Genomic DNA, 576,716 nt, shown 5'->3' with positions numbered 1-576,716 from the left:
TGCCTCCTTGTCCTCCCCTGGGAATTGGGGGCAATCAGAGCCGCATGCTTCCGATGGTGATTGAGATTCGGCGAGTTAGAAGCAGTCGCTGCACGTGGTGAGCGTGTGGTCATCCCCGTTATCACCACCTGTGCCTCTGTGCCTCTGTGGCACTGGCGGCTGGCCTTTGCCCGGGCTGCCTGTATCTCCCAACCTCAATGTACAGAATGCGGAGCAACCCCTAAGCATTTGTTCGGGATTGCTGAGAACAGCACGCACTTCCAGGAAATGCCAGCAGGTGGCGGTCGAGAGCAACGTGCAGCCTGCAGGCATGGCACAGGATCGCCGACTCCTCTGTGGTCTGATTTCCACAGCTTTTCATCGCACCCTTTTCTGCAGAGGGGAAACTGAGGCCCGGGAGGGTTGAGCGGCCTGCAGCCGCGTTAAGGTAGCATCCAGGAGGCCTGACTTCCAGGCTGGCCTGCCTCCAGCCCACTGTGTAGGTAACTGGAAGGACCCCAGGAGGAAACTAAATTTATTTCAATAGAGATGCAATTCTTTTCCCTTCAGGAGGGAGAGAAGAAAAGGCAGGTGAACCTCACAGTGCTAACGCTAGTCAAGATTTAGTCATTTTACATGATCTTGGGCAACGACACGAAATGAGACGAAGAGAAAAAAGAGCACAGGGGGTGCTTAAAATGTAAGGGAGAGCCAAGCGGGCATGGCTGGCCCTGACTAGCACGTGTGCGCATCTTTCTGATCGCGGGAACCATCACCGTTATCAGCTCCCTTTTTCTTCACCCAGTGGCTGTCAAAGATAGGTTTCTAGGAGCTGCTTAATGCCCTGGACTTGCCTTCCCTTGCAGCAGTAATGATGGTGATTACATAAAAATAGCTTTTCTGATATCTTAAAATCACCGCATTCGCAGCAAGCCCAGGGAGCGATAGGGAACCAAGAGCCAGCCTGAGAAACTGACAAGCACAGAAAGGGGCCGCTGGCCCTGGGGTGACCCCGAAGGTTTGCCTGTCTTCAGTTGGGGGATCCCAGCAGGGAGGGGGCCTGCCAGGCTGGGCAGGAGGACTCGGACTGACCCCTGGAGGCCAGCTGGCGAGGACATCTCGTCACCATGGGGGCTGCCCTTGAGCACACAGAATCACTTTTCCTCTCCTACTGTTTTCCTGTAATGGGGGGTGTTCTGGTTTAAACCTAAATTGTATCGTGTGGGGGTGATGGGGAAGATGGGTTGGGAAAAGCTTAAACATACAGTGGGTTCTGATTATATTTCTAGAGGGATTCGAAATGCCCCCGTACCCAACCACAGCCTCTCTAAAGGGCCCATGGTCCCCCAGTTCAAAACCTTTTTCACCTGGTAACTTTCACAGTGTGTCTGTGGTCTCGTTGGGAATGGGCTTAGCACAGGGGCGTATAGCCATGAGTATTTGTTGATTGATTGACATCACTTAACATTTAGCAGATTCCTAGGAGCTGAGTTGTCTGGGGTCTTCCTTCTCCTGCCACCAGGTGGCGCTCCCTCCTCAGCCTTTGCCCCTAATGGTGTGTGGGAGGGGGAGGGGGAGGGAGACTCTCCTGGAGGATTTGGTTCTCTCTCATCTGGGAACGAAGGGTGGACGCCAGTCGGTCCACTGGTTTTTCATTTCCCCGGGCGCCTGACTTCCTGAGCACCGCGGGGTGACGGGGCTGCACCGGGGCGGCAGGGTTCTCTACTCATCTCTGTGCACAACACCTGGCACGTTACAGAAGGAGGAACTCTGTCTCCCGCTGAGGCTGGTGGCGGGGAGATTAGTGCCGGCTTCTCCCTGGGTAGCCCGGCCACACACCTGCCCCTCCCTGGAGAGCGTTAGGGCTGGAGCGGCTGCTGTCCTGGGAACGTCAGGGTTGCGAGGACGCTGTAAGAGGCCACACGGCCTAGCGTGCAGCAGGGAAGGTGCTTTAGACCAGGGACCGGACACCACCTGGTCTAGTTCAGTGTCAGGCAAGTCATCTCCATCCTGCTGTGCCCACGTGTGTGCGACAGGGCTGGCGTGTGGGAGTGAGGGCGCCCTGGGTCCATCCCTTCAGCCCCGCCCGAGAGTGCCTGCCGCTGAGCTGGCTTCCCTCGCGGTGGGTCGCAGCGCTGCAGCGGGCTACTCAGAGGCCCTGCCTCCTGAAGTGGAAGCGGCAGTACCTGCGCAGGGAGCGGTGCTGAGCTGTCAGCTCCTCTTCCGTGGCCCAGGTCACTGCTGGGTTTGCAGGGATCAAGGGGACACACGGGCAGCTGGCACAGGAGGGGCCAGCAGAAAGCCTCAAGCCAAGGCAGTGTCTGGGGGCCAGTGAGGGCTCTGGACATCTGTGGGCAGGAGCCCTGGGTAGGAGGGGAGCCCAGGATAAGCCTGTTGGCAGCCCTCCCCCAGGCCCGACCAGAGAGAGAACAAGCTGACAGCGAGCAGCAGGACCGGGACAGAGGCCTCAAGTAGCCCTAGAGCTGTGCTCGTCGCACCTCCCTCCTCCTGCCAGGCAGGCTCCTCCGAGGGCCTGGTGCTGGCGTGAGCAGCCTGAGAGCCCTGCAGGGCGGGCCCTTCCTCGGAAGGCTGACCCATGGGAGAGGGAATGGTAGCTACACCCCCTGGATGGTGCACACAGCCTGACGGGCCGCACAGAGGCTGACCACGGCCAAGACCCTCCTGGGGACGGCTGCTTTTCCCCGGGAGCTGCCGGGGTCCAGCCCCAGCAGGTCCAGGGGTCCCCAAAGGCGTAGACGGAGTCGGCGAGGAAGGAATGACACGGAGACAGGGTTCAGTTGATCAGCAGCCTAGCCAGGATCTCTAGCCCGGATCTCCAGAGAGGTTCTGCTTCGGATCTCCAGCGAGGTTCTGTAGCCATGTTCCCTCGCTAGGTTCTCCAGCCAGGTTCTGTCCAGGCTCTCCAGTCAGGTTCAGTGTCCAGGTTCCAGTCAGGTTCTCCTGCCAATCTCTGTAGTCAGGTTCAGTCCAGGATCCCTTGCCATGTTCTCCCGCTAGGCTCTGTCTCTAGGCTCCGAGGCCAGTCCCTCTCCAGGATCCTCCGGCATGCTCTCGCCAGCGAAGTTCTTCTGTCTCTAGGCTCCGTGTAGGTTCTGTCTTCTTGATTCTGTTCTAAGTTCTGAGAGTTTCTGTCTTGTTACAACTGTATTTATACCAGTTGATTCAATCCTATCAATCTCTATTACAAAGGTTAGGGCGTTTCTTATCTCCATTCCAGGGAGAAAAGATTATGTAGTTTAAGCATGATTGTTCGTAGTTAAAGGGATTAATTACCCGCCTGGCACTTAGTTGAGGGGTTTTATTCCCTCCCTAACTTCAGGGGAAATCCCTACCTGGGGATTCAACCTTTCTCGGAGAGGTGACTTTGGTTAAAACACAGCGCCAAGAAGGTGAGCAAACATATTAAGAACCATATGCCATATATGCCAGGTCCCTTGAAACAGCAAGGATGGACCGGCTCCCGACAGGGAGTGAGGAAGGGCTGGCTGGTCCTTACACAGGCAGCGTGGCTGCAGCTCCTGCCAGGAAAGTTGGGCTCCAACCAGCAGGAGGTTCCCCTGGAGCAGAGGCCCTAGGAACAGGGGGCGAAGGGGCAGAATCCTGAGGGGTTTGCCCGCAACCCCCACCCAGCCCGCTGGCCTCTGAGCCACCCAGCCCGCTGGCCTATGGCCGTCTCCCGCGTGCCAGGCTGTCCGCAGTGGAGAGGGACATGGTGGAGGTGCATGTGACATGTGCCTGACCTCCAGGCGCTGCCTGCTGGCATCTGGAGAGGGCACAAGACTTTGCAAGTGGAGTAAACAGGACTAACACCCCCCAGTCCCATGGTCCAGGGGGGAAGGATCAGTTCTCATCACAAGTCTTCATTAGCTGCTGCTTTTTGCAAGACTGCAGCGAGGGCTGGGGTTGAGATGCGTTCATTGTTTTGCCCGTAGGTAGTGAGAGGAAATGCCATTGGAAAGCAGGCGAGCATGCAGTCTGCTTGCTTCCCCTGGCCCGCCGCGTGCCCGCAGGTCCAGGGCGCTGGGGCCTCCCCTCCCTGTTTGCATCCCCGGGTCCTCCCTTTCTGCTCCTGAAGACTCCCTCTGAAAGGGCAGAGGACACTGAGTGAGAACGTGTAAGGCCCGCCCAGCCGAGCCCCTGCTGGTCACAGAACTACCCCCACCGGTGCCCTGCGGCTCGCTCCTCGGCCACGGGTTTTCCCTTCTGTGCGGATAGCGAGTCCCACAGGAGACTTGGGGGAGAGGTGGCCCTCTGCGGGCGCCCACGCGCTGCGGACAGCAGGGGAAGGACCGGAGCCCCAACTTGGTGAGCCTCCCCCTTCTGGTTCCCAGCCCTCGGCCGGACTCGCCTCGCTTTGCTGGGCTCTCTGCCTGTCTCTTTCCTCTGCACTGGACGCCCTGTGTCTCTGTGTCCTTTATTTCTAGCAAGGCTGAGGACTGGGGCTACTTGAATGAAGACGGAGAACTCGGCTTGGCCTACCAAGGCCTAAAGCAAGTCGCCAGGTGGAATCCATGCCTTTCTCCTGTGTCTGCTCGTCTGTCCTGCCTGCTGTGTCTGCGCTTGTGTGCCAGCTGGACTGGGTGCAGGGGGCGGGGCCCGGTTCACGGGGCGGGAGCGGCCCCTGTCCAGGCTGTCCAGGCTGCCTGGATGAGGTGGGGAAGCTGCCTGTTAGCACCTGATGGCTCAAACCCCCTCTCCCCCCCCCCCCCCGCTCCCCCGCGCCCCCCCCCCCCCAACACACGGCTCTGTGTCTGAAGGAGCAGCCTGGGGAACGTCACAGGCACACGGCTACCTTTAGAGCAGTGGTTCTCAACCTTCTGGCCCTTTAAATACAGTTCCTCATGTTGTGACCCAACCATAACATTATTTTCGTTGCTACTTCATAACTGTCATGTTGCCAAGGTGATGAGTCATCATGTAAATATCTGATATGCAGGATGGTCTTAGGCGACCCTGTGAAAGGGTCATTCGACCGCCAAAGGGGTCGCAACCCACAGGTTGAGAACCGCTGCTTTAGAACAAGGCAGAGAAGGGAATTTAATTCGTGGCACAGGACCTGACCGCAGGACTGGCTGCGAGCACCGGCCGGACGGAATGTGCTGTTGGCTGTGCTCCGGGCACAGGGCTCCCGGGAGCCTGCGTCCCTCCCACACGCCTGCTGGCCGCTGTGCCCGTGACTGCCCGGAGCTGGCAACAGCTGGCAAGCCCTGGGCCACGCATGCTGCATGTGTCACGTCTGACCCTCACCGCACGTGTGTGGGGTGAGGACACCGAAGCGTGCAGTGTTTAGGGAGCTTGCAGCTTAAGCAGAAGGCCCAGAATTTGACCCTCATTTCACTTGATCCCGAAGTCTGAATCCATAACCACGGCCTGCAGCGTGGTGAGCAGGTTCGCGAGGGGGTCAGACGTGGACGGTGACAGCACGAGGGCCACGTCACACGCTTGCTGCCAGCACGCGGCTCGTGGGGCCCAGGCAGAGCTCTGCACCGGAGTCTCACAGGTGGGCGAGGCCTGCAGGCTCCTTCCGCAGAGGAAGCGGAGGCTCCGTGCGGTGGGCGCTCAGAACGGGAGCCGGGAGCCGGGCGCATGCACCTTCCTCAGAGGTCTGCCTGGAGGACACGGTGGAGGCCCCATTACAGCCGGGGTGGGAACGCCGGCCCGCGGGCCATATAAGGCCCATGAAATCATTTGGCCACGGCAGTAGGGGTGAGGTAATTCAAGGTTTGCCCAGATGTGGCAGGCTGCTTTTTAAGCTGATAATTCTGTATGCCCGCGAATGATGCTATAAATACCCAAATGGCCCTGGGCGGACAGAGGGCCAGGAGGAACCCCCTGGTTTCACATGGAGGCCCCCCCCCAATAAAACAAACCTCTTGATGGGTCAGGGATCTGACCATTATAATAATAGAAACAGCTAATACAGGGGTGGGCAAACCAGGGTTACAGTGTTTGTATAGAAAGTAATACAGTAATTAATGAATAATAGTAGAGAATAAACTCTGCACTTACGACGTGCCTGCCATGCGCAGGACACTCGCCCTGTGTCACCCCACGACTTGTGATGACCCAGCGAAGCCGGCTCTATTCTACCGCGAGGAAGTGGAGCCAGAGGCTGCCTTGCTCACAGGTGGTGGGTCACGTCTGAACCCAGAGTCAGGAGACACACTCTCCCAAGAGCCAGCGACCTGGGCGCTCTTCTCCCGAAAAGAGAGGCTGGTGTTGCTCTCAGGCAGGCGTGGGGAGCCTTTCCCTGCCCTGGGCCAGCTGTGCCCGGCTCTGGACACAGTCTTTATCTGCATCCCAGGAAGACGGGGTGAGCCTTCCATGGGGGGATCATGGCAGGAAGCTTTCACCCAGAGCCTCCTACCTCCCTTCACGTAGCGTTGACGGGGCCAGGAAGCGTGTGCAGGCGGTCAGTCCACGCACAGGGCACCGTCGCCGTGTTGGTGTTTAACTCCCTGCGTGGGGGCTGCTTGGGGACCTTCACTAAGCGCTTCCTCGGTTGCGATGGAAGAAGGTGCCCTCCCACCTTTGCCCCTGGCCCTGGGCCTTTTGGACTCAGACACACACCTCCCCCAGGTCACCTGCAAAGGCTCTGTTCCTGTTTGACTTGGGGGGTGTTTATGAGCGGCTGGAGGTAAAGTGGGCGAAGCAGTGGTGAAGATAAAAGGGAAAGGGGCTAAGGATCTGCCTTCCTGCAGCCAGCAGGGAATCTGCTATAGGGAGAAAGTGCAAATGGTTCGTTCACTCTGCCAGAGTCGTCTTAGGGAGAGTCTCGTGAGCTTTGGGGCAAATGTGGGTGCTTTTGTTTGGAAGATGCTGTACAGAATGCGTTTCTGCTGGTGACATTTTGACGTGGAGACAATCTCTCATCCCCAAGCCAACCAGACTGTGCTCAAGTGACGAACAAGGGCATGGGCTGCGTGGCTCAGCTGGTTGAGCATCCATCATCCTGTGCACCGAAGGGTTGTGGGTTCGAGTCCTCCAAGAGGAAGGGCTGGCCTGCTGGCCCCGTGAGCTGCACAGACCTTCCCCTGAGCGTCCGCCCGCTGGGCTCGTGCACTTGCTGCTGGTGCTTGGCTGCTCCCCTTGCATGTCCGCCCGGGGCCCTCACTCGGGGGCACTGACCCAGCCCCACGTCACCTCGCCCCTCTCCCGGGTGCAGGTTGCTGGAGGCCCAGCTGCAGGCCCAGAGCCGTGCCCATGAGGAGGAGGTGGAGTGCCTCAAGGCCCAGGTGGAGGCCCTGAAGGAGGAGATGGACAGGCAGCAGCAGACCTTCTCCCAGACGCTGCTGCTGTCCCCGGAGGCCCAGGTGGAATTTGGCGTCCAGCAGGAGATGTCCCGGCTGACCAACGAGAACCTGGTGAGTAGCCGTGCCCAGCAGATCCCAGCTCTGGGCGGTCATGTTCTAGGACAGTGGTCGGCAAACTGCGGCTCAGCAAACCGCGGCTCGCAAGCCACATGCGGCTCTTTGGCCCCTTGAGTGTGGCTCTTCCACAAAATACCGACTTCGGCGCATGGGCCACGAAGTTTCAATCGCACTGTACGTGCGCGCCTGCACATGGTATTTTGTGGAAGAGCCACACTCAAGGGGCCAAAGAGCCGCATGTGGCTTGTGAGCTGCGGTTTGCCGACCACGGTTCTAGGAGACGGTGGGATCAGGGATGGCCTTCAGCTAAACGGACACGGTGCATGTCCTTGGCCCAGTAGCAGGAACAGAGGATCTAGAAGCCTCCAGCCAGCAAGGGTTGTGGGGATATCTCGGTCATTACTACCGTGTCACCAACCGCCCAAAGCGTGGCAGTTAGGGCAGCACGTGTGTTGCGGTCAGGAATTCTGGCTGGGCGCAGTGGCATGGTTTGTCTCGGCTGCCCTGGCGGTGGCTGGGCTGGAGGACCTGAGACAGCCCATCCTGGGCCTGGGTGTGGTGCCGGCTGCTCCCCTCCATGGGGTCTCTCACTCCACTCTCTCTCACTTCTGGTCTGCCCTGGGCTGCTTTGCGTGGCAGCTGACTTCCAGGAGGATGAACACAGCAGCAGGGGGCCTCTTAGGACCCAGTCCCCGAGATGCCCCCCGTCCCCCGTCGCTTCTGCCACTTTCACTGATCAAAATAAGCTATGCCGGATAGGGGGGGGGGGTGAGTATGTGTGTGTGTGGGTATGGGTGTGTGTGTGTGAGAGTGAGTGTATGTATGGGGGCGAGTGTGAGTATATGTGTATGGGGGGTATGGGTGTGTAAGTATATGGGGGTGTGGGTGTGGGTATAGGGTGGGGGAGTATGGGGGTATGGGTGTGTGAGTATATGGGGTGTGGGTATGGGGGTATGGGGGAATATGGGGGTGTGGGGGTGAGTGTGGTGGGGGAGTGTGAGTATATGTGTATGGGTGTGTGAGTATATATGTGTGTGAGTATGTGGGGGGGGCAGACCCCTCTTGCTAGCAGAAGTCATGGGAGGAACTGCTGGTGGCCCTTCTTGCTGACAGCCACCAAAGGAGCCTGGCAGCTGCCAGAGAAAGGAAAGGCAGTCTGTCCTCAGAGAGCTTGCAGATTACTCGGGGAAATAAGACACATAGAAAAAGAAGGGAGAGATCATGTTTCTGAAAACATGATTCTACACGGGATCATTAACAGAAAAAGACCAACCAGTAGAGGAGGCTGGAGCTGAGGCAGGAGGCACGGAGGGGTGTCAGCCATGTAGCTGGTGGAGAAGAGGAGGGAGGCTGTGGACACAGGCTGGGCAGGCGCGAGGGGTGGGGAGGGGAGGGGTGGCACAGGAAGGCCAGCAGCCTGTGGGGCAGCAGCAGGAAGTGCCCAAACCGGCCCTGCAGGCTCACCTCCAGCAGAGCTGCCGGTCGGCCCATGCCCTTTCCCCTGTACAGCCAGGTGGCCCATGGTGGGTGGCCAGTGGCCAGGTCACTGAGTCCCAGGGGTGCAGTGGGCCCTGGACCACAGGTCCCTGAATAGGATCATAGACAAATGAACTGCCTCCCCCCCCCCCCCGTTTGTCTCCCTCTCCCATCTGCGTGTCACTACCTGCCTCGCACAGGTGTGTACAGAGGTAGCTGTATGGGAAGGAATATATGCACTAGGTTGTCGGACTGGCTTCTCCAGGTGGAGGAGGCAGTGTGGGCAGTGCCTTGGCCGGCCCATCCCTGGCGCCATACGGACAAGTGGTGTGGACGCCTGTGCTCCGTGGAGGAACCGTGCTGCTCAGGAGGCAGCACTAGGGGCCCCTCTAGGCCCCGCCCTGGGCCCTGGGGCCGAAGCAGGAGGAGCCTGAGAGGCCGCGCCCTTAAGCCGAGCACCGAGCTCCAGGGCAGGGTTCCCGGCTGAGCAAACATAGTGTTTCCCTGGTGCCAGCGACGCGCAGTGGAGGGCGCGGCTGTGCCTGGGACCACACCCGGGTCCTGCGGAGCCACCGCAGGGCCACACTGACAGGCCTCGGGAGGGAGGAGGGTGTCTCTTCTGGTGGCAACTGGCAAAGCTGAGAGGGGTCCAGGCGTGCTCACGGTTCCAGGATGCCGGTGGCTCACACTCTTCCCTAAGCCTCATCCTGGCCCCGAGGACTGTGGGCCTCAGTCGCTCCCCAAGTTTACCACCCACTGGGCCAGCACTTGTTCCCTTCCATTTGCCCCAAATGTGCTGTGGACAAGCTTTTTAAGGTTTTTTATGAAGATAAATAGTTGACGTCCTCGAGGTCTGTGGCTCGCCAGGCCGCGCACTGCGGTGGAGCATCGGCCTCAGAAACATGCCACCAGCTGTGTCTGGGGCTCCGGGGGGCATGTTTGCTTCGGTCTCCCATGCACTCCTGGGCACAGAGGCGTGGTGGTGATGGGGCTCCCTGCCTCCCCGGCCAGAGGACTTCGCCCCGTGCAATAGGGGTGACGCTAATGCTGCTCCCTGCCCCAGTGGGCTGCCGCTGCCAGGGCCATGGCTGCTAGGGACTGGCAGCCACAGGGGGCAGGGGCCGGGGTCCCGTTCACTCTGGGCCCCAGGTAATTCACCAGCCTGGTGGCTCTTCCAGCTGAGTGCCTCCCCCACCGTCACACTGTCCACCCTTCCCAGGGTGCTGCCCGCACAGCTGGGGACCCCCAGGCTGAGTATCTCTGGGGGGTTGGCACGGCAACCGGAGACGCTGGGCCTAGGTAACCAGGGGGTTCAGCAGGGCACCAGGCAGCCAGAGCTGAAGCAGGAGTTGGTCCATCTGGATTGTGAGAATGAACTCTGACCTCCCTCCCGCTTCCTGGGTCCAGACCAGGGGGAAGTGAGCCTGGAGGGCGGGCCTCCTGACCAGGCACAGAGCCCCGTCCCGTCCCGGGCGGCTCCTCACTCACACTGCCCTCTGTTCTCCCTCTGCACCTTCTGCTTTAGGACCTGAAAGAACTGGTAGAAAAGCTGGAAAAGAATGAGAAGAAACTCAAGAAACAACTGAAGATTCACATGAAGAGAGTCCAGGACCTAGAAGGTAGGTGCATGTGAGTGTGGGTTTTGTGGGGCACAGATGTGCTCGCACGCCCCTCCCCTGCCGCTCCGTCCACATCACCTGCTCCTGGTGCCTGTGCGGGCCCAGCCACGGAACCGCATCGTTCAGACCCGCGAGCTGCGCCTGACCCCGCCCACCAGAATCTGGGCTAAGGACACGGACACGGCAGGTGTTCGGCGCTTACTCTGAGCTCCGAGGGCTGGAGCGCGGGACGGACAGACAGTGGCCTGTGGCCCTGCCCTCCACGGGCTTGAAGCTGGAGGCACGACCTGGTGTGGAAGGAGCCACATAATGCAAAGTCCCCACCCAGGGCCTCGCGCCTGCCGTGCTAGTCAGCAAGGAGAGGGCAGGTCTGACCCAGCTGCTGCCCACAGAGGTCACGCAGGTTTCAGTTGCTCTTTTAGAAGCATCCAGAACGTTCTCTTCCTCTGACTCTCTACTGCAACTCTAACGGTATCGCTCCCCAACCGCTTGGCACATGCCACCTCGCGTGGAACCCTCCTGATCACCTCAGCACCTGGATGCTCCCCTCCTTCCATCCTCATCAGGAGCTGCCTCCCAGGGCGGGCTGAGCCCTCACTGTCCCGCCCCGTGGGCCTAGGGGCACAGCTCCCGTCACAGGTGTTCAGTCACCCGCTCTGCCCGCCTGCTGCCCCCGGCGAGGCTCTAAGAGGGCAGGGCTGTCTGTCCTGCTCAGCCTCCGGCCAGCTCCCTCCATTTCTGCCCCCTCCCCCCTCTCCGTCTGTGGGTTCCTGCTTCCTACTCCTTGAGCTTTCATTCTCTGGGTCACTCGGGTGGCGGTGGCAGCTGCTGCTTTCTGATAAGTAATGTGCTCCTCTCTGTCGCCGCTCCATCTTGAACCCGGGACTCCTCGGGTGCCCTGTCCACCCTCCTGACCCCCGTGACCAGCTGTCTCCTCCCACTCAGCTGCCCAGACGCTAGCCCAGAATGGGAAGAGGCACCAGGAGCTGAGCAGGCAGGTCGCTGTCCAGCGGAAGGAGAAGGACTTCCAGGGCATGCTGGAGTACCACCGGGAGGACGAGGCCCTCCTCATCCGGAACCTGGTGACAGGTGGGGACCCGTGGCACCCACCATCCTCTCCCGTCACCCTCCACCTCCTCAGCCCCCGTCCTCCAATCCCCTGCACAACCCCTGCCCCCTCTCTGCTCCCCCTCGCATCCCTGGCCTCCAGCTGCTGCGTGGCTGGGGAGTTCCTGGGGGGTGCGGCTGTGGCTTGTGTGGGGGCTGCCCTCTGGGGGCTGGGGCTAAGATGCCCTGGGCCTGGTCTGTCAACTGTATGGTTCCCTCTCCTCTCATCATGTTCCCCATCTAACTGGCACCCAGCCCAGTGCAGCAGCCGCCTGCAGAGCCAGAGGGAGCATCTTATAGAGAGGAAGGGAGAGGGATAGAGAGTTAGGAACATCAATGAGCGAGAAACATCCATCAGCTGCCTCCTGCACACTCCCCACTGGGGATGTGCCCACAGCCAAGGTACATGCCCTTGACCGGAATCGAACCTGGGACCCTTCAGTCCGCAGGCTGACGCTCTATCCACTGAGCCAAACCGGTTAGGGCCAGAGGGAGCATCTTAGAGGAGAGAGTCCCGGATGAGAAAAGGAGGACGCTGGTGGGCTGGTCCTCTGGGCCCTGAGCCATCAGCTCCATTCTCTGTGGGGCCTCGGTTCTCCCACCTGTAAAATGGGGATGAGGATACTGCCCCCCCACCCCAGCTCGTGAAATATAGCACAGGTGACCGTGCGATGTTAGCGCACAGCCCCTCTGTAATGAGAGTTATCTGAAGAGGTAGCTTTGGAGGGGGCATTTGAAGCCCAAATAAGAGGTAAGCGTTGTTTTAGAGAAATTTTAATTTATCAAGGTCCACTGTGCCCAGGGCTACAGGAGGAAGGGAGCGTGACTTCGGCTCTTTGCCTTGGTCGTAGCAGAGTATTTTGCTCTTTCCATAAAGGATACATTCCCCCCCTGTTGTCCAACAACTCAGTGTGACGTCAGTTCATCTCAAACTTCCTTAAACAGGCTGCATGTTGTTCCAATGCTGCTAAGAATGAACCTTTGATCTCTAGTGACTGAAACTCAAAGGTCACAGCCTGCGAGTAACAGATCCTCACCATCATGGAGACGGTCGCTGCTCAGGTGGCCAAGGCCAGGTCCCCGCCCGCTGAGCTGCCTGAGCGCCGCCCGTCGCCTCCCCCCCACAGATCCCCATGCAGGCGAATGCCACACCATTCCGACCGCCCCTCAGGCCCGGCCTGGGCTGGTTGCCGTGGAGGACCGAGAGGCGGGAGCGACCATGGCCCTGCTCCCGAGATACTCGTGTTCTGCGGGAGACCCAGCGAGCTCTGGGAAACGGGCTGACCTCACCCGCTCTCAGGCAGAGCTCGCCGGACAGGACAGGCGGTGCCATCTCCGCACGCGGCAGGCTCGACGCGAGAAGTTGTGGGTCAGAAGTGTGGGCTTTAAAATACATTCTTCTCAATGAATGTCACTGGCCTTATCATTAAAGCCAGGCCAAGCCCCTGCCATCTCTTGAGCCTGTAACTGCCCAAATGTACCCAGAGCATTAGGCCTATGTTAGCACTGTTTTCTTTTTTTTTATTGTTATTGTTGAAAGTATTACATACGTCCTCTTTCTCCCCCCCATTGACCTCTTCTAGCCCTCCCGCCCCATAGAGTTAGCATTCAGCCCGAAGGGTGGGATGTACTGAGGGGACAGGAGCCCAGGTTCCAGCTGGAGATGCTGGCAGCACATCCCAGCCCGCCCAGGATCTCCCTGGCAGAAGACTTGAGGGTGTTGCCCCTTCCTCCCCATGGCCTACCTGCAGGTGGAGGGGAGGGGCCTCCCTCAGTGTCATTCCAAGCCTGGAGGTACCTGGGGGGGCCCGGGCTGGGCGGAGATCGGGGTGGAAGTAATGAGAGTGGAGGGGGAGGACCACCGTGAGCACAGCTGGGTCTGATACCCAGGCCCCGTTCTCCTGCATCTTTCCTCTGCGCTGGCGCCCATGACAGCAGTGCTGTGGGACCCTCCCCAGCAGGGGAGCCGCTCCAGTCTCTGCTGTCCTCTGCCCTCGGGCCCCTTGGCGAGGACCACGGCCACTGTGTGTGAATCCGGGCGGGAGCCGCTGCTGGCTCTTTTCCTCCTGTGTTGTGAGGACAAGGCATGGAGCCCGTTCAAATGTTATAGACCGAGTGATTAGCACTGTGTGTGTTTGGGTTTTTGTTTTGTTTTTTTAATCCTTACCTGAGAAGTGAGGATATTTTTTCCATTGATTTTCAGAGAGAGGGGAAGGGTCGGGGGAAGGGAGGAGAGAGGGAGAGAGAGAGGAGAAATATTGACTGGTTGCCCTGACCGACCGGGGATCAAACCTGCAACCCGGGTTCGTGCCCTTGACCGGAATCAAACCCATGACCCTTCGGTGCACAGGCCGATGCTCTTACTGCTGAGCCATGCTGGCCAGGGCTGCGAGGGGTTTTAACTAGCTCCCGGAACTGCTGGTGGTCAGGGTGAGGGAAGTCTGGGGCCCTGGGTGCAGCTTCTCCCTGCTCCTCCAGCCCCGTGCGCGGTCCTTCTCAGGTGAGCTGCAGGCAGACATGATTCTCACTCCCCAGGCATCGCTGTAAGTCTAACCCTCGTGTCTGTTGCTCAGAGCTGAAGCCCCAGGCACTGGCGGGCACAGTGCCCTGTCTTCCCGCCTACATCCTCTACATGTGCATCAGGCACGCGGATTACGTCAACGACGACCTCAAGGTGCACTCCCTGCTGACCTCCACCATCAACGGCATTAAGAAAGTCCTCAAGGTACGTGTCCCACACCAGGGGGCGCTGGCGGTGGACTCACACTTCTCCCCGTCTGGGTGCTGCAGCAGGGAGTCCTCCAGGCTCCACTCTGCCGGTAAATGACATGAGGGCGGCAGCAGCTCACGCGTGTCACTGGGGGACCTGGCGGTTCCCAGAGAAGGATGCTCAGGTCGGAGACGGCAGGAGCCCAGGAAGCCGGTGCAGCCCCAGGGGCTCTAAGGAACCCCAGGGCCCAGAGCGTTAGAAGACGTCATCCTCAGCCGCGTGGCTGCCCCGCCCTGAAGTGACGTTCAGGGGACCAACCTGAACACAGACCCTCTCTCTCCCTGACGTTCCCAAGGGGCTGGTGCCCGCTTCCCAGGGGGCGGCACAGGGAGGTGAGGCCTGGCCCCACGGGGGGCCAGCAGGTGGGAGGGGAGGTGCTTTACACCTCCCAGCTGGTCCAGGCCCAGGCGCTGCCCCAAGAGCCCGTCTTCTCCAGTTCTCACCCGAGCTGCCACTTCAGGATGCAAGCCATCCTCGCAGCACCGCGCCCAGACCCATCCTGCCACCCGCTGGGCTGGGCTGCCCCGTTGCCTCCAGAGCGTGCCATAGCCGCCTTCCCTCCCAGCTTCATGCCAGCTTCGTATCAGTAGCTGCACCCCCGCCTCTGCCATGGGTTTCGAAGGCACTTTCATCCACTCCCGGCTCTGAACATATGCAGGCGACTCCCAGATGGTGTCTCCTGCCTTGACCTCTTGTATGAGGGCCTGGGCCAGTCTAGGTGAGTCCAGGACTGACCTCAGAGGTCACTTCCTAACCCCAGGCTCCTTAGCATGCCCAGCCTGCTGTCACCTTCTGCTCAGCCTCCTGTTCTACTGTCTCACAGGCACCCCTGTCTCCTGCTGAATAGCCAGTGCTCCCTGGCAGAGGCGATGCGGGGACTCATTAATTTTAGTGCAGAAACTGCACCACAGCGGCTGCTTGGTAGCCATTTTCCAGAGAGTTCCACGGGGGCCATGCGGCCTCTGGATGAATGGGATCCCAGAATATTTAGTTCACGGCTGCTCCCGCCTCTCTCGCGTTGGGTCACTGAGAGTCAGACCTGCCAGGACCCCCCGCCCAGGGCCCCTGGGTCCAGCTCGTCGGTGTCACTTGGCTTTGTTTGTTCAGCTGGGAAAGCAGCCTGCCCGGTGTGTGCGCCACTGGTCAGGGGACCAGGAAGAGGGTCTGTGTGCCATGCCCAGAGGTGGGTCTGGCCTCTGTGACCGGCAAGTGCCCGCCGGTCATCAGGCTGCGGGGAGCCTGCGGGTAAGAGTGGGAACCGTGAGACCGGATGGGAACCTGACTCCTGAGGAGGGACGGCTTTTCCTTTCCTCAGAAGCACAGCGACGACTTTGAGATGACATCGTTCTGGCTGTCCAACACCTGCCGCCTGCTTCACTGTTTGAAGCAGTACAGCGGGGACGAGGTGAGTGCCGCCTGACAAGCCCCCGCGTCTACCTTGAAGCTCCTCAGGTGCCCCAAACCCTCCAGCAGTTTCCTCAGGCCGGCCCCAACATGGAGCACCTCGGACCCGGGCAGCCTGCTCTGTCCCCCATGCTTCTTCCTAAGGAGGGGGTGAGGTGTGGGGAGCACCTCGATCTGGGCAGCCTGCTCTGTCCCCGTGCCTCTCCCTAAGGAGGGGGTGAGGTGTGGGGAGTGCCCTCTGAGACCAGGCCCTGGGCAGCCTTCCTCTCCCTGGAGCTAGAAGCAGGAATGAGGCAGGCCCCCTGATCCGAGGGCCCCCGAGGGTTCCCCTCCCTGGATGACGTAAGCAGCATTAGGAAATGAGTTTGCATAACCCACCCCCGTCTGGGAGCACCTGGGACTCTCCAGGGACACCTGGAGACTGAATTTCCTAAGAGCCCTGCCTGGCAGTGCCTGCTGGGAGAAAGCCCAGTCGTCCGGTGCGTCAGACTGTCTGCTATGCCAGCTGACAGTGTGTCCACGTTCAAGTGCACACAGAGAACCACAGGAAAGAGGTACAACACAGCCAGTCCATTTGCACAGGCTGACCTTGAGGCCCAGCTTCGGCTTCTAGCCACATGCGTTTCCTTGGCCTGCGGCCATCTGACCTCACTGTGTCATGCTCTGCTCGGGCCCAGCCCTATCTGACCGAGTCCACCCTTCCCAGCTCTGGTGCCCCGTGCACTGCACTCAGCCCGGGGCGGTAACGCACTGCACGTCTTCACTCCAGTCTCACCTGTGAGAACCCAGCTTGTGCCAGACACTGCCCCCTCCCCACGGGCCCCCTCGCCTTTCCTGTCCCCCTTCCTTCACGTCTCAGCCTCCACCCTTCCCAAGGGCAAGATGTGTGTCACTCAGCATAGCACAATGTTCAGAGCTCCCCTCTAGTCCATCGTCTGTGCCAGGACAGGGTTGACTGACGCATTCTTCCGCCTGGGATAACAGACTATATTCTGTCCCTGTCCCCCTCTGTCATGTGACATGGCAGGGACTCACAGCACATCAGGTAAACAGAGAGCGAACAGGACTCCTGCCAAGCCGGGCAGACCCCAGCCCCTCAATAAAGCCAACCCCCCCCCCCCCCCGCAGGGCTTCATGACGCAGAACACCGCCAAGCAGAACGAGCACTGTCTTAAGAACTTCGACCTCACGGAGTACCGCCAGGTGCTGAGCGACCTTTCCATCCAGATCTACCAGCAGCTCATTAAAATCGCCGAGGGCGTGCTGCAGCCCATGATCGGTAAGCTGGCAGCCGCTCTCCCGGCCTCACCACGGGTCTGAGGGGAGGGGGAGGTGTGGGGAGCCCTGCCGACCCTTAGGGAACTGGGTCTACTGGGCACAGCCCCCAGAAACCAGGACCGCCCAGTGAGGGCAGCTGCGAGGAGTGTGCTGAGTGCTCGAGCGGAGCTACGACATTTCCAACGCCTTCCCATCGGAGTCCATAGTGCCGGGGTGGAGAATACACATCGCTTCCCCTTATCTCTTCTGTAGCACATGCTGTTATTCTTCCCCAAACAGACTAACTTCCATAGGTCATGAATATAAGTGCAAAAGGCACAAATACATATGCCGTAAAGATATAGAATCCTCTTGCCCATAGAGATGCTTCCTGTATGGGAAAAGGAAAGCATTAACTGTGTTCGTGTGAAGGCAAGCAGTGGTGAGCGCTCATGCAGCAGCTGCGACTGAACACCCACTCTGTCCAGGGCAGTGCACCTGGGCATTTAACATGACACCCGAATTAAAAACAAAAAACAAAAGGCAGTTCTTCTTTAAGGTAAAAGAATGACCCTCGCTGTCCCATACGGCTGGGGTGGAAATGGTCCCCAGGACCTACATGTCATGCTTTCCCCAGGTTCTTACAACATAAGTAGGTCCGAGGAGAATTCCAAGTAGGACAGAGTCCATGCCGTCCAGAAGTAAATCCCTGGATAAGGTCACTCTGAATTCGCCCTCCTGTCTGAAATCTGCCCGTGAGGCACAGTGTGTTCTCACCGGACACCGGGAGAACGGGAATACCTCATGACTCAGGGTAACGTGACGGCCAGCAGCACCAGTTCTGGAGTCGGGCAGGCCTGGCTTCAACCCCTGGCCCTGCCACTTCCTAGCAGTGTGGCCTCCGTACACTTCGGTTTCCTCAGCAAATAGGTTGCTGGGAGATGAAGAGAAATCCTGAGCCTCAAGTACCCGGCTCGCAGTCGAGTGCTGCGCAGTAGACGGGACCCTACGGTTTGCGTGTCAGTGGCTCAGGTGGAGGAGCTGTTTGACCACCGGCAGGATCCCTGGGTCCAGGGCCAGGACGACACCCCTGTTGCTTACTTCTCAAACCTGGGACCCTTCACACAGAACCCAGTGCAGAAACAGAAGCGAGTTGGTACATGCCCATCCCCTCTGTCCCATCCCCAATGGTCAACAGCTCCCTTATTCCAGAGAGACCGACGCCTTAGAAATGTCTGTGCTGATGCTGTGAGTTGTGGGCAGTGGCCACTGTACCCTCTGGCTGGTACCACTGCCACGGCCCCGGGTGCTAGAGGGCTGAATGGCCAGGACGCCAGATCTTGGGGGGCCTCGGGGGGCGTGCCGGCCTCTGTCATGCGCTCTCCTTGCAGTTTCGGCCATGTTGGAGAACGAGAGCATCCAGGGCCTGTCCGGGGTGAAGCCCACGGGCTACCGGAAGCGCTCGTCCAGCATGGCGGACGGGGACCACGCCTACTGCCTGGAAGCCGTCACCCGCCAGATGAGCGCCTTCCACACGGTCATGTGCGACCAGGGCCTGGACCCCGAGATCATCCTGCAGGTGTTCAAGCAGCTCTTCTACATGATCACGGCCGTGACGCTCAACAACCTGCTCCTGCGGAAGGACGTGTGCTCCTGGAGCACGGGCATGCAGCTCAGGTGGGAGCCGGCCCCAGTTCAGAGCCCAGACTCCTCTCTGCAAGTGACACCCACGTCCACCGGGCAGTCCTGTCCCAGTCAGCATGCACCTCACACCCCTCGCCTCTCATGTGCTGGTGAAATTCATCAAACACTGAGATGGTGACTTGGTAAACAAATTGGTTCAAAGCTTAAAGACATTGACATACTCTCATTGAAAGACTAAAGACAGTGTGGGCAGGTCCGAGAGAAAAATCAATGCGGCAAGTGCCAGGAAGGTTCACACAGAAGTGTAAGCACAGCATGGTCCAAAAGTAGGTCTACAGTGGTTCGTGTGGAAAATACAATAACTAGTAAATAATAAAACAAGAATAAACTCTGTGTTTCAGGTACTCACAACTGTAAACCTCCTTTTGCTCCACCCTGTGTGTTTGTTAATATTAAATACTAAAGGCCCTGTGCATGAAATTCATACACTGGGGGAGAAGGTGTCCCTCAGCCCGGCCTGTGTCCTCTTGCAGTCCAGGACCCCAATTGGGCCTAAGCCGGCAGGCGGACATCCCTCTCACAGTCCTGGACTCCTCGCTCCTTACCACCCGCCTGCTTGCTGCTCTTTGGTGCTGCCGCAGAGGCGGGAGAGGCTCCTGCCACTGCCGCTGCGCTCGCCAGCTGTCAGCCCGGCTTCTGGCTGAGCAGCGCTCCCCCTGTGGGAGCGCACTGACCACCAGGGGGCAGCTCCTGCATTGAGTGTCTGCCACCTGGTGGTCAGTGCCCATCATAGCGACCGGTTGTTCTGGTCGTTCCGCCATAATGGTCGCTTAGGCTTTTAGTATATAGATTAGTTGTTTTAATTCAGTATATTTAATGCCTCTTTTCCCCATTAACTTATACAGCCCCTCTAGGTACTTCATGTTTTGTTTTAGGCACCTATCCATTCAACACCGTTAGAGTGCCAGGCGCTTTTCACGCTTTGGCCCATGTGGGACAATTCAAGTGAGGAGACCGATAACCGCAGTGGGTCGTGCGGAGGCTGCAGAGTACACACTGCAGGTGTGCTCACCCTGAATGAGGAGGGCCGCTTAGCTCACCGCACCCACTTTTCCCTCCAAGGTACAACATAAGTCAGCTGGAGGAGTGGCTCCGAGGGAGAAACCTTCACCAGAGCGGAGCCGTTCAAACCATGGAACCCCTGATCCAAGCAGCCCAGCTCTTGCAGTTAAAGAAGAAAACGCCTGAGGACGCTGAGGCCATCTGCTCCCTGAGCACCTCCCTCAGCACCCAGCAGGTAGGGCCACTGCTCCCCCCCACCCCCCCGCCCCTGCACACCCGTCAGCCAGCCACTCAGAGCCTGCCCAGCTGCGTGCCAAGTCTGTTCTTGCCAGTGGGTGGCTGTTTTTCAGGGTTGCACTTCCAGCCTTTCTATCCCCTAATGATACCGTCCCTCGGGGAGCCAAAGAGTACTTTGGTCTGTGAAACGAGATGTCACTTCTTCCCACTGACTGTCTGCTTCCTCTTGTACACTTAGATGAGGTAATAATTGCACAAACATTAACCTGAAGTACAAACTTTTTAAAAACACTCACACTGAAGTCTGGGATGTTTCTCACCTAGAAATTTAATTTTTTTTTTAAATTGGCAGCATCAGGCATTTGGCATTAAATAAATTGTTTTCTTACAAAGTATAATCTCATTATGCTCATGCTTTCATTTAGAATCCATTTACATGTTTTAAATAAAATCATTAAGAACCCAGAGGCATTTAAGTGTTCCTTTCTTCCCCGCCCCCCCAAAAAAAATTGTATTTATGCTAGGACAGGGTTGCAGAGCTATTACTAGTGTATGAAAAGATAAGTCCTGTCCACACACAGGGGGACCCCGCCCTTCCTCAAAATGAGATCAAGAAAATGGGACTTTCTGAATTAAATCATGTACCTTCTCCCTGCTCAGCACCTAAAGAACAGCAAAATCCAAACTAAGTAAATAATTTCCTTACCTCTTCCATGAACTACTAAAAGATGAAATAGCAAGCTCTTCAGAAAACTGCTTCCCTTCTATAAATGCACTGAAATTTTTCAAACTTTTTTCCTCCCTTTTAAATAAAGTTTATTTCCAGAATGCAACTGCCATTGATTGGCATTGGGACATGCTACTTCCACCAACTAATAGGCAGCCAAAGGTTATCCTCCATTCAAATAAGAAAAAAATCTGTTCCTTTATAAGTGATTTGGGGGGTGGGGAGGAGGGAGGGGTGGCTAAACAAGACCTTTGTTTCCTAAGGTAAGATCCCCAGTACTCTTTTGAAGAAACCCTTAAATTATGAGTAGATAAGAGGCTGAGGATTTCAGGTTTCCGAAAATCCTCATGTTAGAAGCCATAGAGCAGAGGGGAGGGGCTGGAGGAGATAGGAATGTGGTGAGAAGGCTCAGACCTACCAGGCAAGGCTCGGAACTCCTTTACTAACGGGGACTCCGGCCGCGCTCTGTTGTGGGCCTGTCTACAGAGGACTGGACTCGTTCGTGCCATGTCACGGTCCTTAACATTCAAGTTTCCTTATGTTCACTTAGCTCTCCGCTAACCTTTTTGTATTCCAACAGATTGTCAAAATTCTAAACCTTTATACTCCCTTGAATGAATTTGAAGAACGAGTAACAGTGGGCTTCATACGCACGATCCAGGTGAGTTTTTAAATAATCAGTTTTATAAACTCTTAGTCTGAAACTAATAAAGGAAATTGAAAGTTTAGATTTTTAACCTTCCCTTTATTAATAAAATACTGGTTACATGATATGATAAAAGGCCTTACGTTCTTTAGGTAAATATAAACATGAACCACATCACTCATGAATAACTTCTTATATACACAGAAGACTGAACTTTTATAATCTCTGCCGCTCAGATTTTAGACACAGTCTAAGCATTCTTTCATTCGCCAACAGCATGTTTGCGAACTATAGTGCCAAATGACATTAACAAAGTAGGCAGAAGGCTATCAACCTATTCACGAATGGAACTAGAAATGATCTTTTAAGAGAACAATTTGAGCTCTTAAGTCTTTCCTGTAAGACTTATAATATTTGCCCTTAGGAATATGCTCGAAAGAAAACACCAGGGAAATGGTTATTTAATCGGCCTTTAAATGATGGGATTTCTCACGTAAAGACGAGCTTCCTAAAGCGGAGCCCTGGGTGATTCTGGCTGAGCGCCTGACCTGTGGTGTGACTGTAGCTGATAGCATCCGAACGATGACTCATATCAAGATTACACAGTGAACACTTCTCCGCTGTCTGTGGGAAACACCCTTCAGCCAGTGAATTCATGGCAACACGAAACAAGGATAAAGAGAAATGGGGAAAGTGGTCAGGGCAGGGACAGGGAAGACGGATGAATGACTTTTAGCATGGTGTCTGAGTGGAGGATAGAGGCTGAAGGTCAAGGGAAGGACGCCAAGTCAGATCAAAGGTTGTTCTCTTATGTGCAGTGGGGAAAAGGCAGTGGGTTAGTAAAGATCCGGGCACAGAGAGAAGCGGGCAGAGACTCGCCAACGTGGCCATCCCAGCAGGCAGGGGCACTGATGGTGAGTCCCGTTATTAGGACAAATGTGCAGGTCACCGCTGAAAGGGGAGGAGGAGTTGGATGACAGAGAAGAAGCCACTGAAATATCTGACCCGCTACTGATTTTTACACTTTACACAAACCAAAGTGCAAGGTTAGAAAGTCTTCATTGTTTTGAAAGGAACTGCTTATAAACTTACAAGGGCCCTGTTTACAAGAACAGAATTCAGACCAAAGGTGAAAGATCATGTGCCAAGTCAGACTTCGGGTTTGAATGAAGGACGGAGGAGAAAGGTAACTGGAGGTTGGTCGGATATTCTCTGAAGATATATGCACTCAGATTGCGAGTCTTCCTCAGCAGTCAAGTTCAGTATTTGGCAATTCTATCAGAAACAAATTCTGTGCCCTGACCAGGTGGCTCGGTCGGTTTGAGCATTGTCCTATCCACCAAAAGGTTGCAGGTTCAATCCCCAGTCAGGGTGCGTACTGGAGGCAACTGATGTCTGTCTGTCTGTCTGTCTGTCTGTCTGTCTCTCTCTCTCTCTCTCTCTCTCTCTCTCTCTCTCTCATCAATAAAAACATATCCGCTGGTGAGGATTTAAAAATGTGTTTGTTTTTCCAGCTATAGTTTTATGTTTTATTGCTTCGTAGACAGTACTCAGAGGAAATGGTGGACTAATCCACGCTATCCTATGTTTGTGCATACCTTAGGTAGGATAAACACAAGTTGTCATTAAAGCAAACCATTTGCTAGGGCAGTATGGGTAGACTATGTAAACCTTTGAAAATGTTAATTTGAGGGGCTTGTTAAACTCATAAAGGATTCACAAAAGGGTTCCTGTGAAATGAGTACAGGTACTTTGTGAATTTTAAATAATTAAATGTATACACACCTTTTGCTGCTGAGTTGTAATAACTTACATACGTTAACTTTGTCCCATTTTTATACTGTCCTCTAACACCTTCACAATTTCTTCAAGCCCTTTCATAGCAGAGCCTACTGATACATGTGACTGAAGGGGGGAAATATTTGTAGGTGTCGTAAGTATTTTACATGGTCTTGTCCTTTCCCTCAGGCACAACTACAAGATCGGAATGACCCTCAGCAACTGCTGTTGGACTACAAGCACATGTTTCCCGTTTTGTTCCCCTTTAATCCGTCTGCTCTGACTATGGACTCCATCCACATCCCAGCGTGTCTCAATCTTGAGTTCCTCACTGAAGTCTGAACAACGCGCATTGCCAGCCTGGCTGGATTGGCAGCGAGAGCAAGAAGACATATACAGTCAAGTGGCTTTAAGGGTCTGTTCAGGCTTTAAAAGTGGATCAAATCAGACATGGAGAGGATGTGCCGAGTGCTGAACCATAAGAAGGAGAACACAGCTGTCATTATTTTTTGTACCTACTGCTCAGAATAAAAACACTTGAAGTATGGGAGATTTTTTGAAGTACGATTTCAGAATAAACAAGTTCATGTTAGCATTTATACCACCAAGCAAAGCAGTCCCCGTGGCCATAAAAAAGGTGCCAAGCTACAAAATGGAAACTGCCTTCTTTTGATCTCTGCATATAACTGGAGAATGTCCAAAATAAAATATTAAAACTACGTGAGTCACATAAATTGCCTTCAGAGGCGCTTGACACTGTCATATAGCGTGACGTCTCCCCAGGGTGACGAGCTATAGGTGTGGATCAGCCTGTGGGGAAATGTTTTGAGAACAGGAATACAGGCCTGGGCCTTCTGAGAAGTTTCCCAAAGATATTTTTTAATGCCTGGTGATGCAGAGACAATGGTGTAGCTGACCTCTAGACCAGACATTTTGAGTATTGGTTTCTGAAGCAAAATTAGATGAGGCAGTTCCTCATGTGCTCAACTGCTTTTGTGCAGTCCTGAGTCTATTGGAATTATGCTAAAAAGGCTGCTGTCCCAAACTAAGGATGTGAGCAAGGAGGAAAGACGTTCCCAATGCTAGTCCATGTACTTACTGAGTCAACAAAAACCTATATAAGCGAAAAGTTAGAAAAGAGTAGCAACTCTTTTATTTACAGATTAAGAACCAAACAAGTCAATGTGAAAGCCTTTAATCCCTTTCTGCCACGAAACCTCCAATGAGAACATCACAGAACACACTGGTGATTCCAGATAACCCAAATAATACAGGAAAGCAAACCATCTCGAGGATCAAGTTGTTTGAAAAACCTTTGTAAAAATCAGTTCAAGAATTAAGTTATACAAAAGATCTTGGGGGTATTTTTTTTTTGTAAGTATTCTTTTAAAAGAGAGAATAACTTAAGCCAACTTTCTCTTTTCGTGTTATTTTCAAATTTGCCACATAAAAATCATAAATATCTCTGCTCTGAAATAAAGATTAAAAGAGTATTTGATGATATTACAACAGATTTTATATGTTTGCTGCTTTCACAAATTTGTCGTCATCTCTTCAAAATCAGGCATTCAGTTAGAAAACCCTACATATATTCTTCACACCCGTGTTTTTACTATTTGTTCCATACTTCTGGTAGAGAACAGTATGCTGTTTTCATGATAAGAACAGATGTTGTTTACAAATCATAGAGCCTCCATGTTGAGTCAAGATAAGATTTCTCCATGAAATACACATAGAACACCCTGCCACACACCCACCGTTAATGCAGCCACTCATCTTAAAAGGCTCTTGGAAACACAACACACACCAAGCCCTAACCAATCAATCTGTATACTGTGCTCTTACAGCTCAACCTCCTTGGTCATTCTCCCTGCCCACTGGGCAGAACAAGGCATAGCACCTGGGCAAAGACTGCTGACCACCATGCCCAAATCTGTCACTGACCTTACCCCCTCTACTGCCACATTCAACATCCTGGCTGCTCTTGGGTGTCTACTGGTACGCAGAGCTGAGCCTCTTTCCCCATCCAGTGACATCATCTGACATCCATGACACACACCCTTTGACACACACACACACACACACACTGTGTTTGGAAGGCCAGTCTAAAACCAATTGGGTCCATGGCTCCCTTTTTTAAAATATGTTTATTAAGTATTAGAGGCCTGGTGCACAAAATTTGTGCACTGGAGGGGGGGTCCCTCAGCCTGGCCTGCGCCCTCTCGCAGTCCAGGAGCCCTCGGGGGATGTCCACCTGATGGTTTAGGCTCGCTCCCAGCAGTCGGACATCCTTAGCGCTGCCGCAGAGGTGGGAGAGGCTCCCGCCACCGCCGCTGCACTCGCCAGCCATGAGTCCAGCTCAGGGCTTCTGGCTGAGTGGCGCTCCCTCTGTGGGAGCACACTGACCACCAGGGGGCAGCTCCTCATTGAGCATCTGTCCCCTGATGGTTAGTGCACATCATAGCGACCAGTCGTTCTGCCATTCTGTCAATTTGCATATTAGCCTTTTATTATATAGGATAATTTACTTTTTACTGCAATGTGTTTAAAACTGAGTCTCTCATATAAGGACTGTCCTTACTCTTCAAGATAACCAAAAATGCCTTGTCAGAGAGTCAAGGAGTTTGAAAGCAGTGATTCCATAAATGCAATGGCTTACTGTCCTTACATTATGACTTACACCCTCATTCTCTCCATCTCTTTGGGTCACTACCTCTCTGCTGTCACTGGTTAATCACCAGGTGCCAACAACTCACTAAATGAAAGCTTGGCAATTAGAATAAATGGAAAACGTATGAACAGTCCTCTACTCAGCCTAAGAAATGGCAGATTTAGTTCTCTTCTTCCAAAACATAAAGGTGTTTCACTGGAACTAAATTTATATATACTTAAAAACAAATAGCCTTTTATAGACCACTAACAATAAAACAATATAGTAGTTGGTTACTTACTGTTTAGATCTGCCCTATTTAACTTAACACTTAGAGACTGGAATAAGCATCTTTAGAGAAACTGTAATCTTTTGTTAGCATTTATATTTTTTTGCATTTTTTAAAGTCAGTTCAACTCAAACTTTTTCCAACTTCATGAAATCAGTATTTTTAATTTAAATAACTTAATTCAACATAAAGGTTTGAACTCTGTCCTAGATATCTGTCTTTACTTTTTAATATTTATAATTTATTTGACATTTTCTCACTATGTGCCTTTAGCAGTTACTAAGATAACTGACTTATCACTTAGTTCTCTGAAGTAAGTGTTGCTGTGGGAAGAACTTTAATGCCTGGCATAACATCATGGTGAAGTTTTGTCTTTTAAAACATTAGAAGCATTTTAAAGATTACTTAAGAATCAAGTATCTATAGATTAAACAAGTTGTGCTTTAAGTATTATATGGGACCTACCCGGTTACCTATAGTAATGTGTGTTATGTACGTACTAAAGGCCCGATGCACGAAATTTGTGCAAGGGGCTCGGCCCTCGCAGCCCCAGCTTCATCTGGAAGGTCATCGGGAATGGTCATTCTGCTGTTCAGCTGTCTGGTCTAATTAGCATATTACGCTTTCATTATTATAGGTTAACTAGAGGCCCGATGCACGAAGATTCGTGCAAGAATGGGCCTTCCTTCCCCTGGCTGCCGGCACCGCCTCCACTCTGGCCCCAGAGCCACCTTTCCGCCTTCTCACGCTGCCCAGAGGCCTGGAGCAGCTGGGGCTGTGTGGAATGCCTGCGTCCCACCCCACGCCTGACCACTCAGTGCCTGTGTATGCAAATTAACCCGCCATCTTTGTTGGGTTAATTTGCATACTCCTGATTGGCTGGTGGGCGTCACAAAGGTACAATCAATTTGCATCTTTCTCTTTTATTGGTGTAGATACTTGTTGCTGAAGCTGGCAAGCATATTACTGACATGCATTCTCCCTGCCCATCATATCTGCAGTTCCACATATGGTACCTGGCAAGCAGACTAGACCCAAAGGGAAAGACTTTTTTTCTCTTTTCATGGAGCATGTCAATAGGAGTTTCTTCTCTTGATTTTTCCTATACTAAATTTTAAGGCTTTTGTAAAAAAAAAAAAAAAAAAGAAAGAAAAAGAAAAAAAAGTGACAAAACTAGGAACTTGGAAAATTTAGAAGAATAACACTGCTACCATCAATTCATCAAATATTTACTTAGAACATTAAATAATGTGTTAAGATTATAGTAACAAATAAATTAGAATCCATTTCTTTGGCATACAGTAAATTTAATCGTTTTCATACGGTTGACCTAATTCTAAGGCAGCAAGGTTATCCTAAATTGAACCCTTGTATAATGCCTGTATGACTAAACAGATATTAAAGTGTGACAGCATGGGGCAGGACCCTGTAGTTTTTCCTCATAGAGTATTTCTCTGCGGTCTGTTTCTCAAATTAATTTGCTGCATGAGCCAAATATCTACAATTCACTTTTTATAGACATTGGTGCCATAATTAGAAAACTAGGGGGTAATCAGAAAAATAGTGGTTTATGCCAATGATAATAAAACACAAGACATTTTTTCTCATTATAAAGGTCACTAGATACTAAAGACAGTTTTTCCTAAAAAAAAAAATCTAATTCAGATAAAAGGGTCAATCAGAAATGAATTTAAGCTACTTTCTAAGGTGACACATATCAGAATAATCCAGATTTGTATATAATACTTTGCCACCAACTGATGTTTAGATGAAGGATTGCCTCTCTGAGAGGGTGCATATATTCAGGAGTGAATCTGACATTGTAGAAGAAACACTAATAAAAATATTTTTTCATTTTGAACAAATCTGTAAACTATACCTTTGTTTATAGAAAAAATGCTTGTACTAGTCACTGTAATATTCAACTATGAATAAAAATTTGTGGAAATAAATACTTTTGAATAAAGTGCTGTGATAGATCTAAATGCAATTTAAAATTCTGTAGCTACATATTGGCTGAAAAGATTATTTTTTAATGCTTTCTTGAGGAATATCATTCTGGGGTCTATATTCAAACATGCATCATGATTGTTTAAACTAGAGGTTAGCAAACTACAGCCTGCAAAAGTTGGAGTGGGGGACACATTCCCCATAAAATAACAAGATTTATTGAGAAATTACTTTAAAGCTAAAGAATTCAAACAAGGCAGTTTGGGTGTAGGAACAGACTCAGTCATATGTGTAACTTTGCTCCTGGTCAGGATGGCATTAAAAAAAATCAGTGGGAAAATATTTACAAGATCTGTATGAAAGAGTTTATAAAATACTAGAGGCTCAGTGCACGAAATTCATGCACGGGTAGGGTCCCTAGGCCTGGCCGGTGATCAGGGCTGATCGGGGGCCTTCCAGCTGCTGGCGGGGCCTTCATTCCGCACCGCCCCTGATGGTCAGCGCATGTCATAGCGAGCGATCGAACTCCAGTCTCCCTGTTGAACCCCCAAGGGGACACTGCATATTAGCCTTTTGTATCTATAGATACATGAAAAATAAGAGGATGAAATCTTGCCATTTGTAACCACATGGATGGCCCTAAAGGGCATTGTGCTGAGTGAGATAAGTCAAACAGAGAAAGACAAATATCATATGATTTCACTTATATGTGGAATCCAAACAAAATAAACAAACAAGCAGACCTAAACACTCACAGATACAGAGAACATGCTGACGGTTGCCGAAAGGAAGAGGAGTTGGGAGGATGGGTTAAGAAGGTGAAGAGACTAAGAAGTACCAAATTGCTAGTTACAGAACAGCCACGGGAGATCAAGTTCATCATAGGGAATTATCAGTACAGTCAATAATAACTATGTATGGTGTCAGATGGGTACTAGATCTATTGGGGTGATCACTTGGTAAGTTATATAAATGTCTAGTCACTGGGTTGTATATCTGAGACTAATATAATAGTGTATGTCTGCTGAAATTGAAAAATAAAATTAAAAAAAAAAAAGACCTCAGCAGGAAAACTATGTCTGCAGCTATGGCAGGGGCATACACCTCAATTCTGACCAATGAAACAGAAGGGATAGAGCCACACGTGAGGAAGTTCAAGATGGTAGCAGCATAGAAGGACCCTGAACTCGCCCCCTGACGAGCACACAAAAATACACAACTATATACATACAGCATTTCCTCCTGAGACAACCAAAGGCTCATTGAACAGTTTCTGCACAACAAGCAAAGTGAATGGAAAAGGCCAGGAAATCATGAGAGCTCTCCGAACTCTGTGGGGATGGAGGATGGAGCTACTGGTAAACACTAATGTTTACCGCTGGACAGGATGGGTGTGGCTCTATTCCTGGGCTCTGGCCTACCTGCAAGATCGCAGCAGCGCTTTCCCAGCCAAACTGCCTGGAGCCCACGTTGGCCGGGAGCCCAAAGGGAGCAAGCAGAGCCAACAGGATGTCACAACACACAACTGGCCACTCTGGCCTGGCACAGCGAGTGCCCGCCTGGCTCAAACAGCCCTGCCAAGACCACCTGGTACCCAGTTTACACAGAGGTCACTTCTACACACCCCATGTTTACAAGACTGTGAGAGAGAGCTGTTTTGTCTAATTCATGTAAACAAATGTGGAAAGTCAAACAAAACGAAAGACAGAAGAATATCTCTCAGATGAAGAAACAAAACAAAAAACAAAATCCCCAGAAACTAAAGCCAGTGAAACCGAGAGAATTTGTCAGATAAAGAGTTCAAAAAAATGGTCATAAGGATGCCCACCAACCTTGAGAGTAGAATCAAGTAATTCAGGGAGAACTTCAGCAAAATGAGAACTTTAGGAATGAAAACACTGACATAGGGTAAAAGCATTGGTCCTGGAGTCAGAACTCCAAGACACTACCATTTATCAGAGGTTAATATACACCCTTGGATAAATCCTTCTACTTTCTGAGAGTAACTTTCCTTGCCTCTATTTTGGTGCTAGTATCTTCAGTTCTAGTACTAAGTTATAATAAAAGTTAGTTGGGGGTTTCTAGCTAGTTTAATGTTATACTTAGCCACAAAGTTTTAGAATGTTTCATGTCCCGGGGGCTCACAATGGTAATCTTTTTTTACAACAAATTTGTTCCCAGAAGGCTTCTGACCTAAGGAGTTCAGGAAAAAACTAAAGTGGTGCTTTAGACAGTAAAAATGACCCATCTGAAAATACTTGCATGAAATAATTTAGAAGTATACCGTGAACATTTAAAAGTACATCCTTCATGAAACTTACTTCAAATTAATGAGTTCTTATTAAAGATATTTTTTTAGTAACTTCTGTAAAAATTCAAGACTTACCCATTTCATAACTGGAGCCCAGAAAAAAACTTATCCTGAGATCTGAAAAAAAAAAAACAATTAGGAATAAAGCAACTATTTTATACGTCTTTTAACAGCCATCGCCACTTTTCAAAAACCTAGATTTATCAATCTAGTATTCCAATCATTTTTACTGTGCATACTGTATTTAACATTTAGAAAGTCACCACAGTGGCAGCCTTTCATATAAGCTGTTTTGATTTCCTGGTCAATTATTTGTATTCTTGTTACCTGTTAAAAATTAGCTAAAGTACAATGGAGATGGTTTCCATTCCCAGTGCTTTGCCTTGAACATGAAACTTAATGGAAGTTCACTCACGGATAAGTTGTTTTTATGGATCACAAAAATCACATCTCAAATGGCATCATTATCCAAGCATTTTACTTCTCTTCATCTACTTCTAATGACCATTTCTCAATAGCACCAGCAGGTAAAGACCCATTTATCCTTTTTTCCCCCCTAGTAGGTGAGCGTTCACTGTCGTCCATAATAAGAAATATTTCTGTTACACATGTATAAATGACATTTAAAAGATAAAATTGACTTAACCCTATTATTTAGAAACAAAAGAAAGATAGTGAGGTTGAAACTAAACCACCATACATTGACAAGCATAGAAAGTTATCCTTAGCCAGATATCTTTCCAAATACTTTATTGTTTCCTCCTTTCCTGTTTTCTGTAACATCTAGCTAATGATGCTTGTCTTTCTACCCTACTCCTATATCCCACATCCTGTAAGCCCTGGACACAACATGAGCCTTGGGCTTCTGAGAATTGAGGGCTCAAAATTCTAATTCAGCAATTTTCTAGTTTTGAATCTTTAGAAGTTCTTTGGTTTCTCTGAGACTAAGCTTCCTGACTTATAAAATGAGAAAGGAAAAACCCCTATCTCATGGGGCTGCAGAATGCCCCTCAATGCACATTTCTCTGATGTGGAAGAAGCGTATGTTATTCTATTTTATAGAGTAATAATTATACCACCTGGGTATGCAAATTTTACACAGTGTATGTAAGCGCCTGGTTCAATTGCTGGGCACACAGTGTCCAAAAATGGCAGCTTTCATTTTTATTATTATTCCCTGTTCATCTTCCAGGAGATGCAGGTTAAAAAAAAAAAAAAAAAGCCCACCATCAAGTATGCGGTAAGCTTTGATCAACTCAAAGTCCAAATTCCATGGACTATATACACTTATGAAAAAGGAGCATGCATATTTGTTAAAGTGTGTACCGAGTCGACTGCCAAAGTTCAGGGTTCACTCAAACCAACGGGAAGGAAAAAGGAGTAGAGCAGAGGGTCAGATTATAGTGGACGATGAGAAAAAGGGAGGCGGTTTCTGGATGGTTGACGTGCCCGAGTTATATTTGCTAGCCCAGAGTGGTTTGGGTTATAAGAGTGCGAAACTCATTCAATTTAAGATTTGTACACTTGATTGCATGAGAATCTTGCCTTAAGAAGAAGTGTAAATAAGTATTGACCTCTAATAGTGCGGTGAAGTGTACTAAGTTCTGCATTAAAGAAAACGATGGAAGGATGTGATACAGCAAATATGGTAAAATGTTACCAACTGCAGACTATAGAATAGATGGTGGATCTTCTTTATGTTCAAAAGTTTTTACAATTTTTAAAAAAATGCAATCAGAAAACAACGTGAGAGGGCCACCAAGACGTTTTAAACAAAGCGGGGGGGGGGGGGGGCACGCCCTCCCGCATTACAGAAAACCTCAAGGCCTCGCACCACCCTCGCAAGCCTCGCAGCCAAGCCCAGAGCCGCCCGGCTCGCCTCCCGCCCGAAGCTGCGGGTCTACCGCCTCCCCGCCCCGCCGCCGCCTGCTCGCCCGGCCTCAGTCCGAGCACTCGCCATCAGCGCCTCCAGGACTCAGATTGCGCAGTGTCCCCTCATCACCGACCAGGGCTAACAGTGACGGCGGAGGGGCCTCCCCACGCCTCCCGCACCTCCAGCCTGACCCCCTGCCCCGCTCCGCCCCCGCCCCGGGCCCCGGCCCCACTTCGCCGGACCCTTTATAATCCTCTTAGGCTCCGGGCAGGCGCCGCCGCCAGCCGTGGGGCCCAATCATATAAGGAAAATACTGCAGGCTCAACCGGGGCTGCATTGGGGACCCGGGGACACCCTGCCCTACGACCCTCGCTGCAGCGCCCCCACACCAACCCCCCGTCCCCACTCTGCGACCCGACCCAGCCACCGCCGCCCCCCTAGCTGCCTCGGCCTCAGCCCCAGCTCTACGCCAAAGCCCGCCCCCGGAGCCACTCAGCCAATCCCCGTGCCGTCCTCCAAGCCCCGCCCACACAACGTCCGGTCCCGCCCACCTGGACTCCGCCTCCCGCAAACCCACGCAATGCGTCGGGGCAAGTCCAACCCGAGGTTGAGGGGGGCGGGGGGCACGTACAGAGGCCGGGGTAGGACGGATAGGGTAGTCAAGTCATTCTCTTGATTTGGAAACAGGTACAGTCTTTAACCCCTAGAGTGCCAGGGAGCGCGATCGCGCTCCTCCTGCAGTGTCACTATTAGAGGCTAGCACAGTGAGGCCTTGACTTACGAGTTTAATTTGTTCCGTGACGGAGCTCGTAACTCAAATTACTCGTATGTCAAATCTTAAAGTGAACGAGTGAGACACGTGATGCTGGGCTGATGTTGTGGCGTTCACTGTGACGTTCGCTGTGCCAGCTAGCGGCGGGGGTATCTGAAGCTGGCTCATAACTCGAATTTTAGCTCGCAACTCAAAGCAAAAAGTCCGCGGAGAGACAGCTAGTATCTTGAAAAACTCGTTAGTTGGGACACTCGTAGGTCAAGGCCCCACTCTTTAGTGACAGATGGCACCTAAGTGCAGAAAACAAATGTAGTAAAGGTTTCCTTAAGTTTTTGAATATGTAACTTCATTTACTTGCGATTCATAATTTTTTCCCTAAACTGTTGTAAAATCAGCAAAAACGCCTTGGCAATTTTAGCATAGTTCCTAGGATATTGGTTGGCACTCAAGTGGTTAAAGACAATGCTTTGAAGCAAAAAAACAACAAAAAAAACCAAAAAAAACACAAAACTTGCAAGGCCCGCCTCCCCAGGGTGATTGGTCCCTCCAGGGATGGCGCCCCAACCGCAGCGTCAGCAGGAGGGGGAGCTGAGCTCCGCGGGCGGGCGGCGCGGGTCCGGAAGTAGGTGAAAGGGCGCGGGCGGGGCCTCGCGGGCACCGCCCCCACCCTTAAGGTCTGGGTGCTGGCGACCCCTTTGCATCGCCGAGGAGAACCCCGCGCCGCCTGCCCCTGCCGTCGCCATGGCCCTTCTCCGAGGTGAGCCGCGCCCCCTCTCCTCGCCCGCTGGCGGGCTTGCCCTCCCCAGGCCCGGTTTCGCGTCCGGTCCGGCGGGGAGTCGGGGTCCTGGGTTTACAGCTTAGTCTCCACACCAATAAAGGGGACTGAAAAACCAGCAGCGTCCACCCCAGAGGCTGGTCTGGGTTAAGGAGGAAGCACTTGTAAGCCTGGGGCGACTGGGACTTGCGTGCAATTTGCGTTTGAGAGTGGAGACCACGGTTCGCTGGCCTCTGACCTTGGAGGCCATGCTCCTCCTTCGTGCAGTAGTGACCCACCTAGTTCAAGTTCAGCTGTTGGAAAGGAGCTGCGCCGTGCACCCGAGGCACCCCGGGACCCCGAGCCACCCCGGGACCCCTGCCCTCGAGGCACCCAGGGACGCCGTGCACCCGAGGCACCCTGGGACGCAGAGGCGCAGCTCGGATGAGCCAGGCTGCCTTGGATCGGATGGGGGGTGGGGCGGGCAGGGCCTGCGGGGAGTTCTCCCAGAGTCGCCAGGGAATTTCTGCTGAGTGCCCTGCTCCCCCAAAGTGCTTGCTGGCGTTCTATGGGAAGACCTGTCTTACTCCCTTCCCCTTGAGTGTCTCGGAGAAAGTGCAGTCCTTAAAGACATACATTCCAGGGTTATCAACTTAAAAAAAAGAAAAAAGATGATGTCAGTTCCCTTTCCTAACAAATGCTCAGTCAATGGAATTTTAGTTTTGAGGATGTGGAAGTTTAGCCTTATTGTACGAATGGAACATTCGGGTAGAACACTTCATGTCAAGGCCCTCAGGAGAACGCTTGGCAGGATCCGAGAACCCACGTTTCTTGGCTGTGAAGCCTGGAGCTGTGGGGTTTTATTCTGAATTTAGTGGAGGCAATAGAAAACCTTTCAAGTAGGGGAATGACAGGACCCGATTTCCACTCTGCCCAGATTTTGTCAGGGCCATAAAACTGTCTCTGTAGCAACCGGAAGAATTTAAGAACATTTCAGAATCTATTGGAGCGCTGGCCGGTGTCGCTTGGTGGTTAGAGAGTCGGTCTGAGCACCGAAGGGTCGCGGGTTCAATTCCTGGTCTAGGGCACGTACTTGGGCACTGCCAGGGGCAGGTGCGGGCTGCTCGACCTGTCTCTTAAATGGAAGTTCCTCTCTCCTCCCTCCTTTCTAGTCTCTAAAAAATGAGAAAAATATCCTCAGGTGAGGATTAACAGAACTACAACAATAATACAAGAATCTTAGCCAGCGGTCCAGGCTACAACAAATGATGGTTTGGACCCGAGCTGGAGGGCAGAGGGGTTGGGGGAAGAGAGGGAGGGATGACTTGAGATAGACCTGGAGATGGATTTGATAGAACTTGGTGATAGATGGCCGGTCGGTGAGAAGGACATGTCCACAGTGGCTTTAGGTTTCTGGTTTGAAGTCTTACAGAGTGAGGGAAGCTGGAGGATCGATTTGGAAGAGAAAGCTTGCCGCTCAAGTGGCGGTGTCGGGTAGGCAGTTGGATAAGGGGATTGAGAGCTCAGAAGGGCTGAAAGGGCATGTGAACAGTTCAAGTGAAAAATGAGTATTCCAAGGCAAAACGTAGTGTTATCCCTATTTCCGACAATTGGGTTTAACTTGCCAGTGCTATTTCCAGTTCTGAATTTACTGCATTTAATTAATAAAACAGCAAGTGTTTGTTTTTTTCCTGGACAAGGTGCTCAAAAAACCCAATTCATTTAAAAGCTGCCTGGTAATGAGCATCATTTCAAAAAGAAAATCTTTTTATGATTTGTATTTAACATTGTATATGTGGTTTCTTACCCTTTCTGTATAATACAGACCCCTCTGATAATTTGATGAAAACTATGAACCCAATAAGGGAAAAGAATGCCATCAACACCCGTATTAAGGAAGTATAAAATGGATTAAGTTTGTGATACAGAGTACTACGGTATTAGAGCTAGTGATCATAGTTTTACAAACCATTTCCCTGTTTTACAGATGAAGACATTGATTCCAGAAAGGTAAAATAGCTTGTCTGTAATGACACAGAAAATTAGTGGCTATGACTACAACCCAGGCCCTAAGCCTCATATACCAATTGTTATTGGCTAGTTAGAACCCATTAGAGGTGTGCACTTCTCAGTGGCATGCCGGGTGCTTGGAGGACTAGTGGATTAGAGAGAACATGTGACTGGTTATTGTAGGGAAAAGGACACATTTGAATGTGAGCTTGATAGACGTTGTTAAAGATGATCAGCAATTTATCAGATTTCTGTCAATCAGAATCCATCCCCCAGTTTTTTACTAACACCCATCCCAGTGTTTGGTGTGAGTGCTCTTCCTGCTCAGTAGCTTTGGGTTGTTTGTATAGCAAGGCAATCAGGCTGCCAAATTACTTTAATCCTAAAACTGAAAGGGATACAGTAAGTAGCAGTTTTTCTTCATGTGTCTTAGTTGCTGTCTGCACTTGCTTAATGACAAGTTAGTGTTAATCTAATAATGTGATAAAAAAATTTTTTTTAAAAAGCAGGCAGAATTCCTGTTTCTCTTGTGTGTGTGTTTTTTTCTCTCCAGTCGCTGCACTTTAGATTAATGTCTTTTCGCTGTCTTTCAGTTTTTGGAAATATTAAGCTTCTGAATTTTCAGGGCCTTTAAAAATAAAAAGGATTGTAGTTTGGTGGTAAAGATTGTTACATTTTATACCTTTTAACAGATACATAACATTGGCATCAGCTCAAATAATTATTGACATGGTGTCCAGTTTATGAAATTGTAAGAAAAAAATCCTTTAAATTGTCTAGTCTTTATACCTACACATCCCAGATTATTTAAAAAATATATTTAATACCATCTTCCCATTCAAAACAATTGTATTTTAGTGTTAGCCGTACTCAAGACAACCTTTGCGGTCTGGAAGCGCAGGTAAACAGAAGTGGTGTCATTAAAGGGAAAGTTCTTGCTTTTGTTTTTATTTTCCACATACACTCTTTGGTTAGTGTCTCATATTTCACCATTAGTAGTACTTCCCCAGACAAAAATGCCCTCTCAGGTATGAAGTACAGGGAGAAACTCATGCAAGGAAGCTTCTGGAGAAACATGGAATTAGCCTTCATTATTTCTGATAAATCAATGGTCCTATACCTCCCTCATCCAAGTATCTCCTATTATTAACATCTAGCATTCGTTTTGGGAAAACTTCCCAAGGCCAAGAGACCTCAGAAAGAGGCTGACAATTCCAAAATTACATCGAGTTTAAGATAACTTACCGACAAGCCACGCCTTAGTAGTGAAATGGCAGATCTTTACACCCAGGAGAGGAAAGGGGCTTGTTATATATAGCCGAGTGGCATGAGCTGACAGGCGGCTGGAAGCCAAAGCCAGGAGCTAACACAAGTGGTTTGTGAACAAACACAGGAGATTTCTAGTGAAAGCTCTGGGCTAACACAGGTGGCTCATTGCCATGTGGCGTGGGCTTAGTAAGAGCTGTCTTCTCCAAAGCAATAAACAACTCAATGGGCCCACTTCCTCTGCAAGAATGTATCCTTCAGGTGATATGGGTCTGCCTCAGTCACTTGAAGAACCAGAATCATTCTCCTAACGATTAGTGTGGCACATTTGTTACAATTGATGAGCAAATACTGATACTATTATTAACTGAAGTCCACAGTTTACACTGAGGTTCACTTTTTGTGTTATGCAGTTCTTGGGTTTTGACAAATGTATATAATGGCATGTATCTACCATTACAGTATCATAAAGAGTAGTTTTGCCCAGCCGGTGTGGTTAAGCATCGACTTATGAACCAGGAGGTCACGGCTCAATCCCAGTCAGGGCACATGCCCAGTTGCGGGCTTGATCCCCAGTGTGGGTGAGCAGGAGGCAGCTGATCAATTATTCTCTCTCATCATTGATGTTTCTATCTCCCTCTCCCTCTCCCTTCCTCTCTGAAATCAATAAAAATATATTTAAAAAATAAGTAAATAAAGAGTAGTTTCACTTGTGCTCCACCTATTCATCCCTCCTTCCCCCTCCTACCCTCTGGTAACCACTAAACTTTTTACTGTCTCCACAACACACCAAACTAATATTTGTGGCCTTTTATAAATACCTGAATATTATATTTGTAGAGAATGGATCTCTTCTAAATTATAGTTACATATTGTTTACAGTCTTTTAGACTGTAAATTTCTCAACTGGAATGAAAGGAGAAGCTGAGGTATTTTTTTGTTTCAGGGCAGGTTTAGTTTGTTCCATGGAAAGAGATCACTAGCATAAAACAGGGGGACTATACTTAGATCCCAATAGTAGTACAGTGTCTGAATGGTCTCAAGTATAGGCCAATATCTAGACACAAATCCATCATTAAAAGTTCCATGGTTTCTTTTCTTTTATCCTCACCTAAGGACATGTTTTTATTGATTTTTTTAGAGAGGAAAGGAGAGAAAGAGAAACATCCGTGTGAGAGAAAAACATCAGTTGGTTGCCTCCTGTACTCACCCCAGCCAGGGATCGAACCTGAAACCTCGGTATGTGCCCTGACTGGGAATCAAACCCACAGCTTTTTGGTGCATAGAAGGACGCTCCAACCATATGAGCCACCCGGCCAGGGCAGTCCCATGGTCTCTTGACAAGATGTGGAAAGGAGTGCTCAGATAGTTTGGGGGAAGACTTAGTATATGCAAAGGTTTTCAGTTATCTAATTGAAAATTTACTTTACAATACTGTTTCGCAGTGAGATTATTTAAAGCATGCTAAAGGACGCTGACTCATCTATGATTGCTTACAAACCTCTCCTGTTGCAATAGGTGTGTTCATCGTGGCTGCTAAGCGCACGCCCTTCGGGGCTTACGGAGGCCTTCTGAAAGACTTCACAGCTACCGACCTGACTGAATTTGCTGCCAGGGCCGCCTTGGCTGCCGGCAAAGTGCCACCTGAGACTATTGACAGTGTTATTGTGGGCAATGTCATGCAGGTTAGTCGGCCAGAGGATGGTATTCATTCCTGTTGCTTCATCAGTTTCTAAAAATAATTCCTTGAACATGTCATAATGGCGGATCAGTCCATAGTTGAAGGTATTTACAATTTGAGTAATTCTCTGACTCCAGAAGCAACGACATGCATAACTCAAATGAGCATATATTCTGGAAACTACTATATATACCTAATTTGGGATACATTTCAGTGCTTCTTGGTTTGGGTTTGTTTGTTTGTTTTTCCAGTTGTATTGAGATATACTTGACTTATAACACCGTATTAGTGTTAGGTGTAGAACAAAATGTTTTAATTTATTGCTTCTAAATATATTAATTTCCTTGACTTATTTGAAGTTAATGGGTTTTCTCTCTTACGCACTTAAGGAGGATAGCAAACCCAAGCAAAAAAGGTAAAAAAAAAACAAGTAGGACAGCCCTAGCCCATGTGGCTTAGTTGGTTAGAGCATCATCCCATGCACCAAAGGGTTGTGGGTTCAATTCCTGGTCAGGGCACATACCCAGGTTGCGGGTTTGATCCCCAGTCGGGGCGCATATGGGAGGCAACGGATCATTGTTTCTCTCTCACATCAATGTTTCTCTCTCCCTCCTTTGCCCTTCCTCTCTCTCTAAAATCAATAAAATTATCCACAAGTAAGGATTAAAAAATAAATAAAAATAGGACAGTGAGTACCACAAAGCCTTTTTACCTGGATGGGCCAATTCTTTTTTTTTTTTTTTTAATCCTCACTCCAGATATTTTTCCATTGATTTTTAGAGAGAGGGAAAGACAGAGAGAAACATCAATGTGAGAGAGAGACACATTGATTGGTTGCCTCCTGCACAAGCCCTGACTAGGGCTTGGGTCGGGGAGGGAGCTTGCAACCAAGGTACGTGCCCTTGACCAGAATTGAACCAGAACCCTTCAGTCCACAGGCTGACGCTCTATCCACTAAGCCAAACCAACTAGGGCTGGATGGGCCAATTCTTCACATTTTATCAATTTTGCTTTAGCTTTCTCCACCATAACTGCTGTTGTTACTATTGTGTGTTTTTAAAGTTACTTCTTTTCCTTCTTGCTCAAAGTGTGATCCTTGGACCAGCACATTGCGTCACTAGGGAAATGTTTAGAAATGCAGAATTCTGTGCAGTCCTAGACCTATTGGCTGAGAACCTACATTTTAACAAAATGCCCCGTATGCATTTTTAAGTTTGGGAAGCACCTCTTACTCTCCTAACCAGTTGTTCATCTCTCCCCTCCCTACGTCAGCAGGTCTCAGCCTCATTATCACTAATAAACAAAACAAACTATCAAACAAAATAGAAACAGACTCATCGATACAGAGAACAGACAGCTGTTAGAGGGGAGAAGGTAGAGGGAGCTGGGTGAAAAAGGTGAAGGTGTTAAGTAAAAACCTCATAGACAACAGTATGTTGATTAACAGAGGGAAAGGGGGCGTGGGAGGAGGTAAGGGAGGGTAGAAATGTGAAAGAGACATGACTTGGGATGGTGAACACAATACAAATACAGATGATATACCGTAGAATTGTACACCTGAACTCTATATTATTTTGTTAACTAATGTTACCCCAGTGAATTCAATAAGAATAAAAAAGTACAGTGATCTCATGTTATTCCCAGGGTATACATTCCAAAACCCTCAGTGGACACCTGAAACCACAGATAGTACCAAACCCTATATACATACACTATGTCTTTTTCTTGTACGTGCATACCTATGATAAAGTTTAGCTTATAAATTAGGCAGTTTCATGCATAGATTTGTTCTTACTGTAGGTCTTAGCAACTTCAGGATACCGTTTTTTTCTTTCCTCAGTAAGTCGAAACCTTTCACTTTTTTACTTAAAGGAAGCACTTTATGGCTTCTCTTTGCATACCTGAATTGCCAGCATCACTACTCTTGTGCTTTGTTTTTATTTAAGTCATAAACACGTGTATTATATGAAATATGCTATAACTACATGCATTGTGTCCTACCTTAGAGCCATGTAGTTTATAATTTTTGATAGGTTGCCAACATCTCCATATACTTCGTCCTTGATTCCTAGATTTATAGAGGAAGTGCGTTTTCTTCTCCCTGTGTTCCAGAGTTCTTCGGACGCTGCATACTTGGCAAGGCATGTTGGTTTGCGGGTGGGGGTCCCAATAGAGACCCCAGCTCTCACTCTGAACAGGCTCTGTGGCTCTGGTTTCCAGTCCGTTGTGAGTGGATGTCAGGTATGGCCAATATTATATTTCATTCTCTGAAATATGTTAAAAGTTATTAGAGAAAATGCCCCATTTAATATAACACCGTATAACACTGTAGGTTTTTATAACTAGAGGCCTGGTGCACAAATTCATGCACAGGTGGGGTCCAGCTGACCCGCCCCGATTGGGGCCGATTGGGCCCAGCCACCCAGGGGGAGGGGCCGTAGGCAGTTGGCCGGCCAATGCCACCCCCTGGTCGAACTCCTGGTGGAGGGGACAATTTGCACATTAGCCTTTTATTATATAGGATGTTTATTAACACATTTCATACCGCTCAGGAGTTTTCTCGTGTTTCGCGCGCCATCTGTTAAGGACCTCTCACGAGTGTTCTCGTTTTTCACGCCCATGGAGAAAGGAGCGAATCTAGATACTTATGTAAATGTTGTTTGGTCCCTCTTCATAGAGGAAAATGTTTTACGCAGTACCATACGTTAAAAAAGTACTAGGAACTTTAATTGTTTAATTGTTTTTGTAAATAAAAATGTTATAATTATTGAAAAACAACACCTAAAGTGCATGATGATGATTTAAATAATGTGCAGTTTGCCCAAAAATGTGCGGACCCTGGCGTATGTCTTAGAGATTTCTATGCGGTACGCAGTGTGTTAAGAGAGGTCAGTATAAGGGATGATTGGGCAAATAGATTTGTTCCTTTGAGCACAGGGAAAAGGCATACAATAAAATCCAATTTTATTTGTCTTCATTTTATTACAAAATAAAATTAGAAACACGATTTTGTCATGAACAATTTTCTATAACAGCATATCTTAGTGGTCCTGATTTTCCCAGCAATCATTTCAAACGGCGGGTTCTTGGAGGCTGGTGATCTGCTTCTTTCCTGAGAAATGCAAATAGTGGGAAGAGCTGAAAGAAGGAAATGGGTCCTTTTTATGAGTCTCCTAGGTTAACTTGGTTCTTGTAAATCTGTGTTCTCCTTCAGATTTGTCCATAATAAATAGGATGAATCTTGCTTTTGTTCTTCATTATCTGCTGGTAATCTGTACGTTTAAACTAGACAATATCTCTGTACATTTAAACCAGACAGAACTCAAGATTTGTATTGAGTTAAGAATTACCATTCCTCACCAAAAAGTAGGTAGGATTTGTTACTTGTGCACAAATGATTGAAGACTATAGTTCTCCCCTTCCCACCCATGTACTTTGGGAATGGATACTTTAGCATTTGCTTTAAAATTACTTTGAAAGTATTTCCTTTTGAAACACTGTAGGCTATGATAGTTACTTATTAGACTTAATATTAGTTTACTGCTTAACACGTACTTTTTAATATGCACTTCTGTCATAATAAAAGGGTTTTGTGGCTGTTTGTGTGTTTTTAAATAGGAAATTGGTGTTAAAGCTGCTGAAGTTGTCTTGTGCGGAGGAACCGAAAGCATGAGCCAGGCTCCCTACTGTGCCAGAAACATACGTTTTGGAACCAAGTTGGGAGCAGATCTCAAGGTTAAAATTAAAAATTATTTCTCAAACTATTATGCTAATTATTTAATAACACCATTTGGTGAGAGAGAAAACTGATTTTGAAGCCAATTTTATTAATAGGGGATTGGCAAGATATAAATTATATGAATTTCATAAAGTATTTCAAAACTCTATTTTGGTTGTTAGTTTTGACTCTTTTTAAAAAATATTTTTTGCCCTAACCGGTAAGGCTCAGCGGATAGAGCATTGGCCTGCAGACTGAAGGATCCCAGGTTTGATTCTGGTCAAGGGCATGTATCTTGGTTGCAGGCACATTCCCAGTAGGGGGTGTGCAGGAGGCAGCTGATCGATGTTTCTCACTCATCGATGTTTCTAACTCTCTGTCCCTCTCCCTTCCTCTCTGTAAAAAAAAAATCAATAAAATATATTTAAAAATACAGTGGGGCCTTGACTTACGAGTGTCCCGACTAATGAGTTTTTTTGAGATACAAGCCGTCTCACGGCCAATTTTTTGCTTTGAGTTGCAAGTTCAAAAAAATTCGGGTTACGAGCCATCTTCAGATACCCCACCGCTAGTTGGCGCAGCAAACGTCACAGTGATTTGACATACAAGTAATTTGAGTTATGAGCTCCGTCAGGGAATGAATTAAACTCATAAGTCAAGCCCCACTGTACATATATATTTTTTTTCTCTTGATTTCAGAGCAGAAGGGAGAGGGAGAGAGAGATAGAAACATCAGTGATGAGAGAGAATTATTGACTGGCTGCCTCCTGCACACTCCACACTGGGGTTTGAGCCTGAAACCGGGCATACGCCCTGTCAGGGAATCGAATCGTGACCTCCTGGTTCACAGGTCGACACTCAACCACAGAGCCACACCGGCTGGGCTAGTTTGAACATTTTAATCCACATAAAATTAGATTCTATCTTAGCATACCTCTGGTAGGGGAATGAACACTTGGGGGAAATGGAAGAAGGAAGGAAGCAGATCAAAAAGATAGGCAAAGGTTGAATTAATGTCTGCTGAATCATTAGTAAACCAAGTAATTAAATCTACCATGATTTATGGGACTTTTCTTTCTGGAGCAATCTCCGTTGAATAGATTTCTTCTTCATCACAGAAAACATTCTCTTTGAATAGAGTATATACAACATGAGAATGATAGCACTGATAAAGAATGATGGGTAGTATGCTGTCCTTCCCATATGAAAGGGCTAATGACATTTTACATTTTTAGCATTTTTTCAGTTATAGTGATTGATTTACACTGTTCATTAATCTCTCACCTAGCCTTTTTGAAAGTTGAAAGGAATAAGACTTAGAAAAGATGAGATAGTTTTAGACACCAAACGTATTTGAGAAAACCTTTGGAAAGATAGATCAGAGCATGGGCAGTGTGGCTCAGTGGTTCAGAGTCGACCTATGAACCAGGAGGTCACGGTTTGATTCCTGGTCAGAACACATGCCCAGGTTGTGGGCTCGATCCCCAGTAGGGGGCGTGCATAAGGACTCAGTGTTAGGTTTCCTACGGGATGCAACCTTGAGAGGTTTTGATTGTGGAGTAACTTCCTGTGTGCTCACCCCGCACATGTAGCATTGCTGGCTCTCTTCAGAGCCCCACGTTTAGAGAGAGAGGAGAATGTGTCATTTTATTATGTCATTGAATGTTTTTTTAAAATGTCTCAGAATCGAATACGAATAATTTAGTAACAGTAATGCTATCAGAAAATCTAATTTCACTTTTAGTTTTTGGAACTCTTAATTGCTTAAATTTAAAGAAATGATAGCATATTACTTTGAAAGACATGCTTTAACAAATCACTTTATTGTTAATGTGTTTTAATAGCTGGAAGATACTTTGTGGGCAGGATTAACCGATCAGCATGTCAAACTGCCCATGGGAATCACTGCAGAGAATCTTGCTGCACAAAATAAAATAAGCAGAGAAGACTGTGACAAATACGCCCTGCAGTCCCAGCAGAGGTGGAAAGCCGGTCAGTGAAACAGGACATTATAACTATTCATAGAAAGAAAACTATGGGGGGGGGTGGGGGGAGGCTCGGGGGGGTGGATGAAAAGGGAGTCAAAAAGTACAAACTTTCAGTTATAAAATACATAAGTTCTGGGTATGTAATGTACTGCATGGTGACTGTAGTTAATAATACTGTGTTGCATATTTGATAGTTGTTAAGAGAGATCTTAAAAGTTCTTATCACAAGAAAAAAATTTGTAACTTCCTCCTGGTGACAGATGTTAACTAGACTTATGGTGACGATCACTTTGCTGTATATACAAATACCGAGTTATTATGTTGTATACCTGAAACTAGTATAATGTTATTTGTCAGTTACACCTCAATTTTTTAAAACTAGGAAGGATTTTCATCGTTTCAGATAATGTTCATATAATAATATTAGTTTAAAATTATATCTTTTGAAAGTTACTTTTTTTTTATCATTCCTTTGTTTTCAGATGATTTAGATACTCGATTAATGATTGTAAAACTAACTGGAAACGTCTCTTTGGAAATACATTCATACTACTAAAAAAGTGGTACTGTTAATTGGCCCTACCCAGACTGGTACCTTTGCCAGTAGAACACTCTGAGAGCTATGATACACTATTAGAGATGATGGCTCACTGGGGCTAGGACAGAGAGGATGTCCTCCTCCATAAGTCATGTTGTATTCACACGGAGGGGATGATGTGTTTGGAAAAGACCCACTGGGTATCCTTTTATGCTAATTGAGAATCATCGCACCTGCCTGGGAGACTTAGAACGAGTCCGAGGCCCTGGCTCTGGTGCCCCAGGTAACACCGCTCACTGCTCTTCCACCAGTTCAAACAGCGACCGGCAGTTCTTTTCTCAGTGTGGGGAGTGGAAGAAATCTACTAGTCTTCTGAGAAAGATTTTTAAAATTAAACTCCTATAAGCAAATGGAAACTCTTCTTTAGGGCACTAAATATTTACTTGGAGCAGGAAGGATAAAGTCCATCTCGGCATTTCAGAGGGGTACGTGGAGTGGGGAGGCCCGCCCGGTCATCCTGAGTCTCGTAGTTACACATTTAAAATGGAAGGCTGTTGGTCTAGAGGTCAGGAGTTATTAGTTCTGTTTCTAGTTTTGCCACATACATCCTATCCGACCTCAGTCAAGTCATTTATTCACTGAGCATGTGTAAAATAGAGACAAATATGTATCTCTAATAATAGCGAGAAAAAATCTTTGCTTTCCCTGTTTCCCTAATAGAGCTGTTATGAAAACCAACTAAGGGAAACGCTTAGCCTGCTTTAAAGTGTTATCAGAAGTGAGGTGGTGTTCCTGCCGTATCCCATTTTGGAGGCTTTGATTGCTATAGTCCACTCTAGTCAGCGGAGGCCGTAAACTGTTTTACTTAGAACTAACTGCTCAGTAATCACTCTTAGAACTTCTTCAGGTTGCTTGTCATTAAAGTTCAGGCATAGATTACTCGTGACATAGGCAACTTGGTAACTTTCTTTCTCGTTTTTGCGTAGAACACTTGACATGAAATCTGTCCTTGAAAACTTTTAAGTGTCTATTACATTATTGTGCAACTTGGTAACCCTTTAGTTACTTCTTACCTCACCCAGAGAAGATTTTTAAAGGGCATTCAATCCATGTGGTGTCATTACACGTGTAGCTAACAAATACTGCTAAGATTTAGCAGCACCTTGTACAGAAAAAAACTGTAATAAAAAAGAAAATTATAATTTTAAAAGGTGCAGAATGCATCTGCATAGAAACATGATCGGATATTAAATCCTCCAATAGGCAAGTAAATTATCCTATATAATAAAGAGCTAATATGCAAATGGTCATCACGCCCTCGACCCCCCGGCACCGGGGGACCTGAGGCTGCACCCCCCGCCCTGCGGGGCTTGACGGGGGTGGGGTCGGCCGGGTCTGGGTCTCATATAAGTAATAAAGGCTCATATGAAAGTAGACCAGAAATTAAATTGAAGGATATGTTTGACTTAGTTTCTTTTCTTTCCCCCCATTCTTATATTCCTTCAACTATTTCAGCTAATGATGCTGGCTACTTTAACAGTGAGATGGTGCCAATTGAGGTGAAGACAAGGAAAGGAAAACAGACCATGCAGGTCGATGAGCATGCCCGGCCCCAAACAACCCTGGAACAGTTAAACAAACTCCCGCCCGTGTTCAAGAAGGAAGGAACCGTTACTGCAGGGAACGCGTCGGTAGGTAGCTTCACAGATATTCTTGAATTCTTCTCAATTTTTGATGCAAAATAATCATGCCGTATCTTTCAGATACTTTTCATGCTAGTCTTTAGTTATGTAGCTTAAAGTAATCAAGCTCATATTCTATTAATTTGGGTTTTTGTAGTTCAAAATATTTTCGGTAGGTGCCCTTATATTTCCATTTCATAGTCTTTTCAAAACATTAGAAGGGAATCTACCTGGTTTATTATTTTAGTTTTCATAATTTTTTCTTTCTCATATATACAATTCATCAGATTTCTCCTTATAGCTACCTGCATCTGGCTATAGGCTTTTCCATTTGTATTCTGTGCCTAAAACAATCTCTTTAATCCACCACTAGTACAAATTATGGCACTGCTTCCTATGCAATGCCATAATCCCAATAGTACTGCTTCACTTTGATTAACTGGATTCTGTACCCTCTAGGTAATCTTCTGTTTTTGTTTCCAAGGGGGTATCTGACGGTGCTGGAGTTGTTGTCATAGCTAGTGAGGATGCTGTTAAAAAACATAACTTCACGCCGCTGGCACGAGTTGTGGGCTACTTTGCGTCTGGCTGTGACCCCTCTATCATGGGTATCGGTAAGTTGGTAGTTATGTACCCTGGTTCTGCTCCATTTCTGGAGCCAAGTCTTCTTTGTCATTCTCATTCCAGAAACAGTAGCCAAATCAAGGTCAGTTGTGGGGAAAGAGATTGATAATCAGTCTTCTAAACAACCAGTCTTTATGAAAAACTGTGTTAGTCTCAGTCGGAAAACCAAGGCCATGTCAACTCCTTGTGGGCAGTAATCATGTCTTCTTGTCCACTTGAATTATTTAAAATTAACAGACAGAAAATAGCAGAGAAGGATTACAAAGTACTGACAGGATTTTTTAAAAGTGAGATGGGGGCCGTCCTGGGGCAATGAGAGAAGGCTGGGAGCCGATGAACACCCTGTCAGGTGTGTTGCGTGTGGCCGTTAATGTCCGTGCGAGTGAGAAAACCGTGTGTTGTCTCAGGAAGTCAGAGTAATACTCACCTGTCTCCGCTGAGGCGCACTAGGAAGATGAAGACTTATAAACAGTGTATCTCAATTGGCAGAGCTCTGGCAGGAGGAGATTTATAACTCCCTGCAAGCAGGTATGGTCTTAGCTGAAAAAATATCAACGCGAAATAGAACAAAAGGCTTTTTGCAAAATGCACTCCTAGGAATCGCAGATGATGATGAATTTTATTTTTTATTTATTTTATGAAATAATTTTTTTTTTTTTAAGAAAGGCAGACTGCCGCCCTGGCCGGTTGTTCTTGGTGGTTAGCTCTTCGGCCCTTGCATGGAAGGGTTGTGGATCAATCCCCGATCAAGGGCATGTACATGGGTTGCAGGTTGGATCCCTAGCCCTCCACATGCAGGAGATCACCAGTTGATGTGCCTCCCTCACATCGCTGTTTCTCTCTCTCCTTCCCTCCCTCCTTTCTTCCACTCGCTCTAAAAAGCAATGGAAAAAATATCCTCAGGTGAGGATTAACCAGAAAAGAGAAAGAAAGGCAGATTGCCACACGCAGCGCCTCCTTTGGATGTGTCTGGTCTGGGAAATGGACCTGGAGAGCTGGTTTGGAGGTTCTGGCTGGGGAGCACAGCTAGCGTCTACCCTGGACTATCCTCTATCAGGGAAGGTCGTCCTCCTCGGCCAAGGGCACAGCCTCGGGAGGGACGCACATGGAGCAGTGAGGGAGGAAGGGGACCCCGCCTAGCCAGCCAGTTCAACCTGGCCATCAGCGGGGTGACAGATGTTGCAGCCAGGTCGCCCTCACATCTGTTGCTGAACTTTAATAGTTCCTGTCATTGTTCTCTGAGGAAATGGAGCCAATTAGGTACCTCACAAAAATAAAATTGGTGCCCAAATGTTCTGATCTATTCCATCTATACCCTCATGCCCCAAGGAGAAGCCTGCCCTGGGGTTTAGATTCAGATTCTTGATAGGCCCAAAGACTTTTTTCATGAACTTAGGCCATTTTTAATAAATGGGTTTCTGAAGTAGGTCCCCAGATAGAAGGGATGCCTTGCTGCTGAGCTGCCTTCTCAAAGATCCTTCAGTGTGTCAGCCTCCAGCTCCTACTCAGACAACACCCTTATGCTGATTTGGGACTAGGTTAGTACGCACCACATTTGCTGCCGTGTCCTGCACGGAATTTCTGAGAAAATTCACTGTGTTGCAAATTATGTCACCAAAAACTGCAGACTATGTAAACATCTGTTAAAAAGTCAACCTTTTTCTTCTATAGCCTTAAAGTGTATTAACTTTCATCTACCTGCTATCAGCAAGACATACCTTTGTCATAGAGATGAAAGGTAGCTTGAAAAATTAAATATCTGTATATCATTATGGCATTTATCACTTCAGCATCTAGAGCAGTGGTTCCCAACAGCAAATGATCATCAACATTCGCCCATTGCACCTAGATGGTTTTGATGATCAATCAGATTTACCCCATAAGGGTAAGTAGTTATTTTTTAGTTCTTTTCCAGTTTAGCCTCATTTAATAGGTTCTGATGCATTAACATAATGAGTAAGCAAAGAAAATGTCGTTGGCCTTCCTTCTATTCCAGGGCCTGGGCATTTCCCTCTTAGTACAAGGACTGCATTGTGGAAGGAATATTCTTTTCCCTCCGGGCTTGCCCAAAGCTGTACATGCCAGCTGTCCCACAGTGTCAGATGTCCCCAGACAGTCCATCTCTCAGTGGCAGTATAGAATCACACAGCTACCCACGTGAACAACACTGGGTTAATAAGCAGGGGAGAATAGATCATCGAGTATCTGGTGGGGATAGATTCGTCAGTCTAATGTCTAAGAATAATTGTTCCTCGTTATGCAATTATTCAACACATAGCCATCCTTTACCCTGCAGAGTGGCTGCAGACCCACACAGAAGGGGAAAGCCACTGTGTGAATGTACCACAGCTTTTCATCCACTCTTCCACTGCTTCCAGATCTTTTGTTTTGTTAATCCTCACCTGAGGATATTTTTTCCATTGCTTTTCAGAGAGAATGGAAGGGAGGAAGAGAGAGAGAGAAATATTGATGTGAGAGAGACACATAGGCTAGTTGCCGCCCTCATGCACCTAGACCAAGGGCAAACCAGCAACCCAGGTACATGCTCTTGACCGGGAATTGAACCCTTGACCCTTTGGTGCACAGGCTGAAGCTCTAACCACTGAGCAATGCTGGCCAGGGCTGCTTCCAGATCTTGGCTATTGTAAATAGCACTGCAATGAATACAGGTCTCACTTTTTGTTTCTTTATTGTTACATCATTTAATAATGTGCTTTCAAGGTAGCAAGATTTGTGGCTACTACCAGCTGTCACATTATTTACCTGTTTAGTAAAGATGGAAAAATTTGATGCATGAATAAATATAAGATGAAATGGATTTTTGTGCTAATATAGGTCCTGTCTCTGCTATCACCGGGGCACTGAAGAGAGCGGGGCTGAGTCTTAAGGACATGGATATGGTAGAGGTAAGTACTCTACTGTTTTCAACATGACTAACCCAACTTCCAGAGCATAAATGGCTTCAGTTTGGTATTTTATAGCTCTTTCTGTTTTAGTACTGTTAGCCTTTCCAAATGATGCACATCTAAATAAGTGTTGCTTTCATTACATGGCTTATGTTGGTACTCTTCCTTATCTGATTAAAATGTTTCATTTATATTTGGATAATTAAAACAGCCTGATTTTTCCTACTAACGTATAAATTCCTGGAAAAATATTAGGACCTTATGACTTCATTACATTTTAGACTGTTATGTGCTTGCTGAATCGAAGTGATTTTTATGTAAAGAGGGGGAGAAATAAGTGACTTTAACCCCATTTTATGGATTAAAGTGAAAAATACAAATAAAGAATTGACCTAAAAGTAAAACAATATCTGGTGTCAAATCTACAAGTTTCTTGTCCTCCCCACAAGTTAAGACATCCTCCCCTCCCCACAATGTATCTTGGCTTTTAGTTGTGGCTTGCTTTGGGATGTACCTATCACATTTTTTTAAAAAACTTTAAAAATTCTGTAAACTTAAATTTATTGATTTTTTACAATATTAGTTTAGAACAAAGGCACCTGAAGTATTTAGCACAATTAAAAGAAGAAAATACTTAAAGATGGATTATGTACATTCTACATTTGGGGAATATTTGAAAATTTTAAATAAGTATGTCTCTCTGCTTGACGTTGGTAAATAATTAATAGAACAAAGAAAATCTCTACTTAAATTGGTAGCAAATGGGCCTTTTCCCTCTGTGTGATTTCCTCTGTGGTAATCTCTCACCCAAAAGGCAATAATCAACAGTTCAGAGACTCCAGGGGGCTGCTTAATTACCATATTTGTATCAGCAAATAGGTACCACTAAATTTCTGACTTTAGATTTCATACCTAAAACTCTATTGAAATATATCAGCTCTGCAAAGCTATTCATTATCATTTATCTATATATCTATATACCTATATATCTATATCTGTATCTATATCATCCTATCTAATAATAGAGAAACATGGTAATTAACCGTAACTTCGCTACAGTTCTCATTGGCTAATCAGCGAGATATGCAAATTAACTGCCAGCCAAGATGGCAGCTGGCAGCCAGGCAGCTGAAGCGAACAGGAGGCTTGCTTGCTCCATTGATGGAGGAAGCAAAGGTTCCCCGCCTGCCGCTGCCGGCCTCTGAGCCGCACTCTAAGAAACAATGTTGCAATTATAGAAGCTAAACAAACCCCAGAAACCTGCTTTCAGCCAGCCGGGCCTCAGAGCTGGAGCTGCAACAGTGTTTCAATTATAGAAGCCAAACAAACCCAGATACCTGCTTTCAGCAGCCGAGGTCTCAGAGCTGGAGCCGAGCCTCAGAGCTAAAGCTGGCTCTCAGTTCCAGTGATAGCCATAGAAGGTAAATAAATCCCAGAATTAAAAAAAATAATTAAAAGGGGGGGAGGTTGGGAGCTTCAGTCACCCACCAGCCTGAAAACGGCCCTCAGCCCCTCACCCAGACTGGGCAAGCACCCCAGTGGGGACCCCCAACCTGAAGGGGGTGTGACCAGCTGCAAACAGCCATCATCCCCTCATCCAGGCTGGCCAGGCACCCAAGCGGGACCCCCACCCTGATCCAGGACACCCTTCAAGGCAAACCAGCTGGCCCCCACCCGTGCACCAGGCCTCTATCCTATATAGTAAAAGGGTAATATGCAAACTGACCCTAACAGCAGAAAGAATGGGAATGACTGGTCACTATGACACACACTGACCACCAGGGGCCAGACGCTCAATGCAGGAGCTGCCCTCTGGTGGTCAGGGTGCTCTCACATGGGAGGAGCTCTGCTCAGCCACAAGCCAGGCTGATGGCTGCCAGTACAGCAGTGGTGGTGGGAGCCTCTCCTGCCTCAGCAGCACTAAGGATGTCCGACTGCAGTTTAGGCCTGCTCCCCGCTGGCAAGTGGACATCCCCCGAGGGCTGCTGGGCTGCCAGAGGGATGTCTGATTGCCATCTGAGGCCCAATCCCCCGGGGAGCAGGCCTAAGCTAGCAGGTGGTCATCCCCTGAGGGGTCCCAGACTGCGAGAGGGCACAGGCTGGGCTGAGGGACCCTTCCCCCCCCCCCCCGAGTGCACAAATTTTTGTGCACCGGGCCTCTAGTCTATATATAAAAGCCTAAGTGACCTTTATGACTGATCAACCAAACGACTGGTTGACTAGTCGCTATGACATACACACTGACTACCAGGGGGCAGACGCTCAATGCAGGAGCTGCCCCCTGGTGGTCAGTGTGCTCCCATAGCCAACCTCCCACGCTGGCCAAACTCCCAGCCCCTGATTGACCTGATCAGGACTAGGTGAGACAGGCCCCGATCGGCCCGATCACCTGCCAGGCCGAGGGACCCTACCCGTGCATAAATTTGTGCACTGGGCCTCTAGTAGATGTATAAGTACTCAAGGACATAGCTCTTAACACCCTGCTATGATTGTCTTTGTAACATTTGATGATTATGTGGTGGTTTTTTCTTAGGTTCAAAAGCCTAGTTTCACAACATATTCTAGGACTCTTAGTACCTCCTTGAGCAGGACTGCATAAAATGGAAAAGGAATGTTGAAGCTAAGGACAAAAGAGCACCATCTTGAGAGAGAATAAAATATAGTAGGAAAGAACACAAGATTCAATTTTGATCCCAACTCTAGACACATTACCTTGCTTTCTTTTTCTTTATTGATTAAGGTATTGCATATGTGCTCTTATCCCCCCTTTGCCCCCCCCCGACCCCCGCTCATGCCCTCACCCCCCTGGTGTCTGTGTCCATTGGTTATGCTTATATGCATGCATACAAGTCCTTCGGTAGATCTCTCCCCCTTACCCCCACACATTACCTTTCTTAAAATCACTTTTCTTATCTGTAAAATTCCCTAGCTAAGATCATATGAAAACATAGTGCTTAAAAACTTGAAGTAAGGTCATTCTCATAGCCAGCCTCATAAAGTGTGATGCAATATGATACTTTTCCATTCTACCACATTTTGACATAGTAACCATTCCTCTTATGTATCTGGCTCTGAAGGTTTATTCTTAATTATCTATCAGTCTCTTCTTGGAAGTATGGGTAATAATACTAGGGAGTAATAATAATAATAATGGCAAGCATTTTTTAGTACATGCCCTGTGTTAGGTAATACACTAGACACTTACTACCTATGATTTAACTTAACCTTGACAATAACCTTAGGATGATACTGCGGTCACATGTTACTACTGAGGAAATGTGAGTGTCAAGAGAGTTCAAAGAACATGCATACAGCCAAGATTTAAACCATCTGTCTAGCTCCAGAACCTATGGGCTCTGCAGTATCCCACTGCCTCTGGTTTCACTTATAATACCACTGAGGACTTCCTTTTTCTAAGGGATGCATTTGACTGAAAGTACCATTTTCAAACCTGATATTTTTACAAAGAACAACTAAAAATAAATTAAAACAACCTTGCAAGGTAATTTAAATAAAAAAACCCCACAACAACAGGCAAAATTACCTATCAAGAATACTAAACAATTCTCAGTTAAAAAGCAGTTTGTGGCATAGCTGGTTTTGCTCAATGGATAGAGCATTGGCCTGCGGGCTGCAGGGTCCTGGGTTCGATTCTCAAGGGCACATATCTCAGCTGCAGGCTCGATCTCCAGCCCTGGTTGGGGCCCGTGCGGGAGGCAACCAATCAAGGTCTCTCTCTCACATTGATGTTTCTGTCTCTCCCCTTCTCTTCCATTGTTTTGAAGGTGAATGAAGCGTTTGCTGCCCAGTACTTGGCTGTTGAGAGGAATTTAGGTCTTGACCCAAGTAAAACCAATATAAATGGAGGAGCCATTGCCTTGGGCCACCCATTGGGAGCGTCTGGATCAAGAATTACCGCACACCTGGTTCACGAATTAAGGTACTCGCTAGAAATCGTTGCGTTTCAGATTTGCCTCTTTTGTAGACATGCATGGATTTAGGTTTCTCCAGGACACCCCATTTTCATTCTTCCTCAGATCCCCCTTGCACTGCTTCTCAACAAGTTCCGTGGGGCCCCTTCTCAGCCGACCTTAGAGATGAGTCCATTAACTTGTTAGCGGCTCTGCTCTTGGCACTGTGAGGGGTACTCAGGCCTCCAACCGCAGCTCCTTGTTTCCAGGAGTAGTTCTGGCCAGCCCTGCATGCAGATCTTAGCAGGTGAAGGCGACAGGTGGACCATCGGTGCTTCCCACACTGTATTGGCCTCCAGTCGCCTCCGCCTGGCCTTCCTAGATCTTGTCCATGCCAAACCTATTGAGCCCGGGTGCCAGCAGCAGGTCAGGACAGTATGCTGCCGCATAATTGGTCAGACCAGCCTGCGCACCTTTCTTTGGGAGCTCGTGAGCATAAGCTGCCCAGGCTGTCATCTCTCCTATGCAGACATACGCAATCTGACAAAGGATACCTCTGTTGGCTACACGAAATCTCATCCTGTTTTGGGTGTATTGTACTTATTTTTGTCCTGGATCACCAGCGTTTCCAGGCGTAGTAATCAGTTTTACCCTCTCAGACTTCTCAGTGTCACTTGGAATCTCTAGAAGTAGGCCTTATTCTGGGCAATTTTAACAAACCCCATCTGTGGATGAGAGACCCGCATCCCCAGCTTGCCACCCCTACTTAAAAAAAAAACAACATTCAGTTTTCCTAATTCTTTCTCCTGTTGTGACTATAAACTAATATTGAGGAATGAGGAAAACACTGAGACAATGATCTGAATGCGAATGAATAATACATATGTGGTTATCGGTAATGCTATTTAATTATCTAACTAACTTCTTTAATTCTTTATTTGAGTAGATTTCAGCCATTGCTTTCTTCCGTAGGCGCCGAGGCGGGAAATACGGCGTTGGGTCGGCTTGCATTGGAGGCGGCCAGGGCATCGCAGTCATCATTGAGAGCATGGCCTGAGAGCACGGCGTCCGCCATGGCCCACTCTGACTTCCTTGGCCAGGCCCAGTGACCCGGTGACCATGGGAGCAGCTGCAGAACTGGCCACGCCCCCCACTGAAAGTGATGGAGTTTCACGAAGGGATGGTGAGGAGAGATGCGTTTCCCATGATTAGAGCCCGTGCCAGAATAAGTTCTCTCAGGTTTACACCAATATGATGTATTATGAACTCAAATCCGGCTATACAAGGCCCTCAGAGCAGTTGTATCCTTGCCAAATAATCACCATTTATGCCTTAGATAATGTGATCTCAAGGAAATTGAATAAATATTGCCTACACTCGGCTAATTCTTTCCTGTCATTTTTTATATTTTTAAAAATGTTAATTGTGGTAAAATACATGTAACAAAGTTTACCATCTTCACCATTTTTAGTGTACAGTCAGTGGCATTAGGTGCACTCACATGGTTGTGCAACCATCATCACCCAGCTCCAGAACTTTTTTCATCTTGTAATAGAAACTATGTGGCTATTAAACAATAACTCCCTGCCCTGGCTGACATGGCTCAGTGGTTAGAGCGTCGGCCTGGGTACCAGAGGGTCATGGGTTCGATTCTCGGTCAAGAACACATACCTGAGTTGCAGGTTCGATTCCCAGTCCCAGTTCGGGGTGCATGTGGAAGGCATCCAGTGGATGTGTCTCTCTCACATCGATGATTCTCTCCTTTCTCTCTCCCCCTTACCTTGTCCATTCTACTCTCTATAGAAATCAATGGGAAAAATAGGCTCAGGTGAGGATTAACAAAACAAGAAAAAAAGCCCGACCAGAGGTCATGGTTGGATTCCCAGTCATGGTCAGGGCACATGCCAGGTTGGGGCTCAATCCCCAGTAGAGGGCGTGCAGGAGGCAGCCAATCAATGATTATATTATCTCTCAACATTGATGTTTCTATCTCTCCCTCTCCCTTCCTCTCTGAAATCAATAAAAATATACATTTTTATAAAACAACTCCCCATTCCTCCCTCCCTACAGCCCCTGGCACCCATCAATCTACTTCTCTCAAGGAATTTGACTATTCTAGATATCTCCTATAAGTGGAGTCACATAGTATTTGTCTTCTTGTGACTGGCTTATTTCATTTAGCATAATGTCCTCAAGGTTCACTCATGTTGTAGCATGTATCAGAATTTCCTTTTTTTAAGGCCAAATAATATTCCATTACATGTATATTCCACATTTTGTTTATTCCTCATCTATGAACATTTAGGTTGCTGCCACTTCTTAGCTACTATAAATAATGCGCTGCAAACCTGGGTGTTCAAATACCTGTCCATGGCCTTGCTTTCAGTTCTTTTGGGAATATATCCAGAAGTGGAATGGCTGGATAATATGGTAATTCTATTTTTAATATTTCTAGGAATGGACATAATGTTTTCCATAGCAGCTGTACCATGTTACACTCTTATCAACACTGCACAAGGGTTTCAATTTTTCCACATCCTCGCCAATACTCGCTATTTTCTGCTTGTTTTTTTTTTTTAATATTTCTTTTATTGATTTTTACAGAGAGGAAGGGAGAGGGATAGAGAGTTAGAAACATCGATGAGAGGGAAACACCGATCAGCTGCCTCCTGCACACCTTCTACTGGGGATTGAGCCAGCAACCAAGGCACATGCCCTTGACCGGAATCGAACCTGGGACCCTTCAGTCCGCAGGCCGATGCTCTATCCACTGAGCCAAACCGGTTAGGGCTGCTTGTTTTTATAATAACCATCTTAATGGGTGTGAGGTGATATCTCATTGCAGTTTTGAGTTGCATTTCCCTAATTAGTGACTTGAGCATCTTTTTCTCTGCTTATTGGACACTCGTGTATCTTTTTTGGAGAAATATCTATTTTAAGTCCTTTTCCTGTTGTTTTTTTTAACTAGAGTTGTTTATTTTTTCGTTGTTGAGTTGTCTTGTATTATTTTTGTAAATATTTTGAAAACAGGTTTAATTTGTGTGTTGAGTGATATTCATAATCCATCCTGAGATAAATGTCCAAGGAGCAAAATTACTGAATTTAGTCTTGATATTAATAAATGATACCATATTAGATTCTTTTCTTGAATAAAGATGGTGCTGATTATGTATTTTAAGTCTTCAAATACATTTGAATGGAAACAACTTCCTTAAGGAAGATTTATGTTCATTTTAAGGACCATATTTTTTAGTGGAAAGTATGGGACCGAGAAGAGGCTAACAGTCAAGTCTCAGAAGAAGGCAGGCGACACCCCTTCTCTCCCCCCACCAGCACTTCCAGCCGTCAGAAAGGAATGTTGTCCTCCGTGTCTGTTAGTGGCCAGCTCGGGCGAAACGAGACAGTAGGAAGTAGCTATTGTAAATCACTGAGCTTATGCTCAAGTTTAGAGAAGCCGAATTGAATGCCACTGGGGCCCCCCACTGAGAAGAGTTTCGTGGTTTATCTGAATTACCCCCGTTCTCATTCCTTTTCCGCACACACCCTTAACCCAGTGGTTCTCAACAGGGGGCAGTTTTATCCCCAGGGGACACTTGGCAATATTGGGAGGCGTGTTTGGTTGTCATGACGAGGGAGGGGGTGCTCCTGGCATCTGGTAGGCAGAGGCCAAGGATGCATCTAACATCCTACCTGCAGAGGACAGCCCTACAACAGCCATCTGGCCCGACATGTCAGGAGGGCTGCTGTTGAAAAATACTGCCTTCACCCTAAATCCACATCCCTCCTCAGGTCACCGCCCCATTCTGTTTGTTTACATACCCACGTAGGTATATGAATACATACACACACATACATTTTTTTAGAGAGAGAGAAACATTCACTTGTTCCATTTATTTATACATCATCTACTGGCTTCCAGTTTGGATCCTGTCCTCCAGTGACTATATCATCACTACGTCCTGCATCTTTTTTTTTTTTTAATCATTCAATCATGTCTTAATTCTCAGAAACTTGAATACCCAATTGGTCAAGGGCCTCTCAGTGCCATGACCAAAACACCAGTGACGTCATCGTCCTGTATCAGGTGCCTGCTCCCTTGGCCACAGCAGCGAACAGCTGCAAGGAGCTGCTCCGAGGGAGACTCCTGGCACAGCCCTTGGCAGAGGTTTATTGCTTTCCCCAACAAGGTCATGTGGCTTTATTTGATGAGTTCTATTTTATTTTCTATGTAGTTATTTCTAATGGAGAGCTTCTGGATATTATGCATCTAGCCAGCTTGCTGAACCTTTTTATTAGCTCTAATCATGTAAACAATATCTCATTTATCTTTATTATCTTAAAGAAAAATCAAATGACAGTAAGAATCTATAATAATAAAAGCATAATATGCTAATTAGACCAGACATCCTTCCAGAAGACCTTCCGGACGAAGCCAGGGCTGCAAGGGAAGCCCGGGTCCCAGGTGCCAGAGGGAAGCCGGTGCCGGCAGCCAGGGGAAGGAAGGCCTACTCTTGCATGAATTTCATGCATCGGGCCTCTAGTAATCTACTAGTATAAAACCGAGTTCATCTGTATTCCCCTTTTGCAGAGTGGTCCAATTATTTTATATGTTTTCTCACTTTACATAATAAGTTCCATCTTTTCCACCTTCATGGGGGGAAAAAGTTTGTAAATTCCTAACGAAATCAAATGGCTTAAGATGTAGGATGAGAGCATACATGTGTGAAGGTACCCTAAAGGAATGCCTTTGTGCCCTAACCGGTTTGGCTCAGTGGATGGAGCATCAGCCTGTGGACTGCAGGGTCCCAGGTTCGGATCCCAGGTTCCATTCTGGTCAAGGGCATATACCTTGCTTGCGGGCTGGATCCCCAGTAGGTAGCGTGCAGGAGGCAGCTGATCAATGTTTCTAAATATCTCCCTTCCTCTTTGTAAAAATCAATAAAATATATATATATTTTTTTAAAAAGGAATGCCTTTGTACATGAGTAATCATTGAAATAGTAAATTATAACTGTCCTTTCCTTTCCTCTCCATCTCATTTTTTATTTTTAAAGTGAATCCTGGGTTTTCATAGGTTGGGTTGACTTGCGTCGGAGTCCACCTGCTGGAGCAGTGAGCCCAGGGACACTTCCCCCCTAGGTGGCACCACAGGCCTGTGCGCCTGGGCCCTTGCTCAGCAGCGCCTCCAGGAAGCTTCTCTAGCAAAGTTGGCTGAACTCTCTGTCTTTCTCTCTTCCCAGGAGCCGAGAAGGGGAGCGGGAGCCCACCGTGGGGGTGCCCTGGCAGCAGGGAAGGGAGCATCTGTTCCGCCCACTTGCCCCCTCCACCCCCCACCCGATCCCTCCGGCCAGGAAGCTGCCCTCTTCCTCCTCAGTGGAAACAGCAGAGGCAAAGCCCCAGAGCTGAGGCGTCTAGGGCAGTGGTCGGCAAACTGCGGCTCGCGAGCCACGTGCGGCTCTTTGGCCCCCTGAGTGTGGCTCTTCCACAAAATACCGACTTCTGTGCATGGGCCACGAAGTTTCAATCGCACTGTACGTGCGCGCCCGCACGTGGTATTTTGTGGAAGAGCCACACTCAAGGGGCCAAAGAGCCGCACGTGGCTCGCGAGCCGCAGTTTGCCGACCACTGGTCTAGGGGCACGGCCTCCGGCTGTGGGGACAGGCCCTGTGGAGGCGCTGAGCCCGCGCCGCGGGCACGGGGAGTGGCTGGGGGCGGTCAGGAGCAGCAGAGATGATGGGACCACATTGTGGTGGTCCCCACGCCTCACCGTCCTGGACACTGGGAGCCCGAGGGCCCCTCTTCTTCACTCTGGACCTTGTATTTGCGTGTCCCCAGTTGCCCGCACCTTTCACCTGCTGACAGAGCGAGGGCCACAGCAGCTGCTCGTATCCTCCCCCCTCGCTGTTCAAGGACATCTGCTGACAGCCGGTATCCAGTGAGGTTCAGTGTGGGAGCCACTAGGACGCACAGATGGAGCACAGACACGCGGGGAGTTCCGTGTCCTGTGCCCCAGCCTCACTTCCCCGGGAAGGAACCCTGCTGTGGACATACCCTCATCCCCCCGGCCCCCAACCCCCACCCCGCCAGTGCCTCTGGTATGAGCCTCAGTAAAGAAACAGGCTGACGGAATGAGCCTCAGATAACTGATGAACTAGGGTGGCCCTTTCTACAAAGCATCAGAAAGCAAGAAAAGAAGTGCTGACCATGTAATGGCTCGAGTGTCTGAATCTGATTGACACTGAGAAGCCCCTCGGGCCTCCCAGGGCTCTCAGTGCCCTGATGACCAGTAGGGGCAGCTGTGCAGGCGGGAGGCAGAGAGGGTAGTTTCTTCCTGGAGAGATGCCTGTGTTCCATCGTCCTGGGGGGTGAGGGGAGGATGCAGGGCTGTGGGGAGTGCGCATGTGTAACCTCAAACCACAGGCACACCTCCCAGGACTTCTGAAAGGGGCCCTGTGCTTCCCAGCCAGGAGCCGGCCTGCAGGTCCTGGAGGGATCATGTGAGAAAGGCCTGAACGGATTGCATGCAAGACGGTGGTGAGTCTTAGGCTGTCTGGTCAGGACTCCAGGAGTCGGAGAAAAGAGAGTCAGGTCCAGCTGAGAAGGGAGGAAGGGTTTGGTTGTGTGTGTGTGTGTGTGTGTGTGTGTGTTCGCTTTATTTTGCTTGTGAAGCAATGTGCATAGGGAAAGTGGGCTCTGAGACGGACCCGAGGTTGGTGGTGCTGATGCCATGGTGATAGACTGTCTCCTGCTCGGGAAGCTGTGCCCAGTGCTGCAGCTGCAGGCTTCTCACCCACACCCACCCCAGCGGGGCGAGGCCTGCCTTCCCCTCTGCCCCTGGGCAGCTTGGGCTGGTGCCCCCAGGCAGCCCCATCACAGAGGGTGTGGGCAGTGCAGGTCTCAGCAGCCACCCCCTCCCAGCTCCGGCCCAGCGGAAACACCCATGACTTGACCACCTGCCCTAGGAAGACCCTGGGAAGAGGCGGAACACTCCCAGACCCACAGGCCCGGGATGGAAGGCCCAGGCCTGCCGGGCCCCTGGCCCCCAGGAGCCAGCTCCATGCTCAGGCCTGGGCTCCGTCTCCAACCCTGGATCCGACCGTCCCTGTCCTGAGCCTCTGTCAGGCCTCATTCCCCACAGACTTAGAGAGCTGCTTCCAGTAACTGTAAAGGCAGGGAGAAGGATCATTATGAGCAACATTCCTATGAGTTTAGTTCATTCTAAAGGAAGATAACACTGCACTCAGATGCACAGGCTGTGCCTGGCCGGAGGAGCAGGGAGACCACCTTGGCGTGAAATCCCATCATTTGAAGCCTGGAAGCCTGACCCCCATCTCACCCCAAGAGCCTAGACCCAGAGGGGAAATGGTCTGCCCAAGATCGCGGCTCCCAGAAGGCTCCCAGAAAGCTGAGAGAGAAAGCGGCCCGCCAGGCCAGCGGGTGGCACGGCTCCCCAGCCAGCGTGGAATGAATGCCATTACCCCAGGCGGCGGGGTTTCATCTTGTACGATTGTTGTTTGGTAAATTCTCAACGCTCATCCCTGGCCTCCCAGGATGCCTTGTACAGCTGAGCGGAATCCAGTGAAATATAGCTCCAGCGGTTCCTGAAAGGCATCTACAGAGGCCTCACTCCTAAAGCTTCCCCAGACTCCCCCCAAACGCTCCGATCTCGGGCACCCGTTCCCCAGAACACCACCCCCAGACTTCCGGCATTAAGAACTTCAACAAGGGCCCTGGCCGGGTAGTTTAGTTGGTCAGAGCGTTGTTCCGACACAACAAGGTTCTGGGTTCAATCCCCAGTCAGGGCGCATACAAGAATCAACCAATAAATTCATAAATAAATGGAAGAACAAACCGGTGTTTCCCTCTCTCTCTAAAATCAATCAATAAAAAATGGGGGCGGGGGGGGGAGAGAACTTCAGCAAAGTCTCCTTCCACAGGAACCTGATCCTGCCCTTCCCAGAAGAGTCACCCTCGTTTCCATTAAGCCTAAGAAACCCTAAGCACCTGTGGGTGGGTTTCTCTCTGTGGTCGTTAACTGGGGGGGGGGGGGGGGGCATGTCACTTTCTGAGCCCCTGGAGTCCTGAGCAGCTGTGCTAAGAGCCACTCAGCAGCAGCTCCACGGGGACCTGCGGGGGGGGGGGGGCAGACAGAAGGGTGTTTGCGGTATCACAAGGCCATCCCCTTGGGGCTTGGGGCGTTAGGGAGGACGTGGGCCAGGGCAAGGGAAGGAAACGCTGGGCCTTAGGCTTCCTTGTTGGAGGTGGGGGATGAAGAGAGAGGGGGGGGGGAGGAAGGGGCCGAACAGGGCAGGGAGTCAGAAAGGGAAGGAGGGGCCGAGGGGCTGGGTGGGGTGGGCAGCCAGGGCCTCCAGGGCCAAAGAGCCTCCCGCGCCGGCCTCTCCGCCTGCCTGGCTGCTGCGCCAGGACTTGCATTTCACTCCCCTTCCCTGTCCCCTGCCCCTCTCCCAGGGGCAGCCCCTTCTCACCCCACCCTCAGTCCCCACCTGGCCCCCAGTGCTCCACTGTCTGGGTGCTTCTGCCAGCAAAGACCCAGTCAAACTGGGAGCTAACCAGGTGAGCCTCCCTCAGGGCCTAACGGCTCCGGGAACCTTAGCAATGGTCTGAACGGCTGCCTCAGTTTACCCCTGAGGGGCTCCCAACTTTGATCCTTTGGGTCAAGTTTTCACCCTCAAAATAATGGTCCAGCTGGACCCGGAATGCTGGCCTCCTAGCCCCTCCCTGGCCGAGGGGTGCACCGGTTCCCCGCCGGGCCTATGCCACTCGGCTCCGTCCTCGGGCCTCCACCCACGCTGCCTCGTGTGTGCCACCTGTCAGCATGCGTCCACCCTGGGTGCTGGGTCCCGGCCCCAGCGCTGTAGCGATAATGGGCTGCCCTGCCACTCTGCCCAGCTACGGATTTGCTCACCGAGGACCTGGGAAGGCTAACCAGTGGCCTCAAGCCAAAGATCCTTTCTAACAGCCGGGTTCTGGGCGCTCGGGTGAAAATGGTTCCGTCAGCAGAGCCTTCGGGCCTCTTCAGACCCTCCTGCCTGGGCTCAGGGCTACCAGATGCCACGGAGGAGCCCCTCTCCCTTTCCTGGCATGGCCACTCGCAACAAGATAGTGAGGGACCCCGCGGCATGAGCGCGTGCATGCGCACATCTGTGCACGTGCATGCATGTGTGTGTGTGTGCGTGTGCGTGTGTGTAGGGAGCCCATCTGGCGGGGATAAGATCTCTGCCAGCCCGTTCGGCGGAGGCTGCCCCCCCCCCCCCCCCCGGGACCATGAAGCCTGTGAGAAGCTCTTTCAGTGACAAAGCACTTTCTTAGCCAGCGACACAGGGGACCAGAAGCAGACCCCCTGAGGCCCCGAGAGGAGGCAGCTGGAGCAGGCCACGTCATGCCACACCACGCCACGCCACACCACATCACGCCACGTCACGCCCTGATTTCTGAAGTGGCGTGCCCGCCCCCTCCGCTGCCCCAAACCAGCTGACTCCAGAATCCCAGGGAGGCACCTGAGGAGGAAGCAGCTTTAAAGGTGAGAGCGAAAGAAAAGAAAGACTTGCCTAAAACAATAGCTGGCATTTCCTGAGCCAGCTCTGGCAGACTTTCCGAGCTCCCGCCGTGTGGGGCAGGTCCTATTACTCTGTGTGTGCTTTTTGAGGGGGTGTGGGGGGGCGCGGAGGGCAGGTACTGTTATGATCATCCGGCCTGGTTAGGTAAGAGCTCATTGGTGGTGGAGGCAGGATTTGAACGCGCAACCAGACTGGCCACCAAGCTACCATTATCACCAGATATTGCACCCAGACGGTAAGCTCCCCTCACCCTTCAGCCCCTGCCTTTGTCCCAGACAGCCTGTCTTCTGTTGTACCCCAAGCCCTCCAGCCCCAGGAGCCTCCCAGCCCCAGCCCCACACAGGTGATGTGACGGTCAGATTGTAAACTCCTGACAGCTGGGGGCCACCACGTGCTCATTGAGACCTGAAAGTCTGGCTTTCCCAGCTGAGCCAACCCCACAGAAACTGGGCTGTTGTTAAATCCTTACACACAGGAGGCCCACTCTGCCTCACCCCTGCAGCAGCTCGGGGGCTGACACAGGGCTGGGGTCTCCTGGCAACTACGTGTGAGGAATACCAAGTTCAAGTTATAGGTTTCTTAACTGTGGGGTTTCTCAGAGTCTTTAACAGTCGAAATGCTCACTGGTCATCTCTAAGGGGAGAAGCTTCCCGAAGGGATGTGACCAGTGGTCCGATGGCAGGCCTTGCCAGCCCTGGTCAAAGGGCTTCGGGCTCCCAGCTAAGCTAGGGCGTGCCCCGGCCTTGCACAATGCTGGCCACAGTAAACAGTCTGGGGTAGCAGGGGTGACGGGATGACCGCGACGGTGACGAGCATGTCTGTTTAGCAAATGTTTTTCTCTCGTCTTAGTTACATGGTTTGCTGGGAGGTGGCAGGGTTTGGCAGGCGTGATTCAACTTACCAGGGCAGCACTTTTCAATAATTGTGCAAACACAACTTTGTGCTCAGGGCACTTTCCCACGCATGCTCTCACCTGATCTTCAGAGCAACCCTATGAGTTAAGTGGGCAGGGCAGTACGATGATGCCACCTCTCAACGGTCGCTTTACCTCTGCAAGCCTCAGTTGCATCATCTGTAAAGTGGGAGAATACCTACTCCTGCAGACGTGCTTTGAGGACTGAATGAGATAAAATGAGGAAGGAAGGCATAGGTAACCAAATCTAAATTGAAATTATCTCTATTTTACAGATGCTAAAACTGAGGCTTGAGTTCAAGTGCCCACAGGTTGCTAAGTGGGCCACTGAACCAAACATATTTTGTGACTGGATGTATCTACCCACAAAAATGTTCATTTGCCCATCAACACTCTTTTGATCAAAATGTCTGAGGCAGTGGCTACAGGTAGACAAGCCTGATATTGGGATGAAAATACCAGATTTCTCTCTTCTTCTAAGATAATTAATGAAGAGGAAGTGGATCGAGTCTACCAATAGATAAGCCACTAATTTTCTAAGTATCAGAAAGCTAGAGCTCTGGCTGGTTTGGCTCAGTGGGTAGAGTGGACTGAAGGGTCCCAAGTTCGATTCCAGTCATGGGCACATGCCTGGGCTGTTGGCTCGATCCCCTGTGAAGTGCACAGGAGGCAGCCAGTCAATGATTCTCTCTCGTCATTGATGTTTCTAGCTCTCTCTCCCTCTCCCTTCCTCTCTGAAATCAATTTATATATATAAAGGAAGCTAGAGAAAACCTTCATGGGCCTTTGCCAATTTAGTGAGCTTGGTTATCCACCACATACCCACGATCTGCAAGCCTTCTCTGCCCATACACCTTCTGACCGATACTCTCAGGAAAGGGTCAGGAATGCAGATGAAATACTAATAATATATAGGCATGTGCTTGGGGGAAATGTGTACTTTCACAGAAATGAAAGAATTAATTTAAAAAGTTATCTTTTGATAGAAATCAGGCCAGCGATGTCAGGGGGAAATTGACTAGAAAAGAACACGAGGGAACCTTTTGGAGTGAACGGAAGTGTTCCACATTTGGTGAATGGGGTGGAGGTTATTACAACAGGCATACACAATTGTCGAAACTCATCAAGCTGTACTCTTAAAGTCTGCGTGTGTTATTATATGTAATTATCTATATATATAAAAGCCTAATATGCAGTGTCCCCTTGGGAGTTCAACCGCTCACTATGATGTGTGCTGACCACAAGGGGCGGCGTGGAATGAAGGGTCCCTTCAGGCTCTGATCAGCCCTGATCACCAGCCAGGCCTAGGGACCCTACCCATTCAAGAATTTCGTGCACTGAGCCTCTAGTACCTCAATAAAAAAGAGTATTGGAAAAAGGATATGTTTTACAATAGCAACAAAAAATATAAAGAAAGAATGAATCTAACTAAAACTCTGTGATACTTTAATGGAGAAAAGTATGAAACAATATTAAGAGAGGTAGAAGACCTTAAATAGAGATATGTCAAGCTCATGGGTAGGATGATCCAATATTATAAAGTTGTCAATTTTGCCTAAATTAATTTATGAATTTATTATAATGCTAATCAAAATCCTGACCTGAGACGCCATTGTTAAATGTAGACGTACAGTTGCCCTGGCCAGTGTGGCTCAGTGGTAGAGTGTTGGCCTGTGCACCCAGGGATCACAGGTTTGGTGACCTGTCAAGGGCATGTACCTGGGTTGCAGGTGTGTTCCCAGCCCCAGTGTGGGGGAGGCAACCAATCGATGTGTCTGTCACATTGAGGTTTCTCTTTCTCTCCCCACCGCCGCCACCCCCGCTTTCAACTCGCTCTAAAAATCAACGGAAAAAATATCCTTGGATTAACACATTTTTTAAAAATTTATATGTAAAGCAAATTTATATGTAAGTCAAGACAATTTTGAAGAACAAGAAGACAAGCAAGACTTGCACTGTTTATCTCAAGAATTACTTAAAAGCTATGGTGACTGGGACAGTGTGGCACCGACTCAGTGCCAGTCATTAGGAAAGAGACAGCCCAGCAACCCTAGGGACGCCTGACATGGGACAGAGTGGCAAGCAGATCAGCAGGGAGGGGGCGGTGCTAGCCAAGTCATCTGTCCTTATGGGGGGAATGACGTTGCCACCTCACGCCACTCACAAAAACCAGTCCCAGGTGGACCGGAGACCTAAATGTCAAACAGTATCTTGCTGACCTTGCAGGAGAAAGGGCTTCCCCGGATAAATAACAAGGGCAGGACCTTCCCGGGCACAAGGACTGACTGCCCAGGGACTGTGGAGGAATTACAGTTTCTTGGACTAAGAGGCGTGGGGTCCCCTGTGGCTGAGCTGTCCATGTTGTTCTCGGGCCTGGTGGGGAGCCTGTCTCTGGGTTTGAAGTGACTCTGTTTCTCCCTGAGCACCCAAGTCCGCTGCACGGTCCCCGAGCAGGCCAGCGCTTCAGACCACGCCAGCACCGGTTCTTCTCAGGCAGCCGATGCCGGGAAACAGTCCGAGGCAGAACTCCGATGTCAGCAAAGTCAGCTTTGGAGTCGTTACCTCCTCGCCCTGTATTTTTTTAAAAAATTATGAATTTAGCTTTTATTCAAAATTAAATAAGCTAAAGCAAGCTTTTCAGAAACTTGTACAAATTACTTACATAAAATGAAGTTACCAGGGACCGTCCTAAGTTTGCAACAAATAATGACAGAAGTCGCTAGGGCAGCATGAGGATAAACCGTGTCACAGCACGGCGATCGATCTCCTTGTGGTACGAGTAAGGCATAACTAACACTTGCACCGAGACCAGATTTAAAAATAAAGCACGTTGTAAAAGCTTAGTTCTACGTTAAGCTTCTTCTCTTCCCTCAGGTCCTTAGTGGGTTTATACTCCGTAATTTTTGAAAAACAAACACATCATGTCAAACTATAAATTACACAGATGGGCAGTTAATGTGGAAAACCCCTAAAATGTACAAACCAACTGGTTCTGAATTGAGTTCTCCAGTTGCCTTCATGTGCAATTACATGTAAACTGTACCTTCACAGTTTCATGTTTTGTGACTAGGTGCCCAGCACCACGTCAGGTTGACCATCGCGGCCTGAAAACTGGCTCTGGGTTCCGCGCCCGGCGCCTGTCGGCCACCGGGAGGCACGCATTTTCATAAATAAGAAAGTATCACAGTCAAGGTCAAGCTGCTCCGCAAGAGCAGGAGCTCCCTCCGTGTTTCTGGCTCCCGAGGGCCAGTTGTTCAGACACCAGGCATCCGATGCGGCACCCACGCTGTGGCGACTGCCCTCCCCAGCTCCCCCAGGCCCTTTGTCGGACCCTGGGCGGGCCACCTAACCTCTCCCTGTCCCCAGCTCTGTCTGTGTGTGGCACAGAGCTACCAGCGGATCACGTGCCAGTGGGCGGAGAAGCATCCTCCAGGGTCTGAAGCCCTCGTTAGCCGTGGGAAAGCACGACCAGGAACCACAGCCGGCACTTGAGAAGGTAGCTTTTGAAGAACACGCTGGGCGTCTGCTGTTGGCAGGATGAATCCTTGGGGGCAGAGTGAACGGGAGGCTCCGCACAGGCCCCTTGGAATCACCCCAGCGGACCCGCCCATCCACAGGGTGGTCAGGCTCAGCGTGGCCCTCACTGGTGGGCCGGGCACAGCAGATAATGCCAGCGTCTTCCTTATCAGCCGAGGCAAATCCTGTCACTTCCCTGTTCTCCTCACGGTCACTTGCTGTTTAATGTGAGTTGCTTTCTCTCACTCACATGCAGGTGCCTGCATTTGTCACTCAGAGGTGGTTGTTTATGGTGTAATCAAATGGTGAGACTTCACACTTTTCATTTTTGTCTTACTTGTATGTTCATATGTGTGTCTTTTTGTAAAAGGACTTCCCTTCCCTGAGATTATCAATATATTTTATATTTTCCTCTAATGTATTTCTAGCCCTCTAAGATGATGTCAGTCTTCATCCATGTCCCACTTGTTTTTGTGGCTGCTATGAGGTAGGGTTACAAGTTTTTTTTCCATAATGAATAACTAACGGGCTATCTCAATACCAAATCAGATTTCCTGACATAATAACTTGAAATGAGGATTTTAATCAAATATTACATTCCCATATGTACACAACTTTGTTTCTGGACTTTCTATTCTGTTCCATTGAGGCAACTGTCTATTCCTGTACCAATAAAATTATTTGTTTGTTATATATTTTAAGGTCTTTGTAGCTCACTGTTCTTTCTTTAAATTGACTTGGCTATGACTATGTAATTATTTTTTCACAAAACTTAGGATTAACTTATCAGGATATTAAATTTTAAAACAAGTATCCCAGAATTTACTAACCCAATTGTGTGTTTTCCCCTAAATAAAAGTTGAAACACTTATTTTTCTTCAGATTTCAGAAACTTTTATCAAATATTCTTTTTTCAAGACTATATATAAGTTCAATAAGAATCTATTCTCCTTGTAAGAGGATACAAGTCCTTAGCTTGGCTTCTTGGCCTACAGAGACTTTTAAAGGTCTAGTCGGAAATTCCTTATTACCAGGCAATGTTAAAGAACTAAGGTTGATCTTATAGAACCAATAAAGCCCCTTGGATATTACCAAAACTTTGTTGTAATGTCATATCTGAGATTATGCATAGAATCACTATTCTTGCTACAATTGTGTAATCAAGCAAAACAGAGGAAAAAGCTAGACTTATTTTACAGATTAGCCTCACTGTAGTTATCTTGGATAGAAATGGAATGACTATAAGAAATTACGTTTCAATAGGAAACTATGGTGTTCCCAGGATCAGATTCTAGTCCTGTTCACTGTCGCTGAGTGTTTGTCATCTGCTGACAAACTTGAGAGAAACCACCACAGTCAATCATGTGGGAAGAATCCTCATGCCTGTTGTTGTATGGGCCACTCGGGAGCGTTCCCCAGAGTACCCGACGGCATCATCAAAGATGGCCAAACTGCAAACCAGGACAAGCCATCAGACTGAAACGGCCATCCTCATTCCACCCCTTCAACACGCTTCTAACGCAAACCTACACACTTTCTCAACTGGCTGCCCTCCAAACTCAGAAACTGTGTTTATAATTTGCTCCAGCTATGGGCCTTTGTTTTTCTTTTGTTTCCATGGAAACACCCCTTATTCAATTGCCTGGTTGTTCACACCACACAGAGTCCTATTTTAGGTGGGAGCTCACCTGCAACGCCACCTCCTGAGATAAAACATCCTCATGTTCATCCTGCCTAAGTAACCATGAGCGTCTGGCTTGCTGTGACATCATGCTGTGCCTGTGTAAATAACTCACAAAAATTAAAAACCAATTAATTACACATCACCCAAAGAAAAGTACGCTGACTCAGAAAAGTAACGTCTGAATCTGATTATAACTCATTTGATTTATTTTTAGATGATTAAATCTCGGTTCCTGGGAATCTGTGCTCTGGGGAGTTTTTTAAACCTTGGCCATTAATCTCATCACAGTAACCATGCTCATGCATCGCATTCTCTCAAGGGTTTCAAACGCCTTTCCGCAGATACTCACACATCAAATAATATCCATCAGGATTAGACGACTTGAGGAACTCAATGATCTGACCTCCCACGTCCACGATGGCAAGGTCCTGTTGTTAACAGCGACTCACGACCGTCTGTTCTGACAACTCAACTAACAGAAACAGAGGCTGTGTGATTCTGTGGTCAGACTACACGGAGACCGGTAACCGAGAGCATACACTCAGCTGATGGAGAGAAGGACCAAAAGGGGAGACTCATTAAAATAAAACAGAAAATGGAGACCAGACTTGAAAATTCCCTGGGCAGACAAAACCACTGAAGGCATGTAAGTGAAACTTAATTTAGCTTATTTTGCGAAATTTAACTTGGGCCACTTCTTGTAAATGCCTAATAATTATAAAAGAAATTTAAGTCACCTTCCCCAAAATAGTATGAGAGAACCACTTTTAACCAATCTCCTGCCATCTGGAAGCTCTACCAGTATTAGAATAACCAACCATGGTGAAGGTTAAGCAACTTCCTCACTTTCACTTTATTGGTCGTCCTATGATGTTATGACCCTGACTTCCAAATACTGTTTATTGACTTGGTGGGTTTAATTGAGCTATTTCTGGATCTTTGACATGTGTAAATCCCAGTCATCTCCTTATTTGGACATCCCCACTCAGACCCTCCAATCGGTACCTCTGTCCCTAACCCCTCTCCAATCCTCATTTCACAATGGCCCTGCAGACTGCTTCACCTGCATGCTCTGTAAGCCCTTCAAATTCAAAATACCCCGAACAGCAACTGGACAGTCATTAGGAAAAATGTAACATTAGATCCATCCCTCAAACTATACAGCAGAATAAATTCCAAATGGATGAAAGATCTGTATTTAAAGAGTAAAGGCATGTAAGTATTCAAATAAAGACTAAATCTGCAAGATTGAAAATACATACCATTTAATAGGAAAAAATCTATAACAGTAAACCTTCAGGCACATTCTGGTGAAACTATTAAACTTAGAAATATATATATATATGTATATATTTCACTTTCAGGACAAAAAAAAATTCACTTACAAGGAGGAAAATAAAGCAGGCTTTAGATCTCTTTCCAGCAGCAATCTGTACGGTGCCAGGATGAAGGAGAAATGTCTATAAGGAAAAGAGCATATGATCCAAGCGGATCCCCAGCCAAGTTGGACCTTACATATAAAGGCAAGAGCTCAGATTTTCAGACATGAAAGGACTCAAGAAAATGCAGCATCTACGAGCCCTTTTGAAAAATCTGCTTGGTGGTGAAATCTTGCTCACTAACGGATGAACCAAAATGAAGGGCCTTATTCCGAAGCCATAGAAATGGCCTGGCGGGGGGAACAAAGTCCACTTGGAGAGAGGAATGTTCTGAAACATCCTGGAGACTATGGCTGCAGAAGGCAAACGAAAACTCTAACAAAGGTAAATAAGACAAGCATCAAGTCTGGGAAGAGGAGAGGACAGAATGGAGGATGTATCTAAGTGTTAATCCCATATCTTTCCTAATAAGTAATCAATCAATTCTGTTTATTTAGAAACACACGTTTTTAAAAAACCCACAATGATTCCACTTTTTAAATTTCCTTAAATTTATTGGCATCTTGTAGGAACATATTCCCCTTTCAGGGAAGAAATAATTACCTGAAGTAGTTTGATCTAAGCATTTATTTCTGTTAAATTCACTTGAGATTAAATGCAGTATTTATTTTTAAAAACATATCACATATAAAGTGGAACCTTGATTCTCAAACAATTCATTCCAGAAGGCTGTTCGAGATCGATTTGTTCAAAAACTGAATCATTTTTTTCATTAGAAATAATGTAAATTGAATTAATCTGTTCCAGACCCCCAAATGATTCCATTTTAACCTTTTTCAATCACCTCTGATCGTTGTTTCATGAACACTTTCACATCCTTAGCAACATCAGCACTCTTGATGGCCTTATTATGTTTCAACGTTGTGCTAATCATCGATTTTGCCATGCCATACTCAGTAGCCAGATGAGACACACCTCTATCATACTTTGCAATTATCTCTTTCTTAGGCTCTATCGTTGTTCTCACAACTGTTCTTTTCACTTTGCTGCTATCATGAGGCTTCTTAAGACCCATGGTGACTTATTGTACATATTTAATAGTAATAAACAACAACAGAAACAAAAAAAGCCACAAAAATATTCACAGCACAATTTCCTAAGATGTTAACAACTCGAGGTTTAGCGGTAAACTGACTCCTACCATACAAACAGTAGTTGTCACCTGAGAGACGCATGACTAAAAGGGTTGTTGGGTCAAGAGAACTGAAGTTTTATGCAACAACCCAAACATTTTTCTGTGAACAACATGGTCGAGAACCGAATTGTTCAAGATGGGAGACATTTGAGAACCAACTTTCTTGAACATCTCCCATCTTTTAAAAGCCAGGGTTTTAGGTGGCACTCCCAAATCTGTGTCAAGGCCACAGAAGGGGGTGCACACCCCAGTAACCAGAGTCCCCATCCACCAGTTTCACCACCAGCTGCCTGGGCCCATCCCTGTGGGGGTTCCAGCCCCTGAGCAGAAGAAAGGGCTGTAGAACATCAGTTATCACTCTCTTGAGAAAACCCAAGACTCACATTTTTTTCATTTTTTTAAATCTTCTCCTCATAGTGAATATTGGGCTCAGGGAGAATAGAACCTAAACCTGATCTTCTAAAGTAACTTCTCATTTTTGTTCTTCAGAAAAATTTCCATCCGGAGTGTTTACATGAGCCCAACTGTTTCCAAGAAAACAGGATGAAAAGCTGGAGAAAGTCTCCCCACCCACAACAAACCTCCTTTCAGTCTGGATCCCCAGCTGTTCAGGGTGGCTGGCTGGGGCGCGCCATCTGGTAGAGGGCTTGCTGCGGTTTGGCTGAGTTGCATATAAGAAACATTCATTCTAAAAAGAAAAATGTTTCACAATGTAAGGGAGTAGGAGGGAGGTATGAATAAATGCAAGAAAGATTAAAATATATATTAGCCCTAGCTGGCTTGGCTCAGTGGATAGAGCGTCAGCCTGCAGACTGAAGGGTCCCAGGTTCGATTGCGGCCAAAGGCACATGCCTGGGTTGTGGGCTCGATCCTTAGTAGGGGGTGTGCAGGAGGCAGCCAATCAATGATTCTCTATCATCATTTATGTTTCTATCTCTCGATCCTTCTCCCTTCCTCTCTGACATCAATAAAGAAATATATTTAAAATATATATATATATATATTGAAAATCCACATAAATGATGATTTTTGATCTTCATAGGGCAACCTAGCCCAGGAAGCTTCTAGTTTCTAAGGTGGTTGTTCTTCAGTATTAAAATGAATGACTTCTTTTCTCCTCTCAATGGGTCAAAATTTCCTTTACATTTTCCTTTAAGTGGCCTAACTAACTCCCCTCTGCTCCTTTCCCAACGTGGCTGTGCCCAGAGAAGCCAGTTCAGCCAGGCAGGGAAGGGGAGAGGAGAACTGAAGACAGGCTGGTCTCTCCAACTTGATAAGTGAAAACAAGATCCAGAAAGAACTACCATGACCATCTTCCTAAACCTTCTCTCGGTTCTTACATTGTGCAGGATAACTATACACTGTATGCATCTGATAGTATGCAGTTTATAGTTTGAGATCCCTTGGGAATATATGTTGAATATTAGAGGCCCGATGCACGAAATTCGTGCAAGAATAGGCCTTTCTTTCTTACCCCAGCTGCCAGCACCGGCTTCCCTCTGGCACCCAAGACCCAGGCTTCCCTTGCAGCCCTGATTTTGTCAGGAAGGTCATCTGGAAGGATGTCTAATCTAATTAGCATATTACGCTTTTATTATTATAGATGTCTCAATGTGAAGAAATAAAGATCTGCAAACGGTGTCACTGAACACAGGCAACATATAAATCATTGGCTCCCTGCCCTAGCCGGTTTGGCTCAGTGGATAGAGCATCCGCCTTCAAATTGAAGGGTCTCAGGTTTGATTCAGGTCAAAGGCACATGCCTGGGTTGCAGGATTGATCCCTAGCAGGGAGTGAATAGGAGGCAGCCGATCAACGATTCTCTCTCATCATTGATGTTTCTCTCTCTCTCTCTCCCCAATTTATAGCCAGTCGCTCAGAAACTCAGGGAGAAACCTGGACTTGTGCCTGGCCTCTGAAGTATGGTGGGTGGGTGCCTTGTAGAAATGAGCCCTTAATCTGTGGGATCTGATGCTATCTCCAGGTAGACAGTGTCAGAATCAGGTTACATTGTAAGACACCCAGCTGGTGTCAGAGAATTGCTTGTTTGGTGTGGAGCAAAAGACAAAAATTATAAATAGCTCTCTTTTTATTAAAAAAAAAAAGTTTGGGATACCACTGGGATAAAGGGCCCAACAAAGTCTGATTTGCTCCTCTCGCCCATCTATTCTTCTGGAAATTTCATAAGAAGACATATATTTTGAATGTCAACTGAAGACAAGGAAGGATGATACCAGGAAACTAGCTTCTCCACTCTGAAGGGCACAATAGTCTCTAAGAACAGTGTCTGTAGCCCCCAAGGAGGACAACCAACTTCTCTCCAAGTAGGTGGAACATGGATGGAATGAACTCTCCGCATGAAGCCATCTGGTATTTCTAAAGACTCAGGGACCAATAGAGGTGATGGAACTCATGCCAGAACAGCATGTGTTTGGAGCTATTTCATGTAAGCGGACATCTTTACTGAATATTGTGTCCTAGAAGAAAAGCAGGTGTGCCACATGGGAGAGCCTTAACCCCATTAGCCCCAGACCCCATATACCGGAACTCCTAACCAGTTGGAGCCTTGTCCTGGGAGCTGGCACTTTCCCAGGTGTGTCCATTTTCTAATGCTATGTAACAATGACCACAAACTTATATTATACTAGAGGCCCGGTGCAGGAATTCGTGCACGAGTGGAGTCCCTCGGCCTGGCCAGTGATTGAGGCCTATCGGGGGGCCGGCCAGCTGTGGGGAGGGAACCTGGGAGGTTGGCTGGCCAGACAGGGGAATGGGACGTGGGAGGTTGGCTGTGGGAGTGCACTGACCACCAGGATATCACTCCTGCATTGAGTGTCTATCCCCTGGTGGTCAGTGTGCATCACAGCAATTGGTTGACTGGTCATTCCGGTCATTCAGTTGTAATGGTTGCTTAGGCTTTTATATAGAGAGATTCAGCTGCAAAAAGCAAAAAACTCAGCTATCGGCCACCTTGTAAAAAAAATTTTATTGATTGATTTGAGAGAGTGAGAGAGAGAAAAAAGTCAATTTGTTGTCCCACTTATTTATGCACTCATTGGTTGATTCTTGTATGTGCCCTGACGGGGGATCGAATCTACAACCTTGGCATATCACAACGACGCTCTAACCAACTGAGCTACCCAATCAGGGTGCTTTTGTTTGTTTGTTTGTTTTTTGCTTTTTAAGATAAGAAACTCAGAGAGAGGTGGTTGTGGCCTTGGATTAGTCATACCACAGAATACATTACTGCAATTTTCTTGGTCTTCCTTCACAACCACATGATGGCTGCCGCAGTTCCAGCCAGCACATTCGTATTTACAGCAGATAGGAAGGGGAAATCGCCGGGTGGCCCTCTGTTCGCTAATTATAAAGGCATACACTTTCTCAGAGCCCCCCAACTTCTACCTTCTTAGGCTTCTGTTAACATCTCATGGGTTAGAACAGGGTCCTGTGCTCACCCCGGCCTGCAAGAAAGACTGCAGAAGGGAATGTTGAACAATTCTAGTGTTGACAGTGAAGAATGGCAAGGTAGGAGGGGGCTGGAAAACGTTTGGGGGTATCCGGTTAACACTGTCTGCCCCTTGTAGCCTTAAAGAAATGTGCCTAACGTTTTCACTTGGACTTCTAACATCTAACCACAGAAACACACCTTCAAAAATACTGCTGTAGCCAAAACGTCCTCGGGTAACAGAACCCTGAGGTTCTCATTTTTGGCATAGACTTCTGACACTACAGTCTTGTGGCGAGCCGGCACGGCCATGGAATATTCAGCCCCACATTGGGCACCTTATGTGCCGCGCCAGCTCAGCCAGGTTCGGTGAGCCTGAGAGGGGGCGGTGAAGGATTGAGAAAAGACAGACATGAGAAGAAAGCTGGGTCTGGGTGGGATGCTGTCCTCTCTGATGGAGAGCTAGCAACAGCGCCAGGGACTACAAGCTGTGTCTTTATTTTATAGCCAGATTCCACGAGGCAAAGTAAGGGCGTGGTCAAGATGTTTACAACATTCTTGTGGGTTTCGATCCTACTCAATTACATGCACCTGAACCTTATCAAGCCCACATCACTCAGCCACATGGGACCACGTGTTCGGACCATAGGTTCAAGCTTACAACCATAACCTTTGGCTATAATTGTGCTGGGAGGGCTCTGCCCTCCAAGCTGGGATTTGCACGTGGCAATGAGAGGACTGTGCCCTCTCATTAGTCCAAGGCTTGAACCTGTCCAAACACTGTGGCCGCTCTCCACACAGTCTTCTCTGGTTCTCCCCATTTTTTGAGAATGGCTTCTGGTCTCAACCGTGGGGTGAAGAGCAGGCTTCCTTCCTGGATGCTGAAATGCATCGTGCATCAGCTGCCCATTACCAGGCAGTCACCTCCCTTTCTACTAGCTCTTCAACAGGGACAGGTGAAATTAGGAGACCCCTCCTAAGAAGCATCGCCTCTACCCTCTTTACTTTGAAACACAATGATCCCCAAACCATACAAGCCCAGCATCTCTTCCTCTTATGCCACAGCCAAGAGCAATACCCTGTTGCTAGGAATGACACAAAGCTACTGAGCAGGAAACTGGCCCCAAGTCCAACTGGCCAGTTTCTAATAATAACCTTTTTTCGGACTCCTCCTTTCCTTCACTTCCATTTCCCAATTTCTCTCACTTCTTCCAACCCAAAATAGGTGTCAAGAAATATCACCAACCCCTTTCCTGGTTTTAGAGCTCCAATGAGACCAACTTCCCTTTACCCTCTCCAGCTGTGGCCCCTCGTTTTGGTTGGCAACTGCACCAATTTCTGTGAAGTGCACTTTGCATGTTCGCAATGTCTGCTGCCCTGCAGGCATCGTCAGTGTGGTGAGGCAATGTGGCCTTGTAGAAAGAGAACTGAGGGGTGTCCAGCTCTGCCCTAGCCAGCATGGGGCCCGGGAAGGTCTGTACAAAGTTCTTTTGCATGAAGATGGCGGCTGGAGGAGGGGAGCGCCTGGTCCTCCACCTATGCAGACTCCAACGGGAATCGCCGGAGTAAAAGCATTTCAAGCGGGAGCAGATGGCTCCTGGGGAAAGGTGTCACTGTGAGAAAGTTCAGTGCTCTTAGAATCAACAACCTTTCAAGCCTGAACACAGGCACCCACTGTACTCGCATTTCAGATGAGAAAGGCAAGGCTTCTTCTAAAGCCCATAGTTAGACTGACGGGAACCAGTGCTGTTTTTGTCATCACCCGTCCCCATCCATGGGAAGGGTTCATTCATTCCTGCATCTACTCACTCACTGACATATTCCACATACATTTCTTGAATGCCTGCTACAGAGTGGGTACTGTGCCCGGCCTCGAGGACAGAAAGATGAAATGACACAGATCCTGTTGCAGGGAGCTTACAATCCAGAGGGAAGACACCCTGCCACCCAATAACAACACAATCTAATGACCACCTGGGGCAGCAGGCGGTTTCAGCAGTTAAGCAGGTGTTGTCCAACTGGGCTAGGTCCTTCCAGAAGGGCCTTGACAACATCTCCAGGCACAGATGATATCGCTCTAAATAGAATCCTCAGTGGGCAACAGAGCTGGCTGCCATTGGCTGGCAACCCTCAATGGTGACAGAGAAGAGGACAGTTCTGTCCGGCTGCACTTCCCTGGCCTTGGCCCTACAGAGCCTCCTGTTTTCTCAGTTTTACACTTCCCAGCCTTTAGGTCTCACCTCCCCCTCTCCTCCCTCTACAGAGTGTGTAGAAAGAATTGTGGGGGCAGAAAAGGATACATAGGTGTCCCAGGAAGGGGTGGGAGGGTTCTAGGTGGGGTGTAAAGGACGAGAAGTCACCATGTGGGTGAACAAGGAGGACGCATTCCTGGAAGAGGGAGACATAGAGGTAGGAGGGTCGGTGTGAACAAAAAGTAGTTCAACCAAGGTCAAGATAGCTCAACCGGGTCTTATAAAGGATCTAGTAGAGTCTACCCATATTTGGTCCTACCTGTTTTCGGAGACCTCCCAAAATAAATGCAATGCTTTCCTGTTTTCCATATATGAATTCTCAAGCATATGGACATAAATAGCAAAGCCCCCAAAATATACATTTAAAAATATTCTTCTCTTTTTCAACCTGACCTCAGTGTGGCCCATACGGCCAAAATGGCCTTTCGCTCAGCCCCCTTGAAACTTGATCCAAACTTCCCTACAGAAGGCATCAAGCATTGGGAAGAACTAGTCTATGGGGGAGGGTGCTGACACCCACAATCACTTAAAGCCAGGCCAGCGAAGGTTGGGGGATTGTCAACCAAGAGGATCTTTCCTCCAACCTCGCTCTCATTGTAGCTTTCGAATCCTGTTCTAGTGTCATCTGGTCGTGGGAGTTCCCCTCACCGCCCACACTGAATGTCTTCTTCCCAGATATTGTTTCCAGGCCTTGTGTGGACTTGCATAAGTGTGCGTATCCCTGTGTGTTGTGGCTTATTTAATTTAACAAGTTCTGAGTCTATAAATTCCTTGAAAGCAGAACTGTGTCCTAATAAACTTTGTTTCTCTCCCAAAACATAACATAAGGCCTGGAAGACAGTAGAAGTCCAGTAAATGTTTGTCAAACTAAGCTGGACGTTGAGAGCATCACAGGAAGGCACTGGCAGGAAGTGCGTCAGCATGGGCATGATGACCCAAACGCCGACAGCCAAAGAATGATGGTAGAAAGCGGGAGGGAGATGGCTGAGTTGGCACCCCAGCCTTTGCTGCAAATGATAGGAAATCTGACTCAAATTTATGTACAAAAGAATCTGGGTCTTTCATGACTGAAAAGCCCACCCCATAGAACTTCAGGTGAGGCTTGATCCAGGAGCTCAAACATTATTGCTAGTATTCAACCTCCATCTCCTGGCTTGGTTTGCTGGCCTGTCTTCACGCTCAGTCTCTATGTGAGCCAAGCGATCCCTGGCAGGTCCAGGCCCACCCACTCCAAGTTCATGTTTGGTTAGAAGGAACACATGCCTCTCTCCCGACGATTCCAGCAAACGTGGTATTGATTATCACCAGCTCTGCTGACACAGCTCTCACCCTGAACCCGTCACTGTGGCTGCAGAAATAAGATGTTCTGATTTTATCTGTAAGAAAGATAATGCTGGTACTGTTCTCATGGCAAATCACGCGAATAGCTCTCTGGTACAAATTGGCCCTGTGCACGCTTAAATAGGCCTTGTGGTTGAGAAGGAATGGATTAGGCCCCCCAGCTCTGCCGGTAATTCATATGTAAACTAGGCAAGTCACTTCACACAGCTTCACAGACTTCCATTTCCTTCCCTGTAAGCTGAAGCTGCACTGGACCTCCATGGGCCCGTCCAGCTCCAATGCTCACTCTTCAGTGATCTCTTTTGAATAAATTACTGGTCAAGTTCCAACTTTATGGCGACAGCACCCTGGAGATCTGCCTGCCCTGGTTTCTATCCCAGCCACAGCCCTGGTAGACCCTGGAGCCATGCCCACCTCCAGGTGCGTGGGGCTGCCCACAGGTGCCGTTACAAACCTGAAGCATCAGGGTTGGGGCTCGGGCTCTGGTGTCCCGGAGCTGCCAGTCCCAAAGGCCCTGCGCACTGGGAGCAGAGTTCAGTGGAGACCTTCCAGACTAAGGCGGTTTGCTGATAGTTGTACAAACCCCTAAGCTGAGCCACTGAGAAAGTATCTGAGGTTTTCTGACTTGGGAGCAGGCAGAGTGAGTGTGGTGCGTCTGAGGATGTCGAGGTGGATCCAGGAAGAGACAGTACCATGGGAGGCAGTAACTCATGACCACTGTTGTTGGGTGGCTGCTGAGTGAGAGGGGAAGGCCATCCCAGGGACAGCAGCACAGCCACCACCTAGAGGGGAATAGGGCAGAGGACTCGGGGGGTTGAGGCAACATCATACATACCCAGGTAACATCACTTAGCAGCAAGGTAGGGGGTCACGGGGTCAGACAGCTCCAAAAGGCAGCAGCAATGTGGGGTCTTTCACAGCCACAGGGTCTGTCTCAGCGACGGTTAGCAAATGTTGGCTGCGGTTTCATGGGGCTTGCACAGTAGGTAGGCTCTACACAGCCACAGATATTTACGTGGCTTATATTTAAAGCCATTGGATGTGTAACCATTTGAGTTTGGCACTGGCAGGCTTTGGGCTAACAGACCTGGCCTGCTGTGAGTAAATATAAATCATGGGAACTTATAGGCCAATACCGTAGGGCAGTGGTTCTCAACCTTCCTAACGCCGCGACCCTTTAATACAGTTCCTCATGTTGTGGTGACCCCCAACCATAAAATTATTTTCGTTGCTACTTCATAACTGTAATTTTGCTACTGTTATGATTTTGTAATGTAAAAATTTGATATGCTATATGTGTTTTCTGATGGTCGCGACCCACAGGTTGAGAACCGCTGCACTAAGGCCATATTTGGATTATTTACAGAACAGTGAAAACATTTCCGGGACAAGGTTTACCAGCTGGCCAGGCCAGGTGTAAAAGTCCCACTGGGTGGTGTTGGAATTACCCCCAAAAAAACTCAGCGAGTGAGAAAGTTCTCATTGTCAATTTCTTTCAAGGAATTAAGTCAATAATAATCCTTTCGATATGAGTGGAACTTTATCCATTTTAAAGCCCTTTCATATTTGATTCTTACAACATCCTTGGAAAGAACCAGAATAGGAATGCTCCCCTCTACCACCACCTCCCCACCCCCAACAGCTAACAGGTGAGGACATGGGCTCAGACAGATGTGCGGACAGAGGACAGTAACAGCCAGGACTGAGGTCAGGTCTCCTGAGCTCGGCTAGGGAGAGCAGTTAAAGGTCAAGGTCATTGAGGCTGAAAGAGGGAAACTCAAGACTCTGTTCTTTCCTGCCTGGGGCTCCCGCCTTGCACAGGCTGACAACGATTCTCTCGGGACTGAACATTTCGATCTTTTTTTTTTTTTTTATGGAATGGGGTAGAGGTTGCAGAGGGAGTAGCATTGCTGTCTTTGTTTCATCTCACCGCATTTCTCAGCTGAACAGGATCTTAGGAGTCAGTCAGGCATTTCACACACCAAAGAACTCACAGAACTCACGGCCAAGAAGAGACAGTGCCCTGCCCAAGGCTGCACAGCTCAGCCCCGCCCCCCCGCCCCCACCACCACCACTGCCTTTCCCTCAAGGGCCACACTCCAGCCTTTAGCCTTAGGGGGCACCAGCGAGCCTCACCTTTCCCAGAATTTAATGCTGAGAACAAAGCTTCAAGGAGGATATTACCCACCAGAAGCCCATTGGCATTAAGAGGCCAGTCCTTCCTCCTTTTCAAGACATTGTTCTCTCACCTCTCAGCATCCCCTCCATCCTGGCCCACAGAACTCAGAACACAGTGCCCTCGGGGCCTACGCAGGGCCTGACGCCCCTGCCCCAGGAAATGGAAAAGGTGCGTCTGTGGTAACCAGAGGGAGGTGGCCAGCAGAGACGGAGGAGAGAAGAATTGGCTCAGAGCTGGCCCCGAAGGTGTGAGCCTGTGGCTGGCCCCTTTCTAGACAGCTGCCCTGGGAGAGCCAGCAGATCCCACCTCCTAGCATTTCAGACACTGAGGCCACAAGGGTTGACGCTACGGTTTTCACACAACCCCGCCCTTGTTAAACTGCTTTGGGACCCTCCTGCCAAGCCCGTGTCTTAAGATCCAAACCAGGAATGAGCTGCTACTATGGAAAGTGAGATGTTTACTGCAGGATTAAGAAGCCATCACACAGTTTCAATCACATCAGGACTGACATCCCGGGATTGACTCGTGAGCTCATGTAAACCAGGTGCGGGCTCGTGGCCAGTTCTTTAAGGGGCAGACGCTCACGCGCAGATTTTGTTGGCTTTCCTCCCCCTGTCTCTCATTTCCCTGACCTCTTCCAAACTCTGCAGACAGTTTCGGGAAGCCATGCACGCTGCCAGGGGCGGAGGAGACGTGAGGCCACGTGTTAGCAATGTGCTCCAGCATCTCCGAGCCAAGGGAGTGCTGGCCGCCCGGCCTGCTCCCCTGCAATAGGAGGAAGACCAGTTTTCCTCAGCATCAGGCGATCCTCCCAGCCAATGCCAGGCCGAGGCCGAGGCCGACCCCAGTGAGTCAGCCGCAGTGTGTGGTTTCTCAAGCAGATGTTCCCAGTCCACACGAGAGGCTGGCAGAGTATCACTATCTGGTCTAACGTTCCTCCTTTTGTTAAAATTCCGAATATCAGGGAGTGGGGGCTGGGACTGACGGGAGCATGGGTGTCCGGCCCAGCCCCCTCTCCCTGGCAGCCCCAGCGCTCGCTGGCCCTCCAGGGGTGGCAGGGGCCACAAGTGCTTCCCAGGGACCAGTCTGGGGGCTCCTCCCTCCTCTTCTGCCTGCTTCTCCACCCAGGACATTGATTTTCCTAGAATTCATTTCGTACAGCGCATGAGGCCGGGGTGGAGAGTTGGGAAATAACTCCAGGCCCCGGGAGGCCTGCTGGGGGCACCACTGACAGGACCCAGGATGTGAACGAAGCCTCAAACTTCCAGCCCCCCGGACGGAGGCTGAGCAGTAGAGGTGGGTGAGGCAGGAAGCAGAAGGAGCCCTCTTTCCTCCAAGATACACTTCCAAAATTATTAAAGTTTCACATATTTAAGAAAGAGAATTAAAAAATAAAAATTTTAAAGAGAGAGTAGTATCGTGAATATTTCCACATACCTACCACGCAGCTTTGATAATGACCCACCGTGAGCCTTTCTGAAGTTGGGGTACACTTAGAGTCAGTGGGTATGCTCAGTGTGTGTTTCTTTCCCTCACCAAACCAGCGAGGGGGCAGTGGGTCAGGGACAAACAGGATGACGTGAACGAACAAGGAGGAAATCAGCCAGGAAACAGCCTCGTCCTTGAGCAAAGGTTCCTACGCTTTTAATCACCCCAGATCCCTTGTGCTGTTTTCTCCTCATTAGCCTGGGGTTTTGGTAGAAGCGTTTATCTACCAAATTCCACTCATTCTTAATGTTCCTCAATTTTTTAAATAAGTAAAAACAAATAGCAATTGTACCCCAATGTTCATAGCAGCATTTTTCGCGCAACAGTCAACAGGCGGAAGCAACCTAAATACTGACGGACGAGTGGACGCAGTAAATGTGGCGCCGCCACGCGATGGGAGGTGACCCCGCCGTGAAGAGGGGGGGAATTCTGACACATGCTGCAACACGGGTGAACTGAGCCCGACACAAAAGGACAATGCGGAACGATTCTGCCTGTGTGAGGTTCCTACACATTAAGTTCACAGGGACAGCAGGAGAGGTGGAGATTGCCGGGGGCTCAGGGTAGGGGAGGATGGGGAGTTACTGGGAACTGTTTCTGTTTGGGATCATGAAAAAGCTCTGGAAATGGATACGGGTGATGATTGTACAACATTGTGAATGTACTTAATGCTCCAGGATTGCACACTTAATAATAGTTAAAATGGTACATTTTGTTATGCATATGTTACCATAATAACTTTTTAAAGGTAAAAATTATTAAGGATTTGAAGACGGTGACAGCAGAATATTAAACCAAGCATGGGCCTCTCTGTGCATGGGGTTGGAGGCCTGGGCGCCGGCCTGATGGCCAGCACCAGAGAGGAGGCTGGCCAGGACGGGTGGGCAGCCCCAGAGCCCAAGTCCCTTCACCCAGACACTTGCCGGGGCAGGAAGACCTGCTGGGGCTTCCTGACTCGGGTTCTTGGCCTGGTTCCATTTCCTGCTCTAGGGCTTGATGTCCTCCAACAAAAGTAACCCCTTGCACCTGTCTTACCTGCTGCTCTGCTAACTCGAGAATCAAATGAGGATCAGGTGATACAAAAAGGAGCCATTCGGATGAACGTGAGCAGGCAGGGGGGTGGGGGTGGGGCAGTCCCTGTGGGCCCTGCCCTTGACAGTGTGACAACTACTCTGGCCTGAGTGTGAAGCTGGGTGAATCAGAGGCGGAAATACTGATAAGGCACAATGATCCACGGGCCAAAGGATCAAGGGCCCAACCAACGCCTCACTGCTGGGAAGGATCCAGAATTTCTCTCATGCAAATTACCATGTGAACATAAGAGTCTCAGCTTCCGGGCCTGTTCCCCACCCTATTTATACAGGGTGGAGCAAAGAGTGGTTTTGTAGTTGTGAGCACATAGAGTTTATTCCTACATTATTGTTTATTGATCCTTGTATTATTTCCCATACAGTCAACGTAAACAGAGTTGTAGGCACTGTCGGCTCTCACAGTTCCGCCCAACCTGCTCTTCTACCTGCAGGCCTTGAGGTGCCTGGTGTGGCCACAAGGCAGGGCAGACTTACCTGCGTTCCCTCTCAGCAACGGCTGAGAAAGGTTAGAGTCACATTCGTGGCTCCCAGGTTTGCAGGGATTGAGACATCTTGGCTTTTATTTCTTTCCTCTTTTATTTTGTAGACTTCCTTTGAAACCATCAGGAAAAACAAAAAAAAAAGATATAGATAAAAACAAAAACAAAAATTAAGGTCAAGAGCAAATCAAGAGTAGCTCCTGCCTTGAATAACTAAAGGCAGAAATACATAATTCCGAACAGAACACAGCTGTGTGAATCAAAGAAAATGACTGATGGGAGTTATTCCAGGCAAACCACTTTCACCCAGTCACGTGGTCTTGGCGCCCTAGTGTCTCCCTGTGTCAAACAAGGAAATATTTACCGGTATTGTGGAGACCAAGTGAAATTTGCTTTAGGAAGTCCCCAAACCCCATACAGACGAAACTCACAAGACCATCCTGTTGGGCACAGGGTGCTCTCCAATTAGTGCTCATTCCACCCCCCAGAACTGAGGCCAGTGGATGGTTGTATGCAGTGACTTAGGAGTGTAAGGGTTTGCGGCGCAGGAAACAAAATCAGAGAGTTAAAGAGCCAGGCAACTCGAAGGTGGTACTTTAATCTGCACTCCCAGGCGAGCTACGTGGGCCCCAAAGAGCGGGGCCAGGAAGTCGTGCCCAGGGAGAGGGAGTAGAGGCATTTTTTTTAATACAGCTGTTCAGTGGGGGGGGGGGGGGGGGGGGCATGAGCTGTGGGAGTTCCCGCTGCAGGCAGGCCCGGCAGGGGTTCCAGGAAGGAGTCTCTGTCGCCATCTGTCTGGCACGCTGACCTGTTAGGAATTCCAGGGAGGGTCCAGAATCTGCGCCACCATCTGCCTTGTGCATGCATGGCCTCCTGGGCTCCCCTCCAACCCAACAAGGAGTTTCTTGTGCATTCTTCCAGGGATTCTTTTTGAGATTATAATCAAATATAATGTAAACTCTCATTCCCCTCCACTTCATGCGAACAAAAGGTAGCGTATTGTCCGCTGGCACATCTGCACCCCGCTCTTTCCGCTGAATCCTATGTCCTGGAGGACTTGCCTCACCAGTTCCCAGGGGGCTTCCTGATTCTTTCAGTCGATCAGCAGAGTGTCTGCTTACACAACTGTACTGAGTTTTGTTGCAGAAACATTTACTTTATTGTCCGTGATGGGCATTTTGGTTGTGGCCAGTTCCGCCAACCTCAATCCACATCCAAGGGTGGCGAGTAGCATTTGAAGCGGTGTTGTCAGCACTCTTCATTCCGGAGGTGGGAAAAGCAAGATGCAAATAATCTTTGGCAATCTAAACGGTTTCATAATGACCATATGAGATGTTAGAAATACTTTTTAAAAAATATATATATTTTATTGATTTTTTACAGAGAGGATGGGAGAGGGATAGAGAGTTAGAAACATCGATGAGAGAGAAACAGCGACCAGCCGCCTCCTGCACACCTCCTACTGGGGATGTGCCCGCAACCAAGGTACATGCCCTTGACCGGAATCGAACCTGGGACCTTTCAGTCCGCAGGCCGACGCTCTATCCACTGAGCTAAACCGGTCAGGGCAGAAATACTTTCTATTTTTTATTGGGGAAATGGATGTGTTCAATGTGCTTAACTAGAAGGATTTTACAGAACCCACCTCCTCTGCAAGAGCAGGCCTGACCCCTCTGCATTACAGCCTCAGTCCTGAGCCCACTGGTCCCGGGTTCCCCCCCTTCATGGAGGGCTCTGCCGCCTGACTCACCGCACATTGGCTGATCCTACCATGAGCGTATTATTTCACTCACCTCTTAGTGAGCCTCTCATGTAAGGTGTTAGATACATGCCTGTGCGTGGGGACATCCTGGCTTTACAAGAGCAAGTCACATGATTACTTATATGCAGGCTTGCTCTTAGCAGAATTCAGTCCAAGACCTGCGTTTGTTGTAACATGCCACCGTTAACGTAAAAAAACAACACTGAAACCTGTAAAGAATTTTTGTGAGTTTACTTGAGCCAAACTGTCGACATATGCCAGGAAACAGAACCTCAACGAATTGAGATAATGCTCCGGAGATTGGCGGGTTACACCTGCATTTATACATTGCAATCAAAGGAAAGGGACTTGGGTGGGTTACATGAAATCCATTGGTGATAGACTAGAGAGGCGGGAGAAAGCAAAGCAAGGAAACCCCTGAGATTGGATAAAAAGTAAAATGATGGACACATACTTAGGTGGGTGCCTGAACAATTAACATGATAATGAAGGAATCTGTGGTATCTGTCCTGGCGCCCAGCACATTAGGTTGTGCCCCAAGGGGCCCAGAAAAAGGGAAGTTACAAGTTACCTAGACATTTCAAAGGGTATGTTATTACAGATGCAAAAAGACAGATAGGCTCAGTTAAGGTAAAGGTTGACCATGTCAGTGAAGATACTGGCCTAGGATGTAACTACCCACCATAACTGCTTTTAGTTAAAGTTTAATTTCAGACCATCCTTTGTGGTTATTTTAGGTCTCTGAGTTTGCAAGACTGCTATGCAGGCCTTTCCTGAGTTTGTCAGGTTTGCATGTGGCCCCTTTCATCCACACATGATCCTACCATGAGCATATTATTTCACTCACCTCTTAGTGAGCATCTCAAATAAGGTGTTAGATACATGCCTGCACGTGGGGACATCCTGGCTTCATAAGAGCAAGTCACGCAGTTACTTATATGCAGGCTTGCTCTTAGCAGAATTCAGTCCAAGACCTGCGTTTGTTGTAACATGCCACCATGGGAGAAATTGGGGGAAAGGAACAAATGGCCTCTACCTCCTGTCCCTGGAGGTGACTGGGAACCCTGACACGTGCTGGAAGAACAGCCAGCGTAGCTTAGGGTATTCCCAACAGTCACGGAGTCACATCTTGTCCTAAAGTCAGAGTGAAAGTAGAAAATTAAATAAAAGCTACCTTTGAAAATCCCCAGCTTTCCAAAACTTATACCCCATATGGTTTTGTGTATATAGCCCTTTGTGAGTTCCTGTAATTGTTAGTCAAGGCCTCTCTAGAACCCTTAATTTATTCTTCCATTTCTTCTGCAAGGACCTTAGCACAACCATCACTTGCCCCTCTGGCCCCTTGCAGATGAGCTAAACTTCCTTTCTCGGCCGCTGGTCAGGAACCATAGCAGGACCCACACGCTGACTCCCCAGCACTTTTCCAGGCTTCACTGCCTCCATTGCTCTACCACCAAGATACAAGGGAGTGATGCCTGGAGGTTAGGTTTGAAGTCCCATAAGTTAAGTTTACTTAGAAACAACTTCTGTGCCAAGGTAGATAGCGAAATCCTGGATGAAGGCAGCTAAATGAGACATTCACAGCTAGGCATGGGCAGAGAAAGCCAATACGTTTGTGTGGGGGTTTTTATTTTGTTGTTTTTTTTAAAGAATAGTTTTGCACCCTAGCTGGTTTGGCTCAGTGGATAGAGAGTCAGCCTGTGGACCGAAGGGTCCTGGGTTTGATTCTGGTCAAAGGCACGTACCTTGGTTGCAGGCTCCTTCCAGTCAGGGCCCTGGTCAGGGTGCATGCAGGAGGCAACCAATTGATGTGTTTCTCTCACATCAATGTTTTTCTCTGTCTTTCACTCTCTCTTCCACTCTCTCTAAAAACAAATGGAAAAATAGGCTTGGGTGAGAAGAAGAATAATAATAAAAAGAACAGCTCTGCTAGAAGTAAAAATTTAAAGCAATGCAAGTAGGGGACAGTTCTCATGAAACTCCGTTCTTTAATAGTCTAAAGATGCTAAAATGATTGATGATGACTGTAGAGTTCCAAAATATCACTGCTATGGCACAATGTTAAAGGAGGAGAAACCCCACAACGGGCCCACAATATTTTACGTTCACTCTGACTTTACCAGGAGAGAATACACCCAAATAGCTGTGTGTTTCAATAGTGGGATTGTGAGTGAGCAATTCCCCCCCCGCCCCAGCTTTTCTCTGTTCTCCAACCTTCTGTCATATGGTTACATTGTTTTGGTAAAATTTTTAAATGATAAATATAGGAAATATATACAAAGAAGTTAGACAAATGATTTGAAGAATAACAGTGGCTAAATCCCAAACTACTTGAAGCTACCACTGGATTTTGGTCAAAGTTTTTCCTGGATCTCTCATCCAAATGCAGAGAGAGGAAGTGAATGAGAGAGAGAAATTTAGTCCTTTAAACTCAAGCAAATTCATTAGAAGACAACTAAACAAGGCCGAAGGCTATTGCATCTCAGTATTTAAAGGCACAGTAACTGTGCCCTAACCGGTTTGGCTCAGTGGATAGAGCGTCGGCCTGCGGACTGAAGGGTCCCAGGTTCGATTCCGGTCAAGGGCATGTACCTTCGTTGCAGGCACATCCCCCTCATCGATGTTTCTAACTATCCCTCTCCCTTCCTCTCTGTAAAAAATCAATAAAATATATTTAAAAAAAATAATAAATAAATAAAATAAAATACTCCTTCCTTTAAAAAAAAATAATAAATAAATAAAGGCACAGTACTGGGGAGATATGGGGGCAGGCACCCAGCAGGCATTCCAAATGGCTGTTCCTCCCACCCCCACCCCTATAACCTGAACAGAGAAGGGGTATGCACTTCAGCTACTGTCAGCCCCCTGGCCATCCCCGGCCCATCTCTGGCCCTGGCACCAGGGGGTGCATGTTTTCCCAGAGTCAGGGAACCCCCAGGAAGGGCAAAGACTGGCCCTGGCCCAGAGGAGGTTGGTCGGGACAGTGCCTAGAATTTTAGGCCTGTGGCTTTTCTCAGTGTAAAAGCCAGTTTCCCACTCTGGCTACGGAAAGCAAGCAAGCTGAGAGCAGCATTCTCATCGGGACCAGGCCAGGAATGCCATGGGCCTCATCTGTGGTGTTGCCAGTGGCTTTTTTCCAGGCCCCTGTGCTCAAAAGAAACCAAGATTAAAAATGGTGGCACCTGGTCCAGCCTGGATCTTGCCTAATCAGAAACCACAGTCGGAGGAGAAAACATGTCACAGGTTCCTGAAGGTCTGTCATGTGCCAGGCACTTTGCAAGATCCTAAGCTAACGGGAGAGAGAAAGTGTCTACACTGACCCCCACCTGGATGCACTCAGTGCCTCAGGTGCTGAGCGAGCCCAGAGGGGAAGTTGCCACCTGCCTAGGGCAGCCCAGAAAGGCTTCACAAAGGAGATGATGCCTGACCTGGTCTTTGTTTGTTTGTTCATTTGTCAATCCTCACCTGGGGATATTTTTTTTCCTCCATTGATTTTTAGAGACAGTGGAAGGGAGGAGGAGAGACAGAGAGAGAGAAACACGGATGTGAGAGAGACACATTGATTGGATGCCTCCCCTACGAGCCCCAAATGGGGCAGGGGATTGAGCCTGCAACTGAGGTACATGCCCTTGACCGGAATCGAACCTGGGACCTTTCAGTCTGCAGGCGGACGCTCTACCCACTGAGCCAAACCGGTTAGGGCATGACCTGGTCTTGAGGAGATTTCCCAGGTAGAAGAGATGACGGTCCCCACAGAAGGAACTGTGGGCAAAGGCCCTCAAAGGCGGGCTTTCCCAGCTTCCTTACTGGAATGACAACTGTATCTAGATTTTGAGGAAGCCGCTCTCTGCGGTCACTTCCTCAACTGGAAACCTCCCAGTACAGAGACATGCTCTTTCTGGGAAATGATAGGGGACTGATTTTATTTTTACACCAATAAACGCTGCACTGCCCTAACAGGCTGAATAAGGCTTGAAGACAGACAGGAAAGGGTGCAGGTGAGAGAGAGCCAGCTGGACATTTGAGCAAAACGTGTAAGAATCTGTTATACAAGAGCGAGTCGTGTTGCTGAAATGGCTTGAGTTTTCTCTCTCAGAGGCAGCAAATCTCAGCCCAGGAGCTGTGATGCTGACTTTGGATTTGGCTCCGTTCTACATATAGCTCTTCCCTGGACCAGGGGCCTACTTACCTGGGCTGATTGGAGATGGGGATGGGTGGGCAGGAGAAAACACCGCTGAGCTCACTCTGCAAATCGGGAGCTCAATGAAGTAAAGTCTGCCAGACCGCCTTCCCCTTTTCATTAATCAACAGCTCTTAGGGGCATTTCCAGAAACTTCCCCAGAGGTCAAGCAACCCTGAAGCCAGACAGGAAACAAGCAGGTGCAAACTGCCTTTCGCTAGGGCAGGGGCTGCCTTCCAGCCATGACCAGCCCTAGCGAGGGGTCATTTTCCAACCCCTCTAGAAGCAAAGTAGCTGTGACTTATTCAGGGCCTCTGTCCCTTCCCTATCTAGTATGCTAATTGATATACTTTCCCTTCTCTCTCATTTCTCCTCTACCTTCGCAAGTCCCTGTTCCCCACACCTCCTACTGGGCCACCGCAACAGGAAAGCTGTGCAGCCTCACAGTGGCTCCACGGGCCACAGATACCTCAGAAATGAATGAGGCAGTGTTGACTGTGCCACCACCCAGAGCCAGTCCACGCGGTGAAAGGTAAAAAGGCGAACATCGTGTTTGTTGAAAATTGGAAACATTTAAAGAGATAAGACACACATAGGAGGTTTTCTAGGTATTCCTTTATGTTTTTACTTTTTTATTGCTGAAATATTTTAAATATTGTTACTTTAAAAATTCTCAGATCCACATGAAATGATGCTCACCATCACTGATCATTAAAAAAATACAAGTCAAAACCATGCTGAGACACCACATCACACCCATGAGGATGGCTCCTATAAAAAACAAACAAACAAACAAACAGAAAATAGTATGTGTCGGTGAGGAAGTAGAGAAGTTGGGATCCTTGTGCACTGCTGTAGGAATGTAAAATGCTACAGCCACCTGTTTGCAGCCGTGGGAAATAGTATGGCGGGCCTCAAAAGCTAAACATGGATTACCACAGGATCCGGCAACTTCACGTCTGGGGAATTGAAAGAAAGGTTTTGGAGAGATATTTGGACACCCATGTTCATAGCAGCATTATTCTCAATAGCCAAAAGGTGGAAACAACTCAAATGCCCACGGATGGATGAATGGTAAGAAAATTGTAGTATATCCATACGATGGAATATTCTTCCATCTTAAAAGGGAGTGAAATTCTGACACATGCTACACCATGGATGGACCTTGAAGACACTACGCTGAGTGAAATAAGCCAGAGACACCCTCATCCGCAGGCAACCACTGGCCTGCTTTTTATCAGCACAGATTAGTTTGCATTTTCTAGAGTTTCATATAAGTGGAATTTTATGGGTTATACCTTTTTTGGTCTGGCTTTTTTTTTTTTCCCGTGATACAACCCAGTTTAATGTTTATAGATATAAAATGAGGCCTCTAACAGTAAGAAAGAGATGGCAACCACAAGACAACTTTTTGTTTAATGAACAGAAGACGGTGCATCCCTTTGTGTCCTTCCTCCGCCTCTGTCTCTCTGCCCATCGCCCCACAGCCTCTCGCCAGACCTGTTTAGGGGGTGATGGGAAGAGGAGACAGAAGGAGGAGAGAGTGAAGGCCCAGAATGGAGGGCAAGGCTCTGTGTAGGAACAGGGAATGGATGGATGGGGTGGAAAGGAAGGTGGGGGTGTAGGACAGTCAGGGGCTCTGAGAACCTCATAGAAAATTAGAATCTGGGATGGCATTGCTGGGGGGGAGGAGAAAGACAATGACACTGCCCCAGCCTTTTAAAATATAAGGGCAAAAAGACACCAAAAACAAACCAAAGGGGCATAGCACCTCCACCCGCCCCCCACGACCCCCATCTGGCCCCTTGATACTGAACCACCAGCTGCCCCCCAAAGCCTGCACCCAAGAAACAAGGGAGATTGAAGAATTGCTATAACATGGATGAAATCCGAAGACAGTCTGTTACATGAAATAAGCCAGTTACAAATACTGTATGATTCTACCAATATGAGGTACTTAGTCAAAATCACAGACAGAAAGTGGAATGGTGGTTCCGGGGTGCGGGGAGGGGAGATTGGGGCCTTGTTGTTTACTAGGAATAGGGTTTCAGATTGACAAGAGGAAAGGAGTTATGGGGATGGGCGGTAGTGACGGCTGCACAACAATGTAACTGCCTTTAATACCCCTGTACTGTACACTTAAAAATGGTTCAGGGTATAATTTTATGTTACCTGTATTTTACCATAATTTTTTAAAAGGCAATACACACACATTAAAACAAGCAAAAGAAGTCTGCTCAACATCTAACAACAACGATTCAGCAGTGAAACAAAACAGTATCAACCCATACAGGCAACAGAGAGGAGCTCTAGGCCGATGAGCCGCACCTACAAGGATGAAAAGACTAAGGGGCAGCAGACAGCAGCCTGACGCCTTCCCCAGTTCTCTGACCCGACCTGGGCCCACAGAGCCTGGAGAACTGGAACATTGCAAAGACGCGATAGTGCAAAAACTAGAGGGGGGCGGGGGAGGCAGAAAGAGTGCCATGCTCTTTTACGAGCGGGTATTTCTCAGCTCTTTTCAGAAGACATCCCTAATGGACACTGAATGGTAAATCCTTTAGCATGGCACCTGCCAACCATTAATACACCTCCAAGTGCAGGGAATTCTAGCGAGAACACAGGTACCTTTCAGGCCTGGGCAGGTGAGATGTCCGATCGGGTCTCCAGGGCTCAGCTCCAGAAGCCCATGCTGTTTCTTTGTTATGGGGCGGGGCCACAACATTAGTAACCAAGAAACAGAATTCCCGGAGGATGAGGCCCAGAAATCAGCATTTTAAAAAGATTCCCAGGTGATTCTAATGTGCAGCCAAGGTTGAGACCATCTAGGGCCATAGTTGGCAAACTGTGGCTTGCAACCCACATGTGGCTCTTTGGCCCCTTGAGTGTGGCTCTTCCTAAGCCTTAGGAGTACCCTAATTAAGCTAATAACACTGTACCTACCTATATAGTTTAAGTTTAAAAAATTTGGCTTGCTAAAGAAATTTCAATCATTGCACTGTTGCTATTTGGCTCTGTTGACTAATGAATTTGCTGACCACTGATCTAGACGAGTGTCAACTGGGCTGACTGGGCACGTCAAGTCTCTGCCATGTATCTGTTCCATGCCAGTAGGCTACCTCAGGAATGTCCTCATGGAGATGATAGAACCACAAGAAAGAGCAAGGCCTCTTGAGGTGTAGCCTTAGAAGCACCATACTTGCACTTCTGCTTCATTCTATTACCCAAAGCCAGGCACATGGTCAAGTCCAGAGACGGAGGCAGAGGACACTTCAGAGTTAAATGCCCAAGGGGGTGGGTGCAGAGAGGGTAAAAGATCATTCAACCCATCAGCAAGACCTATCAATTCTGCCTTAGAAATACTTTCCACACCTGTCCAATACTCCTTCTATCTTATTGCTCCCACCACTTCAGTTCACCATGCTCTCTCTTACCTCCCACCTGACTGCTCTGTCCAAATCTTCCTTGTCCACTCCTTCTCAGACCATTCTTTAAGACCGAGGCTGACAGGAGATGCCTTTTAGTCCACAAGGAGTTATCCTGTTATTCTTTCAGAGTCTGAGAAGGCTTGTCAGGAGCTAGGCACACATCACCTTATTCCCTGTCTCTTCTCCCCAGTTTTCTCTCAGTGATCAACAAGAGGCAAATGAGAGTGGTTTCACCTCAACAAGTGGTATGAGGTGAATCTACCAGGAAAAGAAGGTGATTGAAACCCTTTGCTTTAGGCCCTAAAAAAAAAGAGAGGAGAAGAGTGCAGATTGGTTTGACTTAGTGGATAGAGCATCGGCCTGGGGATTCAAGGACCTGAGGTTCGAATGCAGCCAAGGACGAGAGAGAGAGAGGAGAGAGGAGAGAGAGAGAGGAGAGAGAGAGAGAGGAGAGAGGAGAGAGAGAGAGGAGAGAGGAGAGAGAGAGAGGAGAGAGGAGAGAGAGAAAGGAGAGAGGAGAGAGAAGTGCCGCCAGGGAGGAGGGAGGAAAGGAGGCGCGGCTTTTTTTACTTTAGCATCGTTATTTTGAGATTCACTCATCTCATTGCACATCACAATAGTTTGTCCATTCCTCTTTGTTGTTTAGTATTCCATGGCACAAATACATACGCTGTTTATCCATTCACCTGCCGGTGGACACTGAGGTGGCTTCCAGTTTGGGCTACTACCAAGAAGGCTGCGATACACACTTGTGTACAGGTTTTCGTGTGGACCGTTTGCGTTTCCCTTGGGTAACATACCTAGGGGTAGAAGGGCTTTGAATCAGAGCCTAAAGAAATTCTGCAGTTCTCCTTAGACTGGGAAGTGAGTGTGAGGAACAGAGACCCAGTTTCCACTTCAAGCACAGCAGCAGCTCCAAGGGTATCCTCACATACTGGGCTTCTTCTGCCAGCTTTTCCTTGAAGAAAGGTTTCTATAGCCGGGGGGGGGGGGGCGATTTTTGAAAATCCAACTCTCCTTCCAACCCCCCCGCCCCATCCTTTTATGGATAAAAAGATCTGAGTTTGCAAGGTTGGTGGACTAGATGCTAAGTCTCTTGCCTCTCCTAGGCCTGGAATTCTGAGGCCAGTGACCATGGCTTCTTCTAATTCATGACTTTCACACACACTCCACCCCCCAACCCCGGGGAGTTCTGAAGCTGCTGATAGTAACAGGTTGGCAGCAGATAAAATCATGTCCCAAATTCGTAGCATTTCCTTTAGAAGCCAGACACAGCAGACAACTTAGGTCAAGGGGTCAAGAGGACATTGCTAAGGGGGCTTTCCACAGCTGCAAATCCAGAGACTTATGTTTAGTGGCTCTCCGGTGAGTCTGACCCGACGATGCCCGTGGCCTTCACCTCCAGGAAGGGGAGGGGAGAGGCTCACCACTCCTGCAAGGACCAGGAGAGGCCTTTCCAGGCCACCCCGGCCTGCAGACTCATAGGCACAAAGTGCTGAGGAGGCGAGCTGAGCTAGCGCATCTCGGTTCGCCCGGCTGTTGGAGATGAGTTGAGCAGGTCCTGGCCTCCTCTGGTTCCTGCTCTCAAAGCATTTGCAGATGAGCGGGGAGGAGGAGGCTGGATCACGTGGACCCTCGCAGGTTCAGACTTGATCTCGCGAGAAATGAGAGACCACAGAAGGGTTTCCCCGGGAAAGGCCTGATCACCTTTCAACACTGTTGAGCACACCTGGGAGTTAGGAACTGTGATAGTCCGGCTCTCCAGGAGCTGCCTCTGATGAAACAAGACCAAACAAGGGTAACAGAGGTTTATAAACAATTTGATGTGAGACCCAGGAGGCATCATGAGCCATTCCAATCGCAAGATCCAGAGAAGGCTTCCTGGAGGAGTGGCAGGTAAGCTGGGCCTTGGAAGGTGTGGTGGTTTGCACGAGCAGAGGGGAGGAAGGAAGGCTGGAGGCCTGGGGGGGAAAGGCCGGCCGTTATTAATATCAGCGCGGCCACATAATGCGTCTCCCACTTGCTCAGCTGTTACACGTGTGCTTAACACATTGGGTACCGCATAGAAATCTCTAAGACATACGCCAGGGACCGCACATTTTTGGGCAAACTGCACGTTATTTAAATCATCATCATGCACTTTAGGTGTTGTTTTTCAATAATTATAACATTTTTATTTACAAAAACAATTAAACAATTAAAGTTCCTAGTACTTTTTTAACGTATGGTACTGCGTAAAACATTTTCCTCTATGAAGAGGGACCAAACAAAATTTACATAAGTATCTAGATTCGCTCCTTTCTCCATGGGCGTGAAAAACAAGAACACTCGTGAGCGGTCCTTAACAGATGGCGCGCGAAACACGAGAAAACTCCTGAGCGGTACGAAAGGTATTAAAACATAGCTTGTTTCTAATTGAAACACGCGCCTACGATGGGAAGCAGGGCACTGTGCTAACTTAGGTATTATGTCTTAGGGGAAACAAAAGGTATGTTAATCTTTTATTCATCTTCAAACTTACAAATTGTGCAACCTTGTACAGCTCTTCCTCAGACCAACGAGAAAGCCCCAGTGGTTAAAATTTAATGTATGAAAATCTTTTCCTGGCACCCTGCTTGATGACAGAGAATTAAAATCAGTGACAACATTGCCCCTGAATGCAACTTTTCGTTTCCTTCCACTGGGTGGGTCAGAACTTATGTGAGAGCTCGCTCTCACCCTTTCAAAACTTCCCTCTTCCCTGTCTCTCCCCGCATCTCCCTCTCCTTCTGGTGTTTGCGCAACCATTTGAGTGTTTCTAATCACTTTCACTTCTGCTGGGGAAATTACAACACACTTACAAGGTAAAGGAAAGGAGAAACTTAGGTTGTCGGATACCAAGTCATGGACTTTGGAGGGTCAGTATCTTTCCAGCCCAGCAGGACCATAAAATGCTCCTGTGTCTGAGAGGCACCAGGGTGTGAGTGGGGAAGGAAGAAAAGGAGTTAGAAGAACAGGTGAGGAAAGAGAAAGCAGTGAAGATAGAAGACATGGGCTAGGGCCGTGGTCGGCAAACCGCGGCTCGCGAGCCATATGCGGCTCTTTGGCCCCTTGAGTGTGGCTCTTCCACAAAATACCGACTCTTCAACAAAATACCGACTTCTGCACATGGGCCACGAAGTTTCAATCGCACTGTACATGCACGCCCGCATGTAGTCTTTTGTGGAAGAGCCACACTCAAGGAGTAAAAGAGCCGCATGTGGCTCACAAGCCGAGGTTTGCCGACCACGGGCTAGGGTGACTATTCATGCAGTCATCTACTCTACAGATCCTTGTTGAGCATCTGAGCTGAACCAGGACACTCGTCAAAGTGAGGAGAGTCAGGCCTCCTCGAGAAATAGTTACACCCAAGAGGAAGAATCTGCTGATCTGAATTTTTCTCCTTCTGTGAAATTCTCTGATTCATGCTCAAACCAAAGGACACATCAGCGATAGCTACTTGCCCACTAAGTATTGTACAGTTGGGCTTCTGGGGAAAGGAACCTGTGTCACATTTCAGAACCTGTGTCGCTTTTCTGGTCTCCCAGAGCGTTAGCCGGAAAAGGGCCAGCTTCCGTGATGACTGCCGCAGAAGCAGTGCATTCATGTCTCGCAGAGACTAACTTTCTGTAAATGTCTGTCATCCTTGCCTGTTGTCCTACACCAGTGATGGCGAGCCTATGACATGCGTGTCAGAGGTGACACGTGAACTTATTTTTTTGGTTGATTTTTCTTTGTTAAATTGCATTTAAATATATAAAATAAATATCAAAAATATAAGTCTTTGTTTTACTATGGTTGCAAATATCAAAAAATTTCTATATGTGACACGGCACCAGAGTTAAGTTAGGGTTTTTCAAAATGCTGACACGCCGAGCTCAAAAGGTCCTATACAAACAGTTGCGGTTCAATTCCCCGTCAGGGCACAGACCTAAGTTGCGCGTTTGATCCCCAGTCAGGGCACAACGGATCAGGAGGCAACCGATCGATGGCTCTCTCTCTCTCTCTTTTTTTAAGGGATCGATGGTTTAATCATGGTTCACATGATCAAGAAGAGAACAGAGAGGTGGTAAGTAGATGCAAACGCCAAGTCAGTCACTTAGCGCGTTATTGATTGCACTCAGGGTGGGATTTGTCCCAGAAACGTCTGTGATGCCCTCAGGAGAGAAAGAAGCAGCAGGGCTGCTTTGCAGGGCAGCCTCGGGGCTCCCCCAGGGGTGCGGGCCCCTGGAGCAGGTTGGATGGCCTTCTGTCCGGCTTTGGGGTGGGGTGGGGGGGTTCTGGGTGCTTAGTGCGTGTGCCAGTGGCTTGGGCTCAGCATGCGTCTCTCCATCCCCTCTGGGGCTGGCACCTCCTGGCTGTGGTCTGTCGCCTGAGCCTCCCTTGAGGTGACTGTGGGTCCTGGAGGCGCAGGTCTGGGCTGTGTTCTGGATTCTCTCAGCTCGGGGAACCTCCCTGTCCCAGGGGCAAGGAGGTCTGCAGCTCTGCTCTGGCAACCAGAGGTGGGGCGGGGGGGGGGGGGGGCGGGGGGGGGGGCTCAGCTCAGGGAAGTTGTCCATGGCCCAGGCCCAGGCCCTGGGGCAGGGTGGGGTCCTGGCACACACACCACATCCAGGACGGGTCTTCCAAGATGGATGGATGGGCCTCCATCGCTTCAGCCTCCTGAGCGGGTGGAGAGGCAGAGTGGGTCCAGAAGAGGCGAATGAGTCAATGTTTCTCTTTTATATCGATGTTTTTCTCTCTCTCTTCCTCCCTTCCTCTCTCTAAAAATCAATAAAAATAAAAAGGTTACGTATATATATATATATATATGTAAAGGTTATATATATACTAGGGGCCCAGTGCACGAAATTCGTGCACTGGGAGTGTGTGTGTGGGGGGGGAGTGTCCCTCAGCCCAGCCTGCCCCCTCTCACATACTGGGAGCCCTCAGGCGTTGACCCCCATCACCCTCCAATCGCAGGATCGGCCCCTTGCCCAGGCCTGACGCCTCTGACAGAGGCGTCAAGCCTGGGCAGGAGACCCTCATTTCCCCCCATCACTGGTTCTGTCCCCAGCCCAGGCCTGATGCCTCGGCCAGAGGCGCAGACCCCCATCACCCTCCGATCACCTGATCGGCCCCTTGCCCAGGCCTGACGCCTCCGCCAAAGGTGTCAGGCTTGGACAGGGGACTCCCATCTCCCCCCGATCACTGGCTCTGGCCCCCGCCCAGGCCTGAGGCCTCTGGCCCAGGAATCATGCCTGGGCAGGGGACCCCCATCTCCCTCTGATCACTTGCTCCACCCCCCACCCAAGCCTGACGCCTCTGACCCAGGCTTCAGGCCTGGGCGAGGGGACCATCATATCCCCCCAATCCCCGGCTCCGCCCCCGACCCAGGCCTGATGCCTCGGCCAGAGGAGTTGACCCTCATCACCCTCCGATCACCAATCACCGGATCGGCCCCTTGACCAGGCCTGAGGCCTCCAGCAGAGGTGTCAGGCCCGGGCAGGGGACCCCCAGTTCCCCGCGGTTGCAGGCTCCGCCCCTGCCCAGGCCTAACGCCTCTGGCCTAGGCATCCGGCCCGGGCAGAGGGGACCCACAGCTGCAGCGGCCCCACGATCGTGGGCTTTGCTTTAGGCCCAGGCAAGGGACCCCTAGCTCCTGGGACTGCCAGCTTCGACTGTGCCCAGCTCCCATCGCTGGCTCCACCCCTACTTCCTGCTATCACTGGCCAGGGCGGCAAAGGCGCCTGATTCTCCGATCATGGCTGGGGGGCAGGGCAAAGGCGGCCCCAGGGCCGCCTTTGCCCTGCCCCCCAGCTCTTAGCTCCCCCCTGGGTTTCTGATCACTGTCAGTGGCAGGGGGCTTCTTCCTGCTTTCCCTTTCGCCTCTCTGCATTGTACCTACATATGCAAATTAACCACCATCTTGTTGGCAGTTAACTGCCAATCTTAGTTGGCAGTTAATTTGCATATAGCCCTGATTAGCCAATGAAAAGGGTATTGTCGTACGCCAATTACCATTTTTCTGTTTTATTAGATAGGATATATCTTGGAAATTAAATTGTTAGTTTATACGTAGCAAAATATCAAGAAAAATTCAATCAACTGAAAATTGTTAGATCCAAGGGAGAAAGAAGATCTTGGCCATTCTTGAGTCACAGGCGATCCCCAAGCTTTATTTTAGGCCTCATCTTGGTCTGAATTTCCTACCCCTCTCTCCCCTCTCTCCCCTCTCTCCCCTCTCTCCCCTCTCTCCCCTCTCTCCCTTCCCTGCTCTTCTTCCTCCCCTCTCTCCTCCCCCACGATCAAGCTCTGGTCCAGAAGGGAGCTGACAAACTCACTAACTTGGGAATGTATGTGACTCACATCTGGGATCGCTGCCTTAAACTTCAAAGGGAGTCGGGAACCACATTTCTCAGTGAACAAGTTCAGAGCATCTTGAGCCAGACAGGAGATCCGTGGTGGGGGTATGTTTTCCCCTGAAATCACTCCCACCCACCCACAGTCTTCTCTGTGGTCACAGCCTCCCACCAGGAATGCCCCTGCCTGTCCTGAGACGCAGCTGCTCTGTGTCCTGCCCTGGAGACTCGCAGGCCCTGGTCAGTGCCCAGGAATCCAGACTCCAATGGGACAGTCCTCTTCCACGTTGGTAAGTTTTCAGGAATGACAACAAACTTTTGACTTTTGGCTCTTGGTGGGAGCCAGCGGGTCTCGTCTCTGCCCACAGCGGTTATCTCGGGGTAGGCAGAGCAGCGAAAGGAACAGAGGACAGAAAGCTGACACTGATCTTCTCCAAGCATCTCTCCATCAGTCCCTCACTTGGGCCTCCCAAGAGCCGTACGATAAGTATCCTAAGCCCCAGTGTTCAGGGAAGAACACTGCGGCCAGAGAGGTCACGTGGCTGGCCTTGGCCGACACGGCTCAGCTGTTGCGGACTCTGGCAGGCATCCTGGGTCAGCCTCAGACGATCTGCCCCAGAGCCTGCCTGCTCTGTGGGACGACTGCACGCCAGAGAGGCACATGCAACTGGGAAATGTCAAGCAGGTCACCAGCCCCCAAACTGGCCCAGCTGGGTCATGGAGGTTGCCCCAGCTCAGACGTGGACAGTTGACAAGACCAATCCAGGCACAGGCCAGCACATGGCACGGTCTTGTGTGTGATTTTGAATCTCGAGTGCTTATTGTTCTTGGGCTCCTCAGAGATCAACACTGTCAGTCACCTGAGGTCTGAGGAGGACTCCAGGGCAGCTCAGCGAGAGGCTGACCTGGTAGTGTATGCCCAGGCTGGCTCTTCTCTCTCCTCCCTTCCAAAGGGTCTTGACGAGCGTGTTTTCACCAAGTCACAGTTTAAGCAAACAAGAAGGGATGTAGAGACGGCGGAACCCAGTCTAGGGGAACTACAGGGGCCTTGACCTTGGGAAGATCTGCCTCGAAACCACCAGTGAGGCCTGGGAAAGTCCTTCCTCTCCCTGGGTTTCAGTCTCCCCGGCAATGAAATAATAAAGCTGCAGTTGACAACCCCTGAATTTCCCTCTGGCCCCTTACCTTCTGATAAGCTGGTGACCTATAACCCAGCACCCTGGTACATGCCCAACAAAGGAACACACCCTGGAGCCCGCAAAGAGAAACCATGAGTTCACCCACTGACTTGCTGTCACCTTAGGCATGTCCCTCCCCTCTGGTAATGTCACCCTCTGACTTGAATACAAATGCCATTGTAGGGAAAACCACCCAACACACCCTCTGGGACTCCCTAAGAGTTCTGAGAAGCGGGACAAAATAGGCCTTTTCCAAACTAAACGAATTACAGAGTTGAGGAAATTCTTGAGTGCATTTCCCTTGAAGAAAGCCTCAGAGAGTTAACACATCTCTGCAGATCTGCAGGTCAGTCAGCTGTGTTCAGTGCTGCAAAGAACATCCCAGAACTAGAAGACATGCCTCCATTCTATTAGTGGCTCCTGCTTGATGAGAGAGAGAAATGACTTCCATCTGCCCTCCAGTGAGACTTATTAATAAATTTACAGTGGCCATAGCTGTTGAGAACAGTAAGAGGATTGGCACTCAGGATAACTGGGCCTGCCATGCAGCTAAGGGGTGACCCAGCACCTGGGCTAGTGCCTGACTCAGAGTGGGCCCTCAGCGACTTCTGGGGGGTGAATGAATGAATGAATGAATAAGACATTTAAGAAATATGATTTTAATTTAACAAATTGTAATGCAAACTTTCCTAAAGTGTAGTGATACTTCTCTGCAGATAGGGTTTTAATGAAAAGATACAGGATCTGCTTCAGGAAACGCAGTACCTGTTTGCTCTATGATCTTATCAAAGTGCATGACTTTCTCTGCAAAACAGTGATATGACAGTGTGTACCTTACAGCGGGGGGTGGGGGGGGGGGGGGACTATGATGAGAAGGATGTATGCAGAAGCTCTTTGCAAACTGTAAAGTGCCACACACAGAAAACCACCTTTTCCTGATAATACATGACCACTGTTGCAAGTATCCGCCATCACAGTGACCTTTAGTTACAGCCGCCGGTGCACATGTGGACACTGTCCCGTATAGCAGGAACATCCTGACCCCAAACCCACTTACTCTACAGCGATTCTGGGGCTCAGTGGGTTGGGGCACAACCCAAAGGTCATCTCTGTAAACCACCCTGGGTAAGTCTGATGTTTCGCAGAGGCTACAGCTATGCATCAAACCTATCTCTCCTCTTCCCCAAGTGAGGTGCAGTGTGGAGAGCGGCTGCAGTGTTTGGACTAGCCTCAGACTAATGAGAGGGCACAGTCCTCTCATGGCCACATGCAAGTCCCAGCTTGGAGGGCAGAGCCCTCCCAGCACAATTACAGCCAACAGCTATAGTTGTGAGCTTGAACCTATGGTCCGAACACGTGGCCCCACGTGCCTGAGTGATGTGGGCTTGATAGAGTTCAGGTGCATGTAGTTGAGTAGATTAGAACAGTGTAAACATCTTGACCACGCCCTTACTTTACCTCGTGGAATCTGGCTATAAATAAAGACTTGGCTTGCGGGCGCCGTTGCTGTCTCTCCATCAGAGAAGCAGCGTCCCGCCGAGACCCAGCTTTCATTCTCTTGTCTGTCTTTGCTCAATCCTTCACCGCTCAGATTCACCCTTGGCCGTGCTGGCACGGCACAGGGCAGCATGGGCAACGCTTCATCCCCCTTCCCTTCAGATCAGTAGACATGTGACATTTTCTGTCTCGTTATCACCAAGTACTATCTCACTTCACCTTAGCGCTGTTTACTGCTTGCCGCCTGAGCACTGGCCTCCTGCTGCTCCTGCTGACGACCACAGCTATGTCATCCTCCGTGGCCCACTTCTGCCTGCCCCCCCCCCCCTTCTTCTCTGAGTCCCTGGGCCTCTCCTCACTCCATGGCTGTGTAAGCAAAGATGGGCTGTTGGTAGATCTGGCCAACCTCTCCCCATGCCTTTCTGCTTCTGTCTGCTGAGCAGCCCATCTCAGCCTGGGCCAGTCTGGCTCAATGGCACCCCCTTCCAGTACCCAGGGATTGATTTATTTTATGGACTGAATGTTTGTGTGTCTCCCCCAACCCTGCCAAATTCATATGTTGAAATCCTAACACCCAATGAGATGGTGTTATGAGGTGTTCAGGCTGTGAGAGTGGAGCCCTCATGAATGGGATGAGTGCCCTTAAAAGGGGCCCCAGAGGGCTTTCTCAACCCTTCTACCACGTGAGGCCATAGCAAGAAGTCAGCCATCCGCCACCCAGAAATGAGTTCTCACCAGAACTCAACCATGCTGGCACCCTGATCTCAAACTTCCTGCCTCCAAAACCCTGAGCAATAAATGTCTACAATTTATGAGCCACCTAGTCCATGGTATTCTGTAATAGCAGCCCTAACTGACTGACACTATCTGGTTGCTTGGTTTTTTTCTGGACAGTTTTGACACAAACAGTATATGTGAATGAAAACCCAAGAGATGCAGAGAAAAGAGCTGATTGACAGCCGTAGGGGTTCATCTCGGGAGACTTCATGGGGAAGGGAGACTCAGAATGGGTTTCCACAGACCGTGCTTGCATGGTTGCCCTCACAGATGGGGGCCCCACTTCCTCTAGGAAAGAAAAGCAAAAGGAGTCGTAGCTCATGTTGCCAACTCTTCACTAACTCATAATAAAACACCTTTACTGACCCAAACGTCCGTTTCTTTCAAAACTGAGCTACCTCTTCCCAGGTTTTGCCAGAGACACAAATAGCCTAAAGGAGTCCACTAGGGCTGCCATTCAAAGCACCCAGACTGGTGCTTACACAACAGAAATCTATTGTCTCCTGGTTCTGGAGGCTACACGCTGGATCAGGCGTGGGCAGAGTTGTTCCGTGAGGGCTGAGGAGGATCCACTCCCTGCCTCTGCCCTAGCTTTTGGGGGGTCGCTGGCCAGCTCTGGCTTTCCCGGGCTTGCAGGTCTCTGACTTCATCTTCACATGGCATTCTCCCCATGTGTGCGCTGTGCCCAAACTTCCCTTTTCTGTAAGGACACCAATCATATTGCATTAGGGACCCACGCTATGCCAGCATGACCTCACTTTAACTGATTATATTTATAATAATCTTATTCCCAAAGAAGGCCACATTTTGAGGTACTGGAGGTTAGGACTTCAGCATATGAATTTGGCAGAACACAATTCACCCGGCATCGCTATGTAACTGACCTGGTCCTCCTCATGAACATACCGTATATTTGCTGCATAGTGTGTGTGGTGTGGAGAGAGCAGGAGGTTACTACCTATGTAACCCAGTCCAATGAAATGACTTAAACAGGCTCTCCAGAAAACGTGTGTCTCTCTGGGACAAAGCAAGTGACCACGACTTCCTCCAGGGCACACGGGGAGCCGGGAGCTGCACTTGGGCATCCACCCCCGGAGCTCGCTCTCTCTCTCTCTCTGACCAGGTCATAACACCCAACAGAGGGAAAGGCGTTTAGGTCTTTGATGCAGACTTTGAAGGCAAGTTGTTAGAGGTGGTGGTGGGAGAATGTGTTTTCTCGTGCGTAAGGCTGAGCTTTCAAAAAGAGGTTCTTGGTGGATCTTGGTTGGTTTTGTGTGGGATGGAATGGATGACACATGTGGCCATGTCCTTCCTTCTGGTAAAAAAAAAAAAAGTCTTTGTCCTGGAGCCGGTCTTCCTCTCCCTGGGTGCACGCTTCGCGGAGACTCCTGAAGGCTCCGTTTGCCAAGCGTGGCGTTGGTGCTTTGGAGGCCACTCCAGGCCAGCGTCAGTGTCACCCTCCTCTCCACCGAGACCTTTGCTCTCTGAAGTCCTGCCTTACCTGACATGTGGCCCAGGATGTCAGGGTCCCTTGCGTGGGACAGGTACTCCCTCACCCCTACAGTGTCACCATGCTGCTGTGGAGGGAGGGGCAGGTATCCTGCTGCGAGCCTGAAATCCACGTGCGGACCCCGTTCTACCCTTGAGGTAGCAATCCTCGAACCATGTTTATTACAGACTGGATAAATACTCCGTCTCACGTATATGTAGCTTCTTGCTGGTCTGCATTTGCAAACCATATTTACCCAAACCTTAGCTCTATGGTAAATGTCGTCTCTCTTAAGAAACTTTTTTTTTTACCACTTTATTGAGATAATATTCACACACCATCAAAGCCATCCATTTAGAGTATACAATTTAGTGGTTTTTAGTATGTTCATAAAGTAGTACAAAGCCTTCGGTTTCTTGTCTATCTTACGAACATTTTTATTTTGAAATTGCATCAGACTTACACAAGAGTCGCCAAGCTAGTACAGAGAGTTCCTGCACATTCCTTGCCCCGTTCCAGTTTTCCCTACTGTTATCATCTTCCACTGATACATTTGTCAAAACTAAGACACCAACTTTGGTGTATTACCGTGACTCCAGATTTCTTTGGAATCCACCACTTTTTCCATTAAAATTTCTGTTTTCTGTGTCCCAAGATGCAACGCAGGACTTCACATTGCATTTAGCCATCCTGTCCCATTAGTCTCCTCTGGGCTGTGACCATGTCTTCAGGTTTTCTTGTTTTTCACGACCTTGACACTTTTGAGGAGCGCTGGCCATGTATTTTGTAGGAATGTTGCTCCGTTTGGGATTGTCTGGTGTTTTTTCATGATTAGGCTGGGGTTACGCATTTTGAAAAGAAAACCACAGAAGAGACGTACCCTTCTAGCTGGTATGATAGGGCATTTTATGTGTCTACTTGCCAGGGCTAAGAGATGCCCAAATAGATGGTAAGACATTATTTCTGGGTGTGTTTGTAAAGGTGTTTCTAGAAGAGATTAGCATTTGAAACAGTGGACTCGGTAAAGCAGATGGCCCTTACTAATGTGGGCGGGCATCATCCAATCCAGTGAGACCCAAATAGAGCAAAAAGGGAGGAAGGGTGAATTTGCTTTTTGCTTGAGCTGGGACAGCTACCTTCTCCGGCTCCTGGTTCTAGAGCAGTGGTTCTCAACCTTCCTAATGCCGCGACCCTTTAATACAGTTCCTCATGTTGTGGTGACCCCCAACCATAAAATTATTTTCGTTGCTACTTCATAACTGTAATTTTGCTACTATTATGAATCGTCATGGAAATATCTGATATGCAGGATGTATTTTCATTGTTCGCGACCCACTGTTTGGTGTGTTTGGTGGAGAGGTTGGTGGGGTTGTTCCTCTCATTGCTTGGCGAACTTCAGACTGAAGGACCTAACTCGAAGCTGAGCCTCTGTATTCACTGAAATGACCATTTGCTGAACCTGTGAGCTTGCTGCTATTCTCCCAGCTACATGACTGGCTCTTAAAGCGAACGGATGTTCATGGCCAGTGTGTCTCACCTGCAGCTTTCACCCTCATTATCTAGGACCCTGCCCACCATAGAACTGCCTGCCTGGCTCCTCGGGCTCTCAGGCGACACTGGGGGGTCATTTCGAGCTCGGTTTCAGGGGTGATAAGGTCATGAGAACCTCCTGAGGAGTCCATAGGATGTTGCCATCTATTGACAATGTTTCCATCCTGGCCCTGAGAGTATAATTATTAAGAATGTTCCCCTATGTCTGCCCCAAAGAAGGGCTCCTTTTCCCAGGCTTGGGAGCTGGGCAGTGGGCAGTCCTAGTGCCAGGGTTTTTCTATTCATGGGTTCATAACACTGACCACATTGTTCACAGTTGGGCCAGACATAAGCATAAAATTATTGTACAATGGTTGCCAAGAGTTGCAATGGCAGAGAAAATCTGTTCCAAATACCTTGATGCCAAGTGGCCAAGTTACCTCACTGGCACTATACCTTTCAAGTTCTGGAAATAGATGGAAACTTTATGGGCAACTTACTGAGCAAATTCAGGTTTCTTTCAGCATCCTGCGGCAAAAGGGAAGAACACAAACTTGGACGTGCAAGAGGCAGGACGCCCAAATCTGGCCCAGGAGATGTGCTCCTACCTTCCTCCCAGTGAAGGTCTACACATCAGGTCCCCTGAACGTCCATCAGAGACCAATAGAGTCCTTCCACGGACCAGTACTCTCAGCCTTGCATCTTGAAGTTTGTGATCATTAATTTATGTGCCTACCTGGGCTGGGCCCCAATGCTCAGATCGTTGGTCCAGCATTATTCTAGATAGTTCTGTGAAGGTGTTCTTAATTAGTTTAACATTTAATTGGCAAACTATAAGTAAAGTAGGTTACCTTCCATAATGTGGGCGGGCCTCACTCAATCAGTTGAAGGCCCTAATAGAACAAGGTCTGACCTTCCCCAAGCAAGAGAAAATTCTGCCAGAAGACCGCCTTTGGACTTGGACTGCAACTCTTCCCTGGATCTATAGTTTGCTGACCTGCTCTGCAGATTTTGAAACCAAACAGCCTCCACAATTACATGAGCTAATTCCTCAAAAATAAATCTCTCTCTCAATATATAGGTGGATGAGTGAATAGGTGGATGGATGGATGGATGGATAGATAGATAGACAGACAGAGGTAGAGCTATAAAACATCCCACTGGTCCTATTTCTCTGGAGAACCCTGGCTAATTCACAGTCAGCTCCTGCTTTCATGGAGGGCTGCCAGAGTTTTGTGGTGGTGGTTTTCCTAAAATGTCAACTAAGTTCCTAAGCCCCCAAGCCTCTGATTTATCAGTTTCATTCAATAGCACTGCTCTCGTCCCATACAAGTCTTACCCACCCCAAATCCTATATAGCATCCCATATACGTTTTTGGCTTGTCTTCAGGCCTCTGCTGGCTACATAAAGTCAGATCGCCTTCATTCTTAGATCTCAGATCAAGTCTAGGCTAGTTGTGGACGAGACAAGAAGGGACACATATTCTACAAAGCTCCTCTTAGATCATCAAGCTCTTGGATTCCCAGACGATCTAGTTCCCATTTCACGCAAGGAGTTAGATGCTATCATACTGACTCAAGATTAGGAGGATAAGGCTGGTTCATTCAAGTCTATGGTGTTAATCTCTGGAGCAACATAAGCATGAGAACATGAACTTCGGTTTCTAGTCATAGGCATCAAATTATGCCACCCAGCTTCTCTAAGTCTGATTTCAGAATGCATTCATCGTATTATCACATTCTCTCCCAGTTACCCAGTTTCTTTGCCTCTAACACGGGCACAATCACATTAGCTCTGTCTGCTCAGTACAGTCTCAATGCTAGTCTCCAGCCCCCTGGGAATAATAATAATTCACTTTTAGTGGGCACTGACTACATGGCAGACACCATGCTAAAAACTCTGCATGCATCACCTCGTTTAGTTCTCACAAGATGACTAGTCCCATAAGTCACTCACTTCTCGAACTTCTGGCTTGGCCCTGGGGATTTCCTGGGACATGGAACTTGATTGGGCGGTGCCATAGGAAGGAGGGAGCAGAACTTGGGTCCCGTAGCTGAACAAGGAAGCCCAAAGTATTGACTAATGAAGTCCATCAGTGGAGGACATCATGGCCCACGGTCCCACAGCTCAGAATCATCCAGGAGGCACAAGAGAAGGCAGCAAGTAAGGCAGGCGGCAGGTTAGATAGTCAGGGAGAACCCTTGGCAAAACTTGGAGGCTCAATTCAAGTGCCTTCCCCACCCTCATGACTGCACCATTTCCCCTGCTGGTACTCCTCCATCCTCCCAGGCTCCCAGCCCTCATTCTTTCTGCATCCTCCATGTTCAAACCAGCTTTCAGGAGACTCTTCTCAATGAACTTAACATGTTCCTATATTTTAAAACTAGAGGCCCGATGCATGAAATTCATACAAGGGTAGGCCTTCACAGCCCCAACTGCCTCGAGGCCCCACGGCCCTGCCCACCACCCACTGGTCACTCCGAAAGGCCATTCTGCCATCTGGTCTAATTAGCATATTAGCTCTTTATTATATAGGATAAAATGTATTCAGCATAAGTTAGCCTACTCTTGATGAGTCAAGACCATTCTATTGAACATACGTTCTCGCCCTAGCCCATGACGCAGGCCTGCCCTCAGGGTTGATGACATGAATGGAGGGTGCTCTATCTCTATGCTAATTGGCCCAACCAACTCTGCTTTTTTGGTCATTAGGCCTGTTTTTCTAGACCTGCTGTCACTGCCCCACTGTTGGGCCGTCCACCATCTCTTCTCCTTACCATGCATCCTGCCTACTCAGCACTCACCCACCGCCTGGTTTGCTGCAGGCTGGAGAGCCTGGTACCTAACTTCCAGAACCATGGAGGCAGGTCCTGAGGGAGGCCAGGCTGGGGTGAGGGGGCTTCCCTGTGACAAGCACCCCACAGCTCCCTTCCTTCTCCTGTGTAAGGTGCTATTCAGGTATCACATGAATCCACAAGATTAGAAGAAGAGCCGGAGTCCAGAATCCCGTGGGCATTTGACAAGTGTTGGTTGAGGATGGTGATGAGACTGAAACTCTAAGTGGCCTGTCTGGCTCTTCAAATTATAAAGAATGTGGTGCATTGAAAAATCTAGGTGTTGCCGAAACCGGTTTGGCTCAGTAGATAGAGCGTCGGCCTGCGGACTTAAAGGTCCCAGATTCGATTCCAGTCAAGGGCATGTACCTGGGTTGCGGGCACATCCCCAGTAGGAGATGTGCAGGAGGCAGCTGATCGATGTTTCTCTCTCATTGATGTTTCTCTCTCATTGATGTTTCTAGCTCTCTATCTCTCTCCCTTCCTCTCTGTAAAAAATCAATAAAATATATTTTTTAAAAAAATTTAAAAAAAGAAAAAAGAAAAAGCTAGGTGCAAGTCAAATCCTTTTGCATGTTCACTTAGGAAATTTGCCTTTAAAAACCTTTTAGTGCCTCCTCTCTCCTGAGTAAAGTGAATAATCACCTCTTTATTCGTCCATTTTGCAAATCCAGATTGCCCCATGCCCACGTGACCCAAGTGCACCACAGAGAGAAAAGTTGGATTGTTGGGGCAAAAGGGGGTGCAGTGAGTCTCGGTACCAGCTGACCTGGACCGATGCTCAAGCTAGTTTTCCAGGCCGTCCACGTCTGCTTGTCTTCAGTTTTGATGCCTCACAAATCATAGGCTTAGACTCGAGAGGGATCAGTCTTTCTAATCTGTCCCTTCATAGGCTTGGCTGTGGGAGGTACTTCCCATCCATGCTCTCATTCTGGGAGCAGGGAGTGGAACACCCCAACAACGTGCTTTTGAATTTCCAGTGCCTCAGAGGGCCCCCTGCCCCAGCTGATAGAGTATTTGAATATTACTCTTCTCATCCAGCTCCTATTCTTTTATTGAAACTGTGACATGGTCAGAAGATTTCTGAGTGCCCTGGCCTCCTCTCCACTCCGGATCCAGCCTAAATGAAGGTTCAGAGTGGACTTGGCAGGGGAAGAGATTTCCTAGCAAGAGCCCATCTTGATGGGAGGCTCTGAGTATTCGGTCTGGCCTCGTGGCAGGAAGAGATCCTGAGCCCTGCTGCCCCCACAGAACATGATATGTTCGTCCCCCACGCCAGCCGCAGCATAAATAGCAGCTCCTCAGCAGAGTGACTTGGGCAAGAATTGGACAAAAATGGGAACACTAGCGAGGAAAAGGCATGAGCAGAGCCAGCATAGGAAGGAGGCTCCCCAGAAAAAGGGGTTCTATGGGTCCCATCCTGTCCCTTGCCTCCCCAACCACACTCTTCCTCCCTCCCTCCCACCCACTACCACTTGCACCAGCTCAGAGGACGCACAGGGAGAGAGGGCAAAGAGCAGCTGGCTATGTGGAGAGTGTATTCCGACCTCCCAAGAAAAGAGGAAAAGCTCCCGAAACCACTAACATGGGAGAGGAGGGAGAGGCTTTGTGAGGGGGAGGGGAGCTGGAGAGAGAAGGGTTATCAGAAAGACTAGGAGAGAAAGGCCAGGGAACGCCCCAGGTGACTGGAGGAACTCGGTGCTCATCTGAAACTCACCTTCCTCCCAGAGCAAAGACTAGCTTTATGTTAGAGCCAGAAAGGGCTCAGGGCCAGCGGTTTTGACTTCTTTTGGGTGACACACGGCCTTGAGACACTGGTAAAGGCTGGAGACCTCTCCTAAGACATGCACATGAGCTTCTTCATGTGTACGTGTCACACACACACACACACACACACACACACACAATTTCAGGATGCTCATAGGCCTCTCAAAACTCATCTTTGGCCCCCCAAAATCTACAGATCTCTAGCCTAAGAACCCTGCTTCTAGTCCAGTGTCCTCAACTGAGGGCAATTTCGCCCCTGCTTCTAGTGGGTAGAGGCCAGGGGTGTTGCCAAACCTCCTGTAATGTACAGGACTACCACCCATGACAAAGTGTTATCTGGCCCAAATTTTCAACAGTGTCAACAGTGAGAACCCCGCGGGACTAGAAGTGCAACACATTATCTATCACGAAAAAGTGAAAGAATTTGCCTAAGATCACACACGCTATTAGCAAGGCCAGGGCTGCTAACGCCGGATAACAATGATAGCCCAGTTATTGTGTATGTGAGTGTGTGTGTGTTGTGTTTTGTTTTTTAAATATATTTTTATTGATTTCAGAGAGCAAGGGAAAGGGAGAGAGAGACAGAAACATCAATGACAACAGAGAATCATTGATCAGTTGCCTCCTACACACCCCACACTGGGGATCCAGTCCAAAAGCCTGGCATGTGTCCTGACTGGGAATCGAACAGTGACCTCCTGGTTCATAGGTCTACGGATAGCTCAGGACTTTACATGAATGAATTCACTTACTTCTCACAACTATCCTCTGAGATGGGTGTAGTAATACCCATTTCACAGATAAGGGAGTTGAGGCAAAGGGAGGCTAAGAGTCCCACCCAGGGTCACTTGCCTGGTAAGTGGTGAAGCTGAGGCACGAACCCAGGTGTTCCAAATAAATTATGCAGAGAGTCTGAGGAAGCTGGACCTTAACTCCCAAACCTCAAGTGTGAGCTACACAACGTGATTTTCTTCCAACGAGTATACCATGGAAAATGGAAAGCACCCAGGAACTTTGCAATGGCGAGACCTACAAACCCACCTCAGCCAGTGACTAAGATCAACATGAACCGAGCTAAATCATATTCATTGCACCCTTGATAACATGTGTTGAAGGATTTTTAAAGAGGTGAGATTTTATTCTCTCAACAGATATTTAGCGTGTGTCGCCTATGCACTGATTTGAAAAATATTGAGCACCTTCTGTGCACCAGGCACTGGTCTAACTGCTGGGGATTCGTTCTGCTGGAGAGAGACAGACAATAAACAAAGAAATATGCAACATTTCAGGTATGATAAGCTCTATATAGAAAAGCAAACAGGATAAGAATGTCAGGAGAGGAGGGGGCGTATTTTATGAGGGATGGTCGTAAGGAAACATAAAGGCTAGCTCTGCAGTGACTGAAGAAAGAGCACCCCGTCAGAGAGACTGGTGTGGTGAGCCCTCCCAGACAGCGCCCAGTGATGCCTGCCTCCTGGATTTGCACTCCTGTGCAGCTCGAGGGACCAACTGAATACATCGGAAGTGACGGTGTGTAGGTCTGAGGCCACGCCATGGAAGGCATCGCAGCTTCCGCCTTGCTCTCTTGACTCTTTCACTGTAAGGGAATCCAACCCTCATGTGCCTAAGACGTTCCACTGCAAACCCAAGGAGCGGTCCATGCAGCAAGGAACTGAGGCCTCCTGCCACCGAACCCCCAGCCACATGAGCGAGTCCCCTTGGGAGAAGCCTCAGATGACTCAGCCCCGCCAACATCTGACAGTAACGCGATGAAGTGCCATGAGCCAAGCTGCTCCTGGTTCCCCATCCCACAGAAACCATAGAGATAAGAGATGATCATGATTTAACTTTAAGCCACCAGGTTTTCATGCGATCTGTTACGCAGCCTTAGATGACTGAAATCACCAGCAAGCACAGAGACCCCAGGAGTAATGTCATCAGTGGACACACCAGGAGAACGCCATCTGAATGTGAAGGCAGAGATCAGGGTGATGTGACTACAAGCCAAAAAGCACCATTGATTGCCAACCAATCACCATAAACTGGAAGGCAGGCATGGAACAGATTCAACCGCACAGCCCTCAGGAGGGACCATCCGAGCAGACGGTTTGATTTCTGTCCTTTGTAGCATGACAGTAAGATTGGACACTTTAGCCCAGGCCGGGTGGCTCGGCTGGTTCGAGCGTTGTCCCGTACACCAAAAAGGTTTTGGGTTTGATCCCTGGGAGGTGTATGTACAGAAGGCAACCAATCAATGTTTCTCTTTCACATCGATGTTTCTCTCTCCAAAATCAATTTTAAAAAAATCCTCACGTGAAGATTTTTTTTAAAAAATATATTTTATTGATTTTTTACAGAGAGGAAGGGAGAGAGATAGAGAGTTAGAAACATTGACCAGCAACCTCCTGCACACCCCCTACTGGGGATGTGCCCGCAACCAAGGTACATGCCCTTGACCGGAATCGAACCTGGGACCCCTCAGTCCGCAGGCCGACGCTCTATCCACTGAGCCAAACCGGTTAGGGCCTCACGTGAAGATTTAAAAATAATAAGAAAATTGGACACTTTTTAGGCAACTGTAATTTTCTCAAGTGTTATCAAATCTTGATGACATCTTCCCTGAGACAAGAATCTCTGTACCAGACTCTGCTGAAAAGCAAATGTGCGTGGACTCGGGGAACAATAAAGAAAAGCTTCGAGCAGGTTAGAAAACACAACCTGGGAAGCAGGGGTCGAGGTTCAGGAGATGGAACTCTGGCACCGTTCAGAACCACTCCCGGGCTCCGGGGTCTGAGCTCCCGCACTGGGAAACCCAGCTGAAACCAGCGTGGCTCCAGGCAGGGATCAGGCTGCAGTCGGCAGCCCCGCGCCTGTGGTCCCTGCCACGAACACTGTTGTCGGCACCTTTGAGGAGCCACAGCTGCCCCCCGGCCTTCTGGGAACAGAAAGGTCCACTGCAGGGCACAGGAGAGGCCCAGCCTACCGGTCAGCGGGAGGCCGAGGTCACGGGGGTCTCTCTGCCCTCTCCTCCATCCCCCAAAGAGAGAAACGCCGTGAATAGAAGCCTCTCTTTCTCTCTTGTGAACATCTACTTTATTCAAGCCCAACTCAGAACGAAGTCTAGCGGTGGTCTCTCTCATCCTGCAGGCAAGACGCTTAAAACCGGCCTAAGCGATACTAACAGGAGCCTGTGGGGATTCCCAGAAGCTCCGGGCCCGGAAGGCAGCCCCCCGTTCTTCCTCTGGGCTGAGGGACATTTCAGACAGTGTTCCTATTTTATCTAGCTGTTCTTCCAATAAGACGGGCCTCTGCCTTGAACTTAGGCGGTGGGTGGAGATTAGTGGAGTCAGGGTCAGGACAGCACGGACTGAAAGGGAATGAATGTGGAGGAGCAAGGCCAGGTGACGGTAGGGAGCAGCCAGGGCCCCGCGGAGGGTCCTGGTTTGCTCGAGTGACATCATGGCGAACTGCAGAGGGTTCTGAGCAGAGGAACATGGTCTCACTCGGATCGCACAGGATCCCTCTGGGACGGCACTGGGAATAGACAGCGGCAGGGCCGCGGTGGGCGAAGGGAGAACCCTTCAGAGGCAACCAAAGGGTGTCGTCTCTGCTCCTGACTGACTGGCTCTCCGTCAGAGCTTCCCACAACCCCTCCTTGGGTTCATGAATTTGCTAGAGCAGCTCACAGAACTCGGGAGACCCATTTCCTCCCTAGGTTGCCAGTTTGTGACAAAGGCTATTCAAGGAGACCAGTCAGCATCCAGGTGAACAGATGCCAGGAGTGGGATCTCAAACAAAAGCGCTGCTATCCTCCAGGGGTTTGGGCCTGTGACGAAGGCATGTGGGAGCGTTCTGGTCACCCTTGTGTACCTCCTTTTGGGGTCTTTATGAAGGCTTCAGTACATAGACATGACTGGTTAGATTATTGGCCAACCCTCTAGTCATAGTTGGTTCCCCTGGCAACCAGACACCTCACTCTCACCCCCCAACCCTCACCCCCACATTCCCACATCCATCTCACCCCCCATTCCCACCCTCCCACAGCCAGCCCTTCCCATCCTTAGGGGACTTCCAAAGGCCTCCTCATCAGCAGGAATCCAGTTGTGGTAGAAAGGGGCTGGTTATGAATGACAAGACACCCACTTACCTTTATGGCTCTAAAGTGATTTCACCGAATGAGGACAAGAGACAAACTACAAGGACAAAATATGCTCCCGCTGCTCTTATCGCTCAGGAAATTCCAGGGGTTTCGGGAGCTGTAAGCCAGGAACCTTGGACAAAGTCAAAATGTACATTTACTCTCAGTCACAACATCACACCCTCCTGCTATAAAAACACCTAGAAATGCGAGATGGAAGATCACGAATATCCTTTCAAATACATTAACTGAGATTTTACTGAAGGAAGTTCCCGCAGCCAAAAAGGAAAAGAAGGAAACTGAAACCTAGGAAGGAAGCAGGAGCTGACGCTGTGGCTACTGGGGCGGAGTTGGGGGCGGAGGGGAGGGCCGCCGATCTTGACGCCCAGAGAGCTTCAGGTCTGATGGCCACCGGTAGGGACAGGCGCTGGGTCCGAGGAAGGCACTGGAACTGTACCTCCCTTCTAAGGCTTATGCCCTCCTTTAAAGAGTGGTGGGGTGGGGGAGGGTGACACCCTGCTCACTTGCACGTGCTGTAAAAAACATTTACACACTTAGAGATGGTATTGGGGGGACAACATAACAATGAGGGGTGCCTTCAAGGGTCTGAAAAAAGATTACTCTGACATGTCAAAGGTATGTTATCTTAGATGCAAAAAAATAAATAGGCTCACTGAAGGTAAACACTGACCTTCGTCAAGGAAGCTATGAGCTTAGAATGTGGCTACCCGCGTGACTCGCTTTTAGTTGGGAATTTTTATGTTCAGACTATCCTATGTGACCACTTTCGCTCTCTGGGTTTGCAAGGCCCACCAGGCAGGCCTCCCCTGAGCTTGTCAGGCGTGTCGGTCTGTGGCCCCCTTTTTTCATCCACAGAAAGATGAGCTAAAATAACAAGTGGAAATGTAAGAGCCACACCATTCCTGATATATTAAAAATTATCAACTGCAAAGTACAGAATAGGGTCCCTTGGCTTAAAGTAATGCAGATGAAAAAAACTCAGGAAGGAGTGGAGAGGTGTGGCAGGCAGGGAGATGGAGGTGCCACTTGACAGCTACGTTTTTCTTAATCGAGGTATAATTCACATAGCACAAAATTCGTCCTTTTGAAGTATACAATTCCAAGATTCTTAATATATTCACAGGGTTGGACAGCCATCGCCTCCCTCTCGTTCCAGAACATTTTCGTTGGCCCAGAAAGAAACCTTGTATTCATTGGCGCCACTCCCCATGCCCTCCTCCCCCAGCCCCTGCAACCACTGGTCTGCTTTCTGTCTCTATGAATTGGCCTGTTCTGAACATTACGGCTAAATGGAATCACACAACATGCGGCCCGTTGTGCCTGGCTTCTTACACTTAGCATGATGTTTCCGAAGTTCGTCCGTGCTGTAGCAGGCAGCAGTGCTTCATTCCTTTTCTCAGTGGCTGAATAGCATCCTATTTTTGTCTATTTCACATTTTGTAAATGTATCCACTGATCAGCTGATGAGCATTTGGTTTGTTGCCACTTTTTGGCTATTTAGGCAGAATGCTGCTATGAACATGCATGCACAAGTTTTTGTGTGGAAATAGTTCTCCTGTTCACTGGGTTGTCTTTTCACTGTCTTTATAGTATCTTTTGAAGCACAAAAGTATTTAATTTTAACAATGTCCAAAATATCTATCTTTTCTTTTGTCACTTGTGTGTTGGGTGTCCTATCGAGGAAATCATTGCCTACTCCAGATTCCTGGAGTCTGGATCCTTAGGGGTTTATGCACCCAGATTGTGAGTTCCTAGGGGACACTGTCTGCCTAGACTGTTTTCTGCGTGCCTGCAATAAATGCCTGCTGAAGGCTGTTTAAGAACTGTGAGCAGCAGACAACAGGTACATGGAAAATGCTCAGTGTCACTGATCATCAGGGAAACGCAAACTGAAGCCACAGTGAGATACTACCTCACATCTGTTACAATGGCTATTATCAAAAAGACAAGCGATAACAAGGATATGGAGAAAAGGGAACACTAGGGTACTGTGGCTGGGAATGTAAATTGGTGCAGCTACTACTGGAAACAAATTTTTAAAATTTAAAAATAGAACTACCATATGATGTAGTAATTCTACTTCTGGGTATTTATCCAGAGAAAATGAAAACACTAACTTGAAAAGATATAGAAACTCCATGTTCATTGCAGCATGATTTACAATAGCCAAGATATGGAAATAACTTGGGCCCTCAAAGATGAAAGGATAAATATATATATATTAGAGGCCCAGTGCATGAATTCGTGCATGGGTGGGGTCCGGCCTGCCTGCCCCATTGGGGTTAATCAGGCCAGGCCGGCCAGAGGGAGGGACTGTGGACAGTTGGTGGGCCGGCCCCACCCCCGATTGGGGTGGGAGGGGCGGGGGACCAGCTGGGGGAGGGACTGCAGGCAGTTGGCCAGCCAGCCCAGTCCCCTGGTCGAACTCCTGGTCGAACTCCCAATAGAGGGGATAATTTGCATATTAGCCTTTTATTATATAGGATATTTATATATGTATTTATATATTGCATTATATATATATGTGTGTGTGTATATGTGTGTGTGTGTATGTATATATATATATATATATATATATATATATATATAATGCAATATTACTCAGCAATAAAAATATTTAAATCTTGCCATTTGGAAAGTGAAATAAGTCAGACAGAGAAAGACAAATACCATATAATCTCATTTGTATGTAGAATCTAAGAAAAAAAGAAAACACACCAAGCTCATAGATATAGAGAACAGATTGGTGGTTGCCAGAGGCAGGAGTGTGGAAGCAAAATGGGTGAAGGGAGGCAAAAGGTATAAATGAAATAAGTCATGGGTATAAAATCTACCACGTGATGGCTCTAGTTAACAACAGCATATTTGGAAGTTGATAAGAGAATTCATTTTAAAAGTTCTCATCACAAGGCAAAAAAATTCTGTAACAATGTGTGGTGACAGATGTTAACTAGACTTATTGTGGTAATGATTTTACTATATATATCAAATTATTATGTCATAAATCTGAAACTAATATGTATATCAATTATGCCTCAATTTAAAAAAAGAAGAACAGTGGAGCTTATCAGGGACTAGAGAATGTCAAAGCTGGAAGTGGATGTAGAAGTCACCTAGTCCAGCTATGTCACATTTTACATAAAAAAGTGAGCCCTGGTGAGAGAAAAAGGCAACATCGGCACCAGTTCCGGATCATGAGTTAATGGATCCTTGACTCATGATCTGTTCAATGCAAGAACATCCACACCTTGAGGCATGTCCACAATGAGCAGGGCCTGCTCCGGGCCTTTGGAGAGCACAGGATGTACCTCTTGCCCATTTGCAATCCAGGGCACATGGCCCCTCGGCACAGCCTGTCTCACTGATGAACTGTACCTTGGGGGGAAGGATACCAAAAGAGCACATGGCTCCCTGGAGAGCCAGTCTCCCCAGGCTCCATTCAACACACCACTTGCTAGACCCTATTGCAGTGGTTCTCAACCTTGGCTGCACATTAGAATCACCTGGGAATCTTTTTTAAATCCTGATTTCTGGGCCCCATCCTCCGGAAATTCTGTTTCTTTGTTATGGGGTGGGGCCACAACATTAGAAACAAAGAAACAGAATTTCCAGAGGATGAGGCCCAGAAATCAGGATTTTAAAAAAATTACCAGGTGATTCTAATGTGCAGCCAAGGTTGAGAACCACTGCCCTATTGCCATGTCCTCATTCTGAAGTTGATCTTTAATCAAAGTCAGGACACTGGTTTCCACTTTGAAACTCTGACACGTGGCATGCAAGGCTTTAAGTATCTATACCGCAAATCACGGGTTCTCCTTCGGGGCCAGTTTTGTCCCCCAGGTGACCTTTGGTAATGTCTGGAGACATCTGTAGTCATCGCGACTCAGGAGGTGGGATGCTGTTCAATAGACAGCCCACACAGCAGAGAACGATTCAACCCATCATGTCAATAGTGTTGAGGCCCTCGATTCTGCAGTGTGCCGGGGAAGTGAGGGGGTGAGGGAGAGAGGGGGCGTTATTCCAAATTAATCCAAAAAGAAGATAAATCCAGATAGAGAGAAACCAAGATGGTGGCATAGGTAAACACCAGAGATTGCTGCCTCGCACAACCGCTTCAAAAATACAACTAAAAGACGGAACAGACATCATCCAGAACCACAGAAAGACTGGCTGAGGGGAAATTCTACAACTAGAAGGAAAGAGAAAAGCACACTGAGACTCAGAGGAGGTGCGGTGCGGAAGTAAAATACAAAGGTGTGGAGGTGCATGTGGAGAGGGCTGGCAGCTGAGGACACGGTTGTCTTTTTCAATTGGGAGGGAGTCTCAAGCTTTTGACTGCTCTGAACTCAAGTTCCAGATGTGTCTCTGGGGACCCAGACTCATACGGGAGAAACGGGACTGTCTGGCATCAGTGGGAACTTGATGGCAGCTTTCTCTCAGAGGTGCTCGCAGCAATTGCTGGGACACTGAGAATCGGGGCATCTGAGGGCAGGACTGAGAGCAGCCATAACTGCTCGCTCCTCCCATTGATCCCCTGGGACCCCGCCCTGCCCAAGCCGTGCATGGAGGCTTTTGCATATGAAAGGCCGGGCCCTTTGCAATCTGAAAATTACTTAACAAACTGCAACTGGCCTAAGGCCCCAGGGCAACTTGCATTGCTTCACAGCTGGCTTCTGCTGGGTAGCCTCAGGCAGAGGCTAGATTAGCACCTCCTTAGAGATCCAGGAGCCAGTGTGCCCGGTGGTCAGAGTGGGACCATCCAGATTGTAGCTCCTCAGATCCATAAAGGACATACTCAGGGGGCAGACTCAGTGAGCACCAAAGCCCCACTGAAGCAAGTCTTGTCCCGGAGGGGTGTCTCTAGCACAGAAGTTCTCCCACTGCAGAAACAGCTGATTCTCACAGCCAATTGGCCTGGAGGTCAATCCCTCCCAGTGTTACCTACAACAATCAAGACTTAACTACAACAAGACTGTGCACAAAGCCCACAAGGGGGTGCACCAAGAGTGTCTACCTCAGGTAATTGGGGAGGCTGAGCCACTGGGCCCTATAGGACACTTAGCACAGAAAGCCACTCTATCGACACAGGGAAGCATAAAAAATGTGGAGACAAAGAAACAGGACACAAATGACAGAAATGGAGGAAAGCAAACTACTGGATATAGAGTTCAAAACCACACTTTTAAGGTTTTTCAAGAATTTTCTAGAAACCGCCGATAAACTTAACGAGACCCTCAAGAAATCTAGTGAGACCCTCAAGGTTGTGATAAAGGAACAACTAGAAATTAAGCATACACTGACTGAAATAAAGAATATTATATAGACTCACAACAGCAGACTAGAGGATCGCAAGAATCAAATCAAAGATTTCAAATATGAAGAAGCAAAAAACACCCAACCGGAAAAACAAAAATAAAAAAGAATCCAAAAATACAAAGATAGTGTAAGGAGCCTCTGGGACAGCTTCAAGCGTACCAACATCAGAATTATAGGGGTGCCAGAAGAAGAGAAAGAGCAAGATACTGAAAGCCTATTAGAATAAATCATGACAGAAAACTTCCCCTACCTGATGAAAGAAATAGACTTACAAGTCCAGGAAGCGAAGAGAACCCCAAATAAGAGGAATCCAAAGAGGACCACACCAAGACACATCATCATTAAAATGCCAAGAGCAAAAGACAAAGAGAGAATCTTAAAAGCAGCAAGAGAAAGAAACTCAGTTACCTACAAGGGAGTACCCGTTCGACTGTCAGCTGATTTCTCAACAGAAACTTTGCAGGCCAGAGGTAGTGGCAAGAAATATTCAAAGTGATGAATACCAAGAACCTACAACCAAGATTACTTTATCCAGCAAAGCTATCATTCAGAATTGAAGGCCAGATAAAGAGCTTCACAGATAAGGAAAAGCTAAAGGGGTTCATCACCACTAAACCAGGATTATATGAAATGCTGAAAGGTATCCTTTAAGAAGAGGAAGAAGAAGAAAAAGGTAAAGATACAAATTATGAACAACAAATACACATCTATCAACAAGTGAATCTAAAAATTAAGTGAATAAATAATCTGATGAACAGAATAAACTGGTGATTATAATAAAATCAGGGGCATAGAAAGGGAGGGGACTGACTATTCTTGTGGGGGAGAGGGGTGTGGGGGATGCGGGAAGAGACTGGACAAAAATCGTGCACCTATGAATGAGGACAGTGGGGGGGGGGGTGAGGGCGAAGAGTGGGAGGGGAACCGGGTGGAGGGGAGCTATGGGGGGGAAAAAGAGGAACTGTAATAATCTGAACAATAAAGATTTAATTTTAAAAAAAAAGAAGATGATAAATCCAAACTCCTGCCTTGGGTCCAGGCCAGGGGGACAATGAGAAGCCCCAGTTTTCATCTGCTTGAGTGTCTGTGTAAAGGGGGAATTATTTCTATTCCTAACAAGCCCTATGTAACTGACTCTTTGCCTGCCATTCTTGGGGAGGCCTGTCAGCCCAGAGCAGGCACATTCCTCGGGAAGGAAGGGAGCCTTGGCTGCATTCTTCCCAACCCCACCTGGGCTAAAATGAATGCCTGTCTGTGCACCTGGGCTCCCAGTGAGACCACACACCGTGGGCTTCCTCTCCCCCCCCCCGCCCCCCACTTCTTTAATGCAGTTCTCCCCAGGGACAAAGGTGCCATCTCTCAGACTCCATGGAGCCTGGCCCAGCATCTGTGCTTTAGCCCCATCAGTGGAGGAGTGGCCCAATGTAGTAACGGTGTTGGTGAAAATCTCCTACAGAAAACACACCCTTCTTACATCTTCTTTCTAGCCAACACCTCACACCCTTGGTTTCTGACCTTATTCCCTGATTTTGCCCTACTTCCTTAAGCTGGGAGAGATGCTAAGATCTCAGAGAGGCGTCACATGGTGGGGCGGGGGGGGGGGGGCGGGGAGGGAGGAAGAAGTTTGCTACAGACTTAATTTTTCAGGCAAGTCGATAGCAAGGAAAATAATTACCAAACTTATATATTAGGAGCATATTGTACATTAGAGTCAACTATATTCTTTATCTCATATGAGTAAAGGTTTTATACTTTTTATAGGTGTTAGTTCCTGTCAATATGAGCAAAACATTTCTATTTCCATAGGTGCGTTTAATTTTGACGTCATTTGTAATTCAGGGCAGAAGCCCAGATCAGATATGAGGTCTCACTGGATGATTATGCTTCACACTAGAATCTTCAAGGCAAATGACTCTCCCTTGCTAAAGCTCTTGCTCTGGGACTTTTTGGAAAATGAATCCACTCAGCAGACATTGGTGGAGCTCAGGCGAGGTGGAGGCCGGAGTGACAAGGCATGGGTGCTGCTCCACAGACTCGCAGGGTGACAGGCCTGGAGAAACAGTGGCTTCATGAACTGGGACTCCGGCTCAGCTCTCCCTATCAGCCTGCCTCGTTAGGACAGGATTCTGTGCATGGTGCGCTCACCTGATTTTGCCCTGTCTGGGCACCAAAATCTGGCCTGTAATGTTTGGATCTGTGTTCCAACCAATAGCAATACTAACCGCTACTGTGCTAGTCTCTAAAGCAGGGGTCCTCAAACTTTTTAAACAGGGGGCCAGTTCACTGTCCCTCAGACCGTTGGAGGGCCGGACTATAGTTTAAAAAAAAAAAACTATGAACAAATTCCTATGCACACTGCACATAGCTTATTTTGAAGTAAAAAAACAAATGTTTTCAGCGGGCCGCATGTGGCCTGCAGGCCGTAGTTTGAGGAACCCTGCTAAAGGGAATTTCAACTCAGGTTAATTGAGAATGATCTGACCCAAGCTCCCTGATGAGAAGTAGGCATCGTGAATGATAAAGGTTATGAAGAGGGTTCTTTTCTCCCCACGAAGAAACTGGTGAGAACCCCCTTCCAGTCTGGACACGCCTTTGTGTGTCCATGTCACTTTGTCCAACATGGATGAATCTGGACCACTGGGTCTTGGCCTATGGCACCAGATGGGCTCTCTCCTCTCGTGTGTCCCCGTCCAGTGAGTGCCACCCTCACTGGGACACCCAAGTAGGAGTCAGTTATTTTCCACTCTCTCAGCCCACCCACCCTCCATGTCAGTAAGTTCTATCTCCTTAATGAAATCTCAGGTCTCCTCCACCCCACCCCTCCATCCCCTCGTTTAGGCCCCACTCATCTCTTGGCTGGAAAACTGTAAGCCAAGGACTGCAAGCTCACTGGACTCTGTCACCAAACGCCACCCCACCCAGCATTGCATCAGCCAGGCTCCACTCTGCAGACAGAATGATCTTCAAATGCACAAGACCGATGATGTCACTCTTCTACTCCAGATTCCAATGACCTCTCATTTTCTTAGGAAAACTGTACTTCATCCTCTGGCATAAAGGGTCTCTGCTGTTTTGACATCTGCTTCCTTTCAGGCCTCATCAAGGGCACTCCCCTCTCTGACCTTCAGGCCTAGTCACTTCTTTTCCTTGAACAACCCAAGCTCTCTTGCCTCCAGCCCTTTGCATAGGTGGCTCCCTTGCTTAAGATAACTTTCTCCATCTCATTGCTTGACTGTCATCTTACTGCTGAGGACTCTGAGTAGATGGCCCTTCATCCAAAGAGCCTTCCACATCCCCTTATTGGTCCCACACTGCTGTGCACTGCCATCATCTATAATAATAAAAGGATAATATGCTAATTAGACAAGACATCTTCTGGACGTCCTTCCTGATGAAGCCAGGGCCAGAGGGAAGCCAGCCTGGGTCCCACGTGCCTGCGGGCAGCCTGAGGGAAGCCAGCCTGGTCCTGGGTGCCGGAGGGAAGCAGTGCCAGCAGCCGGGGGAAGGAAGGCCTACTCTTGCATGAGTTTTCATGCATCGGGCCTCTAGTGTCTCATATAACTCAGGGTAGCTTTGCATCTCAGTGTCTCTGGGCCAGCACACTAGGAAGAGGGGCCACAGAATCCCCCTCCTGGAACCAATGTTCCTTTGTAATCTCCTCCTCTTGAGTATGGGCTAGACCTAGTGACTCACTTCTAATGACTAGAATGCAGCAGAAGGGAGGGAGAACCAATTCCATAATTAGGTTACAAAGACTGTGCCTTTCATCCTGCTAGCACCTCTCAATTGCCAGCATGCTCTCCCTTGCCTGTTTGCTTGCTCTGATGAAGCCAGGAAAGGCCAATGTGACAAGGAACTGAAGGTGGCATCCAACCACCAGACAGCCTCAGTGGAACAACAGTGAAAGTGAGCTCGCAAGCAGATCCTTACCAGTTGAGTCTTGAGATTACTGCAGGCCAGGATGTGAGAGACCCGGAGCCAGAGGACCCAGTTGAGCCATGCCTAGTTCCTGACCTAAGGAAACTACATGTTTTTTTAAGCCACTAAGTTTTGAGGTCATTTATCATGCAGCAATGGGTCACAAATACACCCCACCACTATGCTGTAAGTTGCATGAGTTCAAAAGTTACATCCCCAGAACTAGAGCATATTGGTTGAATCAATGTATAAATGAATATTTTAAGAGACTGGAAATAATTCAAATTTCTACTGTCAGTTAAACTAGTTAAAGTAATTAAACATATGCAGCTGTAATAAGAATGAGAAAGCATGCTATGCATGAAAATGAAAAGATCTCCAGAATGTATCATTAAATGCAAACCAGTAGATCACGTGCTACCTTTTGTTTAAGACAGGGTGTAATATGGTTTTATAGTCATACTAGAGGCCCAGCACATGAAATCACATGCGGTAGCCCGCCGCTGCTTGCTGCTCCGCCCACCTGCCGCCCACCTTGCTGCAATCAGAGCCTGTGGGCTGCAGGGGAGGGACCGAGAGGTGCTCAATGCACCTCATAGTGACCAGTCATTTGGTTGTCCTGGTCGTCATGGACACTGGCTTATTATATATATAGATATATTGTATTTGATTAAAGGATAGACAAGAAACTAATAAAAACTGGTCACCTGTAGGGGATAAGAGGAAATAGAGAGGTAGGAAAAAGTCAGTATTGTTTTGATTTTTTAAATATGTTCTTATTGATTTTAGAGAGAGTGGAGGAAGAGGGAGAGAGAGATAGAAGCATTGATGAGAGAGAAACAATGATTGGCTACCTCTTGCATGCCCCCCACTGCAGATCAAGCCCACAACCCAGGCATGTGCCTTGACCAGGAATCGAACCAGTGAACACTTGGTTTATAGGTCAACACTCAACCATTGAGCCACATCGGCTGGGCTTGTTTTGATTTTTGAATCAAAAGTATTAAACAAAATAATTATTTTTTCTGTCTTATTGGTCTGTGTTTTTTTATTAATACACTTTATTTTAGAGTAGTTTTGGGTGTAAAAATAATTTTTAAAGGATGTGATCAACAATATCAGATGTTACAAAGAGTGAAAATAAGGATTGAGCTTAGCCAGTTTGGCTCAGTGGATGGAGCATTTCTGTGTAGAAATGTGGCTGGGAAAGGGAAACAGACTGTCTTATAGAAATAACAAAAGAGGAGGCTAGCCTAGAATGGTTTTATTTTATTTTTATTTTATTTTATTGAACCAGCAGACATGAGGATTTTTATTTATTGAGGGCTTACCTAATTTGGTAGGTAGCATAATAGCTCTCCAAAGATGTCCATACCCTACTCCCCTGAACCTGTTAGGAACATGTTCTTTTATGTGGCCAAGGGCCTTTGCAGATGTGAGTAAGGTTATAGACCTTGGGATGGGGAGCTTGCCCTGGGTCATCCAGGCGGCCCAGTGTAACCACGAGGATGCTTTAAAGTGGAAGAGGGACGCAGGAGAGTCCGAGTCAAAGAACCTGAAAGATGGAAGTGTGAGAACTCAGCCCAAGTTGCTGGATGCAGGAAGGGGCCATGAGTCAAGGAAAGTGGGCACCTCAAGAAGCAGGGCTCCTTGCAGGGGAACCCAGCCTGGCTTATCCGTAGACCTGGACTTGGGTATCGGGAAGGTGCCCTCTTACTGCCACATTCTATGAGCTTCATGCCTCAGCCCCCGTTCCCAACATATTCAGTGACATCTGTCCTCTCCCCATGACCCCAGGGGATCCCACAGAGGGCCCTCCCAGAGGCCTCCAAACATGCACACTCCTGCATTCTCTCCTCTAATCAAAAAAATTCAATGCACATTTCTGTGCTCCATCTCATGACAACCAGCTCTCCCCTCACTTCAAACAGCAGCGGCGGATGTAGATGGCTATCGGGTCACCTGCCACGTGTCCAGGTTACCTGCGGACCATTGTGAACTCAAGCAATGAGGGAGTAGAGGCTGGGCCTTCCTCCGTGGGTATGTCAGTGCAGCCAGACCCCAGATACGAATTAAACCACCAGGTCAAACTGCCCTCTTTTCTTACCTCCTCTTCCCCCCTCTGCACTCCATGTTCCCATTCAAAGAGATCCCAGACCTTTGGGCCTCACCAGCTTCTCTTTGGCCCTGGAGACTGAGGTTGAGCTGGCTGCAGGCGGAGCCCAGGCACACAAGGCCTCCTGAGCAGAGAACAGGAAGCAAGCTGTCTGCCTTCAAGGGACCCAAGCACAACACTCCAGGAGGGGGTCCGGGGACAAAGCCTGGAGGGGCCCTCAGAGACATTTCTGGATCCCAGCTCACTCCCTTCGGCCGGCTCAGTCCTGTCAGCTCTCCCTCAAGCCCACGGTTGGCTGTGTGCCCCTCTTTCTTAGCTTCCAGTATCCACAGCTTCCAGTTTGGGTGTCTCCCCCAAAGACGGCTGCTCCCTCTGAGACAGACAGGCTGGCAGCATAGAAAGGGGCCCCGGAACACTGAGCACTTCCCTCTGCACCGCTGGGCTGGACTGAGAGCTGTGGGAGTTGAACTTTGGGGAGAAACCCGCACCCACAGCTGGGGCACCTCCTTTCCACCAGGTGCTTGTGACCCTGAAAAAGAGGGGGAAAAGAGCTCTGTGACCCAGGTGGGGCTGTGAAGGTAGAACATTCTTTTAAGTTCTGAATAAAAGTTGAAGGACAAAAAACCAGCCACGTGAGATCATTTCTGCAGCGATGACCAAGACCCAGGGAGCCAGTCCAGTGAATGCTGAACATGTGCCTGAATTCCTCAGCGCCCTGCCCTTGACCCAGGGGGCCAAGCAGCTGCACAAGCTCCTTCGGGCGTGGGGGAAGGGAGGCGGAGAGCCCAGCACCAGCCCTGTCCCCTGCCCCAGGTCCCCGCGACCTTCCCAAGTTCTGCTGACTCCGGTTGGATCTTCCTGGAGGTCTCCCTTTAATGTGGCCCCTGGCCAGCAGGCGCGGACACACAAGCATAAGCACAAGCACAAGCAGATCTGTCTCCAGGATCTTTCCAGAAAGGTTCCAACACCATCACCTCCCCGTCCTCTCTCCTGCGGCCTTCCCGTCCCAGCTTCAGCCCTGCCCTAAAACGACAAGCACAACCACAGGCAGCCCAGCCCCTGTGTTGGCACAGGGAGGAACCAGAGGGACAACAGAGGCAGAGCGTGTGCCCGGCCCCACAGCTCCCCCATGACCTGAGCAGGAGTGCCGCGCATGCAATACCACAGGAGAACATGTCAAAACATGACACGGCCCAGCACCTTTGCAAAGGATTAGAGCCTGCAGCCCATCGGGACAGACCCCCCGGCTGGACGCACCAGCCAAGCCTTCCGAGCTTGAGTTCTGTCCAACACCACGGAGACCAGATTTGAGTCTTCCCTGAGCAGACAGGCCAGCTCAGTCGTACAGCAACAGTTAATTCCGTTTATTTTGCAAGACGAGTGAGGCTAACTTGACCTGCATCACTTCTTGCTCATGCCTCTGAAAATCATAAGCAAAACGTCCATGTCCCCCAGCATTGTTATGAGGGGACCACTAGCCAATTCCCTTCCGCTGAAGAACATTCTAATATTGCAACCAATCACTGTGAAGAGTAAACCACCGCCGCTGCCACGCTGCACGAGCTGCTTTGTAACAAGACGCCTCTAAGCCTCAGTGGCTCGTGTTTTGGTGTGAGTGCTCCCAGGTCGCACACTGTTCTTTTGGTGTGTGTGTGTGTGTGTGTGTGTGTGTGTGTGTGTGTGTGTGTGAAGTTACTACTTCAGTGATTCCCTGGCTTTTCTGTTCTCTCTCTGAACTTGACAGCCTGTGGGTCTGTGGAACCAGCTCTGTGCTCTCAGCCCTGAGGCTCCATAGCTTCATATCCACCCGGGGAACAGGAAGGCGGAGAAAGCCTAGGACCTGAGCGTGCCTTGCGGTCTTGATCCCTTGTCTGAACCTCATTTTCTGTATCTGCAAAACGAAGCTAATAAAAGCCCACAGGAGGACGGTATTAAAAAGAGAGAAATGCCGAAACCGGTTTGGCTCAGTGGATAGAGCATCGGCTTGCGGACTGAAAGGTCCCAGGTTCGATTCCGGTCAAGGGCATGTACCTGGGTTGCGGGCACATCCCCAGTAGGAGATGTGCAGGAGGCAGCTGATGGATGTTTCTCTCTCATCGATGTTTCTAACTCTCTATCTCTCTCCCTTCCTCTCTGTAAAAAATCAATAAAAAATATTTTAAAAAATAAAAAATAAATAAAAAGAGAGAATTTAAAAAGTGCCTCTGGTCTCCGTTATAATGATGGTAATAATTATCCAGTTTCTTGGTGAATCAACACAAATGTATCGATCACCTACTGTAAGCCAAGGACATTCTACACATAGCCTCATGCTATCTTCACAACAACCCTAAGAAGAGGTAATAGGCTCGTTTTATGGACACGCAGACAGAGCTGGGCCACGAGGCTAATCATTTTCTCAAAGTTACATTAATTCTCGCTGACAAGTCAACCCCTAGAGGCCCTGAGCCTTGGTTGCCATGTCTTGAATTGAAAATAAATACGAATAAGGCTTTTGCGAGGATAACGAGAAAGAATGCCCACAAAGGACAACGCCAGCCATTGCTTACGCGGGCTCTGCTGCTGCGGCCAGGCTCTGTCTGAGCAGGGGGGCCAATGGCTGAGCTCTCACAAGCAAGGAGGCAGGCAATCAGGACTCAGAGCTGGGTGCTCTGGGGACACAGAAGAGACAGGCCGAACGCAGCTGGGATCACACATAAGCGGCTTCCAGGAGCAGTGTGGACTGGGGGGGGGGGGGGGGGCCTCAGAGCAGAGGAGCACCACACTCAGGGTTGGAGCAGGTGAAGGGAGAGAGACCGGGAGAGTGGACACCAGAAATCGCACAGAGACCGTGCCCAGCCTCTCCCTGTCTCCCGCGCTGGCCTCCTGCCCAGGTACCCTTTCCAGTTCACCACAGAGGGAAAGCACTTGACCTTCCTCTGGTGATGGGAGGAGGGCCCCACGGGACAGAGCACACAGCCCCTATTTATTTACTCAAGCGTGTCCTGTGCTTTGGTTACCTAACCAGAGCCTGGACTAGGCAAGCCTGCTTTTACCTCCATCACCTTCTTCCTCTAAGCTCCAGCCCCAGGCCCCTGGGTGATCTGGAACCTTCCGCGGTGTTGTCTCGGCCCCCTCCATCATGGTAGCTGTTAGCCACTGACCATCGGACATGAGGCTGGTCTGAATTGAGGTGTGCTCTAAGTATAAATGAACTTCATGCTGGATCCCAAAGGCTCAGTGTGAAAATCAATGGAAAGTCGAAGTACAGCATAGGGAATACAGTCAATAATATTGTGTTCGCTATATACAGGAGGATCGCTTTGTAAATTATATGAATGTCTAACCCAGGGGCCCTCAAACTTTTTAAACAGGGGGCCAGTTCACTGTCCCTCAGACCGTTGGAGGGCCAGACTATAGTTTAAAAAAAAACTATGAACAAATTCCTATACACACTGCACATATCTTATTTTGAAGTAAAAAAACAAAATGGGAACAAATACAATATTTGTATTTGCATGTGGCCCGCGGGCCGTAGTTTGAGGACCCCTGGTCTAACCACTGTGCTGTAGACCTGAAACTAATATAAGATAATATTGAGTGTTAACTGTAATTTACAAATAAAAAGAGGGGGGAAAGAAAAGAAATATAAAATATCCCAGAAATAATTTTATATTGATTATATGCTAAAATTGGGTTAATTTAAATATGTTATTAAAATTAATGTCATCTGCGATGGCCGGTGATCTCAGTGGTTAGAGCATTGGCCTGCACACCAATGGGTCAAGGGTTTGATTTCCAGTCAAGGGCATGTACCTGGGTTGCAGGGTCGATCCCAAGGCCTGGTTGAGGCATGTGTGGGAGGCAACCACTGTTGCCTCTCATTCTCTCCCTGTCTCTCTCTTTTTCTCTCTCCCCCCACCCGCCCTCCCTTCCACTCCCTCTAAAAATCAATGGAAAACATATACTCAGGTGAGGATTAACCAAAAAGAAAAGAAGTGAGCAGAGACTAAAAAAAAATTTATGTCTTGCTGGGGTCCAACCCCAGCAGGTCCAGGGGTCCCCAAAGGTGTGGACGGAGTCGGCAAAGAAGGAATGACACAGAGGCAGCGTTCAGTTGATCAGCATGATTGGGTTCTCTTGCCTGATTCTATTGCCAGGTTCTGTAGGTTCTCCAGCCAGGTTCTGTAGCCAGGTTCTGTCACCAGGTTCTAGTCAAGTTCTCTTGCCAATTTCTATAGTCAGGTTCAGTCCAGGATCTTTTGCCATGTTCTCTCACTAGGTTCTGTCTCTAGGTTCTGAGGCCAGTTTCTGTCCAGGATCTTTTGCCATGTTCTGTCTCTAGGTTCTTCTCTAGGTTCTGTGTCTAGGTTCTGTGCCTCTTGGTTCTGTCTTCTAAGTTCTGTCTCTTGCTGTCTTGTTACATCTGTATTTATACCAGTTGATTCAATCCTATCAATCTCTATTACAAAGGTTAGGGCGTTTCTTATCTCCATTCCAGGGAGTAAAGATTATGTAGCTTAAGCATGATTGTTCGTAGTTAAAGTGATTAATTACCTGCCTGGCACTTAGTTGAGGGGTTTTATTCCCTCCCTAACTTCAGGGGAAAATCCCTACCTGGGGAAACAACCTTTCTCAGAGAGGAGACCTTGGTTAAAACACATAGTGCCAAGAAGGTAAGCAAACATTTTAAGAACAGTATGCCATATATGCCAGGTCCTTTGAAACCGCAAGGATGGACCGGCTCCCGGCAATGTCGCCTGTTTCTGTGTGCTTTTCTAACAAGGCCACGAGAAAACCTAAAATTACATGTGTGGCTTCGTTATGTTTCTAGTGCTGCCCTAGAGACCTTCTTTGCTGTCCGGACTTACTTGAAACACAGAACAGTTTCCCATTTCCCAGGAGCCCCGATGACACGCGTCGTGGGAAGGGGAGGGCATGCCCTACGTTGCCCCCGGCATTTCATGTTTTCCTTGTATTTCTCATCACGCGTAATAGCCGTTATTTCCTTCCTCTCCCCCAATGTTTAGCTGAGAAAACATAGAGCAAGTGTTCCTCATGTCTGTTCCATTCCTAAGCCTGTCATTTTCCCAATGCATAATGTTGTCAAAGTTCATGGTTGATAATAGCCTGTAAGAGACCCCCTCGGATAATAATAATCCTTCCATGCATATAAAGAGTCTCATATCATTTATATCATCCCATCGGCTCCACGAGGAAACCTTATGGCCTTCAATATAAAATAGTTTGATGTTTAAATTTTGTTTATACGTGGTGGCAAATTAAAAGGTGGAAAGGAATATAGAGAAGTCAGCTGCCTCCCTCCCTGCCTCCTCCAGCCCCACCTCCTCCCGCCCTGCCAGCATGCTCTGCGTGGTCTCCACATGGTATGCACAGATACAGTCAGACATGTGAATATAGAACCATTTTCTAAAAACTCAAACAGTAGCACAATCCACATGTCACCGTTTGTACTTAGCACCCTATCTTAGAGACACTTCCATACCAGTAATAAAGGCCTGCCTTTAACTGATATGTCCTATTTAAATGAAAAGAATTTGATAAATGACAGAATATATTCTAATCAGGAAACGAAGGAATCAGTGACAGAACGAGGCTGGGACCACGGCCACCTGACCCCCAGCCGGAGCCTGCTTCCTCTTCTTGACCCTCCCAGTGTCCCCGTCTATGAAATAGTAGCAATAATTCCTGGCCCATCTCCTTGAGGCTGACACAGAAACCGAACCAGCTAATGAAACCTGGAAAGCACAATTCAAACAAACACCATTACTGTTGTTGTAACTTTTTTTTACCTGAGTCACGCCTTGTAGAATTTTGAGCAACATGGGGAGGGCAGATGTATTTAGGCAGGACGTTTCCTCCCCTCAAGTCACACACAAGGGCACATACCTGGTAGTACTGGCCCTCAGCCAGCACTGCTCTCGCCCGGGTGCAGTCCTGGGCTGCCTCTCAAAGGATGGAATGTTCTGAAGGGCTCAGGTGTGACTGCCCAGCCCTTCCTCAGGGGAATAGGCGGGGAGTAGGTAGCCACAGGTGGTGGCCACAGGTCCTGGCCCCCAAGGACAGGCCTCCCCAGGAAGGAGACTTCACACGCGCGGCCGAGACATAAACACAGACAGGGCTAGGCCCTGGAACTCGGGAGCAGGGCGAGTGGAAAGCTGCGCTCAGCCAGCGGTGGTTGGTTGTCTATGTAGGGGCGGCCACTGCTGACAGTGCCCAGGCCCAGGCCGAGCTCAGGGAGCTGACTGCCCCCACAGCCACAGCTCCAGCCGGACGCAGGGCGCCATGTCAGTGATGGGAACCACAGCAACATTAGGCTGGCCAAGCGGTCCGGCTTGTGCTGTCCATGTGAGCAACCAGCTGGTGGGAGCGCTGCCTCGGTTCACATGATGGTCATGCCCACAGGCTTGTTGTCTGGGATTTGCTTCTTCTTGTCACCACCTGGGTCTCCCTTGCTTCAAGGTCTTACGGGGGGGGGGGGGGGGGAAGAAATGGGGAAAATAAATCTCCAGGGAAGAAAAAGCAAACCCAGGCTTACCCAAGCGAAATGCAGGCCACTGGCTGGGACATACCCCACACATCTTCCCAGTGTCTCCAAGACGGCGCCATGGCCCCCAGATATGCAGGGAAGGTATGCGTAAACTGTGTGAGCAAGAAAAATGAGCTTCCTCGGAAGCTTCTAGAACCCGTCAGAAGGGCCCACAAAACACAGAGCCTCCAGAAAGTGGGCCTTTCTTTACCTTGGCTCCCCAACTTAGCAAAGATTCACCTTGCCTCGCCCAGAGCTGTGGACGGCGAGTCCGCCCATCCTGTGTACAGGGTGTGAGGAGAGCTAGAAGGCTCCTCCATCATCTAATGGGGCCTCTCGGCAGCTTGCGGGTGTCTGAGCAGTTGCCCTCGCTCTCAGCTGACCATGCACTCGGTCAGCCAGCCAGCACAGGGCATGGTTTCTATAGAGCCCCCTTCTCCATGGTTTTGCTTTCTGAGATTTCGGTTACCCTCAGTCAACCGAAAAAATTAAATGGAAAACTCCAGAGATAAACAATTTGTAAGTTTCAACTTGCACACCATTCCGAGTAGCTGTAATGAAATCTCACACATTCCCCCAGTCCTGCCTGGGACATGAACCATTCCTTTGTTCAGTGTCTCCATGATATAGACGTGCCCTCTCTACCCCCACCCCCATTAGTCACTCAGTTGCCACCTCAGTTACGAGATCAACTGTCGCAGAATCTCAGTGCATGAGTTCAAGTAACCCTTATTTTACTTAAAATGACCCCAAAGCCATTCACAGAACTTTCATTATAGCATCCTATATAATAAAAGCCTAATATGCTAAGTGTCCAGTCATCCAGTCGGCCATTCAACCAATCAAAGCATAATATGCTAATGATATGCTAAGGCTGCTCAACCACTCACTATGACGTGCACTGACCACCAGGGGGCAGACACTCTGACCGGTAGGTCAGCTTGCTGCTGGGGTCTGGCCAATCGGGACTGAGCGAGATGGGCCAGACACACCCTGGAGCCCTCCTGCTGTCCCTCACCAGCACTGATCGTGCACTGGTGGGGTCCCTCAGCCTGGCCTGTGCCCTCTCGCAATCTGGGCTAAGCCCCCGCCTCCTCTCCCCCGAGTGCACGAATTTCGTGTACTGGGCCTCTAGTATTATTATAATTGTTCTGTTCTATTATTCTTGTTGAATAGAACTCTTATGTGCTTATTTATAAGTTAAACTTTATGGTAAGTATGCATGTATGGGGGAAAAACATAGTGTATATAGGATTCAATACTATTTGCAGTTTCAGGTACCCACTGGGGGTCTTAAACATATCCCCCATGGATAAGGGGGGACTACTCTATTGCACAAAGCAATCTGATACCCCATCAAAAGAAATATGTTGAAAAAATGGTGGTTTGGTCATTTCAAGAAATAGTATTTAGCCATTTAAAAATGCATTATATTTATGCCAGTTAACTTAGCAGTTAACTTGAAGGAATTTTCATACTAGATTATTAAGATGCAGAAACGTATATGTAGAATGGTCCTATTTTAAAAAAGACACATGAGTTTGTATGCTTGCATGCGCATAAAGGAAGTTGTGGAAGAATAGACACTAACCTGTGAACATCGATTATCCGAGTTGGGATGGGTCAGAGATGAGGAAAGTCGAGGTGAGTTAGAAGAAAGAGAGACAGAGACAGAGAGACTCAGAGACAGAGTGAGACAGAAAGGGAGGGAAGGAGGGAGGGAAGGAACTCGCTTTTAAGGTCTCTCGTCCCCATTATCACAACACATCGGTCACTGAACACCTTCAGGCAAGTGTTCTGGGCCGTGTGCTGTGATGTGAAGAGAAGTGAAATGCAGGGGCCGGGCCTTCTGGGAGCTTCCAAATCAGTTAGAGAGAGAGCACGTGTACAGGGAAGCACACACTCAAGGCAGGCTGCCCAGTTAACGATATAGATCGTCAATGTGTGTTTATTCATTCAACTAAATCTCAGTGAGCTGCTTCTTCAGGCCACGCTAAGCACTCGGGAGGGAGAGGACAGTACAGGTGCCATCCCTGAACAATGCCGAGAGGTCCCTTCCGCTGAGGAGGGTCTGCAGAACTGGCCTAGATGGGCTGGGAGAATCTGATGGGGGTATAAGGAGGAAGCGGGTGTGCCACACCTGCAGTACAACTGACATCTGTGGGCATCCCAGGGGAGTTGGGTCGGTCTGAGAAGATCTGAGCAAGAGCAAAGGAGCAGATGAGGCTGGAAGGACATGTGGAAGCGGGTGACACAGTGTCCTGGATGGCACCCCGAGACCTTTGGGCTTCAGGCTGTGGGAACCTGGAGCTACTGAGGCTTTCTTCTGTGTGGCAGGCCCTAAGTATGCCCCGCAGAAGCTCCAGCCACCCCCAAAGCGAGTGGCGAATGGCGCTGGGTGGGGAATGTGGCCCAGCAAAAATAACTGATAACCCACTCAAAATGCACTCCGTGAGTTCCACCAGTGTGACCACCCACGTCCCTGTAGGATACACCGTTCAGTGCCTCAGGCAGGTGGGTGTGCGTGTGTGTGAGTGCAGGCATACATGTGCCGCTCCTGGCACAGCGTGTCAGGTAACCCACACCTACCGTCCCAGCCCAACAAGCAGCCAAAGGATTTCGACAGGCTTTGCCTTTGAGGCTGCCAACAAGCAGATCTCCTTGTGGGAAGGCCACTGTCCCCATGAACCCTGATGTCATGAACACGTCGTCCCATATGCCGCTCCCTCACCTCATCGTTCTGAACAGCTGAAATCAAACCCCAAAGCAGCCTAGACTTTACGCTGTGCGGCTCAGTTTTCACCAACACCCAGGTACCCAGGAAACGTGAGTTGAGTGAATGGCAAAGGGGTCACAAAGGGCCCAACTCAAAGAGGTTCGTAGTACTTGACCAGGAGGCGCTTGTCCATCCCCTTCCCTCGGGTGGGAATGGCGGTGGAGGCGGTGGGATTGATGGGGAAGGAGGGAAGTTGTGGATTTGCTACAGCAGAATCTGGATGTTAGTACCAGGCATTAATAGTTCCTACGGCAGCCCAGGGGAGGTCACAGACTGAGAAGTAACTACCCCGAGGAGAGAGGCGCACCGAAGAGCCTTCTCTCAACGGAATACCTGGAATGAGTCAATCCACCGCTTTTATAGAATCCACCTGCCAGATCCTCACGGTAACCCAGATTCTTGCCTCGTCCTATGGGCCGCGTTGCACATGACTGCCCCTCTCTTATTTCAGTTTGGCTCTTTAATATGTCTGCTCCCCGTTGACTGCCAATGCCTTACGACTTTCTTCCAGCCCCCGTTAAGCAAAACATAGGATCGCCACCTTCCAGACCCAACACTTCCTCTGCACTCCAGGACCCTCCCCCAGAGTGGAAAAAGTCACAAGAGTTTGGGGGATTTTCCCCACAAGCAAGCAGGCGTCCAGATATGGAGACATAGGACCATATTTGGGGTGAGGTTTCTGGGCTCTGGGATAAACACACAGGCTAGACTGAAGCCCTGCCAGGGTGCCGGGCACTTCGAGTCTTTGAATGCAGATTTCCCCTGTGCCAGCCTGGCCTCTTCTGCAGGGCTGGTGGCCCCCTGCGAGGAGCAATGAACTTTAAATTGGTAATAAAGCCCTGTACCAAATTGCACTTTGACCTTGCTCAGAATTCCCCCCATGTGGAATTGGCCCATGTTCCCTGGCCGCCCCCGCCCCCCCCCCCCTTTCTGCCCAATTGTTCCCCTGAGTAGCTGCCTGCTCTCCAAGGCGGTTGGGCAGGCTGTTGCCGGCTGCTGCCTCCCTGGCTGCCTTCCACCTGGCTAGCTCGGAAAGCCTTGGAAATCAAACAGCTTCGCCCTGCCAGCCTTTCTGGCTACCTCTGAGCCCAGAGCAAGACAAGAGCGATCTGGCTGAGGCCTCCAGCCTGGCCGGGCCTGCTTGCAGGGCATGGGAAGAGGTGAGTGCAGCCCCGCCAGCCACTCTTTCTCCATCTCTGTTACCAGAGCGATTCCCCGACGGCGCTTGGAATGGCCAGTGTGGGCATATGCTGGCGACATCCACGGAATCAGCATAGACCCAACATTTATTTTCTCCGATTCCCTCCACTGCCCTGGAACGCCCTCTGCTTGCTGCGAAATACTGAGTTTTTGCTCATGTCTTCTGCCTGGAAGGTCTTCCATTCTCGTCTGCATGTCTAAGTTCTGCCCTTCCTGCCAGGGCCTGGGAGGCCACCCCTTGCCGTCCGGCACCCACCACGCTTCTTCTCTGCATTCGTCTTCAGCGTGCGGCCCGTCATCAGGAAGGGAGCAGAGTTTGCCAATTCGGTTCCTTTATTGCCCGTGCCTTTCCCAGAGAAAAGAGCAGGGCTGAGGGAGAGAGAGAGAGAGAGAGAGAGAGGTTGCTGAGGACTGGCACGTGCTGACACACCTCTAGGCCAGCGGTTCTCAACCTGTGGGTCGCGACCCCTTTGGGGGTTGAATGACCCTTTCACAGGGGTCGCCTAGGACCATCAGAAAACACATATATAATTACATATTGTTTTTGTGATTCATCACTATGCTTTAATTATGTTCAATTTGTAACAATGAAATTGGGGGTCACCACAACATGAGGAACTGTATTAAAGGGTCGCGGCATTAGGAAGGTTGAGAACCACTGCTCTAGGCTAACTCGGCCCCTTCCTTTAAAGGGGAATTGTGGGCAGATCATTGTATGGGCACCTACTGACATCAAAACTGTTAGTCCACAGGGCAGGTCCAGGTCAGAGAAAGCCCCACCACTGGGGTATACTTCCTCCTTCTGATGCCCCAGGTCCCCCAGGACTGTGGGAGGAAGGATAGCCAATAAAGGAACAAAGTCCAAATGTCCTGTAGAACTCCCACAAGGTCAGGGGTAGGGGAGTGTGTGTGTGTGTGTGTGTGTGTGTGTGTGTGTGTGTGTGTGTTCAACAAGCTCCCCTGGGATTCTAATGTCACATTCCCTTTCCCTGAGTTTGGAGTTGCTGGATTCCAGGGTGGTTCCATGCAAATTGGTGATGCTCTTGTTTAAGAGCACACTTCCTAGGCCAGGGCAGGATATGGCGAGCCAGCCCTGCTCCCAGAGGGACCTATACCCTGAGCATCTTGCTGGCTCACTCGGCCACAGCAGGTGATCACCTTAGATTGGTTGCCTTCCATTATTCCATAGGACCTCTTTTCCAGCACTTTGTTGTTTATTTTCATAAAATCAACTGTTGCAAATATTTGATGATGAAAATTTGAATGCTGTTTGCCTTCTTGTTTAACAAGTTTGCCAACCAAGCTCTCCTGCCCGAGATAATGTGAAAACCCATCACCCAGTAGCTCATTGAAGACAAGTCCAGGGTGATGAAGCCATTACTTAATTTTCCTTCGAGCTTCTGTTTGCCTGAACTATTCTATCTTCCACTGAAAAGTGATTTGGAAAAGCAGGCTTAGGCCTGATTTTTTGGGCAAAGGGCAGGATGGCTGAGACAGTGCCTTTGTTTCTTTTCTTCTTCTTCTTTTTTTTTTTTTTTTATTGATTTCAGAGAGGAAGGAAGAGGGAGAGGAGGATAGAAACATCAATGATGAGAGAGAGTCATTGATAGGCTGCCTCCTGCATGCCCCCCACTGGGGATCAAGCCCACAACCCAGGCATGTGCCCTTGACCAGAATCGAACCCAGGACCCTTCAGTCCGCAGGCTGATGCTCTATCCACTGAGCCAAACCAGGCAGGGCTGCCTTTGTTTCTTTTAGTTTTACTTTGTTCTACCTAAGATAAGTCCAAGGTCACAGAAAAAAGAGCCCTGCTTCCATGTGGCTTTGTGCTGAGCTTTTGCAAATTTACGAATGACATTGCACTTACTCAGGAGCTACCCTGGGTCTGAGTCACACACAGTGCGGCTTTAAGGAGGAGAAAAAAATCATTCCGGAAATAAATGAGTTACTACTCATTTTGCTAGAAGCGTTCACTCTCACACAACCTGGCCTGGTAGCTGATGGACATGGTGGAAAAGGTTGTGAAATCCAGGAACATGGAAACAAAGGCTAAGCCCCCCCCCCCCCACTCCCCAAGGTGGGAAGTTGGATAGGACACTTTACGCTGCATCCCAAAAGAGCTATATTCAAATGGGAACAGAACAAGAGAAATATCTGCCCCCACAGAACAAGGAAGATTGCTTGTCTCAACCTTGGCACTGAGTCAGAGGAAAATCATGTCCCATGAGAAAGAGTAGGGAAGGAGGAGGGAGGGAGGGAGGAACGGGAAAACGAACATCCACCCAGCATCCTTTATACAACATCCCTTTTATAATAGGCAGTCACATCCTATCATCTTGTTTAATCCCACAGATTATCCCCTTTTTAATGGAAGAGGAAATGAAGACACAGGGGCTGAGCTTTGTGGTGTGAAATTACAGATCCTGTGGTCACGGCCTTTGTCTAAGATGCGTTGCTCACTCAGATCCTGACTGCTGTGGTCAGGCACGGCCCAGGAAGAGATCTTCCACCCCATCCAGCTCCTGCCTCTCTCTATGTCTCTCTACCTCCTCTTTCTCTCTCTCTCTCCTTTCAAAACCTACTATCCCAGGGTGGTGGGAGACAATGTGAGCTCAAGGGAAATTTTCATGTTCTCGCCGGTCATTCCACGCTTTGACTTGCAACGTCAGGTTTCTGACTTGGGGACAGAGTTTCTAAACATGCTATTGGCTGAAGCATGGGGGAGGGAGAGGGAGAGGGAGGGAGAGCCAGCCCTCTGTGCTCACCTGGGCGTCTAGCCACAGCTGAGTGGAGCTCAGCAAAGCGGTCTAGGCTGGAATCCGAGATAGGTGGTAGTTTTATGTTATGGACCTGGATGAAATGGCTGCAGGTGAGAGAGAAAAAACTAGAAGAGAAAGAGAGAGAGAGAGAGAGAGAGAGAGAGAGAGAGAGAGAGAGAGAGAGAGAGAGAGAAAGTTTTGCTCAGGACACAGAACAGACACTCGTAAGAGGAGGAGGAGGAGAGGTTGGAAACAAGAAAACTTTTTCCAGGAACATGTGTGATGTCAGAGAATTTAAGAGAAGTGTCGGGGGTTTTTGCCAGTAAGAAAAGGTCCAGTCAGGAGAATGGCTTCTGCCTCGGGTGTACATTGGCTCCACAAACGGGCGTTTGGGTCCAGCTGTGGATGGACAAGCGGGCAGTGAGCCCGGCATGAAGAAGGTGGAGGGAGAGGCGGAGAGTCCAGCATCACCTGGGAACTTGTTAGAGATGCACAGCCTCAGGCTGCACATCAGACGTACCTAAACCCTGGAGTGGGGCCCAGTGGCCTGTCCTAACAAGCACCCGGCGTGCACGCTGGACTCAAGAATGGCGGTCCTATGCCCAGCAAGGCTCTCCCCCATCCCACCCCCAAATGCTTCCTCAGCAAGGACGGGCAGCAACAGGGGAGCTGAGGGCTAACTCCTAGAAGGGCCTGTGGCCTCAGGGGGTCACTGATGGTGGGGGAAAGCTCTGGAGAAGGAGAAGTTGGAGTGGGGTGGTGGGTGCTCCTGAGGAAGAACATGGCTCAGACATGGGCTGGGGCCACAGTCGTGGGTGGAGAGGGGGGTACATCTGTGACAGGAGTGGACTCCTGTCCTCTCGGTGCTCATTCTACAGCACAGGGCACCTGCTTCCCAGGCCCCCACCTTCACCCATTTACACTAAGGTGTTAGGCACCTAACGGGTTACCTCTCCCAGGGCCCTTTGCATTAAAAGGTGGCTTCCAGGAGAAAGCACTATTTGGAAAGTGGGACTGTAAGCTTTGGGGTTCCTGGGTAGGAAGCTGCCTGGTCTTCAAGGCGCACTTCCCCAGCGACAGCCTGCGGGGCACCTGCAATCAGCTGGGCCTCCAACTTCCAGGTGAAGGCTGGCAGGGCCCCTCCGGTGTGGGCCTGGCGCAGGCGCCGAGGAATTCCCCATCTGCTCCTCTGTCTCCTGGCATCTCCCACAGCCCGTCTCTGTGGGAGAGAGGCAGCAATTAGCATAACTGGAACAGATCCTCTTTGTCTGCTTTCCAGACTGTGGGCTTCGGCCTCCCCAGAGACATGCTAATTATGGGGAGGGGACCCGGGTGCCTTTTGGCAGCGAGCCTGGCTCAGATGTGGCCGCTGCAGGAAAGGAAACTGGTGGAGGTGAGGCCAGGGCCAGGCTTGTGCGTGGAGTTACCCCTTCCTCGCCCGGGAAACCTGCTGCCCCGGCCCGCCAGCTCTCTCTACAGCTTCCTCCTCCAACCTGGTGGTCAGGAAGACACACTCGCTCTTGGCATGAGTATCTTCCATCGCCTCACCAGGGACTGGACTTCCTCCCCATCTGGACCGCAGCTCCTTCACAGGGACCCTTGTTTTATACTTAATTAATTAATCAATCATCAATCAAGGTTTATTAAAGAGACTTTGCCAACCACTGTGTAAAGACCAATAGGCTCCATCTGGAACAAGGCAAGTGCAGCCTGGTTGGGGGTACAGGGCATACAGCCAGATGGACAGTTAGCTACCAGTAGTGAACAGAGGGATGTGTCGGATGCTCTGGGAAGACTGAGGAGGGCGTACCAAAACTTGCCTGGGGAGGAGGGGGGGAAGGCTTCCTGGCGGAGGCGACAGCTGAACATCCTACATTAGGGATGAGTAGGGGCTTATCGCGTAGATGTGACAGACAGAGGGGAAGCATGCGCAAAGTCACCCAGCGGGAAAGAGCGTGGGGCTTCCTGTGACAAGGAGAAAATTCCGAGGCCATCTAAGTTAAATTGCATCAGTGGAGAGAGAGAGACAGCTGATAGTCTGTTCATGGCTGTGGGCCAACTGTCGGTTGGAAGTCGGATTAATTTCAGGTGGCTGTTTCCTGATTGCCCTCGCCAGGCACCACGGAACTGCAGCAGCCCTCGCTTTCCGGACTGCTGCCACCTCCACTCCGCAGGGACCTCCTTTGTGCGGACTCTGGGCCTATCCCAGGGCCCGCCCCGCTTCACTTTCTCCCACCGCTTTGCCCACCGCTAATGTGAATTCTTTCCATCTGTTTACATCTTTCTTCCCCTGCCCCCATTTTTATACGTGATGATAAAAATGCTTGCAGACGCCAAGAGGAGGGCCCTGTTGTCATTCCCCCCGGCCAAGCTGCTGGCGGTTAGGCTCCAGGCCCCAAGACCGGTCTTTTTTTTTTTTTTTGTCTGCTTTTTGTCTTGTCTTTTTTTGCTAGCATTGGCCTACTAAACCCTTTATTGTAAAAAGACGTTCAGCTGCGGAAGTTAAACATTTCTACTTAACACCTGGGACCACGGGTAGCTGCGGCAGCTGAACTGTGTGCCACCTGTGAGAGGGGCAGAGGACAAAAGGGAGAGGTAGGTGGTTGAGTGCTCTAAGGTTTTCTCTTTCAAGCTGAAGAGTTGGGAGGTTGGCCTGAGGTCACTGGGCAACCAGTGAGGGATTTCAGCGAGAGGGTGATGTGGTCAGAGTTGCATTTCAGAAGAAGAGGGCGCAGCGTGGAGGATGGGCTGAGGGCTGAGTGAAAGGGGGAGGCCAGGAAGGAACCAGAACTGCTGAGAAATGAGGTGGAGGCCGGGGGTGAGAGAGAAAGGAGGTGGTGAGGGAGAGAGGCATCTGGGTGCACAGCCCAGGGCCTGGGGTAGGAGCCTGGGTACATGGTGGGGCCATGGGAACCGAGAGAGGGGCGACAAGGAGGGCAACAGTCTGAGAGTTCTGTTCTGGACATAGGACGTTTGAGGTCCTTCTGTAGTGGAATGTGTTCCCAGACCACCTCCACCCGCCACCCACAGAGCCCAGGCATCCAAGGCAGCCTGTTCACTGTCTGGTGCTGATGGGGCAGTTGAGAGTGTGTTCATGACTTGGTCAGAGCTTGCTCTGGGAGGGGGTTCTGACATCTTGAAATAGAAAAGCCCCTTTCTGATGTGCTGCTGCCAAGTGGGCTTGAGAGGATGAAGAAATTACAGCATCTCCAGACCCTGTTGTTGTTGTTAAATATATTTTTATTCATTTCAGAGAGGAAGGGAGCAGGAGAGAGATAGAAACATCAATGATGAGAGAGAATCATTGATTGGCTGCCTCCTGCATAACCCCTTGGCTCCTGCAGCCCAAATAGATCAAGACGAGTATTGCTGGGAGAGTCCTAGAAGAGTGACAGGTGATGGGTTGCTACACTGGCCCAGGGCTACAGAGCCACACCTGCATCGTGTGGCTCCGCATTTTTTGCTGGTAGCCTGAGAGCAGCACTTTATCAGCCTGGGCTGGAGGCCAGTCCCATCTGAGATAAACAGCAGCTATTGCATGGGCCGCATCAGAGCGTGCCAGGATCACTATCTGGCCTGGAAGGCAGTTGCCCGGAGATGCCAACCCTGTCATCCTACAATATCTCCTCTGATTTGGATTAGTCCACCCGAAGATGATGTCCCCTTGTATTTAAAAAAAAAAAAAAAAAAAGATAAAATAGAAACCATCAGAAGCAGCCCCTTCCCTTCCTACTCACTGAACCGTCCTATATTTGTTTGTATCCTTTGCTCCTTCTCTGTGTCACAGTGGAAGTTGTCCCTCATCTCCTCGTGTCCAACTGACTCCCAACACTCTGTTTCTCCCAGGACCCTCTGGGCCTGTCTTACTGAGTAGAGCTGGAGTGTCCAGGCCTCCCCCACCTCACCTCAGTCCTCCTGTTTCTATAGCTACTCCTCTCCTCAGAGAGGGTCCCCTCCCATCAGGAGAGGTGGTTCTGCTGGTAGAACACCTCTAAGCCATCCTTCACTGATGTGCGTAATTCTGATATCCAACCGAAAGCTAGTTGGGCAAGTTTGGAAATTTTGGTGACTGCCAATTTCACACTTACCTGAGCACCAGAAGGATTATTTCTTCATTGCCTATTTTCTCATGAGAACGCCTTGAAATGAGTGTCCCTTCAATGAAAGCACATGACCCCCACCTCATACCAGAAGAACATCCAGATTTATGTAGAGGACAAACTCACTACAGGAGTCTTCTGAAAGGTCATTTCTTTTAGTGCTTTTAAGGGAAAGAACAAACACGGGCTTAAGTGTCTGCAGACCCAAGTTTAAGTCCAAGTTCACCCACTTACTGAGGGGCCACTGACCTCTTGGCACTTGCATTTTCTCCTCGGCATTTGCCCACAACAATACTTACTGCATAGCTGGTTGAAATGGTCAAATGAAGGAACATGGTGAAAGGTCTTTATACTACAGTTAATTTGTTAGTCATTAATAAATAATTAAATTTTTAAAAATATGTCTGCTGTATGAGGAAAACTGGCTTTCATGAGCTAGCCCAAGGTTAAAGGCCCTAGTCTAACTTTTTGATGTGGGGTGATTCTATGAGGCACATGCTATTGAGACAGAGTAGGACAAGGTTTATGCCAAGGTGGAGAACGAAATGTTGGCTAACGTCCTGTCTGTTCTGACTACTCTGGGTTTCAATCACATCAATAGGAGAAGAAAAATATGTTTTCGTATCACAATGTTTAATTTTATAGTAGTTTTTGGTACTACTCCCTTCTACTTCCCATCTCATACTCCCACCCCCATGGAATGGGAGTCTTCTCCACCTTCCATTGGTGCTCCCCTGGGCACTTCCAGCTCTGGGATCCCCTGTTCCTAGTGGGTGAGGCTCTGTTCAGTTTCACTTGGCCTGTACAGAGAGTCTCCCTCTTCCCCTCTGTCTCCCACTGTGACACCCATGGCCTTGCCACGCTGATGAGGCAGAAAGAAGCCAGCCAGGTGCTTTCTCCTCCTTCCATGGTCAGGGTGATTTCAAACAGTATGGTGATGGTGTGATGGTGCCATGTGAAAGGGAAAGCACCTCCGTTATTGCCTCACAGAGTCGGGGTGGGTTCAAAGGGCGTCTGTGTGAACGGGAAAGCACCTGGGAGCAAAGCCATAAACAACAGTCAGAGTAGAGCAGGCCAGTGGTAACTGGCTTCCTACTTTCTCCACATCTCATCCAGGAGCCTCAGGGCTGACCTAGGGGTCTCTATCTACACTCTTTAAGTCCTGGGAATTGCAAGTTGACTGGGAGATAGTCACCTGTCTTCAGCTGGAATCCCTGGGGAACAGACTCTGCCCGAGATGGAGAGTTGTGTGCAGGACTTTGACTAGGGAGCAATGTCTGGACCATTACTCCTGGGGAGTGAAGGCAGAAGGTCTGGGTAGGGTAAGAGTTGAGCTATGATGCAACAAGGACTTCTGCTGATCCCACCATCTACTATAGCCCTTCAGAGTTGTCCTGAAGACAAGGAGGTAGGGCCTGGATGTGTACTACCCTGAGGGCGGGGCTCTGACCTTGAACCCCTTGGTTGGCTGAAAACAATTCCTGGAAAGAGGTTCAGATGAGAGCCCTCAACTGCCAACATGCAGCTGGGGAATGAGGGTCTGTGCTGAGGGAGGCATTTGGGTGGCCCTCCACATGCCCACTGCACATCTATCTAAAGTGGTATCTTGGCATTTTTGAGTGTTCAAATTTTACATTTTAAAAATGTCATAAATAAGTAATTGTGTATTTTCTTAAACTTGTTCTATCCAAAAATATTTTTTCATGTATTCAGAGACAGTAAGCCATATAGCTCCCTGAAGAAATCATTTTGTCAGTAGAAAGTCAAACAGTAAATTAACAAATTTGGTGTAAAAAGAATTCAAATTAAGAATTGATGAAGAAACATTGAAAAACTCAACATGAAGATATCAATTCTCCTCAAACAGATCAATAAATTCAATGCAATGCCTACAAAAATCTCAGCAGACTTTCTGTAGAAATTGAGAAGCTGATTCTAAAATTCATCTGAAAATGCAAATGACCTAGAATAGCTAAAACAACTGTAGAAAAAAAATTACGGTTGAAAAACTATCGGTGCCCAGTGTCAAAACTTATAAAGCAGCAGTAATCAACAGACTGTGGTATTGACATCAAAATAGACAAATAGATCAGTAAAACAGAGTCTAGAAATAAAGCCACATATAGATGTAGGAAACTCAAAGTGCCTGGATAGACAGATGGTGTATCCATACAGTGAAAACTACTCGGCAATAGAAAGGAGTGAACTACTAGTACATGCAAAAACATGGATCCATTTCAAAATAATTATACTGTGGAAAAGGTGGGGGGGAAAAGAGGACATACCATACATATATTTTTCCTACAATCCTAGGAAACTCCAGCTCATCTATAGCATCAGAGAGCATGTCGGTATTGCCTGAAGAGAGGGCAGCAGGTAGGACCACACAGGGGCACGAGGAAACTTCCAGAGGTGAGTAATATGTTCACTATCTTGACCGTGGTGATGATTTCACAGTTTCATGATGAATTCACACATCAAAACATAAAACTGTATGATTTGCATCTGTGTGTATTGTGTCCATTAAACCACAATAAAACTGTTTGATGAAGAAGAGGGGGAGAAAGAGGAAAAGGAGAAGGGGAAGGAGAAGGAGGAAAGGGAGGGGCTGGAAGAAAGAGAAGAGGAAGAACTAATAAAGAAGCCTTGCCCTAACCGGTTTGGCTCAGTGGATAGAGCGTTGGCCTGCGGACTGAAGGGCCCCAGGTTCGATTCCGGTTAAGGGCACGTACATTGGTTTTGGGCACACCCCCTAGATTGATGTTTCTCTCTCATCGATGTTTCTAACTCTCTATCTCTCTCCCTTCCTCTCTGTAAAAAATCAATAAAATATTTTTTAAAAAAAAGAAGCCTTGAAGGAGGGAGAGACATCTGCGGTGTGGTCACCAGGGAAATGAACTGCGGGGGTGAAGCCACACTTCTGAAACTCTCATACTTCTGAGATTCTCAGCCTGTACAGGGAGGTTGGGTTAGCCTAGAGTCTAGACAGAAAGAAGAAAGTAGGACTGGTCTCTCGGACAGGAAGGGAGAATGAGGTGTTGGGGTGGTGAGAGAATGCTCTGCCTCCCAATAGTTGAGGTGTTGGCTTCACAACAACCCCCTGAAGTTGTCTTGGGATAATGACCAGGGCAGAAGCCAAGATTTCTTTCATTCTAAAGTGTACTCTTAGCTTCTCCACGCCAGTGAGATAATCCCGGCCTCTGTTTCTGGCCTCAACACTTTCAAAGCTCGTATGTGGCCTCTGATCATGACCACTCACTTCCTGTGAAAGAATAAAAGAGGTAGAGCGTGGCTTCCTTTCGCTGAGATGATAGCTCTGGTCCAGATAACTCTGCTCCTTGCGGCCCCAGCTGACATCTACACTTGGGTCCTTCCTTGCTTGGACCTGTCCCAGCTTCCAGACATTTCCAGCAGCCCTTTTGCACCACAACACATACATGCACTGGTATGATATAAAGTCAAGGTTAAGCGGTATTGCTAACTACAGATGTTTAGGACAAAACATGACCTAACCCTGGTTTATATTTGTTTTACTCTTATTTCTTTTATTTACTTATTAATCTTTTTTTAATTAAATCTTTATTGTTCAGATTATAACATTTGTTCCTCTTTTTTCCCCCCATAACTCCCCTCCTCCCAGTTCCCTACCCACCCTCCGCCCTCACTCCCCACCCACTGTCCTCATCCATAGGTGCACGATTTTTGTCCAGTCTCTTCCCGAATCTCCCACACCCCTTTCCCCCCGAAGAATAGTCAGTCCATTCCCTTTCTATGTCCCTGATTCTATTATGATCACCAGATTATTTATTCACTTGATTCTTAGATTCACTTGTTGATAGATGCATGTTTGTTGTTCATAATTTGTATCTTTACCTTTTTCTTCTTCTTCCTCTTCTTAAAGGATACCTTTCAGCATTTCATATAATACTGGTTTAGTGGTGATGAACCCCTTTAGCTTTTCCTTATCTGTGAAGCTCTTTATCTGACCTTCAGTTCTGAATGATAGCTTTGCTGGATAAAGTAATCTTGGCTGTAGGTTCTTGGTATTCATCACTTTGAATATTTCTTGCCAATTCCCTTCTGGCCTGCAAAGTTTCTGTTGAGAAATCAGCTGACAGTCGTATGGGTATTCCCTTGTAGGTAACTGACTGTCTTTCTCTTGCTGCTTTTAAGATTCTCTCTTTGTCTTTTGCTCTTGGCATTTTAATTATGATGTGTCTTGGTGTGGTCCTCTTTAGATTCCTTTTGTTTGGGGTTCTCTGCGCTTCTTGGACCTGTAAGTCTATTTCTTTGACCAGGTGGGGGAAGTTTTCTATCATTATTTCTTCAAATAGGTTTTCAATATCTTGCTCTCTCTCATCTTCTGGCACCCCTATAATTCTGATGTTGGTATGCTTGAAGCTGTCCCAGAGGCTCCTTACACTATCTTCATATTTTCGGATTCTTTTTTCATTTTGCTTTTCTGGTTGGGTGTTTTTTGCTTCTTTGCATTTCAAATCTTTGCCTTGATTCTTGCGCTCCTCTGGTCTGCTGTTGGGAGTCTGTATAGTATTCGTTATTTCAGTCCATGTATGCTTAATTTCTAGTTGGTTCTTTATCATAACATCGAGGGTCTCATTAGATTTCTTGAGGATCTCACTACATTTATCGGCGGCTTCTAGACAGTTCTTAAGAGACCTTAAAAGTGTGGTTCTGAACTCAAAATCCTCCATTGACAGTTTTGTCCTGTTTCTTTGTCTCCGCATTTTTTATGCTTTCTTGGTGCACCCCCTAGTGGTCTTTGTGCGCAGTCTTGTTGTAGTTAAGCCTTGATTGTTGTCAGCAATACCGGGGGTGATTTGACCTCCAGGCTAACTGGCTATGAGAGTCCGTATTAATCTTTTTTTTTTTTTGAGAGAGAGACTATCCCCAATTTGTAGATAAACCCAGTTATAAAAGGCAGCCTAGTTCCCTCTTGGTTTAATGGAACAGAACTTCAATACCAGCTTAGAGTTAAAAATGATAGAAAGATCAACTTCTATCTGGTCTAAGCCCCTATAACAGAGGTGGGCAAACTTTTTGACTCAAGGGCCACAATGGGTTCTTAAACTGGACCGGAGGGCCGGAACAAAAGCATGGATGGAGTGTTTGTGTGAACTAATATAAATTCAAAGTAAACATCATTACATAAAAGGGTACGGTCCTTTTTTTTTTTTTTAGTTTTATTCATTTCAAACGGGCCGGATCCGGCCCGCGGGCTGTAGTTTGCCCACGGCTGCCCTATAATCTAGGTCCCATGCAATCAAACCTATATCCTCACTAATGTTCCCCAATGTCCATCTTCTTCCTAACATCCACCTTCAGGCAATTCTACTAAATTTAATAATTTAGTAATAATTTAATAATTTCTATTAAATTATTATTCCAAATATATTTTCTCCTTGTTCTTGGTGAAAGGAGTTGTTGTCCACTTCCTACCAATAATTAGTACAAATGGAGGCTATATCTTATATTAAAGTAACTTTTTGTCAAACCCTAGGCTTAAGCATCCATAGGTCTCTCGACTTTTAAGAACTGAGTTGCCACACCACTAAGAATTTTGTAGATTTTTATTAGTCTTGAAATTGGTTAATCTGAATGTAAAAACTAACCATATATTTGTTTTTATACATTACATACACTTGAAAAATAAATAATGTTCTGCATAGCATTTAAAAAAGCAGCAGCATATACAAATAAGTCTTCAAGCAAAATGTATAAATATAGGACCCACCGAGGATTCGATTCTTAAGGTTCCACACTAAAGACAGGTCAGAGGTAGCCAGGAGGCACAGTCAGTAACACAAGCTCCACTTTGGCTGGAAAGCAATGACAGAAACAACAGAAGAGGCACACAGTTGGATGGAGACACCTTGACTTAAGACTTGACTAAGTATGTCTTTGAAGTTTGACATTGAACAAAGATACAACTTTGGCACAAGACAGGTTAAAACAGGGTCCTTTAAAAACCTCAGTACAAAAAAATCACTCTTTCCTCCCCCACCTGGTATCATATCTCCTTCCAAATAAATCTCATCCATAAAAAGCCCCACCCCTTAGCACAGTTGTTTTCGTGGTTACAGGTTAATAAAAGGGCTTGGGTTTTATGAATGGCTCTGAGAAATATTGCTTGTTTGTCACATCTGGGGCAGATTGGAGAGAAATGGCTATAAACGTCTTAATGAAGTTGCAGAGATCAACATACCATGGACTTTGCCTCTTAGAAATCTGGGTCCTTACCTGGCCCCTGTCACCAACATGGTATATAATTCTAGACACGTGGCTGAACCTCAGAGCCTCATTTTATACAGAGTTCATAATGGCTTCCCTGTTCACCTCCTGTTGTTAATCTCTAATTAGGTGACCCACATGAAAATCTTTTGGAAAGTAAAAATGGGTTCCTTGGATATCATGTATATTAATTCAAATAAAGAATTAGAGGCTTTTCCAAGAAGTTCAACAGAAAAGGGGCTGGTATTAGAGCAAGGTATTTCTAAGGAAGAAAAACAGCATGTGAAATCTTAGCACCAGCTGTTTGACAGGCGATGGTTCTGGATAAACAGATATGTATAACATATGTAATGCCTTCTACCTTCCTCAACAAAAGAGATTTTGCTCCAAAGCAATCATATCTGGTAGTTGGCCACTATTCCGATCCCCAGCACATATGACGCCCTGCTTGCTACTCTGCTGGTGATCAAACATATCACTTTTAGGGGGAATGCACATGCTAACTAAGAAGAAATAGGTAGAAACTACTGAAAACCCCAGGGTCCCCATTCTTCCATCCTCCCCAATGCCCCTTGTGCCTTCATCATATGTATAATCGTGGACCATTTAAACTTTAAGGGAGTCTACAAATCCCAATCCCATGAAGGTTAAGTGCTTAATAAACATTTATCCAATAAAAAAAATGAGCAATAAAAAAATAAGAAAGCCAATAATGTGTGCTTTAGAGAGTGAGTTAAGGAACAGGACAGAATGTCAAAGAAGTAACCGACATTGATCGATGCAGCTCGTTGAACCCCAACATCGAGGGCCTCAGCATCACCCCAGATCGACCGTCTCTGGGTGAACAAGGACACAGGTCTGCCGTCCTGACAGGTCAGCTCCCAGCGGGAAGGCCTGTCACTACGACACAAGTCGGGCCCCACCCTGCCAGCCTTCCACATAGGCCCCCTCCAGAGCCAGTGGTCCTCGCCAGGCAAAGCCCAGGCCCACCCAGTCACTTCGCAGCCAGCCCGGTGTGCACGAGAGGCCCAGGCATTTGGCTGTTTGCACACAGGTCTGGCCTTGGAGCTATTCTAGGGCAGCAGCAGGAAGAGCAGTGCACTTTCCCCTCTGGCGAGAAGTCCCAGTTGTCATGGGAGGCAAGGTCCTGGGCCAAGCAGGCTCTTCCCTGTGCTCCAGCGTCAAGGCCAAGAGCGGTCCTTCCATCAGGTGGGTCCTCAGCAGTAACTTTCCTCCTTGTGCTTGGTAGGCGGGGCGGGGGGGCCTTGCTGGCACCCTCAGGGAAGCTCCACAGTTTGCCTGAAAGGAAGCAGGTGCGAGTGTGAGCCTAGACTGAGTCGTTAAATTAGATGGGCAGTTTCAGAATCCCACAGTCCTGTGACCACTGAGCTGTGGTCACACTGACGCTCCGTAACAGGAGACAGAGCAGCTGGCCTGCAGCCCGGCCCTCAGGATGGCAGACAGTTCATCACAGGGGACCCGGCGCGGGTGCAGCAGCTTGACCATTGACAGCCAGATCAAAGTGAGGTGGTTTATCTGAGCAAGAAAAGGCCTTGGCTTGAGTAAACCAATCTGCCTCAATCCTTGCTCCACTGTCGCCAGCTGGGGGACCTGGAAAGAGTTTACCCTGAACTCCCGGAGCCTCGGTTCCCCACTGAGCATAGGGTTAACAACACCAACGTCCTGGGGTTGATGCTAAAAATTAATGAAGGCACTGAATGCAAGGTGGGCACATGTATGTGCTCAGCCTATGGCAGTAAAACTATTATCTAGGACAGTGATGGCGAACCTATGACACGCGTGTCAGAGGTGACATGCGAACTCATTTTTTTGGTTGATTTTTCTTTTTTAAATGGCATTTAAATATATAAAATAAATATCAAAAATATAAATCTACCCTAACTGGTTTGGCTCAGCGGATAGAGCATCGGCCTGCAGACTGAAGGGTCCCAGGTTCAATTCCGGTCAAGGGCATGTACGTTGGTTGCAGGCACATCCCCAGTGGGAGATGTGCAGGAGGCAGCTGAGTCGATGTTTCTAACTCTCTATCCCTCTCCCCTCCTCTCTGTAAAAAATCAATAAAATATATTTATATATATAAATCTTTGTTTTACTATGGTTGCAAAGATCAAAAAATTTCTATATGTGACATGGTACCAGAATTAAGTTAGGGTTTTTCAAAATGCTGACACGCTGAGCTCAAAAGGTTCGCCATCACTGCGCTAGGACCTTGGTTGGGGCAAGAGGTAGAGGTTGGTGGTAGGGCCGGTCTCCCTTTTCTTCAGCAAGCGTTTAGACTCAGAGGACATGTGACAAATTCCCCTTTTGGATGAGCCCACCGCCTCACACCTTGAGATATCAGCTTTCTTCAGTTCTGAAATAAAGGGACTCCAGCACAGGGCAATGGGACACTGATGCAAGGCGACCCCTTTGTCTGATTCAGCGACACAGACGAGCACTCCTGCTTCCCAAAAGGGGGAGAATTGCCTACTAATATCCACTCACACCAACCTGGGTCCCCAACAACCTAAAAGGGAACTATACTGTGTGGTTCTCCTTTACTTCTTCCCCAGCTCCACACTCCAACCTGGTGCCCAGTCCCATGTCCACGCGTGCTGGGCGAGCAGTCAGCATGTGCTGCGTGAACATAGGAGAAAGTCCCGGTTACCTGGTTCCACTTCTTATTCTTCCGCTGTCCAGACACTTGTGGAACCAGAGCTCTTGGCCAGGGGATATGCTGGTGTTCTCAGGGTCTTCTGCACAAAAAGCATATCTAGGAGGAAAAAGAAACCACCGAGGTCACCAACACTCTACAGGGGAAGGCACGTGGCTGTGCATTAGCCAGATGGTGCTTTCTGGATCCAAGGTGGACGGAGCGAAGAGGAAAGAGAAGTCTTCCTCATGCTGCACCTTGACTCAAGGGCCTTCGGAACACCCTACCGCGACTACAGGCAGACCAGACCGGGTCTCGCTCTGAGGTGCCTCATGATTCTGCTCATGTAGCCTTTAGCCACACCTCTTCCACATTCTTCTCTCGTCTGTTCCAAAGACTGCTGCCTCTCGGAAGCCTCCCTGACTGCCTGAGACCTTGCTCTCTCAGTTTAATAGGAAAGCATGTCTCTCAATTTAATAGGAAAGCAATTTAACAGGAAATGCTGCTTTTGTTATTGTCGTTACTTCTTATGGCCTGGTGTCAATAACGAATGTTCCCTCTTATTTAACACATGATGCACTGCCTTGAATGGCATGTGGATTCCTATATCTATGGTGGACTGTAATCTCCTTGAATAAAGGAATGCGAGGTGCCTCCGGTACAGACCTTTTAAATACCCACCAAGGAGCATGGCTGGGCTCAGCTGTGAGTTAAAACAAAGATTCGGGAAGTGGACAGCAGGATCACAGGTAGAATCCGGGGTCGAATAACCATTTCAATTATAACTGACAGCCAAATCACGTGGCCCACCCCCACCCCCACCTCAGAAGCATATGATTAGCCTGACCCCATGACCAACAGATGGGAGGGACACGTGACCCTGATGCTCACCTGCAGGACAAAAGCCATAATCAGAACAGCTTTAAGAACCTTTACCAGGAAGCCCCTACAGCACATGAACCTATCAGAAGGTGACTCGCCTTATCACAAACAGAAAAAAATTAAAACAAGAGTAGGGGACCAATTCATACCCAACAGGGTAGCAAGAATGTCCCACCCAATACAGGTGAGGAGGAGGGGAAAGGAGAGCTCTTATTCTGTGGCTAAGATTGAAAATTGGTCCAACCACTTGGGACGGGAAATTAATAACATCTAGTCGAGTGAAGAAGACATGCACTATAACTTCGAAATTCCACTTTTTAGTATTCATACCCCAAAGAAGCCCTCACACATGTGCACCTCCGCTCCTCTCACGGCCAGCCTGTGCCAGCGGCGATGAGTGCACACAGGGCATCTGAAGACTGTGATGGAGCAAATGCCAAATGAGGTACAAAGGGGGCAGAGGCTGTTTCCAACCATCGTAAGGCTGACCATGACCTCCTAGAGGCCTGCCGAAGGATTTGATCAAGGTTGCCCCCAACACTCTCTTGACAAAGGTCCGGACTTCCCTGGCTTCTACTTAGAAAGAAGCTGCTCAGAGTGCCAAGGCTCAGAGGTGAAGGCAGTGACAGATAAAGGTCTGGATTTTCCATGCTAGTCTTGGGGTTACCAGGCGCTGGTAACTGGAAGCTGCCAGCAGGCGTAGCATACAGGGTTCTCTTCTACTTGACGCCAGGACCCTGCCCCATGTCCTTGACTCACAGCCTCGGAAGGAGAGGTCTGATGCTCTGAAAATAGGATGCTCGGGAAACCGGGTCCCACCAGAGACCTCATCCTGGGGGCTTCCTGAACTGGGTACTCTGGTTTGTTCCATGCAAGCAAAGACTTGTCGTTGCATGGACCTCAGAGCACACAGTTAGCAAGCAGCACTCCTGAAAAGCCCTGTCCGGGGGCAGCCCTGCTTCCTCTGGGCCAACACAGGGCTTGGCAAATAGAACGAGGGCTGGATTGCAGCCCCCACTTGCGCACCCCCTCAGCCAAGGGCCTGTGATCAGGGCCCAAACGTCGACAGATGTCTTGATCTGGACTTCGCTTTCCCTTGCAAAGGTGTTTGAGGTTTTGCCCCCGTGTTCCGGATATGAAAGGACTGAAGGTGCTTGCTTAGCAAAGGAAAGGACACGGCCCAGGCACACGCCTTGTGCTCACCACTGACATGGGGCCAAAAAGGGTCATGAGGCACTTACTTGCGCTGGGTTTCCCCAGACTTGACCCGGATGCGCCTGATAGTCACTTCCTGCTCAGGCTTCCGGGACTGAGACAGGTATCTGCGAAACTCGGTCCACAGGCTGTACCAGGACTGAGGTGCCCGTTTCCAGGTGAGTCTGATCTTCAAGAGGTCTCCCAAGTCCTCCTCTGTGTACACCAGGAAGGTGTTGGTGGCATTCAGCCCGATCCGCTCCACTCTGCAAGGGGCGAGAGAAGCGGGTCTCACTCCCCAGCCACTTGGAAAACTGCCACACCCGTGGGGTGATGCCCTGGCAGCACCTGCCCCCACGGACAGGAGAGAAACAAGGAGAGGGCTCTCCCCCAGGTCCTCCACCCGCACTGGCATCACCAAGGTGGAAGCCCACTGTCTCCACGCTGACAGAAAGATAATGTTGCCTACTGCACCCCAGACTTTTATCAAAAATTCCTGAGTACCTACCTCCCTATTGATACTACTTCCTGGGGGCACAGGTCCAAGAAAGAACAGAAATGAGAAAGCAGAGAGGAGTCACATCCCCTCTCAACAGTATCCTCTTCCTCTCTGCCCACAGGCATCTGTCTCCTGGGAAACTCCTAGCCCCCTCCAGCCCATTAGACATTTGGGGAACCTGCCTCACCCCATTTGTGGGTGTGACTGTTTGCATACAAACCTGGTCTCCCAACTAGACCCTGAGCCCTGATAGCCACTACTTTGATGACGCCTTGTATGTAAGGAGTGCTCAACAAATATATCCAGATTGCTATGTGCCCCTCCCACAGATAATTAGAAATGGTCCAAATTTCCTAATGTCAGGCGTTGTCTGAAATGAAACAGCACTTTCTGTCCAGCTGATCCAGCAGCTTCTCACGCTGCTGATGTATCCTGGGAGCTTCCCTCCCAGAAACGTTGTGTGTCAAGGGCCTGGTGGGGGAGAGCAGACGGAGAGACAGAGGACTGCAGAGGCCGCTGGAATCACCCAGCCCTCAGACCACACCCCTCTGCGCGGTTCACACACTCCCGCGCTCTCTCATTCTCATACCAACCTGTCCTCACCCCAGCGGAGGGAACTTGGGACTTACACTTCCAAAGGCAGCATCTGCGAGTCTGCACTGGTGCCATAAAGGGTGACATAAAAGATGGGCTCGATTTCTGTCGTGTTCTTGTAGCTGAAGAAATGGATCTTCATCTGGTAATGATAAACTGCAGAGACAGCAGAACAAAGACAGTGTGGGCCTTGATTGTCATCCCAGGGCAACCTGTCCCAAACTGAGTCATCTGTCACTGGGTTTTTAGGGACTGTCATCCTTTGGGTCCAGCCCAGCCTCCAGCTTCTCTCTGGTCTCATTCTGTCCAGTGGCGTAAGAGGGATAGAAGAAGGAGCTCTAAACTGGGGGTGCAGGAGACCTTTGGGGATTCTGGCCCAGCTGCTTTCCTATTGCATAGCCTTGAATTAAGGACCAAGGCTCTTTGAGCCTCAATTTCCTCATATGTAAGTAACGCCCACGATTCCCACAAAAGTTTATGGTTTTATAACATGTTATAAAATGGCAAGATATCCTTTTGATCCCTATTGGTCCTACCTCAGATTTCTTGTGATAATCAAATATGAGCAGCTTTGAAAAGTTAAATGCAGGAGAGATTTAAGATATTAACACCCTGATCATGGAGTGATGATTCACATCACAAAAGGAGTGCCCACCATTGGTTTTTAGATTAGCTTTCCTACGGCAAGCACAACGCAATCCGATTTGCAATGGTTTGCTCTAACTGTGCCGGCCACGCCTCCCCGGCAGGGATGTGACCTGTTTCACCAGGTGTTTAGAAGGAGGGGGACAGGCCTCAGGGCGCGGCGGGGACAGGTTACCTCGGAAAGGCATGCCCGCCCGGGTTTTTAGGTACATCTTGCTGTTCCTCTTGTGCCTCGTTCTCTTGGCGTTGTAGCCAATGCTATTACAACGGTTCTTCCGGCAGCTGAGACAGATCCCCTTTTTGAAGCGGCGCGAGTCCGTGCACTGGAACGCAAAGCTCGCCTTGTCCTCGTTCATCAGGGAGTCAACAAAGAGGAATATGGCCCGCTGGTGCTCACATTTCACGCCCTCTGCGATCGCTGTTGGGGAGGGAGAGTCAGAGAGCATGCATGATTGATAAGCCGCTTCTCAGTGATCTGCCCGCTCAGTCAGTAAGTACTGTGCAAAATTGGTACTCAGTAAGTACTGTGCAAAATTGGTACTCAGTAAGTCCTGTGCAAAATCTTCAACAAACATGTATTCCTATTGTTATAAAAAGAAATTAATCAATAATAACTGGACCTTCTCAAAGCTTGAGAAGGCAGAACACAGGCCACGGGAGGCCGCTCACAGGCTTGTAGGATGAGGAGTGGCAGACAGTTGGAGGGCCGTTGTGGGGGGAAGTGGGAATAATGAAATAAATGTGGTTGGGATCTCTAGCAGTGGTGGCTGATATAGGAGAGGGTGAGGTAACTGAGTCAAACTTCCCCATGAAGCAGAAAATAAGGAACTCACTTCCATATGCAATTGACCCCAAGACATCGTTGAGTCCACAACCCGGCTGGAAGTCACCCCCGTTGGGGTAGATGTCGATGTGGCCCACGGGCATCTGAATCCCGATGCTCAAGCCGAAGGAACGCGTGTAGGTGTGGAGGACATCCACAAAGTCTGCGTCGTCAGGGGACAGCCTGCTGTGGATGTCCACCCCTTCGAACATGGGCCCGGCAGGATCCAGACCTACAGCAGAAGGGGGAGCCGAGACGGACTGTGTCAGATGCGCCCAGTCGAGCCCGAGGATGCAGAATGAAACTGTCCTCAGAGCCCAGCCAACCTGCCTGCAGCCCAGGAACTTGGCTTTCTTCTGCCCCCTTCGCCTGCCCTGACACCTCGGCTGACTCCGTAGACTGCCCACAAGCTTCATCCTGGCACATACCAGGGCTGTCAGAAGTGGGGCAGTTCTAGAAAGAACTCGGGCTGGCTGAAACTAAGCCGTTCATCCCATTTATCCTGCCACTGAGAGCCGCAGAGGAGCAGGCTTTTCACAAAATAACTGAGCTACCTCCATTTCTGGAGGGAAGACTCAGTCTCCCCAAACTGAGCTATTTATATTTCGACTTAATTGGTCCTCTTCCTTTAGTGATGACCCAGGCCCAGGGGTGGAATAGCGAGGGTGAGTGGGGACACCAGATACACTGAGAACCTATACCCCACGCCTCCAGAACCCTTCTGCTTGGCAGCTGCTCAGAGAAAACACCCTGCAAACGTTCTGGATTGGACAGGCAAGCAGCACGGGGAGAGCGCTGGCTCTCGCATTTGAAGATCACAGATATCGCTGGGGAGCTCGTTACAAATTCAGAGTCCACTCTGCAGCTACAACACACTCTGGGCAGGCAGACCAGCCACTGGTTACTGTGTGTGTGTGGGGGGGGGGGCTGGGGGAGAGGGCAGGGAAGGGAACTGGGCAGGCGTGGCAACCATACGAGAGACTTTCACCATCTTTTAATGTTGGAACCCACCGGAATGCAAAACCATTCAAAAAAGGAATTTGCAAACTATAAAATGCAGGTTCCTAACCCCCGTAGAGATTCTAATTAGTAGATCTGGTGCGGGGCCCAAATATATATATTTATTCTCCAGGTGATCCTAAAAGTAGCTAGTCTGTGGGCCAGGTTCTGAAAAATTTCGCCACGCTTCAGTACCATCTATGAAATGGAACCTGAATGTCTTAATTTATACAGTTCGTGTGAGATAATATAAGATTAAGTGCTTGTCAGTGTAAATACTAGCTACTATTATGAAACCCAAGTAATTATGGGTGCCAAATTCATCCCAACCCAGAAGGCTCTTCAGACACAGAGAGAAAAAGGGAAGAAAAGAGTATTTACAGTCGAGGAAGGGGGTCTGTTTAGTCTAGAACAGTGGTTCTCAACTGGGAGGGATTTTGCTTGTAAGGGGACATCTGGCAATGTCTGGAGACATTTTGGGTTGTCAAAATTGGGGGAGGGGGAGAGAAGCTACTAAGCATCTAGTGGTTAGAGGCCAGGGCAGCTGATAAATATCCAATAATGCTCAGGGCAGCTCCACAACAAAGCATTTGAATGGAGCGGAGGTTAAGAAACCCTGATTGAGAAACAAGGCAGGGAGGAGACATGACCAAAAACAGTCATAAAAAGGAAGTGATGCTACCTACTGTCAAGAACTGTTCCAGCCCTGGCCGGTTTGGCTCAGTGGATAGAGCATCAGCCTGCGGACCGAAGGGTCCTGGGTTTGATTCCGGTCAAGGGCACGTACTGCTCCCCAGCCTGGGCCCTGATCAGGAGGCAACCCATCGATGTGTTTCTCTCACATCAATATTTCTCTCTGTCTTTCCCTCTCTCTTCCACGCTCTCTAAAAACCAATGGGAAAATATCCTCAGGTGAGGATTTAAAAAAGACCTGTGTTCCCTAGGCCCCAGTGCCACCGAACCAGGAGCACATTGTGGGCTTGAGAGAGGAGCTTTAGGAGAAGCAAAAGGCAAAGCTATTGTCCAGAGTGGACAGTAAACCTGTGGAACTCATTACTCGTGAGAACGGGTGGAGGTGGAGACTAAAGAGTTTCCAGAGGTTTAGAGAAACACACGAAAGGCAGAGGCAGCTTGGGGAGGCCAGGCTACTCGTGGGCTCACCCCAGCCCAGGACCCAAAAGAAAGATGGCACAAAAGCAGCGTCCTCCCAAAACAGCCCACGATGCCTTGTTTTAGAGGCTGCAAGAACCACAGTTCTGACACTAACAGCCTCTCCCCTGCCTGCTGCCATGTCTCCTGGAGGGAAGAAAGAAAAGGAAAAAAGGAACATTCTGCTTTGCCACCAATACAAGAGAGGGGCTCTTTGCTTGGTGTGAACAAAAGTCTCCACCAGACGGTCAGTGCCATGGGAACCGAGCTGCGCGGGAGGAATGCAGGCGGCTGAGGGCTTCTCGACAGGCCTGCTGGCGGCCAGGCGGGGCCTTCCCTACCCAGACTGCCCGGCCTGACACGGGGCCAGGGCTCACACTCTGGGGAAAGTTGCACAGTTTACTTTTTAAACTCGGAATGGGACGGAGAACTTATCCCCTCCGTAAAGAGAGAGCAGATGGAGAACCACCCCTCCTTCCACTCAGCCTGACTCCTCCGAAAGTGCTCTGTCCACACACACTCACGGGCATGCACACACTCATGGGCGTGTAAGATATCGGACCCATTGTTTAAGCACCGAGCCATCGTTTCCCTATCTGCAAAATGCAGCCAAAAGGACCCCCTTGGCCTGGTGCTATGTGACTTACGTATGGCACAAAGCACCTGCCACACAGTAGGTGCTTGACATTAGGTAGCATCTAGCCCAGAGCCTACAGAGTGGTCACTTAATTCATATTTCTTGAATGAATGAATGAATGAATGAATCTATTTGCTTATTTATGTATAACTAAGTAGACAAGTGTTCAATTAGAAATATATGATCTATTATATCACAGAATTCCCTCGGACGCCTAATGCACAGCTCTCTGATCCAAGCAAGACTGGGAGTCCCTTCTCCCCCTGCAGGCCCAGGCCTCTGCACTGCAGCAGCAGCAGCCTCAGGATCCCACTCCGCTACAGTCTCTGGTCCTCTCACCCATCGGGGCCACCTGCTTCCCAGGCCCATGAGAAAGAAGTCTGAGGGGAGAGGAGAATGCACAGCCTCCCCCATCAGGCATGCACCACAGCGCATGTCAGGTCAGCCAAATACCCTCCAAGGGGCTGCTTGGCAACTGGACCGAGGCCACTCCTTCCTGTTGTGCTCACCCAAGGCCCCCGTTCCACAGAGAAAGGCCGGGGAGAAGGGGCTGAGCTCAGGACATGCGGCCCCCGTGCCCCAGGCCGACAGCGCAGAGGACTGATTAGCATTCTGCCCGAAGCCCACATCTCAGCAGCTGCCACCCAGACAGGGGAAAAACCGGAACGCTCCTCACAGCCCCTCTCCTTTCGGATTTAGAAATCAGGAAAGGGAGGCTCTGCAGGTCGTCCTTGTTGCTAAGGACTCTCGGGTGGGGGCCTGGTGTGTGCCGGCCGCCACCAGAACAGCTGGCCCTGCTCTGGACATCACACGTTGCACGGAGACGGAAAGGAGGTGCTCAGGCGATAGGACCCAGCCGGGCTCAGGGTCAAACAGCTTTGCACTCAGTGGTTAATGAGCAGTCATGTGTGGCCACACAATCACTGCCCACCTAGAGGGCTCAGGCCCCGTGGCCATGGCAATAAAAAGTAAAGTTCTCAAAGTATGCTGAACCAGATCATTGGATCTAAAGGAGTGTGAGTGTGTGTGTGCATGTGCACGCATGCCAGGACATTCGACTTAAGCCCAGACAATGATATAAAGAGGTCCACTAAAACCTCACAAATACGTGTGTTTTTTTAAATCTACCCCAGCAGCTTATTGCTGAAACCTGAAACTCTACCTTTACTAAATCTTTCTTTAGCTAAGAACACCCTTCCACTTCAGTCCTGTTTCAAAATGAAATTGATCCACTCTTTCCTTCTATGGTAGGGGTGGGGGGAAAGCTGGAAGTGAAGACAAATGAGAGAATGTTGGAAGGAGGTTGAAAGTTCAGGGCAACAAATCTGCCATTCATTTTAGCCTAGAGCAAGCCCCGTGTCTGTATTGGAGGGGCCCCAACATGGTAAAGAGACTCTTTCCCACTTTTCAGAGTCATTAGAGGATTTAACCCAAAGGCCCACATCAAAATCTCACTAAAACGGAACGCTCAATTTTCTATTGACAACCTGGGTGCCAATATCAGCAAGGTGTCTTTAAAGACAAAGTTTTAATCATCCGTTCTAAACAGGCCACTATCACTAATAAATATGCCAGCCAAAAACGCTGGCAAGAGGCTGTTGGTAGATGAACTAGAAATTGGAGGCAGAATCCAAACTAGAATCCAGCCCTCACTCTTTCCCTGGAGGTCCTAGAGTACCACAGGCAGGGGTGGCAGTGAGCCCCAGAAGCTTGGAGGCCAGGGCTCCACCCCACTTCTGCCCTTTAGTTATCAGCTGTTTGCCCCTGGGTTTGTCCTCACCTGTTGAGTCAGACCAGTGGTTTTCAAACTGGGGCTTTGGGACCCGGTGATGCCTCCGGGGGAGGGGAAGGCCCAAACAGCAAGACTAACACTACCCACCACACACCCAGCCTCAGCTAGAACATCCCTTCTGTGTTTCCTATGTTGGGGTGCTGTACAAGTCCAATTGGAAGAAAAATGGGTTCCATGACTCATTAGAACGTTTGAAAAGCTCTAGGGTCGATGTTCTCCGGGTTTCTTCCGAAGCTAACCTCTACGGCTCACGCGTGCTGCCTCAGTGAGGGGCACTCTGGTTCAGAGAGGCCAGCTTGTCAGAGGAGCCGCAGGAGCTGGAGACCAGCTGTTTGTGGAGGAGGCAGCGCTTACCCGTGATCCTGCCCACCGTGCCTGTCACGAAGTTGCCAGCGTACCCAGCCACATGAGCTCCGAGGCTGTAGCCGATCAAATGAACATTCCCAAGAGAAAAGCCGTCCTTCTCCTGCAGGAAGGCACAAGAGGGTGTGAGTGGAGAGTGGAGTCCTGAGCCCACAGAGTCACCAACATTTCAACGGTTCCATCGTGACAAGGAGGAGACCTGGGAGTCGGGACCGAGACTTCCAGGGGCTGGCTTGGCTGACAGTGCAACACAGCTGGAACCCAGCCAGGCTAGAGGCCAAAAGGACTTAGAGACGCTTTAAATGCCAAGCGCTGAGGGCAGGTCGTGACTAGAACCTGTATACCTGACCTTTCCCCTACATGTTTTCCATTCTTTCTGGCAGCATCTAAGGGAGGAGGGTGGCTGTGTGGAGGTCAAAGCCACCAGACTCCCTGGAGACTAAGTGTCAGCCACCACCCACAGCTGCATCCTCCTTGCCCACCCTGTTCGGCCCCAGGAACCGAGTCCTCACCACAAGCCCACCTGAGACACCAGAGTTGGGACATGGTGCCCTGACCGGGCACTCGCTGGTGGGGGAAGAGGAGATGGGGATTTGACCCCAAAGCTCAGGAACCAAGCTCGACAAAACAACCCAGGCAGAAGACGGAGGGACTGTTCGGGAACCCAGAATTTTAAGACCTTTGGATCTGTGTTCCACACTTAAAATTTTCAGCAAGGCAGTAGTTGGAAGCAACGCCCTCCCCACCTCAGGACAGGCGCCTTCAGAGGCAAGAGCAGACATCAGTAGATTTGTAAGATTACCAGCCAGTCCTGCCTCCTGGCCGTTCCCAGCCAACCTGAGGGCATCCATTTCTGAGATCAGAAAGTAATGGCCCATAAGGCAAACTTTTGCCCAGCAGATATAAAATAACATGGAAAATCAGAGATATATCAATAACTAGAGGCCCAATGCACAAAATTTGTGCATTGGTAAGGTCCCTAGGCCTGGCTGGCGATCAGGGCTGATCTGTGGGGCAACCGGTGGGGTGATTGGGGGGCCCCCACTGGCACCCGCCTTGGCTGGCCTGGGGCCTGTGAGCTGGGGGCACCTCCTGCATTGAGCATCTGCCCCCTGGTGGTCAGTGCACATCATAGCAAATAGTTGTTCCGCTGTTCGGTCAATTTGCATATTAGGCTTTTATTATATAGGATTAAAAGGCTGTCGAAAAGTCCCAGCTTTCAAATATTTCAAGCCATACATAATTCAATAACAATGTCAATCCCAAAGATTTTGATCAGACATCTAAAATTCACTGTAACACTGTCTAACCTGTATTTCTTAAGAGAGTTCAAGATGCTGCTCAGGAAAGATGACCCCCTCCCATCCCCAGTTACCTGAAGCCAGTCGAGCATCCTTGCGATGCTGTGTCCCACCGTCTTCGTGTTATTGACCGCATCTATGTAAAGCTGGTGAGCCAGGGGGAGCCAGTCAACCACCACGACATTGGCTCCTCTCTCTCTCGTCCGCAGGGCTGACACGAGTTTGTACAGCCATTCCCCAAGTATGCCAGTCATCTGCGGAGAAAACAGGAAACTTCTCAAATCTCCTCTGGGTCTCAGAAATCCTAATGAACCTAGAATTCAGTTCCACTATCCTCTCCCTAGCTGGTTCCAGAACCTTCTCATGGACTGCTCAGGGCCCAAGCATTTGCACATGAGCAGAGCACACCACCGGCAGGATTTCTCCCTGAGTGTTTGTCTTCATTGCTCTTTACATTCCCAGTTTCTCCCATCAAAACTTTCATAGTGTTCTGCCCCACTGTCCTACAAGGCCACAGTGAGATATGCATTGGTGGCAATACAGGCCTGAAGTTGGTCTAAGTTCCTATCACAGTCGGGCAGGTGGCCTGCTCCATCATTCAAAGGCTGCTTGGATGGGTTGCCTTGGAGAATTAGCTTCTCTCTTGAAGATACAGAGAGATGGTGTCTCCCCGGCAAACTCAGAATGAACAAATGACCCTGTCCTGCAATCCATCCTTCTTGACCCCAGAGAAGGAAAGAGCTCTCCCAGGAATCCCAAATTAGAACTCAGAGCACATTTTCCCACAGAAACAAAGTGTAAATGGTGACAAGGTCCAGTTGTAAACCTATCCGCAAGCACATTATGAGATAAAAAGATTTTCTGTGCCTGGCCTGGGAACCCAAACGCCATTGACAATCTTGCTTCTATGGGAAACCGCTATTCCAAGTTTCAAACAGATCACAAAAGAACTTTCTGGAATGCAACCCATTTGTAAGTTGCAGGCAGTTTGTATTTACACTTTGACAGGGGGCCTTAAAGAGATTCAAATGCATGATTCTAATCGTGGGCTCTGGGATGAAGACAGATGGACAGGCCTTGAAACAGCTCTTCAATCACATTAGGTAGGCAGGCACCTACTCCCGCCCCCCCACTGCCCCCCAGGCCTGTGATAGACCTAAAGACCCAAAAGCAGGTAATGGATATGAATGTCTCATCATTAAGAAGAGGAATGTTGCCCTGGCTGGTTTTGCTCAGTGGATAGAGTGTCGGCCTGTGGACTGAAAGGTCCCAGGTTTGGTTCTGCAAGGGCACATGCACAGGTTGCGGGCTCCATCCCCAATAGGGAGCTTGCAGAAGGCAGCCAATCAATGATTCTCTCTTATCATTGATGTTTCTGTCTCTGTCTCCCTCTCCTTTTCTCTCTGAAATCAATAAAAATATATATATATATTTTTTTTTTTAAAAAGGCCCTAGCCAGCTTGGCTCAGTGGATAGAGCGTCAGCCTGGGGACTGAAGGGTCCCAGGTTCGATCTCGGCCAAGGGCACATGCCTGGGTTGCAGGCTCGATCCCCAGTAAGGGGTGTGCAGGAGGCAGCCGATCAATGATTCTCTCTCATCATTGATGTTTCTATCTCTCTCTCCTCCCTTCCTCTCTGAAATCAATAAAGAAATATATTTTAAAAAAAGAAGAAGAAGAAGAATTAGAGGACTGCCCCTCCCAAGTAGCCCAGGCAGAAACCTGCTCACTTAATAATGCCATTTTCCTGCAGACTGTCATTCTCTGAATGAATAAATCCCTCGGTGGCCAAAAGCTTCTGAAGCTGAGTGTTAAACCCTTTTTTGTTGAAGTTTGTCATGGACCTTTCCATGTGAATTGCTCAGCTAGGGCACATTGAGAGCCCCAATGCCTTTAAAGAGCCATCTCTATGCAAACAGGAGGGCACCATGCCAATGGCAGCCAGCAAACCGGGCCAGCTGGCTCCTCATGGCCTCTCTGAGCCAGACAGGTTGCTTCAGCTCAGCTCAGTTCTTAGGGAGGGGTGGCCCCCGTGAGGCAGCGGTTGACCAATGTAATTAAGCGTAATTAGAGGGACCCCGAGGAGCCGGTGGGGCTGGGCGGCTGCCCTCAGGAGAGCCACTTTCTGAAAGCCGCTGTGTGCCAGCACTAAACACCACCCTGCTGGAGTCCAGATGCCCCCTCAGCGAAGTGCCCATTACATTCTTCACAGCTGTCTGAAATACAAGCAGCCCACAAGAAAAGACGGGGGGAGAGAGTGGAATCTGGAAGCACCAGTATTCTTTTTAATTGACCAAAACAAAAGAAACCAAACCCGGTGTCAAGCTGCAGCGCTCCCTCCCCGGGACTCACCGCCCATCCGTGAATGATGAAGAAGGTTTTGGCTGTCATGTTGAAGCCACAGTCTTCCAGGGGCTGGTTGTGGCCGAGGGGGAGGTAGCATCCGTCATGCTCTGCGTCCTCGGAGGTGCGGAGGTTAAACCTCACGGAGGGTCTGGCAGGAATCTGCACATCCTTGGGCTCGTGGAGCTCATCTGGGGAGAAAGAACAGAGCCGGGTGCATCAAGGGGGCTTGAGTCATGACAGATCCGGGGTGCAGCTCTAGTACAACCTGGGGTCAATTATGTAATCCCTCCTGGTCTAAGTTTTTACCTCTGCTCAGTGTTTCCTCCTCACCTCCCAGAAAAAGTTGCCAAGATATTATAAAAGGGACATCTCGTCTATATTTCAGAGCACTTACTTAGTCACTGGTATTAATTACTGTGACTGAAATAAACAGGTCTCTCTTGCTTGTCTTCCTCCTTCCCTATCAAATGAGTTCTCCTTCCTTCCCCCAAGGAACTGCTTTTAGATTATGGGTCCTCAATTCTTTTGCTGAAGTGCTTGGGACCAGTGGAGTTGCAGAATTCAGACATGTTCAGATTTTAGAAAGGCATTATGGTGCATACACCATGTCTTATATAACACCTCCCGCAGGGTCTGGGGCATTCTCCATTCATCAAGCACACTAACATTTCTGCAGGGAAATGGCGTGACTACTCATACTTGAGGACCAAAAAAAAAAAAAAAAAAAATTACGAAATAGCCTCTGGTCAGTTCAGCTCAGTGTTGCTGCCAAGTGAGTTCAAGTCAGGTAAGGCCAGGTCTTGCAGCCAAACAAGTTACCAAACTTTCTAGTTGTGGGAGCTTTTGGAGTTTGAAATTGGAGGTAAGAAGCTGTCGACCTGTTATGCAATGGGCTTCTCCTAGTGTTCCCAACTCGATTCTAGCACTTCCTCCAAAAACCTCATGCATCCTCGATGCCCTTTGCCGAGCCAGGATGTGCCAGGCATGCTTTTAGTTTGTTAAAGAAATGGTGAGAAACTCCTACGAGCAGAAAAACCACTCTATCCACTTCCCCTGCTCACACACACTGCCATGAAGGAGATGACCCTGCGCCCAGAACACAGCTGATGTCACCGATGGCCCTGATGGCCTTTACACACTGGGTGCTGTCGTCACCACACTGTTTCAGCCATCCAGGAAATCTTCCCTTGAGATCGGGCTAAGAAATTAGAAAATCAAGCTCTCTTGTCACTCAGAAATCAGGGGGAAAGATACCAAAGGACCATCCCAGGAGCCTCGTTTATCCCAGAGTCAGGAAGCAAATGGACAGAAGGACCAGAATCGGGGAGAGGGGGTGGTGAATGGGGTGGGGCGGGGTAGGGGGCGGAGAACGCAACAGATGTAAAAAAGGACAGGGTTCCAGAAAATGCAACTCAATATACATGAGCAGAGCTTTGTAATTAATGAACAAAGCCCCAGCCGGCAGAAATCTGAGCCATGGACATAACTAGTTTGACACCTCCTCAATTTCCACCCAGATAACCACTCACACAAAGACCAGATGGGGAATTCTAGGAGAAAGGGTAAAGGGGTCTGCTGGCTTCCTGGAAGAGGTTGGTGAATAAACCCGCATAGCTCGCCTCTGCAGCTGCTTCTCTGCCCCCAGACTTCTCGAGCTTTCGCCTGGGTCATGTCAACCTCTGGGACTTCATGGTTGCTCTTCACCCACATGTCCTCATGGCTCATTCTCTCACCTCCTTCCGTTCCTTGCGCTCAACTCTCAAAGAGGGAAGCCTGACCACAGGTTAAAACGGCACCACCTTCTCCCACCAGCACTCCGTACCTTCCATAACACTGAGCACCGTTTGTATATTTTAACACATTGGGGACGGATCACGAGAATTTGCCAGCTTTGCTTAGTTCCACTTCGTATTACACAGTGTTTTACAAAGCATCACACTAAAAAGATATTAGCTTGTAAGAACATGTAATAAATAACTTCAAAATGCAACGGGTATTTAATTTTAAAGCGTGCCTTTATCATTCATGTAAAACATTTTTTCTTTGTACTCGTTCAATAGAAACTTACCTGGCCACTGGGCAAAGCCAGCAATAAAACTACTGATCCTGCAATGTGTTAATTAGATTCCTGGCTGTCTTCTCACCACCGAAACGTAAGCCCCACGAGGGCGGGGTTTTCCCTGCTCCTAGAAGAATGCCTGGCACTAAGCAGACATGTACTAACTACTTTTTTCTGGGTGAATGAAATGGCCCAAAATGCTCAGAATCGCAGAACGCGGAAGTTGGAAGGAATATTAACATTCCACAGGAGGGGAGCTAGGTCACACTCTTACTTAGCACTAGAGTTGGGGACATGTTAAGGAAAGCAAGGCTTCCCCAAACATTCATTCATTCATATTTACCCTCCCACCAGTACATAAGCTGACATGGACCAACGTCGTTTGACCAACCTCGGCAAATAGTAGAGGAAATAACGGGGTGCAGTTTAGGGGTTCCCCTGGCACTCCCGCTGGGTGACCCTCCCCTCATTCCTTCTGCCAGTGGGAGAGGCTGCCAGGCAGAACTCAGAAGGAAGAAAAGCTGGCGGCTAGGAGGAGAATGAGAGGGGGTTGGAAGGAGGGTTGGGAGGAGGAAGCTGGCAATCTAGGGGAAGAAGTCACTCACCAAATGCTCCAGCCGCCTCACCTTCAAACACCTACAGGGTTGGATTAAAAGGAGGGGCGCCAGGTGAGGGAGCACCTTCTAACCCTCTTGGCTAGCAAACCTCCAGGTTCAAAGATGAGAACAAGGTTGAAGAGCTGCTGGCAGCCAGTTGGGCTGACTGGACAGCACCCATCCATCGAATGGAAGGGGCGGGGCTAGAGCCAGAGGACAAGGGCACCCGCCAGCCTACAGCCTTTCGGAGGTCCCGCTGGCGATGCCCGGGTCAGAAGCGCCAGGAAACAGGTGAACGGCAAGGCTAAGTAGGAGGAGCAAAGGGATCGCGCGGCATAAAAGGGCTCCCCAGGACCGGGAGGGATGGAAGGAGCGTGTGCAGGACAGAGGGGCCCGGCCCGGAAAAGAAGCTGGAGGTCATCAAAAATCAGAGCACGTTACCTTGCGGCGGCCCCTCTGGACCAAGGGGCGCGGGGCCTCCCGCGGCAAAGCAACAACAGGCGTTCCAGAGGCAGAGCAGAAGGACGGGGCTCCTCATCCTTTCCCGCCACACACCCCTCCGCGAAGCAGGACTTTAACAGGACAAAACCAACAAAACAACAAAAAAACACCTCTTTGCGGTTTCCAGCAGCCCGAGCCTGCAAGGCCCTTAGCGGGCACCTTCCCTCCAGCAGCGAGTGGTGTGGCCTTAGACAGCTGGAGGTGGCGAGGGTGGAAAGTGGAAACTTGGCTGAACTGAGCGGCGGGGCGTGGGAGGGAGTGTGAAGGGGCTTAAACCAGGACGGGACTTGCCCTCATCCGCGCCTCCCGCCGGGGAAGTCCGGGCTCGCCACTGTCACCCAGCGAACTCCGGGCGAGGTAGGTTTTTAAAAAGTATGGGAGTCATCTGACCCATCGCCAGATGGTGATTTGCATAATTTATTCCCGTCTTAGGACTCTGATTGGTCACACCTTCTCAGACGCCGGAACAGAGACTCCCAAAGTTTGAATGAAAGAGCCACACACTCACCACGTGGACGCTCCCACCCGCAGCCTGGCGTTCTCCCTCACCTGCCGCCTCCTGCCACCCCACTTTCTCCTAGTGCCCGTTCCCGGACCCCAGATTCTTCGCTCTCCTCTGCCGCCCCAGGGGGGACATGGCCCGACACCCTGCGCCTGCTGGGGACGCGACCCCTGGGGAAGGAGAGCTATCCTCTCCAAGGTGCACAGCTACCCCCGCGCACGGAATGGTCTCCACGCCGCAGACCAGGGGGCCGGCTGGGGGAGAGCCACCTGGTAACCTCGGGTACTTGTCTTCCTTCACTCCCACCCTCACACCCAGAGAGGCCCGCGCAGGTGCAGGCAGCGTGGAGGACAAGGATCGACCAGAACCGAGGCTCTGCAGCTAGTTCTGCAAAACCCGGCGCAAGTCTCCAAAGCCGTGCCCTTCTCCCCAGGACCCGCGGTAACAGTACCTGCAGCTCGGGGATGTTGGGGAAAACGAAAAGCGATCATGTCGGCGCTTGGTGCAGAGCCCGCCACGTGCTCCGTGCCCTCGGACCTCGGGGGTGCAGGACTGGAGGGATCCTAGCGACTCTCCCCGCAGAGAACAGAGAGCTGAGCTTGGGCGTCTCGGACGCGTGACCAGCGCCGAGTCTGAGTCTCCGCAGAGGCGCGCAACCACCTGTTGAGTGCAACGATGCAGCTTCTTCCTCGCGTCCTGTTTCCTGCCTCTCCTCCGCTTTATTGTTCCGCGTCCCTGCTCCTCCCTGGGTCTCGGGTCTCCTCCCTGCGTCTCCGCCTGCGGGACTCCGGGGCGGACAAGTCCGCGTCTGCCGCCGGGGAGCCTCGGGGTCCCTCAGGGCGACGACCCGGACCACGGGAGGGCGGCTGCGCCCCAACAGCCCTTGGGGACGCCGAGGCCGAGGACGGGGCGGAACGCTACGCTGCGCCCTTCCCAAACCTGAGCTCGCCTGCGGGGCTGTGCGAGCACCCGCTCCGCGAGTGCCGGTCCCCCTCCACCAAGGGCGGAAAAGCGCCCCGGCAGCCCCGCGCCCCCGCTTCCCTGGTGTCTGGGCCCCAGCCAGGACGATCTGCGTGGGGAAACCGGTTCGGGGGAGCAGGTCCTGTTCCCACCTGTTGCCTCGTTACTCTCGTTCTCCAGCCGGCCAGTGCGCTTTGTCCCTCCGGCGTGCTATAATTCACTAGCAAGCGGTAGGTCGGCGGGCGTAATATTTCTTAGGGTAAAACTCAATCCACTTTATGGGATGGTGAATGTCACCGCCAGATTTGTTGCTTCCGTCCTCCTTCCCCTTCCCTTCCTCCCCACCCCACCCCCGCCCCACCCCCTCTCCTTCCTTATCCGCCAACTACAAGATGTAAGTCAGGTGGTATCTACATTTTACAAATGGGAAAGCAGTCGTGGGGCCAGGCTGCAGGTTTGAAGGAATTCTTAACCATCAGGTCTCTCTCTCTCTTCTGCTCTAGGTTTATATGGCCAGTGCGCCTCTAAATACGAGCCCTTCGGTACTATGTCTCCATCTCATCAGTAGCTGAGGCCGTGGGTAACCTGTGAGTCAAAAATTTCCTCCTCTGTTAGGAGTTGCTCAAAGCCATAGCATAGTCCCCAGAACCTTAACTAGACATTGTCGTGTGTGTGTGTGTGGGGGGGGGGGGGTTGACAGGTTGACAGGGGTCAGTGCGATCCTCTGGGGAGCTAGGTATTGACCAAGGGAGAAACCTGAAACCTGGGCATGTGCCCTGACAGGGGAGCCTTTAGATGCGTGAGGGGCGGGGGAGACACTCAACCAACTGACCACACCGGCCAGGGCTCAGCACCCATTTTTTTACTGCCAAGTTTATGAAACCATTAAGTTGTTGCTGGTTGATTGGAGTGCCCTCCTGTGTCTCTACATTAAAATACCATGTGAGAACGTTCCAAGAACATAATGAAATTGCACTTGCAGCATCAGAGTTATGCATGACGTGAACTGCTTGTTAGGCATCATACTTTCCACAAGAACCACCTGGAGATCTGGGGAGCCTCCTAGTGGAGGAAGTCCCTGCCGGGAAGTTTCTGCAGAAACTTATGTTTGTGTTGCAGTCAAAATTTCAGGGTCTCAGGCTACTCTAGCAGAGGACTCTGGTCATTCTTTCTGGCTGAGCAGCATCTGAAGACCCCTTCCTATGTTAGGGGAGCCCAGCTCCCACCATAGAAGCTAAAAAGCAAACACACATCTTTCCAGCCTCCCTTGCAGCTAGAATGCCCCCATTTAAACTCAGCAAACCAAACCCTGAACTGGAAGCTATCGAGACTGGAAGCACTCCACTTTGCCCAGGGGGCAGTGCAGCGGTAGCCAGTGGGCTCTCTAAGCTGCAGTGGGGTCACTACCAGGTCAGTTTGCCTGAGTATCTGCCGAGCCTGGTTCTTCTGGCCTGCAGAGATTGTGGTTGCTACCCATTATCATTCCAATGAGTTCCTCTTCTGCATAAAGGAGCCAGAGACTGTATTGCTGACAACTAAGATGACTTAATCACTAGATGCTGATGGAGCAACTGCTAGGGGTAAAACCACTGGGCTGACCCCCCTGGTGGGTGGAACCACCCTCCTTCTCTCTATCCGACTTCCTGCCGCACTGGCCTTGTCTTCCTTCAGTTTCTCTATCTGCGCTGTCTAATACAGTCCCCACAAGCTAGCTGTGGCTCTCAGCACTTGAGATGTGGCTAGTCTGAAATGAGATGAGCTCTGAGTGTAAAAGACACACCAGATTGCAAAGACTAGAACAAAAAAAAAAATATGTAAAATACTGCATTCATAATTGTTATGTTGATTAAATGTTGAGATGACAATGTTTTGGATATCCTAAGAATTAAGTAACATATAATGCTAAAATTAATTTCACCTTTCTCTTTTTATAAGGTGGTTGCTAGAGAAATGTAAATTACATACATGACTCATATTATATTTCTACTGGACATTCTAAAGCCCCAAGATTTGGCCTTTGACCTAGTTAATGCTAACTCTTATCCAACTTCAGCTATCTGCTTGTGTCCCATCTTCAGGGAAACTTCCCCTGACCCCTGGCCTAGGATTCCTATGTTGACATAAGAAACATCCAAGCCGAAACCGGTTTGGCTCAGTGGATAGAGCGTCGGCCTGTGGACTGAGAGGTCCCAGGTTCGATTCCGGTCAAGGGCATGTACCTGGGTTGCGGGCATATCCCCAGTAGGAGATGTGCAGGAGGCGGCTGATCGATGTTTCTCTCTCATCAATGTTTCTAACTCTCTATCTCTCTCCCTTCCTCTCTGTAAAAAATCAATAAAATATATTTAGAAAAAAAAAAAAAAAGAAACATCCAAACCTGCAGAGAATTTTTATAAGAATTTATTTGAGGACAACATATGCTGGGTCACAAGATTCCAAATGCTCCTGACAATAACAATTTGCAGTTTCTTTTATGTAGTTGAGATTAAGGAAGGAATGTAAAGAAGATTACTTAGGTGGGAGAAGTCTAAGTGGGGATTGGCTCAGTGGATAGAGCATCGGCCTGAGGCCAAAGGGTCCCAGGTTTGATTCCGGTCAAGGGCATGTACCTTGGTTGCAGTTTCCTCCCCAGCCTGGGCCCTGGTCAGGGCTCATGTAGGAGGCAACCAATCAGTGTGTTTCTCTCACATCGATGTTTCTCTCTTTCCCTCTCTCTTCCACTCTCCCCCTCCCCCCCCAAAAAAAAGGAGAGCTCTGGAAGAGGATATTTCAAGGGTGTGTTATCCTAGATGCACAGAATCAGTGGACAGCGCTTGCTTAAAGCAAAGATAATAAACTTGACTAAAGAAGCTATATGCCTGGGGCGTGACTGTTTACCATCACCTGCCCTGTTAGGAATTCATGATCAGATCACCCTGTGAGATTACATTCCTTAGAACTTCTTCTTTGTCCACACCTATAAGCATATTCCTTTCTTTTATAGTAGGGGCCCAGTGCACAAATTCATGCACCTTGAAAGGAACTGAGGGCTGCAAGGCTGCGGTGGGCACAGGGGCAGGTCTTGGCCCATCCTCCGCAACCCTGCCCAGCCCCTCCCACTTCGGCCCCCAGTCCCCTGTCTGCTGGCAGCCCCACTCCCACAGCCACCGCTAGCCCCGCTTGCACCCACTGACAGCACAAAGCAATTGGAGCCAGTGCCAACAGCAGGTGCGAGTGACAGTTGCTACCCCGATCGCCCCTCAGGAGCAGGGGGAGGTGGAGAAGCCCTCAGGGGCGATCGGGACTGGAAGCCACTGCTCACACCCGCTGACGGGCCGAGCAATTGAGACCAGCTCTGGGTGCTGGCAGGGGGTGCGAGTGAGGCTGGCGCTGGCAGCAGGTGCGAGCATCAGGCAGGACCACGGCGCGTGGGAGCAAAGAATTTTCAGTAACCACCAGAGGTTCTCCCCGATGACAGTGACTGGCACCCTGCCTTGGTCTGGCACCTCCACTCACCTACTCCACCATCCCACTGCGGCCAATGCCCGCCATGTTCCGCATGCACCCCTGATGGTCAGTGCATGTCTTAGCAACCAGTTGTTCAGTTCTTCCGCCATTTGGTCTATTTGCATATTAGGGCTTTATATATATATACTAGGGGCCCAGTGCACAAAATTCGTGCACTGGGTGTGTGTGGGGGGGGTGTCCCTCAGCCCAGCCTGCCCCCTCTCACATACTGGGAGCCCTCAGGTGTTGACCCCCATCACCCTCCAATCGCAGGATCGGCCCCTTGTCCAGGCCTGACGCCTCTGACAGAGGCGTCAGGCCTGGGCAGGGGACCCTCATTTCCCCCCATCACTGGTTCTGCCCCCAGCCCAGGCCTGATGCCTCTGGCCCAGGCATCAGGCCTGGGTAGGGGACCCCCAGACCCCTCCGATTGCTGGCTCTGCCCCTTGCCCAGGCCTGATGCCTCGGCCAGAGGCGTAGACCCCCATCACCCTCCGATCGCCTGATCGGCCCCTTGCCCAGGCCTAACACCTCTGCCAGAGGTGTCAGGCTTGGACAGGGGACCCCTATCTCCCCCCAATCACTGGCTCTGGCCCCTGCCCAGGCCTGATGCCTCTGGCCCAGGAATCATGCCTGGGCAGGGGACCCCCATCTCCCTCTGATCGCTTGCTCCACCCCCTGCCCAAGCCTGACTCCTCTGACCCAGGCTTCAGGCCTGGGCAAGGGGACCATCATATCCCCCCAATCCCCAGCTCTTCCCCCCACCCAGGCCTGATGCCTCTGGCCCAGACATCAGGCCTGGGCGGGGGACCCCGAGCCCCCCGCCCAGGCCTGATGCCTCGGCCAGAGGAGTTGACCCTCATCACCCTCCGATCACCAATCACCAGATCGGCCCCTTGACCAGGCCTGAGGCCTCCGCCAGAGGTGTCAGGCCTGGGCAGGGGACCCCCAGCTCCCTGCCTTTGCAGACTCCGCCCCTGCCCAGGCCTAACGCCTCTGGCCTAGGCGTCCGGCCCGGGCAGCGGGAACCTGCAGTGGCAGCGGGGGGGGCGCAGCGATCGCGCGGGCTCCACCCCTGCCCCTGCAGGACGCCTCTGGCTGAGGCATCTGGCCCGGGCAGCGGGGACCCGCAGCTGCAGCGGCCCCGCGATCGTGGGCTTCGCTTTAGGCCCAGGCAAGGGACCCCTAGCTCCTAGGACTGCCAGCTTCGACCGAGCCCAGCTCCCATCGCTGGCTCCACCCCTACTTCCTGCTATCACTGGCCAGGGCGGAAAAGGCACCTGATTCTCCGATCATGGCTGGGGGGCAGGGCAAAGGCGGCCCCGGGGCCGCCTTTGCCCTGCCCCCCAGCTCTTAGCTTCCCCCTGGGTTTCCAATCACTGTCAGTGGCAGGGGGCTTCTTCCTGCTTTCCCTTTCGCCTCCCTGCATTGTGCCTACATATGCAAATTAACCACCATCTTGTTGGCAGTTAACTGCCAATCTTAGTTGGCAGTTAATTTGCATATAGCCCTGATTAGCCAATGAAAAGGGTATCGCCGTAAGCCAATTACCATTTTTCTCTTTTATTAGTGTAGATATATATATATACTAGTGGCCTGGTGCATGAAATTCGTGCACGGGACGGGGGTGTCCCTCAGCCTGGCCTGCACCCTCTCCAATCTGGGACCTCTCAGGTGATGTCCAACTGCCGGCTTAGGCCCGATCCCCATGGGCCTAAGCAGTTGGACCGGCAGTTGGACATCCCTCTCGCAATCCGGGACCACTGGCTCCTAACCGCTCACCTGCCTGCCTGCCTGATAGCCCCTAACTACTCTGCCTGCTGGCCTGCTCACCCCCAGGTGCCCCCTGCCCCAATGGCCTGATCTCCCCCAACTGCCACCCCCGCCAGCCTGATTGCCCCCAACTGCCCCCTTGCTGTCCTGATCGCCCCCAACTGCCCCCCCCCACCGGCTTGCTCACCCCCAACTGCCCTCCCCTCCTCACCTGATCACCCTAACCGCCTCTGCCTCCCCACCATGGCTTTGTCCAGAAGGACATCCGGAAGGTCTCCCTTTTATTAGTATAGATATAGATAATTTACCTGGGTCTTTAATTAGGCATTATTTGTTTGGCTGTTTGATTAATGTTCAAACATTAATGTTCTCCTGGTTAGAGTTACGTACCCATGAAAGCATCAACTGGGCTTTTTTTTTTGTTCATTATTCTCCTGGAACCTGGCCTAGAGCCTAGCACATAGAAAGAGCTCATTAAATATTTGTTGAATGATTACATAAATGAAGTGTGTTACGAATCTCCAAGAAGAGGACAAAGTAGTCAACTTTTGCTAAATTGATTTGACCACAGAACTCTTGTCCCACAAAGGGCTTAGTGAAGAATTGTAATCTCTGGGAACACAGTTTGGGAAGCACTGGCTTAGGGGCTATAACTACAGACGAAGTGTATTGAACCTCAGTTTAAATCTTCATTTGCAGTATGACCTCAGCTCTCCTATATACTGAAGGTATAGGTAGGCTTGTTGGGGGGGCGGGGCTTGATGTTGTTGTTCTTTGGCTTGTTTCCCTTCCTCTGCAAATCACAAACTCTATTCCTTAAACTCTTCCATTTAGTAAACATCTAAAAGAAGCTGAATAATTCTCCTTTAATAAAGAGGTTTTCATGAAAATTTCTGCCGCCAGTTAATGCATGATAGCAATTTTTCTCCTGCATCTGTACAGGCCCGAAGCAGGTGAAATAGTGGGTTTAACAAGGGATTGGGGTAGTTGAAAGGAATTTACCTGAGAGACCAGCCAGGCCTGGCACATTTCTTTTGGGAGAGATAGTGCATGGTTATCAATTGACCCAGAGCATGAGACCCAGGGAAAGGCTGTCAAGTCCCACTCACACACCCCCCCCCCCACAAAAAAGTGGATCAGCTGAAATACCCTTTTAATTCACTTTGTTAATAATCTTCTCCAACTAGCCCTACACACAAAAGCTAAGTGATTACTGTATGACAGCCTAGAACTTCAGGATTCTGAGCAGGGCTGGAGCTCAGCACCTCCCAGGGCGAGGGGGCCAGGAGGGCAGCCAACTCTGTGAGGAGCAAACACAGCTGAGTGAAATAGGCAGCTCCACCTGCTGGGGCCCTTTCTCTCACCCATCATGTCTACACAAAGGAACAGAGAAAAGAAGGGGTGAAGCAAAGGGGCTCATTGCCACACTGAGGAGCATTTAAAATGTTTCCAATGACAGACTGGAAGACTATATCGCCAAAATAAGTTCATTTTTTAATGCTCTGGGCATTTCCAAAGCTCAGTGGGGGTTGGGGAGGAGGGGAGGGTGACATTTAAACCTGATTGTGAAAGGTCCATTTTCTAGCACAATATGTTACAAAGAACTGACCCCAGAATCTCTAAATAGACCAGTAACCACAGATTGATAGCAACCAGCTAGTCTATCCACACAGACCCCCGAAGTGCCAAATGTATATGGTTCACCAGGTAAATTCTCTAGACTATCAAACACTTGTTTGCTGAGCTGATCAGCTATTTCATTTACCACACACTTGGGTTACTTAGTGATATTCCTCCTTGAAGACAAGACTCTTGTCTTGCCCTAGTCGGTTTGGCTCAGTGGATCAAGTGTTGGCCCTTGGACTGAAAGGTCCCAGGTTCAATTCCGGTCAAGGGCACATGCCTGTGTTGCGGGCTCGATTCCCAATAGGGGGTGTGCAGGAGGCAGCCAATCAGTGATTCTCTCTCATAATTGATGTTTCTATCTCTCTCTCCCTCTCCCTTCCTCTCTGAAATCAATTGAAAAACAAAAACAAAAAAACAGACTCTTGTCTTATATGTCATGTTTATTTTCAACAGCCAGTATTTTGCCTGGTCCAAAGCAATTACGTAGTCAAATATTTGTGGAATGTGAATGAACTATCTCTCATATGTCAAGATCCAATTCTGTCAAGCGATCTCTAACTACCCGAAGAAGTCAGATGCTTTCCCCTTTATGTTCTTAAATTCCTCTCTATGTACTTAAATTAATTATCAACTCTGATCTATTTCTCCTCATAGGCTGTGAACAAGGAGCTCTCTCTGCTTTCATCTTCCTACCTGCAACCACTGTCGTCGGTATCTAGCAGAAGTTAAATATTTGTTGAGTAAATGAAGTGAATATTCCTTAAAAGTAAAAATGGGGTCGGGGGCAATCAAGCATAGTATACCTTGCTCATTTCTTATTTATTTCTCTATCTTTACTAAAAAATAAAACCTTTGTTTAAATCTAATTTTTACCTATTTTTGTAACTACACCTACACAGCAGATCATAGATGAAACACATAAACACATGTGTGTGTACACACACACACACACACACAAAGTTTGTTAAATTAAATTAATGACCAGCAATCTCAAGTGATCTTTTAATTCTGTTGAGTAATCAACTGTATTTCCCAGACCACCTATTCCTCCTACTCCTTCTCCTGGACAACTCTCTACATCTTCTCCTCTCCTCTCAGAATTCTGACATCTCTCTACCATCACTCACAGCTGACGGCCTGATTTCTATTTTACTGGGAAAATGAAACCAATTAGAAGAGCCTAGGCTCAGTGGTGGAGCATTGACCTATGAACTAGGAGGTCACGGTTCAATTTCCAGTCAGGGCACATGCCTGGGTTGCAGGCTCGATCCCCAGTACAGGTTGTGCAGGAGACAACCAATTAATGATTCTCTCTCATCATTGATGTTTCTCTCTCTCCCTCTCTCTTCCTTTCTGAAATCAATAGAAATATACATTTTAAATCAATCAGAAGAGAACATCCACAGGCCCATTCACCTACTTGTCTGTACCCAAGTCCTTGGTCTCCCTTCCAGGTACTAAGCATGAGCTATACCCACCCCCCCCCATACACACACACACACACACACACACACACACACTCCAGATTCCATCCCCTCTCACACACAGACAGACATCACTCCAAAATTTCTCCCTCTCTATTGGATCATTTCTATTAGCAGACAAACACAAGTTATGGTCTCAGCATCTTTAAAAAATTCCACTGCCTCCATTTCCCTCTCCAGACTCACCTTATATCTCTGCCGCCAGTTACTGGAGCTGTTGCAACCCCAGCTGACGTGAGCAGGAAAGAATGGAGTGCGTCCTGCCAAGAGATCCTGGACAGTGGCCTCCACTTTCTCTTCCCTGGTTGGTCAAGTCTCCTTATCTGCACAGTTGGGATAATGAAACCCTTAGGAAAATGTCTTTGAAGTCCTCAGAGGGCACTCCACATGGGAATGACTGCTGTCATCTTGACCTTTACTCCTGAGCGGACTCTCAGTGGGAAAAAGGAGGAATATTCTCGGGGCTTCAGACCTGGACAGATTCACAAACAGGGCGAAGTTCAAGGGTATTTCCTCCACTGGGTTCTGCAATGACCACACTTAATATCCTCTGAGAGATACAGACTCTTTACTTCTGAGATCTTAAATCCTACGCAGAAGACCCCCATCCAATGGTGCGATCCCCTCCAGTGTCCTGGGTAGAGTTCATCCTGCCATGGATGCTGGTTGAACCCAGGTCATAAAGGGAACTGGCCACTTCAGGAGGCAGCCAGCTCCTTCTATTCAGGTCACTGTAAATGCTAGAAGTCCTTTATTTGAGATTAAATCTAATCCTGATAATTCCCAAGATTGATTTTAGTTCCGCCTACACCTCACACATATGGTGACCCAAGTTCCAGAAGACTGTCAATAGGAGTCCCACCTCTGAGTCTTCTCTGATCTGAGTCAAACACCCCCAGTGTAACAAAATGGCTATGAGCTTCGACTTCAGCAGGCCGTGTTTAAAATTCCTTCTCTACCACTTTCTACCTAAGTGCCTTGCGCAAGTTACTCAATATGCTCACCTTCCTTTTCCTCACCTACATAATGAAAACAGAAATGCTGCCCAACCGGTGTGGCTCAGTGGTTGAACGTCGACATATATGAACCAGGAGGTCATGGTTCAATTCCCAGTCAGGGCACATGCCGGGTTTCACGCTCAATCCCCAGTGGGGGACGTGCAGGAGGCAGCTGATCAATGATTCTCATCAGTGATGTTTCTATCTCTCGCTCTCCTTTCGTCTCTGAACTGAATAAAAATATACTTTTAAAAAATAGCTGGGGCCCTGGCCGGTTTGGCTCAGTGGATAGAGCGTCGGCCTGCGTACTCAAGGGTCCCAGGTTCGATTTCGGTCAAGGGCATGTACCTTGGTGCGGGCACATCCCCAGTGGGGAGTGTGCAGGAGGTGACTGATCGATGTTTCTCTCTCATTGATGTTTCTAACTCTCTATCCTTCTCCCTTCCTCTCTGTAAAAAATCAATAAAATATATTTTTTTAAAAAATAAAATAAAATAAAAAAAAATAGCTGGGAAGGGCCCTTCAGGAAAATGTGTTATCTTCGTATGAGCAAGTTGCCACCCTGAGAAGCAAACACAGGGCTCCGAGGGAAGGCCCACGGTTTGTGTTTGATGGGTGAAGGTGGTTTGGAGCAGGGAGCAGGGCCTGAGAAGGTTAGATCTGGAAAAGTCTGTGTTCAGAGAAGAATGGCACCTAACAGGTGACAGAAGGCAGAGGACTAAAGGAAGGGGAAGCAACGTACGTAGCACAGGCCCCTGCTTGGAAACACAGCCTCAGGGTATTACTATCCCAAGCTCCAGCACCTGGAGGGCTCAGTAAGTGGTGACTATTATCCTCATATTCAGAAATAATGGCCCCCCCTCCTCCCTGTGCTAAGCATGGTTAGACCATACCTGTAACTAGCACCGCCTCCTAGTTGAGCCACAGCCTCCTAGACCAGGCCTGTATTACTGCATGAATCCCAGTGTATTTCACTTAATTAGGTCTGGGTTGAGGAGCCTGAGAGGCAGGAACCACATCTTTTTTAAATCTTTGAATGTTCCTCATTTGCACATTATTCACACATTGTAGATGTTGATTAAATGTTAGTGAGCTACACTAAGTGGCGAGGAAATCTCAGTAACTAGTCTTTAGAGAAGTTTGATGGCAAGTAGAGGATGAAAGGGGGCGTATAAAGAAGTTGAGGGAAGGGAAAGAAGAGTTGCAGAATGTCTAACGCAGAGAGGGAGCCGCCCTGGATCCTAAGAGTGGACGCCCCTGGAGGAACCAGCTCTGGGAAGGGTGGGGGGGCTCTGAAGTGAAGGCCAGGTGCAGGGGCTCAGGAAGCAAAAGGCAACTGCTTCCTCCAGGAGTGAGAGAGGGCAAGGGCCTGGGGACTTGGGGAAAGACGAGAGCTCTGGACAAGCCGCAGTGACTGTGGCATCTACCTCTTCCAGGACAGGAGCACCAGCTCGGCTCACTTCACTGACACTAAGATCTTCTGTCTCCGTTTTTCACTCCAAAAAACTGTGGCCACTGTAGAACTCACCCTGAGGGTAAGTGGGAACAGCAGGGCATTCAGCAGCCAGGGAGCAACAATGGCGAATCTCCTCCCCCAAAGAAATCAATAATTCTTTCCATACTCACACTGGATTAGATTTGCATGAAGGATACCCAAGAAGTCATAATTAGGGTGGTTGCCCGTGGGTTGAGGGTGGGAGGGTGAGACATATGGGGAAAGGGATAGGAGTGAGACTTTTTATTGGATGCCTTTTGATATATATATATTTTTTATTTTGAATCATCAGAATGTCTTCCCTGTTTTTTAAGTTTAAATGATATATTTTGAAAAGAAAAAAAACTGAAAAAAATTTGTCTAGAGAATTTTTCCTGGGAAAAAAGGAAAAGAAGTCCCCTTCAGAACTAGATGACAGCAAAAGGTGTAGCTTCATCTGGTTGCCTTACAAAGGCCTCCGCAACTGGGAAGGCCACAGGCAAGAAAAGTTAAGATAATATTTTCATTAGAGCAACCGGGTAAGTTGGGGATCACTTGCACAGAAAGGAACAGAAGACGGTTTCTTCATCTGCATGACGAGAGGCCTGGGCTCGGACACCTTGTTAAACAAAAACAAAAATTTAATTTCCACAGCTGAAAGTCTTCTTATAAGAGGGTTTATTAGGCCCTAGCTGGTTTGGCTCAGTGGATAGAGCATCAGCCCCCAGTGAAGGGTCTTGGTTTCCATTCCAGTCAAGGGCATGGTCCTTGGTTGCAGGCTCAATCCCAGGCCCCTGGCTGGGGCGCATGCAGGAGGCAACTAATCAATGTGTCTCACATCGATGGTTCTCTTTCTTGGTCTCTCCCCTGCACCGCCCCCCCTTCCACTCTCTCTAAAAGTCAATGAAAAAATATCCTCAGGCGAGGATTAACAACAACAACAAAGAAAGACTTTATTAGGCCATTGCTAGCATCAAAGAAGACTGGTTCTGGGACACGGAGTTTAATCCACCAGCAGCATGGCTAGGTAGGAAAGACAGCACGTACAATGTCCAAGAGTTTTTTAAAAATGTATTTTTATTGATTTCAGAGAGGGAGGGAGAGGGAGAGAGAGATAGAAACATCAATGAGGAGAGAGAATCATTGATTGGCTGCCTCCTGCACGCCCCCTATTGGAGATGGAGCCCGTAACTGGGGCATGTGCCCTGACCAGAATCGAACCATGACCTCGTGGTTCATAGGTGAACGCTCAACAATTGAGCCACGCCAGCTGGGCTGTCCAAGAGTTTTTACAAGCTTTTTTATACATCAGGCAGGGGGAGCAAGATATAAGCCGTTCTGAAAGGAGTTACAGTGGGGCCTTGACTTAGGAGTTTAATTCGTTCCGAGACCGAGCTCGTTAAGGAGCTCGTTAACTCAAATTACTCTATCAACTTAGTGCAAAAAATCGGCGGAGAGACAGCTGGTATCTCAAAAAACTCGTTAGTCGGGACACTCGTAAGTCAAGGCCCCACTGTACTTTGAGGGGTTGGCAGAAGCAGGGCTCATCCTGGGACAGGCGCAGCACAGCTGCCGCAGCGGCCACGGTGGTCAGAAAGCTTCTGTGTGAATAGGAAGTGGAGGCCATTCTCTCTTTTGGATACTCACAGAAATAGCCACCTGGAAATTAACCCTCAGTTCCCACAGTTCCACAGGAAGGTGGGCAGTCTTTCGTCAGAGCTGGTCCACCCTCCTGTCACTACAATTTTAACTTAGGACATTGCAGAATTTTTTCCTGTCCTTTCCCCCTTTCCATCCAGCTCTTTCAAAGGAAGCATTGCTGACGAATATCTGTATGATTTTAATTATACTCAGATAGTCCTTTTGTGTTTAGGGCATTGTCCCACGTTGCTAAGGAAAACTTATTCCTAGGAGGTCATGTCCCACAGAGAAGAGAAATTCAAGGATTATGTGAGGCGATGAGATGTTTTAGGCCAGGGGGTCCTCAAACTATGGCCCGCGGGCCACATGCAAATACAAATATTGTATTTGTTCCCGTTTTGTTTTTTTACTTCAAAATAAGATATGTGCCGTGTGCATAGGAATTTGTTCATAGTTTTTTTTTTTTTTTAACTATAGTCCGGCCCTCCAACGGTCTGAGGGACAGTGAACTGGCCCCCTGTTTAAAAAGTTTGAGGACCCCTGTTTTAGGCAAACTGGTGCAAAAAGAGGGGGAGAGGAGGGAGAGAGAGAAGAGAGAATATTATCAGGTAACCACTGACAAGGATTTTTAAGAGTTTTTCTTGAAGAGGAGCCTTTTCTGGAAAGGTGCAGGTGGTTAGTTCAATCTGTTGGCTAGGGCTTGGTTTATGGGTTTACATAACTGAGAACCTCTCAGAACGTTTTTCTTGGCAATTTCATCCGACAAGCTCGAATGCTCTCCTGGTGTTCGAATGAGCGTTTTACCTGGTTTGGTATTGCAGGCTGTGCCCTGTGCCCCCAGTGCCCCGTCACGTTTCCTGGGGCTGAGCTTCAGTGTTCCGTCTCCCCTCTCTCCACTCCCTCTCCCCACCCCACACCCTGCTCACTCACAATCTCCTCTCCATGAGGCTTAAAAATCAGCCCAGTTCGGAGGGAATACGTAGTGCATTAAATCAAAGTCATAGTTACACGTCAAGGTAAACAGAACTGACTACACACACCCTTTGCCCACAAAAATGACAAAAAGGTTTATATCATGCCGAACGGGTGCCATCTAGTGGCCCGTGGTGTCACCCAAGACAGGAGAACAGCAGGAATGTATCCTTCAGTTTTTGTGAATAATTTTAGGGTTTCTTTCCAGGCTCACCCGTAGTAAAATTGTGAAATCCAAGACAAATTTTCCCATATTTACAGTTTATCTTCTCTGGAATTTTCCCCCATGACAGTCAGGTGTAGCAGAAAGAGAGCAAACACTGGAGTCAGGTCAACCTAGCTCTACACCAAATGCATCCCGTGCTGCCTGTAGCTTTAGGATCCGAGCCAGTTCCCCAACTTCCCTGAGTCTCAAGCCCTCCGCTATAAGCCACAGGTAGTACAATCTTCTTTACAAAGTCTTCGTGGGGAATGAGTGAGATGAAGTGTCCCCAGCATTCCACATACAACAGATGCACCCTAAGTATTAGTTCCATCCTCAAGTACATCATTACTTTAACTGTAGGACTGAAAAGGGAGAGTAAAATGCTGAGCGCCGGTCCAGGGAAGCACCCAAACGGAGGGGAGACAACCCTCGGAGTGGCAGCAGGAAACAATGTCGTGCAGAGAACTCGCCGGAAGAGGCGTCAAGGGACTCAAGAGATGTGGGCAAGGTTACGGAAGCTAGCAAGGGCCGTGGAGGCACCCAGAGCCCAGCAACAATGGAAAGACATTTCCACGCCCAGGACTCATAGGACAAGCAGATACTGTAATGGAGCCTAGAGAGCTCTGAGCTTGGGAAGACGGGCCATCTGGCAGGTGCCAAGGCAGCAAGGGAGCCACCACGAAATAGCCCCACCTCTCCCCATGACCTCCAATGCTCACTGTTGGCTGCACCCAGTCAGAGGCAACTGGCAGGAAGGCCAGGGCACAGGTGCCAGGGAATGGACTTGAGGAGGAAACTCACAGAGGGTCACCAGTGCGGGACATCATAGAGGACATCCATGCTTTGGGGAAAGCATCAGATTAGGTGATGCCCATAAATAAATTCTAAGGAGAAGGAGGGAGGAAGGAGCAATGAGCCAATAGGTACTGGTTATCTATTTTATTGTACTGACTGTGTCTTTTAACTTTCTCTTGTAACTTTTTCAGCAACCCAGTACAGCTGGTATTGTTATCTTCCTTTTATAAACGGAGGAGAAAAGCTCACAGAAACCAAATAACTTGCACTGAGACACCCGGCTGGGAAGTAATAGAATTCCACCCCCAGTTACCAGATGGCAATGTCCCTCTACAGCAACGGTTCTCAACCTGTGGGTCGCGACCCCTTTGGGGGTCGAACGACCCTTTCACAGGGGTCGCCTAAGACCATTGGAAAACACATATATAATTACAAATTGTTTTTGTGATTAATCACTATGCTTTCATTATGTTCAATTTGTAACCATGAAAATACATCCTGCATATCAGATATTTACATGACGATTCATAACAGTAGCAAAATTACAGTTATGAAGTAGCAGCGAAAATAATTTTATGGTTGGGGGTCACCACAACATGAGGAGCTGTATTAAAGGGTCGCGGCATGAGGAAGGTTGAGAACCACTGCTCTACATGATCCTCTCCAGCCTGGAATAATATCCCTTATTCACATATGATAAAGATGGCATTTTAAATCTATAGGAAAGACATAAACTACTGAGCAAATTGTGCCATTTGGGTAGCTATGAGAAAAAGATGGAGTTGGATCCATATCTCGGGCTTTACATTGGATGGGCAGCATATTTAAACATGAAAAATAAAACCATAAAGTGTCTTCCACAATGGGAGAATTTTAAAAAATCTCATCAGAGTGGAGAAACCCTTTCTAACACAAAACCATAAAAGAAAAAAAGAGCGAGAAATTGAAAAACGTAGAAATAAAACATTTTTGGCAAAGCACAAAGCACCCTGTTATTATTCAAATGGTTCACACACCGGTGTCCTCCGAGGTTGGCAGGAACGGATTCTCCTGGCACAACTCCAAACCCAAGGCTCCTCAAAAACACTCCCCCAACTGCTCCTGAATGAAATTCTTCCCGTAGAGATCCGTGCTTCTCCTTTCGACCCGATGCAGAATGCCTCTGCGGGGTGTCATCCACGACGCCGGATCTCCTTTGTTATTTACTAACAGGCAGAAGGAGACTGTGCTACACACTCAACGAGGAGATGTCCAGAAAGGGTTGGCAAAGTTCCGAAATTACCAACTTTTACAGCTTACGATCATGAAAGCCTCTCACTTTTACTAAAATCTCGCCAATGCACCCACCACTCTCCATTCTCTTTGGGGGGCGGGGGAGCTGAATCAGACCAGTGCAGGCCACTGCGGTCTTTGCAGCCTCTGGTCTGGCCCCTGGTGCATCCCAAATGTCTCTCTGCAGAGGGATCCTCTCCTAAGTGAAATCTGATCAAATCACCTCAAACATCCCCAAGGGTGGAAGTGCTTTCAAAAGTCCCCCGTCGACTTTAAGATACACTCGAAACTCCTTTGCAGACAAATACGATCCTTCAAGATCAGGTTTGCCTCTCCCCCTTATCGCTCCCAAAAGTAACCCAAACATCTGCAATTCCCACAGCAGAGCTCCCCCGCGGGAAGCAGCAATTATGTCCCTCTGGCTGCTGTGCCCAGCTAACTCCTGGCCATTCATGGTGCAGCCGCCATGTCATTTACTCAGGGCAGCTTTCCCCACCCTAAGAGCTATTAATAAGGTCCTCATCGCTCCCCCTTTAGCAGTTCACAATGTATTCTAATTGATTGTTCACCTCCTACTTCCCTATCCTTCCATCCCTTCACCCCAAGACTATAGGTAGCTTGAGGTTAGGGATTCTCCTAGTACTTGTTATGACTCAGCATCTAACACATTGGCAGGCATATAATAAGTGTTCAATAAATATTCATTGACTGGATGAGTGAACAACTAAATTGTTAAGAATTGCCCAGCCGGTGTGGTTCAGTGGTTGAGCATTAACCTATGAACCAGGAGGTCATGGTTCCATTCCAGGTCAGGGCACATGCCCAGGTTGCAGGCTCAATTCCCAGTAGGAGGCATGTAGGAGGCAGTCGATCAATGATTTTCTCTCATCATTGATGTTTCTATTTCTCCCTCTCCCTTCCTCTCTGAAATCAATAAAAATACATTTTAAAAAAAGAATTAAACCTATTTGTAGATCCCCATTGTTTTAATAATTAAGATTTATGCACAATAAATATAATACAATTAAAATTTTAAATTTACAAGCAACAGATTAAAGAAAAATATATATCAAATAAAGTTTAAAGAGTTTATTTAAACTTTATAGAAAAAAAATCACTGAGGCTTTTTTTTTTTTTTAAATATATTTTATTGATTTTTTACAGAGAGGAAGGGAGAGAGATAGAGAGTTAGAAACATCGATGAGAGAGAAACATCGATCAGCTGCCTCCTGCACATCTCCTACTGGGGATGTGCCCGCAACCCAGGTACATGCCCTTGCCCGGAATCAAACCTGGGACCTTTCAGTCCGCAAGCCGACGCTCTATCCACTGAGCCAAACCGGTTTCGGCAATCACTGAGGCTTTAAAAGATAAACCAGCCTGGCCAGTGTGGTTCAGTGGTTGAGTGTCAGCCTATGAACTAGGAGGTCACGGTTCGATTCCCGGTCAAGGGCACATGCCTGGGTTGCAGGCTTGATCACCAGTGAGGAGTGTGCAGGAGGTAACCGATCAATGATTCTCTCTCATCAGTGATGTTTCTCTCTCTCCCTCTCCCTTCCTCTATGAAATTAATAAAAGTATATTTTTTAAAAATAAAAAATAAAAGATAAACCATTCCCCTTAAAAGGAAATCATCTCGAAGGTTTAATCCTTCTAGTCTAATCCAGTGCTAGTGAACACAAAATCAAGTGTGGTATCATGTCTGTCTTTTAATGATAGGCTTGATCTCTCTCTAAAATCAATGAGAATAGGGTAGGAGTGTAGGAGTGTGTAGGGAAAGAAAAAAGAAAGGTTAAGGGATGAAGAAGGCACAGGACAGATCATAGAAGGCTCTTAAGTCATCCCCAGGAATTTGAAACAGGAACCACATTAAAAAAAAAAAAAATAGAACCTGAAAAATGACGTGATCATTTTGGCAGCTGTTTTAGCAAAATGATTCTGTCAGCAATATGGAGGATATATTAGAGTGTGGAAAAATAAAGGCCAGAAGACCACTTAGAAGACTCTGGCAGTAATAACAGAGTTTAAGTGCTTGTGTGTGCCAAGACAAGAAAAAGAGAAATTGTTTTCTAGCTTTCTGGTTTGAGAACTTAGAAGTACAGAGAAGACAAGGCAAGGGAGAGGCAGGAATGCCTAGTGATGACAAACTTGGTCACTGGGGCTTGTCTTTGCTTCCAGATGTCACTTTTGAGCTGTGGGACTTTGGGGGAAATCCCTTAATTTCTCTGTGCCTCAACTTCATCATTTATAGAATAGAAATAATAGTAATATCTCTTTCTACAGTTGTCCTAAGGGTTAATGAAAGAAATGCATCTGATTGAAAAGTACTGAAATAGTATCTTGAATTTAGTAAGCTTTTTATTTTTTTAAATATATTTTTTATTGATTTCAAAGAGGAAGAGAGAGGGAGAGAGATAGAAACATCAATGATGAAAGGGAATCATTGATTGGCTGCCTCCTGCATGCCCCCTACTGGGGATCAAGCCTGCAACCCGAGCATGTGCCCTGATGGGGAATCTAACTGTGACCTCCTGGTTCATATGGGTCCATGTTCAACCACTGAGCTACGTCAACCGGGCCAGTTAGCACATTCTTTACACAGGTTGCAGTACAATTGACTGGGTGATATTTTTGTTGTTAAGTTTGTTGAGGTGACATTGGTTAGTAAAATTATATAGATTTCGGGTGTACAGTTCTAGAATGCATCTTCTGTATATTGTACTGTGTGTTCACCACCCCAAGTCAAGAGACTGGATGATATTCTCACCCTGAGAATTTTTTTATTACCATAATTACATTCTATCCTTTGCATCTTCTTAATTTTCCAATTAATTAAAAATCACTTTCAGGGATACATAATCAAACTTAACGAATGTTGAATAAATGTCTTGTCTATATGTAATAATACGTGATCCTGTCCTAGAACTACAAACCTGCTGTAGTTAATATTTAAAATTCCTAACTTTATTTCTGGGTCAAAAAAGACAGAATTTTGAGACAGTCCCTAATGAGGCATTTCGTTTTAAGGTCTTCTAAAACTTATTTCACACTCCCTTAGTCTTCCTCCGCCCTCCTCCCCTCTTCAAATCTCGTTTCTTTGGGTGAGAATCTCGCGAGACATTGAGTTCTCATGAAATCTCCCAAGAGCCTCCGCTCTTCCTCTTCCCCAAAGCGTCCATAGGTGAGTTGCTCTTCGGCGTCTCTCTCCGAGAGTTGAATCCTCGGATTATCACCGCCATCCTGGCCTTCGGGGCGCCAATCTTGAGGCCCCTGAGTAGAGAACTCTCGCGGTTACTGGTTTCTCGCTGAAGGCAGTGTCCCCTGTGCGGGGGGGAAGTATCGGAGCGCCCGACTTGGCGCCCGGGCCGTGTGGCCCGAAAAGGGGTACGATGGGAGGGGCTGGGGGCTTTGGGAACACGGGTAGGCCGCGGTCGGTGCCGCCTCTTACCCCGGAAGTCCAGTGTCCCGCGGTGAGTGGTGGCCTCAGAAAATTGTGGGGCGGCGGGGGGTGGGGGGGAATGGAGTCGGGTCGAAGCTTTCCTCGTTTTAGAGGAGTCTTTCAAGGTAGCTGCGTGCCACGTTGGTGGCAGCACAGGAGCGTGGAAAGGCGGCATCCGTGTGAAGCTGTGCGAGTGAAGGGGGTTTCTGCGGAGGGTGGCGGCTGGGGTCTGCCGCCCCGGGGCGCCGTGTCCTTGCGCCCGAGGGAGCCCTCGTTGCACCGAAACGGGCTGGCTGCCGTCCAGAGAGCAAGGGGGCTGGCGCAGGCCGTGCCGCCCGCCGTCACCGGGAGGCCGGAGGGAAGATAGCGTGGCTGCGATGATGGCACCTCTTAGGACACCTTTGGATTCACCGTGAAAACAGCGGTTCTCTGAGCAGCTGCTGGCGGCACTTGGTGCACACTGAGGCTGTAGGTGACTGCCTCCGCGTCCTGACAGTTCCTCCGTCCTCCCTCCCAGGTGACCCCTGAAGATGGTTCGCTACTCGCTAGACCCAGAAAACCCCACGAAATGTAAGTGAACAGCACTTAGCGCGTTTTTTATTTGGGGGCAAGAGAAACGAGACAACCCGAAGTTAACCGCAGTGTCCTCTGTGTTTTAGCATGCAAGTCAAGGGGCTCCAACCTCCGCGTTCACTTCAAGGTATGTGACTCCGTTGTGCTCTGAGAGTCGTGTGGGTGCTGCAGGGAGCTTTTCTTTGACACCATATGCTGAGAAGGCAGCTGCCGTGATGTGTTTCTTAGGACACCTTTGGATTTACCATGAAAACTAACCAATTCTGAGCAGCCGCCTTCTGGGTGTCGGTCCTGAGTGTGTCGTCACTGTCTTGATGTTGACACCTGGAGGATTCGAGAACTTCATGCTTGCTTTGAAAATGGTGATGCCTTCGCATGGTTAACCCCCGTGTGTTTCCTATTTAGAACACGCGTGAAACTGCCCAGGCCATCAAGGGCATGCACATTCGAAAGGCCACCAAGTACCTGAAGGACGTCACCCTGAAGAAGCAGTGCGTGCCATTCCGCCGCTACAACGGCGGCGTGGGTAGGTGCGCCCAGGTGAGAGTGGATGGGTGCTGTTTGAAAAGACCGGTTGTAAGGGAAAGTGACTGGAGGGGATTGCCATGGCTAAGGTCTTCCATCAGGCTGTTTCTGGTTGCTGTGATGACAGTCTTAGGACACCTTTGGATTGACCGTGAAAAAAACCATGTTCTGAGCAACCTTGAAGTGAATGAAATCAATTGTGTGTTTTTGTTTGTGGTTTTGAGAGTATGTTTACTACAGCAGGGAACAGTGAAACGGGAATGGCTTAGGACAGAAGTAGCAAAGGGAGAGACGAGGGCGTGCTGCTTTGCTCCCTAGAAATGTTACCGGAAAGGAGTGAGCCAGAGCAGCGCTGTGGTCACCTCACTGGAGAGACAACATGGGGCCGTGGGGACACGTTAGGGGTTTGGCCCAGGACAAGCTGCTGCCGCCTATTGCTTCCCTGGTTGCAAGTCTCCGTGGGGTCCCTCAGTTGAGGAGATGCTTGCCTGCAGGGGAAGAAGAGGGAGAAGGAAAAGAGGAAAGGTGTGGGTATGCTCCCAGGAGGGAGAGCTGCCATAAATTGTGGTTGTAACATTTTATTTAAATCGGAGCTAATAGCCTTTCTTTGTTTTCTTTAGGCAAAACAGTGGGGCTGGACACAGGGTCGGTGGCCCAAAAAGAGTGCTGAATTTTTGCTGCACATGCTTAAAAATGCCGAGAGCAATGCTGAACTTAAGGTACCCAAAGCATTAACACCTTTATATGTATCCAACTTAGATGGTGGTTCAGTTAATGTTGTCCAGACTTAATATACAAACAATAAGACACTATTGCAAAGAAACAAATATTTAGTTATCAAGGTGGTTGCTTTAGTAATGGTTAATGTGGTTTATTGCCAACACTTTTTAAAAAATATATTTTTAAAATAAATTTTAAAAGGAAGGGGGGGGAGAGAAACATCAATGATGAGAATTATTGATCAGCTGCCTCCTGCACAACCCACATTGGGGATTGAGCTTGCAACCTGGGCATATGCCCTGGCCTGGAATCAAACCATAACCTCTTGGTTCATAGATCGATGCTCAACCACTGAGCCACGCCAGCCAGGCTATTGCCTACATTCTTAATGGAGAGATGTTAAATTTCATTTAGAAGTTAAAACTGTAGTCAACAAAATAGGTTTGTCTATTCCCCTTTAGCATTTGGAAATCTGGGCTAGAATTAAAAATGTGGGTTTCTGGCTATAACCCACTTTTATTTATATCTATAATAATAATAAAAGTGTAATATGCTAATTAGAGCAGACATCCATCCTTCCGGACAAAGCCGCAGTGGGTGGGGGCTGAGGCAGAGGCCCTTGCTCAATTTCATGTGTCAGGCCTCTAGTATATATACCAGGGGTGGGCAAACTTTTTGACTTGAGGGCCACAATGGGTTCTTAACTGGACCAGAGGGCCGGAACAAAAGCATGGATGGAGTGTTTGTGTGAACTAATATAAATTCAAAATAAACGGGTATAGTAATTTTTTTTTTTTTTTTAGTTTTATTCATTTCAAACGGGCCGTAGTTTGCCCACGGCTGATATATTCACTGGGTGGCCAGATTATTATGTCTACCCCATCAGTACAATGAAGTGAATTAGTTAGGCAAATAATAATAATAAAACCTTAAGAGTATTTGCTTAGGAAATTTTCAATATTCAGTATTTTTGGAAGTGTCAATGAAGTACTGATGGGGTGATCATAATACTCTGGCCACTCAGTGTATATTTACTAGAGGCCCAGTGCATGGATTCGTGCACCAGTGGGGTCCCTCAGCCTGGCCTGCTGGGATCAGACTAAAATTGACTCTCCAACAATCCGAGGATCCCCCAGGGGTCCCAGAGTGGGAGAGGGCACCCTGCAAAGTTGCTGTCAATCGCAGCCCCTGCATCAAGCATCTGCCCCCTGGTGGTCAGGGCGTGTCATAACTAGGTTGCTTAGCCTTTTATATTTATATATAGGTTTTTAGAGAGGAAGGGAGTGGGAGAGAGGAACAGCGCTGTAAGAGTGGAACATGGATCCCTGTTGCCTCTTGCACACCCCCACTGGGATTGAGCCCAAAACCCGGGCATGTGCCCTGACCACGAATCAAACTGGCAACCTTTTGGTGCACAGGACAATACCCAACCAAATAAGCCACACCAGCCAGGACTGGTTATATAATCATTTCAGCTGCTAAGCCATGCTGCCAAAATCTTGTTCATCATCAAAGCTTAGAAATTAACACTATTGGTGATCTTTAACATGCACTTAGCATAGGGCTGAGTTTTGGTAGTTAGGTTTAATTTAAGGAAGGACATTTAGAACCAAGTTTAAAGTAACTGCTTGAACTGATACTCGGCTTAAATTCTTAAGGATTGCTTTTCAAAAAAGTTCGTTAAGGCAGGAACTTAATTTTCCATAGATGGTGTGAAGATAAAGATTTACTGGTTATGCTCTTTCCCCCTTCTTCCCAGGGTTTAGATGTAGACTCTCTGGTCATTGAGCACATTCAGGTGAACAAAGCTCCCAAGATGAGGCGTAGAACCTACAGAGCTCATGGGCGGATCAACCCATACATGAGCTCTCCCTGCCACATTGAGATGATCCTCACTGAAAAGGAGCAGATTGTTCCTAAACCAGAAGAGGAGGTTGCACAGAAGAAAAAGGTACATTTCTTAGTCTTCGCTCAGTTTCAGTTGGGTAGAGTAGATGTGTGGTTGCTGTGATGACTAACTTAGGACACCTTTGGAATAACCATGAAAGGAAACTATTCTGAGCAACCAGCAACCTTTTATTTTTACTTTCGTGGATCTCATTTGTTTCTTGATTGATACTGAATAGTAACTTTGTACCATTCGGTACATCAGAACTGTGATTGTCTGCTGATAGTCCCACCTACATGTCCATTGCCACTTCCAAAAATGCCCCTCAGATCTAATAAGCCTATATTCAGTAAATGATGACAAGTCAGTGTTGTTTTTGAGAATTGCCTCGTACCATTGTAAAGTTTAAGGTGTGCCACATGATGGCTTGATTTAAGTATACTGTGAAATGATTACCACAGTGGGTCCTCCTAGATAACAGTAAAAATAAGAAAAGGAGGGCGGTGTATGGTAAGAACTCTTACGATTTCTCTTCCTATCAACTTTCCTATGTATCATACAGCATTGTTAGCTAGTCATTCAGTTGGGTAGGCCAGGAAACTGGGAGTAATTCTAAAATCTTCCCTTCACACCCAATAGATTTTTTGTATTGATATTGTCACTTAAATATCCTGTCATTGGAATCCTTAGCTGGTGTCACTGTCTTCAGTGAAAATCAATTTAAACTCCTTCCCTGATTAGTCATACCACATCTCTATGCCAAAGGACTCTTTCCTTTTATGTTTTTTTAAATATATTTTTATTGATTGCAGAGAGGAAGGGAGAGAGAGAGAAAGATAGAAACATCAATGAGAGACAATCATTGATCCGTTGCCTCCTGCACAACCCCCTACTGGGGATTGAGCTCACAAGCCATGCATGTGTCCTTGACTGGAATCAAACCTGGGACCCTTCAGTCTACAGACCAACATTCTATCCACTGAGCCAAACCAGCTAGAGCCCTTTTATGTTGATGTTTCCAGTTCTTTCACTGAAGCTAAGACCTCTTTTTAATAAGATGTAGTGTGGATGTTTTTTGGGAAATTTTAAGTCATTTTTATTTTCTTTCCCCAGATATCTCAGAAGAAACTGAAGAAACAAAAACTTATGGCCCGGGAGTAAATTCAGCATAAAATAAATCTAAGTAAAAGTAAAAGCAGAATGTTGGTTGTCTTTATTACTAAACTAGAGGCCCAGTGATAACAACCTGCTGGCTTAGGCCTGCTCCCGGGAGGCAGAGGGCAGGCCGAATCCCTAGGTGCAGCCCCTGGTCCGGCTCAGAGCAGGGCAAATTGGGGAGTTGGGGCGCTGCCCCGTCATGCACAGAGCAGGGCGGATTGGGGGGTTGCGATGCCACCCTCAGTCACGCTCAGAGTAGGGCCGATTGGGGGGTTGGGGCACCGCCCCCTGTCTCACACACAGAGCAGGGCCGGTGAGGGGGTTGGGGCGCTGCCACTCTCACACTCAGGACAGGGCCGATGGGGAGGTTATGGCTCTACCCCGTCACACACAGAGCAGGGCCCATGGGGGCGGGGGGGGGGTTGGGGTGCCGCACCCTGTCACACAGCCACAGGGCGATCAGGGTGTTTGGGTGCTGCCCCCTGTCACGCTGATCCCGGTGCTGGGAGGCATATTACCCTTTTACTATATAGGGTAGAGGCCTGGTGCACGGGTGGGGGCCGGCTGGTTTGCCCTGAAGGGTGTCCTGGATCAGGGTGGGGGTCCCCACTGGGGTGCCTGACCAGTCTGGGTGAGGGGCTGAGGGCTGTTTTCAGGCTGGGGGTGACTGAACGCTCCTTTTTTCCTTTTTTTTTTTAATTCTGGGCCAGCTTTAGCTTGAGGCTTGGCTCCAGCTCTTAGGCCGCAGATCCTGAAAGTAGGTTTCTGGCCTTTGCATACAATGTTGCGATCCTGCTGGCTGAAGTCCGGTGGTATTTGTTACAATGTTTGAAACTACAGGCTCAGAGGCCTGCAGCCGCAGGCGGGGAACGTTGGTTTCCTCCTTCACTGAGGCAACCAAGCCTCATGTTAGTTTCAAGCTGCCTGGCTGCCTGGGCCATCTTGGCTGACAGTTAATTTGCATATCTCGCTGATTAGCCAATGAAAAGGGTAGCGGTTGTACGCCAATTACCATGTTTCTCTTATTAGTGTAGATATATTTCAAGTGATAAAACAAGTTTTCTGATTAGAATTTTAAAATAGATTATTCTGTTCTGTCATTAATTTGGGTCATGAACATGGTGTTTTGAAAGTCTTGCTGATTTTTTGCATAAAATGGGATTAAAACATGGAGTTCTGAAATTTTTTTCCAGCCACTTCATTGAGATTTAATACCAGTTCACCACAGTGCAGTGGATCTTAGTATACTGTTATGAATCTATCACTAAAATCAATTTTAGGACATTGTAATCACCACAGAGAGGAACCTTGGCAGTGGTTTAGCTGTTACTCCCAGCCCTAGGGAACTACTTAGCTATAGATAGGCCTGTTGACATCTCAAGAAACATCACAGGATGCGGCCCACTGGCTTTGGTTTATGACAGTACTTTCAGGGTTCATCCACGTATTGTACTTGATGTATAATTTGTATCAATATATTTATTGAACATTTGGGTCTTAAGCTATTGCAAGTAGTGCTGCTGTGCACCTTTGTAAGTTTTTGAATGGGCATGCTCTCATTTCTCTTGGGTATGTGCCAAGAGTGTAATTGCCCAGTCATTGGAACAGCCAGACTTTACAATTGTGCCATTTACGATACCCCTTGCGGAGGGTCCCGGTTTTCTCCAGTCTTAAACACTGACCTTACTTGGGTGGAAGTGAAGTGGTATAGCCATTTCTCTCAAACAGCCAATTAAGGTTGACAGTCCACCCTGCCCTTGAATGTAAGACCCTTGCAACTAGGGGAGAGGGTGGTTGTAGGCACAGCTGCATTTGAAAACAAGCGAAGTAACCGCCCCTGCGGTGGGGAACCATTGGTACAGGCGTCATTTCTTGGACCAACGAGTTGAACTTAGTCTTCGGGACTGCAGCGCCTGTGCCCGCGCGGGCCTGGGAAGCCCGGCTCCGCCCGCGGCCCCGAGCCCCGCCCGGCCCCGCCCGGCGCCCCGGTACGTACGCCTTGTGACGTCAGGCTGACGCAGGCGCGTGTGTGTCGGCCCCTTTTGCGGTGTCCATTGGCTCGGCGGAGGCAGGTCCCTCCCTCCGGAAGTGCGGACATTTCCACTTGGCTTGGTGGTCGCGGGTGAGTGGGGTCGAGGGGGCTGGGGCTCTGGGCCGGGCCAAGGGGGCGGGATGGGCTGGGGCCCGGCGCCGGCGGGCACCTCCGGGCTGGGCCGGCGGCGCGCACCGAGCCCAGCCGGGGCGCGGCTCCTGCCCTGGGCCCCGCGGACCCCTGCGCTGTCCGATGGGCGCCCCTTCGCCCTCCAGCGCGCCCCTGTCGCCGGCTGCCCCCATCTCTCCCTCCGGTGCCCCCTCCCGCCTGCCTTTCTCTTCCTGTCCGTTTATTCCCTCCCTTGGCCCGAGTTGTCGGTTTCCTGGCCCGTCTGTTATCTTCGCCGCCATTCGCCCTAGTCCCCGTCTTCGCTCCTGTCTTCACGCCCTGTCCCGCTCTGGTCGCCAATACGGTGCGGTTCTGTGCGGAGCTGGGCTACCAGGGCGGCGCTCCCCTCCACTCGCCCCTTTCCCACGGCCTCCGCCTTTTCTCTCTATTGCACTGGATAAGTCGAATAAAAACATTTCTCTCCTACAACAGTTTAATCCATTTTGCTCACTTGGTTGTAGTATCCGAGAACTGGTTTGTGGAGGTTGAGTAAAATTATAATTTTATCACTTTACCGTAGCCACCTTCGCGACCTTTCCAAGCCACCGTTTCCACATGTCTGAAGTATAACAACTCATGGAAGAATCAGGACGATTTAGAGATGAAATACAGTAGCTTCATTCTGAAGAGAGCTACAAAGTTTGATAAAAGCCATTAGTATGACAAAGCTGATGAGGAGTAGTTGTTCTCGAGAGTTTATTTAAAACACAACGCGCAAGTAATTAAAACACAATTACAAGTAGGCAAAAATGAACCTTTATGATGGAGGGCCTGCCAGTCATCAGCTTGCCAGTTGTTGGGAAGGATTTAGTTGGTTTTGGAGGTTTGGTAGGGGGATAATTAGCATAATCAGTGTGTTTGGGGAAGGGGTAGAGGCAAGAAGCCAGCTCTAGTTACTTGTTACCTTTGTGTGAACTTTGGGCAGGTCACCATTTTGGGGTTTTGGTGGGATTTTTTTTGTAACGATTTTATGGCACTTACTATACGCAGACACTCTACTGAGCTTTGTATGCATATTAATTTATCTAATCCCCATCCCTGTGAGGTAGGTATCCTTATTGTCTACATTTTACACAACGGGATTCAGGCACAGGCGGGTTAAATAATTTGCCCAAGACCTTATAGAAAGTGGGGGAAACATCTCACATGCAGGCAGCTGCCAGCTTGTCAGCCTGATGAGGCTGTGGTACCTGTGAGAGTGTGGAACACCTAAACCACATCACCTTTTCAGTATCCCAGATCACATTCTAAATGTGTATGGACAAAAATAATGATTCCTTGAAAAACAGTGAAAAAGACTCACCATTCATTTGGCTTTTAAATATTTTGGTAAATTCTTAAGTGGTTACTTTAATTTGACTAGGGGACCTTTTTAAAAAATGGTTATAAATCCTTTGTAAAATAGCTCTTCATTCATTGATGTACATCTGGATTTTTGTTAGTAGCTCTTGTAATTCATTTCAAAGTCATTAAGATTGAATTGTCTGTGCCATTGTTCACTTGTATTGTGAATAATTTTAAGTTGCCTTAGTGTAGTCATGATGAAATTTTAACATCCTGAATTACTAGCCTTATTCAGTGTTCTGAAGCTTCTCAGTTGTTGGGCTTTTTTTAAAAAATGTTTTTATTGATTTTTAGAGGGAGAAAGAGAGAGAGAGAGAGAGAGAGAGAGAGAGAGAGGAACAGCAATGAGAGAACCATCCATCAACTGCCTCCTGCACAACCCCTACTGGGGATGGAGCCCACAACCCGGGCATGTGCCCTGAGTGGGAATCAAACCGACAACTTCTTAGTGCTGTTCAACCAACTGAGCAACACCAGCCAGGGCAAAGCGTCTTCATTTTTAAGGCCTACGCTAAGGGATTGAAAATTCTTGTAAATTTAAGAAGTCTTTGGTTTAATAGTATTTTGTGGAAGCAGTATTTGTTCTTTTTCAATAAATTGCTGATTTTGAGAAATTCTAAGATGATTTCTAATTATCAAGGAAATCAGATGTTAATTTTTGCAAATGAACAATTTCCTTATACTAATAATAAACAATTTACTTATATAAAAATAATAAATAAACAAATAAATAGTTTTATTATACGGTACACCTTAATTGCCACTAAAAAGAAAAAGCAGTTATATCAAGGGAGAATTCTTGCCTGGAAAAGGCCAACCAGTTTGCAGCTTAGAGGTCTTGCAAAGTGATATCTTAGAGAGTTTCATATTATGTTTGCCCTTAGCATTGTAGGTTTGGCTAATTAAGTCATAATTACCAAGTTCCTTAATGTTTTGTGCCTTCCTTTGCTGTATGTGTAAAATAAGATGCAGAGGTACCCGACCTCACTGGGTTTTGAATAAATGAATTATACAGTTGTCCTTCAGTATCCTCAAGGAATTGGTTCCAGGAAACCCACCACCACCACCACGCCCCCCCCCCCCCCCCCAATACCAAAATTCCTGGGTGCGCAAGTCCCCCATATAAAAGGTGTAGTGTTTGTAAATAGGCTCCAGTATGCCTACACATCACTTAATTGCTTGGATTTAGCGAGGTGCTCTGTGCATAGCAAATTCAGGTTTTGCTTTTTGGAATTTTCTGGGATTTTCTTTTCAAATGTTTTCGATTTGGGGTTGGTTGACTCCATGATGCAAAACCTGGGGATACAGAGGGCCAGCTGTATATGCAAAGCATTAAACTGCCTAGCACCTAGCAGATGTTGGTGTCTTTATCATTAAATTTATGGTTGGGGAGCAGTGATTGGAGAGATTTGGAAGCGGGAAGGTTGCTGTTATTTTCATGCCTACCACCTATTATTCCTTTACCTTGTAGATAGCAGTATCTTCAATAGGTTCTTGCATTTAGCTAATAGTATGATCTAAGTTTTTCGTTCAAAGCTGAAATAATCCTTTCGAACACCCTAATGTAGCTGAATTCCTCTAGTCATCAATCTGTGAGGAGCTGATTTGTTTTTTCTTTGCGTCTCTCAGCTCAGGAGCTCCCACCTGGGACAATGGTGTGCATTCCTTGTATCGTCATTCCAGTTCTGCTCTGGGTCTACAAAAAGTTCCTGGAGCCATACATATACCCTCTGATTTCCCCCTTTGTTAGTCGCATATGGCCTAGAAAAGCTGTGCAAGAATCCAGTGATACAAGCAAAGGCAAAATAGGCTATAAGGTAAGGACATTAAAATACCTCGGCTAGGAAGGCCGGGTGGGAGGGGGTGGTACAGTCAGGGTAAACTATTCGGCTTTTGGAAAGGCAAGTTCTTGGAACCAGAAGCTTCATCAATGGGTCTTAATTTCCTTCTGTTTTAACCGGAGGTGTGTGTGTTGGGGAGGGGGTGGGGGGGTTGGCTTTCCCTCCCAGCCTTTCCCGGCCCCTCTTTTTCCTCCTGGGCGACTTACCTTTGTCTTTCCCTCTTTGAAGCTCCAAGGGCTTGTTTCCGGAGCCTGTGCAGCCCAGCTGGCTCACTTCTACCTTCATAACTTTCTAAATAAGCTTTCTCTTATAATTTGAAAAAAAATAAGGAATTTGGGTATTGTTTTTTAAAGTAATTAACAGTTGGTTTAAACTAAAGTTTTAAACTAGGCCTCTGATTAACGCAGTTGCTCCTTGCCAATGGCCAAGATAATAGCCAGTATTTCGTGGCTGCTGAGAGTCATAGTGACTAGCTCATGGGTGTGAAGAGATGACATGAAAAAAAGCCAGTTTCCCTGGTTGATAATTTTGGTGGGAGACTTAATTTAGGAGGATAGTAGAGTTTATTTTATTTTATTTTTTTACACAATGAAGTTATTATTTTTAAATGACTATTTAGAGACAACCTGTTGTTTTTAGCAATATGCTTGTTACGTTCAACTTCGATTGTGTTCAACTGCACTAAGCCATCCTGCATAATTCTAGAAGCAGTTTTTTCATTCTGAAGTTTGTCGACTGTTTTCAAAGAGAGTATCTCTTATGATGAGTGTCTCGTAATAATCTCTAAAACGTTTTTTTTTTTTAGGGTGCAGACATAAATGGATTACCAACATCAGGATCGACAGAAATCTCTGATAAAAAGAAAGACTGAAGGCATTGACCCAGGGACCTCCTTGTTTTCAAAATGGACCTAATAATGTGAAGCACCTTCTTTGTAATTGTCTCTGACCTTTTTCTCTTAGACCTCGGGGTGGATGGTTTAGATGTTTGTCTGATGCTGATCAGGAAACACATGGTATTTATATTTAGAATGTATTTGGTTATAGTTAATGATCTCATTCCCGAGTTCCTTTTACATTAACGTAGCAGTAATAGTATGAATGAATAGGTTTGTGCCAGTAAACATTGTTACTACATCAGTCCCTAAGCATCCTTGGGCTTCTAGCTTCTGTTCAGGCTCTTTGAATTTGAGTGGAGTGTGTTTTCACTATGAAACAGTACAGTGAGACTGGGCAGTGAAATAAATGAAAGGGAGTGTTTGAAGGTGATAATGACTTGAAACATAAAGTTATAATTACTGCCCAACACAGTGGAGCCCCTTACTGCAAGAGTAGAAATTACAGGTTATTGCTCCGAAGAAAATAGCAACGACAAGAAATTGAGGAAATTTCTTTGGGAAAAATGGTACAGTTTTTACATAAATGTCTATTGTATATTATAAAATTCTAATCTTTGTTGCATTCCTTCTATTCCTACAGAATGTATTAAATATTCAGTTTAGCGTGTGGTTGGGGTTTGGCTTTTTTCTTTTTCTTTAAGTTAAAATATTTCTTAAAAGGGACATTTTTCACCATACCAGAAAGCAGAATTATAATAGCGTGCTGGCATCTGGACAGTTCTGAGAGAATAATATATTTTTTAAAGCAGATTGTATCAGTTATTTATTGTTGCATAAGACGACACTCCAAAACTTAGTGGTTTTCAGCGACAGTGACATGACTGCCCACTTCTTTGCTGGTCTGGGCCTCTACATGGCCTCTCACTCTGGGCTGCTTTACTTTAGGGACTTACAGGGTTCGGGGGTGATGAACCATGTCTTTATATCATGTTTACTTATTCCCTCTGAGGCAGGGAGTGGTTGGAAGAGTCTTCTGCCTTTGGGTCCCCATTGAAGTCCTGGGTCCTAACCGAGGCTCTGTTACACTCTACGTGTGAGCAACTCAGTGACTCACCTGGTCTTCATTTCATAGAAATCAGTAGGTTTCAGGTATTCTGCCCCAACCCACCTGAGGGATAAGATAAATTCCCTTTAGCAACTAAATTCAGTTGATTAGTTTGTTGTATAAAAACTATATTACAAAAATAGCAGATGTTCATAGTAAAACAGTGCAATGGAAATTTAAATGAAAAGTTCATGTTCTTTCACTATCATTCCCTCTCCACAGATGTAACCACTGTTAGTTCTTTTGTGTAGCCTTCTAGCAATTTTCTTAACATTTGTTTTTATTAAATATATCATTTTTATTTTTTTATTGATTTTTTACAGAGAGGAAGGGAGAGGGATAGTTAGAAATATTGATGAGAGAGAAACATTGACCAGCTGCCTCCTGCACGCCCCCAACTGAGGATGTGCCTGCAACCAAGGTACATGCCCTTGACCGGAATCGAACCTGGGACCTTTCATTCCGCAGGCTGACGCTCTATCCACCGAGCCAAACCGGTCAGGGCAAAAAATATTGCAAGATGTATAATGTCTCTACTCCCTTAGTCCCCAAACGCTTTACGCATTCAGCTGTTGCTTTTGTCTCATGTTTTATCTCTATATTTCTAATTTTTATATATTTTGCCATTTTTGGAACTGTCAACTTTCCACATTACTGACTTCCTTCCATGGCTGAGATATAGCTATCTTACACTGTGTTTCCTCTACTTCTCCCACACATCCTCCATATAGGTTTGTGTAAATATTGGTTAAGTCATTAATCGGTATTTATATCATGATGAGTGTGCCGCACGTCTTCCACTTGCCTCTCCAAATCTCTGCTCCTTTCACCGACCTTGCTGCCCAAGAAAGCTGCATGGACTCTATCGACAGACTTTCCATGGCCTCTGCGTTCTGTTGGGTCTGGCCAGTGGGGATCTGCAGCAGGGATGGGAGGGAGGAGGGAAGGGAGGAGTGGGGTTAGGGTATTTATTCCCTCGGTTCAACCCTTCTGGGTCTCTTAGACCAGGTGTGTTCCTCAGCCAAAATGCACTCCCAGGTGGCCCACTCCACATGACTCCCTTTAGTTTCCACTCACCTCTCCCCCTCCTTTCCTTTTGGGCCTAGAACTCACGACTGGCTCCGAGTCACTGCTTTGCTTCATGCCCCCACCCTTCGTTCCTGTGATTAATGTTGCAGTTTTACGTGTTACACGTGTTTGCAAGTCACCTTCAATACTTTTAGAAAGAAGGGTCTGAACAAACCATCATGAATCCTTAGCCCCCGCTCTTTCCCCTTTACTGCATCATCTCTGAACGGAACTTTTGGAATACAAGCAAGCTCTTGGTGGCTTGTCCTGCATACTGAGTTGACAGTCATCGAATATCTTCTAGGATCCTTTTCATATGAACTGTATACTACTTTTGTTAGTTTGTTTTTTAGTTTCCAGTCTACAGCATTTCAAATTAAGTGTACTTATTTTTTAATGTATTTTTTATACAAAATTCATAAGGTATTAGAGCGTACGCAGATGAAGATTCCTTCCTCCCACCCTGGTGCCCAGGCACCTGGTTCCCCTCCTAGGAGGCAATCAAGGTTACCGGTTTCCTCTTTTTTCTCATTTTTTATTTTAAGTTTCTCTTTATTTCTTTCTTTAATTGCCTTTATGTACAGACGTCATTTTAAAAATGCACATACACCCGATATTTTCCAAGGAATAGGAGCTGGAAATAAAAGCTCAGGGCAATCAGGAGAACTGAAATTGCCCCAGAGAAGTTCTGAGGAGCACACTTTCTTTAATGCCCTTCATGGCCTCTCCAAGTTTTTCCTGTGCACCTGGGGAAAGTCTGACCAGGCTGCACAGCGGCTAGCTCTGTGTTAATTGCATTCAGCTTCTCCTCCATTGCTTGTTTGAGGATGATGAGTGAAGACGTGATGGCTTCTTTCAGAGTCATAGGCTTGTGGTAAACTTGCAAGGAGCTCTGGGCACCCTTTGAAGCAGAGCCAACTGCTCAAGCATCTCACTGGACAAAGGTCCCTGACGGGCCTATGAAACAGTGGAGGTCCTTTCTCACCAACTCCTCCAATAACAGTGCCGCTCCGCAGGGACGAGACATGACACCCAGATCTGCACCTTCTCCAAACGGTCGAGCCAGATTGGACACGGCCTGGGGCACCCTCACCGTCACTGGTTGTAGGTGAGTCAATGGTTCCGTGTCTCCACTCTGGCTTTCTCAATTACCGTAAAGCAGTGATGGCGAACCTATGACACGCGCGTCAGAGGTGACACGCGAACTCATTTTTTTGGTTGATTTTTCTTTGTTAAATGGCATTTAAATATATAAAATAAATATCAAAAATATGTCTTTGTTTTACTATGGTTGCAAATATCAAAAAATTTCTATATGTGACACAGCACCAGAGTTAAGTTAGGGTTTTTCAAAATCCTGACACGCCGAGCTCAAAAGGTTCGCCATCACTGTCGTAAAGCCTTCGCAGCAGCAATTAGCCCGTTCATGGCACAACCTATGTGAGCATCACTCTCTACACCTCCTCAATGTTGCTTGGCTCCATGAGCGGGGAGGCAATTCTCTTCTCCACAGCTGGGCACACCTCCTGGGGTGTCTGGATCCCCATGGCTGCCGAACAAGGTTGATAGCCTCAGTGGCATATTCCACTTGAAAGAATCTTCCTTCAGGAGAAAAAATATTCCCACCGCTGTGGTACTCAGATCCAGTGAGGAACATGGCGAGGGTAGGAGAACGTGACAGCGACCACATGGGGATTTTGAGGGCTATCACCGGTGCACCGGTACCCAACTCCCCCACACAGCCACAGAACTAAGGCCCTCCCAGGTTCTTTATATTTCCAGAGATAGTCTCTGCATGCACAAGCAAATACATACAGGTGTTATTGTATTTTATTAAGACAAAAGTAACATACCATATGCACTGTTTGGTCTTTTTTTCCAATTAAAAGTATATCTTGAAGATCAGTAGATACTAGGACAGGGGCCCTCAAATTTTTTAAACAGGGGGGCCAGTTCACTGTCCCTCAGACCGTTGGAGGGCCGGACTATAGTTTAAAAAAAAACTATGAACAAATTCCTATGCACACTGCACATATCTTATTTTGAAGTAAAAAAACAAAACAGGAACAAATACAATATTTGTATTTGCATGTGGCCCGCGGCCTGTAGTTTGAGGACCCCTGTACTAGGTTGTTCACTGTCTTTATGTTTCAGAAACACTATATTTACTCCTAAGAACACACCCTTAAAATATGAGGCAAAAATTGCCAGAATTGAAGGGAGAAATAGATAGTTCTACAATAGTCAGAGACTTTACTACCTCACTTTCAATTATGAATAGAACCAGACAGAAGAAAAATAAGGAAATAGCTTGAATAACACAATAAACCAATTAAATTTGACAGACATACAGAACAATACCCAACAACAGAATACATATTCTTAAGCGCATGTGGGATATTCTCTAGGATAGATCATATGTTAAGCCACAAATCAAGTCTCAATAGATTTGAAAGATCAATATCATATAAAGTATCCTTGACCACAATGGGAGGAAGTTGGAAATCAATAACAAAAGTATCAAAAATAACAAAAGTAAAACTAGAAAATTTACAAACTTGTAGAAGTTAAACAATAAACTCTTGAAGAAATAAAAAGGCAAATTAGAAAATATCTTGAGACAAATGAAACGAAATATATAACATACCAAAACCTATGGGACACAGTGAAAGCAGTATTTAGGGGGGAATTTATAAACACATTAAAAAAAGAAGGAAGATCTTAAATCAACAACTTTCAATTTAAAAAAACTAGAAAAGAAACCCAAAGCTAGCAGAGGAAGGAAATAGTAAAGATTAGAACAGAGATAAACAAAATAGAGAAAAAAATAGAGACGAAACCAAAAGATGACTTTTCAAAAAGACCACAAAATTGACAAATCTTTAGCTAGACTAAGAAAGAGAGTAAAGACTCCAATTGCTAAAGTCAGGAATGGAAGTGGAATTACTACTGATGCTACAAAAAAAAAACGGATGATAAGAGTACTGTGAACAATTGTTCACCAACAAAATGGATAACCTAGATTAAAAAAACACACACACATTCTTAGAAAAACAAAACCTACCAAGACTAAATCATGAAGAAATATAAGTCCTGAAGAGACATGTAATTGGTAAAGGAACTGAATTAGTAATAAAAAAAATCTCCCAACAAAGAAAAGCCCTGGACCTTATGGCTTCACTAGTGAATTCTACCAAACATTTAAAGGAGAACATCAGTCATTCTCAAACTTTTCCAAAATATCGAAGATAACATTTCCTAACATTAAAAAATAAAATGACATTGATATGCATAAGAGATAACCTGTATCTCTTATGCATATCAACGCAAAAATCCTCAGCAAAATACTAGCAAACCATGCCGAAACCGGTTTGGCTTAGTGGATAGAGCATCGGCCTGCGGACTGAAAGGTCCCAGGTTCGATTCCGGTCAAGGGCATGTACCTGGGTTGCGGGCACATCCCCAGTGGGAGATGTGCAGGAGGCGGCTGATCGATGTTTCTCGCTTGTCGATATTTCTGACTCTCTATCTCTCTCCCTCTCTGTGAAAAATCAATAAAATATATTTTAAAAAAAATACTAGCAAACCAAATTCAACACATAGTTAAAGGATTATGCCCTGCCTATGTGGCTCACTGGTTGAGCATCAACCTATGAAACAGGAGGTCACGAGTTTGATTCCCAATCAGGGCACAAGGCCAGGTTTCAGGCAGGATCCCCAGTAGGGGGCATGTAGGAAGCAGCCAATCGATGATTCTCATCATTGATGTTTCTATCTCTCTCTCCCTCTCCCTTCCTCTCTAAAAATCAACAAAAAGACACTGGAGAAAAAACAGGAATTATATACCATGACCAAGTGGACTTTTCCTAGAATGCAAGGACGTTCAGAATGGAGGGAGAAAACCCACATGGTCATCTCAATTGATACAGAAAAAAGCGTTTGATAAAATTCAATACCCTTTCATGACAAAAACACTTAACAAATTAGCAATAAAAGAAAAGTACTTCAACATAATGAAAGTATATGTGAAAAAACCACAACAAGCCTCACAATAGATCAGGAATAAGGCAAGGATGATGGCCTTTGCCACTTAAGATAGTACTGGAATTTCTATCCAATTAAGCAAGAAAAGGAAATAAAAGTTATTCAAATTGGAAAAGAAGTAAAATTATCTCTGTTCACAGATGATTTGTAAATAGAAAACCCTAAAGATTCCACAAAAGACTGTTAGCACTAAAAAATTGAATTCGGCAAAGTAACAGGATAAAAAGTCAGCACAAAAATCAGCTGCATTGTTATACACCAACAATTAAATATCTGAACAGGAAATTAAGAAAATAATTACAGAGAGAGAAACCAAGATGGCGGCATAGGTAAACACCGGAGTTTGCTGCCTCACACAACCACTTCAAAAATACAACTAAAGGGCCGAAACCGGTTTGGCTCAGTGGATAGAGCGTCAGCCTGCGGACTGAGAGGTCCTGGGTTCAATTCCAGTCAAGGGCATGTACCTGGGTTGCGGGCACATCACCAGTGGGGGATGTGCAGGAGGCAGCTGATCGATGTTTCTCTCTCATCGATGTTTCTAACTCTCTCTGTCTCTCTCCCTTCCTCTCTGTGAAAAATCAATAAAATATATATATATAAAAAAATACTAATAAAGGACTGAACGGACATCATCCAGAACCACAGGAAGGCTGGCTGAGTGGAAATTCTACAACTAAAAGGAAAGAGAAAAGCATACTGAGACTCAGAGGAGGCGCAGTGCGGAAGTAAGATACTAAGGTGCGGAGGTGCGTGTGGAGTGGGCTGGTGGCTGAGGGCGTGGTTGTCATTTTCAATCGGGAGGGAGTCTCAGGCTCTGAGCTCCAGTTCCGGGCAAGTCTCTGGGGACCCAGACTCAAATGGGAGAAGCGGGACTGCCTAGCATCGGTCAGAACTCAAGGGCAACTTTCTCTTGGAGGGGCTTGCAGCGATTACTGGGACATTGAGAAGTGAAGCCTCTGAGGGCAGCCATAACTGCTAGCCCCGCCCTGTTGATCCCATGGGACCTGCCCCACTCAAGCCCTGCAGGGAGGCTTTTGCTGGATAACCTAAGGCAGAGGCTAGATTAGCACCTCCCTAGAGATCCAGGAGCCAGTGTACCCACAGGTCAGAGTGGGACCATCCAGTTTGCAGCTCCATGGAAACATAAAGGACACACTCAGGGGGCAGACTCAGTGAGCACCAAAGCCCCATTGAAGCAAGACACAGCTGATTCTCATAGCCAATTGGCCTGGAGGTCAATTCCTCCCAGTGATAACGACAACAATCAAGGCTTAACTACAACAAGACTGTGCACAAAGACCACAAGGGGGTGCACCAAAAGTGTCCTCCTCAGGTAATTGGGGAGGCTGAACCACTGGGCCCTAGAGGACACTTAGCACAGAAAACCACTTTATCAACACAGGGAAGCATAAGAAATGCAGAGACAAAGAAAAAGGACACAAGTGACAGAAATGGAGGAAAGCAAACTACTGGATATAGAGTTCAAAACCACACTTTTAAGGTTTTTCAAGAATTTTCTAGAAACTGCCGATAAACTTAATGAGACCTACAAGAAATCTAATGAGACCCTAGAGGTTGTGATACAGGACCAACTAGAAATTAAGCATACACTGACTGAAATAAAGAATATTATACAGACTCCCAACAGCAGACTAGAGGATTGCAAGAATCAAGTCAACAATTTGAAATACGAAGAAGCAAAAAACACCCAACCGAAAAAGCAAAATGAAAAAAGAATCCAAAAATACAAAGATAGTGTAAGGAGCCTCTGGGACAGCTTCAAGCACACCAACATCCGAATTATAGGGGTGTCAGAAGATGAGAGAGAGCAAGATATTGAAAACCTATTTGAAGAAATAATGACAGAAAACTTCCCCTACCTGGTGAAAGAAATAGACTTACAAGTCCAGGAAGCGCAGAGAACCCCAAACAAAAGGAATCCAAAGAGGACCACACCAAGACACATCATAATTAAAATGCCAAGAGCAAAAGACAAAGAGAGAATCTTAAAAGCAGCAAGAGAAAAACAGTTAGTTACCTACAATGGAGTACCCATATGACTGTCAGCTGATTTCTCAACAGAAACTTTGCAAGCCAGAAGGGAATGGCAAGAAATATTCAAAGTGATGAATGCCAAGAACCTACAACCAAGATTACTTTATCCAGCAAAGCTATCATTCAGAATTGAAGGTCAGATAAAGAGCTTCACAGATAAGAAAAAGCTAAAGGAGTTCATCACCACCAAACCAGTATTATATGAAATGCTGAAAGGTATCCTTTAAGAAGAGGAAGAAGAAGAAAAAGGTAAAGATACAAATTATGAACAACAAATACACATCTATCAACAAGTGAATCTGAAAATCAAGTGAATAATCTGATGAACAGAATGAACTGTTGATTATAATAGAATCAGGGGCATAGAAAGGGAGGGGACTGACTATTCTTGTGGGGGAAAGGAGTGAGGGAGATGCGGGAAGAGACTGGACAAAAATCGTGCACCTATGGATAAGGACAGTGAGTGGGGAGTGAGGGAGGAGGGTGGGGTGGGAACCGGGTGGAGGGAGCTATGGGGGAAAAAAGAGGAACAACTGTAATAATCTGAACAATAAAGATTTAATTAAACAAAAAAAGAGAAAATAATTACATTTTCTATAATATCAAAGAGAAAAAAACTTAGGAATTAACTTGACTAAGAAAGTGAAAGACTTGAGACAATGAAAACCAAAAAGGTTGCGGGTTCGATTCCTGATCAAGGCACATACCTAGGTTGAGGGTGCTATCCCCAGTCAGGGCACGTGTGGGACGCAACTAATTGTTGACTCTCTCACATCAGTGTTTCTCTCTCTCTCTCTCTCTCTCTCTCTCTCTCTCTCTCCCTTCCTCTTGCTTTAAAATTAAGCATTTAAAAAAAGACAAAACTACAAAATATTATTGAAATAAACTGAAAGAAATGAAAGATGCTACTTATGGGAAAGACATCTTATATTCATGAGTTGGAAGACAGTAACAGAATATTGTTAAGATGTCAGTATTACCTAAATACAATACCTTCCGTATTAAAATCCCAATGATGTATTTTGCAGAAATGGAAAAACCACAACAATCTTGAAAAAGAAGAGCAAAGTCGGACGATGCACACTGCCTGATTTCAAAACTTACTACAAAGCTGACGTAACCAAAACAGTGTGGTACTGTCACAAAAACAAACATATAAGTCAATGAAACAGAATAGAGAGAATAGAGGGATTAGCAATAAACCTTTTACATATGGCTAACTAATTTTTGACAAGAGTTCCAAGACCATTCAATGGGGAGAAAGAAGTCTTTTTAACAAATGGTACATAGAAAACTGGGTATCTACATGCAGAAGAATAAAGTTGGAGCCTTAACTAATACTCTATAAAAAACTTAACACAAAATGGATCAAAGACCTAAACATAAGAGCTACAACATAAAACTCTTATAAGAAAATATAGGGGGAAAGCTTCACAACATTGAATTTGGCATGATATCTTGGATGTGATGCCAAAGGCACAGGCAGTAAAAGAAAAAATTGCAGTTTTTTGATGATAAAACTTTTTGACAATATTGCAGTTTTAGGCCTGTTAACCGCCTCCATCAAAAATTACTTTCTGAAAATTAGCCCTCAGTAAAAGGGTTTGAATAAGAACAAAGTTAGAAAATTTAACAATGGATAAAATGCTGAAAGTGCTGTTCTCCAATTTTTCAGCGCCCTCCAGGGGAATTGCTTGACTTCGGAATGAGTATTCGGTTGGAATGAAGAGGAGCGTTAATAAAGTTAAGCCACCAGAATAAATGGTAAGGGCTCCAGCACCAGAGAGGCCGAGCCGCTTCTGAATTTTGCCACGTGGCTATGCAGTTGCCCTGGAGGCGCTGAGGGTGGTGGCGGGGGGGTGGAGAAACGGGCGGGGCGAGGGGACGGGGAGGGGGGACGGGAGGAGGGCTGGCGAAACTACTAACCCCTGAAGGACTACATCTCCCAGAAGTCCGCGCGCCACGCGCCACGTGATCACCGGCTGGTGCGCGCCCTGCCGTTCGGTTCCCAGCTGCGTTCTCGGACGCTTCCCTCTTCTCTCCCAGCCTCCGGGCCTCCGCACCGACGCGGCCCGGGCGGGAGCCGAGCCGGAGCCGGAGTCGCAGAGACGCGGAAACATGGAGGCCTGAGCCTCTGCCACTCGCTGGTCCGTGAGCTGGAAGCGGATCTCCCTGCCGGCTGAGACAGGTGGGCTAGGAGACCGGCCGGGCCCCCAGCTCCTTGGCAGAGCGGATTGGGGGACTCCCTTTCCCCTCCCCCGGTCGGCGTCAGAAGCTGGGGGCAGCGCCGCCACAGAGGCGGAGCAGGGGCCCTTCCAGCCAGTGGGGACGGGCCCCGGGGGAGGCTGTGCCCCAGGCCCCTCCCTCCGCCCCGGGATACCGGGGCGCTGAGGGCGGAGCGGTGAGGGGGTGTAATCCCGGGAGTTGGGGGGGCTCCCCAAGAGCAGGTCGGCCATTCGGGAGATCGGTCTGACAAATGGGCGTGTGCTGGGCAGGGCGGGCAGTAGTGTTTACTTTTTCTTTTTTGACAAGTACATTTTTATTGAGACGTAATTCACATACCATTCAATTCACCTTTAAAGATACAGTTGAAGTACAGCTCCGTGGCGTTTAGCATATGCAGAGGGGTGTGCAGCTGATTCTACAACACTTTTATCACCCCGAAGGGACACCATACCCCATGCAGTCACTCCTCCCCTCCCCGTCCCCTGACACCCGGCGATTGTGCTTTAGCTGCCAGGGAGGGTGGGAATTAGCCCAAGTGTTTGTGAACGATGGGGGGGGGGGGGGGTCGGCAGTGGGGATTGAGGGCAGTGGGTGAACAAGCTGATAGGATGAGAGTGCCGGAAAGAGGTAGAAAAGTGATAGGATGGATGTAATGGGGCCAGCAAAGGGGTGCACGCGAGAGACTGACTAGCGGGGCAGTTGGCGTGGGATTCTCGAAAGGGGAGAAAGGAGGTCGGAGGGGGAGGTGTGTAGTGAGTGAGAAGGCAGGAGCTGAAAGATAGGGAAACATGGGGGGGCGGAGGGGGTGCAGCGCAGGGCAACCTTACAGAGGAGCAAGGCATTGGGCTGATGAGTTGAGGGTCAAGAGAGGAACGGAGCTAGAGAATCCGTAGGAATCGGTGAATGGTTGCTGGCGACCAAATATTCCCATTCTGCAGATGAAGTCTCTTGGAGGTGAGGTGACTTGCTGAATCTCATAAGGTTACTACACAAGGAAGAATGAGGTGAGGATTAAAGAATAATTGATGAAACTTTCAGTTGCAGGTGGATTGCATGGCAGAGAATTGAGGTGGGGCAATGTTACAGGAAGGAGATGCAACTATTAAATATATCAAGAGGTCTATATTATTTGATGGGTCAAGTCTTTGTTCTTGTACCCTTTGAATACAGAAAAGTTCAAGCAGTGGAATAATATACCCCCATGTACCCATTCCTCAACTCCAACAGTTAGTAACTCAGGGTAACTTACTTTTATCCATACCCCTATCCATTCATATCCCTACTCCCAATTATTTTAAAGCAGATCATCAGTATACCATTTCATTTATAAATATTTGAGTATACTGTATATCTGTAGAATAGTTAGTCACTCTCTCTTTTTTAAAAAAATACATCTGTATTTATTTCATTGAGGAAGGGAGAGGGAAAGAGAGATAGCAAATTCAATGATGAAAGAGAATCGTTGATCGACTGCCTCCTGCACATCCCCAGCTGGGGCTCATGTGCCCTGATCAGGAATTGAACTATGACCTCCTCCTGGTTCATAGGTCGATGCTCAACCACTGAGCCACACTGGCCAGGCCACTCTCTTTTTAATAGACCCACAATACCATTATCACACCTAACCTTTATTTATTTATTTTTTATTATATATTTTTTTTTATTGATTTTCCACAGAGAGGAAGGGAGAGAGACAGAGAGTCAGAAACATCGATGAGAGAGAAACATCGATCAGCTGCCTCCTGCACATCTCCCACTGGGGATGTGCCCGCAACCAAGGCACATGCCCTTGACCGGAACTGAACCTGGGACCTTTCAGTCTGCAGGCCGACGCTCTATCCACTGAGCCAAACCGGCCTCGGCACACACCTAACCTTTAATAGTAAGCTCTTAATATCAGTGTCTAGGACTTATTTTTTAAATATGGCATTTGTTTTATACAAGGGAATAAGCAGTGCAAACACTTTGATGTTAGACGCTGAAAAATAGAATTGTTTTCCTTTTTGTTTTTTTTTAAATCCTCACCTGAGGATATTTTTCCATTGGTTTTTAGAGAGAGTGGAAGAGAGAGGAAAAGACAGAAATATCGATGTGAGAAAAACACATTGATTGGTTGCCTCCTGCACATGCCTCAACCAGGGCCTGGGTGGAGGAGGAGCCTGAAACCAAGGTACATGTCCTTGACCGGAATCGAGCCCAGGACCCTTTGGTCCGCAGGCCAACATTCTATCCACTTCTGCCCAAACCAGCTAGGGCAGAAATGCAGACACCAGTCTGGTTGGGGAAAGGGGTGGTAGAGGCAGAATAGGTGATGGTGGACTAAAGGTACAAACTTCCAGTTATAAGATAACTAAGTCCTCTGAATGTGATGCATAGCATGGTGACTATAGTCAGTAACACTATATTGCATCCGAGGCACATGCCCCGGCTGGAATTGGACCCAGGACCCTTCAGTCCATGGGCCAACGCTCTATACACTGAGCCAAACCAGCCAGGGCTGTTTTCTGTGTGTGTGTTTTTTTAAATATATTTTTATTGAGTTCAGAGAAGAAAGGAGAGGGAGAGAGAGCTAGGAACATCAGTAATGAGAGAGAATCATTGATTGGCTGCCTCCTACACACCCCTCACTGGGGAATGGAGCCTGTAACCCCGGGCATGTGCCCTGACCTGCAATTGAGCCGTGACCTCCTGATTCATAGGTTGACGCTCAACCAATGGGCCACACTGGCTGGGCTCTTTCCAGTTTCTTATTCTGTCATCCCTAGGGGGTGGCCCTTGATTTCTGGGCCCAGGATGGCTGCTGGTGGTCTTGCTAGTATCCAAGCAGCAGGATGGAGGAAGGGACAGAGAAGCGGCTGGACACTCTTAAGGGAAGTTCTGTGTAATTCAGTGATAACCAATACTTAGTCATGTGATCGTTCTGGCTGCAAGAGAGGTTGGGAAATGTATCTGAGCCGGACAGGAATGTGCTCAGCCAAAAATAGGGAGTTGTTACTATAAGAGAGGAAGGTCTGGAGATTGAGGTAGGCGATTGGTGTTTCTACCATACTTCATAATTAGTTTCTCTGTGAACTCCAGACTAACCTACACACTTCCCAAATTTCTAGGTTTGAATCCTAGTTGTGTTATATATGTGCCTTGGTGTGTTACTCAATCTTTTTGAGCTTTAGCATTCTCAACTGTAAAATGGAGCTAATATTTACTTTAGATGCTTGTTAGGATTAAATGAAAATATTTCTTATGTATCTGGCAACATTATACTAGTACACTCCAAATACTAGTCTTTCCTTCTCCTCCCTCAGGTTTCTGGACTTGGATATCTGAATGGGTAGAGTGAAAAGAGAAATTGGAGACGGATAGGGGAGGATACGAAGTTCAGTATTGGGCACATTGTCACCCAGAGGATGATGTATGGCAGGCAGACAGTTCTGGCCTGGTCATGGATATTTTGAAATCATCAGCGTACAGGGGAAGACTTCACTGATCTAGAAGACTCAGGGATGTATATAACTTTAGAGTTACAATGGGCAAAGTAGAAGGCCTGTCCTTGAGTAAGTCTCCCCATAAGGCAGTGGTTCTCAACCTTCTGGCCTTTTAAATACAGTTCCTCATGTTGTGACCCAACCATAAAATTATTTTTGTTGCTACTTCATAACTGTAATGTTGCTATTGTTATGAATCATCATGTAAATATCTGATATGCAGGATGGTCTGGGGCGACCCCTGTGAAAGGGTCGTGCTACCGCCAAAGGGGTTGCGACCCACAGGTTGAGAACCGCTGCCATAACGCATGAAGCAGCAGCTTGCTTTCTGGCCTTGTTTGCTTCCACTTTGATTCTCTCCCACTCCAGCCATGTTGAACTTCTTTAAATTCCTGGAATGGGCCCTATCTGTGTCTGTCTTACCCCTAGGCCTTGACACATGCTATTCTCTTCACTTGGAAAATTTTCTGAACCCTCCAACCAAGACAACCCATCTTTCCCTTCAGGTCTCAGCTTTTATGGCATGACTCCTGGGAAGCTTTCACCAAGTCTTGACTGGTTGCCGTATTATCATTTCATGTCCGCTTATCTGTTTCTCTTCCTCAACTATAAATAAACTCCACTCCCAGTTTTAACGTTGCCATTTAGCATTGTGCTAGCCACATAAGGGCACTCAGGAAATATCAACAAGACTCCTGGTACTTACTTACCATAATATGATATCTCTTCAGTAGTGCTAGTTTGTTTTGCAACCCTGCACTGTTCTTTTAGTGTTTGCACATTGAGTTGTTTATATGAATCAATGATTGTGAAATAGTAAAGCACATTCTCCCTAATTTATTTAAAAGTTAACTTTTCTACTTAAAGTAATACTTGCATATTGAGGTAATACTAGAAAGTATATTATAAAAAACCAGCAGTATCCTTCTTCCTTCATCTGGGCCTCGGAGGCAACTGCTTTTAACACATTTCGTACCGCTCAGGAGCTTTCTCGTGTTTCGCGCGCCATCTGTTAAGGACCGCTCACGAGTGTTCTCGTTTTTCACGCCCGTGGAAAAAGGAGCGAATCTAGATACTTATGTAAATTTTGTTTGGTCCCTCTTCATAGAGGAAAATGTTTTACACAGTACCATACGTTAAAAAAGTACTAGGAACTCTAATTGTTTAATTGTTTTTGTAAATAAAAATAATTATTGAAAAACAACACCTAAAGTGCATGATGATGATTTAAATAACATGCAGTTTGCCCAAAAACGTGCGTTTGTCTTAGAGATTTCTATGCGGTACGCAATGTGTTAACTGTGTTTATAATTGTCTAAATGTCTATTTTGTGATCTATCAATTTTAGATAATACCCGTTGACTCCTTGTTATGGTAAATGTGTGCTTGATCTCCTCCTTCCCCCACTTCTGGGCTTTCCAGTACAGATAATCCTATCCAATAATAGCCAAACATGGTAATTGACCATACCTTCGCTACGCCTCCCATTGGCTAATCAGCGAGATATGCAAATTAACCGCCAACAAAGATGGCAGCTAATTTGCATACTGCAGGCAGGGTGGGACAGCGCAAGCTGCCATCCAGGCCCCTGTGGGCGACGCCACAAGCTGCTTGCCTGCTGCCCGGGACCTGATCCGGTCCCAGGCTGCAGGCAGGCCGGCCCTGCAAGCCCCAGAAGCCGCCAGATATGGCAGTAACTCTATCAGTAAGCACTCTGAAAGTCAGTGGCATAAATGCACCAGTTAAAAGACAGATTATGAGGGTGAATCAAAAACCAAACCCACTTTAAATATAAAGACACATATAGATTAAAAGTAAATGAATTAAGCTGCAGCCTGTTTTGCTCAGTGTATAGAGCATTAGCCCTTGGACTGAAGGGTCCCAGGTTAGATTCCAGTCAAGGCATGTACCTCAGTTGCTGGCTTGATCCCCAGTCCCTATCAGAGCATGTGCAGGAGGCAACCAATCAATGTGTCTCTCCCTTTCCCTTCACTCTTTCTAAAATTCAATGGAAAAAATATCCTTGGGTGAAGATTAACGAAAACAAAGTAAATGGATTAAGTAACATTAAAGAAATTATAAGAAAAATATATTCCAAATTTTGTTAGTTGTATAATGGTTATGTTTAAATTATTAACACCTAAGAAATTGGGTGAAGGGTACATATATTATGCTGTAGTATTTTATAGTTTTTTTTTTACATGTATGAGATTATTTCAAATTAAAATATTAAAAAATTAAAAATTAATAAAATATTAATTGAAATGTATCTGCATTACATGAAAAATCTAATTGCTTCTAGCATAATTTATTAAATTGTGCTAAATTTACAAGGGTTTAATTAAAAAATATCTTAATTCTAAATGATATAATAGAAAACATATATAGTGCAGTTATAAGCACTTATCTGAAAATAAAAATTTTATTTTTTATTTTTTAAAATATATTTTATTGATTTTTTTACAGAGAGGAAGGGAGAGAGATAGTTAGAAACATCGATCAGCTGCCTCCTGCACACCTCCTACTGGGGATGTGCCCGCAATCAAGGTACATGCCCTTCACCGGAATTGAACTTGAGACCTTTCAGTCCAATTCTCTATCCACTGAGCTAAACTGGTTAGGCTGAAAATAAAAATTTAAAGAAGTGAATTTAAAGAAGGGATTAGCCAAAGAAAATATATGCACAACCCATGGACACAGACAACAGTATGGTGATGGCCAGAAAGAAGTGGGGGGCAAGAGCTGGGTAGAGGGGGCAAAAGGGGGGAAATAGGGACATCCTATATTCTCTATCTAATAATAGACAAACATGGTAATTAACCGTAGCTCCGACATGCTTCCCATTGGCTAATCAGGGTGATATGCAAATTAACTGCCAACCAAGATGACGGCCGGCAGCCAGGCAGCTGAAGTGAACAGGAGGCTTGCTTGCTCCAGTGATGGAGGAAGCCAAGGTTCCCCGCCTGCCACTGCCGGCCTCTGAGCCACACTCCAAGAAACAATGTTGCAATTACAGAAGCTAAACAAACCCCAGAAACCTGCTTTCAGCCAGCTGGGCCTCAGAGCTGGAGCTGCAACAGTGTTTCAATTATAGAAACCAAACAAACCCAGATACCTGCTTTCAGCAGCCGAGGTCTCAGAGCTGGAGCCGAGTCTCAGAGCTAAAGCCGGCTCTCAGTTCCAGTGACAGCCATAGAAGGTAAATAAATCCCAGAATAAAAAAGAAAAGAAAAAAGGAGAGGTTGGGAGCTTCAGTCGCCCGCCAGCCTGAAAACGGCCCTCAGCCCCTCACCCAGACTGGCTGGGCACCTCAGTGGGGACCCCCACCCTGAAGGGGGTGTGACCAGCTGCAAACAGCCATCATCCCCTCATCCAGGCACCCAAGCGGGACCCCTACCCTGATCCAGGACACCCTTCAGGGCAAACCAGCCGGCCCCTACCCGTGCACCAGGCCTCTATCCTATATAGTAAAAGGGTAATATCCAAACTGACCCTAACAGCAGAAGGATTGGGAATGACTGGTCAATATGACACACACTGACCACCAGGGGGCAGATGCTCAATGCAGGAGATGCCCCCTGGTGGTCAGTGCGCTCCCACAGGGGGAGCTCTGCTCAGCCACAAGCCAGGCTGATGGCTGCCAGTACAGCGGTGGTGGTGGGAGCCTCTCCTGCCTCCTCAGCAGCACTAAGGATGTCTGACTGCAGCTTAGGTCTGCTCCCTGCTGGCACGTGGACATCCCCCAAGGGCTGCCGGGCTGCCAGAGGGATGTCTGATTGTCATTTTAGGCCCAATTCCCCCGGGGAGCGGACCTAAGCCAGCAAGTGGTCACCCCCGAGGGGTCCCAGACTGCGAAAGGGCACAGGCTGGGCTGAGGGACCCCCTACCCCCAAGTACACAAATTTTTGTGCACTGGGCCTCTAGTAATAGTAATAAAAGGCTAATATGCAAATTGACTGAACAGCAGAATGGCCGGTTGCTATGATGCGCACTGGCCACCAGGGGGAAGACGCTCAATGCAGGAGCTGCCCCCTGGTGGTCAGTGCACTTCCATATGGGGAGTGCCACTCAACCAGAAGCTGGTCATGGCTGGCCAGCACAGAGGTGGTGGCAGGAGCCTCTCCCACCTCCGTGGCAGCACTAAGAATGTCCAACTAACAGTTTAGGCCCGATCCCTTGGGGGCCTAAGCCTTTAATCGGACATCCCCTGAGGGCTCCCTGGCTGCCAAAAGGATGTCTGACTGTAAGCTTAGGCCTGATCCCCCGGGGAGTGGGCCTAAGTCAACAGGTGGACATCCCCCAAGGGGTCCTGGACTTCAAATGGGCGCAGGCCGGGCTGAGGGACCCCCACCCCCTGAGTGCACAAATTTTTGTGCACCGGGCCTCTAGTTATATATATAAAAGCCTAAGCAACCATTATGACTGGTTGACCGAACAACCAGTCAACCAGTCGTTATGATGTGCACTGACCACCAGGGGGCAGGTGCTCAACGCGGGAGCTGCCGCCTGGTGGTGAGTGCACTCCCACAGCCAACCTCCCACAGTCCCTCCCCCTGGCCGGCTGGCCCTGATTAGCCCCAATCGGGACTGGGTGCGACCGGCGGATCAGCCCCAAAGGGACCCCACCTGTGCATGAATTCGTGCACCGGGCGTCTAGTATAGATATATAAAAATTCTTGGTTAAGTTAGTGTTTACATTATTTTGACTACATAAATATTGCTCACTGCTGAGCTGAGTAATTTACCTTGTTTCCCTGCCCACCTGCCCCCACCATTTGCTTATTTTTCCATGAACATATTACTAACTTTTACCAAATGCTTTGAAAGACCTGTGGGGATTGGGCCCCAGGAAACTAATGCAGGGTGTTACTCTGGCTACCGCTGTTGCTGTGCGTGATGAGTTGTTTTTGTCTGTGTCCCAGAGGCTTCATGTCTTCATTGCCTTTGTTATTAGCATGCACACAGGTAAGGTAAAATCTCAGGCCCTGCACAGTTTCTGACTTGGCAGGAACATCCCTCTGTTTTGTTTGTGCTATCCTTTTAGAACTCCTGTAATTGTTAAGACCTTCTAAACAGGTCTTCTAATTTTCAGTCTCCTGTTTTCCATCTGTTTGTCTTCTTTTTTAAATTTATTATGGGAGTTTCCTTGGCCTCCTTTCTATTGAATTTTTTATCTTATTTTTAATTTCAAGTGCCATTTCTTTAAAAAAAAATATTTTTATTGATTTCAGAGAGAGGAAGGTAGATGGCGAGAGAGATAGAAACATCAATAATGAGAGAGAATCATTGATTGGCTGCCTCCTGCACACCCCACACTGGGGATCTAGCCTGCAACCCTGGCATGTGCCCTAACCGGGAATTGAACTGTGACCTCATGGTTCATAGGTTGACGTTCAACCACTGAGCCACCATGGCTGGGCTCTGAATGCTTTTTAGAAAATTCAGATGCCTGGGTCCTACCCTGATATTCTGAATTTTTTGAGGCCCAGGTATTTGTATTTTTAGCCACATGCTTCTCAGGTGTTTTTCATGTACATTTAAGTTTGAGAGCCACTGGTTTGGACGGTAGTTGGAAAGTGATCTTTCAGACTGTGGAGGGTCTTGAATGTCAGACAATTGAAGAGTCGTTGAATGTTTTTGAGCTGTTGAGTGAAATGACGAAAGTGGTTATTTTACTAATATTAAAAATAAATTGTATTTGACCTTTTATTTGGCTAATCATACACTGTGCCAGGTTGTTGTTTTTTAATCCTTACCCGAGGACATGCTTAGAGGAAGGAAGAGAGAGAGAGAGAGAGAGAGAGAGAGAGAGAGAGAGAGAGAGAGAGAGAACATCTGTCTGAGAGAGAAGCATTGATAGGTTGCCTTCTGTATTCACGTTGGCACAACCCAATGTGCTCTGACCGGGAATTGAACCTGAGACCCTTCGGTGCATGAGCTGACACACTAATCACTTAGCCCAGTGGTTCTCAACCTTCCTAATGCCGCGACCCTTTAAAACAATTCCTCATATTGTGGTGACCCCAATTTCACTGTTACAAATTGAACATAATTAAAGCATAGTGATTAATCACAAAAACAATATGTAATTACATATGTGTTTTCTGATGGTCTTAGGCGACCCCTGAGAAAGGGTCGTTCGACTCCCAAAGGGGTTGCAACCCACAGGTTGAGAACCGCTGACTTAGCCACACCGGCGAGGGCTGAGTACATTGTATGGATCATCTTGCTTCATCCTATAATATCTTATGAGTTGTAAGTATTGTTGTTTTTCCCATAATGCAGTGAGGTTTTATAAGTTGTAAATGGAGATTCAGACTGATTCTTATACAGACTTAACAGAATCTAGCTCACACTAGAACCTTTCTTTATTGCAATGCTGGACTGAATTTCCTGTTTCTTTTAAGGATTAATGCAGTAGTGGAGTGCGAACAGTCAGTCTAAGTGGAAAGATTGGAAGTAAAGACACCTGGATATTGTTGCACTAAGTCATGTGAGATTATAGAAGCCTGGTCTAGCATGGAGGCAGTGGGAATATAAAGGAAGAGATGGATTTAAAAGACGCTGTGTAGCACTGTGGATGTTGTAGAAGAACCCACAGGACTTGTTGATGTCATTGGAGAGTCACCCTATAGCAGTGATGGCGAACCTTTTGAGCTCGGCATGTCAGCATTTTGAAAAACCCTAACTTAACTCTGGTGCCGTGTCACATATAGAAATTTTTTTGATATTTGCAACCATAGTAAAACAAAGCCTTATATTTTTGATATTTATTTCATATATTTAAATGACATTTAACAAAGGAAAATCAACCAAAAATGAGTTCGCGTTTCACCTCTGACACGCGTGTCATAGGTTCACCATCGCTGCCCTATAGTGTGGTAAAGACCAGGGATTCTGGAATGAGATGACCTGGGTTCAAATCCTGGCTCTGCCACTTATGACCTCTGGGGCCTTGGGGAAGTCACTTAACCCTTCTGTGCCTTAGCTTCCTCGTCTGTAAAATGAGAACATTATGACCACCTTAGAGTTGTTCATAGGGACGAAATGAAGCAGTAACTATACAGCACTTAGCCTAGTTTCTGACATAGATCTGGCCGAGTAAAAGTACCATTGCACATACTGTTCCCTCTGTCTCAGATGCTCCTGTGTGTTTTCATAGCTTTTTGTGTATAAATAACTCCATTGTGATACATACCATATGTGTTAAATAGGCTTTGGGTTCATGAATGGCAAGGAACTTGGTCTTAATCATTTTTACATGTTCAGTTTCCAGCATAACACCTGACATTGATAGGACGTGTGTATTTATGGAATGAATGGTTGGTTATGTGAGTGAGAATTTGAGTCAAAAAGGCTTGGAGGGGTTGCTTATTTTGGGGGGCAATGTTAAAATCTGTTTTAAAATTTATGATGATATTAAGACATCAAATTGAAATGGCCATTAAGTAAAGATTTATGCTTAGATTTTGACTGAGAAGTCAGAATAAAATATTAGTTCTGGGGTCACTCACATAGAGGTTAAAACACAAGCCAGAGCACATTCAGATCCTTCCTGAAGGAGAGAAGGTAAAGAGAGTATAATCCACTTATTTAACAACAATAATTTTTTTTTTACTGTAAATTATTATTTAGGAACTAGAGGTCTGGTGCACAAAAATTTGTGCACTGGGGCGGGGGGGGGTCCCTCAGCCTGGCCTGTGCCCTCTCGCAGTCTGGGACCCCTTGGGGGATGACCACCTGCTGGCTTAGGCCCACTCCTGGGGAATTGGGCCTAAGCTGGCAGTCAGACATCACTCTGGCAGCCCGGTAGCCCTCAGGGGATGTCCACGTGCCAGCGGGGAGCCGGCCTAAGCCGCAGTCGGACATCCTTAGTGCTGCTGAGGAGGCGGGAGAGGCTCCTACCACCACCGCTGTACTGGCAGCCGTCAGCCTGGCTTGTGGCTGAGCAGAGCTCCCCCTGTGGGAGTGCACTGACCACCAGGGGGCAGCTCCTGCATTGAGCATCTGCCCCCTGGTGGTCAGTGTGTGTCATAGTGACCAGTCATTCCCAGTCTTTCTGCTGTTAGGGTCAGTTTGCATATCTAGGATATCTACTTCAGGAGATATGTCATATATACTACAGAAGAATCACATTTGAGGGTAGTTTTTACATAATGAGAACTTCAGGGGAGTAGTGGAAGTTGAGAGGGCAAACTGGTTTTGAGAGGGAGGATGGAATCAGTTTTGCACACACATGTTCTTGACTACATTGCATTAAAATAGGGTCTTTTGAATCCCTGGCTGGGTCGCTCAGTTGGTTAGAGCATATACACTCATGTTGTGGTTCGATCCCTGGTCAGGGCACATGCAAGAGTTAACCACTGGGTATGTAGGTAAGTGGAACAACAAATTGATGTTTCTCTCATCTCTCTCTACTCCCTTCTCTTCCTTCCTCTCTCTCTAAAATCAATAAATACAAATTTAGAAAAATAGGTCCTTTGAAAGGTTTACTTCTAATGGCATAAGCCATAGCATGCTTCTTGTTTTTAGTATAGACTTATGTGAGGGGCATTGTTATCCACAAAATTACTGCTTATATGTTACACACATAATTAAAATATGTTATCCTTGAGTTTAAAAAAATCTTCAGTATCTTAGGGATCTAGGTAGAACTGGCATTCTGGTCAGAGGTTGGGACTAGGAGAGGTTTGAGAGTAACATGGAAGCCACTAGTGAAACCAGGAGAAGAAAGGCTGTTACTGACAAATGGAGAGAAAGAAGAGCTGAGAGTCTAGGAAGCCTTGAGGCATAGCAAGAGGGAAGAGCAGTAGGACTCTTAGGAGGTGAGCTGATTGGATACAGGGTTTTTCTTTTTCTTTTCTTTTTTTAAAAAAATATATTTTATTGATTTTTTACAGAGAGGAAGGGGGATGGATAGAGAGTTAGAAACATCCATGAGAGAGAAATATCCATCAGCTGCCTCCTGCACACCCCCTACTGGGGATGTGCCCGCCACCAAGGTACATGCCCTTGACCAGAATCGAACCTGGGATTCTTCAGTCCACGGGCTGACGCTCTATCCACTGAGCCAAACTGGTCAGGGCTGGATACAGGGTTTTTTAAGTTCCATTTTATTCTGGTTTTCATAAGTAAGAGTCTTGGGAGTTCCAAATACAGTAAACTGGGTCCAGGCCGTGTGTGTGTGTGTGTGTGTGTGTGTGTGTGTGTGTGTGTGTGTGTGATGCTTGGTATGATCCTTGGCGGAAGAGATGCCAGTGGACCTCAGTTTTCTGCTCTGCTCTCTGTGAGGGTGGGGACAGGTGGGACTTTCTGACGGGTACTTCAGTGGCTAGTCTTCGCTTGTGCCTCGGGCACTCAGCTGCCTCGGGCACTGCCTTCACTGCTCAGCAGATAGTACCGTGTTGTTGCCGCCCAGGGGCGGGAGGTACGCCCATTCTAAGATCTAGAAGTATAGATTCTGACTTTTGTGTTTGTGTTGGTTAAGACAGAGGTTAGCTCCATTTTTCTCCTTGTAACTTTGTATCTGATGTCACATATATTTAAAAATAAAGAAAGGTTCTGATTTCCTTTAGTATGTTTACAGTGTTTTTACATTTAGGTCAAGGGGAAGGAAAAGTTTGAGGATTGTTTTGAATAAGTTTGAAATTTCTTTTCATTTTTTTCCAGGTTGTCTTGTGGAAATGAAGGTTTAAGGACAAGTTGTCTACCAGATTAGAAGATGGGATCCAACAGCAGCACAATTGGTGATCTTCCCAAAAATGAGTACTTAAAAAAGCTCTCTGGCACAGAACCTGTCTCTGAGAATGACCCGTTCTGGAATCAGCTTCTCTCATTCTCTTTCCCTGCACCAACCAGCAGGTAAGAGAACACTTGGAGATTAAAATTTGTATAGAGGGCCACATACATTGTGTGGTATGCTCAGTTAAAAAAAAATTTTTTTTAATGTCTCTTCGTCCATTTATCCATCCATCCATCCATCCATCCATCCATCCATCCATCCATCCATCCATCCATTATCTGCCTGTTTATCATGCATGTACCAGTAGAAAATCCAAAAGGTAGAAAAGCAGGAAGTAAGTTTTTCTTCCTTTTCTTTCACTCAACCAACAACCACCTCCCTTCCCCAGAGATGATTCCTGGTAGCAGTTTTTTTTAATCCTTCTAAAGATAGTACAAGGTTATTTAAGTATATATCTCATATAGTTTTGCAAAATTGTTTGAACACAAGTGGTAGCATACTACACATATCTTGCTTTTTCTTTTTTTGCTGGCTATCTCTGGCTTTTTCTTCCCAGTTAATTAAAATATATCTAAGCATATATGCAACTGCCTTTTTCTTTTAAATGTCTGCAGAATATTTATAGAATATAATCAGTTTTCTCTTGGTGGACATTTACATAGATTGTTTCCAATCTTTTGCTATAACAACTAATGCTACATACATTATTTCTCATGCATACAAATATATCTCTAGTTAAGAAAGTAAAAATGCTGGGTCAACCTGCATATGCAGTTGTTATCTTGGTAGATATTGCCAAACTGTGCTCCATGGAAGTAGTAACAATTTATACTACTGCCAGCAATGTGTGAGAAGGTATATTTCCGCACACCATTGTCAATTTAATGCATTTTTAGACTTTTTGACCTTTGTCAGTTTGATAGGTGAAAACCAATATTTCACTTTTAAACTGATTCCTGAGCCAGAGGAAAGGTGGCTAGGGAATAGGAGAGGACTGGTCCAGGTAGGGAACAACATAAGGAAAGCCCAGTGGTGAGGAATGACATGTCAAGTGTGCGAAACTTAAGAGGAGTGGTGAGGGAGGAGGTTTGGAAGATTTGAGGGTTCTGATGAAAAATATTAATGAGTTTTGATTTTGTCCTAATATCAGTAGAAACCATGGAAAGATTTTCATCAGAAAGGGCATGATCAGATTTTCACTTTTTTTCTGATATTCTAATTGTATAATATTGTGGTAATCACTCCATCCTTCAGCAGAAATTATTACTTCCTGACTAAACAGTTTTTTTTAAATAATTCAGTTATAAAATCAGATATACAAATTCCAGCCATATTCTAGATATGCAAGTAAAAAATCAGAGGGTGCATGGATACTGTGTGGGATAGGCAGGATTCCAGGGTTCTGGAGAATATTTTGGAGGGGTTGCAATATGAACAGGGCCCCAAAGAAGGTGGATGATTTAGAAGCAGAGCAAGCAAGAAGGAGAATCCTGACATTTTTATTTTATTTTATTTTATTTCATTATTTTATTTTATATTTTATTATTATTTTATTTATTTTTATTAATCCTTACCCAAGGATATTTTTCCACTGATTTTTAGAAAGAGTGGAAGGGAGGAAGGAGGGGGTAAAAGGGGAGAAAGAGAGCGAAACATTGAAGTGGGAGAGAGACATCTATTGGCTGCTTTCCACGCGCACCCTGACCAGGGCAAGGGATGGAGCCGCTAACCGAGGTACGCGCCCTTGACTGGAATCCAGCCTGTGACCCTTCGGATCACTGGTTGACACTCTGTCTACTGAGCCAAACCGGCTAGGGCAGAATCCTGACATTTTTGAAAAGAGCATGGACCAAGGCATTGAGGCGTGACACAGTTCCGTGTGTGGGTGTGGACCAGTGGGATACCAGCCAGCCTGAAGGAAAGTGCTGGTCACAGGGGCCTGTCCTGTGGGCTGGAGCCCGCCCTAGCATTGGCAGATGATAGGAAGAGATGGAAGAGCCATGGTGTCTGCAGAGGGAATTTAATAAATTATAATTTTATTTATTTTTGTATGAAAAGTAATGCATTCTTCTGGATCAAAATTCAAAGATTCAAAGGTTGTAAAAGTGGGAGTCTCCTTCTTCTGTCCTCCCACGTGCTTAGTTCTCTACCCCAGAGGCAACAGATGTTATCACTTTTCTTAGCTGTCCTTTTAAGGCAGTGGTTCTCAACCTTGGCTACACATTAGAATCACCTGGGAATCTTTTTAAAATCCTGATATCTGGGCCTCATCCTCCAGAAATTCTGTTTCTTTGTTACTAATGTTGTTTCCCTACCCCATAACAAAGAAACAATTTCTGGAGGATGAGGCCCAGAAATCAGGATTTAAAAAAAAAATTCCCAGGTGATTCTAATGTGCAGCCAGAATTGCGAACCACTGTTTTAACCCTACCAGACCGCTGTACCTGATTTTCGGTACTTTGCCTAGTACCTGAAAAAAATGCGTCACAAACTAAAAATAACCATCCAATCGTAGTCAGACCTCATGGTTAGCCATTGCAAATGTCTGCCCCCATGTGTTTGAATTGACTTTGTGTGGTTTGACGTGAAAAAATTCTGAAAATTCACAATGAAACGAGCGGCTGATGAACCAAGCACTTCAACAGGAAAGCGAAGGTTCAGGGCCTCAGGTCTGGTAGACTTAAGGGATGCTTCATGTTGTTTTAGTCCATGAGAGCGACTTTAACAAAATACCACCGACTAGGTAGCTTATAGCAAGAATTGTTGCTCAGGGTTCTGGAGCAGGAAGTCTGAGCTCTCAGCACCAGCATGGTTGGGCGATGGCCCTCTTCTAGTTCACAGCCTGCACATTCTCTCTGTCCTCACAGTGGAGGGAGCCAACAAGCTTTCTGGGGCCTTTCTAATAATAAAAGGCACTAATCCCATTCATGAGGATTCCACCTCATGACCTAATCACCCTCAAAGGCCCACCTACTAATACCATATACTTGCACCTTTGGGGGTTAGGATTTCAATATATGAATTTTCAGGGGACATAAACATTCAGACCATAGCACATGCATATACAAACAAATATGCACATACATCCCCCTCATTTTAGACTAATAATAACACATACTTCTGTACTTTGTGCTTTTTTTCAGTGACTGTGTCTTGGAGAGCCTTCTCTATATTAGCTTCCTCATTATTTTCATGGGGCATCGCATGTCATGGCTGAATATACCAAAATTAATGTAGCAATATACTTTTACCAATTGAATTGCTTCTAGTGTTTTGTTATTACATATAGTACATCAGTGAATAACCTTATACATATGAGTAGAAGTGATTCTTGTGCTGTGAATAAAGTATGACCAAAATACTTCCATTAATTTTTCCAGTTTATGTTAGAAGGACATGAGAAACAAATGTAATAAGCTGGGGACATATTTTAGGGAGTAATGAAAGCACTTCCCAACATACGGGGGTGGTCAAAAGTAGGTTTACAGTTATAATACAATAATCCTATCTAATAAAAGAGAAAAATGGTAATTGGCGTACGACGATACCCTTTTCATTGGCTAATCCGGGCTATATGCAAATTAACTGCCAACTAAGATTGGCAGTTAACTGCCAACAAGATGGCGGTTAATTTGCATATGTAGGCACAATGCAGGGAGGCGAAAGGGAAAGCAGGAAGAAGCCCCCTGCCACTGACAGTGATCAGAAACCCAGGGGGGAGCTAAGAGCTGGGGGGAAGGGCAAAGGCGGCCCTGCCCCCCAGCCATGATCGGAGAATCAGGCGCCTTTGCCGCCCTGGCCAGTGATAGCAGGAAGTAGGGGTGGAGCCAGCGATGGGAGCTGGACACGGTCGAAGCTGGCAGTCCCGGGAGCTAGGGGTCCCTTGCCTGGGCCTAAAGCGGAGGCCACGATCGCGGGGCCGCTGCAGCTGCAGGTCCCTGCTGCCCGGGCCAGACGCCTAGGCCAGAGGCGTTAGGCCTGGGCAGGGGCGGAGCCTGCAACCACGGGGAGCTGGAGGTCCCCTGCCCAGGCCTGACACCTCTGCCGGAGGCCTCAGGCCTGGTCAAGGGGCCGATCGGTGATTGGTGATCGGAGGGTGATAAGGGTCAACTCCTCTGGCCGAGGCATCAGGCCTGGGTGGGGGGCGGAGCCGGGGATTGGGGGGATATGATAGTCCCGTTGCCCAGGCCTGAAGCCTGGGTCAGAGGCGTCAGGCTTGGGCGGAGGGTGGAGCAAGCGATCAGAGGGAGATGGGGGTCCCCTGCCCAGGCATGATTCCTGGGCCAGAGGCCTCAGGCCTGGGCGGGGGCCAGAGCCAGTGATCAGGGGGAGATGGGGGTCCCCTGTCCAAGCCTGACACCGCTGGCGGAGGCGTCAGGCCTGGGCAAGGGGCCGATCAGGCGATCGGAGGGTGATGGGGGTCTACGCCTCTGGCCGAGGCATCAGGCCTGGGCAAGGGGCAGAGCCAGCAATCGGAGGGGTCTGGGGGTCCCCTGCCCAGGCCTGACGCCTGGGCCAGAGGCATCAGGCCTGGGCTGGGGGCAGAACCAGTGATGGGGGGAAATGAGGGTCCCCTGCCCAGGCCTGACGCCAGAGGCCTGGGCAAGGGGCTGATCCTGCGATTGGAGGGTGATGGGGGTCAACGCCTGAGGGCTCCCAGTATGTGAGAGGGGGCAGGCTGGGCTGAGGGACACCCCCCCCACACACACACCCAGTGCACGAATTTCGTGCACCGGGCCCCTAGTCCCTTATAATAAAAGCCTAACATGCAAATTGTTCCCTCAACTGGGAGTTCGACTGCTTGCTATGATGTGCACTGACCACCAGGGGGCGGTGCAAAACATGGCGGGCTTCGGTGACGTGGCGCTGGCAGTGGACGGCAGTGGAGTCACTGTACTTTGATCGTCTGCCAGGCCTAGGGACCACACCTGTGCACGAATTTCGTGCACCGGCCCTCTAGTCTATATAAAAGCCTAAGCAAACAACTGGTCGACCAGTCACTATGTTGTGCACTGACCACCAGGGGGCAGACGTTTAATGCAAGAGCTTCCCCCTGGTGGTTAGTGTGCTCCCACAGCGGGAGCACCACTCACCTGACCCACGGGCTCCAGACGCAGGGCTCATGGCTGATGAGCGTTGCTGCAGAGAGTCGAGCCTCTCCTGAATGGGACTGACTGGGTGTGAGCCTGTGGTAGGCACAGTGAAGCTGGGATGAGTGGGAGTGGCAGGCAGGAGCAGCAGGCAGTGTTGGATTGCCGGTTTTGGCCTGATCACTGCAGGCCATGCCGAGGGACCCCACTGGTGCACAAATCTGTGCACCAGGCCTCTAGTTAATAAATAATTATACAGGAATAAACTGTTTTGCATAACACAACTGTAAGCCTACTTTTGTTAATCCCTGAATTTCATGATGTTTCAGGGTAAACTGATGAGGCTGCTGTAGTGGCCTGGAGGCTCTGAAGGGTGTGGCAATTCTGACCACAGAGGGCTGAATGGGAACATCAAAATTTGTTGTTCGTTTTTGGCACACTTGTTAGAAAGTGGAGGATTAGAATTCTGATCCCTGGTAGGTTTTTGTTGAATGGATTTGGGGAAAGTATTGTTTTAGGGAGGTTGCTTTTTAGGTAAGGTGAGTGATAGATAGGAAGGAAGAGAAAGTAGGTCAGGAAAACCAAATGTGAGGCAGTAGCAGTTACGTCACCACCATGTGATGAAGAGCTGAAGTTCTGTGCCTAAGCAGGAAACGGAAGTCCTACATCCTTGTGAAACTGATATATCTAGTTAACAGAACTTTATATAGAAAAATATATTTTAAAAGTTTTGTTTTAGATTGATATTTGATGTAAAAATTAATATTTTTAAAATTGATTTATTGGGGTGATATTGGTTAATAAAATTTTACAGGTTTCAGGTATACAATTCTATAATACATCATCTGTATGTATATTGTATTGAGTATTTACCACCCCAAGTCAAGTCTTCTATCACCATTTATCCCCACTTTGTTCTCTTCCACCTGCCCCCACCCCGCCTTCCTTCTGGCAATCAATCACTATAACTGTGTCCATGAGTCTTTCTTTTTTTTTTTTCTTTGCTTAATCCCTTCACCCTTCTCACTCAACCCTCAACCCCCTACCCTCTGACAGCTGTCAGACTGTTCTCTGTATCCATGAGTCTGTCTCTACTTTGTTAGTTTATTTTGTTCGTTAGATTCCACATATAAGTGAAATTATAGGGTACTTGCTTTTCTCTGATTGACTTATTTCATTGAGCATACATAATACTCTCCAGGTCTATCCATGCTGTTGCAAAAGGTAAGATCTTTTTTACGGCTGAATAGTATTCCATTGTGTAAATGTACCACAGCTTTTTTATCCACTCATCTACTGATGGGCACTGAGGCTGCTCCCTAATCTTGGCTATCAACACTAATAAAAGAGAAAAATGGTAATTGGCGTACGAGCTACCCTTTTCATTGGCTAATCAGGGCTATATGCAAATTAACTGCCAACTAAGATTGGCAGTTAACTGTCAACAAGATGGCGGTTAATTTGCATATGTAGGCACAATGCAGGGAGGCGAAAGGGAAAGCAAGAAGAAGCCCCCTGCCACTGACAGTGATCGGAAAACCAGCGGGGAGCTAAGATGCCGGGAGCCGGTCCATCCTTGCTGTTTCAAGGGACCTGGCATATATAGCATACGGTTCTTAATATGTTTGCTCACCTTCTTGGCGCTGTGTTTTAACCAAGGTCACCTCTCCGAGAAAGGTTGAATCCCCAGGTAGGAATTTTCCCCTGAAGTTAGGGAGGGGATGAAACTCCTTAACTAAGTGCCAGGCGAGTAGTTAATCAATTTAACTACAAACAATCATGCTTAAGCTACATAATCTTTACTCCCTGGAATGGAGATAAGAAACGCCCTAACCTTTGTAATAGAAATTGACAGGATTAGAATCAACTGGTATAAATACAGATGCAACAAGACAACAACAGACAGAACTCAGAACTCAGAACACAGAACTAAGGACACAGGGCTTGGAAGACAGGACCAAGAGAGACAGAGCCTAGGCACAGAACCTACACAGAACGTTCTCTAGAGACAGAAGAACTTCACTGGCGAGAGCATGCCGGAGGATCCTGGACAGGGACTGGCCTCGGAGCCTGGGGGTGGAGCCTGGCGAGAGAGCATGGCAGGGATCCTGGACTGAACCTGACTGCGGAGATTGGCAAGAGAACCTGACCAGGACCTGGCCACAGAACCTGGCTGGAGATCCGAAGCAGAACCTCTCTGGAGATCGAGACCATTCCTTCTTCACCGACTCCGTCTGCGCCTTTGGGAACCCCTGGACCCGCTGGGGCTGGACCCCGGCACTAAGAGCTGGGGGGCAGGGCAAAGGCGGCCCTGGGGCGGCCTTTGCCCTGCCCCCCAGCCATGATCGGAGAATCAGGTGCCTTTTCCGCCCTGACCAGTGATAGCAGGAAGTAGGGGTGGAGCCAGCGATGGGAGCTGGGCACGGTCGAAGCTGGCAGTCCCAGGAGCTAGGGGCCCCTTGCCTGGGCCTAAAGCGGAGCCCACGATCGCAGGGCCGCTGCAGCTGTGGGTCCCCGCTGCCCGGGCCGACGCCTCAGTCAGAGGCATCCTGCAGGAGCAAGGGCGGAGCCCGCGCGATCACGGCACCCCCCGCTGCCACTGCAGGTTCCCGCTGCTTGGGCCAGACGCCTAGGCCAGAGGCATCAGGCCTGGGCAAGGGGCCGATCCTGCGATTGGAGGGTGATGGGGGTCAACGCCTGAGGGCTCCCAGTATGTGAGAGGGGGCAGGCTGGGCTGAGGGACACTCCCCCCCCCAGTGCACGAATTTCGTGCACCGGGCCCCTAGTTGTAAATAACACTGCAATGAACATGGGAGTGCATATATTCTTTTGATTAGTATTTCTAGTTTCTTTGTATACAGTCCCAGAAGTGGAATTGCTAGGCCATAATGCAGTTTCATTTTTTTATTTTTTGAAGTAACTCCATGCTACTTTCCACAGTGGCTGCACCAGTCTGCATTCTCACCAACAGTGCACAAGGGTTCCCTTTTCTCCACGTCCTTGTCAACACTTCTGTTGTTAATACTTAATGAGCTTAAGAGTTCTAGATTTGAGAGCAGCGCTGAGCTTATTTAGACAGCTTATTTAGAATGAGAATCATTTTGCCAAAAGGTGCAGTGATTTGGGGTAAAGTATTGAGAACAGAGGCAGGAAGCATGGCAGGGGGAGCATAGATTTTGGAGCCAGACCAACTGTGTCTTGTATCTCAGTCTCCCCATTTATTCATTAGCTTTTTGAGCTTAGGCAAGCTGCTTCATCTTACTGAGCCTTTAAATGCTTCTGTAAAATGGAAATCATAATGCCCACCATGTAGACTTGTGGGGAGGATAAAACACCATAAGGCATGTACAGTGCCTGACTTTCCTCTTCTTTCAGGAATAAATAGCCATTAATTTAAACAAGATCAAGGGCTCTGTCTTGAGAGTTAGTCTAAAATATTTGAGGGATGAAAATAGCAGCAGAAATTTCACCAATTTTCTGATGACTGCCTTATCCTAATGATTAAAAATCCTATGACTCTTTTGAATTAATTTGTCAGTTGTTTTAAAATTAGGCCAGACACTGATTCTAGTAATACTTGTCTTTGTGCTTCCACAATGCCCTTTTTATAAAGGCTACTCTTTAGAAACCTTACTGTATTATGAAAGATGTGTTATATATACTGAGCACTAGATGGTGCTCAAATAAGGCAAGAAGGAAGCATTTATATTTGTTCCCATTCCTGAGTACCAGAGCAATGCATGCTCATTTTCAGTACTTTAAAGTCAGGAAAGCACAAGGAGGGTAAGAAGATAAAAATAATAGCAGTGAGAAGTAACCGTTGTTAACATGTTGGGTATATCCTTTCAGTTCTCTCAAAGTGCTTGCATCATATTCTATGTTTCTCTAATTCACATTTCCCTCCTACAGTGTTTTCCTACAACATAGTTTTAAATGGTTGTAGAATGTCCTGTCTTAATGGAAGTACATAATTATTGTGTTTTCCTACAACATCATTTTAAGTTGTAGAATGTTTTCTCTTATGGATATACATAACTATTGAACTAATGTTGAACATGTTGATTGTTTCTTATTTTTCATGATTATACTAGAGGCCCGGTGCACGAAATTCGTGCAAGAGTAGGCCTTCCTTCCCCGGCTTCCTTCTGGCACCCGAAACCCGGGCTTCCCTCGCAGCCCCAGCTTCTTCTGGAAGGTTGTCCGGTCTAATTAGCATATTATGTTTTTATTATTATAGATAAAAAATGCTGATGAACTTCTTGTAGCCAAGTCTTTGTACAAATCCCTAATTATATAAGTTAAATGAATTATTAGTAGCTTTGTTGGTAAATTAATTTTTAAAAAAAAATCACACAACTCTTTCATTAAAGTTAGAAAATACAGAAACAAAAGGGAAAATAGTCATGTATTCTCATCACATAGTGATAACTACTGTTGAAATTTTCTTATTTATTCTTGCATACTTTTTAAAATGCCCATACCTGTAGATGGACATATACATTTTATATGTCTTTCCCTCCCACAAACATGAGATTATACTCCTATGTAACTTTAAAAAAATTGATTTATATGTGATATATTTACATTTATTTACCAAAAAAATGCCTCCCATTTGCCAGGTACCACTTTTTAAAAATATATATTTTTATTGTTGATAGCATTACAGATATCTCCCGCCAGGTACCATTTTTAAGGGCTGGAAACCTTGCAGTGAATATGAGGGATGAGGTCCCTGCCCTTATCAAGTTTATATTTTAGTGGAGGTGTGGGTAATAAACAAGTAAAGAAATAAATACATAACGTCATTTCTGGAAGTGTCAAATGCAATAACAAAAGCAGACCAAGGTCATGAAGTGGGACGGAATGGGAACAAGCAGAAAGCGGGAGATTTCTTCAGATAGAGGGTCTCTGGGGAAGCAGCACTTCAGCAGACACAGGTAGTGAAATTGGGGAGTGAGGCACGAGATCCTGGGAAAGAGCGTCCAGGTAGAAGGAGCAGCAGGTGTGAAGGACCAGAAGCAGGAGCAAGTTCTGCTGTTGGAGGAATGGCAGAAGTCCAGGTGGCAGAACAGCGAGCAAGGAAACGCATTACCTCGGGTCCTTTGGCCATGTTAAAGGTGTCTTATGTCGCATGGTTTAAAGAGACAAGCATGTCTTAATGGCAGTGTTTGAGCACTGAGCCTAGGCTGCCGTAATTTACTAACTCTCCTACAATGTGGATTTTACTCACATAGTGGGTTTTATTGTGGTAAAATTAACATAACTTAAAATTTACCATTTTTAAGTGTATGATTCAGAGGTATTAAGTACATTCCCAACGTTGTTTAGTCATCACTGTACATTTCCAGAACTTTTCATCATTTCAAACAGAAACCCTGTACCCATTATTAAATAATAACTCTCCATTTCCTGTTCCCCTAACCCAGTGGTCGGCAAACTCATTAGTCAACCGAGCCAAATATCAACAGTACAACTATTGAAATTACTTTTGAGAGCAAAATTTTTTAAACTTAAACTATATAGGTAGGTACATTGTTATTTAACTTAATTAGGGTACTCCTAAGCTGGCCTTTGCTAAAAACGCCCTCAATCTGATTGAGGTACGTTCGCTGAGGTAGACCCCTTCCAACTCTCCCATCCACACTCGTCTCGTATACTTGTTTCGTCTATCTTTTTTGTCACCCGCGCGCGATTTGCGGAGGCGACTAGCACTAACCACTGCACAGTGAGACTGCTGACCGACTGGCTCACTCAACTGGTGCGTGAATCGCGAGCGCATGAATCGAGAGCGCCTCCCCCGCGCTGCGTATCCCGCGCCCGTCTGCACCGTGTCTCCCGTCGCCCAACCGACTGACACCCCCCACTTCTTCTAACGCCACTTCTTCAAAATAGACTCACCCAGGCCGAAAACCGACTTCTGCGCATGGGCCACGAAGTTTCAATCCCACTGTACGTGTGCACCCACACGTGGTATTTTGTGGAAGAGCCACACTCAAGGGGCCAAAGAGCCGCATGTGGCTTGTGAGCCGCGGTTTGCTGACCACGGCCCCAACCCCTTCGGTAACAACCTCTATTCTTTCTTTCTGTGAATTTGCCTATTCTTGGTAACTGATATAAGTGGAATCACATAATATTTGACGTTTTGTGTTTGGCTAATTTCACTTAGCATAATATTTTCAAGTTATATCCAGGTTGTAGCACATAACAGAATTTCCTTCCTTTTTAGGCTGAATAATAGCCATTGTATGAATACACCACATCACTATATTTTTTAAACTTCAGTTTGTTGTACTTTCTTAGAAAATTCTTTTAAATGTCTTTCATTTCTCTTCAGCATTGTTAGGGTTCAGTGACCACTCTGATTTTTCTTTTAGGATTCCCCCTTACATTATAAACAATATGCACATTCAGCTAAGAGGCTTGGCTAATGTAAACATCTATCTTAACTTAGCAGTTATTTATTTATATTATTTTTAAAAGATTTTTAAAATTTATTTTAGAGAGAGAGGAAAGGGGAGGGAGAGAGAGAAACTGATGGGTGAGCAATCATCAGTTGGCTGCCACCTGCTGGCCCTCTACCAGGAATAGAACCGACAACCCTTGAGTGTTCAAGACAGTGCCCCACCAAGTGAGCCACACTGGCCAGGGCAGCGGTTACTTATTGAGCACTTACTGTGTGCCAGGTGCTGGGCTCATTGCCTTAGGGGCATTTCCTAATTACGTTCTCATACCCAATCTATGCGATAGATTCTGTGATCATTCTGGGAAAACTGAGAGCTAGGGAGGTTACCCAAGGTCACGCAGCTAGTAAGTAGCTGTTCTGGACCAGATTTAACCAGGTTTGTGTGGTTCTGAGACAGATCTGTTGGCCTTGATGCTTTACAATCCTCATTTGGGGGGATAATCACAGAACAAACTTCAATTATTGGTTAATTATATGATAATCTTTACGAAAAGAATCACCACCTTATATATTCACTTTAAAAAAGAGAATAGTTTACTGCTTTTTTGAGAGAGAGGAAGGGAGAGGGAGAGAGAGAGACACATTGATGTGAGAGCACAACATCGATTGGCTGCCTCCTGCACACCCCCTACCAGAGATGGAGCCCACAACCCAGGTATGTGCCCTTGACTGGGAATTGAACCAGCAGCCTCCTGGTGCACTGGATGATGCCCAGCCAACTGAGCCACACCGGCCAGGGCTGTATTCACATTTTCAAGCACTTTCAAAGCAATAGGTCATAATAGCAGGTACTTCTTTACAACGTAAATGTAATGATTACATTATGTATAATTAACACATGAAATCTGTCCATTATTTTAATCTTGCCTTGAGTAGTATGTGTCGTCTCTGTGAAGGGGAGCTGTCTGACGGATCTTTTCTGAGTTTCTTTTCTTTTTTCTTCTGAGTTTCTTGATCTGTTTCCTTAGTTGAAAAACAGGGAAAGAGACTTTTATTGAATTAGGTCACAAGTTTTTAACTGACAGAACAATTAAGTGATTGTAAAATTAATTTTTTCTTAGAATTTTTGATGCCTGGGATAATTACTAAACTGTTTTCTAAACCCACTTCTAATTCCTTCATCATAGGTTCACTTGAACAGGGACCAAAAGAGTATACTAGGCCATTTTACTAAGGGAATAAATAATTTGAGACTTTTTTTGGCATCTTAGTTTCTCAATTGAGAGACCAAAAGAAATTTTTACATCTTGAGTCAAAATCTGTTCCTTCATTAATACCTTTCTATGCAAAATCATTTTGGAAGATACTTGAGTTTGCCCAGAGCTGATCTCTCCCTTAAACTAATGTTTATGTGGGGGAAGATATAACTAGCATGTTTAAAACATTATAATAAGGGGACAAGTAAGTTTTGTTCCAAGTATACCCTTCTTTCTTTTTCTCACTGTGTTGGCTGGAATCTGAATTTTTAAGTCTTTTTTTCTCTCTGTTACTTTCTTGAGAAAATAAATATAATATTATCTTGCATGGTAGTTGCTGAAACTTTGACACTTTAATAGTTATAGTTCCTTTCATTTTGGCAGTTGAATGACAGCATATAGGATTGCCTGTGAATCACATGAATATAAATACCTTTTTGGTTCTGTTTAGTATGTTAAAAATTGCTATAATAAATTTATGTGCAGTTTTTATCCTTTGACTTTTTTCTATGAATAGGCCCTTTTAAAACATTAATATTCCCACAGTTTAACCACTGAATGGGCTGATTCTAGTTAGTTTTGTGAATGATTTCTGTAATTCTCTCTTTGCTAAGGTAAGGGGGAAAACGTCTCAGGAATGCTTCCATACTTTTCTGAATGGTTACTTGTTGATTTGCTCAGATGGTGTTTTAAAATGACAAACATATAATTTGTCAGAGTATGTATGTAGTGGGCTGAAAATGACATTATTAATATAATATCAATTTTGAAATCATTTTATGGCAAAATTTTCAGTGAGAGAGACTTAAGCATTTTCAGTGTTTATTTTATGAACCTCATAATTATATTTACTTGAATTGTTCAGCAGATCTATGTTCAGAAATCTATGTATAATTTCCCCATCAACAGCTTTCTGCCCATTTGCTTTTCATTAATGGATTTGAACTATGAGTTTATTATCTTCATTATTGAGATTCACATATGAGATTGGTGTGTTTACAAGTAAAATAAAACCAGTTTAGAGTACTGAAAGCTGTGAATTAGGGAATATGTAATTAAAAATTAGCTTCCTGACCAAACTACAGTTTATTATTTCATAGCAGTTATAAGAAAGTCTTCTGCTTTCCTTATTAGACTTAAATTTTTTGTTTTCTTCAAGTTCTTCATCATTCACATAAATTTTACATGTTTTTTTAAAAATATATTTTATTGATTTTTTACAGAGAGGAAGGGAGGGAGAGAGTTAGAAACATCGATGAGAGAGAAACATCGATCAGCTGCCTCCTGCACATCCCCCACTGGGGATGTGCCCACTGGGGATGTGCCCACAACCCAGATATATGCCCTTGACCGGAATCGAACCTGGGACCTTTCAGTCTGCAGGCCGACGCTCTATCCACTGAGCCAAACCAGTTTCGGCTTACATGTTTTTAATCATAACATAGATGTATGACACAACTTCTTTTAGGTCTCTATAGAAATTCCAAGTAGTGGTAGTGTGTTAGATTGATGTTACATGGGTTTCTTTTAATTAAAAAAAAATAGCTAAATTAATACTGTTCATATTGAAAGAGTATTAAACTAGAAGTTAGATATGTTTATTTTTATATTGTGACCTTGAACAGGTTACTTAGCTTCTCTGTCTCTCTGTCGCCTGTATAATGAGGATACTCCTGTTTTCTCAGCCAACTTCAGGGTTTTTAGAAGTCAAATGAAATAATCAACGTGAGAGAACTTTTAATAATATATATGTCTACACAGATTGCAAGTTATATCTAATCAGCAAATTTATTTACATATCAACAATGAATGTGCTAAAGTCTTTAAACACTTTTTTTTGGTAGAAGGTTAAATAAATCTCCTCCCTTGTTGAAATACTTTTCTTAAATTATAACACAAAGGTCAGTGTCAACTCAATTTTATCCAAAAAATGCCAAATTCTAAATTAATGGGTTTCAAATGAATGAAGTTCTGCTAAGTGTATACTTAGTTGGAACTTTTAGTTTTTAAAAATAAATTATTTTTCTGTAGTGTAAAAAATTTTAAAAAAATGATATGTGGGAACTCAAATACTTCTGTATTTGAGAATATGACAATAAGGCTTCTTTTAGGTTGCCGTGTTCTACAATTAATTGGTAAGCTTCTTTTCTAAGATGATGTATTATTCAACCTCGTTTTAAAAAATTTTTTATTGATTAAGTTATTACATATGTGTCCTTATTCCCACATTACCCCCTCATCCCCCCACTCATGCCCTCACCCCCCTGTTGTCTGTGTCCATTGGTTAGACCTATATGCTTGCATATAAGTCCTTTGGTTCATCTCTCCCCCTTACCCCCACCCTCCCCTTCCTTCAACCTCTTTTTTCTTTCTTTAATCCCTGAGGGTCAATACAATGGCCCGGCAGTGTCCATTGGTGCCTCTTAGGTTACTTTCAAATCCAAAATGTGGACAAATGAAGAGTGAGACACATGGGTTGGTAGTAAAGAAAAGAAAATTGAAAAGAAAAAAAAGAAAGTTAGATGGTAGAAATTGCTATGAGGCCTCAAGCAGTTCCTTCTATTGCTGTATAGCATTGGCTCCATGATATAGGACACAGGCCATTAATAAGTTATCAGCCCAAGTGTGCTGCTTCCATTAATTTGTGGTATTTTACTTGTCAACTATAGTTTGACCAGTTACACCAGCTACTAAAATATGTAAATAACTCTTACATATTTTCATATGTGACAGTTATCAGAAATAGGTATTTAGTTTTTTAGATGAGCCATTTTATATACTTATTTTGGTTGTGAACACTTGAATTCTTGAACTACAGGCTTCATATGAAATTAACTTTTCCCCTACCAACAAATGATCTTTCTTCTTTATTTGTCAGTTTTGGAAAATCATTTGCCACCTAACAGTGGAACTGTGTTGATGAATGAAGGAATGCATGCTATTGCCGAGACTGGTTTGGCTCAGTGGATAGAGCGTCGGCCTGCGGACCGAAGGGTCCCAGGTTCGATTCCGGTCAAGGGCATGTACCTGGGTTGCGGGCACATCCCCCATGGGGAGCGCGCGGGAGGCAGCTGATTGATGTTTCTCTCTCATCGATGTTTCTAACTCTCTATCTCTCTCCCTTCCTCTCTGTAAAAAATCAATAAAATATATTTAAAAAAAAAAAAAAGGAATGCATGCTATTACGCTGAGCTGTGGTCTTTTTCTTTTCTTTCTTTCTTTTTCCATTCACAAACTAATGGCAGGGTTTCCCTAGGTTGTGGTGGACAGCAGATCTAACCGTCAAGGGCAGGGTTGTTTCTCTTCTCTCTCGTCACCTTGTGAATTGTGGCTGACATTTGGAGACATTTTCTACATAAGTGGTTGGTATAATAATGTATTGTATTTTTAAAAAATATTTTTATTGATTTCAGAAAGGGAGGGAGAGGGAGAGAGAAACATTAATGATGAGAAAGAATCATTGATTGGCTGCCTTGTGCATGACCCCCACTGGGGATTGAGCCTGTAACCTGGGCATGTGCCCTGACTGGGAATTGAACCATGACCTCCTGGTTCATAGGTTGACACTCAACCACTGAACCACACTGACTCAGCTAATCATCTGTTTTTATAATGAAAAAATAATAACCACAACTTTTAACTTAATATTTGCTCCCCCACCCCCACCCCCACACCACCCCTGATCAGCTTTCTGCCTCTGAACATTGCTGTGTCCTCTTCGCTATACCATTCTTGAAGTTAAGGCCAGATTTGTTTGTCATGCCAGAGGATTTTGTGCAGAATTTAAATCCAAAGAAGTCGTAAATTCTTTGTACAGTAGTTCTTGCTGTACCCCATCCCCCACGTTAGATAATACAAAAAACGACTGCTTGTACAGTGCAAGAATTGAGGCAGTACTCAATAGAATTTGTTTTACATTTACAGTGGCAGGATAATTTGCCAGTTAGCTGTTACATCCTTTATGAATTCCTCTCTGTAGGCCATTTCAGATGGAAAAATGTCTGTATTTGTCATAGAGGTTCTTATGCTTGCTTACTGTCAATACATACTTACTTGAGTATAAAGATCACTAGATTTGGTGTCAAAGATCTTGGTTTGGAATTTTGCAAATTTAGGAATATGTGTTGGTTCTTAAGCCAAAGTTATGCACCTTTGCTGGAAATGTAATTGGTTAATTCTTTCTGGTATATTATTTGCAATATTCATCAGAACAGAAGTGTTCATTGATCTAGCAATTTTGGAAATATATGTAAAAAGATATATATGTATAGATGTTCATTGCAATGTTTATGATAGCAGAAAATTGCTAACAAGTAAGGAGATTGAATAAATAAATAAAAACGGTACATCTGCATGCTAGAACAATATACAGGCATTAAAAATAATCATGTTTATAGACATGGAAAAAGGTCCATAGCATATTAAGTGGTTAAAGCCAGTTATAAAACCACTCGTAGAGCATAGTCTTGTCCCCACACAATTGTATACATGTGTGCATTTTTAAAATGTGTATATTTATGTAACTCTTATATAGGTTGTATAGCCTTAATTTTTGTTCAGTTTTTAAAATTTGTCATTTTGAAATAATAATAGAGTCACAGGAGATTGCAAAAAATGTACAGTGAGGTCCCTTGCATCCTTCACTCAGTCTCCCCCAGTATAGCATCTTGCATAGCTACAGTTCATTTCAGGAACTTGACATTGGTACAGTCCACAGAGGTTATTGTGATTTCAGCAATTAGTTATATATGCACTCATTTGTGTGTGTATATTACTCTATATAATTTTACCACTTGTGTAGACTTGTTTAACCACCACCACAATCAAGATACTTGTTTTCCAGCGAGGCTCCCTTGTACTTTTCCTTTATAACTACCCCCATTCTTTCTCCCTCCCAGCTCTAACTGCAGGCAGCTGCTAGTCAGTTTTCCATCTCTATAATTTTGTTATTTCAAAAAGTTATATAAATGGAATAATACAATATGTCATATTTTGAGATTGGCTCTTATCACTCAGCATAGTGTCCTTGAGCTGCATTCAGGTGATTGTGTATCATTAGTACATTCCCTTTTTAAAAAAAAACAAATATATTTTTATTGATTTCAGAGAGGAAGGGAGAGTAAGAGAGAGATAGAAACATCAGTGATGAGAGGGAATCATTGATTGACCGCCTCCTGCACATTGGACTGAGCCCGCAACCCAGGCATGTGCCCTTGACCAGAATTGAACCTTGAGTCCACAGGCCGATGCTCTGTCCACAGAGCCAAACCGGGCAGGGCAGTACATTCCTTTTTATTGCTGTGTGGTATTCAATGTTGCATATGCACTATAGTTTTCCTAAACAGTGACCCATTGAAGGACATTTGGATTATTTCCAGTTTTTAGCTATAATGAATAAAGCTGCAGTGAACATCTGTGTACAGGTTTTTGTATGAACATAACTTTTTATTTCCTTGAGATAAATGCTCAGGAGTGCAGTTTCTAGGTTGTATGGTGAGTGTATGTTTAGTTTTTTACAAAACTGCCAAGCTGTTTTCCAGAGGGACTGTGTCAGTTTACATTCCCACCAGTAATGTATGTGAGACCCAGTTTCTCTGCATCCTGGCCAGCATTTGATGTCACTTTTTAAAAAAACTTTAACAGTTCTGATAGGTGTGTAGTGTTACTACATGGTGGTTTTAGCATGTTTCATTCTTATAATAGTATAAAAGCCATTTCCTTTTAAAAAATAAAAGACGACCTAGATTTAATTTCTGTTCTGCCACTTATTAAAAGTTACTTAATAGTTTTGCTGGGTGAATAAGGAATACTGATTTCCTTTGTAATCCACAAGGGTTATATTTTGACTATAGTGAAACATTAATGTAAATAAAATCAAAGCAGATCACCTACAGTTTTCTTTAATAGCTGTTTGAGACTATTTCAAAGTGTAAAAGTACTCCAAAAATTATGTTTTATACTTCCCTTCTGTTGCATGGTGGGGGCGGGGAGTAGAGACTGGCAAAATACGTGTAAGAAGTATCCTATCTAATAAAAGAGAAACATGGTAATTGGCGTACGACCGCTACCCTTCCCATTGGCTAATCAGGGCAATATGCAAATTAACTGTCAGCCAAGATGGCGGCCAGCAGCCAGGCAGCTTGAAACTAACATGAGGCTTGCTTGCTTCAGTGATGGAGGACTCCAACCTTCCCTGTCTGCCGCTGCCGGCCTCTGAGCTGCAAGCAACTATGTAACAAACATAGAAGCTAAACAAAACCCCAGAAACCTGCCGGGCTTCAGCCAGCAGGATCGCAACATTGTAAGCAAAGGCCAGAAACCTACTTTCAGCAGTGGAGGCCTAAGAGCTGGAGCCAAGCCTCAAAGCTAAAGCTGGCCCAGAATAAAAAAAAAGAAAAAAGAAAAAAAGGAGGGGTTGGGAGCTTCAGTCACCCCCAGCCTGAAAACAGCCCTCAGCTCCTCACCCAGACTGGCCAGGCACCCCAGTGGGGACTCCCACCCTGAAGGGTGTGTGACCAGCTGCAGTCATCATCCCCTCACCCAGGCTGGCCAGGCACCCCAGTGGGGACCCCCACCCTGAAGGATGTGTGACCAGCTGCAAACAGCCATCATCCCCTCACCCAGGCTGGCCAGGCACCCCCACCCTGATCCAGGACACCCTTCAGGGCAAACCAGCTGGCACCCACCCATGCACCAGGCCTCTACCCTATATAGTAAAAGGGTAATATGCCTCCCGGCACCGGGATTAGCGTGACAGGGGGCAGCGCCCAAACCCCCTGATTGCCCTGCGGCTCTGTGTGTGACAAGGTGCGGCGCCCCAACCCCCTGATCGGCCCTGCTCTGTGTGTGACAGGGTGCGGCGCCCCAACCCCCCCCCCCACGGGCCCTGCTCTGTGTGTGACGGGGTAGAGCCATAACCTCCCCATCAGCCCTGCCCTGAGTGTGAGAGTGGCGGCACCCCAACCCCCTGATCGGCCCTGCTCTGTGGGTGATAGAGGGTGGCGCCCCAACCCCCTGATGGGCCCTGCTCTGTGCGTGACAGGGTACAGAGCCCCAACCCCCCTGATGGGCCCTGCTCTGTGAGTGACAGGGGGAAATGCCCCAACCCCCTGATTGGCCCTGCTCTGTGCATGACAGGGGATGGCGCTGCAACTTCCCCATCGACCCTGCCTTGAGTGTGACAGGATATGGTGCCCCAACCCCCCAATCGGCCCTACCCTGAGCGTGACTGAGGGTGGAATCACAACCTCCCGATCGCCCTGCTCTGTGTATGACAGGGGGCGGCGCCCCAACTCCCCAATCGGCCCTGCTCTGAGCCCGACCAGGGTCTGCACCTAGGGATTGGGCCTGCCCTCTGCCACCCGGGAGCAGGCCTAAGCCAGCAGGTCGTTATCTCCCAAGGGTTCCAGACTGCGAGAGGGCACAGGCCAGGCTGACGGACCCCCCCCCCCCCCCAGTGCACAAATTTTTGTGCACCGGGCCTCTAGTTGATAAATAAATATATACATTTGACACTTTGGTACTTGTAGTTTTGTTGTATTGTTGCTGTTGGGTTAGGTAACTCACAATTATTGAGCTACGTGCTGGGCACTTTCCATACATCACCAAGTAGTCCTTATAACTGTCCTGTGAGATCTGGCATCCTTACCTCCCTTTCAAAGATGAGGAAACAGGTTCAAATTAAGTAGCGTGGCTGGTCATGCCAATAGGAGATGAGAAAGCTGAACCTAAATTATGTGGCCTCAGAATCTGTACTCTTCCCATTACACCAGGGGTGTCCGGTGTTTTTAATAATAGGCCACATGATTGGGCATCCCCGCACTAGTGTGCCTGAGTTTGCTAATTGATGGTCATGGTTAAGGTGAGAGGGGGAGCACTTGGAGTTTAAGTATTGAAAGTGACCTGCCTGTGAGTCCAGAGATGCAGACCTTCCATATTCTTCCTGTTAGTATTTCTCCCTAGTGTTCCGATTTGCTATATAACTTTAGTTGAATTAGCTAGAATTTTTAAAGATTATGTATTCGACTGTGTTCTGCTTTAGTAACCATTAGTGGTTTATCCAAGTTAGCTGGCCCAGCACTTGGCAGAGGTGGTTAATTTTAGTGGTTGTAATACAAGGTTAGGCTTTATCCAATGCACCACACAGGCATTATTATTACTAACATCCCCCCCCCTCCCCCCGCTCCCCCCTAAAAATCTCAAGTTGGTTTTAGCCAGTGTCAGACAGTAACCATACCCAGGGCACCTTGCTGCTGCTTTAGTAGTTCTGTTAGTGTATGTTTTTGATTCTGTGCTTAATGGCTTCCTGTTTTATGTAAGATACAATTCAGTCTCCTTAACACGACTTTAAGGTTCTTTCCTCTTTTGCTCTGTTTTCCCTTGCCAGTCTTCTCTGCTACCTACACTTCCCAGTTACTTAACTTTGTCATGATGTAAATTGCTGTACTCAGCAGAGGCGGCATAGATTACATTGATTACTTGAGATATAACTTAGAAATAATTCCGCTGTATTATTGGGAATTCTGTTACGAAAGCTCTCATGGAAGCATGCACAGTGTGAGGTTGAGGCTGATGACAGATGTCTTCCTAGGGAGATTTTCTTCATGAAGTCACAAGAACAGACTTAGAACGTAGCCCAGAGATGACAGTGGTGACGTTTAAGAACTTCCCTATGGGTGTGAAAATTTTAATAACCGCTTCCTTGCTGAATTATCTTCAGGGAAGCCCATTGAAGGTTCTTAAAACTATGGAAGAATCCTGAGACTGGTTTCAGATTTGCTTGGTGTGTGTGTGTGTGTGTGTGTGTGTGTGTGTGTGTGTGTGTGTGTGTGTGTCTGACTCTTGGGCATAGGTCTCCTTGTTCATTTGGGTGTCACCAGCAAAGCTGAGGCTCCTGTCCTGAGGCTCCCTCTGTTTATGTTGCTGCTGGAATGATAATCGTGGCCCAGCCCTGAGAAGCAGGAGTCTGATGCTCTCACAGAAAAGGATTGCTTCAGAGCCACACCTGGCCATTGGGTCAGTATGGTTGTCTATCTAGATTTAGTTCACTTAGCAAAAGTTTGGTTAAGAGATTACTAGTTTTAAATATTTATCGCTCATCTCCCATATTGACGTTTTTCAGATTGACCCACAGTTGTGGAGTGTGTGTATGGATAGAGTGTTTGAAGCACTCTGTATGGTGCTAATTTATTTAATCTGTATTGGTGTGGATATTTGCTGCCTTTTCGCCCCTTTTTTGTATTATGCTTCTAGTGCCCCAAATCTACCTTCAGAAACAGCATTCGGTTTCCAATTGTCTTGGAAACATTGGCATATTCTGCGGTACCATTTTAGTTTTATTTACTGCAAATGATGATTTGTTAGTTGCCTGCTGCCAGAACTTCTGAGCTCATTTGTTTAACTAAAGGAGTGCTGTGCATAGATGCCTAGAACATGCAGCAACAGTGACCAACCACCCCAGTTGCTTGCCACCTCATTTTAGCTCTAAATCAAGCAAATAAGAAAGAAGATTATTCTTAAAATGTTCCAAGAAGTTTAGAAAATTGGAGGATGGAGAGGTGGGAGGAAAGGAATTCTATTATAACAATCAGCATGTTGCTTTTGGCAGGGGTGTGCCTGGATGATTTCCTTTGCAGAAATAAGTAAGGCTTCAGAGTGCAGAAATTGCAGGGACACTGCAGAAAACAGAGCTCTGTGAATCCCTTATTTGATAGGCAATTACCAAGTGTTTGTCTTCTGGTTGAGCCACTACACCAGGCAAGGTGGGGATGCATGGGTGAATGGGACATTTTCTTGTTCTCATGGAGCTTATAATCTGGGCACTGCAGGTGCTTCTGACCCGAATGGTGATTATTGCGGAGGCGGTGGCAGAGGTGCTGTTTCAGATCAGGCCAAGCCTGATGACCTGGTCACAGAATGGCAGGTGCTGGCTGACTTACCACCAGAGGGAGTGCTCCTAGAGCCAAGAGAGAACTCTCAGCCTTTCTAGGTCTCTGCATCCTTGAATGACAAAAACTATCGGACTGCTTCAGAAGATAAAACATTTTACATTCGGAAGCAAATAAGTGTTTAGAAAAATATTTTAATAAAAATAAAAAACCTGGGGGCAGACCTTGCCTTGAGGGCTGGAGAGTGTCGAGTGTTTTTTGAGGAACAGGGGGAAATAATTAATTTTGTTTTCTGGTAGTGAAGTGTCTGTCATTCATTCACTCAGTGCATTTTTATTAAGCGCCTGCTTTGCACCAAGCTGGGAATGCTGTGATGAGCAAGGAGCCCTCAGTCTAGGGGGGGCCACAGACAGATAATTGGGCAATCTTACTACCATGTGCTCAGTTTTATGATTGGGTGCTTATGGGGAGGAAACCAGACTTCTCACCTTGTGTTAGGTGATCAAAGAAGGTTTCCTGGAAGAAATGTCCAAACATCCGCACTAATACATGTATAAATAATCCCTTTTTAAGGCTAATATTATCTTAGAAATCAATCAGAACGCTGTATTGGGAACCTTTCTCTTGAGAACAAGTTGAGAAACTGAACTCTGTATTCTAGCCATCTAGTATATTTCTCCAGGCTTGTATTTGCCCTTCTCCAGTGTTGATTCATCTCCGCTTCCAAGAAAATGCCAGGTTGTGACTGCACTGCCTTTGGTACACTATTCCTGTGTCTGGAAAGCCCTCTCCTTTGGTCTGCCCAACTGTTTTCTTTTGCTCCTTCAGGACACAGTTTCTTCCTCCAGGAAGCCTTCCTTTATTGCTCCTAGGGTAGGTTGGGTGCACTTCCTATGAGCTTAGGCAAAGGGGCTGGTCTTGATTTTCATACCTCCCAGTAGTCTCTGCTGCTTCATTCCTCCATGTAGCCTGGAGAGAGAGGTAGCATCATTCATAGAGCCCAGCATGTCCTGGGCATCTAGGTAATGTTTGTTGAATGAACAAATGCAGAAGTTTTTGAAGTTTATAACCACATGTATATAATTGAAGCTATTGGTTCTAGCGAGCGTTGAAAGTGTTATTGACTGAAGAAGGTAGAAGCACCAGTGAAACAGATTTAATGCATGTGGTCTAGTTATTACCCTCATAAAGCTCTTTACAATCTTATGCATTTTATACCTCTTTACTTTTTTTTCCTGAGTAACCAATAAACTGAGTAATTCATAGTTCCCACTTCTTGGCAACTACTAAATGTATTATTAAATCTTACCACAGTGATTTATTAATTAGAACCTTTTGGTTATTAACAAAAATCAATTTGATTTAGCATATACCGGAAAGAGGGGATTATGTGATGAAGAGACAGGGGTGGGGTCTAATAGAATCGAAGATCATAAATGCAGTCAGGCTTTGGGAACTGGTCCCAAGAATCAGAAGGCCGGCAGGAATCCTGAGAGGCCTCTCTGTTTATTGCTGCTTTTGTCCACAAAGCTCTCTTATTCATTTTCTTACTAACCAGCTTTCTCTGCCTCTCAGTGGAGGATGGCTTCCCATAACCCTCAGCTTTGCCTCCCAAGTTCCAGCCATCAGAAAACCTGTCTTTCCATCTCAATTCCAAATTCCTCAAGACTCTGTCTATCCCTGACCAGTCACCTGTGGCCAGGGAGTGGGGTCATGCTGAGCAAGCCTGCCTGCCCCTGCTCCGCTCACCCTGAGGGGGAGATGGGAAGGTAGGAGAAAGGGATGGGAAGACAGCAGACCCACAGACGTTGTGAGGCATGCAGACACTCTAAAAATATCTAGTACCTGTAAGCACTTTACTGTAGGTTATTTCTAGATTATTTTTGTTAAAATTTTTTTAAATCTTAGATTAAGTTTAAAGGTTTAATTTTGAAAAGATATTTGTATTTTTTCAATATGAGTATAATTTGAGATTCTTAGGGAATAGCATATCCACTGAAGCAGTCAGTGGCCTTAGCTTTGTATGGCCATGCATAATGCTTTTTATATATGATACTGTCCTAGTTTGTGAGAGACAGGTTTTAGAGCATCACCAGTAGGAATATGCCTTGAGATCAAGGAAGGTGACGGCCCCTCCCACCAGGGACACTTGGGAGAGTCTGTCCAAACTGAGAGGGATGCGGAGTGCCAAGAGGTCTGCTGAAAAGACAAAGCAGGAGAATGAAGACGCGGGCGTCAAGAAAATAAGGGCCCGAAGTCACCGGGGCTGTGACAATGTTTAGCTCAGGGGTTCAAGGGGGGAAAGTAGGAAATGTAGTTTAGGGATAAGTTCTCGAACAATGTTTCTGTAAATTTAAATGTGGATTCTGTAAATAATGCTCTCCAGGTGCTTAAGGGAAGAAAGCTTTAAAAAAATTTCTGATTCTCAATACTTTATTCAAAAACCCTGCATGGAGTTATGAAGGGGGCACTCCTGGGTCCCCAGAAGTAACAATTTAAGATGGGTGGGGGGTGGGAGGAAAGTTTGAGCCTAGCTGTGCCCTTCAACTTTGCCAAATGCAGCCTTGAAGTCGACCTCTCCCGTTCAACTCTGCCAAATGCAGCCTTGAAGTACTAGCCCTTGCATTTTAAATGTTTCTGTGTTTGTCAGTGTCCCTACCAGGACGCTAAGGCAGGGGCTTCTGTCCTTGTGGCATTCCCCCTACCCCCAGGGCAGGCCCTCAGGAAGTGATAGGAAGGGATAAGTGCTTATCGGTATGTCTTCACTGTGCGGAGGCCTGTGGTCCCTGCCCTGGGGTTGGTTGTCTGCACAGGACTGGCTCGTCCGGGACTCTTGTCACTCAGGGAATGAACGCAACCCGGAGGATGGCCTCTGACCCCATCTTCAGGGCACAGGAGTCAGACAGACATCTCGGGGCTGACTGGTGGCATGCCTTTTTCACTTGATATTTGCGTAAACTAGGACTGCGCTCATCTGAGAAGGACCCCATCCACCCTCCCATCGGCCAGGGGCTGACACCGTCTTAGCTCCTTGTGTCAGACTCCCAGATAAAACGACGGAGCCGAGCAAAGACCTGAGATTCTCACATCAGCAGAAGAGGTTAACGTCTCTGAGCTTCTGCTGGCCCTGGTCCTACCTGTGCTTTTTTCTGGCTGCACTTGTCGGCCTACTGAGTGCCCAGCACCCACCAGGGACAGAAAGCAGCTTGAGCTGTCCTAACGCAAAGCCATTTCTGATGGCAGTAGGCACCAGGGCCCTTCACCGAGGGCCCACGTTTTCATTGCGAGCCGGTACTTCCCAGTCGCATGTTAAGCCCAGACTTCCTTCTGTTTCAGGCCTAGACATGCATCTAACTGTTGGCATCTCTGTTTTTATGTACCACTGTGTCCTCCTGTCCCTCTGTGTCCCCTAGTCAGGAAATAGCACATCTTTCATTCAGTCACCTGTCTGGACTCCTCCCCATTCACCGGCCTTGTCAGGCTGAGGTGAGGGTGGAAGACACGGAGGTGGCTGTCCCGAGTATGAGTGTAAGGGCTGTGACCTTGTCTGTCCCCTCCTGTCTGTCCCTCCTGTCCTCTGTGTCTGGCGTGGAACTAGGTTCATATAAAAATAAACCTTTGTTAACAAACAAACAAAGAAATATGTAACACATTCATGTAGTTGAAAGTTTGGTATTAGCCACATGAAAAAAGTAAAATGAAACAGGTGAAATTAATTTTAATATTTCATTTAACCCAATATATCCCTAATGTTATAATTTCATGAACATAAGGATTTATAATGAAGTATGTTTTATTCTTTTTAATCTTTGAAATCTGGTGTGTACTTTGTATTTCAGCACATCTCAATTAGAACTGGCCACAGTTCACACTACATGTGGCCAGCAGGAAGCATCTTGGACAGCATAGTTCCAGAGATGGCTAAAGCAATTAGTGTTCTTCCACAGGTTCTCTAAAATGTTCTTGTGTCAGATGCTCTAAATGCTTATGGATTCTTCCTTTTTAAAAGTATGCCTCCTCAGTGATAGTATTTTTCTCTTCTTTATTTTTATATATTCTCTAGGAGGTGGGGATTTTTCAGGGAGCCATGGAAGAGTTGCCTATTTGGAGGATTTGTTGTGCCATGTGTATTAGCAGAAAAGAACAGGAAACTTTTAAACCAGCCCCCAGACTCTAAAGCTAGTTCCTGTTCTTCCTGTAGCTCCGATTCCTGGAATATTAAACTCCTTGGAAGCCTCAATTTGCTTATCTGTATTCCTTCCTTCCCTTGATTTCATACCTATTAGGAAGGATGGGTAGTAGGGACTCCAGGGAGGGGAGGAGAGGAAGGAAGGAAAGCAGCTCTTCTGTGGCTACTTTAAAAATTCCCATCTTGCCCTGGCCAGTTTGACTCAGTGGATAGAGCGTCGGCCTGCAGACCAAAGGGTCCTGTTCGGGGCTTGTGCAAGAGGCAACCATTCGATATGTTTCTCTCACATTGATGTTTCTGTCTTTCCCTCTCTCTTCCACTCTCCCTGAAAATCAATTGAAAAATATCCTCAGGTGAGGATTAACAAATAAACAAACAACAACAAAAAATTCCCATTTCCTGAAAATAATAGTATTTTTCTAAATAAGTGTATCCCATGTACTCCCCTTACAGATGGGCAGAGGGGGCCCCTGTCTTTTGCTCTATACTTTGGTGTGCCTTTATCAAATTTTTCCAAGCCTCCAATCCTACCATTCCTCCCTGCGTCAGTGCTTGAAAGGCAGGGTGCCCTGAGCTCTTATCTTTTAGGAATGTCATATGAAGAATTATAGTAAATTTCCTAATTATATTGAAAATAGAAGCTTCATTTTATTGCGCTGATTTTATTGTTCACTACTATCTATATATATAAAACCCTAAGCAACTGGTTGACCGGTCGCTGTGACATGCACTGACCACTAGGGGGCAGACACTCAACGCATGAGCTGACCGATGGGTGCCAGACCCCGGGCTCACAGCTGGCGAGCACAGCTGCGTCAGTGCAAGCCTCTCCCACCTCCACTGGGCAGCAGGACCGGGATGAGCAGGCTCCTCCCTGGCCGCCTGCTGTCTCTTGCACTACTACATCCCCCGAGGGGTCCCGGATTGCAAGAGGGCACAGGCCAGGCTGAGGGACCCCACCGGGCCTCTAGTATATCATATTTTCCTTCTAAATTATTTTTCTCTTCTTTCATATATTTCTTTAACTAGTGTGTACATATTTAGGGTTATAATTATTAATTATCTTTCTTCTTCTATCTTTCCAGTACTGATTTGAAGCTCTTGGAGGAGGCAACTATTTCAGTCTGCAGGTCTTTAGGTAAGGTGGAGAAATGAGCATGTGTGTGTGTATATATGTGCATATATATGTATATGTATGTGTGTGTGGGTACTTGAAATTTTCTATTATAAATTTTGATAGTGTAATATGAATTGAATTAATGATGTTTTCTTGATGATGATGATAATAATAATAATAATTCTATTCATGGTGCTCATGGATGCTACTAGAATGTGCCATTCAGTATTAGCAGTAAAACACATGCTTGGTTAATTTGCAGTGGTGGTAATAGACTCTGCTAAGCACGTGTTTTATTGCTAATGACTGGATGGGACTTTAAAGGTATCATTCTATTCTCTTTCTGCTTGTTTATTTTTGTTGTGATAAAAGTTGTCAATGTCATTGTTTTTCCTTTGAAAATAATGGAATTTTTTTCTTGGGATGTTCTAAAGTTTTTCTCCTTGTCCTTTGGTTTTTAGCATTTTAGAATGATGTGCTGAGGAGTGGTTTTCTTTTTTTGCTGCTTGAGGTTTGTAGAGCTTCTTAAATCTGTTGGTTGATATCTTTCATCAGTTTTGGAAAATTCTCAGCCATTATTGGTTTATACACTGTTTCTATCCTATTCTGTTTCTCCTCTCCTCGGGGACTTCTGTTATACCGTTTTAACATTTTCAGTATGTCTCATATGTCTGCTAAGGCTTTTTTTTTTTTTTGGTATAGATTAATGTTTTTCCATCATTTTTGGCAGGTTTGTTGCCATTATTTTTGTTGGGCTTTTTATGTTCATTTTCCCCCCTCTCTGACCTTTAAGAGTATATTTTCTTTTAACCTGTCTTTTGTTTACTAATCTTGTCTTCTATTGTATGTCATCTGCTATTAAATCGATCTACTGAGATGTTTAAAATAAAAATTTAATTTTAGAATAGCTTAAGATTTACAGAAAAGTTACAGAGCTATAGAGTTCCCATATAACTCTCATCAGTTTCCCTTATTGTTAACATCTTATCACAATCAGAAAATCACCACTGATACAGTACTATTAACTAACTCAATACTTTATTCAGATTTCACTATTTTTCTCTTACTGTCCTTTTTCTTTTCCAGGATCTCATTCAGGATACCACAGTACATTTAGTCATCATGTCTCCTTAGTCTTCTCTGGTCTGCAGTGGTTTTTTTGATTTTTCTTACTTAGAGTTTTGAGGAGTACTAGTAGGGTACTTTTCCGAATGTCCCTCGATTTGAGTTTGTTTGATGTTTTTCTCATGGTTACACTGGGGTGATGGGTCTGTAGGAGGAAGACCACAGAGGTGAAGTGCTGTTCTCAACACATCATATTAGGAGTAAGTGCTATCACATGAGCTTATCTCTGATGATACTGACCTTGATTACTTGGTCAGGGTTGTGTTTGTCATTACTTCATTGTAAAGTAGTGGTTCTCAACCTTGGCTGCACATTAGAATCACCTGGGAATCTTTTTAAAATCCTGGTTTCTGGGGCCTCATCATTAGTAACAAAGAAACAGAATTTCCGGAGGATGAGGCCCAGAAACCAGGATTTTAAAAAGATTCCCAGGTGATTCTAATGTGCAGCCAAGGTTGAGAACCACTGTGCTAGGAGACCCTTTGAGAGCCAGGTCAGTTGTTTTATGTGAGTAGCTGGGGGAGGGTGTGTGTTTTTCTTATGAAGAGGAAGGAGTTAGCTGTCCCCCTCTTCTCCTCTTTACTCCAGTCCTTTGGTATGTAAATAAAAGCTCTTCAGGAGCCAGATACACTCTCTCCCTGCCTTGGCTTTTTAGACCTAGCGGTGTTTCCAAGTTCTGGGACCTCAAGTCTCTTTGAAATGTGGATACTTAGGAAGATGATACTGGAGTCTCTCCTACTCCTTTGGAGCCAGCTTAGGCGCTTATCTTGTGATGTAACTGCTTGGCTTTCTGTGAGATAAGGAAGTTTTAAACACATGGCTATAGTTCTAATCCTGATGGTATGTGAAATGATTCTGGGAGAAGTAAAAGCAGACATTCTCTCACTTCATAGCATGTATGTTTTGCTGACCCAGGAGACGAAGGCTTTTTTACAGGAACACTGAGAAATACAGGGAGGTTTTATTTCCCACAACTTTTTCAGATATTTTCTTCTGTCCTTCCATTCCTTCTGGGTCTCCTATTACTATTTCTGAGTTTTCCTTATCTAGGGTATGGCCGTTAGTCAGGGATGTCAATGGAAAGTCCTAGGCCAGGGGTGGGCAACCTTTTTGTGAGTGCGTGCCAAAACCAGCAAAATCTGACTCAAAATTCTTCTGCGTGCCAACCCTAATTTTTTGAGATCATGTTACACCTACTTGATATCTCTTAAGGTGTACATATGTGAAGAACCTTGAAGAAAAAATTCATTCGAGCGACAAAAAACACAGTATATAATGATGAAAAATACATTTATTTTTTAATGTATACATGTACACTGATAGTCTGACAGAAAACTTTATGACTCTGATATTATCAGTGGGACTTTTGCTGCTGCATCACTGATGACAGAGATTTTACATCAGGTTTATATTTCATGACCTTCAGAGATATGCACGAGCTACTACTTTCATCCGTCAGGCTACTCCTATTACGAGACTTAACAAAATTCATCACTGAGAACAAAGATTCACAAGCATATGTGGATGAAACCAAAAGACTGGTCGGATCTAGGAAGGCAGGGAGAGTTAAGGCAGAGGCATAGAAATTGCTCTTCCCTTCTCTTGTCAATCCATGTCTATGGTCTTTAAGATAACTTGTTATGTAAAATTATTTATCTAAGATGCACCTACACTGAATTTATCTGAAAAATAAAAAAGTCGATATTAAGAAAAAAATTGTAAATGGAAGATTATAAGAGAGGGTTTTTCGTGCCAGCAAAAGTTACTGGCGTGCCATGTTTGGCACGCGTGCCAGGGGTTGCCCACCCCTGTCCTAGGCAGTAACCAAGTTCCTCTGATTGGGCAGGAGTTAACTTTAAATTCTGTCTCCTCAGCACCAGGCAGCTGCTGATGTGTTTATGTTGTTTCAGCTCTCATTTGCCTGTTTCCAATGGGTTCCTTGGATTCTTTTTCCTTTAGAGTGCAGGAGTAGGTCAAGCATGACAGACAACTTCCTTGTACACAAACTTCTTTACTGTCATGTCCCTCAAAACTCTGTAGGAGTTCATCTGCTCTTTTGTGGCATCTAGTATTAACCTGAGAGGAAGTCTGAGACCTAAATTTCTTTTTGTTCCTTTGTTCATAAGACTTTTCCCCCTATAACCATTATGATTAAATGTTCCTCATTATACTTTTTCTTTATGTTTTTCCCTGTAATTTGATCAGGTCTTTTTATTGGTTTATTAACAAGCATTTTTGTGAGCTTTTTCAATTCTGAAGTTTTCTGTAGTTATGGCTTTGATTTTACTTGTTTTAGTTTCTTCTCCTCCAACTTGGCATTGTCACCTGTGAGGTTCAGGTTGGATCTCTGTTCTTTGCCTTCTGCATCATCTTTTTCTTCATCTCTGTTCTTTTCTTGTAATTCCTCTTTTATATCTTTGGTTCAATGTTTATACATTACAGTTCTTGTCTTTTAAGATTCTAATGTATCTTTTAGTTGTTGTTGCATTTTTAATAGTTGTTGTTGCATTTTTAATCAATCTAGTTTTCCTAATATGTCAGTGCGCTCTTTTCATTATACTAATTTTTCCCAGGTGCTTTCTGTTCCTTTTAAAAATAGACGGTTCATTTTCCTATTTTCCACTAATGATGGTTGTGTACCAAAGTTCTTTTTGCCAGTTCTGATTCAGCTCTTCTGCTGAGGTTTCAGCATATCCTGTTCCTTATTTTGTTGTTACTATTGTTTTCTTCGTAGTCATTAAACCAGCAAATATTTATTGAGCACCTATAATATTATAGCTGGGTGACTGACTGCAATAAAGACCCACCCAGGTCCCTGACCTCATGAATCTGTCTTAACGGGGAAGCCAGACCATAAATAAATACATATATTTTATATAATGATGACTCTTCAGAAAAATAAAGCAGGGAGAAGGCAGAGAGTGAGAAGGGACGGCGCTTGCTGGCGCTTGCTGCCAGAGCGTATGTTTATTAACCCTGTTCCTGTGTGGCTTCTCGAGGTGCTTGCTGAATCTGTTGTTTTACCTTGAAGGTAGGCTGGTGCTGTGTTCTAGCCTGACTTCTAGAACATGTTGTACATGTTTGATTGGTTTAACTGAGACTTTCCGTTGCCTCCACTCCTTGGTTTTGGAGTGTGAGCGAATCCTCAAATCCTCAAATCGAACAGCTGGATCAACATTTTTTTCCTACCTCTTCCCTCCAACACAGTTGTTTTGTGTTTGGCTTGTTTCCTGTTATTTTCTGGGAGTTGTAACCTCTGAATCTGTATAGAAAGTTATCATGTTGAAGGAGTCACATAACTTTTCTGATTGGGGTCGACAGTAAGAAGGAGACTTGTTCCTCAAAAGTACTTTCAGGCAGTTAGGCTTGCTAATGATTACCAAATACATTTGAAGTCAGGTTTATATAGTTTGTAGTTAGTGGAATTATTTCCTGTTTTTTGGAAGAAGAACTGTATCCTGATTCAGCATTTTTGTGAGCTTGTATCATTTATTCTCATGGGCATTTTATTTTTAATTATTTTACACTCATCCAAAGGTGGAGAGAATAATATAATGAACTCCCATATACTCATCTTCCAGTTTCAGTCATTTTCATGGCCAATCATGTTTCATTTGTACCTCACTCATTTATTGAAGTATGACGTATGTACAGAAAAGTGCACAGACAACAAACATATCCTCATGTAATTAATTTGACAAATCTCAGACATCATATCATTCATCTATCTTCACATATTAATTTGATACAAACCTCAGACATCATATCATTTCATCCAGAAATATTTTAGTATGTATCTCATAATAAGGATTTTTTTCAAAGAAAATAAATACCGTAATTTTATTAAAAAACAATTTTTTAAAAAATATATGTTATTGATTTTTTTACAGAGAGGAAGGGAGAAGGATAGAGAGTTAGAAACATCGATGAGAGAGAAACATCGATCAGCTGCCTCCTGCACACTCCCTACTGGGTATGTGCCCGCAACCAAGGTACATGCCCTTGACCAGAATTGAACCTGGGACCCTTGAGTCCGTAGGCTGATGCTCTATCCACTGAGCCAAACCAGTCAGGGCTAAAAAACAATTTTTAACATCATAAAATATTGATTGAGTGTTCAAATTTCTAATTGTCTGTCTGAATCTGGAGCAATATAAAGTCCTCACATTATTATTGGTTGATATATTTTTACGATTCTTCTCATAAGTAGTTTCTTCCTGCATTTGTCTCCTTTTTCCTCTCTCAATTTATTAAAGAAAGTGGGTGGGGATGTGAAGTACAGCATAGGGAATATAGTCAATAATATTGTAATAACTATAAGCTTGGGTGAGTGACTTGTGTCAGCTACTAAATTTATTGGTGGGACCATCTTGTAAGTTATATAAATGTCTAACCACTATACTCTACACCTGAAACTAATATAATATTGAATGTGAACTGTAATCCTATATAATAAAGGCCTAATATGCAAATAGACCAAACAGCAGGACAGCTGGCAGAACGACTGGTTGCTATAACGTGCACTTACCACTAGGGGCAGACGCTCAATGCAGGAGCTGCTCCCTGGTGGTCAGTGTGCTCCCACAGGGGGAGCGCCACTCAGCCAGAAGCCAGGTTCATGGCTGGCGAGCTTAGCCAGAAGCCAGGTTCATTAGCAAGCCTCGCCCACCTCTGTGGCAGCCCTAAGAAGCAGCAAGCCGAGCAGTGAGCAGGTGGGCTGTAAGGAGCAAGGGGTCCCGGACTGCGAGAGGGATGTCTGCCTGCCGGCTTAGGCCAGCTTCCCATGGGGAGTGGGCCTAAGCCGGCAGGCGGACATCCCCTGAGGGATCCCAGACTGCAAGAGGGCGCAGGCCAGGCTGAGGGGACCCCCCCCCCCAGTGCACGAATTTTGTGCACCGGGCCTCCAGTTAAAAAAATAAAAAGTAATTTTAAAAAAGAAAGTGGGTCGTAGATTTTCCTACAATGTAGATTTTGTTGGTTGAAATGTTAATATGTTTCTGTCCTCTGTGTTTCCTCTATATTGGTTATTGGGTCTTGTGGCTCATGGGTATTTTAGTGAGATATTGGGAAAGGTTATTTCAGGGCCTGGAAGGAAGTTCAACCTCTCACTCCAGGTGGAAATCCTCTTTATTATACCCTTATGTGAGTGTTACCCAGACTTTGGTTGAACTCCTGTAGCGATGGAGAATTCCCTTCTTTATACAAAAGGTCAAGTTAGTTAATATATTTTTACAAGTTTAAGCTCCAGAGTCAGATAAGTTATTGTGCTTAAGTACTATGATCCTAGTTTCACAGGTGAGGAAACTGTGGTGTGGGGAGGTTAAGTAAGTTGCCAAGTGTCACACAGCTAATCAGGGGGGAGCTGGGGTTTGAACCTGGTCAGATCTGTAGTCTAGTTCCATTATGCTTTTCTGCCTTCCTGTCAGATGTCCCTATTCCTACCCTGGTTCCTGAAGCTCATTCAACTTTAACATAGCGTTTGATTTTTACCAACTAGGTTTGATCCTGTTAAAGTCCATTGAGGTATTTTGGAATATTACACCTGTTGTTGAAACATCACTGAGTGTACTTAACTTTTATTAATTTATTGCCCCGTTTGCATCTTGCCCAGAAGAGTACTGTGGAAACTTAACCATCTTAGAATGTCAGCTTTATTAAGACAAGGAGCCCAACCAGCATGGCGCAGTGGTTGAGCGTCGCCCTAGGAACCAGGAAGCCACTGTTTGATTTCCGGTCAGGGCACATAGAGGTCATGGTCTGATTCCTGGTTGGGGCACATGCCTGGGTTGCAGGCTCGATCCCCAGTGTGGGGCGTGCAGGAGGCAGCCAATCAATGATTCTCTCTCATCATTGATGTTTCTATCTCTCTCTCCCTCTTCCTTCCTCTCTGAAATCAATAAAATAAAAAAAATACAGGGAATTCTGTTTATAAGTATTTTCTTAGACCTGAAACAGTGCTGAGTACATATAAGGAGCTCAATAAATACATGCCAAATGATTGAAAAAGGTACATAGTTTTTATTACATCAGTCTAGTAGTTTGGTTGTTCTTTCCAATAGACAGGTTTGCTTTTTAATAGCTGGCTATTTATAAATTAAAACAATTATAAAGTAATTCAGTAATAAAGGGGCTGTTGAATAAACAAGATTGTAAAGTTGGGATTCTGAATTATATCAGCTTCAACTTTCGTTTCAGTATTTTGTTTTGGTTTACAATAGCTAGATAATATTAATTTACACAAAGGTGCAATTGCAAACAGTAACTTTTTTTTAAAAAAAGAACAAAACACAGTTTATCCTGAAATCTTATGATATTCTTTCATTAAACGAAACCTAACGATTGAAGATAGTTAATTTGTGTTTCAAAGAGAAACTGTAAAAATATCTAATGCCTAATATCTAATCATGCACCTATTCTTGATTATGAAAGCTGGGGCAAACCTGCCCTAATTTACAGCACACAGAGTGGGGGTTCTCCACCAGCAGCAGGAAGGCTGTTAGCGATGCAGAGTCTCAGGTCACACTTGATATGGGCAGAGTCAGAATTTAAACTTTAAATGTGATTTAAATGTACATTAACCTTTGAAAAGCACTGTCAACTTTAAATCTCAGGGTGGACCTGAGGTTCTGCACTTCCAACAGCTCCCAGACAATGCTGTTGCCACTGGTCCATGAGCCACGTGTGGAACAGCAAGGTCCTGCAACTTCTGTCCTAGTGAGAAAGTCACACAGTTACATGCATTGACTCTCAGGCTGTGGCAAGACCATAAACCTGGTAGGCAGACCGAGTTAACTTGCCAGTTATGGGTACAGAGCAGGTAGGCTGGAATGGTGTGCTTATTTCCATGTACATTTTAAAAAGTATGTATGTGCAGACCTGGATAAAAAATTCTGGAGAACTACATTTTTATATCTTTGACACAGAAGTTTAGATATTGTGCATAGAAATGGCAGCAAACGCATAATTCTCAGATCTGCATCAAAATGAATTCTCCTGGCAGCACAAGCCAATGTGTGTGTTTGCATTTCTGGTTTTCAAAATAGTTAAAAATGTATTTCAAAAGTGAAAAAAATACCCCAGAACTCTGGAATCTCACAGTTTGAAAACTATTGGTAAAGTGAAAAGACTGGGCATTTGTCACTAACATATTGTTGACTTTGGGCCCAACATATAGCCTTTCTGGATTTCTTTTTCTTCCATCAGTAAAAGTAAAGGTTCTGACTAAATAGTCTCTCCCTTAAGATGAATTCTTTAAAAAAATGTTTTTATTGATTTCAGAAAGGAAGAGCGAGGTAAAGATAGATAGAAACATCAATGACAAGAGGGAATCATTGATCGGCTGCCTCCTGCATGCCCCACACTGGATATCGAGCCCGCAAACCAGGCATGTGCCCTGACTGGGAATTGAACCACGGCCTCCTGGTTCGTAGGTCGACACTCAACCACTGAGCCATGAAGGCCAGGCTAAGATGAATTCTGAGAAACAGAATCCATAGAGTGGATGTATATATATAGAGTGTCCCCCCAAAATGTATGCACACATTTTGAATAATGATAAAGGCAGGGTTTATTAAAATACATTTCATTTTAAAATAGAGCTGTCAGCTGAAATATGTATACAGTAGAGGCCCGGTGCATGACATTCGTGCACTCGGGGTAGGGGGAGGGTCCCTTAGCCCGGCCTGTGCCCTTTAGCAGTCTGGGAGTCCTTGGGGGATGTCCAACTGACAGCTTAGGCTTAAGCTGTAGTTGGAGACCCTTAGTGCTGCCGCGGAGGAGGGAGAGGCTCCCGCCACCGCTGCTGTGATCTCCAGCCATCAGCCTGGCTTGTGGCAGAGCGGTGCTCCCCCTGTGGGAGCACACTGATCACCAGGGGGCAGCTCCTGCGTTGGGCATCTGCCCCCTGGTGGTCAGTGCGTGTCATAGTGACTGGTCGTTCCACCGTTTGGTGGATTTGTATATTACCCTTTTATTACATAGGATTTTTTGAGACACCTGGTACAGTGGGGCCTTGACTTACGAGTGTCCCGACTAACAAGTTTTTCGAGATATGAGCAGTCTCTCGGCTGATTTTTTGCTTTGAGTTGCGAGCTAAAATTCGGGTAATGAGCCAGATTCAGATACCCCACGGCTAGTTGGTGCAGCGAACATCACAGTGAACGCCACAACATCAGCCCAGCATCGCGTGTCTCACTCGTTCACTTTATGATTTGACATACAAGTAATTTGAGTTACGAGCTCTGTCACGGAACAAATTAAACTCGTGAGTCAAGGCCCCACTGTATATATAAAATGAGATTTATTATAAGAAATTGACTCACACGACTATGAAGGCTGAGCAGTCCCGTGATCTGGTGTGCATGCTGGAGGACCCAGGAAAGTTAATGGTATAAATTCCAGTCCAAGTCCAAAGGCCTGAGAACTAGGAGAGCCAATGTTGCGAGTCCCATTAAAGCACAGAAGATGATCAGTGTTTCAGCTCAACAGTCAGGCAGATAGAAAGAATTCAGCCTTCCTCTGACTTTTTTCTGTGGGCCATCCATGGAGACGAGATCTGCTTTACTCAGTCTACCAATTCAAATGCAGAGTCCCTCTCCCCGACACACTGGGAATAATGTTAACTGGATACCTGGGTATCCAGTGGCCCAGTGAAGTTGACACACCAAATTAATCATAGCCTATGTCTTGCTCTGCAGCCTGATAGAACTTTAGAGTTTCATTAAGTCCAATTCTTTGATTACAGGGACTGGTTTGGCATAGTGTAGGGCCAAGGATTTGAGCCAGTAGATAACTATGTGTCCTTGAGCAAGCAAGAACCTACAGGGGGTGCTCTGTGAAATGGAAGTCATATTCGTGCTTATGCCATGTGTAGTTTTGAGGATTATAGTAGGTAATGCATGTAAAGCACTAAGTGTATTGTTCAATATATATTAGCTGTTATTTCTTTTCCAGATGAGAAAACTGAGGTGGAGAAGTAAATAATTTGCCTGAGGTTCAATATTCCCTTATTATAGACTTGGATCTAGAAGCCAGATCTTCTCATTCCCAATAGAATCTTCTCTCAACCCTAGGCTGGCTTTGCTGAAATACTCACCTTTTAAACTTGAAAAAAATTCTTTTAATAAATTCTTTAAAATTTTGCTTGGTCAGATAGCGCCCCGCTGGCCACATTATGTGTCTTTATGTGTCTTCGTTTTCATAAGAATAATTTGTGATTATCTGAATAGTTTTATCTTTATGGTTTATTATATTCTATAGACTGGGGATATGGATGATCAGGTTTTGAGCTTTTTAAGCATCTGTTTTTCTAAAGAGAATGATGTGTATATGTAAATTGTGTATGCATATTAACTTGCATGTTTTCTTTACAATTTTGGATTCTCAGATCAGATGGCTATTTTCTCCTGCTGTTTCTAGCACTTCTATTTTGTACATCACTTTTTGTTCAGAAAGAATTACAACCAAGCAGCAATTTCTTTCATTCCTTATTGACAATAGATTGGTCCATGAGCAACTTCAGTTTGACATTTGATTTTATAAGTGTTATGATACACTCACTTTGCTTTTAGTTCTTAATTTTAACTTTTTAAAATCTTTCTTTCTCTTGCAGTTGAAAACAATCCTCGAACAGGAAACCTTGGTGCACTGATTAAGGTCTTCCTTTCTAGAACCAAAGAACTAAAACTTTCAGCAGAATGTCGGAAGTAAGCTATCTGATTAGTTATGTTCTTTTCATATTTAACAAGGAGTATTTTTCATCTATTAGAAATTGATTATGGTCTTTTAAAAGCTATTAAAGGAATTGTACTTACTATTAAAGGAAAAAAGTACAAGAGAGGTTTTAATTTGCTGTTCAAGTCACTGGGGGGAGATGATACATTTTGGAATCTGCTTTCAGCATTTTAGATAATCTTTAGAAATATATTATTTAAGTAGATTAATAGTGATGTGATTATTACTAAAAAGGGCATTATTCCCCATTATTACTGCTGGACATATGACTTAATTTGAGTATTATTTCATTCCACATCTGTTTCCTTAATTTCTTTCATTAGATGAAAGAAGATTCAGATTAGGTATTATAGTTCTATATTAGATGCAATGGAAAGCTAACCTTTTATGTGCTCAAGCATTTTTTAACACTATTTTTTTCTGTTTAGCTCTTCTTATATATATATATGTATATGTATATATACACATACACACATATATATATTTAAATTGATTTCACAAAGGAAGGAAGAGGGAGGGAGAGATAGAAACATCAATGATGAGAGAGAATCATTCATCGGCTGCCTCCTGCAAGTCCCCCACTGGGGATCGAGCCCACAAACAGGACATGTGCCCTTGACTGCAATTGAACCCAGGACGCTTCGGTTCGTAGGCCGATGCTCTGAGGCAAACAGGCCAGGGCATCTGGTTAGCTCTTAAAAGATTGTTCATTGCCCAGCTCCCAAGCAAATTATATTGAATCTAACAAAAGTTTTTCTTGTGAGTTCACAGTTATTAATACAAACAGCAAATATTGTACTGTGATTACTGGTGATACTCAATTTAAAAATTTGGTTGTGTATTTGCATATATTTTCCTTATGGTACTATGTATTTTTAATTATTTTAGCTTTCTTTTCTTTGAATTGCCTGTGTGTGGGACAGCTATAAAGTTAAAAACAAAGAGCAGTCATGCCCTAGCTGGTTTGGCTCAGTGGATAGAGCATCGGACTGTGGACTGAAGGGTCCCAGGTTCGATTCTGGTCAAGGGCACATGCCTGGGTTGCGGGCTTGGTCCTCAGTTTGGGGTGTGCAGGAGGCAGCCAGTCAATGATTCTCTCTCATCATTGATGTTTCTGTCTCTCTCTCCCTCTCCCTTCCTTTCTGAAATTAATAAAAATATATTTTAAAAAAAGAGCAGTCATGCCTAAAGGATAATATTTTTATTATGTTCACTTACTATGTAAAATACATAGAATGAACTATGAAGTAAACTGTAATAGATTTCACTGCTTCAATGTCATAAATCATGAGCCATTAAAAGATATGGACATGATTCTAATATTACAAATACAGTGGGCAAAACGATTGATCAATCATGAAGAAATCATTGACTAGAAATAAACTGATTGTGCTCATGATTAAATATTGATTCTTATGTGACCTTGGTCTCTTTTCTAGTCACATCTTCATTTGGCAGACAAACAATGCTTTGTTTATTATTTGCTATTTGCTGAAAGTGTTCATCTGTGAGATGTCAGAAGAGGAATTACAACTTCATTTTACTTATGAAGAAAAATCTGGCAGTTACAGTAAGTATTGCCTTTGAAGATGTTTTGGTAATCACATGTGTAGCAACATATAAGCACAAAATTTGAGGAATAAAATTAAAATTTTGAAAATTCCATTGTTCCTCTCATAATTTTTATTTTTAAATAACCTGACACTGTCACTCTTTCTTCCCCTCTATTAATTTAAAAGAACCAAGACTCTCATTGTTTTTTTCCTTGTTTTAGAATAAGGCAGCCAGTAAGATTGAGACTTTTATTTATTTTGATCTCATGGATATGAAACATAAAAATAAAAATCACAGATATTTCTTTCAGAAAACAGATGTCAGTTTAAGTACTATTACTAGGGCAATGCATTATTGAGACAACCAATCAGAAGCTTTTGTAAGTATTAAAGGTTACTTTCATAGATACAACAACAGTCTCTGAGTCTGGATGTCTTTGGGATTATTTGATCAGAAATAACATTTTCAAGGACAGTTTTATGATGCTGATGTATGTCATCTTTTTCTGCAGATACAGGAAAAGGTTACTATTTTCTCTTGATATTGCTGACAGATTTCTTTTTTTGCCTGTAGTTTTTAAGATCAGCTGCTTGCATTTCCTTCCTTAGCATTAAAAGTAACAACCTGGAAAGTAAAAGGGGAGAATGGCATTGTTAACAAATGAAATATGGGGAATGCAGTGTTTTGCATCTAACCTTCATGCTATCTCCTCTCTTTCTGAGGCCAATGGCAGTGTTGGTCTTGCATTTCTGGGGTTTATTTTTAAAAACACACTGTTGCCGAAACCAGTTTGGCTCAGTGGATAGAGCGTCGGCCTGTGGACTGAAAGGTCCCAGGTTCGATTCCGGTCAAGGGCATGGGCCTGGGTTGCGGGCATATCCCCAGTGGGAGATGTGCAGGAGGCAGCTGATCGATGTTTCGCTCTCATCGATGTTTCTAACTCTCTATCTCTCTTCCTTCCTCTCTGTAAAAAATCAATAAAATATATTTTAAAAAAAAACAACAAAAAAACACACTGTTGCCTGCATTAGGTGTTCTTGCTTACCTAGAGCTTTTACATTGATTTTGAGTTTTAAGACATGAATATGTTTAATTTCCTACTTTGATGATCACCCTTCCAAGTTTGTTAACTATATACTACGAGAGGCCCGGTGCACGAATTCCTGCATGGGTGGGGCCCCTCGGGGTGGCCTGCGGAGATTGGGCCCAGCTTGCGCCCTCAACCTTGCAGCCCCAGCTCGCACCCCCAGTCTCACAATCCTGTAGCCCCGCCTGGCATCCTGCCTTGGCCTGGAGCTGCCCACTCACCTGCTCCACCATCCTGCTGTGGTCCTGCTCTCATCCGGTCCCATTGGGGCCAGCAACACCTCCACTGCTGCCTGCTGCCAGCGTTGCATTGCCAACGCCCGCCATGTTCTGCGCCGCCTCCTAGTGGTCAGCGCATGTCTTAGCGAGCTGTCGAACTCCCGGTTGAACGACCACCCGAGGGGACAATTTGCATATTAGGCTTTTATTATATAGAATGTTTAAAAAATTAGAGCTTTTAATCGAATTGTGGCTTGCTAGTTTTGTTAGTTTTGTTAATGCTAGGCATTGTCTTTGTGGGACCAACAGTGCCAAAACATAGTTCTCTTTGGGAGCTGCAAACCTTTGCGGGAAGTGTTAGCAGTAAGAGTGGAATGAATGTTTATCCCCAGAGGGCCTAAGAAGATAGTCCAACCAGCACCTATAACCTTAACACTTGTTTGCATTATGTCATAAAATTGTGTATATTTTATACTTTTATTTAACCACAATATCACTTATCCTATATAATAAAAGCCTAATTTGCAAATCAACCGAATGGCAGAACTACCGGTTGCTATGATGCATACTGACCACCAGAGGGCAGGCACTCAATGCAGGAGCTGCCCCCAGCCCACAGGCCCCGACCAGCGGCGACGGGGGACGGGACCAGCGAGCAGGCAGTGCCAGGCCAGCCAAGGCAGGGTGCCAGCGGGGGCCCCCTGTTCGCCCCGCCAGTTGCCCCGCAGAGGGAGGTGACCAGTGGTGGCAGTGGGGGGCAGGCCGGCGAGCAGGTGGTGCCAGGCCAGCCAAGGCGGGTGTCAGTGAGGTGCCCTTGATCTCCCTGCTGGTCGCCCCACAGATCAGCCCCAATCACCGGCCAGGCCTAGGGACCCTACCCATGCATGAATTTTGTGCACCTGGCCTCTAGTGTATATATATAAAAGCCTAAGCGACTGTTACAAATGGTTGACTGAACTACTGGTCACTATGACATGCACTGACCACCAGGGGGCAGATGCTCTAAGCAGGTGGTCAGTGCACTCCCACAGCAACCTCCTGCAGCTGGCTAACCTCCCGCGGTTCCTTGCCCTGATTGGCCCCGATTGCTGGCCAGGCCGAGGGACCCCACCCGTGCACGAATTCGGGCCTCTAATATAAAATTATTTTTCATTACGTAACATTGAGTAAATTGATGCATTTGAGAGATGCACTGTGTTTGTTTTGGGGCCAAATGCCTTCCTGGAGTACCCTCTCTGTACTTGCACTCCTTGCTCATCTTCAAGTTGGAGAAGCATGTGTCTACCTTAGGCCACAGTCTGGGTGGCCTAAGGTAGACACAGTGTAAAAATGACACTTTTCCAGCCATGGCCACATTGTCAAAATGGTTGTGTCATTGAAAGAGCCATCTGTGAGGTCTGATGATTGGTGATTCTGTCTGTGCTGACAGACTGTCTTCTCTTAGACAGTTAGCAATTCAGACTTTTACTAGTATGCATGCTCTTTTAATTTTGTTCTTTTTAATTACAGTTGAGTTTTCTGTTGGTCCACCAGTCAAGTCCAGTAAATATCTTTTTAAGGTTGAAGGCCTGCTGTTTTTGACATATGTAATTATTTTCATCTTAGCCTTACATGTTGTTAGTTTGAGACTTCTTTTCACATAATAAAGTCTTTTTTTTAAATATATTTTTTATTGATTAAGATATTACATGTGTCCTTATCCCCACGTTACCCTCTACCTCCCCCCCCCCCCCCGCTCATGCCCTCACCCCCCCGTTGTCCGTGTCCATTGGTTAGGCCTATATGCTTGTATATAAGTCCTTTGGTTGATCTTTCCCCCTTACCCCCACCCTCCCCTACCTTCCCTCCAAGGCCCGACAGTCCAATCAATGCCTCTCCGTCTCTGGATCAGTCCTTGTTCATCAGTTTATGTTGTTCATTATATTCCACAAATGAGTGAGATCATGTGGTATTTATCCGCTCTCCAGTTCCATCCATGCTGTGACAAATGGTAAGAGTTCCTTTTTCTTCTTCCTCTTCTTAAAGAATACCTTTGAGCATTTCATATAATGCTGGTTTGGTGGTGATGAACTCCTTTAGCTTTTTCTTATCTGTGAAGCTCTTTATCTGACCTTCTATGCTGAATGATAGCTTTGCTGGATAAAGTAATCTTGGTTGTAGGTTCTTGGCATTCATCACTTTGAATATTTCTTGCCACTCTCTTCTGGCTTGCATGGTTTCTGCTGAGAAATCAGCTGACAGTCGTATGGGTACTCCCTTGTAGGTAACTGACTGTCTTTCTCTTGCTGCTTTTAAGATTCTCTCTTTGTCTTTTGCTCTTGGCATTTTAATTATGATGTGTCTTGGTGTGGTCCTCTTTGGGTTCCTTTTGTTTGGGGTTCTCTGTGCTTCCTGGACTTGTAAGTCTATTTCTTTGACTAGGTAGGGGAAGTTTTCTGTCATTATTTCTTCAAATAGGTTTTCAATATCTTGCCCTCTCTCTTCTTCTGGTACCCCTATAATTCTGATGTTGGTACGCTTGAAGTTGTCCCAGAGGCTCCTTACACAATCTTCATATTTTTAGAATCTTTTTTCTTTTTTCTTTTTCGGTTGGGTCTTTTTTGTTTCTTCGTATTTCAAATCTTTGACTTGATTCTTGGGATCCTCTTGTCTGCTGTTGGATCTCTGTATGTTATTCTTTATTTCAGTCAGTGTATGCTTAATTTCTAGTTGGTCCTTTTTCATATCCTCGAGAGTCTCACTAGATTTCTTGAGGGTCTCACTAAATTTATCGGCGGTTTCCATAAAATTCTTGAAAAACCTTATAAACGTGGCCTTGAACTCTATATCCAGTCGTTTGCTTTCCTCCATTTCTGTCATTTGTGACCTGTTTCTTTGTCTCCGCATTTTTTATGCTTCCCTGTGTTGGTAGAGTGGTTTTGTGTGCTAGGTGTCCCGTAGGGCCCAGTGGCTCAGCCTCCCCAGTTACCTGAGGTGGACACTCTTGGTGTACCCCCTTGTGGGCTTTTTGCACAGTCTTATTGTAGTTACGCCTTGATTGTTGTAGGATCACTGGGAGGAATTGACCTCCAGGCCAATTGGCAGTGAGAATCAGCTGTGTCTGCAGTGGGAGAACTTCTGTGCTGAAGACACCCTTCTGGGGCAAGACTTGCTTCAGTGGGGTTTTGGTGCTCACTGAGTCTGCACCCTGAGTGTGTCCCTTATGGATCTGAGGAGTTGTAATCCGGATGGTCCCTCTCTGACAACTGGGTACACTGGCTCTTGGATCTAAGGAGGTGCTAATTTAGCCTCTGCCTGAGGTTACCGGGCAGGAGCTAAGAAGAGAACTGCAGATTCCCCTTCCTTTTTTTTTTGGAGTTTGGAGGTACCCTGATGAGGCCCAGCTGTGAAGCAGTGCAATCCGCTGTGGGGCCTTGGGTCTTCTCTTGGAAGTTCTGGGTCTATCTGGCCCAGCTGCAGTTAGGTAATTTTCAGGTTGCAAAGGGCCGGGGCATTCATATGCAACAGCCTCTGCCGCAGCCTGGGTGGGGCAGGGTCTCAGGGAATCAAAGGGTGGAGCAAGCAGCTATGGTGGATTCTCAGCCCTGCCCTAAGGGGCTGCGCGTCTCAGTGTCCTGGTAATTGCTGCAAGCACCTCTGAGGGAAAGCCGACCTCAAGTTCCGAGTTCTGCCCGCTGCCAGACAGTCCAGTTTCTCCCCGTATGAGTCCTGGGTCCCCAGAGACTTCCCAGAACCGGAGTTCAGAGCAGTCGGGAGCTTGTGACTCCTTCCGATTCAAAAAGACTGCCGCGTCCTCAGGTGCCAGCCCCTTTCTGCGCGCGCGCGAGCCTCTGTACCTCTGCACTTTACTTCCGCAGCTCCTCTGGCTCTCAGTGTGCTTTTCTTTCCTTCTAGTTGTAGAATTTCCACTCAGCCAGCCTTCCTGTAGTTCTGTATGATGTCCGTTTTGTCTTTATGTTGTTTTTTTTGAAGTTGTTGTGGGAGGCAGCAATTTCCTGGTGTTTATGCCACCATGTTAGTGGGCCATAATAAAGTCTTTTTATATTTTTTGCCAATGTCTTTTTACAGTTTATGGAAGTGTGATGCAGTTAAATGATTGCACAGATACTGTTGAGTTGGAAAATATGGAACCTTACTATGCAGTAGCTGAAAACATCCATTTATCAGTGAATATCTGAATTAGGTGTATGAAGAACTGTTTAGGGATAGATAATATACAGTAGTACAGGTTGTTTGAAGGGTGAAATGACAGAAGTAGAGAAACATCTGCAAACAATTGAGCAGAGTTGAGAATAAACAACTATTCTCAACTGAGAGACTGAAGATAGAAGCCAAAAAAAAAGGGCGGGGAGGAGATAAGGTGAAAGGAAGGTTCAAAGAGGAGGCCAATGGGGTCAGTAGCACAGGGAGAGCACAGGTTTGCATTGCGAGAGCTTACTGAGGGGAAGACAGGCAGGTCGTTTGCTGAGAGCTGGGAGAGCAGGGTATGTGGGCCTGAGAAGCGTAGTTACCTATTAGCACAGCTTTGTGGAGAGAAGAGAGACTAGGGACTTGTCACGTCTGGAGAAAAGGCTTGCTTAACTACCTTTCCTTGGCATAAAAGAGTTCCCTATAAATTTATTTCAAAAAATTATTTATTTTGTGGGGCTTGCTCTCAAGCATAGTGAATTCAACATACTTTTTATTTTTGCTTTCTCCTGAAACCCCAATAAAATCAGTAAGGGACTTACAAAAAGCCATGTACTCATTACTTGGTTTAAGAGAGGGAAGGGGGATACAATGTGAATAACATTTTGCAAGTTGAACTTAACTGATCAGTGAAAACTGAAAGCTAAATGCCTTCGGGGTTGGAGAACTCTAGAAAAAAGCCAGTTCCTGCCTCAGAACCCCGGAAAAGCTTAGGAGCTGGAAGTGCCAGGTGTGTTCAAAGGCAGACAATGTTATTTTTAGAAAAGAGGAAGTCCATTTGCTTATCTTTAATTTATGATGAATATTTACAGGCATATTTGAATTTGCTATTTAGAAGTTTAAATATGATTTTTAATATAGAATAGCAATTCCAATATTAGCTTCACAATGGTTTTCTGAATATATTTATAGTAAATGTAATCTAGCCATGTGTCTTCCATTATTGCTCTAAATTTTTCAGGCAGACTACCAGGTATTCACCTGTTTTTGGAGTATAGCTTTGTTATTTCTTTTTTTTTAATTAAATCTTTATTGTTCAGATTATTACAGTTGTTCCTCCCCCCCCCATAGCTCCCCTCCACCCGGTTCCCACCCCATCCTCTGCCCTTACCCCTCCTCCCCCCACTGTCCTCATCCACAGGTGTACGATTTTTTTCCAGTCTCTTCCCCACCCCCACACCCCTTTCCCCCCGAGAATTGTCAATCTGCTCCCTTTCTATGCCCCTGATTCTATTATATTCACCAGTTTATTCTGTTCATCAGATTATTTATTCACTTGATTTTCAGATTCACTTGTTGATAGATGTGTATTTGTTGTTCATAATTTGTATCTTTACCTTTTTCTTCTTCTTCCTCTTCTTAAAGGATACCTTTCAGTATTTCATATAATACTGGTTTGGTAGTGATGAACTCCTTTAGCTTTTTCTTATCTGTGAAGCTCTTTATCTGACCTTCAATTCTGAATGATAGCTTTGCTGGGTAAAGTAATCTTGGTTGTAGGTTCTTGGCATTCATCACTTTGAATATTTCTTGCCACTCCCTTCTGGCCTGCATAGTTTCTATTGAGAAATCAGCTCACAGTCGTATGGGTGCTCCCTTGTAGGTAACTGACTTTCTCTTGCTGCTTTTAAGATTCTCTCTTTGGGTACATCTATACGATGGAATACTATGCTGCTGTAAAAAGGAAGGAACTCTTACCATTTGCAACTTCATGGATGGAACTGGAGAGCATTATGCTAAGTGAAATAAGCCAGTCAATAAAGGAAAAATACCACATGATCTCACTCATTCATGGACAATAGAGACCATTATAAACTTTTGAACAATAATAGATACAGAGGCAGAGCTGCCTCAAACAGATTGTCAAACTGCAGCGGGAAGGCCGGGGAGGGTTGGGGGGCAGGAGGTAGTGGGGTAAGAGATCAACTAAAGGACTTGTATGCATGCATATAAGCATAACCAATGGACATAAGACACTGGGTGATAGGGGAGGCTAGGGGACTGTCTAGGGCGGGGGGATAAATTGGACACATATGTAATACCCTTTGTAATACTTTAAGCAATAAAAATAAATAAATAAAAAAAAAAAAGTAAAAAAAAAAAAAAAAAAAAAAAAGATTCTCTCTTTGTCTTTTGCTCTTGGCATTTTAATTATGATGTGTCTTGGTGTGGTCCTCTTTGGATTCCTTTTGTTTGTGTTTCTCTGTGCTTCCTGGTCTTGTAAGACTATTTCTTTCAGCAGGTAGGGGAAGTTTTCTGTCATTATTTCTTCAAAAAGGTTTTCAATATCTCGCTTTCTCTCTTCTTCTGGCACCCCCATAATTCGGATGTTGGTACGCTTGAAGTTGTCCCAGAGGCTCCTTACACTATCTTCATATTTTTGGATTCTTTTTTCTTTTTGTTTTTCCGGTTGGGTGTTTTTTGCTTCTTCGTATTTGAAATCTTTGACTTGATTCTTGCAATCCTCTAGTCTGCTGTTGGAAGCCTGTATAATATTCTTTATTTCAGTCAGTGTATGCTTAATTTCTAGTTGGTTCTTTTTCATATCCTCGAGGTTCTCATTGGTTTATTGAGGATCTCATTAAATTTATCAGCGGTCTCTCTAGATTTCTTGAGTGTCTCACTAAGTTTATCGGCGGTTTCTAGAAAATTCTTGAAAAACCTTATAACCGTGGTTTTGAACTCTTATCCAGTAGTTTGCTTTCCTCCATTTCTGTCATTTGTGACCTGTTTCTTTGTCTCCGCATTTTTTATGCTTCCCTGTGTTGATAGAGTGGCTTTCTGTGCTAGGTGTCCTATAGGGCCCAGTGGCTCAGATCCCCAATTACCTGAGGTGGACACTCTTGGTGCATCCCTTTGTGGGCTTTGTGCACAGTCTTGTTGTAATTAAGCCTTGATTGTTGTAGGTATCACTGTGAGAAATTGACTTCCAGGCCAATTGGCTATGAGAATCAGCTGTGTCTGCAGTGGGAGAACTTCTGTGCTGAAGACACCCTTCTGGGGCGAGACTTGCTTCAGTGGGGCTTTGGTGCTCACTGAGTCTGCCCCCTGAGTGTGTCCCTTATGGATCTGAGGAGTTGTAATCTGGATAGTCCCACTCTGACCACTGGATACACTGGCTCTTGGATCTCTAAGGAGGTGCTAATTTAGCCTTTGCCTGAGGCTACCCAGCAGGAGCTATGGAGAGATCTGCAGATTCCTCTTCTTTCTTTGGGGTTTGGAGGTGCCCAGATGAGGCCCAGCTGTGAAGCAATGCAAGCTGCTGTGGGGCCTTGGGTCTTCTTTTGGATGTTCTGGGTCTCTCTGACCCAGCTGCAGTTTGTTAGGTAATTTTAGATTGCAAAGGGCCAGGCCTTTCATATGCAAAAGCCTCTGCACACAGCTTGGGTGGGGCGGGGTCTCAGGGAATCAACAGGGTGGAGCAAACAGCTATGGCTGATCCTCAGCCCTGCCCTAAAAGACCCCAAGTCTCAGTGTCCTGGTAATTGCTGCAAGCACCTCTGAGGGAAAGCTGCCCTAGAGTTCTGACTGATGCCAGACAGTCCAGTTTATCCCCATATGAGTCTGGGTGCCCAGAGACTTGCCCAGAACTGGAGTTCAGAGCATCAGGAGCTTGTATCTCCCTCCTGATTGAAAAAGACAACTGAGTCCTCAGTTGCCAACCCTTTCCGCGTGCGGCTCTGTACCTCTGCACTTTACTTCCGCACCTTTTCTGAGTCTCAGTGTGCTTTTCTCTTTCCTTCTAGTTGTTGAATTTCCACTCAGCCAGCCTTCCTGTGGTTCTGGATGATGTCCGTTTTGTCTTCTAGTTGTATTTTTGAAGTGGTTGTGCGAAGCAGCAATTTCCAGTGTTTACCTATGCCACCATCTTGGTTTCTCTTGCTCTGTTATTTCTTGATTGAGTTTTTTAGTGCTTGTATATGGCACAGTGTGGTATTGGGCAGCATTGAGAAATAACAGCTTGACTTTACTAATGTAAACAAAACAACAAAGATTAACTCTCTATCTGTTAATATATTTTTTAATAATTACATGTAACCTGATTTAAATGACCCATGTGTTTCTTTTTTCTGGCCACTTCTTTGTTTTCCACCAGCACTGTTTTTTCTCTTCTTCAAGTGAGTGGTTTTTAAAAATCATTTTGCCTTCTCTCCCCTCCCACTCTGATGGAAGACGTTTGATTATGACATGATTTTACTATGCTCTGGTCCACCCCCTAAGGCCAAAATGAGAGCGCGGTATCTTACCGTTTGGTACCGGAGGGTGCCGAACAGAAAGAACAGGAACCGAAGCTTAGTTTCAGGTATGGATTATTGGAGCTGTTAGGACCACAAATATCACCTTGTCTTTCTTTGCTTCTTCCTCTGGTGACGCTCATAGAGATCAGAGACGTGGGGTTAGGGCTTTAGAGTGAGAGAACCCTAGGGATAGGGGTGAGATTTCAGTTTGCATAATACTGATAATAATAGTTTATATTTATTTGTTGTGTGAAATTACTTCCAAATTGGATATTTAAGTCAAGGACTTCCAGTATGCGTTGGCAAATGTATAATATATCACCTGGATGTGTAAACTAATATGTGGTATTTCAGATTTCTTTCCTAGTGTGGTTCATAGTACTCTCTTACCAGGGGATTTATATTTAGAGTCTTCAGTGAAACATGGAATGCTTGACTGGATTTTCCCCCCAACTTTGTATAATAAGAGGTCTTTAAAAATAATGAAAATATGGAACAGACTGATGAATCTCAGAGGGAAAGGGGACAGGAAGAGATTAACCAAAGAATGTATAGGCATATATTCATTGCCCTTGGACATGGACAGTAGGGTGGTGAAGGACAGGGGCAGGGCAGGCTGGGTGGAGCAGGGCAGTTGGTGGCGGGGAGGCGGGGGCACTGGGGGACATCTGTAATACTCTCAGTAATAAAAATAAAAAATAGAAAAAATAATTCATTAGGTTGTTTTTTTCTTTTCATTTTTTTGGGAGTCTGGATTTGGGTTCAAATCTGGGCTCTGCCCCTTACTGTAAGTAAACTAATATCAGTGGGCCTTGATTCTTCATCTGTAAAAGGATGATGATCATACCTGCACCTTAATAGTTATTATCAGGATTAATGTGGGTAAAGAGAATGAAATAACACAGTGCCTCTTCAAGGGTAGAGTTCTCAAATGTTAGCTATTAATATTTTATCCAGAAGCTAAGATTTAAACTACTAAAATATTTGACTGCAGCTGTAGAGGCAATTTAAAACTCTTAAAGAGATAAAACTGGGTTGTAAATTTCACAGTACAATAAACATACTGAATTTCTGTAAAGTCCTTTGCTCAAAGAACCTCAGTTTACTGTGTCTTTCAAATTTCAAGGACTTTTAAGATCATCTTTCTTGAGATGCATGAGTGAGTTACATAATTTCTGGCAGAAGACTTTATATTTACTTATTTTTACTGGAAATAAGAAAGATATTTATCCTCATATGAAAGCTGAATGATATAAGTACTACTTGGAAAATAAAGCAGTAGGAGTGACTTTTGCTTGATGTCAAACCTGCTAAGCAGTCAAATCGCATCATTCTTCACTTGATATGCAATTATTTGCTTCTAGATTAGTTCAGAACAAGCATATAGTATTCTGCAGGACTTTCTTCTTAAAGTAAATGAAAGTTGTCAGAGATTTCAGCTGGAAATTCTTTATTCTTGTCTTTTGTTTTGTTAGAGCTTTGGCCTTGATATGTTACATTTTACTTGTATGAAGTATTCTTTTTTTTTTTTTATCATTTTCATTATGTTAAATTGATAACAAAGCTGTGAATATATTCTTTAATTGACCCAGCTGTAAACTTGGCCGAGGTCATGATTTGGATGGCACATAGAATTGGATAGAGAGTTCTCGTCACCATTTTAAGATTTAAAAATCAGATGTGTTTACACCCCTGGAAGAAAAATAGAACGATCAGGCACCATCTGTGAGTCCTGAGTGCTTGTTTCTTCACCTTCTGTAATTAAAACACGGCTGGCTGCTTGGCTAAATTAGAGTATGTTATTAAACTGTCCAACTCGTTTGGTCTGAAATGATCTTTAAGGAATCAGTGAAGATTTTAAATGTTCTTCTTGGGTCTGGGTCAATTCATTCTGTAGGATGAGTCAGGGAATGATAGTTCAACAAACGTATTGAATATATATTATATGTCAGCAAATGAGCTTGTTGGAATAGGTTGTTAATTCACGTGGGTTATGTTGGACAGCTTTGACAATGAGGAGGATTTCAGTTAGATCTACTTGTTGTGTAGCCTCAGAGACAAATGTTACTTATTTCCTTGTTTTACTTTCTTCACTCGTTGAGCTAATAAGCCTACCTCTTTTAGAGTGAGATTTAATGTGGTTATTGAACTTGATCTTGCTGTGTGTTCATTCTTCTTAGCCTTGATCGGTGTGTTCATTGTGACTTCATGTTCTCTTCAACCTTGGCACTCACCTCTCAGAGGGTTGCTGTGCCAGTTCTATTTATGGCAAGGCAGGAAGGGGTTTCTGCATAATTCCTGACTACTAAGGTGATTGTGGTCTAGAAAAAAGAATTGCTAAATTTTTTCGAGACTCCAAGTGCTTTGATGCTTTGGAAATAACCATTAGATTTATACTTAGACAGCTGGGTTCAGTTGAGCAAACATGTATTGAGTACACATCACATGCCAAGCTCTTGGTCATCATCCTTGAGAAATACAGAGTCCAACAGAAGCCTGCTTACATGTAGAGAGAAATTATGATACAATGTAACCAAATTATTCAGTGAAAGTCATATGAACAAGGCATAGATGCGGCCTAGATGATTATTTTTGTTCAAGGGGAGGCAAGAGAGTTGGGTTTTATGGAGGAAATGAAGATTTAGGATGGTTCAGGTAGATAAAAATTGGCTTTTTTAAAAAATTAGATTTTTATTGTTGGAGGGTATTCCAGGCAGAATGTTATTGAGGAGGCATAAAGTGGCATGTAGCAGGTAGTTTGGTATCGCTGGAATATAAATTGTGAAAGGAACAATGGTGGGAGATAAAGGTAGAAAGGGATGCAGGGCCTGTATCTCGAAGGGTCTGGCATGCTGCACTTTGGAGCTTGGAGTTCTTTCTGATGCATAGTAATCAGCTTAAAGCAATTATAAAGGTCTAAGGCAGGAGAATGAAAGGATGGACTGTAGTTAGGTCCCTCTGATAATCTGGAGTTTGGATTGGAGAGGAGCAAATTTGTAGGAATACTAGTAGGAAGGTTTAAAGAAGTTTAGGAGTTTTAATTTAATAAACTTGTTTAACTGAACCGAGATCATGCAATAATGAATGAAGGCATGACAGGAAATGAAGAAACGAGTAAATGACAGAGAGGTGACTGTGTAATTGATAGGACCTTGAGATGAATAAGAGAGAGAATAGTCTGTGTTTTGGGTTTGGGTTCACTGATGTAGTCACCGAAAAGGAGAATAAAGAACAAGGAAGTGGATTTGAAGCGTTGGGACAAATGAGTTTAGTTTTGAACGTAATGAGCTTGAGTACTGGTGATGCATCTAGGTCAGTGGTTCTCAACCTTCTGGCCCTTTAAATACAGTTCCTCATGTGGTGACCCAACCATAAAATTATTTTCGTTGCTACTTCATAACTGTAATGTTGCTACTGTTATGAATTGTAATGTAAATATCTGATATGCAGGATGGTCTTAGGCGACCCCTGTGAAAGGGCCAAAGGGGTCGCGACCCACAGGTTGAGAACCGCTGATCTAGGTGGCGATGGTCAGCAGACAAATTGGATATAAAGATGAAGTTCAGTGGAGAGACAAGAGGAAAACTGTAGGAATCGCCAGCATACAAGTGATGACTAGTAAGGGAGGTCATGGGGAGCGAGATGAGGAGAAGAAAGCCAGTGGTGGCACTCTGAGGAGCGTACCAGTAGTTGAAGGGCATTCCGAGGAAGTGGGTACTGGGAATGAATAGAGAGAGAGGTGGGTTAGAAATAGGGTGTCATAGGAGCTGGGGAAGAAAGAGCAGGTGTCTCAGTATTGTCCAAAGCCAGACGTCACTCAGAGCGGTATGGGACAGAGGGGCATTTCCACTGGGAGGGTGATTTGTAACCTGCCTTTGCCACTTGTTCATAGGACTTGGAAATCCACTTTACCTTTGGCTTTTTGTCTGTGAAAAGGTAGGTGTCTGGCCTCTTACCCGGTTTCAGTCTGTCATCTGTGGAGTCCCCACGGGTTCAGAAAAGGTTCTTGAGGTCTATCAAGAAGAGCAAGGGCAAGGCCAGATATTTAGGGGGCTGAGGGGTGTCTACTCCTGATTCAAACAAAGCAGCTAGAGCAGCTTGCTTTTTCATGCATTTTATTTTATTTATTTATTTTAAAATATATTTTATTGATTTTTTACAGAGAGGAAGGGAGAGGGATAGAGAGTTAGAAACATCCATGAGAGAGAACATCCATCAGCTGCCTCCTGCACACCCCCTACTGGGGATGTGCCCGCAACCAAGGTACATGCCCTTGACCGGAATCGAACCTGGGACTCGTCAGTCCACAGGCCGACGCTCTAGCCACTGAGCCAAACTGATCAGGGCTTTCATGTATTTTATATATTTGGCTTAGTATGTAAGATTTCATTTGAAAAAACATAGTGCACTATAAGAAGCTTGAACACTACTGGCCTACAGGAGTCATAGTTACCTTCAAATGTTAAAAACTGTATAATTGATAGCTGGTGTTCAAAATTCCTCTGTAGATGAAAATCATAATAGATGCTAACTTAGGATTTGGATTTTATTCAGAGGTCAGCATTAATGTCTGAGTTTATGTAATAATTACTCTTATTCTCTTTAGGAATGAAACTGAACTTCTAAACAATTCCATTGTATTTTATACTTTGTTAACAAACTTTTTGTGTATCTTATCAGGCTCTGACTCAGAAGATCTTTTGGAAGAATTAGTCTGCTGTTTGATGCAGTTAATCACTGATATTCCACTCATGTAAGTTCTGGCTACATCAGGGTTTGTTTTATCTTCTTTGTATTGTGAAGATGGTAATTGATGATGTTGAAGAGTTTGTGGGTCCTAGTGTAGTACTTTTATGCATGCCTTTTAAGGGTAGTACATTCATAAAGTTCTTTTATCTCTCTTGCCCAGTAATATTTAAACTCTGACTATCCATCATCAAAACAATTTTAAGTTGTTAATAATACTAAGCATATGGTAGGCACAGAATTAGATTAATGTCTGTAATAAATGAACTTACAAATCTCTGTTAACAAGGGTTTAAGAGAAAAGCAATTAGAAACAAATTCATATGTGGTAGGTGCAGCTAGTTCACCCATTATTTGTTCTCCCCTTCTTTCTTATGTCCTGCTTTGATTAATGGCCAGTTTTGGATTTTCATGTCTATCTTTTCTTGAAGGTAGATGTGGTCATTGAGATGTAGGGGGAATTTCTCCATGGAAGTATGAGTAAAGCTCTTTTAAGGGGACCTGGCTCCTCCAGGAGTCCTGTCTTTCTGTTCTTGACAGCCCTCTTTCCTGCTGTCTGGAATGTGAACATGGTCCTTTGAATTATGTGGCCATCTTGGCGCCATGAGCCAAGAGACTCACCAAAAATTCTGCTTTGATGCCATTGAGCTGCTGAACCAAAGTCATCAACTACTAGTTCCCCTACCCACTGTCGCCCTCTGGACTTCTCATGTGAGAAACATAGACCCGTATTTGTTTATGGTAATGGATTTCTGTCACTACAACTGAATGCCATTCCAGTGTGAGTCAAAATGTTTGTTATTTTTAGAGCAGTTACTGTCAACCTTTTTAAAAATTGTCTCTTTGAGGAACCCTTTTAGACTTCTTTTTCTTAATTGCCCCTCCCCCCTTGGAGCACCATGAATCATTATAATATCTGTGACGTTTTTCACCTTAAAGAACTAATTTTTATTCTGGGGAGGGGGTCATATCATCCCCATTGAAAATGCATATTTTAAAGAAATTATGTTTTATGCCGAAACCGGTTTGGCTCAGTGGATAGAGCGTCGGCTTGCGGACTGAAAGGTCCCAGGTTCGATTCCGGTCAAGGGCATGTACCTGGGTTGCGGGCATATCCCCAGTGGGGGGTGTGCAGGAGGCAGCTGATCGATGTTTCTCTCTCATCGATGTTTCTAACTCTCTATCTCTCTCTCCCTTCCTCTCTGTAAAAAAATCAATAAAATATATTTTAAAAAAATATGTTTTAAATAAAGAAGTAGATTTTAAGATTCATCATCATAGAATCTCAATCTACATGGGGATATCGTTGGAAATGTGCTATTTGCCTATAGTTCAAAAAGGAAAGACAGGTATTTGTGGGAAATGGGCTCCTGGCCTCTGTTGTGCATAAGTGCAGCATCCAGAATTGTAATGTAGATTTAGAAACGGGATCCGCCAAACCCTGTTGTGGTTTGGAGCTTGTACAGCTTGGAAGGCAGGGCCCATGCACGATGAGCTCTTGCGATGGACACAGCGATTAGCATGCCTTCTATCCTTTCCTCACCCTCCTTTCTTTCTTTCTTTTTTTTTTTTAAGGGGAGAATGATGATTTTTATTTTTTTAAATATATTTTATTGATTTTTTTACAGAGAGGAAGGGAGAGGGATAGAGAGTTAGAAACATCGAAGAGAGAGAAACATCAATCAGCTGCCTCCTGCACACTCCCTACCGGGGATGTGTCCACAACCCAGGTACATGCCCTTGACCGGAATCGAACCTGGGACCCTTGAGTCCACAGGCTGACGCTCTATCCACTGAGCCAAACCGGTTAGGGCCCTCACCATCCTTTCTAACAGATCTCCAGTACTGTTTGGGGGACAGTGTATGCCCAGCTTAGTGTCCAGGCACCTTGGGAATTGAATGTGCTGAAATGTGGCCCTGTGACAGTCTGGGCCAGTTTTATGTGAGCAGAAGTCGGCAGCTTGTAGAGCACTTACCTTTAGCTTTTTGCTCTTTGTCCTTCTCTTCCTTCCTGGTATGTGGAGGTGCCGTTTGGGCATCTTAAAAGTATGACGATGACTGCAGCATGCAAAGAACAGTGTCCCGGGAGCAGGGGGTATGGATGTTACTCTGGAACTATTACACCAACCCTAGATCGCTTATCTTTGGATTTCTTCTTACGTGAAGCAAATAAACCCTTATTTTGGTTAAGCCATTGTGGTTAGGTTTCTGTTACATATGGTCAGATGTGGGAGGGAGAGCACATTGTCTGCTGTTTACTTGTCATAGTATGTGTGATGCTTCATGTGTTCCTGATTTAATTTTAGAAACAGCACTACCTCTATTACATTATGTCCTTACAAATACCAGCAATATCTTCTTTTTTTCCTTGGTTGATAATATATCTTGAAGTTAAGGGGGATGGAAATAGTAAATCCCTTTAGCTAGTAAATAAGCCTTGAGTACAATGACTAGACCAGCCACTTAAACACTCTTGGGGAGCAAGCAGACAGTGTTGTAATATATCAAACATTTCAGTGTTTTAATGTGTTTATACTTTTTAAATCAACTGAAAATGCACAGACAACCAGATGTCTTGTGTTACGTACACTCAGCTTTAACCAGCTGCTGAAACAATTTCTTATGATTTAATATTCTTGGAACTCCATCCTCCAAGGTTTGTCTTGGTAACTGTTTCCATGTGAAAGCAAACTACTCTCGCAGTGTTTCATCTACTGTAACTATAGTGCAGCGTTACAGATCAGCTTATAATTTAAGGAGGAACAGTGACATATGGGAACCGGATGCTCTCACCTGAGCATCAGCAGTCTCAGTATCAACTTTCACGTTAACCTCGGCACGCCAGTGCTGCACTCGCAGGCGAACAGCAAGAGGAATCTGGTTCTCTTGGCCACCGAGGGCAATTCTAGACTAGCTTACTATGAAATGAGACTGTGAAATCATTTTGTTAATATTGAAAGCAAGTGATTATCGAGAACATATTTAGAGATCTATAAACTGAATTTTAAATTAACTTCCTAAACTCCCAGAATTTGAAGGGATAATGATGAAAATTGACTTTTAAGTCAATATTGCAGTTTGGATTTCTTGATAAAATATTAATTCTCTGAGATTGTTAATCTTCAGTGGGTTAAAATTGCCCTTCTTACAGGATTCCTTCCTTAACTCCTCTCAGCATTTATATATTTAAAGTAAAGATTAAGTCATGCATGGGCTTATGATTTGACATTTTTCAGTCTATATTGGGTTGATCCTCTCGAATTGTCTTCCAAAAGTAAAGCCTTGTCTATAATTATTAGACCTGCTCCTTGATCTCAAGGAAGTGAGTGGGAAAGGAATAAAGTAAGAAAAGGTATTTTTCTCAGGACAGTAATAGAGGGGATCCTAAGAAGAAGGCGTTGGCAGGACAGAGCTGCAAGCAGCACACTTAGAGTGTGACCGTGTGTCAGCTCTTAGCGTTACTGTAATGGCTGAGACCCTGGGACTCCACCAGTGGTGCAGGTCAAGTGGGGTCCTAGCAGCAGAAGCAGTTAGATTGTATGGACCCCAAACTTATGTTTTGGAGACTGTTTGTGATGCTTTTTAATTATGAAAGAGAACTGGATTTTTTTCCTTTTATGTCTTTTTGCCTGCTTTTGTTGCTGTAGTTTTTTCAGAGCTCTCACTGTTAGTTGTAAATGGCGATGCCGTTGCCAGGACAGGCCCTCCTCCTTTTCTCGGTGCCACCGCTCTGACAGCCCCGGGACATCTGCTCAGAGTGGGTCTTTCTGTGCCAGCCAGACCGGCGGCCTCTTCCTCTGGGGCCCATGGGTGCGCTCTCCCTCACCCGCCTGTGAACATCATTCTCAGCTGGCCCTCACCTGCAGGTTTTTACATTATAATTTAATCCAAGAAACCTTACCTAGTTTTTTCATAAGTTAAGTACTGGTGAAGATGAGATTTTCATAAGTGATTGCCTTCACTGCCCTTTTCGGGGATTGTGTGTGTCTATTTTTTGTCGAGTACAGAGGGTGTCTGTTAACCCCGTCGCACCACTCATTCTAGTTCAACCACGCTGGTGTCCTTGCTAACTTGGAACCTGCCCACCTCCTCCTGCCTCCAAGGCCTTTGCCCTTAAATCTCTCCCCTCAGATCTCTGTAGGCTTATGTCCTGACCGTGTGTCTATCAGGCTTCTTTCTGCTCAAAGGTCTGCTTCTTAGAAAGAGCTGCTCTGCCTTCCCTCTCACCCTCTGGCCTTTTATCACGTTTTATTTTTTGTCTGAATACTCATCTCTACTTTTCATATTATCTATCCTTTCTCTTACTTGTATTTCTCAAATAAAATTGGAAAGTGAGCTCCATGAAAACAAAGGTTTTTCTTGTGCCTGCATTTATTTTGCTCATTGCTGTGTCACTGGTACTCTGGTTAGCCTGGTTCTCAACAAATTTTTTGTTGAATCAGCAAATCAGTAGGGACATAACCTATTCTGTGTGCTTACAGCATTTTGTTTGTTTCCCAGCATCTTGGTTGCATTGTGCTAAGGCATGTTCCATTGCAAGTATACTGGCTCAAAGCCCTTTGCAGTTTTATAATTATATTATAAAAATTCAATGTCTTATTAGTAGTAGAAAGGGGCTACTAGGAGCTGAAACACTTGAGAAATAACATCTAACAATGTTTAAGGAAATGGAAGATTAATTAGTTATAACTGCTGACTAGTGTGGGACAGTTTAGGGACAGTCAGCTAATATCTCAGTAGTCTCCAGATCAGGGGTGGGCAAACTTTTTGACTCGAGGGCCACAATGGGTTCTTAAACTGGACCGGAGGGCTGGAACAAAAGCATGGATGGAGTGTTTGTGTGAACTAATATAAATTCAAAGTAAACATCATTACATAAAAGGGTACGGTCTTTTTTTTTTTTTTAGTTTTATTCATTTCAAACGGGCCGGATCCGGCCCGCGGGCCGTAGTTTGCCCATGGCTGCTCCAGATTATCCCTTCACACTATACTTTCTTTTTCATTGAGTTCATCCTCAAAAACATACATTGTGAATATACTGTGTGTCTGTGCTGTACTAGGCCCTGGGCAAGGAAAGGAGTGGCTTTTGAAGAGCTTCAGGATGGATAGATACCTAGAAAGGTAGCCCAGTAAGAGGAGCAATTGAATGCTACAGTCATTTCCAGCCGTAGTGACTAGCAGTGGCTGGGTCATTAAAGAGGCAGAAAGGGCTCTCTTGGGTGTGAACAATGAGAACACTGCATTAGTTTGATTAGAGCAGAGGGTTAGTGGGAAATTAGGGCTGGGAAGCTATGCTGTCCAATGGCATCAAGACTTGAATGTTAGCAGGAGTAAAGGTTTGAGTGTGTTTAGGTTTCCCTGTTTTTTAGGATGTAAACAATATATTTTTAGAGCTACTTCTCTAAAATACATTTTGGAAGTATTTGAGGGGATAAAACTGATTAAGAATCTTTATAATATTCTCTTTATCCACAGGATTATTGAAATGTAATAAAATGATATCAAATGCACATTGATTCAACCCTTAGACTAAAGGTATTGGCTTAGATGTAATATGCGGAAAATTTGAATATGGAAAACGCTTGGCGCTAACATTGAGTAGGTGGTTTAAGAACCTGAAGAGCCATAAACAGTCTCCTTCTGGAGTCTGCAAGTTGTTGGAAGAGAGTGAAGGAACTGCAGGGACCCAGGGCTGGCACAGAAGGGCCTCGCTTGTTGGGGAAATGCCTTTCTACATCCCTGCGTGTTGATCCCCACATACGTCTCCAAACGCAGCCTCGGCAGGCAGGCGGCTAAAGCCCGTCAGCATTGAAGTTTTAATGCTGTCAGGTGAACATCTCCTGTAGCTTTCTGGTGGAATTAGGCATTTATGACATTATAAGCACTGAATTAAAGATGATGGTGTTTTATGTACCATTACAGTTTTTTTATGTTAAGTTCAGAATAGATTTTTAGCTTGAAAATGGATTTCTGGTGCTTTGGGGGGAAAAATTCCAGTTAAATAATTTTTAATATGTAAACCTAAACTTGGTTTATTGAAGAAATCTGAGCAAAATATATCTAGCACCACAAATGTTTCTTTTAACACATTGTATGCGGGAAACGTGTTTACACGTTTTACGTATGTATACGTTCTACCAGTGTAGTAGAGCGCGGGACACGTATTAATACGTTTTTTATAGACTAGCGGTAGAATGCGGGTAATGTATAAATACGTAAACTAAAGTTATCGTAATTTTACTGAACGTTGCCATTTGCGCAAAAAATTAGCAAAAATGGCCCGCGCCACCTGTTAGCGCGCGATAAAAACTACCCGCAAACAATGTGTTAAAAGATATGTGCTCACATTGTTCATAAATGCTTAACTACCTGTTGCCAAGAAGTATAGGGTGTATCCTGTAGTGCAAAAAACACCACTGGTTCTGAATCCAGAAGGTAGAGTTTGAATCCTAGCTCTACCACTAATCATCAATGTCCCTCCAGGCCTCAGTTTTCTCATTGTAAAATCGGCGTTAATAGATCGTAGGTTGTGACTTGGAAAATACATTTGAAGACTCGAGTTTAGTTGTTCAGTATTTTAGACATGGAACCTGAAGTGTATGAGTTGAGAGACCAGTTCGCATCGCTATTGAAGGAACAGCTAGGCAAGTCCTTCATTGTAGTGGCGGGGCCCGCAGCTGCGAGGGAGCATCTGATCCTGCGATGAGGTCTGCCTAGTGCTCTCACTGCTACTCTGTCGCTCAGGGTAGTGTAGAGGACAAAAGAAATGTACTTGAAGATGTCTTTGTAAAAAAGTTTCAAATGCTCTATAGTGTGTTATCTTACACATACTAAGTATTCAAGAAAAACATTGAATTAATTTGCTTCTGAGTTATTTTTCCTATTTTAAACTTCTCAAGAAGAAGCAGCACTTGGTCATTAACAAGTGTAGTGGTCATAGGATATAATGTCTCAGGTTCAGAAGGACAGGCTGAATGATCTGTGTGGGAACTGAAGGCAGTTTCTCTTGCATCAAGCTGTTCCGAGGACTTCCTCTGGCTGTTTGGGAGGACAGGTTCTAGGTGTGGACGATTAGCAGAAGCAGAGTCCTGAATCCTGGCCATTTTGCCTGCATATGCATATTTCCTTAACAGCAGTTCTCAACCTGTGGGTCGCGACCCCTTTGGCGGTCGAATGACCCTTTCACAGGGGTCGCCTAAGACCATCCTGCATATCAGATATTTACATGACGATTCATAACAGTAGCAACATTACAGTTATGAAGTAGCAATGAAAATAATTTTATGGTTGGGTCACAACATGAGGAACTGTATTTAAAGGACCAGAAGGTTGCCCTAACCGGTTTGGCTCAGTGGATAGAGCATCAGCCTGCGGACTGAAAGGTCCCAGGTTCGATTCCGGTCAAGGGCATGTACCTTGGTTGCGGGTACATCCCCAGTAGGGAGTGTGTAGGAGGCAGCTGATCGATGTTTCTCTCTCATCGATGTTTCTAACTCTCTATTCCTCTCCCTTACTCTCTGTAAAAAATCAATAAAATATATTTTAAAAAAATAAAATAAAGGGCCAGAAGGTTGAGAACCGCTGCCTTACAAGTTACAGGCTATTTAGAGTCATATAATCATTGGCTTTTTAGAACTAGAATTAAGCTTTTAAAAAACCTTATTCTAACTCTTTCATTTTATACATGTCATTGAAGTAGAGAGAGGGGAAGTGACTTTCCTAAGCCACTTGCAGGATTCTTAGGTAGCTCAGCCCTGTAAACTTGCCCCTCTGCCTTCAAAGAACTTTTACGTTTAAAAAAGCAAAACTGGTACAGAATGCTTTTGTTAATCTCTTTTACTGTTATTAATACATGAATAGCAAAATATGGATGAGGTGATTTGACATTGACGGCGAATTTTAATTCTATCAACAAATAGTTCATTTTTTTTCCTTTTTTATGCCACCTATATAAATTAATTATTTTTTTTAACTTAAATAGCCACACTCTTTAAAAAAAATATATTTATTGATTTCAGAGAGGAAGGGAGAGGGAGAGAGATAAAGAAACAATGATAAGAAAGAATCATTGATTGGCTGCCTGCTGCACAACCCCTACTGGGGATTGAGCCTGCAGCCTGGGCAAGTGCTCTTGGCTGGAATCGAACCCGGGACCCTTCAGTCCACAGGCCAACGCTCTATCCACTGAGCCAAACTGGCTAGGGCTAAATTAATTTTTTATAAAATAATTGCTTTTCAGGCAGGCATAATTCAGATTACATTGTATCTGGATATTTAATATTAGCCATTGATGCTGACACAGTTATTTTAAATTGTTACTATATGTGTGCACATGGTTTGAGGGGAAAAAAATCAAATAGCTCAGAGTGCTTATGATGAGAACAAACGCTCTTTGTCTATTCCTTTATTTCCTTTCCTCCCCAGAGATAATAATTTTCAATCTTTAGGGATTCTGGTGGTTTATATCCACCTCTGCCATTATCCTACCTTTATATTTCTAAATAATATAACACTTAAAAATTAATAGGCTTTATTTTTCAGAGCAGTTTTAGTTTCATAGCAAAACTGAGCAGAAAGTGCAGACTTCCCATATGCCCCCTCACCTCACACATGCCCAGCCTCCCTCACTATAAACATCTCACACCACAGTGATACATTTGTTAGGGTTAATGAACCTCCACTGACACATCATTATCAACCAAAGTCATAGTGTGAATTAGGGTTCACTCTTAGTGTTGTACATTTTTTTTAATAATGCAAAACCAGATTTATTTGTATACACACCAATGAAGGAAAGCAGTCTTCTGACCAATGGAGGAGATTAAGATTCGGAAATAGCTAATTTGGGGACCTCCTACCATGGGAAGACTTACTTGCTCTGTTGCCTTCAGTTGTTGGGTCGATTTACCTAACACTTCAGCAGGCGTTTTCAGTGGGGCTTCTCCCTCCCTGGGCCTGGTTTTCCAGTTTCTTACGCTATGCTAGCTGATGTTGCAGGTAGTTTATGTTACTCTTCTGTTCATCCAGGTTCTTTCCCAAGAAGCATAAGACATTCGTGTCATTGTTGGCAGAAGCTAGAGCAGTGATGGCGAACCTATGACACGCGTGTCAGAGGTGACACGCGAACTCATTTTTGTGGGTGATTTTTCTTTGTTAAATGGCATTTAAATATATAAAATAAATATCAAAAATATAAGTCTTTGTTTTCCAATAATTGCAAATATCAAAAAATTTCTATATGTGACACGGCACCAGAGTTAAGTTAGGGTTTTTCAAAATGCTGACACGCCGAGCTCAAAAGGTTCGCCATCACTGCCCTAGAGTCTTCACATCCAGCAGGAGCTTGGTTAACTGGTTCTCCGATTCCAGGGCAGACTCTAGAGCTTGTAGGCCAGTTCCCCAGTACTGTCTCAGGCCTCTTAATCACCAGCAGACAGATGTTACTCTCACGTCCTCTTAGATCTTAGGAATTGCTTTCCATGTTCCCTCTTCACCTCAGCTTGGTCTTCTGGGCCTTGGAGGTAATAACAGGCCACAGGTAAGTAAGCATCCCTGAGGTGCAGCTCGTAGATGCCATGTGATTAATAGCAACCCTCCACCCTCAAAGAGCGGGTGCTTGGCTGCCATCTCAGCTTTAGAGAACACCAGGCATAAACAGTGCTCATTCTTCTTTTAAAACTGATTTTTAGATAGAGGAAGGGAGAGAGAAACATTGATTTGTTCCACTTATTTATGCATTCATTGGTTGATTCTTTTTTAATGATCCTAACTTTCATTTATTTCCTTATTTATTTTTACCCTTCAGCCAGTTTCTCCCAACTACTGTATCTTTTTATTTTATTTTTTACAGTATTATAGATGTCTCCCATTCCCCGCCCCCCTTTACTGCCCTCCACCAAGCCCCTGCCCCACCCCAGACCTTCACCACACTATTGTCTATGTCCATGGGATATATGTGTGTGTGTGTGTGTATATATATATATATATATATATATATATATATATATATATATATATATACACTTTTTGGTTAATCTTTTTCTGCCCCCTCACTCCTCTCCCCTCTGAGACCTGTCAGTCTGTTCCACGTGTCCATGCCTCTGGACCTATTTTGTTCATCAGTATATTTTGTTAATTAGATTTCACATATAAGTGAGATCACATACTTGTCTTTCTCTGACTAGCTCATTTCGCTTAGCATAATAATCTCCAGGTCCTAGCAAAGGTTAAGAGATCCTTCTTTATAACAGCTGCATAGTATTCCATTATATAAATGTACCACAGCTTTTTTATCCACTCATCTACTGTAATGGGCACTTGGGCTGTTTCTAGATCTTAGCTATTGTAAATAACGCTGCTATGAACATGGGGGTGCATATATTTTTTTCTGATTGGTGTTTCGGGATTCTTAGGATATATTCCTAGAAGTGGGATTGCTGGTTCAAACAGCAGTTCCATATTTAATTTTTTGAGGAAACTCCTCACTGTTTTCCATAGTGAACGCACCAATCTGCATTCCCATCAGTAGTAGACTAGGTTTCCCTTTTCTCCACATCCAGCCTTACTTGTCACTTGTTGATTTGTTGATGGTAGCCATTCTGACAGGTGTGAGGTCATTGTCATTTTAATTTGCATCTCTCTGATTAATGACTTTGAGCATTTTTTTATATGTCTCTTTGCCATGTGCATGTCCTCTTTGGAGAAATGTCTATTCAAGTCCTTTGCCCATTTTTAATATATATATATATTTTATTGATTTCCAAGAGGAAGGGAGAATGAGGGAGATACAAACATCAGTGATGACAGAGAATCATTGATTAGCTGCGTCCTGTGTGCCCCACACTAGAGATTAAGCCCACAACCTGGGCATATGCCCTGACCAGGAACCTTCTGGTTCATAAGTCGATGCTCAACCACTGAGCCACGCCTGCCGGGACTCTATTTCTCTTTTCAATGTCCTATAGTTTTCCGAGTATAGGTGTTTTACTTCCTGGATTAAATATATTTCTAGGTATCTTTTTTTTTTATATAGCAATGGATAATATGATTGGTTTTTGTTTTGTTTATCTTTCTGAGAGTTCATTATTGGTGTATAAAAATGTCATTGATTTTGGTTGTTAATTTTGTAACCTGTCACTTTTGCTGAATTTATTTATTAAATTTAGTAGTATTTTGGTGGAGTCTTTAGGGTTTTCTTTGTACAAGATCATGTCACCTGTGAATAATGTACATTCAATGGGTGTGAGAAATGTATAATGACATGTATCCACCATTATAGTATCATAAGAGTAGTTTCACTCTCCAAAAATCCTGTGCTCTACCTGTTCTCTCCTCCATCTGCTCAACCCTGACCACCACTGATCCTTTTACTGTCTCTGTAGTTTTGCCTTTTCTAGAATGTCATATAGTTGGAATCATACAGTATGTAGTCTTTTTAGATTGGCTTCATTCTTTTGGTAATAAATATATATTTAAGTTAACTCCATGTTAATGGTTTAATAGCTCATTTCTTTTTAGCACTGAATAATATTCCATTGTCTGAATGTACTACATACACATAAATTCACTTTATGCATGTATACATATATAGTCATTGTACATATCTAGAGTTGAAAATAAACGTGTACATTTTAAAATTTGACAAAGTATGATAAATTTGATTAAAAAAACTGCCTCCTACAGAGATTATACAAATTGTATTCCCACAAAATGCATTTCAATGACCCTTGTGAATATTGTGTATTATAGGTTTTTTTGTAAGTTAAAAATGGAAATCAGACTGTGATTCTTGTATGCATTTTCTCATTACAGGTGAGGTGGAATATCTCTTCATATATTTAAAAGCCATTTCTAACTTTTGATAAAGGTTTAACAATCATTTTTAATTCCCGAGAGCTTTTTATTACTCATTGTTTCTTGTTTTATGAATGCAACATTTTAAGTTGGTATGATTGCATTTTGGATAACCACATAACTGCTTTGATATATTTTCTTAGCTATTGTGTATCCATCTTATCAATCAGTATTTATTTTTGATTTTTTAGGAATATTTTTAAGAGCTCTTTTTGGTGGTTGAACTTTATTTCAAGAAAATTTGTGGCTGTATTTGTACATTCGCTGCATTATTACATACATAGTATTGGTTTCTGAGAAACCATGAAAGCATGGAGTGGATATTTGAGTTTATTTGTCCACTTCCTTAGTTTTTACAAATGATGAAGTTGACAGTTAAGGTAACTGTAGAGGTAACAAGCGACAGTTCTGAGACTAATAGCCATGTTTTCTTACTCCTAACTCCAGGCGCTGTCTGTTGCACTGATAAGACTTATGATAAATGAGTAGTATCACCATGTCTTTGATGTTGCTGACTTTTAAAACTAGCCATCACTGCTATTGGCAGTATCTGTAATATATTATACCACTTTTTAATCTTTCCTTATATTATACTTTTAGACTCTCCATGTTGGCAAGACAGTGATATTTCTGAACTTAGGTATTAATCCTTTGAACTTGTTGGTTGTTTTTGTTAAACTTGTGTTCCACTTACAGTGCTGTCCCATTTCTTATCCAGTAGTAAGTCAGAGGAGGATGTTTTTTTCCTCTGTGTTCGTTGACTTTGCCCTTTGCCAACACTAACACCCATTTCATGAAGGCTTTTGTCTTTATCCAAATGTTCCACTCGGCCCTAGCAGAGCAGTGCAAGGTCATGCGCTTGTCTTTTTTTTCTTCACATGAAATTAATAACTTGCTCCAACAGTAGTTTGTTCTAGGACATTTTCAGCCAGATGGTGGAAAGTTCTTGGGATAATATGGAGCCAAAGCAACACTTTGGCTTTTTAAAGTTGACTTTGTTTTGGTGATTGTGTAATGAAAATCTTCTGAAGATTATACAAGGACATTAAAACAAGAAAGATCTGTTGGCTTAAAACATTTTTCATCTTTTAAAAACCACCACACTCAGCATGGTAGAACCTTGGTTTATTTCAAGTATTGGTCTGTCTGGCTCTTCTCCTTGATTATTTGGCACGTAAGATAGTCCAATTAATATAATTGAAATTTTGTTTTCGTGAGAACCTAACATTGCCTTGAATTTCTCTTTTTCAGCATTATAGAAACTTATAGCAAGAAATGGCATTTGAGATAATTTTGTGTAAAATACTTACTTACAGATAAGAAATCGGAGACCAGAGGTAGTTATTTGCTGAAGAGAACAGAGTTTAATAGGGAACTTAGAAGCAGGTCCCAGGTTTTCTAATTTGGGGCCGATGACTCCTACAGTATGCCACAATGAGACTCAGTTTTTTGTTTGCTCTTATTTTAATATGTCATCAGATTTTAATCAATAAAGTTCAATTTAATGACTAGCCTCTATTTTTAGTTCTTGATTAATTTTCAAATAGATGATATATTTATATTGGTCAAAAATCTAAACACATGAAAGTGTTCATAAAATATATGTGGTCAAAATGAGATTAGATATTATCCTCAGATCATCTTTTATGATATTATTTTTTTTCAGGAAATTTCCCTGTAGAGACAACCAGTTTGAAGCAAATGTTTCTCTCATTTTCTTTATGCTCTTCCTATTTTAAAAATATAAGTAAATATAGACAAAGTATGATTACCAGAGGGAAAGGGAGGGGCTGATGAGGTAGAAGAGGTAAAGGGGAAATAAATGGTGATGGAAGGAGACTTGATTTGCGGTGGTGAACACATAATACAGTATACAGATGATGTGTTACAGAATTGTACACCTGAAGCCTATATAATTTTATTAGCCAATGTCACCCCAATAAACTCAATTAAAAATTTTAAATTAAAAATAATAAAATAGCCTGGCTAGCGTGGCTCAGTGTTTGAGTATCGACCTATGAACCAGGAGGTCATGGTTCTATTCCTGGTCAGGGCACATACCCAAGTTTCAGGCTCAATCCCTGGTGGGGGCCTGTGGAGGCAACAGGAGCTGATCAGTAATTCTCTTTCATCATTGATGTTTCTGTCTCTCTCTATCTCTCCCTTCCTCTCTGAAATCAATAAAAATATATTAAAAAAGTAAAATAGTTACCCATAATCTCATCTTCCAGGATTGCTATTTTTATTTTTTGCATATTAACATCTGCATGTATATTCATTCACATGATGCATATTATTCTGCTGTCTTTGCTCAATATTACATCATAAAGTACATATTTCAATAAAAGTGTTTCAAAAGCAGTTGGATAACTTATTTTACAAGGCCAGCATAACCCTGATACTAAAGCCTGATAGTGACATTATATAAAAAGAAAGCAGAAAGATATATTTTTAAAAAGTAGCAAATTGTCCTGGCTGGATAGCTCAGTTGATTAGAACATTTGTTCTGATACGCCAAGGTTGTGGGTTCGATACTCGGTCAGGGCACATACAAGAATCAACCAGTGAATGCATAAGTAAGTGCAACAACAAATCGATGTTTCTCTCTCCCTCTTTTTCGCCCTCTCCCTCCCTCCCTCCTCTTCTCTCCTTCTCTCTGTCTAAATCAATAAAAAAATTTAAAAAATTAGCAAATTGCATCTAGTAATATACGAAAAGGATAATACATTATGACCAAGTGGGGCTTATCTCAGGAATGCAATATTGTTAAACACTTGAACATCAATCAATATAATATGCCACATTGACAAAACAAATAAGAAAAGCCATATGATATTTCAGTAAATGTGGAAAAAGCATTTGACCAATTCAACATTCATTCATGAAAAAACTTTCAGCAAAATAGGAATAGAAGAAAACATCTTCTACCGGATATAGATGTGGTTAAAGTTAAGGGCCTTTGATGTGGAGACTGTCCTTTATTTCCGAGTGGGTCCAATTTAATCACATGAGTCCTGAACGGTAGAAGAGGAAACCAAAAGGGTGGGTCAGAGAGAAGCAATATGAGGAGTCATTCAAAGCCATTATTGACTTTGAAGGTGGAGGAAGAGATCCATGAGTCAAAGAATGAGGTGACCTCTACAAGCTGGGAAGTGCCCTCAGCTTACAGGCAGCAAGAAAGGGGGGACCCCGGTTTTATAGCCAGGAAGAGCTAAATCCTGTGAACAACCCAAACCAGCAGGAAATGGATTCTTCCCTAGAGCCTCTGAATAGAGAGCAGCTTGCTGAGACCTTGGTTCTAACCCCTTAAAACCTGCACTGCAACTCCAGAACTGGACGGTAGCAGATGTGTGCTGTTTCATGCTAAGTTTGTGGTGATTTGCAAATGGCAACAATGTAAAAACTAACGAAGCATTCAACTTCTCAAAGCAGATAACTTTAGCAAATTAAATTTGTTAAGTACGGAATTGTAGATGGTTTGTTCATTCCATTTAATATTTGTTAAGTTCCTACTATGATAAGTTCAACTAAGTTCTTTTCCATAAGTAGCCATTTTAATGTGTTTAATGCATGTATTTATCATGTGTATGTGTCAAAGTACAAAATAGTCTTAGGTGTACATATATTTTTAATGTACATAAATAGAATTGTGTTACAGAACTCATTCAGTTTTTTAGTTTTTCCTCTCAGAACTGCTAAGAGTTACCTCTGATGCTAAATGAACAACTTAGTGTTTGCTGTTCAAACTGCTCCATGGTGTACATCCACATTTTACTTAACCAGTTCCGCAGAGATGGTCACCTGGACTGCAACACCACAAAGGAGGAATGTCTTTATATCATCTATCTATTACTGCATAATAAATTCTCCTTAGACTTAGCCATTTAAAACAACATTGTTTCACAGCTTTTAGGGTCAGGAATCTGGGCACAGCATAGCTTGGTGCCTCAGACTCAAGTGTCTCATGATGTTGCAGTTGAGTTTATCGCTGGGGCTGTGGTCTCATCTGAAGCCTCAACTAGGAAGGACCTGCTTCCTAGATTTCTCATTGGCTTTTGGTAGGGTTCAATTCCGCTAGGGTTGTTGGACTGAGGGCCTCTGTTCCTCGCTGGCTGTTGACTGGAGGCCTCCCTTAATTCCAGGTGAACTTCTTCATATGTCAGCTCACAGCAGGGCAGCTGGCTTTCCTCAGATAAAGCAAATAGAAGAATGAGAGCATGCCCAGCACAAGCCATTATCTGTTTGTAAGCTCATATCTCAAAAGTGGCCCCTTATCACTGTATTCGCTTTGTTAGAAGCGAGATCCAAGGGGAGGAAACTACGCAAGATCATGAATATCAGGAAGTAGGGATTAGAGTCATTTAGGAAGTGTCTTCACAGTGAGGCATATTTCTGTGAATTTTTCTTTGGTGTGTATACGTATAGTGGGTTATAGGTTGTTTTCTAAAATGACTGGTTAATACTCCCATGAGCAGTACATGAGGGCTTATATGTCATCATATGCCTGCCACTCCTTTACATTTTCTAGGGCATAAAGGGATAGCATATTGTTTTAAAGTGACTTTATATTTTCCACTCTTGTTTTCTTGTGGAGTTCTTGCCTCTTTTTGCCATTTGCAGGGATTGCTTATAACATTCTAGATATTAGTTTTTTGTTTTTCCCTCCAATCTATCATCTGTCTGTTAACTTTGTCCAAAGTTTCATTTGTTGAGCAATCAGTCATTTTTAATCTTGATGTAATTAAATGCCTTTGTTTCTCGGCTTTGTGCTCTTAGGCTTTTATTTAAGAAGTCCTTTCTTATGCTGATGTTACAAATTATCAGTATACATTTTCTTCTGTTAACTTTAGTTTTGCCATTCACATCTAAGTCTGTAATTCATCCGTAGTAGGTCTTTGATAGTAGGTAGTAAGTTATCTCTCTTTATGAAATGGGCCCATATTTTCCTAGTACCATCTTCTGTACAATTTGTTTTTTCTCCATTATTTTCTGGATCCATCTTTATTATATATTGCTTCCATATATACACAGGTCTGACTATATATTTAATTCTCAATTGGGTTTCATTGGTTTATTTTTGTGTGCTGTTTTTATTACTACAGCAGTATTGCATGGCATTAGATCAATTGAATGGGCCTCTTGAGTTTTGTATACTTTGTATTGAGAAGATATTTCTGTCAGCACTATAATTCTGTCCTTAAAATATCTGGTAGAATTTAAGCTTGCCTAGTTCTAGTATTAAGTCATCTTTAATTTGTTTAATAAGCCCCGTTTAAGTAGATAGTGTTTTTCTTTGGGCTTTCCATGAATATTTCAGTTCTATAAAATATTTTTATGTTCTTCTGGAGTTATTACTTTATTTTTGCTGTGTTGTTGAGATTTCTATTTTCCTGGGCTAACTGTTCCACATGATAATCGTGTTTAAATTTTTATAATAACTGAAGATTTCTTAATGCATTTATTCCTGTTTGTGCTCCTTCTCAGAAAAATTTTGTTTCCTTTTTATTTGATCTAAGATTTGTTTCTACCCTTGATCTTAGCCAAATGGCTGAGATGCGATAAGATTTGTTTCTAAAAGGGAATAATGATCTTGGGAAGGGACAAGAGTATTCCTTTCCAAACGAAAAGGAATATAAAACAGGAATAATTTGTTTAGTGTGCATACTTTGCTGAACGTGCAGAGTTGGCCTTGAGAATGAGGGCACTAGAGACAGGAGTGTAGGACATGCCATTGTTCTCATTGGAAAGTGACTGTCAACTTGCAAAGGCATTGTTTTCTTTCCTACACTGATGTCTCTTCAGTTTTATAATCTGAATATTTGTTTCTGAGTTACAACTGAACAGAGTACCGCTGGTAATTGTTTCCATTATGCTCTAATAAATAGACTTGTCATTCAGTAGGAGATGGGAATGGGAAAATAGGGAAGTAATGGGATACCTGACTCAAGTGTAAGAGCTAATGACTGGAGAACCGTTTCATATTTTTTTCTTAATTTAATTTTTATGTTAAACATATTAGTATTTTTTTATAATATAAACATGTTGAATATTTAGATTTGAGTTTTTAAATTCAGAAAAGAGCAATATATTAACTGTTCCAAACTGATCCATTATTCTGTTTTGTTTTCTATTTCTCCAGAGACCTTACATATGAAATATCAGTGGAAGCTATATCAACAATGGTTGTTTTCCTTTCCTGTCAACTATATCACAAGGAAGTTTTGCGACAGAGCATTAGTCACAAGTATTTGATGCGAGGTCGATGGTATGTTTCTATTTTAAATGGAAGGGGGTGGGAGAAAGGCAGTGAGAGAGAGAGAAAGTGACCACCTCCCACACTCCCCCAACCAGAGCTGGGATGGAGCCTTTAGCTAAGGTACGTGCCCTTGACTGGAATTGAACCCAAGATCCTTCAGTTTGAAGGCCAATGCTCCAACCACTGAGCCAAATCAGCCAAGACTAAATTTGTCCGGGTTTTTAACAAAATAGTCATGGGGATGTAAAGTACAACATAGGGAATATAGTCAATAATATGGTAATAACTACGTTTGGTGCCAGGTGGGTACTGAAAATATTGGGGGGATGACTTTGTAAATTATATGGTTGTCCAACCACTGTGCTATACACCTGAAAGTAATATAAAATAAAATTGAATGTCAACTGTAAATGAATATTTAAAAAGTAAACAAAAAATAGATTTGTCTATTTTTTTATTGTATAAATCTATAGTTATGGTCTTATCCCCTTAGTATTTTTAAAATTTTTATTTATTGATTGATTTTTGAGAGAGAGAGAGAGAGAGAGAGAGAGAGAGAGAGAGAGAGAGAGAGAGAAATGTATATTTCAGTAAATGTGATTTTTGTATGTGCCCTGACTGGGTATCTAACCCCAAACCTTGGCCTAACCAACTGATGCTCTAACCAACTGAGCCATCTGGCTGGGCCTCTTACCTTGTATTGTTTTATATCGCCCATCAGACACTCCTCTAGTTGTTCTGTCAGCACCTCAAACTCAACACATAAGGAACCAGATTCTCCTTTTTTGTCCAAACTGTCCATCCTTCCTGCCCCCGTTACTCCCCAGCTCCATTGCTTTCTGTAGTGATTTCTTTGTAGAATTAAAACTTTGAAGTCATCTTTCTTCTCTATCATTCTCTATGTCTAAGCAGTCATCCAGTAATATTTGTTCATTGAAATTATTTTTGTGTCTTTCCCTTTTTACTACTTCCACATAACCTTTTGACTGGCTGTACCTACTTTCATTTAGTCAGTACATCTTTATTGTGTGCTAGGCATGTTAGGATGTGGGGCTATACTCTGAACAGAAGCTTACAGTCTTCTAGTGGGTGGGGATGGGAGTAAATTAAATACACACACACACACACACATACGCATCTTCTATTGGTACAGTCTTCACAGAATTTTGGAATGTAAGACAAAGACAGAGTAGCTTTGATTAAAGTTCTCAGGGACTTTCATCCTTCTTAACTACCTTTGTTTTCTTCATGGCACCTTCACTGATAATAGGGGAAAGGCCTGAGCTTTGGCTCAAGAGTCTATTAAGAAATTTTCTCTATATTGCAGGAACTGATCTATCACCAATTTGTGGACACACATCCCTTTTCACCTATTTTTTTTTTCTCCCTTCTCCTCATCTCATTACTTAGAAGCAAAGAGTATAACGTTTACAAAATCTGTATACATACAGATATATTTTTGTATGCATGCACTAATTGAATAACTTCATACTTAAAAAGTATACTCTTTTGTATTATTGCTTTTCCCTGCTAATGCTATTTTACTACCTCCCTTCAAGTGCCAGTTACTGTATTATATACTGAATTTATAATATCTCACCTGTTATACAGATTACAAATAAGGTGAGTTCAAGAGTGGAAGTGATTTGACCAATGATCTATGGCATAGTAAGGAGAAAGCCAGAGTTAAGCTTCAAGTCTGATGGTCTTCACTATCATGTGACCATGCTAGACTTCTTTGAATTATGCTAATCTTTTGTATTACTAGATTATACAGGTTATTATTATATACAGTCAGATGACTCCCATAAGTATGAGTGTGATTGTCTTCTTTTTCCTTCTGTGTAGTCTTCCATACACCAGCAAACTTGTGAAAACTCTGTTGTATAACTTCATCAGACAAGAAAAGCCACCTCCCCCAGGCACCCATGTTTTCCCTCAGCAGTCGGATGGGGGAGGACTGCTGTATGGACTTGCATCAGGCGTAGCAAGTAAGCCCTTTCTGACTTTTTCAGTACTTCGATGTACACAGATTGCTAATTAGCCATAAATAATTCTGTTTCCTTTGGCTGCCACTATTAATAGTTATATTGGATCTGTGCAGCTATCTAAATGTGACATACTGAAAGTAATTTAAAATATTAATTTTTGCATTCAGTGTAGTGAATGCATTGAAATATATGCAAATAATGAATAAATTGTTTACCTATAAGGCACCATTTTTCAAGAAGAATGTTTATAAATATGCATTTTATATGAGTTCTAGCTGTACAATTCAGTTAAGCTCTTGGAAACTTTTTACTGCTTGTGCTTTATAAGGAAATCATTCTGTTTTAAGGACTTTATTGGTTAGGTTTTTATGTGACTAATTGGGAATAGCTTTCTTATTGTAATAAGTGTTTCATTTGTTGATGACCAATTAGTATATTTTGAAGAGTTTTGTTATAAATTCAAAAGTGGCACAAACGTGAGTTTTATCAGATTAGAAGCAAATTTTGTTAACTGTGGAAAGTCCTTTCCCACCAAAGCCTCATTTCTGCTTCACAGTGATCAGACCTAAGACTCTGGAAGTACCGAGTACCTCTGGTCCGCCCCTTTGTTGGTGTGAAGGACTTATGACTCGAGAGGCTATATAAATGGAACTTTTGTTTTATTCTGAAGGAGAAACAAAAAGTAGGCTGACACTTTGGTAGTTGTGAGGTCTGCACAGAGGTGCTCTTACTAAACGTCTGCTTAATTACATAGTGCAGAGTGCGGCTGTTTGGAGGAATTTTAAATGTAGCTGAGTTCCACAGCTGAATTGTGGTTGTAGCATCCTCGCCACACTCAGGGAGGAGCGTCAGTTTGATATGAAAATGTAGTTCTACAGTGCGGTAACATTAGATAATGAGTCATGGGAACCTCTTTGTGTAAAAGACCTCTCTGTTAATTTTAGGAATTGATCTGTGAACCAGGTTTCTAGATTTGCCTTCCTTTGATTTCTTTTAATTCTGAGTTGAGTTACATTTGTGATCAATCATGGCTTTGTCTTTGGTGCGGAGCAGGCTGCCTAGAATGCCAGACCTGTAGAGTTTTATTCTCCGAGTTCCTCTTACCCACTGCCTGCCTTGTTTCAGGTGAGGAGGCTGTACATGCTGGCTCATTCATGGCCTTGAAGGCAGCATAGGAATGGCTTTGTGTGTCCCATGGGAAGACTTCATTAATACAGTAGTATTTGCTTTTTTAAATTATTAAACCGGTATAGGGATTTAAAGGTTGAGTATTTTGCAGTACCCCAATATGGTTGGAGATTTTGGGGAGCAGACAGTAAGTATAAGGTCATTCATTGCTTTCTCCAAAACAATGGCAAAACTTTGGAGTTTTTTTGTTTTTTTTTTAAAGTAAACATAGATTCATGGGTAGTTTTGTTTTTTCTTGAAGTTGTGTCATCAGAATGAAGTCCAGGATGGCATCTGGTGTCATCAGCATCAGGTGCCAAAACACTTGACTTCTAAATTTTAGATCTGCTCCCACCTAGCTAGCAGTATATTGGAAGGAAGTTCCTTAATTTTCCTGCCTTCCAGGTTCCTTGTTTTTCAAATGAGAAAGTTGGGATAGATGATCTGAGATTATCTCCATATAATTTTCAATGATCTATGGTCTTTTAAAATTTACTACTCAGTTAAAGGCATTAAAATAGTTAGTATTTTAGTGTGCTATAGTTACAGCACATTTTATATAGCTTTCTTCCTAAATCTTTACAAAGCTATTCATGCAAAAATATAAAACATGATGGAGTAATTACTGTTATTTCACAGCATGCAAGTCAAAGGATTATAAAAACAACAAAAGGACATTCTCTTAAAAAAACAAAGCTGTGTATTGTGGGTAAAATGTAAATTTGATCACAGTATGTAATTTGAATAAAGCCACATTCTAGGAAAGTCTGTCAAACTGACAAAGAAAATTTGACTTTAGTTCTCAGTAATCACTTTTGATGATTTTTTGGTTGGTAGTTAAGGAATTTTCCTACTTTAAAAAAGTGTTTTTAAATATTTTTTATTGGGTTTTAGAGAGAGAGGAAGGAGAGACAGAGAGAGAGAAACATTGTTGTGAGAGAGAAGCATTGATTGGTTGCCTCTCATATGCACCCTGACTGGGGATTGAACCCACAACTTGGGCATGTGCCCTGACCGGGAATTGAACCGTCAACCTTTTAGTGCATGGGATGACCCTCAACCAGCGGAACCACACTGGCCAGGGCAGAATTTTCTTACTTTAATATTGGCTTGAGGAAATGTGATTTGGAGGTTCCTCACTGAAAAGAACTAATGTAGCAAAGCCAGATGCAGATTATAAACTCTTTTGGATTATCTTCATTTTCGTTGGGATTGAATTTTTCGTGGGACAGAAAACATTTCCTTTCATAGTGTGTGTATTGTATGTCTTGCTGAAATTATTTCCTCTGAAACAGCATGCCTTATTTTGGAAAACTTTATAGTTTTGGATAGTGAAGTTCTGTTGGTTCTGGCAAGGGAAGATGAGAATCCTGGTGCTACAACTGGGTCCAGATGAGTAACGAGTCACATGTCTGGACCTTCACAGGAGTTCGGCAAGCCTTCTCCAGTTCATTCTCATTTATTTCCGGTTATCTGTTATTTGTTTCCTAGATTCCTGCAAAACCTTTGTTAAATCATCGGTGCCTAACACTCTTTTTCATGCCTCTGCTGGGTTATCTCTTTAACCTTGAATCCTCCTTCCTCCTCTCTGTCACTTTGATTTTCTGCCCATCCACCCATTAAGCTCCATCCCAAGAACTACCTTCTCTTTGAAGAGTTCCACTTCTCCCTCCCAGCAGGATGTAATCTTCTCCTGTGGCACTCACTCTGTTTGCATTATGATTACTGTGTAGAAGTTTTATCTCCCTACATTTCTCTACATACAATACAGTAAGAGCTAACATATTTATAACACTTCTGAGCTTACAGAGCAACTTTTCGTACATCTTACTTTATTCTCATGGCTACCTTGTGAAATAGATGTTTCTACCTTTTGATGTGCTACCTATAGAGATGTTCCTAGCTATTTAATTGCTTGTCTAAGATCACACAGGAAAGAGGTGATGCTGGTTTGCACTTGATCTTAGTTTCTTTGCTTCCTGAACTTTGCTGTCTTGTCTCTCATTGTTACTGTCTGACTCCTGAGTGTGTAAGCGGCTGCTTGACTTCTCTGAGGTTGTTCACTGCAGTGTCTAGCAGAGCACCTTACATCTGGACTCTCAATAAATACTTGTATGTAATCTAATACCAAACGCTAATGCTCATCTGCACTCAAGGCAGGTGTGAAGTCAGTTATAGCAACATGTCTATCATTTTTTGAATGCCTTCTGTTTGCCAGACAGGTTAGCAGCTATTTTACATATATACTTATCTGCTCTTTTTAAAAATATATATTTTTATTGATTTCAGAGAGGAAGGGAGAGGGAGAGAGAGAGAGAGAGAAAGAGAGAGAATCATTGGTCGGCTGCCTCCTGCACGCCCCACACCAGGGATTGAGTCCGCAACCCGGGCATGTGCTCTGATTGGGCACATGTGGCTGGGAACTGAACTGTGCATAGGTCGACACTCAGCCACTGAGCCACGCTGGCCGGCTCCCTCCTCCTCTTTTTTAAAGCTTTATTTGGAAATAAAAGTCACACATACAGAAACATTCTAAAAATAAAAATATTATAAAAAAATTTATATAGCTTTATTTAGATTGATTTGTTAACAATCTATCCCATTTGTTAGGTATTTGTATTCGTTCCTTTCCTTTCTTTTCTTTTATCATTCTGCACGCACACACCCATGCACACTTCTTTTGAACCACTTGAGGGTAAGTTACATTCATCATGGCCCTTTACCCCTAAATACTTGAATGTGTACTTCCTAAAAGGTAACATCTCTTACACAACCACAGTATACTTATCAAGTTAGTCAATTTAACATTCAGCTATCCTTAAAAACAAATGAGGTAGGCATTTGCTTCTACCTCAGTAAAAATAAAGAATAGAGATTTCCCTCTATAGTTCAAAATCTCCTTTAGTAAGTATATAATGTCATTTGTGTTGCTCTTAAATTGAATTTTTACAATTAGGTTTTCTTGTGCCTGCGTGTACCAGTTCATCTATCTTAGACTAAACACTCCAGGATGCAGCATCTGTCCTTTCTGTTTATTACTGGCCTGCAGAACACAGTGGGTGCTTGGATAATGTTTGCTCAAAGTGTCACAAACAATTAGAGGGATTATTAATACTTCTTCATTACTACCGGTAAGTCTTTTTGCAGTTAAGGAGAATGGTGGAAATTAACTTGTCTAGATTTTGTTCTTTTTTAAAAAGCGTTTTTACATGTGTCAAGTGTGATTTGCTTCTTTAACTGAAAGCGGTTATATATATAAACCACTGGTAACATATAAAATGCATGCCAACACGCCGCTATTCATAATCTTCAGCACAAGAAAAAATGGCTTCCTTCTCCTCTGTAGTTTGTTAGTTTAAACTGATAAGAACAGATACTACACTTGATCTTAGCCAAAAGGCCGAGAAGCGATTAGTTTGTTAGTTTAGAAATTCCTCTAATATGCTGAGAAAATGGCAAAATAATCAATTGCTATATTACTTTACTGTGTAGAAAAGAATGCTACAGTTTTAATTACTGTGGTTTCTTTAAGTGAATCATAGAATTCTAGGCTTGTAGAGATAATTATAAAGGCCACACGGTGGCTCCCAGCATTAGCAGTGCCTCCTGGCATACTTTAAAACAATGCATGTGCTTACTCCTTGGAATTTCTGAGTCATAAGGCATGAGGTGGGGTCGGCCATACACATTTCCAGTAAGCATTCTAGAAGATGGTGATATGGCTGGTCCATTTCTGCACCACTCGGGTGCTGGCCCTTTCCTGTGCTGGAATCTGTTCGGCTGTGGGCCCATCATGGCAGGCACTTGAGTCAGTACAGTTAATTACTGAGGAATACATGGTTTCGAGGCAGCTCTAATGGGTTCCACTGACCCCCTTCTATGTAAGATCTTAGTTTCTCTTACTGATTTCTGCATTGCTCTCTGTTGATGAGGTCCAGTTTATCAGTCTGTTCTCTGGTCTGACCATGAGTACAGTTCTCCAGCATCAAATAAATTGGAACTGGAACACCCCCCCAACCCCCCGATTCTGGACACTGTGCTTTTTCATTAATCTAGTCAAAATGCCCGTTGGCTCTCTTGGCAGATAATATTCAGTTATTAGTGAACTTATTGTTCCTTTTGCCATAGCATTTCTGTCCTATCTTTTCTCCTTCAGGTTTTATGTACACAGGTACAGACCTTTCAGTGTATTTCAGTTAGTTATCATTTTGTTAGTTGTGGTGTAGTGCCGGGGTCCTGCCCCAGCGGGTCCAGGGGTTCCCCAAAGGTGTGGACGGAGTCGGCGAAGAAGGAATGACACGGAGACAGTGTTCAGTTGATCAGCAGCCTAGCCAGGATCTCTAGCCAGGATCTCCAGCCAAGTTCTGTTCTGGATCTCCAGAGAGGTTCTGCTTCGGATTTCCAGCGAGGTTCTGTAGCCATGTTCCCTCGCTAGGTTCTCCAGCCAGGTTCTGTCCAGGCTCTCCAGTCAGGTTCAGTGTCCAGGTTCCAGTCAGGTTCTCCTGCCAATCTCTGTAGTCAGGTTCAGTGTCCAGGATCCCTTGCCATGTTCTCCCACTAGGCTCTGTCTCTAGGCTCCGAGGCCAGTCCCGGTCCAGGATCCTCTGGCATGCTCTCGCCAGCCAAGTTCTTCTGTCTCTAGGCTCTGTGTAGGTTCTGTCTTCTGAATTCTGTCTCCTGAGTTCTGTGTCTTTCTGTCTTGTTACAACTGTATTTATACCAGTTGATTCAATCCTATCAATCTCTATTACAAAGGTTAGGGCGTTTCTTATCTCCATTCCAGGGAGAAAAGATTATGTAGTTTAAGCATGATTGTTCGTAGTTAAAGGGATTAATTACCCGCCTGGCACTTAGTTGAGGGGTTTTATTCCCTCCCTAACTTCAGGGGAAAATCCCTACCTGGGGATTCAACCTTTCTCGGAGAGGTGACTTTGGTTAAAACACAGCGCCAAGAAGGTGAGCAAACATATTAAGAACCGTATGCCATATATGCCAGGTCCCTTGAAACAGCAAGGATGGACTGGCTCCCGGCAGTGTAGACCATAGTTCCACCCAAAGAATAAGACTTGTTCTCATTTTTAGCTCTAGATCATCATTTAAAAAGTATTTTGGGGCTTCCTGCTTTTTTCAGGCTTATGTCCTTGACAACATATTGTGAGAGTTTGACACATTCTAATTTCTGTGTGGAAAGCAGAGTATATATGTAAAATAGCAATGAAAATTAATAAAACAGGATTTTTGTGTCTCTTTTATGGAGAACAGATTTTATTGCCTGGAATCCCAGTGAGGATTTGCTGTGGGGGCAGTAGCCTGTTTTCCCCAGACAGCCAACAGTAGAGTTAATGAGGATTCCTAAAGTTTCCCTGACTTTTAGGGCTTAATCTCAAGGATCTTCATGAAACTGGATCTTCATGAAACTCGCCCAGTGGCAGGAGATGCTGGGCGAGCCTCTTGTGAGTTCATACCAGGCTCTCCCCCTCCTCTCCTCTCTCTGTTCTTTGGATTACACCTCGGGGACCTCACAGCTGCCTTTTCCCTCCACTCTCCCTGGAGTCTTTGTGGATCAGGATGGATTTCCAGAGCCTGATACTGAGAATCAGATGATTTAGATGGAGTCCCAGCTCAGGGTGAGCTTAGACATGTTCTTCAACTTTGAATCTCATTATAAAGCTGATAAATATAAGCCGTTTTGTGAGGCATAAGTGAGATATTGTGTATAAAACCACTTCTAAAACTGTGTAGCATTTATCCTCATGTTCCATGCACCAATCCTCTGCTGCTGCTTGTTAATTAAAATTAAAATAATTGAAAAGGAAATAAATTTAATTAGATGAAATTAATGATCAGAAAATCTTTAACAAATTTATGCCCCACAATTTAAAAAATTAAGAGAATCTTTTATCTTTTTTATCTGCTCAGTGTTTGAAACTGTCTTTTTGAAAACTGACTAAATTGAATACATCAGCCATGTTTTTGCTGTTTCTCCAACTGGCTTTTCATTTTATGTGGTGCAAATTTTGGCCAATGGCAGTCAGAAAGGAAAATTTGATTGTTAAATAGATATTGCCCACAAGAGATTTGTCCTTGCTTCCTAACTGAACTTGCCTTGACAACAATCACTAAGGTACCATTTCTTATTTATTAATTTATCTGATTTTATTTTCTGCTTGAGAGTTTTTTATAAAATTGGCCAAAGATTTTAATAAACACTTGACACTGACCCAACTTGAATTGTAATAAATATTTCAAATGTTCATCTAATCAAAAATATCAGTAGTATTGGTAGTCTTAGTTATTGTCAGCAAGGCAAATGATATTTGTTTCTTACTTGAATTTGTAAGCATATCACCCTACCTTGTTAGAGATGTTCCACAAAACAATGGCCGAAGACCCTTACCTGTGTGATTCATTATCAGATGGGAGCTCGGTGTTTGGTGGCAACAAATAGCTCACACTGCTGTGACAGTACCATAGACGGGTGGCTTGGACGGTGGACATTTATTTCTCACTGTGCTGGAGTGTGGGAGTCTAAGATCAAGTGCCGACAGGTTGGTGTTCTGGTAAGGGCTCTGTCCTGGCGTGCTGACGGCCACAGTGTATGTTCACATGGCGGAGAAGGAAGCTCTGGTGTCTCTTCCTCTTGTAAGGGCACTCATTTTATCATGGGGTCCTCATCTAAACCTCATCACCTCCCAAAGGCCCACTCTTACTACCATCACATTGAGTGTTAGGGCTTCAATATTTGTTTTGGGGAGACACAAATATTGAGTTCATAATATGTACTAAGTAGGTTGTGCTGGAATTCCTCTCACTGAAATTCTCATTTTGGGAGACTGCTGGTCTCCTTTGGATGTTGATAGCTAAGGCAACTTTTAGCTCCAGTCATTCTTTATTTTAAACCACAGCCCTGCTTAGTGGTAGTGGTGAGGATTGTGGACAAAGCAGAACACTCACGGCCCACTCAACCTCACTAATGTGCGTGTGTGTGTGTGTTTTTAAGGCATTCCAAAATAGATAAGCAGCTCCTCCAAAAATACAATTTTGTGATTGAAACAGATTTTTTCCCTCTGATTTTGGAGTCCACTGCTTTTTATTGTCCTTTGGTGGGACTGGCTCTAGATTTTGGTAACTTGGTATTATGGAAGAGGTGCAAGTGTCAGGTTCTGGCTGTTGGTAAAGACCAAGAATTGAATGCCAGTCCTGCCATTTGTTAACTAGGGGTTCTTGGGCTATTTAACCTCTTAGTGACTTATCTTCCTCACAGTTAAATGAGGATTATCTTCCCTGGTAGGGGCTCACATGAGCAAAAGTATAGGACACAGGCTGGCACCTAGTAGGTACACAGTAAAAAGTCACTGTTGTAACAGGTACAGCATGGTAATATTTAAAAGAAAACTTTTGTTGAGAAAAATAGGAAAAAAGCCAGTGACCGTATGATTTACAAGTTTACTCAGAATTTGAATGTAAATAAATTATGAAAATATCTGATATCTATTTATAATATAAATTTCATATAGTCACTAAAAGAATTATGTTGAATAGTTATATTGTGAGAAGGAAAGATAAGTTATAACATTTATTCAGTGTTTCTTTTGATTCTATTCTTCTTTGACCTTGTCTTTTAGTATATTTTCAAGCTTTTAAATTGTCTCTAATGCTTAAAAGAAGGTGAAGCAAGGAAGGTTGACCTTGAGATTTCTTGTGTTCTTTTTGTTTTTGTTATAAGACACAACTGTAATGTGATTATAATTGGGTATTTAATGTTTTAAAGAGCCAAGCCTGATTAAATGTGTTCTGCCAAACTGCGCTTTCCATCACAAGTACTGAGGTTTCACACAATAACTTCTGATATATGGCTTTTCCACTTGAATGAGCCATCAAAAATGTTTTTTCCCCTTTGCTTGCTGTGGTGGGTGTCCCAGCCAAATTAGAAGACTGAAGTGGTGATTATTTGTTTAGACAAATGCTGTAATGGAGAATTTAATAAAGTAGAATTTGGAGATTAAAACTCATATTTCTCCAAACTGCTATTATTGAGAAAGTGATTAAATTCATTATGATAGGGATGGCGTGCAGTAGTTGTAATTTATATTATGTGATGTTTTTTTTCTCTTCAGTTTTGGCTTTTGCTGGGCTGACTCAGTGAGAGAAGGAGAAAAAGTATGTGACACTCAGAAACAAACAGGCATAGTTGTGAAAACATTCCTAATTAAAGCACTTTGAATTTTCAAAAAAAGAGAGTACTTTATAAACAGTAATTACATTCTCATCCATTTTTATTTGGGATGCTTTGGTAGATTTTATATACATGGTGAAAGAATGACCTTTTTTCTTCTTTATTTTCAGGAATGAACTCATTTTTTGACTAATAAAATATAGTTAATTTCAGTTTACTATTTCCTTGTAGTGGTTTCTTGCAGGGACACATTGAGCATTTAGATTAGTACCCACAACACAGAACGACTGTATTTAGTTGTAGAGTAGTCATATAAGTTATTTTACTTTTAATTGTTCTCTGAAAAAAGGATTTATGTCTGATTTTAGACTTTTTAAAAGGTGTTTATGAAATGATATTCATTGGAAGTAGTATAATGTCAAAATACAATATTGACTTATCTTTTATTGTAATATGCTAACAGCCACTCCCAAACCAGTTTCTAGAAATGGCTTTGAAGTCAGTATGCCATCCTATACTCTCATTTCCTTCTTAACAGATTTGAAGGGAAGATTAAGGTCTCTTTATGCCACAAATAGTTGGGGAACAAATTCATTCATCACCAGGAAGAATATAGAAGAAAGCGAACAATTTCAGATAAAATTCTAGGAATAAGTTTCTAAGTCATGCTCTAAGTGTTGTTTATTTGGCACCAATTTTTTAATGTTTTTTATTTTTATTTATTATTTATTTATTTTATAGAGAGGAAGAGTGAGTGAGAGAGAGAGAGAGAGAGAGAGAGAGAGAGAGAGAGATAGAGATCAATTTGTTGTTCCATTTACTTATGAATTCATTGGTTGATTCTTGTATGTGCCCTGACCAGGTTTCGGACCCACAATTTTGATGTATTGTATAATGCTAACCAACTGAGATACCAGTCAGGGCTGTTTTTGAGACTTCTGTAGCATAATTTATTGTGGAATTTTAAAATTTAAAGATATTTAAAAAGTAAGAATGTTAAAATTATGGAATTCTAATTTTTTGAGAGCGTAAATCTTATTTGAAAAATGAAACTATTAAAATGAATTTGCTTTAAAACTGTTAAATTCTATCAGTTAAGTGAGTGTAACTTTTATTAAGCAGCTGTTTTAATTTACATTAATTTCAGCATGGATGTTTGGAAGTAGTTTCAAAGGTTAAATTTATTCAAGGTTATTTGCTTACAATTTGTGAATGGTAATAAAAACCCTCATAAATTATAGTTGGTGTAGTTTAGAGACCCCTTTTACATGAATAAATATTTTAAAATCTCTAGTGTTATGAGTTATGTGAAAACTTCCCTTTTGAAAATTTTCTGCAACTTTGAAGTTATATTGATGGGTGCATATAGGGATGCATAGATGGGTAGGAATGTTATCACAAATTTAGCAAAATGTTAATGTAAAATCTAGGAGATGAGTGTATAAATTACGTATTCACTATATTACTCAGCTTTTCTGCATGCTTGACAATTTTTATAATAAAATGTTGGGGGAAAATAGAATCACTATGAGGATGAATTAATGTTGTAAATTTCAGGTTGCTCTTTAAAAAGCTATCACTAAGCTCCTAATTCTTCCTGAATTGCTAGGTAAGATTCTGAAGAATGTGAAGTTTGGACCAGACCTGGGCTCACATTTTTATTGAGAGCTATTTAGCAATATAAGCGTGTGAAATTTTGTAACCTCTCGAAGCCTTTCCCTATTTATAAAAATGGGATGATGATTCCTTGTAAGATTATGGTAAATGTCTTCATTTTTCTCCTCTTCTACTTGTTAGTAGGTTTTGTGAGCCAGACCATGGTCTGTGGAGGCCCATTGAATCAAACTCGGTGGCTGGGGAAGGAGAGGGCAGCCTCTGCACTCACTTCTGTAAGGCCATCGTGGCCCCATATGTGACAGAGGCGAAAGGGAGGAGAGAAGCAGAGAGCCATTCTCACCAGCAAAATAATGCGTGGATTGGAAATAATACAGCTTTTGGCATCAGATGGGCCTGAGCTGGAGACGGGGCCCTGCCTCCTATGAGCTGTGTCACTTGGATTAAGTTACTTAACTTTGCTGATCCCTAATTTCCTCGTTTAAAAAACGGCATTTAGACTCTCTTTACCTGTCTGTGGGCTTTTGTGAAGTTTAAATAACATGACAAGTAGTGAGCAAGTTTTTAGAACATGATAAATGCTGAAAACAAGTACTAGTTACCATTTATTTACCTGCCTCATCTTTTCCCCCTCTTGTTTATATCAATTTCTCTAGTTTTACAAACATCTTACATATTTTATCTTATATGTTTTATGTTCCTTCAGCCTTTCTGCTTACAAAATTAAGCAACTCCCCCCACCCCCAATTTTCTGGATTATTAAAAAGGGTAAACACAGGTCCAGCAGCAGCCTCCTTAGTATCCTTAACCATAACGTCATCAAATTGGAAGCCTTACTCGCTATCAGTACCATTTTTCAGGCTAAAGGAATTACAACTCCACACATAAACTGGATGACTCTTAGAACACGACCTTGTGTCAAAACAAGTTACAAGAAAACACATACAATATGAAAGTTCAAAGACAGGCAAACCTATATCCAAAAAGCCAGGCAAATCTAAACTACGGTGTTTAGAGTTCCGCCTGTAGATGGTGAAACTCTAATGACAAGCAAGGACATGGTTATCATGAACATGGATAGTAATATTTGATGAGGAGCAAAGTACCTGTCCTCCTCAGTTTACCGGGAATGGCTGCAGTGCGTAGAAGTATGTTTCATTCTTCAGATGTCTTTGGTTTGCAATTTAAATGAATTTCTTGTTTACTCTTGTTTGTTACTTTTGAGTTACACCAGTACTTTATTCTTCAGGGTGATTTTTGTTGACTGGTGTTTCTTCACCTTTTTCTTTATTATCACCATCCTAAAGAGCCTTTTTAGAGCATTTTTTCTTAATTGCCATTGCCACTCCCAAAGGAAAATTTCAAGTCACAAATATATACTGTTTATATCTGTGCTTTATACCTAAAAAGAGTTAGTTTTTTTCATCCTTCCCACATCAAGTTTTCAAGTTTTGCCCCAGGAGCTGATACTGCCACCTTTGAAAATGCGTAGCGTAAGCTCACATTGGTAGAGCCAACTTCCTCCAACTCTGTTTTTTGAACTCCTGGGGTGCATTTTCTATTCCTTCATCTTCTTTCTGTCCAGCAGGGCCATACCTCTCAGAGATATTTAAATGACTTCAAATGACTTACAACTTGATTTTGTATTTCCCTTATCTGTTTTTACAGTCACAACACTGACAGATACTAATGACAATATAGTTTTTTGTACATTCATATATATATGTATATTTCAGAGAGGAAGGAAGAGAGATAGATCAATGAGAGAGAATAATTGATTGGCTGCCACCTGCATTGCCCCCCACATCCCCCCCACCCCCTGGGGATCAAGCCCTCAAGCTGAGCATGTGCCCTGACCAGGAATGGAACCGTGACCATCCAGGCTCATAGGTTGACACTCAACCACTGAGCCATGTTCGCTGGGCTGTAAAATCCTGTCTTGCTTATGTAACATTATTTTGTATTTTCCACGTCATTAATGTGTCTCCAAGAATACAATTTTAATAGTATATCATGTGGATCCATTATCTCACAGAGACCATTAGAAGTTATGAAAATTTAAAAAGTAAGATTAGCTATAATTCCACCATTGTAACAAATCAATCTTCCTTTTTTTTCTTATTCTTTTTCAGTTCTTGCCCCTGTGTATATGTATATATACACATATAGCAAATTAAATATTTAAGAGACATTTAAAATGCGCAAATAATATCTTTTATCTTATAATTAGGATACGTTTTGAAAACAAAATAGCGTATTACTCTGCTTGAAAAGTTTGAGTCCTAATAAAAAAAGGTGCGGTTTAAATCCAAGGTGTTACGTTTATTAATTTCAGATCCTGAATTGGTCAGATTAGGAGAGCAGGCAAATTCTTGCAGTAAAACAGCTCAAGTTATTTACTTCCTCCTTTTGGCTGTATGATTAATAGCACATGTTTGAGGCATCCTGTTGCTCGTATTCAAAGGGAGAGTGTTATGGTAAGACTAGCAGTACTTCTGCCAGCTCTCATGTTGTTCATAAAGCTCACTGGTTTATCTGGGCACAGTTGTTTTTCCTGAGCTAAGTTAAAGGGCTTAAAAGACAGGGTATGTAAGGCAAACTGGCTGTTCCATCATCTCAGGTAGGGGCATATTTTGGGGACATTGCAAAGGATTTATTCGGATGTGGTATGACAGTGACTGCTAGTTTGTCTCCCTCCCGTTTTAGCTAACTACATGGATGCCAAGCGTAGATCAGGTTTCTCAGTCCCCTTTGCAGCCAGGTATGGTCTATATTTTGGCCAAGGGAATGTGAGCAGAAGTGGTATAGGCAAACTTAGAGGTCGAGTTCTTAAAGAGAATGCATGTACTCATCTCAGTCCTGCCGCCTTGAATGAAAATAGGATGGCTGGATGGGGTTAGCCATGAGTAAACTTAGGAACAGAGACTGTACACAGTGGAGCAGCCGGGGGAAAGGAGCCTGGCTCTTGAACGTCGTGGAGCAACGTGCAGGCTCTGCTGCACCGACTTTTGGGCTTTTGTTAAAGCCGTTATTACTCAGGCCTGTTACTTGTAACTCACCCTAATCCTGACTTACAATGGAGCGATAACGTATAGTGGAAGAACAGAAGGCAGGAGTATAATAAACTAGCTTTCTAGGGTGGGCTATTTGTAGGAGTTATCAGAACCTCTTAGCAAGCAGAACGCAGTGTGATGAGAACAGGCCTTGTACATCTCCCTCTCTGTGTAGCAGTTTTTGTCCTCCACTCCCCAGCTCTTTTGTTATACTCTTCAAAGGTAAGACATTTAAGTTCAGAGTAAAAGAAACAACAAAAACAGTGAATTATATAATCTTTCTTATTGTTACACAGACCTTGAATTCTCCTAATTCACACATTGTTGAAAAAGCCATTAGAGCCATTAACAGTGCTTTTTAAGCCTAACCATAATAGCTGAGACATATGAGTGCATAATGTTAAGGACCTAGGAATTTGTCAGAAGCCACTTGGCACATATTTTATGTTACAAATTAAGGCACATTTAAGTTCTACTTCGGTAAACGTACTCACTTTTGTTTTATAATTACTAAAATGGAATTATATGCCAGTCCAATGACTTAACTTTTTTGAAATCTTTGTGTGAAATTAGTGGTCCAGGAAAAACCACCATGTTTGTTTTCTGACCTTACTTATTCTTAGCACATCATGGACTATCTCCAAGAGTTCATGCATCCCAGTTGGAGAAATAGCATATACGTGATGTAAACCTAGTGGAGTTCTTAGCAAACTGTATTTTCCTTTCTGTCCTCTCTGAGTGATGTGATATTTTGCAAAAAGCCTGAAACCTGATTTAAGCCTTGAAGTTTTGTGACCTTGGAGGTGGTGGGGATGGAGATCATTAAATCTCTGGTTTTCGTGATCTGCAGTTTTATTTTGTTGTGTTATTTCTTCTTTTAACTTAGGAATTCTGGCGAGACGTAAGTTAGACCTTTTCTTCTTCATATCTCTTAACCTCTCTTAAAATTAATTCCATTACTTTCTCTCTCTCTGCATTCTGGGTAATTCCTTTGGATTTATCCTTCAGTTCACTAATTCTCTTTCCAACTGTATCTGATCAACTATGAAACCTTTTCATTGAAGTTTTCTAATGTTTAAGTTATATGTGAGGTTGAACTTGAAAATATGGAGGATTTTTTTGATGAACCATGTAAATTCCTGAAGGGTCAGGATGGGAAGAGCAGTGGGAGACCATGCCAGTGTAGGGGGCATACTGAACCATATGGCATTTAGCCGAGGTATGATGGAGCTTTAGGTCTCTTTGCTGATCCAGTAAACAGGGACATAAGGCATAATATGATTAGTTCTGAGCATCTTGTAGGGGAAGGTAGGTAATCAGCTATAATTATAGCCCTTGACAGTTTGTCTTGGTGAGGCTTTTGGCCTCGTGGCCTCAAAGGAAGCATCTTATCTGAAGGATTCAGGGCTCTGTGAACACCCCATCCCTCTTATATCCTGCTGGTTAGTTCTGTCCTGGCAGGGGAAGGGCATCGTATTGGTAGTGTGGTCTTACTAGTTATGCATCACTGTGTTTTGGAGGACTAATCAGAGAACCCACAACCTTCTTAATTGATCATTTTGAAGCTAGCTTAACAAAAATTTGTAACTTAAAAAGCTTGAAATACATCAGTTGAAGACCATGACCAATTCACAACAAAGTGAGTACTGCCTCAATAACAGAACATCCTCCAGACTCCAGGATTCCAAACATGTGTGGGTCCTGTGTCTGTGTGCACAAAGAACTTTGCAGCACAGCCGAGCATGGTGGAGCAGCCAGGCTTTCCCATAGGAAAGTGGGTAGGATGTCCTATAAACTCTAGTAATTGTTTTCTTAAGTTTATGAAAACCAAATACAGTATCCCATAACTGACTTAGTAAGTTAATAGATCATTGTAATATACGTAACAGCGAAAGTAAAGGCCTTATAATTGTGTGTTTGTAAGAACATGAGAAAGGAATTAAATTCTTGGCCGGTTTGTGGCCCTTCAGAACCGGGAAGCAGCGCATACCTTGGGAAGCACTGTCGTGCCCTCATGTCATGCCCTCACAGCCTGCCCCACGCCTGACCAGCTTCGTCTGCTACCATTCCATGCCCTGCAATGCTTTTTTCCTCCACCTGTACACCTGTCATTCCCTTTACTCCCAGGGTCACAGGCAGCTTCTTTGGGAAGCTCTCCTGGAATACTCAGCAGAGCTAGCCCTCGGTTTCCCCACAGGACTCTGTAAAACTCACAGGATGTTGTATTATAACGACATTCCTACCTGTCTCCCCTCTTAAGATTAGATTATGGGCACCTTAAATGTAGTAACAATTTACTGAAGAATCTGAGCATGCCCACCAAAGACAATGTAGTAAATATTTATTCACCAGAAGGAGGAGGCAGAATGCCTAGGAGAGATGGTTCCTTAGGAGGAAATCAGGAAATGCAGATCGAGTACCAAGATGAACAAACAGAAAGTAGAAGAGCCAATAGAACAATCCAAGCAAAAGCAAAAACACAGTTATATAGGATTCTGTGGATGAAGGTGAAGAGTGGGAGAGAAGTGTGGCAAAATAATTGGGGACTACACTTATTGTAAACCACAGAATACTATTCCTTATAGCAAAATAGATTGAATTTAGGCCTGTTACATCCCATGAGCTGAATATCCGATCTGTGCTAAGTTTCAAACATGTAATTCAGGCCAGAGCCCCCTTTGTTGTTTTGGAGCCAGAAGGGCAGTGAGGGTAGCGGGTGAGAGCATCTGCTTTACACACAGAGCAGCTCTGCTTAGCTCTCTCACGTGAGTAGGAGTTTAGCCTCTTTGAGTTTAATTTCTTTATCTGTAAAATTGGGTGGATGAAGATAATGCTTGGTGAGATTTAATGTGATCATTTCTGTAGATCATAATTAAATGGCAGAAGCTTCTCTTTTCCCCCTCCCTTTTCTTTGCTTCTGTCACCTCTCCACCCAACAGTTCCTTGAGTATGGTGGTCTTTAAACTTTATTAATCATACATTCCATCGATACACGCTTTTTTAATTTTTTTGATTTTTATTTCTATCATTTTTCCTTTATTTGAAACACGCTTTTAAAGCAGACCATTGATTTAAGTGAATTGATTTATAAATTATTGTTATCCTAATATATTATGTACATTATGAGACCTTTACAAATTGACATTTTCCAAAGGATAAGATAAACTGTAAAGTAATTAAAATTTTAAAAAATCTTTTTTATAAGACAAAAATTAATAAACATCTGGATGAGTTTTTAAGTGCCTTGCTAATCGCCGTGGCTTCATAATGTCATCATTTAATGTCTCAGGAAACTATATATTTGGAGCCATGTTTATTGTTAATAATGGTGGGTATAACTATATTTTCAGAGAGCCTTGGTGATGGGTGGAAGGCAGTTTTCTTCAGAGATCTGATTACTGTTGCCTTTGTTTTGAGCTTGCAGAACGGCCAATAAAGAGCCCACACAGGTAGAAGAAAGGCCAGCCCTGCTGGTTTTTGTCTTGTTTGCTTGTACTTGAATTTTTAATATATGTTTTCTCTATCTGTGATTTCTTTGTCAGAAAGTTTAAAAAGTTTTATGGTTCCATTCTTTTTAAAATAGATTTTTATGAGAGTCAGTTTAATTAAACCCAGATAATATATTAAGCACAGCAAACCACAGGATGTCTCATTATGTTGAAAGAGAAGGCGTGAATGCCTCTGCCACTCCTGTCCTGGGCGTGACCTCACTCTTCTCCGAATAGCTTGGTTACTGGCATGACATACAATTTCCTGATAGAGGAGCTGAGGCTGGTACCAGTGCCAGTCTTTATAACCCATGTTGGAAGCTGTTGTTAGTGTGTGTTTATTAACTGCTCATTGAATTTAATGCTTTGGGAATATTTTTTCAATTTCATGAATACCTTTGAGCCATTCCATTCTATAGTATTCACTTTTATTTGCACGTCCCACATTTACTATCTGTAACTTGTTTGCAGATCATTTATGTCTTACGAACCTTCTGGAATCATTAATTTGGAATCTTCCCTTTCCAGAATTTATGTATGTCCTCTCATTTCAAAGATTCTAGTTTCTGCCTGGCTGGCGTGGCTCAGTGGTTGAGCATCGACCTATGAACCAGGAGGTCACGGTTCGATTCCTGGTCAGGGCACATGCCCAAGTTGCGGGCTCAATCCCCAATGGGAGTCGTACAGGAGGCAGCCAGTCAATGATTCTCTCTCATCATTGATGTTTCTATTTCTTTTTCCCTCTCCCTTCCTCTCTGAAATCAAGAAAAAAATAAATATTTTTAAAATAAACAAAAAAGATTCTAGTTTCCTAGTGTCCTCAGCTCCCATCTTCTTGGACTTTGACAATCGATGTCACTGTTATTGCTGCCTTTCAGGCCTGGGACACCATTCTCCATCACTAAGGCGTTCTTCTTGGGATTATCAGTAACACTGAAGTGGTCAGAGTTTGGGAAGAAACTCTTTCCATCTTCCCCTGAGTGTCACTTTCGACCAGGGCGGGGTAGTTACTCACAGCTTCTTTTATCTGTGGCCATCTAGCCTGGAGCCAGGTTTGAATTCCCAGAAAAGTAACAGTTGGAAATGTATATGGAAAAAATGACTGTTACTGAAGGAGTAATACATCTATACGACATACTTTATTACATCTGCAGTTATTTGATTTATATTTACTTCACAAGTGGAACTTCAATGCGAATGTAGGCAATTTGTCTAAGACTTTTCTAGTAGGAACTTTTATTTGTGGATTCTAAATTAATTGTTTTTTGTTACTGGCATTGTTAAAGTTAATAAGTTTATTCTTTGTTTTTGAGTGCTTGGGTGTTTGCAGTAGCAACGAAAATTCTAGACATAAAAAGGCTCTGTCATTTTCACATGGGTGGCTTATTACATTGTTGGATTTCTTCAGCTAAAGAAGGAATAACTGGTTATATCTGGTTAAAGCTTGTTGAAAGTTACGTATGTTTCTCTTCCATCATCAACACACATACCTAACTTTTATGTTTTGTTGGGGTTACCTCATCGCCAGCAGAGAAAGGAGTGGTCAGAGTGCTGAGGGGTTAGAGACCATGTAGCAAGGAGGAACGTTGTGGGGGCAGGGCTTATTTCGTTTGAGGAGGGGGACTCCGGTGGAGGTATATACACTGCCAGATACTTAGAGCTGCCATATAGGACTTATTTCCTATAGGGCAGTATTTCTCCAACTTAACCACACCCATGCAGCCATCATGATTTTGTCTTATATGAGTATAGCTTGAATTCCAATATACTTACTTCTCTTTTCCAAGATTGTAAGCATAATTACTCTATCTTTATAGTAAGTGGTAAATCCTTGGAAATTGTGAGATCGAAGTGCTAGTAACATATTTTTCTAATACACATAATTATTGAAGGTTTTAAAAAAGAATAGTGCATAACCACCCCTCACTTCTCAGCGGTCCGTGCGTGATTTTGAGAAGCAGTGCTTTCGAGGCTGACATTGGGACAGAGGGGATGAAGTGATCTGTTGCCTGTCCCCTAAATTCTCAGTGCCCCTTTCTTATTTTATGGATGATAGTTAATTTGCCTAACGTTTTTGTGTGTGGGTATGAGATGGGATTATCTCTGAAGATAATAGGTTTCTTATTAATTTTTCCCTTTATGCTTTTACACTTAAGTGTTTGACTCATCTTAGGTTGTCATAAATGTTTGTTTTAGGAATGTGGGAATCTAGATTTTTACTGAGACAGGTAAATTCTGTTAACTTTCACTGTTTTTTCTTTTTGAAAATAGATATCTTCATAAAATACTAAATTATTTCAGTGGGTTTTTTCAAGTTTTCTTTAACAGTTTCATTTTCTATTCTTAAAGGAACAAAATTTTTAAAAAGTTCCATATGGCTTATATTATGCCAGTTTATAAATCAGAGATTCTGACAGATTTCAAACTACAGAGGTGGATAAAATTTCTTATACTGTACTATGAATTTTTAAAACATTTTTCTCTGTTCTTTATGATGTATTTTTTTGTCTTTTTTGAGGTGCTTAAAAAAGCATTGCTTTTGGGACACAGGATAGGGACTGTAATATCATGTTGTTTTGTGTTAGGAAAATTGAATTTGACTCAAAACTGTTTTAGGAACTTGCAGTCATCAGATATTTTAAGAGTGCTTTAAATGTAAACACATGTAAAAAGTGAATCTGTTAGTGACTGCCCCACCCCCCCCTTCCGTTTTCTAGCACTATAGTGTGACTGGCCATTCAAGGCTGTGTATGTTACTGTTTTACATTTTATTATTTATTTATTTACTTACTTACTGTTTTACATTCATTTTAAAATCACAAAAATAATTACTAGCTATTATGTTTTCTTTTTCTTTTTTTTTTAAAAAAATATATTTTTATTGATTTCAGAGAGATCTGGTGCCCTTGACCGGAATCGAACCTGGGACCTTTCAGTTCACAGGCTGACGCTCTATCCACTGAGCAAAACCAGCTAGAGCACATTTTCTTAACACATCTGTTGATTACACACAAAAAGGAGTACTTGAGGACTCTGCCTTTTAATAAAGATACAACATAAAAAAATAAAAATAAAGATACAACATCAAATCTGATGCTCCTTCATTACACCAACATTTTAATATATTTATTTTAACAAATACTGTCCTCAGGATATCCTGTGAACTTTTAAAAAATTTTAGGTTTCTTTTACTACATGCTCATTTTAGAAATCAAATCACCTTTAATTCCAGTAATCAAAGATAATTGCTTTGAGCATTATGGTATATACCTAGCATCATCATCATAATCAACTTTAAAAATGGATAAATACTGTTTTTTCTTTTTCTTTTTTTTAAAAATATATTTTTTATTGATTTTTTTATGGAGAGGAAGGGATAAGGATAGAGTTAGAAACGTGGATGAGAGAGAAACATCGATCAGCTGCCTCTTGCACACCCCCCACTGGGGATGTGCCCACAACCAAGGTACATGCCCTTGACCGGAATCGAACCTGGGACCCTTTAGTCCGCAGGCTGATGCTCTATCCACTGAGCCAAACTGGTCAGGGCTTTTCTTTTCTTTTTTTAAAAATATATTTTATTGATTTTTTACAGAGAGGAAGGGAGAGAGATAGAGTTAGAAACACCGATGAGAGAGAAATATTTATCAGCTGCCTCCTGCACATCTCCTACTGGGGATATGCCCGCAACCCAGGTACATGCCCTTGACCGGAATCGAACCTGGGACCTTTCAGTCCGCAGGCCGACGCTCTATCCACTGAGCCAAACCGGTTTCGGCTTCTTTTCTTTTTTAATTTGTTTTTGTTGATTTCAGAGAGAGGGAGGCAGAGGGAGAGGATAGAAACATCAATGGTGAGAGAGAATCATCAATCAGCAGACTCCTGCACGCCCCTCCCACTGGGGATTGAGCCCACAACCTGGGCATGTAATCCAACTGGGAATCGAACCGTGACCTTCTGGTTCATGGCTGAGCTATTTTTTGCCTTTTCTTGCTGGTAAACATTTTTATTTAAGTGTAACATACAAAAGAGTCAGATCAAGTAATTCCAGCACACCAGAAACCCTTTGAACGCATTCTTCTCATCACTCTCCCTTCCCAGCTGCAGAGGAGGCCGCTATCCCAATTCTAGCACTATGGATGAACTTCATATAAATGGAATTATATGCTAGGCATTCTTTTGTGTCTTTCTCCTTTTGCTTATTTGTGAAAGTCATCCATGTTTTTGCATGAAGAATAGTTTGTACACTTTTATATTATTATATATTATTGCATTTTAAGACTAACCCATTTTTTATTTATCCTTTATACTGTAATATATATTTGATTTATTTCCAACTTTTGGCTATTAAAGTAATGCTGCTATGTACATTCTTGTGCATGTCATTGCACAAGGTAAGCACTTTGTTGAGTGTAATAACTAGTGGATTTGCTCTATCCTAGATGTGAATCATTCAACTATTCTAGTTATAATTATACTGTTTCCCAAAGTATTTGCACCAATTTACACTCTCACTAGAGTATATGAGAGTTATGTTGCTCCACATCTGTGCCAACATTATATTGGATAGGGGTAGGGTGGAGTCAAGGTTATTGAGTTCAGCTTTTGTGGTATACAGTTCTCTTCATTTTAATAAGTAATACAGTCATGTACTAACCACCATAATCCAGATATTAAACAATTCCATCATTCCAAAAAGTTCCCTTGTGTCCCTTTGTAGTCAAACCCTAACAACTGGCCATCTGACACCTACCACTTAAGATCAGTGATCCATTCATGACAATTAGACATTCTACTAAAAAAATGCTAATCTGGAACCTATTTACCATTGTTTTAAGTTTTAAAAATTATAATGTATACAATGACCCAAAATATTCAGCTAGTTTTCTCAAAACACATTAAAGGCCTTTAAGTAACAAACTAATGTGTTCTACATAAAATGCTTAAAACATGGATTCTTGATCAAATAATTATTTTTAACAAATAGTTGTTTTGTAAATAGTAACATATTCTCTTCCATTCTAGCCATTTATTTTCTCACTCATTTTACTCCCTTTGCCAGAGTTCTCTTTAACATCTTTTCAAATTCTGCCTCTAGTGTAGAACACTTAACAAAATTGAGGGCTCATTGTGAAAGGTCTTATGGAAACACATTTGGTATGTGTGCCCAGTGGTAGAGAATGGCTCACGCTGGGCATGACACTATGATGCTCTCTTAGTACCAACAGTATCCAAGACATACATCTAGTCCTAGCCAGTTTGGCTGAGTGGATAGAGCGTCAGCCTGCGGACTGAAGGGTCCCAGGTTCGATTCCAGTCAAGGGCACATGCCCGGGTTGCAGGCTAGATCCCCAGGAGGTAGCCAATCAATGATTCTCTCTCATCATTGATGTGTCTCTCTCTCTTTCTCTCTCTCTCATCATTGATGTCTCTCTCTCTCTCTCTCCCTTCCTCTCTGAAATCAATAAAAAAATATATATATATATATATATTTATATATTTTTTAATATATTTTATTGATTTTTTACAGAGAGGAAAGGAGAGAGATAGAGAGTTAGAAACATCGACGAGAGAGAAACATCGATCAGCCGCCTCCTGCACATCTCCTACTGGGGATGTGCCCGCAACCCAGGTACATGCCCTTGACCGGAATCGAACCTGGGACCCTTCAGTCCGTAGGCCGACGCTCTATCCACTGAGCCAAACCGGCCTCGGCAATAAAAATATATTTTAAAAAAAAGTCATCTACTTTTTTTTTTCAATCCTCACCTGAGGATATTTTCTTTCATTGATTTCCATAGTGGAAGGGAGGAAGAGAGAAACATTACAAGCCCCAAGTAATCTGCATATTTTTAATGCTTGTGCACATTGTCTGATTGTCCTTCATAAATATTGCACCCATTTGCAATGCAGCCCTAGGTTCTGGAAATATTGTACCTGTCTTCTAGTACCCTCATTAAAGTATAATTTATAATATAGGATTAAAGCCACTTTTGACATCTATGTTTAGAACTTTAAAAATAATATGCTTTTTCTTTAATTAGCCAATGTAAAATTTATATTTATTTATATACTGTAAAAATGTCAAATATGAAATTTGTATTATTTATTATATACTTTGGTAAGTGACGTAAGAAAGTGAAGTAAGTAAATAAAGGAACAAATTAAGTTTGTAAGTTGGATCCCTCCAAGGAATATAAAATATGAAAAGATGTAACTCTTTCCCATCAAGGAGTTCCCAGGAAGACTGGTGCGAATCCTATATAATAAAGAGCTAATATGCTAATTAGACTGAACAGCAGAACGACCATCCGGACCACCTTCTGGATGACCGTCTGGACGACCTTCCTGACAAAGCCAGAGCTGCGAGGGCCAGCCGAGGCTGCGACGGGCTGTGAGGGCCGGCCGAGGCTGCGAGGGGCTGCGAGGGCTGGCCGAGGCTGTGAGGGGCTGTGAGGGGCTGTGAGGGCCGGCCGAGGCTGCGAGGGCCTGTGAGGGCCTGCGAGGGCCGGCCGAGGCTGTGAGGGGCTGTGAGGGCCGGGCCCCTTGCACGAATTCCATGCATCGGGCCTCTAGGGTAACATAAGTCCATTCAAAGCCACACAGTGGTAGGTTAGTGCTAGAGAGATGTAACCAAAGTGCTGTGAGAGGAGAGAAGAGTTACTTTCTGCTTTATATACATGATTTTTATTAGGATTTATTAGGATGAACGGATGTAATTTGGACCTTGAAGGATTTTCCAAGTAAGGAAGGAAGTAAGAAAGAAATGAAATAAAATTTTAAAAAGGGAGGAAGTGGAATGGACCTTTGGTTCACTTGTATACCTATAAAAAAAGTCCATAAACCAGTGGTCGGTTCTATTCATTGATAGATTTCTAAACGTTTTTTCCTTCAAGGGTGATCATGACATTTAGGTAACATTCTCCTTCCCCTCCAACTTATTGCAGTTTGTTTACTTATTTGTCTCTGTTTCATGTCTATTTCTCCCTAGACTATAAGTCCATAGATAGGACACCGTTGTCTTTGGGTTCGTCAGTGGCTAATTCAGTTTCTTGCGTTTTGCCCAGTTTGTAGCAGGCCCTGACTAAATTATGAATTGAATGTATATAAGAACACAGGCGGTCAGTATATATTCAGCGACAGTAATTTTCCTCTGTGGCTGGAATGTAGGTTAGTTGGGACCATTGAAAGGAATCAACTTCAAAGAAGTTAAGTGATCATTGGACAAATGATTTTTCCATGCAGATGATTTAACTGATAATGGAATCATTCTGTATTTTGATTGCCAGTGTCAATATCCTTGTTGTGATATTATACTATAGTTTTGTAACATGTTACCATTAGAGGAAACTGGATATAAGGTACATGGGATCTCTGTTATTTTTTATAAGAGCATTTTAATCTACAATTATCTTTAAAAGTTCTTAATTATGATGGGCAAAGAATTTTTTAAACTTCTTTGTTTAAAAAGTTTCTAACCAAGCAATAATGTTCTGAAACTTTATAACACTAATTGTTTCATTTAGGATATTGGTTTGAGAGACCAGATATCAGTGGCTTAAACCAGGTAGAAGGGTTACATTTTTCTTACATAAAATTCTAAAGCTGGGCCAGGGGTATGGGCAGGTTTGCTTCCTGAGGTCATCTAGGGGCCCGAGTTCCTCCTGTCTTGTTTTGTCATTCCCTTGGGTGGTGTCCCATCCACAAAGTTGAATCTATCTCCTACCACTTTACTGCGGTTCTAGCCCACGGGAGTGGTGAAGACATGAAGAGAAAACATCCTTTTTTTAAGGAAAAAACTGAAAACTTGCATATGCTACTCCCAGTCACATCCCATTGGTTAGAATTTGGTCACATGGCCTTATTTTGCTGTGAGAAAGATTGGGGATTGCAGTCTTGCCCAGCTTTAAATCCTAGGGTGTTTATTAATAAAAAGGAACAAAGGGAGAAGCCTGGTATTGGAACCAGGTAGCTGACTCTGCCACAGTGCTTGCCCTGGAATGCATGTTTAATACCTGTATCGGACAAACTGTCTTCCCTTACTATTTTACTACGCTTACATAGGAAAAGCGTCGGTTTAAAGAGTTAGGTGTATTTATTGGGTCATTATGGCAATTAAAGTCCCTTTGTAGTTGTTTGAATGCCCATCTTCCCTTTCTGCTGTTTTGCCCCTTAACTGTGTTGATTGAAATGTCTCTAGCAGAATTTTCATCCCTATTTGTAGTAGCTGACCTGCTTTTCCTTAGTTCTTTCATGGTGTCAGGTTTCTTACAATATTTTAGGTTCAAATATGAGAATATGACCCATTATAGTTATGGAGGACAGTGTATATAGTATCATTTAATTTTTTATAGTTTTGATTGTATAATTCGTGTTTTGTAATATAATTGTTAGATATAAGAAATTCATTCTAGTTTGGCAAGTAGCATGTTTAGTAATATAAAAAAAACAATAATTTCATTGTCTTAATAAAATGGTGTTTATTTTTAGTTCAATATTTTGTAGAACAAGGGTTCCTTTTTTCCTCAAGGATTATTATTTGTATTGATGTGTTAGTTGTCATATTTTATATCTTCCTCACATTTTTATTGTTAAGGTTAAATAATCTTGAGTTGGTACTTAAAAAAATTGAATCATCAACATCAGATTTTTTCTTTTAGTTAATTTCCATACTTTTTAGTTTTTAGTTAGGTGAATTTTATTTTAAGATTTTATTTGGAGGACCTGAGGAATACAATTTAAAAACTTTGGTTACCATCCTTAATTTGGTTTTTAGAACAGAAAAACATATACTGTAACTTTCCCTTATTTTTTCTGGTGGAGAGATTTTTTTTAATTTTTTTCCAACAGGAAAATGCAATTCCACTAAGATTCTTGGGTCACAGATCAGAGGCTTGGATCAGCAAAAAGAAATGAGCCTTTGGAAGAACTCTGGTCCAATATTATGGGCCAGTTTAAACTACAATGTAGGCAATGGCAGGCTGCCTCCTTTCTCCCTATAAGGAAAGGCAACATAGCAATAATATTTACCAGAGAAAGGAAGGAGGGCTATGTTTGTGGGTGGGCTGGGGGATAGCTTCTCAATAAAATGCTATTTTGTCTGGTATTATAAGCAGCTTCTCAGCCCTCTTGGACAAACTTGAAGGGGAAAAAAAGGAGAGTGAAGTTGTGCTAAAAGAGAATCAGAATCTTGTTTGTGAAATTTGTCCATTGGTAGTCAGTCAACTCTTACTTCTCCTAGTAATGAAGATACAGAGCTATGAAGAGGATTAAAAAACCCATTTTGTGATTATTTTTGTTACAGATTGAACTTTCTAATTGTGTTTTTCATACACAGTGGTGGATCTGGGGTAGACAGTTAGGGAGCTTACTCTGAGTGGAAGGAAGTGGCTGGAAGTGTTTTTAAATGTGAAGATACACAATAAATCCGTCTCAAAGCAGCACACCTACCAGGCACCTGTAGGTGCATTTACTTGCATAGATATGTATATTAACAATTAAAAACACACACAAATGGGGCATATTATATATATTTATATTTGGGGATTTGCCTTTTCAGTAAATGATATACTGATGAGGTTTCCCCATATTTTACATAATTATGTGCTGATTGAGTCTGTATTCAATTAATTTTATTTTACTTTTTTTTTTTTTAATCCTCAGGGGTGTTTTATTCCTTTTAGAGAGAGGAAGGGAGAGTGAGAGAGAGACATAAACGTGAGAGAGAAACACGATCGGTTGCCTCCTGTTTGCACCTGGACTGGGGATTGAACCCACTCCATATACGGGGCAATGCTCCAACCAACTGAGCCATAACCGGCCAGAGCTATTTTACACTTATTTTTAAGGAACTAAATGAAATTAGCATATTTTATTGCAAAATTTTAACTATACAAATAAAGCAAAAGTCCTTGAATTTCATGCCAGAGGTAATTTTTCTTATCAGTATGATGTACGCTTGGTTCTTCCTGTTTTTAAAACACACACACATATGATTTTAGTGAGTGATTTAAAAATTATTAACCTCAATTTTTCTGCAGCTTTCTTCTTTTTTTACTTAACAATATACCTTAGTGACATTTCCAGGTTAGTACATAGATATCTACCTCTTTATATTATATTCCATAGAGTGGATTAACCATAGCTCTTGGTGAACACCCACATTGTTTTCATTATGTGACAGTTATAAACAAGTTACAGTAACTATTCCTGTACTTGAATCAAGTGTTCTCTAGTATAAGAAACAAAATTGCTGGGTTGATGGGGATGTGCATTTTTTATTTTAATGAGAACTGCCAAACATCTTCCAAAAATTCTGTACAACTTTGACCTCTCACTATTGGTAGTTTTCTATACCTTTAACAACACGGGGTGTTTTAAAATTTTCTGTCCTCATGGATGATCTCATTGTCTTATTAATTAACTAATTTTCTCTTTTTATTGCTTTGGACTTTTATTACCTATTTTTATTTTGAATTCTTAGTTTTCTTATTAATTTGCAGGAAGTCTTTTAAAAAATAAATATTCTTTTCTGTTTATATGTTATAAATGTTTTCTCCTCTATTCTTGTTTATAATGTAATTCATTACAAAGTATTTAATTCTTTTTATCTTTTTGAATTTTGTAACTTGCATAAGAAAAAGGCTTTCTCAACTCAAGGTTTATATACATATTTCTATAGTTAAATATTGGGGAGTCCAGCCAGTGTTGCTCAGTAGTTGAGCTTCGACCCATGAACCAAGAGGTTGCTGGTTTGATTCCCAGTCAGGGCACATGCCCGGGTTGCAGGCTTGATCCCCTAGTAGGGGGCATGCAGGAAGCAGCTGGTAGATGTTTCTCTCTTATCATTGGCGCTTCTATCTCTCCATCCTTCTGCCTTCCTCTCTCTCTAAAAAAATCAGTAAAAACATTTCAAAATATATATTGGGGCAATGATTAAATTCTATTGTCCCAAAGATAGTTATAGATTTTTTTTAACTGATAATGGAATATTATCTGTATCATAAGGTTAATTCTCAAACATATGTAGTTCTGTTCTGTACTCATTTCCACTGAATTATTTGTCTACTCTCCTGTCAGTATCATACTTGTAAATGACTATAGCTTTATAAAAATTTTGCTATTTGACCAGGAGCATTCCTTACGAAGTTAGTCCTTCTCAAAAAATTTTTTCTTATGTATTTTCACACCCAACAGTATTTTATTTACACTGTATTACAAAATATTACATAAATTTCTCTTGATATTTTGATAGTGGTTATACTGAATTTTAGATTAACTTGAGGGCAGTTTTACATTATTGAGTCTTTTTGTCTGAAAATATGTTGTATCTTTATACTAATTCAGGTCTCATATGACCTTTAGTCGAGTTCTGTGGTTGTCTGCTTAAAGGTTTCCCACATTTCTTTTGTGTTTAATATTTTATTGGATTTGTTGCTGTTGTGATTTGACTTGATAATTATTGCTCATTTATAGAAAGACTTTTGATTTTTTTAAAATGTATTTTTATTGATTTTTTACAGAGAGGAAGGGAGAGAGATAGAGAGCCAGAAACATCGATGAGAGAGAAACATCGACCAGCTGCCTCCTGCACACTTCCCACTGGGGATGTGCCCGCAACCAAGGTACATGCCCTTGACCGGAATCGAACCTGGGACCTTTCAGTCCGCAGGCCGACGCTCTAGCCACTGAGCCAAGCCAGTCTTGGTGACTTTTGATTTTTTTGTAAGTTGATTTTTTTGGGGGTCATAGAATGGTACCAAAATCTATTCTAATAGTGTCAGTTGAGTCTCTTGATGCTCTAGAACATCTCTGTCCAGTAGAAATATAATGTGACCCATAGATGCAAACCACATATGTAATTCTAATTTTCCAGAAGTCATATTAAAAAACAGTGAAAAAAAACAGACAAAATTTACTTTAACAATACACTTTAATGCAATATATCCAACAAAGTATTATCATATCAACATGTAATCAATATTTAAAAATTAGTGATAGATTTTTACTTTTTTTTGTATTAAGTCTTTGGAACTCCATGTGTATTTTAATACTTAAAGCACAATGAGGTTTAGACTATATAGCCACATTTCAAGTTCCCAGAACAGCCCACGGTGGCTAGTGGCTACTGTATTGGATAGTGCACAGATTGCTTATAAAAAACTAAGTTTTTTCCTTTTTTTTTCTTGTCTTTGTTTTTCTTTCCTTAATATCTTTTGCTTAGTCTTCCAGTAGTACAGTATGGATGTTGGTGATATTAACGGAATTCTAATGTTTGACCATTATGAATTTCTTTTTAAAAAATTTTTTTTATTGATTAAGTTATTACATATGTGTCTTTATCCCCACATTAACCCCCATTCCCCCTACTCATGCTTTCACCCCCATATTGTCTGTGTCCATTGGTTAGGCCTATATGCTTGCATATAAGTCCTTTGGTTGATCTTTACCCCTTACCCCCACCCTCCGGTACCTTCCTTCTGAGGTTTGACAGTCTGATCAATGCTTCTCTGTCTCTGGATCTGTTTTGGTTCATCAGTTTATGTTGTTCATTATATTCCACAAATGAATGAAATCATGTGATATTTATCTTCCTCTGACTGGCTTATTTCACTTAGCATAATGCTTTCCAGTTCCATCCATGCTGTTTGTTGCAAATGGTAAGAGATTATTTTTTACCGCAGTGTAGTATTCCATTGTATAGATGTACCACAGTTTTTTAATCCACTCATCTACTGATGGGCACTTAGGCTGTTTCCAAATCTTAGCTATGGTGAATTGTGCTGCTACGAACATGGGGGTGCACATATCCTTTCTAATTGGTGTTTCTGTGAATTTCTGATTAGGTAGACAAACTAAGAAGTTTTTTTTTCCTTTTCTAGTTGTAAGAATTCTCTTTCATTAAATTAAGAATAGGTTTTAAGTTGAATTTTTAAAAAATTGGCATCTCTTGAGATGACCATCTTGTCTTCCATCTTTTTTAAATGAAGAGAAACAAATTTATAAGTTGTTTTCTTTAATGGTGAATGATTCTTGCATTTCAGAGACAAAACCTTCTTGACCGTGATGTATTTATTCTTTTTAACAAATTTTTCTACAAAATTTTATCTCCTTCTGTTTGATTTAGGCTATCTCGCTTAGGGTTTTATATGAATAGATGAGAATTATCTGTTCTTTGAGGGTTTGTTAGACTTATTTGTTAAAATAGCTGGATGTGGTTTGTTTTTAGGGTTAGCTCTTTGAGTTCATTTTTCACTTTTCTAAGATTATTTGCCAATTCAGGTTTTTGTCTTTTTGGTCAATTTTGATATTTTGTATTTTCCTAGATATTTTAATATTTTGCTTAGGTTTTCAAGTATATGTGCGTAAGGTTGTACATGAAATCCTATTAATAAAAGCCTATGTGGTCACCACGCCCTCAGGCCTGACGCCCTCACGCCGCAACGAGCTATCACCAGGAGGCTGCGTGTGCAGCGGGCGCGTGTGGGTGGGCAGGGGCTTGACGCTGCGTGCACAGCAAGGAGGTGGGTCCCACGGCTCCGCGCGGCAAGGCCCAGGGGTCCTGCGGCTCTGTGCGGCATAGCGGCGGGACCCCCGGCTCCAGCCTACCTCTTTGGGGCAATCCGCCGAGGAACCCTGGATGGGTGGACCGGGCCTACCTCTTTGGGGCAATCGATCGTGGGGCTCCCACACTGCGAGACGGCACAGGCCAGGCTGGGGGACACCCTCTCCCCGCGCCCCCCCCCCCCCCCGTTCACGAATTTCATGCACCGGGCCTCTAGTTTTCTTATAAATGTGAATATATTTGGATATATAAAGAAAAATATGGAGAGATATATTAGAAACTTAATGATGGTTATCTATGGGGAGTGGCAGTGGAATCGGGAATGATATAGTCTTTAAAAACCTTATATCCTTGGGCAATGTGGGAATTTTCAAATAATGGACTTATTTTACTTTCATAATTAAAAAAAGAGAGTGTTATTTCAAACTTTTAAAAATGAAAAAGTATGGAGTATTGCAAGGAATATAGTCATCTTACCTGTCTCAGCACATCTTACCTGGATGTTTTCTTCTCAAGCTGGACTCTGGACTGTCTTCACCCTGGGCGGCGTGGGAAGCAAAGCGGCCGCCACGCAGGCAATTTCTTCCCCTCTGGCCAACCAGAGCCTCCTGCTCCTGCTGGTGCTGGCCAACCTGACAGACGCTGCCGATGCCCCAAACCCCTACCGACAGGCCATCATATCCTTCAAGAACACACAAGGTTCGTGGGGGTTTCTCTGAGTATGCTTTCTAATGAGGAAAGAGGGTGCTGTGCACCCCGTATTGTTTATTGCCTTATAGTTGTGGAGATGACGGTCCAGTATATTTTCATACTGATTAATGATGAGAAAAGCTTGGATTTTCCTGCCTGTATTCTCAGAAAAGTCAGGTAAATCTTAGATGAGGGCTGTGCTTCCTTATATGCGTTTAAATTTGCATTTCTTTCTGAGATAACCCGGCCAGCAAGTGCTTAATTTGGATCCATCTATCCTACCTGTTAGGGATGAAAATAAACCTAACAAAACTCTAAATGATAGGTTGTTTGACAGTGTTCACTCAAAGTCTATCTAGAGTTTTATAGAACTAAAAATTAGAGCAGAACTGAGCAAACTTTTTCTTCAAAGGGGCAGATGGCTTTGCATGGCCATGTGGTCTCTGTCACCACCTCTTAACTCTACCATCACAGCACAAAGCAGGCACAGATAAGTGAGTGTGCATGACTGGTTCCAATAAAACTTTATTTCCAAACAACTGGTGGGCTGTTTGTGGGGTGTAGTTTGCCAAACCATGTGGTAGATAGAGCATAAGTAGAAAGTTATATGTTGAAACAGTATTCTCTTATCAAAAGGTTATACTCTAAAAGCAAGATTAATATGGTAGGCTAGATTATTGATATGTATCCCAACATTCACATCATTGAGATGGGTGAAAAGTGCAGTCATTAGATAGGAATTTTTAAGGTTTCTGATGCGCTTTGCCTTGCTCCTTCGCAGAACTTCTCTAACATGCTTCTTATAGACAGTGGATGAGTGTGCCAGTTAGTTGTGGCTTTGCTAATTCTGGTATTATTATTTACCGGGGAATAGGAAGTCTCTAATAATTTGATAGATTAGGAGTGAAAGCTCACGTATCTAATAGTATTTTCTATGGTCACTTTAGATCTGCGAGGCCTTTCACAGTTTGCTTAATGTCAGTAAGCCTCAGTGGCTTTGTCTGTAGAATGAAGATAATATGACTAATAGTATTTGTCTAAGTACCAAGCAAGGTAAGGTTTTTAAATGATTAGCTCAGATTTTACAACAAAGCAAGTGTCCATTTTGTGGTATCTCTACTATTGTTACTTGTGCTGCTCTGGCCAGATGTTACTATTTGGGCTTGCACTTTCCTGAGATGGTCATTGTTCAGAGACTGTGCAGTACGCTGATCCAGAACGTTGGCTTCAGAGTTAGACTGGCCTGGCTTCATAGCCCAGTCTTTATTTGTTACATACTAGTTTCTTTATTCATGAAGCAGAGGTTATAATCTCTATAGCTTAAGGTTTTTTATAAGAATTAAATGAGCATCTGTCATACTACTGACTCCCTGAATTATTGCTATTATTAAAGAAGCAGTGTTATGTCGTGAAAAAAATAGAAGCTAATTGATCTGTTTTTTACTCAGGGCTAATCTTGGAAAATGTACTTAATCCCTCTGGACTTCTATTTCATCCTTTGTAAAACTGGTACAAGCAATGACATGATTGTTGCCTGGATTAAATAAGGGATGGTGCACATAACCATTGGAAAGATGCTTAGATGCTACAGAGAAATAAATTGGTCCAGTGTTTTTTTATTCTTTGTGTGTGTGTGTGTGTGTGTGTGTGTGTGTGTGTGTGTGTGAGACTGTTTTAGTTCTACTCTCAGAAAATTTCAGTTATACAATACAGTGTTATCACCTCTGTATTGTTTTACATTTAGTTATTTTTTAAGTAGAATTTTAAATATAAATTGAAATTTGAATCTGAAAGATAGCAACATATAAAATTAATGGGAATTGAATTGTATACATGAGTGGGCTTTTATTATTTATAAAAGGCATAGTCTAGAAAATACTGATGAAATATTTAAAATTTTTTCTGTTTTCTGTATTCCAGATAACAGTCCTTTCCCCTCGTCAATTCCACATGCTTTCCAGATTAATTTTAACAGTTTGTACACGACTCTCTGTGAGCAGCAGACGTCTGATCAGGCAACTCTCCTATTGTATACATTGCTCCATCAGAATAGTAATATTAGAACGTACATGTTGGCTCGCACAGATATGGAAAATCTTGTAAGTATCATGCTAAACATTTCATGCTTTTTTTATTTTATAGTATTTTGAAGAATAATTTCTTTTCCCCAGAGGGGCAGTGTATTTGCTTGGTTGCTACAAGGTGATGATTGAGAAATCAACGGGGAGATGTCACCTGATAGGCAAAGGTATGAGCGTGGCAATGTGGGAGACAGAACACGTAGAGATGGCACCACAGAGCGGAGAAGGCAGCAGCACCACAGCTTCCCTGTCCGTTAGGTCTTTGCCAGCCGCCCACTGCTGGCAGCCAAAGGGATGTCCCCTCTGCACTGGTTTTGACAGGTTGACAGCAGGATTCACGAGGCATTTGGTAGCCTTTTTTTTCTTTTCTTTTTTTTTTTTTTAATATATTTTATTGATTTTTTACAGAGAGGAAGGGAGAAAGATAGAGAGTTAGAAACATCGATGAGAGAGAAACGTCGATCAGCTGCCTCCTGCACATCTCCTACTGGGGATATGCCCGCAACCCAGGTACATGCCCTTGACCGGAATCGAACCTGGGACCTTTCAGTCCGCAGGCCGACGCTCTATCCACTGAGCCAAACCGGTTTCGGCTTTTTTTTCTTTTTTCTTTTAGTGTTAAAGATAAAATACTGAGTGGTGTGGAATATTAAAATTCATTTGAAGAGCATATACTATGTCAAAGTGACAGTGAGGACAAAAAACATAATGAAAGAACCTATCTCCATACCTATATGTGAAAAACATTGGCTTAAATAGCAAAATCGGGTGTAACAGTGTACTACCTATATGAGTGAAAACTTATAACAAGAGGTCTGTTTACTGATGGGTAGGTTATGAGCACAGATAATTCTGAGTAAGATGTATCCTAAGGGAAATGATAACAATAAGCAGAAAGCCTGTGACATCACCTGTTCTGGAAAGTTCTGTGGTATAGAGGTTGGTATGATGCAGGGATGACCTGGCCGGTGTGGCTCAGTTGGGTGGAGTGTCATCCTGTACACCAAAAGGTGGCGGGTTCGATTCCCAGTCAGGGCACATACCCAGGTTATGGGAATGAGCCCCAGTTGGTGCACGTGTGGGAGGCAACCAACTGTTTCTCTCCGTCTCTCTCTCCCTGCCTTTCTCTAAGATCTTTTTTTTTTAAAAAATGATGCAGGAGCAGTTGTCTGTATATGATATACACCAATGAAAAGTTAAAAGGTTTTGTTTTTACTTGGGAGGGTGGAGTAGGGTTTCTCCATTTGTTTGTTGTTTTTACATTTCTTGCATAGATTACTTTGATAATGTCTCATCTGATGTCTCTATCTGTCCTTTTCCCTTTCTTCAATAGTAAATACTTGTTGAAGCTACGATGAGAAGATATGTTATGGGTAGAAAATTTATTGTGCTGATCTGATGTTTGTCAGGTAGCAATTCTTTTATTTTACAATTTTTGTTATTAGGAAGGTTTGACACGACAGTGTTCCTGAGAATACTTCATTGTGTGTAAGTTCCTAGTAGGCTGGGGGCAGACCTGCCTCTGTTCAGGTCCGTGCTGACTGGGAGCCTACGTGGTCAGCAGAAGCAACTCGGTGGTGATTTCTTCTGCTGGCGTCTTAGCTATTCATGTGGAAAGTACTTTCAGTCAGAGACGGGTTTGTGTGTCTTTTTCTCTAAAGAAAAATGTAACTATGAAGTTAAGCAGAGGGTAGATAATAAAAGTATAAAAGTTTAAGACATTGGTCTCATAATAATGTAATAGAAGTAGTAAAGTAAAATTTCTATTCCCTAGGTTTTACCAATTCTTGAGATTCTGTATCATGTTGAAGAAAGAAACTCACACCACGTGTATATGGCGCTTATAATATTGTTGATCCTTACAGAAGATGATGGCTTCAATAGGTCCATTCACGAAGTGGTAAGTCCCCATCACTTTGATCAGAATTAGAGTTTCAGACGTTTTACTGAGGCTTAGCATTTCTTCCTTCTTTTCCTTCTGGTAGCTGTTTCTGAGAGAACCTGACTTAGAAATCATCTGTGAACCATTTATCAAATGGTATTTGTTTTTTCCTGAATGACTAGGAGACTAGTAGACTATTAAAAAAGCTCCCAAGATGGTTTCTTTAGTAATTGAGGCAAATGTTTTTGTTGCCACTGGGTTCATTTTTCTTCTTCATTTCATGTCCACTTTTCAGTAGAGACAGAAATTGTCCAACAGGTTTGCTCTCTGTATACAGAATGAGTGAAAGAATATGGAATAAAGGGAAGAAGACTGAGAAATCAGTTGTTTTATTTTTTAAAAGACAGTGTAATATGCCCAGCTGGCATGGCTCAGTGCTTGAGCGTGAACACATGAACCAGGAGCTCATGGTTCGGTTCTCTGTCAGGGCATATGCCAGGGTTTTGGGCTTGATCCCCAGTCAGGGGCATGCAGGAGGCAGCCGATCAATAATTCTCTCTCATCATTGATGTTTCTATCTCTCTATCCCTTTCCCTTCCTCCCTAAAATCAATTATATATAAAATTCATGATAAACTTAAACAGAAAAAAAGACAGTGTAATATAATTTTAATCTTTAAATGTTAGTCTTGCTGATGAATTACATTCCCAAATTAACTTTATCTCCCTTTTTGGTATTTTCTTTATAACATTGAAAATGTTTGTGTCCATGTAAGATATAGACAGAGTGTTAAAACATATAGAAAGAAGTAGTAGGTTTTTTTAAATTTTATTTTTTAATTATAGTTGACACAATATTATGTTAGTTTCAGATTTACAGCAGTGATTAGACACTTAAATACCTTATGAAGTGATCTCCATGAGAAGTCTAGAACCCCCTGCACCATACATAGTTATTACAATACTAGAGGCCCAGTGCATGGATTCATGCACATTGAAAGTAAATTAATTAGAAGGTGGCCGGCAGGGGTCCTTCGGCCTAGCCTGTGGGGATCGAGCCGAAACCGGCAGTCTGACATCCCCCGAGGGGTCCTGGAGTGCGAGAGGGCACCCTGCAAAGTTTCTGTCGCTCTGCAGCTCCTGTGTTGAGCGTCTGCCCCCTAGTGGTCAGTGCGTGTCATAGGGCCGGTCGGCTGGTTGCTTAGGCTTTCATATATATAGATTACTGACTATATTCTCTATGCTGTACTTCACATCCTGTGACTGTTTTTGTAACTGGCAGTTTATATGGAAGTACTAGGTTTTCGTGAAAAATAGCGCATCCCGTGTCTACCCATTTTCTCTCTCTCTCTGATACCCATGTTACAAATCTACAGTGAAACTGTGCCAACTTAAATTAGAAAACAGCTCTTGCTTACTGAGGCCTGGAGGTGAGCTGCCTGCTCTGAGTAGACAGAACAGAACACAGGGACATCTGTTCTGGAAGATCGTGGCTGTTTGCATTCCTGGCCTTCCCCTGAACACAGCATGGAGCTTTCTGCGGTTGGGAGAGCTCTCCTTCTTGAGAGACTCCTTGGTTTTCTTACGTTCGCTTTCAGACTGCTGAGCTCTGACTGTTTTTCTCTCAGTCCTGTCCTATGTGCCATACCTCCTGTTTGTCTATTAATGATAACCTCCTGTCTTCCAGACCTGGTTTTTTTCTTTCTTTTATATTTAAGAAGCAAGGGGGAAGGAGACGTAAACACATCAGCACAGTTTGGCTCTCTTGAACTCAAAGTCTCACAATGCACTTTTACTAGCATATTCTGTTTAACTCAGAGCATAGCCACGGCTTATCCGAAATTATATAGACATGGACAGCCCTTTTTTCCCAAGTCCATCATGTTAACTTAAACTTTTCTTCCGCATTACAGATACTAAAAAATATTACTTGGTATTCAGAACGGGTTTTAACAGAAATTTCACTGGGGAGTCTCCTAATACTGGTCGTAATAAGAACCATTCAGTACAACATGACAAGGACAAGAGTAAGTATTCCAAAGCTGCTCTATTATCTATATGCATATGGTGCGATTAAGACTATAGTTGAAAGCACTCTCAATATTGAGAGTGCCAGTGTTCTCATGAAGTACAGTAGAAAAATACAGATCAGCTTATAGTCACTGTATTACATGATCTCAAGGTACTATATACAGTATCTGTTTCTTAATATTAATAGACTGCATGTTTAGAGACATTTTACATGAAATCAAAAACAAGCAGTGGAACACATTTAAATAAAAGATGCTGTGCATCTTTGCTGAACTGATAAAACTGATTTGCCTTTTAAAAACAACAGCAAACTAAGAAGATACGAGTAGAAGAAAAATGAATTCAGTTGGGGGGAAAATAGAAGAAAGAACACTTTTAAAGAGTAAAGAGAAAATTTCAACTGGATTGTATTTGCAGTACCTGGGGGCAAATTTCAGTCCCGGTCAATAGAGAAGCCATATACAGAATTCATAACTCAGAGACCTGGTCAAGTTTACTGACCTGTTTTCAATTATTTCCTCTGTGGGCTAACATAGATACATGTTCAGAATCTTCTATCTGAAACGTTAGGAGCCAGATGTGTGTTAGAATGGAGAATGTTTTGATTTTAGAAAGATAATTATAGAGCAGATGCTTACTATATGTAGCCATTAGGTTCTGGAGCAGCACACTGTAATTATACATTAATATTTCTGCAGCAGAATACTTCAGTATTCACCAGGGCAGGGTAATGAGGACCACAAATAGCCTATACTCTTTGCCAGATGTTGCTTCCAAATGCGTGGTGAAAACACTTTGAACTTTCAGTGCTTTATCGGATTTTGGAATTAGGGAAAAGGGATTGTGGACCTGAGCTTTCAACAATCAATGAAAATCGAGTTTACATTTGCTTCTAATTAGCCTTGCTTACAACGCAGAGAAGACTTGATGAATGTTTTCAACTTGCTGTTTTCTGACAGGACAAGTACCTTCACACAAATTGTTTGGCAGCTTTAGCAAATATGTCAGCCCAGTTCCGTTCTCTCCATCAGTATGCTGCCCAGAGGATCATCAGGTAAATATGAGCTTTAAAAGAAATCCTGATTTTTGTTTTCTGGCTGTCCTATGGAAAAGGATAGGATGATGTTTCCTTTTTAAATGTTACCTGTAAGAGTATCAAATCATCACACTTCATTTTTATCACCTGTTTGATTGAAAATACCTTGTTCTTCTCTGTTACTAACCTAACTTTTCAATCAAAATTAATTGTATTTACTTTCAACCATTTTATAAATCTGGTTTTAAGCTTTGTATATTAGCTTTTTAAAATATATATATATATTTTTATTGATTTCAGAGAGGAAGGGAAAGGGAGAGAGAGATAGAAACATCAATGATGAGAGAGAATCATTGATCGGCTGCCTCCTTCACACCCCCTACTAGGGAAGGAGCCTGCAACCCGGGCATGTGCACTTGACCGGAATCGAACCCGGGACCCTTCAGTCCACAGGCTGATGCTCTATCCACTGAGCCAAACCGGCTAAGGCTATACTAGCTTTTTAAGAGACGCAGGCATATTTCTTAGTAATGCAGACTGCATTTTAATTAACATCTTTGTTGAGCTTTTTGTAGAGCATCACACTTCCCTTCTGAGGAGTCACCTGTGTGTGTCTTGTAGAATTCTTTTTATAGCGTATTGGTATACCATATAGTTTTTATACCATATAGTTACTTTTGATAGCATATTATTTTCCTATTGCTGCCACAAAGTAGTGACTTAAAACAACACAAATTTGTTATATCATTCTGTATTAGAAGTTCAGCAAGGTTTCACTGGGCTAAACCAAGGTGTCAGTAGGGCTGCAGCCCTTTCTGGTTGCTCTAGAGGAGAATGTTCCCTCGCCTTTTCCAGGTGCTAGAAGTTGCCCACATTCCTTGGCTCATGACCCCTTCCGCCATCTGCAAGGCCCCAACAGTAGGTTGTTGAGTCCTCCTCACATCCCCTCACATCTCCTCTTCCACTTTGAGGATTCTTGTTATTGCCTGGGCCCTACCCAGATAACCCAGGATAATCTACCATCTCACGGTCCTTAACTGAATCATCACTGCAAGCCCCTTTGCCATGTAAAGTAACATACTCACAGGTGCAGGGGCTAGAATGTGAACGTTTGGCCTGTTCAGTATGAAAATGCCAGATGAGCTGGTTTAGAACTTAAATTCTTATAAAATATATGAAGCAAGATTAAATAAAAATTTTCTAGATCTAAGAGTTGGAAAAAATGCAAATAAAGCACTGTGCCCAGTTTTCTATGTGTGACGACTAAAGTGGAAAACCCATCATTTTGGAGAAATAAAAGCCCTAATTTAGATTTGTGATTTGGGAATATTTTGATCACGTTTAGCATCAGTAAGGAGTAGAGCTTTAACTCTATTTTAATGGAGTTGTATTTCGTTATAAAATTGCCTGCCCTCAGGTAGCTAGTACTTGAGTAGTGGAGATATGACAAGCACCAACATATATTATATACAACAGACTGTCATAAACATTCGAATGAAAGAAAAGTTCCTGTGGTGAGTGTTCAGGGAGTAGTGAGATCACATCTCATTAAGAAATTAGGCAAAGTAAACAGAGAGAGATGGCCTGAGAGAAGAAAGCATCAACCACAGCAAACCAAACCAAAACAAGAGGGGTGTGGGGGAAAGCATGGTTCATATTTAGAAAATAACCTGCCCCATTCAGCCTGTACAGGGATTATAGGAGAGAAACCTCAAAGAACCAGCTGAGGCCTTCACCGTCAGATCACAGCCTAGGATAATGAAAGCAATAGAGAGGGAAGAAGGCAACAGAATAAAAAATGTGAATGAATGAATCGTAAATGATTTAAAAGAAATAATTTAATGTAACCTTCTAGAGTCATCATTTGCAGCAGAGATGATGTTAGCATGCCCTGTCTGGCACAGAGGGGCGTGCAGTTCTGTGCCGTGCCCTGTGCTACCAGCACTGGTCCAGGGGCCGCAGCTGTGCAGAATGAGGACCAGAGCGTCCGCATCACCCAGGACGGTGATTTCCTGTTAGAAAGGCAGTGTCCACCAGCTTCACACCCTGAATCAGATCTTCATTCTAACAGAATCCCCACATGATTTGTATATTGAAGTTTGGAAAGCATTTTGAATTTGGGCTTGGAAATCAAGATTTATTTCTTAGAAAACACTTGTCTCGAATTGGAAATGGGGCCCAGCTTTTTTGCATCGTGAGGAAACTCATTCTGTACTAAATGTTTGTGCTTAGGGTACAGAACTGTAAAGTATGATACGGAACGGATGCATAACAAACACTGTTTAGATGCACAGATTTATCATAGCAGTGCAAACCAATTCACCAGATGCTCTAGTGACTCCTTCAAGTGAGAAGGCATCAGTTTTCATAGACATTTTCTAAATCCTCTTTCAGGAAGCGACTGTACAGTTTTGTATCTGCCAGTTGCAACACTTAGAAGAGCCAATATTTCATGTGATCTTTACCAAAATGCAAAACAGTAACATGCTTCATTGCTGAGAAAATAGGATGTGAATAAAGCTTTTAAAAACCTTTTTAGCTGGATATAAATGTAAGGAATGATTTCATATGGTGTCTAAGCTACTGTTTTATATTTAATGACAACATGTCTTCTACAAATTTGGTATTCTAGAAAAATCACAAACATGATTTAGGTTTTGCTCATCTATGAAGATTCAGAATATGCTATAAGCATGGATATTTGATATCATTATTTGGGACGAGGCTTATTAATTCAAGTAAAAACATTTATGAAAAGTAGACTGTATGTAAGGGATTGCCGTGGGTTACAAGGATATCATTACTCGCTGCCCTTAAGACTTCTCCTCTTGTGCTGTCCCCCACTGGCTCCTTCCTCTAGCTCCTCCCTCACATTTGGCTTAACAGAGACTTTCCCTAATCTTTCATCCTAAATTGTTGTTTTCTCTCTGCTCATTTTTCCTGGGAGTTCACATATATGCCTATAGCTTCACCTCTATGCACTTGTATAAAATAATCCTGATCTTTCTCTTTGTCTCCGGAGGCAGGCAGTAGAGTATAGTGGTTCAGAGCACAGACTGAGTTTGGATGCCACTTCCAAAACCTGCTAGCTGTGGAATCTTAGAGAAGTTCCTTGCCTTCTCCAGGCAGCAGTTTCCCCATCTGTAAGGTTGGTGACAGCGGTTACTATCTTATCTCAGTGGATATGGTGAGGATTAAGTGAGTTAATACTTGTAAAGGGCCTGACACATAGCGCGCACTGTAACTGTTGGCTAGCTGAACCCTAACTCTACTAACCTCATTGCCTGGATATCCAACACTTAACTCAGACTTTTATTCTGTTTAAAACTCTACTTATTTTTTAAACACGTTCTTCCTTTTAAATTTCCTATCCTAAGTAATGACCCTCACTGCAGCCACCTAAATTGCCAAACCAGAAACCAAGTAATTTCCTACCATTTCTCCCTTCCCCTCAAACGCTATGTCCAATTGTGCCCTGGAATCCTGTCTAACTCTACCATTGTAATTTGCTTTAATACTCTCTTTTCTGTCTCCACTCTTGCTGTCTTGGTTCACGTGTTCATGATGGTCACCAAACAGTGTCATTTGTCTGCTAGTCCTTCTGCCTCCCTACTTGTCCCTCCACAGTCGACCTCCGTACTGCTGCATTCTTTTGAAAAGCATGTCTCATCTTACTGCTCCCTGTCCTTAAAATCATTAAATGCCTTCCCGTTGCTGACAGGTTTAAATTCAACCTCCTGAGAGCAGAAGCTCTCCACTGTGGGTGATTTTGTCCCCAGGGGGCATTGGCAGTGTCTGGAGTACTTTTTTATGTATTGTTTCTGTTGTTATTGCTACAACAGGGGAGGAGGTTGCTACTGACATCTAGTGGGTAGAGGCCAGGGATGTTGCTAAACATCTTAGAATACACAGGACACAAATAGCTATCTAGGCCAAAATGTCACTAGTGCTGAGGCTGAGGAACCTTGCCTTAGGCTTAGAGTGACATGATCTGGGCCCTTCCCATTGCTCTTCATCTACAATTACTACTTCTCACTGCTCTGTCCTTCCTGAGTGGGTACAGTTCCCTGCTCTGCACAGCTGCACTCCTGCGTCTGGACAAATGTGGTCTGGAATTAGAAAAAAGCTGAGCCAGTTCCTGGTATCACCTCTTCTTTCTGTAGGGTTTTCCCCACCAGTTTCCTCCTCTCTATTCTGTTTTATCTTGAACCTGCAATGGTCAGGTCCCCCACTCTGTCCCACCCCAACCCACCCCCAGCTCCTAGACCTTCTAACTTTAGACCCAGCTGCTGCTAGCACAGTCACTTCATACTTTCCTCTTCATATTAGAAAGAGAAAGAACCCAGGGGCCCTGTTCATCTCTTTGTAACAAGCAGCCCTCAGTCTCTCATTCCGGCCCAGGGCTAGTTCCTGGGTCAGGAGCAGGGGAGCAGGCCAGGAAAGGAGAAAGTCACATGTTAGAAAATGTAGCTGTGGCGACCTGCTTCTGTCAGCGGCTGGTGTCAGGGAGAGAGAACTTCAGAATTTTGACTGTGGCACACTGGCCTAGCCTGAAGGTTCAAGTCTTGTTGTTTAAGCAATGTAGTAATTCCTGGAGATAAAAGACTTGTCTTATATAATTCTTTGCATTGCTTTATAGACGATTAGCTCTTAGACACCCAATAGACATTTTTGTTTTGTTAATCCTCACCCTAGGATATTTTATCCATTGATTTTTAGAGAGAGTGGAAGGGAAAAGGAGAGACACAGAGAGAGACACACCGGATGTGTGAGGGAGACATCTATTGGTTGCCTCCCGAGATTGAGCCTGCAACCAAGAAAGGTGCCCTTGACTGGCATCGAACCCAAGACCCTTCAGTCTGAGGGCTGATGCACTAACTACTGAGAAAAACCATTTAGGGTCACAATAGACCGCTAATAAATGCGTAGTGACTTATTCTTAGAAGATGGGCTGGCATCTGGGATTTTAAGCTTAGTTCTGAGACTTCACGTAAGCTGATTCGACTCTAGCCACCTTCTGCAGATACCTGATGCTTTTTTAAGCTAGAGAATTTAATGTCAATGTAAGATGTTATTGAAAGCTTCCTGGTTTTTCAAACCTCAAGAATAAAATAATATAAAACATAGATTTTGAATGAAATTTTTTATAAGCATAGTATGGTTTTTTGTAAAATCCAATTATGTAATTTAAGAATTTAAAAATTATTCATTCCATTACTTATGCGTTCACCTGTTCTCGCATGAACAGCCACCAGTGGTGAAGACATGCTTTTAGATTTTAACCAGGTTCCATGCTGTGCACCTGCCCTGTCTCGCCCCAGGCTGGCGGTTCCTGTGCGCTGCCCTGTTCTGTTCTGCACGGGAATGACACACGCTGTTCACCCAGCATTTTCCTGAGGACTACAGAACACAGGTGTTTGTTCATCTCTGGGTGGCAGTGCCTCTGTTTTGGACAAATATTGATCTTTTAGAATGGCCCATGGAATCAAAGAGACAATTTGTTTTGTTGTTGTTTTTAAATATATTTTTTATTGATTTCAGAGAGGAAAGGAGAGAGAAAGAGAAACCTCAATGATGAGAGGGAATCATTGATCAACTGCCTCCTGCACGCCCCGCCACTGGGGATCAAGCCTGCAACCTGGGCAGGTGCCCTGACTGGGAATTGAACCGTGACCTCCTGGTTCACGGGTCAATGCTCAACCACGGAGCAAGGGTTTTGCAGTGTCAAAACTTCTTTTAAACTGGCTTTGCAATTAGGTACTTCCATTAGATGTATACGATTTACTTTTTACAAGATAGCATTAACTTGTTCTTACTGGATGCACAGGCAGAAGGAAGTTCCAGTTTCCCTTTGGTCGTGGCTGGTCCTTGTTTGATCTTGGCATAGCAGGAGCCAAGAAAGGAAGGAGGGATGTTTTGCCTTAAAAATCTGGCTTCCTTCACTTCCTACAGTCAGTGGTACTTTGAAGGTAGCTGCATTTTTCAGAAAAACCTGACATGACTTGCTTTTTAGTTTAACTTTTTCTTAAGAAATTGTATTAAGGTCATATCTAAGACTCCCAGTTGAATGTTGAAGTTTCCAATGGAAAATGTCTAACTATCGAGATAGACAGGAATGATTAAGCCTCCATTCCTTCTCAATAGCTTGAGACTTTACCCTACTCTCAGGCTTTCACATTAGACGGCCACAGTTTTCTGGGTCAGAGACGAAGGACAGTTATTACTCACAGCAGCAGTAGGAGCCAGAGTGTCATCATTTTCTCCTGCGGTTTCTCGTGCCCACGGGGCAGTGTGATAAGGGCGAGTTGGCACCTGCATATGCAGTGGGTTGCATTACAGGAGAGAAACCCTGAGCTTAGAGAACCCCACTCACTTATAATAACTTGAAGCAAATCTGCCCAACCTTTGTTTTGCATTGAAACATCTTAACTGTATTTGAGAGCGAACTGCCCTCTGCTCTAGAGGGAGACACTGTCTCTGCTTTCTACGTCTGTTTACCAGTGTTCATGAACAGAGAGTTTAGATCATAACGCTTGTGAGTGCCTCTGCTCCCAGGACATGCAGAAACACGGAAGACCCGTGGGGAATTGTCTCTGCCTAGTGCGTTTCTGTTGCCAGTTAGAAAACCTGTCCCTCTGTCATTTGGGTAGCAAGGTGATACTGCTCTCTGCCTTCTTTCCCACTTGCTAATGCGTTGGATTTAGGTATCGTAGAGGCTTCACGGGTCTGTCCACATGGCATAACGAATCTCCTGCTCAGGTGTCAGTGTCATTGATGCAGCCCCTAAAGTGTGTTCCTGAGTGGCTTTGACGTAACCAGAATATTTTCGTTTTAAACACAAATCATTAAATGATAGGTTTGGAAGGACCTTTAAGGAACATCAAAGGCAAGTGTGCACATTGTACATGTGGAAATACTGAAACCTAGACTTGTCATGGGACCAGTCAAGTGCGCTCTGTCTCCCAGCTCCTGTGTGCAGTTCTTTCCAGAACAAAAGAGAGAAGAGGCGTGGGCTCCCCACCCCGCCAGTTTTACAGAATTGTGATACCTGATATGTTATCCAATGCTAAGGCCAGAGAAGAGAATGAAGTGACTTGAGTAAAGGTGTTACCTTCCTGATGCATTGTGCTTGCTCTATGTCTCTGTACAAGGCACCTTTCCCAAGACAAACAAAGGTGTGGTCACAGGAGAACTGGGAGTAAACAGAAAGGTAAAGAGATTTGAAATGATTCACTTGTCCAATGTAAATATACATGGAATCAGATGTACCAGGGACAGGGACAAACAAGGGAAGAGAGAACACTCCCTGAGGAGAGAGAAAAGGTAGTGGGGAAAGGTAGCTGCTGAAAAGGTAGGTAAATAAATACTCCATATCAAAAATGTTAATGAGTATTCCGAGCATGTAGCGTGTTTATTCATTTAATATGCCTCAGTGCCTTCTTTTATAAAATAGGAGTATCCTCTTAAATCTTCTCCTTATGGCAGACCTGACGTTGATAAATGGTGAAAAAGATAAACAGATGCCAGCCACTTTAAACTCAGATTCTCAGTTACAAGCGAGTGGAGTGTCCACTGAGTAGAGTTTTCAGTCTTCTTGGATCACACCAATGCAAGGTTCTCTATGTGCGCTCCTCAGACCACAGAGGTTCCATGGGGTTTAGGCTACTTTTATAATAAGACATATGTCATTTTCATGTGCTGACATTTGCAACAGTGTTGTAAAAGCAAAGTTGGGGTAAAACTGCTGGTACCTTAGCATAAATCAAGGCCATGGCGCCAAACTGTATTTTCTGCAACCATACACTTGCAGTGAAAAAAGCCACTTTGATTTAAGAATGTTCTTGATGAAATGGGACTACATCAAAATAAAAAGCTTCTGCACAGCAAAAGAAACCATCAACAAAACAACGAGAAAACCCACTGCGTGGGAAAACATATTTGCCAATGTCATATCTGATAAGGGCCTAATCTCCAAAATTTATAGGGAACTCATACAACTTAACAAAAGGAAGATAAACAATCCAATCAAAAAATGGGCAAAGGACCTAAATAGACACCTTTCAAAAGAGGACATTCAGAAAGCCAACAGACATATGAAAACATGCTCAAAGTCACTAAACATCCGAGAGATGCAAATCAAAACAACAATGAGGTACCATCTCACACCTGTCAGATTGGCTATCATCAACAAATTGTTCAACAAACGACAAGTGCTGGAGAGGATGTGGAGAAGAAGGAACACTTGTGCACTGCTGGTGGGAATGCAGACTGGTGCAGCCACTATGGAAGACAGTATGGCGTTTTCTCAAAAAACTAAAAATGGAACTCCCATTTGACCCTGTGATCCCACTTCTAGGAATATATCCCAAGAAACCAGAAACAACAATCAGAAAGGATATATGCACCCATATGTTCATAGCAGCACAATTCACCATAGCTAGAATCTGGAAACAGCCTAAATGCCCATCAGTAGATGAATGGATTAGAAAACTGTGGTACATCTACACGATGGAATACTATGCTGCTGTAAAAAAGAAGGAACTCTTACCATTTGCAACGTCATGGATGGAACTGGAGAGCATTATGCTAAGTGAAATAAGCCAGTCAATGAAGGAAAAATACCACATGATCTCACTCATTCATGGATAATAGAGACCATTATAAACTTTTGAACAATAATAGATACAGAGGCAGAGCAGCCTCAAACAGATTGTCAAACTGTAGCGGGAAGGCCGGGGAGGGGTGGGGGGCAGGATGGAGGGGTGTAAGAGATCAACCAAAGGATTTGTATGCATGCATATAAGCATAACCAATGGACATAAGACACTGGGGAATAGGGGAGGCCAGGGGATTGTCAAGGGCGGGGGAAAAAAAGGGACACATATGTAATACCCTTTGTAAGACTGTAAGCAATAAAATAAAATTTAAAAAAAAAAAGAGAGAAGTCTAGAAACATCTTAAGTTTTTAATTCCCTATGCAAAAAAAAAAAAAGAATGTTCTTGATGAAATAGTGAAAATGATTAGTTATAATAAATCTTAACCTTTAATATTTTGTGTGATAAAACTGGAAGTTCATAGAAAGCACTTCTACTACATCTTAAACTACAGTGTTCGTCTTGAGAAAAAGCACATGTGCAGTTGAGCTGTGGGCTGGACTAGCCCCTTTTTTGGAATACCATTTTATGTAAAGAAAGAGTGGCATGACAGTCTGTGGTTATCTAGACTTGGCAGACATTTTCTTGAAAATAACGTGAACGTATCACTTCAAAGAAAACAACAACTAGTGTTAGTTGCCAGTGGTAAAATTGGAACTTATAAGCAAATTAGAATTTTAAAAAATGTGTATTGGCACCATGAGTTTGATGTCTTCCCAATAATTGAAGACTTCTGCGATGAGATTGATAAAGACATTACTAAGTGTGGGATATTTTGGATCATGTATGGTGACCAATGCAAGTATGTCAACATTTGGAAGATCTTTATAACTCTTAATTCAGCAAACCAATATTTTTCGAATTGCCGGGAGCCGGTCCATCCTTGCTGTTTCAAGGGACCTGGCATATATGGCATACGGCTCTTAATATGTTTGCTCACCTTCTTGGCTCTGTGTTTTAACCAAGGTCACCTCTCCGAGAAAGGTTGAATCGCCAGGTAGGGATTTTCCCCTGAAGTTAGGGAGGGAATAAAACCCCTCAACTAAGTGCCAGGCGGGTAATTAATCCCTTTAACTACGAACAATCATGCTTAAACTACATAATCTTTTCTCCCTGGAATGGAGATAAGAAACGCCCTAACCTTTGTAATAGAGATTGATAGGATTGAATCAACTGGTATAAATACAGTTGTAACAAGACAGAAACACTCAGAACTCAGAACACAGAACTCAGAACACAGGGCTTGGAAGACAGGACCAAGAGAGACAGAGCCTAGGCACAGAACCTACACAGAACATTCTCTAGAGACAGAAGAACTTCGCTGGAGAGAGCATGCCGGAGGATCCTGGACAGGGACTTGCCTCGGAGCCTAGAGACAGAGCCTAGCGGGAGAACATGGCAAGGGATCCTGGACTGAACCTGACTACAGAGATTGGCAGGAGAACCTGACTGGAACCTGGACACTGAACCTGACTGGAGAGCCTGGACAGAACCTGGCTGGAGAACCTAGCGAGGGAACATGGCTACAGAACCTCGCTGGAGATCCGAAGCAGAACCTCTCTGGAGATCTGGGCTAGAGATCCTGGCTAGGTTGCTGATCAACTGAACGCTGTCTCCATGTCATTCCTTCTTCGCCGACTCCGTCCACACCTTTGGGGACCCCTGGACCCGCTGGGGTTGGACCCCGGCATATGGCGCCCGAACAGGGACCCCTAGGTAAGCGCCCCACACTCGGGACGGATCGGACTCCACCGTAGGAAGAGGGTGGATAGTCTTCACCGACTCCGTCCACACCTTTGGGAACCCCTGGAACAGGATTCCCTTAGGTAAGCCGCCCCATTGAGAACCTCCACACTCGGGACGGATCAGACTCCACCGAAGGAAGAGGGTGGATAGTCTTCGACTCCGTCCACACCTTTGGGAATGCCTGGAACAGGATTCCCCTAGGTAAGCCCCCCCCCCCTGAAAACCCCCACACTCGGGACGGATAGGACTCCACCAGGGTGGTACAGACCCCCCTATAGAGGATAAGTAGGGTGAGAAGGTGGATAGTACAGAACTTAGATTGAGAAGATGTGCCATACTGAGTCCAAAGAAAGAAGACTCTGTATTGATATCTAGATTAAGAAGATGTGCCATACTGAGTCTAAAGAAAAAAGACTCCGTATTGATCTTTTAACATATATGCTTGTTAGCAGAGGAATTAAGGTTACTCCCAGTCAGACAGAACATTTTATACAAGAAATACGTCCATGCTTTTCTGAGGAAGGAAAGGTGCCGGAAAGGTAAATGTAGAGGCATGGGAGAAGGTAGGCCCAAGGAGCCTTATCCTTAACCCCACTGCAGCCTTTCTACCCTGGGAAAGTGCAGGATTGGCAAGCTCTCCCTGGGATGATAGATCAGGACTCAGGTAATAGCGGAAAGCGCCAATCCTACTCTTAAAATGGATATAAGAGAGCATTTGAGGTTTTTCTTTTTAATGCTTGCTTTTAAAAAATAAAAAAGGGGGAATTTGCCGGGAGCCGGTCCATCCTTGCTGTTTCAAGGGACCTGGCATATATGGCATACGGCTCTTAATATGTTTGCTCACCTTCTTGGCTCTGTGTTTTAACCAAGGTCACCTCTCCGAGAAAGGTTGAATCGCCAGGTAGGGATTTTCCCCTGAAGTTAGGGAGGGAATAAAACCCCTCAACTAAGTGCCAGGCGGGTAATTAATCCCTTTAACTACGAACAATCATGCTTAAACTACATAATCTTTTCTCCCTGGAATGGAGATAAGAAACGCCCTAACCTTTGTAATAGAGATTGATAGGATTGAATCAACTGGTATAAATACAGTTGTAACAAGACAGAAACACTCAGAACTCAGAACACAGAACTCAGAACACAGGGCTTGGAAGACAGGACCAAGAGAGACAGAGCCTAGGCACAGAACCTACACAGAACATTCTCTAGAGACAGAAGAACTTCGCTGGAGAGAGCATGCCGGAGGATCCTGGACAGGGACTTGCCTCGGAGCCTAGAGACAGAGCCTAGCGGGAGAACATGGCAAGGGATCCTGGACTGAACCTGACTACAGAGATTGGCAGGAGAACCTGACTGGAACCTGGACACTGAACCTGACTGGAGAGCCTGGACAGAACCTGGCTGGAGAACCTAGCGAGGGAACATGGCTACAGAACCTCGCTGGAGATCCGAAGCAGAACCTCTCTGGAGATCTGGGCTAGAGATCCTGGCTAGGTTGCTGATCAACTGAACGCTGTCTCCATGTCATTCCTTCTTCGCCGACTCCGTCCACACCTTTGGGGACCCCTGGACCCGCTGGGGTTGGACCCCGGCATCGAATGACCAAAGCATGAAGTTACAAAAGTAGGCATGGGTGAAAAGATTCATACAAAGTACAAAATAGACCAAAGGATCTTAATGCAACAGACTGAAAGAGGGTTTCCAATTCCACATTTTAACTAATCTAAGAAACTAGCACTTGAGTTTTTTTGTACTATCAAAGACGATCTACAATTTTCTGTAAAGGGCATTAAAACACTTCCTTTTCTAAGTATATATATTATTGGGGCTACATTTTCCTCATGTGCTTCAACTAAAACAAGATTGACTTCAGCAGGACTGAGAATCTGTTTTCTGTTAAGCCAGACAGTATAAAGATTGCAGAAACAGAAAATAATGCTACTTGTCTGACATTTTCAGTTTTGTTTTGGAAAGGAGTTATTTTTCATTAAGTATTATTTATGTTAACATGTGATGTTCATTAGTATGTTTAAATGAATTAAGTATTTTAGATTTTCTCAGTTTTATTTCTACTATAGATAATGTTTATAGTTTTAATCCATATATTAAAAAGTTCTTTGGGCTCCTCAATTTTTTTTAAGAGTCTAACTGGTCCCTGAGATTAGAATCACTGCTGTAATGCCTGGTTAGGGGATTGGGTATATACTTTTAAATAGCTACTATTTCTGAATTAATTATACCCTTACTTCCTTCCATCAATATAATCAATAGTCAGGTATGTTTGTATTATTCATGCTTCCATTTAATAAATATTTATTGAGAACATAATTATCAGGGGTTGGAAGAGAAAGGGGATATACAGAATATATAAATAATGTTTACTCCCTGTAAGAGCACATGGTCTTTATCTTTTGAAGTCATAAGCTGGGCATGTTACTAAATTGTCTTAGAAGTTTATTGCTCATCTTGCCTGGGTGTGGCTATAAAACAAATTTGTTCTGGTTGTCTATTGCTATGTGACAGGCCACCCCAAAACTTAGTGTCTTAAAGCAGCGATTTATAATGATCTCTCACGGTGCTGTGGATTGATTGCTTACCTTAGTGGTAGTCACTGGAGGTCTCTCACATGCTTGCAGTCAGACAGCAGTGGGGTCGATGTCCTGTGTGATCAGCCTCATGACAGTTGATACCAGCTGTCAGCTGAGTTCCCATGAGGGATGCTCCCAAGAAGGACATCCAAGAGTGACAGAAACTGTTTCTTATGACCTAGCTCAGCCATCCCAGGCCATTGCTTTCACCACATTTTATTGGTCAAAATCAGGTCACAGGACCAGCCCAGGTTCAAGAGAAAGGGACCACAAAAGGAAATGTTGGTACTCAGGAGGCTTGGTTCGTTTGTGGCCATCTTTGGGTACTAGTGGCCACAAGACTGTCAAAGACTGCTGAATTGTGTCATAAGTTATTGCCCTGTATAGCAGGAAGATGGACAGTACTTCCATTCTAAAATTCTAGGCTTAAGATAAACATCTAGATTTCTATTCAAAATAGAAAATCCAGCTGAATCTGTTCAAATGCTGTCTTTCTTGTGTTTAATTTACATGTGACATAAAAGTTCTCTTTCATGACCTCTGTCTGTATTCAGTTTCTTTTGTTCAGAAGGAAATGCCCACTTCCCAGTAACGGTGTCTTTACCTGAAACAACTGGACAGAGTTCTGCCCTGCGAATGCCTGTGTTGCTGCACTTGCTGGTCACTGAGTGGTTGATACTGGCCAGGTCTTGTCTTTGGGCTGAGAAAATGTAGGGCTGTGTTACCCTGTGGCAGTGTGACTGGCCCAGTGTCCACCCTGACAACGGCATCCCCGTTCTATCCAAGAGAGGTTAGGGGCAGCATTCCATTTGGAAGGCGGAGCTTGGAGATCGTTTGCAAGTGGCATTTATACAGCAATCACAGCAATCATGCCGCCTTCACTCTGACTAATGTATGTGCTGTGGCTTAGAGATCTGGCTGGAGGAAATTTGATGGGGGGGTGGGGTGGAGCTTTAGCTAAAGCTCCCCTTGGGGGTGCTGTTGCACTATAAACTTCCAAAGAAAACATCTTTCAGGTGCCCCCTTTTTTTGTTTTTAAGCAAACATTGTATTGTATACCTAAGGTGCACCAGGCCCTGTGCTAGGCTTAGGGGAACTGATAAGACTGTTTTGTCCCCATAGTTTAATCCTGATTATCCACTTTCCTGACATTTATTCAAAAGAAGAAAAAATAATACCTAATTGAATTCAAGCCAGGCCCATAGCTGCCTGTAGACACCCCGAAGGTAGTAACCAATATGCCTAAAAATGTGTTCACAAAGTTCAGAATTTCTAAAGTGACATAAAAGGGTATCAAGTAGCCCTTCAATGTATTTTAAAATGCTCAATTTCACTCTAATATGAAAAATACAATGTAAAACTACACTGAGATACCATTTTCCCTCCTATCAGATTAGAAAAATCCATCTGTGTGTTACATATGGTTATGTGGAAATAGAGATACTCAGACTTTGCCTGTGGGAGTGTAGATTGGTACAAGTCCTTAAAGAACAATGTGGCAATATCTATCCACATTTTAAATCCATGACCCAATAGTCATACCTGCACTTGTGCAAAATGACAATGTGCAGATTTATTTTGGCAGTGTTTGTTAATAATAGCAAATAGTCATTAGAAACAACTCGAGTATCTATCGATAGACTTATTTAAATAAATATGATATACATACAATGGACAGGGTGCAGCTATAAAAAAGAGCAAGGGATAGAAGGCTCTTCAAGATATTTATGTGAAAAAAGCAAGGCACAGAACAGTATGTTTTATATCTGAGTAGTGTAAGTAAGGGGATAAATATATATTTGCATTTGTCCTTATTTATATGTAAAACTATGGAAAGAAACACAAAAAAAGTGATACAAATGGTTATGGGGTGAGAGGAAAGCAAGAATTTCCACTGTGCTGCATATGTTTCTCTTTGAAGATCATGTGAGCACCAAAGGGTCAGGGATCTTTGTATCATTCACAAATGTATCCCAAGTACCTATAGCACTGCCTGGTACAAAAAATATTTGTAGACCTAGCCGATTTGGCTCAGTTGATAGAGTGTTGGCCTACGGACTGAAAAGTCACAGGTTCGATTCCAGTCAAGGGCATATGCCTGGGTTGCAGCCTCGATCCCAGTAGGGGGTGTGCAGGAGGCAGCCAATCAAGGATTCTCTCTCATCATTGATGTTTATATCTCTCTCTCCTTTCCTCTCTGAAATCAATAAAAATATTTTAAAAATTTGTAGAATAAATGATTATGCAGAAATGATTTCATTAAAAACCAAAGCAACACAGATTCATTACAGAAAATATATACAAGCTTAAAGATAACCATAGTGCCCACTTCAAGTAATTTTTTGAGTAATACCGTAGTATATATACTTCCAGGTGACTTTCTATTCAGATACATGTGTATATTTTTCAGTAAGAATAGTCTATAGCATACATAGAGTTTTATAAGCCTTTTCATGTATATATGTATGTGTGTGTGTGTGTGTGCATATGTATCACCTATATTGAGAGCTATTTATATAACATGATGGCTTCAGAAAGTCATTGAACTCGTTTAGTAAAATTGATAAAGCCATGTATTTAGACAGATAAGTTGTTTGCACATATGCATATACTAGAGGCCTGGTGCATGAAAATTCATGCACTGAAGGGGGGGTCCCTCAGCCCGGCCTGCCCCCTCTCACAGTCCGGGAGCCCTCAGAGGTGGGAGGCGACCTGGCGATCAGGGGAAGGCGTTGCCCCATCACACCTCTGCTGCTGCCACTGCCGGCAGCGCAAGCCTCAGCCAGCCCTGGTTACCTGAGCCTCGGGTGGCCCTGGGTGGCTGGGCAGCCGCCATCTGAGGCTTACCTGCACCTCAGGCTGACCCTGGGCGGCTGGGGGGCTGAGAGAACTAGGGGTCTCCAGAGGCAGGCACACGGAGCAGCCGCGCACCTGCTGCCCCTGAGGGGCTGAGGGGTCTGGGCGCCACCATCTTGTGGCTATGGCACGGTGATAGCTATGATGCAGGTGCTGCCCCCTAGTGATCAGTGCATTCCCACAGGAGGAGTGCTGCTCAGCCAGAAACCAGGCTCATGGCTGGCAAGTGCAGCAGCGGTGGCGGGAGCCTTTCTTGCGTCCGCGGCAGTGCAAGACCCTTTGGGGGATGTCCAACTGCCAGCAGAGAGTGGGCCGAAGATGGCGGGCAGACATCCCCCAAGGGGTCCCAGACTGTGAGAGAGTGCAGGCTGGGCTAAGGGACCCACCCCCACCCTGCCCCCAGTGCACAAATGTCATACACCAGGCCTCTAGTGTTTTAATACGAAAAGGGGATTTTGTGGTAATTGCAAGATTTGAGCATTTTTCCAAGCCATAAGTAACTTTTTTCTTTCACAGTGATATAGTACATACTTGAAATTGTGCTTTTCTTACCAAACCATTTGCACCTATTTTGCTCGTGTATGTTGACCTTATTGTATTCCATAAGGGATTACTAACCCTGACTGGTCTAGACACTGGTAGTAATATAATCTTATTCCCCTTGTTTTAGACTTTCATATAATTGGTTCATATATTAAGTGTTACGAAGTTTGAGACAACACATGATTTTTCTGTTGCAACTGAAAAAGTGAACATAAACCTTATTAACCTGAAACTAATAAGAAATAATGTTGAATATAAACTATAATTGAAAGATAAAATAAAATTAAATAAATAAATGAGAGAAAGGAAAATAAACCTTATTAAAGGCTGTCTAATATCATTACACATGTATAAAAAGTGTTCACAGCTTAATATTTTACTTTAACCTCTGTTATTCTTTAGGTGTTGATAATAAAAATGATTTCATCAAGTTATCACCAAAATTTAGGTTCAACTGGGAGTCACTGAGAACCCTAGTAGTTTAAAGAAGAAAGAACTGTTATTTTTCTCCAAGTAAAAGTCCACTACAGGCCTTCGAGGGCTGAGAAGGAGGCTCTGCTCCAGGAAGTCTGCATTAGTTTCCTTCAGCTGCCGTAACAAGTTTCCATTGACGTAACTGCCTAAAACAACACAATATATCACCTCACAGTTCCGTAGTCAGAAATCTGGCGAGGTTCATGTGGTTTCCCTGCTCCAGGCTTCACAAGTCCAAAATGCAAGTTGTCGACCTGCTGGGCTCTAACCAGGACACTGTGGGAAGGATCTGCTTCCAGGCTCCTGTTGTTGGCTTATCTAGTTCCATGTGATGGTAGAACTTAGGTCCCTGTTGCCGGGCACACAGCTGGGGGCTGCTCTTAGCTCCTAGAAGCCTCTCTCTCATCCTCGCACATGGGCTCCTACATCTCAAAGCCCAGTGGCACATCAGATGCTTGGAATCTCTCTGATTGATTCTTTTGCCACTTATCTCTGACTCTAGCCAGCGGAAGTTCTCTGCTCTTAAGGGCTCATGTGATTAGGTTGTGCAAATCTGGGTAGTTTAGGATAATCTCCCTATTTTAAGATCTTTAGTCTTAATTACATCTTCAAATTCCCTTTTGACTTGTAATGCATTCACAGGTTGCAGGGATTAGGGCATGGGCATTTTCGGATAAACTCCTTTCACTGTACCTCCACGATCTTCCTTGTTAGGGTCGCCATCAGCATCTGAGTTCAAGCCACAGGAGGTAAGAATAAAAGGCAAGGCTAGGCACCCAGTGACTCTTAAGGAAGGTTTCCAGAGGCTGCCAAGGGATACTTAATTCTAGTAAGTGAGAGCTTAGTCCCGGGGCCACATTTAGCAGTGCTGGGAGCTGAGAAATGTCATTTTTATTCCCTGCGGTCATGTGTCCTGCTGAAAAATCTGTTAGTATCGAAATAGATCACTGGGGACAACCAACAGCCCCTGCCTCACCAAGTGCATTTTTTTCTAATCATTGAAAAACAAGAGACCAAAGTGGATTACAGTAGTACAACTGCTGTAATGTAGAGTGGACCAGCAATGGTTTCCGGGCAAATTAAAGGCGCTTAGGGGCAGATTGAAGAGAAATCCTTAAATAAGCAGTGTAACTGGACACCAGCCCACCCAGTGTCTATATCTAGAGAGCTTCTAGCCTTGATTTGTGCTATTCTTGTATACCTGGCACAGTCCTTTTACAGACTAGATTCTAGTTAGTATTTTTGGAATGAATTAAAATGTTATTAATGTGGTATTTGGAGTGAGATCAGCTATTTCATAAAGCTATTTAAAAATCTACTTTTCTGTGAAAAGTATTCTTGGATATTGTATTGAATCTGAACTAGAAAGTAGATTTTTGTATTATATAGGTATTTAATTCCTACAACATCTAAATATTTTATCTACTGAAAGAAATGTGAAAATGCAGTTTAGGAATAAGAAATTCATCTTCAGCCCAGTAGACCTCCTATGTGGTCTACTGTAATATAAGACAGAAAGGGATACACTGTACCAAGTACTATAGGAAGGTGGAAGGGGGCGTAATTCTAACTTAGGATAAAATGGAGGCCTATATGAAGTTCATGGCATTTAATCGAGATCTTCAAGGATGAATAACATTTCAACAGATACAGGTAGGGGAATAGGAAAATCACAGGTGTAACTGAAAAACATGAATGGGCTGGCAAGGAGGAAGAATTTAGAAAAGAATGTAGAACTGCCTGTTATAGAAGCTTTACTCTTTTGTATCAGTGAGTGTTTGCTTCTGAAGTTTTCTGGTCTGCAGCCTCGTTCCTTTCCTGTTAGCGGAAGTAAAGTCAGGTACAGACAGGGTCAGTTTTAGGTGTGCTGATATGGCCTCTTCAAGACTCTGACCTAGGTTCTTCTGGTAACTTTCCATTCTGGACATGCTAGTACAGTGAGAGACATTTTAATGGCTGTTGACGTCATTAGAGTTGGGTCTACACTGCCACTAACTCAAAGGACAGATACAAATAGATTCACCCCACCCTGCTGTTCTGCAAAATGGCATGCTGATGCTAATGAATAAAAGGGGTGTGGTAGCTATTTCCTGTATGTCAGTGTTTCATGAAGAACAGTATAACTACGACCTACATTTCCCCTTAACTTGGGGAAGGGCTAACGTAACTGAAGCCATTCAACAGTGGCTGCAAGCCTTTGGAGGCTCCATAGAAGACGTGGGTGAAGCATTCAATCAGGTCTCTCCCAAGTCCAAGATTCTACGACTCTGATTTTTGTTGGGTTCTCCTGCAGGTCTCTTGTTCAACTTGGTGATGACTACAGGAGCAGCAGGGCTCTCAGGCCATCACACTCCTCCCAGAGCAGCTCTGCTCTGCTGTTACCTGTTTTACATGTTGCACTTTCACATCAGATTTCATTTGAAGAAAGGATTCCACTGCTTTAAATACATGCATACATATATGCCTTCATGAATAACTAAAGTGAAAATTAGAAAACACTTTTGTAATGATGGCATAGTGAGGTTGATCTTCATGTTTCTCGAGCTTTTCAAAAGGCAGGCAGTGTATTATTCTAAGATTTTATATCTAAAAGATGGGCATCATACATTAGAATCATAGCATTATTTCAGTATCATTAGTGAAGTCAGTTTTTTAAAATAAATTAAGAGGGTTCATTTAGTTTTTTCAACTGTGCATTCTCTTATACAGTAGTGTCCCTTATCCACAGTCAACCGTGGTCTGAAAATATAAAATGGAAAATTTCAGGAATAAACAATTCATGTTTTAAATGGCATGCCATTCTCGGTAGCGTGATGAAGTCTCACACTATCCTGCTCCGTCCCACCTGGGACATGAATCATCCCTCTGTCCAGCATAGCCACACTGTCTATGCTGCCTGCCCATTAGTCACTAGTAGCTGCATCATGTACAAAACTGTGCTTACGCTGTTCACCTCACTTCATCTTATCATGTACAATGAGGTATTCTGAGAGAGAGACCACATTCATGTAACTTTTATTATAGCTACTTTATTATTGTTAATAATAAAATTTACACATAAAACTTACTGTGGCTAATTGATAAATTAAACTTTACCGTAGGTATGTACATATAGATAAAAAATAGTGTACATAGGGTTCAATACTACCCGCCATTTCAGGCATCTACTGGGAATCTTGGAACAGAAGATGGGGAACTACTATATTTGTAATGTATAAACATTCTCTTTTGCCTTATGTGTATTTCTACTTGTAGGCATTGAGTTTTTCAACTTGGTTCTGTTATTTCTCTATTGTTCTCTGCCTTCTACAGAATTTTATCTAACAGAACGTAGGTTCTTATGGCGACAATCTGTTTTATTAATTATAAGGAGTATGTCTCAGGCTACCAAACCAAGTATAATGAGTGTTTTGAATTAAATATTTAGTGTTTCATTGACTATTTCCTCCAACTTCCATTAAGACCTCTAGAAATAATGCTGCACTAATAAGCCTTTTGTTTGTTTTGGGCCAATACACATATTGATGTGGAATGAGCTATTGCTGTAGTGCTTCGGGTGTGGTAAGCGTTCTTGATAACTTACCTTCACTTTAGTATAGTTTATTTTGGGTGAGAAGTCACGTTTCTGTCATTGCAGGAAACACTTCATTTTGTTCCCTTATATTTGGTGGTAGTACTGTTTTGAGGGTAATAAGAAATTTTTGATGATGGCATGGAATAAGAAAGTGTAAAAGTGTGCAAAGATTATAAAGGCCTTGATATTAGCGGTTTTTACTAAGACAAGTGGTCTGTGTTTGAACAGAATGTATAGAATTAAGTTTAGACTTTTAACCTCATTTTCTTCTTCCTTTGAATACAGTTGGTTTATTTGAGTAACACAGGCTAATGTTTCACCATAGGTGAGTAGCATTTTTAATTTTTTTAGGACAGTTAAGAATTTTGCTTTATTATATACAGAACATTTCCCTCTTCAGTGTAGAGTTCTTTGGATTGATAAACACATGTAGCTGTGTATTACCATCATAGCCACAATAAAGAAAGTTTCATCTCCCTGAAGAGTCCCCTGCAACTCTGTAGTCACTCCCTTCCAGCCATCTGAGCCCCAGTCTATTCCTGTAGTTCTTTTCTTTTCCAGATTGTCACATAGATGAAATCATATAATACGTAGTCTTTTGAGTCTAGAAATTTATTCATATTGTTGTGTGTATTGTTCCTTTTTTATTACAGAGTAGTAGTCCATTGTATAGATACCACAGTTTATTTATCCATTTACCAGTTGAAGGACACTTCGAATTGTTTTCATTTAGGGGCAGTTATGCATAAAACGGCTATAATCATTTGTATAGAAAGTCTTATGGAACATAACTTTTCACTTCTCTTGGGTAATTGTCTACAAGTAGTGATTTGGAGTCATATGATAACCTCTTCTAGACGGACTCTTAGCATTTTGCATCCCCAGAGTTCCTGTTACTCTGCATCCTCACCAACAGTATTGTCTTTTTGTAAAAACCATTCTAATAGATATGTAGTGGTATCTCATTGAGCTTTTAATTTGTATTTTCCTAATTACTAGTAATGGTGAGGATCTTTTCATCTGCTCTTTTGCCATCCATGTAAGTTCTTTGGTGAAATATGTATTCATACCTTTTGTCCTTCTATTGGGTTGTGTGGGTTTTTTATTTTTGACTTTGAGAGTTCTTTATATATTTTGGACACAAGGCCTTTTGCAGGTATGTGTTTTGCAAAAGCCAGTTGAGAACTTGTCTTTGTAACATTATCTTTCAAAGAGCAGAAATCTTTTATTTGGGGGCAGACCAATTTATCAATTTTTTTCTTTTATGAATTATGCTTTTGATACCTACTTAAGAACTCTTTGCCTAACCCAAAGCCACAAAAATCTTCTTCTATGTTTTCTTCTAGAAGTTTTATAGTTTCAGATTTTACCTTTAGGCCTGTAATTCATTTTGAGTTCCTTTTTGTGTGGTACAGAGTATGAATCAATGTTCATTTTTTGCACATGGATATGTAATTATTTCAGCAACATTTGTCAAAAAGATTATCCTTTCTCCATTGAATTTGGCTGTTGTAGCCACACTGATGGTTGACTCTTTAAAAAAGAAATTAATCAAAAGAGCAATGATAAAATTAGAAAACATTTGAACTCCTTGCCCCCTTTTTCAAGAGGTTGACCTAATCCTCATCTGTACAGGACATTGTGAAACATTCCCCCTCTGGTTGTACTGTCGAGCTTCAGCCAGTAGCATGAGCATCCTTGTCCTAGCCACTCATCTCTCCTCCAGATTCTGCTCTGATGGTGGTCTGTCTTGAGATGGTTACCATCTGAAACATAGAAGCAACAACTGCAAATTATTAAAGCCACATTTTTACCTTTATAAATCGATTTAATGTTTAAATAATAGATTATAAACATCAAAGCGGTTTTTTAGTGAAAAATGATCCTGCAAACAGCCAGAATCACTTGGATTTAAAAGAAGTCAGCACCTAGACACAGTTGAAGTGTGAAGGAAAAATTACTCTTTTTTTCTGGAAGATAAAAATTTGTGCAGCAGATTTTGATTATACCACATGTACAGTAAGTCCTCACTTAACATTGTGGAAAGGTTCTGGGACTTTAAGCAAAAACTATGTGTACTGAAACCAGGTTTACCATAGGCTAATTGATATAAACAAGTTAAGTTCATCTCATCAACATTATAACATATAACACTGAATGAAAGAACATTATTTTTCAAGTACCTGCTATGTAAGACTTGACATTTTAGAGACGATTAGGGCCCTTTGTTCCTTTATTTAAGTTCCTAGAGGCCCAGTGCACAAAATTCATGCACAGGTGCGGTCCCTAGGCCTGGCCGAGCGTCTGGTGTGGAAGGGCAGGTCCCAGCTGACCCCTGGGCCCTGGGCAGCACCTGGGCCCTCAGGCCCTCATGCACCCCCACCTCCGCCTGAGTCATTGGGCCCCCTGCCACTGCTGCTAGTCGCTGTCTGTGGGGTGATCAGCTGGGCAGTCGGGCCCCACTCGCACCCATCTTGGCCTGGTGCCACCTGCTCACCTGCTCCACCATCTGCCACAGTCCCGCTCTCATTGGAGCCCCTCAGGGCCCGCAGTGCCTCCACTGCCGCCCGCTGCCAGCACCACGTTGCTGATGCCCACCATGTTCCGCGCTACCCCCTGGTGGTCATTGCACATCATAGTGAGCAGTCGAACTCCCGATTGAGGGGACAATGTGCATATTAGGCTTTTATTATATAGGATAGTTATATCACAAGTTCTTGGAAGCTACAGACGTGTACTCTAAGAAGACATCAAGAATACTAAAAAGGTATGGTTTGAATGTGAAGGAACATTTTTGGAAAGTCTGCTTCTCATTCTGCTTTGTTCTAACACTCTTCTTCATGAGTACCATCAAGCCAGAGATGATAGTTTTAGTTATTCTTCCAGTTCCTCTTTCAGGTCTCAGCCTAGCTGTCACTTCCTCTGAGACCCTTTTTTCCTATCTCTTCATTTAGGTTTGAGTCTCACCTCTCCATCACCATTCACCCCAACCTCTGCCGGGTACTCATGGCATTTTTAACAGTATGCTGTGCCATAACTGACTCTTTACTTCTCTTCCTGCTAGACCAGGCAGTCCTGGGGCTGCTGAGCAGGGACACAGATCATAGACAAGTAAACAGAGACCGAGGGGACTAGTAAGTGGAAGGAAGACCTGTGAGATGATAGTGACAGGAAGCTTCTTTAAGCTGGCTGGCCAGAGCAGTCTTCTTCAAGGAGGTGTGAGGTATTGCAGGTCATTTGTGTCTAGTGATAGAGTAACTGTTTCTTTGGTAATATAAATTAGAATGCATTAACACCCTTTCATTCTCCTGCAGCCTGTATGCTCTCTGAATTGGGAAGAAAAGACAGGTTGAGCCAGCTCCTTGGAAGCTGTACACAGGAGTAAAAAGTGTTGCATCTGTTGGCCAGTGTTCCGGTGGCAGGAAAACAGTTGAGAAAAGCTAGATGATGTTTAAGTTCTCTTCCTTTTTTGAGTCCTTCATTTTAAGTAATGATGAAATTAAAACAAGCAGAAAGGCCCGTCTATGCTGCTGTTCTCAGCTGCCAACCCAGCGTCTCCCCATCATCTAGTCCACTCACCTCAGCCCCGACAGCCACTGAGCCCAGGGAAGGAGTCTACGTCATAATGACTGCACCACGCCATGTTCTCGTCATTTCCAATTGAGTAGACACATCTTGCCCACTTCATTATTTCCTAGAGCTGGGGTAATAAAGCACCACAAACTGGGAGCTGAAAGCAATGGAGACATTGGTGAGCAGTCCAAAACCAAGATCTGGCAAAGCCACGCCTCCTCTGAAACCTGCTGAGGAGAGCGTTCCTGCCCTCTCTTAGCTCCCGGGGATGCTGGCAGTTCTTGCTGTTCCTTGGCTTGTAGAGGCATTGCTCTAATCTTTGCTTCCATCATCACATGGCTGCCTTCGCCCTGTGTGTTTCTTCTGGCTCTGTGTCTCTTTTTTCTTATAAGGACACCAGTCGTATTGGATTAAGTGCCCACCCTACTCCAGTGTAACTTCATCTTAATTAATTATGTCTGCACAACCCCATTTCTAAAGATATCAAAAGTACTGTGGGTTAAGACTTCAACATGTCTTCTGGGGTAATACAATTCCTACTTAATACTTTTCTCCTGATACTTAATTTTCCACAGAACTCCCTTCTGTCCCTATTGTTATACTTCCTGTTGTCATAGACTTATTATTTTGTCAATTAGTAAATATATGGAATTATGATATGTCTGAGTTTGTTTTCTTATCGATTTGCATATTAGCCTTTTATTATATAGGATACCAAATAAAGATGGGAGAGTCAGAGAACTAATAGCTGTTTATTCAAATGTTGATCAATAAGCACCTGTGTCCCTTTCATTATGAGATAGGTCTTCCTTGTACCCTGTTTTCTCCTTCCGTGAATAATCACAAAAAAGGCACTTTGGCTTGTCTGTCTTTCCACTTTCTTTCATAAGGCACCTCGCTTTCTTTCATAAGGCACCTCGCTCTAGAGGTTGCCGATTGTTGCTGATTTAGATCCAAAATAAAGTAATTAATAGAATGAATGAAGTGATGGCTAGTAAAGGCCTTCAGAACCATTTCAGGGTGGCTAGTTTTGAGGTTAATATTGGTGTTCCAGTTTTCTATTCCATGGAAAGAAAATAGGAAGTTTTTGTTGGGTTGGAATGGTTGAGGTGATTAAAACGATTGATTCTTGTGTGCTTTTGCAAAGTAGACAAATCATGGGATTCTTTTAAGATTTTAAAAAAATAGCAGTTAAGGCCTTAGAGAGAAATTATTGTGTAAGTTCCTGTTGCCAGTGATTTATAGCCCTTTGCTCACTCTTAAGGAAGGAAGTAATTTTATGTTTATGGTTATGACTCTGAATCCCAGCCCAGCCTACAGTGTGGTTGTCAGTGTAGTGTAAATGCATAGAAACTCTTACAAACAAGAAAACTCGTGGAGCATTGAATATGGGACATTAATTTTTGTCAGGTTTACTCTCGTGAATCAATAAATATTTTCCTTTCTTAATGCCAGGTATGGTGCTGGGTGCTAGGGAAACAAAAATAAAAATTCAAGATCTGCCCTCACAGAGGTTGTGGTTGAGAGGGCAGATAGAAACAAAGACAACTGCATATACCATGTGTTGGCAAGTAAGCACAAGGCACACTAGGACCCAGAAGGGAAGGCAGCAGATGTGCCTGAAGCGAGCGGGAAAGCCTCATGGAAGAGTCACACTTAACGGATGGAGGAGGAGAAGTTTGCCAGAAGGACAAGGAGATGAAATGACATTTCCAGTTAGTTGGCAGCAGGTGCAAAGACCCAGAAGCAAAAGAATGCCTGGCCTGTCTGTTCCCCTAGGAAAGGTGTCCTGATGTGTCTGTCAGTTACTATGATAGAAAGGCTAATATTTCAGTTGGGCTGATGAGAGTGTTGAGCTGGGGAGACCACGATCAGGCTTTTCATCTCCGCCCACCTGCAGCAGTGAGCTTCAGTTTCACGATGACCACATTCCTGTAGCAGACAGCACCCGGATCCTGGCCTGCCAGCTCACAGTTGTGGGTTTAGCGTGTGTCACCACACCCACGTGGGTGAAAGAGTCAGGGAGTGTGGATGTTTCAGTGTATATCCAGGACCACAACTGAAAAATTACTCTGAGATGGTCTTCTGGTGATGAGTTATTAGCATAATTTCTACATATGAACACTTGCTCTTCTTTTAATGACCTCAATAGATTTTCAAGTCTTAGGATTGTGTAAAACATTTTGTCTCGTGTGTATTTTTCCAGCTCTGCTGTAGAAGGGATATGACATAAATATTTAATCATTGTTAGCAAAATTGGCCCTTTTTCATGGTTCCAGATTATCTAACTTCACTGATGTAATATTTGCGGCATGATGTTGAAGAATCAAGACTCAGAACTCAAATTTTTCAGAAGAATTTTATAATGGCTATAAATCTTTTTGTCCAGCGGCGGTTTGTAAAATATAATGACTTTAGAAGTGAGCAAGCTGTTTGATGGTCATAAAATGTGCTGAATATGCTATTTTATACCTATGTATTTGTAAAATATATTTGTATTTTATACCTATATATATCCCTTATATTCGTAGTGTTTATACCCTATATTATTCAGTGTAGACAGATGCGTGTAGACTGAGCGACACTTTTGAATCTAGTATATAGTCATCATTAATGTCCCCAAAAGACTAGATTTTTAAAAACCAGTCTCTCAGTTTCTCCAGATGATGTGTAAAAGTGAAATTTAAAATTTTAGGCTTGAGTTCTCTGTTGTCTATAGCTATTTCTGTAATGAGCATGTGCTTTAGGTCTTTTTTTCCTTCCATCAACTCCACCTTCAGTGGAACCAATTTGGCATCCATCTATGGGAGTCATCATTTTAATATGTGCTCTGTCAATCCACCACTTCCCTTGGCACAAGAAGGAACATAATGACATATTGAAAGGCTTCTTTTAAAATACAAATTATAAACAAATCCAATCAAGAAATTATTTTCAAGTAAATTTTCTCATGAAATTCCTGTTAGTGATTTCTTCCTTCTAACTCTTAAGTTCATGAAAAGAAAGTGTTAGAAAGGAACTTGGAAGGAATTTTTGAAACGTTGCTTATTAGGCCAGAAGTAGAGCAGACAGCATCATGCTATTAACACACTGAACTATAATGTCAAGTCACATAGCATAACTGTGCATTGCTGGGAAGCAAACCAGTTCTGCATTGCTGCATGGCCATGTTGGGCATTTGCAGATTAAAGGTCTGTGATGGAGAGCCACGGCAACATTCCTTTTAAATAGTTGCTTTGTCCAAAGTCAAAAGATATTTTTTATACATATGCTATATAGAAAGTGAGGCTGGTAATGTTGATTTGTTTATCCATACTATAATATCTATATCTATATCTATATCTATATCTATATCTATATCTATATCTATATCTAAGCCTAAGCAACCGCTTGACCATTTGACCGGTAGCTATAATGTGCACTGACCACCAGGGGGCAGACACTCAACAAACAGGCATGGAAACATGTAACAGACTGATGAATCTCAGAGGGGAGGGAGGAGGGTGGGAAGAGCTTAACCAGAGATTTTATATGCATACTAGAGGCTGGATGCATGGATTTGTGCACCAGTGGCGTCCCTCGGCCTGACCTGCAGGGATCGGGCTGAAACCAGCAGTCTTACATCCCCCGAGGGGTCCCAGATTGTGAGAGGGCACAGGCCAGGCCAAGGGACTCCACTGGTGCATGAATCCGTGCACCGGGCCTCTAGTATAGATTATAACATCATCTTTAAAATAAGAGACGATGGTACATTTAATGAGTACCATGTAAATTTTCATCTGCTTAATCTAATATTTTTAGGTATCTGGTACATATTACCCTGACTGTTTACAGAACTTAAAGACGTTAATTTCCAAGTGCCTTGTCCCCTTTACTTTGGTAGTATATGAAAATCAGTGCTTTAAACTACTTTGTTTTCTATAAAGTGGAAAATGAGATTTTATAAAGTAAACTATGATCAGGTCTTCAAAGGCAAGTTGACATTCTCAGAAACATTCTTGGAAATAAAGTTTGTCCCTAAAAGAAAATCTGACTAATCCTATAGATACTACCAAATTTATATCTGATTATAACAAATATTTTAAAATCAGTAAGCAAATAATTTGACAAACACATTGTGAAACTGTTATCTAAATTATTTGGCTTTTAAGTTTGTATTAATGTTTAAGTATTTATTGATAGACTACCATACCAAAATAAATAGCTAATTTAGGATGCAAGTACTTGAAGATTTTTAAATCAACAAAGGATTTGATTAAATTTCAAGCATTAATGACAGTAGAAATTCTAATTGATTAAAATGTTATATGTTACAAATCTAGGGAATTTTCTTATTTTGAATTTCTTTAGCAACTGAGATAAAACAAATCACAGAAAAGAAGTTTATATTGTAACCTTTTATCGTGAAAGAGGCCCTTTTTTATTGTTATTGCCATCTCCGTTCCTTTCTAGATCTGGCAGTGGGAGATTAGGTCATTTCATCCCTTCTGAGCGAGTACGGGATTGTTCCTTTGAATGTATTTTCCAGTGCTGGGGCCAGGCTGCTAATCCTTTATGCTAGAGATTCCCAGGATCTTCATTGCTGGCAATAGATTCAGCTCCAGGAAAAATGGCTTCAGCTGCCAGTGAGTTAAATGATTCAGGGGTTGTGCTTCCACCACTGTGTGCAGTTTCCTGACGTGTATCCCAGATTCCCCTATGCTTATTTTCTTGGAGGGCCTTGGAGAGCCACACTGTATTGGAAGGTTTATGCTGTGTAAACTGTGTGTGAGCTATTTTATAAATTTTTTAGTTTGCACAAATCTCTCCTGGAAACTTAATGATATTTAATGCATGTAAATGAGCTAATCAGTGGAATTAAAGATAGGTCTTATATCTGGGGTTGTGTTTTAATGAATGATAATTTTTGAAGTTTCTAACAAAAAGGACTCTTGGTCAGTGATGACTTCAACATTGCTAAATCCAGTGGTCATTTTCCATCTTACTTGCCCTCTTACTTGTATTTAATACTGTTAACTAGTCTTTCCTCCAAAGCAATCTCTTCTCGGTTTCTTCTTTTATTTGTATTTTGGCCACTCCTCAAAATTCTATGCAGGTTTATCATCCATCTAGATTTATGAAACAATTAAATGCTGGTCTTTCTCAAGGTTACCCCTAGACTCCCTTCCTTCTCTACTCCTTCTGTTGGGGATCTCAGCCACTCCCGTCTATTCAACATACATCTCCAGGCCAGACCCATCCTCAGACTCCTGAGACCACTTTGCCCAGTCAGATGCTTGATAATCATCTTTTGAGTTCCCAGAGTCATCTCAAAGTCAGCATGTCCAAATTGCAAATCTTGCCCTTCCCCAGCCCGCCCCACTGCTCTTTCCTGTTCCCTGCCTCAGTGAATGACATCACCTTGTATGCAAGCCAAAACATGGGAATCAATTCATATGTCTGTTCTTCTTCCAATACCATGCACTGTTCTTGTGACAGCCTTATGTATTTTAATAACACATGCTTAAATTCCTCCTGATTACTCTTTCTCAAAGTCTTCTTGGCTTTTTTACTTATTTCTTCTTCTACACAGCAGCCCAACACTTGCATTTCACGAATCTGGGGCATAGAGTTAATATGAATGGGCTTAGGGGCCCTCTGAGGATCTTGAAATTTTATATAAAATTTTGCATGTATATGACTTGGTACATTTTTCTGAAGGAGATCCATATCTTTTATTAGTGTTTAAATTGGACCCTTAAAATAAATCTAGAACCACTTTAAGAGAGTTACATTTTCAAAATCAAACGTTCCTGTTGGGACTTCGAATCTTTGGAGGATAATGGCATCCTCTATAATATTTTGACTTTTCATCCGAAAACATGCTGGTATCTCTTCAGTTATTCAAGACTTCTTTTATGCCCAATTGTAAATTTTTATAATTTTTCTTCACATTGGTTCTAAACATTTATTATTAGTTTAATTTCTTGATACTTTATATCAACCAGTGAATCTGGTAACAAGCTTTTTCTAAAAAAAGAAAACAGGAAGATTGGAAAGGAATATATGGAATATTTTAGATAGTCCATAAATTTAACCTGCTCATCATAATCTCATGGTGGTGGGTTGTTTTTTTTTTTAAGTTTGTTAAGCACGTAAGAAAATAAATTAGTAAAAAGTTGCTCTGGAAATGTTGTAATTTTATCATCAAAGTGCTGTAAACTACATTATTAGGAGGCCTAACTGGGCTTGTTGTATTTAAGCATCGCTCTTTGCTTGTGGTTTTTTGGATGTCTTACAGAATTAAGTGTTGTTCTAGGAAAGAACATTTTCATACTTTACTTTGGTGAAGCATAACCAGATCAAGTAACATTTCAGAACCATACATTGCACAATCTTGGGCATTTTCATGTAAAAAGGTACTAAAGAGATTTTATTTTCTATAAAAATGCAACTCTTAAGTAACAGTGACTGTTTTTTATGGGCTGACTCCAGACCACATTTGCTTATTTCCCACGCTGTAGCTTTTCTAATATCCTAAGCTTTAAGTATAGGGCTCTAGATTTCAATCCAATAATCTTAAAATGGATATTATTCAGTATATTCAGTATATCAAAAAGACTAGTTCTGTTTTCTTTATGTTTTAGATGAAAATTAAATGAGTTTTTGATGTTTTTATATTGTACTTTTTAAAAAACTTTTACCTTGAAATTATATTTATAAAAATAGTGTAAATATTTTTTACTTTCCATATTTGCTGTAACATGTCTACTTTTTGAAACATTTGAGAATAAGTTTATAGACATGATGTACCTTTAACCATCAAGAACTTCATAAAAACAAGGACATTTATCATAACCAGGAAATTAACATTGAGAAAGTACTATTGACTAATCTGCAAGCACTCAAATTTTGTCATTTGCCCCGCTCATTTTTTTTCCTAGGGAAAAATGCTTTTTTACCACCACCACCACCACCCTCCCCCCAAGTCTGGGATCCAATCCCAGAATCACACATTAAATTTAGTTGTCCTCTTTGTCTCCTTTAACTCAAACAGTTCCTCAGTCTTGGTCTTTCAGAATTTGAAGAACACAGAATGGTTGGTTGGTTGGTTGGTTGGTAAAATGCCCCTCAACTTAGATTCGTTTGATGATTCCTCAGGATTAGAGGGAGGCTCTGCTGTGCTCAGATCAGGAGACACATGATGTCTACTTTGCTGTTGGTACTTTTAACTTGAGCATTTGTTGAAGATGATGGTCACTCACATTTTTAAATAACACAGTTTTATTTATTTATTTATTTATTTATTTATTTATTTATTTATTTATTTTAAGTATATTTTATTGATTTTTTACAGAGAGGAAGGGAGAGAGATAGAGAGTTAGAAACATCGATGAGAGAGAAACATCAATCAGCTGCCTCCTGCACATCTCCCACTGGGGATGTGCCCACAACCCAGGTACATGCCCTTGACCGGAATCGAACCTGGGACCTTTCAGTCTGCAGGCCGACACTCTATCCACTGAGCCAAACCGGTTTCGGCAATAACACAGTTTTTATGTTTTCTTAAGTTTTATTTTCCTTTGGTGGATTGAGTCCTGGAGTCCTTTCCAGGACTCAGTTAAAATATCTCTTTATAGAGTTAGGAAGCCTCGGGACCTGAGCAGGACAGAATTGTTGGTGGACAGAATAGTCATCATGTCACTTATTATCTTTATTTTGCAATTTTTCTATTTTTTATAGGGACATTGTGAGCCCTGATTTTAATTAATTACCACAATAGAATGTGGGGTCAGAAAAATAACTAGGTCATAAATGTGAAAGGGTTTTTTCAAATTTCTTCATATGGCCAAAAAGCATAACAAAAAGTTTTTAATTAGTTATATTTTTTTTTTTACTGTCTCAATGGTTTTGCCTCTTCTAGAATGTCATAGAGTTGCAATCATACAGTATATAGCCTTTTCAGATTGGCTTCATTCACCTAGCAATATGCATTTAAGGTTCCTCTATGTCTTTTCATGGCTTGATAGCTCATTTCTTTTTCGCTTTGAATAATACTCCATTGTGGGGATGTACCACACTTTATTTACCCATTCACATACTGAAAGACATGTTGATTGCTTATAGTTTGTCAATTATGAATAAAGCTGCTATAAACATTTATGTGCAGGTTTTTATGTCAACATATATTTTCAGTTCATTTGGCTCAATACCAGGGAGCATGATTGCTGGGTCATATGGTGAGGGTATTTTAGTTTAGTAAGAAAACCAAAACTCTTCCAAAGTGGCTGTTCCGCTTTGCATCCCCACCAGCAGTGAATGAGAGCTCCTGTTGCTCCACATCCGCACCTGCGTTTGGTGCTGGCATGTTCCAGATTTGGGCCATTCTGATGGGCGTGCAGCGCTGTCTCGTTGTTTCGTTTGTATTTCCTTCATAACGTGATGTGGAGCATCTTTTCATATGCTTATTTGCCATCCCATATATCTTCTTTGGTGAGGTGTCTGGTTAGGTCTTTTGCCCATTTTTTAATTATGTTGTTCATTTTCTTTCTTCTCTTCTCTTCTTCATATTCTCTTTTAAGAGTTGTTTCCCCCCCCCCCAACCCCCCTCCCTTTGGTACCATCTAGTGAAAATACTAGTACACAAAGCTTTGAGGACACTGAGAATGATTTATTTTTTCAAAGGAAAACTCCTTTCTTTCTGTTTTTCTCCTTTTACCCTTGTCTTTCAGTTATACCTGCCGCCACTTGCGGAGATATGTTTATGTGTTGGACAAACTGTATTTCCCCCACTCTCACTGTTCTACGCTTCAGCATTGCTTCTCGAGCCTCAGTGACAATGGAGAGGAACTCTTGTCTTTAACTTGCTCTCACATTCTCAGATCCTATGCTTCCAGGTTATTAACCTCTGCTGTCCATTTTCTGCATGCTGCATGCTGTGTATGACTGGTAATTGCATGTTTAAATGGGACACGCCAATTAAATGATTGAAGAGGAAATTTATATTTGAAATGATACTAATTCTTTAAAACAATAGCTGGGATTTGTTTGCTTACAAATGTCTTCTTAAGTACTTCATAGTGTGTTTCATGGGAGAGAGAAAAGCTTTCAACCACAGAGTTGTCATGTCAACTTGAAAGAACTTTTCTGTACTTTACTCCATTTGGAAATCTTTGGGTTTAATTTATAATAGTTGGGAGTGCTCTGGTTTGTATATGAAATAGACCCTACAGTTGCTGTTAATTGCATATGAATTTGAGTTCTCTTTCTTGCTCTGCAAGCACATCTGAGAGCTGGCTGTGAGGTTCCACCCAAGTTTCTATCGAGGCTCATTCAGCTAAGCAGATGTGATTTTATAAGAAGGTAGAAATTAGCCATTGGGGTTTTATATTTCTCACTCATTTTATTTACACAAAGAGTAGGTATAAAGTCAACAATTTGCAACGTGTCATGGGTGAGTGTAGAGTAAACATAATGATGGTGGGAGTAGTAAGAAGGAGGGGAGCCATCGATCTCAAGTGTCAGAAAAAATGTGCACCTGCCGTTTAGTGTGTATCATGCCTCAGCATAGAGGGGCAGTATGGCATTACTGCTTTGTACTTTGTAGTTGACATTTTTTAAAAAATATATATTTTATTGATTGTTTACAGAGAGGAAGGGAGAGGGATAGAGAGCTAGAAACATTGATGAGAGAGAAACATCGATCAGCTGCCTCCTGAACACCCCCTACTGGGGATGTGCTCGCAACCAAAGTACATGCCCCTGACCGGAATCAAACCCGGAACCCTTCAGTCCACAGGCTGATGCTCTATCCACTGAGCCAAACCGGCCATGGCATGTAGTTGACATTTTAACACACATTTTCTATAAATCAGAGATGACTTATACTAGCATGATACTATTGGGCCTGAGATAGGAGAAATCAAGGAAAAGTTTAGTGTTCAGATCATCCCCTCCCTTTTAACGGTGTCACTTCTTTGAATTACTGTTAACTCGGGGCTTTGGTTTGTTGCTGCCTGATGCTAGAAAGCTGAGAGAACATCGGCAATGCTTTTCAGTTATTTTCTGACACGTAGCAATTAGAAACAGTATGTTCTCTTGTTATAAAATTAAGCAGGTAGGGGCATAGAACTCATAGAATCTATTGAAAATTGTGGGTCTTCTTTTCAAAAGGCAAAAATAGAAGAAGTCTGTAAATTCAGAGTTTACATGCAACTGCTATAAAAGAGACTGAAAATGTGAGCTGGGATGCCCATATGTAAGATAAAAAATGGCAGAAAATAGGGGATTGCTATAAAGAAACAACTACCCAAAGTCACCAAAATGTTAATATCTTGGAATTTATCCTAAGGAAAGAACTCAACTTAAGGAAAAAATTATATTTAAGAACAAAATAAGGAAATGACCAAGTAAACTATAGTTTCTCAACTCAATGGAATATCATGCAGCCATTAAAAATCCTATATAATAAAAGAGTAATATGCAAATTGACTGAATGGTGGAACAAACAGTTGCCTTGGTGCACACTCACCACCAGGGGCAAACGCTCAAAGCAGGAGGTGCCCCCTGGTGGTCAGTGCGCTCCCACAGGGGGAGCTCCGCTCAACCACAAGCTGGGCTGGCTTAGCGCAGCGGTGGTGGCAGCAGCACTAAGGATGTCTGACTGACAGCTCCCAAACTGCTAAAGGGTGCAGGCCGGGCTGAGGGGGTCCCTCCCCCCCCCCCACCTCCACGTGCACGAATCTCATGCACCGGGCTTCTAGTATTATATAGGGGAAAAAATAAGTAGAAATATGGAAAACATTTTATATGTTAAGTGTAAAAAGTATATAGTACTATTAAGCCAAATGTATAAAATCATATCCATATGGACAAAAACTAGATAATGTATAAAATAGTTGTGGAATATTAGTAAAATATACATAACATTTCTTCTTTAAATAATTTTAAATTTATTTTTTAGGCATTTAAAAGCATTGTACACATTTAAATTATAAGTTTCTCCTCTCCCTTTTCTTTGCCCTCCCTTCACTGCCCAAGTTAAATACATGTTTTTGCCTTTTTCCCTCCTTCCAACATAATGTATTATCATTTTATTAATCGGCAAAGAGCTGAAATGGTTAATGGGAATCTTCTGATCTGTGGTCCCAGAAGATTTTCCCATGGCTTATTTTAGAATTTTTATAAATTCTTTTGTCTTTCTTTTTAACTGAATAGGTCTATAATTCTAAGTGAGCACAACATTAAATCTTTCCCTAAACTGTGGCACTTTCAAATTTAGGAGTATTTTTTACCTATGTGGTATGCCTCGAGTTTTAACAAATCACATCGGGTGCCATTTTTTGCTCTGAAAAGATTGCATCTTCAGTCTAAACTAAGACAGTGCTCAAATGAGTTTTCTCAAAAGAGTTTTTAAAAATCCCTAGAACAGTCTTGTCAGAGTATATGCCGCTCACTAAATCTGTATTGAATAAATACTTGAAACCATAGTAATAATTTTTCATATGATACTGTCTTAATAATTCTGTTGTGGCTGTGTGCTTTATTGATTTCTATGCCACTTCTGTGGCATGAAATGAAATGTATTATCCCGCTTAAACCATTATGGTTTCCTTTTGATTTACTTATTCTCTACTCGATTCTGTCATCAAGCTTCTTCCTTTTTCTGGAATGTGTTCAGTCTGAAGATTTACTGCTTTAGTACTCAGTGCCGTGTAAGTCAAAATAGAACAGGTAAATCCAGATCAGAAAACTTGGGAAGAATAAACAATAGGCAATTAATGTTTTTTTTAAAAATCACTTTTCTATGTACTCACTATGTTTCTTGGTTTGGGGATTTGGAGTTTTATTTTTCCATCTCAAGAATTACAGGGATGAATGACTGCTGTGGGTTCTGTGGAAGCGAGGAGGGCAAAGCTTGACAAACCTAGCTGCCGTCTCTGCTGGGTCTCAGCTGAGGTGGACAGCTTTGCCCTGCCCCCTTCTCTTGGCATGTGTGACAGCATGTTGCAGGCTTTCTTCCCACCTTTTTTGCATTTCTTTGTGGGCTCGATTGCTTTAAATACTGGAATTCCTTCAAGTTTGATCCTAAGGTCTTCTCTTTTTACTTATATTCTCACCTTGGGCATTTTCATCTCTTTCTGTGACTTTTCGTGTCACCCATGTGCCAGTGCTTCCCAGATTGATAACTCCAGCTGAAATTCTGAGCTCAGTCCCATATTGTCAGCTACTGTCATTTGCCTTCATGTTAGCATCTCCACTCAGACCTCTCACAGTCCCCATCTCTCAGGTGAACTCTTAACCTTCCTCCACAAACCTTTTCTTTTAGTCTCCTCAGTAAGGGGTGTCTCTGTCCATCGGGTTGCCTGTGGTCATCACATGAGAATGATCAATATTTTCTCCCCCCCTCGCCCCCCCATGTCCATCTTCATTCCATCCATTTCAGTTCTGGATCCAAAATTTAAATGGAATCTTTCCTTTTCTCTGCCCCTGTTGCCAGCCCCTCTCCCTCAGATCACCCTTATCTCAGACCTGGACTGTGAAGGCCTCCCGTCCTATTCACACCTCCCTCACATCACTCCCACTCCTGACTCCTCACCTAGCAAGCATCTTCAGATCCTGGAAATCACATGGTCTCTTCCTTGGTGAAGACCCTTCAGTGGCTGCCCTCTGCCCTCGGGGTGGTACATTCTCTAGCTCACAAGTTATCTTTTCCTGTTGCTGACCCCTTCTCCATCTTAGAGCTTTTTACATGTTCTTTCCTGTCTAGATTGTTCTTTTCCCTGCTCTGTATTTCTTAACACTTGTTAATTCCTCAGTCAGGTTTCCCCTTCTCCCCAAACCTGTTGTTATCCTCCTATATAATAAAACCCTAATATGCAAATCAACTGAATGGCGGAATGACCGGTCACTATGATGCACACTGACCACCAGGGGGCAGACACTCAATACCTCCTGGTGGTCAGTGTGCTCCCACAGGTGGAGCACCACTCAGCCAGAAGCTGGGCTTATGGCTGGCGAGAGCAGTGCCTCTGAGGCAGTGCCAAGGACAGCTTGGGGGATGTCCACTTGCCGGCTTAGGCCCGCTTCTGCCCAGCAGGCGGACTTCCCTTAGGGGCCCCAGACTGCGAGAGGGCGCAGGCCGGGCTGAGGAACCCCTCCAATGCACGAATGTCGTGCACCAGGCCTCCTCTAGTACTTAATATGATGTTTTGTCTCACACACATGTCCTTTCTTTTTCTGTCTCTCTCCTAGAGTAGACATAAGCCCACAAGGGAAGAAAATGTGTGCTTTTTCAATCCATCAATCCCTAGCACATATGCAAGCAATACTTAGATACACAATAGGTGCTTCATATTTGCTGAAACTGAATGATTTTAGTTTATTACAGGTAATTTTTTGCAGGCTTGCTTAGTCTAATAATGACCACTTCTTCAGAGGTTACTTGACCAGAAGCTGTAAGATGGCTATCCTGTTAAAGTGCTACTACACCTCAAAATAGCATTCAAACTAGCATCATTAGGTAATGAAGTATTCTGGTTATAGTTTCCATAGATACATAGTAAAATTGCCTGGCAAAGGAAGGCTCTTTAATTCTTGAATATATGGAATTGCATTGCTTTTGTCTCTCAGCTAAGTATTTTACACTTTTTTTTTATCTTTATGATAAATCATAACCATCAAAGCAATTTCGGCATGCTTTGAAAGATACCTCATAAAAATGCAAAAATAACATTTCCTATGGCCACTCTAAATAAGCCGAAGAAATTCAGAGGGAAAAGTAAAATTATTTTATATTAAATTTGCCTTTTGAAATTTAAATACAATACTGGAAAATTAGTCCTAAGTAGGGTTTTTTTTGCATAAATAAATTACAGATGCTAGCAGCTGTAATAGTAGTAACAGAATGAAATTTTAGAAATGTAGATAAGGATTAAGAAAGTATATCACAATATGTATCAAAAATTTTAATGAACTTTTTTAAAATCCAAAATTACCTAGTGGAGAAGAATACACATTTATTATACTACTAGAGGCCCAGTGCACAAAATTCATGCAGGGTAGGGTCCCTAGACCTGGCCAGCAATCAGGGCCAGTCGGTGCCATCCTTCCCCGGCTGCTGGCCAGGGCCTTCCTTCATTCTGCGCCACCCCCTGGTGGTCAGCGCACGTCATAGCGAGCCATCAAACTCCCAGTCGAACTCCCGAGGGGACACTTTGTATATTAGCCTTTTATATATATAGATATCCAATTGGCAATGTTTAGTAAAATAATTTCAGTATCTATATATATAAAAGCCTAAGTGACCTTTATGACCGGACAACTGGACAACCGGCCAATAGCTGTGATGCGCACTGACCACCAGGGGGCAGACACTCAATGCAGGAGCTGCCCCCTGGTGGTCAGTGCGCTCCAACAGCCAACCTCCCACAGTCAGCCAACCGCCTGTGATCCCTCCCTCCAGTTGGCCGCCCCGATTGGGACTGGGTGAGATGGCCCTGACCGGCCCCAATCTCCCACCAGGCCAGGGGACCCCACCCATGCATGAATTCATGCACCAGGCCTCTAGTGTTACCTATAAGAATATTGGTAAGGTTTATTGAAGACCAACAGTAACATGAAAACCCGACTCAAAGTAAATGTTACACTGGCCTGCCATAGTGATTTGCACTGAAATGTCACTGAGTTATACTGTACAATTTATTGGTCAAAGGGAAGAAATTTAGATTAAATCAATAAATATGTATAACAAAAGATACTTATTAAGTAAATTTTAATGTGCAAGAAAGATGAGAATTTTGACATATGGAAACAAAATAAGAAAGAAATAATCTTAGGAAACCACAATATGAAATTCTTAATGGTACTAGATCTAGATTTCATTGGTAAATGAGGCACTCAAGTCTTAGCTGATGTACCTATGGGTGTATAAAAGTAACCACAGTTCCTGACGATGAACACCCTAAATAAAAAAATTAAAATTTCTCAGGAAGTTTAGACTGACTATGTATGGAGGATTTGGAATGGATACAAAGTTCTCCCAATTGGATGCTGTTCCCCTACGGCTTCCATTTGCAGGGAATTTCATGTACATATTCAGACATGCAGACTTGCATAACTGCTTATTATAGAAATATTCTTGGTTACTAAATGTCTAACAGACTTAAACATACAGCGTTTCCCGTATATGGAAGAAAAGTGATTCCACCCACTCTCCATGCCTTGGCACGTCATGATGCCAGCCCTTACATTTATTTGACTTCCAGAATTTAAATAGGCGGTGATGTAAATCAGAAGTTAATGTTTCACCTACTAGCACTAAGTAACTAAATCATCATGCTCAGGATGAGAAAAGTAAATCCTTTTCAATTTGGTCAAAGTAGGAATGGCATTACTCTAATCCTATCCCTCTGAGTTAGATAGACAACGAAATGATTTATTTCTATCTTACAAAAGAGGAGGAAGCAAAGGAGAATAGAGAGAAGCTAAATATTTTGGCAAAGATCACACAAGCTAGAAGTCAAATCCAGGTTTCTGGAGTTCCTGTTCTGATCAAAGTTTCATCTTATTGAATGTCACAGCATTATGATGTGAGATAAATGCATCTCCCCATACGTGTGCCTAAGGAATTATTTTCAACAGATAGCTGCTTTTATTTTATTTTTAATTTCACATATTGAGACTATAAAATTTTATTTTAATCCTGTTACCTTTTAAATCTCCATCTTACAGATTTGAGCTGGAATGGGAATTGAAGAGTTACTAATTTTCTTGGGCATTTTCTATGCACGTTCTTATATCGATCTTAAACTAGAGTCAGATATGCTCCAAGAGATTGCTTGTTTCACACAACAGCTCTACAAACTAGCTTCTATAAGAGGCAGGTCATTAAAAATTAAATTTTAAATGAACTTTAGATGTACTGTATAGATTTCCTAAAGGCTGTGTGTTAGAGAGAGTGTACATATAATTTTCTTTGTCCAGTAGTGGTGATAATAGCTAATATTTATTGAGCTCTTACTCTGTAATGGGCATTCTTCTCATTATTAACTATTTTATTTTAATCCTCAAAGCAACTCTGTGCGAGAGTTAATATTATTACCCCCATATTATAGATGAGGGAACTGATACACAGAGTGATTTACAATACCTTGCTAGAAGACACCAAAGCCAGTATTAAAAACCGAAATATTCTGGGTAAAAAAGCCACACTTTTAACCTTATATTGCCTCCCAAGAAGCCTTTTAATAATAACATATTAAATAACTTTGCCCTTAAAATAATTTCAACCCACCTTAGAGCCAGCTACAAGCCTGATATTTGATGATTATACACTTTTAATATTTGTGTTTAAATTATTGAACTTCTGTTCTCTACTTACAATTTTAATTGGAGATACTTTAAAAACTGGCTAGTCCTGACCTGTGTGGCTCAGTTGGTTGAGCATCATCCCATGTACCAAGAGGTCACCAGTTTAATTCCCAGTCAAGGCACATGGCAGCGTTGCAGGCCCGATCCCTAGTGGGGAGCATGCAGGAAGAAGCTGATCAGTATTTCTCTCTCTCTCTCTCATCAATAAAAACATATTTTTAAAAAATTAAATTCAAAACTGGCTTAAAATTGAGTTATAGACTGTAGAAACAAGAAACTCAAAGCTGTATTATTTGGTCTCAATTCTATATGTACCATTTCATCAGGTTTCTACTCTCCAAACATGCAGTGTCTCTTTTTCAAAACCATTAATCCTTATAAAAGTTCACAGTGTTGTATCCCAAATGTCTAAGTTTGGTTTTAATTTTTTATATAGGTTTGATTTTTTTTCCCCTTCAAAGTAATAGTGGTTAAACACTATTTTTAAAAGGTTTTAAACCAGCTTTCACAAAGTAAACATTGGCAGATTTTCACTGTTAACCCAAAGGATAAGTTTTATATTTTACTTATCACTGGGAAAAGAAGAAAATGAGATCAGTTCACTACTGAATATAATTTCTAATAGTGACTAAAACTCTTATGGCTTCCTTGTCATTCCTCTGTTTAGTGACTAGCAATTGTGTCATTGTTCTAACTTTAAATAAACAAGTAAGCAGAAGCTACACTGGGGAGTTAGAAGTATAGTTACTATTGATATAGGTATGTTTTTATACAGATCACATTAAAATAAACTTTTTAAATGTTATTTTTAAGTTTATTTTTGATGTATTTAATGTTGATACTAGTAATTCCTTTTCCTAGGTGCATTTATTTTCAAGTAGCACATACTATAAGTCAATAGGAAGTTCAAGTCCCTGTTATTCATGACAGAAGAATTCAATATGTGGGCTCTATATCCTAGCACTCAGTGGTGTGGCAGCCTGAGAATCTGGGCAGAGAAAGCAGTTAAGTCTTATTACGGGGGACGGGGGCGGGGGTGGGGGGGGTGGGGTCCATCTTTTAGATTCATGTAAGTTTAGTTCTGAACTTACAAAATCACATTTAAAGATGGTGATGGAACTATGTACAATGATATTTTAGTATCTTTTCTGTGAAAACTTGGAAAGTTTTTTTAAAAGGTTAACAAATAATCTAAAACTAGTGAGTAAATAGCTGCAGGTAAATTTGTTTCTAAGAATTCAGTTAAAAAGCACATTTGGGGAATACTTTTCATAGTTAACTGATTGTCCTATGCCTCTGGATTCCTCTAACTGTCCTTAAATGGTCAGGTCAGAGAGCATCATTGTGGATTAAATACTGGTCAGTAAAACAGCGGGCAGTCATCTGTTCTGTGGGTTTTCTAATTCTTGCTTTTTCTTGTTTTGCATAACAATACGTTACTCTAGCAGGCAAGATATTGAGGCAATGTGTTGTGACACCTAGTTTAAAGGAAAGAAAAGAGCTTTGATTTTCATTAGTTTAAAAATATTCCTTCTCAAGAACCACTGTCCCCTGATTTCTGTGACTAGTGCTAAACAGCAAATGTAAGAGGTATCCAATTTGCCTAGCTGTTGGTGTCACTATGGCAAGAGTTTGTGGTATTTCCTGTTACTGTGGTCTAGAGAAACTGCATTTAATCCTCGCTGTCTGGTTCTCTATCCCTCCCTTCCCCCTGCAAATATAATAATGATAATTGTAACCTGTTTGTACATTGAATCTGTGCACATAAAGAGCGTGTGGTTCCCCTGAGATGATTCACCTGAGCTAGAATCATGGTGTGAACTCAGGCATTACAGACCTGGAAGTGTAAGTCACTGAGGCATCTTTTCTTTAAGTGAGACCAAGTCCATCTGGCTTTAATTTGCAATGCCTTTTACCATCAAAATGTTGGTTGCTTTGTTCTGCTATAAGGGGAATGCTACCCCAAACAGTACAATGACCTCTTAAAACTATTGCTTTATTAACTAACTCAGCTCTAATGTATCTGTAGTCTTAGGTTGGAATTTGTTGGCACATGACTTAAACCACTGCTTTATATATATTGGGGAATGTACATATTTATTTGAGTCTATGTTCTTTAACTTTACGAATTAAAATGAACAGGTAGTCACCTCAGAGGGTAATGTGGCTTTGTTTGTTTACAACATGTGGAAATTTGACATGCCTCTTCATAGCAGAACTGAAGAACTCACTTTCCCAATAATGTTGTGTTCTTTAGCAGAAAGAAGCTCTGAGTATTATCGTGTTATTCCTGATCTGGTTCTGCAGGTGTTTTGTCTGATGTTGTGTGTTTAGAGAAGCCGATTTTCCCTCTTACATAATCGAATGACATTTCTTCTGATGATCTACGGTTATTTTTCTTGCCTATTAATATTTGTTGCTCAAACATTTTTCTGAGTTTAGTTTTCACTATATTATTTTTAGATACATTATCTCTTTAAAATATCTTTTTGATGTTCTATTTCAGCTTTGAATTTTAATCCATTGCTTATTTTAAATAAACCATGATGTTCAAAAACTACAGTGTTATCTAGAACTAATTATCTTCTTTGTTGACTACATAATTCTACTAAAAAACATAATGCCTTAGTGATGCAGGTGGTTGGGGGACCTGGGGACTCTGGGATCCATGGCCTACTTTGGGTTCTTGGCTTCCTGAAGGAAAGAATTCAAATGTGAGCCAGCATGGAGTTTACAGTGAAGTGAGTTTATTAGTGAAGCACTGAGACTGGGCTGCTCCACAGACAGAACAGCCTTCTGTTCAATAAGGGGGAGCATTCAGGATCTTCCTGGGAAAGGGATGGAGATTTCTCATAGGAGCTCCATCCACCACTGTGTCCTTATATGGGCTCTACTCTATCTCATTAATGAGATTTTATCAGACGTTAGTTCATTAGACTAATTCACTAAATCACTAGTCTTTGACCTAAAAGAGATGGCTTTTCACGAGCCACTTTGTTTTTCTAATTTTTCTCTGTAGCACATATCATTGTCCTTATTGTCACTGTGGACGGACAGACACTGCTCAGAATTGGACAAGTTGTAGATGATAGAAGCAGGGTAAGACCAGTGTTCCAGTTCATCAGTGTTCCCCATGAGACTTGGAGTAATTTTTTTAGATTGTATATTCCCAATGACTATGGTCTTCCTTTTGACAATCAAATATCCACATCTGACTATTTGTCCCTGTATCTGTACTATTTGAAAGCAGTGGTTGTGTTTATAATTTTTAGATCCCTCTGGATGATCCTTTCCTTTGGTTGTAGATATATCTAAAGTTCTACTTTTAAATTGTAAAGCTTGTCAGGATTCACATTCTTTTCTATGTGCTGAATATGGTGAACCTCACAGCAGTGTAACAACAAACACATTTCAAATTTGAGCCTCACAGTGGTTGATGTGATGGATTCACTCTATAAATAGGACAGGTGGGTGGGTGGGTGACCTCAGGTAGACTTCACTGATAAAGTGACTTTTTAAAAGTGATTTGAGGACAGATATTTGATGGATTAGTGGGCTGTTCCAAGTGAAGGGGGTGGCATGAAAGAAGATATAGGCAGGAGTAGGCGAGAAAGACAAAGGGTTCATTTAGGAGAAAAGAATGGGGAATGGGACAGCGTGTGGGAGGAGATGAGATCAGACATACGAATTGGAAGAGAGTTGTGGAGCCATTGGAGAAAAGTTATACTTTAAATGTTGAGAGAACCAACAATCTGATTAGAAGTGTGGTGAATTTATACCCCCAAACTAAGAGTGATAGCAGTTTAGTATGTTCCATCATTTAATAAGAAAGACAGTGAATGGGCAGAATAAAAAATGAAGTTATTATTAATTAGGTGACCATAAAATTTATTATTCAAACCAGGATTCTATTTAATAGTTCCACTGGGACAAATTCATAAATTGGGACTTGCTGGCCAAATCAAGACATATTCTGGGCATATGGTTATGCCATTATTATTAACTAGAGGCCCGGTGCACAAAAATTTGTGCACTCGGGGTTGGGAGAGGAGGTCCCTCAGCCTGGCCTGTGCCCTCTCACAGTCTGGGACCCATCAGGAGATAAGGACCTGCTGGTTTAGGCCTGCTCCCGGGTGGCAGAGGGCAGGCCTAATCCTAGGTGTAACCCCTGGTCGGGCTCAGAAGAGGGCCCATTGGGGAGTTGGGGCCCCGCCTCCTGTCATGCACAGAGCAGGGCGGATTGGGAGGTTGCGATGCCACCCTCAGTCATGCTCAGGGCAGGGCTGATTGGGGGGTTGGGGCACCACCCCCTGGCACACTCAAGGCAGGGTCCATAGGGAGGTTGCAGCGCCACTCCTGTCATGCACAGAGCAGGGCCGATCAGAGGGTTGGAGCTCCGCACCCTGTCACACTGATCCCGGTGCTGGGAAGCCTCCCTGCTCCGCTGATCCCAGGGCCAGGACGCCTCTCGGCTCCCCTGATCCCTGGCCCGGAGGCCTCTCGGCTCCGCTAATCACCGGGGCGGGAGGCCTCTCTGCTCCGCTGATCACGGGGCCGGGAGGCCTCTGGACTCCGCTGATCACTGGGGCTGGGAGGCCTCTCGGCTGATCACCGGGCCAGGAGGCCTCTCGGCTCCGCTGATCACCGGGGCCGGGAGGCCTCTCGGCTCCGCTGATCACCGGGGCCGGGAGGCCTCTCGGCTCCGCTGATCACCGGGGCCGGGAGGCCTCTCGGCTCCGCTGATCACCGGGGCCGGGAGGCCTCTCGGCTCCGCTGATCGCGGGGCCTCCGACTCCGCTGATCACCGGGGCTGGGAGGCCTCTCGGCTCCGCTGATCACCGGGCCGGGAGGCCTCTGGACTCCGCTGATCACAGGGGCCGGGAGGCCTCTCGGCTCCGCTGATCGCGGGGCCTCCGACTCCGCTGATCACCGGGGCCGGGAGGCCTCTCGGCTCCGCTGATCACCGGGGCCGGGAGGCCTCTGGACTCCGCTGATCACAGGGGCCGGGAGGCCTCTCGGCTCCGCTGATCGCGGGGCCTCCGACTCCGCTGATCACCGGGGCCGGGAGGCCTCTCGGCTCCGCTGATCACCGGGGCCGGGAGGCCTCTGGACTCCGCTGATCACAGGGGCCGGGAGGCCTCTCGGCTCCGCTGATCACCGGGGCCCGGAGGCCTCTCGGCTCCGCTGATCACCGGGGCGGGAGGCCTCTCGGCTCCGCTGATCACCGGGGCCGGGAGGCCTCTCGGCTCCGCTGATCACCGGGGCCGGGAGGCCTCTCGGATCCGCTGATCACCGGGGCCGGGAGGCCTCTCGGCTCTGCTGATCCCAGGCCCTGAGGCCTCTCTGCCCTGCTGCTTCAGGGCTGTTTGGCTTCGCTCTGCTTGGAGCCTGAGTATGCAAATTAACCGCCATCTTTTAGCTTCTATAATTGAAACATTGTATCTTTTGGAGTTGTTGCTTCAGGAGCTCAGAGCCCTGCAGCTGCGGGGATCCTTGACTTTCTCCATCGCTGGGGCAACCAAGCCTCCTATTCTCAGCTGCGTGGCTGCCAGCCGCCATCTTGGCTGACAGTTAATTTGCATATCTCGCTGATTAGCCAATGAAAAAGGTATCGGTTGTACGCCAATTACCATTTTTCTCTTTTATTAGTATAGGATTATTTGGATCTCATTAGCATATCATAAAGAAGGAAAATTAAAATCCTGAGTTTTTAAAGCGATACATAATGTTTTTTAAAATACATTTTTATTGATTTCAGAGAGGGAGTGAGAGATAGAAACATCAACAATGAGAGAGAAACATTGATTGGTTGCCTCTTCCACGATCCACACTGGGGATTGAGCCCACAACTCAGACATGTGCCCTGACCAGGTATCAAACCGTGACCTCCTGCTTCCTAGGTCGACGCTCAACCACTGAGCCATGCCAGCCGGGCTTTGTAATATTTTTTAACATTCTTTTTTTTTAATTGAATTTATTGGGGTGACATTGGTTAATAAAATTATATTTAAGTGTCAGATTCTGGCCAGGACTAGTGGGACTCGTCACTAAGGTTGACTTACAGATGTTGGTGTTTTCATGGCAGAGTGGCCTGGTGCTTCGGTGTGGAGACAGGCTGCCTAGGCTTGAGTGCTAGTTTCCCACTGAGAAGCTGGTGGTCTTTAGCAAGTAAGGTGGCGATAATAGGGAATCCTGCCTCTGGGTTGAGGCCAGGTTTAAATGAGATAACGTATGATAAGATAACACTTAACACAGTGCTAATGTCACATACTGAGTACCCAAATTCTGCTATTATTATTTTTCCCATGATTACTACAATTACTTTATTTATTGGTGGTTAGCATGTTTTCAATTTAAATTAAAGTAATAAGTACTTTAATTTTTCTGGCGTTCCTGGCAGCTTTTTGCCTTTTATTTGTAGTGATAATTCAGTCTGAAGGAAATAAGTTTAGCAAATTATTTTCCGTTCCAGCTTTAATATGACACAGTTCACATCTCACTTTCCATCTACCAGTTCTCACTTTGCAGAAGTAGATAGGTTTCGCAGTTATATTGTTGAATTATTGAATATAGTAATTCTCATTTTGCAGTCTAGTCAGTCTTAAAAGATGTTTTCAGCAGCATTATGTTATTCAAATCCAGTTTCTGTTCTGCGCAGATTGATGGCTGAAGAGTAATCATTTAATTTTCTGTTTTAAGTAAAAAAGCTGAAACTTACTTTTTCTCTAGGAGTGGGCGTGGGGGTCTTGCCCAAATAAAAATAATGATATGATTTAGATCTTTCAAGTTTTAGATAATCATTTAAAGAGATGCATGACATTGTTGTTGATAATTCAAGTTGAACAAGCTTTTCTTTGGTCCACTTGTACTTATTATTTCTTTTTTCTAGAATACTCTTTCCCAGATACCTGCACAACTCGCATCCTCACTTTTTTTAGGTCTTTGCTTAAATGTCACCTCCTCAGTGAAGCTGTCTCCTACTGTCCCATCCAAAATCAGAACCACTCTCCAGCACTCTTCATTTTTCTTTATCTTTATTTTAATAAATGACAGTTATTTTAGAAGTACTGTGATAGTTCTCCATAGCTATAAGATAATACATTATTGGAGTAACTATCAACCTTACTCCTATAATGAAATAAAAATTTGTGCTTCTTGCTTTACTTGCTTGGCTCAGTGGCTGAGTGTCGACTCAGGAACCAGGAGGTCACGGTTAGATTCCCTGTCAGGGCACATGCCCGGGTTGTGGGCTCCATCCCCAGTGGGGGCGGGGCGTACAGGAGGCAGCCAGTCAATGATTCTCTCTCATCATTGATGTTTCTATCGCTTTCTCCCTTTCCCTTCCTCTCGAAAATCAATAAAAATGTATTTAAAAAGCAAAAGAAACTTTGTGCTTCTCTAATGCCTCACTGACCCAGGCGTCAGGGAACTGAGCTTTCTTTTAGAATTGATTTGCTTATAAAAGGGGTTATGAAATGTTGAATATTCTTGGTCTGAAGTGAGTTACGGTGGCCATGGCTAAGATCAAAATGGCCATACTGCTTCAAGTACAGCCTTCTGGAGAAAAGGCAAATATATATATTTTTTTCAGCGGAAGAGAACGTTTGTACTGTTGGTTCTGGAGGCCCAAGAACCCTAACCTGCCTTCTAGTTGGGAAAGAGGAACTACCTCATCTTAACCACATCCTTATGTGTATTAGACATTTTGAGCTGCCATAACAAAATGCCATAGACTGGGTGGTGTAAACAACAGAGATTTATTTTCTCGCAGTTCTGGAGGCTGGGAGTTCAAGACGAAGGTGCCGGCAGGATTGTTGTCCAGCAAGGGCTCTCCTTTTGGGTTGCAGCAGCTGTCTTCTTGCTGTGTGCTCATGTGATCTCTTATATGTTCCTGGAGAGAGAGGAGGAGCTCTTTGGTGCCTCTTACAAGGACAGTAATCCTATTGGATCAAGGCCCCACCCTTTTGACTTCATTTAGCCTTCCTTTCTTCCTTACTCGACATCCAGCCACACTAGAGATTAAGAGCTTTACCATATGAATTTTGGAGGTCCACACACATTCATTCCATAACACACTGCATCCCAAATCATTTCTGCTTGTCAATTTAGTTCAATTAAACAAACATTTTTTGAGGGCCTTTTAAACACACAGATACATGCTAAGTACCGAGGAGGCCAAAGTAAATTATTCCATGCTCAAGAAATTAGTATTTTAGTGAGGGAAGTAAGCATGGATACAACTAACTAGAAAAATGTGGTCAATGTTTTCTCTAATTTTGAAGGGTGAGTAAAAATTTACTAGGCAGATTTATGTAGGAAAGAGATGTTTAGGCCAGGAGGTTAGCATGAGCAAAGGCACGGTGTGTTCAGGAAGTGATCATTGTGGATAATGTGTCAAGTAAAATCGAGCGTGGTAGACTTGAACTAGAAATTAAGACTGCTTTGTGGTGTTTGTTTTCCCTGAAGGTGTTATAACATTATCTGAAAAAGTGCAGAATACCTAATATGTTGCTTTCTGTAATGAAGAATAATGTTTTAGTAGAGTAGGAATGATTGGCATTTATCTACAAGAGACTAATTGTGCAAATAAAATACAGTTTTACAAAGACTAAATGAAAATACAACAGATCAAAGGATGTGGGATGCCACTAAAGCAGTATTTAGGGGGAAATTTATAGCCTGAAATTCCTATATTGGAAAAGAAGAAAGGCCTCAAATCAATTATCTCAGCTTCTTCCTTAAGAAACTAGAAAATGAAGAGCAAATGAAACCAAAATAAGAAGACTAAAGACAAGAGTATAGAGCAGAAGTTGGTGATATAGAAAACAGAAGAGCAGTAGAAGAATATCAATAAAACCAAAAGTTCATTCCCCAAGATCAATAAAGTCAGTACACCTCTAACCAAGATTGTGTGTTGAGTAATTTTTTATTATATCCCAGACATGTGAGTTATTATGGAGGCTCTGGATTCTATTATAAACCAACTGGTCTGTCTCTGATAGGACAGGGAATAACATATTCTCCTTCCTGGGGAATCAGGGATTAAATTGAAAGGCATTTACATAAAAATCAAAGATTTTTAAATTGGACCATAAATACAGTACTGGGCTATCTCAAAACCATGGTGTGCCAGAGAAACACAATTTTCCATGAGCTGAAATCATCTGAACTACCACTTCTGTGTTTTCCTGCCAGAGCACCTCTCTTCTTGAACATCCATCTAATCCCCACACCTTGACTCCAGATGCTTTGCTCAGCTTCATGACATGTGGCGTTTCCACTGAGTCTCCCAGATAGAAACTATGTACTGGCAGCTGGTGGTCCAGACTCAGCCCAGAGAGGAGCTGAGTATTGTTTGCACAGTATTGCTAAAAAGTCTGAATTTGTTGCTAACATATAACCATTTCGGAGTTGGGATAGCTGGTAACCTAGAGCCCATATTCCTACATGCCAATAATTAATTGGAACTGACCAGTGGCCTTTTCCTTAGTCTTCCTATTAAGAGTGTTTACATTCATTTTCTCATTTAATTATTACAGCAGCTCTTTATTTAGCAGCTGTCGCTGTCATCATCACCAAGGAAACAGTCTCAGAGAAGTGAAGCGCCCAGGTTCCCTCAGGTGGTTAGTGGAGGACTAGTGTTTAAGCACAAGTGTGTCTGCATTACCCGAAATTCCTTTCTTCATAATATTAAAAAGGAAGTTATTTTTACCTGTCATTTCAGTTGAAAAAATTATTAATGTCCATAAATATTATATGATGCCAGCTATAGAGCCCTGGGCTACGAGTTGGTCACATTATTTAAATTATGCAAGGTTAAAGAATCAATTCATTCGTCACTTTCTCCTAAATTGCTTAAGACTGGATTTAATCTAGGCTACTCTCTCTTTTCTAAAATGTTGACATTTGTTGTCTATGCTGCCCAAATAAGTTACCTATAAGCAATTGAGGAATATGTTCATTTTAACACTATTTTCTATGTAAATACGTGAACATGATTCCCTTCCATAAGAATAACAAATCATTGCTACCAGAGAACAGAGATAGGCACTGATGCTTTTGGTTTTCTGTTTTCAGAAGGAACACAGAATTTAAACTCCACTTTGAATAAAAATTATCCATGATTTAGATAACAAGTTGTATCTTTCATCAAGAAACAAATGTCTCTTCCTCACAAAGACAGACTTGTATATCCTAGCTAATAAATATTTACTTTTGGTCTGAACAGATTAGATTCTTTCATCCCAGACTGTTTGTGTCTATGTAAATAGTATTGTTATCAGGCTGGAGCTAGTGTTTTCAGGTTTCCGCACACAGACTACTTGACAAATAATTAAATACAGTTATTACATAAAAGTCCATTGGAATTAGCCCTTTGTATGCCATAAAGCATCCATAGCTGCAGGTGGCGGATTTTTAATATTAAAATTCAAAATAATCGTGGCGTGTGGGGATGGTTTCCGTTTTGGATGCGTGGCAGTTAACTGGTTAAATACTAACATGCTGTGGGTTAATGCATATGTGTAGTATAGGTCGTGTACCTTACTCTTCGAAAAGTAAGGAAAGTATTGTTAACCCTTCCCACTTTAGCTTAACTTTTAAAAGAAATTAAACAGATCCATGTTTGTAATAAAGTATCCTTTGCCGAAAGCTTTCTTTTTTTGTGAGAGGTGGGGATGATGGTGCTCGTGGTAAGAGAGCACCTTTTACTGCTTCCCTCTTTGCTTGTTGAAGAATGAGCAAAATATCAAAGCGGTTAGGAACAGCTTAAATGGTAGACACTTTGATGTCAGATAGACCTTGAACAAGCTACTTTCCCTTCGTTTCCTTCTCTGTAAACTATGGCTAGAAATGCTACTTACAAATTCCCCTTGACAGTAATTCTGTAAAGGCCTAACCCTGTACTTGGGATGTAATAGGCACGCTCTATGGTTCTGTCATCCTCCTCTTAACCATCATCAACAAGATGACTACGGTTTTTACTGACATGAAGACATATTGTGTGGCAGCTGTATATTCCAAGGCGAATTTTGTGGCATATGATTTGTAAACAAATGATAGAAGCACATTAGGAGAAATTTAAGTATTCAGTGTGTCTGGGAATTTTACAATAGGTTATTTTAATTGGGCGCCGTCCAAGAGACAGAATCATGGATACTCTCTGAGCCTAATAAGTCTGCACTGAATATTGGTCAGGTGTCCTTACCAGTTGTAATGACAGTTCAGTGAAAAACCTGTGTGTGGCTCAGAGCTACCAAGCTTCAGACTTTAAGTAACTGCAGGTAGCAAGCTATAGTTCAACAGTAGTTTTGTACTTGAAGATATTGAGGTGCTAATGGAATGGAAGGAGCACTGGATTAGGAGTCAAAAGATGAGGATTATTCTACCTGTCAGCACTCAGCATCACCTTAGTTGTCTTGCTTTTCCTCAACGCTGAAAGTGGAGGGCTGGAATACATCTTTAAGATCCCAAATGTAATGAACAAGTGCCTTTCAGTGCATTTGTAATAGGATTGCCTTGTACAAAAAATAGCTTAGAGCCAGCAGAGGGAGCACAAAGCATGAATTTATGCCTGGATCTTAGGAAAATTGGGGAGTCATATGTGGTTAAACATTAACCACAGTTGTTTAAAAACAGGAGATTATTTCTTATCAAGTTATCCCCAACTTGATTTGAGCTATAATTTTGTCCTGAAATTGTGACATTTTTACAACTACTGATAAAATTTTACCTCTGTAATTATTGGTAGTTAAATAGAGCTGTGTTCTAAAAAGACATTTTAAAATGGTTATTCCTGGGGAACACTATGGTTTATGTTCTGTATTGTTAAATATATTTTAATTTAAAAACATTTGTAATTTTATCATATCAGAAATATTCTGGCTGATACTGTAGTAAACTCTGTTGTTTGGACTTAGCTCAGAACTAAAAGGGACTGTAGCTTCAAATATTACAGGCTTTTAAAGTCCTATTTAAGTGATACCTCATTTATTTAGCATCCCTGGGAATTACGGAGTTCCACATATTTTCCAGATAACAAAAGTATGTTTTATGAAAGCACTATCTTAAAAAAATGCTTTGAAAGTATTTCAGCCAAGACATCTTGCTATTGCAGACGCACAAGTTTTGTAAGTACAAGACTTGGTGCATGTTTGCATCCATTTCTGGAGGCTGCAGGGATGTTGCCATGCGCTTGGACAATTGTACTAAACATTAGCGGAATGCTGACTTTGCTCCTACTTCGATCTCAAAACCCTTTTCTTGTTTGGGGGGGGTTCACTATTAAATGTTCCCCATTTCCATATATTTCCATCCTGGTTTCCCCTTCTTCGTTGATTTTATTATGTAGGAGTTTTAGCCGAGGAAGGTTATAACTTAGCTTGTGTAGAGTTGTGTTAAATCAGGTTAATAAGACCTAGAGTTGAATTCACAGCTCTCTCTTGGGCATTGATAACCACTTCATGCTAGGAAATCTTTCTCTGTGGTCTGGGTTTATGTCTTTAGACATGGGAAAGGAGGCATATTTAGTTTGTTGGGTTTTCTAAAAAGTATTACCCGTGAAAGATGTATGAAAAGTAACTCAAAATTAGCGATAGTTTTTCTTTTGAGATAAATTAAATTACCAAGGTTTTAATTTACTTAGGTCATTCTTACTAAATAGCATTTCTGACCAAATTTAGTCAAAATTAGAAAAATATGTTTAATAATCCTTTTACTTATTAGATATTTTCCCACTGAATTACTTTAAAGTTAAAAACAAAAAATTTGCATGAATGACTGTGAAAAATAAAATTGTCTTTAAGCTTAATGATAGATTCTCTTTTTTCACTCACTTGTGTTTTTGTTATAACTACCAGGTCATACATTGACAAGTGTATTTTAGCCGTTATTTTTAAAATATTTTCACTCATCATAATTACTGTAACATTGTTTTTAAAGTTAGTCATCTTTCAGTTTTCCTTCTATGTCTTCCTTATTTAGTTACATTAACCAGGAGAAATTCAATTCCAGCTATATTTATTGCTTTCCTTTTTTTGTTTGGGCGTCCATTTATGCCTGAGTCTTGCCAAATACTATGCTACAACTGACCACCAAAGTTATTTGTCTCAAAAACTTCTGAAATTTCATTTATTCCAAGAAATGTATTGAAACCAATTAGAAGACTCTTACTGATTTCCCTCTTTATACATTTCCATGTAAATTTGCATCATACACTGTCCTAATTTACTTTTACCTTTTTACTTCCATCACCTTTAAAATAATTTGTACATTAAAAAATATATACCCCCGAATGCACTTCAGTATTATGTTCAGTAATTCTTTTAATCAGCAGTTTTACTTCAAGGAATAGTCTCTTCCCTCTAGTATACTAAAAATTGTGTACAAGGGCATTCATTGCAGTGCTATTTGTAATACAAAAAACTGGGAACATTATACTGATTGATAGTGGACAGGTCAAATTATGGTATATCCATATTTTATATCAAGTAACTCGCACTAAATAATTGTTTGTTGACTGAATTAAGGAATATATTGTTAAGTAGAAAAAGTGCAGGTACAAAACAGTTTATATTTTGTGGAATAAAAAGATGGATGTAAATGGTCTGTATTCATTTATTCTTGATGCATATAACATTTCTAGAATCATATACAATAAACTGCTAACATTACCAGTGGTTACCAATGGGTCATAGGAACGGGCTTGAGTAGAAAGTACAGTATTTACTTTTAACTCCAAAAAGGAAAAACAAAGCAAAGCAAGACTAACTTCAAATGGAGAAGACCCAGAAAAATAAAATGATTGCAAAAAATGCACATACCCTAATTGGTTGAATCTTGTTTCCCACTTCTTTAGATAGCATTCTCATCCCACTCTTCTTACTTTCCAGTTTGCCTCTGTGCTTTGCCTTCTATTTAGAAATGCCTTTTCTCTTGCACAAATCTTTTTCCTTCAAGATTCTATTTAAGATCTAATGCCTTCATGAAACTTTGCTAGACTATTCCATTTCAAAGAAATCTGTCTCTTAGACATATACTTAGTTTTAATCAGTATACGATTTCACACTTATTCATTCAGTAATTATTTCACTTAATTATTTTTCTTCTAACTGTATTTAGGTATAGATTTAGAGAAGTTTCTTGCCTCTGTTAATTTGCTTTGTATAACATCCAGCATTACCAATCAGTGTTTAAAGAATTTTTTCTTGATAATGTTAAAACTTAATCTAGAAAGAATGCCCGGTAACCTTGTCTTCAGTGAATATCCCATTTAAACCATCTTAAATAGTTAGGGATTTTCCTAAAAAGATATTCAAAGTAACATTTTATTAGCAGGATATCACTAAGACATACTAGAGTAATGTTTTTGACATTTAAAAAAAAACTACAAATTATACCTCAAATTTATATGGAAAAATACATGGAATCAGAATTGCCTATATTTTTAAGTTGTCATCTAGCCCAACGAGGAACTCTTTACTCATTAGCTATAGTAGATTTAATATCATAAGCACATAGTTATGTATACTTGAAGCATTCAGGATTGTTTTGTCTTCTTGGTGAATTGGCTTTTTTATCATTATAAAATCTTTCTATCTCTAGTAATAATATTCTTGTCCTGAAACCTACCATGTCTAATATTAATAGAACCACTCCAGCTTTCTTATGTCTAGTGTTTATATCATTTTTATATTGTTTTAATGTTAACTTATCTGTATCTTTAAATTTACAACTGTTACTCTTGTAAACAGCATGTAATTAGGTCTTGCTTATTATCCAGTTTGACAATCTCTGCCATCTCATTGGAGTGTTTAGCCATTTATATTTAATGTAAATTAGCTTTATCCTTTGAAAATTGATCTTTTTAGATTTGTTAGGGTAAATTTTAGAATACAGTAATTATTACTCTGGGTTAGATATACTCTGCTTCTAAAGTATGGTCTTTCTGAGAATTCAACTGAATGCCCATGTTCAGTTAGTTTTATCCACTCTGGCTGGTGGGAACTCAAGTATCCCTCAGTCTTTTGGGACTTCCAAAAATCTCTGTGCAGGTTTCAGTTCCTGGGTAGTTGTTTAACCGCCACACCTTGTGGGGGGTTTTCTCTGTACTATACAGCTTAGTATTTAGCAAACACTAAGGAAGAGCCTTTGGCAGATTTCTGGACCTTTCTCTTGTATTTCTCTCCCATCCAATAATTTGCCCTGCAAATTCCAGCTGCCGCAGCAGCCTCAAATTCATATATCTGTCTTATCAGCTCAGCACAATATTATTGAGTGTACTATTTGGGTCCTACTATTCTGAACTACAGTCTGGAATGTTCCTCTAGGCAGAAACTCACCATATATAGGTCTCTCTTCTTTTAGGGTCAGAATCTTGCACTTCAGATGTACAACATCTGAAAACAGTTATTTCATATATGTTGTCCAGTTTCTTAGTTGTTTACGACCAGAGAGTTATTCAGTACCAGGTAGTTCATCATTGTCAGAGGCAGAAATCTTATAATGTGCATATTTAAGGTTATTCTTTTTGAGAAATAAAAATATAAAGCTATAAAATTAAACCATAGACTCTATTATATTAAAGAAATAATCTAATCCAACACAGTTAATTGAAAGATGAGAAAATTGAGATAAAACAAGTTCATGTAACTTGTAATAAATTACACCGTGAGTTACTCATAGAGTCATTTCATAACCCAGGTTTTCTAAATGTTTGTCTACTGTTTTTCCCACTATAGTAATCTTATGAAAATTTCTTCCATGTTTGAAATATAATTTTAACTTGTCATTTTTTTTATACTTTAGAACCCTTATACTTTAAACATTCTTCTCACTTAATTTTTGTTCTATCAATAGTATTGTTAATCCTGCTATTAACACAAGCATGAAAAAAAGAATCCTTACAAGTGTGTTTTAGAATGATTGACATTCTGTGGAACTATATAATTCCATGTAAAACCTAGCAAAGGAGATATTTGGTTGTTTTAATATAATTGGAGTCTCTGTTTTATTTTTTTCAGTTTGTTCTCCTTGCTGTCTAAAAAACACAACAAAGTTCTGGAACAAGCTACACAGTCCTTGAGAGGCTCGCTAAGTTCCAATGATGTTCCTCTACCAGATTATGTAAGTAGTTACCTTTACTTTGTCAATAAAAAGCTTTCCTTTCATGGCTAAATGTATAAATAACAGGACCTCTCTCTTCTCAAGATCTGCCAGTGAAATCTCGAATGCACAAATAAAGGAGTGAAATCTTAAGTCAAGGGAAACAATTTTAATGATTACTAACAAACGGTTGAGGAAAGTCAACCTAAACCAATGGTTTTTCATAAGTAGAACTCTTATTACATTAATCAAGAAACCCTCTCAAATGAATTACAGAAAATAAAAGGAGGGTTTTTATAGGAAGTATGCAAAGGTTTCTCACTAAACATGGATTTCATAGAGAATGAGAACCTGAAAAGCTGTTGGATTCAAGAATATACTGTCTTTCTGCGGTCATTTCGTTTCTGTTCTCTGCTGCTTTTTGCTTCACTTTTATTCTTCTGCTCACTCCAGGCTAGGCCTCTCCATTTGCTGACTGAAATAGCAACCCCAACCCTTCCTCTTCTGCCGGAGACCAGTTCCAGCATGTCATCATTTCAAGAGTTTCATCAAAAGGTTGATGAGACTTGGGGACTCAACAGGGTTGAGTCACACATGTAGTCACCTGTTGGGAATGGCTAAAGGCATTTCCCCAAACCTGAATAGGAAACTGATTGCTGCTGCCAGACAGCTAAAGGGCATCTTAATCTACATGTTATTGCCTCCTACTGGCCAAACACCTGAACAGCCGTAGGCTAATTCCCCGCATTCTGACAATGGACTCTGTACCAAACACTCACCCTTTGAAGTGTATATCTCTGCCTCGCCTCAGGACAAGTTGTGTTAATAAAAAGTATGGGGTCCTCGGGAAGGAGAGAACCTAAGACCTTTAGGACCTTAGATCTTAGCTCCTTTAGCTAAGCTCCTCTGACCCCCAATGCCTTTCAAAATTATATCTCGTCTCCGGACTCTTTATAGTCTCTGGATTCCTATGTCATCTACGCACAGCCTTCTCCACATTCCTGAACCCTTCTTGATGCTGGGACAAGAACCCCGGCACTCTTCCACCTCCTGAGCCATAACATGTCTTTGTGTGTGTCCACTGACCAGAGTCTTCAAAGTCCTGGGAAAGAGACTCTGATTGGCTCTGCCCAGGTCAGGTGCTGCTCTAGTCCTGTCAGCCATGTCAGCAGAGAACAGCAGGAACATCTGCCTTGGTCTTCCACTTTAGAGATGAAGAACATGATACCACCTGACCTCGTCCTTGAGGGCGAGGATGGAATCGTTATATGGTAATAGGAAGGAGGATGCATTATGAGTTCACAGATAGGGCAGTGCCACTATCTGTGACATTTCTTGTATTTTGGAACATGGCGTAGTGGAGGATGCTAAAAATTATCTTGTCATAAACCACAGAAGTAGTTCATCAAGCTCTATCTAATAGGACCTCTCTGAATCCCCAGACAACAACCTAATGGGTTGATATTTAGAAACTTTATGAGAGAATTTTTAGATTCTGATTTTGAAGTGGCGATGCATACCAGACAGCCAGAGAGTTGTTTTGCTTGTTTCCTGTGGTTTGTTTCATTTCTGAATGGTTGTGCTGATACGAGACTGTGGGAACAGCACCCAGTCCGGATAGCAGTCGCTGATAAGCAGAGATAGCTGTGTGCAGCCACAGCCTGACTGGGGCTATTTTTCTTCTCATTTATTTATTTATTTTGTGTGTGTGTGTGTGTGTGTGTGTGTGTGAGATAGGATCTGTCATCCCATTAAGGTATTAAGATTATAATTCCAAAGTACTTCTCTCTCACACACAAAACATTTATCTTTTAAGATTTTCCTGTTGGTTGAATATTCTCAACTTTTAAGAAATAAGTATAATAGCTCACTTACTTCTATCCTTGCCATGACTTGTTATAAGAAAACTGTTTCTTCTTAATGGCTGCTTGGAAACCCATAAAGGTCAGAGTGGCAGTGGGGATTGTGTTTATTAGGAGTTTGAATTTGGTTCATCTAGAAATGTTTTGTACAATTATCATTTGATTTATGTAATATTTCTCTGTTGTTATTCCACACAAAAAAATGGATACACTCTTGAGATTGCCCTAGCAGCATTCTCCTCGAATAAGAATCCATAAAATGATATTTCTTTGAGAAAATGGGTTATATTTCATAGTACTTGCCAGTTATGGAGGTGATGGTGCAACGAAGGGATGTTGAACTATAGACATATGAATTCTCCTATTGAACATCACAGTTTTTAAAGTCACTGACTATTTTCTTCTTGCATGAAATTTTCACTAAGTAAACATGAATTTCTTAAAGCATCTGCTTCCTGGAAATACTGGGAAAATTCCATTTGGAATCTGTCATTAACAATCCTAATTTTAATATGAACTTGAATTTGCTGCCTTTCCTCCAAGTTAATTAAAGAGGGTGGGTACCACTGATTCAGTACTAGTGATGATAGCTGAGTCACTCCTCCTGCCACTGATCTGAAGGTGATTGAAGAAAACAGCAACCTTAAAAGTAAGCGCTGCCATATGTTTTCTTTTGTGATAACTCAGTGTGTGTTTTTATTCACCATTCCCATTGCTCAAACACTATGAATAAGTGTTTTACACCTTTGAAACCATGTTTTCATTGTCAGTCTCTTTTAAATTGGTCATTAACTGGGAGATAAAACATGTTCCTCCCTCTTCTTCCCCAGAAATTTTACTTAAGTGTCTTTGCCAACCAACAACCACATGAAATTCTGTGTCCTGGTGATAAAATGGAAAAATGAAAGGGTCTAAAGCAGCAGTGGGTTCCCTGATGTATACTTTCTACACCAGGATTGGATAAACTATATTAGCACAGATTTTGAATAAGTGCTTAAAATAAGGATGTGTTTTTCTTCTCACTGTAGTACATAGAGTACTTTCAGTCTACCTAGAGGTTTCTGAGTTTATTAAGAAAATGTTTATTCTCATTATACTGTATAATTCACAAGCCAATTGAGTAACAACATAGAAAGCAAATAACAGTTACAAAAACATTAGTATTATTACTCTAGTACAACCATGTTTGCTTGAATGTGTCAGGGGAAACCTCAAGCCTTCCACCAAGTTGTAGATAAGAAGGAAATGCCCTGGCTGCTTAAGGGAAATACTAATTGCACTCAGGTCCTCTGTGGGGCGAGAGAGTGCCCACTGCAGAGAGTGATGGCTGGCTCTGCAGGCTCGATGGGGCAGTAAAGGTGTTTAGGAAGCAAGTGAAGTTCAGTTGACTTGGCTAAGCTTCAGTGTCTTTATATCAGGGTTTCATAAAATTTAATTCAGTGACTAAAGGGACAGAGGATTGTTAAAGAAGACTCAACATTTTTTTTCAAAACTCGTCATATACAATAGAACCTCAATATAGAAAATAAAAGGAAAATAATAAATGAGTCCTACTTGCTTATTAAACTATAAGCATGGTTTTTAATTATGAATATTGTCACAATGTCATATAAGCTTTGTTTTCCTAATTTCTAACCATCACCTTAGCAACCACATGAGATTAGAAGAATCTAACTTGTATTCTAGGTGGAACCATACGGGACCAAATTGTATTTATTGCCCTTTGATCATCAAAGGATTTTTTAATCTTTCCTTAGGACACACTCTCCCATTTCATTCCAAGCAATAAAATGCAAAGGCACAAGCCAGAACGAGCAAGAGCCAGAATCAGAAAAGCCCATTTCCTTTCCTTATTACAAAGCTAAGCAACATTTTCCAACACCCTTGCATCTTGACGGGGGGGGGGGGGGGGGGGGGGGCAAAGGGGAATGTCTGACTAGCTCTCAGTGGGGGAATGTAGGTGGAAGTGCTGTAACCACTGCACCATCTTCCACACTTCCCTTCCCCTCATCATCTGCTATCTAGATGCGGGAAATCCAGCGGGAGGGAGATCCTGAGGTCTTAAAATCATCTCATGGAAGGCAAACTGGGCATGGTGAACTGTGATGCAAAGCGGCAGTAAAGCTTCACTACATTAAAACATGGGCAAAGGGCCTGAATAGACATTTCTCCGAAGATGACATACAAGTGACAGTAAGTACATCAGAAGGTGCTCAACATCATCAGCCATCAGGGAAACGCAAACCAAAACCATAGCGAAGTTCCCGCCCACTGGGATGACAGTAAGTAATCAGAAAGGCAGAGAATCCCACGTGAGTCTGTGGAGACATTAGAATCCTCATATAACTGCTGGTGAGAATGTAAAATTATGCAGCTGCTTTGGAAAACAATTTGCAGTTTCTCAAAAGACTAAACAGAGAATAACCATATGACTCAGCATATGGTCATAAATACCCCTAAGGAATTGAGAACATAATGTCCATGCAAAAATTGTGTGTTCATAGCACCGTTTTTCATAATAGCCCCCAAATGGCAACACCCCAAATGTCTACACTGGTCTGTGGATAAATAAAAGGTGGTACATCCATACAATGGAATATTATTCAACAATAAAAAGGAATGAAATATGCTCACTCAGCAGCACATATACTAACAGTAATGAAGTATGATGCGTGCTTCAAATGGATAAACCTTGAAACCATGCTAAGTGAAAGAAGCCAGCAACAAGAGGCCAATAGGCAAATCTTACAGAGATAAATAGTAGATGGTTCGGGGTGGGGAGTGAGTGCTAATGGGTACAGGTTTTCTTTTGGGGATGATGAAAATGTTTTAAAATTAGATTGTAGGGGTAGTTGTACAACTCTGTGAATGCACTAAAAACCATTGAATTGTACATCTTAATTCAGTGAAGTCTATGGTATGTGAATTTTATCTTGAGGAAGCCATTTAAGAAAAAGGTAGTACTTGGCCCTAACTGGTTTGGCTCAGTGGATAGAGTGTTGTCCTGTGGACTGAAAGGTCCTGGGTTCGATTCCAGTCAAAGGCACATGACCGGGGTGTGGGTTCGGTTCAATCCCCAGTGGGGGGCATGCAGGAGGCAGCTGATCAATGATTCTCTCTCATCATTGATGTTTCTATTTCTTTCTTCCTCTCCCTTCCTCTCTGAAATTAAAAAAAAAAAAAATTTTTTTTTTCTTAAATAGTCTAAAAAAAATGGTAGTACCTGGAGCACGAGAAAAAACAAGTACTATTTGTTGAATGTAATAGCAGATAGACATCAGCTTGGCTGGCATTATGGCATGAGGGTAAATGTAGGAAAATAAATCTTATACTTTGAAAAACTTAATATTTTCAAGGAAGAAAAACATGTTTCTTGTAGAGTGACTCGACTTTAGAAACTCCTAGTCAATTAGATACGCAGTTATACAAAGGTATGTGTATTTTTCAGCCTCGTTTGAGAGCAAAAAGAAAAAAAAAATGGGAACAAGTAAAATACCCATCAATAGGAGACTGAATAAAGTACATATTCATTCATTACAATATTCTGCAGCCATTTTTTAAAAAGTGAATTCAGTCTGTATGGCTTTATATGAAAAGATATAACACTTAAATCAGTTTTTAAAAATGCACATATTATGGTATGTAGGTTAATGTACATGTCTGTTTAAAAATATGCATTTAATTTTTCTAGAATAATGTACAGGAAACCATTAAATAGTGGTGACCTGTGGGAAGTCAGACTAAAGGGTAAAGAAAGTAGAACTTTATAGTTTTTTTTCTTTATTGATTAAGGTATTACGTATGTGTCCTTTTCCTCCCCATTGCCCCTCCACCCATCCCCCCACACTCATGCCCTCACCCCTCTTGTGTCTGTGTCCATTGGTTAGGCTTATATGCATACATACAAGTCCTTTGGTTGATCTGTCCCCCTTACCCCCACCCTCCCCTACCTTCCCTCTGAGATTTGACGGTCGGATCGATGCTTCTCTGTCTCTGGATCTGTTTTTGTTCATCAGTTTATGTTGTTCACTATATTCCACAAATGAGTGAACTTTGTAGTTTTTACATTAATATTCTTCTTCATAGATATAGATCTTGAAATCTTTTTTAAGTATACACACAATTTACTTTAGCCTCCCTTCTTTCTTCCTCTTTCATTATTTTTAGATAATTTTAGACTTACAGAACAGTTTTAAATAATTTTTATATACCCTTTCTCTTTTAGAAATGTCTTATGTAACCACAGAACATTTATCAAAACTAAGAAATTACCCTTGGTACAATACTGTTAACTAAAATACAAATCTCATTTGAATATTGCCAGCTTTGACACCAATGCCCTTATTCTTTTCTAGGATCCAATTCAGGATCCCACATTGCATTTTGTTGTCAAGTCTCCTTAGTCTTTCCTTGTCCTTCATGACCTTGAGACTTTAGAAGAGTACTGGTCAGTTATTTTGCACCATGTCCCTCAACTTGGGCTCATCTGACAGTATGCATTGTTGGGAAGGATACTACAAAGGTGATATGCCCTTCTCAGTGAATCGTATACATGATGTTGGCATTACTGGTGATGTTCACCTGTGTTTACCTTGAACACCTCACTAGGGTAACATCTGCCAAGTTTCTTCACTGTGAACTTGCCAGCTTTCCCTTTTGAGCTACTATATATTTTGGGGAGATACCTTTGAGATTATGCCAATAAGATCCTGTTTCTCTTTAAACATTTCCCCACATATTTTAGCATCCTTTGATCAGTCTTGCCTGCAGCATATTTTACTGATTTATTAATGATTTTCTATTTGTCGGATTTCTCCTACTTTTATTAATTGAAGTCTTCTGCAAGGAGACTTGCACCTCTCCCCAACGTTTTTACTTAGACAGTTATTTTTTATATCAGTGTGGACTCTTGGATACTAATTTTATTCCCTGTTTTATAAGCCAGGACTGTTTCATCGGTACGTAATTCCAACTTGGGCCATTGGAAGCTCTTTCAAGTTGTGTTCTTTGCCCTTTGAAGATGCACCTATCTTTTTTTTCTTCTATTCCTCCCTCACTTTCTTCCTTCTCTCTTTTTAAATTTATTTTTATTAGATCCTCAAGATGTTCCAACTCATCTTGTATTTCCCCTGCTCCAGCCCTAGAATCAGCCAGTTCTCCATGGAGGATCATGAAATTTAAATCAAGGTCTTTCTAGTTCTTTTATAATGCAGAAACTAGTGTAAAAAACAAACTGACAGCCTAATATGGTGAATAAGGTTGGTGAACACCCCTAAGGAACACAACTGCTTGGAACTTAAATAGATCCCAAGCCCCACATTGATTAGGTCCCAGGAAGTTTGTTCTTTAATACAATTGATTTCAAAATTCAAATAAATAAAGCCTGTGGCAAGTGAGCAAGCTCCCCACCCACCCTGCCCCTTTTTTTCCTAATTAAAAACCAGGCCTGACTTAAACATAAGACCGGTTTTCTTGATTGTATTATAACGTGGCTTTGGATGCGCTTCTGAACGAGGAATTCCAGAGAGTTTCTAAGAATGCTTGTGAAGACAGTTTTTAGTTGGAGGGCTTACTCCCCTCTTGTTAAAATAATAATAGTAATTATTATTACTCCTTCATTCTTAAAAAGCACACCTCAATTGAGGGAAAGAATATTGGCCTTTCTTTATTCCCGAAGAGGAAGTTTGTCTTGTCCCTTCTTACAGAGTATGGCAGAATATTCTTCTAAAGAGTTTTTTTTTTAAATTATCATTAAAAATACTTAAATAACTTTTATGTTGCTTCCTCTGGCTTATAAAAGGAAATAGGATGTGTTTGCATTGAAATCTGGCAATGATTAATTAACGTTCTAAATGAAGTTTAAAGAATACAGAAAAAAATAACCCATGCATATTAAATTCAGTAGCAGTGTGTGATAAATTTGTAAAAACCAGTGATCACGGTTTCTTCCTTCTGCCCCCCATTCTCATTGTAGGAAAAAAAATTCTAACCTGCTACTGTGTAGAGCTAATTTTTTTTAAAAAAGCAGAGATTTTTTTCAAATTCTTTGTTATTTAAGAAACCATTGTTTTAATTTTCTGTTTGCTCAAATTTTGATTGTTTCTCCCTCTCTCTCCCATTCTGCCTTAGTTTGTAGTTCCTAATAGGAAGGAAAGAAGTCTACTATTTGGAATTTTCTTTGATATATCCTTGATTTACATGGCAAATAGAAAGCAGCTGTCTATTTAAACATCTAATTCTTGAAACCATAGTCCCCTCAAGCGTCATCTGGAAATAATGTAGCTTGTAAAACAAAGCTAAGAAGAAAAGGCAATGTTTGTTTTATGTGGGATGAATGATTTCTGTTGGGGTCCTTTAATTCGGCTATTATGAGGGTTATTAAAAAGCTGTATTACAAAAGAGGTTTAAATGAAAAGAATTTTTTGAGCTGGTATCTTATTATTACAGTTGATTATAGTCAAAGCTGCAAATGTTTTTAAAATAGCACTTTTAGTTTCTCCAGATAAGACCCCCAAAAAACAGTAATCTTACTCAGTGTATGAATGGAAATACAACTCTTTCCTTAGTTGATTTAATTTCTGAAAACAAATTGTATTGGAGAATTCAGCTCTATCTGTTTTTCTGGAAATTTCAGGGATCTCTGAAAAATTCTTAAGAATCCATGTCAGAATATTTGGAGATCACCTTATGCATGCAAAAAAATATGATCATGAGAGCATGAGTTTACCTAAATTTCTGGTATTAGAAGATTCAATGAACAATAGATAAAGTTAAGCCTAACTTGTTTCCAAATTTATTCATAAGTTATTTGAGCTCTGATGTGTGAGACGTCATGAGAAGTGGTATACCCTACTTTGGGAACAAGTAAGTTTTTGCTTTGACAGTTGTTCGAGGCTATTCCATGATTGGAGTATATTGGTTTTCTTGATTTGTTATTACAACAGAGCAGTTATTTTTGGAGAGTTGACATGTAAGAACTAAATTTCTTTACTAAAATATACTTGGCACCACAGAAATGAAATTAGCATGTCTGTTTGATAATCGAAGGGCAGGCATGGTTAACTATTTTCGTGCATTTGGGTCACCTCTAGTTTCTCACTTGGTATTTTCTTTGGTTTCCAGTTTGTATTTTGACTGAGGTCACCAGGAGGGTATTGGGTTGCTCTGAAACACCTTTTTTTCCTTTAATGGACAGTGCTCGTTGATCAGTTGAGTGATTGAATTAATAACTTATCCTTTTTAAGGGTCATGTTTGAAGCCTAAGAAGTCCTGAGCCTTTAATAACCAGGCATTATCTTTCATACTGGTCCGTGGCTTCAGATTGGAACAAGAGTAACTTTTGTTTCATTATTAGTAGTACTTTAGCTCATTACCAACTCCAAGTCCGAAGTTTCCATATCTATTGTGAATGCTCCATATGATTACCAACATTCTCCAGTAATACCAGTTAAAAAAGAGTAATGTGTGCCTAAACACATGCCATATGGCACTTGACATGCCTTATTCTTCATCCAACAAGTAGTGAGCAAATACTGTTTTGTTTTTTAATATATTTTTATTGATTTCAGAGAGGAAGGGAGAAGAGGGAGAGATAGAAATGTCAATGATAAGAGAGAATCATTGACTGGCTGCTTTCTGCACACCCCCTACTGGAGATTGAGTCTGGAACCTGGGCATGTGCCCTGACCAAGAATCGAGCCATGACCTCCTGGTTCATAGGTCAACACTCAACCACTGAGCCACACTGGCTGGGCTGAACAACTACTGTTTTATCAGGCACTTTTTTCTCTGTGTAAAGACTTCCTTGAAGATAAAAATTTCTGCTCTCATGAAGCTTGCATTCTAATAAAGAGAGATGTATAATGATTGCAGGCACAGGTAAATGGATGAAGTATTAAAAGTTCCCATGGGAAAATAAAGCAGGATAATGAAATTGCACAACAGTGTGAATATACTTAGCACCGCTGGACTGGTGGAAAATGTCATGTGTCACCCTAACCGGTTTGGCTTAGTGGATAGAGTGTCGGCCTGCAGACCGAAAGGTCTCAGGTTTGATTCCTGTCAAGGGCATGTACTGTGGTTGCGGTCACATCCCCAGTAGGAGGTGTGCAGGAGGCAGCTGATCAATGTTTCTCTCTCATTGATGTTTCTAACTATCTCTCTCCCTTCCTCTCTGCAAAAAAATCAATAAAATATATTTTTTTAAAAAAGAAAATGTCATGTTTCTTTTAACTACAATTTTTGTTGGTGGTGTTAAAGAGTATGAACAGTGGGATCTGAAAAACTAGATTTAATTTTCATGTGACCCCTCTGATTTTTGGTTTTCTCATTTCTTAGATAAAAGCAATAATGCCTTGCTCATGGGATTGTTGTGAGAATTAAGTGAGAGAATGCACAGAAAGCACTTAGTGCAATATTTGCACATAACAAGTTCTATGTAAGTGTTAGTGGCTATTGTTACTACTGCTACATCTTCTACCACCTGAATGATAGGAAAATATGTCCTTTATTCTCCCATCCCTAAAAACTCAGAAAGACCAATTAAAAGTCTCTTTCCAGTGCTCAGTAGCATAATGGAATCAGTTTACACTGCAGGTTAGACTCAGGGTTAACTTGGTTGGTAAATACTTAGTGACCTTAGAGAAGTTATTGTAGCTCTCTGAGCTTCAGTTACCTATCAGATGAAGATATCTAATCTGTAGAGTTGAATTTAATATTAGTGATTATACATACAACTTTCTTAGTTAATGCCTTGATCATAGTAAGTTTTCACTAAATAATGGATATGATCATAGTATGATTATATTCATTCAAATATATCTGTCATAACAATAATGGAAGGTAAGATAAAATTTTTCATATAATCTTCCTGGGCAGAATTTATCTGAACATAAGAATAATCTATTTCTGAGTTAATTATGGGCTTTAGAACATACTATTAATTGCATCTTTCTCTCAACTTTTGAAGGTTCATCATATAACTCTTTGTTTATAAATAGAGCCTTATCACCTTTCTATTGAGAGGAATGATGGAGTGCTCTGTAGTTGGTGATGTGGCAAATTAAAGGTAATTGGAATAGTGATGCTCAGTAACATGAAAATCCTGTGCCTAAAAAGACTTGTTAGGTATCAGATGCAAATAGACAAAGTACAAGAGATTTAATTCAAGAAATGAGGTCTGCCTCTAACAGAAATACTCTAGAACTGATCCTGGAAATATAATGGAAGTGACTACTTAATCTTTTTTTTAGTTTCAATTTCCATATCTGAAAATAAGCACAACAGTCCTCTTATTAATTACTTATTATTAGATTTTAAATAAGATTAAATGCAGTAGATACAAAAGGGAAACAGCAGAAATTCAAGGAGGCTATCATCCATTCAAAATACACGATTTTATTCACGTCATGTTTGCTGCGAGCATTGAGCATACAGTGATGAATGAACAAACATGGACTCTACCTCGCCTCAGAGAGTTAGTAGAGGGGAAATAATCCTTTAGCAAGCAAATAAATACAAACTTATAAATACGTCTAGAGAAAACTGTGACATAATGCAGGAGAATTGTGAGAATTCTAATTTAGATTTGGGGGTGTAGGGAGATGAGGTAATTGCTCCTTGAGAAAGTGGCATTTCACTAAGACCTGGCGGTGAGTAAGAGTCAGCCAGAGGAAGAGCAGGGACTGAGTGTTTTAAACAGCAAATGCCCTGAGGCAGGACAGAGCTCTGCTTATTCCTTGAACGGAAACCAGGCCAAATGTATTGGAAAGAGTAGCATTAAATGAGATTGGAGGTATAGGTCAGTGTCAGGCTACGTCAGGCCTGGTGGGCTATTCATTGTAAGGATCTGTGATCTTATTCATATAGCTTGGCATATAGTTATTGAAGGGTTTTGAACAACGGATGCACCTTTGAAAAAGTATTCTGGAGAAGTGATTTAAAGAGGTAAGAGCTGAGACTGAGAAGCCATTTAATTCAAACTGGTGAGAGATGATAGTAGCTTGGAACTCAGAGAAGTACTGGAAATGGAAATGTAGGTAGGTGCCATCCACCTGAATAAGATATTCAGAGTCATGGCAATTGATGAGAGCATGATGAGAGAGAAAGTGGCATGAGAGGAAGAGAAGAATCAATCAGCCCAGAGCTCGGAGAAGTTGGGTAGAAGAGGACATGCTGTAACAGGGGAGTTGGGGATTCCCCAAGTGCCTGGTGTCAGATGGGCATGCCTTAAAGAGGAAAAAATGCTAAACAACTATGGATTGAAAATTGAGGATGAGATGAGGATGAAAACATACCCGCTAGTTTTGGCCCAACAGAGGTGGTATCTGTGCATGTAAAAATCGGAATTTTTTTTGAATAGTATAAACAGACAGGTAGTTGATTAATCATGTAAAGATACTTTCAGGGATTTGATTTTTTAAATTGAAGTTTAGAAAAGAAGGTATAAAATTAATTATTCTCAATCTTCTATTTAGCCTTTCTTACTTTTGAATATGTCTGTGTCCCTGTTCCTGCTTTGTAGCATCCCCAGCTTTCTGAAGTTCGCGTGTGGACTAATGAGTTAAGCTTGTTTAAAATGCAAGTTTTATATCAGTACCTTAATTAACAATTTGTAATAATAAACCTCAAGTAGCTAAATATTCTGATTAATTTTCTTGAAATCTGTATGTCTCTCACATTTTAAATTAAGTCAGACTCAGTAAACCAAGTGAATAGAAGTGAAGTCAAAGTGTATTCGTACTCAGATCATAGGAAGCTCCAAATGGCCTGATCACAGCCCTGGAGTTATTTCCATTAGATTGCATGATATGTGAGCGTCTCTCACATTATATAATAAGCTTCGGACTCACCGTCCCATCCATGGTTCAAAGCAAATACTCCTTGAAAGCATGTGTAATGTATTTTAGCGTGTTTGTTATTTTCCTCTCAAAAAATATAGAGGAAGAGGTTTTGAGAACTGAGTACAAAAGAGGAGCATGGATGCTGTGTAACAAAGGATGGCAGCGTGCGTGCGTGTGTGTGTGTGTGCACACACGTGTGTGTGTGCGTGTGGTGTGCGCGTGTGCGCACATGCGCGCGCAAGCGTGCTCTAGCCTTTTGTAGAAGCTTTAGATTGTTTTTTTTCTTTTCAATTTTCCATCCTACTGTCCTCACTATTATATTACTTATGTAGATCCTTCTGTCCACTGATTTCAAAGTACTTACAATCAGCAAGTCATTTATTTCTTGGATTTATTGAATGGGTACCCATTGTTCCAAAGCCTGTGGGCGTCAGTACACAGTTATAAAAGCACACAAATTAAATGTAATAACACAGGAGCAGGAGAGAACGCCAGCAGGATCACTGCTGTGCCTATTGGGAATGCCAGACTCCTGTAAAGAAAGGAAAGAAAACAAAAGAGAAAAAGAAAAGGAATAAAACAACCACCTAAGGTCGTCATATTCTGAGAGGTACAAAGTAAATGTGTCAGTCAAAGGGAATGGCCGTGGGGGACGGTTAAGAGAGGCCTAACTGAATTCAGAAGGTGCTCTGGGAAGCACTCCAGCTCATGTAGTCTCAGATTTTACTCTAGTAACCAAGTGTGAGAAATTACTATGTGCTCTCCTGCATTTTTGCAGAGAAGGTGTTCAGACACAAGAGGATTTGGTTAACTGCCATTTGTCTTAAAGTACTGTTCAGATTTGAGTCATGATCTTACTCTCAGGTTCCCGGTTAAATCTTGGTTTCATTTCTTTTAGCATTTTAGCTTTAGAGATATATTTCTTTTTAGTTGTCTTCTTCATATGGTGGTTTAAAAAATGGATACTTTCACAGTATAGTAGATTTAGGAAAATTTAAGCTGATTCTAAAATTAATTTAGAAGAGGAAAAGTCTCATTTTTTGAGAAGTCAATAGATAGTTGAGAGTTAAAAATTAAAAAATACTAACACACATTATTTCAGAATAAGAAGACAGATGTAGGAGGAAGTAGCTAAAATATTTGCCTCTGGGGAGTGGGAGTTTGGGGAAAGAAAAGATTGGTCCTGAGGACTGCCCTTTTTTTGTTTCAAATCTAGTAGTATTCTTAACTTTTAAATTATACTCATTTGTTACTTTGATAAAAGTAAGACAAAAGTTTAGAAAAAAGAAAAATAAGAACAGGAAACCTTATGTACAAAAAATTTGGGGGATCGTTTTCAAAAATGAGTTTAGTATATTATCCTCCAAGTCTTAGCCTGTAAAGTTAGGGGCTCATTGGCACCCTCATGCTGTTAAGCATAGTCTGATTTTTGGTAGTTCAAGAGAGATTGGCTAAAACTGCTAATAAATTATGCATTCCACAATTGGGCATTTTCTTCTTCTGATATTTTCCTTATTTAATTGGCAGTCTCTAATGACACTGACCGAACCCTTAAAAGCATTGTAATGTGTTGTCTGCAGCAGGCTACTTCCTGCGCTGCTTCATTCAGGTCTCGCTCGGTCTACACTGCATTTACTGAACCTCCCTGTTCTCCCTTTCCTTTGCCTTCACAGCATTTCCCACAATTGACAGTCTCTCCCACTGGACTCTGAACCTCACCCAGGCAGGGACTGTGTCCATTGGTCACTGCTTTCGTCCAGTGCTTTTCATAACACCGTCATTCAGTATTTGACATGACAGATTTCATCTGGGATGTCGTGTTGGCTAATGGTAGCTGTGGGGAGGATTTAAATGCATCAGTTAGCCTGGTAACCTGAAGAAGTTAAAAAGAAAAAAACTTACCCAGCTCCTTGGAGTACACTGAACCAGACCTACCACGGCCCCTAAATTACAGGGAGCACAGAATACTGGGTGGGTGTTCGTATTTTTGCTGTTCCCAAAGCTCTTAGGAGTGTATGGAGTATTCAGAGAGCAATTATTTTGAGACCTTTTGTAAAAGGCATTTTGTAGCTATTTTTTGTTTGCACAGTTAATACATTTTTAGTTTCTCCCTCTGTCTTTATTTGTTTGTCTTTCAGTTTTTGTATTTTTTTCTCAACATGTCTGCTTCCTCATCTAATTTATTCAAATTTTAATTGACATAAAGTTGAAGTCATTAAGAAAGTTATAATCATCCTTTTATTTGGCTTGTTGGCATACCAAAGCGTTAGAGTTAACAATGACTGCTGAATAATAACCAGTAAATTAGTTCAAATAATGTCACAACATGCTTCCTAAATATAAATCAAACACATACAAGGGAAAAAAAAACTGCTTTCTAAAAAATTTGCTTGGAGAGGCATTTTTATTAAGAAAGCAGCTACAGCTGGCCCTCCGTACCCACAGGTTTCACAGCCAACCTCAGGTGGGAGATATTTAGGGGTGGGGAGCCAACGTGTTGATGTGTGCTATGTAGTTGGGCCTGCAATGATTGGCTTTGTTTGTACTTAACATGTACAGACTTTTTCCCTTGTCATTATTCCCTAAACAACACAGTGTAACAACTACAGTGTATTTGTGTAGCATTTACATTTTATTAGGTATTATAAGTAATCTAGAGATAATTTAAAGTATATGGAAGGATATGTGTAGGTTATATGCAAATACTTCATCATTTTATATGATGGAGTTGAGCACCCACAGATTTTGGTATCCTGGGGTGGAGGGATCCTGGAACCAATCCCTTGGATACTGAGGGATGACTGTACATTTTAAAGTTGATTTTATTGCCATTTGTTGCTCTTTGGTATTTGAGATTTTGTGTTCACCTGACTCCCCTCCCCGTGCAATCTTTCTGGTGCACCTCATATCTGTGATTCACATATACCACATGAGCTAGTGAATGTCTGATAACAACTCTGACTTTGGACCTTAAGGAAACCATGAATTTCCTTTCACTATAGAAAAATCAAAACTGTCTGTGACTTATAAGACAGCTGACCAAAGAGAATTATCATTTGTCATTTAATTATCTACATAGTGTAGAAAAAGCTGCATCTTCGTTATAGTACTTCCTTGTACTATCACTTTTATGAAAAGGCTACCAAGTGAATTTTAGCTTTGCTGCCATTTATACTAGTGCTTGCAAGTTTTCTTATTACAATGTATGCCTAAATGTGTTTTGATTGTTTTTCATATCGTTCTTGTAACAAAATCTTTTCCTTATTCCCAAATTGATACAAGTAGAATAAAGAATGCAGTAGAAGAAAGGAAAGGCGGGGATTATAGTCCTTCCTGCCAACTAGATTTTGAAGAGATTCTTTTAATAGCTTTTTTTTTTTTGTATTTCTATGTTAATATCAACTTTTTGCCTTTAAAAGAAGAATTTTATTCATGCTACATTACATTTTTCTTTTACATATTGATAGTTGTTTCTACAAACTTTTGTTCAGAAAAATCCACAAAATAAATTAGGCATCTTTTTCTTACCCCCAAAATAGTAAAATTGACAGGCAGCCCTAACTCATGACTTCACTGGTTGCTAAACTATGATCCTAGGGTGAGTCATTTTAAGCCAGACCCTTATAAATGTTACACATGCTAAGTTCCATTCCCCAAAACTGATTTCATATGATAGAAACACACAAATAGATGATAGCACAGCCAGTGTGGCTCAGTGGTTGAGCATCAACCTATGAACTAGGAAGTCACGGTTCAATTCTTGGTCATGGCATATGCCTGAGTTGTGGGCTTAATCCCCAGTAGGGATGTACAGGAGGTAGCCCATCAGTGATTCTCTCTCATCGTTGATGTTTCTCTCTCTCCCTTCCCCTTCCTCTCTGAAATCTATAAATCTATTTTTTAAATAGATGACTGAAGATGTCTCATTTAGTAACTCTTTCTGTAATAAGCATTCTCCATTACTTTAAGGACCTTCAAACTCATTTTAAAATTAGTTTCTGCCACAAGAAATAAATTGCAAATTTAATACAGGATTGCCTCTCAAAATTTTTGAATCGTCATTGCTGGGCGATAGACAGTATCCATGGCAACTTCTTCAAGTGATCCCTTGCTCTAATTGCAGCAGCAGACTGAGTCACCTTCATTGCCATTGACCTTGACTGAATCATGAGCAATGGCAGTTGTTTGGACAAAAGGTGTAGGCATTGGTCCCAGTCATTAAGCAACCATAAATACAACTTTTGGTCATTATGTGGACTATGATGATGATGCAGTGGGTTTCAAATCAACTGTCTCTAGTCAAAAGGTCACAGATATTCAGCATTAGACTTGGAATACTTTTTAACATCATATTTCCTAGGGAGATGAGCTGCTTTAGTGTAACAATAACGTATAAGTTCTTAAAGAGCTCAGATTTGCCCTAACCAGTTTGGTTCAGTGGATAGAGCGTCAGCCTGCGGACTCAAGGGTCCCAGGTTCGATTCTGGTCAAGGGCATGGTCCTTGGTTGCGGGCACATCCCAAGTGGGGAATGTGCAGGAGGCAGCTGATCGATGTTTCTCTCTTATCGATGTTTCTAACTCTCTATCCCTCTCCCTTCCTCTCTGTAAAAAAATCAATAAAATATATTTTTTTTAAAAAAGAGTTAAGACTTGCCATTAGTTCAGTGCATTTCATTGTAATACACACACCTGTTCTAAAACTTAAATTTCAATGTCATGGAAGCACTTCTCTTTAAATAGACATAAAAATTCAAGTCAGAAAACATAATTGTTTGACTTAGTGCCTGATAGAGTAAATATAAATATACCTCCCAAGTACATAAATATCTAGTAGGAAACTTTCACTCACTATTACTATTGCTTTTACTAGTAAGAGCAACAATTTCTCGAGCTGTTACTGCATGTTAGGCATTGGGGTAGGTGTTTTTTATAGACATTATTTTGTTTCCACTCCGCTGTAACAATTTTGGTGATAAAGAAATCAAGGTTTAGAATTTTTCCAAAGGTCACATAAGCAGTAGTAAATAGTAGAACAAGATTCAAAGGCCAATAAGGTTATAGCAGTAGACTGAGTCACCCTCATTGCCATTGACCTTGACTGGATCAAGGTCAGAGCCTGGGCTGTTAACTGCTGTGCCACAGAATTCCTCTTCTACACTCTGGCCAATTTTCTGAAAAGCCAGGGATTCTTTAATATATGGAATAATTGCTCCTGATTTGAATCCATGAAAATCATTTTTGGTATCTAGATTGAGGTTCAGCATCCCTCAATTATATTTGCAATATTATTTCCAAGTAAAAATGGTAAGTTTTTGTTCCCTTTTTCAAATGTTATATTTCTTACATATTTTGAAAAAAAAAAAAAAAAAGCTTTTTTGAGACATGTCTGCCTTACAGGATGTTAGAACTCCAAGGTGAAATACGAGTAAGAACTGCTTCTTACCTATATGCTCGGTACCTGTTCCCAATACTTAGGACACCGCGCATGTCATGGTGTTGACCCTCAGCTGCTGTTCTCTGGTGGAGGCTGGTGGAAAAGAGCTTTAAGTGAGTGCAGACTCCAGTGTAGCTACGGCTCCATCTTTCTTGACCCCATTAGTCTTTAAGAATTCTGCCCTGGCCGGTTTGGCTCAGTGGATAAAGTGTCGACCTGTAGACTGAAGGGTCCCAGGTTCAATTCCGGTCAGGGGCATGTGCTGGGGTTGTGGGCTCGATCCCCAGTAGGGGGTGTGCAGGAGGCAGCCAATCCGTGATTCTCTGTCATCATTGATGTTTCCATCTCTCTCTCCCTTCCTCTCTGCAATCAATAAAAATGTATTTTTAAAAAGGCATTCATTGAAATTAGCTGACTTCTTCTTCCCTGTGCCTGTGGAACCACTGCTTCCTCCTGTGCTCTGCAGAAGTGAGGGAGTGCTGTGTTCCTTCTCTCCTTGGAGGGACGTGTCCCTGGGGCACTGCACTGCAGCAGCATCCTCCGTCCCTGGTGGCTTTAGGAAGACTGACGACTCCCTGAACTAGCTGGCTTCTCCGGCTGGGGAGGCAGGAGAGGCACACTGCACTCCACATCCCAAGCAGAAGCCAGTCTGGGCCCCTCACAGAGCCCCCTGCAGAGAGCCCTTTCCCTGCGCCTTGGTGCACACTGAGGCCGGAAGGTGACGTGTCCAGTCCATGGCAGAACTGGGGCTGGGACCCAACCGACAACTTCTCTCTACTGGCATGCAGCCACCTCCTTTTCCCTTTTTTATTTAATTTAAATTTCAGGGTTATCGCTCCCCTGTCTATGATTCTTTACTGCTGTTCTTAGCACCACTGGCTTTTCTTCCCAGGAAAGAATGAAAAAAGGACGCCAAGCATCAGAGGTCTCTGTTGTGAGTCCATGGCATACAAGCCTTTAGAGCAGTGGCTCTCAACCTTCCTAATGCCGCGACCCTTTAATACAGTTCCTCATGTTGTGGTGACCCCCAACCATAAAATTATTTTCGTTGCTACTTCATAACTGTAATTTTGCTACTGTTACAAATCGTAATGTAAATATCTGATATGCTATATGTGTTTTCCAATGGTCATGACCCAAAGGTTGAGAACCGCTGCTATAGAGATTACTTCCCATCTGTGCATTAACAGTATAAAAAAATCATTAACAGACATTGAAAACAGTGAGTTATAGAAGACCAGCAGGTTCCTTGGTTTAGAGGATTATTTTCAGACTTAGTTTCGTATGTGTGTGTTTTTTAAGCCTAGTTACAGTAACTTACTTTTTTAAAATACATTTTTATTGATTTTAGAGGGAAAGGAAGAGGGATAGAGAGGTGGAAACATCGATGAGAGAGAGAAACATTGATCAGTTGCCTCCTGCATGCCCCCCCACTGGGGATTGAGCCCACAACCCGGGCATGTGCCTTGACCAGGAATCGAACCGTGACCTCTTGGCTCATGGGCCGACGTTCACTGAGTTACACTGGCTGGGCTAACCTTACATGTTTTTACTCTCAAAGCTTGTTGGCGGTTTTCCTTCTAAACTAATAATAACTCTATTTAAGGTGCTGGGGTCATCTAAAGTAAATTCTGGATTTTACTGAAGTTTGAAGTCACCCTAAAGATTTTTCTACATTAATCACATTTTTGGTTATTCTAATAAAATTCGCTTTCTAAATTCAATATTTTCTACATTCTTAATGGGAACTAAGACTTACAAGTAGGAGGGAATTTTTAAAATCTCATAAACACTTGTTTTTGCAAATAAAAAACTACAGCTCGGGTTGAGTGACTTACCGAAGCGCACATAGCTCTTGATTGGCAGAGCTGGGACTAGAACGGGTCTGGTGGCTCAGATTGGGACGAGCGGAGGCACTCAGGAGACTATCACATTTTTTTAAAGATACATCTTCCTAGAGAATTATTTTATTCAGATATTACTTTTTTATAGAGTGAAAGGATATTTCTTTTTATAATGAAACACTAATATATTTGGAAGGAGAAAGGAAATCAACACTAATTCTTAAAGCAAACTATTAAATTTTGGAACACTCTGGGCTCAGGTGCATGCCTACTCTCTTCTGCTTGCTGGAGGGGCCTGGGGGGACAGCAGAAGCATTCTTTTCACCCACCTCCTGCCAGTGTGAGCGCCTGCTAAGGTGATATGACTGTTGGGGGCTGCAACTTAGTTGGATTTCAATGAGAACATTCCTCTTTTGTGAGTTCTCTGGCTATTTTCCAAGTATGGAAACACATGTAAAGTTAGCCAGTGACCCCTAGCAGCCACCATTATCTTGCCTTCCTGCCACCAGTAATGGTGTTTTAAATAACAGACTTCCCAGGGTTCTAGTTTAGGCATGCGGGCCACATCCAAGACCTGTCCATGGAAGGAAGAAAAAGAGCACATCGTTTTACATTCCCCTCTCCCCCCCCCCCCCAAGAACGATGGGGCCATAACTGCCTGCTGATGCCCTCTCCTTCCCCCCGAATTATTAAGGCTACACATTGTCTCATCTGGTCACAGGACTTATTCTTCAGCTGTGATTTTGCATGTAATAGAAAGCTAGTTCTTGCTATAAGAAGCTCGATACATTGGGACGGATCCAGTTCTGGCTAGAAATAGCGTGGTTACAAAGCTCTTCAGTGTATGTGCCAGTGAATTAACAACGTAAAGATAACACGGGTCTATCACCAGATGATTGGATTTGAAGGCCATTTGCACATTAACTTCAGAAAGAGGCCTGCCTGTGCGTTTCCTCCCCCGCTTCCCCACTTGGGCAGCGTCCCATTAATTTTGTTGAAGGTTTTATTTTCTGCTAAAAATACAGGAAATTTAGACAACTCTTTTGGAATCCCCCCAAAACTAATACAAACAAGATACATATGCTTCTCTTAAGGAAACTAAAAATAAATGATTTGAAACTATTTAACTGTATAAATTCCCTCTTAAAAGGGAAAAGGAAGTTTATATAATGAGGCAACCATGAGCGCTGTTGACAGGGTAAGATACTCCCACAACTGCCAACTTGTCCCTTTGACAAGAAATCACTACTTAGCACAGGACTTGTTCGGTGTTCATTACCAACATGTATTAAACCACCAGAACCACAGAAAACAGGACCATTTTCTCAGGGTCCTTGTCTTTACATTTGAGATTTTCTGCAAGAAAGTGTGTGTGTGTGTGTGTGTGTGTGTGTGTGTGTGTGTGTGTGTGTGTGTGTTGGGTTGTTTGGGATTTCTTGTTGTTGTTGTTGTTGTTGTTCTTTTTGACGACAAAGTCTGTTTGACCTGGATCCATTCCTGGAATGGAAGCTGTGTATTCCAAAAATACAATACCATGAATGAGAAAGTGCAATCTTCTGCATGTATGTTGCTCTTCCACCAGTTAGCCATGACATTTGCTTTCTGACAAAGCTAGTTTTAACAGTACAGATGAAACAACTAGTTTTTAAAAGCATGTCTTTTTATAAAACTTTGTTATTCCATAAATGTAAGTCAGTTTTCCTATACACTCTCCTCTGGAGGACCTAATTTGGCTTTTTTTAAAGGACCAGTTTTGTAAATTAATAGAAATGGAATTTGGAGGCTTATATTTAAGACTAAGAAATGTGATTTCTAAGTTATTTGCAGTTATAATAATTGAATTAATTTATTAACTTTCTAAAGGCATTTTTATCTTTTTGTTCTTTTTTTGTAATATGTCCAAAATTAAAATGACTTTTATCCTTTAAAATACTTTAATGTATCTGTTTTTATATTTAAAAAGCTCTCACGTGGTACTTACCATGGGTTACACACTGTTTTAAGGGCTTTACAAATGCTACCTCACTTAATCTTTATGGAAAATAATCCAATAGCAACCTTCTTTAAATACCATCTGAGCCCTAGTGAGTGTGGCCCAGTGGATAGAGCACTGACCCACAGACTGAAGGGTCTCGGCTTCGATTCTGGTCAAGGGCATGTTACCTCGGTTGCAGGCTCGATCCCTGTGTGCGGGAGTCAACCAGAGGTGCCAAGGGGGAGGCAGCACACTGGCACCAGGTTCCCTGCTAGAAACTGGGAACTGGGATAGAGCTTTTATTGAAAAGAACCTGACAAAAGTATTCATAATGGCTCTTAAGTTTTATGGCTCTCATTCCAATTAAGTCTGTGTCAAGGAGTAAAACACTGACCCTGTGTGGGCATTTTCTTTCTTTATCAGGCACAAGACCTAAATGTCATCGAGGAAGTGATTCGAATGATGTTAGAGATCATCAATTCCTGCCTGGCAACTTCTCTTCACCACAACCCAAACCTGGTGTATGCACTGCTTTACAAACGAGATCTCTTTGAGCAATTCCGAACTCATCCTTCATTTCAGGATATAATGCAAAATATTGATCTGGTAAGTGTAATGGAGGTATTTATCATGGTTCTTTTTTAGGTATTAAAGTAGAGGAGTTTAATAAACCTTGATAAAAACTATAATAGAATCTCCTTAACATTAACTATATTTGCCCTCTATTCTGCTATAACAATTGTTGCATTCCGTGTGTGTATATCTTATATGCACAGACATATGTATATACATATATATATATGTTTTACTTAACATATGCACAGACATATATATACACACACACATATATATTACTTAACATTTAGATCATTGACATTTTTATGTAATACCAATTCTTTGAAAAATCTCACATCTTAATATATATATTATGGATATCCTAAAATATATTTAACCATTATCCCAGATAAGAAAACTTAGATGCTGAGAGAGGATTTCCAAGTGATTTTAACACAAATCCAAGCCTAAGAATCATTGTCTTAGATACTGATTACATATTTGCTTGTGAGTTATTTAATATACACAATCTCATCTGAATTTTCAGCCATCCCATTGAAGCAAAGCAGCACATGAAAGGAAAAAGGTTGGCTCAATGTCACTTAGCTAGTCAGTCACTCAGACCCTAAATCCAGGTCTTCTCATTATAAACTCTGTGCTTTCAACATTCACTTGGATAGACCTAAGTAAGATTCCAAATGAGCAAGCTTTCCAACAACTTTTTGTTGAATATTGCCATCCAAAATAGTGCTGGGCACACTATTCTGAAATTTATTCAGAAACATTAAACTCTTTTTACATGTTTTGAAAAAAATGCCATGGTAGAGATATAAATAACATCTCTCCTTTTTGCTCCTTTCAGCACTTTACCTTCCCTCCCCTAAATGCCCCTGAAATTTTGGCTTAAGCAAGTCTTTACTATTTCTTTTTTCATAAAGTTAACCTTGGAAAGTATTGGGAAAGGACACTATGAATCCACTGTTATTTTTAGCTGACAGGGAGTTGAGAGTTGATATTTTTCATTAAGACATTCAGCAATGTTGAATATCTGAGACAGGAGTGACTAACCTTGGAGCACTTTTAACTTCTGCAGAAGGAGTTAGACAAGTGTTTTTCAAGTGGCCAAATTTCTATTAGCCAGTGGTACGCATGCCTCCCATCGAACTCATAAGATGAAATGATCTGGCTGCATAGGCAGCAGGACAAAATAGGGTTACCACACCCAACGAGAGAAGAAATGTCATGGCTTCATATAAGTAGAGAACGGAGGCAGTGAACAGTAATGGATGTGTAGTATGGTAAAGGCAAGAACTATTTTTATCTCTGCTCAGTGTAAATTTCGTGTTAGATTTTGTGTACTTCCAGACCCTGCCGTCCTTATTGAACTCCACACTAGTCCATTCAGTTGCCAGTGTGGCAGTCCTGCAAATGGCAAACAAGGTTAAAACAAGTGTGATGTTCTCGAATAACAAGGGATCCACAATGTCCTGATTTGTTATCACTGTGATGCTGAATGATTTGCTAAGATATAATATTCTTTTAGTGTTTTGTGACAAATATTAAGGGACAGGATTATGTCCAGAATGTCGCTGCTTAGTTCAGGCTGTGCTGTGACATGCGCAAAAGTAATTATAGCTTGCTGTTGATTATCCCTGGTGATCAGGATATGAGTATCGTGGGAAAATTAAATGTATAAATACTGTCCAAAACACCATTTTAGCCATTAGCTTCACATTTCTTTCTTATTTCGCTTTTATTTTTTTTTTAGAGTTACTATGAAGCCTCAGTATTAACAGGTTTTAAGGTTTAGCTTTCTTTCTCCACCTTCTTATAGGTGCTGCTCTCCAAATGAAATACAAATGCAAGGTGAGGCAGCACAAGAAAGAGCAGATTCAGGAGCCTACTTAATTCACAGAATGGATAATGAGCCCTGAACATTCAAGGGCTGACAGTGACTCAGACATCAAACTCTATAGAGAGGATGCATTTAGGAGGGCTAGTGAGTTAAAAGCCAGGTCGTATAGTTAGGATAGCTTGACGACCATATGAGAAAGGCACTATATAAAAAGGCCATATGAAAATACGTCTCCTACATCTACTTGTTTAAAAAATTCCATTCTACATTCCAGGTGATCACCTTCTTCAGCTCCAGGTTGCTACAGGCAGGAGCTGAGCTCTCGGTGGAACGGGTCCTGGAAATCATCAAGCAAGGAATTGTTGCTCTGCCCAAAGACAGGCTGAAGGTAGGACTGGCAAATGAAACACACACCACTCTCTCCCTTAGGGTCTGAGCAGACTCTACTCAGAATCAGGTCACTTACCCAGTACTTGCACTAGAAAAGGCTCCCTGCATATCACTGCTCTGCTGTATACTGTACACAGACTGTGATGAAGGAGGGTTCTCACAGTTTCCCAAAGTCGCAAAAGAAGGACTGCTATCTTCATCCCATTGCAGATAGTGTGAGTAATTTACATAAAGGAGCACTTATTTTTTTAACCCAGTGAAATAAATTCATCCTTCTAAGTATCATCAAGGGTTGATGGGAAGGTGAGGTGGTGATGTGACATTAAAACAATGGCTAACACTTGCCTGGTGGTTACTCAGTACGGGGTGGGGTCCTAAGTGTCTGACATAGATTAACTTATTCAATCCTCACAACACCCCTTCAAGGTAGTGGGGGTCGGTACCATTATCATCCTCATTTTTCAGCTGAGCAAACTAATGCACTGAGAAGGTAAGTAATTTACCCAAGTCATAAAACTAGAAAATTATGAAACTGATTCATCTCCAGGTAGTCTGGTGCCACAGTCCATGCTCATAATCACCACCTGTTTGCTGTATGCTTGGGTTTATCTATGGAAAGAGGAGCTTTTTATGAAAGACGTGGGGAACATTGTATTTTAAGAAGACATCTACATTGTGTGTTAGCTATGTTTCTGAAGAGATTCATGATGTACATGCATACTTCAAGACTAATTTTCTCATATGAAAAAGGTAAAGGGCATGGTCTGGGGGGGATGCATGAATGTACGGCATCGTACCATATTTTTCCTTTACCATATTTTAATTTTTTCCTACATTACCTTCTAAGTGTTTTAAGTACTCGGTCTTAAGTTAACAGCACAGTGCATCATAGTGGACGTTTGGCCTCTTTGTAGTGTTTTATCACAACTAGCTCTTCCAGAGTCACCATCTGGGGCTGTGTTTTCAGCACCATCCCTAAACCACTGCTTAATGAGGGCTTGAGAGATATTGTTGTAGGATGTGAAAATGTTTCCAGTTACAATAACAGAGTGTGTGAAACAAGTGCACGTTAGTCTCATAGCCACTCACAGGAGCTCCACTGGGCGGGAACAGCAGCGCTGCGCATGCAGTGCTGAGCAATGGTAGGTATTTCTGTTTATCAGCAAAAATGGCACCACCATGTGGCAATAGCCGAATAGCTAATTACAGTTCACCCGACACTCCGGCTTCGACTTTACTCCTGACATTCTCTTTTTTAAAATTATTAGTGTTTAAAGTATTACATGTCTCCTTTTCCCTGATTGACACCCCCTCCCCGCCACTCCTGCCCCCCAAGACAAGCCCCCACCGCCCCAGTGTCTATGTCCATTGATTATGCTAATATGCATGCATATAAGCCCTTTGGTTGATCTCTTACCTCCTCCCCTGCCTTCTCTCAGTGTTTCTTAGTCTCTGGATCTATTTTTGTTCATCAGTTTATGTTGTTCATTATATCTCACATATGAGTGAGATCATGTGATATTTATCTTTCTCCGACTGGCTTATTTTGCTTAGCATAATGCTTTCCAGTTCCATCCATGCTGTTGCAAATGGTAAGAGTTCCTTCTTTTTTATAGCAGCATAGAATTCCATTGTGTAGATGTACCACAGTTTTTTAATCCACTCATCTGCTGATGGGCACTTAGGCTGTTTCGAAATCTTAGCTATGGTAAATTGTGCTGCTATGAGCATAGGGGTGCATATGTCGTTTCTGATTGGTGTTTCTGGTTTCTTGGGATATAGTCCCAGAAGTGGGATTACTGGGTCGAATGGGAGTTCCATTTTTAATTTTTTGAGAAAACGCCATACTGTTCTCCACAGTGGCTACACCAGTCTGCATTCCCACCAACAGTGCACAAGGGTTCCTTTTTCTCCACATCCTCGCCAGCACTTTTGATTTGTTGATTTGTTGATGATAGCCATTTTGACAGGTGTGAGATGGTACCTGACATTCTTTAAATATAGGGAATTCATACTTCCATTCTTACATTAAGTTTTTATTGGGGAGGGAGGTTGCAGTATTTCAGATTTACTTAACTAGACCATATGAAGCAGTACAAAAATCCATGAAGATTGGAGTGGCTGCTCATAGGAAGTGATGGGTCTTGGTGTCTAAACGAAGTCAAGAAGTAGAACTGTCATGAGGCTGTAAGAAGGGATCACGCAGAGGATCCCGGGAAAGAGGGATTTTAATGAGCTCAGAGAACCAGCACAGTGGAAGTAATGGAGATCGTGATTCAAGGACGGAGCAGATCGTGGTAATCACATGGTCTGGGTTTGGCTGTGAGTGGGGGCACTGAAGTGCTATGGATGTGAGTGAAAGTCAGTGTGGCTGAGCCAGTTAGTGAGCTGGAAGCCAAGGATGGGTCATTCCCATGGGCATCATAGTCTCTTAGGATGATAAGCCATGCAGTGGAGGAAGATGGGGAGCCAAATGCTCCAATCAATGGGAGAGCAGCCTGGAAGTAAGTAGGTGGCAGCTACACGGAGAGAAGAAGCCGGTACCAGCCTCATATGGGCAAAGCTTTTTGCTTAACCTTAGAGGATTAGAGGATCGATAGCCAAGGAACAAAGAATGAGCAGCCTCTGTTTCCAAAGCATCCAGGGGATTCAGAGTCCTGAGGGCAGAGCCAGATTTCCGTTCCCGAAGGAAGGAAGGAGGACTCAGCGTGGGGACTGGGAAAGGAAGGATACTTACCCATGAAGTAGGGGTGCGAAAAGGCTTTGTGGGACATGGGAAGAGGTGGAGAACAGGAGCTTGGGTGCGGGGAGAGAAGCACAACGCCGTGTGGGGAGAAGCCCTGGGCAGGGGGCCTTTGGGAGCATCATCCCATCGACAGAAAGTTGCGATTCCATTCCCAGTCAGGGCACACACCTAAGTTCAATCCCTGGTTGGGGCAGCACACATGGGAGGCAACCAATGAATGTTTCTCTCCTCTCTCTCTCTCAAAATTCAATAAAAAAAACATATCTTTGGGTGAGGATTTTTTTTTTAAGTACAGGCTGACTGGAGGTAGGGGCCTAGGTATGAACCATGGACCAGTGCTGATGAGGACATGATGCGCATGTTCTGTGTGAGTTGCACAGTACATTTTCAGCAAGCATCGGCTCTGTGATGACCACTGCTCTCAGTGCCTGGGCCTATTGGTGACCAAAGAGTGCTGCCCCGCGGGGCTCACTGTCTAGCAGGAGAAGACAGACAATGAACAGTGAGCACATATAATGACAAAAAGATCGATTGTACTAGAACTTCACAAGTGCTCTGGAAAATAAAAGAGCTGGGGAAAGGGGTTTGGGAGTATTGGTGAGGGTGCAGTGGAAGAAAGTTGTAGAATTACAAAGAATGGTCTGGGCAACATTTAGCAAAGATAAAAAGGAGGTGAGAGAGTTAAACATGCTGACTCATACTGAGTCCCAAGCAGTAAGAACAGCCATTGAAAAGGTCCTAAGCCAGGAGAATGCCAGGCATGTTGAAGAAGTAACACGGAGACCAAAGTGGCTAGAGCTGTATGAATGAGCCGAGGAGTAGGAGGTGAGCAAATAATGGGGGAAAGGAGGCAGTGAAATGGGGAACCGGTGCAGGGTTTTGAGAAGAGAAGTGGCATGATGTGGTTTATGTTTTAATAGTATTGCTCTGGCTGCTATGTTGAGCCTAGACATAGGGAGACCAGTTAGAAGTTTATTGCTTGACTTGGATCATAGCAGTAAGATTGAAGTGCCAATAGAATTAGTCCAAGAAATTGTCTGAATTGACTGGTAGGCAGAGGAGGGCACGTAGGCCTTCTATGAGACAGCGACACCGTCTTCATTGATTACAAAAGTTCCAGGGAGTCCTGGCCAGGGTGGCTTAGTTGGTTGACCGAGAGAGGTTGCTGGTTTGATTCCTGGTCAGGACACATGGCCAAGTTGCAGGCTTAATCCTCAGTAGGGGGCATGCAGGAGGCAACCAATTGATGTTTCTCTCAAAAATCAATAGAAACATTAAAAAAAAAAATTAAAAGCTCCAGGGAATGGTAGCTAGAACATGGTTCTGGCAGACTGGTTAAAGAATTGGTCTGCAAGTGTTGGAAGAGTTGTTTTTGGAAGTGGATTTGTACTTGAACTGTGTGGGTCTCAAAGACAACTTTCAGATATTGGTTGGCCCAGTCTGTCATGGTTAGAAGCCTGACTCTGCTTTGCTAAATAGTGTGCAGCTCGACAAACTTTGCGTAGACATGCTACTAATGTAGAAGCTGTCCGTACTAGGCAATTCAGAGCAAACTTTCGGATGCCACACCTTGAGACAATCTGGAAGCCTCTCAGAGAATCACCAGAATGTGAAGGAACACGGGAAGTGATTAGAGGAACTCGTATTGTTGGTATTAGCTTTAAGAAGACAAGACTCAAGCAGAAGAGGCTTGTGTTCACGTACTGGAAGAGTTGTTTATGAAAGCAGATTTGGACTTGTTCCTTGTGGTCTCAGGAATAGGACCAGTGGGTAGAAGCTACATACAGGGACTTGCATTTCAGTTCCATATAAGGAAGAACTTTCTAGCAGAGGGGATTATTTAGAGATGGAAGGGGCAACTTTTGGGAAGTGATGTATTCATTCTCACTGCATAGAGATGTTAGGGGAATAGGCTAATGGGCACTTGGCAGGGATGCTCTTAACTGTTGGTACTAGCTGGCTAGAGTGGTGAATGGAGTAAAATTCCAGGGCTGAGTTCAGGTGCAGCAGAAAGAGTGCTGAGGTACATTAACAATGCCTGCCATTGGCCACAAGAGCAAAAAGTAAGGAGCATGTGTGTGATTACTTATCATTCCAATTGTAAAGACTCAAATATTGGTTGGGAAATCCAACTGTGTGACTTTTAAGAACCTTTCCATTTCCATGAGTGTAATTCTGTTTGTGCATATACAAAATTATTGTTCTCCACAAAGCACAAAACTACATAAATTTTTATAGCGGTTTTCTCTCTCAGGAGATGCAAGAAACGATATAAGGAAAAGTTATTAATGTTTATTTTTAATTGTAGTTGATGGGGATATCTTTTATGAGGAAGAGTTCATTTATGACAAAGGGGTCACCTTTCAGTTCATAATAGGCAGCATCGTCAGATATGTACATAAAGAAGAAACATAAAATGCTAAAGTTGGGATATGGCGCATAAGAAAAATATGATTTAGGAGCTGGACCATCTGTTGTCACCTCTGTATCACCATCACCCTCTTCTTCAGTCTCTTCTGCATTACAGAGACGAAGCCAGAATGCATTTCCCAGAATCCTCCTTGCTGTGTGGTTCTGAGTTAGAGTCTGCCAAAGGAAGTCACGTGGGTGAGATTTGGAAGGTTCACGAGAAGAGGCAGGTCCTGCCGTCGCCTGGCTCGGTGCTGTAGGTGGCAGGGGTCGCTGGTGGCTCCCCAGAGGTGTTGAGGTTTGCAGCAACTTGCAGTGAGCTCTTGAGAGATCATCCTCCAGGGTTGTAGACTTCGTTCCGTTGCAGCTTCCCTGATCTTTGCCTACCTTATTCTTTCCTGCAGTTGCGCAAACCTCTGTTTTCCATGTGAAATCCTTTATACTTTATAGAGCAGTGATGATGAACCTATGACACGCGAACTCATTTTTTTTTTGGTTGATTTTTCTTTTTTAAATGGCACTTAAGTATATAAAATAAATATCAAAAATATAAGTCTTTGTTTTACTATGGTTGCAGATATCAAAAAATTTCTATATGTGACACGGCACCAGAGTTAAGTTAGGGTGTTCCAAAATGCTGACACGCCAAGCTCAAAAGGTTTGCCATCACTGTTATAGAGGGTACCGCATTTTTCTGTGTATAAGACGCTATTTTTTTTTCTTCTAAAATTGTTAGACTAAAAATCAAGGGGCATCTTATACATGGAAGTCAGCCGAGGAGGGAGGCGTGTGGGTGTGTAGCTGCACAAACCTTGTCAAACAGGTTTCCTCCAATCATGAGCCTTATTGTTACTGACGTCAGCTGATGCCATAATTGGAGGAGGTGGAGAGTGCCAGATGCAACAGGGACTTGAGCATTCTGAGCCCATAAATATATCAAAAAATAAAGAGATAAATACCGGTAAGCGATTGTCTTTCAGCTTTGCCAAAGAGCATGGAAATAGAGCTGCAGAGAGACAATTTGGACCTCCTCCCACTGAGTGTATGATCAGACAGTGGAGAAAACAGGAAAAGCAACTTCTTGAGATGCAAAAAAGAAGAAGATTTTAAGAGGAAAACTAGCAAAATGTTTAAAATATTGATTTTTTACTTGGTTGGAAAGGTGGGGGGTGTCTTATACATGGGGGCATCTTATACACGGAAAAATACGGTAGCTTCTTTTTTTCCCTACCAAACCTGTCAGGGAAATTAAACCCCTCATTCAAACAGAAAGGAAATTGTTGAAAGGACTGGGAGCCAAGCCCAGGGAAAGCCGCTGTGGCTCTCCGGAAATCAGACGTGGCAGGAGTGCCATCACTGGTGATTTGGTGCGCCTGCAGCATCCCGTGGGGCCTGCAGGAAGATTGCTGGAAGCCGTGGCAAGACTACTTCTGCTGAAGCCTGTTGGCCTGCCCACCACTGTTACCAGAGCAACAGTCACTGTTTCTCTTCTGCCTTCCAAAGACACTCAGGTTCCTCGCATTGCCACAGTCTAACCCAGAGCCTTACTGGAGATAGTCTAGGAAATGTAGTTTTCAGGCTTTCAGCCCCTGAACGCTTGAGTTGCAAACACTGCAGCATAGGATCAAAAGAAACTGATGAAGCAGTATGAAAAGTCAACTACTGTAAGGATTATACTGTAAGAGAGGAACTAAGCATTTCATTTTATGCCAGAGGACAATGGGTAGAAAACAGAACCTAGACAGATACTATGTTAACCTAAGGGAATGCTATCTGACAATTGAAGTTATTTAGCGGTTCATATGTGGCTTCATAAAATAGTGAAGTAGTCACCATAAAGTCTGTATGGTAAATGTAAGAAGAGCACCAATTGCCCTACCTGGTTTGGCTCAATGGATAGAGCGTCGTCGCCCTGCAGACAGAAGTTTCCCAGGTTCAATTCCAGTCAAGGTCACGTGCCTGGGTTGCAGGCTCCATCCCCAGTAGGGGGTGTGCAGGAGGCAGCCAATCAATGATTCTCTCTTATCACTGATGTTTCCATCTCTCTCTCTCCTTCTCCCTTCCTTTCTCTGAAATCAATAAAAATATATTTTAAAATAAAGAAGAAGAGCACCAATGGCAAGTGGTCTCAATCCATAACATTGGGAAAAAAGTTGAAAGAATCCTATATAATAAAAGCCTAATGTGCTAAGTGTCCAGTCCTTCGTTCAACCAATCAAAGCATAATATGCTAATGATATGCTAAGGCCACTTAACCGCTCGCTATGACATGCACTGACCACCAGGGGGCAGAAGCTCCAACCAGTAGGTTATCTTGCTGCTGGGGTCCAGCTGATCAGAACTGAGTAAGATGGGCCAACATGCCCTGGAGACCTCCCACGGTCCCTCCCCAGCTGGCCAACCTCCCGCGTCCCTCCCCAACCCTGATTGTGCACCAGTGGGGTCCCTCAGCTTGGCTTATGCCCTCTCGCAATCTGGAACCCCTGGAGGGATGTTGGAGAGCTGGTTTCGGCCCAATCCTGTAGGCCAGGCCAAGGGACCCCACTGGTGCATGAATTTGTGCACCAGGCCTCTAGTTTATTATAAAATACTAGGGGCCCGGTGCACGAAATTCGTGCACTGGGTGCCGGGGGGAGTGTCCCTCAGCCCAGCCTGCCCCCTCTCACATACTGGGAGCCCTCAGGCGTTGACCCTCATCACCCTCCAATCGCAAGATCGGCCCCTTGCCCAGGCCTGACGCCTCTGGCCTAGGCGTCCGGCCCGGGCAGCGGGGACTCGCAGCTGCAGTGGCCCCATGATCGCGGGCTCCGCTTTAGGCCCAGGCAAGGGACCCCTAGCTCCTGGGACTGCCAGCTTCGACCCTGCCCAGCTCCCATCGCTGGCTCCACCCCTACTTCCTGCTATCACTGGCCAGGGCAGAAAAGGCCCCTGATTCTCCGATCATGGCTGGGGGGCAGGGCAAAGGCGGCCCCAGGGCCGCCTTTGCCCTGCCCCCCAGCTCTTAGCTCCCCCCTGGGTTTCCGATCACTATCAGTGGCAGGGGGCTTCTTCCTGCTTTCCCTTTCGCCTCCCTGCATTGTGCCTACATATGCAAATTAACCGCCATCTTGTTGGCAGTTAACTGCCAATCTTAGTTGGCAGTTAATTTGCATATAGCCCTGATTAGCCAATGAAAAGGGTAGCTCGTACGCCAATTACCATTTTTCTCTTTTATTAGTGTTGATTAAACAGGATGATCCCAAAGATTTCTTGAGTCTGGAATTCTATCTTCTAACTTTCCGTGAAGAATTTTTTCAGAGCAGTATTCTAGTAACATCCTCTTCCTATTAAATAATATTTAGAGGTCAGTGCCCTGTTGCTACTAGATACAGTCTGGAACCCTCGGAGTGGGATTCTAGACCTTCCACAGGCTCATCCCCACTTGCTGTTGCCGACTTTTCTCTCTCACTCTCCTTTTTCCTCCCAGGGCTCTAGCAGCCAGAACTATTTGTGCCTTTTGCATCTTCCTTCCTGCATTTTTGGAATTGCTTACACAATTCTCTCTTCCCAATATATTAATCCCAATCCTTTGCTTTTTGCTTATTTAAATACTCAGCATTTATTAAAGGCCTTGATGAATTTAACAACTTTTAAACCTTTCCTTTTACTCATCAACCTGCATATACCTCCCCCCTCTAAATACCCATAGCATTTTATATTTACGTTTTGACAATACACACACACACACACACACACACACACTATCCTTTCTGCTGTGTATGTAATTGTCAACTGTTTTCTCTCTCCCATCCATCTATAACTTCCTTGAGACTAGAGGTCCTGTACATAGTAGTTGCTCAATACTGTAATGAGAAGCCAGGCTGGTGTGGCTCAGTAGTTGAGCATCGGCATATGAACCAGGAGGTCATGGTTCGATTCCTGGTCAAGGCACATGCCCAGGTTGCAATTTTGATCCCCAGTAAGGAGCATGCAGGAGGCAGCCAGTAAATGATTCTCTCTCATCATTGATGTTTCTGTTCTTTTCTCCCTCTCCTTCCTCTCTCTGAAATCAATAAAAACATTTATTTATTTTTTCTAAATCCTATTGAGGCCAAGGTCATGGATAAACCCCTTAGGTGGTCCAATTAATTTTGTTCTGAAACATAGAAGAAACTGTATCCCCGACTCCAGCTTATTTCTCACACTCTGGAGGATTCACCTAAAAAAAGGGGGGTGGGGGGTGCGCCTTGTCGGTGTGGCTCAGTTGGTTGGAGCGTCATCTTGTGCACCAAAGGGTCGTGTGCTCAATTCTCCGGGAGGACACATACCCAAGTTGATCCTTGGTTGGGGCACGTACAGGAGGAAATCGATCAATGTTTCTTCCATCGGTGTTTCTTCTCTCCCTCTCCCTTCCTCTGTCTCTCTAAAAAAGAAAAAAAAAATCAATAAAACATATCGCAGAGTGAATATTAAAAAGGGGGGGGGGGCATCTCCAGGACTGGAAGAGAAACTAAAATTTTATTTATTCACAAATAGTGAATCATCCTCAGTTGGTTTAAATGATAGCACATTATTACCACAGATGTTACTAGAGAAAAAAAGGCTGTTTATAATCAAGCCTTATCTCAATTATTTTAATCATCTTTTTGGATTAAGTGTTTATAATAAAATGAATCACTTAAAACCTCTAGAGTTTATTTCACAGACTACTGCTGCATCTAAAGTTGATTGAAGATTCAAACTGTGTGTTGAATAATATTTGTATTATACCACATGATAGCACATCATAGTCTGGGCTGCTTACTAATATCTACTAATAAAATAATTGTTGGGTATGTAATAATAGCTTTGTATGCAAGATTAATGTAAAAGGATGTTTCACATTAAAATGCTGTTTTAATAAGCTTTTTATTAAAGTGTGGAATAGTGTGTACTTATTAACTTGTTCTTTCTTAAAATATAAATTAAACATTAAGATTATTCAGAGTTCTTTCCAACCACCTTCTAGGTTGTTAAGAGGGGCTCAATTCCATACTACCCAAAGCAATCTATAGATTCAATGCACTCCCCATTAAATTACCAACAAATTATTTCACAGATCTAGAACAAACTCTCCAAAAATTCATCTGGAATAAAAAAAGACCTTGAATAGCTGCAGCAATTCTGAGAAAGAAGAACAAAGTAGGTGGGATCTCAATACCAGATATCAAGTTGTATTACAAAACCACTGTTCTTAAAACAGCTTGGTACTGGCACAAGAACAGACATATAGACCAATGGAATAGAATAGAGAACCCAGAAATCGAACCAAACCACTATGCCCAATTAATATTCGACAAAGGAGGCAAGAGCATACAATGGAGTCAAGACAGTCTCTTCAATAAATGGTGTTGGGAAAATTGGACAGATACATGCAAAAAGATGAAACTAGACCACCAACTCACACCATACACAAAATAAACTCAAAATGGATAAAGGACTTAAACGTAAGACGGGAAACCATAAAAATACTAGAGGAATCGACAGACAACGAAATCGCAAACATATGCCGAAGGAATTTCTTATCTGATACTGCTCCTAAGGCAATGGAAACTAAAGAGAAAATAAACAAATGGGACTACATCAAAATAAAAAGCTTTTGCACAGCAAAGGAAACCATCAACAAAGCAACAAGAAAGCCCACTGCATGGGAGAACATATTTGCCAATGATATCACCGATAAGGGTTTAATCTCCAACATTTACAGGGAACTCATGCAACTTAACAAAAGGAAGATAAACAATCCAATCAAAAAATGGGCAATGGACCTAAATAGACACTTTTCAAAAGAGGACATACAGAAGGCCGAAAGACATATGAAAACATGCTCAAAGTCACTAATTATACGAGAGATGCAAATCAAAACGACAATGCGGTATCATCTCACACCTGTCAGAATGGCTATCATCAACAAATCAACAAACAAGTGTTGGAGAGGATGTGGAGAAAAAGGAACCCTTCTGCACTGCTGGTGGGAATGCAGACTGGTACAGCCACTGTGGAGAACAGTATGGCGTTTTCTCAAAAAACTAAAAATGGAACTCCCATTTGACCCAGTGATTCCACTTCTAGGAATATATTCCAAGAAGCCAGAAACACCAATCTGAAAGGATATATCCACCCCTATGTTCGTAGCAGCACAATTCACCATAGCTAAGATTTGGAAACAGCCTGAGTGTCCATCAGCAGATGAGTGGATTAAAAAACTGTGGTACATCTACACAATGGAATACTATGCTGCGGTAAAAAATAAGGAATTATTGCTATTTGCAACAGCATGGATGGAATTGGAGAGCATTATGCTAAGTGAAATAAGCCAGTCAGAGAAAGATAAATACCACATGATCTCACTCATTTGTGGAATATGGAGAACAACATAGAGTGATGAACAGGGACAGATCCAAAGACAGAGAAACAGCGATCAGACTATCAATCCCCAGAGGGAAAGAAGGGGGGGAGGGGGTAAGGGGGAGAGATCAACCAAAGGACTTGTATGCATGCATATAAGCCAAACCAATGGACACGGACAACAGGGGGATGAGAGCATGAGTGGGGGTAGGGGGTGGCGGGGAGGTTGGAGGTTAATGGGAAATGAGGATACATTTGTAATACCTTAACCAATAAAGAAATTTTAAAAAAAAGAAAAAAGAAAAAAAAAGAAAGTGTGGAATAGTGTGTAATTATTAGCTTGTTCTTTTTTAAAATGTAAATTAAACATTAAGATTATTCAGAGTTCTTTCCAACCACCTTTTGGGTTGTTAAAAGGGGCTCAATTCCCCCCTTACCTGTGAGAAGTCAACCAGCAATGTCAACTGGAAAAGATGAGCCAGGAGTTTTTGAAGTTTCTTTTGTATCATAGAACTAAAACCAAATTTGTTCTAGAATTATTATTCCAATTTTGGGCAAGTAAACATTAAGATATAGAAGCCCATGGCATAGTAATTGACTTTCAACAAAATAAAGTATTTTTCAATCAAATGTTATTTGACATAGCCTTCTAAAATATTTGTGTAATATCCTGTGTGGGAATATACACTCTGGATAAATCTGTCTATATAGTTAAACAACTTGGCTGTTCAGAGTAAATAGTATTAATGTCATTCTAAACATCCTCTTCTTACTGGTATTCCGTGAAGTCTGGGAAAGGCAATACCAGGTAGTTGGTTTTCTTGGACCATCGTGCATAAACAGACACACAAAGAACAGACCCTGAGATCCTAAGTTGCTTATTTCTCCTGTAGGGTCTGGAAGGAAATAAATAAAGTTAGTGTGTCCCCTGGGAGCTGAGTTAGAAGCCACAGCTCAGAGTGCTCACTGTCTGCGTCCACAGCAGGGCGTGTCTCTGGTGCCCGGTTCGCTTACTAGTGAGCAACTTGAATGTTATGAAGGAATTCTCCAGGTCTGTGCAGGTTGTCACACCACAATCAGGCCACCTCCTACTCGATTATGTGAAGTTTCCAGGTTCCTTCTTTTCTTCAGTTTAATAAGTTATCAGTAATTGGAGGATTAAGAATTTTACCATATCTAGTATTTAAAAATTGGGTCATGTTTTTGGGGGATTATCCAGAAGATAACTCCTCTTTTACTGTAAATAGGAAACTGCAATAAATAATTGACATTAACTGATTTGATCCCCAATCGGGGATGCACTTCTCTTTCTCTCCCTCTCTCTCTCCCCCCCTCCCCCCCCTCCCGCAAGATCAATAAAAAGAAACATATCCTCAGGTGAAGACTAAAAAACAGTTGCATGTGCTTTTCAGCCTGACTCATTAACATCTGGTTATGTTTATTGAGCACTTGCTAGTTAGGCCCTCGGCTAGTTATGACGGGTTCTCATTTAGTCTTCCCAACAACCAAAGAAGGTATAAGGAGAACTCCCATTGTGCATGCGAGGAAACAGGCTAAAGAGAATTTAAATGCTTGTCCAAGATGGTTTCAGGTCATCTTATCTTTGAACTGTAAACTTCAGCTAGCCCTTCTTTCAAATCAATCATTTTTGTCTCCTCCAAACTCACAAATCTATTTGACTATTAGATCAATTTGTTTAACCCAAAGTATTCATAATAGACCTAATTAAATTGTTGATTTCGACAGTATTTGTATGTAGTATTGGAGAGTGATCTTTGAAATGTTTGGACACTTATGCCTATTGCTGGTTTATGGAGTGCTCAAACACTCCTAGGTTTTTCTCATACATAATAAGGAATTGCACTAAACATGCTATATTTATTTTTAGGATAGCCATTCTTGATAAACAATCTAACATGGTATTTGTTATAATGTCTTACATTATTTTTGTTTAAATAAACATATGGTAGATTTGTAAGCAGTTTATAGGATACTAGAGGCCTGGTGCATGAAATTCGTGCAGGGGGGGTTCCCTCAGCCCAGCTGCACCCTCTCCAATCCAGGACCCCTCGGAGGATGTCCGACTGCCGGTTTAGGCCTGGTCACCCCCAATTTCCCTCCCTGCTGGCCTGGTTGCCCCCAACTGCCTCCCCTGCTGGCCTGGTCACCCCTCACAGCCCCCCCCCCTCGCCAGCCTGGTCACCCCACGCAGCCTGCTTGTTCAGTCGTTTGGTCGCCCCTCACTAACCCTCCTGCTGGCCTGGTCACCCCACGCAGCCTGCTTGTTCAGTCGTTTGGTTGTCCCTCACTAACCCCCCTGCTGGCCTGGTCGTAGGCAGCAATCTTGTGAAAGCATGAGGGTTAATTTGCATACTACCTCTTTATTATATAGAATTTTTTCTTTCTTGCAATTATGAGAAGTTGATTAAGCCTAGTATTTACTTTGTGACCCCAGAATATAAAAATTTAGTCTTAACTATTACATCTTGGATAGTCATGAAAACTAAACTAAAACACTTAATTGAAAAGGTATAAAAATTGGAGGCAGGGGGTTGTAGCAGAATAATTTTTGCCCAGTTCTCCAAACCATGGTTTCCAATGACTAAGGCAGTGATGGCGAACCTATGACACGTGTGTCAGAGGTGACACGCGAACTCATTTTTGTGGTTGATTTTTCTTTGTTAAATGGCATTTAAATATATAAAATAAATATCAAAAATATAAGTCTTTGTTTTACTATGGTTGCAAATATCAAAAATTTTCTATATGTGACACGGTACCAGAGTTAAGTTAGGGTTTTTCAAAATGCTGACACGCCGAGCTCAAAAGGTTCGCCATCACTGGACTAAGGGAATGGCAGGTTGCAAGGGCTGTTCTGTAAAATGTTGGTACATTTCCATTGAAAAGGAAATATTAATCTGTGTGATTTTTATCTTTAAATCTCTACTAGTTTTGATATAATTATTTTGTTTGGCATGGTCAGAAATTTGTGATTCACAAACTAATGTTTCCTAAGAAGACAATCTGCTATGGTGGTCTGTCCCATAAAAAATTCATCTGTCCCCATCCTGACTCTTCTATTAACTTGACCTATGGAAGTTACTGAGGTTGTTTCACTGCTTCCATAGTTACTGTCCAAGTCATGTGCTACAGCCCTTACAAAATATTTTGTAATGAAATTTATGCCATAAAATTAATAGCTCCCAAATAGTTATAGAATTATTTATCTTTAATGGTGATAAATGAAGAATTAATTATTTCTGATAAAAAGAATAAAAAGATAAAAATGATTTTTTAAATGACTAACAAATTATAATAATTTATTCTGTGGGTTCTGCATATTTTATTAGTATTCTCAAGTCAGTTTTTCTACATAGAATTTTTTAAGTAAAAGAATAAGAAAACTAAATAATTGTGTTTAGTTCTAGTGATTTTTGAAAGGATGTTCTTAATTGAGCATACATCCCAAAGTTTCTGTCAACTTTTAACGCAATATAAGTTTGTTTAAAGAAACCAAAGTCCCGTTTCTTAAACAATGATATAATCCCTTACACATAGCAAAATTGGGGAACAAAACCGCTTTCCTTATGATGGCTGTCATTTCTGAGGCAAGCTGGAAGGGACAGTGGTTGGCACACAGATAATCACATCGAGGCTGTTGGGAAGCCTCTGGCCGTGCCAGTTAAAATTTCTCTGTACTACTGCATGCCTTGGCTTTAGAGGACTCGAGGCCTGGGAAGCCTAGCGTCATTCATTGAGGAGGTGAATGCTGTTAATGCTTACCCGTGAGCTTGAGATAATTAATTAGCTAATGGAACAGTGTTGTTTTCCCAGCAATTCAGCACAGCCGGGTTCTTTACATGGTTCTTGCCTGGGAGCTCTGAGGCCAGTAGGAAGTGTCGGGACACTGCACACTAGTTGCTAGGAACCTAATCTATTTTTGAAAATTTAGAAATAATGATATGATCTTTAATTAAGCACAGCTTAAAATGTGAATTGAACAGATATTTCAGGGGATTTCCTGACCTCTGCCTGAAACAGTGCCAGTTACTAGATTGTGAAGATCACTACTAGTATGCCCTCTTAAGAAAAGCCCAGTATACAACAACCCCAACATTGAGAAAGAGTCGATTACAGGCCCATCATTTATGTCCAGAAAGGGTCTTTGCTCATCAAAAAGATTTTTATATGCCGGGCCAACGTAACTAAATTGTTGAGCATCAACTCATAATCCAGGAAGTCATGGGTTTGATTCCTGGTCAGGGTTTTGGGTTTGATCCCCAATAAGGGGCCTGCAGGAGGCAACCTGCCAATGATTCTCATCATTGATGTTTCTATCCCTCTCTCTTCCTCTCTCTGAAATCAATAAAAACATATTTTAAAAAGAAAAGGGTTTTTGCATGCTCTTTTAAACAGAAATGACTCTCCTACATTTTAAATAGAAAACCATTTTTTAAAAACACTTAAAGTCAACTTTTCTTTGCCTTCAGGTAAGTGTATTATTGCTCATTAGTCTTACAGAGAGATTGGAAGGGACATATTTTATATTCATTTTCAGACAGATATTGAGTCACAAGGACAATACCTTGCTCATGGTCATGCATCATGTCTAGAATGTAGTCAAGGCTCCATCTACTAATAAACCACCCCTTTTTTTTTACTTTGTGAATTGTGAGCAATATATATAGATGACTACATAAATTATAGCTGTATACTTTAAATAATAATTATAAAGTAAGTAGCCATGCAGTCACCAATCAGATCAAGAAATGGAATATTGCCAACAGCCCAGAAGTCCCCAGAAATAAACACTGTCCTGACTTTGGAGATGACAGTCTTATCTACACTAATAAAAGAGAAACATGCGAATTGGGGTCACTCTGCTACACCCACCAGCCAATCAGGATGAGTATGCAAATTAACCCAACAAAGATGGAGGTTAATTTGCATATGCAGGCATGGAACGAAGACTGAAGGCTCCGGCCTGAGCGAAGACTGAAGACTGAAGACGACCGAAGACTGAAGAGGCTTGCCTTCTCAGCTGCAGCCAGAGCGGAGAAGCCTCCAGGCTTGGCTTCTCCGCTCCGGCCGGAGCGAAGGCCTGGGTCCCGGGTGCCGGAGGAAAACCAGGGCCAGCAGTCAGAGGAAGGAAGGCCTATTGCACGAATCTTTTCTTGCAACGGGCCTCTAGTTCTTCATGATTTTACCATCTGTGTGTATATTCCCAAGCAATATGATTTTCCGTTTCTTACATTTTGATAAATGGAATCATGCAGGGGTTTGTTTGTTTGTTTGCACCTTACTCCTTTTGCTCAACATTGTTAATGAGAAACATTTATGTTGTGAGACAAAGTGTCTTCCTTTCCACTAAGGTCTTGGTATTCTATTAACTAGTATTATACGGCCATGGTTTATCCTTTCTGCTATTGGTAGAAATTCAGAGTATTTCCAGTTTTACGCTACTAAACAAAAGTTCCCATGCTATATTGTATATAAACATGTACATATATATTTTAACCTTTTTCATTTGGTTTTAAGTTCTTACTGTATTTTCTGTGTTTACATTCCCTCTCCATTGCATCCTATATAATAAAAGCCTAACATGCTAAGTGTCCAGTCATCCGTTCAACCAATCAAACCGTAATATGTTAATGATATGCTAAGGCTGCTCAAATGCTTGCTATGACGTGCACTGACCACCAGGGGGCAGAAGCTCCAACCAGTAGGTGAGCTTGCTGCTGGGGTCCAGCTGATTGGGACTGAGTAAGATGGGCCCGACACGCCCTGGAGCCCTCCCGCGGTCCCTCCCCAACTGGCCAACCTCCCGTGTCCCTTCCTGGCCACGATTGTGCACCAGTGGGGTCCCTTGGCCTGGCCTGCACCCTCTCGCAATCCAGGACCCCTCGGGGTTTATTGGAGAGCCGATTTTGGCCCGATCCCACAGGCCAGGCCAAGGGACCCCACTGGTGCATGAATTCGTGCACTGGGCCTCTAGTCTAGCATAATACTCAGCCTTGCACAGAATAGCTACTCATTAAATATTATTGAATGAATTAATGCAGTGTGGTTGAAAATCATCTTGAGAATACCTGCTTCTAGGTATCATGGATTAAGACCCTCCCTACCAGATGACACTCCCTGCAGAAACAACTATAAAGCCTGGACAGGTAATGCCAACACATCTGTGTTTTAGGTACTGGAAAGTGAATAGAAGCAAACAGACTATAGCAGGGAGTTCGTGTTCATGTCGAGGAGGGAGATAGGAAGTTATATAAGGAATTTCCATGTCCATGCCTCTTAGCCCGGGGCTAAGCACAGCCTTGATGGTGGGGTGATGAGGAGGTCACATGGAAAACCTTCGTTTTTCTGGCCTGGGGAATCCTAGAAGTAAAGCTGGGAAAGCCTGAGTGCTGAAGAGAGGAGAGGAATCCCAGGAGAGAAGAGCCAGAGGGGAATCCCCAACTGTGTGTCTGCGTCTGAGTGACCCCCGAACCACACATGGGAAACAGAGCAGCTCAGCCAAAGGCCCAAAGTCTGAGCTAAGACCAGACTCGCCACCTGTCGAAGAGGGGACAGAGGCAGGAAGGTCTAGTGGAGAGTGTACTTCACTGGGAGGATGGGAGGTGGTAAATGTACCTCCTGTTCCTGAGGCTTTAGCTTAGGGCTGGTTGCAGTCCGTGGCGCACACAGCAGAGATGGGGCACGAGGGGAAAGTTGTAGCCTTTCTGACTTGGAGAACCAGAAAAGAGAAGCTGAGAACCCATGAACTCTGAAAATAGTGGAGGAATCTCAGAAGAAGAAGAGGGAAGGGATCCCTACACTCTCTCTACCCACGCCTCTGACTCACCTTCCCCACACGTCTGTAGACTACACTGTAAGCAGCCCAGCTGAAGACAGAAGATCTGAATAGAGATCGGCGCTGCTACACAAAATACATCTGAGGTTCAAGCCCAGACAAGAATCTCCACAACTTAATATTATTCCGGGTGCAATCCAAAACTTCCCGACATCCAAGGCACCAAGAAAACGGAACACGTTCTCTACATAAAGGAAAATCAATTGAGTTCAACCCCAAGGTGAACCAGATGTTGGAACTAAAAGACAAGGATCTTAAAGCAGTTACTTTAACTTTCCTCAGTGTTTTCATGGCATGAAAAATGTTTTCAATGCATGAAAAGCCCAGCAGAGAAACGAGAAGTCTCAGCCGAGAAATAGGAACCATAAAAAGAACCAAATGGAAAAGAGACAGAAATTTGCAGATATGAGATGCTAACACCAAGCTCAATAAACACAAAGAATCCCACGTCAAGGCGCACCATTGTCAACAGTGTTGAAAGCTAGTGATAAAGGCCATGAGAAAAACAGCACATACAGGAGAACAACAATCCAGTTAACATGTCAGTTCTTATTAGATACCAGGAGCCTTGAACAAAATCTTTAAAGTGCAAAAGAAAAACACTTGACAACCCAGAATTCTGTATCCAATGAAAATGATGCCGAAACCGATTTGGCTCAGTGGAAGAATGAAAATGAGCCCTGGCTGGGTGCTCAGTGGTTAGAGCGTTGGCCTGCTAAGCAAAGGGTCGTGGGTTTGATTCCTGGTCAAGGGCACATACCTGAGTTGCAGGTTCAATCCCTGGCCCCAGTCAGGGCACGTGCAGGAGGCAGTCAGTCAATGTGTCTCTCTCACATCAATGTTTCTCTATCCTCTCTCATCTTTCTTTTTTCTCTCCTCTTTCTCCCTCTTGCCCCCTTCCACTCTCTCCAAACAATCAATGGAAAAAATACCCTTGGGTGAGGATTTACAAACAAAAAAATATAATGAAAATGTAATAAAGATGTTATCAAGTAAAGGAAACTAAAAGAACTTGTTGCCCACTAACTTGCAATATAAAAAATGCTAAGGAAGCTCTTTGGACTGATGTGAATGATACCAGATGGAAACTGTGATTTCCCTCCCTCCCCCACCCCCAAAAAAATGAATATTTACCAGAAGTTGGTAAATGCCAACTGTAGTGTAAAGGATAGGACAGGATGGATGATGTGGTCCTGTATGATGTTCAATATTTTACATGAAGTAGTAAATTATTTTCTTTAAATTGACAGTAAAAAGTTAAAACTGTATAATCTCTAGAGCAGACACTATAAAAATAATTTTGAAATGAATAGCTAAAAATCCAACAGAAAAATTAAAATACATACAAATCTAAAAATATTCAAATCACACACACCCTCCCCCAAGTCAGGAAAAGAGGAACAAAGGAATGAAACACAGAAGATTCAATCCTATATAATAAAAGCCTAATATGCTGTGTGTCTGGTTGACCAACCAATCACAACATAACATGCTAATGATATGCTAAGACCACTGAACCACTCACTATGACATGCACTGATCACCAGAGGGCAGATGCTATGACTGGTAGGTTAGCTTGCTGCTGGGGTCCAGCCGATCGGGACTGAGCGAGATGGGCCTGACATGCCCTGGAGCACTCCCGCAGTCCCTCCTGCGGCCCCTTCCCAGCCACTGGCCCCAATCAGCCCCGATCGGGACTGAGCGAGATGGCCCTGATCAGCCCCGATCGCCGGCCAGGCGGAGGGACCCCACCCATGCATGAATTTCATGCATCAGGCCTCTAGTTAGAAAATAAAAAATAACATGGTAGACCCAAACCTGACCATACCAATAATTAAATTAAATGTTAATGCCCTAAACACTCAGATTCCTCTCTTAGCATTTGGTAGAACAACTAGACAAAAAGAAATTTGGCCAAAGACATAGGAGATCTAAAAAATACTTGATTGATATTCATAGAACATTTCACCTAAAAATGGCAGTGTTCACATTCTTTCTGAATGCACGTGACACATTTATCAAGGTAGACTACCCTCCTGTGCCATTAGAACAAGTCCTAATAATTTTAAAAGCAGTAGACTCATTAAAGTTAACTTAGATGATCAGAAATCAGTAAAATGCTAGGAAGGGCTAAACTGGCTGAAAGCAGGTCACTGGCTGCCTTGGTCCAGGGGACAGCAGGGAGTCCAGGGCAGAGGGGCAGGAGGGGGACCATTACGACGAGGAAACTACGCTATATCTTGATTGTATGCAAAGAGCAAGGCTTATTAAATTGAACACTAAGATTAGTGAATTTTACTGTGTGATAATCTCAATAAGCAAAAAAGAAGGAAACAATTAGTTTGGTCATTTTCACCTAACAAATGCCAGAGTTCAATTAAAAAATATAATCGGAGACCAGAAAAACAACACTGCCAAAGGGAAAAGGGAAAAGGGAAAGAAGTCCTTTTGTGGAGCTCCCCTGCTATTCTCGGTGCCACGTGTCTCGCTCCTGGTGAAAAGCATCAATATATGATGTGCCTCGCTATTAGGAGTGGCAGCCGTGGTGTGTTCCGTGGCCGCCACAGCCTGTCCATGGCTCTTCCAGGCGGATTTGCAAGGACCTGAAGTCATACTTAGGCAGCATCTCCAAAGGTCGTCTCAAAGCAGAATGTACAACCCAGGGTACAAAAGTCCTGCACTTGAAATTGTTACTACATTTTTACATGATGATTCTTAAGAAAAATGGAAAATGGCTCCAGAAAAATCATTCTGTGTGGACGATGTCTCAAAGCCTGGACAGCACCGTGCTTGCTGTGCCATTGGAGTGGTGAATTACTTGAACAATCACAAGAGTATGTTTCACCAAAACATATTTCAGTGGTTACTTCTGGCATAATCTTCGTAGCATGGCGAGTAAACCAAAAGTAGGAAAAATGTAGTGTCATCTAGAACTAGAAAGGCGTGGCAGTTTTTCTTAATGTGTCTTCCAGGCTCAACGCGTAATACTTTTCATATGATTGCGACTGTGTTCATATTTATATTTATAATTGTATGTGTGTGTGTATTCAGCCATCCAAATGTAGATGCACAGAAAGATTATTCCCCCAAAATGAAAATATTTACTTACTTTGAGTAGTAAGATAAAGGGGGGGTGGGGTTTGTTGGTTGGTTGGCTTGGCTTGGCTTTCCTCACATTCACGTTAATGTTGTTCTGCTTGTCCACTCACAAGGTGCCCCTGCTAACACATTCTGACATGGCTCCATGGAAATGGAGAGTAAACAGCACCACAGCCTCAATGTAGGAAACCGTGTTAGCAAGCTGGTGAGTGCACGGGGTTTAAACTCTCCCCATGTTCTATCAGATCCTTATTGTAAACCAGCCAGAACGTTTCCCAGCAGAAAATAGTAATTATGTCTTCCACTGGAAAGAGCACTTCATAAATTTTTTTTCTATAAAACAGAGTAAACATTCTTTTGATCCCTCTGCTTCCCCACCTCAAAACTTAAACCACCATTCCTTGTTTCCAAGACTCACAGTAGTAAATGTTTTGAATTCTCAGTGTTGGAAAAATTCTGACTTTTTATAGCATTACCCACCACCCCCGTCATCCAAGCGTGGATGAAATTTCACATCCACAGTTAAGCCAGTTTCCCAAGTAAGGATCCAGAAATTGTTTTCCTCGTGACCTTCCTTGACTCCCTGTTTATGTCGCCTTCACCGAGTCCCTCTGTACCTCCGCTTCCTCCGCTGGTGTAGTGGGCGCGTTTGCTCACTTGAATTAAACATTTCTGAGTGATGGAGAGGGGGTAAGGAGCACAGCAGTGGGAGAGTCCCAACGGGAAGGTGCTGATTGAAAAGACCCTCGGAAGGAGGGGCACCCTGGAAGAGGGTCCCCTCACAATGAGTATCTCAGACTCCTGACTGCCCAGGCCCCGGGATCGTGGGTCCTGCCGCATCGTCTAACTGTAAAAATCATGCTGTCCTTCACCAAGGCGGAGGAGGTGAAGCTGGGCCCCTGACCTGGACTTCTCGTCGAGGAGTGTCTGAGGGAAATCCTGTCCCCTCCGCCACTCACCATGCTCTTATCAGAAGGCCTGCGCCCAGGCACGTCGCCTTCCATTGCAGGCTCCTCCCTGACCCCCGCCCTCCCCCACGCAGCGCCTGAATGTGAGCCAGTCTGCAAGCAGCCACATTCAGAAGAAAACAGAAGCGTTTCAGTGCTCTTGAAACTCACTGTATAAGAAACTCATGTGCTTTGCAGAATATTTACGAGAAACAGCTCTTGAGATTAATTAAAGGCCTCCGCTGTCCTTTGGCCATTAAACGCAGTAGTCATTTGTAGCTCTGTTCTACAAAGCACTGGCGATTATCCTTTAAATAACTCCGTTTTCATGTTGCGAACCAGACTAATTGTCCTACCACAGGTAATGAGCCCCATTTTTAAATTAAACCTTTCCGTTTTTCCAGTTTTGCTTATTTTCTGAACTTAAAAGTACTACGCCGTTAATATATGTGTAGATAATTAAAATTCGCAGTGGTTCATAAGCCCAATATTTAGAGATTTTCATTTTTTTCCCCTTGATTTGTGGAGACCAAAGCACTGATGTTAAAGCAGCCATCTTTTTCACTTTGCTGACCGGTCAAGAGTCACCGAGGAAGCTGCCTTCCCCTCCGTCTTTTCTTTCTGTTATCAGAGACTTGACCTAATGAAGCACAGGCAGGCCTGACGCCACAGGTGAACCTGAGGCCCTGCGGGTGAACACAGACCTCTCCCTCCCCAGGCCTGGAGGCCCCCACGTCAGTGTCCCCAAGACCCTACCACTGAAGGCAAAGAAAGAACGCAAAACCATGGGGAGAGGGGGAAAATAGATTAAAGGTTAAAGAGGAAGCAAAGGGCCGCTGGCTTTCCCTCGTTCCTGTTTTACCCGTTATTCCTGGGTTATTGCTGGCGAACGACCCTTCCCTCTCCAATGCTCCCGCGGTCCCCTCACTGCTGTGACTGCGGCCGGGCGGGCTAATGAGCTCCAGCTGTCCTCTGCCAGGCCGGCCGAGCCTCCGGAAGGCTCACTAGTCTCAGATTTTGTTTTCTTTATTTCTTATAATTAAGGGCCTGAAGCCATTACTTAGGACTTTTCCCCTTCTCCCGCCTTCAAGTGTTCATTTGACTGCGTTCTGCAGGGTAACCGTATATGTTTCCTAAGCAAGCCCAAGTTAGATACTTTCAATGGCAGGCTAACCTTTGACAAAAATGTACTTGAATTCAACACACGTATTTTAAAGAACATGTTTGATCAATTCTGAATTAATGTGAAAAGTGTTCTTTAAGATTTTTTCTAGATTTTAAGCATAAATACAGCATGTATGGTCATATTGATGAGAATTGCCTTTTAGTTTAAACATGCAGATATTCATTATTCATTTCAACCTTAAAATGTAAATGATCTTGTGATTGATGACACTATTCACTTTCCAGGTAAACGTGTCTCGGTACTTGGAGATACTTTCTGTCCTTTGTAAGCGCTCACAGGTTGGCTGTCTACATTTACTCTTACTCATTTGAGTCTTTGCTTGTTTGCAGACATTGCCTTTCCCCGACTCTAAGTCTAAACTGCATGCAGAGGACATTTTGGTTTTGGTTGGATGAGGGGATTACATTTAAATGATGAAGACCATTAAATCTGCTGCTCTAAAATAATTTTAATGGGCATGTGTCTCCAGCCATCCAGGGGAAAGGCGCACTGCGATGGAAGGGATGTCCGAGAGCAGGGTCACTCCTTAAAGGGCACCGCACGTCCGTGGAGCCCGCTCCCTGCTGCAGGGCGCTGTGGTGGAGTCTGGCAGCTGCCCGTGTGCATGGGGCTGGCTGGCTCGGCATGATAAGCAGCAGACAGGCTGGCTCCTTCAAGGAGCCTTTCAGTCAAGTCGGAGCTCTCAACGGTTCTGAAGCTCCCTGGCCGCCTTTCCCCTGTGGGCCGTTCATTTATCAGGAAATGAAATTGGTTACAGGGTTTCTCACATTGCCAAACCTCACTGACGAAATCTGGTTTCTTCCAGAGTTCAGGAGGAGCATTAACTCTTTATTGTTGTCCAGCACTGGGGGTGTTGGTCGTGGGAACCCCCATCACTACCAGGGTTTGAGGACCCCCACGAGGAAGGGGGGCAGGGGCTGGAGTGAGGAGCAAACCACAGAGTGGGGCTGGGGGTGCCTTTCACAGATATAAAAGGAGGACCCTTTGGGACCGAACTTTTTCCCATGTTGGTATCTTCATCTTTCAAACTAAAGTGTTAGTTTCACAGGACTGATTTTTTTCCTCCCATTTTTAAAAATAAAAGCCTTTAGACATTGACATGAGTCACCTGATTGGCAGCATAACCACGTAACTTAGACCAGGGATCGTTGTTTAAATTTTGTGAAACTAGAGGAACAAAAATAAAGCATGTAGCATGGCATAGAAAATGTTTGGGTAAGTGAAGGTTAAATTATTACAAAGTATAGAATCTAGGTCATATGTTTAAGGAGCGGAACTAGGCTAAATTATCTAAAATATTCTGACGTCCTGAATCACTTCATTTTGTAAAACAAAATCTGACTGGCAGGGCACTCGGCTGTACGCTGGTCTACTCAGTGCAGTCTGCAGCGCCGACCTCCTGTGTTTGGAATGAGCAGCCCAGAGGAAGTACACTGCGGGCATGTGGCAGCGATTACGGCTGTGGCAGTGGCTGCTGGCTAACTGATAGCAGTAGCAGCTAGAAACAGCCTTATTTAATTTCCAATAGTCCTTATGACAAGATGCTGTAAATGAGACCCCTGGTAGTCTTATTATAGGTCCTTCTCCTGTGTCATTAACTATGTGATATTTAATGTATACACTTGGTAATATTTAGGAGTGCATTCCTTAGATTTCCCCCCTCTTTTTTGGAGATACCTTTCGTTCAGCTTTCAGCCCTGATTCGTTTAGGCCCCCGAGTTAGTAAGGAATTACTACCAGTGAGCACCGTCTCCCTTGACTGTCGTGGTGCCCATTTGCTAAAAATACACTTAGAGTCACAAAGCCAGCCTCAGCCTGTGTTGGCTGGTGGCTTTGCTCATAAGCTGAACCCCCAGACACTCACTGGTTCCATAAAGGGTAAATGAGTGAATCATTCTCGCTATTCACCACTCCGAGATAAGCTTTTGTGAACTTAAATTGTATTTAGAGCATCGTGTCCATGGTTTCAGTTGTATCCCAGAATGTTACAGGCTGGAGTGGGTGGTTACTTTAGTCGAGAGTGATCTTATTTTTCTCCATTTAGTTCTAATATGTTTGTAGCAAAAGACCATATTTTGGGGAGTGAAAGCAGTCTTTCTTTTAAATGTACATTACAGAAGTTTCACTAGGAAAGTGTTCAAAAAATGTACCTTGTTCTTTTTTCTTGTTTCTGACAACCTCAGCATTAAACAAATATCAGTCTTATCAAATTAGTGCATTCGACATTCTTCCTGTTGACACAGATGAGAAATAATAGCAGCAGGCACTATAAAAAAAAAATGCCTTCATCTCTGTTTTGCCATCTCTATTCAAGCCCTAAGCTATAGGATCTGAAAATGAGGAACCAGTCAGTATTTTAGTCCTGTGGACATGTTTGCCACAGTCTCTCATATAGCCCCTCACTGTGAACAGTCCCTGTTGAAGAAATACACCAAATCCAGTATTGAGGGTTTTTCAGATCAGGATCTAATGGCGACACAGAACCATGTTGGCTCTTGGTCATCACATTTATTTGTGGTGTTCCCACAGCCCTTGGACCTCTGAGTCCCCGAGGGAAGATCGACAGCGTCCAGTGGTGAACACCGCGCTTTTACAAGGCTTCGATTGCATAGGGATGGTCTTGCCTTTCGTTCATGTGTTCAGCTAGTGTTGACTGAGCAACCCCTGCCTGCACGGCACTTGCTAGAGGTGGTCCCTTAACACTAGAAAGACTGAAATTTAGTATATACCTATATTGCCCAAAAGCAGTCAAAATGACTACATTGTGAAAGAATAATATCGGAGCACTCTTCACTTACGTTCCTTAGCTTTTCCAATAACTCACTTCTATTCGACATTTCTTTCATGAATTTAGGGCGCAAAAGAAATAAAATAAACAACTTATTAGAACAAGTATCACTGCATAAAGATTCGAATAACAAGTACTAGTTTAGCTTATTGAGCAACTGCAACTTATCAAGTATCAACAATTTATCATGTACTTGTATGTTATCATGTGACGGTAATTGAAAAAAAATGAAAACTGTTATTTCAATACAGAGCCGAACTGGTCATATAAGAAATTTACTCAATCTACACTAATAAAAGAGAAAAATGGTAATTGGCGTACGACGATACCCTTTTCATTGGCTAATCAGGGCTATATGCAAATTAACTGCCAACTATGATTGGCAGTTAACTGCCAACAAGATGGCGGTTAATTTGCATATGTAGGCACAATGCAGGGAGGCGAAAGGGAAAGCAGGAAGAAGCCCCCTGCCACTGACAGTGATCGGAAACCCAGGGGGGAGCTAAGAGCTGGGGGGCAGGGCAAAGGCGGCCCTGGGGCCGCCTTTGCCCTGCCCCCAGCCATGATCGGAGAATCAGGCGCCTTTTCCGCCCTGGCCAGTGATAGCAGGAAGTAGGGGTGGAGCCAGCGATGGGAGCTGGGCACGGTCGAAGCTGGCAGTCCCGGGAGCTAGGGGTCCCTTGCCTGGGCCTAAAGCGGAGCCCACGATCGCGGGGCCGCTGCCATTGCGGGTCCCCGCTGCCCGAGCCGGACGCCTCAGCCAGAGACGTCAGGCCTGGGCAAGGGGCCGATCCTGCGATTGGAGGGTGATGGGGGTCAATGCCTGAGGGCTCCCAGTATGTGAGAGGGGGCAGGCTGGGCTGAGGGACACTCCCCCCCCTCCCCACACACACACACACACACACACACACACACACACCCAGTGCACGAATTTCGTGCACCAGGCCCCTAGTTTAATAATAAGAGTTAAAATTTCCCAAGCAGTCAAAATGACTGCTTTTGGGCAATATAGGTATAATATATATATATATATATATATATATATATATATATATACCGGAAATGAAGGAGGGGGAGGTAACTACAATTATTAATAAACGCATTTATATGTTGTACAAAAAGTCACAAAATTCTAAGACATTGTGTCCTTATATACATAATTGTTTTTCTAATTGAAATTAAAAAGCAGTCAAAATGACTTCCTTGGGCAATCTAGTGTTAAAGGGCTTTCCTCTACGGGGGCACAGCTGCTAAAGCAGCATTCAAAGATACAGCCTCTCTACTCTCTTCCTCTTCAGATGAGGAATCCTACTTAAACTAGGGGATGCAAATGGCAGGAAAAGAGCCCGACCCTGAAGGACTTTGAGATGCCTTGATTTCTCTGAGTGTGGAAACGGCTGTGGACAGAACATAGACCATGAAACCAGCGCCCGCCAAGCACCTCAATGGAGAGACGGGCAGGACACTGCAGGACTCCACCAGCCGGTCGTCGTAGGCAGGCTGGCTAGCCCTCCCTGTGCACCAGTTTCTCCCTCAAGGGCGGGTCTATCTCGTAGCTTTGCTTGGTTCCTGAGGTACCTGGAGAAATTTAAAAGAGATGATGCAAAGTTCCTAGAATAAAGTAAGCTCTCAGAAATTGTTAGCCAGTGCTATTTCCCACTTACCTAACGACCTCACTTTTCTAGAACAAAACCAAGAACTGGGCTATAAGTTCTAAGTAATCAAAATAGGTGACTCCAAGTCCTTCTCCTGCCCCGTATCACTAGGAGAGGCCTGAGTCCTTGCTCTCAGCCTGGTTCTCCTTGCTAGATACACGATTTTAACAAGCTTAGCCGCCTGGTTTCCAAGTCGGTAATAGATGAGAAGCCACAGCTTCAAGGAACTGCTGCGAGTGAGGACTCCGACAGTAGTGAAAACCAAAGGCCGCTTGTCCTGACATAACCAACCAAGGAACAGAAAACAACATGTGTCCATCGTACTTTTCGGTGTCCTCTAAGAACTTAAATACTATTCAGGAAATGACATCAGAAGAATTGTAAATCTGTAGAGATGAGGACCCAGAATCAAAGTTGGGGCAATTGTAGGACACCTACATGGGACAGCTGGTATCATCTCTGTCCTTGGGAAACGTATGGCCTCGTCTTTCAGAGCAGCCAGCCAATGGCCTAAGCCCAAGGAAGACTCGGTCACTAGTTCACACTCTTGGAACAGAAAGGTTCCTTAGTGATGTGATTTAACTGGCCGGGTGTTTGATGTTTCGGTTTGGAAGGAATCCTAGTAAGGCTTTTTTAAATAGTACCTTAAGATACGATTTCGTTTATAATAATTTACCATTTATTCCCCATTTTTCGTGATCACATCAATAGCTCTGGTAGGACTAAGTTACCTCATTTAACTCACGCATCGCTTTGTCTAGAAAGTTCTGTGTGGTGAAGTGAGGCTGAGCCAGGTTATCTAATCAGGGGCTCTGTGTCCATAGCCAAGTTACTGTGCTCTTTCTTTTGTTTTATCCATGTCTCCTCACTCTACATGCTATTCTCAATATACAGAAACTGAAAACCTGGTAGTACAGATTTCCCCGATTTCAGTATTTTTTTTAAAAAAATATATATTTTATTGGTTTTTTACAGAGAGGAAGGGAGAGAGACAGAGAGTTAGAAACACCGATGAGAGAGAAACATCGATCAGCCGCCTCCTGCACACCCCCCACTGGGGAAGTGCCTGCAACCCAGATACATGCCCTTGGCCGGAATCGAACCCGGGACCTTTCAATTCGCAGGCCGACGCTCTATCCGCTGAGCCAAACCGGCTTTGGCCCGATTTCAGTATTTTTAAAAGATACTTTAATGTAAGTACTGGGGGGGGAGGGGCGGGAAATCTGTCCATTCCATGCAGATTTATTCACGTTTTCCATTAGAGTTGACCCTGACTTTATCTTACAAGTGTACCCTTTCCACGCAAAAAAAAAAAAAAAGAAAAAAAAAATGGTTTTGGATATAAATCACTCCTGGAAAGGAAATAAGAGGCCTCTTCCTTGTTTTAAATTTCCACACTTGTCCTCGGCATATGAGAGCCGCACGTAATCAAGTTCTAACAGAAGCAGCCAAGAGCCAGGCTTCCCAGCTCCGTCCTTTGGTTGGGTTTGTTTGTCACACGCTTCTCACCTCCAGCAGCCCAGGCTAACGAACACCGCTGACGTGGTGAAAACACAGTATTCTCTGGAGTTCTCTTCATTTCTCGGGGACAGTGTCAGACTGCGCACCTTTCCTGTTCTAAGCCTCAGGGTTGGTGGGAAATGTAGTGGTGGTTTAAAGAAAGAGGCCGGAGGAGCCAGGCACGAGCTTCTCTCGTGCGTAAGGAAGTGGACCAAAAGGTGCCCTGCTCTCCTCATCAGTTTAGAAGAGGGGGGGGGGGTTAAAACCCCGTTTCACCCCCTTTATTTTAGGAACAGAGAAAATAAGGGGGATCGCCCTGTCACGCACCGTCACAAGGCTGCAGGGGCAGAGCAGGCCCAGACCCAGGCCTCCTGACTCCATTGGTGCGTGTGGCACTCCTCTTCATTAGGGGGGGCTGTAACTTCTCATATCCGGCTAAGTGACCCCTCAGAGCAGCCTCAGAAGGGATGGAAAGTCCAGCTGTTACTCGTCATCGGCCCTCTGCTATTCTTTGCACAGAAAGATACCAGGAGTTTTTGCCTGCGGTTGGTGTCTTGGTGTTGATTCAGTTCTTCTTTCCGTGACCTGCCCTCTTTATGACCAGCAGCATGTCTTTGCTAGCGGGCGCTTTAAGAGTGCTGTGTGACCTGTGAGTGACGCACAGGTCTCTGCGGGCCTTGGAGGAACCACATTCTCAGCTGGGCCTCGGGCTCAGTGTTCTGGTTCCATAAATGTCTTCAGAACTGTGCTTTGGAGTTGTATTTGCATGTACATTCGTGACACAAGGCAGTGTTTTCAACTGACAGGCTCAGTTTTTTATTATGTTATATATCTTATTTGGCAACAAGTTCACTCTTCAAATGTGAGAAACAGATGCTGCCCCGGTGCAACTGAATATGACATGGATCCTCATTTCAGGATAATCCTCGTCCTTCCTCGTTCTCTAAACAGCGCGCGAGTTCCCAACTGTGGCCTTTGCACGCCTCACCCTGTGTTTCCCGAAGGCCTCTTCCTCTGCTTCCGTAGCGCTCATTATCTGCACCAGTTGTGTGCTGCTTCGTGCGGACTGCCTCATCGAGACTTACCTTCTTGTCCCTGTGCCCCGTTTTCCGACTCAGCTGTAACACCTGATGTGAAGGACCTGTCACCCGCCTTCTTACATCCTTTTCCACTCATCCTGGGACCCTGTGCACCACAGGCACGCACAGTGTGTTTCTTCATGCGACATGATGAGAAGCATGGGTCTGACCAAAGTACAAGAAGCCACACTGGCCAAGATGCAGGCGCGATGGTCATGAAGTCAGATGTAACAGTTTCCAGGGAGGATTTGATAGAGAGGCCGGAGTAGGAATAAGAAAAGCAATAGACAAAGAATGATGTGGTTACTGAAGACCTTTAGAGAAAAACTAAATTGTACAAACAGAAAAGTTAGGCATATCTACTAAAGTGGAACAAATACACACTCTGTTCTCCTGGGTGTACCTAACATGAGGGCACGCCCTTGCATGCCAGGAGACACATATGAGAATGTTCATAGTGTCCATCAGCAGTAGAATTAATTAATAAATCGTTGTATATTCAGACAATAGAGTACTGGATAGTAGGGCAAATGAATGAACCACAGCAAACCCAACATGTGTGAACCTCACTCACAGGATGCTAAGTAAAGAAATCCAGATACAAAGGGTATATATACTGTGTAATCCCACTAATATGAAGTTCAAGGAAAGACAGAACTCAACTACAGTATTGAGGAATGCAGATGCAGGTGGTAGAAGTATAAGAAAAAGCCAGGAAGTGGTTACCATAAAGCTGCCAGTGGTGACCAGGGCACTGGGAGTGTTCTCCAGCAGACCGAGGGGTGATAATAGGAATACTTGCCTTAGACTAATTGAATTGTTGTATATTCGTGTATGGAAACTTTTCTGTATATGTGTTATTTTCACACTAGAAAAAGCTAAGAAGATGAGGGATCCCATGAAGACTCCTTTATTTTTAAACAAATGAATAAAGTGTGTGATAGAATGTTAAAAAGAAGATTTCAGTGAACAAAAAAAATATTTTTATTAATACGTAAGATTTTTCTCCATGTTTCCATCCTATATAATAAAGAGGTGATATGCAAATTGACTGTCGCACCCTCACACAAGCTGGCTGCCTCCATGTGGTCAAAGATGGCCGCCCCCATGTAGTCACAAGATGGCTGGCAGGGGAGGGCAGTTGTAGACGATCAGACCAGCATGGGAGGGCAGTTAGGGGTGACCAGGCCTGCAAGGGAGGGCAGTTGAGGGGGACCAGGCTGGCAGGGGGGGACTGGGCCTGCAGGGGAGGGCAGTTGGGGGCGACCAGGCCAGCAGGGGAAGGCAGTTGGGGGCGACCAGGCCAGCAGGTGAGGGCAGTTGGGGGCGACCGGGCCAGCAGGGGAGGGCAGTTGGGGGCGACTGGGCCAACAGGGGAGGGCAGTTCGGGGCAATCAGGCCAGCAGGGGAGCAGTTAGGTGTCAGACTGTCAGGGGAGTGGTTAGGGGGTGATCAGGCTGGTAGGCAGAAGCAGTTAGGGGCAATCAGGCAGGCAGGCAGGCGAGCAGTTGGGAGCCAGCAGTCCCGGATTGTGAGAGGGATGTCCCAGATTGGAAAGGGTGCAGGCTGGGCTGAGGGACCAAACCCCCCACCCCCAGTGCACGAATTTCGTGCACCGGGCCTCTAGTTTGCATATAAAAATCAAATTATTGCCCTAGCTCAGTGGTCGGCAAACTGCGGCCCCTTGAGTGTGGCTCTTCCACAAAATACCACGTGCGGGCGCGCACGTACAGTGTGGTTGAAACTTCGTGGCCACACTCAAGGGGCCAAAGAGCCACATGTGGCTTGTGAGCCGCAGTTTGCCGACCACTGCCCTAGCTGGTTTTGCTCAGTGGATAGAGCATCGGCCTGCGGACTGCAGGGTCCCAGGTTCGATTCCGGTCAAGGGCACGTGCTGGGGTTACAGGCTCGATCCCCAGTGGGGTTGTGCAGGAGGCAGCTGATCAGTGGTTCTCTCTCATCATTGATGTTTCTATTTCTCTCTCCCTCTCCCTTCCTCTCTGAAATCAATAAAAATGTATTTTTTAAAAAATCAAATTATTTTTCCCTCTCCTAATATATGATCTGTGCCCACCCACCCCCCCAAAAAAGATAAGATGAATATATGTTAAAATGTTAAACACTTGTTATATTGGTTTGGAACTTAGAATTTTTTTAAATCTCTGTTTTAAAATTTTTCTTCAGTAAATAGCTTATTTTACTATGAGGCATGTAGGAAAAAGTTTTTAATTTTTAAAAACATACCCATTATGAGTGCTACTATTGAAAAATAAGTGTTGGTAAGGATGTGGGAAAATTGGAGCCCTTGTACACTGTTGGTGGGATTATAAAATGGTGCAGCCACTATGGAAAACAGTCTGGAGGCTCCTCAAAAAATGATGACTCAGCATTTTCACTTCTGCTTTCAAGGAGGTCTCCAAAAGATATTTGCACACCTTTTTGTAGCAGCATCATTCGCAACAGCCCAAAGGTTGGCAAATGGGTACAGAAAATGTGGTGCGTACATACAGTGGGTTATTATTCAGCCTTACAAAGGAAGGGAATTCTGTCCCATGCTACCACAAGGATGAACCTTGAGGTCATTACGCTAAGTGAAATAAGCCAGTCCCAAAAGAACAAATATTGTATGATTCCACTTACATGAGGTACCTACGTATTCAGATTCATCGAACAGAATGGTAGCTGCCCGGGTTGGGGGAGGGGAGGATGAGGAGTTGTTTAATGGGTACAGAGTTTCAGTTTTGCAAGATGAAAAAGTTCCTGAGATCTGTGTTGCAGTGTGAACATACTTAACACTATTGACTCCAACACTTAAAATTGGTTAGGATGGTAAGTTTTATATGTGTGTTTTTACCACAATTTTTAAAAAGTGAGAGAAAGAAAAAGATGGCCTAGACAGTGTTAGAGGATGTTATGATGAGGAATGTGTGGACTTAGGAGAGAATGTAGTTAATGGTTTTAAAGCATGTAGGAATGGGAAAATAAATTATATCCCTGTTTTCTCTTAAATAAAGGCCAAGCCTTCTGTGGGTATCTCAGTGATGTGCTTTTCGAAGAGCCCAGAGCTAAAGCTTGCGATTTATCTGGGAGCATTTTCAGACAGTTGGTATTTTTTAGTTATTCTCTCTGACCTAGCATTGAATTAGCTAAAAAGTAAATGTAAGCATACCTTAAACAGTTCAGCACTTTCAGAAATAAGAATGTAGGTAATTGAAATTGAACACATGAGTAAAAATTTTGAGAAAATAATTTGTTGATGGCTTAGAAACCCAGAGAGATTGGGCATATGTGTTATTAAGAGTCGTTATTTAGTTATGACTACAGATTAGCACTAGGTGTATAATAAGCAACCAAGAGGTTGAATTGCAAACTGCATTTGAAAGTAGAGAGAGACTAGAATTTTGAACATGGGAAAAATTAGAACTAGACTTACTTCGATTGCAGATTTAGAAAGCTAAACAAGAAAAATGTATATTTGGAACACGGTGTTCCAGAAGATTTATTAATAGAACTTGATACACCCTTGCTGGAGCTCAAATACACGTTAGCCTCTCTACATATAAGCGCAAAGCTAAAAATTCCCTTGCATCATCAGCCTAATAGAGTTTTGTATTGTTTTTAATTCAAATCAGATTTAATCAAATAGATCATAGCTGAAAAGTCAAAGTAGCCCCCAGAAAATGAATGTGAAATTTCTTACTGTTAACAATTTCTTTATGAAATCTATTTTCAGAATTATGTATTTGATATAAGTGTTTGCATGTTTATTTTCAAAGGCATTTTCTTTATAAGTGATAAATGAGTTTGGGGAGAATAGGATAAAAAGAGTCACTTAAATAATCAAAATCTCAGAAGGTAATTTTTATTTACCAGTGAGTAGGTTCATGAAACATTCCATGTTGAAATCAGAGAATTTCTATTTCCAAGCTGGAATCTGCCTAAAAATGCTATTTTTTCTGGGCATTGCAGTTCTGATATATATGGTTTATGATAAGGCTCTATCTATAAGCTTATAAACTATAAACTGTCAGTTTATACTAAGTAACAAAAAACCTAGTTTTGGGGGGAGGGACCAAGTTTACTATCTCCCTCCTAAAGATGGAATTAGTATTGTTTTTGCGCACATGGCTCTTCATATTTTTCCCCGGTGCCTGAAGTGCTTCCTCCCTGCCAAAACTCACCCCTTTCACCCAGGACTTAGAAATTAATCATCTCCTCAGCAGACCTTTCCCCAGCCCGATGCCAGTCCAGCTGTCGGAACCCTCCCCCTCGGCATTACCACCGTGGCGTAGTCCTGGATCCTCTGAACCGCGCCCAGCAGGGCTCTGGGATACAGTGCCTTTCATCTCCATCTCCCTTTAGTTCTGTCTATAGATTCATTTACTTGCAGTCTACAACTTTAATACAACTTCTTTCCCAAGCTTTCTGTAGCAAGAGGGAACTTTAGACATACATGAGAAACACGTTGCTTACCTTTTGTGGATAATTCAGAATCTTGCTGTGTTCCATCATCTTTCTCGTGTGCATGTTGTGCAGGCCTGGTGGGTGTGGGAGGCCCACAGTCATCCCTCTCATGTGCGTGTGGCGCAGGCCTGGGGGGTGTGGGAGGTCCTGCAAGCACAGTCATCTAGTGGGAGGCTTCCTGGGAAGCGGGCTGTTTCTTCGTGAATTGCTGAACATGTGCTTGTTCTCTTGTCCTAGACACAGTGTGCTTCAGTGAGTGTCCCAGCGAGTAGGACTCTAGTTACCTCGCAGGTTCGCCACCCTGGGGATGGGGAGACAGGCAGGAATGCGGCCTGGCGGCGGCAGGGAGTCCAGTACAGAAAGCTCCTACTTGGGAACTTCGTTGCCTCCTACCCTCAGGTGAAGTCAGGTTACCTAAATGGCTTTCCGAATTTAATGTCATCTCCTTCCTGTCATCCACTCTGTCCCCATCCCAGATTTCCCTACAAGAAAAGGAAATCTTGTCTGGCTGGTGTTGCTCAGTGGTTTGAGTGTCGACTTATGCACAGGAGCTCGCTGGTTCAAGTTCCAGTCAGGGCACATTCTGGGTTGCGGGCTCGATCCCCGGCAGGGGGCATGCAGGAGGCAGCCAGTTGATGTTGATGTTTCTCTCTCTCCCACTCTCTCTAAAAATCAACTTAGAAAAAATTTTTTAAAGAAATCTATTAGGAAGAATCTGGAAATGAAATTTGCATGTACATTTCTGAAGGGGGGGTCCAGTTTTTCTAAACTTTGTGTAGAGAATATACCCTCCCCCTTTATTGGAATCAGGACTCTTGCCAAGCATTCCTGTTTCCCTCTCATTCAAGAGTGGGATGGGAGAGGGGAAGGACGTGTGGCAAAGAGTGTGACCACGTGCGTTCCATATATGGAAACAGCGCAGGTCCTGTGAGCCACCTTGTGTTCGGTCCATTTACACTTTCATCTCTGGAATCTTAAGGGCTTGCTGTTTTCCCCAAACATACAGGCGGCAGTTTCCTGGCTTCACACGCCGTCCATCAGTCACTGTGCGTTTGCAGTCCTTGGAGGTCCAGAGGCAAGGCTGGGGCGGAGCAGGCATTCATCACAGGGCTTGAACTTGAGCGAGATAAGGTGCACTCCACAGACGCCAGCCAGAAGCCAGTCGTGACGACCTGTCTGTCCTTGTTCCTTGGCCATTCTTCCTGCTCTCTGAATACTGACAGGCTGATGACCAGAGAGTGGAAGGGGCAAGGCCAGGGAAACTTCTCCTTTCAGAAACAGGCACTGGGACTTGCTCACAGGCTGTTTTCCCCTTTCCTAACTTCTGGCGATGGAGTCAGGGGAGCCAGAATTTTGATAATTCTTCCCGGCAGCTGCTTAATCCGGCCGGGAGGCTATCGGGACTGGGCTCCTGTCAGCAGCTGCTGCTGAACTGAGCATAAGGCTTGTGAAGTCAGCTACGGGGACCCTTCCCAGAGGCGAGCGGGGCCAAGGACCGTGTCACAAGATAACGGCTCATTAGGATGGAGCCAGACTGAGGATGGGAACAGAACTTTATTTGTCGGCTCCATTGTTTCTAATGAAAAACAAAAGTAACAAAGGTTATAGGACTCAAAACATATGACCATCAATAGAGGAGACTCGGATTTATTTCTGGGTCTGTTGCTTTCGAGCCCTGATTTCCCTTTCTGGGGAGAGGCAGCTGGGAAGAGCTGGCGCATTGCCATGTCTCCTTACTCATCCTCTCCTCTGCCCCCACTGGCATCTCTTGGTCAGGCCTCATCCCCGGTCCCCTGGACCCCTGCACTAGCCCCAGTTCCTTCTCTCTTAAGAGTCTGCTCCCCACTCCCAATCCCAGTGGATCACATTGCTTCCCAAGTAAGCCTGCAAAACCACGTCCAGGTCTGCTCACCAAAACCACGTCCAGGTCCGCTCACCGAAACCCCGTCCAGGTCCGCTCACGCGCACTGATGGCCTTCCTTGGCACAGACTGAAGTCGTGTCTGGTCCGTGATCTCCTGAACCTGCCTTTCACGCTCGGTCTCACAGCACTTCCCATCTGATTCCGTTTCCCAAACAGCCTGCGCACCGGCTGGCCTTGGGCTCCTGGGGCTTCTCTGCCTCCATGCCTGTCTTCAGTTACTTCTCCTGCCTCAAATGCCCTTCCTCCCACCTTCACATGCCTGGACCTGCCCGTTGTTACAGATCCCCCAAATCCGCCTCCTCCTTGAAGCCTTACTTGATGCCCCCATTTAAAGTAATCTCTCCCTTCCCTGGTCTCCCATAAATTACACTTATTGGTATAGTTTACACGATACTTGTCACGTCTGCCTTAGTATTTTATAGATGTCTCATCTCCGTGCTTCGGTTATAAACATCTTGGTGCAGTCTCCATTCTTTCTGCTGTCTTCTCTGGCAGTGGTTTTCACTCGGAAGCCATCAGGAGTTTTTTCAAGCCACAGAGTAGCCTGATGAGATTGCAGCATTGCGCACACGCCCCTCACTGCCCAAGAGCTCCCAGAGAGGGCAGGGCATGGGAGAGTTTCCTTGCTTGGCCAGGCGTCTGAGTGATTCCCTCTGCCTGGAATGCTTTCGCACCTCTCTCCTCTCGTTCAAGACCGCCAGACCCTCCACCTCGCCACCTGTCCTGACTACTCTCGTCCCCAGGTCTGTCTCTCTCCTAAGCCACCATAGCCTCTGGCAGGCGGGACCTTCCTCACTCAGCCACGCCTTCCCTGGAGCTGTAGGTGGCACACTCATAGAGCCATCCTTCCGCACACTTGTATCCAGGAGCGAGTGACAACCGTGTACAAACCCACATCCAGTCCAGGCACCGTGGGGGGATTGTACAGACACATGGCTGCGGTGGGCAGGTGCCCAGGCACTGCAGAGGACCAGGGGGGCTTTGTGGGGGAGGGGAGGGAGCCCGTGACCCCCTCTGGAGCAGACGACATGCGTGGGGAGGTCATCTCAGCTTTGAAGAGCAGTCTCAGAAAAGGCACGGAGGTGGGACGCGCCTGGGTGTGCAGAGCACTCGAGGGGTGCGCTGGGCAGGGGCCGATGGCTTGTGTGAAGCGGAGGAAGCAGGCGATGTATGGACCCGTGTGTGCACATCCTAGGATCCACCTGCTCAGAGCCCGCAGTTAGTGCATTAGTGCGCTAACGATAGGCTACGTGGAAGAATGCCTTCTTCGTGGCTCCTTCTCCGTCTGCGTTCATCTTAACTCTCCAAGTAATTGTTAAGTTGCTTAAAGGGCAAGGACACATTTCATATTTTTTATGATACAAGGGTCACCCTATAACTGAAATTCATTCTCGTGCTGGGTTGCCTTAGAAGTAGAGCAGAAAGCTCTTAGCGGTTTGATAATATTATAGGTTAGTATTTAGGGATGGAAATGATACAGCATTCCAGATTGGCACCAAGATAATTCCGAGGGGAGAGTGTGCGGTGGATGGAACAAGAATGGACAAGAGCTAATGACTTGTAGCTGGTTGATGGGCTGTTTTTTGTATATGTTTGCACTTTTCTCTAATCGGATGTTGGAATGTTGGGCCTTTGTTGTCACGGGGTGAGCCGTCAGCTTGGACTTCCAGCAGGTCGCCCCCACAGGCAGGGCGGGGTGGCAGCCCCCGTGCCTCACACCGCACGGCTCCGGCTCGGAGCACCCGGACAGCCAGGAAAACAGCCCGACTCAGCCGTCAGGTCGAGGCCTTGGTGTACAGTCACCGCAAATGATGTATGTGGGCCCATCAGCAAGAAGGCCATTGTCTGTAACCACCATTGTGTTAAAACACCGTATTTGTTAAAGCATCAGTGATTATAATTAAAATGTAAATATTAATACAAAGGAAGGAAGGATGCATGGGTGAACAGGTCACCTTGCAAGAGGGATTTAATCAGAAGTTTTATCTTAACACATCTCTCTTCACCAGAAGGTATTTTGTATGGAGAAGCCACGGCAGATGTCTCAGCAATGTGAGTGACTTGCAGTAAGCACAGCACTCCCTCTTCCTTAGTCGGCTTCTTTTGAAAGTGAAACAGGTTTTTTTAATCCTCGCCCCAGGACATGCTTAGAGAAAGGAAGAGAGAGAGAGAGAGAGAGAGAGAGAGAGAGAGAGAGAGAGAGAGAGAGAGAGAGAGAGAAACAGATATGAGAGAGAAACATCAATCAGTTGCCTCCTCTACACACCTCAACCAGGGCTCGAACCCACACCTTTTGGTAGACGGAACAAGGCTCCAGTCAACGGTGCCACCGGCCAGGGCTGGGATCCCGCCCTGTTGGGTGTCTGGGTCCTGTGCAGAGTGATGAGCCCCAAGCAGAAAAGCAAGCAGTTCCCATCATTGTGGCTCCTGCTGGGCCTGCTTCCAGCACAAGTTCTGCCAGTCAATCCTCTGCTTCTGCCCTTCACCTTCCACCTTGAAGCAAACCCCCAGCCTCCTGTGCTGAGTGGACTGGTCTTTGAAACAGATGCTTTGACTCAATAGTGCGGTTCAGTCTTGAGGAGTTTACCCATTTGGCACCTTCAGCTGCCACCTCGATACTAATGACTTTCAATTCTGATATCTATGCCCAGCCTAATCTCTCAGCGCTAGGCTCGCCAAAGGGGCACACTTGCCATCCTGGTCCTCGAGGCCCACCTTCCTGTCTCCATCCCTGTACTTCCCGTGTCCCACCCCCCGCCCCATCCCCTGCTGCCGGCCTCCGGGCCTGTGCACTGGCCCCACAGGACTTGCCAGACCCAGACCTGTACCCTTGAACTCACTGTTGCTCGGGAGACTCCATGTGCAGTGCCAGCTCTCCCTGCTCCCAGCCCCATTCCTGCAGGTCAGAACCCATCTTGTCGGGGTGTTTCTCCAACTTCCCCTGCAGCAGGAGAGCCTGTCCTTACTGCTTCCTCCTCCGTGCAGCCCACCAGCCCCCAGAAAAGAGGGGAACTTCAAGCTCCTTTCCAGGACCCCCCTGACCTGGATCAGGGGAGAAGGGCCTCGCCGGGACTTTGGCTCCGGCTTCAAACTCTAGTGGGCTTCAGACTCCAGCTGAGATGTGACCATAAGTTTGTGGAGAGCTCATCCCAAATGTGAGTTCAGCCTTAAATTGTGTCCATCTGTTTTTCTAAGGCCTTTCTGCCACCAGTCACAGAAGTGGCTGGTGTCACTTGTAGACACCCAGAGGTGGCAAGACAATGTCCTGAGTGAGATGTGGTTGGTCCTCTGGCCTGAGCTTTCAGGATAGGGGTCTGCTTACCTTGTAACTCTCTTCTTGGGTGGAAACTTACTCCCAGCAAGCCCCCCGAGACCCTGCGCCTGGCCGGCCGTGCGGCTCTCACACGCACAGTGCAGTGACTGTCTTCTGAGCGGCACTCATCATGGGCTTCTCCATTTTAGCTTCGGAGTTCTTAATCTGTGACTTTTATTAAGTGGCCCTTCATAACTGTCTATAGTTTGGATTTAGTTTTTCATTAATTTTGAAAGTAATTCACATAATATAGAATTATGCCACATTTAGTGTTACTGTTGCATACTGTTGGGTATCTTTTTGTCAGTTAAGTAAAAACATGGATACATCTGTAACTCGTTCCCTTACACACAGAAGAGCCTGTGGCTCAGGCTTGCTGAGCCATAAGTTAGCTGAGTTAGTATGCGGATGTTTCCGGATTTGTCAGTTCAGTATTTCTCCTGGAGTTCGCTGTCCAGGCCCAGGTCACCTCCCCCCCCCCGCCCCCCAGTGATAGCCAGGTCCACGTGGGAGAGGCCATGCGCCCACTGTCCCTGTCCCTCCTCCTACCGCCAGGTGCCAGAGGAGCACGGCTCCTCCCCTTCCTCCTCCACGGCTCAGCGTAGCCTCGTGTGTAGCTGGTGCTCACCAAGGCCAGGACCCGCCACTGGAGGACTTGGTGTTACGCAGCAGGAGTATTTGAGGGAAGGAATGGGGTGGAGCTGATAATCATCCCCAAATCAGCCCTGGGTTTTTAAAAAATGTATGTAACTGTTTCCCCTGTCTCGTGGTGGGATCTTTAAACCAGTTCACTTCCCACGTGCACAGAACCCCACCCCAAGCCTGTGTGCACTGCTCACGAGAACTCCCTCCTGCAGCCTGACCCCCACACCTGCCGGTGGTCGCGAGTGGCTCGCACGGACCATCGCCCATCGCTCATCTACTCAGAGGCTTATTGTGGTCTTCCAGAAAGTTCTTTGTAATGTGCTATGTAGCTGTTTGATTTTAAATTGCACTAAGCTTTCTGGAGCCGGGCCAGGGGCTTGCTAGAATTTCGGGTGCTATCTGTGTAATCTTTGGGTGGAAGGGGGAAAACGCCATTGAACGTTTTGTGGTAATAAAATTATTGCAGTTGAGCCCTCCATCTGTTCACTGAACATCCTGTGGGTCTCCACCAGATCACATGACCGACAGCAGAGACCGTCTGTAAAGCGTTTGGTCTGCTTGTTATCCCCGAGTCGCAACCACCAAATCAGACCTTTGCTTTGTCTCTGGGCTGGGCGTCCGGATGTCCCCCTGTGGTGGGTTGATTCACTGGAGCTGATAAAAACATTCCGGCCAAACTTGAGAGTCTAGCATTACCTCTGGCTCCAAATATCAAAACAACAGGATTGTTGTCAGTAGCTCTGGACTGAGACCAAGCTCCAAGCCTGCGAGACGGCTTTTCGCTCCTTAACTGAGTCACAGGACAACTGTCTTGGAGAGGGGGCTGAAGCCCGCTGCTGGCACACTCCAGGTGAATTCTTGCCGCAGCCACCAAGCAAAGCCCACCCCCAGCCCCACCCTCCGCTTTCCCAGGCCCTAGTGGTCCTCAGGACGCCCCCCAGTTGTCACCCCCTGGGGCCCACAGGGGCCTGAGAATTGGAGAGAAGATGGGTGGTCAGCGCTGGGCAGGCCTGGGAGCGCCTCGCAGCCTGGGCCCGGGGAAGCAGGGACTTCGTTGGCGGAGTCAGGAGTGAAGACGCTCCCTGGAGTGAGGAAGTGGGACTTCCCTGGGCCATCCCAGGATGGCATCATTGTTCTCCCCCGGCTGGAGGGGAGCAGAGGAAAGAGTGACTCTTCCCGGGTTGTTGATCTGACATTCATACTAGGACACTTCTTGGACTGAATCCTGACAAAATGCGTCCCCAGTGTCATCAGTGCTAAATAAAACCTTTTGTCTTCCTTTTCCTTAGCTCCCAGGCTTCTGCGACAGAATAGAGGAGCACTGTTTGTTTAGAGGTCTGTCCTCTCTCTAGCTGTGGTAGGCTTGGGGGAGGGGCGGGCTACATGCAGCTCGGGCACAGCGCGCCCTCAGAGGCTGCGTTCACACTCGGGTTGACCAGATGGTGTTTTCAAAGCTCTTGTATGACTTATGCCTCCTATTCTCCCTTTTATAATGTTCCCAGTGCACTCTTAAAAACGGCTCGCTGCAGGAAATGGAAGCTCTTACTTTGCGCTTTCCAGTGTTAGCTTAGTGTAGTGAGTCCTAGGGCAGTGGTCGGCAAACCGCGCAGCTCATGAGCCACATGCGGCTCTTTGGCCCCTTGAGTGTGGCTCTTCCACAAAATACCACGTGCGGGCGCGCAGGTACAGTGCGATTGAAACTTCGTGGCCCATGCGCAGAAGTCGGTTTTCAGCCTGGGCGAGTCTATTTTGAAGAAGTGGCGGTAGAAGAAGTGGGGAGTGTCGGTCGGTCGGTCGGGCGAAGGGATACGCAGTGCGGGAGGCACGTGCGATTCATGCACGAGTTGAGTGAGCCAGTCAGTCAGCAGTCTCATGTGCAGTGGTTAGTGCTAGTCGTGTCTGCAAATCGCACGCGGGTGACAAAAGTACCTACTCGAAGCATAAAGTTACCTGTATTTTTCCAACCAGCTGCAAATCCTATAGATATTTTTGTCATCAATTTAAGAATTGTCATTATTTTGTGATGGTGACTTTATTATTATAAAATGAAACATTTTTAGGTATGTTGAGATGGTTTGGACATATAGAGAGGATGAACAAAAGGAGATAGATGAAACAAGTATACAAGACGAGTGTGGATGGGAGAGTTGGAAGGGGTCGACCTCAGCGAACGTACCTCAATCAGATTGAGGACATTTTTAGCAAAGGCCAGCTTAGGAGTACCCTAATTCAGTTAATAACAATGTACCTACCTATATAGTTTAAGTTTAAAAAATTTGGCTCTCAAAAGAAATTTCAATCGTCGTGCTGTTGATATTTGGCTCTGTTGACTAGTGAGTTTGCCGACCACTGTCCTAGGGACATGCTTCTGTTTTTCTTGCTCTTTATGCGTTATCCCCCTTTCTGGATCTTGTAAGTGCTGATGAAAAGTTACAAGAAGTAATGCTTTGCCGCTCACTGCTCCCTTGGGGAGAGAGGAGCGTGGGGGTGCGTGGCCGCCTGCAGCGTGCAGGTTTTGCGAGTAATGGAGCCCTCCTGGCCTTGCCCTTGGTCCCTGTGTTCAGTGGTGCACCCTCAGGAGGCAGTCCCAGGCGCCCAGCCTGAGGGGGGCGGGCCTGCACTAGCTCTCAGGCCGCAGCAGCTCTACACCTCCCGCGTGTCTTGGTTTTAAGCAATTGGGGTGACATTGGATCGCAGAACCATACAGGTTTCAGGAGTACAACTCTGGGACTCGTGCCTCTCTAACTGAGCAGTCACCAGAATTTCCCCAAAGCCCCACCCCAATAGGGGCTCTTGCCTAACTCTCTAATTCAGTGAGAAGGAATTGTCACTAAAGCAGTTTGCTGGCTCGTTCTCTTTCCCACCCACCTCCGTGGAGATGCAGAGTGTGAGTGACCTTGCGTCCTGCCTGAGGGCCTCCACAGGGGAACCCAACGGTGCCACAGGGCTGCGCATCTGTCAGTCATCCTGATTTCTAACGGGAGTGCATTTCCTGGCTACTGACCACATGGAAGCAGGCGTTAGACTCCCGCTGTAGGCAGTGTGGGGGCTGGCCCCCCAAACCACCAGCCCTGCCCTTCCCCCCACCCCTTCTCTCCACGTCACTGGGAGGGGTTTTCTAAAGTTTGAGGCCATTCTAAGAAGTAGGACTTCCTTGTTATTAGGGGATACATTTCTTCTTCAAACACAGCCCCATCCATTCTTGATAACTGACCTCATTCTGCGTTTGGTCATTTTTTAAGGACCAGTGTGGCGGGTTCTGTCTTGCAGTGACAGGGCACAGAACTAGCCCCGAGAGCCCCAGGGGGCTGGGAGAATGGAGTTCAAGGACCAAGTGCTAGGGTGGCTGTGGTGACACTTTCAGACTGACTTTCCCGCTCAGACCTCGGCTTTGCTCCCGACGACAGCCCAGGCCAGGTGCCCAGAGCAGCCCCCGCTGCCCCTCCCATTAGTGGGGTGGCCGCATGGAACACTGCAGACGGCCGTGGTGCAGAGCGCGGCTGGTGGCAGCTGCTGGCTGCACCCTGTTGCTGCAAATGCCAGTTTTTCACAGAAAAGAGTATCACTGTGTTGCTACCTGTCAGACATCTGATTTCATGACAAAGACTGACTGCCACCTCCAGGAGCCCTGTCCCCGCACACCTGGCACCCTGCCAGGCCAGAGGCAGCGCGGAGTGTGAGGAGTCTCGTTCAGGAGGCCAAGGGCCTGGACCTCCGAGAAACCACCCAGCTGCTCGCAGTTACGGTGCCGCCGGGGTAGGGGATGCCCGGGACCCCGAGAGGCTGGCAAGGAAATGGGTGCCTGGGCGGCCTAATGGAGGCCCCGCCGGTCAGAAGGGCTGGAGCTAGTGCTTCCCTCCGCGGACCCACTGGCCCATCGCAGGAGGTGGCGAGCTGCGCTGTGCAGAGCAGCTGCCACCCGGATGCCAGCGCTCCACCCAGTGGGTGCCAGTCCGCCGCCTAAGCTGGGAGGTTGTGCGGGAAGGTGCTCCTCTCCAGGGTGACGGCCCTGGAACCAAGTCCCACACGGGCAGCTGCAGGCCCCGTCGCGCAGTCTGAGGTGCCCACCCTCTCGGGCCCCTGCTCCTCTTGGGGTGCCGAGGGGGGCGCGTGCCCTTCCGCAGGGACCGCCGAGCTCTCAGGAGTCCTGCGGGAGCTCTCCAGCCGGGCGGCCTCGGGGAGGGGCTCCCGCACGCAGCATGGAACGGCGCGATTGTAAACTCGTCTTGTTTCGTTGCAGAAGTTTCCGGAATTGAAATTCAAGTATGTGGAAGAGGAGCAGCCCGAGGAGTTCTTCATCCCCTACGTCTGGTCCCTGGTGTACAGCTCGGCCGCCGGCCTGTACTGGAGCCCGCAGGACATCCAGCTGTTCACGATGGACTCCGACTGAGGGCAGCCCGCCCGCCCGCCGCCACCGAGCACCTTCTCGTGTGTTTCTCTGGCGAACAGACCGGGAGATGGCCTGGTGTGTCTCCTGTGAGGATCCGGAAACAGGCGTGTTTCCCTTGCACACGCGGATGCGAGCAGCGGTGCCAGTTGGCAGTAGATCCCTCGGCCTCGATTCTAGTACAAAGGGGGGTGCACAACAATAATAAACATCCAACCTGCTGTCCCACATGCAGTTTTATTTATTTCTAAGCCAGAACCAAGAGCTTTCCCAGGAGCCGCCGCCTTAGGCACATGACACGTCCCCAGGACATTCTATTTTCTGCATGTTCAAGGTTTTTGTTTTAGTCGTGTGTGTATGTATACGTGTGTTTCCTTCAACGCTGAGAAATACCAATCTGAAAAGATGGCGAGACAGGAATTAATGAGGAAATGAAGTCGTCTGCGTGGTGATTTAATAAACACGGTGCCCGGGCAGTTGGCTAAGCCTTTAGATCCCCTGCATCTTTCCCTCAAAAAAGGAAATGGCTCCGCCTCCTGAAGCCCAGCTCGGCTTTTCTGTGGATTTGGCCTCTGTGCTGTGGCTGAATTAAATTGGAGTCTAGTACAAATTAAGTTAATCCACTCTGTATTAATCATTAGGAAAGGAAAGCTTCGTTTCAAAAGCAATCTTTTTTCTTCAGCCAGACTCATGGGAGAAAAAGACGACCAATTTGATTAATACAGTACCCACAGGAGATGAAAAACACGTTTTTCTCTTCATTTCTGACATGGTTTAAACTCGCTGGGGCCTAGATGACCGCGCTGGGTCCCTGAGCTGGAGGAAGGCGCTTCTCCGAGGGAGCCGGCAGCGGCCCTCAGCCCAGCGGGCACTGGAGGCGTGGGCGTCCCGGCCAGCCCGCCCCACGGCCCGTCGCCCCTGCAGTCTAGGTGAGAAGCAGTTTCATGACGAAGACAAAAGCACATCATTCCACGGGAGCCTGAGCGTCGCTGCAGCCTGCCTCCACCCTCTCAGGAACCAGCTTCTGTCCCCACGTCCCCGGCAGGTGCCCAGCCCATCACAGTCTCGGAAAAGGACACGTCATGCACGTCGGTGTGTCCCCCGGGAAGGCCTGGGCGGCTCCGTCTTCCAGGCCTTTGGGGTCGGCTGGGCGGTTTTATCCTCGCCTAGAGCAGCGCTGAAACCAAAGCTCCCACGTGGGGGGAGGACGGATAGCTTTAATTCGTTTCTGAAGCATTTGATTTGCTTCCATGAAACCAAAACACAAAATCTTCAGAGGGTCACGTGGGGTCGCTGAGTCTCTGGTGGGACCCGAGAAGTGTCCTCAGGGCTGAGGGCTGGGCAGTGCCGGGGGACAGCCTGTGGGCTGCAGGGCCGTCAGCTCTTGTGACCAGAGGAGCCCCCGTCTCCCCTGGCCGCCTGGCTCACCGAGGCGCCCCCAGAGCCCCGTCTCCCCTCCTCCCGCCGCCCCCCACCCCTCTCATCACGGCACAGCGGAAGTGCCCACTGGCCTGAAAGCCCAGCGGGGCTGCGGCCGCAGAGGCAGCGTGTGAGTGCCCGTCCCACCCGCCAGGAGCTGCTTGCTTTTGTGAAAGATTCATTACATGACAATAAATTTAAATGGCACCATTGAATTATGCTTGCATTAATTTGTTTGGAAATTTTTTTGTTTTCCACAAAGTAAAAATGGGTAGAATGAGGCCATACAGGATCGTCATGTGTTAGGAGGGAAATTAACATCTGATTTCATCCAAGATACGAAGCTGTTATTGCACTGTGTCAGCTTACCAACAAAGGGTTCTGCCACAATATTTATCTTTAAAAGAACGTGCCCCTTTCACTGGCACCTTATCTTCCAAGAGCTCAAGGACTGTACAAAAAAGCTTCAGAAGCAGAACTGGTTCCCACTGTCGCCCACTGAGGCCGGTGCTGGGATCTGTGAGCAGCAGCCTTGTCACGTGGGCATCCCAGGGCAGCCACGTTCAGCGGTGCAGCAGAGCGGGGCACGGAGCCGCTCATGGGCGAAGGCAGAGGAAGGAAGGAAGGAAGGAAAAGAAGGTCCCTAAAGGTGAAGCATAGAAAGTGCACCGCACACCGTCCTCTCCTTTGGAAGGAAATCGCAGGAGCTGGCAAAGCGCAAGACGGAGAGGGCAGAGCATAGGACCAGCATCAGTCAACATCCGGCCACTTCCGTGAGCTGTTAGGGTCCGCCCATGAGAGACGCTGGGGAGGGGGTGCTTTGCTGAATTTCTTACTCTTTGGCAACAGTGTCCTTTAGGTTCTGAGGAGCCAGGGTCTTGCCTTTGGGATTAAAGCTCCTGGCGTAACTGAGTTGATAGAGGCTTGGGTTTGCAAGGTCAACCCTTTGGGTCTTAATTTCCTCCAGGTACTATGCCTGCAGTTCAGTAGCTGCCATTTGGATAATAGGGACTTGGTCCTTGAGCTTTCTGATGCCAAATTCAGGGTTAATCCAGTGTCCCACATCACCTCCCGGAGTCCAAGAGGTCAGGGTTTCCATTCTCTGGTGAAGAGCCAGGCTTCCTCTGAATTTGAAAAGCTGAGGAATGGATTATAGCACAGTTCACAGCAAATAATTTAATTTTGTTTTTTAAGAACTCGGAGCATAAAATGTATTCTCCTTAGGGCATATCCATTCAGGATCCCCCATCCGAAACAAGGGAGATTCATTGGGAACCTCCTCCCCCTTGATCAGGGCGTACATGGCAACCACTGCTCCCTGACTCCCCAGGGCTGTCCAAGTCCCGGCTACTCTGCCTCTGGGGTTGAAAAGGCCCCCAGAGGAAAAGCAGCCCATGCGACTGACCAGGTGGCACTTCACCAGCCTCTTGGCTTCGGGATCACTGCAAACAGAGATTTAAATATTTTGGCCAGATTCCCAAGGTGTCCTTAGCTGGAGGGCTGGTTGGATTTTTAGTCCGCCATGACTATCAGTAGACTATCCTTCATGGATTCTGTGAGCCAGGCCCTGAATGTGGGTCCAGGTGAAACCAGGTGACTAGTGTCCTGGGAGCCTAGCACATGTACATTCTCTCTGGAGGAAGCAAACTATTATGGACTGAATGTTTGTATACCCACCTCCCAACTCATATATTGAGCCCTAACCTGCAATGTGATGGTATTAGGAGATAGGGCCTTGGACAGGTGATTAGGTTTAGATGAGGTCATGAGGGTGGGGCCCTCATGATGGGATTAGTGCCCTTAGAAGGAAAGACATGGAAGAGATTTCTCTTTCTCTCCGCCATGTGAAGTTACAGCAAGAAGACTACCATCTATAAGCCAGGAGGAGGGCTCTCCAGGAATCACACCATCCAGCCTTCAGAACTGTGAGAAATAAATGTCTGTTGTTTAAGCCAGGCTGTTTGTGGTATCTTGTAACAGCTGCCCAAGCTGACTGAGACAGGAGTATTACTCAAGGCCTCAAATTATTTCTACAATGTTACAATCAGAAATATCCAGGTATATGAGATAATATGAATTAAAACTGTCAGAGAAAAGAAAACATATCCATAGTATCTGCAGATAGTCACAGAATTTGAAACAGCTATGCTTTCTGTGTTCAAAGAAGAAAATTTTCTAATTTTCTTGTGGCCAAGAAAATGAGAAACTATAAAAAGGGACCAAATAGAAGTTTAAGGACTGAAACATACTATAGCAGGATTAAGAATAATTCAGTGGATGGATTCAAGAGCAGATTAGTCACAACTGAGAAGAGAATGAGTAAGATGAAAAATCAGGGTCTAAAAGGTAAGTAAAGGGTAGGAGACATAAAGGACACCGTGAGAATGTCTGACCAAAATGTAGTTGGAATCTCAATAGAGTAAAAGAATGGGATGTTTACATAAATACTGGGCCGAGAACTTTTCTGAATCTCACAAAACATATCAAGCCATAAATTCAAGAAGCCCCAACAAATAAGTGCACTAAACAGACGATCTAAACCTAGACACACCATAGTCAAACTGTTGAAAACCAAAGAAAAAAAATTTTTTTAAGCTCCCAGTGGGAGGAGAGAGGGACTACTCAGCAGGAACAATGGAAGACAATAAAGTGGTACCTTGAAGGTGCTAAAGTGATTGCCAACCTAGAAATTTCTAATGGGGGGAAAAAGGCATTATTAGACTAACAACTGGAAGAATTCCTCAGCACACATAACCTAAAGGAAAATGAAGAGTGTTCCATGGGCAGAAGGATACTGATCCCGAATATAAGGATTGACAAGCAATGAAAATGAAAAGGGCACAGATCAACATAAACACTGACTACTTAAAACAATTGTGTCTTGTGGAGTTTTAAATATATATGGAAGTGCTGCAAGTAAAGGTATGGGGAAGGCTAAATAGAGTTGTGTTCTACGCTCCCTGCATCATCCAATAAGAGAATTTAAAAATTCCATTTAATATTAGATTTTGATAAGTCAAGGATGCATATTGTAATAGCTATTAGTAAAAGATTGTGTAACCTTTTAGATAATGAGAGAGGATGAAATAAATCAGTGGACAGGCTTAAGAGCTGCAAAATAGGATAAGGAGAGAAAAACGGGTGGGACAAATAGAAATCGGATTGTAAGATAATATGTGCCCAATAAACTATGTTATAGATTCATTCTTACAGTAAATGGGCTAATGCTCCAATGTTGACAAAGATTGACAGGTTTGCTTTCAAAACAACCATATGCTATTTAGAATAAATGCTTTTAAAACATAAGAAGTTAGAAATTTTAAAAGAAAAGGGTGGAGAAATATATACCCATCAAACAGTAATCACAGGGATACATTGTTTTAAAGTAAACTTTAAACCCAGCCACCATGGCTCAGTGGTTAAGTGTTAACATGTGAACGGTCAGGGCACATGCCTGGGTTGCAGGCTCCCATCCCCAGTGGGGCATGCAGGAGGCAGTGGATCAACGATTCTTTCTCATCATTACTGTTTATCTCTCTCTCTCTCTCTGCTTTCCTCTCTGAAATCAGTAAAAATATATTTTTAAAATAAATAGACTTTAAGGCAAAAGAAGCATTAAAAATTAAAAGGGTCAATTCAATTATTAGAAGTAATTCTAATTTTTTCACTTAATGATACAATCTTAAAATATATAAAAGTTGATAGAACTAGAAAATGTAGGCAAATAAGCAATTATAGTGAGTTTTTAACATATCTATTTCAGTGATTGATAGAAAAATAAGCATATAAAAATCAAGTTGTGCCCTAGCCAGTTTTGCTCAGTGGATAGAGCATCAGCCTGCGGACTGAAGGGTCCCAGGTTCGATTCTGGTCAAGGGCATGTACCTTGGTTGTGGGCACATCCCCAGTAGGGAGGTGTGCAGGAGGCAGCTGATTGATGTTTCTCTCTCATCGATGTTTCTAATTCTCCCTCTCCCTTCCTCTCTGTAAAAAAACAATAAAATATATATATTTTTAAAAATCAAGTATGCCCTAGCCCGTTTGGCTCACTGGATAGAGTGTTGGCCTGCAGACTGAAGAGTCCCAGGTTCAATTCCGGCCAAGGGCACATGCCTGGGTTGCAGGCTCGATCCCCAGTAGGGGGCTTGCAGGAGGCAGCCAATCAATGATTCACTTTCATCATTGAAGTTTCTATCGCTCTATCCCTCTCCCTCTCTAAAAATCAATAAAAATATATTTTTTTAAAAAATTAAGTTGTAGAATATTTAATGCAATTAGCAAACTTGGCCAAATGTATACACATAGAACACTACTCTCAGCAGCATAGTTTTCAAACACAGATGGCACATACACCAACATTTGTATGCTGAGTTAATAAAGCAAGTCTCAACACACTTCAAAAGCATTAATTCACATGAAATATGTTCTCTGACCACAATGCAATACAGGTGGAAATCAATTACAAAAAGATAATTTGATGGTTCCCATATATTTGGAAGGTAAGCAGATTTCTAAATAGCCCATCTGTTAAAAATCATGAAGGGAATGTTAAATATTTTGAACTGATAATGGAAATGCTACATATCAAAACTTACAGAGAAAAAACTTGTGGGTTGCAACTAAAATTATTATCTTTAAATTTGTATGTTAGAAGAGAAGCTGAAAATTATCCAAGCAATCACCTCAAAATTTAAATTAAAAAAACAACAATAAGCAGCAAATGAAACCCATCAAGAAAGTAAAAATTTGGTTCTTTAAAAGGACTAAGCAGATTGGTAAACCTGTAATAATACCGTTCAGGAAGGAAGGAGACGGGGTGGGTGGGACAGAGGCATAGCCAATGTCAGAAGGGAAAATGGGTGAATTGCTTCAGATCAGAAAGGCATTAAAAATATTTAAGAGGATATTATAAGTACTAATAAATTTTAAATCTAGATGGAAAAATCTTCATTGTAGTGATGGTTTCAGGAATGTATACACATGTCAAAACTAATCAGGTTGTACATTTCACATGTGCAGTTTTTGTATGTCAATTATGCCTCAGTAAAGCTGTTTTTATTTTTTTGTTGTGTTAGTAAAGCTGTTTTTAAACATCAGAAAAAATGAACAAATTTTTTTAATAGCTTTCTAAAACTGACATTAGAAGATCTTGAAAACTGGAATCATCCTATACTATTGCCTACATTGAATCCATAATTTGAAATCCCACAAGGAAATCCACAGGCCCAGATGGCTTCACCAGTGAATTCAACCAAACATCTCAGAGATAATGCCCATCTTACACCAAATCTTAGAGAACAGAAAACCTCCAGACCCACTGTATGAGACCAGCATAACCTTAGATAGCAAAAATTTAGCAACAACAGCACAGAAATTAAAATTGTTGATGCAAAATGTCTAAACAAACATTAGCAAATAGAAGCCAACAATACGTAAAAAGCAACATGTAAAAATACATCGTGACTAAATTGGATTTGTCATTCAAAAATCAATCATTCACAACAGACCGAAGAAGGAAAAGTAAATGATCTCAATAGATGGGGAAATTTTTCTTTCATAAAATTCAACAATCATTGAGTGATATAAATGTTCAGCAAACTAGAGAAATAAGGAAACTGTTTTAACCTGATAACGATTATCTACAAAAACCTACAGCAAACACACCATACTTCACATATCAAAAACATTCCTCCAGAGACTGGGAGCAAGAAAGGATGTCCGCTCTCACCTCTTCTAGTCAATGGTAACATCGTGGCACGCATGCCAAAGTCCTCGGGGGGAGGGCATTAATGTCTGCACTGACGTCGAACTGCATCACAGAAAGAAAAGGCATGGACAGAAGGATGGGTAGATGTGTCATAACAGAAGCACGGTAACCGTGGTAAACTCCAGAATGTTAGACTCCAGGTGGTGGGCGCACACCTCTTTACTGTGTGTTGGGGGAAACAGCTGAGCGCAATAGTGTGTTTTTTTTAAAAAAGACTGGATTGGGTGGAAAGAGAATGAGCTGTCGTTATTTGCCAATGGCATGATTTTAGATCACCTAGACCAGTGGTTCTCAACCTTCCTAATGCCGAGACCCTTTAATACAGCTCCTCATGTTGTGGTGACCCCCAACCATAAAATTATTTTCGTTGCTACTTCATAACTGTAATGTTGCTACTGTTATGAATCGTCATGTAAATATCTGCTATGCAGGATGTATTTTCATTGTTACAAATTGAACATCATTAAAGCATAGTGGTGAATCACAAAACAATATGTAATCATATATGTGTTTTCCGATGGTCTTAGGCGACCCCTGTGAAAGGGTCGTTCGACCCCCAAAGGGGTCGCGACCCACAGGTTGAGAACCGCTGACCTAGACGAATCTACCAATAAACTAGTAAAAGTAGCAAGGTTTCTGGTACCAGGTCATATACAAAAACCACTTGTATTTCTGTATGCCGGCAACAATTAGAAAGTAAAATTGGGAAGGTGCACCATTTGCAGTAGCATAAAAAAATCCATGAAGTACCCAGAGATCAATCTGAAAAGTAAGATGTGAGTGAACTGGAAAACCTGAATAAGCAGAGGCTGTCAGACTCACGGGCTGGAAAGCCCAGCACGGCAGGCAGGCGCCCTGTGGGTGCAGGAGGGTTCCAGCTCGCGCTCGCCCTCTGCTTTCCCAGCACCCTTTCTCAGCCTTGTCCACCGCAAGGAGCACCCACACCTCCCCACAGCTGAGCCCAGAGCCCCGTCTCCTTCCCTCACCAGCCGGTCAGGCTGCGGCCTTCCTTCCTCAGCACTGCTAAGCGTTCCCCGCACAGCACGGCTCCTCGCCCTCAGCGGGCGGATCCTCACCGTCTTCCACCCAGCACCCCTCAGGCCCACGGCCCACTTCAGTGGTTATTTGTAGAGGATTTACTTTTGGATACTAGGCAGCTACTAGGATTGGGTAGGCCAGGGACTTAAGCTTGGGTGCTGTGCAACCAGAAGAAATACCCTATTGCTCCCCAGGACTGAGCGGCACCCCCGTCGCTGCCCCACTCAGCACTCAGCATCCACCCACCAACCGAGCGCCCAGCCAGTAAGCTAACCCGGGGAATCGGGCGCCACCACCTCGCCCAGGTGCCCACGCACGTCTCCGGAGCCAAGAGACCGTTCCCAGGACGAGGCCGGGGCAGTCTGTGGAAGGCCAAGAGGTGGGAGAGTGGAGGTACCCCAGCATCCACGATGAGTCTCAGCCCTCCCCAGCCCCGCCCACAGCTCCCCACAAACTGCACAAACGAATGGCAGCTCCTCCACCTCCAGGTCTGCTTAATAGGAAACAGCGTTTGGTGGGGCACAATTTATGGCAACCCAAGCCCTCAAACTAGAAACAGCTGTCCTCGGCGTAGCACCGTCTCCCCAGCCCAGCCCAGTGCTGAGGGGCCACCGCCCGGCTGGGGAGCTCCCAATCCCTGTGGGAGAGCCCCCAGCCAGGAGGGGTCTCCAGGCTCCCAGCTCAGCTGACCCCGGCAACGCACCCACCCAGGCCAAGCGGATTTAGGGCTGATGGTCCCAAGGGAGCCCTGGGCTCTATTTCACTTACATCCCCCTCCTCCCTATGGGAGGGCTCGGCCTCTGCTGACACTCGGCCCACCCCCTTCCCCTCCTGTCTCCGCACCAGTTCCTGTTCCCCTTTGAGGCCCAGGTGTCCTGCCAGCAGCCCAGCCCAGGCTGCTTAGAGGACGCCCGTTCCTGTCTCATGGGGTCCCTGGCGGGGGCATCGCCACACTGGCATCCATAGCCCCGGCGGACACTGGGGCAGACGTGACTAAGTGCACCCGGGACCACCGGGCCGCGGCAGGGGCGTGGGGCCCTGGTTCCAAAAAGCACAGTTGACACCCCTTCCGCAGCTCCCACGGGAATCAGTGCTTCTGGGCAAGATCCGCGTGGTCCCCGGCTCCACGGGAGAGACCCGGCTTCGGAGCAGCGGCCTGGCCACCCTGCGCACCTGTGCGCCTGGCCTGCCCGGCCCTCTCTGACCTCAGCTCCCGAGTCTGTGACGGGATGAGCCCGGCGGGGAGCAGGACGCTGGAATGACAGCGACGGCACCCAGCAGTGGTGCTGAACAGCTGGCGGGGGCTTGGTGCTGGCAGCTGCCTCCAGCACCTGAACTCACCTGGATGATGGCCTCATAGAGGGGACCCCCCCCCCCCCCGTGTGTGTTGAAGAGATGGGGCTGGGAGCACCTGAGTCGCGGAAAGCTCTGCCCAGAGCCTGGCTCCGGGGAAGAGGGGGGCGCGGAGCTTGCAGGGGGCTGTCTATCGTGTGTGTGTGTGTGTGTGTGTGTGTGTGTGTGTGTGTGTGTGTGTGTTAGAGAGAGAGAGAGAGAGAGAGAGAGAGAGAGAGAGAGAGAGAGGAGGAGGAGGAGGAGGAAGAAAAGGAAGGAAGGAAGGAAGGAAGGAAGGAAGGAAGGAAGGGAGGGAGGGAGGGAGGGAGGGAAGTTCTGCCTGTGGCCAGGGAAGAGCATGTGTCCTGGCCACTGAGGAGGCCTTGTCCCACTGACCCAGTTCAAACCCAGCCTCCTCCAGGAAGCCTCCCTGGACCAGCCGCCTGCCTCTTCCCTTCCTGGGCCACCACCCAGGTTTCCCCTGCCCAATGGCATGCGTCTTCCTCCCGGCCTCCGATGGGCCCTGGCCCTCGTCCCTCCTCAGAGCAGCCTGAGGGTGTCGCCATTATCAGACAGGAGACTGAGGCACAGAGACAGGGCAGCACCCTCACCCCTGACTCTGCTGCTGCGTCCATTCCCTGCCCCTCTGCTGCTCGATGGAGTGTGGGGAGAACTGGCCTCTGAGGAGGGGGTGGCACTGGAAAAGCCAGGTCACCCGTGGAAGGTCAGGGGTGGGAGGGTGGATGCACCCCAGCATCCACAGCTGATTCTCAGCCCTCCCCAAGCCCCCCCCCCCAACTGCACAGGCGAATGGCAGGTAGCTGCTGGGTGAGGGTGTCGGGTCTGGGGCTCTCTGCCAAGGCTGGCCAACCTGTGGAGCTCCAGAGTGTGTGTGTGTGTGTGTGTGTGTGTGTGTGTGTGTGTGTGTGGTGGGGGGAGGCGGGGGTGGGGGGACACCCTTGGCAGGAGAGTGCTATGCAGGGACATTTCCACCAGCCCTGGCTGCACTGGCCCCTGCACCCCAGGACCCCCCCCAGGCCTCCCAGGTCTGGACCTGGGTACCATCAGCACCCTCCAGCCCCAGGCCATTGTCAGACCCACCGGGAAGGGTGCTGGCAGAGCAGGGGGTGTCCAGGGGCGTGGAAATACCTCAGACCAGTCCAGACCCAACCTCCCCCTTCCCCCCCCCCAACCACCCCACCCCCCATCCAGTGACCAGAAAACCAGATGTGGGCAGGGGTGGCCATTCCAAAGTGCTCACATCTTCAAAGCAGGGCTATTTTCCATGTCCTTCGGGCAATTTTGAAACACGTTTGTAAAACTGGAATTTTAATAGATGGCACGTTGGCATGTGTGCGCGCGTGTGCGTGTGTGTGTGTGTGCATTTGCGTGCTCACATACATGTCTGGGCACCTTTGGTGGCTGTTGCCGCTAAAGCGTCATGGGAGACGGTGGATTGGGGGTGTTCCCTGAAGGACACCGGGTTCACTTCCAGGCTCAGTGTGTGTGGAGGAGGAGCTGAGCCTTCGGGAATTGGGGGAGGGGTGTGGGCAGCCCCGGGGGCCTGGCTGTCTAGGCTGGGGGTGTGAAGTACCTGCCACACACACACCCCCTAATGCTCATGGGCCCCTCCTCCTGTCTCAACCTGGAACCCAAATGTCTTTGTCAGCTCAGGGTGTCATAAACCGCAGACGTTTATTTCTCACAGTCCATGTGGCTGGAAGCCCAACATGAAGGAGTCAGCAGGGCTGGCTTCTGCTGAGGCCTCTCTCCTTGGCTTGCAGGTGGCGACCTGCTCCCTGTGTCCCCACAGGGTGTCTCCTGCGTGTGTGTCTGTGTCCTCATCGCCCCTTCTTATGAGGACACAGTCCTATTGGTTTAGGGACAACCCTAGGGGCCCATTTTACCTTAATTACTCCTTTAAAGACCTAACTCTTCGAAGAGTTAGGTTCTGAGGTGCTGGAGGTTAGGACTTCCATGTATGGATTTGGGGGACACAATCCAGCTCTCACACAGATGCCAGTCCATGAGTTTGCCCCCTATGATCCCACCTCCATCCCTTTCATTGTAACCGCCTTCTTCCTCTGTTGGGCACCCCAGGCAATGCCCCCCCCCACAGCACACACACACTCGCTCCCACTGACCACTTGAACCCAGGACAGGGCCACATCCTCCCGCTCCGGCCTGGGTGGCCGAGCCCCGCTCCCTGGAACTGTCCACAGACCCAGCCATGCAGGCCTCTTGCTGTTTGTCAGGGCTGGGCAGGCGCCTCCCATCAGAGCCACAGGCAGTCAGGGGAGGCAGAGCCAGAGGGGGGAGGTTGGGGGTGCAGCAGAAGCATGGATTCGGGGTCCTGTGTGCCAGGATTAAGCATAAAACCAAGGCGGAGATTCTGGAGATCCCCCCACTCAAGGTGCCTCCAGAAGGGAAGCCCCTGAGGGAAACTGAGGCTGAAACTGGGAGGAAGGGAGGGGTCAGAGGCAGGGCAGCCAGAATGATGGCGGAGGAGCGCAGCCACCCAGAGCCCGGGGGACCTCGGTGAGGGTGTTGCTGTGAGGGGTGGGGGCAGGAAGCAGAGGGAGCTGTTTCATTCCTCCGTTATGCCTAACGAGCGACCCCCAAATCCAGCCACTTAAACCAGAAGATTGGGCGGGGGGGGGGGGGGGCGGGTAAAGGTGGGGGGGAGCCTGGGTGTTCGGTGATGTCTGAGGAGACTCCAGGGCAGGGGAACACTAGACCTGACCTGGAGGTGTCGGCACTCACATTGGAGGCCGCATTCACACTGTTATTTCTTCTATTTTGCTGCTGCCATCTTTGAGCAGGGCAGAGGAGATGTGTATACAGAGGACGCTGACATGAAATCACTCTCAAGATGCTGTGTGAACAAAGTGTGTGTGTGCCAGTGTGTGTGTGTGTGTGTGCGCACACACGTGTGCCAATGTGCGTGTGTGCCAGTGTGTGTGTGTGTGCTTGTGCCAGTGTGTGCGCACGTGTGCCAGTGTGCATGTGTGCCAGTGTTTGCATGTGTGCCAGTATACGTGTGTGCGTGTGTGCCAGTGTGCATGTGTGTGCCAGTGTGCGTGTGCCAGTGTGCATGTGTGCGTGTGTGCCAGTGTGTGTACATGTGCCAGTATGTGTGCATGTGCATGTATACGTGTGTGTCACTGTGCGTGTGTGCATTGTGCGTGTGCGCACATGCGTGTGTAAGAGAGTGGAGCCATCACATGCATCACCAGCCATGGCATCAAAGTCCGGGGAAGGGCACCCCTGGAGTCAAGCCCAGCACAACCCTGGGGCTACGCTGCTGCCCGAGTGACACCCAGAGGCCCAGACCCGCCCCCCACACACCCCCCTGAGCTGCGCCCTAGCCCTCCCCCACCGCAGGCTGAGCCAGGCAGGCAGACACGACTCCCGACCCCCCATAACCACCACCTCTCCCTCCGTGGCCCCTCAGTTCCCGCTCTGTCCCCAGGCGAGCTGCTCCATGGGCCAAGGAGGGAAGACGGTGCCCTCCGCCCGGTGTGCGCCTCCCATGGGTGCGCGCCTCCCACAGACACAGCAGGGCGTGCGAGGCTGGGCGGTGTGACCTTAGCACCCAGACTTTCTGCCAAAGGGCCCGCCCCACCTACCTGAGTCAGAGAATCTCCGGAGAGGGCAGGGCCACAGCCTGGGGCCTGCAGAGGTGAGGTCACAGGTCGAGTCCATTGGGTCCAGCCCCTCCCTGGGGCGTGGCAACAGCGCAGGTGGATGGGAGCTCACTCACGTGGCCTGGAGACTGGAGCGGGTGGGAGGCGCCTGTGGATGCTGCCTCTCCTCTGGGCTCCAAGTCCCCTCCACCTCTGGTCCCTCCACCTCTGGTCCCTCCACCTCTCCGTCCCCCCACCTCTGGTCCCTCCACCTCTGGTCCCTCCACCTCTCCGTTCCCCCACCTGACCTAGAAGCCAGGGGTCTGAGAGAGGACTGGGAGGAAGTAGCCAGGTCCCTTTGGGTGAGGGGAACTGTGTGTGCGACAGAGGGGTAATGGCAAGGGCTGTTCCCTGGCAGCTGGGGTGCAGCGAAATGCTGGGGTGCGGGTGGGTAGAAGTCAGGGTCCCGCGGCTGGTGGGCACCGGGCTCTGGAGGTGACTGATCCAGTCTCCCAGGATTCTGAGCTGGGTGCTGGGCTCAGGTCAGGGTGCAGTCAGACTGCCATAGGGGAGGGAGGGCTTTGCCGCCCGCCTAGATGCAGACGACCACCTCCCCCCCTCCCCCCAGGACTGCGGCTCACTTTCTGGCTGCTCCTGGGCCTCTGCAGGTGTGTGCCGGATGCACTGTGGTCCTGTGTGCTCCTGGGGTGGCCCTTCCCCAACTTGCACCCTGAGCAGCTCCTGGGTGGGGAAGGGTTCCCCTCCCACAGTGCTGGAGCTGTGCCCACCCCTATGCCCTGGGGAGTGAGGAGTCGAGTCCTCTGTCGTGGGGTCAGCTCCTACTGCAGAAGACCCCAGACTCAGAACCCCCCCGCCAGACCCCAGCCACGCCAGCCTCTTTAGCTGGGCCCCCGGGAAGTATGGGGCTTAGGGAGGTGCTGGTGGATCCTTGGAACCCAGCAGGCACCGTTGGTGAGGGAGCAGTTTCCTGCTCTGTCATTTACCAGGTCTGCGACCATGGGCATGGATGAGCCCTCTCGAGATCCCACTCTCTCATCTGTGACATGTGTTTAACAAAAATGCCAGTTTCAGAAAGGATAAGTGAAAGGGCTGGAGGGGCAGGAGGGGCGGAAGAGGCCTGATAACTGGCCAGCCAGGGCTTAGGAGAGCCCTCCCTAAGCTGGCACCCAGTTTCCAGGGAGATGTAAGAGACGCCATTCTTCTAGGGTGACACACACCCCAGCGCTCATCTCTGTCACACCTGGGATCCTGGGCCCAAATGAAGATAATGAAGCTGGGAGGCATATATGGCACATCTTCCTGGAGGCGCCCATTGGCTTCCCAACGGTGACTTCATTGCTCATGGAAAGGCGGGCAGGTGCCCACTCATAGGAGGAGGAAACTGAGGGCCAGGAGGGAGAGGGTTCACTGAAGATGACATGATCTTATCTATAGGAAATCCTAAAGAATCCATTAAAAAAAAAAAAAACTATTAGAACTAGTAAACAAATTCACCAAATTATAGGATGCAAAATCAATATGTAAAAGTCAACTTCATTTCTATACACTAGCAATGATCAATCCAAAATAAAATTTAAAAAAAGTTCCACTTATAATACCATCAAAAAGAATAAAATACTTAGTAATAAATCTAACATAAGAAATGGAGGTCTTGTACTCTGAAAAACTACAAAAGGTTGTTGGAAGAAATTTTAAAAGGTTGAAATAAATGGAAAGACATCCCATGTTCATGGATTGGAAGACTTAATATGAAGATGACAATGCTCCCCAAATTGATCTGGGGAGTCAACACAATCCCCACCACTTAAGGCTCTGAAATGTCTATTTCTGTGAAGCAGGGATGAGGCCTTCTATTTGTGTAGGGGCCTCGCCTTGGTCATTTCCTCAGGACCACCCACAGCGAACCCTAGAAGGCTGCCTACTTACTTTTGGGCAGCAAGTTAGTTGTAGAAAGAAAGCCCAGATTCTGGGGCCAGAAAGGCCTGGAATGAATCCCAATGCTATGTGACCTTGGGCATGTTCCTTAACCTCTCTGAGCCTTTCTCAAGATGGGGGTTGATACCACCTACCTCAGATGTGGGGGGTGTGGATGAAATACAGTCATGTGTCACGTGACAATATAACGACGACCAGAATGGTGAGCCGGTAAGACTGTAATGGAGCTGAACATTTCCTATTGCCTAGTGACGTCATAGCTGTCATAACATCGGAGCACAATGCATTACTCACGTGTTTGTTGTGGTGCCGGTGTAGACCTACTGTGCTGCCAATCTTATAAGGATAGCCTATACTATGTATAGTACACGACAGTTGATATGATAACAAATGACTATGTTACTGGTTTATGCACTTACTAGAGTCTAGTAACTAGACCAGGGGTGGGCAAACTTTTTGACTCGAGGGCCACAATGGGTTCTTAAACTGGACCGGAGGCCGGAACAAAAGCATGGATGGAGTGTTTGTGTGAACTAATATAAATTCAAAGAAAACATCATTACATAAAAGGGTACGGTCTTTTTTTTTTTTTAGTTTTATTCATTTCAAACGAGCCGGATCCGGCCCGCAGGCCGTAGTTTGCCCACGGCTGAGCTAGACTATACTTTTCTATTATTTTAGAGTATTCTTTCTACTTCCATAAGAAAGCTTTCTGTGAAGCGCTATGCCACGTTATAGCCGCAGCAGCCTCTACGCCCCGTGTTTACGCGCCTCTTGATGGCATCATTTTCTCTTGCGCTCCAGTCTCTTGTTTTGAACAGTTGCGTGTTGTGCAGGCCTATAGCCTAGGTGTGCAGAAGGCTATACAGTCTAGGTTTGTGTAAGTGCACCCTGTGCTGTTCACACAACCAGATCGCCCGCCGTGTCCCCATCATTAAGTGGAACACAACTGCCATGATGTGATCTCAGGAAGGTGGCCCCGTGGCCTGACCTCCTGTGGCAGAGCTGGACCCACTGGGGCCTCCCAGAGTCCTCAGGATCCTTGGTCATTGGTTTAAGGGCAAGACCCGCCCCCCCGCCCCCCATAAGCTCCCACTGTGCTGAGCGTGTGTAAGCTCCTCTCAGCCTTATAACCACCCTCGGTGGTAAGTACTATCTTTAATCACAGTTTTACAGATGAGGAAACTGAAGCATTAAGAAGTAACTTCCTCAGGGTGGCAGACACCAATAACGAGGCTGGCGCCCTGAGTCACTTCTTTAGACAGTCCCTAACCAATGGACACAGACAACAGGGGGGTGAGGGCATGAGAGGGGGGGTAGGGGGGCAATGGGGGGATAAGGATACATATTAATACCTTAATCAATAAAGAAACTTTTTTAAAAAAGAAGAAGATAAAGGCAGCTGGCTTTGAAATGGCCACCGTTACCATGAACTGAGTAATGAGACCCCTAGTGTCTGGCTGTGCTAGTGCTCAGAAGGTTGAAGAAGTTGGTAGAAAGTTCTGGGCCCTCCAGGGTAAAGTAGACTCGCGCCTCGGAGCACACACTTCACAGGGCCCAACCCGCTCCCTACGCACAGGCCGGACCAGCTCTGGGTAAAGGGCACCGGCCACTCTCGGGTCCTTCCTGTCTGTGCCTTATCAACCGGCCTGGGGCCCGTGGGCCACAGCCTGCCTGCTCGCAGCTCCAGCTCCGTGACGTTCACCCTGTCGGGGGGCTGCGTGAGCCCCAGGGAAAAGCCACCTTTGTGGCCCTGGTGGGGACCCAGCTCCTCACTTACCATCTCTGTGACCTCGGGCAACATTCCTGAACCTCCGTGAGCCTCAGTGTGCTCATCTATAAAACAGAGCTGTAACCTGCTTGTCCTGGTTGATGCAAGAATAACCGAGAGCATGCAGACAGAGCGCCTGTGAAACAGCCCAGTAAACAGCAGAGGTTTTCATTAGCCTTTCAGGATGTGGAATGCAGTGTGAGGGCAGGATGCGGAGGGATAGGCCACTGGACGGAGAGGTCATAAAAGCAGGCACCTGGGCTGGGCTGTGATGGAGACGGAAGGAAGGAAGGAGAAAGCATAGCAAGTGCTGGGAATAGCAACAGCCAAGGCAGGAAGGCGGGAAGGTTCGAGGATAAAAACCAACTTTTGTGGGCGCCTACTGACATGCCAGAAACTGGGCCAAACGCTTTCCGGGCACTAACTCACTCCGTCTCCCAATAACTCACTTTATAGAGAAGACACTCGGGCTGCAGGTGTTTAATAAACTGCCGCTGCTGTGCCGGGGGAGGCAGGGAGGAACTCCCACCTGCGCACGATTAGCCTGGAGGCCAGGCGGCTCTCCCATAGGGTGAAGGGAGAAGGGTGGGCCCTGGGAGGAGAGGCCGGGGGTGCAGGCTGGACCCTGGAGGTGGGGCCTAGTAGACCTTCTTTGAAAAAACCAGGCAACTGATCTTGCCCAGCAAGGCTGACCCCAGGGAATGAAAGAAATGCAACCAGATAAAGCCAAGCCCTCGTGGGACAAAGGAGAGCAAGGCTGGTCACTGAAGTCAGGACAGCGGTGCCCTTTGGTGGGGCCAGAGGAGCCTGTGGTCCAGGGGTGGGCAAACTTTTTGACTCGAGGGCCACAATGGGTTCTTAAACTGGACCGGAGGGCTGGAACAAAAGCATGGATGGAGTGTTTGTGTGAACTAATATAAATTCAAAGTAAACATCATTACTTAAAAGGGTATGGTCTTTTTTTTTTTTAGTTTTATTCATTTCAAACGGGCCATAGTTTGCCCACGGCTGCTGTGGTCCCACATGCGGGGTGGCTTCTGGGGTCCTGGAATTATTCCCACAGTCTGTGTGCTGGGCATGTGTCTTAGATACACTTTCATCTATGCCTATCCTGTATAATAAAAGGCTAATATGCAAATAGACCGAATGGCAAAACAACAGAACAACCCAACAACCGGTCGCTATGACCTGTGTTGACCACCAGGGGGCGCGTGTGGAACATGGCAGGCATCAGCCCTGGCAGGGTGCTGGAGCAGGTGAGCAGGGGCGCCAGACCAAGGCAGGGCAACGGTCACTATCATCGGGGCGAGCCTCTGGTGGTTACTGGAAATTCTTCGCTCCCACGCGCGCCGAGGTCCCACCTGATGCTCACACCTGCTGTCGGCGCCCGTCCTGATCGCTTGGCAGGTGCGAGCAGAGGCTGCTGTGCCCAATGCCTCTCTGGGTGTCTCCACCTCTCCCTGCTCCTGAGTGGCAATTGGGGCAGCAGCCGCGCTCGCACCCACTGCTGGCACCGGTCCCAATTGCTCAGTGCCATCAGCGGGTGCGAGTGGTGGCTGCCGGCCCCTATCGCCCGAGGGGTTCTCCACCTCCCCCTGCTCCTGAGTGGCAATTGGGGCAGCAGCCACGCTCACACACACCCACTGACAGTGCCGACCCCGCTCACACCTGCTACTGGCACCGGCCCCAGTCGCGCCACACAGTCAGCATGTGGGAGCAGTGGGAGCAGGGCTGCCAACAGACGGGACTGGGGGCCATGGCGGGAGGATGGGCCAAGACCCGCCCCTGTGCCCACCACAGCCTCGAGGCCCACAGTTCCTTTCAAGGTGCATGAATTAGTGCACTGGGCCCCTAGTTTTGAGATAAGAAAGGTTTTTTAAAAGAGGAGGGAAGCCCCACAACAACAGGACCAGGGAAAGGGGCCCAGCCACAGATGAGCGTGAGCCTTGGGTTGAGGTGGAGAGGGTGCTTTTAGGAACTTCTGGGGAAGGACCCACGGAGGGAGGGAAACCGGTCGGCTCCGCAGACTCCGGGCCTGGGGCTCCAAGCAGGTGCACTCTCCACGCGGTGCCCGTGTGTGCCAGCGGTGACCTTTGTATGTGCATAGAGCGCTTTTATAATGGGGAAAACGCCAAGTGTTTAACAGGGAAGCCCTGGTCATTTCTACCGAGTGGGGCTGGCCTTGACGGCTGGGAGGCTGCCTCCATGGCCCACTTTCAGGAGGCGCCTTCCAGAGGCCCAGGGGACTAGACTGGCATCTCCGCTGGCCTCGTGCCCCACTCCTTCCATAAAAGCCCATTAACAGATCTCCCCTCTGGGTGCCTGGGAGCCGTGGCTGCCGCCCTCCCCTCTCCCAGCAGGATGGCGTCTGGGTGCAGAGCGAATCCTGTCTCAGGCTCCCATGGGCTTCCCCTCCTGGGCTGGTGCAGCCCTGAGGGTGAGAGTGGCTTCTGGGGCAGGAGGGACCGCTCCAGGGCAGGGGGGCCTGGGTCCCGCAGGTTCAGTCTGACAAATGCCTCTCTCGGGGTAAGCCCTCCGCCCGGGCTCCTGTGCCAACAAGGTCTGAGTGGCCAGCATTTTTACCCTGAGGGGTGGCCTTTAGGGGACCCCCAGAAAGGAGAAAAGAAACCTGTGGCTACTTAGAAGCTGCAAGAGGCTGGGAAAGACCTCGTAAACAAAGTTCAAAGACAAATGACACGCCCAGAGAAATATGCATTGGCAGACGCCAAGGTTGTGGGTTCGATCTCCGGTCAGGGCACACACAAGAAGCAACCAATGAATGCACAAATAGAGGGAACAACCAGTCAATGTTTCTCTCTCTCCCTCTTTCTCTCTTTAAAATCAAACAATTAAGGTAAAAACAAAAAGTTGCTTCATCTTTCCAGTAAGCAGAGGTAATACAAACTGATGCCAATGAGATGTTATTTTCCCTCGATCAGTTTGGAAAAAAAATAAAAATATGGGTAAGATGCAGTGCTGGGAAGGGTGTGAGAGAAGGTGAGCATGCATGTCTGTCGAAAGGGAATTGGGGCCACCTTTGGGGTTCACTCAGCCACAGCTACCCCAGCTTAAGTATATGAGCCCAGCAATCCACATCTGGGAAGACTGTGGCGACCCGGCAAGGCCATGGCGTACTCAGTCCCACGTTGGGTGCCTTATGTGCCGTGCCAGCTCAGCCAGCTTCGGTGAGCCCGAGAGGGGGCGGTGAAGGATGGAGAAAAGACATACAAGAGAAGAAAGCTGGGTCTGGGTGGGACGCTGCCCTCTCTGATGGAGAGAGACAGCACCACGGGCCACAAGCCGTGTCCTTATTGTATAGCAGATGCCATGAGGCAAAGGAAGGGCGCGGTCAAGATGTTCTCAGCATTCTCCTGGGTTTCGATCCTACTCAATGGCATGCACCTGAACGCTATCAAGCCCACATCACTCGGGCACGCGGGACCACGTGATCGGACGATAGGTTCAAGCTTACAGCTACAGCTGTTGGCTATAATTGTGCTGGGAGGGCTCTGCCCTCCAAGCTGGGACTTGCACGTGGCCGTGAGAGGACTGTGCCCTCCCATCAGTCCGAGGCTTGAACCTGTCCAAAACACTGCAGCGGCTCTCCACAGAAGATCTTGCACCAAAGCACCTGCACCAGCTCACGAGGAAAGCTGTTGGAAAGCTGTTTATGCAGCTGTGTGTGAATTAGCAAAAAAAAATCAGAGACAACCTGAGGGCCCACCCATCAGCCGCGGAACCTCATACTGAAACTCACTCGCTACGAGGAATTCCGCGATATCGTGCTGTTGAGTGAAAAAGCAGGTTGTGGAGGAACAGGCAGAAGGTGAGCCCACGTGTGGGCACCAAACAAATCAAAGCTGAAAAATAATCGGGAATAAAAGCAGAGACGGAGAACAGTGAACTAGCTTCAGGGAGTGAAGTTGAAAGGAGGAGGTGGCTGGGATGGGGTAGGCATTCATTTCTTATTTAGATACTTTTGTGTCCTTTTACTAGTTTTCAGCAAATATATATTATTTGATATTCAAAAAATTAATAAAGAAGAATTAAAAATAAAACGAGATGATCTTGAGAGAGCCGGCCAAAGCTGTCAGCTTTAGGTGATGTTGTTGGCGCCTGGGAGAGAGGTGGGAAGGAGGTGAGGTGACGGGTGGTGGGAAGGAGCAAGGCAGGGCCTCAGGCTTTTGTCCCATCTGAGCCCCTTCTGTCCCTTCTGCAGGCCAGCAGCCCCCCTCAGAGCCCCCCCACAGGCTTGCTCAGATTGGGGTCCTGCAGGGCCCCCCACATTGCATCTTTCTGAAATGCAGAGACAGCCGGCCCCTGCTTCCCACCCCAGAGCCACCAGGAGGAAGCCCCTGGCCGACTTGGCTCTCCAGCTGTGGCCCCTCCGGCCTCCTCCCCACGCAGCCTAAGCCTCTTGCCCAAACCCACTGTGGGGCTGGCCTCTGGGTTCCCCTTCCCAGAACTGAGGAGCCACCAGGCGCGTTTCGACACGCTGTGCTCGGGGAGGGTGTAATTATTTTCAGTAAGGCTTTCCTAACGTGTCATTAATGGATCGCTTCCGCCGCTGCAGCAGGCGGTTGCTTGGAGACTGGGTGAAGGGGCGCGTGCTCCACAGGCTGCATGAGAACCTGGATAAGGCCGAGGTGGCCCCACCGCCACCCCGCTCCCCAGCCCCGGCCCGCCATCAGCGGATCCACGGAGCCCGGCGGCCCCACTCTGAGCTCTCAGCCACAGATGGGCAGGCCCAGTCCGCTGGGTCCTTGATCACTTTGGCCATTTTCTTTCTGGCATGTGCCCTTCACAATACCAGTGGTTCTCCTTTATTCTAATAGTGAACTTGATGTGTGTTCATTGAAGGACATTGAAGACTTTTGTTTTCATTGTTATTAAGTTAGCATTGGTTAGTAACATTACCTCAGTTTCCAGTGTACAGTTCTATAATACAACCTCTGTGTTGTGCTCACCACCCAAAGTCTAGTCCCCTTCCCTGGCCATGTACAGGTTTATAGTTGTGAGTACATGAAACACAGAGTTTATCCTTGTATTATTATTTACTAATTATTATATCATTTTTCCATGCGAACAACTGTAACCCCAAGTTTGCCCCACCCTGTATTTGACCCCCCCGTTACCCTCTTAATCCTCCCCCACCCCCTTCCTGTCTGTTGTATCTATGAGTTTGTTTCTTTTGTTGCTTTTTGCCTCATATCCCACATGAGTGAAATCATATGATTACTGACATTTTCCGTCTGTCTTATTTCACTTAACATGATACTCTCAGGATCCATCTATGTTGTCACAAGTAGCAGTGTTCCGTCTTTTTTATGGCTGAGTAGCAGTCCGTTGCATATAAGTACCACATCTTTTTGTCCAGTCATCAGTCGAAGGACACTTAGGTTGTTTCCATGTCTTGGCTATGAACGATGCTGCAATGAACAGAGGGGTACATATATCTTTATGAAGACGTGTTTTCAACTTTTTGCAGTATTTACCCAGAAAAGGTATAGCTGATTCATACGGTATGTCTAGTCTTAATATTTTTATTTTTTAAAATAAATATTTATTGTTGAAACTATTACAAATGTTCCCTTTTTTCCCCATTGAGCCCCTCCCTCCAACTACCCCCCACCCGCCTCCCACCCCAGGCCTTCAGCACCCTGTTGTCTGTGTCCATGGGTTATGCATATCTGCATACCAGGTCTTTGGTTGATTACCTCCCACCACCCACCCTCCCCCGCCTTCCCTCTGAGATTCCCCACTCTGTTCCATGCTTCCATGTCTCTGGATCCACTCCATTCATCTGTTTATTTTGTTACTTAGATTCCACATATGAGATCATGTGATGCTTGTCTTTCTCTGACTTATTTCACTTAGCATGATGCTCTCCAGGTCCCTCCCTGTTGTCTCAAGGGGTAAGAGATTCTTCTTTTTTGCTGCTGCATAGCATTCCGTGGTATAAATGTACCACCGCTTTTTTATCCACTCATCTACCGATGGGCACTTGGGCTGTTTCCAGATGTTAGCTATTGTAAATTGCGCTGCTATGAACACAGGGGCGCACGCATTCTTTCTGATGGGTGCTTTGGGTTCCTTAGGATATATTCCTAGAAATGGGATCACTGGGCCAAATGGCAGTCCCATATTTAATTTTTTGAGGGAACTCAGAACACTATAAATAGAGCTGCCATCTGACCCAGAAATCCCATTTCTGGTTATATATCCAGAAGAATTGATAGCAGGGATCTTGAGCTATTTGCACACACGTTCATAGCGGCATCATTCACAATAGCCAAGAGGTGGGGGCAGCCCGTGTCCATCGACAGATGCATGGAAGAAGAAAAGCTGGTATGTATGTAGAAGAGAACATGAATCAGCATTAAAAAAAAAAAAAAAAAAAGAGGGAATCACGTCACATGCTACAACATGAATAAAACCTAAGGGCATTATGCTGAGTGAAACAAGCTAGCCACCAAAGGGCACACACTGTGTGATTCCATTGATGTGAAATATCTAGAGTCGTCAAAACCTGGGAAACAGCAAGAATGGAGGCTGCAGGGCGGGGGGAGTGGATGGGGAGCTGGTGTGGCAGGTATAGAGTTTCAGTCCTGCAAGATGAAAACCCCTGGAGATCGGAGACACACGATGTGAATACAGGTTACACCAGTGGACTGTACACTTGAAAGCAGCTAAGGGGGTCAGTTTTAATTGTGTTTTTTACCACAAGAAAAATGAAAAACCCACAAACAAATTCTAAAATCGTTAATGGATAGCCTATGCTTGCTTGTTGGAGTTTAGCGCTCATGTTTACTAATACGCACACGGCCTTGATCATATTTCCAAACCCCAACAGCCAACTCTTACCTCCATTGTCACCGTCCAGAGAAGTCCCCACCTTCTCCCACCCAGCACCCAGAGGGCCACGTGCGCCCACATGGTGGAGCCCGTAGGCAGGGCACACAGTAGGCTGGCAGCTGGGACCTGATGCCTGGCTGAGGGCCTAGGGCCTGAGGAATGTGGGCTCTGCTCAAGTCAGGAGAGAGCCCTGGATGTCAGACCCAGGGGTGCCCGTGGCCCAGACACACTTGCCAAAAGGGAAAAGCCCACAGCTGGTCAGGTGGCGGCCCTGGAGAGGATCCCGGCTCTCAACCATGGCTGCACCCTGGAATCGCACCGCCACCTCCGTTCCACATTTCGTTGAGCTCCCTGGGTGATTCCAGTCGGGCCGAGGCTGAGAACGGCGGCTCTAGGGAACGGGCTGAGGTGTGTTCCCGTGGGGCCAAGGCCTGGGCCCAGCCTCGTGGGAGCTCCAGCCCCTTCTCAGCCACCCCTGACCTGGGTCGAGAACTGGCAGGCGGCCTCCGGGGGTCCCGCCTGGAATCCCAGGGCTGCCTCAGGTTCCCCGTCGCCCCGCCCGGGAGCCAGGGGTGTGACACCATGTTCGGGGCACTGAGTCACTGCCAGTGTCTCTGGCGATGGCCACGGAGAGGCGAGCTCCCGGCAGGAGGGCGGAGGCTGTGAGCACACCCAGGCTCCCACGTCCCCTCTCACAGCAGCCCCATAAACAGGACCAAGCTATTTTAGGGGAATAAGATCAAATGCGGTATCAGTTCCTCCAGCTACTTTTGACTCAGTGCTTCGGGTTATTTCTGTGAGGGCGCAGGCCAGTGACACCCCGCGTCACCAAGCACTCGGGTCTGAAATTAAATGTGCGTCTGCCGGGGAGAAGGAGTGTGAATTCCTATAGCATAGACGGTTGCTTGGCAACCGCAGTGTCAAGGCCAAAACACAGGCCAGGACAGGACCGGAGAAGCTCAGGTTTGCAAAGTGCCAACTCAAACCCATGACAGTCTCGAGGGTCTCCATACTCCAGGCCCTGGTATTTGCCCGGGACCACAGCGGGCCTTTAACCACATCTGGAAAGGACCCACAGTGTGCTAAGGAGCTTGGGCCCCAGGACACCTCGTAGCCTGGGCACTGGCCAGGGCCCGGCACCTAATTTTAATTAGTGATTTTGTATTATTTTTCTTAAGGACATGCTCTCAAAAATTATGTAAATTTCAGCCCCCTTTCCCGGCCCCCCCCCCCCAAAAAAAACAACAAACACAAAACCTGGAGCAACCGATGACCTCTTACTATAACAAAAGAAAAAAATTTACTTATGCATATCCAGGTCAAATTCATTTACAATAAACACCACCAGTGAAAACGGAACAAAACTTCGGTCAAACGTCCCATTAAAATCAGTTCTATGTAGGCGACTGGGAACAGGCAGCCACTAGCTCAGCCCATTTTTAAGAGGGGAAGACTGAGGCTCTGAGAGGCCAGGAGGCGTGCCCACCCCCCTGAGAGCTGCAGCACCGCCTCCTGTTGGTCCAAAGACCCCACCGCTGCACCCGCCCCAGCCCCTGGAGCAGGTCGGCAATAGGGGAAGGGGCCTGCGATTATTTTGAAGAACATGCCTGAGAGGTGAAACACACAGAGTCCAAAGTGGCATTTTTATTATTCTTGTGATGTCATCACTCGAGAAGCTTATCTGTACACACATCTCCCCACCCCAACAACAAATTCAGCTTCAAAAAAGACGGCCCTGCAGCAAACTGTTTGTTTCCGGAGTTGCTTAGCAAGCAGAGGCAACTGCTCTCCAGATTCTAAAAGTGTAGGCGTCGTGGGCAGCGAGGGCTCCCGGGTCCGGCCGGCCCGGGCCAGGCCGCGGTGCCCGGGGGCTGGGGGCGGGTGGTGCCCAGAAAGAGGAGGCTGAAGCCAAGACCCGCGGGGGAGGCCGGGGGAGGCTCCACGCCTCCTCTTCGCCAGCACTGACCCAACCCCAGTGGTTTCCAGAATCCGACGCCCCAGCCTCCTGGCCCTTGCCCACAAACCCACTTCCTGAAATGGCATCTCCTCCCTCCTGCCGATTCCCCCGGCCTCCAAAAGACACCCCCCCCCGGGGCAGGAGCTGCCAGCCCAGCGGTTCTCAACCTGTGGGTCGCGGCCCCTTTGGCGGTCGAAGGACCCTTTCACAGGGGTCGCCTCAGACCATCCTGCAGATCAGATATTTACATGACGATGCATCACAGTAGCAACATGACGTAGCAGCGAAAATGAGGTTATGGTTGGGTCACAACATGAGGAACTGTATTTAAAGGGCCAGAAGGTGGAGAACCGCGGCTCCAGCCGTCCGGGCCAGTAGCTGTTCAGTGAACGCTCAGGGCCACGTGCGCTGGCTCCGCAGGCAGCCAGGCTTTTGTCCTCAAATCACTGCCCCGGGCCCGCTCCTCTGGGGACTGGCCAGACCCGTGGTTTTCAGAGTGCGGTCCCCGGCCCAGCAGCACCCGCAGCGCCAGCGGCACCTGAGAACTTTCCAGACAAGCCAGTTCTCGGGTCCTGCCGCAGACACTGACTAAATCCGAAACTGGGGCTGGGGCCCAGCAGCCTGTTCAAACGAGCTGAGCTTCCGGGTGATTCTGATGCACCTGACACTTGAGCACCCCTGCGCCAGACTGAGAACGCGGGAGGGCAGGGGTCGGCCGGCTCTGCTTCCTGACGCTTTGCAGAGCTCCGGGAACAGGCAGGAGTAGGTGCTCAATAAACACGTGTTGGCAGGGTAACAGCTGGACATGGTGAGCGGATCTCTGTGAACGTTCGCACTTTAGCGGACCTTGAAGGAGAGTGGCTGCAAACACCACGGAGGGGCCAAAGCTCCCCGGGTTGGGGCGCTCGGTGGGCGTGGCAGGTGTCCCCGTGGCCGCAGGGCATGCGCGCTGGGCCCTGTGGTCGGAGTGTGCGGACAGCGAGCTTCAGGATGGGGAGGGCCTCTGATCTGCTGCTGCCTTCCTGCGTCCAACCTTCTATAAACACGGTCCTCTTGGCTTTCTGGGAAGCAGGGCCAGTGGAGAGCAGGAAATGAAGCACGGATCATTGCAAACTGGAGACGAGCCTGGGACGCAGAGGATGCGAGTCGGTTTTTGGAACAGGGAGCCGCTGGCGGACGTGTCCTTTACTCCTCAGCCGATGCGCCGTGGGGCTCTGGGCTGGCATCCCTGTTTGCCCGGTGCTGTCTTTCGGGTCCGCTCCTGGTCGCAGGGGAGGCTGGGGGGTGCAGACCTGGAGGCCAGGCCGGCAAGGTCAGGTGGCTGCTCCCACTCTACCTGTCTGGGCCCTCGGTCAGCAACTGGCATCTCTCCGGCTCTCGAGCTGTGCCCTTTAAGGCAACAAGCACGTGCTGCCCCCACCTCCTCCAGGCTGGTCCCCACTCTGTGTTCCAGGGGACACTGCCGGGTGCAGGCACGGCCCCCCTCCTCCCAGGGGCTGTCTGACTGCCGAAGGGAGGCAGCCGCACCAGCTGGCTGAGCAGCACTGCGGGAAAAGGCATTGGGCTCTGAGGGTGGCCCATACGCAGGGGTCAGGTCAAGGCCTGGGAGGGGGATAGGGAACTGGGAGTGAAGATGTGTCCCCAAAAAGGCAGGTCTCAGAGGGCTTGTGATGAGGCAGTGCTGAACAGGACGCATGGAGCCTGGCCGGTGTGGATGAGTGGTTGAGCGTTGAACTATGAACCAGGAGGTCAAGGTTCGATTCCCAGTCAGGGCACACACCCGGGTTGCGGGGTCGATCCCCAGTGTGGGGCTTGCAGGAGGCAGCCGATCCATGATTCTCTCTCATCATTGATGTTTCTCTCTCTCTCTCCCTCCCTCTCGCTTCCTCTCTGAAATCAATAAAAATATATATATATATTAAAAGAAAAGAGCTCATGGAAGTGGGGGCTGTGGGGTCCAGGTTGGTCAGCCTCGGTTAGGGAGACATGACTGTCCCTCCTGCCTGCACGCTTTCAGAGTCTGTGGGGTTACCTGGAGAGCACACAGGGTAATACCGTTCCTCCCCAACCCCCCCAAATTGCCAGCCATCTCTGAGTTCAACTACCGGCCAAAGCGTCACAAATGGCGTTCAGCACAGCTCTCCTCCCCGGACTTGTCGCAGCAGGACTTTCCCTCGCTGTTCTATAAGGTCACTGAGTGGAGGGCGGGTGCGGGAGGGGGACGGACGGGGAGGGAGAGGAGAGAAAGTGCCTTGGGAATATTTCTACATAAATAACTTACTATTTTAGTTTCACTGCTGGACCGAAAGCCAGAATTAATTAACTTTTTCTGAAGAAAGAAATAGATGTATTAAACCCCGCTTTATCCCTTTGTTGGCATGTCTGCCCTTGGCTGTGTGTGAGGTTGTGTGTGGGTGTGAATGTCTGTGTGTCCATGAGAAGTGTTTTACAGCGTGTCTGTGTGTGTGTCTGTGTGTGTGTGTGTGTGTGTGTGTGTGTGTGTGTGTGTAGCACACACTATGTACACATTCATACTCGCATCGGATGACGCAGGGGCCTTTCAAAAATTATAAAACTGCTCCATTAATCCAGCCTCAGAAATGGCTGGACTTAGCACTTTTATGGGCTGGGATGGCGAGGCACGTCCCTCCACATGCCATCTCCCGTGAGGACAGAAAAGAACATCATACTTTATTTTATGACCAGCAGGTCATTCGTCTATATCTGCTCTTTAAAGCCACTGAGGACATTTTGCCAATCACTAGGAGAAACTAAATAAACAGAGCCAAACAGTGTCAGCTCTCTGCAGCTGAGTAATTATGAGGAATTCCTCTTTAAATAGAAGTTTAAGTAAATATAGAACGATCACTTTACAGAAGGCAGCTTGGGAAGAGGTGGGGGAGGGGCACGTGTGAGACCCCTTGTGAGTCCAGGAGTCAATGGAGATGAGGTTGTGGAGAAACAAGAACCAGGGACCCGCCCTCCACGGTCCACACTTCTCTAGCCCGAGGGCCAGTGAGCGAGGGGCGGCATTGCTCCCCTCTTTGAGTTGGCGGCTTTCTATTCCAGATGCTTCATTCATAAAAATGGCTCCTACTCTGGACCTGGGACCACAACCTTGGTCCTGAAGAGTCGTTGGAGTGTCTGTCCGTCTTCTTGCACATTGCTAAGCCCTGGAGGAGGGATGGGGTGTGGATAACACCAAGGTAGACCTTGGGAGCTCAGCTGTGCACACAAAGAGAGTCATTGGTAATGCTGAATAATCCTATGCAATAAAACCCTAATGTGCAAATCGACCAAACGGCGGAACGACTGGTCACTATGATACACACTGACCACCAGAGGGCAGACGCTCAATGCAGGAGCTGCCCCCTGGTGGTCAGTGTGCTCCCACAGGGGGAGCGCCACTCGGTCACAAGCCAGGCTCATGGCTGGCGAGCGCAGCAGAAGTGGCAGGAGCCTCTCCCACCTCCGTGGCAGTGCTAAGGACGGCTCGGGGGATGTCCAACTGCCGGCTTAGGCCCGCTTCCCGCAGGTGGACATTCCCTGAGGGGTCCCAAACTGCGAGAGGGCACAGGCAGGGCTGAGGGTTCCCCCCTGCCCCAGTGCATGAATGTCATGCACTGGGCCTCGAGTTAATTGATAATACTGTTGGGTGCTAGGTGACCGATGGATGAGTCTAAGGAAACAGTGTGGCCTGGCCTGGGAGGCAGAGGTGGTCCAGACGGGCAGGAGAGGTGGAGGAGGCGTTCCAGGCGGGGACGCTGGGTGAGTGGAGGGGCAGAGGCTGGAAAGTGTCAGGTGGAGGCAGAGGACAAGCCCGAAGTTCCGTGCTGGGCAGGAGCCCCTGGGAGGAGGGGCAATAATGCCAGAGAGGCAGGGGAGGCTCCACCCGACAGAGGACAGAGGGCCCCTGAGCACCAACCACGCCCCCTCACCCACTGGGGAAGCAATTTTAGGGCGTCTCTGCCGGCCGCTGTTGGGGGCCAGGGTCTCCTTTGGCTCCGCTGCGAGAGGCCCGGGCTGCTGCTGTGTTGGGTGATATGAAACAGCCAAGATCGTATCGCCCCACAGATGGTCCTGAGCCCCCACGGTGCCAGGCCAGGTGCCGGGGAGGCTCAGGTAAAGATGCTGTGGCCCATCCCAGGGAGCCGAGTGCTGGGGACCTGAGGGCACAGAGAAGCCCTCTGGGTAACCGGCACCCCTGGGGCAGAACAGTCACAGGACAAGAGCCTTCTGCTGGGAGCTGGGGCAGCGTGGGGGGCAATGCCACACCCAGCCCCCAGTCCCCAGTCCTTAGCCCCGGGGGTCCCTGAGGACACCTGAGGGATTTGTTAAAAATGACCACCCCTGAGGTGCAGGCCCCCCTCTGTGATCAGGCCCCTCAGAGAGGAGCTGGGCTGACCCCCCTGAGGTGCAGCCCCCTGCTCTGTGATCAGGCCCCTCAGACAGGAGCTGGGCTGACCCCCCTGAGGTGCAGCCCCCCTCTGTGATCAGGCCCCTCAGAGAGGAGCTGGGCTGACCCCCCTGAGGTGCAGACCCCCTCTGTGATCAGGCCCCTCAGAGAGGAGCTGGGCTGACCCCCCTGAGGTGCAGGCCCCCCTCTGTGATCAGGCCCCTCAGACAGGAGCTGGGCTGACCCCCCTGAGGTGCAGCCCCCCTCTGTGACCAGGCCCCTCAGTCAGTTGAGAGATTACTGTGGGGTCCGGGTGAGACATGATGGTGGCCTGGCCCAGGCTGCGGAGGGAAGTGGAGAGAAGCAGAGGGCTGAGATGTAGGCGATGAAATAAAGCAGGGCCTTAGATGGGCGGGGCCGGAGGAGTCCAGGTCCAGGTGGGTGAAGCCCTGCTTTCAAACGGGAGGCCAGGGAGGAGCAGCGGGTGTGAGGGCTGGATGTGTCTGTGGGGCACCTGGGGCAGGTTCAGGGGCAGCTAGCGGAGGGTCTGGGACTCTGGAGAGAGGGCCAGGCTGGAGATAGAGTTGGGGTACAGCCAGGCTGGCATGGCTCTGGTTGAGCACCGACCTAATGAACCAGAAATCACGGTTCAATTTTCGGTCAAGGCACATGCCCGAGTTACGGGCTGGATCCCCAGTGTGGGGTGTGCAGGAGGCAGCCGACCCATGACTCTCTCATCACTGATGTTTCCATCTCTCTCTCCCTCTCCCTTCCTCTCTGAAATCAATTTAAAAAGAGTTGGGGTACAGACAGCATTTGAAGGTTTGGAATAAGTCACTCCTGGGAGAGTTGGAGTGGGGACTGGCCCCGGGGGACTGTGTTCAGGGCGAGTGGCAGGGGAGACTGAAGTGTCCATCGGAAGGATCTGGGGAGGGGACATTTCAGAAGCCACGGCAGGAGCCAGAAGAAGGGGTGGTCCATGGCGTCGACATCACCAACCAGTCCCCATGGGAGGGCCTGAGGAGTGGCCACGGAATGGTGACAAGGTGAGGCTGGAGGTCACGGCCAGGCAGGGTCAGTGAGGTGGGCACCCAGACTGGCCTGGCCTGCAGAACTGGTCCTGCTCAGCGGCTGCCGCCCAGCACCACCCACACTCCTTCCTGCCGGGAGGTGACTGTCTGGATGGTGGCAGGCGCGGGGTTGTCCAGCCAGTGCCGGCCGGGTGGCCGGGAAGGTGGCTGCCCCTCACCTGCAGGAGAGACCAGGTGTCACAGCCGTGTGAGGGAGCAGTGTCCTCTGGCAGGAGTTGGGGGGCGGGGTGCTGAGAAGGTGCCTCGCCTGGGACAGTGCGGGCTCCCAGGTGGAGGTGCAGGGCCTGTGAAGCCAGAGCCTCTGTGGAGGTCCGGGCACCAGTGTCGCCCAGGCTCCTACTTCCTCCCACCAGGCAGGGACCAAGGGTCTGGGGAGAGCGGACGCCGGGAGGGGGTGGGGGGGGGGGAGGGGCTCTGTGCACCTTTCAGGTCTGCAGTGGGAACGACAGACCCCAGACCCCGAGATGAGGCCGGACTCGGAGGAGGGGCCACACTGCCAGAGCTCAACACCCTCAGGCCTGGGCGTTGACCCTCCAGGAAGGGCTGCCCACCCCACCCCTGCCCCAAGTCTCGACTCAGCAAATCCCCTCAGCCCCGCCCCCCCCTTTGCCCTTGGGGAAGGCTCCAGGCAACCCCAGATCTTCTAGAAAACCACCCGGTCTGGGCTGCCGTGCTGGCCCCCAAGTCAACCCGGAAGCCCCTCTCCAGCGTCAGGAAGGGGGAGGGCCTGCATCTGTCCTTGGATTAAATCAGAGCAGAGGGGGCAGCGCCCCACCCCCCCACCCTCCCCAGTCACTGCAGTTTGGGCAGCGTCAGGCATGGCAGGCTGGGGCTCAGGAGAAAGTGGAGGAGCTTCTGGGAGTCGGGAGACACTTCCATCTGCTGGGAAGCAGGAGTCTGCGGCGGGACCCAGACTGCCTCAGGGCTGGGTGGCCCTAGCACCCTTCCCTAGAGGAACTCCGGATGACTTGACCCTCCTGTGACCTGCGACCTCTTCCTGGCCTCCTGCCTGGCAGGTCCTGCAGAGACAGGCTAATCTAATCTCCTGGGTAGGAAATGAGGAGTCTGCAGAGAGGTTAGGTGACATTCCCAGGCTCACGGAGCACGTGGCCTGGCCTTCGGTCGGTTCCAGGCCAGGGCCCCCGACACCTGCTCCAGGAGGTCTACCTGCACCACGTGAGTCACTGCAGTCAAACGGCCCAGGGCATGGATTCTAAACTCTGATTTAATCCAAGGACAGATGTAGGCCCTTTAGGATTATAATGACGGAGAGCCCTAGGGGCCTGGAAGCAGGGACGGGGACAGAAGCTCTGCTGAGTGAGACCAAGGGTTAGGGACCCAGGTTGCCTCTGAATGGGGGCTCCCCCCTGCCCTAGCCCCTCACTGGGGGCTTTGAGCCGCCAGCACCCCCACACTGGCTCCGCCCCTCCCCTCCCCTCACCCCCCCCCCACCCCCCCGAATTACTGAGACTGGAGCTGGATAAGAGCTGGAGGCCGGGGCCTTTGGGAAGTAGGAACCACTAATCTTATCCACTGGGCTCCGAAGAATTTGGCAGGACCGGAGGGAGGGGCTCCAGGGACTGGGCTGGCCGTCCCAGCCTATCTCCCCACCCTGGAGCCGCTTGCTCATCATTAATGGTCCCACCATAAACCCCAGAGATAAGCCGGCTCCTCCTCCCACAGCACAGACAGTTCCAGTTTGGAGCAGGAAACGAGAGGAGCCATCGGCAGACCCACCAACACGGCTGGGTTTTGTCCATATAACAAATCATTGACTTGTGCCAAAGAGGTCTCCCACCCTAGCCCGTGTGGCGCAGGGGATAGAGTGTCACCCTGCGGGCTGAAGGGTCCTGGGTTCGATTCCGGACAAGGGCACCTGCCCGGGCTGCAGGCTCGATCCCCAGTGTGGGGCATTCAGGAGGCAGCCGATCCATGATTCTCTCTCATCCCTGATGTTTCTATCTCTTCTATCCCTCTCCCTTTCTGAAAGCAATAAAAATAAAATTTAAAAAGAGGTCCACCCAACGCAGGGAGTCTGTTCTCCAGGCCCAATGCCCAATGCCCATCTGACCTGAGGCGCTGTCCCTCCCCTGCACGCCCAGAGCTGACCTGGGCGGCAGCCAGTGCCGTCCCCCCTCTCGGGGTTCCCTGTGCCCCACAGAGTGAGTCTTCTGGCATCCTCTGGATGGTGGTCTAACTCTCCTTCTGTCCCCAACTTGCAAGCACCCCAGGGGAGCAGCAGCCAGGACGCTGCCCTCTGGGCCCACAAAGCACCATCTTCTTAAAGCTCTCTTCTCTGCCGTTGTTTGTTGAGTGAATAAATGATGACTGAGTCAGACAAGTTAGCCCACCTGGTTGCTAGATGGGGCCTTAAGAGCAATCACATCACCGACAAATTGGTAAAATCAGAGCAAATGGTGGGGGCCACAGCAGGGGCTGGTGTGCTGCCTGCCCTGGCACCTCGGCCGGGGCCTGGCATCTTCAGCCAGCAAGGTGGCCATGGCTCCTGGATGAACTCCATCCCCTCCTCATCCCTGAACGGTCCCAGTGGGGCCAGAGCAGCCCCCTCACAACACTGAGACCTGGGCCAGGCCAGAGCCTCAGGGCACAGCCAGGTAGCCTGCTTTAAAAAATGACTTTTTTTTAACTTTATTGTTGAAAGTGGCCTGCTTTTGACATTGGCTCATGAGCCCCCTAAAGCACTTGGGAGCATACTCCCCAGGGTCCAACAGAAATGTCTAGAACCCCAGCTGTGGAGCCCAGCTCTGCCTGATTCTGGTCTTGGCCCTGCTGGCCACGGGTCCGTGACCTTGGGAAGACCTGTGTGGCCCTCAGCATCGACCCCGCCCCCCGCCCCCCCCGCCCCCCCTCTCCTCCCCTCCCCCACACTGTCACCTCAGCAGGGCTGCATTCTCTAGGATGAGGCTGCCCCTGGGCCTGGGCCTGCTCTGAGCTCAGCCTGGGAGTGACCCTGCTGCCCACTGCACCGGCCTGGGTGTGGGCAGGCTGCCATGCGGCCGGGCCTGCGGGGCCCCTCCTGGAGTTGGGGGGTGGGGGGGCAGGAGCTCCTGGGACCAACCACAGGTCTGGAAGAGTCATGCTGGGCTTTTCAGAAAAACATGACTCTCCTCAGTACAAGCAAATTTTGGAAAACTTTTAAACAAAGAAACCACGTGGCCAGAGTGGGAAAGGGAGAGAGGGGAGGGCAGGAGAGGGCAGCTTTTTTCCCTGAGAACACTTATTTCTCTCTGAGTAGCCAAGCAAGGCCTAATCCCAGCAGTTTTGGGGCCAGATTCAATAAAAACCCTGTCTGCAGAGGCCCGAGCAAAGCCACAGAAAATAAATACTTCGTGGCTTGTCCGGTCTCCTGCCGCCCGGAGCCCGGAGGGCCGTTCTGTTGACTCTGGGCCCAGTGGGATAGGACTGAGTGTGGAATTCTCTCCCCAGCCAATCGACTTCCTCTCCCCAGTCAGGACCATTTACAAATCATAAGTAGAGTTTCCGGCGAGGAGGGGGAGCAAGAGAGCACATTCGGTTGAAGGAAGAAGAGGACTGCGGAGAGGCCAGCCTCCTTCGCTCGGAGCAGAGGCTGTCGGCTGTCTGGTTTGTGTGAAACCGAACTTGGGGCTGGGCCTTCCCGGGCGCTCACACGTCCACCTCGGGTCTCCCAGCGCGTTCTCGGCTCTGCGTCTGCGGGAGGGAGCTCGGAATGTGGCCTCATGGGGCCTTCCAGGTGCCCGGGGCACAGGCCTCCTCCCCACGGGCCTCTGCTCCAGGGGCCACGGGACAACCCCATCCTGCAGGCCCCGCCAGGTGACAACTGGGAGATAGAAGAGCACAAACAGCATTGGGAGACCAAGATAGCAAAATACTCAGGGCCACAAACAGTGCAGAGATGAGCTGAGCCTCACTGGTCAAAATGGAACAGACCTGGCCCTGGCCGGGGAGCCCAGTTGGTCAGAGCGTTGCCAGACGCACCAAGGCTGTGGGCACACACACGAGAAGCCACGAATGCATAAACGAGTGGAGCCGCACACTGAGGTGTCTCTCTCTTCCTCTCTCTCCTCCACTCTCTCTAAAAGAAATAAAAATGGGACAGCCGATAGAAGCGGGGAAGTGTGCAGTGCGGTGCTGTGGGATGGTGGCTTTTCCAGGAGCCCTGGGGAGAGCAAGGGGAAGGCACCGTCCATCGTGGCTGGGTGGGCCAAACAGAAATGAGATGGTGGGGGAGAGAGCACTAAACCCAACCAGGGCTGGGTCCAAAAATCCCCATCTTTTTATAGGGTGACAGGTCAAAGCATTTGGACAGCCATCTTGGGGTGTGAAAAGTCCTTATCAGCCCCAAGGGTGGGCTGCAAGAATGTGACCTCTTTCCACTTCCTACGTGGGCTAGACTCCCAAATACTGGGTGCTGGGTAGGCTCCAGAGGGTGGGGGTGAATTTACGCTGCTCCCCTCTCTCACGCCATGTTCGGGAAGAAAGCAATGGTTGGTTCTTGTCTTCCAAGGGAAGGACAAAGCAGAGGGCTGGAGGGCTCAGGCCCAGGGTCCTGCAGGGGGCAGCCTGTCCCCGTGTCCCCCCTTTCTGCCTCCGCCACCCTCAGGTCCTGGCGGGGCTGCCGGAGGGCCACAGACTCGCCTATAAACACGGCCCAGACTTGACACTGCACCCTCAGAGTGACTCTCTTAAGAAGTTAAACACTGCCCTCCTCAAGTTCTTATTTGAAAATGCAAATACTCTTGGGAGGGCCGATTCTGAGAGCCTGTGCCAACTCCTCAGGACCCAGGTGGAGTGTCCCGGCCTGACCCGCCGGGTTTGGGTTCACTGTTCCCCAAAGCTCCCCACTGTGGCTTCGAAGTCAGGATGTGATGGCTCATTGTATAGAAGACCATCTTAGTGCTGCAGGCAGTGAGGCAGACATGAGCAGAGCAAGGACGATGGGCCAGGGACGGAAGGCCACCAGGTGGAAAGCCCCAGGTGCCTAGCAATCAGCTGTAGGGTGGGACCTCGCCCCGGGGTGACTGATCCTCCCCTAGCTATCGCCGGTCATGTGGTTTGGACCCCTGGCTAGAGATGTCATCCAGGCCTCATTTGTATTTTAGCTTCAGGCCCAGATAAGCAACAAAACCAGCCATTGCTGATGTCAGGACCAGCTGAGTGGAATCATGACCCCCTGCCCTGGCGCCAGGACTCAATCAGTGGAGACCCCCCCCCCGAAAGGGCCCACCTGGACAACGGCAGCACCGTCTCCTGAGCTTTCCCCCTGGGACCGCCCTAAACTCTCCCCCTTAAAGCCCTTAGGACCCAGTGGCTCTCCATGCCATGCCTGTCCCTGCCCCCCCCCCGCCCCCCCCGCACAGACACCTTCCCATCAGCTCCTCACTCCCCAGCTCCAAGGCCTGCCTTTACCTCCAGGACTTGTCTGCGAAGCCCATTTCTTCTAGGAATTACTTCTTCTACCTCTGTAACTTACCACATACACGTTCTCATACAGTTTGGGTCTTGCTCTGAATTCTTTCCGAGCCAGAACCCGACCCAACCAGTCATACACCTGGCGACGTGCCCGTCGCCCACAACACGAGGTCTGGTCGCCACTTTCAAACCCAAGGGGACTTTGGGGTAGTTTAAAAGGGCTTTGGGAGCAGGAGCTACTTAATCTCTTTGTACAGATGACCGAGTGGTGACAGGTCAACTACTCAAAACTCCAAATATCTAACATACCCCCGAAGGACCAGGATTTAAATGAAAAAAAGTTCTGAGCAGCCAAAATAGATGTCAAACCCCTGCTCCAAGAAAAAAATAAAGGAAAAGCAACAGCACACAAGCTCTCATTGGTAAGACTTCAGTCAAAACCTTTGCACTCCTACTTTATGTGCAGTGGTAACTGCCTGCCTGAGCTGATATGCAAGCCCACAGATGAATAAAGGGCGAAAGGCTATGGGGGAGGGGGTACTGTTCAAAGGGAAAAAAAAGATCCAAATTCTGCTTTCTGTTTGCAGCAGGAAGAGGCACTCACCTTCACAGCACTCCAAGGTCACGGCCCAAGGAAATAACAATTCGCAAAGGGGACCACAGGTCACCGAGAAAGTGTTCAATTCTGCTCGGGTGTGTGTAAGAAGGATTTATACTAAAACTCAAACATGGCTTTGAACAGTGAACTTTCTATTTTTTAAAAATATGTTCTTATTGATTTTTAGAGAGAGAGGAAAGGAGAGAGAAACAGCAATTGGTGTGCCTCGCCCGTGTGGCTCAGTGGTTGAGCGTCAACCCATGAACCAGGAGGTTCGATTCCCAGTCAGGGCACATGCCCGGGTTGCAGGCTCGATCCCCATAGGGGCTGGGGGGGTGGGGGGCGGTATGCGGGAGGCAAAGGATCAGTGATTCTCTCATCACTGATGTTTCTCTCTCTCTCCCTCTCCCTTCCTCTCTGAAATCAATGAAAACATATTTTTTAAAAAATAAACATCCATGAGAGAGGAACATCATCGATCAGCTGCCTTCTGCAGGCCCCCTACTATAGATCGCCTTGACTGGGAATCGAACCAGCAACCTCTTGGTTCCTGGGTTGACACTCAACTGCTCAGCCACACTGGCCGGGCCATAGTTCAAACTTTTAAAGGGATAAACACTCGTTTGTTGGGCCATCAGGTTTCCCCTCCAGCTGAACTGGGAGTGGAGATTTCACTGCCCAAAGCCCTGTCCCAGCAAGCTCTCCACTCCCTGAAACACTGCTGGAGACAAGAAGGGACGTAGACCGTGCCCCCGGGGCATGAGTGAGCAGCCCTGGCCGGTGCCCAACAGCCCGCAGGCCCATGAACTGTTGACCTGTCCAACTGGGGCTAGTGCAACAGAGGATGTTTTCGTTTAAATAGCCACAGCCCTAGCCGGTTGGCTCAGTGGGTAGAGCATCGGCCTGTGGACTAGAGGGTCCCAGGTTGGAGTCCACTAAAGTGCACATATCTTGCCTGGGTGACCTAGAACTTGACCGAGGACTTACCCTTTCCCATTCTTTCCCCTATTTATAAAACTGAGTAACTCTCCTTAGCTCCCAGGTCACCAGAAGGTCAAGACAAGCATCACGGAGGAGTGAGAACCTTGAGGTTGGGTGGGAGGCAGGGCTAGGGGCGGGTGAGGAAAGGGAGCCCCCCAAAACAAACGCCCTGCAGACCTTTCTTCACTTTGGGAAATTTTCAGCTTGGAAAACATTATGTTCTAATTGTATTCTGGTTCAACTGGGACGCATTTAGGAAGTGCATAGATCTGCTTCCAGCTCAAACTGGTTCACTGGGTACTTTGTGAGTAATCACAAAAGTTGGATTTAAGTAATGAGTCAGTTAAAAAAAAAATCTGAGATCAGGATTGGACACTTTGCTGTAGGCGGCGGGAACGGCACCAGGACTCTGACCCGGGGTGGGGGGGGGGGGGGGGAGGTCAGACCAAACCTGGGTTCAGCAACCTCGGTACTTGGGTTCTGGCTCGGAAAGAATTCAAAGTCCAGACCCAAACTGTAAGAGAACATTTACTGGGTAAGTTACAGAGGTAGGAAAAGTAATTCCTAGAAGAAATGGGCGTAGCAAACAAGTTCTGGAGGTAAAGGCAGGGCCCCTGGAGCTGGGGAGTGAGGAGCTAGGCGGAGAGGGGGAGGGAGAAGCGTGGGTACGCTCTCAGGGGGAGAGCGCTTGGGGTTCTGTGTCCTGGAGGTTTGAGGGGAGGTCCCAGGAAAGATCTTTATTTCCTTTTGTTTGTTTGTTGTTTAATATATTCTTATTGATTTCAGAGAGGAAGGGAGAGGGAGAGAGAGATAGAAACATCAATGATGACAGAGAATCACTGATCAATTGCCTCCTGCATGCCCCACACTGGGGATCGAGCCCACAACCTGGGAATTAACTGTGACCTCCTGGCATTCAACCATTGAGCCTTGCCAGCCGGGCCCAAGGAAAGAGCTTAATAGGATATTCAGCACTTCTCTGGGTGTGTCCTTTCAGGGCGGGGTCTCCACGGATTGACTGGCAGGCGCCAGGGCAGGGGGTCATGATTCCACTCAGCTGGTCCTGACATCAGCGGTGGCTGGTTTTGTTGCTTATCAGGGCCTGGAGCTGAAATACAACCGAGGCCTGGATGCTATCTCTAGCCAGGGGTCCAAACCACATGACCAGCGATAAGCTAGGGGGGAACAGTCCCCCGGGGGCGAGGTCCCACCCTACAGCTAATTGCTAGGCACCTGGGGCTTTCCACCTGGTGACCTTCCGTACCTGGCCCATCGTCCTTGCTCTGCTCAAGGACATCTAACTGCCTGCAACAGTTTCAGGTGGAAGGTTTTGATTCATTGGTTCAGTTTAAATCAACTCAACAAGCATTATTGAGCACCTAGTTTGTTCCAAGACTGGGTATGGGACGGCTCAAGGAAGTTGTGCCGGAGAAGGAGACGACTACACAGTCTTACTCCGCAAGAGCAAAGGCCCAGGAACCCCGACAGGAAGCCGCGAGTTCTGGGTGAGCTGGTGTGGGGGTCCGGGCCCTGAGCAGTGAATGAGGAGGGGTTCCCAGGCAGTGGGTGATGAGAAATGAAAACGCGGCGGTCAGAGAAGCTGCGGGGTGCACACAGTAACAGAAGGAAGGGGGGGCATTGGGGGCCGTGGGCTTAGAGGGGTGCTTGGAGGACCCCTTGAGGGCCCCATGCTGGGCCTCTGCCCCTGGCCCTGAGAGAGGTAAACGCTTTGGGCAGAAAGAATGGCATTGTGTGTATTACCTGTTTACTTGTTTGGTTGTTGTAACAGTTGTATTGAGATATAAGTAATTCACACGCCATGCAATTCATTAATTCAAAGTGTTCAGGCGAATGGTTTTTAGAATATTCACAGATATGTGCAACCTTCACCACCACCATCGATTTGAGAACATTTTTATCACCTGAAAAAGAAGCTCCATATCCTTTAGTTATCACCCTCCTACCTGCCCCCACCCAAGACCCCGATGGAGAGCCCACACGGAAGGTCGCCAGGGCAGAGAGCCCGGGTGCCTAGCCACGGGCCAGACAAGCACTGGCCTCCCGCGCAGGGCGGCTTCCCTCCACGGGCATATTGCATACCGCTGACCATGTGGTTCGACCCCCTGACCTTTCACGTTGATGGTCCTGGGGTTAGGCCTCCCTGACCTCTGCACCCTAGAGATAACATCTAGGCCTCGGCCTATTTCAGCTCCAGGCCCAGAAAAGCAGCAGAACCAGGCAGGGGACACCTGGGCCAGCTGCACTGACCAATCAGTGGAGACCGTGACCCTAAAAGGGCACACCTGGAAATGCTGATGAATATTCTATTGGATCCTCCCCTGAACTCTTCCTTTTAAAATTTAATCTTTTTTTGTCTTGGGGTTAATCCTCACCTGAGGATATGTTTTCCATTGCTTTTCAGAGAGAGTGGAAGGGAAGAAGGAGGGGAGAGAGAGAAAAACTTTGAGGTGAGAGAGACACATTGACTGGTTGCCTCCCGTGCACACCCCTCACTGGGGCCAGGGAATGAACCCACAATCCAGGTGCCCTTGACTGGGAATCAAACCCACAACCCTTCAGGGTTCAGGCTCTAACCATTGTGCAACACCAGCACAATCTTCTTTAAAAAATACATGTATTGAATTTTTAGAAAATATTTTGTATTTATTTTTTAAAATATGTTTTTACTAGAGGCCCCATGGACAAAATTCAGCATGGTGGTGGGGGGGTGTCCCTTAGCCCGGCCTGTGCCTTCTCGCAATCCGGGGCCCCTTGGGTAGGGTCCCTAGGCCTGGCCAGTGATCAGGGCCTATCAGGGCTTTCATTCCCCCCCACCCCCCACCCCCAGTAGCTGGCAGGGCGTGCTCATGGGAGAAGTGTCCCAGCCCAGGGCGCTGGCTGGAGTTTCCCAGCGTCTGGGAGCTTAAGGACCATTACCGGGGAGCAAGGGGGTGCTGTGTCAAAAAGCTAGCCTTTCCCTGCCCTCACCTCCAGGACCAGCTGGAGAAGCACCGGATTTGATGCTTCACCCTCCACCATCTCCTGCAGGTGGAACAGGGCAACCTGGGCCGATGTGCTGCGGATGCGGCCCCTAGGGGTCTGCTCCACACCCAACAGGTCCCCTGGGCTAGGTGGGGTGAGAGCTTGTCCTCCTCGGGCTCTTGGGGGCGGGCCGTGTGCTCCGAGGGCATGTGGTGGTCGTGGCTGCCTTGCAGAGGTCGGTCTTGCCAAAGTGGGTGCAGGGGAGGGAGGGGCTGTCTACCCGCAGGGCAGCTTCCCGCCGCGTCACTGGTGGCACTGGTAGCACATGAGGCTGAGAAGGCGACCCCGCAGCCCTCCTGGGGCGGCGCAGCCCCACCCCCCATCTGCTCCCGCTCCTCCTGTCTGGAGGAGGCCTGGGTGTCAGAGGCTCAGCTCCATGCTCAGCTGTGCTGTGGTAGCTGAGGCCAGCCTTGGACTTGAACTGCTTCTGGAGGTGCTGGCACTTGTGGGGTCTTGTAGCTCCTGACACACCTCCGTGTGCTTCTTAGGCCCAGAGGGTCTTTCAGGGGACCACGCTGCAGGAGGGGCAGGGAAGGGGGAGCTGGCTGTCGGTCTCCAGGGAGCACAGCCTGGCAGCTCTGCTTTCAGAGACAAGTTAAAGACATCAAGGTCAGGCAGCATAAAGATACATGTTCAAGGTCACGTCTCCTGAGCTCCTACTGTGTACCAGGGATTGCTAAGCACGTAGGACTCACCATGGGCCCCTCACTGTTGTAAACCCTTTCCTGATCAAAATGTTTTACATCCTTCCAGCAACTCTGTGAGGGTGTTCCCGCTCTAACTCCCATGTTTCGAATGAGGGCACTGAGTCAGGGGTGAGCTAGCTTCCCAAGGCTGAATAGTTCGTAATGACAAGGCTGGGATTCAAAGGCAGCCTGTCTGGCTCCCGCATCACCTCATTAAGCCGCCTCAACTATTCTCTCACAAGGACAAGGTTGACATTCTCGTTTCATTGACAAGGACACTGAGGCTGAGTCGGATACCCTTTCCCAAGGCTGAGGACGCAAGCCCAGTCTCCACCCCACGCCAGGGCCTCCCTCTGCAACGATGGGGACAGAGCTCAGCATGCTGAGTCACAGAGATTGGCGGTATAGGCACATGTCTTCAGTTAGTGCCGCCTCTCCCAGGAAGCTCTCTCTGACTGCTCACTCCTCCAGTGGGGTTAGAGGTCCCTCTGGGCTTCTCCAGCTCCCAGACTGCTCCTACCTGGTCCTGTTCACTGTGTGTGACCACTGGCCTGTAGGTGGGATCAGCCCACTGACTCTGAGCTTGACCTCAGCCCCTTTGCAGGTGCCAAACAACTAGGTGGGGGATAAACCTGATGGTGGGGTCCAGGTCACAATGACAGGGGCTCAGGGAGGGAAGACCGGGCTGTGCCTTAAGCCAGGTCCTGGAGGTGGAGCACCCAGAGCAGTGGAGGGGTGGGGGGACCCTCCGTTGGACAGGGACTTCCAGTAGGAGGACTGGGGTGTGCCCAGGACCTGAGGTCTAACAATTCAGAGAGGCCTGGAGGTGGGGGGACTGCTCTGCTGGGGGCACAGGCCAGAGCTACGCCTTCCTCCCTCAGGGACCCCCAGCCCTGCCCAGAACTGGGAGTGTGTATGATGTGTGTGAATTTGTGGTGCAGTTTCTAAATCTCCCTGGCTGGTTGGCCTCTGCACAAGGAGGGGTGGGAAGCGGAGGTGTGAAGGTCCTACACCCCAAAATCAGAAACCCAGGGCGTCTTTTAGAGGAGGTCACAGGGGCTCTCCCCCTGCTCCCCAGGAGCAGGGCTGATGCAGGCCCCACAGTGTGCTGGGAACAGGCTGTCTCCCCAGTGGGCAGCCCACAGTGAGTCTTCACATCGGGCAAGGCCCTCCTTCCTCAGCCTCCTCCTTAGCTGATGTGGGCAAAGGTCTGGACAGACAGGAAGGAGGAATCTGGGAAATGTTCCTGAGGGGGTCAGGGTGCCTGGTCACAAGCCTGTGGCTCAGAGGGAGAGACCCAGGTAGACAGATGGGGTCCATGTCAGGAAGAAGGCTTGGGAAACCAGAGATGCCTAATAATGGAGGGGGCCCCCTCATATAGGAGGGAGGCTCCACCATGGGGCACATCCCAGCAGAAGCCGGGGCCCCCCGCAGTGGTGTCTGAGGAATCCGTGTGGTGCACACGTGGGTCAGAAACCCCCACAGATCCCTTCAGCTCTGAGGTCTGCAGGGGAAGCAGGGCCTCCCGGGGGCCTCCCTTCCAGGAAACGCATTGCCCTCAATCCCTGGAAAGCACTTGTCCTTTTCCCCAGCTGAGGCTCCAAATGCTCCCGGCTACCAGGGTGTGGGGGCATTGAGAGCCCACCCTCCCATTTTACAGATGAGGAGACTGAGGCCCTCACAGGAAAGGGACTTGCCCAAGGTCACAGTGGTAACTAGCACTTGGGGGCTGTGTGAAACCAGGCCCCCAGCTGAGCACTTCCCGGCCTCTCAGTGCACCTGAGGGCACCATCTCCATTTCAGAGACTGAGAGAGGCTGATTTGGCCCAGGTCACACCCCTAGAAGGAGGGGGGAGGTTGGGAGAGACAGTATTCTAACGGGGTCCCCTCTGCCTCCAAAGGCCTTGCCGGTGACTCAGCACCTCAAACCTCCATGTCCCACACACAGCGATAAAATCAGATAAAATCAGCTAAGTCCGCAGAGAAATGCAGACAGTCCCTTTCAGGAATGGCCCTGGGGGTAAGTCCAGTGAGGCCAGCAAGTCCTTTTACCTCCGAGTCTGTTTCCTTTGTTGTGTAATGGGGATGATAATAGTAACAGTAACATTCGGGCCTGTCCGATTTCAGTAAATAATGTGTGTAAAGCCCTCTCTTGGAGCCCTCAGGAACATTAGTTCTTCAATGTCTTTCCCATCCCAAAGCGGAATGAGTATGATATTTTAACTTACTTCGCTCAAATGTTAAGGATGATGCAAGAGGCTGAGCAGCCGCATGCCCTTGACAAAGTTTCCAGATTTCTGAGACTAACGGCCTCCATTCATTGAGGTGTAATCTGTGTACAATAAAAGGCACCCATTTTAGAGTTTGGTGAGTTTTGACAGCTATACAGCACTTCTTATAACCACGTCAATCAAAATGTAGGGCGTTTCTGTCACCTCAAAGGGTTCCCTTGTCCCCACCCCAAGTCGCGGCCCCTCACCCACCCCAAACCGCCGAGGTCGGGCTTTCGGGGGAGGATGGATCAGGTTGATCTGCTCCAGGGTCGTTGCAAGGGGGTCCTGCAGCCTGTATCCTTTTGTGTGAGGCTCAAGTTCATGCGCTGTTGCTCGTGTCAGTAACCGGATCCTTTTTGTTCTTATGACAAGGATCTAACAACTGAGCGGGTTGCTCCAAGGTGCACCACGGACAGACGGACAGACGGGGGCCCAAGAACTGTCCGGCCTCCGGCTCCTCCGGCTCCTAACCACGCGGGGCCTGGCCCAACGTGGGCCTTCGCGTTTGTAGCGAGTGAATTGATTAACACGCAATATTTGTGAAAAGCCTAACAGGCCAGCCCCAGTTGGTGGGTCATTTCATCGCTTTTCAAGCAGCTCCACCGGAATGGAGGGAAGGGTAACACTTCACTATGTCGGAGTGGCGAGGACGGTTTAACACGGAGTTTAACCGACTTGGGGTTAGTCCCTGTGCTCATCAGGGCCCGGCCTTCCCCGCCCGGGGCCTGGGATCATGCAAAGCTCGACGCCTCGGTCCCTTCCCTGGGGAGGCGGGAGGCGGCGGTGCTGCGGTGAATGGGCTCGAAGGAATGAATGAGGACACACTGGCCTCTTTGTTAGGCGGCCGGGGAAACTGAGGCCAGAGGGCGGGAGGGCGGCCGGCGGGTGACTGGCGGCTGGGTCACCGCGTGAGTCAGCGGCGCAGACGGGCAAGATTGCTGTCATTAAGGTTTACAGTCCCCGCCGCCGCCGCCGCCGCCGTGCGCCCGGCCCCGCCCGGCTCGGTCCGCTCCGCTCAGGCAGCCACGCCTCGGCGCCCCGCGGCACCCCCCCTTCCAGTGCGGGAGCCGGGCGGCCCGCGGGGGGCTGGGGAAGGGGCTCGGGCCGCCTCGGCTCCGCCCGGCCGCATCTCTTCCTTCGCTTGCAGTTGGCTCCCCTGGCCCATCGCGGGCCGCACGGTGCTTGGGCCCCAGCCTGGACGCTGGAACCTGAGCCCGGGGCGGCCCCCAGCCTCGCCCCGGCCTCTACCTGCGGCGCCCCGGGAGGCGGGCGCCGGGCAGACTGCGCACTGCCCGCCTGGTCCCCGCCCGGCGCCGCGGCTGTGCGCGCTCCCGCCGCCCCCCGCGCGCAACCAGGACCCCTCCGCCACCCGTTACCGCCCCCAGTCCCATTCCTGGGCGCGCATCCCGGACCCCATTCCCCTCCCTACCCCCAACACCGATTCTGGGCGTGCGCACCCCGGACTCCATTCCCCACCCCTCAACGCCCCCAACACCGATTCTGGGTGCGCGCAGCCCGGACCCCATTCCCCCACCCCCTTACCGGCTCCCAACCCAGATTCTGGGCGTGCACACCCCGGACTCCACTCCCTACCCTCACGGTCCCCTAATCCCACTCCCAGGGGCGCGGACCCTGTACCCCATTCCCCACCCCCTCATGGTCCCCTAATCCCGTCCCGGGCGCGCGCCCCTGGCCCACTCCCCCACCCCGGCTCCGAGGCGCGCAGAGTCCTCCGGGCTCCCTGGGCCTTGTCGCCACCGCCATTGTCACCCAACGGGAATCCTGGGCCGCGCACTCCAGGCGACCGCACGGATTTCTCGGGCCTCGGGCCCCTGCACCCGGAAGAAGGGTGGGAGCCCTGCTTCCCCACCCCTGTCCCCGGGATGTTCCTAGCATTTGTTTGAGGGGAGCTGCCAGCATCCCCATCCTCCCCACCCGATTCGTAGCCCGATACCTGCTTCCCCCACCACTAACCCCCGCTGGGAATAATGTGCCCCCCACTTTCTCTGTCCCCCTTCTCCCTCCTGTCTCCCAGCCCGGCCTCCTTGCCAGCACCCGGCAACGGCGGGGCCCCAGTGCCCCATCTCTCAGCCCCTCCTCGGATAACTGGTCTCTTGGCCACCGAGTGAGACGTGGGGAGTGGGTGTGGGGGGTTTGGATGCAGTTTCTGAGGGTACCGGGGCATGGGGCGCTTCGGGTCGGCAGACCAGGGTCACCGGGAGGGGAGGGCTAGGTGGAGCCGGCGACCTGCCCAGCCTGAGGGGCGGGGGTGAGGGGTGAGGGGTGAGGTGTGGACTGCCGGACTTGGTGTGGACCTGAATATGTCCTTAAATTTTTAAAAATGGCCTCGCTGTATAGAGAAGAACACTGGAACCTTTAAGTCTTCATCCCCTCCCCTGAGTCCAAAGTGAAACTCCAAACATACTTATTAAGAAACTGTTGCTTTATTTTGACTCGTTTACATAAATTTTCCACTTTGGGGGTTGGGGGTGGGCTTGTGGAATCCCTAAAATAACTTTTAATGAAGCGAAGCCGTCCATTATGGGAAGCGCCGGGACGCAAAAGGCGTCTGGAGGCCGGTTCCCGTCACAGCCCTGCCACCACCCCGCTGAGCCCGGGACCTCGCCGCCCTCCTGCCCCTTGCTGCCCTCCCACTGGGGTTAGGAAAGTGGACACTCCCCTTGAGAAAGGAGAGATGAAGCAAGCTGTCTGGACCAGTCAGAGACAGGAGTCTGGGTTTTTCTTCCTTCAAATGCTCTCCTGGTATAGAGACCAAGTGGAGATGAGGTTAAAAATAAGGTGAAAGCAGTTTGCTTTTCTGAATGGCATGCTCCTATGCCTAACATCACATTTACCACTCAGTCAAGGTCAAGGTCACCTTCACAGCCTGTGCAGTTGCCATGATCTGTTACCCTACTGATGAGACCTCCAGGGAGAACTTCATTTTCCATTTCACTTCGGAACCTGTAGATCTCTGCACCGCCCTCCCCCACGGGCTTTCTGGGAGGGGCACCCGGCCTGAGACTTCTGGTCGAGGGAGAGAAGAATGAAGGTGGATAGGTGATGTCAAGCTGCCGTGTCACCGGTCAGGGAGCCATCGAAGGTTTATGGCCCCGTCGCAGGGAGGCCCTGCCCGCCCTCCCCCACCCTCCCACCTGGCTCTGACAGGCTGAGTAAGGGGGCACCCTGGGTAGTCAGCCATGAATCTCCAGGCTACCTGGTCCTGTGCTCTGGTGACCTTCCTGGCTCCTCTCCCCTCTCCCCTGCCCTTGGTTGGGGTGGGGTGAGGGTGGCACCGAGTCCACGGTGGTTCTGTGTGAGGCAAAGCAGGAGTCACAGTGTCGTCGTCCCGTCCGTCCCCGCCCGCCCCCCCCCCCCCCATGGTCCCCCAGCAGCAAGCACTTGTGTGATGGGCCAGAGGTGGCAGCCGGAGAAAAGCAAGTGGTTTAATTTAAAATGATGAAATGGTGGGAAGAATGAGAGAAGGCGCTTAGTGCTCACCTTTGAAAGGACGCGGGGAACAATTACTTTAAAAGGTTTTAATTGGTCCTGTTCTGAAGAACTCACTCCTCCTGGGCGAAAGCCCCAGGCCAGCTCAGACCTGCCCCTCTGGATTGCCCAAGCACCTCCCTGTTTTTCCCCTTTGAACACGAGCTCTGAGATGATGCCTCTATTGCCCTCCCCTGCTGCCTTCTCCCCTTCTTGTGTGTGTGTGTGTGTGTGTGTGTGTGTGTGTGTGTGTGTCTAGCAGGCCACTTATCTCTCTTTATATAGCAGTTTCCAGGCTGGCAGGTGTGTGTGTGTGTGTGTGTGTGTGTGTCTGTCTGTGTGTTTGTGTATGTCTGTGTCTACCAGGCTACTTATATCTCTCTATATAGCAGTTTTCTAGGCTGGCAGGTGTGCTTGTGTGTGTGTGTGTCTAGCAGGCCACTTATCTCTCTTTATATAGCAGTTTCCAGGCTGGCAGGTGTGTGTGTGTGTGTGTGTGTGTGCGCGCGCGCGTGTGCAGCAGGCTACTTATCTCTCTTTCTATAGCAGTTTCCAGGCTGGCAGGTGTGTGTGTGTGTGTGTGTGTGTGTGTGCGCGCGCGTGTGCAGCAGGCTACTTATCTCTCTTTCTATAGCAGTTTTCCAGGCTGGCAGGTGTGTGTGTGTGTGTGTGTGTGTGTGTGCGTGCGCGCGCGTGTGCAGCAGGCTACTTATCTCTCTTTCTATAGCAGTTTCCAGGCTGGCAGGTGTGTGTGTGTGTGTGTGTGTGTGTGCGCGCGCGCGTGTGCAGCAGGCTACTTATCTCTCTTTCTATAGCAGTTTCCAGGCTGGCAGGTGTGTGTGTGTGTGTCTCTAGCAGGCCACTTATCTCTCTTTATATAGCAGTTTCCAGGCTGGCAGGTGTGTGTGTGTGTGTGTGTGTGTGTGTGCGCGCGTGCGCAGCAGGCTACTTATCTCTCTTTCTATAGCAGTTTCCAGGCTGGCAGGTGTGTGTGTGTGTGTGTGTGTGTGCGCACGCGTGTGTGCAGCAGGCTACTTATCTCTCTTTCTATAGCAGTTTCCAGGCTGGCAGGTGTGTGTGTGTGTGTGTGTGTGTGTGTGCGCGCGTGTGCAGCAGGCTACTTATCTCTCTTTCTATAGCAGTTTCCAGGCTGGCAGGTGTGTGTGTGTGTGTGTGTGTGTGTGTGCGCGCGTGTGCAGCAGGCTACTTATCTCTCTTTCTATAGCAGTTTCCAGGCTGGCAGGTGTGTGTGTGTGTGTGTGTGTGTGTGCGCACGCGTGTGTGCAGCAGGCCACTTATCTCTCTTTCTATAGCAGTTTTCCAGGCTGGCAGGTGTGTGTGTGTGTGTGTGTGTGTGCGCACGCGCGTGTGCAGCAGGCCACTTATCTCTCTTTCTATAGCAGTTTTCCAGGCTGGCAGGTCGGAGGCCCTGAGGGAGGAGGTCCTCTAATTTATTCTCCCGGCGCGGCAGCCTGACTCACGTGGGGCGGGTCTACTTCACAGTCTAAAGCGAGGAAAGTGGCTTCAAGCACACTGAAAACCATTCGAGAGAAGGGACAGGAAGGCATGCAGGAGAGTGCATAGCTACTCAAACCCTAACAACGGGCTGAGATCCATGGGACCCCACCCCCACCCCCCGAAAGCGCCACGCTGCAAGCGGCTGGTTTGTGCCAGATCATCAGGCCGGGCCAGTTCCCATCATGGGGACTGCTTGCATCTTGAAGGGGAAAGATGGGTCAAAACCAGTCAGTCTGCTCTTTGAACGAGCGGCTGATTTGAGGGCTGGGGCCGGAAACACCAGATGAGCCTGGAGCATCTCGTAGTGCCAGGAAGGAAGGAGGTGCCCCAAGATCCAAGGATGTGGGTGTGGCGAAAGGACATAGGAGCCAGCCTGACCGAGCTCCTGATAGCCGAGGCTGGGACAATTTGAGGGGTAAAATCATGTCATATTGGATTTTATTTTATTTTTTCAATTTATTGATTTTTTTTCTTTTTTTGAGAGAGTGAGAGGGGGAGAGAAAGGAACATTGATTTGTTCTCTTATTTATGCATTCATTGGTTGCTTCTCGTATGTGCCATGACCGGAGATCGAACCCACAAACTTGGCATTCCGGGTGATGCGCTAACCCAGTGGCTGGCAAACTCATTAGTCAACAGAGCCAAATATCAACAGTACAACGATTGAAATTTCTTTTGAGAGCCAAATTTTTTAAACTGTATAGGTAGGTACATTGTTATTAACTTAATTAGGGTACTCCTAAGGCTTAGGAAGAGCCACACTCAAGGGGCCAAAGAGCCGCGTATGGCTTGCCAGCCGCAGTTTGCTGACCACTGCTCTAACCAATTGGGCTACCTGGCCAGGGCCATATTGGATTTTAATCCAAAGAATAAAATAAGTATCCATGAGTGGATCCATACTGATCCAAAGAAATGATAGATTAAGGAAGTCAGTAAGTGAGGGAGAAGACTCCAATCTCCCATACAGATTGCCCCAAATGCTGTATATAGCCTTTCTTTAAGGAAGTGGGGCTTGGTCCTCCTCCCCGGAGTGTGGCCACACTTAGTGACTTGCCTCCAAAGGGTATGTGTGGAAAGGGCGATAGGAGAGCGAGCACCTTCCCAGTGGAGGGACCTGGCAAACACCACCTGAGCCAGGGGATCAAGGTCAGCATCATCAGTGGCAAGTCATGTTAGTAGCGTGTATCCCTGATTTGATGTGGTGAGAACAGCACTTCACCCCTGTGATCGTCCTCCAAAACCCAAAACCCCAGTCTAACCATGAGAACAGCATCAGACAAACCCCACTGAGGGACATTCTACAAATGGCCTGACCAGTACTCCTCCAAATCGTCAAGGTCATGAATGGCATGAGAAACTGGCCCAGCCCAGAGGAGCCTGAGACGGGGATTAAATGTAAGGTGCCGTCCTGGATGGGGACTGGGAGAGAAAAAGGGTGTTAGGGGGAAACTAGTGGACTCGGAAGAAAGGATGGAATTTAGTTCATAGTAATGTACCAGTGCAGTTTCTGAGTTGTGCCAAATGGTACCATAGTAATGTAAGATGTTTACAATAAGGGAAATTATATAGGAACTGTCTGTACTATCTTTGTAACTTTCCTGTAAGTCTAAGACTATTCTAAAAGAAAAAGGGTTTTTTGTTTGTTTTTCTTAAAAAGCGTGTCTGGCTTGGCTGTTAGAATTCCAGCTTTGGGTGTTCTCAGGAGGAGGGAGTGGGCTAGCACTGGATCCCCAGGAACCTGAGAGAGACTGCCAAGACAGTGCATTAAAAATATGTGGTGGGCCCTGACCGGTTTGGCTCAGTGGATAGAGCATCAGCCTGCGGACTGAAAGGTCCCAGGTTCGATTCCAGCCAAGGGCATGTGCCTTGGTTGCGGGCACATCCCCAGTAGGAGATGTGCAAGAGGGAGCTGATTGATGTTTCTCTCTCATCAATGTTTCTAACTCTCTATCCCTCTCCCTTCCTCTCTGTAAAAAATCAATAAAATATATGAGAAAAAAAAAATGAGGTGGTCCCATTCCTATAAAGTTCAAAAGCAGGCGGAAGCCATCCCAGGTGTGAGGAGTCTGAAAAGCGGCCCCCGTGTTGGGGGTGGCTGGGAGGGAATGAGGAAATGGCTCCTCAGTCCTAGCGACGCTCTGGTTTTTGAGCTGGGAGCCGGTTAGCTGGGTGTCCTCGGTTTGTGAAAATTCATCCAACTGTATGCTTTCCTGTGTGTAAGTTAATATGTCAACAAGGAGTTTATAAATCATAACCTCAATTGATTTCAAGCATTAAACGTTAGAGCAGGAAGAGACCAACATCCCTCTACCCATCCACCCGCCCACCAGGCAAAATGCAGAAGGCCCAAGAGCTTGCCTAAGGGCACAAAACGGAGGCAGTGGGTCACCCCAGGACCCTGGTGCCGGGCATTCCCCCCGGACCACAGCAGCAAGAACCCTTTCACCTGGGCACAGGCAGGTCTGCAGGGAGGGAGCCCTTAGACCCAACCTGACTCACCTGCACCTCAGCCTGCCCACTGGTAACGAGAGTCTCCAACACTGCACGCTGCCTGCAGCTCAGCCAGAAATGCCCTTCCTCCTTGTGAGACGAGCCTTGGGCCGTTCGATCTCCCAGATTCCACTGTGAACGGAGGTCCCTGGAAGTTTTGTGCCTGGAAAACAGGGGCGTGGTGCAAATGCTGGTGACGATCGCCCTGTAACAGGGGACACAGGGGAGAGGCTGGATGGAGGTGGGAGGACAGAGTCTGCCCGAGGCTCTGTCTCTCCGACCTCAGAGGGTCCTTCAGAGGGTGGACGTGTGGTCCAGGGGAGAGGCTGCTGAGGCCACAGGGGTAAAGTGACTTGCTCAAAGTCACCCTGGGAATGGGATCCCCATTGATCCTTAGCTCAGTCGTGTCCTTTAGCAGTCTGCACTGTAACCATGAGTTTTGTTTCCTTAAAGTAAATTTTTTTCACAATTTTATTTTATTAAAGAAAATATAGACAAGTGAAAAGCATAGAAAGCTGAATTTACTTGTCATTCCAGGATTCGAAAATGCAATTATCTGAAAGTTTTACTTATACTGTGACATTACATTTTGTATTTTTAAAAAGTGTTTTTATTTTTTTAAATTTTTTTTTTTTTTGAGAGAGAGAGAGAAAGGGGGGCCTGGGGGAGAGAAGCGTCAATCGGTGAACCCGCAGCCTGACCCTAGAATCGAACCAGCAACCTTTTGGTGCATGGGACTACACTCAACCAACTGAGACACACTGGCCAGGGCACATTTTGTATTTTTTTAATATTTCATTTTTGTGGCTCAGTGAAGCAGGGGAATGGGAACTCTGGGTTTGCCATTGTTGGGAGTTCAGCGGGTCTCCTGAGACTTCTGCGGAGTCTGGAGATGGGTGCAGTTGAGTCGTCCTGAGGGAGGAGGAGTGGGGACATGGCCAAAAGGCCTTACATCCAGGAAGCCCTGTGGGGGCCTTGGAGGGGTGTCTCTCCTGAAGAATGATGCCACCAGACATCAAACTCGCCAACCAGTGCTCGGAGAGCCTGGGTCAGCTTTAAGTCATCTTTTTAAAACCTTTATGCTTTTTGCTTGTTTTGAGCGTTGTAGCTTCATCTGCAGCTGTAAGAAATATGAGAGAGATCCTGTAGACCAGTGGTTCTCAACCTTCCTAATGCCGCGACCCTTTAATACAGTTCCTCATGTTGTGGTGACCCCCAACCATAAAATTATTTTTGTGGCTACTTCATAACTGTAATTTTGCTACTGTTATGAATCATAATGTAAATATCTGATATGCAGGATGTATTTTCATTGTTACAAATTGAACATAATTAAAGCATAGTGATTGATCACAAAAACAATATGTAATTATATATGTGTTTTCCGATGGTCTTAGGTGACCCCTGTGAAAGGGTTGTTCAACCCCCAAAGGGGTCGCGACCCACAGGTTGAGAACCGCTGCTGTAGACCGTTTCCCCAGGGATCACATCTTGAATTAAGTTTGTCTTCTTACGTGATCTGATGGACTTCAGGAGCTGAGTGGAGATCGTTTAGCTAGATCCTCTTGTAGTGATGAGAAAACGGAGGCCTGGGGTGACTGGTGAGTTCCCGGGGTGCACACTTGGGAATACCAGGGTCCTGACCTCTCTCTGCACCCCTATGGCTTCATCAGCATGAGGTTTCGTTTTCTGTCTCCTAGGTGCCTGGGATTGGGTGGTTTGGTAGGTAGAGGTAGCAACCTGTTGTGTGCCCCACCTTCCTTTCCACCACCCAGCCCCCTGCTAGTAACAGAGGTTTATTTACACACTGGTAAAGTAACAGAGGTTTATTTCTCACTTGCCCACGTGCACGTGGGTTGGCTGGGAGGTCTGAAGGTATTCCACCTCTGCAGAGCTGAGTGCCAAAGGCAGGGAAAGGGAACATGGCGGTTGTACAAAGGCTCTTCCACTCGAATTGTCAAGTCACTGGCTACCCCTAACCTCAGGGAGGCAAGGGAGTGTGATTCTGTCTTTTGCCTGTGAATGGAACCAGAACTATTTGTTGAGCAGCACTAATGAACACCCCAATAACACTCCGTCTGTTAGGAGAGACCCAACCTTTGGGCCAGCCACTGGCCAGCTTCTTTCTTTGCATGATCAGAGTCCCTGTTTTCTGATTTCTCCCCTTCAGCTGTGCAGCCTTCTTTGGCAGTCCCCCAGAGCGGGCGGGCATCTACAGTGGCTCCTGCAGCTTATCTCCCCAGGGAGGGAAGGGATCTTGGGAGGCATGCCTGCACCCCCAAGCCAGTGAGCTCTGGAAGCTCCTCTGGGAACTGCTGTATAATCAGAGGCTGTGTTAGTAAAGGGGAGATGATATTTCTGGTATATAATGACACTAATTGGACTTCATTCATTCATTCATTCATTCATTCATTCATCATGCCTGCCCAGGACATGCCAGATCCAAAACATTGTGATCCAGGTACAAACTTTCAACAGGAATACTGACCAATTGAGGGTCCCCAGAGCAGGGTGACTATGGTGGTGAGGGATGTGTAGATCCAGTCCTGGGACGATAGCCCGACAGAACCGGGCATGTTTCGTTCACGGGAGGGGAGGTGACGAAGGATGTAGGAGAACTAACTCTTCAGGCAGGGCTGGCGTGGAGGCTGCTGAAGGCAGGAGTTGGATTAATGGCTGGAAGTTATAAACAGGCAAACAGTCCAGTCTAGGGTCAGCCTTTCCACTAAAAAGTTCATCAGGGGGAGAGCAGGTTTCCTTGAAAGCAGGGAATTTACAGTTCCTGAGTCTCCAACAGGCCAGGTGCCTGTCTTGTCGATTATGTCTAATGCTGTTCCCAATTCCGAGTCCATACTTCCTGAAGAAGTAGACTTTCCAGCATCTCTTATTTCAGGATCTAAAATTCCATCTTAAACTAAAAACGGAGTCGTCCGCCTCTTAGCATAAGAGCTGGTATTTGTCATATGAGGGTCAAATTAAATGATAATGCATCGATGGTTGTTACTTTGCCCTTAGAGAGCACCGACTACGTGTGGTACTTTCCTAAGTGCTTTACAGAGACTGACAGAACTACTGATTTTCGTAGTTCTCAGAACAGTCCTACCACCAAGGTGCCATGACCACTTCCTCCCCATTTTACAGATGTGAACACGGAGGCACGTTGCTGGTACGGAGCGAAATCAAATGTGCATCCAGGCAGTCTGGCTCCAGAGCTTCTAACCACCGCCTCTCATGACCCCCTTTTTGGGAGCTGAGGAAATGGTGCCCAGCGGGCATTCGTGATGTGTCCATGGTCACAGGCCTCGTTGAATGGTGGCCCTTAGATCTGGATGGAACCCGGCCTGCTGAGCTCAGTGTGGAAGGCTTCCATCACCCAGCACCCACACGTCCGGTGAAGGTCCCGGACAATGGATTGCATGAAAAGAGGCGATTCTGCTATGAAGACCGAAGCACGTGCCCCCATGTCCCAGCAAATTGAGGACAGAGCTGGGGTCATCCCGGCGCTTTTCTAACACAGTGAGCCGAATGCCTCTCCATTTCCCAGGATTTGAAATGCTTCCCTCGCTGTCTATCTATGTAAGTCCTACCAAACATTCAAGACCCACTTGCTGCCCACGAAAGTTCCCGAGTCCTAACCTCCGACGGCGCGTAGTTTCTGCACATGTTCTGCATGCGTGATGCCCAGGGCCGGGAAAGGGACCATGGTGTGTTTGCACGAGCAAGGGCATGATGGCTTAGGCCAGCAAAGATTTGGGGATTTTATGTAGGCTAAATTTATCCATCTTTTGAGCTTGGACTTAGAAAAACTTTCCCTACCGTGAAATTTTAAAAGAATTTCCTTTTGTGTTCTTCTAATATTATGATGGCTTTAGTTTTTATGCTGAAATCCATGATCCATCTGGAATTTCCCTTGTTATATGGAATGTCGTCGATGACCAGTATTCTTTTTTTTCCATGTCCCCATCGAGCTGTCCCCACGCTATTTATTTTGGATAATCCATTTTCTCTCAACTGGTTTGAAGTACCATCTATATATAAAACTAAATTCCATATACATTTTGAAATCATTCACAGTCTAGTCGCTCACCACTGTGAAATTAAGACTTAAAAAGATAGCTAGAAAATCCCCCAAATGTTTGGAAACTCGGTAACAGACTTTTAAAATAACCCATGGGTCAAATGGAAAGTAGAACATATTTTTAACTAAATGATAATGAAAATATAAAATATCATCAACACTTGTGAGCTACAGCTAAAGCTAATACTGAGAGAAATGTATAGTCTTATGCATATATTATAAAAGAGGAAAGACTGAAAGTCATTGATCTATGTATTTATTTCCATTAGGGGAGAAAGTATATTAAGCCCAAAGAAAGCAGGAAGAAAATAATAAAGAATGGAAATTAACAAAATAGAAAACAGACATGTAATATAGAATTTTTCAAAGCCATAAGTTGGTTCTTAGAAAAAAAAACCATATGTGTTTAAACCAATGTCTGGCCTCTCCATTCTGGGCTCTCTACGCATATGTCAGTGAAAAACTATTTTAATTACTAAAGCTTTATGGTGTCTTAGTATTTGGTTGTGCTAGTCCCTGTCCGTCACTTTTTTTCTAATTTTACCTAGCATTTGCCTTTCATTTAACCGTTAGGCTTCGTCTATCAGCTCGGCCAGTTTGCATGCATATTTCTTGTTAAACCCTATTGGCAAGTTAAATTACACATTCATTAGAGAAGAGTCAACATTTTTACAATTTCTGAGTCTTACTAAGAACAGGGTACGTCTTTTCAATTATTCAAGTCTTCTTTAGGGTTTGAAAATTTTCTTCATATAGATCAGCAGTTCTCAACCTGTGGGTCGCAACCCCTTTGGCGGTCAAACGACCCTTTCACAGGGGTTGCCTAAGACCATTGGAAAACACATATATGATTACATATTGTTTTGTGATTAATCACTATGCTTTAATTATGTTCAATTTGTAACAATGAAAGCACATCCTGCGTATCAGATATTTACATGACGATTCATAACAGTAGCAAAATTACAGTTATGAAGTAGCAATGAAAATAATTTTATGGTTGGGGGTCACCACAACATGAGGAACTGTATTAAAGGGTCGCGGCATTAGGAAGGTTGAGAACCACTGATATAGATCATGCAGATTTGGGGAATGCTTTCCCTAAATATTGTATTTTATTGGTTGCACTGAAAATGGGAGCTTTTCTTCAATTATATATTTTTTAAAATATATTTTATTGATTTTTTTACAGAGAGGAAGGGAGAGAGATAGAGAGCTAGAAACATCGATGAGAGAGAAACATTGATCAGCCGCCTCCTGCACATCTCCCACTGGGGATGTGCCCGCAACCCAGGTACATGCCCTTGACCTGAATCGAACCTGGGACCTTTCAGTCCGCAGGCCGACGCTCCATCCACTGAGCCAAACCGGTTTTGGCTTCAATTATATTTTATAGTTTCAGTTGGTCAACTTCTGAGACCTCTATGTAACAGGCAACGAAAATTGTGTGGGACATTTTAGCTGAACCCATATGAATCATACTTGTCACCCACATCCTCTTCAAATGTGAAACACACACCCGACCTGGCGTTTCTTGCGTAATTCTGGCATCTAATCTTTAGGCAACTGCCGTATTTGTCCCAAAAGTTTCAACAGAGCTGCTGCAGATGACCCGAAGCAGCATCAACGACTGAGGGCGGCAGTTGCCTAATCACAGATATTTATCTCAAGTGTCCACATCGTGCCCTGGCTACTCTGCAGGCAGACAATGTGCAGTACGGATCCGATCCCCCTCAGGAGAGCTGATGGGAAGCATATGCTGCGGGCGCTGCCCCTGCACCAGCGAGTGAGCATCCCCAGGCCCAGCGGGGGTCCGGAGACACTTCCGCCAGCTCTGCGGTCTCTGCGCATTGATTTATCATTTTTCTGATACAAAAGTAATGAATACATACTCATCACAGAGCCATCGGAAACATAAGAAGACGAACACAAGCCTGCGTCTGTGAGCCCTGCCTCCCAGGAGAACCACGCTCTGTTTCCTGACGGTCTCTTTTCCTTGCGTGTGTCCTGGCATGCACAGCCCCAAGTTGAGATCACTCTGGGCGGATGGTTGTGAAGCCCGCTTCTCATGGATATTTTGCCATCTCATGCATTACGTTCTTCAAAAGCAGGCTTTTCAGTGGTGGCATGGTGCTTCCTAACACAGTCATTCTAGGACCTATTTAACTTACCCATTCTATCGTTTTGCCTTTGGGTTTCCGATTTTTCCAAAATAAGACTAAACATCTTTGCCCACTTCTCTGATTATGTCTTTTGAATACATTCCTGGGTGGATTACTGTGTCAGAATGGGGAACATTAATAAATACCGTGGTAAAATACATATAACATCAAATTTACCATTTTAATCATATTTTTAAGGGTTTCGGCTCAGTGGCATTAAGCACATTCACACTGTGGTGCAGCCATCACCACCATTTGTCTCTAGGACTTTTTCATCTTGCAAAACTGAAACTCTGTACCCACTAAACACTCACTCCCCATCCTCCCCTCCCTCCGCCCTCTGTTCTCTCTGTCTCTATGAACTTGACTACTTTAGGTTCCTCAGATAAGCGGAATCATGTAGTATTTGGCCTTTTGTGACTATTCGTTACGTGTTAAACAGCGGCATTTATGTAGCAACGTGTCCTCAGGATTCATCCCTATTACAGCATGTGTCAGAATGTCCTTCCTGTATAAGGCTGACTAATACGCCATTGTACGTATAGCCCACATTTTGTTTATCCATAGAAGCATTTGTAAGGCTCTAAATCAAATTGTCTACCGCTGTCCAGAAAGATCATACCACTTTACATATTGGCCAGGAATGCCTGAAACTTGAATTCTAAGGTTTATGCACCTAACTCTGTATTTTTAGTAACTTGTGGTCTAATTTATTTGTATTGCACATTCATAGAGTTCCTGCACTGAAGATATGCAGGACCAAGGTATTGCAAAGGGACCCAAGAGGACTCCCCTCCCTCCTGATGTGTGGGATACACATGTACAGCATGAGCTAAGGTAGGTTACAGTTGTGAGTATGAAAAACACAGTTTACTCTCAGATTATTCTTTATTATTGTATTACTAGGGGCCCAGTGCATGAATTCGTGCACCTTGAATGGAACTGTGGGCTGCGAGGCTGCGGTGGGCACAGGGGCAGGTCTCGGCCCATCCTCCGTGCCCCATCCGGCCCCTCCCACCATGGCCCCGGGTCCCTTGTCTGCCAGCAGCCCTGCTGCCGCTGCTCCCACATGCTGATGGCGCAGGCCCCGCTCGCACCTGCTGACAGCACAGAGCGATTGGGGCTGGCGCCAGCAGCAGGTGTGAGTGGCAGCTACTGCCCCAATCACCCCTCAGGAGCAGCGGGAGGTGGAAGAGCCCTGAGGGCAATCAGGGCCAGCAGCTGTTGCTGGTACCCACCAATGGCTCCGAGTGATCAGGCCGGCGCTGGGCACCGGCAGTGGGTGTGAGCAGGGCCAGTCCTGGCAGTGGGTGCAAGTGGGGCCGGTGCTGGCAGCAGGTGCAAATGCCGGGGGGACCACGGCGTGCGGGAACAAAGGATTTTCAGTAACCACCAGAGGCTTGCTCTGATGACAGTGACTGGAGCCTCGCCTTGGTCTGGCACCCCCGCTCACCTGTTCCACCATCCGGCCGCAGCCAACACCCGCCATGATGGTCAGCGTACGTCATAGTGGCCGGTTGTTCGGTTGTTGGGTTCTGTTTGTTCTGCCGTTCAGTCTATTTGCATATTAGCCTTTTATTATATCGGATTTTCCGTAAAAACAGCTATTTGTCTGTAACTGAAGGTGAGCATCCTTAGTACTATCAAAGGGTAAAGGAGCTGGCCACAGTTTGGATCAGAGCCATGGAATTTAAACTCGCATCATAACTGGCTTTTTTATGTTGTTGTTAATCCTCACCTAAGGATATGTTTCCATTGATTTTTTTTTTTTTAATAGAGAGAGTGGAAGGGAGGGGGAGAGACAGAGATAGAGGAACATCAATCTGAGAGAGACACATTGATTGGTTGCGACCAAGGCCAGGGATGGAGCCTGCAACTGAGGCACGTGCCCTTGACTGGAATTGAACCCCAGACCCTAAGGTCCACAAGCTGACTCTCTATCCACTGAGTCAAACCGGCTAGAGCACAGTTGGCATTTGTGCAATTTTGACTTCCCAAGGATTCATTCTTTTCGATCTGATTCCATTTTTGTGCCTGTCAGGAAAGGCACCAAGAATTTTATTTGGGAGGAAACATCTGGACTTCGTATAGCATCTTAAACTTTTCAAAGGGTGTCCCTTACACGATTTCACCTGGATCTACAACATCTGCAGCCCCAGGAGGCAGGCAGGGGGATATTGTCAATCACATTTGTGTAGAAACAGGTTCAGAGAAGTCACACTACCTGCTGGAGGTGGCACAGCGGTCCGGAACCCCGGGACTCAAGCGCCTGCTCCGGAGCCCTGGGGACGGCCTTGGTCCGCTCGCTCACTCCAGCTCACTCGCGCTGTTGCCAGGGTGTGCTGCTCCTTTACTTGGCATGTCAAGCCTCCTGGGTTGTCCAGGAGTGTACTTTCTTGGAGAGGAAAAGGAAGAGATATTTTAGCCACACACAATACACCGTGCTTGCCAGGCACCTAATAGGGACACTCAATAAATATTAATTAAAAAATGCAGCCACATTGGCTGGTGTGCTGGCCAGATCCTAAAGTGTCAGGAATATTCCGTGAATGGGAGATGGAGTGTGAGCTGGAAGGCTGTGTGGAGGCAGAGAGGGCGGTGGAGTTCTGGAGGGATGAAGCCATTCTCCTGAGAGTTGAAAATGCCCTCGGGGGTCCCTGTCCACAACAGGGAGAGGAGAAAGGGAACACACAGGGGTTGAGTGCCTGCTGGGACCCGTGTCTTCCTAGCTGGGCTGGAATTCCCTCTGGCCCCCACCCTGACCCTAGATCTCAAACCAGTGGAGAATATTGGGAGACAGCTGGCTGGGGCTGGGTGCGTGTGAATTGCGGGGTGTGGAGGGGGTGGGCGGGAAATGGAATGGGTGTGCCCACCCTCTGGCATCCTGAGGGATTCACGTCCCATGGCGTAGGTCCCCTTAAGTGTCTCTGCCTTGACAGAGAAGCAGCAGAAGTCTATTTGGTAAGCGGTTCTGGGCTTACAGGCATTTTTGGAGCCTCTCCCGTGGTTGGGGCCCACGGTGGTTCCCAGGAGACAGAGCTGGTGCCCCTGGAGTCCAGGGCCACAGGAGCGAGGAAAGCCAGGCTGGGAGTAGAAGGTGAGGCAGAGGACTGCATGGGCAATCCTTGGGGAGCAGTAGGAGGACTGCCGCCCAGCGGGCTGGTGTGCCAGGAGGAGGCCAGAGTGGGAGCCGGAGGTGCTGACCCCAGCCAGGGCCTGGGATCTCCCTCTCTTCGCATCAGGATCTGTTAGGTGCAAAAAGCTCATACAAGGAACAGGGACCTGCCCCAAGGTTAGGCCCCTGGGGCTTTTACAAATCAGCTTATACCTGTCTCCTAGGCCTCTTTTGGCATTTATTCTTTTATTTTTTTTCAAAAGTAAGATTTTAAACAAAACGATCGATTTTGAACAAATGATCAATTACAGATTATTTTAATGTCAGAGGGTTTCTTCACTATCTTCATCAAATTGTACTTCATATGTCCCTCTTCATTCAAAGACAAAAAGAGGAATGGGCATGAGCTAGAGCAGCGGTTCTCAACCTGTGGGTCGCCACCCCTTTGGGGGTCGAACGACCCTTTCATAGGGGTCGCCTAAGACCATCGGAAAACACATATATAATTACATATTGTTTTTGTGATTCATCACTATGCTTTAATTATGTTCAATTTGTAACAATGAAATTGGGGGTCACCACAGCATGAGGAACTGTATTAAAGGGTCACGGCATTAAGAAGGTGGAGAACCACTGAGCCAGATATTTGTACATACAGTCATGAAATACTAACACACAAAGGCATTTAGCAGGGAGGCTGCCGTGGAGGGCTTACTGGTCAACCAGCCTGTGTAGGTAAACACTCCTAGGGTCTGGGTACCGAAGGACTGTCCCATGCTGGGTTCAGATAGGACTGATTAGAGTTTCTTCTGACATCATGATTCTGCAGCTCCATCTCTACAGCGTTCTTCCACATACATCATCTCGTTTAATCTCACGGCAACTCTGTGTTGGTGAGTGTCATTATCGCCATTTTTCCATGGGAAAATCATCCATGTCTTTGGTGACACAGCCGATGGTGACAGGCTCTCTGGCTCCACCGCTGGGCTGCTCTGTGCTCCCCCTGATGTATTTGTGTCCGCGATCTGGGGTTTGCCTGTACATTCTGTTTAACAAGCACAGACACTTGGGGGGCCCTGCCCGACCCAGCCCCTCACTAGCTCTCTTTCCCTCAATTCCAGTCCCTCAGCCCCTGCTGTCACCTCCCCAGCCACCCTGGCCTCCCAGCCGATCCTCTCACCTGTCAGCTGACCCATCTCAGGCCCCGGCCCTGGCCCTGGCGTCTCCCTTTCCTAGAAGGGTCCTGCCTGACCCTTGCTTCTCCCCAGACAGGCGTTCCTGGACCCCAGATCCGGAAGAGCCATTCTCAGCCCCTCACTGCCCCAGCCCTGCACTGTTCCCCAGAGCTCTTGTAACTGTGAGGTTACGTGTTCTACGTCTTTGTTCTCTTAGTTATTATCTGCCTCCCCCTGGAACCCAGGCCCCCCTGGAGCCATGCTGGCCACGTCCTTGGGGTGCAGGAGAAGGGAGGAGTGGGCTCCGCTTGCTGAGCCGCCGCCGGCCAGGGTGACGGGCTCGGGACTGTGAAACAGGATCCTGTGAGGGCACAGGGCATGAGCGCTGTTTGCGTCCCAGAAGGGAGGTCAGTGACCATTCATTCATTCACTCACAGAGCACCTACTCCGTGGAAAACAGCCGAGGTCAGCCGGCCAGAGAGAGCTGGACTGGCTGTTTTTTTGTTTCCTTTCTGTTTATTTTTCCTTGAATATTTGCTCTGTTTTTTAGATATTCAGGACAACTGCGCATTCCTGGGTGTAGAGACTCGTAGCCGAGCGATAGACGTCTGGACCTGCAGCCCCTCTGACCAGCTGGGTGAGCTCAGAGGCTTTCCTCTCCATCTGCACAGAGCCCCTCGGGAGAGAGCGAACGTGAAGAACCTCAGACGGAAAAGGGATGGAAGGGGCGGACACTGTGTCGGAAGTAATCGAAGAGTTTTAACTAAGTCCCCTCGACTTTGGGGCGCCTTACTCCTCAGTAAGGTATTTAGAACCCTTCATGGTCTTTCTCAGTCTGAGAGTATATGCTTGAGGTGTCAGCAGTAGCTTGTCATCTTTAGGGTTTTGAATCGAGGGACCCTCAGTTCAGTTGCCAGCATTTAGTTTTGCCGAATAAGTCTGGAAAGAAACACCATCTATTACCACCCCCATTTCATAAAGGCAGGGCCCATTCATTCCTGAGCTCAGAAGGACCTCATCTCAGAATAGAGGGTTTGCTCCTTCGTTCTTGGTCACACATTCAGCGGATGTCGGCTGCGTGCTCACTCTGCGCTGTCACAGTGCTCGATGGACTGTGATACTTACTCCCTGCCCTCGTAGGTCACAGAAATTGCAATTAAATGTACAATTTAAAGATTTAAATACTACAAGAGGAAGATGCCTGGGGCTCTGAGGGTACACAATAGTCGGGGCAGGGCGACCCAATCTCAAAGACTGGGAGCCTGGCCCTAGCTGGTTTGCTCAGTGGATAGAGCATCGGCCTGCAGACCAAAGGGTCCGGGTTCCATTCAGGTCAAGGGCAAGCACTTTGGTTGCAGACTCCTCCCCGTGTGTGTGTGTGTGTGTGTGTATGTGTGTGTGTGTGTGTGTGTGTGTGTAGGGGCGGTGGGGAGGGAGGAGCATGCAGGAGGCAACCCATCGATGTGTTTGTTTCTCTCAGTCCTTTCCTCTCTTTCACTCTCCCTAAAAACCAATGGAAAAATATCCTCAGGTGAGGATTAACAACAAAAAATAAAGATTGGGAGCCTGGAGGAGCCTTAGGAAAGGAGAGGGATGCATTTCAGGCTGAGAGACAGCCTGTGTACAGGCCCCAGGGTGCAGGGAAGATACTGAGGGGACAGCAAGGCGAGGAGGAAGCTCCAGGCTACTCACGGCTCTGTAGGTCTAGGAAGGGAATTTGTCTTTGTTCTTTTTTGTTTTTAAAATTTGTATTTATTGATTTTAGAGATGAAGAGAGAGAGAGAGATTTGTTGTTCCACTTATTTATGCATTCATGGGTTGATTCTTGTATGTGCTCTATGGGGGATCAAACCTGCAACCTTGGCACTCTAACCCACTGAGCTACCCGGCCAGGGCCTGGCTTTGTTCTAGGGGCAGTTGGAAGAGTGTGGGGTGCTGGTGCGGTCAGACCAGCACTGAGCCAACCTCAGCAGAGGATCTGAGCCGGTGGGTCTGAGTGAGGCAAGGGCAGAAGTGAGGGGCGCGCTGGGTGACAGGCTGGTGGCCAAGGCGCAGGAGGTGGGTGGGCCTGGAGGAGAGTGGATAGGCCGAGAGGCAGCTGGAGGTAAAGTGACAGGAGGTGGAGGCTGCTTGTGTATGAAGGAGGCTGCTGCTGGCTGATGCCCCATTTCCGACTCCCACCCCGGGGGGGCGAAGGGGGGGCTTTCTGGTCGCGGCTCTAGAGAAGCCTGTTCTGGGAGGAAGATGCCCTGTTTGGGACGTCATGAGCCTCTGGTGCCTTTGAGATGTCCAAGAGGAGGTGTCAGGTGCGCATGTGGATATGTGGGACTAGAGTTCAAAGCAGAGGCGAGACTTTCAACTTGCTTCCTTTTCCATATCTCTGGCTGCCAGGCTGGCCACCCCCTAAAAGAGCAGGGGCACCCTAGCTGGTGTGGGTCAGTGGATAGAGTGTTGGTTTGCAGACTGAAGGGTCCCAGGTTTGATTCCCGTCAAGGGCACATGCCCGGTTTCGGACTCGATCCCCAGTAGGGAGCGTGCAGGAAGCAGCCGATCAATGATTCTTATCGTTGATGTTTCTCTCTCTCTCTCTCCCCCTTCCTCTCTGAAATCAATAATATACAATCTATATGTATATATGTATATATATGTGTATATATATATATATATATAGAGAGAGAGAGAGAGAGAGAGGGGGGGGGGGTAGAAGGAAGCCTTAGTTTTCTCTTTATGCCTCTTTGTACTCTTTGAATTGTGAGCCACTATGTATGTATTATCTATGCAAAAAAAAAATCAACAAAATATCAAAAGAAAACTAAAAATACCAACTATCTTAGCATTGGAAAGAAAGAACGTACTACATGATGCAAACTTGACCCTGGGCGACGGGGTCTGGGGTTTGGACAGGAAAGGAGGCACCTCTGGGCGATGCAGCCTTTACACAATCCCTTCCAGCAGTTTTCCTTATCTGCTCCGTTGGTCTGCCAGACAAGCAGTGCTAATTCCCGTCATAGTCCACCCACTTCCCCACGAATTTTCATGGGGTGACGGTGATGGAGACCGACGGCCGAGCAGCGTCCTACCCACCCGGCCTCTCCTGCCCCGTCCCACCTCCTCCTCGCTTGTCATAATTACCAACAAAGGCATTTCTAGGACATAGGAAAATGCTGATGACTCATCGAAATGCCAGAAAAGAACTGGAAACAGTTTTCTTTTCTTTTTTTAATTGTGTTCTCACTCATCCCTATCTCGGCCTCAGAAAAAGATTTCCCAGGCTTATTTGTTTGTTTTTAAACTCTGATGCTGGTCTTGCTTCTCGGATGCTGGTCCTAGCAAAATCCACACCAAGTCCCAGACACTAGAAAAAGTGGCTTCCTTCTTCATTACCCTATCGCCTGGACACTTCACGCCTCTAAAAAGTCATTTCCTAGGCTGGGGGGGTTGTCAAAACGATCTTGCTGGAGGCTCCGACCTCTGCATCCATGAGAATCGGGGGAATTAGCATCTGTATTCCACTTAGTTTACATAGTGCTTGTGCGGCCAAAGTCCCGCGGCCCAGCAACCCCTGGTGAGGGCTTTGTTTTCCGAGCCTCCCTCCGGGTCTGGCACACCTAAGACGTTGTTAATTCAGTGTTTGTTGCCTGAGGAAGGCAGCCCGACTACGGAAACGGGCTTTCCTAAGGCCTCACAGCTCGGAGGGGCAGTAAAGTATATTTAAGCCTAAAACTGGGCTGAGGGTTTCTTCCCCGCCCCCTGGGTCCTCACCAGTAGGAGTGCTTTGACCATCACTCCGGGCGGCTATGGTGGGTCCCAGAACGTGCCAGGGGCGGGGGGTGTGGTCACCTCTGACTCGTCACTCCTTCAGCCTGTCCAGCTCACCTTTACCAGATGTTCTACTCAGATCCTAACCTGCGCTTACCGGGCAGAGTGGAGCGCCGACGGCATCCTTTAATGACTTCCGGCAGAAGGGGGAAGATAAACGTATACGAAGTCAGAAAACAGCACAGGCTACCTCGGTAGTCCCCTATGACCAGGGGCTTGGGATCTGTGTGAGGTGGTGAGACGAAGGAGAGCTACCTGCAACATGGACAGGGAGATGGCACCAGGGCTCACCTGGGGGCCTCTGAGATATGTACTGACTTCAGAGAAAGAGGAGGGGAGACAGAGAGAGAAACGGTAATTTGTGGTTCCACTGATTTATGCACTCATTGGTTATTCCTTGTATGTGTCCTGACCGGGGACTGAATCCGCAATCTTGGCATATGGGGACGACATTCGAAATAGCTGAGCTACCTGGCCAGGGGCCTCTGATTGGGCTCAACATTCACTTCCTTGCTTTGCTGTCTTTCAAATCCATTCTTTTAGTGCCCGTGGGTAGCATCCAAACCGGGCGTGTCTCTGTACTGCAAGGGCGAATGATCATTTTTCCTCGTTGGCGCCAAGAGCATTATCTAAGTGCCCCATCGCAGACCAGGTCCCCGCAGAAGGCACGCCCCTGCCACTTGTGTTAAAACCAGCGCCGCTTCCCGACTGTTTGACACTGTGAGGCCTGACTGTGGATTTGGGGAGTGGAGGTCACAGAGACTCTCCCCGTTGTTTGAGGAGAAGGGTCTCTGTGACTGTGCATGAGCTTAGGTTGTTGCTGCAATTATTTTCTACAAAGAAGACTCCATTCTGAGGGCCTTCTGCGGCTTAGGAGCAGTTGTGGGTCATTATAGATGTAAGTGACAAGCAGGGCTTGGGTTTGTTCGGAAGAGAGCATGAAGTTGACAGAAAACTACAATTTTTTCTTTCTTTCCTGTTTCCCTGGCTAGTCGACTCAGCTAATCTAGTCCCAAATATTTCTGCCTTTGTGACATTTTTTGAGACCCTTTCCAGACAGAAAAAAAAAAATGCCTTGATTTTCTGTTCCCCAGGCAGTGCCCCCGTTCTCGCTGCCAGGGTAGCGCAGAGGACATCTGGTTGTTGTCATGGTTCTGGTCCCGCCTGAGTGCAGAGGCTGTTTAACATCCCCCGGGGTCTCACCAGGAACCTGGCACTTCTTTTCTTTAATAAAAATAAAAATCAATTTATATATATATTGATTTCAGAGAGGAAGAGAGAGGGGGAGAGAGAGAAACATCAACATCGATGATGAGAATCACTGATCAGTTGCCTCCTGCACGCCCCACACTGGGGATGAAGCCCACAACCCAGGCACGTGCCCTGACCGGGAATTGAACCATGACCTCCTGGTTCATAGGTTGACACTCAACCATTGAGCCACACGGGTCTGGCGCTGGTTTGAATCGGTGCTGCCTACAAGGATTGAGAATCATGGGAACCCATTTCCGTTCCAGAAAGCCAAGCTCTCGTTCTCTGAGAGCAGGCAGGCTCCTTCCTGTGTCTGTGTGACCCCGACATCAGTATTTACGAGGCTGTCTGTCCCGGGTCAGGACTTGCACCTGATTGGTCTCTAGAATGACTTTTGATCAAGACAGGCATGTTTCTTCGCTGACTCCTGCCAGGGTCATGACGAGGCAGCCTCCACCCTTGCCGTCTGGGATGACACACTGGCCTCCGCTGTCACCGCCTTCCTGTAGTCACTGCCCCACAGAGAGAAGCTGTCTGCAGCCTCACTTCCACGGGGGACCTCGCCAACCCGCGCCTTTCTACAAGGGCATCAGGAGAGCAAAATTCAAGCCTGCCTGGCATGGCTCCGGGTTGGAGTGTCGTGTCATCAGCCCATGCACCAAGAGGTGGCCGGTTCAATTTCAGTTCCTGGTCAGGGCACATGCCTGGGCTGTAGACTTGATCCCCTATTCGGAAGGCAACCAATCAATGTTTCTCTCTCACATCAATGTTTCTCACATTGATGTTTCTCTCTCTCCCAGTCTCCCTTCCTCTCTCTAAGCATGTCCTCAGGTGAGGATTAAAAAAAAAAAGAAGAGCAAATTTCAGGAAATGAGAAAAGCAGGCAGGGATTCCGGTCAAGGGCATGTACCTGGGTTGCGGGCACATCCCCGGTGGGGGATGTGCAGGAGGCGGCTGGTCGATGTTTCTCTCTCATCGATGTTTCTGACTCTCTATCTCTCTCCCTTCCTCTCTGTAAAAAATCAATAAGATATATTTAAAACAAACAAACAAAACCAAAAAACAAAAAACAAAAAATAATTTTTAAATCTGTATATTTTTTGAATAAGTAACACGTTCTCATGGTGCAAAATTCAAAAGGTACAAAAAACCATCCACAGTGAAGTTTCCCTCCCAGCTCTGTTCTTTAGTCAATCAGTGTCCTTCCCGGGAAGAAACCACTTCTCATGTGACCACATATTTGAATGTCTCTCTTGTCCTGGACTTTTACTTTTTTGGGAGGTTTCTCATGTGTTCTCCATAAGCAACATGCATTTCCGCCTGCCCCTCCCTCAGCTCCCAGTACCTGGCTGAGCGCTCTGGACAGCCACCTGGCAAGTGTTGAGGTTCAGCTGACAGCTTGTCTGGAATACAAGAATACCTGATGAGTCAGGGCTGAGAGCATCTCTGTTTGGTTGTGAATTACCTGCATTTTCATTCACTTAGGTTCCTGTTCTTCTAAGATAAGCCAAGAAGTGCTGATGGTCACATGGGCCTCACTCCCGCCCGCTTCCTTTCCTGAACCATCGCTTCCATGTGTGTGGCTGCCAGTTCAGGATGGTTTGGGGCTCACTCACGCATTTTTCAGTTGTGCAAGAAATGTCAGCATTTTCCAATACTTTTTTGGCCTCTCCGATTGTTTTTCTCTTTTGGCTTCTGCAAGGAGAAATCCTTATCCCTGCCTCATCTCTGCTTCACCCCCACCCTCACCCCTGTCCCTGGCTCCACCAACATACACCCACTTGCACTTTGGGCCTCCTTCCCCCTTCTTTTCCAGGAACCCCTGGAAAGGAGAAAAGCACTGCAAGGAAGAATCCTGTCTTCCCTGGACAGAACTGTTTGCTTTTTTTTTTTTTTTTTTTTTTTTAAATATTTCTTTATTGATTTCAGAGAGAAAGGAAGAGGGGGAGAGAGAGAGAAACATCAATAATGAGGATCATTGATCGGCTGCCTCCAGCAGATCCTCTACTGGGGATCGAGCCTGCAATCCAGGCATGTGCCCTTGGCCGGAATCGAACCTGGGAACCTTCAGTCCACAGGCCAACACTCTAGCCACTGAGCCAAACCAGCTAGGGCTGTCTGTTTGCTTTTGCTCAGGGTTGCTTGTAGGTGTGCAGAGTTCTATGGATTCTTATTTTCTGCCTTCCTCTTTCTCAAGGCAATCTCCCCTGGCCATTGTGGACAGTTCACCGGCGTGTCCGCCACTTCCCGTGCACTCTGGGGCCCTGAGTGCTGGGGACCAGGGGCCTGGGAGAGACTTCCCTCCGGCTTCCTCCCTCCTCTGGATGCTTCACCAGCGGTCAGTCAAGTGGCAGCCCCCGCAGCCATCCGGGTGCCAGGGGCCAGTGATTAAGTAGCCAGGTCTTGAGCTGACTCCATCCTGGGTTGTCATAACTCGGCTGCAAGTTATTTTGGTCTCCGTGACTTGTGGCTGCACCATGATTTCAGTTTGATATCTATCACCAAAGTGACTAAAAGATGAAAATAGAAGCCACAACAGGAAATAAACAACTGCACATGAGATATTTTATTCCATATTCCCTGCCAGCAAATGATTAGAATCAAACTCATTCACAATAGTTTGGTGAACTTCTAAACTTTTTTTTTTTTCTTTCTTCCTTTTAAACGATCAGAATAGTTTGAAACAGGGTGCTTGTCGGTCTCATTTAGGCCCGTGGAAAGGAAAGGAACTCCCTTTCTAGGCACCCCAGCCAGTCAGGAGTTCTCTGCGCCCCAGCTTCTTTCTTGGAAAGGAAAGGAGTAAGAATGTGACTGGGTGGGGCCCGCTCTCAGGAAGCCTCAGGATGTTAACCGATTCAGGGAATGCCAGGGCGCCAATAAAGCAGCACCAGCATTGTAGCTACTTGCCCAGCATCCCACCCATCATCTACTTAGGGCAGTAAAATGGAGGAGGAAAGCCGCGTGGAGAGGGCAAGAGAGGGGTGATGCCTGAATTAAAACACCCACAATTACACTATATGGGAACATATCTCTGCAAGTGTATGCATGTTCCACCCAGACAAGCTGTGACGTCAGATTCAACTCCTGAAACACCCACTACCCCTCCCTGCCCTGTGTGTGCCTGGCCTCTCCTTACAGAGTGTTAGCACCATTGGCCAGATTTCCAAACGTTCAGATTCCCCACAATCCGAAGCTTACTTTGAGTGATGACATTTGCTTTTCAGTTTAAGTCCTTTCTGTCACTTCGAGAGCCTTGCCTTGCCTCTCTTGAAAAGTGAAGATCTTCTAGGGAGGCCTGAGCAGAGAGAGGAATGGGACCCCGAGAGCAGGAACCTTGCCCAGAAAGCTTCTAAAACCCTGCCAACTGCTCTCCTGATGTGAGGATCACCACCAGTGCAAGTTATTTAACCAGTGAGTGGCAGGGCCCTAGCCAGGAATCCGGTTTTCTGACTTCCAATCTGGTATTTTTTTCTCAGCTTTTCTAAGGTTATACATTTCTCAGACACCTCGAAAATCTCATGTATGTCTCTTCTGTCTTTCCCGGCCTATGCTGACGGGATCACCCACATCTAAACCTTTCCCTCATCCATTTTTCTGTTTTTCTCCTGGGCTTTCTAGGCTGCTACCTTGACAGGTTGCTTCTTTAGAAAGTTACACACACACACACACACACACACACACACACACACAGTGTCTTTTCAATAAGCAACATTTTTATTACAAAATTATGAACTTATACAAGTGCAGCCTATGTGGCCTTACAAAGTAACGTATACACTGAGTGGCCAGATTATTATGACCACCCCATCAGTACTTCACTGACACTTGCAAAAATACTGAATATTGAAAACTTCCTAAGCAAATACTCAAGGTTTTATTATTATTATTATTATTTGCATAACTAATTCACTTCATTGTACTGATGGGGTGGTCATAATAATCTGGCCACTCAGTGTAGAATGCCAGCTTCTTTCCCATGCTACAATGTTTCTGCACTTGTCATCTCTGGGTAGTCGGGACCCCCTTGCTTGGAGATGACTATGTAATCAGTGTTCCTGATTTTCTCTCATATTTATATCTCCAAAGGTGCTTTAGGTGGGTTTGGGGTGAGGTCCAAATGGCCCTTTAAGTCCTATCCACTATGCTGATTCCTATGTATTTATTGAGCATCTATTGCATGTCAGACATCTGTAAATTGCTGGAGGAGAGTGAGGCTGAGCTATAACGCAAAGAGTCATTTGTGCTTTTCCCTTTTATGAATGTGTAATTTAGCTGGAAAAATGGAAGTAGTACATCTCACCTTTTCTAAAGATCCCTTCAACTCCCCAATCAGTTTCATTGTCCTCCTGATCTCACAATTCTAAATGACATAAAAAAAAAAAATCGTATTTCATGAAATAAGATGTGAGGTTAGATCACCATGCCAACTAGTGGCCTCGTTAATACCGATGCCTATATATTTAAATCAGTACGTTTCTCAGTACCATCTGCTTTCACAAACTAAACGCTTCTGGTCCTCTACCCTAGCAATGTTTTACCCGTTTCCATGCAGTCATCTGTCAGCGGGTCTAGGCTTCCTCCAGATCTGGAGTCAGGGGATAAACTCTCTGACCCTAAGCACCTTGAAAGCTACCGGGCCAAAGAGGGCGCAGAAACAGCCCCGCATGCATATGCATGTCCTGGGCAGGTCTGCTCCAAAGGTAACCTTCCCGCGCCGGGAGGCGGGGTGACTGAGGTCTTCCGGGCTCCAGAGGAAACCTGGCGGCGGCGGGCGTGCGAGCCCCTCCCGCTCCCCTTCTCTCGCCTGGATGCTGCCCCTCGCAGCTCGTCAACCAGCCAAATGCATTCCAGAGCTGCGCACAAGACACACTTCTCCAGGCAGTCCTAGAAACCCGAGCTCGGAGCGGGAGAGGGCGGGAGGAGCGCGCGCCCGCCGCTGAGGTCACATTCGCGCCGCCTCCCCGCCCTCGGCGGCCCGGCTGTTCCCTCCAGCGCACACCTCCCAGGGCCTCGGTCCAGTCCAGTGTAAATGTCTTTTAAACCGAGACAGCGCTCTCCTCCCCCTTCCCTCCCGCGCAGCCAAGGGATCTGCCGCCAGGGCCTTTAAAACAAAACGAATGAATGAAGCGCTAGGGCAAGCGCGCGGGACAGCCACGGCGAAGCTCCCCGGGCTGGGTCTCCATCGGGCCACCGACCGGCTCGTTCTGCTCCAAAACTCGTCTGCGAAGCCCGCTGGGTGCCCTCGGGGCTTCCCATTTCTCCTCTGATCGGGCCAGATCTCAGTCGACTCTGGGAGCTTCTTTGCTCCCCACCTTTATTCGCACCCCCCACCAAGGTTCCCCTCTCTGCAAACCCCGGAGGGGGTGGCGGTGGCGGGGGGGCGGGGGGAAGAAATAGCTTTTAGAAACCCGATCTGTTGTTTGCGAAACACAATCGCTTTTTTTTTTTTTTAAAGCGACAGGGTGTCTAGACGGCCACGTGACGAGGCCGGAGCCGGGCGCGCCACTGCGCAGTGGAACCAGCAGAGCAGAGGGCCCGCGGGGGGTGGGGGGGGAGGGAGGCGGCGGCGGCTGGGGGCGGGGGAGGGAAGGGGGAGGAAGGAGGAGGGAAGGGGGCGGGGGCGGGAGGCCTTGCGGGAGGCGACGAGCCTGGGGCACACTCACTCGCTCGCACGGCGCGCGGAGGATCCTGTCCCCGAGCCGCGCCAGCCGAGCCAGCCGGGCGCCTTGCTCGGTCCGCTCGCCGCGCCGAGAGAGCTGCTCCAGACAGAGCCAGCCCGCCGGCGCCGAGCTGCCGAGAGCCCGGCCCCAGAGCCCCTGAGTGCGGCGCGGCGAGCCCCCGGAGGCGGCAGAAGGACCCGAGCGCCAGGAGAGGGCGGACGGGGGACAAGGAGGCTCCCGGCGCGACGAGGAGACTCTCAGAGGAGGCGGCGTGAGGACACCGGGGCCTCCTGACGCCGCAGCCGGGTCTAGGCGAGCAGCCCTACCGAGAGCTTGGCGGCCAGCAGCGGCCAGGGGAGGGGGCGCCGGCGGCCCCCGCACTAGCCAGCAGCTTGCGCCCAGGAGGGCGAGAGCGCGCGACCCGCCAGGGGCCCGCTGCCGCCGCCGCGCCGCCCTCCCCCGCGCTGTCAGCCCCGCCGGGCGCCGCCGCCGCCGCAGCATCTTTTGCCTCTGCGCCCCCGCCAGCCCCGAGGAAGTCCCCGCCGAGGACCAGAGCTCCTGGGAGCGAAGGAGGAAAGACCAGAGACTCCCCTAAAACACCCAGATGCAGAGGATTGGAGAAGCCTCGCCAAAGCTTTCTGTGGATTAAAAAGATACACGATTTTTTTTTTCTTTCGGCAGAAGAAACGGAGAGGAAGACCAGCGGGGATCTGCAAGGAAAAAGGGGAGATGTAACTCGTGGATACATTTTTTTCCACCCTTCAAACGTCTTGTTCTACTTTGTAAACATTTTCTTTTTTCTTTTTTTTTTTTTTTAACCCCAGCTCAAGTCTGACGGCCCCAGATCTCCAGTGTGCGAGGAGGTCGTGGTGTTTTTCATTCGGGGCTTTGCATATTTGGTTATTAGATTTTGAGCCTTTATTTCGCCAGACATCTCATGCGGGGTGAAGTCCGCTCGGCCCCCTCCTCCGAGTCTTCGTGTGCACGGAATTTGAGGAGATCCGGTTACTAAGGATATAGAGGAAAAAAATAAATCGCGTGCCTGCTTTTTTAAAAATTGCCTGCTTCTCCCCACCCCCAAATTAAGTTGCTTAGCAAGGGGGAAAGAGGCTTTTACCTCCCTCCAGCAGCTCAGCCGAAAGCCTTCCGTTTTTTGCCCCCGCGGATCTTCCATGTAGGAAGCCGAGGCTGGCGAGCCCGACAGTCGGGAGCCGCTGCGGGGGGGCCTCTTTTTGGGGAGGCGCCGACCCCGGCAAGCTTCGCCGACCCCAGGGAAGCGGCGGCTGCGTTCCTCCGGGGTGCGCCGGGGCCCGAGAGCCGCGCTCGGCGCGGGCCGCGCGGGGTGGGGCAGCCGGAGCGCAGGCCCCCGAGCCCCGGCGGGCGCCTCCGGGCCCCCGCGCGCGCCCCGGCCTCCGGGAGACTGGCGCATGCCACGGAGCGCCCCTCGGGCCGTCGCCGCTCCTGCCCGGGCCCCTGCTGCTGCTGTTGTCGCCTGCGCCTGCTGCCACAACTCGGCGCCCGACTTCTTCATGGTGTGCGGAGGTCATGTTCGCTCCTTAGCCGGCAAACGACTTTTCTCCTTGCCTCCTCGCCCCGCATGTTCAGGACCAAACGATCTGCGCTCGTCCGGCGTCTTTGGAGGAGCCGTGCGCCCGGCGGCGAGGACGAGGAGGAGGGCGCGGGGGGAGGTGGAGGAGGAGGCGAGCTGCGGGGAGAAGGGGCGACGGACGGACGGGCACATGGGGCCGGTGGCAGCGGCGCAGGCAGGGCTGGCTGCTGCCTGGGCAAGGCGGTCCGAGGTGCCAAAGGTCACCATCCCCACCCCCCAGCCGCGGGCACCGGTGCGGCCGGGTGCGCCGAGGCGGATCTGAAGGCACTCACCCACTCGGTGCTCAAGAAACTGAAGGAACGGCAGCTGGAGCTGCTGCTCCAGGCCGTGGAGTCCCGCGGCGGTACGCGCACCGCGTGCCTCTTGCTGCCCGGCCGCCTGGACTGCAGGCTGGGCCTGGGGGCGCCCGCCGGCTCGCAGCCCGCCCAGTCGCCCTCGTCCTATTCGCTCCCCCTCCTGCTGTGCAAAGTGTTCAGGTGGCCGGATCTCAGGCATTCCTCGGAAGTCAAGAGGCTGTGTTGCTGTGAATCTTACGGGAAGATCAACCCCGAGCTGGTGTGCTGCAACCCCCATCACCTTAGTCGACTCTGCGAACTAGGTAAGAAGTTGTTCGGCGCCCACCCCCTCCCCCCGGCGCTGCAGTGATGGAGGAAATGCCCCCGTGAGCTGTGTGTGTGTGGAGCCACCGCTCCGGAGGGGAGTGTCCAGCCCTTCCTGGTGGGAGACTTGGGGACGAGTGAAGAAGGGACCGGGAAACTGGAGGGCGTTCCCGGGGGTTCCCTTACAGATGCTTCTCCTATGCTGTCCCGGTGGCGGCTGTGACGCTGCTCGTGCACACCCTGCAGACAGGCGGTTAGAAATTAGGTGTCCTCACTTCCGGATCAGCTAAGGGGTGCAGAGAGAAGTAGGGGTCACGCCTCCCCCGCACCCGGAAAGGCGTTGAGGTGTGTGGCCGAGTTGGATTCCGGCCAAGCCCGCCAAGGAAGGCTGGGAGAAGCGAGCTGTAAAGGCTGGGAAGTCTCTGCTCCTTTAGTCAATACGGAGAGTCACTCGGGCGCGGGGGCCGGGATACTGCCCTGGCCGCGCAGCTTTAGGGATCTGGGGGCAAAGAGGGTTAGGATGGGAGGCCGGACCCTCACAACTCTGCCCTCCACGCTGCCAGCCCAGGGTCACAGAGAACAAGGAGTCAGAAGTTGGTTGCTCCCTGCTTCCCTTTCTTCCCGCCCCAGAAAACACAGCGTTCACTGTAGGGGGTGGTCTGACGGCCCCCTCGGGAGCTGCCCCTTTCTGCGCTGGGCTTGGATCGAGACCCCAGCCGCCACCTCTCTGTCCGCGCGGCCTCCTCCACTGCTTCCCTTTTTTCTGGGTCTAGGTGCAGGGGGGGGAAGGGTGCGCCCCGGTGCCAACAGAGCCTCCTAAGTTCACCAGCGCACTTGGGGTGTCTCTGGGGTGGGCTGGGAAGGGGAGCCGGGTGCTCCCCCGCGGGTGCCTCCCGGAGCGGCGGGGGCGGTCCGGGGCGGGGGTGTCGGGCGCTGGGAGCGGGGTCTGAAGTTCGGGGACTAGGAAGGGGGGGCTCCGTCGCCCCCCGCCCTGGGAACCGAAGTGCGCGGCCCGCAGAGCCGCGGCGGGCCGGGTGGTTTCCAGCCGGGGCCGGCGGAGCGCCGCGGTGGCGTCCGCAGACGCGGAGGAGCGGAGCCCGCGGCTGGCGCCAGGCGGCCTCTTTTGTTTATCTGACAGCTAAATATCAAGGCGATCACCGCCTCGCGGCCCTGCCTCCAACCCCCACAGCTAAGACAAACAGTTGGGCTGAAAGAATGCCTCTGTTATCGTAAGTTTTTATCTCTGGTTCTCATGGCTCGGCCTTTATTTTCTCTTACTTTCTTAATTCCAGAGTCTCCTCCTCCTCCCTACTCCAGATACCCGATGGATTTTCTCAAACCAACTGGTGAGTGGATGATTTTAAAAATACCCTTCGTCTCTGGAGTGAGACACAGAGCCTCTAGAACGCGGGTTTTTATGTCCTGGCAGCGGCCTGGGGAGGCGCTGGGTTTGCCTGGAGGTGGTTATAGGTTTCCTGTGCTGGAAGTTTGGATTTTTCTGTTTTTGTTGTGGCTGGAGATTATATGTATGCATATATGTATATGTGTGTGTGTGTGTGTGTGTGTGTATAAATTTTTAAAGGGTTTCTTAGATGTGCTTTACGATTTGTTCTTTTTTCCATGTATTTGCACCGGGATCAAATTGGCTCAGGTTTATTAACACGTGGAATTGGATCCACGCAGAAGTGTCTTGGGAGCCAAAGAGGACAGGTTGATGGGAACATTTGGAGGCTTTGTGAGCGCCAGTGGAGTCAGGGGGAAGAATGGATAATTCGGTGGAAGGGAAGGCAGTTTAAAAAGGTGCAGAGAAGACTCTGGTTGGGAGTAAAAGGTTTAGAAGATGTAAGAAACCAAGACAAAACCACCCTCATGGGTTTCCTCTCCTCCCTCCCCGGCAAGTCAGCACTCCTCCCGGATTTTCTCAGAATTCTAGGTCGGGGCTATAAAAGTTTCTGGCATAGCTCTGCCTGCCTGTTGCTTTGTCACCGGGTGGCATGGGGCCAGGCCAAAAGCTCATTGGAGACTGGCACCAGCCCTGTTGTGATTGTCTGCATTCAACTCCTGGCTGGCAGTGCAGGGCTCACCCTATGGAGCTGGCAGTGCCCGGGGGAGTGGAGGGCTGGGGGCAGCGGGGAGGGAGGGTCAGCAAGGCAGGGAAGGCAGGGCCGTGGGGGTGACCATGGGGTGGCCCTGTGTCCAGGAGCCCCTTCTTACGGAGGGAGGTTCCTCAGCTGAAAAGTAGTGATTGTAGCTTTGAAACTCTGTGCTCCGTGTACTGGATGCCTGGAAAATAGAATGTTATTTTTTGCCAAGGTTCTGAGAAAAGTGAAGGGTTGGGCCTCATTTCGCTCTTGGAATTCTACAAGTCCTTCGCCTCCTGAGTTTTGCCTGCTGGGCTTTCCCCCCACTAATTAAAAGTTTTGCTGGGGCGTTGTCATAAATTAAATACTTTAATGAACGGTGTAACCGAAGCCCACAGCCCTCCCGGGACTCCACGCCGCTCCCTCAAGTCGGGCAGGCGTTGCTGCTTGCCTGGTGCCTGCCTAATAAGTGGCCTGCAAAGCATGTGATATTTTGCTTTCGATTTACAAAACACCAGATAAATGGTCATTAATGAGGCGATAACCAGCTCTCTGTATTTGCAGCGAATGTTCACGGAAATTATCAAGCCCTGTTTTCTCAAAGAATAACTTTGACAGGGTTTTTTGGCTTCAAGACCCAGGAATTCTTTCCTGAGGTTAGCTCTCCAAAGGCCACCTCTGTCCTGTTTTTGTTTTTTTCTTCCATAGTCTTCAAATTTGGAAGATTTCCTCAAAAGAGAGACAGACCAGTCACCTTGACCACCCCCCTGGAGTAAAGGCAACTAAGGGTAAAATGTCCCCAGAAACGTATACCCATAGAAGAAAAGGGTTATATTCTCTTGGGTTTCCTGTAGAGATACCGGAATAAGCCTGTTCACCCGATTTAAGCGGCCATCCTGCCAGGCCAGGACATTTCAGTGAGTGGAGTGATATATTTATTCATTAGCAAGTGTTGACATTAGGTAGCAAAATGTGTGTAAACAGAGAAGCCACAAAGACAGGAGTGTGCCATTTCCAAGGGGGAGAAAAGTTCTGCAGATCAGCCAATAGGAAGTGATTAACCTGCCAATCGGAAACTGAAACAGCTGGTTACTCACCCAAAATGCTTTGTGTAAAATAAAACAACAACAACAAAAGGAATGAAGAAACGGTGGTGGTGTTTGAGGACATGGAGGGTGGTAACAGGGGAAGCCCCGGGGAAGGAACTGTCCTGACACTTGGAAGGGGCTGGGGCTGGTTTTGCTGGCTACTCGGGCCAGGGGTGATGAGGTCAGATACACAGATGAGGGGGCTGCCCAGGTTTTTCTCCTCACCTTATACGTGGGAGAAGAATATTTGGCTGGGGAATTTAGATCTGCCACTTACATGCATTCTTTATTACTAAAAGTTTTAAAATAGATTTCAGAGAGGAAGGGAGAGAGAAACATCAGTGATGAGAGAGAATCAGTGACCCGCTGCCTCCTGCACACTCCACACTGGACCTGCAACCCGGGCATGTGCCCTGACCGGGAATCGAACCCTGACCTCCTGGTTCATAGGTTCACTGAGCCACGCCGGCTGGGCTGCCACTTACATTCTTAAGTTTCTAAGCTCTGGGTGGAATTTTTGGTCTTGGGTTACTAGGTGAGAACCAGTCATAAGGCTTTTACAATGGACAACTGTTAAAATCTTAACCAGTTGCGCAACTCAGGGAATCCTTTCTGTGAAGTCTTCCAACTTGAGAAGCGGCAGCGGGAAGGGGGCTGGATCCTAACCTGCAGCTGTCAGAGGGACCCGGGGCTGAAAGCCACGCTCCGTTTTGCTGTGGTTCACTGCCCCCTCGGTGAGGGCCTGACGTTTGTTGACCTGGGTACCAGGTGGTCCCAGCCAGCAGCATTTTCTGGGAAGGAGCGTTAGAGTAGACATGGCTGAACCTAGGGACAGGGTGGCTGTGTGTCCTGGGGCAATCAGAAGGGATGAAGACCCCCTCCTTCCCTCATTGCGCAAAGGGTAAGGGCATGGTGTTTGCAGTTAGATCTCACTTCATGGAGACCCTAGGGTGGCTCTTGTGCCCCCATGGTTTGAAGCATGGCTGGGGACGGGGGCTGTTGCTGGGGGTTAGGCCCAGGGAGCTAGTGTTCATTGGCAGGTGGAGCCTCCAAGTCCAGTTGAGAAGTTAGGGCCCTAACCTGCCTTTACCTGCTAACTCAGCCTACTCTGACCTTTTCCAGGCCTCTTTATAAATCCAGATGGTCAAAGAGTTACCATTCATTTGCTCAGTTTTTGCTTCATTCATTCATTCATTCTGCAGGCCTGGTGATGTGCCTGCCTAAAAACTGGGACACTTCCAATGCAGTAGGTTGTCCTTCTGTGACCAGGGTTATGGATTGGGGCAGAGCTGGCACGCTCCGTGTTTGGTGGTGGTGGTGGCGGCCATGGGTCCTCTGTCCTGGATAGCATTTAGGAAGCTCGGAACTAAGTTGACAAGACTATCCTGGCTCTGGACACCTTGTACTCTTCCACTGATCCCCAGGCTTGCATCTCCTAGGACAGTGGTCTCCAACCGGTGGTCCGCGGACCCAGTGGTCCGTGAGGTCCAAAAGGTTCGAAAGGTTGGCGACCGCTGTTCTAGGACTCTCGCTGCTGGGAGAGGGAGTGAGCTCCCCCAGGCCCCACACTTGCTGGGTGCTTGGCAGTGTTTAGGCTTTAGGAGTGTGTGCCAGCCTGGGCTCTGGGGAGTGGGCATCACCGGCCGAAGCGGAGCCCCTGGCTTTGCAGCTGTTCTCTGGCTGAGCAAGCGATGGAGGTGTGGCTGCCTTGACCTTACTTTACCAGCCTTGGCCGTAGCTTGGGGCCAGTCTGGATGCGGAAGCCTCTTGGCCTGCCTGCTGCAGGGCAGGGAGCGTTTGGGACAGGTGCTGAACCCTTGGGCATGGCCCAGCGCACCGGGTGGTCCCTTGGGCTAGTCAATGACGCCTCAGTTTACCTGGGTGCCAGTAGAACAGGTATACTTTGCTGCTTCACAGGGGTGGTAGGGAGGCCTAATTAATGTTTGTAAATCCCTCCTGAGATCAAAGACTCTGCAGAAGGGCAGAGCACCATTTCATAAAAACGCTTGTGGTTGCCAGTGCGGAGCTGGCTTACCTTTGATCTGAGACAGGCCGACACCCTGAATGTGGTCCCAGCTCTGCTCTGAGAGGCCGGGCCCTTCCTTTGAAACACACCTTGCCCTGGGATTCAGCCAGCCAGGACTGGGTGGGGGGAGCAGAGCAGAGCGGAGCGCCCTGGATAAGTCATCGTGGTTGATGTGGGAGTGTCTTCCATTTGGGGGTAGGTAGCAGCCAATCTGTAGAACATGCAAAGACCATCCAAGTAGCTTAGAAAGTGCAGGGGGACGCACCATGCAACAAGCAACTCCATTTCCTGCCCTCCCCCATTGTTTTCCATTTGATTAAGTGTATCCTGTAAAACTGTATATTCCTGTTAGGAATTGTACTTTACACTGATACAATGAGATCAGACACAGGCTCTCCCTTCCCTGCCTCCCACCACTCCTCGTTTCCCCCTCTCCGGGTGAAGAGAGTTCTTGAAAAGTTGTTTTTCCAGCCTGAGAGAATGCCACAGAATGCTGGAGAGGGATGAGAGAGAGCCGAGGGGGGTAGGCAGCAGAAACCCAGAGGTGCCTGGGCGTTACCTGTAGGCCCCCTACCTCCCTTTATCAGGTCATGGAAACAGCTGCCGGGCTAGTAAAAGGCTCCCGTGGGCTACTGGCCTCCGGACTGTTCTTTTGCTTGGTTTCCTATTGACCAAGTGGTTTCAGTGGGAAACTGTAACGCTCATCCAGGTACCTCCTGCTAGTGGCCTGGGCTGGGGACCGGCATCTGCAACGCCCACCCTGATGTGGTGTTTGCTGCCCAGCCGGAAGCCCCTTCTCTGAGCCAGCCTTTCTCGCTGGACTTGAGTAAGACGGGGTCTGGTGTAGTTTTGTTTCCTGGGACTGATTAGTTCTGATTTGTGGGCATTATTTTTTGTTTGGTTTTCATTGCTTGGCGGGAAGTTGGCAAGTCTGTCTGTCGATTTCTCAGCTCGGTTTGTCATTATTCTCATTGGCTCTCAGGTCACTGGGGCTAGTACCTGAGGGTTCCAGAGTATAGTGAGCACAGACAGGATCTGAAGGGAACTCACGTGCTGGGTGCCAGCAAGCGAGGGCAGAGAGCCTTGCAGGCCCGGGGTTGCCCGGGAAGGTTTCCAGAGATGGGGAGTGTGGACTAGACCTGGAAGCAGGTAGAGAGCATTTCCCCTCCGGCTGGGAGTCTTGCTGGGAATGTTCTTGCTCTTGATCTGGTGGTGGCTCTACACAGGTGCAGGCATGAGTACAGGCCATGGAGTTATACCTGAGAGGTGGATTCTCTCCTGTGTTTGTTGCACCTCAGTTAAAAAGGAGAAAAAAGCCCCTATAGCCCAGCCCCCGTCTCGAGAAAGTCCTAAGAACTGGGAAGTTTGTCTTGAAAAAGATGAGGGTGAGACATTGGACCATGGGGGTGGCAGAGAGACCCCTGGGTCCAGGCAAGGAGGCCCTGGGATCCGTGGCAAGGGAGACGGCCGCCAGGGTTGAGAGTCAGAACCTGAGCCCCCTTTGACCTTGGCAGCTACCTGGTTTCCTCAATGGGGGAGAAATTCCAGCCAGTCTGCGATGGAGCCTGACTTGACTAATGATTAACTGGCCTCGGAGGAGCCCAGACGGGGGACAGGGTGCTGTGGTCTGTCTTATGATGGGCAGCGAGCCCTGAGCGGCCCATTCATACTCAGCCTCGTGGCTGGGAGTCAGCTGTTTGGAATGTGTGGTTTCTCTTTAATGCTGGTTAGAATGTGCTTAAAAATTAATCTTGGTGTTTTTATTTATTTGTGTATTAATTTCTTTCTCTCCCCTTTTCAAATCCGCAGCAGACTGTCCAGATGCTGTGCCTTCCTCCGCTGAAACAGGGGGAACGAATTATCTGGCCCCTGGGGGGCTTTCAGGTAAGACACCTTCTCGGATTTTCCTGGCAAATTCCAAGACCTTGAAATTACTGGAGACGGAGGAAGGCGGGGGAGGGGAGGGGTGGCCAGCCTTCTGTCACCCCAGCTGGTCTGGGATTCTCACTTTCCTGTGCATTAAACTGGATGTGATCTTGGTGTCGCTGGGGCCCTTCAGCTCATCATTCTGAAGCCCCTGACACACCAGGACACAGGGCCGCTCCCTGGATGAGGAAATGGGGTCCACCTGGGACGGGTGTTGTGCTGTGTTTTATGGTTGTTGTTAAGCAACTCCTGGCTGGGGGCTTCCACTTGGCGACCTTGTTGTCATTAGTTCATAGGTTTCAGCTCTTGTTTTTGCTCTTGTCATGTGGGCTTTGGGCGTCTCCAAGGGGAAGGGTCCGCTTTTCGGGAACTTGTCGAAGACAGATCCCAAGTGTAGGAGGGGCATTCAGAGCAGAAGCCCTTGGTGCCTCTCCAAGTCCTGATTCCCCATCCAGCTCAGGGCCGGATGCCGGATGCCAGCGACAGGGTCTGGGCACAGACACAGGCACTCACACTGCTGCTTCCCAGGAGGAGGGAGGGTTTTCCTTAGAGCTGGGGGTTATGGGATTGGATGAGGGGCCTTGGGTCGCCCGAGCATCATGGTCCCTGAGAGAGGAGAAGAGAGTGATAAACTCGGAGAAACTCACTAGCGATGTACCTGAGAGGCATTGCTGTTCTTTTCCAAAGCCATCCTGTTTCCACCTGTCTTTCCCGCCCCAGGATGCCACCACTGGATTTTCTAAAAACTAGCTACAGCAAGAGGAAAGTAACCTGGGGGAACATTCCAGCAGAGTCTGGGCATTTGTCCTTTCTTGCCTTTGTTTGGGGCACTGGTGTAGGACCATGGCGGCTCAGAGGGAACCTGTAAGACTGTCTGTGGGGGGCTGTGGTGCATCCTCTCCTGTGAGGTGCCCGACTGCTCGAGCGTCGCTCAGGCCCAGGTCACCCCAGACAGTCCGGCCCAGCGCCTCTCCAGGAGTGGAGCTTGCTAGAGTGTCTTTGGGGAGACCTTGTTTGTTTTTATTTCTATGCAGTATATACTCTGAGTGTTATCTGAGACAGAAGGGATTGTTGACTCAAAGCTCCCAATGAAAACTGAGCTGGACAAAGTGGGACCCCCAGAGCGGGGAGGGAGGAGGGGAGTGAGCCGGAGCTTGCGAGGAGGGGAGGCCACGCGGGAACGCGGGAACTGTGTCTCTTCTGCTTTCTAAGGCTCCGAGAGTTCCTGAAAGAAAGAAGGCCACGGAGAGGAAAGGGTCTGGGCAAAATAACACTGAGGATGCTGTTAGATGGTTTTGTTTTTTAAATCCTGAGCATGCAGGAGGCACCCAGCCTCTCTGAACCACATGAAGTAAGCAGGGGAAGTGGCAGCTTTTGAAAGGGGGCCTTGGGAAGGCTTGTCTGATTGATAACATCTTGTCTGTCTCCTCTGCTGGAGGAAGTGACGACACCTCCCTGTGCGCCCCACAGCTGAGCATTGCGACCCACTAAACAGGACACCCCACGGAGCCCCTTCTGAGATGGGTGGGCTTCTTGTCCCAAAAGCTTTTCCAGTTCTAGAAAGAAACGGGGTGTGTGTGTGTGTGTGTGTGTAAAACAGTTATTAATCCTGCCCCCCCCCCCCCCCCCCCCCGTAATTGCAACCAGTTAGATGAATGAGGAGCTGCTAGGAAGGCGTGCTTGCCTCTGAAGGGATCCCGTGGTTTAACAAAACTGCAAGAAGGAAAAAAAGGGGGGGCCTAACATGAAAGAGCATTTGTTTTGAATTTCAGCTCTTGATTTACTAATTCCCAAGGCTTCAAAGTTTGAGCTCTTTCTTCTTTCCGTTCGGAGTTGGAGCAGTTTATTAATAATGTGCCGCGGGGGGGAATTGAAGAAATTGTGTTTTGGGTTGGTGCCCGCGGTTTGGGGGTGTCTGGAGGGGAGGCCATGGGCATGGAGAAAACCTAGGGTTACACCCTTTGCATCGAGAATGCCCCCCAAAAGATGATTGTACTGGCCGGGGGCCAGGGCAGAGGGTTTTGTAAATGGAGACGGCCCAAACCTCCTCCTCTGCAAGAAGTTGATCTTTCCATGGGGGGGTGGGGGGCAGGGCGGGGTGTGTCTGCCTTGCAGAGGATGAGGCCATTGGGGGCTGCGGTGGCTGCAGAGCCGGGGTGGGGGCCTTGGGCAGGGGAAGGGGTTAGCAGAGGTAGGAGGGTGAGAGCCTGCTTTGGGGATGGGGAGGTGGGCATCAAGGTGCGAGCGGTGAAAGCGCCCACCAGGATTGCCCCCTCCTTCCCCTCCTCCGCCTTGAAATAACCTCTCTGAGTGTCTCTTTCACAGGCCCTGTGTGCTGTTTTCCTTCCTGTCCTGCCCCGGCCGAGAGCGGCCTTAATGAATGGGGCTCAGTTTAGGGTGGGCGGCAGGTCGGCAGCGGGAGCCAGGGCTTGATGCTCTTGGCACGGGAAGAAGGGAATGAAAAACAGCCGAATGTGAAAATGCGGGCCTCGGCGGTGGGGGTGGGGCTGTGCTCAAAGGCATGCCCCTCCCGAAATGCAGGGCGATTCCAAGGCGGGCCCTTCCCTTTCCTGCGAGGAAGGGGAGAGGAAGGGGAGTGGGCGGCCGGAGCCCTGGGAGCCGGCCTGCTGGCTGCGGGTCGGAATTCCAGCCTCGCAGCGGGGCTGGCCGGGGACAGGCCCTGGCCTTCGGGCCTGCGGCGAGCCGACCCCACCCCTGCACGCTTCCCCGGGCTGGGAAAACGGCACATTTTTAGAAGGCTGGGACTCGGTTCCAGGAGGTCGTACTTTCATTTCTGACAGCCAGCGCTCCGAGACAGATGGATTGCTCCACGCATGGCGGGTGGGGGGGCCGGCGGGGGGGTTGGGGGGTGCGTACATGCGCACCAGCGAGCTGTGCTGCCGACTCCCCGCTAGCCGGTCGCGTGCACAGACCCACGAGCAGACAGATGCCCGCAGGCGGGTCTGGGACGGGCCTGGGCCCCTCTCGCATGGGGTCGATGGCCTTGAGCATGTGCGCTTTGGGGTCAGGGAGTGAGTGAGTGAGTGTGGGTGGGTGGGTGGGTCCTGAATTGTGGCCCGAGTTCGGTGCCTTTTGAAAGGCATCCGACTCTACGACTCCAGAAGCGGCCCTTGCTGCTGGGAGGCGTCCTGGCCTAGGAAGACCCGCCTGGGGAGGGGTGGTCTGACCCTGACAGGAGCTTCCAGGTTCGGCTTGCTGTTGGAAATGGAGGGGATTGGCTCCCAGAGCTTTCGCTGTGTCTCTGGTGATGGAACGCATGTGCTAGACGCTGTCATCTCTGCAGCTCCCATCTGTGGTTGCAGGGAGGGGCTTCTATTGAGCGTGCCTGCTATCCTGGTTTGGGGGAGGGTGAAAGAAGCACCCTTTCACTTGGAAGTTAGTTGTAGGTTATTCACCGGTTCTCCGGCCTCCTCCTTGATCTACTGCTTGCCTGGAGCTGGCTGGGCCTCACCCCTGCAGACCTCCCCGGTGGGGCAGGGCGTGGAGGCCAGCCACCACTTGCACGTGTTTAAACTTCCAAAGAGATGGCACTCTGGGCTCCCAGGAGGGCGGTGGGAGGCTCTGTCCCACCATCCCAAGGGAGGCCAACTCCTTTGCTAGGTCTTAAGGCCCTTGTAGAGTTTTGTCTGAGTCCGTGGTCGGCAAACTGGCCCCTTGAGTGTTGCTCTTCCACAAAATACCACGTGCGGGCACGCATGCACAGTACGATTGAAACTTCGTGGCCCGTGCCACGGGGCCGAAGAGCCGCATGTGACTCGCGAGCCGGGGTTTGCCGACCACTGGTCTGAGTGATGGGAGTGTCCTTACAACAGTAGCCCCTTCCGGAACCCTCCTTGATCCCTGTTGTCATCCATAGGAGTCTTCAGAAATACCTGTATGATCTGAAAATTGGGTCCTGGCTCAGTCCAAGTAGCTTGGGGAAGCTTGCTCCATTTTTTAAGGAAAGCTATTCAGCCTCATGTGAACAATTATGTATTGTCTGGCTTGGGTTGGTGATGGCAAACTGGGAACCCCGGCGGCTGTGGCTGGGTTTTTGGGGTCTCCTTCCCCTGCCTGGAAACAAGCAGCCTGTGGTTGCACTGAGCTCTCTGATGCCAGGTGGGGGTGGGGAGGTGGATTGAACTCATCCAAGTAGCCAAGAGCATTAGGCTTGGAGGGATGAGTCAGATGGACCAGCACATGTGACCCTTCCCTACTCCCCAGGCCATGGTGAGAAGTGACAGTCTAATCTCTAGGGACCCAGTCCATATCTCGCTAAATGCCAGCATAGTGACTCAGGGCTAGGGCCCGCTCACCTGGGGCACACCCACGCCGTGAAGACCAGTCCCGGACAGCAGCTCGGGCTGTGGGCTGCCGCCCTCTGGAGAAGGGCTCACTGCTAAAACCCCTTTTGTCCCAGAAAGAATGAGGCTGACGGTCAGGCAGGGGTTAAATGCAGGGTGGCAGCATTTAAAGTCTGGGGCAGATGTGGGCTGCTCTGCCTGCCAGACTAGATGGGCTGCTGCCTCATGCATCCTGTTGTTGAGGCAGAACAGGCCACGGCGAAGGGGGAGAGGGTCAGGGGAGGACTAGGTGCTGGTGTAGCTTTTGGCTGTGGTCTAGCACACCGCCCCCCCCCCCCCCCCCGGGCCTTGTCTTAGCAGAGCCTGGCTGGGGCTGGGTTATACTTGAAGACCTGTGGGCCCTGACTGGTTTGGGTCAGTGACTGGAATCTCCTGAATCACAGTCTGTTGGTGGGGTGCTGGCACCCATAGTTTTTGTAGGCAAGTTGGGGAACCCCAGGTGTAAGGGGTGGGAGGCTCTGTGTTCCCGCGGGGAGTTTCTTCCGTGGCGGAGCAGGTTTTCTGTGATTCTATGCAGTGGCCTCCCCTTATGCACCGTTTCATTTTCTGCGGATTCAGTTTCCCAGAAATAAAGCAGTTCCTAAGGTTTATATTGCGCCCCCTCTGAGGAGTGTGATGAAATCTCTCTCCATCTCATCCCATCCCTCCCCTCCTCCATGAATCGGCCCTTTGTCCGGGGTCTCCGTAGGGTAGACACTGCCTGGTGGCCTCCCAGTGATCAGATCCACCCTCACTTCACTTCCTGGTGGCCCCGCAGTGTAAGAGCAGTGACGCCGGTGGTGGGAGTGGGCCACAGAGAAGCCTACAGAGCTTCCTTCAAGTGGAAAGGTGGCCGTCCTCAACTTACACCATCACGAGAAGGACGGTGAACAGTACAAGGCAGTTCGAGAGAGGCCACACTCACACAAGTTGTGTTACAGTACGTTGTCATTGTGAACCTGTTCCTGTACCTACTTTATCAATTAAACCATCACAGGTCTGTCTGTCTAGGGAGAAACATAGTATATATGGGGTTTGGAACTATCCTTGGTTTCAGGCATCCACTAGGGCAGTGGTCGGCAAACTGCGGCTCTCGAGCCACCTGGGGCTCTTCCACAAAATACCGGCTCTTCCACAGAATACCGACTTCTGCACAAGTTTCAGTAGCACTGCACGTGTGTGCCCGCACGTGGTATTTTGTGGAAGAGCCACACTCAAGGGGCCAAAGAGCCGCATGTGGCTCTCGAGCCGCGGTTTGCCGACCACGGCACTAGGGGTCTTGGAACGTATCCCCCTCAGATAAGGGGAGCCTGCTGTATGTGCTGCCGTAGTGAAGCATCTGAGTGCCTAGCTTTTTGAGCCCCTCCCCAAATAAGGCTTTTGCTTGATTGCAGAAACTTGACGAGGTGTATTCACGCTGTGTCTTTGACGAAGAAGTGGCCCATGGGACAGGCTTTCCCTTTGGGGTGATAAGAATGCCCTGGAACCCGATAGTGGTGCTGGTTGCGCAGTTCTGAGAACGCTCTCCATGTCACTTTGTGGTAAATTCCATGTTGCGGGTAGTTTGCCGCAACTTTAAAAAGCAGTGCCTGGTGGCAGCTTTTAAGCACATGCCGATATTTAGATAATCAATAAAAAACAGCGACTCTGAGGATAAAAATGGGGAGATACCTGTTGGCTGCCTGGGGTCCACTGTTGCTAGACACCTGTTTCCAAAGCACCTCTGAGGTCTCCTGGGGCTGGGGTGTGCGTCGATGAGCCCAGCTCTCTGACTCGGTTTACCTGAAGGAGAGTGCCCTATGGTGTGTTTTTCGAGCCTGACCTTTCTGAATGGGAGGTGCCTGCATGGGTTCCCCACCAGCTCGAGGCAGAGGCGGTCTCCCAAAGCCGGGGGTCCCCCCGACCTCACGCTGGCTGATCAGACCCCTCCTGTGGCCCTGCTGCCGGAGCCCCGGTCCCCCTGGTCAGCGTGACAGCCTCGCCCAGGTTCTAGGGCCGCGGCGGAGGCGGGAGGCGCGCCGGGAGCCCTCCCTCCGCGGGAGCCGAGAGGATACTGTACAGCGCGGCCGCCGGGAGGTCACCACTGGCCCTACCATCCTTCTCGCTCGTGTTGAATGGCGAGCCCGAGCCTGGCGGCCTGCCTACTGTCACGGAGAGGCTTCCTCTCCGGGCTATTTTCAGCGGGAAGATATTATTAACTGCTGAGGCACGGCTCTGGATTTAGTGGCTAGCACACCGGGGAAGCAACCATCACCTGGTGGTGGCCACGCCACCGAACACGCTGGCTCGTTGGGGGGACTTGGCTGCCTCCCGTCCCCTCCACTTCTCCCCACGGGGACCCGGGCCCTGGCCTCGTCCCTGGGGAAACTGACTGTAGACCCAGTACCTGCCGAAGAGAGAACGAGGCTCTTTTTTCTTAAGCCTCCTCTTCCCAGGAGTAGAAAATGATAGTGTTTATATTCTAAGACGGGGAGGTTTGGGGACAGGGACGGGGCACTGGGTGGAAAAAAAGGAACTTTCTATAGCGTTCAGGACGGGGGTTTAAAACAGGGCGATAACTTTCACCTTGTAAGCGGACAGGAAATATTGGGACAAGACAGGAAATTGCATCATGCCTTTTATGAGAAGAACTCCAGAAAAAAGTTGTTCCGTGAGAGGTAGTGGCCGGCCCGGTTCACCCCCTTCTTCCCTTCCAACCCCGAGAACTTTGCGGCCCTTTAAGAAAGAGGTTGTTTGAGAACTTTATGTTATTTTTATTATTTCAAAAAATATTTTACCAGAAGGGTCACCTTCAGTTGAAATGTTCGCAGCAGGCTTCGCTCCCGGTTCACTAAGGAATCTTTCAGGACTTGCAGCTTCCTTCCCGGGGCGGGCGGCGGGGCCAGGCTGCGCTTGGCTGGAAGCGAGTTTTGGTTTGGCTGTGCAGCCCTCCGCACTGAGCCCCACCCTGTGTCATTAGCTCTGTTTTAACTTGCAAAAAAAAAAAAAGTCGTATGTATTTTATTTTGGTGGGGTTGGGTAGGCATTTCCTCACGCCCTCCGTCCTTTCGCCCTGGGGTCTCCTTCCCCTAAGTGGAGGTGCCTGGCATCGGCGGGTTGGAACTCAGGGCTGCTTTTATTGCCCCTGAATTGCCCCTGCCCTCTACCCCCTGCCCCCCCACCCCCCACCCCCAGTTCCTTAACTCCTGAGACTGTTTGTAGGGCACCAGTGGGAGTGGGGAGGAAATAGGCAGCAGAGTGTCCCTGGGACAGCCAAGCCCTGTGGCTGTGCTCTGTTCTAGGGGGAGGGGGCTTCCCCCAGAAAGAGAACTGGCCACAGTCCGGCCCCATGGTGGTGTGTGTGGACTAGATGATGTTGACCTGGGTATGAAAACGGTTTCCATGGACTCCTCTCTGGGCTTCTAAGCCAGATGATGCCATTGTTCTAGTGACCTGGGACAGGCCCCACCTGTGCTACCGAGACGCTGGAGACAGAAAGAAAGCCGTGTGTGCGTGTGCGTGTGTGTGTGTGTGTGTGTGTGTGTGTGTGTGTGTGTGGCCTGCTTGCTCCCCACTGCCCCCCTCCCCCCAGCTTTTTCCCTTAGCGTGCGGGGTTTTGTTTTCATAACACGACGAGAGCCCTGGGGTGTGTAAAAGCATTGTTGAACACTCGGGGAGGGTAACTTGTCCAAACAGAGCAGGGCGCCAAGGCAGAACGCTGTGGGCAGGTGGTGTGCCCACAGAGGTTGCCGGGCCGGCGCCTGGCTTGGAGATGCCTCTCAGGACCCACGCAGCTGTCTGGGAAGTCGCTGAGGACAGGGGTTGCCCTCTTGCCATCTCCACGGGGAGCCCAGGACAGAGCCTGGGCCTTTCTGGCTGACCCCTGCCTGCCTGGAAGGCACGGTTCCTTCCAGGGTGGGTTCACACGTGTCTTCCTCTGCCAGGTGTAAAGCAGGGCTGGCCGGCTGCTTTGAAGCCAGCATGTCTCTGGCTCATTCATTTAGCAACTATTTATTGAGCATCTACTATGTGCCGGGCACTCTGGGGCATGGAGACTGCAGTTCTTGGGCCCTGATAGAATGAAGGGCGGCAGATGAGGTGGCTTCTCTGAAGGTGCTGTTGGGTGAGTGACGCGGACCCAGGCGGGGGGCTGCTTTCCAGGCAATCTCTCCAGGACAGAAGGAGCCAGGTCCCGTGGGCTCGGAGCCAGGCCTAGGGGTGCATGGACAGACCCCTGGGGTGATGGGAGCTCGCAAGGCAGGCTGAGGACTTCTGTCACCGGTTTGCCCTCGGCTTCGATTGTGTGGTCTGTTGAGAGTTGATAACTACAAAGCTTGTGGATAAACAAGAGGTCTGTCTCCTCCGGCTCTGGTTCCAGCCCCCTCCCTCCACACTTGCTGATTGTGAGGTGACAGCAGGAGACACAGTTATAATCCAGACCCTGGCAGGGGCCTGGGTGTGCAGAGAGGTGACCAGCCAGGCACCGGCTCTTCCAGGGACCACGGCCAGGGACACCTGGAAGGATGGTGCGTGTTCCGTGTCCTGACAGCCACCGGGGAGGTGGGATGTCTGGAAAGCCTGGGAGTTTGGACTTCCCTTTAGAACTCGGTGGGCTTGGCTCTCACGAAGAGCACCTGGGGTGCACCTGTGCTTTCTAATTTGAAATCTGATGGTCAGGCCCATGTCAGGTCCCAGCCTGGGTGTGAGGCCTTGGCCTGTCTTGGGGGGAGGAGGGGTTGCACGCAGTCACCTAATACTCAATTACCAAGGTGTTTCATTTTCACACTCATCCTGCGGGTCCCTTCCCTGGGGGCTGACTCATGCTAATTTCATCAGTCTTGCTCCTCAGTAGAGCCCGCCGGCCTCTGGCTGGGAGAGCTGTTTGGGCCTGGAGTTAGATCCAGGGCAGAAAGGGCAGGATGCATGTCACCTCCAGTTTCATCCTGCGGGGGGGGGGGGGGGGGGGGCGGGGGGGGCGGCTCCTGCCCTTCAGACAGAAGACAGCTGGATCACCAGGCCCGGGGGTGTTGGTGGCTCTTGTCTGTTCATTTCTGTTTCCTTTTTGCTTTCTAACGTGGCTGGTCGCTTAATAGGAACCAACACCGTACGCGGCCAAGAAAGGACTGGGCTCTGCTGTCCGTGGTCGCACCCGGAGGTTAAACCAGGGGTGGGCAAACTTTTTGACTCGAGGGCCACAATGGGTTCTTAAACTGGACCGGAGGGCCGGAACAAAAGCATGGATGGAGTGTTTGTGTGAACTAATATAAATTCAAAGTAAACATCATTACATAAAAGGGTACAGTCTTTTTTTTTTTTTTTTTTTTTTTTTTAGTTTTATTCATTTCAAACGGGCCGGATCCGGCGGGCATAGTTTGCCCACGGCTGGGTTAAACTGTTGTCTCCGTCCACCCACCTTCCCCACCTCCCACCACGACCCGTCACCTAATGAAGTTGGGAGTGTGTCCTACCCCAGGCGGCGAGGTGGACTTCTGAGGCTGGAAATGGGTCATGAAGAACCGTTACCCCCCCCCCCCCCAGGCCCCGGGGAGCACTTGGGGACCAGCATGGCCCTTTCCCCCCATGAATCAGTAACCCAGAGGGAAAAGCAAAAGTTGAGCTCTTCTGCGATTTGGGGTGCACAGTACAGTTCTTAAAGCGGGAGGGCCCCCACTCCAACTCAGTGGAGTCACAATGAAAATGCGCTGAGGAGGAGGCCTGGAGTGGGGGCCTCCCCCTCCATGTTAGCTGGAGGCCCGGTCAGGGGGGAGGGCTGAGAGAGTTGGAATGGGAAGGAAAGCAAGTGGTTGGACCTAGTCTTCCGAGTTCCTTGCGGTTCCGACATCCTGTGATTTTGGGTTTTTGGTTTTGTGGTCGAGTGGGAATGAGACCCCTGTTGCTGAGGTGGTGGGATGGCTAATGGCTCCTTCCGTGCATGAATAGAGATTGTACTTACTCCTGTTTCTTGGCTTACAAACTCTTCCTAGAATGAGTGACAGCCAAGGAATCTTTCCCCAGAAAAATGACAATGCATACCGCTCTTGCATATATTTCCAGGGGTCCTCAGGCTTGCGGTGGGGCCCCCTGCACCCCGGGGACTGTGCAGGGGGAGCTTTGGGAGTAGCAGGGCCTTTTTCATTGTTCAGGGGAAGAAACATACCTAACATTTACCATCCTAACCGTCTACATGTGTATGGTTCAGTGACATGAAGTAGCTGTGCAGCCATCACCATCATCTCCAGAACTTTTCATCTCCCCAAACTGAAACTCTGTACCCACTAAACACTAACTCCCCCCTCTTCCCAGCCCCTGACAACCACCGTTCACTTTCTTTCTATGAGTTTGACTATTCCAGGTACCTGCTAGGAGTGGATCGTACAGTCTTTGCCCTTGTGTGTCTGGCTTAGGTTCATCCATGTTGTAGCATGTGTCAGAAGAATTGCCTTCCTTTAGATGTGTCTGTATACGGCTTGTGTATCCGTTCTCCGTCGGTGGACACTCGGGTTGCCTCCAACTTTTGGCTGTTGCGAATAGTACTTCTGTGAACACGGGCGATAAATCGAATCTTCAAAACTCTTCTGGGTTGAGACCAGAAGTGGGATTGTGGGCCGTGTGGGAATTCTAGGGTGAGTGTCATACAGCAGGGCCATCTTGACTTGTGTATCTGCATGGACTGAGCCCGCGGGCGGCCTGTCTTACTCCTGGACGTGCAGCTGGGTGGGCCTGAGGGTGAGCCCCGGGCAGGGGGAGTGAGTGAAGAGCAGGGGTGGGGGTGGGGTGACTAAGTCTGCAGTAACACAAGCCAGACTGGAGCCCACAATTTAGAGGGCCTCTGAAATGTGGGGCACAGCACAGAGCAGCCATCTCTTGGCGTTGGACTCCAGGGGCCCTGTGGTGGCAGCACAGGGTGGGGGAGACTTTTCTGGTTTTTTTTCATTCCGTTGGCTTCCTCACTGGAGGCTGGGAGGGCCCTGGAGGTCCTGGGTGCTCTGGGGTGAAAGGGCTGGGATGGCTGAACAGTGAGTGTGTCAAAGCCAGAGAGATTAGATTACAGAGGCAGACAGAAGTAATGATTAACTTTCCCAGTCTGCACACTGTCTCCAGTCTGGCGTACTGTTGTTTTTCCCTGTAAGTACAGTGTGGGCCCCGGCCCCAACCCCCGGCCCCGGCCTGGCCAGGCCCTGGGTTGTAAAGAAAGAAGGAATGAGGTCTGGGAGTGAGCAGGGGGTGGGGGGCGAAGGGGGCGGGGAGCCGGGGAGCCTGCCGGAGGAGGCGGCTTTTCCATCGGCTCCTGCGCTGGAATTTATTGGCCGGAATGCAGTAAATGTTCAAAATGTCATCCCATCCAACAGTTTTCATAATTGTTATGGAACAAGGGGAGCTGGGGAAGGGGAGGGATGAAAAGGACTTTTGTTTCCTACTGTATTTTTCCACGTCTTCTGACGGTTTTCCCTACCAGTCTAGAAAACCTGGAGTTGAGTTGGATCTGGGGGGGGGGGGGGGGGGGGCGGAGCCTGCGGCCAGGTCCTGGAATATCTTTCTGGGAGCTGGAGGTCATTGTCCACAGGGGGATTGATTGAAAGGGGCCCACAGAAAAGGCAGAACCAGGCAGAACTTGTCCTGTACCTCTGGGTGTGGGGGGGGTTGTCCTTCTGGAGAATTGGCTGAAGCATGCATTTTTATTAAGATTCTTACAAGCTTTAACGTGTAGGCAACATACTTACAAGTGGTCAGTAAAAGGCAGAGAGTGAGGGACATGTAGTGGTTTCAGGAATGGTTCCTTTGTTGGATTCACGTGTGAGTGTGCGTGCATTCCCAGTTGGGGATCCACATGCAGAATTTGGTGGCGGGGCGGGGGGCCGGATCTCTGGACTCCCTGCAGGTAAGAGGTGGGTGGGTTTTGAGATCTGATTTGACCACCTTCCTGTTGCCACCTTCACATGTGTCTTCCTGGGAGTGGCCGGCGGGGCTCCGTACCCTGTGGGCGGGCAGGCAATGCCAGGCAGGCCTGGGGGCTCCGTGTGCGCGTGTATGCGGACCCCTTTCTGGAGAGCGCTGTGGAGTTATTTGGGGGTGTTGGTGGGAACTTTGCAAAGTCTTGACGTGAAAACTGGAGAAGTTTTAATGAGGCTGGATGTATGCGAAACAACAGCCAGAGAGGCCCATTTACTGTAAATATTATGAATGGAGTTGGCTGGGCTGGAGTCCCCACCCTTCCTCTGAGGCCTTGCAGCGGGCAGGGCTGGCCTCCTCCGAAGGCAGGCAGCCGGGTACACGCTATAATTTGCATGGCTGACGGCGGGCGCACAGGAAGCCGCGTCAGCCGGGCTGGCGAGACAGACGGGAGCTTTTTGATTTCTGTGGCTTCCCTCCCCTGCCCGGCTCTCCCCTCAGCTATATTCTCCGATGGCCAAACACTGTTCTTAGGAAGGACCCCTGGGCTGGGCGGGGGGGTGGGGGGGTGGGCTCAGACTTGGACATTTGAGGGGCCTTGGGAGGTGGGAGTGGGGCCCATTCGGGGAGCAGGGAAGTACATTTTAGCTCTAGTAACTGATTACTCATCACAATCTGTCTGGAAGGCACAGTCACACATTAGTCTCCTAGACCAGCAGGACCTGCCGATCAGTCAGCTCAGCTTGGAGAGTTTGCAGGAGGAGGGTGATGGTGGGAAACTTTAGGGCGTCAGGCCCGGCACAGAGGTGGGGGATGGGGGTGGGGGCACGCACGTTGGAAGGAGGATGGTGAGGAAGGGAGACCCTTTTCCTGAGGGCCATGAGTGACCTGACAGAGAGGACGCAAGTGTGTGACTCCTTGAGGTTGAAATGTTGGTTTAGAAGTGGGCACAGCAAAATCTGACCCAGATCTCCTGGTCCTTTGGATTTTGTTTTGTTTTTGTTTTATTGTTGCAAATTAAATGCAAAAAATGTGCGCTCCTCTCCCAAAGTGATTTTCTTACTGTCCGGAAGGTAGTAAAAATAAGTGGAGCCAGCGTGAGTACTCTGTGAATCATCGAGCGCAGCCAGAGCCCGGAGTGGGCCCGTGGCGCTGTTTCGCCCCAACCCCCTTCATGGTAGTTAGGGACCGGCCAGCCTGAGGCTCAGAGAGGGCAAGCCACCGGGCCAGGGTCACAGAGCAACTTGCTTGGCAAAGCCGCTTCTCGATGTGAAAAAGCTGGACCCCCACACTCAGCCCTAAAGTAGGCATAGCATTTCCAGGGTGTGTTCTGAAGGGCATTTGCAGAAGAGCCCTTGGGGACTGGTAGCTTTCGGGGCCTGAGGTGGCTGCCCACCCACAGCTCACACCTAGCAGCGTTCTGGCCATGCATCCCAGTCCTGCTCTTTGGCAAATGACTGTGCCTCATGTCCCCTTTAGCATAAGGACAGTAGTCGTATGCAACCTCTGGAGGGCTGTTTTGAGTCCCTTTGGAGCAGGGCCTGTACACAGTAGGTGCCTATTAAGTGTAGGGTGGGGCCCAGAACTGTTCTTCCACAGGGGTGGGGTGGGCAGAGGAGAAGGGTGGTTAGTGTTTTCCCAGCAGCTGGAGACCCCGAGAGATGAGACCCTAGAGTGTAGCTGCAGGCTGAGCCCTGGCTCCCCGCTGCTTTTGTATGGGATCGCCATAACAACCCTGTGAGGCTGGCACCCGGACGCCCCGTCGCTGCCAAGGTTCCGTGGGAGGTCGATGTGGGGTGGGGTGGGGTGGGGTTGGGGTGTGCGTGGGGGCGTCGCCCCATAGCCAGAAGTCCCTGAGGGGCAGGATTTGGGGAACTCGGTTGGTTGGGCCCAGGGAGCTGAAGTACCCAGCCTTTGAAGGAGACCCTATGGCTCCCCCTGCCCACCCCACCGGCCAGAGCGCGGCCTCAGACCTTTCGGTGCTAGTGCTCAGTGCGGTGGTGCAAGGGTGGGTCTGGGAGAGGCGGGAGCGCTTGGAGTTCGTTTCCACCCCGTGGGCAGCGGGCTCCAGACCCCGGAGCTGCCCGGGCTGCCTTGGGAATCGGAGTGTCCTGTCGAGGGTGAAACACGGCCGATCAGAGCTGACCCCAGAGCCCAAATGGAACCCAGACACCGCATCCGGTTTTTATATATTTCCTTTAGTTCTTGGTCCTTTGCCTCTTGAAAGCAAGAGCCCAGTAAGGGTCCTTGACCGTTGTGAGTCTGGGAGGAGAGCGGGTCAGACGGGTTGGCACCGGGCGCCCTGTATCTCGGCCCTTCTCCCTGAAGTGGGCCGGCGGCTCGGGGAACTGCCGTTTCCTGAGCTTCCTGACGGGGCGGGGAGCAGGGCCGAGGTGCCGTTAACCTTTGAGATGTCTGTAGGGGGAGGCAGGATGAGGCAACCGCTGGTGGCGCCGGCGTTCTGAGGAGAGAGGACCCTGGACCTGTCGTGGGCCAGGCGTGGTGATGTTTGTGTTCCAGGGCCGCGGGCTTTAACTTCTGGGTCTGCTTTGTCCCTTCATCCGCCCTCACCAGCCTGGGTGAGGCCGCCGTTTCTGCCCCACGCCCCTCTCCCCTGGCTTCTCCATCCTCGGCCTCCTGCTCGGCGGGGACCCTGGGGAGGGGGGCTCACAGCCCATCCCACGGTTGGATTTTGGCAGAGAATTATCCCTTTACAATCCGGGTGCCTGCAGAGGTGAGCTGGAGTTGAGACCCCCTCCTTGCTCACCTGGTTCTCCAGCCCCCTTGCGCCCTGGCAGTGGGGGGCACTGGAGGCAGTGGGCACCAGCTGTGTGCCCTCTGTCCTGCTTCTCAAGTGTGTGCCTGTCCTGGAAGGCCAGAATCTGGGGGACCCTCTCCCCATTAGCCCCACCTTAGGTGGCCTCCTTCTCACGCATGCCCGTGCTCTCAACGGCATGGGGTGACCAGATCCCAAGGCCAGATTTTAGGTAAGGGAAGCGTTTTCTCGCTGGGCGCTCTGGGAGGAGCCTTGCCTTCCTGGTCTCGTGGTGGACTTCATCAGCCGGAGTCCAGAAAGGGGGGGGGGGCGCCTGAGGCACTGGATTTGTCTCTCTGTCCTTCCTCTGTTTTTCCCCTCATCTCTTTACTCCTTCAAATAAAAAATTTTAAAAGGGGGAAAATTCTTCCCTTACCTAAAACCGGCCTTGAGATCTGGTCACCCCATGTCGTTGAGACCCCGGCAAGAGCTTCATTCATGAGCCTCCGGGCTTCCAGAAGGGCCTGGTCTGTCCACTCCTGACCAGGGTCTTCAAATAGCGCTTTGTGAGCAGCAGGGAGCTCCTGCTACACGGCCTTCCCTAATGCACGTGAGCACACGAGGCCAAGGCCTTGGTCGACACCTGCCTCCCCTTCCTCTGCAAGGGTGGGTTTTACGCTCTAAGGGAAATGGGGCCGGGGGGCCGGGGGACGACCTTACAGGAATTTTAGGCCGATTCAGCATTTTTTCTGGGGTCGCTCCAAAAATTCCCCAAACCATAATAAAAAGGAAAAAAATTTGTGAGCAGGCAGCTGATGAGTTAGCTTTTTACAACACGGCGTTTCTTTTTGATGCTTAAAAACGCGCAAATACAGTTTTAAAACAAGCCCCTGTGCAGCGTTCGGGGGAGGGAAAACGCCGGAAAAGTCCATAAAGCCCAGGGAGGTTAACGAGGGGCGGCGGGCTCGCCCTTGGCGTTTGTGCCGGCAGCCGCGACAGGAGCCAAGCTGGGCTTCCGAGCCCTCGCTCAGCCCTGGCACCCGCTGAGGTCCGCGGGGTCCTCACCGCCAGGCCTGGGGAGCCCCGGAGCCACGCAGGGACCTGGGCGGGGAGACGCTTGTACGTGTGGGCTGTGGGCCCAGTTCAGGGAACTGTGTTTCTCTGAAGATGATGGTGTGCGCTTCCCAGAAGTGAGCCCAGTGACGGGGAATTTGGGGCAAAGGAGGAGACTGCGGGGCCCGCAGCGTGCATTCAGGGGGCCTGAGCTGTGCATTCAGGGGGCCTGAGCCGTAGCAGCCGTTTTTGCTCAGGGACGGCCCGGAGCGGCGGGCAGAGGCTGTGGGGTGACTGGGGGTCCCGTGCACCAGATCAGGGCACCCAGTGCGCTTTCAGGGGCCTTGCTCACACACAGGGACACCCACACGCTGCCGTTTATCTGGGCCGGGCCATTAACCTCAACAGAAAAAGGCTTTTTCCAGGGATGTCTGGCAGCAAATTGCTGGGTGGACTGGCAGGCCGCACAGATGAAAGAGAACCCGCCAGAGCGCTCCCCTCTCCCTCGCTCCCCTCAGGCGCTGGGCTGGGCTGGGCTGGAGTCCAGCCGACCTCAGGCCCAGCCCTGCCCCAGCCCCTCCCGGCTTCCTCTGCCCCCAAGAGGCCCATGGGGCGACAGGGCCCCCACTTCTTGGCCTGGCACGAGGGCAACTGATCCCAGGCCCCCACCCCACCCCACCCCGCAGCTCCTCCCCCTGCTAGCCGGGCCGGGGCCAAGTTTCAGGGGGCCAGGCTCCGTGAAGCAGAGTATTGTAAGGGTCTCCTGCACCGCCCTCCCCATGGCTCCCTTCCAGCCAGGTTCGTTGCCGGAGCTGGGACAGTGAGGGAGAGCTGCTTACGTTTCCGACACCCTCCCCCTCGGGCGGACGCCCCCTCTCCCAGAAGAGGCGCCCCGCACGCAGAGCCCTTGTTTACGCAGAGCCCTTGTTTACGTGGCTGCTGTGGGTCCTGGTGTAGCCTTCAGGGCCGCACTCCCTCGGCAAGAAAGTTCAAAGATTGCCAGCACTCACGAGTTTATTAGCAGTTGATGGATACTTTGCAGAAACAAGTTAATGCCTGATGAGTCACCTTCTGCTTGGAGCCCTTGTCCCTCTCTTGTTTTTCCATATGTTCCCATGTGTGCGCATGCAAACACACACACTCCAGTGTGCTCACATTTGGGGGGCACAGTCTCGCTTACACTTGTGCTCGATAGGTGCATGCGTGGGGCGGGGGGTGACGGGCCCATGTTCCGGGTTGGCTTTCGGTGGGGTGGGGATTGAGGGAGAGGAACGGGCCCCCAGTTCCCCATTGTGTGGCTGTCTGGGCAGGCATGAGAAGGCCAGGTGGGGTGTCTGCAGGGTGTGTGCGTGGCTGCCTCAGTGGGTCCGAGGGCACGGTGTCCACTTACTCATGGGGCGCCTCCATGCGAGACTGGCTGCTGCTTAAAAAAAAGTTCATGGGGCTGACTGGCTCCCAGGTCCTAACATGCCTGTCGCCACTGGACGGAGTTGTGTGCTGAGCTGCACTAGAGCGGCAGACGGGGGCCCCAGCCCCCCTCCACCCCGTGGCCATGCCGCAACAACCCCTCTATGCTCCAAGCCCCGCTGTTCCAAAATCAAAAAGGCCAAGCACACCCCGAAAGACACCTCACAGCCAACCCCTCCTTCCTGTCCTAAGCCTTCGCCTCCCGCCCCCCACCCCCACCCCTCTCCCCATTTTTGTTAACAAATACAAGACTTCCGGTCTCCGCCCTGCCACCACAAACCGCAGCCGGGTTCCTGCAGCCCGGCCTGGCTGGGAGATTTATGGTTCCCAGTCTGAGGCCTGCCCCGCTGGCTCCAGCTTAAGGAGGAGTCGGAATGCCAGCCGCCAAGGGCCCCCTTTCCTTCCATACGTCCCCCTTTAAAGAGCTCCGTGAGCCGATTTAGGAAAATCACCTCACTGGGATCTCACCGGGATCTCACCAGCCTCCCAGGCTGCCTGCGGGAAGAGGCACTTCTGGGACGTCCCGGGTGGGGCCTGCAGGGGCGGGAGGAAGGAGGGGGCAGGCCAGGCGCCTAGATGCTGCTGGGAGGGAGGGGAGAAGGGCACTTTAAGGGTGGCCATGCCCAGTTTAGACACACAATCTCGTGTCGGCTGGAGGAAGCTTCCTTAAGGTGGTCTGGGTTAGCTGGACTGTCCTCGGTTGTGATCTGGCATTTTGGCGGGAATCCACGCTCTGTGCACAGCGCTGCTGCCGACAGACACCGAGGGCGGTTTCTCCGTTAGGAAGATTCTTTTGCCCCCAGACACCTCCATTTACATTTTTACCAGACAGCTCTTACGCCCAAAGCACTGATCTGAGAACCTGGTGACAGCCACAGAGACCATGGAGCAGGTGGTCCTGGCGTCTGGAGATCGGGTCCTGCCTGGCCCTGGCTGTGTCGTGCTCCGGGACCCGAGCAGCAAGCTTGCTGGGGCCCAGGTTTCTCATCAGGATGGCCAGGGCGCAGGGCGCTGGCCTTCAGGATGCCATCAGCTTACAGAACAAACTCTAGGCCATCTGCAAGGCCTCTTACGGCTTTAACACCAGGACCAGCACGTTGCCAGGGGCCCCCTGGCCTCTGAGCGCACAGGGATGGGCCTCTGAGGCCAGGGGGGCACACGTACTGGTGTCTGGGTCCCTGACAGGATGGGGAAGGGGTGGGATGAGGTGCGCCCAGCGAGCCCCCTGCTTAATTAAAGTCGGGACACTTCTACCAGAGGGTCAGGATTTTCAGCCCCAGTGGGAGGCCTGGAACCGGTGGGCCGCCCAGCACCACCAGCATCTCCTCCTGTCGTGTGCCGAGAGCCGCGCTGGTTGTGGGTGCGTGGGGCTGCGCCTGTGTGTGTTGGGGTGGGGAGGTGGATTCCAGGAGGAAGAGGAAGTCCCGCCCCCACCAAGCATGTCTGCCGTTTTGTCTTGTAGATTCCCACCTTCTCCTGGAGCCTGGGGATCGGTCACACTGGTGCGTGGTGGCATACTGGGAGGAGAAGACGCGCGTGGGGCGGCTCTACTGCGTCCAGGAGCCCTCCCTGGACATCTTCTATGATCTACCTCAGGGGAACGGCTTTTGCCTCGGACAGCTCAATTCGGACAACAAGAGCCAGCTGGTGCAGAAAGTGCGGAGCAAAATCGGCTGCGGCATCCAGCTCACGCGGGAGGTGGACGGCGTGTGGGTGTACAACCGCAGCAGCTACCCCATCTTCATCAAGTCGGCCACACTGGACAACCCGGACTCCAGGACGCTGCTGGTGCACAAGGTGTTCCCCGGCTTCTCCATCAAGGCCTTCGACTACGAGAAGGCGTACAGCCTGCAGCGGCCCAACGACCACGAGTTCATGCAGCAGCCGTGGACTGGCTTCACCGTGCAGATCAGCTTCGTGAAGGGCTGGGGCCAGTGCTACACCCGCCAGTTCATCAGCAGCTGCCCGTGCTGGCTGGAGGTCATCTTCAACAGCCGGTAGCCGCGCGCTGGCGGGCGAGGACAGAGCGAGCCGGGCGGGCCCAGTCCAAACTACTTTGCTGCTAATATTTTCCTCCTGAGTGCTTGCTTTTCATGTAGAAGTCTTTGGTCATTGTTCTTTTTTTTTTTTTTTCCTTTCTCTCCTTCTCGTCATCCTCGTTTATGTTCCGTTTTGTTTCGTTCTTTGAGAAGTAGCTTATGAAAAGAATTGTTGGGGTCTTTTTGGGGGGGGGATCGTACGGTTGGCAAGACACCCCCATGTGGAAAGGGGAAGCAAAAATCAGTCCCCCTGAACACAGTGTATGAATGGGGAGCAGCCCCTAACTCTGGGGGTCATCGTTACACTTGTCAGGGTGGGTATGTGAACAGATGGGTGTGTGTGTGTGTGCGCGCACACCCACGAGCTCTGTGCTCCCAGCTGTGTCTCCCTTGCCCTCTGGACATGCTCAGTGAGGCAGAGACAGCACCCGGGGCAGCCTGAGCCCAGTGTCTCAGCAGTTGCCAGAAGCAAGGCTCTGCCCTCGGCCAGGGAAGCCCCCCGCCCCGCCCTCCCCTTCTAAGGACCCAGGCCTGTCACTAGGCTTCTTAGAAACAACGCTGACCCAGAATCGTGTTGGAGTTTGTCTTAACTCCCCTCCAGCCACCCTGCTGCCATCGTCTTCCCTCGTGGCACCGGCTCCTGGATGGGTCTGAGCTACAGTATTGCTCCCCGGTGCCCTCTCCGGCCCTCAGCCTCTCCCCTGCCCCGGACCCCTCAGGTTTTACCCGGACTCAGAAAGTCAGCTCGGCACTTTGCTCTCCTGCGGCCTGTGTTGAGCTCTGCTGTTAGACCAGCGCGGGGAGCAGCCCGCTTCCCACCAAGGATTCGGTCCGTCATAACCCAAGGTACCGTCCTGGACTGACACCTAACTCTTCTTTCGTTTCTTCTCCAACTCATACGCTCGTATGATGTGTTGACACTGCTCTTAGCTCAGTGAGCATGTTTAGACTTTAACATAAGCTATTTTTCTAACTACAAAGGTTTAAGTGAACAAGAGAAGCATTCTCATTGGAAATTTAGCATTGTAGTGCTTTTGAGAGAAAGGACTCCTGGGGAAAAAAAAACAAAAAACACACAAAACCCTGAGATTTATTAAAGAAAAAAATGTATTTTATGTTATATATAAATATATTATTACTTGTAAATATAAAGACGTTTTATAAGCATCATTATTTATGTATTGTGCAATGTGTATAAACAAGAAAAATAAAGAAAAGATGCACTTTGCTTTAATATAAATGCAAATAACAAATGCCAAATTAAAAAAAAGATAAACACAAGATTGGTGTTTTTTTCTATGGGTGTTATCACCTGGCTGAATGTTTTTCTAAAGGAGTTTATGTTCCATTAAACAATTTTTAAAATGTATACTTGATTCCATGTTGTCCTCCAGCTCCTTTGTCTTATGATGGGATATGTGGGCAGGGGTGTCGGGAGTCTGGGACAGTTGGGGTCCCCCTGGCCCAGCGCTTGGTTGGGGAGAAGGGGGAGGGGGGCCGTGAAAGGAATGTCCAGAGCAGCCTGCCTCCGTGGTCAGTTCCCTGTGTGCAGAAAGACCCAGAGCTACACAGACACCCTTGTTAGGCGGGGACCCGCGGGTGTGGCCAGCTGGGTGCCCTGAGTTTGTCATGGGGTCAACCTCAGGAAGCTCCGAGTTACAAAAGTGGGGAGTTTTTTTGTTTTTTTCAAAGCTTGAGAGGATTGAGAAAGGGGTTTATTTTGGGTAGGAGGTTGCATTGGGAGATGGGTCCATCCCTTCCTGCTTGCTCAAGGTCATGGTTCTCCGAGGGACGCAGTTCTGGGAGGAAGAGGAGGGGAGGCTGAGAGTTGGCGCCGGGTGGACTTGGGGGCCACCTCCCCAGTCCCGGGCCAGGCACTCCAGGAAGTGGAGGAACCTGAGAGCCCGACCTGCTCTGCATCCACCGGAGTCCCCTCAGCCAGCCCAGCCCAGCCCCGATGGCACTTGCTGGTAAAGTGCCTCTGTGGTACTTGCCCTGCGGTTTCTGTGGTTGATCTGAGCCATGATGTAGATTCAGGCCTGGGCTAGATGGGCCCTGTGTAACTCCCGGACAGAGAATAGGGCGGTGAAGGCCTGGGAGGGGCAGGCATGGGGTGGAGGGAGTCAGTGGGAAAAAGACCAAGGGGACGTCTGTAATACTTTTCAACAATAAAGGTAAAACCAGAGATGGTCACCAACCAGGAGTTGTATAGGTAGGTATCTGTTGGGGCTCTTAAACCTTGGATCCAGGAGTGGGTGTCCGCAGCGGGTGTTAAGATTTTGGGTATCATAAACTGGTAGAATTTCAATAAGCCTTTTTGGAGGGCCAAAGTAAGAACGGCCAATTTTTCATTTTGCCAAATTAGTGACACAGCAGTACCTCCTCCTGGCACCACCATTTCATTCAAGGGACTTCTAATACAACGATGTGGTAAGAAATACTAATACGTGTCCATTTATGCGCTAGAGCCTTTGTGCCAAATGGCCAACTGGGCCAGCTGGGTCATTGAGGCGACGGGGAGCTCACTACCTATCAAAAGAACATGGTGCTTTTTTCTCGGTTGAACTGAAACCTACTTTCATTTATTCTAGTTCTGCAACCCAGAATAAGTCCAATCCCCACCTCCGAACACACCCAAGGAGGGCTCTAATTACCACCCGTGCGGAGGGGCGGAGGGGCGGGCGGGAGGTGTTGGCTGGGAGCCGGCAAAGGCCTTTCAGTTTGCTCTAACTTGCATCAGCACGCCGGGAAGCTGCGGCATGATAGCCACCACCTAGTGCGGTGATGGCGAACCTGTGACACGCGTGTCAGAGGTGACACACGAACTCATTTTTTTGGTTGATTTTTCTTTGTTAAATGGCATTTAAATATATAAAATAAATATCAAAAATATGTCTTTGTTTTACTATGGTTGCAAATATCAAAACATTTCTCTATGTGACACGGCCCCAGAGTTAAGTTAGGGTTTTTCAAAATGCTGACACGCCGAGCTCAAAAGGTTCGCCATCACTGACCCTATTGAGTGCTTTCCTGGGTGCCAGTCAGGGTGCTCCCCGTGGGAGGGAACTATTTCTCATAGGACCCTCTGCAAAAATGGAGGCTGCTTTGAGAGGTTAAAGACTTGCCCAAGGACGCTCAGGAGGAAATGCTTGGGCAGGCCACGGTCTGACGCTCCGTCCACGCCCTGTAGACATGGTTATTGATGGAATCGGGGTGGTGCCAGTCCCACAGCTCCTCGAAATCAGGATAACGTGAGCCACCACGCTGCCGCCTGGCCCGCTGTTTGGGCGGGGCCTCCGGTTTGGAGGCCAGAGCCTTCAAGCCCTCCTGTTACCTGGATTTGGGATTTGACATTCAGCCTCAAGAGGTCAGAATTGTGGTGCAGGTGTGTGGATCCCGGGGGTGGCTGGCTCTGGGTGGGCAGGGAAAGAGGACCGTTTCGGAAAAGCCAGGTGTGGCTGGAGGCCGACACGCCTCACCTGGCCAGAGGGACTTCACCTGAACGCCTTCCATGTGCCAGGACTGCGCTGCGGGGCACTGCCCTCGGTGGCCTGGAGGACAGGACGCCCACACCCAGGATGGTCCCCAGCAGCACAGGGAGAGGGGTGTGCCCAGGCCTCACGGAGGAGGCGGCTCCCAGCCCAGGTGGAGTTTGGATTAGTGAGGGGAGAGGTGCCCAGAGTTTTCCTGCCACCTGGCTCTCCCCCTTCGTATTTCAGCTCACCCTTTTATTTGGGGGTGTCCCTGGGCAGCCGGCATTGCTCAGGTGGTTGATCTCCCCTCACCTGGGGGTGTCTCAGCTGCCCCAACAAGAAACTTGGATTCTCCCATCTCTGCCTCACCCCCAGTCATAACATAGAAAACCAAATCCTGCCCACCCTGCCTCGTTTGGTCCCCAGTTATGACATTTCAATATCGCCCCCATGTTTCCTTTCTCCATCCCACTAGGATGATTTCGTCCAGGGACTTCTAGCATCTCCTTGACTCTCCTCTACTCCCAGTGGCCTTTCAGCCCCTGCCTCTGCCAACCTCACCCTTTAACTCCACACACCCCCCGCCCCCCTGGCACATGCAGACCCTCGGTCCCAGGCACGTAGGGTGGCTTCCCTTCCCCGCCCTGAGCACGCCTTGCTCACATGCTTCCAAGCAAGTGCTTTCCGGCTCCTTTAATCGGCTGTCTCCTTACCCTTCAGGTGGCAACTTGGGCCACACCTCCTCCAGGGAGCCACCCAGCTTTAAAAAATGCCTGCCCTGTAGAGATATCAATGGTGTAGAACTCTGCCTCCCCTACTGAACCCTAAGTTCTTGGTACTCTGGGGTCTCAGCTGGGGCCCCAGGTAGGATCTGCTGGCACAGTGCTCACTCAGACAGGGCCTGTCCCATAAAGGAGCAGGGTGGGCAGCCCTGTGGGCTTAGCTTAGGCTGGGAATAATAATAATGACCAGCACTGGTTGTTTTATGACTTTGTGCTGGGAAGGGTCCCAAGCCCTTTGCCGTGGGCTGGGCCATTTAAACCTTACAACCACCCTAAAGCAAATAGCATTGTCCTTAGCCCCATTCTACAGATAAAGAAACTGAGGTGGAAAGAGTTGCCGGAGGTCCCCCAGCCGGTAGCATCAGATTTCATCACCTCTGTGCAATCTCATCTCCATGGGCGGGCCTGGGTCACGGGCTGACTTTGTTGGGCACATGTTTTCTCTAAAACAAGTTCTGGTTAGGAAAGACCAAGCCGGTCTGATTGCTGAACCGCCGAAGCAACGCCCAACATCTGTGCAGTTTGTAGGCACCAAGGGCCTCCCAAGGGTTTGCGGCCCCGGGGCCCCCGCTGCAGCAGGAAGCAGGCAGGACGAAGCAGACCTTCCGATAGGTGAGGGACCGACCCAGGACAGCCGCACCCAGTCTGCGCACCAGGCCCAAGTTGCACCCAAGTCCACAGCAAACACAGACGTCCCGAAGGGTCGGTCAGACCCCTCACCCAGCCCGCTTGTGTCCGTCTGTGTGTCGGTGCTACAGTGTCACAACAGCCAGGGACTGACCAGTGCTGGGCAGGGGGGCCGAGGTCTGACATGACAGAGGACATGAGACACTGGGTGGGTTTTGCAGTCACACAGACCAGGGTTTGAGTACTGTAGTCTCCTGGGGAAGTCAACTAACCTCTCTGAACCTCAATTTCTGCAACATAAAATGGGCATTACACCTGCCTCATGGGACCAAGAGAGGGTTTAGCGAGAAAATACATCTGGAGAGCTGGCCGTAGGAGAACGAGGTAGGACTGCTAACGCCGGACCATCCTGACTACAAAGATGGCCTGTCACTGTTTAATCTTCTAGAGCAGTGGTTCTCAACCTTCCTAGTGCCGCAACCCTTTAATACAGTTCCTCATGTTGTGGTGACTCCCAATCATAAAATTATTTCCGTTGCTACTTCATCACTGTAATTTTTGCTACTGTTATGAATCGTCATGTAAATATCTGATACGCAGGATGTATTTTCATTGTTGTAAATTGAACATAATTAAAGCATAGTGATGAATCACAAAAACAATATGTAATTATATATGTCTTTTCTGATGGTCTTAGGCGCCCCCTGTGAAAGGGTCGTTCGACCCCCAAAGGGGTCGCGACCCACAGGTTGAGAACTGCTGCTCTAGAGGCTCATTCAGGCATGGGGGGGTTAGGGATCTCCCACCTTCTTTCCCCTTATAGGGCAGTCAGGAGCACACAGTGTCCCCCCCTCCCCCGCCCCGTGTTGGTCAGTGAGCTACAAGAAGAGTCAATGAAGCCAATTGGCAGTGGGGGGGGGGCTATATTGGGGTGACCCTTTCCTGCTCAGAATGCCAGCAAATCACTGAGACCAGGCCAGAGCGGAAGTTGAGGCCAGCAGTGTTGTAAGAACCGGGAGTCTGACCCAAGGGGTCAGACCAAACCTGGGTTCAGCAACCTCGGTATTTGGGTTCTGGCTCGGAAAGAATTCAGAGCCAAGACCCAAATATAAGAGAACGTGTATGTGGTAAGTTACAGAGGTAGAAGAAGTAATTCCTAGAAGAAATGGGCTTCGCAAACAAGTTCTGGAGGTAAAGGCAGGCCTTGGAGCTTGGGAGTGAGGAGCTGATGGGAAGGTGCCTGGGGAGGAGGAGGGAGAAGGGAAAGGCATGGGCGTGCCCCCGAAGGGAGAGTCCCTGGGTCCTCTGTCCTAAGGGCTTTAAGGGGGAGAGTTTAGGGCGGTCCCAGGGGGAAAGCTCAGGAGACGGTGCTGCCGTTGTCCAGGTGGGCCCTTTCAGGGGGGGTCTCCACTGATTGAGTCCTGGCACCGGGGCAGGGGGTCATGATTCCACTCAGCTGGCCCTGACATCAGCGGTGGCTGGTTTTGTTGCTTATCTGGGCCTGGAGCTGAAATACAACCGAGGCCTGGATGTTATCTCTAGGGAGGAAAGGTCCGGGGTCCAAACCACATGACTGGCGATAGCTCGGGGGGTCAGTCACCCCGGAGGCGAGGTCCCACCCTACAGCTGAGTGTCCACTAGGCACCTGGGGCTTTCCACCTGGTGGCCTTCCACACCTGGCCCATCGTCCTTGCTCTGCTCATGTCTGTGTAACTGCCTGCAGCAGCAGTAACCAGGACAGGAGGACTGGGGAACCCGGGCCAGGGAGGAGGGGGCGTGCCACTGCGCGGGGAGCAGCCTGCAGAGCCTGGGGTTCCTGGCGCTGGAGCAGCAGGCCCGAGCTGCCAACTCAGCAGTTTTTCCGACCAGAAGTGCCCCCTCTCTTTCTGAAAGTAATGATTTTCTAAAAATGGATTCCTTCCCCTCCCCCAGCTGCAATTAATCTACTAGAACACAAAGTGGCCGCTGGAGGAGGCCCCTTGTGAATTTGGACCCGTGCAAGCCTTTGATTAATTCAGGGACGATTTACTGGCTTTGGGGCTGAGGGAGGGGGGCGCGCGGGGGGGCGAGGGCACACGGCCTGTGTGCAGGCCGGGCCAGGCTCACCGCTGGGTCTGCTTGGTGCCCATCAGAGCCTCAGGGACCAGGAGAGCTGGGAGCCTCTTTCCAGGGAGCCTGTCTGATGAGCCCTCCTCAGGATGGAGAGTGCAGGGTCTCAGACCCCGGCACCACGGTCACCACTTGGACAAGTGTGTCCTGGGCCTTTATTTACACTCTGGGAACTGCCCTTTTAGTAGAAGCCGCGGGGGAGAAAGAATATGATTGCTTTATCCTGAGACAAGCCTATGTCTATGTTAGGTAGTAGACGCAAACTGGAATTGTCGCCTTGGAGGCTTTGTCCTGGCGCCCAGCGCTGCTCTCGGCGTGGTCCCAGGCCATGTGGGCACTCTGGTGGAAAAGTCTGAGATGCAATCTGTGCCTTGGTTTACAGGTGGGACACAGAGGCATGGAGGTAGACATGGAGGGTCTCTTAAGGCTGCACTGAACCAGAAAGAAATATGGCTCATTGGTAGCTAACAGTGTTACATCAGATCCCAGCGCCGCAGAGAGTCCGTTCACACACACTTTCCTATTGAGTCTGGATGGAGCTCTGATGATCCCATTCTAGAAGAAACTCCTCAAAGAGGCCCAAGACTTACCTGAGTACCTAGCCAAGCAGTGGCCAAGCCACACCTGGCAGCCCTCCTTAAGCCTACACCAGGGTTTTTAAACCCAAAGCATGCCTCCTCTGCTCTGTCCAATGACCCTTTCAAACCTCTCTTCCTCCACGTGGAATTCCAGATCCTGGCAACACTAAGTGTCTGTGGCAGAGGCATTTCAGCCTCAGGGAGTTGCCACGTGTGCCTGCCATTCCCCAGCCTCCATTGCGTTTTGTTCAGGGTTCTATGACTAGTTCTGGCCAATGGGCTTTGAGTCGAGGTTGCACCTGGCCCCTTTGGGCTAACGCGTTGAAGAACTGGTGAGCACAGTGACCCAGCTCCCTCTCCCTCTGCCACAGGGACCTGGAAGATGTGTTGAAATGATGAAAGCAGCCTGGATCCTGCATCACCGCCCTGGAAAGCCGCTGGGTCCGCAGCAGACTTTGTGTGAACGTCCACCTTGTGGGTTACCAGACTGAGATGTGGTGGCTCGTCCCTCCAGCTGCATCCCTGGCCCATTCCACACACTCGGGTGCTTGACCCGATCTGTCTTGCTTTCTCCTTTTTATGGAGCTTGGTCTGGTATCTCCAGCAGGACTGGAGCTCCCTGCGGTCAGCCACCAGCTCTCATACCTGAGTCTTTCACAGCACAGAGCCCAGCTCTGGCTCAGAACAGGTGCCTAGTAAACACCTGCTGTAATGGCCAGGAACCAAATGCATCCCCGGGAGGATTGCTGGGGTGCCCTCCAAGGGCACAGCCCCCCTCTCTCACCTCCTACGAGGCACTAGCAGCCCCTTCCCAAACTCCTTCTCCAACCACCCATCTCCGCAGGAGCAAGTCACAGCCACAGCCCAGCAGTGTCAGCTGAGACCCAGCCAAGGCCAGTGTCCCCCAGGCTTCTCCCTCGGCCAAGGAGAGATGTCCAGGGCACAGCGCTGGCTCTGCTGAACAAGTCCGTGCCCGTCATCAGATGGCATTCTCAGAACATCTCTCTTCTTATCCTGCTGGGTTTCCCTGCAGCACTGTTTGACTTTATATGAATTATATTATACTAGGGTCCCGGTGCACGAAATTCGTGCACTGGGTGTGTGTGTGTGGGGGAGTGTCCCTCAGCCCAGCCTGCCCCCTCTCACATACTGGGAGCCCTCAGGCGTTGACCCCCATTACCCTCCAATCGCAGGATCGGCCCCTTGCCCAGGCCTGACGCCTCTGGCTGAGGCGTCCGGCCTGGGCAGCGGGGACCCGCAGCTGCAGGGCCCCATGATCGTGAGCTTCGCTTTAGGCCCAGGCAAGGGACCCCTAGCTCCCGGGACTGCCAGCCTCGACTGTGCCCAGCTTCCATCGCTGGCTCCACCCCTACTTCCTGCTATCACTGGCCAGGGCGGAAAAGGCACCTGATTCTCCGATCATGGCTGGGGGGCAGGGCAGGGCAAAGGCGGCCCTAGGGCCGCCTTTGCCCTGCCCCCCAGCTCTTAGCTCCCCCCTGGGTTTCCGATCACTGTCAGTGGCAGGGGGCTTCTTCCTGCTTTCCCTTTCGCCTCCCTGCATTGTGCCTACATATGCAAATTAACCGCCATCTTGTTGGCAGTTAACTGCCAATCTTAGTTGGCAGTTAATTTGCATATAGCCCTGATTAGCCAATGAAAAGGGTAGCTCGTACGCCAATTACCATTTTTCTCTTTTATTAGTGTTGATACACATTTTTAAAAAACGATTTTTTTATTGATTTCAGAGAGGAAAAGAGAGGGAGAGATAGAAACGCCAATGATGAGAGAGAATCATTGATCGGCTGCCTCCTGCATGCCCCTACACTGGGGATTGAGCCCACAATGTGGGCATGTGCCGTGACCAGGAATCTAACCACAACCTCCTGGTTCATAGGTCGATGCTCAACCACTGAGACATGCTGGCCGGGCGTATTGTATACACATTTAACATTTTATTGTACACTAGAGGCCCAGTGCATGAAAATTCATGCACAGGGGGTGGGGGGGTCCCCTCACAGTCTGGGACCCTTGGGGGATGCCCACCTGGTGGCTTAGGCCTGCTCCCTGAGAACAGATGATCTAAAA

The 576,716-nt window shown here is 46.3% G+C and overlaps 7 protein-coding genes, 7 non-coding genes and 1 pseudogene across 32 annotated transcripts in view; 10 read left to right on the top strand and 5 right to left on the bottom strand.

The window, feature by feature from the left end:
- Nucleotides 1–27,210, top strand: part of MYO5B (myosin VB) — a 202,941-nt gene extending 175,731 nt beyond the window's left edge. Inside the window, exons 30-39 of the mRNA XM_059707260.1 lie at nt 7,166–7,364; nt 10,372–10,465; nt 11,411–11,554; nt 14,146–14,297; nt 15,658–15,747; nt 16,875–17,025; nt 18,395–18,680; nt 19,770–19,944; nt 21,254–21,334; nt 23,288–27,210. Of these exons, the coding sequence (XP_059563243.1) occupies nt 7,166–7,364; nt 10,372–10,465; nt 11,411–11,554; nt 14,146–14,297; nt 15,658–15,747; nt 16,875–17,025; nt 18,395–18,680; nt 19,770–19,944; nt 21,254–21,334; nt 23,288–23,440 (1,525 nt within the window). The 3' untranslated portion in view covers nt 23,441–27,210. The remainder of the gene's footprint in view (nt 1–7,165; nt 7,365–10,371; nt 10,466–11,410; nt 11,555–14,145; nt 14,298–15,657; nt 15,748–16,874; nt 17,026–18,394; nt 18,681–19,769; nt 19,945–21,253; nt 21,335–23,287) is intronic.
- Nucleotides 27,211–32,233: 5,023 nt separating this feature from the next.
- Nucleotides 32,234–32,306, bottom strand: LOC132240362 (small Cajal body-specific RNA 18). Its single transcript, XR_009454284.1, has one exon. It is a non-coding gene; the product is annotated as a small Cajal body-specific RNA 18 (non-coding RNA).
- Nucleotides 32,307–32,384: 78 nt separating this feature from the next.
- Nucleotides 32,385–32,522, bottom strand: LOC132240384 (small Cajal body-specific RNA 17). Its single transcript, XR_009454302.1, has one exon. It is a non-coding gene; the product is annotated as a small Cajal body-specific RNA 17 (non-coding RNA).
- A 1,021-nt stretch (nt 32,523–33,543) lies between these two features.
- ACAA2 (acetyl-CoA acyltransferase 2) lies at nt 33,544–55,400 on the top strand. 2 transcript variants are annotated; one of them, XM_059707258.1, is made up of 10 exons: nt 33,544–33,700; nt 38,492–38,658; nt 40,767–40,895; nt 42,273–42,389; nt 44,217–44,364; nt 46,414–46,589; nt 47,065–47,194; nt 50,040–50,110; nt 53,896–54,050; nt 54,994–55,400. In XM_059707258.1, the coding sequence occupies exons 1-10, from the start codon at nt 33,685–33,687 to the stop codon at nt 55,076–55,078; spliced, it is 1,194 nt and encodes a 397-aa protein (XP_059563241.1). In that variant the 5' UTR covers nt 33,544–33,684; the 3' UTR covers nt 55,079–55,400. The 2 variants fall into 2 exon arrangements, with proteins under 2 accessions (XP_059563241.1, XP_059563242.1); XM_059707259.1 differs by lacking the exon at nt 40,767–40,895.
- Nucleotides 54,259–54,746, bottom strand: LOC132240117 (large ribosomal subunit protein uL18-like; annotated as a pseudogene).
- A 94,361-nt stretch (nt 55,401–149,761) lies between the features above and the next one.
- On the top strand, nt 149,762–195,055 carry RPL17 (ribosomal protein L17). Of its 3 annotated transcripts, none has more exons than XM_059707276.1 (7): nt 149,762–149,773; nt 190,665–190,717; nt 190,807–190,847; nt 191,126–191,260; nt 191,866–191,964; nt 193,725–193,916; nt 194,967–195,055. In XM_059707276.1, exons 2-7 carry the CDS (start codon nt 190,678–190,680, stop codon nt 195,012–195,014), a joined length of 555 nt encoding a protein of 184 aa, XP_059563259.1. In that variant the 5' UTR covers nt 149,762–149,773; nt 190,665–190,677; the 3' UTR covers nt 195,015–195,055. The 3 variants fall into 3 exon arrangements, with proteins under 3 accessions (XP_059563259.1, XP_059563257.1, XP_059563258.1); XM_059707274.1 differs by lacking the exon at nt 149,762–149,773 and adding an exon at nt 189,838–189,889; XM_059707275.1 differs by lacking the exon at nt 149,762–149,773 and adding an exon at nt 189,919–190,092.
- Nucleotides 149,952–170,835, bottom strand: LIPG (lipase G, endothelial type). Of its 2 annotated transcripts, XM_059707273.1 has the most exons (11): nt 170,474–170,835; nt 169,461–169,591; nt 166,371–166,552; nt 164,094–164,273; nt 162,710–162,821; nt 157,789–158,010; nt 157,131–157,373; nt 156,346–156,466; nt 155,265–155,483; nt 153,157–153,261; nt 149,952–151,787 (listed from the first exon to the last, which is right to left on the bottom strand). In XM_059707273.1, exons 2-11 carry the CDS (start codon nt 169,555–169,557, stop codon nt 151,766–151,768), a joined length of 1,503 nt encoding a protein of 500 aa, XP_059563256.1. In that variant the 5' UTR covers nt 169,558–169,591; nt 170,474–170,835; the 3' UTR covers nt 149,952–151,765. The 2 variants fall into 2 exon arrangements, with proteins under 2 accessions (XP_059563256.1, XP_059563255.1); XM_059707272.1 differs by lacking the exon at nt 170,474–170,835 and having other exon boundaries at nt 169,461–170,446.
- Nucleotides 190,520–190,585, top strand: LOC132240359 (small nucleolar RNA SNORD58). Its single transcript, XR_009454281.1, has one exon. It is a non-coding gene; the product is annotated as a small nucleolar RNA SNORD58 (small nucleolar RNA).
- On the top strand, nt 190,928–190,992 carry LOC132240357 (small nucleolar RNA SNORD58). Its single transcript, XR_009454279.1, has one exon. It is a non-coding gene; the product is annotated as a small nucleolar RNA SNORD58 (small nucleolar RNA).
- On the top strand, nt 191,358–191,422 carry LOC132240354 (small nucleolar RNA SNORD58). The gene has a single exon (XR_009454277.1). It is a non-coding gene; the product is annotated as a small nucleolar RNA SNORD58 (small nucleolar RNA).
- On the top strand, nt 193,968–194,031 carry LOC132240356 (small nucleolar RNA SNORD58). Its single transcript, XR_009454278.1, has one exon. It is a non-coding gene; the product is annotated as a small nucleolar RNA SNORD58 (small nucleolar RNA).
- A 1,924-nt stretch (nt 195,056–196,979) lies between the features above and the next one.
- On the top strand, nt 196,980–201,903 carry C8H18orf32 (chromosome 8 C18orf32 homolog). Its single transcript, XM_059707277.1, has 3 exons — nt 196,980–197,133; nt 200,185–200,372; nt 201,202–201,903. The coding sequence occupies exons 2-3, from the start codon at nt 200,208–200,210 to the stop codon at nt 201,265–201,267; spliced, it is 231 nt and encodes a 76-aa protein (XP_059563260.1). The 5' UTR covers nt 196,980–197,133; nt 200,185–200,207; the 3' UTR covers nt 201,268–201,903.
- A 9,654-nt stretch (nt 201,904–211,557) lies between these two features.
- Nucleotides 211,558–471,202, top strand: DYM (dymeclin). Of its 10 annotated transcripts, XM_059707262.1 has the most exons (19): nt 211,558–211,697; nt 212,674–212,739; nt 224,887–225,078; nt 252,870–252,922; nt 263,637–263,730; nt 265,198–265,328; nt 279,724–279,796; nt 297,782–297,907; nt 299,747–299,889; nt 331,468–331,650; nt 333,562–333,740; nt 335,497–335,622; nt 337,517–337,630; nt 338,594–338,688; nt 395,049–395,151; nt 417,511–417,693; nt 419,772–419,885; nt 462,153–462,198; nt 465,104–471,202. In XM_059707262.1, exons 3-19 carry the CDS (start codon nt 224,939–224,941, stop codon nt 465,499–465,501), a joined length of 2,301 nt encoding a protein of 766 aa, XP_059563245.1. In that variant the 5' UTR covers nt 211,558–211,697; nt 212,674–212,739; nt 224,887–224,938; the 3' UTR covers nt 465,502–471,202. The 10 variants fall into 10 exon arrangements, with proteins under 10 accessions (XP_059563245.1, XP_059563244.1, XP_059563249.1 ...); XM_059707261.1 differs by lacking the exon at nt 212,674–212,739 and having other exon boundaries at nt 211,559–211,697; XM_059707266.1 differs by lacking the exons at nt 212,674–212,739; nt 462,153–462,198; nt 465,104–471,202 and adding exons at nt 458,915–458,957; nt 459,891–459,961 and having other exon boundaries at nt 211,559–211,697.
- LOC132240415 (U2 spliceosomal RNA) lies at nt 304,284–304,468 on the bottom strand. Its single transcript, XR_009454319.1, has one exon. It is a non-coding gene; the product is annotated as a U2 spliceosomal RNA (small nuclear RNA).
- A 66,974-nt stretch (nt 471,203–538,176) lies between the features above and the next one.
- Nucleotides 538,177–568,438, top strand: SMAD7 (SMAD family member 7). Of its 6 annotated transcripts, none has more exons than XM_059707253.1 (4): nt 538,178–540,414; nt 541,708–541,761; nt 547,423–547,494; nt 566,486–568,438. In XM_059707253.1, exons 1-4 carry the CDS (start codon nt 539,805–539,807, stop codon nt 567,022–567,024), a joined length of 1,275 nt encoding a protein of 424 aa, XP_059563236.1. In that variant the 5' UTR covers nt 538,178–539,804; the 3' UTR covers nt 567,025–568,438. The 6 variants fall into 6 exon arrangements, with proteins under 6 accessions (XP_059563237.1, XP_059563238.1, XP_059563239.1 ...); XM_059707252.1 differs by having other exon boundaries at nt 538,179–540,414; nt 547,420–547,494; XM_059707257.1 differs by lacking the exon at nt 538,178–540,414 and adding an exon at nt 540,488–541,008 and having other exon boundaries at nt 547,420–547,494.
- The last annotated feature ends 8,278 nt before the right edge of the window (nt 568,439–576,716 follow it).

The sequence above is a fragment of the Myotis daubentonii genome, chromosome 8 (genome assembly GCF_963259705.1).
Source record: "Myotis daubentonii chromosome 8, mMyoDau2.1, whole genome shotgun sequence".
Taxonomy (NCBI): domain Eukaryota; kingdom Metazoa; phylum Chordata; class Mammalia; order Chiroptera; family Vespertilionidae; genus Myotis; species Myotis daubentonii.
This window is presented reverse-complemented; position numbering and strand designations above follow the sequence as displayed.

What these genes read in the sequence shown, in the direction of transcription:
- ACAA2 (XM_059707258.1), top strand. An exon ending in TTACTGCAGGGAACGCGTCG is followed by an intron (nt 46,590 to 47,064) that starts GTAGGTAGCTTC and finishes TTTGTTTCCAAG; the next exon opens with GGGGTATCTGACGGTGCTGG. An exon ending in CACCTGGTTCACGAATTAAG is followed by an intron (nt 54,051 to 54,993) that starts GTACTCGCTAGA and finishes TTTCTTCCGTAG; the next exon opens with GCGCCGAGGCGGGAAATACG.
- LIPG (XM_059707273.1), bottom strand. Translation starts at nt 169,557, where the DNA reads ATGAGGAGCCCCGTCCTTCTGCTCTGCCTCTGGAACGCCTGTTGTTGC. An exon ending in CAGATGCTGCCTTTGGAAGT is followed by an intron (nt 155,484 to 156,345) that starts GTAAGTCCCAAG and finishes CGCCCCTTGCAG; the next exon opens with AGTGGAGCGGATCGGGCTGA. An exon ending in TCTGGGGAAACCCAGCGCAA is followed by an intron (nt 153,262 to 155,264) that starts GTAAGTGCCTCA and finishes TTTTCCTCCTAG; the next exon opens with ATATGCTTTTTGTGCAGAAG.
- RPL17 (XM_059707276.1), top strand. Translation starts at nt 190,678, where the DNA reads ATGGTTCGCTACTCGCTAGACCCAGAAAACCCCACGAAAT. An exon ending in ACCTCCGCGTTCACTTCAAG is followed by an intron (nt 190,848 to 191,125) that starts GTATGTGACTCC and finishes TTTCCTATTTAG; the next exon opens with AACACGCGTGAAACTGCCCA. An exon ending in AGAGCAATGCTGAACTTAAG is followed by an intron (nt 191,965 to 193,724) that starts GTACCCAAAGCA and finishes CCTTCTTCCCAG; the next exon opens with GGTTTAGATGTAGACTCTCT.
- C8H18orf32 (XM_059707277.1), top strand. Translation starts at nt 200,208, where the DNA reads ATGGTGTGCATTCCTTGTATCGTCATTCCAGTTCTGCTCTGGGTCTAC. An exon ending in AAGGCAAAATAGGCTATAAG is followed by an intron (nt 200,373 to 201,201) that starts GTAAGGACATTA and finishes TTTTTTTTTTAG; the next exon opens with GGTGCAGACATAAATGGATT.
- DYM (XM_059707262.1), top strand. Translation starts at nt 224,939, where the DNA reads ATGGGATCCAACAGCAGCACAATTGGTGATCTTCCCAAAAATGAGTAC. An exon ending in TTCCCTGCACCAACCAGCAG is followed by an intron (nt 225,079 to 252,869) that starts GTAAGAGAACAC and finishes CTATCTTTCCAG; the next exon opens with TACTGATTTGAAGCTCTTGG. An exon ending in GCTGCCCAGAGGATCATCAG is followed by an intron (nt 338,689 to 395,048) that starts GTAAATATGAGC and finishes TATTTTTTTCAG; the next exon opens with TTTGTTCTCCTTGCTGTCTA.
- SMAD7 (XM_059707252.1), top strand. Translation starts at nt 539,805, where the DNA reads ATGTTCAGGACCAAACGATCTGCGCTCGTCCGGCGTCTTTGGAGGAGC. An exon ending in GGATTTTCTCAAACCAACTG is followed by an intron (nt 541,762 to 547,419) that starts GTGAGTGGATGA and finishes TCAAATCCGCAG; the next exon opens with CAGACTGTCCAGATGCTGTG. An exon ending in GGCCCCTGGGGGGCTTTCAG is followed by an intron (nt 547,495 to 566,485) that starts GTAAGACACCTT and finishes TTTGTCTTGTAG; the next exon opens with ATTCCCACCTTCTCCTGGAG.